General features: G+C 44.3%; 1 protein-coding gene across 3 annotated transcripts; it reads right to left on the bottom strand.

The window, feature by feature from the left end:
- Window positions 1–125,820: 125,820 nt before the first annotated feature.
- Window positions 125,821–424,728, bottom strand: LOC144753030 (cytochrome P450 2D15-like). Of its 3 annotated transcripts, none has more exons than XM_078640834.1 (11): window positions 424,420–424,728; window positions 325,493–325,664; window positions 271,424–271,576; window positions 267,772–267,932; window positions 231,389–231,562; window positions 221,732–221,891; window positions 221,132–221,337; window positions 211,455–211,596; window positions 208,343–208,530; window positions 169,102–169,243; window positions 125,821–127,358 (listed from the first exon to the last, which is right to left on the bottom strand). In XM_078640834.1, the coding sequence occupies exons 1-11, from the start codon at window positions 424,627–424,629 to the stop codon at window positions 127,180–127,182; spliced, it is 1,887 nt and encodes a 628-aa protein (XP_078496960.1). In that variant the 5' UTR covers window positions 424,630–424,728; the 3' UTR covers window positions 125,821–127,179. The 3 variants fall into 3 exon arrangements, with proteins under 3 accessions (XP_078496960.1, XP_078496966.1, XP_078496972.1); XM_078640840.1 differs by lacking the exon at window positions 424,420–424,728 and adding an exon at window positions 423,883–424,139; XM_078640846.1 differs by lacking the exons at window positions 221,132–221,337; window positions 221,732–221,891.
- Between the last annotated feature and the right edge of the window lie 151,988 nt (window positions 424,729–576,716).

Here is a 576,716-nt window from a genome sequence, read left to right as displayed (position 1 = left end):
ATGACCTAAAAACAACACTTTTCATTGGATGAAAACTTTTTTTTTCCCCCAAACGATGAAAGCCCCACCTTGTTTCTGGATGTTTCAGACTAAACTGGCGTCAGCATGAGAGCACCACCATCTCGTAGCTCCGTCGTGGTCATTCCGCGAGCAATCATGGCAGCCGCTCCCCACCAGAAGCCTGCAGGAGTCGGGGCCCCCAAAACTTTTGATGAATTCTCAAGGCGGAAAGGACGCTTTCGAGAATGGGGTCCAAGACCTAGCAGACAAGCGTCCGATTTCCAAGGTGTCCCAGGGCCATTTCAGTGGACCACGCCCAAAAAGGAAAGAGCCTGCCGCCATTTTGAGAGTCCTGTGGCAGCCGCCTATCGCTGCACCGCAAGAGTGGGCGCAACTCAGCTGAATGGCGGATTTTGACACAGTGGACCAAAAGCGGACGGAATGGCAACTGAAACGGTAAAGGGGCGCCCCACTAAAACAGATGAGACTCCACCTGGAGAGGCCCGTTCACGCCGCCTCCCCCAGGGCGCTCCACGCCGTTATTCGGAGCAGCATTGTAGGATACCAAAACCAGTGCGGCAACTTACTGGACATCACCTTGGTGCCATCGTTCTGCTGCCTTGGAACTATTCGCACAACAGTTTGCTACTGATGACCCACCCCCCGCGACGCCCCACGCCGTTATTTGCTGGGTGGCAACTTACTAGACATCACTTTCGTGTCATCTAGATTTCGGCGCGTTCTGCTGCCTTGGAACTATTCGCACAACAGTTTGCTACTGATGACCCACCCCCCGCGACGCCCCACGCCGGAAATCTGGACGTTGTGCTGCGTTGGGACTATTCGCACAGCCGACCGCTACTTCGTTGTTTTTCCCTAAAAATGTTTATATGTTATTACTATTTTTGTTTTCTTGTATATATTTATAAATTATTAAAGTTTTATAATCTTACTACTTTGTCGGAGTGCTATATATTTTTAATGTGACACATAATTGTAAAAACTTTGATGTACAAAGAGTCATCCCTGGAATCTTCCGCTTCACGCTCGGTCCCCTCCCCAATCACAATACAGGATGGTTTTCAGATAATAGCAACGCTTCTGCTGTGACGGATCTCATCGAGTGTGGGCCTTGATCTACTATAACTCCTTTGAAGAGGGGTGATTCTTTACAGCTGTGGCCATAAACTACATCTGCAGGGCTAGCTGATAGCCTAGGACCGGCCTGGACAATCGGACACAGAGGAAAAGGAGTGTCAGAGGGTGCGGTAGTGAATAGGGCGAAAGGGAGGTGTCGGGCGGGCACAGGGTGTGATTCTCAGGGAAGAGCAGCGCAGATGGGGGGAGGTTTATTACCCATGCATAAGACAGAGAGCGGGGGTGACCACTGCCTGGGTGAGATGCTTGCGAGGGTGGGGAGCCATGCTAAGGATCGACAGCGTGCACAGAGTGGGTCTGGTCAAGGCATCTAAAATGGCTGCCGTGCACGACAAAAGTGTGGCATTTGAAAAAAGACAAGATGGCGCACACAATGTTTTTCAACAATTCCTGATTTCCTTCGAATCGAACGTTAACAGACGTTGGGGCATATTACCAAAGTTAAGCGATATTTATCCCTAACGATGCATTGCAAAGATTTTTTTACCGTCAGAAATTATCGCAAATAAACCTTGCTATTATCAAGGTTTATCGCAAATACGATAAAAAACGAGCGCAATGCATTAATATCGCTGAAAACTCCGCGATATTCATGCATTACCGAGCTAATGCTCTTAGCCATGTTATCCACCTCCCATTGGATAACATGGCTAAGAACTGCTCAGGGCAGCTGTTACTTTTTGGAGATATTCGCGCTTATCTCGAATATTTCCAAAAGTTGATAATAGGAGATAGCGATGTTAGCGACTGTTTCCAGTCGCTAACATCTTGGCATGCCCACTTTGCATGTCATTAGTGATAAATATCACTCACATGCAAAGTGGGACCCAAGATGGTCGCTATCTCCTACTAGCCGTCGCTAACTGGTGTTAGCAACAGCTAGGTAATACAGATATAATTTTATCTCCGCGAAGCGGAGCGCTGTTACAGATATATATCTTGTTTTTGAACGTTAATTTCTCAAAATGCACTGAAGCACATATATTGAGACATAGCAAAGGCACATCGGGCTACCAGTCCCTAATATTTTACCAAGTTTCGTGCAAATCCATTCAGCCGTTCGATTATTATTATTATTTTTTTTTTTTGCCCCGCGGGGCCCTTTTAAAACCTCCACATCAAACCTAGGGGGTCAGCGAGGATCTACTATGCCCCCTTATGGTCATTTGCCCCTTCGCTTTGGCCTCCTCTTGTCTCTCGATCCTACCGAGAGACAAGATGGCGGCCGCTACGTACTGTTTGGAATGTTTACAGACACCGGAGAGCCAATCAGCTTCGCTTCGCAAAGCTCCGTAACGCGAAAAGTACGCGAAGCGGTGCGCTGTTACAGATATATATCTTTTTTTGAACGTTAATTTCTCAAAATCCACTGAAGCACATATATTGAGACCTAGCAAAGGCACATCGGGCTACCAGTCCCTACAATTTTGCCAAGTTTCGTGCAAATCCATTCAGCCGTTCGATTATTATTATTATTATTTTTTTTTGCCCCGCGGGGCCCTTTTAAAACCTCCACATCAAACTTAGGGGGTCAGCGAGGATCTACTATGCCCCCTTATAGTTATTTCCCCCTTTGTTTTGACCTCCTCTTGTCTCTCGATCCTACCGAGAGACAAGATGGCGGCCGCTACGGACTGTTTGGAATGTTGACAGACGCCGGAGAACCAATCAGCTTCGCTTCACAAAGCTCCGTTGCGCGAAAAGTCCGCGAACCAGAGCGCTGCCCGGTCCGCTGTTACAGATATATATCTTTTTTTAAACGTTAATTTCTCAAAATCCACTGGAGCACATATATTGAGACCTACAAAAGGCACATCGGGCTACCAGTCCCTACAATTTTGCCAAGTTTCGTGCAAATCCATTCAGCCGTTCGGGCTAAAAGTGAGGCCAACCGCCCTATGGAAAACTCAATGTTAAAAACACGTTTTGGGACCCCCCTTTTTTCTCGGCCCCCACTGGACGAACCCCCCCCCAAATTTTCAAGGGCTGCTCAGAAACAAAATGTGCCATTTCCCTGAAAATTTCAGCCAATTCCGTCCACAAACGCCAAAGTTATTAGACATAGAATTTTCAAAAAACCCATAGAGAAAAAATCCTAACTATATATACCTACTGGCGACCGCCAGTAGGTAATATATATATATATATATATATATATATATATATATACATATATATATATATAGTGCATATATGAAGAATGGGAAATAATTCATCTATATGCACATACCTCTCGATATTTTGTCCCTCGAATTTCTGTCCATGATATTCTGACACCCCATCATAATCCTATGCTCGAGATTTTGCAGTACAATTGAGAGTAAACAGGTGCATTTACAACTTTCACTGCAGCAGATTCTTTGAAAACTGTGGGCCATATTATCAAGGAAGCTGCGGTAGTTTATCGCCGCTTTACTGGGAGGAAACTGCCGATGAAGCGGCAATAATGGGCTTGATAATATGCGATTCGAATTTCAATCAAAGCCCAGGTTAGATGTGTGAAATTCGAATCGCATATTATCAAGCCCATTATCGCCGCTTTATCGGCAGTTTCCTGCCGGTAAAGCGGCGATAAACTACCGCAACTTCCTTGATAATATGGCCCTATGTTTTCTTTCTCAAATTCTGTATAAGTGTTGGATATTCAGATATGTGTCAGGCACAGTGCACATTCCAAAGATGGCGTAGTAGGAGTGTTCAGTCAGAAATGGTTTATCACTCAAACAGGTGAAAGGCTGAAGTGGTTATCAAAAGGATGCTGGACTTTGGAAGGAAAATACCTGCACGTACACAGCAAAGTGCTCACTGTTTATTGACATTCATGGGAGTGTTGCCAATTTGGCCAGTGCTGCTTTGGTCTTGCCCTATCCCCATTCAGAGAGCTGATGAGACAGCATGAGCTACATTGAACCTCTGGCCAAGGAGCAAACAACATGTGCAAACAGCATTTGATTTGTTTTGATTTTGAATTTTATATAGTGCTCGAATGCCCTGGGGTGTTTTGGCGCTGCTTCTAGCACAAGTCTATTTCTTTGCATTACCTAATGATGACTAGTTGTTGAAGAGCCATGTTTTTAGTGAGCTCCTAAAAGACAGGTGATTTGGACTGTCTATGGGAACATGTGTAATGAATTGAGTCTTCAGTAAAAACGTTGGGGCAGATTTACAAGCTCCTTGTACCACTTTTGCCTCACTTTTCCCATGTTAAAAGTTATGCAAAAGTGGCGCAAGGGGCTTGTAAATCTGTCCCGTAGGATTTACTGGTGTACTGCATATACCTCATTCAGAGTGGAGCAGACACCGGTGCACTGAATTGACCCTTCAGACAATCGGGATCATTTGAAGTGTGCAATCAATTAGTCCACGAGAGAGATAAGAAATTAATGTATATGCTTTACTGACCCAGCATTCAGAAAGTCGAAGTTAGCTAGCACACTTTGCCAACCCTTCAATCAGAATTGTTTTACTGTGTGTACTTCATTGAAGATCAGCCAAACAGAATGTTCAACAAGTCTCCTGCATTGATTCTTCAGTGAAAGAGGAGATATCACTGGCTGACCCTTTAATCGGAGAAAAGAAGTCGATTTCGGCACTACTACACCCCTCAGTCATAAAGTAGAACTCAATGTATCCATTAGATAGAAATAGATTTATCAAAGCACACAGTTACCCTCAGGCATCAAGGCGCTGAAGATTAGTTAGTTGAGATGAGAAGTTGACAGAGAGCATCTCTGTGTATATCTGTAGGTTGCTATGTCATACTGGCTATTTATGATGACTGTCCTACCGCTGGGAGGCCTACGTGTAGCCAAGCACTCTACAAGAATCATAGAATAGAATAGAATAGAAAAGAATAGAATAGGTTACTGAGTCAAGAGGCATGTTTTCAGTGCTTTCCTAAAGCACGCATGGGTGTCCAAGCTAGAGACCTGCTGAGGAAGAGCGTTTCATAATTTGGCTGTAGCAACTGAGAAAGCTTTGCCTCCCCAGCTTGCCTTCCGAAATTCGGGGACAACTACCAAATTTCGGTAAGTGAATGAAGATGTCTGGTGGGGACATTACACCAATTCATCAATAAGAATGGAGAAAGAAGTCAATGTGTGCACTCAGTGTCCCTTTAGTTGATAATTTCTTCCGGGTAAAGACAAACTTTGGGACAACAGTGCAATCCTTGTAGCATGTCTTGTGTATTGCCTCTTTCCCAGGGTAGAGGAAGTTTAGGGGCAATAGTACAATTGTTGCAATATAATGCCTATTAGCACTGGAACTTTACAAGGTATATAATACTGTGTGCTCTCTGGAAGTTTAAGTGAATCAGTTTTAAGCTTTGAATTAATGTGGTAGTGAGGTTGAATAGTTTACTCTTGGAGGGTGATGTAGGTTTAAAAGCTTTGACACACTAAACTAAATACCTCTCAATGGAAACCCAGGGGAATGGTAGTCATGCCAATGGCTTCCCTTGGTTTTTCGGGTAGGTAGTGCCATCCACTCCACCAAAGGGGTCAAGGATTGATAGGAGGTCTTGGGTTAGGGTTAGTGAAGGAGTTTTACCTGGACTGAATGGAATAGGGGCCTCTGTGACCTTTGGCACACCTACATGCAGCTTTTTAATGAATGGTGTCCCACCCTTCATAGTTATGGGTGGATTTTAAATGAGGCTGTTTCTTTTTGGTGTTTTAGGTAAGCTTATGGACACTGTAAGGGATGCCGTTGATTGAGCAGTTTGGGGTCTTTTTTTGTTGTTTTTTTGTCACAGGACAGGTTACTGTAGTAAGTTGTCAGAGGTAAAACAGCTCCAGGAGTAAATACTGAGGGGCATATGTACAAGGGGCTAACGCCGCCTTAGCAGCACTTTTCTGATATGTTTATCGCCATATGTACAAGCTGTCACTAACCTCTGTTAGCTGCAGTTTTCAGCAAAAACGTCCATTCTAAAGTTTGCCACTTATGTTAGCGATGATGACATGCAAGAAAGGCATTCCTATGCAACCCCACTTTGTGATATTTACAAGTAGATTCCTGAAGTTTGTTGGACAAAACAAATTGCCTCTAACAGCAGTTAGAGGCAGTTTTTTAAGACCAGAAAATAACTATTCTTAAAATGGTCTTAAAATGGTGATAAAACTTGGGGCCTCTTTCCAGCAGGTTTTGGTGCTGGACAGCACTGCGAGCAATGTTGCTGCACTGCCAAAACTACAGGGCAGGAATGCGAACCATCAATAAGATAGTGCACATTCCAGGGCCTCAGTCATGTAAAGTATTGCATGGCTGCGACAAGACAGAGTTGCAATACTTTTCACTTTGCCCTTCTTGAGACACCACGGATGCGCTGTGTTCACAGTACAGCGTTCCAAGATGCAAGTAATGACATACGTCTGGAATCCTAACGTATCTGTCTGTGCTAAAGTCACACATTGCTGCAGTCGTGTCATAAGCATGACGCAACTCCAGCAATGCATGGGCCCAGCCTAAACATTTGGCACTGCGCCACCTGTACACCTGCCATCAGGCAAGCGTAAGGTACTGATGCGGTGCCGTCTTAGGGATTTCACTGGGCCACTCACCGTGGGTACATTATAACTGATGCAGGTATGATGTGACAGAGGGCTTCACAAGGTCACACATATGCCTACATGTGTCACTTTGCAAATATGGCACAACGTGGTGCTAGTTTTGCGTGGTCCATTCTTGAGGGGTGCCAGGGTATTGGCACAGTTGGAGATCCATCATTGGCGGTTGCGCACAGCGGTGTCATAGAATGTAAACATTGGCGGAGTGGGAGTTGATGAGACGTTCTTCGGTGGCCTTGATCCAGCTGTGAGGTGGGGCGATGATGGCAGTGGTGTATGGTGAACATGGTGAAGACGTGATGTATACAATGATGGTTGGTCCAGGAGAGTCCAGTGGTGTTGCTGTAGTTGAAGTTCCCGCTAGTGGAGGAGACGTGCTTGACCGTATGTCAAGCTATGTGGCTTGCTGCAGTGACTAGCAGCTGGAGTCTGATGTTGGGGAGCTTCCCCAGGAGGGTCTTGTGTTCTGGTCACTTGGGTTGTCCAGGTGGAACTTGAGTTCGCCCAGTAGGATATCGTCGGTGGATGGGAGAGCCTGGTGTGCAATAAGGTCTACAATGGTATCGGAGAATGTGTATCCATGGCCCAGAGGACCTGCAGATGAGGGTGCCGCAGAGGATGGGGTTGTGGTTGGTCCGGATCTGGAAGTTGAAGTGTTCCATGGTCAGCGTTGGGTCATTAGAGTGCGTGGTCAGTCGGAGTGTGCTTTTGTAGGTGATGGCAATGACTCCACCTGGATGGTCGGGGTGGTCCGAACAAATGATTCAGTAGCCGTCAGTGATGACGATGGTGATAGCCATGTCCGATCTGGAGCAGATGTTGGTCCTTGCAGGCAATGTGGTGTCCAGGGTAGGTGGCGAGGAGGGGGCAGGCACCGTAGTGGTAAAATGTCCGAGAGAAAATGTCCTTGGTGCTGAGTGTGGTCCAAGGGCAGATGGACGCAGACGGGCTTACCAATGGCTTGCCTTTAGACCGGGAGATGTCTAATACAATGCAGGCATTTCATCATAATGCCTTTACAAAGCACCTCCAACAACGCAGGTGCCTTTACATTGCATTCCATTACAGCACATTGTGAGGTCAGTAATGGGGTATTTTTAAGTTTAAGGGTGGGTATAGGTTTTGGGTGTCGAAGATGAAATCGGGGCATCTCATGTGGTAACATTTGAAATTTGGGGTGTGTTTTGGGGTAACATTTGAAAATTGAGGTGTGTTTTAGGGTCAGTCATACAAATTGGGGTGAGCATTTGGATCAAATATGATTTTCAGGGTGTGCTTTGGAGGCTCAATGATAAATTTTACAGTTGAGGGTTTGCAAGGGTTAGCTTTAGGGATGCATTCACTGAAGTGGGAATAGTAATGTTTATATCTCTGTAATCCAACACCGTCCCTACTGTTGCAATATGCCTAGCATTAGTATGCATTGTAATGGAATGCAATATAATGTAATGCGTCGTAAATCTATATATACCTTTAGTACTACAGTGTGACGCTCGCTGCGCAAGGCCGCATAGCGGCCAACATTGAGAAATGCTGCAGGGGGGCCGGACATCTGGGAGGTAGGAAACGCCGGAAAGAACACTGTATGGGGCAAAGACACGGAGGGGGGTGTGCATGAATGGGTGTTGTAAAAATGTAAATGAGAGAAATCTTACCTTGAGGACGGGTCCCATGTCTTCGTTGCTTCTACTGTCCTGAATCTTCTTCCAGGAACAGGAAGGAGGCAGCCAGGCTCCCTCCCCTAAGCCAATCACAATGCTGCAATGTGGCATTCGGGATTAGTCGTTGGCGCAGGGACGAGGCATTCAGCCAGGGGCTGAAGGGCTGGGCATGTCCTCCATGCAGGCTGTAATGCAGCCTGCATTGCAAACAGGACAGTGCGCTTGACTGCTTTGGGCTGCCTGAGCGGGCCAACCAAACACTCACTGGGCACTTGAGTGCGCATGCTAATCTGCCCCTGCTCTTCTCCATGTGTGGAGCAGACCTACCCACCCTACCTCCCACAAAGGAAACATGGCACAATTACATCGGGAAGTTGTCATCATGTGATGATTGTTTCTCTTCTTGCACTGCTTGAAAGCAGTGGGGTGACGCTCTTCCACCATAGCGGATGAGCCGCCACTTGGGGTGCGTCATCTACACGTGCTAGACTGGGCAACTCTACCCCCGGGCCTCCTCCGCTACATGTCCCACCTTCTCCTTACCTGGACATTGACACAATGGCGCAATCCACTGCACCCACCGTCAAGTCCATTGGTGAACCTCCGGATGCTGTTGATGCGGCAGGGCCCCCTTAGGGGGAAAGTTGCAATGCTCCTGCCACACAAGTTCAGTGCAGCTCAGGGGCCTCACCCTCCATAGCATCCGGCCAGCGCAACATCATCTGGCCTATGATGCAGAGAGGCGCCGCCCACTGTTGGTAATCCCCTCTGTGCACCTCGTTGTAGTGGTGGATCGTAAAATCCGATGCAGACTGTCCTATGTTGGTGTGCAGGAGCGCCTCTACCATCCACAGCTCCAAGGGGCACAAGGCGGTCTTCTCACACAGATTAGCAACGTGTCTCCATGTGACCGTCCAGACTTCACCACCAGGCACGTGTGATCGCCGCGCCTCAATGTCTGCCACCACGGCTCATCGACTCCACAGCTCCTCTGCATCCCACTCCAGGCACTGGTCCAGCAAGGCATCCAGGCTCCAGACACAGGCCCAGCAAGGCATTCAGGCTTCAGACGCAGGCCCAGCGAGGCATCCTGGATCCAGGCACAGGTCCTGCAAGGCATCCAGGCTCTAATCCTGGTCATCCTGGATGTTGGGTGGCTTGAGGGGGTTGTTGATGTGTGCTGCACTTGGCCCTGGCTGCTCCATTCTGCATTTCATAGTTTTTTTGCCTATTTTCGATCGGAGGTCAACTGATAGGCTGTTTTTGCCAATTCAGTGGTAAAAAGTGGTAAGAAAACTGCTGCTAACTAGCGTTAGAGGTAGTTTTTGCCAGTCCTTGTACATATGGCCCTGAGGGTTGGGTTCATTATAGAAATTAGGATTTCAGATGCAAGGGGCGGGGAGTGCTCCTGACAGAGACTGAGTTTGCTGTAAGTTAAGATGGGAAACAAAATAGAGGGAGGGTTAGGTGTAAGGGAATTTGAAGCTACATATTATCTATTAGGACTATTTAAGAAAAGAGAGTGTGTGAACGGAAGTTTGAGAGTTTTAATTTGAGGGCAGGCCTGGGTGTAGTTCATGGAGTTTTGCCACGTGGAACTCTGCGAAGTTACAAAAAAATTCTGCGACGTTCCGCAAGTGGCAGAGTGCAGTGTGAACTGTAGTTTGTGTTGGTATTCCTGCGGCTTGGGTAGAAATTGTACCCACGCGGCAGCTCATGCTCGCAAACGTACCGATCATGAGTGGGGAAAAAACTCCTCTGCACATCGCGAAGCAGAGTTTTCTGCACTCCGTGAGCTCCGCAGAGTGCGGAGTGCAGAAAACTCAGCGAACTGAGCGAAGTTCCCAGCCCAGGTTTCTCTTGGTGGCATGGAATGGAGATTATTTTGTTGAGGTATTGGGGCTAGTGTGTGGTGGGAGACAGTGTTGAAGGCTGCTGAGAGGTCTAGTAGAATGAGGCCTGCGGTGTGGCCTTGATGGAGGAGTGTGCAGGTGTCATTCGGGGTGGATAAAAATCCAGATTGAGATGAGTCAAGGATGTTGTTTGTTTCTCTGAAGTGCATTATCTGGGGTTGACGATGGGCCTGTAGTTCTTGAGGTCCGTCGGGTCTGCGGAGGGCTTCTTGAGAAGGGGTTTGACTTTGGCGCATTTCCAGTCATCTGGGAATGTGCCTGTTTTAAGGGCAATGTTGATTGTCCGTCATAGTTCTGGTGCGATGGTGGAAGCGGCCCTGTGGAAAAATGTGCGGTAGGCAGGGGTCAGTGGGTGCTCCAGATTGCATTCTCTTCATGGTCTTTGCTGTGTCTTCTGTGGTGACAGGGGTCCAGGTAAAGTGGGTTGGCTGGGTGGTGTAGCTGGCGGATGGTGTTGGGTCAGTGCCTTGGTCTTGGTCATTGAATTTGCCATAGAGTGTCCTGAACTTGTGGTGGAAGAAGGAGTTGAGATTGTCACAGAAGTTCTTGGAGGGAGGGACGTTGGTGGTTTCGCTGTGGGGTCTGATGAATTCTTGTATGATGGTGAAGAGTTCAGTGAAGTGGTGGGAGTTGGAGAGGATTCTGTCCGGAATGAAGTTTCTCTTCGTTGATCTGATGAGTTGGTGGTGTGCCATGGAGGCAGCCCTGTAGGCGGAGCGTGCTTTTGTGCTTTTGCTGTTTCTCCATGCTTTCTCCAGTGGTTGGCAAGGGTGCTTGGATTCTCAATGGTCTGTGGTGATCCAGGTGGCTTTTGTGTTGTGTCGTCTGTCAAAGTTCTGGAGGGGGGTAAGAGTGTTGGTGCAGTATTGGTAGGGGGAAGAGTGTTGCTGAGGGCAGAGGTGAGGTGCTCTTCAATGATCTTGCTCCAGTTTCTGCATGGGAGGTGTGGCATAGGCTTATGTGTGGTGGGTTTCGAGAAGGAGAAGTGGACGTAGTGGTGGTCAATCCAGAGAGGAGCCGCGATGTGACTGAAGCGAATGTTGTTTCCTCTGGCGAAGATGGGGTTGAGAGTGTTTCTTGGCATGTGGGCGGAGACAAGCTGCTTTAGTCCAATGCTGCCGAGGTTCTTTAGGAGGGTGGAGGAGTTGGGGTCATTGAGGTTGTCTAGGTGGAAATTCAGGTCTCCAAGAAGTAAGTAGTCCATTGAGGCGAGGGCGTGGAGGGCAACGTTGTCTGCGATGGTGTTGGTTAATGGGGAGCGGTGTCCGAGTGGTCTGTAGGCAAGTGTTCTGCTGAGTGTCATTCTGGGGTTGAGCTGGATCTGAAAGTGGATGTGTTCCATGGGGGAGAGATGTTGTTCAAGATGGAGGTTGTCAGTCAGAGGGAGTTTTTGTGGATGATAGCGAGGCCTCCTCCGGGGCGGTAGGGGCGGTCTTTCCTCATGATCTTGTATCTGTCGGGGATGGCGGTTGCGATGTCAGGAGCGGAGTGTGCATTGGTCCAGGTCTCTGTGAGGAAAGCAACATTGGGCGAGAGGGTGTTGAGGAGGTCCCACACTCCTACTGCATGTTTGTGCAGGGAGCATATGTGGAGGAGGATGCAGCTCAGGGGTTTGGGTGCACCAGCATCTAGTGGGTTGGCGGACGCTTTCTGCGTCCGGAGGTGGATGAAGGTGCGGTGGCAGTGTCAGCAGGAGAATGAGTCTTCGGAGTTGCTCGGCGTCGAGAGCTGGCAGTTGTTGTCGCGTCTAATATTGAGTGTGTGAAGAGTGCTGGACTCTTAACGGAGGGGGGTCGGAGGACCAGGGTCCGTGGTGCTCTTTGTGGTAGGGTCCCAGACGGGCTCAGACAGGCTTGCCTTGTTGGGAGGAGGTAGAGCAACTGGGAGGCGGGAATGGGAACACTCATGGGGTGGAGGTGCTGCGGGAACAGCAGCGCCTGAAACAGCTAGAACAGAGGCAAACTGAGAAAAAGGGACTATAAGGCAGAATCGCAAAAAGGAAAAAAAGAGAAGGACATAAAAAGACAGAAAAGACAGGCAAATACAAAAAAGGAAAAGAAAAAGGCTGACAAACATGGGGCGGACCAGCAGAAAAGCAGGCTCTTCCAGTGGACCACCAAGGATGAGGCGCAGGCAGGAGCCTGCGGGTGGAGGAGGGCCTCGGAAACCTACCTGGGAACCAGAATGGCACTGGGAGCAGTGCCTTAACAATGGAGCTGCACAAGGGGAGTGCAATTTCTCTGACCAGGAGGTCAGAGGTAGTGCTCGCCCTGTCGTGCAGAGGGTACAATTAGGAAGGGGTCAAGGGAGGGAGAGCAGCTGGGAGGAGGGAGTAGGGCCTGCAGGGGGGAGGAGCCACGGGCGCAGCAGCAGCAGGAAACAGCGAGAACAGAGGCAAATAGAGGAAAAGGGATCAAAAGGCAAAATCACAAAAAGGCAAATAAGAGAAAGACAGAAAAAGACAGAAAAGACAGGCAAACAGGAAAAAGAGGGGAGAGAAGTTTCCCTGACCAGGCGAACTATTTATCACAGTTAAATAGTTGTCAAGAGGGTGTGTCTGACTTACCTCAGTAGTAGCAACTCAGCCACAGGATATGTCTGTGTGTTCATATCTTGATGGACAGTGTAGGTGCATAATTTCTAATGCTTGCCCATGACTCTTATAGAAGGACAGCTATAGAGCATTGCCTAGGGACAAAACCTTTTCTCTGTGCTGGAGTGTACTGCTTCACAAAAATCAGACAATTAGCAATTTCTGTAATTAGTGAGACAAATTATATTCATCATGTGTGTCAGGCCTGCCACTGAGATCTTCTGCAGCACTTCCAAAAATAAAGAGAGCCAAACACATCAAAGTGCATAATTTAGTGGTTCAGTAATGTACCCTGGTAATCAGGCATCCCAAAATAAGTCCAGTGTCAAAGAAGCCATAGAAATAGCTAACATGTTCTAATATTCGTTAGAATGTATTTTCACTCCAGATAGGTCTTAGCCAAGCAGAGGTTGTTGCTTGGGCTACAATTTATTTCCCTGAGCTGGCATTAGGAAAACAGGACTGGTTCAGAGCAAATCTGTTTCACCCAGGTGATACCACCTGCCACATCCTTGGCCACTGTCTTTCCAAGCCTTGCAGGCAGCAAACTGCCTTGCTTTAAATTGCTACAATTCTTGACATTTAAGCTCTAAAGTATCCTCTGCTGTACAATATTAGGCTTTTGTAAGTTGCTGAGGAGTTCCAGAACCATATGGAGGAACGAGGCCTTACGCCCAGTTCCTTTATAAAGCTATGGAACTCCGAGGTGACTTGAAATATCCTTTTCATGTATGACAGGCGGTACTTTATCCCACGTAATACATGGTCACACCATCATCTTTCAAACAAACCACTTAAAACCTTAGTATGTAGCTCTTTCATATGAAAGATGGAGCACTTTTGCAAACATGAATAATAAAAATAAAACCTCTAGTGCAAAATTAAATTAATCAAAAACCTGTTAGATATTCTTTGCAAACAGATATTAGAAACAGTTCAATACAAGTCAGGTTTTCAAAAAAAGCTGTAGTAGCTCGGAATGTGTAGAAACATCTAGAAATATTCACGTTTTTCTCTATCTAAGAAGTGCAAAAAACACCATATTGTCTCTGCTTGTCATTGGAAGCTTTTAAAATAGAGCAGAAGAAAGAAAAGCAACATTCCTTATGTGTTGTTTTGAACAGCTGCTTCAATTATGCTCTGTGACCTGACCTGTCTTTCACATCGGCTGCTGCCTCTGGCAGCAGGCAATGTGAAGTCAGCACTCGACTGTAATAACTTATAAAGACCGAGTTGTGATGTCTTTTCTTTATAATCGGCGACTTGGTGTGTCACAAGTAGCCAATTATAAAGATATTAGAGATTGCTGTTTATACAGCAATTAAAGAGTCACATGTATTATAAATACAGTAAGGACATCTGTCCCTCTCTGTATCATTTGCTTATTAAAACCAGACACACAGCAACCTAACTACAATGGCCTGTTCAGGGAAGGGCCTGAGTAAAAGCAGTAAAGGTATCTGCAATAGGAAAAGTGGATATAGCAACAAGCAAAGTCTTCAGATGTGTGAGTGGTAAGTCACAAGCACACAAATGCCAGGGGAACCAAACCCAGGGAAATAGCACACCCTTATCTACGGCAAACACATCATACACGTATATCTTACACTCAGTGAATGTTATAGATCCTTCTCACGAAGTACTACACAGATTTACTGAATTTGAATTTTTGAATTTGAAAGTAATTTGTACCGCTCAAACCAAAACCCTAAGGTGTCAGGGCGCCTAAAAAATAAATCAAAAGATGGCAAATCAAACTACACATATGCGAGCGCAAAAAGACGAGTCTTCAGGGCCTTTCTAAAAAGCTGCAGGGTGGGGAGGGACCTCAATTCCATAGGAAGAACATTCCACCACTTGGGTGCCAGATTGGAAAAGGCTTTACCTCCCCATCTGGCTTTCCGGATACGCGGGACCGATAGGAGAGCCTTGTTAGAGGAACGTAAGTTCCTACAAGGATTATAACAAAACAGGATGGATCCGATTCCTATAAGGCTGTTTCTTGCTAGAGCCCTATAGATTAAACACAGGGTTTTAAACAGAATACAATCCTCCATGGGGAGCCAATGAAGCTGTTTCCTAGCCAGTGTGGCCGAGGTGCCCCGTGGTAGATCCAGAGCGAACCTAGCCGCTGCATTCTGGACCACCTGCAAGCGCTGCAGCAGGCTTTTATTCAGTCCCGCATACAGCGCATTGCAGTAATCCAGGCGAGAACCCACTAAAGCCACTGCCAGTTGTTTCCTAGCCTGCTGCGAAAGGTAGTGCTTAATCCTCCTCAGTATGCGTAGAATGCCCCAGCAGGTAGCAATAGTCCTATTTACCTGTTGACACATACTGAGGGAAGGATCAATCATCACCCCAAGATTTTTTGCAGATGCCGCAGGGACGGGACATGCTCCAAGTGAGTCCGGCCACCATTCAGCTGACCATACCTCCTCCTTGCCTCCAAACACCATCACCTCAGTCTTCTCCCCATTCAGTTTCAGCGAATTGTGAATCATCCACTGTCCGACCGCCTGCATGCAAGATCTAAAATTGGAGGCGGTCGGAGTGACTGACTGGGAGAGAGAGACGAGGATCTGGGTGTCATCCGCATAGGAAACTACCTCCATCCCAAAAGATCTAATTAGTCTGGCAAGGGGGGTCACATAGATGTTACAAAAGGGTCGGACTAAGCGCCGACCCCTGAGGGACCCCACATTGCACAGACAGGGATGGAGATAGAAACCTACCCAGCTTCACTCTTTGCTCACGCTTGTCGAGGAAAGAGGTGAGTAGAGGCAATGCCTCCCCCTGAACCCCAATCTCCCTCAGGCGAGATGTTAGCACTGAGGGAGAAAGGGTATCGAAGGCGGCAGTAAGGTCTAAGAGGATCAGGAGGGAGGTCTGTCCCCGATCCACACACATACGGATATTATCCAGTACTATGGTGAGGCAAAGCAGGCAGCCTTCCCAACCTGAAGTGCAGGTAAAGAGAGCAGTACATTATGCTTGACAATCAGGTGCTGCCAAGAGGTTATCATGTCTCATGTCAACATGGAGCCAATCAGGCCCGGACTGGCTGTTGCGGGCACCGGGCAATCCCCCCGGTGCGCTGCAAGGGTGGGGGCCGGTTTTGGGCCCCTGGGGGCCGTTTTTGTTACAGGACCGATTTGCAGCGTTGTTGCAAAAACGGCCCTGTAACAAAGTCGGACGAAAACCGGCCCTGACAACGAGCGCGGTCGCACCTCCACCCCCCCACCCCTCCTGGGGTGGGGGGGCCAGCCGAGCACTTTGCCAGGGCCGCTTTGGGTTTTCAGTCCGGCCCTGGAGCCAATGCTCAGCCATGTTCTAATGAATTTCACTTTGCTAATTCATTTCAACAGGATACGTGGTACCAAATCAAGTAGACCACCTCTCTGGATACTTATGGCATTGGTAGGAATTCACACCAAGTATGCCAGAACTTATCAAATTAGGATCACAGTAACAGAATGTTACCACAAAAGGGGCATTTAAAGCCCATAAATAGAACTCAGTATGCAAACGTCATAGTCAGAAAGGAGAAACCTATCTGTATATGTTAGGAAAGGCCTCTTTTTGCATGTTCACATCCACATTGTTGGACTGATGCTGCTGGTTTTTTCAACTCTGAAAGTGCACTGAAACCTGCTAACTAGATCTCAGTGCCAGTGTTTAACCCTATACCAAAGTTATATAAAATTGGATACACCCAATCGGCAAGTACAGACTTGCATGTAAGGCCCTAGTATGTGGTACTCAGTGTACCAAGGGCATGTAAGGCAGAGTGGTCAAGCGGGGCTGCAGCCCTGTTTGTGCCACCCTGCATGTGGCAGAGACAAAATGGACCCCAGTCTGCCACTGCAGAGTGACAGGGCAGTGTTTACACTGCAAGTTCGACCTTACCATTACACCTAATGGCACAGCCACCACTTCCATTAAGGATATATGAGTCTCCCCTAAGGAAAGCCTATGGAGATTAATGGCAGGGAGCTGTATATTATTAAGCAAGCCATATGCTTTGAAATATATACTAGCAGCAACACTTCCAAAGTGTTGTTTTGCTGTGGAAAGGTTAGTAGCCCCATTGGCTAAAACAGGGTTACCAGCTGGCATCCAAGCCCGGATAACCGCCAAATGGGACTACCTGGCAAGGTCACATAGGGTATCAAATTAATTGTGACCTTATCACGCTCGATTTCAAGTCACTATTAATGTTAAGCAAGTGTTAGAAAAATGCCAATCTCTTCTCCAGCTAGTCCAGTGTCCTCACAAAGGCCATGGCACATATATGGATTTCTGTCCACCAGGGAAGACATGTGAACAACTCCCAAGCCCAAGAACAAAGGCACTTGCAGCAGAGCGAGGAGTTACCTACTCTCCCAAGATGGCCTCTCAGGATGTTAGCCCAAAAGGCAGGCTTCAAAGTGAAGCCATCTTTAAAAGGGCACATTCCTGAGAAGGATGCCTTTTGTTCCTACTGCCAGTTAGGAGACAGAGCCAAGGAAGGGAAACCTGTGTACCAAACCGGTTTTCCCGTGGCAGTGTAGAAAACTGGTAGCCCCCCTCCTGGGTGGGCTACCCTGCTCCTGATGACCAAGATAGAGTCATGCCATCTTGAAAGGGGTAAACACAAGGCACTCTAGGATGGACAGATCCCACACATCACAGTAATTTCGTCAGTAGAGAGGAGGGGGCCCATTGGCTATTGACTGCATGGTTCCCTCAGGACATTTCCTGGGATAAGTAGGGCACCCCCAGCACCAAGGCACTCAATTCAATTCATAAGCTTTTATTCGATTTGAAAATACAAATCATACAAGCACATTGAAATACAAAGCCTTATATATACAAAATAGTGCACAATATTCACAAGAATAGTACGAAAAGGGGAATAGGAGACATGTACAAAAGCTAGTGGGCAACAGTTAATAGTTTAAAAAATATAAGCAATACGGGGGTATATACAAAACGTTCATATGTGTACAGACAGGAAATCAATAAATTTGTCATAACAGGTGGAGTTTCCTGGCAGCTGTACATTGAAACAAAACAAAATCCGGACCACTCAAATGGGCATAAAAGGATAAAATTGGAGTATAAAAAAGGGACCATACAATACATACTGTGGACATCAAACATGAAAGGTTATTCCATATTTAAAAAACTGTTATAAAACTTTTATGTACAGACAGGAATGTATAAAATAATAGCAGCACTATACATTTCCTGGCAGCTGTACGTCTCAAGTACAGACAGGTAAGTATAAGAGGGTTACAGCACAATACTTTTCCTGGCAGCTGTACATTTCAAAATATAGGTAGCCAAAAAAAAGCAAATATCCTCATTCTCCAATGAGGATAATAAAATCAATGCGGTCTTTGTGGATCGGATGTTATACTTTATAAAAATGGGCTTAAGGTATTTTACCCTAAGGAAGTGAAAAAAATTGCAAAAAAGTAAAAAGTGGCAACAGCTCTGGCGTGAAGTACTTTCGCACGGGCAGGGTGTCTCGGATCTAACTTTCTGGTTTGGGAACGCAACAAGGTGGTGTACGATACCCAATCTGACACGAGTTAATACAAATTGGTGAGATGGACGGGTCACGTACACAAGGCACTCAATTCATACTGGAGAATAAGAGAGGACTGAAGAAGGTCTGCCCTGCTGCCTTTCACCTGCACAGAGAGAGGCTGCACCCTCATAAAGTCTGCACCTGTTGAACATTTGGGCATGCAAGACTGGGCCTGGGCCACGGCTCCTGACACAGGAAAAATCCATTTCCCCCCTTGACCAACAGCAGTGACTCTAAGGATCAGTCGGCTGATCACCTGGAACCAGCTCCAGGGTTACAAGAGCTGAAAGAGCCCAAACAGACAAGTTGGTAGCCACACAACTGTTTTCCCATTACCAGTTGCCGGGTGCAACAAAGGGAAAATCCATGATAACCAAAACCTGCACCCGTATCTGCTGGACCCAGGAGCGCTATCAGAGTCCTCATTCATCCCATCGAAGGAACATTAGCCCCCACCAAAGGTTTTGCATCCAACTGCAGTGGAGCGAGACCAGTAGCATTGCATCGACTTTTCGACTACAGCTACATAGTTGACTTCGAGGGACCCAATATCCATAGCCAAAGTAGCCAGGAACCACCACAAAGGGACCCCTGTCAACTGTACCACAACTGGAACATCCTTTTGGGCATCTTTGACTGTATCCCGCAGCATCAAGTCCACTCCATTGAAGTCTATGGCGATCATCCTGAAAAATGTTAAAACTTGCTTCAAACACACTCTGGTGGCCAGGTAACTGTCCAAAGTAACGATTCTGGCCCCCATATCCTTTCCCTGCTGGATTTAGTCACCCAACCCTGGCTGAAGTACTCATACTAACTCTTTCAAACTTTTGAAATGTTTAAAAACTGTTTGTTGACTAATGCTTGTTTGAGGTTGCATTTAAAAGTGATAAAAGCTTTTAAAATGTGTATCTCCAGTACCCTCCCATGGATCTTGATGATCAAGGTCTCTAAAAATGCATTAAAATATGCTCTAGGGGGGGTGTGGCCTAGATGGTGGTGAAGTAGGATGCTTTCCTTGGCCTCTCCCCCTGATGCCCGCCTACTAGAAGCATAACAGGCCCGACAGTGGTTAAAAATGCCATGAGGTGCCTCAAGACAACTTGCAGGGCACTCGGTCCAGCTGGGGACCCAAAGATCACATGCCTGCGGCATCCGGGAGGTGTGTTTTGCCCCTGAGTGGCGACTTGGCATGGAATGCCCAGGAGATGCAGACGGCTGCCGGTGCGGGGGCTGGGAGTCCACCGCCTGTCCCTGGCATCTCGATCCTGGGGGCCTGCAGCCTTGAATCCAGGTGAATCTCAGCAGGCCTGATCCACGAGCACCGATAGGAATTCCTGGCACGGAGGGCCCGACCTGCAGCCAACGGATGCACTGAGCCTGAGGATCGTTGCCCGGCACTAGGGAAATGGCGGTCGAGTGAGCCTGAGCAGGGTCTGAAGTCGTGGAAGGCAGGGACATACACTGAGACCCGGTGGATACTGGGGAATGGTAGCAGTTTTGGGGCATACAGATTGAGTGGCATAGCCCAGCAGTGTCAAAGGCCATGGCAGACAAGTTCAGTTGAGGAGAGGGGGCAATATCCAAGCAGCTGCCCAACCATTGAGAGGTGGGTAGATGTAACCAAAAGTGTGCCCTAGAAAGAGTTAACCTGTACCTCAGTGGCATTTATAGAGGTAGAGAGGCTCAACAGTCCTCCGCAGCCCCCGAGCTCAGCCAACTTGCAGAAGAGCAGCATCACCGCTAATCACGAGTGAAGCTGGCGAACCGACTGGTGGCCCATACAGTGCCCGAGCAGCTAGGAGATAGTGACTGAGTGATTCTGGGGAAATCTCGAATCTCCAGACCACATACTGGGACTCCTGGGAAATCAGACCCACTACAGGGGCCGCAAAGTAGACACAGCCAATTATGTCCACCAACCAAGTCAAGAAGGACCAGACCATCAAGGACATTCTTGCCCGATTGGGCGGGTCCCCTGCCGGGGAAGCGCCCCAGATATTGGAGACAACCAGCTCCAGACTGGTCACATACCAGAGGAACTAGTGACTTGAGAGTTCTTGGAGTCATTATTGGAACTTGGCCACATCATGGACCCCAAGTATTATTCCTGGTGGCCTAGATCGGTCACAAGACTGATTTTGAACACTTCATTTATTTTTCTTATTAACTTTTTCTACGAGGTCTTGGGGGGTTTCTGTTTGGGGAACACTCACTCTTGGGCCACACTACACAACATTGTCACGGACTGGATGGGGGCGCGTTGACATAGAGGGAGAGAGACCTGAGCGTAGGTTGGAGATGACTCAACTAGCATGCTTACCTTCACCTTACACCAATGCCACCCTCTGCACTTAGAGTGCTCACTCTTAATGTGAGGGGGCTCAACAACCTAGTGAAGCGTAAGGCGGTGCTTTGATATTTGGAGAATTCAAAGGCAGACATCTGCCTCCTGCAGGAGACACACTTACTGGCCAGGGACTGCCACTGCCTGTGATCACTGGCCTTCCTCCACCAATTTTTCCCCTCAGCTCCCGCTAAAACAGCGGGGGTGGCTACTCTTGTGGCACTATCCTTCAGAGGTAAGATGATTAAGAAGGAGTTGGAAATTAAGGGTAGGCTTCTCACATACTGAGCCACATTGGGAGGACTGACTTTTCTTGTGGGTTCTGTCTCCGTGCCGAATAAGGGTCAGGAGGCGTTCCTCCATTCTGCATTGATGGTGGCAATGTCCTCAGAAGAACGTAGAGTGTTAATAGGGGCGGGATCTTAACTTGGTGTTGAACAATACCCTTAACAGATCGGGACAGCACCACGGGCAGACAGGGGCACTCACAGAGGGCGGACGCACCTTTTTTGGGGAGCTGGGCCTGATAGATCTTTGGAGGGCTTCCCACTCGCAGACACGCAAATACTCCTTCTATACTAGTGCGTGCAAGACTTATGCCTGGTTAGATTACTTCTTCGGCATGAAAGACATACATGCTTCCATGACTGACACGAGATTCTTGCAGCTGCTCTCTCCGATCACGCGGCGGTTACACTATCCTTGAACTTCCCTCTGACGGAGCGGTCCACACGAAAATGGCGGCTTTGGGATACACTATTGCAATGCCCTGCGGTGGTGGAGCAGATCCAGAAATCCTTCGAAGACTATCTAGAACACAACGATCTCCCGGAGGCGCCAACTGCAACACTGTGGGAAGCTCTTAAAACAGTGGTTCAGGGCGAACTTATTGCAATCTCATCTGCTGACAATAAAACATGGAAGGAGAAAAGAGAGAACCTTTACCAACAGATCAAACAACTTGTACTCACACGTCAGTGCACTGGGCTCCTAGGTATGGCACCAGGTATCAGCACTGTGATTGCAGCTAGCTGAAATGGATTTAGACTGGGCAGAGTATGCAGCCCTCCAATAGCGGCACACCTTCCATGTGTGGGGGGTAAAAGCGGCAAGCTTCTGGCTCACAACTTGCATGCTCAGAGGCAGTCTCAGGGACCACAATCGATTTCTACCAAAACCAGGGATTTGGTGACAGACAATAAAGATGCAGTAGGTGCCTTTTTCTGACTTTTATTCTGACCTGTACTCATCCCAGCAGCTAGACCCCTCGGTCAGTGGTAGGTACCTGGAGGTGGCTCAGACACCCTCGCTCTCCAGAGAACAAGCTGAGCTGCTGGAGGGAGATATATGTATAGAAGAGATCTTCTCAGCCATTTCCCAGCTAAAGCTAGTGAAATCTCCTGGCCCAGATGGCTTCACATCTGTCTTTTACAAACTGTTTTGCTCCCTAATAGTTCCCCTCTTGATGAGGCTCTTTAATTTATTGGGATGGGTATGCTCAGAATTGAGTCCCATGCTCTCCACACCACTGGAGTCAAGCTATCCTGGCTGAAGACGGCTGATAGCCAGAAACCGGTCCTAGGATGCTTGATTCCGGTCCAAGAAAGACATGGCTTGGCAGTTCGGGTTGGACTGTTCCCATGGGGCACAGGGTCAAGGCTGATTTGCATATGGCCATGTCTGAACTGGGGTGGTGTGGAGTGCCAAAAAACGATGGATTTAGGCCCAGATCTCTGTACTGGGGTGAATGTATGACATTGTTCTGCATTCTGTCCATCAACTGTTGTTTTGCTCTTTAATTTGTTTGCCACGCCAGGAGCAATCCCGGCCTCTATGCTTAGGGTCTCAATAATCGTAATTTCCAAACCGGGCAAAGGTAAAACATACTGTGGCTCATATCGCCCAATCTCCCTCCTAAACTCTGACCTTAAGGTCTTCACAGGAATCCTGGCTAACAAATTGAACCCACTTATGCTCTTCTTGATCAACCCGAAACAAGCGGGTTTCATCACCCAAAGGAAGACTAGCGACAACACTAAATGGGTCCTACACCTAATAGAGAAAGCTTCCCGGGAGCCCGGCTACATGTTATTAGCAGTGGATGTTGCGAAGGCCTTTGACCGGGTCCATTGGCCTTATCTGGAACTAACCCTGGCACACTTTGGGTTTGGATAAACAATTCAGGCTCGGATCCTAAATTGCTAATCGGAGAAACACTGGCTTTTTCAGGACAGAGCAGTTGCTGGCACATCTCTGTCAAAGGTTCCCTTCTTGGCGAAACTCCACAGACCACGCAACCTCTAACTATCTCCCATTACACAGACCACCATGGGGGCATGGGACCAGACCAGTACTCGATGCGGCTTGACTACATTTCCCTCCCCCCTGACCCCGCTGTTGGATAACCCTGATTTTCCCAGGGTGTGGGGACTGTGAAATTGGCTGGGTGGAGACTCTGGGAGTGCCGTTCCATGGGCCACCTATTTGACGTGGAGGGGATCCTCCAGTTCCAACAAATTTGCACGAACTATGACATCCCTGATTCAGCTCGCCCCCAATAGCTACAGCTCTGAAACTGAGTGCTACACCCACAAAATAAGCCTCCCACTATGAAAAATGGCTTCTTACTAAGACCTCAGACAAGAAGCTGATTTCCGAACTTTTTGCACAGCTGCTCTCAGTAAACAAACACTGTTACAATGCGGGGTGCACCAGATGGGAAAGTGATTTGGGTAGGCAGTTGGGTAACAAGGAATGGGAGGGAATCTATCACCGGGCCAGACACACAGCCACTGGTGTAGCGCTCACAGAAGCCCTTAGAAAAAAGTGTAACTTACTGGTATTACACACCAGTTAGGAAACACAGGGCATTTCCTTCGCAGAGCACGGATTGCTGGCTGGTAGGGGTTTGTTTAATTCAGTCATTCCTTCTGTAAAGGTTGACATAGACAGGGGCTCTGCGAAGCCCAGCAATCACAAGGTCCATGGCTGGTTTTTCCTTTGCTTATTGTTGAACTGTCAATAAAAAGATTTAAACCATAAAATATGCTCTATTTTTATGAAGTGTTGTAGTGTCTCTTTTATTTGTGTGATTTTAGTGCGGTTAAATGCTTTACACTAAGGGCAACACGCATCAACGAAAAAACGGTCGCAAGCGGACAGATTCTCAGAATCTGCCCCTTTCCGACCGTTATTTTTGCATTTGGGATGCATCATCCCGAAATGCAAAAATCGCAATTTAAGTAATTTCTAAATTGCGATTACTTAAATTGCGATTGGATTTAAGTAAAAAATGTAGCGATTTCGCTAATAGGAGTCGCAAATTACCATCAATTTGTACTTGATGGTAATTTGCAAAAACTTTGAAAAATGCACTAAAGTGCATTTCTCAAAGTTCTATTTCACACACACACACGTCCTTGCGACTCGCAAATTGTGACTCTGCCTATTGGTAGATTGTATGGAGTCCTTCCCTGTCGGGAATTTCCCCCCTCTGGAGATCGAACATATGGATTGGTTCTCATCTTTTAAGGGGCGAAGGCCCTCACTCATTGAAGTGACATGCCTCATCAGGGTCCTCCTTCACCATGACGTCACGAAGTTACAGACGATGGGCTCCCCTGGAATTCTTTAGTTGGAGAAATGAGCGGTGTGCTTGACTTCTGTGTGGTGTCCTAGGTGACTGGGAACACTTGAATTAAAAATGTAAAGAGTGGTGATTTCATTGACCTTTGTTTATGAATCTGAATCACATAGATACAGACAAAACATGTCTGGAGAGCTGTTCTCTCCACTGCCCTAGTGTTATGCCAACATGTTTCAATCCACTCCCAAGCCTGAAGCATCTGAGGTATTCATCAGGGCAATTGTGTCCCCCAATGACTAACACAAACCGTATCTAAATTGTCATAAGTTTGTTCAGCAGTCGTGAAAGGGAAAGATCACACATTGTCTGTCTAGTGCAGCAACAGTTAATTCCTATGATAGGGGATGGATTCAAATCGGGACACCTGTCTGAGACTTGTAGTGTTGCAGCTCTTTTGAAGTCCCTGCTCAGGCTTCTAGTCCCAACGCACCATGGATTTGTCCTTTTTAGGTCGAGCATCCAAGACCTCTTGTATATTCTTTAATATATACTTATATGTGTATGTACTTTGTGGGCTCTGCAGATCAGCCCTACGACTTGTCTGCTTCTGCTTGGGACATTTTTTTTCCAGTTCAACTGCCTCTATTTAACGGTCTAGAAAGAAAACGACCAGTAGAGGTCAGTAAAATACCAGAATTACTTTATGATTGTTCAACTGTCTCTATTTAAGTTTGTGGGTAGAAAATGATCTGTAGAGGTCAGTAAAATATCAGAATTGCTTTCCTCTAAGGGACTTAGGGCCAGATGTAGGTAGGCAAATACCAGTCGGTAAAGGCCAATTTCGGAATATGAATGGAAGAGAACCCGTGAGTCAGTGCTCTTGACATAATTGCTTTATGTTCTCTGAGTTTTCTTGATAGCATTGTAGTTCAGTGGCATACTAACGTAAATGCTTGCCATAAGGACGGAAAAGACCTGATAATGGTGGAGGACTTGCATGAATAGGTGTGCTAAGTGTACACCGGTGTGCTATTTCTCATTACCAAGCATGCAACAAAAGAGTGCATTGACTCTAGAGTCAAAATTCACCTCTATGCTTGCCAAATCTATCCTGCCTCTCCCAAGTGCCTGCTTTGTATGTGGCATCTGTGGAAGGAATCTCTGGCTCATGTTTCAATTGAGCCGGTAAATGGTTTACTGAAAAACAAAAAAACAATAAGTAGTCATCGACTCACAGTGTCGTCGGAAAAAGGGGAACCCTCAAATATAATGTGTGAGGGAAATAAAGTCTTACATTCATACCCTACTACATACACGTTTCTAGTGACAATAACATAATGTTTAATTTGGAAAGAAAAATCCCAATGATAGAAATATTGATCTGGGTCAAATGCTTGGCTGAGTTAGTTAACAACCTGCAAAAACGCTGACGTCACTTGTATTTTCATCAAATGACTGAGCATTGGCAATCTGTGGGGCAATAATGAAAAAAAGAAAATGTGTTTGTTTATAAACAAACGAAAAATTCCCTATCCCCCGTGTAAAGTGGTCTTTATTTTACATTAGCATGATTTGTGTAAAATTTATCATTTGTCATTAAAATGTCTGAAGAATACTTGTGGAGAAACCCCCATCATCTCTCCCTGTAAAGAGGTCTCTATATCCTATACCTTTACTAATCTACGTGGTCAAAAATATATTTTAAAAAAAACTAAACGATGGAGGGAGTATGTCAAAGAGTATCCCTTATAACCTCCTCTTAATTGGCAAATATTAGCATTGAATATTCAATCCCACCGAGCCAGCACTATTCTCAAGTATTGTTTCTATGATATTTTTTATTTTAAAGCGTATCTTTTGTTCCAATAAGCTTCCATCACATACAATAAATCATAAGTATGACAAAGAAAACAACGTTTTACAAGACGAAATGACAAACTGAATCATAAGTATGACCAGCACAATGTTTTACAAAAACCAAATGACAGTCAAAATAACAGCCTCTAAGCAATATTCAACAACTGAACAAAATAACAGTCAGTTTAACAGCCAACGCATTTCGTCCTTTTCTGGGCCATCATCCGGGCTGTGAACAAAAAAAGAAATAAAAAGATAACATGAATACAATTGTAATGTTTTTCCAGTTTCTTAACAATCTGTTCAAAATATCATGATCTATAAGGTAAGAAATGGATAATTTCATATAAACAATCATTTAACTGGTTACTTTGCGAACCAAATGGACACCATCCTACCTATTTAACATACTAATACACTTTTCTTGCAATCCTAACATATGCTAAGTACCCTTTCACAAGTTTTATTTTAGTTACCGACATGGAGAACCCTTTTATGTGCAAAATGAAAAAAAGAGAGAAAAGGAAGGGATACTCCCGCTTACGCCCACCCTGGAACATCATGAGTCCCCCCCAGGGTGTTAGCAAATCTACCAACTAAATAGTATTCTCCTCAAAATAATAACTGATCAGTATTGAAAGGACTCCTCTTGTTATTCTCTGGAAATGCCCTCTTTCTAAGATTCAAATAGTTTGTTACCCACTCTGTATTCAGAAGAAAAAATCATATGCAAATCAAACTTTCATATCCTTTCTAGATCATAAAATAGTCAGAGGGACCGTATTATGTCCGTTCAACTGGTTTTAGTTCTCCCAAATGAATTGTTTCACACCTAAGTTTGTTTGTTTTAAGAATTATTCATTTCATTATCCTGTTTACATTAGTTTCTCCCCTCTCTGTCCAGTATGTATCCTTGATTTTAATTCCAGCAAAATATCTGGAGGGAGAGATGGCAATATCTCAATATATCTCTTAATTTAAAACCGGTTCTTCCAAGCCCTCACAATTTGCTAGGGTTGGACTCAATTTCCCATACTCCGCTGTAAGATTAGATGACCCCCAATCCCTGCAAGGTCCAAAATTACTTTAACTGAGTGCCCAACTCCCTCTGTAAAGAAAAAGGACAAGACTAAATCAAGTTGAATCATTTAAGAGATGAGTATACCCTAGTCAGATGTACTGTCCCTTATTCGAATTTCTGAAACGCCTTACCTTAGAAAAAGGTTTCTTATATTCCACCCTTGTGCACTCCTTTCAGTGGTCCTGGCCCGATAAATCCGGAATGCTCTGAGCCCCCTCATGCTTCTACTTTTCTACTCCTGATGGACCAATCCACAAGGAGTTTACATAAACACACGGGTGGGTGCCGCTCGGAGGCTATTGCTGACAGAGACTTTATTTGTTTGGGGCATTTACCGGCGGGACTGCGAGGACCGGCAGCCCGCGCGGCAACGCTTTGTCCTCTTCCCACCCCCACCGCACCTCGGAGTTAAAACCAGCGCCTCGCGGCCCCCGCTTCGCGGGGGCCGCTCGGAGGCTAACGGTGACAGAGACTTTGTTTGTTTGGGGCATTTACCGGCGGGACTGCGAGGACCGGCAGCCCGCGCGGCAACGCTTCATCCTCTTCCCGCCCCCACCGCACCTGGGAGTTAAAACCAGAGCCTCGCCGCCCCCACTTCGCGGGAGCCGCTCGGAGGCTAACGGTGACAGAGACTTTGTTTGTTTGGGGCATTTACAGGCGGGACTGCGAAGACCGGCAGCCCGTGTGGCAATGCTTCGTCCTCTTCCCGCCCACCACCGCCATTCCCCTATATAACTGGGCCAGCATTACGCTCTGCGGGACACGCGCAGCCACGTTGTAGCCTGTTCGAGCCCGGTGGAGACCGGACCAGGCCACCCCTCTTGGCATTTCCCTGGAACCATCCCAGCAGCAACCTGTAAGTGCCCTCTGTGAAGTGACAGAACTCCTAATAAAATTAAAGTACTCATTTGTAACATGGCCGCCCGGGAGTCTAGAAGTAAAGGACATAACAACAAACTTACAGGAACACTGGATGATTTTATAATTAGAATTAATTTAGCGATTGACCAGGGTATCAAGCAATTGGAACACAGGGTGTCGCAGGATCTTGCTATGGCCAAATGTCCCTCGATGGGGCACTTTGCGAACGCTCGAACACCAGAGGTTCCCAGGGATCAAAATATGGTTACTCCACTCATGGACAATGTTCAAACTACTGCCCAAATTCACTTACCTAGACAGGATCTGGCTCAAACTCCACCCTGCACCCAAACGATCGAACAGGATCTCTCACCATCCACCATGGAAAAAACCCCGGAGAGACCGATTACCCGCCAGTGTCATGGCAACTGTAAGGGTGCAATTCCCAAGAAGAAGCAGCTCATTGCAAAAAAGTCCAGAGCTAGAACAGCCAAAAACTCCAGTAAAAACGTAATTCCATCAAGCCCAAAGGATGATGAGACCCAGAGTCCAGTTGCTGTACCTGTTTCACCTGATCTATCTGACACTATGCCAGGTACAGGTCTCTCCAGGAAAGAACTATCGACATGGGAGGTCTGCCTATGTACGAAATTACTGCACAACTGAGTGCTATATTACGCCCGCTGGAAGAGAGACTTGCCAGTATTGAAAGCCAACTACTTAACTTTGAACAAGTAACACTGGCTACCCTAAATAGTTTGGTTAAATATGCATTAGTTCAGGGCAACCGGAACATGACAATTGAGGTGGGAGGGGCTGCAACACACGAAAATCCTGCCACTTTTGTGACACCACAAGTTGCTGTTAACCCCACTGAATCCATGGGGGGAGTAAATGCATTGCCAAATAATTTGGGAGGGGGGCCTAGGGCTGACCAGCACACAGTGCCTAGTAGTGTAGGAGGAGCACAGATTCACACTACCTCCCATGATGGGCGGGCCACCTTGGATTCAGGGGTAAAGAGGAAATCGCGAACCGAACCCCAAGTGAACCTGCCACCTGAAGTCAGTCCCTATATAATCATTCTAACAGGGGTCCCAGAAGTTAGTATGCCGAATGTTGAATCATATTCAACTCTAAAAAACAAAGTTATCCAGTGGCTTAATACGCACAGACCCCTCCCTCCTCACATGAGCACCGAAATATCTATGGTCCGGAGGGTGGGATGGGTAGAGCGTACTCCTAAAACTCTATCTGGCAATTGTGTATTGGTTAACTTTAGGGATCCACACATGATAGACTACATATGTAATTGGAATCTAGCTAGTGTAGGCACCAAGATTGAAGTTAGATCACTCTCCTACTTTTATCCCAGTAAACAACTGAGAAACCCAGATGAGGGTTGGTCCCTTGTATCTCACCATCGAGCGGGGAGGAGAGTGAAGAATTGGGATGGCCACCAACCATCTGTCCAGATCCAGATTCCATGTTACAACAGGTTCAGTGGCCTGGACCAGGTCGACTGACTGATTAGGGTCAATCAGGATATACAGGATGAGGCCCAGAACCATTGTGTGGTTGTTGGGGATGGCCAGATTATGAAGGAGAATGACCAGGTATGCGAGCTGCCAGGTGCCCAGAACCCCCCAATAGGGAGTCCTAGGAGTGGTAACAAGTACGTATTAGATAGGGCAGCCGATGTCCACTCACTAGCATTGCCCCTACCTTCTATTAGCGTTGAAAATATAATGGGGAAAGCTAATAGGGTGCCCGATCGCACACAGTCTAGTATGGGGAGCACAAAGTGTATGTCAATTCTATCATGGAATGTGGCAGGCTTACCTAATAAATTGCCCTGCCCAGAGTGGGGCACCTTTGTGGACGGTAGTGATATATGTTTATTCCAAGAAACCTGGGCTAGGGAGGACCAACATAGAGTGGGTTTTGCATCATATAATATTGCTGCACGGTGGGGGGCAAAGGACGCCCATCGGGAGGCCTTACAATTTGGGTTGGCCTACACTTGGGCTGTTCGGGTGAGATCGTCCCGACCCACTCAGACGATATTCAGTGTGTTCTCCTGTCCTGGCCAAACCCCTACAAACTTGCCATTGTGAATGTTTACTCACGGCTGACAAGCGTGGCAAACGAGTCCAAAACCATTGAAGAGTTGTCTTCTTTCCTTGGCTCCCTTAGTAAGGACATAATTATTTGGTCGCCGGGGACCTAGATTGTCATTATGAGCCACTTTGTGGCTTAAATAAGGGAGCACTGACGGGTGAGGCCGAACACTGGGGAATTCCGCCCCCCCAGTCGCCACATCCAAAGTCTTGGTCTCCTCTGGCCATCCAGATCACGACCCTAACTCTGAATAATTCTATAAGGGTTTGCAACGGTCGCATGCCATCTGACACTCCGTCCAAGTGTACTTTTAATAAAAGGGGCCATGAATCCAGATTGGACTACATTATGGTGGAGGTATGTTTATGGCCAAAGGTCGTTGATTTTGAGGTATTGCCTAGGGTGGACAGTGATCACAATGCTCTGAGACTGAGGATAGAATGCCCCTGGCCTAGGGCAAATGGAAAGGAATCTGGCCTGGATGTGGCAGAAGGGTTGGCCCTAACCAACAACAGGCGCAGAGTTAAGTGGGATAAACTGGTTGTAGCACGAGACGCACTGCCTAAACTATATAGTGCAGTTGTACCCTTCTTTGAGAAGGTGGGCTCTTTAATTACACAGCACGCGGTACCAGATTTTAATGATAATATACAGCGCGTGCACCAGGACCTAGTAGCCTGTCTAGCAGAATTTCTTAATCCCCCGGGCTCCAACAAGAAGCGTAGGGTGCCCGTATCCATGTGGTACAACGCCTCATGTAGGAAGGCAAAATCAGAACTCATCGGGCCATTAAAGATGGGAGAGACAAAACAAATATTCGCTCCCTAAGATTACAATATAAAGAAATAATGAACCATGCTAGGATGGAGAGGGATATGGACAAATGGTCTAATCTTTCCTCCTCATTAGACTCTAGAGATGCACGCAGATTCTGGGCCATAGTCAGTACAGGGTCAGGTGAGCCTAGATCTGCAATTGAACCCAATATAGAGGCGGGGGTCTGGGAGCTCCATTTTAAGACCCTATGTGCAGTAGCCACAGGTGTAGAAAGCTCGCTAATACATACACCCAGACTGGGGGAAAGTGATGAGCTGGAATTCTCTGTCGAAGAAGTCTATATTGCCATAGGGAAGTTGGCTTCGGGTAAGGGCCCCGGCCTAGATAGGCTCCCCGGTGATTTATTTAGGGATCAACCGATGAGTTGGGCCCCTTACTTTTGTGCCCTTTACAACGCGATTCTGGGAGGTACGGAGATACCGGGTACTTGGTTGGGAGCGGAGATTGTCCCAATTTTTAAGAAGGGCTCTCCTCTGCTGCCAACCAATTACAGGCCCATTAGCCTCATAGACGTCCCTCAAAAAATCTTCTCCTGACTAATTCTGGATCGTTTACAAGAGTGGATTGAGGAGCATGACATCCTCAGTCCCTACCAGGCTGGATTCAGGAAAAAAACATCAACCGCGGACCAGATTTTCCGTCTCATAATGCTATTCTGGAAGACGGCAACATTGGAGGGTGGCAGGGTGGAGGGTGGTCTTCGTGGACCTCTGGTCTGCGTTTGACCGAGTACCCAGGGGCAAACTGTGGGCGGTGCTCTCGGATATGGGTGTCCCAAAGGCACTACTGCTGTTCCTGATGAGGCTGCATACACAAAACTATGCACAGGTTAGATGTGGGAGGGACCGGGTGCTGTCGTCCAGGTTCCCAGTCTCTAGGGGGGTCAGGCAGGGTTGCGTCCTGGCACCAACTCTGTTCTGCCTCTATGGGAATGGTGTTATATCACACTTGGATGTGGTTCCCAATAACGACGCACCCAGATTGGCAGGCAGGAGGGTGCCAGTGAAAATGTTCGCCGATGACACCCTTCTGCTTTCCAAGTCCCCTATGGGGATCCAGCGAGTGCTCGATGGTTTTATTGACTTTTGCCATTGCGGTGGACTGGAAATCAATGCTGAGAAGACTAAATGTATGATTTTCAGTCCTCCGGCACTCACCCGCCCAACACCACTCCTGGGTATGGTTAGATTGGAGAGGGTACAGCCTTTTCCATACCTGGGGGTGACGATTAATGAAAATCTTTCCTGGGGTCCCCAACAGGTGAAATCTCAACTTAAACTCTCCCAACTAGTGGGTGGCATCCTTAAAATGTCAAATTCCTCCACATTTAAGCCAGTGAGTCCGCACTGGAGATTTACAAAGTTAAGGTGAGGGCATCGGCCCTTTACGGTGGGGAACTCTGGGGACACTCTTGTCGGCCTGAATTTGCAAATGTGGAGAATAAGTTTATGAGGCAGCTACTTGCACTCCCTCAAAGTACTCCTCTCCTCCCATTGAGACTGGACCTAGGACTGAGTTTTATCCAGGATGAGCTAGCTCTGAAACCTCAAAGGTTTTGGCGCAGGCTATGGATAACCCCAGAACTGTCCAACTACAGGTCTGAATTAAAGGATGTGTTGAGCCATGGTAGTGCAGCAAAAATCCCCTGGCTTGTAATCGTGCAAAACGAACTAGGGAAAATGGGACTATTGGAACTCTGGTATTATCCAGAACAGGCATGCAGGGGGGTATCAGGCAAAATGCTTGTGAAGTCCTTTATGGTTTACGAACAGAACATATGGTTGCATGACTCCAAAGCTGGCCCCCTGACAACAACTTTTTTAACATTCAAACACACTTATGCCTTTGAGGAGTTTTTGGATGTTATCTATCCAGTAGAAGCAAGAAAGCTATACATCCAATGGAGGCATGGAACATTACCACTAGGGGCATTCGCAGCCAAGTGGTCGATTCCCATGAGCAAATCCTGCCCTGGGTGTGGTGCCATCACGGAGGATGAATTGCACATGCTCTTTTTCTGCCCTGTTTACAGAAAAGCCAGAAAGTACTGGCTGGTACCCCTATGTAAGAATATGGGATTTGATAAATGCTCCGTTGCAATGAGAGTCTTGAAGACTGATACATCTCCACATATAGTCTTTACACTCTCAAAGTTTCTCCTAGCAATGTGGTCCAAAAGATGTTCCCTCATCACAGCGGTACCCAGGGGTGATTTTATATTGTGATTGTACAATTTGTCTGCTAAATCTGTTTTATGAAATCTGTTTTTATGAAATGATAATTTTATGTTTTTCGGTTTTGCACAATTGTTTTTATTGCAATCTTTTATGACTGAAAATTGTCAAAATAAAGACTCAATGATGATGATAAACACACTTATTTACATGTAACTTATCTGCTACGTTCCCTATCAAGTCCGCCTGTCTCCTAGAATACCCAATCCTTATTGCTTCTTAACCTCATAATATCATTACAGAAAATTCCCGAACTGTTTCCTCTCCGGTCCGCTACTTTCACATGTATCTGGTTACGTCTTACCTCACTTCCTATATCAGGCTATCTCCCTGTAACTTTCTCTCATCAAGCCTCCCCGGGCCTGTTCTCTTTCTGGTCCGCTACTCTCATTTGTTTCCGGTATCGGATGCGTCACTTCCTGTTTGTCGGCTATCCTGGTCCAAGCCTCAATTCGCCCAGGCTCCTGAATCTATTACAGACCCGATATTAACCGGGTTGCTATTGGTTATTCTCCTCACTGCTGTTGTGACATTCTCCTGCTTATTGGTTAACCTGAAAATCGGGCTACGTCTTTGCTCGTATACCTACATGTGTGTATGTGGTATCTTCCAATCTCACAAGATTCTATTCTAAAATTAGGAGAAGACAGTACCCTCTCGCATGTAGCTATATACATACTTTTCCATTGTCTTGATAATCTAATGGAATTATGTGAAATTAAAATAGATCAGGAGCCTGCGGAGACGGAAGCATTACAGATGTGTATAAACCCACAAATATCTCATTTGTCAAGTACCTCCATGTCGGGAACCAAAATTACACAACAACACAAGTACAATATATACAGAGCACGGTCATCCACAACTTATGTTAAAAAATAATGTAGTTCTGAATCTGAATTCAGTCCCTGCTTCACCGTTCTACACCTGTTGATCTATCTCGACTCAGTTTGTCTGATTCTCAATTCACAGTTACCTCCTCTGTAATTATGTTCCACTTTCAGAATCCCATGGAACTTAAAATTTTTGTTTGTACTATGCTGTTGCTCCATGTGAACAAATAAAGGTGATCGATTACCATTATTTATCACAGCTCTCCTGTGTTCCTGTATTCTTATTTTTAAATTTCGTTTAGTGCTGCCTATATAAACCTTCCCACAACCGCAAATGATGGCATAAATAACGCCAATACTTTTGCAATTGATGAATTCATTAATCCAGTACCTCTTATTACTGTTGCATTGAAATTCTTTTGTTTTGTTTAATCCTATCTCGCACACATTGCAAGATCCGCAGGTGTAAAAACCTTTGGGGGGTGATGGTAACCAGTTTAAGGAAACCGGTTTAGTTGGCCTCACATAATTTCTAGTGACCTTTTCTTTAATTGTTTTCCCCCTCTATACATCAAAACGGGCTTATCATCCAAAAGACCGGTCAAACCTGGAACTCCCATTAAGAGACTCCAGTTTTTGCCTAGAGCTTTTCTGATCAAATCGTTTTCATCAGTAGGTTGTAACGAACGTTAATATTCGTTCCATTTCCACTTTGTTTTTCTGAATCAGAGTGGTGCTCCTGTTCAGTTTTAAAATTCTGTCTTTTGAATCTTGAAATTTGTTCAGTTTATAGCCCCTTTTCCCCAATCTGTCCTGTAATTTGCTGATTTCATTTTTCAAATCCCGCTCTCCACTGCAATTTCTGCGTATCTGTATCATTTCTCCATACGGAATCCCAGAAATTACTGAAGAGGGATGAAAACTATCAGCTTGTAGTATCGAATTGGTGGCCGTGGTTTTTCTATACAATCTGCTGGTAATCCTATCCCCACATCCACCATCAGTACCACATCTAGATATTCAATTTCCTTCTTGCTATAATTCATTGTCAATTTGACATTGAAATCATTACTATTCAGAAAACTCAAATATTCTTTCAAGTCTGACACTGAACCTCTCGAGATTAAAATAATGTCATCGATAAATCTTGCCCAAAAAAGGACAAGATCTGTCCATTTTGCGGCAGTGCGGCTCCAGGCATGTTCCCTCTCATACCAACCCATAAATAGCTTGGCATAAGAGGGATCCAACCTAGAACCGATTGCCGTACCTCGTATTTGGTGATACCAATTGTCTTTAAACAAGAAAAAATTATCAGTAAGTATCAACTTGCTCATTTCAATAAGCATCATTGACTGTTGCCTCAAGCTTGCACTGCGACTACTCAAGAAGTATCTCAACGCCTCCTCGCCTCTGTTGTTAATAATGCAGGTGTATAAACCTACTACATCAAAAGTCACCAACAGCATACCCTCTTCCCATTTGAAATCCTGAAGTTTGTTTAAAATATCCATAGTGTCACGAATATATGAAGGGAAGTTAACCACTAATAGTTTAAGAAATTTGTCCACAAATTCAGACAAATGTTCCTTAGGTCCACCAATACTTGAAACAATCGGCCTACCCGGAGAGTCCGATTTCGATTTATGAATTTGTGGTAGAGTGTATATGAAAGGGAGGTGGGATAGTCTACCTTCAAATATCGATATTCTGCCTTGTCTATTAATCCCTCCTCCTTCCAACCATATGGTCTTTCATTAAACTGTCTAGTAATGTCTGGTACAGGGTAACCTACTATTTTGGTGTAGCAAGTGGAATCATCTAATTGTTTCTGAATTTCCTGAAGATATTTAGATGTATCCAAAACCACAATGTTACCCCCTTATCTGCTTCACGAATCACAATTGTCTTATCATTCTTCAAGTCCTGCAATGCTAGACGTTCACCACCTGTCAGATTATCTACGTGATGTTTTTTCATGTTCTTCCTATCTTCAATTTGATGGAATTCATCCATAGTCTTCCTTACAAATAAATCTATGGCCAAAAATTCTGACCCCTGTGATGTGAATTTGGATTTGTTTCTTAATCCACTAGTACAAGTATAATCTGTAGTGACTTTACATAATTCTGCAACTTCATCTATATCCATTTCAGGTCCTTCTGACATAGATAACAATAAATGAACAGTATTCAAATCAGCAAACGTCATTTCAGAAGCTTTATTCTGCAATTTTTTGTGCATATCTTTATCAAACATAGGGACGAAACGCGTTGGCTGTTAAACTGACTGTTATTTTGTTCAGTTGTTGAATATCGCTTAGAGGCTGTTATTTTGACTGTCATTTTGTTTTTGTAAAACATTGTGCTGGTCATACTTATGATTCAGTTTGTCATTTCATCTTGTAAAACATTGTTTTCTTTGTCATACTTATGATTTATTGTATGTGATGGAGGCTGATTGGAACAAAAGATACGCTTTTAAATAAAAAATATAATAGAAACAATACTTGAGAATAGTGCTGGCTCAGTGGGATTGAATATTCAATGTTAATATTTGCCAATTAAGAGGAAGCTAAAAGGGATACTCTAACACTTTGACATACTCCCCCCATCGTTTCGTTTTTTTTTTTATTAGAATCTGGTGGTTAGACGGTGTACCTCGAGGAGGTTGAGTTTGTAAATAGAATAGAAGATTTTGAGAAAAATAACTGTGGTAACTTTCCCTTGTTGCACATCAGTAGTCCCTACACCGTCACAGTTGTGTCAAAAGTCAAAAATATATCAGTTTCCATCCCTAAATTTCCCCAACATAGAAATGTCTTCAATTCCAGACCTAATAGGCTTACACGTCCAAGACATGACACTGTACTTGCTCTTCAGTCCCTCCTATAAAGCCTCACCAGGTGCTGGACCCACCAACATCCTAATGAGCAAGAGGAGTTTTGTCTAGTTTACCCATTCTTCTCCTATCATGATGTATGCGCTACTGATACATGTGTAGTCGGGGTATTTGACTAGAGGTCTTTGACTAGAGGAACGTTTGAACACTAGAGTGTAATCATTAGGACTTATCTTATGCTAACCATCTTAAGAGGTTTCTGCTGCCATTGCAGCACTTTTGTATGGTGACCCAGAAATAGCCTGGAAAGTAGTGCAATTAATGGAAACCTGCAGCCCAGTTTTGGACTGACTACACCGTCCACTGACAAGGTCAAACCTGTAAAAGGCATACAAAACCCTATGAATAAACAGTGTTTTTTAATTGTCCAATTTGTTCATTAAAATAGTTCTGCAGCAGCTTATTGTGGAAAGAAAGATGCATATTATACATTGTCATACAATGCCAAAAAATTAATCCATAGCTAGCTAATAAAATTGAACTTGACTATTGTCAGATTTCAAATAGAGGTTCTTTCCTAAAGCTAGAATAGATAGGTCTGCTAAGCATGAACATTCATTGAAATTCTTATAATGAAAAGTCTACGATAGCTTTTAAGTGACAAGAATTCCTGCATAATCCACTGGAAAATTCATTTGACAGAATCTAGGGAAAACTTTGCCATCGATGACTGTCATGGCAATACCTGAAGTTCTTTAGGATTTTGAGAACAGATACATGACGCACCTGGTAGCCTTTTTAGCCCATAAAGTTGCATTATTAGTATAAAATGGAAGCTGGAGTAGAGATTATACAGTAGCTACCTTCTTCTTGGTGGCACATGTTGGTAGTTACCTCTTCCTCATTTCAATAGTTAACAAAGAGGTCCTGCTAGACACATTCCTTGCTGTTCTTCCTGCTTCTTGCACATTCTTGTTGGCCCTCCCATTATCAGGACATATAAGACAAAAGAAACCTATCATTCTACCTTACAGATCAGGTGCTGCTAGACACACAGCAGACACATTCCCTTCTTTTCTTCCCACAGTCAGGACATTCAAGAGGAATGGGGCCTATCGTTCTACTGTTTTTTCTGTCCATTCTTACAGACATTGTTCAACTGGGTGCTCTTGTCTCTGTAGTAAACCTACTGAAGGTAACATGCTTCTGCTATACAAAAACTACCATCTGCAGGGCCTCAAGGATGGCCTTCACGTGGCCAGTTCCTCGGGTCCTTAACTGCAAATTGAAATCAGGCTACTTTAGAAAGGCTGCCATACTCTCCACCACACTACAGGCATGAGGTTACCCCAAATGCGTAGGCCCATATTTACAAAGGTTTTGCATGTGGTTGGAGATACTTTTTTAATGCCGACCTGATGCTAGAATGCTTTTTGGTGTTTACAAAGTAACTGTCTATTTTCATTACTTTGGGCCTAATTACAATGTTCGACCAACATCGTAGTGGAAACGGACCGCCCGACAAGGAGTCTGCGGTTCCGCTTTCATGACTAGGATGTGACCGCCTTCACAGCGGTCACAAAGTGTATATTTCTGTTGCGGCTTGTGCTGTGGGTTGCAGCACCAGCCTCAATATAAAATAAACACTTTTCCCTCTGACCCCCGGTATTGTAATCCGGTGGTCAGGGGGAAATCTTTGATGTCGGGCGGAAAGCCTCCGACAAGCTTTTGAATGACTTTCCGCCTGACATCAAAATCAGGCCTTTGTATCTGGGAGGCATTCCATGGATGGTGCCTGGCCATTTCTGTGCACCCACTCATGTATTTTGAAACAAACATTTATTAACAAAGACTCGTAGACATGTATTTTCACCAAAATGTGCGCCTTTCTGAGGCATGTGGTGTAAAAAGGAGAAACATCTCTATTTCTTCTTGTTATTTCCACTTTGCATGTGTGCTGCGTTCTGCAGAGCAAAAACAAAGAGGAAATATCCTTAAATTAAATTTATTGTGCTAGTCTGACCACAATGCAGACTTCATTGCACTATAGCACATGGGTCCTGTCTCATCCCTTCTATGGAGTAATATTTGGTTTAGTATTCATTTCTTTAAGTGCATCTCCTTTTGCACATATAGGGGATCATCAAATTAATAATCATTATGTTCCATCCAAATCTTTACAAACCTTACCTCCTTCTTTTAAAAACAATGCGTTTTATCACTATAATACATTTTTACCAACTGATTCAACGTTACTGTTTCCTCAGATGCACTAGTCTGCCACTTTCGCATTCCTCGACTGCCTTTAAGTAGCCTTCAGACTTAAAAGATCTAGCCCCTTCTTCTATGCCCCATATCATGATGCTAACATGACACTATGCAGCCTACATGGAGAAAATGGCCTCCCCATTAGCCCCTGGCTGCTTCAACAGCGTTATGATTAGCTTAGGGGAGGGAGGGAGGCTGGCTGCCTGCTTCTGCTTCCTGTTCCTTGAGAGCAGGAGGGCAGAGAAGACACAGGATCCAGGTACCGGCCTTCGGAAAAGTAAGTAAAATATCTATTTTTTAAATTAAATTACCCCCCCCTCTGCACGCGACCCTGGACCTGACCCACCCCAGCTCCCCCACCCCCACCCGCGACTCATGCCGGTCGCAAATGAGATTAAGAAGTGTATAAAAAAATAAAAAAAGAGCAGGCCTTTTCTATCTATGCACTGAGGATCTGGAGCAAAATCCCTATCTCATTCAAAGCTCCTTTAATTAGGAAAGAGTTGAAATGAACCTCTTCAAAGAACACTAGATCACAATGCATTAACAGTCCACAACCCAGCTTCCTCTCCTTTCACTCATGGACTTTATGCTTGTATTTAACTATTTACAGCACTTGGCTAAATTTGCACTGTAGCAATACCAAATACACGCATACTTGTCGAAAAAAGATAACATTTGGGGCTAAAACTATTTTATGAGCTTAGAAGGCTCAAAAGACAAACTCATGAGTTATCCAAATATACAGTTACATATTTTATTATATTGAACACTACAGGATTCATGGAAACGTATCTTTTTATGTTCTTAATACATGGGATCGCAATTTATTAATATGTTTTGGATTGAGTAGAGTTTATCATACTCTAACATTTTCTATGGGATGGATAGCATTAGATGCTCCCTTTTGGACTGCTATGCATTTTTTCTTTTTTTGTAAATATGATATAATGTACAAGAAAAGGTTTTTTTGTCTCTGTTATTAAAAGTCTTGGTCAATGTAAACCTGCTTTTCTTTTTCTGAAAATGTCGAGTAACCCTTTAGTGTACATGTCTGTCAGTTGTTTTCTGTCTGCGTCTACCAAGGTATGGAACAAAATTAATTCATCAGTATTTTGCAGTATCTTTTTTTATATTTTGCTGGATTTGGAATGTATGCTACTTTCATCTTTTTTAATCAATTACATTATATTTTGATTGGTCTGTTCCAATCAAAATCAATGCTTTTTGGACCAAAGACATTTCTCAATAACAGGAGTCTTCCACTTATTACATTTTGTGAATCAATAACATAATGATAATAATGTCAAATTCATACCTTCATCTCATATTTATTCTGCCAATCAAATCCTGCCAAAAGCATCTTGCTATTGGGCAAGAAATTAAAATATGCATGAATTATGATTGAGACAATTCATTTCTCCTGCAGGTATACTTCTCTATCAGTTGTAACTTTGCAAGTTTCATACCATCCAATGTAATCACCAGAAGATGTTCTGTTGGAATATACTCTGCTTGAGATCAGTACTCATGTCTTTAAAGATAGGAATTGCATGTGGACGGTAAACTGTGTGAAACTTCATCATTAATCTCCTGCCTCCAGTCCTATATATGTTTTTCGAGCAATTAGTCTAAACCTTGGTGCAATATCAATTTTCCTATGAGGGCACCATTTTATTTTGGCACCACTCAACATTTTATTGTTCCTCAAAAACAAAATCCCAAAGATAACTTTTGTTTCTTGTAAATACATAAAATCCATAGCTTTAACAGCCAGGAAGCTTTTTAGGTTTTGCCTGCAATGCGTGTGCGCGGTGTTAGTGAAATCTATTGGACTTTATTAAATCTTAAAAGGGGCTTACATTCAGTTTTTTCCTTCCATTTGTTTGTGTGCTTCCACTTACTTTTCCTCCATTTCTCTTGGTTGTATCATACCATTTCCTGGTGTTTCTACATGTGTTCTTCTTATTAGTATCCAATGGCTGAAGTACGTGCGGGCACCTAATTTGCACTCCTGCCCTCCTCCCAGTCTCTGCTCTGTGATATTTCCTTCTTTCCCACAATGGTTCCTCTAATTGTGGTGACCAGTTTGAGCCTCCTACTTCCTCAGCCTTCCCCACCAGCATTGCACGCTCAGTATTCCTCTGCACCAACATGCACGGGTGATTTAAGGCCAGTGGAAACAACAAGCAAACCTAAACAGGGCAATAGGGCTACTAAATGTTCTTTAATCCTGATATAGTAACAGCCAACCTAGTTTTTTATCAGCACAAGATTATAGGATGTTGAGCAGATGCAGATACTCGAACATGGGTCCCGAGTGCAATTCTGGCTGTAATGCCATACCCTCTGTACTGCTCTTTCTCTTGAAATTTTCGATTCATCTTGCGATACCATAGAGCTCTTTGGGGCCACATTTCAGGTGAAATGTGCACGCCCTCTTATTCTAAAAACCTTCTAATAATCAAGGACCTGCAACACTGTATTGATATTGCATAATGGTTTTATTTCCATATTAGCCACAAAATCAACCTGGTAATCATGAGTGGTGCACACCTGGCACAGCACAATATGAGATGTCTGCTTGAGTTAAGTGTGACCTGTTCACTCTCATGGTCACAGCAGCACCTTCGAACATAGACCACATTCAACTAATTGATTGATACCTGTCAAAGCAAAGTAGACACCCGTGTGTGGGAAGGAAACAGTGAAATTCCTGATGTTTGAAGTCAACCCTTGAATCTCCTCCCTCATTTAACAATTAATAAAGGCTTAGTAACAGCCCCTCAAAAAGCACTTCTGGTGCTTCTAAGCACCCCTTGTGACAGACAAATACATACCTTTTTCATCAGCTCATCATATCACAGTAGATCTGTCTCTAAGTTCTATAAACAGCAGGTGTTACTAACACACTAATACACGTGGTTCAATATGCCGACCTCTGCAGGATAACATGCACAGTAGACCCTGCAGAGATTGAAGCTTGTCACCTACAGACGACCACGACTTGGGAAGCACCCTCCCGACTTGTGGTACGCAGTAAACTCCGCAAGACTCTCATTTCAAGCAAAGCAAATTCCCAAGAAATGTATTGCTAGTGGCAGTCGGTGGCCCTCAAAAGTGGGCAGTGGCGTAACGAAACCTGAGGGGGCCCCCCTGCAAAGTACCTGAAGGGGCCCCCCCCAGACTCAATCAGGCAGAGGCGACTGGTGGATTTAGAAAGTGGTGAGACGTAAATAACGTTTTTGATTCTGACTAAGCAAGACAGCAAAGAGAATAAGCAAAATTGCTAGGCCATATATATGGTGGGCATTACAACAGACTTTCCTTTAAGTTGACTAATCGTATTGATGTCTGATGGGAAGGTGAATGTTAACCCCTTCGGCGCTCATGACGAGCTGGGCTCGTCATGGCGTAGCCTCCTTGCACGCTCATGACGAGCCCAGCTCGTCACGTAAAGTGCGGTTTCGCAAAACCCAGCGTACGGGCGGAATTCCGCCCGCACGCATGCGGTTAATGGCAATGTTCCCTAGTGGGTATACCTGCTATTCATGCAACACTAGGAAGCAGTTTTGAATCTCAGAAAATCTCCTTGTGCCAAAAAATGGAGCATGGTCTGTGTCTTTGGAGAAGCGCACTTATGTCCTTCGGCAAAGTTTGCTGTCAGTAAATATGCTTTTACATAGGACTTTTATGTATTGGTCTTCAATCAGAAAAATGGCCACTGAAATGGGTGTGATAGATTGGTGTACTGAAATGTGTTAGTCACAAGTGACACAATGGTCTATGTTGTGTGAGCTAGTGGAATGCTGAAGTGAGTTAAGGCAAGATTACCCTCATGGTGTATGGTGAGATGTATTAAGTGATGCTGTTGACCATGCCTCTGCAGTGTTGAGTCATGTGCCGAAGTGTGAAGGCGGGTGGTGTTCTAGATGTGGAGTTTGTATGATATGCTGTGACCTGGGTTGTATGCCATGGAATATTGTGGTACTCTAAGAAGAGAAGGCAAAGTAGGGACCAGGGATGAAGTCGCCGGTGAGTTTTATTTGGAGACTGAGTCTTAGTGGTGGCGTGTTGTTGAGTAAGTGATGGTCTAGAACAGGTGTGGACAGCGAGCAGGAGAGGGAGCACCAGAAAGACACTAATCAATCCACAGTAGAGAGTATATTAGCCAAATGCAGAAGCATTGTATGGTTATGTGAGGTGAGATTATAGGAAATGGTATAATATTGGGTGTATTGTGGTGTGGGAAGTTCCGATGTGGAAGATGGCCAGGAGCCATGTATAGTAGTTGGTGGTGGGGGAATTGGGGAGTGTGGGGGAGGGAGACAGGGGGACAAGAGGTTTACAACTGGAGGGAAAGTTGAAAAGAGTGAAGAGAAGAGAGGAAGGGGGACCTTTTAGTTAAATGTGAGCGGGGATGAGAGGAGCTAGCATGAGGACATGAAATATTAGGCAGAGTGACATGAGGGTGTAATAGAGAGGGTTTCAGATGATGGGTGGGAGCGGTCTGTGATGCTGCGAGGTATCCACATTCTCAAGAATATTAGACTGGTGGACCATTTATTTTCAGGTATGCAAGGAATTTAGGTGTGTGGAACTAGATGTGCTTTGAGGCTCTGTTAAAGAGATGGGAAGTGCATTAGGAGTAAATGTAGGGAGAAGAGGAAAGATGAGCCAAATTGTGAAAACTAAAAAAAGAAAATGAGGGAGAGCAAATTAGGAGAGGAAAAATAGAAGACATAAATAGGGAAGAGGAGAAAAACGTAGAGAAAGGTGGACAGCAGAATGAAAGAGGTGGGAGAAAAGTGGATGGAATGAAAAGATGAGGATCATGTAAAGAAAGTGAAGCAAGAGGAGAGCAAACAAAAGGAGAGGGGAGAAAAAGAGCGAGAGTTAATAGTGAGATTATCAAATTGTGAAGAGTGGTAATGGAAATGGGGAAAACAGCAAGAAGGAGAAGAGAATAAACAGTGCGAGAATAAAATAATATAAGGGGAATATAGAAGGGAAGAAAGGAATGAGGAAAGCAGATGGGAAAGAGAACATTCAAAAACAAGGAGAGGGTGTGAAAACATGAGGGGAGAGAACGAAAGAGGAAAGATGAGGAGAGAAAAAGTAAAAGAGGCAACTAGAGATGGGATGAGTTATGTGAATATGAGCGGTAAGAGGACACGAAATGATTGAAAGAGGAAAGAAAAAGCAAAGAGGAGATTGAAAGCAAGAAAGTGAAGAGGAGAAAGAAAAGAGCAAGAAAGAGAAAGAGGAAAGAGAGGACAATGGCACAACAAGGAAGATGAAAGAGAAGAGAATGGGCAAAGCAGCATAAACCGGAGAAAAGGAGTAATAGGAGAGGGAGAAGCAAAGGAAAGGAAGAAGCTGATTGCAAGACTTGCCTCTCCAACTTCGTTCCAGTTATTTTAACACACATTTTGTGCTCCATGAACGCAATTCCCTCCTGATGCTCCCCCCACACACATCAATAAATGTTAGTGTACATTTATGACACAGAATAAGTAAGTACGCTCCTTCACAGTATCTATTTTCACATTGTGGATCTGCTGTTTTTGTCAGCCCTTCTGTCTGGGGCAATTTCTAGTCCACGCTTCACTGGCTTGTAATGACCTTTCTTATCATCCTAACCTATATACACCAACAATTCTGTAATAACGTTCTATTTTTATAACCATGTGCAGCACCTAAGTCAACGATTGGTAGATTCAAAGGCCATTCCAATCAGACACCTTAAACTGAAGCTGAGGCTGCAAATGGAGTTTTTATGTTGAGCCTGGTTGCTACGTCACCTAGGATTACATTTCAATGAGGCACCCGATACTGCTCCGAGCTACAACCAGATTTAATTGTTCTAAATGCTGCTTGTTAAAGTGGAGCTGTGCCATAGATCAGAAAACAAACATTGTGAAACTGCACTTTTACACATAAGAAATGTTAACGGTATCAGAGTTTTCTATTTATGTCTGTAGCATTCCATATTAACCGGATATGTATGACCCTTATCACTGCTACTGACTGTCTGTTCTACGTGGTGCATGCATTGGCAGAATATTTTTTTTTTGGGGGGGGGGACGTTTTAAATGTTTTTTCTAGCTTCCTGAGAAGTTATTATTTGGACCTTGAATACACTGCCAGGGTGAAAGGGCGAGGGGAAGCGACGCAGGTAGCATTGCCACAAAAGCCATTTTTTAAAGGTATTCTGATACAATTGTGTACAATCTCACACATACACTAATTAAAATACACATACACTGGTGCAGGCTGGCAGACACATGGAAAAAAATATGCACATGCTTTCAGATACAGACATAAGTGAAACTTACCCGAGGCAGTCCTTGACATGCACTTCACGAATCACGGTTCCCAAGTGCCCAGATTCAGTCAAAAGTGCGCCAGAATAGATTAGAGTAGCATGAAATGTATTGCGTAGAGTGTAGTGGCATAGAGTGTAGTGGTATACATAGTGTGTAGTGGTGTAGAGTGTAGTGGCATAGGGTGCTTTGGCATAGAGTGAATTGGCATAGAGTGCAGTAGAGTGGGAGGAAGTGGAGTGGTGCAGAGTAGAGTGCAGTGTTATAGTTTGTAGTGGTGCAGAGTAGATTGACGTAGAGTTCAGTGTTGTCACGTAGAATGGCTTAGACTGCTGTGGCGTAGAGTACAGTGGTGTAGAGTGTTGCTGTGTAGTGTATAGTGGTGTACAGTTCAGTGGTTTATATTAGATTGGGCTAGAGTGCTGTGGCGCAGAGTGTATTGTTTGTGAGTATAGTGGTGTTGAGTGCATTGGTGAAGAGTGCAGGGTTGTTGATTGCAACATGAAATGTAGTGGCATAGAGTGTAGTGGCGAAGATTAGTGTGGTGCGCAGTGTTGATTTGAGTGGCACAGGGAATATTGTAGTGGGATGGAGTGACGTTGAGTAAAATAGTGCAATGTGGATTTGAGTGGCGTACAGTGCAGTGGGGTAAAGTATAGTATGCATAGAGTGGCGGCACACTGCTATTACAGAGAACATATTTTCATTTGAAATGAGCATTACATCTGCACAGGGACACAGTTTTACTGATAAAAGTGTACAGTGTATAACAGATTTTTTTTAAACATTATCATTGTAATGATTTCTTCTGATCTCATTAAAATATTTTTTTCTACCACACTTTAGAGTTACCCAAAAAAAGTGTTTCATTGGGCTTTCCTATATCTGATATACTCTTATTTACAGATATGTACATTTTCTTGTGTGCTCCAAAAAAATAACTTCGTACAGATTAACTCCAGCACACCTGCAGTACCCAGCCTGTTTGTCACATAAATGGTCTCACTTTGACGTCTGTGAAAAATAAACAGTAAACTAAGAAGATAGAGCCTTACACTTGAGCTTTGCTGGAGCCAAAAAGTAATGACTAAATGTGTATTGCAAACTACAAAGTCATGGCGTGCAATGTGCGGAATGCATTCGTATGCACTATGGAAGCTTTTGTAACCTCCCTAAAATTTCTTTAGCAAAGTAGAGAGCACTTGGTAGGCTTCAACCTAATTAAATAAGAAAGGGGGTGATAAACGAGAGCGTTCCAGAGAGGCAAAGGCAGAGGTGAATGACTAAGAGGGCAGAGGAAGAAGACAGTAGGAAAAAAAGAAAGGAGTGTGCGCAAGAGAGGATAAGATGGAGAGAAAAAGATAACAGGGAGAGAGGGATTGATGAACATGAGAGAGAAGAAAGATGAAGGCGAGAGATTGGTAGGAAGATAAAGAGAGAGGGTAAAAAGAGGAAGAGAAAGAGGGATAGGGATTAGAGAAAGGGAGCAGAGGAAAATAATGGACAAGATGAGGATGAAAAGAGAGATGGAGAGAGCTAGAGTGAGAAACGTAATGAAAGAGAGAGAGAGAGAGAGGAGAGCAGCAGACGAGAGGTGAACGAGTGATAAGAAAGCGAATGTAGAGCCCTGAGGTTGCTTGATAATCGTCTGGTAAAGAGAGTGTCTAATTTGGCACGGCCGCTCCTCTCTGAGCTCTTGAAAGAACGAATTGCATTTAACAGTGTTGATGGTAGTTTCGGCCTTTTGAGCTCTGCAGTAGTTTACTTAAAATTGTAATAATCTACACTGTGCCATTTGTCATTTTGTCTAGGCCACATATTATAGCTCAGGGGTCAGGGGCGCGCAATCTGTCTGAGATCTTATCCCGAGATAGCGCTGTGTTTAACCCTGCCACACTCATACACAACAGTTTACGGGAGCACGAGCAGCATGAAAAATAAACGATTACGGACTGTAAACAATAATGCAACAAATGCATAATTATGGAGAGCAACATGATTCAGTAAAACGTGGCATTATTGCTAAACCAAGTTACCTAGAGGCAGGTGCTGCTGGTGGATTCACATTCGTTCAATATTTCTGATATTTATCTATTGCCCTTGTCTTCATTGCTTAATTTTGCTCGTAACAAAGTGCCACACATAGTCGTTGAAAGTTCAATCATATTTACCAAGAAATTATGAAAATGTCACACACAGCAATCTGAAACCTTGGCAGCTTTGAATCCTCATGAATAAAAACTCGCACTGAAGCAATCCTCACGGTCTCTGTCTGCACTTCGCAGAACGGAACCGAGGCTTATGTGACGTTTCACTTTTAATGCCGGCCCGGCCGCCCGGCCCACCATACATCCCATTGCACCCTCTGACATGGACTCCTTGCTCCTCGGACATGGATGGATTAATCGACAGACTCACGGGCAGAAATAATTCAATTATGGCCTGCGGGCTGCGGCCGCATGGTCCCTTTCAGTTATCTATGGCCTCTGTGATGCCTCGGCGCCTAGCCTCACCAGTCACGCTTGCGCAATGCGCATGATATCGGGAAACATCATTTACTACGAAGGAATTACCCCGCATAACGTTTACCACGCGTCACTCACCACGAAAAGGTCTTTTCCACGCGTATGCTTTCAACGTCCGTCTTTACCACGCGAGTGGTATTCCTTCGTGTCGTTCTGCCTGTACGATCTGCGTGGGCTTGGGGGGGGGGGCTGGGGGGGCTAGGGGGAGTTGGGGGGGGGGCTAGGGGGGGTTGGGGGGGTCTCCCCCCCCCAAAAAAAAACAAGCGGATAACAATAAATAAATAAGAAAACTTAAAAAACGAACAAGGAAATAGCCTCACCAACAAGGAGACGTGTACGTCATAATTGAAGTCCTTTCACAGTTTTGATAGACGTTTTTTGACGCTTGTTTCCGTGGTCGGTGGAAGAAAGGGCTGATGGGGAAAGACGTACAGGGGTCAGATAAGAATCTAAACTTTATTAATTAAGGTATTATTTAAGCGCATTATGAAAAAAATAAAAATAAAATGTAAGGGAATCTGTTGTTTTTAATTGTTTAAAACATCGATCTTTTCCTTCGTACTGCATGTAGCCTATCAGCATCGTTATGTAAATTTAAATGAGACGTGAGATGTTTCGTAACGTTCATTTTGCGGAGTAAAAACATGCGTTGTCAAATGCTGCGTGGTGAAGACACATGCGAACTAAAGTTCGCGTGGTAATGCCATGCGTGGAACTTGTCTTCGTGGAAAAATCATATATTCCTCAGTGGCAGGCACTGTGATGAATTACAATGCCTTTAGGCTCTCATTCTAAATCTCTCAATCATGGCTTGTTAAGAGATTTTATAAGGGGGATTTGGGGGGGCAGCCGACCAAAGGGAGGCTTGCACACCCGGGGATGTTTGGGGCAGTAGGGGGGGGGATAGGTGTCTCAGACAGGCACCCGTAGCTTGGGCTCCTTGGGCTGGTTGGGCTCCTTGGGCGGTTTTTGGGCTGGCTGAGGATATATACGGCCATTTTGTAGTGTTAGGCACCATTTCAGGTGCAGTGACACGGCAGCCGGGGGTGTACGCCGTGAATTGTTGTCCCTGGGTCACGTGGTGTCAGGCGGCGTGAGCTGGTGCGGTGGAGCGTCGGTGTGCTCGATTTATAGCGTGAGGCGGTGGTTGAAGATGGCGGAGCGGGACCCCAGAGTTGCGGAGGCGTTGCGGCTGTTGGGGGAGGCGGGCCGGCTTGATGTGCTGAGGCCGGACTTTCAGGTGAGGCCGCCGCCGCGGCGCGCTGCCAACGGCGCCGCGGCGGCCGTGTGGGCCTGCGAGCCGCCGCGGTCGCGACCGCGGCCGGCTCTGGTAGAACAGAGGGGGGGCGGGGCCGGGGGCGGCGGCGCGAAGGCCGCGAAGCAGCGTGGTGCGGCAGTGCCGCGGAAGGCGGGGGGAAAAGGCGGGGGTAAGAAGGCTGGCCAGCGGGGGGTACAGAAGAAGGCCCTGGATTTCGTGGAGGCTGGCGGAGGACAGGCTCCTGTGGCGGTGGGGGGGGAGGGGGTGCGGGCGGCCATTGACGGTGACAAAGGGGTGGGAGGCCGAGGGGGGGAGGGGGTGTCTGCAGTACCGGCGGGTCGGGTGCTGAGGGGGCGGGGGGTCGGGGGTGGAGAGTGCTGGGGGGGGGTTGAACCAGGAAGTGCATGGAGGGGGGGAGGGGGTGAGGGAGTGAGGGGGCGGGGTCCCCTGAGGTGGTGGAGGAAACTGAGGTGGAGGAGATGGGTGGGGGGGCGGACACAGAGTTGGATTGGAGCTCATCGGGGTCGGAGGGGGGTGGGGGCGTGGGGGGCCGGGTGAGAGTGTCGTCCCCAGGGCAGGGGAGGGGGGGGGTGGGGGGCCATGGGGAGGGGGGGCATGGAGAGCGGGAAGGGCGGGGGCGTGTGGGGGGTGGGGGGGGGCCGAGAGATGTTGGGTGGTATGGGGGAGATGGAGGGGGGGGATGTGGGGGGGGGGTGTGGGGCCCGGCGGGGGGCTGGGACGGTGGGCATGGAGGGGGTGCGGGGCCTAGTTGGGGGTCCGGCGGGTGGGGTGGCCCCGGGGGCTGGGGCAGTGTGGGTGGGTGGGGCATGGGGAGCGGAGGGGTTCCCTCGCGTCGCGGCGGTCACTCGGCGGGGTGGGGACGGGGGGCGCCGCTGGGGTGGGAGAGTGGATGGGGTGAGTGGGGAGGGGATGGCGGGTTTGTTCGCCCCGGTATGCTGGACTCCACTTTTTTCCCTTGGCAGGAGCTGCTTGCGAGGCGCTCGGGTGAGCAGCATGCGGCTCTACTCCACCGAGAGGATGGGCCGGCTCTGTCTAGTGCGGGCGGCCGCGCTCCACCGAGGGACCTGTCAATGGAGCGTGGTGGATGGCGGCGGGGGTCAGCCCCGCCGCCCCCCCCCCGAAGGGTTGTTACGGCCGCCGGGGGCGGGGGAGTGGTTGCGGATGCACAAATTACTGAACCAGGCGTTAGTGGAGTGGACCGGCGTGGAAGTGTGGATTTGGGTGAATTGATGAGAGTGTGTCGGGAGAGAGCGGGCTTGAGCAGGGTGGACCCCCCATGGGGGGGTCGGGAATGTGTTGAAGTGGCGGAGGAGGAGTCCGCGGAGGAAGGGGAGATCAGGGAGGACAGGGGGGAGAGTAATGTTGTTGCCAGTATTTTACAGGTGCCGGCGAGGCAGGAAGCACAGAGAGTGTCGGCCCCCTCAGCTCAACTGGTTAGGCGGCGGGATCCGGTTCGGACGCCGACCTTGACGCCAGGTAAGACGGGAGACGGGGCGGAGAGTGGTAAGCGGCGATGTGTGCAGGTTTCAGTGGGGACTGGGGGGGAGGGGGCGGAGGGTTGGAGGCTGGTGCGGGGACGGTACGTGCGGGACACCGGAGTGGGCACGGATGGCGCGGCGGACGGGGTGGCCGGCGCGCGAGAAGGGTCAGACACGGTCGCCGGCGCGCGAGAGGGGCCGGGCGCGGTCGCCGGCGTGCGAGAGGGGACGGGTGCGGTCGCCGGGAAGGAGGCGGCGAGCGGGAAGGAAAGTTGCGTGGTGCCGGTGCGTAAGTTGCCATACATGGGCATTACGAAGCCACTGGGAGCGCACCTGTCGTTGGCTACGAAGGAGAAAATTTGGAAGGGGGAGTACGTCGACATCCTCAAGCTTCTCCACCGGGAGTTGACGTCTAAGGAGGGGTCGAAGGAGGAGGAGCAGGAGTTGGCCAGGCGTCCGAAGGTGCCGTTGACACTGGACAATTGGTCGTCGGCTTTCCTTATCTACGCAAGTGTGTACTGCGAGAAGTTTCCCGACCGATCCGTGGCGCTCATGAAATACATGGATGTGGTGCGGAGGGCCCAGGTGACGTACGGCGGGTTCGCATGGTCGCACTATGACGAGGAGTTTCGGGCTCGCATGGCGGCGGATCCGGAAGCATTGTGGGGGGAGCTAGACGCGGACTTGTACCAGCAGACGATGGGCGGGGCCAAATTCGGCCACACCATTTACACGGCCAGTGGGTTGCCAGTGGGATCCCCCCCCTTTGCCGCGCGCCCCACCCAGGGGGTGGGGCGGGGTGAGTCCACCGGGCAGGCCGCGCTGGGGGCCTGTTGGGATTTCAATAAGGGGTCGTGCGGGCGGGCAACTTGCCGTTTTAGGCATGAGTGCTCGAATTGCGGAAAGCGGCACCCGGCGCAGCGGTGCTGGGGGCTCGTTGGACAGCCGGGCCACCAGCAGGGGCACAGAGGTCCCCAGGGAGGGGGGCAGCGGGGTGGGGGGCGAGGGGGGGAGCAGGAGCTTTGGGCAAAGGCTCGTACTCCGGTTAGGCTGGAAAAGATGGAACCCTGGTTGGCGGCGTATCCGCGGGCGGAGGATGCTGAGGTTCTGCGTCAGGGTTTTCGGGAGGGGTTCCGCCTGGGCTATGAGGGCCCTCGGATTGCCCGCTGGGCGGACAATCTGAAGTCGGTGAATGCACACAAGGGTATCGTGCGGGAGAAGTTGTTCAAGGAGGTCAAAGAAGGGAGGATGGCGGGCCCGTTCACGGAGCCGCCGATGCCTGACTTGATCATCTCCCCCATTGGGGTGGTGCCCAAGAAGGAGGAAGGGCAGTTCCGGCTGATACAACATCTGTCTTGGCCGGAGGGGGAGTCGGTGAACGCGTACATCTCGGCGGACTTGGCGTCGGTGACTTACTCGTCGGTGGACGTGGCGCGGAGGCTCGTCACGGCGGCGGGGAAGGGCGCTTTGATGGCTAAATGCGACGTCAAGTCGGCCTTTCGGCTTCTCCCGGTCCATCCGGCGGATCACCAGCTGCTGGGGATTCAATTTGAAGGGTGCATTTTTGTGGACAAGGCACTGCCGATGGGTTGTTCCATCTCGTGCTCGCTCTTTGAGCGTTTCAGTTCGTTCCTGCAGTGGGTTTTTTCCAGGCGCACAGGCTCGGAGTCAGTGACGCACTACCTGGATGACTTTTTCCTGGTGGGGCGACCCGACGCGACGGACTGCCAGCGGCAGCTGGACGGTTTGGCCGGGTTGATGGAGGACTTTGGTGTTCCCCTGGCGCCAGAGAAAACATACGGTCCCAGTACGGTGTTGTCCTTTCTCGGTATCGAGCTCGACTCGGTCGCCATGGAAGCACGCCTACCGGACGATAAGAAAGCGGCGATGTTAGGGCTGGTGGCCGACATGCTGGCATGCAAGAAGGTGGTGGTGCGGGAGGTGCAGGTGTTGTTGGGGCACTTGAACTTTGCTTGCCGCGTGGTGCGGGCGGGTCGGACTTTTTGCAGGCGGTTGGGACTGGCGTTGTCCGGGTTGGCTTTGCCTCACCACCACGTGAGATTGTCGGCGGGAGTGAAAGAGGACCTGCGCATGTGGCAGGCGTTTTTGGAGCGTTTCAACGGAGTGCCCATGGCGCCGGCGGAGGATTGGGAGTGGGACGTTACCATGTACTCGGACGCGGCGGGTGTTGGCGGTTTCGGCCTTTACTGGGATGGTCGGTGGTGCGCGGAGCAGTGGCCGGCACACTGGCAGGCTGGCGGCCGGAGCATTGCGTTTTTGGAATTGTTCCCGTTGGTGGTGGCGGTCACGGTGTGGGCCGGGGAGCTGGCTCACAAGCGTGTGTTGTTTCGTGTGGACAACATGGCGGTCGTGCAGGTGGTGAATAGGCAGTCGGCCAGAGACCCGCAAGTGCTGAAGTTGATGAGGGTGTTTGTTTTGCGTTGCTTGGAGAATGACATCCTCTTTCAGGCACGGCACGTACCGGGTGTGGACAATGACATTGCGGATGCTTTGTCTCGTTCGCAGTGGGAGAGGTTCCATGGGCTAGCCACGGCGGCGGAGGAGGTCAGGACGCCGGTGCCGGGAGAGATGTGGTCGGTGGGAGAGCCCGGGTCTTCCAGCTGGTGAAGAGATCCGTAGCAGCGTCAACGTGGAGATCTTACGAGCAATCCTGGGAGGAATTCTTGCGGTCTGGCGCGGTAAGGCGTGGGGACCGGTGGCAGCGCGAGGAGCAGGTGGTGCGTTACATGTTGGGGCTCATGGAGAAGGGTTTGTCGCGGGTCACCATCGCGGGCAAGTTGTCAGCTGTTGCGTTCATGGGTAAGCCGTGGTGGGGCTACGTTCCGTCGGCGGGGGAGCTGGGGGCCCGGCTGCTAGAGGGTTGGTCGAGGGAAAGGGGCGCGGCGGTCCGCTTGCGGCGTCCAGTCACGGTGGCGTTGTTGGTAAAACTCATTGGCGCGCTGCCGGAGGTGTGCAGGGATGAGGGCGAGGTGGTGCGTTTTTCCACGTTAATGTCTTGGCTTTTTTATGGTGCTTTTCGAGTGTCTGAATTGTTGGGGACGAAGGGGGCGCCAGGAGTGGGGTGGGAAGACGTGGACCTGCGCGCGCGGGAAGTGGCGGTGCGGCTGCGGCATTCCAAAACTGATCAGAGGGGGGTGGGGACATGGGTGGTCTTGGGCCCGGGGGTGCAGGAAGGGGCTTGTCCCGCGGCGTGGGGTAGGCGGCTGATGGAGATCCGGAGCCAGGAGGCGGGGCAGGTTTTTGGCAGGAGTAGTGGGGGCAGGGTGACGGCGGCGCAGGCTTTGTGGGTTTTGCGGCGCGCCCTGCGGGGCTTTGGCGAGGACCCCTTGGCTTTTGGGACCCACTCCTTCAGGATCGGGGCGGCGACGGAGGCGGCGCGTAAGGGTTGGGGGAAGGAGGAGATACAGAGGCTGGGACGGTGGAAGTCGGATTGTTACCGGACGTACGTGCGGCTGCGGGAGGTAGAAGGGGTGACGTCTTTGTGATTTCGCAGCCTGATATGTGTTTCTTTGCAGGTGCTGTGGCGGGGCCGGAGGTGGCAGTTTTGAATGTATATTTGGTGGGCCACTCGTTTGTCAAGCGGGCTGAGCAGGCGGAGTGGGACAAGCATCGTGCATTGAATTTGGGATTGGATACTGGACTGTATAGGTGTCACTGGAGGGGCAAGGGGGGTATGCGGTGGCACGAGTTGTTGCCTATGTTGAATACGGTGGTGAGAGCAGGAGTGTGTCCGGATGTGGTAGTGATTCATTTAGGGGAGAATGACTTGGTGCAGTGCAAAGGGCTGGCGGTGGTAAAACAGATGATGAGGGACCTGAGGGAGATCAAGCAGCGTTGGGCGGGGTGCCATGTGATCTGGTCCGAATTGATCCCCAGGCGGGTGTGGAGGGGTGCTGAGCGCCCGGGTGCGATAGACAGGGCCCGGCGGAAGATTAATCGGGTGATGGGGGATTTCTGTGATAAGGAAGGGGTGGGGAGAATGGTTCATCCGGACTTGCGATATGGAGCGGTGTATTTTTTCAGGGAGGATGGGGTACACCTTTCTAGATATGGCATGGAACTGTACGTAGTGCAGTTGAAGGAGGCACTGGATAGAGCGCTGGGGGTACTCAGGTATCCTAGGAGGCAGGAGTCCTAAGGGGGGGGTCGGAAGGCGTAAACGACTTCCGAGTGGCGTTTCCCTAGGAGAAAAGGGGGGATTCACAGGAGGCCTGGGGCTGTAGGGGCAGTTGGGGAGCGGAGGTCAGGAAGGTCACTAAGGTCATTTGAAGTTGGGGGTAGGTTGCTGAGCGGATGTGGATACTTTGTTGCAATGTTGGGGATACAATTAGGGGTGGGGGTGGAGGGGGGCTGTTAGGCGGTTACTATTTAGAGAGTACTAGTTTTGTTCGGCACAGGCCAGGTGGGGTTTGATTGCGTAGGTGCACCTGATTCCAAATAAAGCGGCCTTTAACACACTAAGTTGGTGTCTGTTTCAGTGCTTTCCCCCCCCACCTACAGGTGTGCCCCAAGGGGGATTTGGGGGGGCAGCCGACCAAAGGGAGGCTTGCACACCCGGGGATGTTTGGGGCAGTAGGGGGGGGGGGGATAGGTGTCCCAGACAGGCACCCGTAGCTTGGGCTCCTTGGGCTGGTTGGGCTCCTTGGGCGGTTTTTGGGCTGGCTGAGGATATATACGGCCATTTTGTAGCGTTAGGCACCATTTCAGGTGCAGTGACACGGCAGCCGGGGGTGTACGCCGTGAATTGTTGTCCCTCCCTCCCTCCCTGTGCCCGTGGGGTGGATTTGGCCAGGGTGGGCCTCTGGGGGGTTGCGAGGGGCTTTTGTTGGTTGAGGGTGCACCTGAGTTAGGGTACAAGAGTGGTTGTCGCTGGAACAGGTGCCAAGAGGGGTGGTGTTTCCCTAGGAGAAAAGGGGGGATTCACAGGAGGCCTGGGGCTGTAGGGGCAGTTGGGGAGCGGAGGTCAGGAAGGTCACTAAGGTCATTTGAAGTTGGAGGTAGGTTGCTGAGCGGATGTGGATACTTTGTTGCAATGTTGGGGATACAATTAGGGGTGGGGGTGGAGGGGGGCTGTTAGGCGGTTACTATTTAGAAAGTACTAGTTTTGTTCGGCACAGGCCAGGTGGGGTTTGATTGCGTAGGTGCACCTGATTCCAAATAAAGCGGCCTTTAACACACTAAGTTGGTGTCTGTTTCAGTGCTTCCCCCCCCCCCCCACCTACAGGTGTGCCCCAATGGTACGTGGCTGAGAGCTCTGGAATTAAGGCTGAAGGCAATGAGAGTATCTCACAGTGCCTGTCAGTGTGCCAAAAATATACAAATATAATGAAAAATGTACTCACCCACGCTCCTCATCTTGAATGCAGTCCACACAACAACTCATGGAGCTTCAGCCAACTCCCCTCTCCAAATCCCGACACTGCTCTTATGCTGTAGATGGGCACCATGAGAGCAGTGCCAGGATTGGCTGGAGCGGGCTGCCTTGATGCTCCAGCAGGAACAGGCGGCCTGTGCCTGCTCTTCATCCAGCTGTCTCAGACGGCTGTCGCAAGACAGCCGACCAAAGAGACATACACAGAGCAAACTGGTGGAGTGAGCTCCACTCCCATGCTGCCAGTCAGCAGCAACTCCACCCCCTAACACTGCTAGGACTGGGAGCAGTGAAAAATAAAACGGTAATTCATTTTATTACCATTTTATGTGGGCCGCCGCTGGTTATTGCCTTTCATTCGGTGGTAAAATGTACAGAGTGCTAATTACTTGAGCGTGTGAACAAGCTACAGAAGACATTTTCAGACATATGTGCTGCTTGTTTAACTCACCTTCACTGTCAGGGGATCGTTGGGAAGAGCAGCTGTGTACCACTGCTGTCTTTGTCATCTGGCTTGTTTTCATTGTGAATGAGCACATCTGCAGGCACACACATACATGCCTCCACCCGTGCTTCACATATTTAGGCACTTGCGGTATGCTGCTTTGAAAGTACATGCAAACACAACATGCAGCATTCAAATATTTGAGCTTGTTTATGTTTTAGTCTAAAGCACGCATTTTTATTGATTTTGTCAGAGTTTAAGTGCAACCCTGAAGCGTATGTGTATACTTCTGTAGAATGTGCGATTTTTCCTCCATGTTCTGCTGCCAGCCTCCAATACTTGTTCAGGTCCCAACTACTTCCACTCCCTTGACACCAAAAATCACATTTAATATCATAAACGTCAATGTAACGGCACTCTGCACTAGATCAGGCCCTGACTTGCACTCTCGTGCTGGGAGTGATCAGCATAATTGCTATATTTTACTACTAAAAAAGCAGTCACAAGTACAGTAACCTTGCAGGCACAAGGGTCATGATTTAAGTGATTCAACAGGTGCAGTGGCATAGGGCCAAAAGCTTTAGGAAACCCACTGAACCCAAATTATTGCTAGAATTCACTATTAAACAAGCAGCCACAAGTGCAGTTGCCTTACAGGCATTAGAATCCTGATTTGAGGGGTGCAGCAGGTGCAGGGGCACAGGGGCCTAAAGGTCTAGGAATCCCACAGAAGACCAATTACTGCTATATAGTACTACTAAACAAGCCCTATGTGTCATGGTCAATGATTGATTGTCCTGCCGGAGCAATCCCTTAACTGGGTTAACTTTTCATTTCCAGATTTGTGGCTGGAGTTGCAGGACCCTTTAAGACCTTAGAAGAGTTGTTTCTTAATAGGCATGTGCTCATTTTTAATAGCAGTGGCATCAGGTCATTGTTTGGGAGATGTACCTGCCCCTGTGCTGCCTCGCCTCCTTACTCAATGTTCTGCTAGATGCATTGGTATTGAGACCAATGTTTCCAGATAATGTTCCTTTTCTATTATTTTAATGACAAAGGAATTGTGACTGCTTTTCCTGACTGCAGAAATGAGGGCTTACTGCTTTCGGGTATTATTTTTGGTAAGTTTTATATTCCACAAACTGGACCGAAGGAATCAGAACAGTTTACATTGGCACCAGTTGCATTACAGACCGACACATTCATTGGGTTAGACACGGGGAGATCAAGTGATTTGCTAGGAATCACAGGATGTTGAGCATCCCTGCCGAGATTTGAAACAGGTTCCCCTGCTTGGAGGTCGACCAGTCTAGCCGTTAGAACCCATCTTCTCCCCGTGGTGGTATTTTACACATAATTATGGATTTATTCCATTTAAAATATAATTCATCATCTGTTGCATAATTTGCAGCTTTCAATATAAAATTCATTTTCTAGCTGTTCCAGAGGTTAACTGGTCGCTTTTTAGTTGATGATTGATTTTTGTCAGGTGCTACACGGTTACAAGTAAGGTGAAACGTTTGACCTGACAATATTAATGCCTGGAATCCTGTAGGGCTGAGACATTCACTCAAGAAGAAATATGTTTCGGTCCAATTTTGGCGCAGCATCGGGGGGGGGGGGGGGGGGGGCATATAGGAAAAAAGAAAGAAATAAAAAAGACACTGTGGGTGCTGGCCTGGCCCTAGCGAGAAGTTGCGGCAAATAAAATCACCATGCAAAAAACATTTAGCCATACAGATTTCGGGTAAATAACTCAGGGGCAGATGTAGGAGCCCAAATACCGGTCGGTAACGGCCGATTTCGGCCATTACCTACCGGTATTTGGGTTTTGTAAAGTAGGGGGCTAGAAAATTACAGAATCGGTATATTTACTGAATAGGTACATTTACCAATTCGGTAAAATACCGAATCAGTAAATATACAGATTATGTAATTCAATATGTAGGTGGCACAGTTTACAGTGCCACAGGCCCTTAGAAATTCGTTATTTACCACCCAAAACTATTGGGTGGTAAATGACGAATTTCTGTGTACATTCACATCTGTGCATGTACACCTGTGCCATGTGACACACATACATGCCAGAAACAGGGGTGCAACAGGGTGTCAAAGTGACACCCTGTCCCCCTTGGAAATTCAGTATTTTTACAGATTCGGTAATTACCAAATCTGTATTTGCTATTGATTCCTATGGGCTTCAAGGCCCATAGGAATCAATGGCAAATACTGATTACCGAATCGGTAATTACCGACTCTTACGGATTCGGTATTTTTACAGATTTTTTTCATACATAGCAATTACCGAATAGTAAATACCGAATCGGTAAAATTCAGTATTTACCATTCGGTAATTTGCTATTACATACATCTAGCCCTTAGTGAATAATCATTTTTAGAAGCATCTGATTAAAATGAGCAAATTAACCTTTCTTCAGTGGTGGCTCCTCGGCTAAAGTGGAGGAGCACTGCCCCACTGCTTCAGCTGCAAGCTGAATACAAAAAATAAAATTATAGTAACGTTTGTTATTATCATTATGCTTTTTGTAGTCAGCTGGCAGCTGAAGCCAGGCGGGTGGGGCTAGGCTCCCCGCACATCACAGGGGGATGGAAAAAGTAGTAGCACAAAATGTGCTTCTGACGCTTTGGCCAGCCAAAGCGCCATGTATGCATGCATGTTTTGCACCCAGGCTGGGTGGAGAACATGTACCGTCCGCCAGACCCTCTCTGAGCGCCAAACCAGAGCGCTCAGACCATTCACAAAGCTGCTAATATATTATGTAGCAAATGCAGGGAACCCATAAGTAAGCGGAATATGCTGAAGCCTCGGAATTTGATCATTCCAGTGGTCCTGGCTTAAAGTGACTCAATCAATTAATGTTTTGTAAGAAGGATGGGTTCTTCTTCAACTCTCTACACTACCACCATGACCTTGTTTAAAGAAGAGGCACCTCAAAGACAGCATTAACCATGCAAGGACGGTTGTTTTTGAAAAAGGTGAGTCTAGGGGGTGGCAAGGAGTTGGCCAGCAATGTTTCATCCAGTAGTAGAACACTGATCATGTCAACCCCAGGGCCTCTGAGTAATGGTCTAGGAGAAAGAGGAAAAGAGTGAGATTCATTGATATTTTTAAAAAGATGGCTCAGAAGATGAAGCAATGTGTGAAGGCTCACTTACTGTTTACATATGAGACCGCTTCCTCAGAGAGATATCCCAAGAGGGGTATCCATTAATGCAGCAGGTACTGTTGGTGTGTAAGTGACCACTGCAGCTCAATTATGGCTTACCATGAAGTGGAGTGGGAGCCTATTTTCCTTGTCGGCGTTAGGGCCCAGGTCATCCTTTTTAACACAAAGAGGCAGAAAAATCATTGGTACTGCAGGTACAGTGGCATCAGGGTCCAAAGGTATGAGGAGCCAACAAAACCTTAATTATGACTGTTTACTATCCTTCCTTGCTTACATTAGGGCCCACTGCACACTTGCCAGGTTTGATTTGGGTCTCAGAACAATGGACCGTGGTAGGGAAAACTGAATGCAGTGTAGACACTTTTGTTTGGCCTCAGAGAGGGCAGAGTCGGGGGTGTGGTGGGTTGGGAGTCCATGTTTTTAACAAAGGGCAGAGTAGACTCCCCTCTTTGCAAGGCAGTAGCTAACATAAATGAAGCTGGTTCAGCAGCACTCTCCCTAGGGGTCGAAGAGGCATGGTGGCTTATTTTTATTTCTAGCATTAGAGGCGAGGACACCCTTGTAGAAATAGGGAGAAATGTGGGAGCTCTGTTTTTTCTGAAAGGGACCGAGAGCCTCTTGCAAATTTAGAGTGATGGTCTGGCATGGTTGCAAAGGGGAATAAGAGGCAGAGAAGATAGCCTGTTACTCGGGACTGCAGTTATCATTAGTGCAGCTAATGTAGTTGCATTGGGGTCCAGGAGTGCGAAGGGCTCAGAACACCTCAATTGTGGGGAGCAGTGTTTTTGGGTGAATAACTGTTTTTGTTTGATTCGTTTTCATAATCATAAATCTCATATTTAGTGTGGTTTATGAGCTATAGTTCCCCTGAAATTATTTCATAAGCCATGCCCTCTGCACTCAGCCCTTTCTCTCCCCCTCACCCAATCCTTTCCATAACGTTTTTGAGGTGGGGAGTGTACTTCAAAAGATTTTGCTTAGGGGGGCTCAGACCAAAAAGTTTGAAAACCTGTGCTACAGCCTAAAGAAGGAAAATATTGCTCGAGAAGTTATTCTTTAAATCAGTTTTGTCTCTTTCTGTATTGTAGGGTCACTTTAGAGTGGAAGTTCTTTAACCCCTTAAGTGCTGCCGTTGGCCATTGGACGTTGCGACCACTACCTTCGTAGTGCTGCGCACGTCCAACGGCCGACGCAGCCCCGCCCGTTTTGCAGCAGTGTCGCACTGCCGCAAAATCGCAGCCGAGGCACAGGGGTTAATAAAAGTAACCTCATTGGCATCACTGATACTGATTGGCTCACCTCTGAGGCGGAAAGCCGGAGGATAGTGTGCATTTTTAAACTGTGTGCATTTGGAAAGTTCTGTTATTTCATTTATTTCTAGCGAATGCTTTTAACTTTACCTACCGCATTGCCGAGTATCTCTCATCTCCCAGCGCAGCAGACTACGTGCTGACGCTGTAGGAAGAGAGTGCTGATAGCCGCCATACTGGACGGAGGAAAGGGTTGCGGTTCAGTTGCTGGCCGCATCCCGCCCTCCTCAACACCGGATATAGGGAAGATGTCATCTCGTCTGCGCAGCGGGCGGGCGCAGCGGGCGTGCCGGCGGCACGCCAGAGGCGCGCCAAAGGCAAGCCCGTCTGCGCCCATCCGCGCCAAGGTAGCGCCTAGTGCCAGTTATTCTGTCTGTTTTGGCCTTTTGGAATCTGGGCAATTATGATCCGGCCCTCCCTATTCGAGAGATTCCCTGATACAAATAGGTAAGCTCCATGCAGATAAGGGTACAGTTAGACTGTTGCACACAGCCCTTCCGCGAGCAGACTTTCTTGCTGGCAGTCTCCTGAAGTGTGGGCTCTTGAATGTGAGGTCCCTGCCTAAGCACAGTATAGAAATACAGCTGTTGATTGAAACTCATGAATTGGATATCCTATTCATGACAGAAAGATGGACTCGCTCTGATTGTTTGGTCGACCCCGGCTGCGCCTGTCCTCCAGGGTTCAAATTTTTACATTTCCCTAGGTGCAGTGGGAGAGGCGGAAGACTAGGGGTGATCTTTAATATATCTTGTAGAATTATTATTATTGACCTAGATCCGGTTGAGGGAATAGAGCTGTTGGGCCTATCTATTTTGACTCAGTCAGGGACCACCTTCATTGGGGTATTATGTTATAGACCACCAGGGGCATTTAGCTCACAGGCAGCAGCAGGCGCTATTAGCTACTCTTACCAACATGGCAGTTTCCCATCATAAACTGGTTGTCTTGGGAGATTTTAACCTCTGGTGCAATGGTTCTCTTGACTTGGGTCTTTTTAACATACTTCAGTCCCGTGATAGTCTTGGGCTTACTCAGCAGGTCACGGGTGCTACTCACAAGGCAGGGCACCTCCTAGATCTGGTGTTCACGGCTCCTGACCTAATGGTTATGGGGGAAATCTTACCTATGGATTGGACAGATCATTTTCTTGTCAACTTTTTTGTAAACACTAATGGAGTACATGTCAGGGCACCTACGATTAATAAAGAATTTCAGTGTAGAGATTGGAGGGCCCTCCAACGTCTGAAATCCCTGGGGGGGGTGTTTAATGTGGGAGAGCTCTTTGATGCGGACAAGCAAGTAGAGGAAAACTATAACTCTCTTTGCACAGGAATCACAGATGTCTTGGATGCTCACGCTCCCCAAAAAACACGCAAATTCAAGGGGAATGGATCCGCCCCCTGGTTCAATGACACATTGAAAAATATGAGGCCGGGCTGTAAAAAGGCGGAAAGAAGTTGGAGACGGGAATATGAGGAAGCCTCTAAGGAGGTATGGAAAAACAAGGTTCTGGAATATAAGAATATGATTAAGAAGTCTAAGGCAGATTACTATTCCTCTTTGATTTGTAACTCTAATAACAGTTCCAGGAGCATTTTCAATATACTGAACAGCTTCACCAACCCTGATTGCTCTAAGAATGAAATTGTCCCATCTCAAGATCTTTGTGAGAACCTTGCCACATTCTTTAAAGAAAAAATCGATAAGATTATTGAGTATTTGAAGGTTTCACCCGATTTTGATCCCTCTCTCAACATGAGATTTGGGTCTTTAGTGGATGGGTCGGTTGAGTTAGCTGAGGGTCCTAAGGAGCTCCTACTTGATTTCCCACTCTTTACGGAGGAGGCATTTAGCGGGCTAGCCAGAGGGATTTCCTCTGGATCTCCTTTGGACCCCGTGTCACACAAAATCTGGAAAGAATACGAGGAGGAATGATTCCCCACACTCCACCTTATATGTAATCAATCTCTCGCTACTGGTACTGTCCCAGCCCAGTGGAAAAAGGCGGTGATATCTCCTTTGTTGAAAAAGCCCTTCCTAGACCCAGACTGTTCTAAAAATTATAGACCCATCTCCCTGCTGCCTTTTCCAGCCAAGATTGTCGAGCGCATGGTTAGCACCATCCTGTCTAAACATCTGGAAAATCATCATTTACTAGATGATGATCAGTTTGGTTTCCGGCCACTTCACGGGACCGAAACAGCTTTGGTCACCGCTATGGATGAGCTTCAGAGGCGTGCAGATAGGAGGCAGGCAGCGTTTCTGATCTTATTGGATATGTCAGCCGCCTTTGATACGGTCAACCATAAGATCTTGTTGAACTGGCTATCTGAGGCCGGGGTGAGAAGTGGTGCTTTGATGTGGTTTCGCTCATTTTTGCAGGATCGGCAGCAGGCGGTGTCGCTACCCCCTTTTCAATCGGCCTTCACTCAGGTATCCCATGGGGTCCCTCAGGGCTCTGCAATTAGCCCCATACTTTTTAATCTGTATCTTAGACCTTTAATTTCACTTATCAAATCGTATAACATCAGGATTGTAAATTATGCTGACGACACGCAGATGATCCTCTCCCTTGAGGTTGAGGACTCAACATCTGTGGAGGTTTTCCACAATTGTCTGCGTGATACGTCACGATGGTTAAAGGATAACTCCCTCCAGTTTAATGCTGGTAAAACGGAGGTGCTCTTTAGCGCCGGGAATAAGATCCCCCGTCCATTTCCAGGTAACTTTTGGCCGCCGGAAACGGGGACCAAAGTACTGTCTGTGGATTCAGTCCGTAATTTAGGGGTTACACTAGATGAGAGGCTTAGTATGGAGACCCACGTAAAAAAGACAACTGCCTGCTGTTTTGCCATCTTACGTTCCTTGAGGAAAGTCTTGCCACTTCTACCATCTCAAGCGCGAGCTCAAGTGATAAGGTGTACAATTCTCAGCAGGCTGGATTACTGCAATGCCCTTTTGTTGGGGTCCCCTGAGTTTTTGTTGGATAGGCTCCAAAGGGTCCAATCAGCGGCGGCTAGGTTGGCTCTGGGGCTTCCAAGAAGAGCACATGGGTTGTCCGCCCTTGCGAAGCTACATTGGCTACCTATGAGGCAGAGGATACATTTTAAGGCCCTCTGCCTAGTTTTTAGGGCTCTCCACGGAACAGGTCCTGCCTCCCTGCAATCGAAATTTGTTTGGTGCGCTCCAACTAGACAGCTTCGATCTTCTACGGCCAAGTTGGTGAAGGTACCAAGATTCAGGAAGGTCAGAGCTGGGGGCAGATCCTTTGAGGTGGCTGCTGCCAAACTCTGGAATTTGCTCCCGCTCAAGATCAGGCAAATCTCTGAACTTCTTCCGTTCAGGAGAAAGATTAAAACATGGCTGTTCTCAAGGTAACTCTCTAAAACTCACGCTGCTAACGTCCGTTTTGAACCAGTCAGCGCCAGGATGCCTGCAAGGTGACAATGCGCTTAATAAATGTTTTAAATACATAAATAAATCTTGTTATAGAATTTTACCAGAGTTAGTACTGAAAACATTACCAATGGCTAAAACAGCAAATAGGAAAATGTGTACATTTCCATTTTTGTACAAAAATATACATGGTTATAATTTGGTATATATTCTTGTTGTTACATTTTATTTATGCCTAACTTGTCAACTACATGTAAACATAGATAGACTGACAGCTATTGCTGCTGACTACCTGAGTTCTGCTACCTTGATGTACAGAATTATCTTGTTTTTCCTCGTTTAATTTTTCCCTTCTAAGACAGCTTCAGGAAATAGGACACTTCTCCCTTGCTGCACTGGATATACATGCTGGTCTCTCTGGAATTCCATTTCTCTTCATGTCCACCTGTTTTGACCTCCAGTTTATGGTCACTAGGCTAGTACCTAGTGATTCTGTGCCTGCATGTTGCTTTATTGGCTAAGGTAAAGTACTCTGCTGTGCTCTACTTTCTGTGAGGGGAATTATACTGGGATTCATATGTAGTTGTTGAATCTAGCATGCGAGAATGGGTGCTATGGATAATGTTACTTGTTGACTCCATGTTATCATGTTCTTATCCAGGGAATTCCTTTTAGAAATCATTACTTTCAGGTGAATCATTCACCAGGACTACAACTCTCCAAATGCATTAGTTTGTTAAAGGAACACCTGAGGACTAGAACATGACATGGCTACTTACCGCTGATCTTCATTACAAGTCTTGATGTACCCCATCACTGTCACAACTTGATGTCTGTCTCAACTCAGAGTTTTTACCTACCCCAGTAAGCTGTTTATCTGAAACAAAATGTTTGATATTTCTATACCATACCAAAGAAAGCCACATCCTTGCAAATTGAACAAAAGACAGATGCAAAGAGAACACTTTCATCCATAACCAAGGTGCTGAAATCAGAGTGCAGAGGGCAGGAAACTAAGGACTGACTAGGAAGATAAGAAGAGTTATGAAGATTATCAGTAACGGGTCATTACTTTCTCGTCCTGGTCCTTACAACATTTAGCAACCACTAGGCCTAAATTATGGAAAAGAAAAAAACTCACTTTTTAATACATGTAAGTCACCCCTACAGCACGCCTCTTGAGTCCTAAGACAGGGGGCTCTACATAAGAGAGAGAACATGTATTTATACATGTCCTAACAGTAAAAACCCCAAATCATTGTTTTTCCTAAAGAAAAGCTAGTAGCTCCACTGGTGCGTGCAGGGTTACATGCTGACTATTCATCAGTTTTTTAAGTAAACAAGGGGGACCCAAATGGTAGCTAAGGACCAAGGGTATTAGTCAAGTAAAGAAACGATGGTCCTAAGCAAAATCAAAGATACTTATTAATGATATATAGACCACAATAGGCTGCTATATATTTTTCCATGTCCAGCCGGACAAAGAATTTATTTTTAAGTGGAATCAAAGTTTTAAGTCTGAATACAAAGACAACAAATTTTTGAAGTAAGGCACAGTCCTGTACCGTACTAAGGAAGGAAACACAGTGGGAGAGAAAGGAGTATTACAGTAAGAAAAACACTTTTTCAGGCAAAGAAAATGAGCATTCTGGACACTTTTTAGATCAGTTTTGAGAGGGTTTGCCAGAGTACTACATACAAATAGTAATACACATTGGTTGAATGTATGTCTACTTAGGAGACTCTGGTCATGTGCCTAAGATCACACTGAGTCAAGCTTGATTTTAAATGGATCTGGGTGAATAATTTACTTAGTTGATGTGTTTAAAAATATGGAAATACATGTTTTCTTAAAGTCAGTTAGGCTTCAGCATATGTACTAGTAGGGAATCTTAGGCAGCATGTCAGTTAGGCCTCTTACTTCACAAGTAGGCTCTAAGCTGTGCAATGAAAACCCAGGGTGTGCCGTTGAAATGAGAAATGAATGTTATGTCTTGCTTATATATATGTGGTCTGTTTTTTGCCAGTAGAGACAGTGAAATAGTATGAGCACATATTGCATGTAGAGACAGACATGTACTATTAGGGAATCTTAGGCAGCATGTCTGTTAGGCCTCTTACTTCACAAGTAGGCTCTAAGCTGTGCAATGAAGAACCAGAGTGTGCATTTGAAATGAAAAAGGAATATTATGTCTTGCTTATATATATGTGGTCTGTTTTTTACCAGTAGAGACAGTGAAATAGTATGAGCAGAGACACACATACTGCATGTAGAGACAACAATGGTAGATTACATGTAACATCCTGGTTATGTGCCTAAGATCACACTGTGAGTCAAGCTTGATTTTAAATGAATCTGGATGAATAATTTGCTTAGTTGATCCGTTTAAAAATATGGAAATACATGTTTTCTTAAAGTCAGTTAGGCTTCAGCATATGTACTATTAGGGAATCTTAGGCAGCATGTCTGTTAGGCCTCTTACTTCACAAGTAGGCTCTAAGCTGTGCAAACAAGATCCAGGGTGTGCCGTTGAAATGAAAAAGGAATGTTATGACTTGCTTATATATATGTGGTCTGTTTTTTGCCAGTGAAATAATATGAGCAGAGACACACATACTGCATGCAGAGACACACATGGTAGGTTACATGTAACATCCTGGTCATGTGTCTAAGATCACACTGTGAGTGAAGCTCAATTTTAAATGGATCTGGGTGAATAATTTGATGAGAGTTAGAGAGATGGAAACTGTGAGCAGACACAGGTGACATTATTGAAAAATGTGAAAATATAATTCCTTATTTCATACAGACACTCAATGTGATCCTTGTCAAAAATGTTAAAGCCATACTTTTGACTATGAAACATTTACCAGAGTGAGATGAGACACACACAAACAGACAAATGATACTTAAAAAAAGAGAGAGAGATGGGGTAGGCACTAGGCACAGAGTGAGATGACTCATAGAAACAGAGTGAGGTGAGACACAGGCACAGAGTACCCTTTTAGCTTACAGATGCAAACTGTGAGCAGACACAAGTGACATTATTGAAAAATGTGAAAATATAATTCCTTATTTCATATAGAGACTCAGTGTGATCCTTGTCAAAAATTTTAAAGCCATACTTTTTACCATGAAACATTTAATAGAGTGAGATGAGACACACACAAACAGACAAATGACACATACAAAGAGAGAGAGATGGGGCAGGCACAGAGTGAGATGACACACAGGAACAGAGTGAGGTGAGACACAGGCACAGAGTACCCTTTTAGCTTAGAGATGCAAACTGTGAGCAGACACGGGTGACATTATTGAAAAATGTGAAAATATAATTCCTTATTTCATATAGAGACTCAGTGTGATCCTTGTCAAATATGTTAAAGCCATACTTTTTACCATGAAACATTTACCAGAGTGAGATGAGACACACGCAAAGAGAGAAATTACACACACAAAGAGAGAGAGATGGGGCTGGCACAGAGTGAGATGAGAAACAGGCACAGAGTGTGATGAGATACAGGTACAGAGTGACATAAGACACAGGCACAGAGTGAGATGGTGCAGGCAGAGAGTAAGATTAATAATGAAACTGTACTGCACTGTTACTGTGACACAGTTGCTGTGGTATAAAGTAACTTATGTTGTAAACTAGTATTTATATCGTTTACTTATTGTAATTGCTATGTAGTATGTTTGTAGTGGTCTATAATATGTTATTTTTTCTTTACCACAGATTATAATCATCTATAGAAAGATAAAAGAATATGCCATCAAAGGAAAGACGTCAAAAGAAATACAAACATGATTTAAGGTCCAAGAAAACAGAAATACAAGACACATCCAAAACAAAATCTTCAGTGAAAAAAAATAATGCCCCTGGTAAGCAAACTAAGGATTTTTTCAGGAAGTTATTGAAATGTCAAAAAAAAATGTTGTTTCAAAGAAGAATAAGCTATCTCTAAGTAGAAACAAGAAACTGTGCCCCTCAAAAAATGTTCGACCTGTAGAAGGAGATGATATTGTCTATTGCAATAGAAGGAGAAATCAATTTATTGAAATTTGTAGACGAATGTTTTATAATAGAATAATTTCCAATTTATTAAAAAATGTAAAGAGGTATCAAAAAAAGAGTGCTTTTTACAAGAAAAAAAAGCATAGTGAAGATTGTGGATGAAGCATTTAAAGTGAAAAATAAATTATATAGTTTAGTAATCAATAGAATTTGTACACTAGATAAGGTAATCAATGTGTTCAAATCAAAATGTAAGTGGAAAAGAGTAATTAATCGGACTAATTTTTGGGATGTTTTTCCTGGAGAATGGAAGCATAGTTCAAGTTGTGAGCCATTTTTTTTATGAAGAAAGTTACTTTCAGGATAATGATTTGGTGCATGCAGTTGACATCAGTGGTCGAGCATATGAGGTGAAGAATATTTGTCCGGTTGAAAAAGAAAAGATTGTGCCTAGAAATACAGAAGAGGTGTTAGCTGATGAAGTTTTAGGGAGATGTCATAAGGCTCCAGTGTATACTTGGAATTGTAGTATTATTTGTAGTGTGTGACAGGAATCAATTGATTTGTTTGGCAGTTTCTTATGGACATACACTAAGAAAAGTCTAAAACAAAAAATGAAAATTTTGCAAGAGTTAGATCCTTGTAGAGTGAGAGAAAAAACAGGTTTGCATGGGCATTCACTGGCTTGTCTTTCAAGAAAAGTATGCCAGAGTGTTTTTCACCATTTTAGGATGTTAGCAGTGCATCATCATAAAGTGAGGAAATTAGTGAGAAGGTTGTATTATGCAAAAAGTCCATCACTTAAGCTAAAACAGTTAAACAGTGCTCTTTTGCATGGAACTGAATTAGATGTGAAGAACATTTGTGAAGAAATTGAGTTTTGTTACTTTGGTGAAAAAGAGGACAGTGCAGAAACTGATACAGTAATAGAAGGTATTGTGGAAGAGAATGTAGAGATTTCAAGTACAGAAAAATTTGACCATGAAATTACAAAGTTTAAGGTCAATTCAAGTGAAAGGCCTAATTTTACATGTGTGTGTTGTCGGCGAACTCATTATAAGAATCAGACTAGATTAGTTGATTTATATGTAAAAAGTGAAATGGAAAATAATAATGAGTGGAAGAATTTTGCAACTTATTTGTTGGTAGAAAATTGTTTTGATTTGGGTTCTGATCAACGTATTTGTAAATATTGTTATAATAAATTAAATGAAAACAGAATGCCTGCTAGAGCTGTTCATAATAATCTGGAGTTGGTAGACATTCTTTCAGAATTGATGGATTTAAATACCTATGAGTCTATTCTGATTCAATGTGTTCATCCATTTCAGGCTATTGTTCGCATGGAGCCTAAGACAGGGAAATTGCCTCCTTCAGATTTATAGAGAGGATTAAAGGGAAGAATTGTTTATTTGCCTCTAGATTTTAAGAAAAATATTGATACAATTGGTGTAGAAAAAGTAGAAGAGGAACCTCTGGTTATTCTAGTTAATGGTGTTCCGACAAAGAGTAAAAAAATCTGGCAAGAATTAGTGGATGTTAGGAAAGTCAAAAAGGCAATGTTGTATTTGGTAAAAAATCATCACTACTACAAAAATGTATATGTAGGAGAAGAAGAAACAACTGTAGAAGAGGACAGTGATTTCTCAGCTGGGCAAATTGAAAAAGTTGATGTCTCTAGAAGTGAAGAAATTTATGAACATTATAGTGTTCATCCATTGCATTCCAAAGACGTAATGGGGAATGCTATTGACTTGTTTCAAATGAAAGAAGCAAAAGGAAGTCCCATTAGTGTATGGGAAGAACGTTTGGAAGCTCGTTGTTTTCCACAGTTATTTCCAAAAGGTCAAGGTGGACGATATGATGACCGACCTGTGCAGATACCAGCATCTGAATACCGGACATCCAGATTATATGCAGAAGATCCAAGGTTTTGTCAATGCATTCCATATTTGTTCTATCTACTGTTTGAGAGTGACTTGTCTGGACTTTCTTATGCAGTGAACCATATACTGAAAAGTAGAGTACATCTACAAAATGTTTCGGCAAGGGACTTTATGGATAAAGTGAAACTGCAAGACAGTGTTTTGGAATCTCACTAATTAATCTCATGGCATGTCAGTGTGGTACTAACGAGTATTGGTACCGTTGTCATGGGGAATTAAAATGTATGCTAAGAAACTTAGGAACTCCTACATGGTTCCTCACTCTTAGCTGTGCTGAGTATGCATGGGAAGACTTACTTGAATTTCTACGAGAGGCAAATTAAAACATTGAAAATATTGAATACAAGACACCTGGAGAACTGTGCTCTTTGGATCCAGTTAATGTATGCAGGTATTTTAATCATAGGTTTGAAGCTATGATGTCTTTTATTACAAACAAAAAAAATCCTCCGCTGTGGAAAGGAGTATCAAGCAAGAGGTGCTCCTCACATATATATGCTGCTATGGATTAAAGATGCACCAACATTTGGAACAGATTCAGATGAGAAAGTGATGAGTTTCATTGAACAGTATTCTACATGTGCCGTTCCGAAAAGTACAGAAGAAAACAATTTAAGACATCAAGTTTTACGCTTTCAAGCCCATCGTTGTGGAAAATACTGTTGTCGAAAATTCAAATCGAAGGACAAGTTCTACACAAAATGTCGTTTTGCATTTCCACGTCCAGTAACATCGAAAGGAAGAGTGAACAATTTTATGTCTTCTCTGCGACATACTGTGACATGAAAATCACCTAAAAATACATACAACCTAAGAAGAAATGAGGAGTCCAAATATATAAATTACTACAACCCAGTTATTTTGTCCATGTGGAATGCTAACATGGTTATTCAATATGTTGCTGACAACTCTATTGCTGTGGCTCGATATGTGACGTCTTACATCACATAATCAGAAAAGACGGAACTGAAGGAAATGTGGGAGGAGATTTCACATGAAAAGAGTCTAAGCAAGAAGGCTGAAGATGTTGTCGCATCGAGAAATTGGAGCATATGAATGTTCTGATCGGTTATCATCAGCAAGTCTATATGCCAAATTTAGAACCATCATTTGGGTGAGTCTAGGTCTTGCTGCAACACGAAACCGAGTTTTGAAATCTGTATAAGAAATAGAGTATTTGGCGGAGAAAGAACCAAACAGTACAGATATTTTGAAGACAAACATGTTGGATACATACTATCCAAATAGAAGTAGTCATCTTGAGAACATTTGTCTGTATGAAGTTCTGCAATCCTATAATTTTAAGAGGAACGTCACAGAAGATATCAATAAAGGTGTATATGCTGTAATTGGATGTGAAGGCTGTCTGGTGAAGCAAAGAAAAGGCCATTTGGTTAATCATCGAAAATTGAGTTGTGAATCTCCAGACAAAAGGGAATTTTATTACTTATCTCTCTTGCAACTCTTTAAGCCTTGGCGTACAGAAGAGGAACTACTTGGAGATTTTCTTACTTATGAAGATTCGTTCAATGCAACCAAGGACACCATAGAATGTCCTGTTTTTTTCAAATTATCTGAAAATGTTAAACGAGGAAATACAGCAAGAAGTTACAATTGCAGCAGAGATTGCTAGAGACAGTTCCCAAGACAGTCAGAGTTCTGCTTCATTGAGTCAGGATCCACTAGGAGGACCAATTATACAAAATGAAGCTGCCACTGCCATGGATGAAGTTATAAGAGCCATGGAGCAAGATCAGGAGGATGTAGTTAACTTAGAAGATTTGGAAAAAGAACTTAACGTTGAGCAGAGACAAATATATGACGAAGTCACAGAACAGATTGAGCATGGTTTATGTCATGACAAAAAAGAGTGCTCATGTACATCATTTATACCTGTCCGACTGTAAGTGAGTGGAGAAGCAGGAACTGGAAAAAGTTTTCTCATTAAAGCAATTGCAACTTATCTGCAGAAAAGAACGGAGTCATCGATGTCTTGTGTTGTTACCGCTCCAACTGGGTTGGCAGCACATAACATTAAAGGAATTACTTTACATCGCTTATTGATGCTGCCAGTAGAGCATGATAATAAATTACAATACCACAAGCTATCTGGAGAAGCTTGTTGTGAAGTTTCCCGAGTCTTGAAGAAAATGAAACTTCTTATCATTGATGAGGTAAGCATGGTATCAAATGTAATGCTTGTTTTTGTGCATTTAAGATTGCAAGAAATTCTTAAAACAGAGTATGATGTGTTATTTGGAGGCAAACACATCATTGTTTTTGGAGATCTACTGCAGCTAACTCCAGTGAAAGGACAACCAGTGTTTAAAATGCTTACACATGAAGATTCAAGGAAGTGCCTAGGAAGCATTGGAAATGTTAACATATGGTTAAATTTCAAATATGCAGAACTGCTACAAATATGCGACAGGCAAAGGATGAAGATTATAAAAATATTCTACAAGATGTAAGAATTGGAAAAGTAAGTGAGCATGGGAAAGCAGCTTTACATGCAAGATTAATTTCAAATTTGTTTCCAAACAAAAACATTATCCCAGAGAATATTTTTAAGAAAATTCCTGAAAACAAATCTGTCATTTGCTTGATGCCAACTCTACAAGAATGTTCAATCTTCAACAACAAAATGTTAAAGTTGGAAAATCAAGAGATTGTGAAACTGGAAGCTATTGATAAAATAGAACATGAAGGAGCAACTATTATTTTGTCAGAAAAGTTGAAATCAAAATTGGATTCTTTAGAGAAGACAATATCTAAAACTGCTGGTTTAGAAAAGAGTTTGTATGCATCTTTAAATTGTCGTATAATTTTACGACGTAATTTACATGTGGAAAGAGGTTTAGTAAATGGAGCAATGGGCCATGTTGTTGATTTTGTGAATTACCGAAATAGAGATGGAATTGAATTTATAAAAATTAAATTTGATGGTATTGAAGAAGTACAACAAATCAGTCGTTATTCTGCCCGATTTTTGCTTGTGAAAGATTTATATGTCCGCAGAAAACAGTTTCCTGTTTCTTTGGCATATGCAGTGACTATTCATAAATCTCAAGGTTTAAGTGTAGATAGTGCTTTGGTGAATATTGGAAGTTCTGTGTTCAAGGAGGGTATGGCATATGTTGCTTTATCTCGAGTCAGAACTTTATCTGGATTGTACTTGATTGATTTTGATGAGACAAAGATTAATGCAGATCTAAATTGTGTAAAAGAATATAATAGGTTAAGAAGAGAGTATGCTCCAAATTTACCTCAATATCTTCTATTCCAAATGCGTGTGGTAGGCCGAAAAAGAAGAAATGAGAAAAATTGTAGTGAAGTTGTAGCAAAAAGAAAAAAGTAGATGAACCAGTAATTGTAAGCAGAAAGGAAAAGGATTCGGTTAAAGATGTTGTTGGATTTCAGTTTGAAAACAGTTCTGGTGTCAACTGCTATGCTAATGTAGTGGTTAATGTTTTTTTTCTCCAAACTCTACAAGAACAGATTGCTGAAAATCGAGATCAAAGATTTTGTTGTTTGTTGAATTCTGTGTTTGAGAAATGTAGCAGTGATAGAACAAAAATACAAAGTGTTTCTGAAATTCGAAATGTTTTAGACATATGTTCTGGTCAAAATCAATTTTCACAGAATATTCAGCAAGGTTGTCAGGAATTTCTAATGTATATGCTTTTTGTATTGCAAGATGAAGGTGTAGATGTAGAAAATCTTTTTGGCCTTTCTTATTAATGGCAACATGACTGCTACAATTGTTCCTTTTCAAGTAGTACTATAATAGACACTGAAAGATTTATACATTTGACTTTACCAGACTGCAAATCAGTGTCTTTTAATAATGTAGTTAGAGATGCAAATCAAAACATGGTCTGTACTCAAAGTAAATCTGCAATGCTATCAACATTATTTATACAAAGATATGGCCAGTATGTAATTTTAATGTTCAAACGATGTGATGGAACTAAATGGACAACTTTAATTAAAATTTTTGTGGCTTCTCAATTATCAATTTCAGGAAGAACCTTTGCAACTGCAGCAATTATTTACCATGATGGTCCTTCAACAACATCAGGACATTACACAGCTTATTTAAAATGTCAAAAAGGCTAGAGTAATTCTAATGATACTCAATTGACTTTCAAACAACGTTTGCCTTCTGACTTACAAAATTCTTACCTAGTGTTCTTATAACCGAAATTTTAGGGAAGGTAATTGGCCTATGAAGATTGGAGCACTTAATAAAACTTAGTTTGCTGTTCAAAATTACTTTGCGAGTGAGAGTGATCAAGATAATAAAAAACATGTAGTGTTCAAAGAGGTAGTATAAGTGTATCACATAGTGTGTGATGTGAGTATTATAAGAAATATTACTCATAAGTAAGCCAGAGGTGGAAATAAAACTATTGTTTCATAATGTAAAAGATGTTGGAGCTTTTCTTTCAGAAACTCGGGTACATGGGAGATTAAGAAAACTCGTGAGTAATTTCCAAAGAAAAGGATTTTCCATATACTATTTGGCCTCGTGGAAAAGTATGTGGATCAAAGTGAGTTAAGATAAGCTTTTTCTAATTTTGACATTATTTATTGAAACGTTGTATGGGTTTTTTAAACACAATCATTTTGACTGTGGTTTTTTTTGCCCGCTGTCATATGATGAGTAGTATTGTAGTCACTGTTTTAAGTGAAATTCAATATATTCTGAGAACAGCAAAAATAAACCATATAACATGTTGTACAAATTATTTTGTATTTTGTATTATCAAATATATATTATTCTCTCCTTGTCTTATGCTCACTCACATTTGTCCACCCTCTATCACTCCTCTTAACTCACCCTGACTGGCCTTCTCTTACTCTCCCTCACCTCCCTTCCCTTATTCCACTTCCCTTACTTATCCTCATTCCCCATTCCTTCACTGCCCTTTCCCTCTCTCCCATCCACCACTTTCCAGCTGTCAGTCACTCTACTTCACTCCCCTTCCCCTTTCCTTTCTTTGCTCCCTCAATAATTCCCCTTCTCTCACTCACCTTACTCCGCTTCATTCACTCCTTCTCTCACTCCCTCTGTCCTCTCACATTCTCACTCCCCTTCCCTCACTCCCTCTCTCTTAGCCTCACTCTCTCAGTCCTCTCACTCTCTCACTCCTCTTCCATCACGCTCACTCCCTTTAACTCACCCACACTCCCTCACTTACCTTTCTTTCCGCCCTTACTCAGTACTTTTCTCTCACTCTTTCCTTCACTACCTCTATGTCCTCACTCCCTCAGTCCCCTTGTCTTACAATCGCTCACTTTTATCCACCCTCTATCACTCCTCTTTTCTCAACCTCACTGCCCTTCTCTCAGTCTACTTAACCCCCGTTCCATTACTCCACTTCCCTCAGTTATTTTCATTCCCCATGTTTACTGCCCTTTCCCTATCTCCCATTCCACACTCAACTTTTTTTAGTCTCCCTTCTTCACTTCCCTTCCCCTCTCTTTCCTTCCTTCGCTCCCTCACTCATTCTTCTTCCTTTACTCACCTTACTCAAATTCTTTCACTCCTTATGTCACTCCCTCCGTCCTCTCACTTCCTCAGTCTCCTTCTCTCAGTCCCTCTCTCTTAGCCTTACTTTCTCCACCCCTTCTGTCTCTCAATTCTCTTCTGTCTTGCTCACTCCCTATAACTTACCCACACTCCCTCACTTACCTTTCTTTGCTCTCTCACTCAGTCCCTTTCTGACACTCTTTCCTTCACTACCTCCATGTCCTCACTCCTTCACTCCCCTTGTCTCATACTCACTTGCCTTTATCATCCCTCTATCTTCCCTCTTTCCTCAACCTCACTGCCCTTCACTCACCCTCCCTCACCCTTGTTCCCTTTCTCCGGTTCCCTCAGTTATCCTCATTCATCATCCTTAACTCCCCTTCCTCTTTCTCTCCTCACGCACTTACCTTTTCCCAATCCCTTTGCTTCACTTCTCTTCTCCTTCTTTCCTTCCTTTGCTCCCTCAGTCATTCCCCTTCCCTCACTCATGTTACTCCCCTTTACTCACTCTTTCTCTCACTCCCTCTGTTCTCTCATATTCTCACTTGTCTTCCCTCACTCCCACTCTGTTACCCTCACTCCCATTGTCCCCTCACTGTTTTACATCCTTACATTCACCCTCACTCACCTTCATTCCCTCATTGTCATGAATCCACCGTCACTCACTCCTGCATCCCTGTCACTCACTCCCCTTTCTTTACTCCTCTTTCATTCTTTAGTTTTCCTATTGCATATTCCTTTAGTATCTTACTCTCCTTCACTTCATTTCTCTCTCCTTCTCTTCTTCTCTGTCACTAAATGTATCCATCTCATTATCCTCTTAGTAATTTGCTCTCCCTCTATTTCTTTTTCACTCTCTCTGACCTTCACCATTCCTTTGTTTTCCTTTCAGAGTCCTTTACTCCTACTTTATCTATTACTACCCTTTTATGACTTTTAATCTCCTGCTTTGTGTCTTGTATTGTGAAATTTATATTATAAATATTAGAACTTACTTTTTTTTCTCTTTCACAGATATTAAATTTACTGAATATTTGTAATTAAGTTTACATTACTTATAAGGTAAGTGTGACATACAGAATTTACCTTCTCAACACTCTCACCCACCCACACCCCTGTTCCATTACTGCGCTTTCCTTACTTATTCTCAACCCCCATGTTTACTCCCCTTTTCCTCACTCCCCTCCCACACTCACCTTCTTTCAGACCTTCTCCTTTACTTTACTTCCTCTCTCTTCCCTTCCTTCGCTCCTTCACTCTTTTCCCTTCCCTTCCTCTCCTTCCTCTACTTCACTAACTCCTTCATTACTCCCTCTGTCCTCTTACTTCTACACTCCCCTTCCCTCATTCTCTCTCTGTTAGCCTCATTCTCTCCGTCCTCTTAGTCTCTCACTCGTCTTCTGTCACGCTCACTCCCTATAACTCAGCCACACTCCCACACTCACTTTCTTTCAGATCTCCTGTTTTACTTCCCTTCCTCTCTCTTCCCTTCTTTCGCTCCTTCACTCTTTTCCCTTCCCTTCCTCTCCTTACTCTACTTCACTAACTCCTTCTCTTACTCCCTCTGTCCTCTTAATTCTACACTTCCCTTCCCTCATTCTCTCTCTGTTAGCCTCATTCTCTCCTTCCTCTTAGTCTCTCACTCCTCTTCTGTCACGCTCACTCCCTATAACTCAGCCACACTCCCACACTCACTTTCTTTCAGATCTCCTGTTTTACTTCCCTTCCTCTCTCTTCCCTTCCTTTGCTCCTTCACTCTTTTCCCTTCCTCTCCTTACTCCACTTCACTAACTCCTTCTCTCACTCCCTCTGTCCTCTTACTTACTCACTCCCCTTCCCTTACTCTCTCTCTCTTACCCCCATTCTGTCCGTCCTCTTAGTCTGTCACTCCTCTTCTGTTACGCTCACTCCCTATAACTCAGCCACACTCCCTCACTTATCTTTCTTTGCTCCCTCACTCAGTCCCTTTCTGTCACTCTTTCCTTCAGTACCTCTATCCCCTCACGTCCTCACTCCCTTTGTCTTACCCTCACTCACTTTTATCCACCCTCTTTCATCCCTCTTTACTCATGCTCTCTGCCGTTCTTTCAGTCCTGTTCTCTTAGTCTGGTTCCCTCACAACCCCTCATTCCATATCTTTCTCTCCTTTTCCCTTTACTTTCATCCCTCCACTCACCTTCTCTCAGAACCTATGCTTCAGTCCTCTTCCCCTCTATTCCTTTCCTTCGCTCACTCACTCATTCCCCTTACCTTACTCACCTTACTCCACTTCACTCACTAACTCTGTCCTGTCATATCCTCATTCTCTTTCCCTCACTCCCTCTCTCTTAGGTTCACTACCTCCGTCCCCTCACTCTCTCACTCCTCTTCCGTCACACTTACTCCCTATAACTCACCTACACTCCCTCACTTATCTTTGTTTGCTCCCTCACTCAGTCCTCTTCTCTCACTCTTTCCTTCACTTCCTCTGTCTCCTCACTCCCTCACTCCCCTTGTCTCACGCTTGCTTGCCTTTATCCACTCTCTATCACCACTCTTTCCTCAACCTCACTGCTCTTCTCTTACCCTTCCTCACCCCGTTCCCTTAATCCACTTTCCTCACTTATCCTCATTCCCCATGTTCACTCCCCTTCCCCTCACTCACCTCCCAAACTCACCTTCTTTCAATCCCCCTACTTCACTTCCCTTCCCCTCTCGTCCCTTTCTTTGCTCCCTCACTCATTTTCCTTTCCTCTCTCACTGCACTCCACTTCACTCGCTCCTTTTGAATTTGTAAAGAATATAGCTCTTTTTGGAGAATTGGAGGTAGCTCTAAAAAGAACTGGTTTTTTTCTTCTTTTTTTTTTTTTTTAACTTATTCCGAACGTTTTTTTTTTTTTTCAGAACAAAAAAAAACTAGGGAATGCCAAACTGCTCAACAGGAGCAACAAAAAAGGGACAAATTAAGGCTGGGGAGGGCAGCGGTGTTCTTCTCTTTTTTGAACAATTAGTAGCATACTCTGCTCCCCATAACAAAGCAGTTCATCACACTGCTTACACCTAATGGTAATGTCAGTAAAAACAGGCTGAATGTTGGGTATCAGCTCGACTGCTCTTCCTCTCCCCGATGATGTTGCTCCTCCGGTGGAAGTCGAGGCTCCATCTTCGGTGCATTCCGTGCCAGGTCCCTGACACTCTCCCGGGCATAGCTCTGGGGGTGCCTTCCTTGCACATGCCTTATCATGGTAGAGTTCCCAAAAATATATTTTTTGGTGCGGTCACCACGAGAAAGAACAGTGTGGCCAATCTTGCACCCCACCTTAGGACCATTTACCTTCTACTCCCCTTCTGGAATTGTAATAAATTTCCAAATGAAGTGCTTCTTCACTTTTGGCTCAGGAGGGTCCTCCTGGAGAAACTCATCAGAGTCATCACTGCTGCTTGGTGGTCTTGCAGCCATTCTTTGCAAAGAATTGAAGAGAAGAAGTGAATGGGTCTTGCTCTCTCCAAAGTGAAAGAGGTAGTGAGGAAATGGGTGGGGTTTTCATTAGTTGTAAAAAAAACCTGTTAACAACCAATGAAAAGTGTTATTTTAAGGTCACATGACTTGACACGCTTACGCTACGCGCACCGGAGCACTTCCGGGGGCACTTATGCGGCACGTACCTAGGCGCTTCCTGGGCGCTTACGTGTCGCACCTGAATGACGTTTTGTTAGATTTTAGGAAATGTGTTTAAAGTTAAAATACGGTTATTTTATATCAAAAATACTACTTTTATAAGTATGCCACTGAATGTCTTGCATTATTATTTACTTTAAATACATACTTATATTTTTTTTCGCACGCCGATTGAGCGGTGTCGCTACGTGTACGGGGGCGTTTACGGGTGCGCGCACCCTGAGCGCTCCGAGGTAAATTGGTAAAAAAAAAAAAAAACAGGAAAATACATTGAAAAATGTATTTTATAAAAAAAAAAAAATATTTTTTTTATAAAAAATATTATAAATAATAGTTATAAAAAACAGCCATTAAAAAAACTTAATATTTCACTTTAAAAATCGTAGGTTACAAACTCGTTATAGTAAGGAATTAGCTTTTAAAAAACCTTTGAAATTCACTGAAAAAAACATAGGTTTAACACTCGTTATAGTTAGGAATTAGCATTTAAAAAACCTTTGAAATTCACTTAAAAAACCATAGGTTTCACACCAGTTATAGTTAGCTTGACATTTTACTCATACAAAACCATTGAAATTCCCACGTTATGGTTAGTTGGACTCACTATAACTCACGTGCCCTCAATCCACTGCTGATGATGTCACATATTACATCATTCATGACATGGTCAGTGACATCACTGATGACATCTCAAATGACATCACTGATGACATCACTGATGACATCTCAAATGACATCAGTGATGACATCACTGATGACATCATTCATGTGATAATACGATGCACCTCCTCACACTCTAATCTAACCTTTGATACATCCAGTGTTAAATACAGATTACCATTCCAGAAACCATTCAGCCGTTCGGGCTAAAAGTGAGTCCAACCGCCCTATGGAAATTAACATGGCGAAAACATGTTTTGGGACCCCCCTTTTATCTCGGCCCCCGCTCGACGAATCCCCCCCAAACTTTCAGGGAAGGACCGGAGCGCCGCGAGGCAAAGTTAAGGAAAATTTCAGGAAGTTTCCTCAACCGGCAGCAAAGTTATTCCCAATAGAATGTTGCGATTTCCCTATGGAAAACAATCCTAACTAGTAAACAGTGGAGGGCCATTTAAAAGTTTGCTGGGAAATGGAAGAAGAACCGGATTTCCATATAAATCAGCTTAGGGCCTCAAATTATGAGGAGCGTCATGCTATCTTAAAAAATACTTTTTAACATTGTCACAGGTGAGCCACTTGAGGTAGTTCACTTGCGGGCATAGGTAAGCAGTAGAGTGTCATAATTGGGGACCTTTTAGGTTCTGATTTATCAGTGTGTGCATCAGCGGCACTCAGTATGTACAGGGTTCGTACCTAGTGTCAGCTGCATGAACTAGCGGTCAAGACTCATACTCTAGAAAAAGTTGTAGCATGAAAAAATAAATCCCAATGCTGCATCCAAAAATAGTTTTGAGATTACATTGTGTTTTGCATCTTACAAATAAAAGTAAAAAGATAAATTCCTATCTTTTTATTTCTTGTAATTAGTATCAGCGTTATTATTATTCAAGTTATTCCTACCTTTACATTATTGAGCATAAGCAAGTTATTGGATTGCCACATTACATTTTTCTATGTTTACGTTACACATGAAGATAATACTTGCAAGTGGGCACCAAAAGAGTAAGAGATGTTACAAGCAGCTCAGTTTTCTAATTTGCCTACAGTTGGAAGTTAACTCAATGTGATAAAAAAAACTTCACCTAGGGCCAGATGTAGGTAGGGTTTTACCGGTCGGTAACGGCCGAATTCGGCCGTTACCGACCGGTAAAAGGATTTTGACATGTAGGGGGCAGAATCGGTAAATTTACCGTTCGGTAAATTTACCGATCGGTAATTTTACCGAATCTGTAAATATACCGGTCGGTAAATTTACCGACCGGTATTTTTACAGAATCGGTAAAATTGATATGTAGGTGGGACTCTTATGAGTCCCACAAGGCCTAAGAAATCGGTATTTTACCATCAAATTCAATTTGATGGTGAAATACCGATTCAGGTGTGCATGCACATGTGTGCATGCACACCTGTGCCATATGACAGGCAGACCTGCCCTTAGGGCAGGTCTGCCTGCCATATGCCTGCCATATGCCCCCGACCCTTTTTTGGGGGTGCTAGAGGGTGTCAAAGTGACACCCCCTGCACCCTTGTCAAAATCGGTATTTACCGATTCGGTAAATACTGACCGGTAATGCCCCATTCATTCCTATGGGCTTCAAAGCCCATAGGAATGAATGGAGCATTACCGGTCGGTATTTACCGATTCGGTAAATACCGATTTTTACCGAATCGGTAAAATACACATCTGGATGGACCTACATGTCCACCCTTCATATATACCGATTCTTAATTACCGAATCGGTAAAATTCGGTAATTAAGAATCGGTAAATATTTTTTACCTACATCTGGGCCCTAGTGAGGACAATGATAATCGCCTTGAGGAGCAGGGGCCTTACACATCCACTTCATCTGCTTAAATAGATGGTACACATATAACTGTCACCCCACAGATGATGCAGGAGGCCAAATAAAACCCAAGTAAACACAAATAATACAAAATCTGATGACCGACGTTTTTGGAATGCTTTAATTAATGAAGATATATTATTTTGAATTACAAAAAGTGTCCTCTGATTGTCAGTACTGGAGGGATTTTTTGAGCTATCCAAGCACCTTTACAAAACGATTAAGATTTCTTTTGTGGTCTTTTTCGGGAGGCTAGTATATTCCCAAGAAGCAGTCTGTTTTTATTGTTTTGATTGCAAGATTTATTCAATTTCATCATCAGCTCTAGCTTAGCATGTATTTCATGACTGGCAAAATTCAAAGTTACAAAAACAGATTAAAAAATTAATAATGACAAGTACATCAATGTGTTGCTGGAATTATGTGCACATTAGCAGAACACAGATGACATTTTATTATAACTCATAGACAAATTTGATCAATTTCTTTTTGATGAGATTGATTAATATGGCTATTCTGATCATGAAAAGCAGTTTATTTGTCCAAAACAATATGTGATAAACTCATTGACAATAGGGCATATTTACATGCGCATTTTGTCACAGTAATGTCACTTCTACTGATATTCCTGTTGCGCTATTCCCTGACCCATATTAACAAGGTGGTGTAAATGTGGCTTAACGTCCCCTTGTAAATATGTCCCCTACTGCAGCAGTCTGCTGTGGCAAAGGGGCGGGCAATGAGTGTTGCTGTGGGCGTTCCACTACAACACCCATTGCTTTTTTATGTTGCCCCCTATTTACAAGCGCTGTATAAATATGAGGCGGCTTCAAAAATAAGACCAGGGAAAACTTGGTCTTAAACTTGTGCAACAAGGAGAAATTATTAATTTCTCCAAGTATGTGCTCTTTCTATGTGTACTGCATCCTGCAGCACACATACAAACAACAAACCACCATTAATGATTGCTTATGTGCAGGACACCTTTCTGCACATGAACATTCAATTCCTGCAACACTATGATGCACCAGAACTAGGGGAAACGCAGGGTTGATTCACATTCTCGTAAATACGGCGCATCCCTGCATTTTGAACCTGTTAGAGCACGGGGCTAGCAATTGTGGCTTAACACTGCGCTCCAAAAGTTTCTTGTGAATATCCCACAATGTATTTTGGATCCTTTGAGTCAAGGTGGTTATTCAGATTGTTTATTTCAAATCAGAACTCTCAAATGTTGACCAAATAACTGTCATTGTAAGATATGCTTCTTCTCATAATGGTCATCCGACTGAAAGTTTTTTTCAAAATTCATTCAATAGGAAAACCATTCTGGAGAAAACATAGCCCATAAGGGACTTAATTATTTTATACATGAACGCAAAGTTGATTTTAGGAAATGGAGTGGTCAGGTCTATGATAATGTTCAACCTGTCTGGAAAATCTGAAGATATGAAGAAAAGAAAGTAGGAAACAAAAACTTTTGTCATGTCATGTGCTGGGCATTCCCTAAATCTTGCAGGCCGAGCAGCAGTTGATTGCTGTGAAGATAAAGTGGGGTTCCTGCAGTTGTGCAGCAAATATAAATATTTGTGTCTGCTTCCACAAAACGGTAGGCAATTTTGCAATCACATTTGCTATCTAAATTTGCTGTACTAAAACATCTTTCCAATACTAGATCAGAATAATCTACTGCTGCAATTGTGAACAATTATGCTTCTATTAATGATGGTATAATTAAAATTCAGGGTAAAAAAAATGAAATGGTACTGCCAGAGTGAGTCTGGTTTTACTCTGGACAAAATGAGGAACTTTGCTTACATGTTCACCCTAATACTGTGGAATTGTATTTTGGAGCAGTTTCATGGATGTTTCAACATTTTACAAGATACTCAAATGTAATAAGGTACATGTGAAAAATTAGACTTGTCATTGTATAATTCCCTAAAAGAAACCAGAAATAATTGTAATTAAATTAAAAAAAAACTGTCAGAGACGTTGCCGATTGTAGATTATAAATGTGTAAATAAGAGAAGTAATAGACAAGAACATATAAATGACCGAAATGCATCTGGCATCATTGACTAATGTTTCTCCATAGATAAATGTACACTAAAATCAATCATACCCATCATGGATGCCTGAGAAATTATTTTATAAAGCAAAACAAAAGTATATGAAAATGTTTCATGCTAAAATTGAATGTGTTGAAGTTTTTAAGATCTCTTCTGGCAGTACCCCAGTCTACCCCAACCTTTTCATTAAATACGGAACTAGGGTTAGGATATGTCACGGATCAGTTGAAAGTTGCCCCACTGATCTGCTGGATAAAGACTTGGTTAAATCAAGAAATTACATTGAACCATCTGATCATAGGTGACTGTGTATCTATGGATAAGGCTAACAGGGTCCCTTGGCTTGTGTACGCAAGATCAATGTTCACAAAACTCGGGCGCCCCGAGATTTACACATCACCGGATCGCATTAAAAGGGAGGATGTAAGCTGGACAAAGACTAGTTTTTTAAATATGCTAACATTGGAACGTGAGGATCAGGAGTTAAAAAAAACAAGTGTAAAAGCCAACTATGTGTTATTAACTACTCCCTCACTTGAGCCTTATTTGAAAATTGTAACTAGACCCTTTCATCGCCAGCTTTTGATCAGATTTCAATTTAACCTAATTCATTTAACCCTTGGCGTTTTCCCTACTTGGGGCAAACCTGAAAATTCTAACCCATGCAGTTGTGATAATTTTTCTATACAAGACACGATGCACTTTGTTATGTTTTGTGAGTATTACTCGGACATTCTGAAAAAATTCTTAGTACTAATTTTAAGAGGGGCGGGTTTTTTACAAGTTAGGCCCGCTCTTACTTCTTTTCAGATGTTAAGTAGTACTTGCGACATTTTTTGTGTTGCTAGCTTTCTGGTGGCTGCTGTTCGGAACAATACTAAAAGATTAGCCACCCACAATATCCCTGTCTGATATTTCTCTGTATTTGAAAAAATTTAATCATGGGCCCCTATTGTATATTGCATAGTGAATGTAATTATTGATTGTATATATATGATATGACGTGTTTTTATATTGTCTTTTATGTTTTTAAGTAATCGAATAAAGAGTTTTGACTGACTGACTGAATGTGTTTTTACTTTCTAACAATCAGGTGAACGATTTACCACCTAATCTAAACAAGCATTTGCAATGCAATAGGTTTCGCAGTTGTTAGAGTTTGAGCCATTGGCATTGTAAATGGCACTGCCTTTTATTTAAGTTTTGGTTTTTAAAACGTTAATAAAAGGCATTGTCAATTACAATGCCAATAGGTTAAACTCTCGCAAATGCGAGACATTGCAAATAACAATGCCTTTTATTTATGTTTTCGTTTTTAAAACATAAATAAAAGGCAGTCATTTACAGTGCCAATACCTTAAACTCGCGTAAATGCGAGAGCTATTGCATAGCAAATGCTTTTTTGTTTTTCTTTTTAAGTTATGTATAGTTGCAATAAAAATAAAAGATTTAAAAAAAATCACACCAGTTTCCAGGGCCAGACCGATTGGCGTTGCCAATACTTGATTTAAAATGTAATTGATCTTCAAATCACCTTGAATTTTAAGAACATTGTTTGAAATGTAAAAGGAGAAAATAATATTTAACTAAATAATGGAAACATAATACATAACATGAAGATATCAAGCGCTAACAGAATCAACTACCTGATCTCCTAAGGAAAAAAATGACAGCATGTATAATTTAATATTTATAATTTGCAAGCTGTTTCCTTCGTCTTCTTAAATTGTTTTGTGGCTTTATAAGTAAAATATCGGCATTAGACAGTGCTTATCAGTTTTCATTCCTTCCAAAATACACAGTATATAATTTAGACTACAAAGAATATGGCAATTGACCTTCGAAAGCAGGTTTATGGAGATAAAATGTACCGTGCTAGTGATATGGCTATGTCTCTATAACGAGATGAAAGAAGCATTGGCGGCCAAGCCACTATATCTTGACTTTGGGACTTCTTGGATTGTGAATGGTTTTGGCCATGCTGTGCAGCATGGCAAAAAAAAAGAAATACAAAATAGCCTATGATGCAACTGCAACTTTGTTTTGTAGGCATGTGCATCACACACGCTTAGTCTTATAAATTATGCCGGCACCTTTTGTCTGTTGTGGATCAAAGTTGGCGAGGGTTTATTAATAGCCCAGCCTGGTAGTGTGTGTGTGTTTAACGGATGGGGACGGGTTGGGAGCTGTTCTCTGGTGCTCGCCAGATTAACTCTATTCAGTACATCAAAGGCTAGAAGTGCAACCTGTTGACGCCGTCTGCCTTTACTGATAACAGGGCCCCCGGCGCCTGCTGGGATGATACACAACTGTCTGCCACTCGAGAAGCACAGCATGAAAGTGAGGGGAAACTTCCCAAACACACCCTGCTGTACCTCTGTAACAAGGTAAATACCAAGGTTTGGGTCCTGTATCTGATCTGGCTTGGACCACTGAACTATGCTAAACAAACAAAGGGGCCAGACAGATTTTTTTTATATATACCATTTATGATCCCAAACAACAAATTAATTCTGAAAGGTCATCTATTTTATTTTGGGTTTTTGTATTTTTAGAAAAACATTTCAATATTTGAAATATGTCATCCAATAAACAGTCATCAAACAGTGAAATATATATACAAACAATGAGAATGTGCAAAAAATATGTACAAGTGCTATACAAGTGGTCAGAAATAAATACTATACATTGACACACATGACACCAAACAATATTGAATCAATTGCCTAACGAAACTTAAACATTAGGAACCAGTCCTTTCTATTGGGTACAAAAAAGACAAGCGGACCTCTAGTCACAGAGAGCTGCCTGCCTGTCTGACAGAGCCAAGGATAGGGGAAACAAATTTACAGGGTTGCACAACAAGGGGTAACACTGTATAAGGCTCAATGAATGGTCCTTGCGGCACCCGAATTCTTTTTTCCGAGACTCAGAGACTCTGACCTTTCAGAATTAATTTGCTGTTTGGGATCATAAATGGTATATATAAAAAAAATCTGTCTGGCCCCTTTGCTTGTTTAGCGTACGTCTGTAACACCGGGACATGGCGGAGCATAAATGAACGAGTCCCCCTGACCCGCCCCATATCAACAATGCCGGGAGGAGACCGAACTGTAAACCCAGGTCTAGACTTCCCGTTTACTAAACACTGTTAGTCGTACTGTGGTGAGATTAAATCAGTAGACATGGCGCAAGGCTACAACTCCCAGAATGTTTTAGGTTACTAGTTTATTAACTGAATGCCCAAGTCTAGACATGTAGTGTCTCCAGAACTGTGGGCCGTAAAGTCAGCATACCACTCGTTGTATGACCACAAAGTGCATTTATAATATAGCTGGCTGCATCCAGGCACGCTCTCCTCACAGCCCCCAGGATTGAGAGGGGCATGCGGGTGGGTGGGCATGTGTCCCTCGTCCTGGCGCTGCCAACTCCCTGAACACGATCTGCATGAACGTTAAATTGCTCCTTACTCAGCTGGGCAGTGCCAGCCTCTGAACATGGGCAGCTTGGCACACTGCACCACAGCCAAATTATTATGAAACACATGTAATGTAATCCTTAGTCCTTATGTTTTGCAACTGGTTCTTATATAAAGCGCTCTGACACCTTCGGGTAAAATAAAATAAAATAAAATAAAATAAAAAATAAATTACACTGCGGACCACCAATGCCAGCTTCCCAGGCTGGCCTGGCCCACCAGATATGGATTTTTGGAGCACCGATCACATAATCGAGTCACACTGCACCCCACAACCCTCCTTAACTGCTTGCCTGGTACCACCGAGGCCACCGGGTGACACTACCCACCAGTGAGAGCTGCACATAAGGCCCTCGGTATCTGCGTCTCACGCTGCCAGCCATTGCCAACTTCTCAGGCCGCCACCGGTCCTCGAATCACATGGTTAACCATTGACCAGTGCCAGGTTCAGCCACCAGCCACGGCCAGCCTGTGACATTGCGCTCCGGGGTGACCTACACATAATGCCCCTCTCCCAGGAGTCTCATAGTGCCCGTGCCTGCTCCTCACACTAGTGCTAAACTCTCAAAGTGCCACCGGCTTCCTGCCTCTCAGACTGTTAGCATCTGATTACCCCTTACCCGCCCGCTCTCGCTGGTGAGAGGGGAGTGAAGCCTCCATACACCCCCAGCCCCTGGTCTCCGCAGTGCATGCCGCTAGTATGGGCACGCTTCAAGGGAGTGCTCTGTTTTGCAATAGCAATTACATGTTGCTCTCGTTGTTGAAACGTTGGAATGTGAACCCTCCGCCGCTTTGCACAAGGTGCATTCAAGGTACCAGCCAGCACATGGAGAACTTCTCGGGAGCACCATGATCGAGCACAAGCAACCAGGCGTCGGCCAAGTTTTCACCTTTTCTCACAAGAATGCTAGCCGTGCAGGCGTGGTACGGGCGCAGAGACGACTAAAAGCACTTATGTGCATCAGAGAACATGGATGAATACCAGTCCAGGACCTCAACCCGAACACAGCTGGGCGGCCAGTGGGCAGGGGTCCGGCTCTCACTGCCGGACAGGCAGAGTCTGCCATACATCATGCCGTGCCTCTGAAAGCCCGGTGGGGATGGGACAAAGTCATATATATATATATATATGCTGGCCTCCGTCTCACTTGCGGCTGACGACCCTGCCCTCTCCCCTCAGGTAACAGCCTCGTATGAAATCTCCTCATAGAGCCACACGTGTGTGACTGGTTTGGTCTCGACTCTGAAAGCATGTCAGGGGCATCGGTCTCTTGCAATCTGTATTTGAAGCCGTCACGTGAGAGAGACCACCAGTATGCGTTAATCCCCCGAGGAATCTACGCATAACCCTTGCTGAGTGAGCCCGGCTCTGCTTGGGACGGAGAAAAACACCAACCAACCTGCACGTACTCCCGTCCACCACTTAAGACAGCTACTGACCACCACCTTCCTTGGCAATAGGTACTCACCGTCGCCGGGTCATCTTCCTCCCTAGTTCCTAGGTGCAGCAGGATGAAGAAGATAAGCAGAGATGCAGCAAGCGCCGCGGAGCGCTTCAAGGAGCATCGCATGGCCATGGGCAGCGCCCCTTCCTTCAGGGATTGTCACCGGGTACATTTCCTGTACACAGCAATCCTAGGACGACAGAAAAGAGAGTGCAACCACATGGTGAACAGGGCACTGCCAGGCTCCTCTGTTGCGCAGCGAGTGGCACAACAGAACTTGGTCCGGCTGTTTTGCTTGAGCCGCTCCCTTCCCAGAGCGGGTGAGTGCACTACAAAAGAACGCCACACGGGGGCAAAGCTGCCTCATCACGAAGGAGCACGCCTATGGAAACTCGGCTACAGGGGCGATAACACCGCAGGGGGCATGGGATGTTTGAAGTCAGCCTGCTGCCTCAGTGCCAAACTCACCTCCTTCCACAGGTGAACTTCAACATTTAGAACATGTGCAGCACCGCGGCTAGGATTGCACATCACCAGTTGCGCGTGCATTGAGAACCCACCAGCACTGCTACTGCCTTATTTGTATGAGTCCTGTGAAGGGAAAGCTTGCACGGCTGCTGTCTACCTCCATCTGTCCTCTAAGTAAGGGAAGCTTGCACCGTTAGCCCAGGGTGTGCTTGTTCTACGAGGAAGTAGGCGTTTACACGACTGGGAAAAGGTGTTTCCACTGCTTATGAAGACAAGCGAAGGACAACGTAGTGAGCGAGCGGGCGCACACTCAAAGTCACGCTGTGCGCGTTTCCGTGTGCCGTGAGCGTGCACATCGGACGTCTAGGGGAAACTCGTCATCATGAAGCCAGCCGGAAGATTTGCGGTGTGTGAGCTAGCGGGGCTCCCGTGCTCATGGAGAGCCCCGCCTGCTGCCAACCATGAGCCGCTGACCCTACACACCTGAGGAGGAAAGCACCTGAGGAGAGCAGCGGGGGAGTCCTGAGTCAGCCCGGTGAATAGGGGGGGTGTAAACACTTTTTTTTGTGCATCAGGCTAGCGAGACAGGAGATGGGCACTTCGAGTCTGTGGATGTGCGTGTGTGACTGTGTGTGTGTGTGCGCGTGAGTAGGTTGGGTGTGTGTGTCTATGTGAGCGTGTGTGTATGCAGTGGGTGTGTGTGTGTGTGCGCGTGTGTATGCAGTGTGTGTGTGTGTGTGTGCGCGCGCGCGAGACTGAGAGAGGCATGGCTGACTTGGAGATGTGCACGGCTCCGGGGGGCTGGGCGTGCGCGACCACGATGCGAAATCTACGCACGTGCCTCTGTCTGTCTCCCTTGACAGGCAAGTGGGCGACAATAGGTCTCTAGAACGAGACCTAAAAAGCAAGGTATCTGAGAAAAGCTCCTACTTTTTAATCAAATTTTGAGGTCCATGCAGCCTTTTTTTCCATTTTGGAAAGTCAAGTTTTCAATGGGAATTAACATTGTAAATTAATGATTTATGACCCTTCCAACTTGACAGCTCAGCATAAAACTTTTCAGAAGGGAGCTGAAATTGACTTTTTATTTTTTGGGAATATTGCATGCAGTTTCATCAAACACTATTTCATTTATTAGTGAAACATAAAACCGTGTTCATATGTAAACTTTGGCCTAACTATAACTATATAGAGGTGGGCGTTACTGAGTGATATATATGTATGCATGGCTTCTATGTGTTTAAATGGGCGGCTTCTGTTGCACTTTCAAATATTTTTAGGGCCCAAGCATCTGTGTCCCAGCAAGGAATAAGATGCCAATCAGATTTTTCCTTACCTAAGAAAAAGAAAGATGATAGAAAGAAAAGCCCTTACAGATCCAGGTAATTATGAAAATATAATTATAAAAGAAGCAGATAAGGGAGTCTCTGTAGTTATATAAGCCCACCCATGAGAAATATATAAGTGAGTGTGGAAGAGATGGCATGCAAACACAAACAACTATAGATAATTCCAGGAGGACACAACAAAACAGATAAAGAGAAAAGAAAATCCAGATCACACTGTCAAAAATACATCAGAATAAGATTCCAACAGGTTCAAAACCTACAGTATCTGGCATTGGAATGATCTTCGAACCATTAGTGGGTGGTATAGCATCCTATTTGAAGGATACATAAGAAAATATACACCTCCTCAAGAAATTACACGTTAATCAGACAACAGAAATAATGCTTACATTCGAAGTGTAATCATTAGTTACTAAACTGCTCCTCCACAGGAAGCTACCTTAATAGTTAATGAGAAACTACTAAGATAATCAAACTCTTCCAATAAAGTTCATCTTACAGTGAGTACAACTAGTACTTAGAAAACATATTTTCAGTCAGATTTCTTTCCTTTCGATAGGAGGTACTAGCATGGGGTTTTGCCGTGAACCCAGTATATAACCTTTCTACGTATATTATTTGTAAAGAGAACTATTTAACAAGAACAGTCTTTCTGCTTCAAGCATGAAAAGGTGGCATCACTACATAGATGAAATTCTGTTGATTTGGGAAAAACAGAATCAGAAGCTGAAGAATTCCATTGCTGATTTTATGAAAAAGACCAACACCTTCACTTTTTAACGGCGAAGAGTAAAGAAAAATTTTACTTTTTAAGACTTAATTAGAATACCACACACAAATGTATTCTACGCCTACCAATAAGAATACCTTTTTAAATTATGCAACTTGTCACCCTTAAATCATAAATTGATAACCTAAAAGAGAGTCAATTCCTAAGTACCAGGAGAAATTGTTATGCTATAAAAGCATATAATAGACAAGCATGAGAGTTCACACAAAGATTGTCAATATGGAATTATCCACAGAAGTTCAATAGAAAAGGAGAGAAGTGTGGTACCACTTTTCAACTCTATCAAATGATGTTTAGAAAATAATGAGCCAACTGTGGTGTATTCTAAATGTAGTCCCTCTGAGATTAGAGACACCTATGTTTGCACAGAAAAGAGCAGTGGCAAATGGAGATCTTTGAAAGTGGTGGGGCATAACACATACCAGGAGTTCACAGCATTTTTTTTTCAAATTTTGCCTCATTCAATCTCACTCGCTCTCACATCTAGTGCCAGATTTACTAAGCCCTTGTGTTGTCCTTGCGCCACCCAAAGCAAGGAAAGGTGACCCAAGGGTTTAAGTGAAATTTCCAAACCACATAAAGCCACCTTGTGTGACTCTGTGTGGCTTAGTAAATGCAGAAGGATGCAAGATAGCACAAATCCCTAATAGAGGTGTAGCAAGGAGACATATCTGTATATCTCCACATCATTTCCTCTTTTACATGTGCTGCATTCTGCAGCACATGTAGAAAGAGGAAAATGCTTCAAAGGATTGATTTTGTGCAGGAAGGTGTCTGTAACGTCCCCCTTGCACCTTGCAAAAGGGTGCCTGAATTCTCTCACTTACTCATTCTCATGCATACTCACTCCCTCTCACTGTTACTCACACATAAACATACCATATTCCACTGGTTCTCTATCTCATTTACAAACACGCTTACACACAATCACACTTTCACACTCATTGACTCTGGGTACTGGTGCAACTACCCCTGCTGCACCATTGATATCTGTACCCCAGACTCATTTCCACTCCCTCTCACAATCTCCAATCACTCACTTCTTCTAAAGAACTCACACTCCTTCACTCTCTCCCTTTTACTCACTCTCACTTATTGATACACACTCTCAAGCTCAGATTCTCTCTCACTTTCAATCACTCATAAATACATACATAAATACATGAACAAAAACAATATATTTTCTACTTACCTCGCTTTCTTTGCAGCAGAGAAGGAAGCTGGTGCTGGACATTGGACCAGCACAACATGAACCCAACAAGGAGCCATCCTGAGCAGCAAGGGCAGATTTGAAAAAGGAAAGACCCACCTCAATCACTCTCCCAGCTTCCTGATAGGACTGGAAGAACAAACCTATAAGAAGCTGGGACAGAGCTGGGGATCCTGCCCTGCTGATCTGTGTGGCTTCCTATTGGTCTCAGAGATGCACTGATGTGCACCGTGACAGCCACATTTTAGAAGATATACTATGCTGCCTGACACAGGTGCGTATCTCTGCTAAATAAAATGGATTGTGCCTGTGTGAAAGGACCGTAGTTGAACCACGCTGCTCAAACATGCCCAATTCAGATATCAACCTACATACAGAATGTTGTGTTTTAACAGCACTCTTTAGGTGGATCGTGCCTCAGCCCTCTTAGTCCCCTACTCATCCTCTTGTTATCAGGAATCTGGAGAGAGGCCACTGGGGCTGGCCTGAGCACTTGCAGTGTTCATGAAGACACATGTGTTCATGAAAACTGCTAAATTAAAGAATACTCATTGTCGATTAGGAGAAGCAAATGTAGGGTGTGTCGACTCACAGGAGAGAGGGGGGTTGTTCACTGGAGCCCCTAACAAGAAGCAGCTACTGGGAAAGAGGTCATAGCATGAGGGACCATCAAAGTTAAACTATTTTATGGAACATGGCAACTATGAAAGGACAATTCCTGTGTGGCTCATGTAGGGCCAGATTTACCAACATTTTGCTCTGTCTTTGTGTCACAAAAGTGACGCAAACCAGCACAAAATGTATTTTATAAAATTTTTGTTCAAACTAAATTGACTAAAATTAACACAAAGTAGTGTGAAGTGCTACTTTGCATTACTTAGACTCATTACTTGGGCAATACTGGGCATTACTTGGGCATTCTAATAAAACGACCAATGCTTTTTGACACAAACAACTATTTATCAAAAATCTGAGACAGGGTTTTACATCAAAACTTAGCACCATTTGAAAGTTGGCATTAAAAGGAGGAATGTTTTTGTTTCTCCTTTCTTGTTAGACTTTGCATTTATGCTGCACAGTACTGCAGAAAAATCAGAGTAGATAACTTTTTTAAAGTGGAGTAGGCTTTGTATTTTGTACAGGAAGGGAACCCTTCCAGTACAACGCCTTTGCTAGACTCACACATACACCCTTATACTGTAGTGCAAAGGTGTGTGTGTGACGCACGGCAGCAAAATTCTGCTCTGGTGCTAGGGAGAGAGGAGAAGAGTGCTATATCTCTGTAGATATGGCGCTCTCCTGCTCTTTCACTGACACACAACACAGAGCAGTGGAAGATTTTTGGCTGCTGAACTGCATTAGGTGATACTTTAGAAACTCTGGCTTGCAGTGTCTGCAAAAATATATAAATACTGCTGAGAATGTTAGGCCTAACAACACTGTGGCAAACAAGGACACATGAATTGTAGTAGCTGTATAGGATTACATGCCAGTTCATCTTACATTAAATTGGAATGACTACATGAAAGATAAGGACAAGAATCTTAGATCATGTAAGAATACCACAAGACATGCTATAATAATGGTCAAACTAGTGCCTCATTATGTTAAGAGACAGTCAGAAGACCAATTGATTTGGATGTCAATGAACACCTGAAATAAGCATGAAATGAAACACTGAAAACTAAATTCCAATCAGTGAAGGCACCCACACCAAGAGTCTTAATAATGAAATAGTTTGGAAATAGGCATAAGATCTAGTGCATAAACTTAACATTGACGTTTGGGTGATAAATCAAACTATAAAGAAACCCACTTCCTTAATAGGATGAACAGTAGTACCAAGTCAAAATCTCCTAAAGTATTATAATGTCACATATCGGGGGTTAGTTTAGAGGACAATAATAACAGCACACATAAATAGCTTAAAATAGTATCCCCTACTTCATGCATGATGGCAAAGAAGGCACAGGCATCCCTCAAAATGCCCATAAGGTATGACATACACTACCTGTGAGTTGTGTAAATGATGCAATGGAGTATTGAAAGAAACAATTAAAAACCGATGGTACAGTGTATTTTTTGGCAGTTGGGCCAACCTCTGCCAGATCAATGGAGTAAAATACTCATCACCCTGGCAGTGGTCCTGACTGAAATTTAGAAATGTCTGTCAGGCCGGCAGCCATTTTTAGCATTCACAGGAACCACCATCAAGATGAATCCTATGAATGCATTGGAACTTTACCCTACAGCTCATCCAAATATGACAGAGCTGCGCGCCAGAGGCTCCAAGGTTTTTGGGATTTTGTGTTTGACAATAAAAAAAAAAATACATTATGGGAATAATCTCCCATGGTGAGGGGAGCATTTTATTACTGCCAGGGTTTGACTGGCGGTGACATGCAGTAAAAAATGATTTTATGTACGCTCATCCTATTTGGGCAGATGTACATAAATCAAATTCTTCAATGGTCCTTAATCTATCAGGCCGCTGGAAATGTTTGGCCATAGAAGAGGCAGAGTAGAATCAATCCCTTGTGGTTAAACTATTGTACGGGCACTTAAAAATTCAGGTGGCGGACTATAATATTTGTTGTAAGCGCACTCCCTCGCAATTGCTCCCTGAGGAAGACATTCCCAAACAATAAAGACAGACGTTCATATATCATAACAGGGAAGGCACAATAAGCACTGCCCACATGTTGGTGCACATTACACAATGACATATTGACATAAATAAAAAGAAAGATTAATCAATCAAAAATATGATTGGATACATTTCTTAGACACTACTAGGGAGGAGCTAAGATAAACATAGAGCACAATGATGTAATTGATGTTTGAATGTCTGACAAACCAAAAAAGACAAAAAAGTGTGTGTGACTGATCTCAACTGTTATCAGGTCTGGGAGTGATGATGAGGCAGGACAGGGGCAACATTTTAGCACTTGGAAGGGGAACAAAAACACCTGAAAGATTGTGGGTGGTCATGCTTAGATTTACAGTATAATAACTAGTGAATACCATTAAAGCAAAGGCGACTAAAAGGGTACGTGCCCTGACCATGAGATATGAAAACAGCACAGGTTCATTGAGTGGATGTTAGGAAGTGAAAAATGGCAAGCATGCAAAGAAAAGTGTGGATGCACATGGTAGGGGTAATAATTTCTAATACATTGAAACCCATTCAGTTTCACAAGGATAACAAATAATATTAATTCCAAACCCTAAAGTTTTATTAGCAGGTTAGTCAAGCTATGAAGTTATTCAATCAGTTAATCATGAGCTTCGACGCCTCGTCAGGGGTAGTAAGCGCTATATAAATGCAATTACAATACAATACAATACAATACAATGAGTAGGGCTCCCGGTTTCATGGTATTTTTTTTGTACATTTTCGTCTGTATTTATCCATATTTATTTTTTGCTTATTTTATCTGTCTTTATCCATATTTATTTTGGGTTTAGTGGAAAAATGAAGCTGAAATTAGTATTGTTCCACATTGATTTAATGGGTAAATACGCACTCATGTTTGAATGCCGGTTTCAATGCTGTAATCACCCGTCGAAGATAATTCAATGCACCTTTAGGAAAATATGCAAATGTTAGTATCAACCTTGTGCATATCTACTGCTCTTAAAGTCTCTTTAGTAAAATTCCTTTCTTTTTTAGCCCTCTTACCTATCATTCCACAAAGCTATTGGCCTGGCAGTCATAGTAGACAATATATAGAATTACTCAAAAAGTAACACAATAATTTGAAGCGGAGGGTGGAGGAGGAGCCCAGCACTTCCGGGCTCAGGGCTGCAAGGTCAGCGCTCTAGCTGACCCTTCCTTCCTATAAATGTGCGTAGGACCGCGACCGCGCAGCGGACGCGTGCAGCGGGCGCGCCGGAGGCGCACCGAAGTCGAGCCTAAGTCAAGCCCGTCTGCGCCCGTCCGTGGCAGAACGGGGCACGGGGCCATGAACCCTGGTCGTCCAGGATCCCCCTATATGCGGTATGGAAGACAGGAACTGCTGGATCTTTGTCCGGCACTTAGCTTACCCTGTAGACACACTATGGAGGCGGCATCTCTGCATAGCTGCTCATTATGTCCTTTTAAACTTGATAGAGCACCGCCTAATGACTCTGATAAAGGAATGCTAAAAGCGGGACTGTTAAACTGTAGATCTCTCAGCAAACATAGTATTCAAATATATAATTTACTGGAAGACGAGGCACTTGACATCCTGTTTTTAACAGAGACCTGGCTAGGAGAACACTCTGACCCCGATATCATAGAGGCTATGCCACCTGGCTACTCTCTCTCCAGACTGGATAGGAAGGATGGCAGGGGCGGAGGGATTGCAATGGCGATCAAAGCCCCGATGGAATGTTCTTTATCACCCCTGACGATTGACCACTGTGAAGCCGGTTCATTCACTATCATACTGGGGCCTCAACATTCCCTATCGGGTATTCTGGTATATAGACCTCCTGGCAGGCTATATAACTTCACGGCTTGCCTAGCTGAAGCCGCAGCCCACCTAGCCATAAGAAAGAGTAGATTTATGGTGCTAGGAGACATGAATGTCCACTTTGACGATCTCTTCGACAAAGAAGCTAAGGACATCAGGCTAGAACTACAATCTTTACAATTACACCTAAAAAACTGCGCCCCTACTCACAGACTTGGTCATGTGTTGGACCCTATCTTCGTGAATTGGACCGGAGTGCAAGTTCAGCCACCTTTTCCGATACCTTGGTCAGATCATTCCCTGATTCCGTTCCATATACGGATATTAGAGTCTGACACAAAAAAAGATTGTGAACACCGTTACCAATGTCGGAAATGGAAAAACTTCTCTCAAGAAACCTTTAATAAAAAACTTGAGCTAGGAGGACCGCCAGGAGGCTTGGATTGCGAAACTGCACAAAGTAGACTACAGGATCGCATACTAACTGCTTTAGAGAGCACTGCCCCTATACCTACTATCAAAAAACCTAACAACAGGAAGAAGACCTCCCCGTGGTTCACTCCTGAACTACAGGCAGCTAAATCCTCATGTAAAAAACTAGAACGTGAATGGCGCCTAAACTTCTGCCCTTCAGTCAAAACTCAATACAAAAAAGCTCAAAATGATTACTACATTAAAATACGCACCACCAAAGCCATGCACTATAAATCTCGCATTGGGGAAGCAGAGAACTCCTCTAAGGAGTTATTTAAAATTTTCAAGGAAATCTCTGTGCTAACCATTGACAATACCTCCCAAACTGATTCTGTGGTAACATGTAATAAAATCGCTAACTACTTTTCTGGTAAGATAAAAGATATCTACGCCACTTTCTCTGGTAATATGACATCTGGCCATGATTTTGTAGAAATGGAAGGAGTGAGCTCCACCGAGACTTGCTTACAATGTTTCTCGGTCCCCTCTCCAGAAATACTCAATAGCATATGTAAAAGCATCAAGTCAGGTTCCCCCCGTGATCCGGCTTCCCCTAAGGTACTAGGAGCAAGCCTGACAGTACTGGAACCATTCTTTAGACATGTGCTCCAAGTCTCCTTTGCCTCGGCCAGACTTCCGGAAGAATGGAAGAAAGCAATTGTCCTCCCTATAAAAAAGAAACCTAATGTGAGCCAAGATACCCTTGAAAACCTACGCCCCATTTCTCTGCTACCCTATCTAGCTAAGGTGGCGGAGAAAATAGCCAACAATCAGCTAGTGGCCCATCTGGAAACCAACAATCTTCTTCACAACTCTCAGTCTGGCTTTCGGTCGGGTTACTCCACGGAGACTGCCCTTCTGAGAGCGACTGAAACCCTACGATTAGGAGCAGATGCGGGTCACACTATGGCACTCATTATGCTGGACCTCAGTGCCACGTTTGACACTGTAGCACATTCCATCTTGCTACAGTGCCTAAACAAAGGCGGGGTCACTAAATCGGCACTGGGATGGCTGAAAGCGTTCCTTACTGACCGTAGCTTTCAGGTACAGAAGGGAATCTACTCCTCAGACAGCATAGCCTTAGAACAGGGGGTGCCTCAGGGCTCTGCCCTGAGCCCCACCTTGTTCAACTTATACATGGCCCCTCTGGCAGATGTGGTGCAATCGTACGGTGTTGAACTAGTATCCTACGCCGACGATACCCAACTGCTCATCTCCCTATCCCAAGATCCTACCACAGCTGCTGCCAACTTTAAAGCCTGTTTGCAGGATCTAGCTGGCTGGATGAATCAACACTGCATGAAGCTTAATGGCTCCAAAATGGAGGTATTAGTGATAGGAGGAAATGATGCAAGCTGGACAAGAGAATGGTGGCCAACTTGTCTTGGCCCTCTACCTACTCTCTGTAAGGAAGCTAAGAATTTGGGTATCTGGATTGATTCCAAGCTATCTTTTGATGGCCACATTCATAAAGTAGTGGGGAAATGCTTCGGGGTACTGAAGACTCTTAATCGCACCTTGGACCTTCTACCCTTAGAGGCCAGACGAACCATGACCCAAGCCTTAGTGACTTCCTGTATAGATTACGGCAATGTACTATTCCTAGGAGCTACGGAAAAAAACATCAAGCGACTGCAGGTTCTCCAAAATACTGCAGCACGACTGGTCCTTAGACTACCCAAAAGAGCAGCTTCCAAACCAACTCTGGCTGCTCTATATTGGCTACCTATAAAAAAAGGATCTTATTCAAAGCACTCTTAATGTGCTATAGGATTACATCGCACAAAGCCCCTCTCTACTTGGCGGACCTAGCCCTCTCTTATGAGCCTAACAGAACACTCCGCTCTAGAGGAACTGGTCTACTTATAGCTCCTCGGGTAAAAAAAGCCAGAATGGGAGGCCGCTCTTTCAGAGTGTTAGCGGCCAACAAATGGAACTCCCTTCCAGTGAACATCAGGTTAGCGGACACTGAAACTAAGTTTAGAAAACTGTTAAAGACCTATCTGTTCACCCTATAATTGGTCCCCAGGTCACGGCTTCCTCTCTCTCCACAGCGCGGGGACACGCCGGGATGGCGTCGCCATGCGCTCTACAAACTCCTTTATTATTATTATTATTATATCCATTTTTTATCCACATTTAAAAATAAATACAGACAATAAAATAAATGTTTTCTGCCTGTATTTATCTGAAGAAATCAGTTAAAATGGAAAATAGAGAGCCTTAATCATGAGTTAGATAATCTTCAGAATTCAGTAAAGTTCATCGATCCAAGCAAAATTCTAATGAGTAATGCAGACCTGAATCAAATGCCATGGCCAAAAATGAAAAAACAGAATCCATTTCTGTAACTTAAAGGAACTTCCTTCATACTAAAGTATCTAAATTAACATTGGAAAATCTCTGCAGAAGTTGTCAAGATATGGAGATCTAAAGCTGAACCATATAAAGGTTCAACCAAAGCATGGAACATTCATATGTGTTTGAGAGTATAACTCATAATCAGAAAATATAAGGTCTCAAAGATAAGAGATATCTGAATTGGGCAAAGTTAGGAAAGGTTCTGACTAGAAACCACTCTAAGGACACACAATTAAACATTCAATTTCACCCCAAAACTCCTTCACACCAGTTCCCAAGGCACAAGGGCCAACCAAAATACAGATTCTTTTTGGAGTAGGTAAACTCCTGTGTTTCCCATCACCGTGCAAAGGAGCACACAGATGCATGACCTTGCATTTATCACCATGTAGAATGGCATGGTACAGGAGGTGTCTTTTCTTCCCCACGCAATGTTGGAATCAGAGTTTTCCAAATTAAAATACCTAGTCTGATCTTTAATAAAGACAAACAATGAACTACTCTTCTCTCTAGCACATGTTATCTTATTCCTAGAATGAAAGGCAAAACATGAAAGTAAAATGTAAGGAACATTTATTTTATCATGGAAAATCATTTGAGGCCTACTCTTATTCAAGATAACTTAAGAAATTACATTTTGTTAAATGCGAATATACTGAGAATCGAATGCCTAAGCTTGCCCATAGGAATGAATGGGAAGGTATTCCTAATTTGTGAATCTCAATTTGCGATTTGCAAATAAGGAATAGGTGAGATACACAAAATATTTTGCTAATCCTACCTACATTGCGTTTTGCTATTCTCTGATTGCGTTTCCCTAAAAATCGCAATTTGAGAATCGCAAATCAGGTATTACCTACATATGGCCCTTAGATCTTTCCCGATACTCTCTGTGTGCATCCCTTTCCCCACAAAAACGGTTCTCAATTCCTTTTTACTAAATTGCATAATACTAGTTGGGTTGAAGATGCTAAAACTTATTTATGGATAATGTAGAGAGAGGTCGAACGTGGGACTGCCAATAGCCTAGGTAAGAAGATGTTCGCCTGTATCTGGATCAAATTACACTTTGTCTTGCCCCAGCGGGAGCCATTTGCTTTTATACAATTTCACAAGTTCTCTTATGGGTTAACTGCCTAATTTATTGGCAAATCTAAAGACTGGACATGTAACCCTGATGAATTTTAAATTGGCAGTTTTGAGATGTGGTAACCAATATCCTCTGTGAGAACAATATGCCCAGATATATAAAAGTCTTCACTTCTAGCTTTTGGCTCGCTTCATATTGTCTTTTTCCCCTCTTCTTCCTCTACCACAGACCATAGTGTATGTTTTCGTTCAATTAAGTTTTAGGTCTCTACCCTTCATGAAAGTTACAAAATTATTTACAAAATAGCTGGAGGCAATTTCCCATCCTAGAGAGCAACACTGCATCATCTCTGTCTAGTAAAATAGGGGTAACACGGGTGCCCACTCTAAGCGCATCTGCTTTTACTCTCTGTCGAGAGGTCATCCACCATGTTAATGTATAGTGAAAATATAAATGGTTCAAGGACACATAACTGCCGTTAAGTGTGGAAGCTGTTCATGAAGTGTATCTTTTTTCAAGCATATTCAATGTTGAATGGTTTGCCAGGGGTATGCAATTGTATAATCATTGGGGTTGTTCCTTGCAAGTGGTTGCGCAGGGATGGGTGGGGGTCTCTTCTCATTACATGGTTCCAATCATTATTGATATGGTTCACTCACTTTTCACTGCACAGTACTAACGCCGCTACACATCAGTACTCATTGTTTTATAGTACAAATGTCGGTTTTGGATAACCTGTCCAGTGTGGCTCACTGATTAGAGCACCAGACCCTGATGCAGAAGTCTGGCCCGGGACCAGGGTTCAATTCCCGACGCGGCAGGGTACTGAGCCCAAAATGTCCAGGGACTCGATAATTCTCGCCTCGGTGCCTATTCTAATCATGGGGTCCTACTCTGCAACTCTGGGCATTAGTTGCTTAATCTCCACTACGGCGGCCCACCCGCGGCGGGATGCCTGGCTTTCACCCTGGGGATACCCAGTAGGGGTTATCTCACAGGGAAAAGCCAGGACGGGTTCCCAAAGCAAGCGCCTTGATGCCTTCAGGTGATACGTGCGCTATATAAATCGCAATACATTTACATTTACATTCTCCAACATTTCGCTTGTAACCTGGAATGTCAGAGGGCCGAACAATGCAAAGAAAGGGAGGAGTGTTATACACTATCTACAAAGACACAGGATTGATATAGCGTTTCTAATAGAAACCCACCTCCCTAGAGCTGATAATATTGCATTTGCCACCAGTTGTGGTTTACACAGGTACTTCCCTGGGTACAGCACATAAGTAAGAGGTACCACAATTCTAATACATAAAAGTATAACTGGAAAGTATACCATTCCAGTTACATAAACTGCACAATGATAAAGAAGGGGGCTATACAATGGTGACGGGCAGTTAGTGGGACTTCGCATAGCGCTGATAAATGTCTACGCCCCCAACACCAATTGCCCAGAGTATTTGCATGATGTACACTCTCACATTTTGCAGTTACATACTGAGTTTATTTGCATGGGGGTATTTCAATTTGTTAATGGATCCATCATTAGATAGCTCCTCTAGATCCCCGGACACTAAGCCACGTGCTCTTGGGGCTATCGCAGACCTCTGCGTTTCCACTGGGTTGATGGATGTTTGGCATCAACAGCACCCAAAAAAGTCTGCCTACTCTTATTATGCAGCCCACTATGACACCTGGACCAGATTAGATTATTGGCTGGTCACCCCTAATTTACTCACCAGGTACCAAATTTCCAAAGCCCTTCCTAGAATGTATTAGGACCACCCCGGTGGTTTTGTACCTATGCATCCCTCGCCCGAGGGCGTTGAGGCGCAGTGGAGATTCCCTGGCCGTGCCTTGTTGGACAATCTCTCTCGTTCGGAGCTTAGAGAGGCAATAGAAGACTACTTCAAAATTAACAGTGTGTCGGTTGCCAGTTGGGCTACCCTTTGGGAGGCCTTCAAACCTACATGCGTGGTGTCTACATTTCTAAGCACGCGGAGATCTTGAAAGATCTTAGAGCCACAATAGCAGGCATTGAGCAGAGATTGGACACATCAGACAGGGAACAGGTGGTACGACCGGATACAACCAGGTATCACACATGACTGGCTTTAATGACTGAATTCAGAAAGGCTGCAGATTGGGAAACTCTTTTTTTAACAAAATATAGCACAGCCCGCTGTTATGGAGAGGGTGGCAGACATTGGCTCATCTTCTACAACCCCCATCAGGCCGTGCTTACATAACTGAGATCTGTTCTTCAACAGGCCAGCTTCTTACAAATACCTCGAACATATGGGATGAATTTCTGTCATACTATACCAATTTATACATATCTCGGGGAGACTGTAACAGTTCGGACCAAGAAGGATATTTATCGGAGATCGCCTTAGTCTGGCTTGAAAAATGAATAAAAGAGTTCCTCGCAGAACCTTTCTTGGTGCAGGAAATTTCTAGTGCAATAGATGCCATGAATGGATCCACGGCCCCAGAACTAGACAGCCTCACTGGGGATTTCTTTAAGGCATACAGAGACCTTTCAGGTCCTTGCTTGCTGGAGGCTTATAACGAAGCATTGGAGTGTGGAGAGGAGAGTTACCCCCTACATTGCGTGAAGCGGTAATCATATTATTCCCAAACCTAGAGAGAACATGTTGTCCTGTAGGTCATACAGACTCCTTTCACAAATGAACCTTGATTATAAAATCTTGACAAAAATGATCGCGATGCATTTAACCCTACTATTAGACCGTATAATCTCTCTGGCCCAATTAGGCTTTATCCCTCATAGATCGACGACCCTCAGTTTGAGGACCCTATTTGCGGCCCTACACAGAATATCGCCGGAGGTCCAGGCAGCTGCAATACTACTCGACACCGAAAAGGCCTTCGATTCATTGGAGTGGCCTTTCTTCTTGGCAGTGATGCACAGAATGGACATGCCAAATGGATTTATTGCCTTCGCCGCATTATTAAATCGTGATCCCACTGCCCGACTTCGACTGAACGTTACGATATCACGGTCCTTTTGCCTATCTTGTGGTACCAGGCAGGGCTGTCTGCTTTCTCCGCTGCTCTTCATCCAAGCAATGGACGCCCTAGTTAGACACTTTGAAGAGCACCACTTACACAGAGCACTTCAGTCAGTTCAGGACAGGCCCGCTACTCATTTCTCTTTACGTGGATTACATTATCCTTTATGTGTGCTCTCCAGAAGAGAACCTAGAACCTCTTATCAGGGAGATTATCCATTTTTGAGGGTAATAATATAATAATAATCCTGCATTTGTAAAGCGCACAGCTACCCGTAGTAGGTTTCCGGGCGCTGGGGGCCATCGGGAAGATTAAGCAAGCTATTGCCCAGAGTCACATAGTGCTGGGCAGACCCCTGCTGCCAGTGCTGGGGATCGAACCGTGATCCCCAGCATCCGGCGTCAGTCGCCCTGGCCGCTGCGCCACACTTCATCCAGGGTATTCCGGCCTGGGTATTAATTGGGGCAAATCAATCATATTCCCTTTCACCTCATGCACCAAGAAATGGGATTTCGAATTCCCACTGGACTGGCGCTTCGACTCGACATGATATTTGGGCATCCACATTCACATCGACACAGACCAAATTGTCCGACGGAACTATGGTCCTGTGATGCATCAATCAATCAAAGCATTTGTATAGCGCGCTACTCACCCGGAGGGTCTCAAGGCGCTTGGGGAGGGGGGGTCCGCTACTGCTCGAACAGCCAGGTCTTGAGCTGCTTCCTGAAGGCGAGGTGGTCCTGGGTCAGGCGGAGGTGGGTCGGGAGGGAGTTCCAGGTCTTGGCGGCGAGGTAGAAGAAGGACCTTCCCCCTGTGGTGACTCTTCGGATGCGGGGGATGGCGGCGAGAGCGTGGCCGGTCGATCGGAGCTGGCGTTTGGGAGCGTAGAAATTGAGGCGGCTGTTGAGGTATCCTGGTCCTTGGTTGTGCAGGGCTTTGTGTGCGTGGGTGAGGAGACGGAAGGTGATTCTCTTGTTGACCGGGAGCCAGTGCAGGTCTCGCAGGTGTCCGGAGATGTGGTTGCGACGGGGGATGTCCAGGATGAGCCTTGCTGAGGTGTTCTGGATCCGCTGGAGTCTCTTCTGGAGTTTGGCGGTGGTTCCGGCGTAGACAGGGCTGGACTGGGAACCAAAACCGGCCCTGGCAAAGTGCTCGGCCGGCCCCCCCTCCTCCCCCTGGGGGAGGGGGGGGGATGCCACTGAGCTCTTTACCAGGGCCGCTTTTCCGCCGAATTTGTTACAGGGTCGATTTTGCAGCTTTGCTGCAAAAACGGCCCTGTCACAAAAACGGCCCCCAGGGGCCCAAAAACGGCCCTCACCCTTGCGGCCGACCGGGGAATTGCCCGGTGCCCGCAACGGCCAGTCCGGGCCTGGGCGTAGAGGGCGTTGCCGTAGTCCAGTCGGCTGGTGACGAGGGCCTGGGTGACCGTCTTCCTGGTCTCGGTGGGGATCCACCGGAAGATCTTGCGTAGCATGCGTAGGATGTTGAAGCACGACGAGGAGACGGCGTTGACTTGTCTGGTCATGGAGAGGGATGAGTCCAGGATGAAGCCCAGGTTGCGTGCGTGGTCTGTTGGTTTGGGTGCGCTGCCCAGGGCGGGGGGCCACCAGGAGTCGTCCCAGGCGGAGGGTGAGGATCCCAGGATGAGGTCTTCCGTCTTGTCCGAGTTCAGTTTCAGGCGGCTGTTCTTCATCCATTCGGCTACCTCCTTCATCCCTTCGTGTAGGTTGGCTCTGGCGGTGGCGGGGTCGTTGGTGAGGGAGAGGATCAGCTGGGTGTCGTCGGCGTAGGAGATGATGTTGAGGTTGTGCTGTCATGCGATGGCTGCGAGGGGACTCATGTAGACGTTGAAGAGGGTTGGGCTGAGCGAGGAGCCTTGAGGAACGCCGCAGATGACTTCGGTGGCTTCTGATCTGAACGGTGGGAGGCGGACTCTCTGTGTCCTTCCGGCGAGGAAGGAGATGGTCCACTGCAGCGCCTTCTCCTGGATTCCGACTTTGCTGAGGCGCTGTACTAGGGTACGGTGGCAGACGGTGTCGAAGGCCGCGGAGAGGTCTAGGAGGATGAGGGCCGCTGTTTCTCCGTTGTCGAGCAGGGCTCGGATGTCATCGGTGGCTGCGATCAGGGCGGTCTCGGTGCTGTGGTTGGTCCTGAAGCCAGACTGCGAGAGGTCGAGGGATCCGTTCGTCTCGAGGAAGGCGGCCAGCTGCTTGTTGACGGTCTGCTCGATGACTTTTGCGGGGAACGGGAGCAGCGAGATGGGTCGGTAGTTCTTGAGGTCGGAGGGGTCGGCTGATGGCTTCTTTAGTAGGGCACTGAGTTCGGCGTGCTTCCAGCTCTCCGGGAAGGTAGCGGTGTCGAAGGAGGTGTTGATGATGTCCCGCAGGTGGGGTGCGATGACAGCGTCGGCCTTGTTGAAGACGTGGTGAGGGCAGGGGTCTGTCGGAGATCCGGAGTGGATGGTGTTCATCGTGCGGATGGTGTCTTGGGTGCTGATCGGGGTCCAGGCGCGGAGGGTGGTGGTGGGGGGCGGTGGTTCGGTCGTGGCGTGCGTTGGTTGAGTGCTGAAGCTGTTGTGTATGTCCTTGATCTTGTCGTGGAAGTATGAGGCGAGGGAGTTGCAGAGGTCTTGCGAAGGGGTGATGTCGTTGTTTCCGGCATTGGGGTTGGAGAGCTCTTTGACGATGTTGAAGAGTTCCTTGCTGTTGTGTGCGTTGTTGTCCAGTCGTTCCTTGAATGCAGTTTTCTTGGTGGTGTGGATCAGTTGGTGGTGTTTTCGGGTGGCGAGCTTGAGGGTAGTCATGTTGTCCGATGTTGGGTCTCTGCGCCAGGCTTTCTCAAGGGCTCTGCAGTTCTTCTTCGAGTTCTTGAGTTCGTCGGTGAACCATGGGGCTTTTTTGCTGCCGGGTCTGTTAGGCGGGGTCCTCAGAGGGGCGAGGTCGTCTGCGCAGTCGCTGATCCACATCGTGAGGTTGGTGGCCGCTTGGCTGGGGTTCGCTGCGCTGGTGGGTGGGTTCCTGCTCAGGGAAGTTGCGAGTTGATCGGCTGTGATCTTGTTCCAGCTTCTGCGTGCAACCTGTTGCTGGTGGTGATGGATCGTGGTCCTTTTGAAGCTGAAGTGGACGCAGCTGTGGTCCGTCCAGTGGAGTCCGGTGGCGTGGCTGAAGGCGATTTCCTTGCTGGAGGAGAAGACGGGGTCGAGAGTGTGTCCGGCGTAGTGGGTGGGGGTGGTCACCAGTTGCTTGAGTCCGAGGTTGGCGAGGTTGTCCAGCAGGGTGGTGGTGTTGCGGTCGTTGTTGTTCTCCAGGTGGAAGTTGAGGTCCCCGAGGAGGATGTAGTCAGCGGAGGGGAGGGCATGCGGGCTGACGAAGTCGGCGATGTCCTTGCTGAATTGTGTGCGTGGTCCCGGGGGTCTGTAGATGAGGGTGCCTCTGAGGGTGGTCCTGGGGTTGATGTGGATCTGGAAGTGCAGGTGCTCGGCGGGTGCGAGGGTGTCGCCGGTGTTGGTCGTGATGCGGATGGAGTTCCTGTGGATGATGGCAATGCCTCCTCCGGTCTGGTTGACGCGGTCCCTCCGGATGATCTTGTAGCCGTCCGGGATGGCGATGTCGGGCGCTGAGGAGGCGTTCATCCAGGTTTCCGTGAGGAAGGCGACGTCTGGGGCTGTGGTGTCGAGCAGGTTCCAGAGCTCAACGGCGTGTCTGTGGACCGAGCGGGTGTTGAGCAGGATGCAATTCAGGTGGCTGTTGCTGATGTTCGTCGAGGTCTTGGGCACTGCTGGAGTGGTGCAGGTCCGGATGCAGGCGAACTTGCAGGCGTTGCAGCAGAAGGGTCCGCGGGTGCGTCTCGGGGTGGCTCGGTAGCAGCCCGGGAGTCTGCCGGCGTTGAGTGCGTAGAGGTCGGTGGCGGCGTAGGTCCGGCGGGAGGGCTGGTGGCTGCGGGGGCCAGGGGTCCTGGCACTGGGCGCGGTCCAGGCGTGGACGGGCGCAGACGGGCTTACCTTTGGCATAACCTCAAGATACAGGTAAATAGATGATAACGCCTCCCCCTTTCCCTCGCAGGCCGAGTGGCATTGATAAAAATGATAGTCCTACTGAGATTTTCTTTTTTTTTTTTTAATTCTCATTTTGCGATTGTATGTATATAAGGAGTTTCGGGAGTCTGTTGTTTCAACGTTCTGTGCCGTCACTGCCCCGTGTTTCTTGTACTTGGTTGGGGAGTATCCCTTTACGTGTTGATTTTCAATAATTCTGATTCTTACACGGGAGGGGAGCTAGCCATCTGGCTACTCGGCAGAAGTTATTCCACCTGAATTGTTGTCATCGTTTTAATCATTGGATATGGTTAGCGGATCTTACAGAGGTATTAGTTAACTGTTTGGAAATACTGTTCCCATAGTTCCCAGAAATTTGACTTTTTGCTTATGTTCCCTTTCCTATCCAATTTATTCGTTGTTAATAAAGAGTTTAGCCAGTTTTGCGTGGAAAGGAGGTGCTGGTTTAATCCAGTTGATACAAATCTCTCTCCTTGCCAATAATATTAATACAAACAGTAGCTTTTCCTGTTTTTTAGTCAATTTATTTATCTCCATTTAATTTGTAAGATAGATCCCAAAAATAATTAGAGTAATACCTACATCTACTTGATGACCCAACACCATAGTTATCGTCTTACCAACTTCATGCCAAAAGGTGGTGAGTAGTGGGCATTCCTGGAACATATGGATGTCGTTCGCCTTCGCCAATCCACATTTGGGGCAGGACTTTATGTTTGCTCCTTTAAATTTCGATAGTCTTTTTGGGGTCCAGTATGACCTATGGATTGTGAACAAATGGTTTCTTTTCAAGGCTGCTGCTTTTAGGCTGGACCAGTATTTTTCTAAAGATTTTTGCCAGAGAGTATGAACGTCTAGTTCAGGCATATCTTTCCTCCATGTTGTTTCAGGAACTGGCCTCTACAAGAGCCCAGTACCATTTCAATACTTCTCTTTTTATTGTTGAGGATTTTATCATTTCCTTCTCTAAACCTTCATTGCCCGTTTTTTTTCCGTTAGAGATTTGACCCAGCTGGTCAACTGGTAGAACGTGAATTTAGATAAATTTGAGTTAGTGGCTAAGAAAATTTGGTCCCACTTGATTATGGAGTTGTCTATTAGGAGTCGCCCCCAAGTTTCGATTCTAACTACTTTTAATGGTAGAGCCAGGGAATCTTTTAGACAGTGTGGTGTGCCTGGGGAATCCCATATTGGTGCCATGTTACTGTAGTATGGTATATTTACTGTATTTCTAATTTGGTACCAAGTTTTTGCCGTGTTGTATAGGATCTTTATTTTTATTTTTTTAAAGTTTGGCTGGCCGAATTTGAATAAAAGGTGATCTACTTTGCCTGTCATATTCTGTAGGAAATTTGGGTAGGATTGATATTTTCTTAGTAAGGGTCTCATGTTCTTAAAATGAAAAGCCCTGTAGTATTTGAAAAGATCTGGGCTGGCTATTCCTCCTTGCTCTTTCTTCCTCCTTAGTTTCCTCCATGCAATTCTTGTACTTTTAGACGCCCAAATGAAGCTGGCTAGTTCACCCTGGATTTTCTCCGGTGCGTCTTTCTGGAATTCCAGGGGAATGGTGTTAAATAGATATGTGAAGTTAGGTAGGATTGACATTTTTATGATGTTAGATCTTCCCAGAAAGGTTAGGGGTAGCCCGTCCCACACTTTGAGTAGTCTTCTTGTTTCTGCGAGGACTCTGTTCAAGTTTAGTTGGGGGATCTTTTCCAACTCATTGACCAGATTAATCCCCAAGTATTTTATTTTATTTCTGGAGTATGTAGTATTGGGTTGTGTGTTCCAGCTCATGGCCTCAGTTTTTGCTTGTTTTGTTAAATACCCTGATACGTTGCCAAACTTAGAAATCGTGTCTTCTATTGCGTCGGTGGAATTGTCATAGTTATCTGTAAATATCATCAAGTCATCCACGTAGAGTGCTACGTTCTTTGACCACATATGATAATCAAAAGGAGATATTGAGGAGTGATTTCTCAGGGAGCATGCGAGTGGCTCGATGTAAAGATTAAAGAGGAGGGGAGATAATGGACACCCCTGTCTTGTCCCTCTTTGTATTTCAATGTTGCTGGTGAGTGATCCATTGACTAATGTTTTTGCTCTTGGTATTTTGTAAATTTATTTCATCGTACCGCCAAATCTTGTCCCTAGATTGTTTTTTTTGATGGCTTGTTTTAAAAAGGCCCAGTTTACTCTATCGAATGCTTTGGCTGCATCGAAAGTGATTATGGTTAAAGGGATTTCTTTCACAGAGGGCTATGTCAATTGTTGCAAATAGTTCATGTGTTATTTTGTGTATTTGTCTGCCTTTTGTAAATCCTTTCTGATCAGGATGGATTAGTTTTGGTATTACTGTGGATAGCCTCTTTGCTATGACTTGCATGAAGATTTTGTAGTCACAGTTTAACAATGAAATTGGCCTGTAAGATTCACAGTGTTTCGGGTATTTTCCTGCTTTTAAGATGATACTGATCGCAGCGTCATTCCAAGAGTCAGGAATATTTTCCTGGTCCATATATACTTTATTTATTAGGTCTGTTAGGTGGACTACCACTGAATCGTTCAGTGCTAAGTAAAAGTCGTTTGGCAGAGGATCAGGGCCAGCAGCCTTACCTCTTTTCAAGTATTTTATTGCCGCTCTTACTTCTTCGACTTTAATTTTGTTATTTAATTCATTCTCCTCCTCCTTCATTAGTGATGGTAGTGAAACGGTATCTAAATATTTTCTGATTTGGTAGTCGGTTGGGTTTATATCTTCTTTGTATAGTCTAGAAAAAAATGTTGCAAACTCCTGCTTTATCACGGAATTGTCAGAACTCAGTATCATTTGGTTGTTCTGAATACAGGATATATTATTCCTTGTCTGGTCTGTTTTAGTTCTCCACTCCAGCATTTTTCCGCATCCTTCCCCATATTCGTGATTTGACAATTTGCTTGCTTCCCATTTTTTTCTCACTATATTTTCCAGATAATCGGTTAGATTCTCCTTGAGTTGTAGGACCCTTTTTCCTAATAGTTCTTTCAGATCTGAAGGGCCTCCTGTCATAATTTGCTCTTCCATTAGTTTAATGTCATTTTCCATGTTTCTGATCTCCTGTTTCTTGATTTTAGATTTGTAAGCTCCCATACTTAGCAGCTTCCCCCTGACGACCGCCTTATATGTGTCCCAGATAATCTGTTTTGATGTTCCAATTCGATTATCCTCGAAGAAATTTTCAGAGACCTTTATTAATTCTTCAATGCTTTGTGGCTCAGATAATATAGTCCGATCGACTGTCCACCTCGGTGGTGAATTGTTATTTGTAATGTTTAAGGATAATTGAACTGCGGAGTGGTCAGACAGATGCGCTGGTATGTGTTCAATGCCTCTGGCGCATTTTGATATGGCCCAGTTTTTAGTTATGGTATGTGAATGGCTGCTTGTTGTCCCCCTTTTGTTTCCAAATGTCTATCAAGTCTAAGTCTTTTTTATAGACTCCTAGCCATTCCCTCATCTTAAGTAGGTTCACATGTTTACTAGGTGGCGATCTGTCAGTTTTTGGGACCAGTAAAATATTGAAGTCCCCACCTAGGATTATGGGGCCAGAGATGGATAGAAGCTCCGAGTATAGTTTTTGTAGTGGGATTGGGTCGTCTAAATTGGGGCCATAGTAACCAACTAAGGAGAAGATATTGTTGTCTACTCTCACTTTAGTAATAGCCCATCTTCCGTTACTGTCTACTGCTTTGTATTCAATTTTTGCTTTAAGAGATTTTTTGATGAGGATTGCTACCCCTTTGATATTACAATTTTGTTTAGTGCAGACACAGACATCCACCCAGTTTAATTTTTTCACTATTTGATCCCACTCCATGCTCAGGAGATGAGTCTCTTGTAGTATAAATATTTCGCTGTTGGTTTCCTTCAAGTATTCGAGAATTCTATTCCTCCTGTTAACCGTTCTAAGGCCGTTGACATTCCATGAAAGAATATACATTTTTTTCTGGTTTGTCGTCATTTGTTTATGTGTTCGGAGTTGAATTGAATTATGTAGTTCCCGATAACTCCTTTTTTATTAGTTGAAGAGGACATTTTTTTTCTCTTTTTTCCCCTATTTTGCTCCCCACCCGTGTTCTAGTTTTACTTTGCAATAGTGATTTTTTGTGGTGTTTAGTTTCTCTCACACTGAGATTTTTTATTGTGATCGAAGTACACTAATTAGGCATTTAGATGTTGATGTATGCAATGAGTAACAAATGTGGAATGTCCTGTATTATGAAAAATGGGAAAAAAGTAAAAAAATATACAGCTGTGAGAGGCAGCATATAATATCTACTGGAGTGCCCATATCAGCTAATGTCTGCTGTTGTTTTGCTAGATCAAATGCACCACTCAGGTCTGCAAAGCAGAGCGGAACGTGCCCCTCAAATGGCATTGTAAATTTACTAATTATTAGGTGCAAGTAGATGCTCTGCTCCACGTTGCCAATTTCTTATCTGAACCCATATTGAGAGTTTGTCTGTATATGTTTTTTCTGGGCCCAGGATTCTAAGCTGGCTAGTATCACCTTTACCATAATTTTCTAGGAGGAATCTAATAGGGATATTGGGCAATACCATTTAGCATCATCCCAGACCCACTTTTTAAATATGGGTATGGTAATACTATCACTCCAGGATTTTGAGAAGTGATTTTTTACTGCTGCATTACAAATTTGGGTTAGCATTGACACCCATAGTGGTGTGCGAGATTTGAATGCATCCACTGGGACTCCATCTGGTTAAGGGGATTTTTTCTAAGGGCACTACTTTTTAGAGCTCCACTTACTTCTATACTTATTGGTTCCAGGGGTTCAAAGCCAGCTATTTCGGAGTATCCTGCGTTATGCCAATGTCTACGTTTTTTCAGTTAAAAACCCCAACATTTGTAGTCCAGGCTCCCATGCAGCTGAAACCTCTGTGGTTGGTATGAGGTTATCTTTAAGGACAGGGAATTTATGATTTTCCAGAACAAGATACAATCACCAGTATCTGCTGCGTGTTCCACATGTGCCCATGCCTGGTCCAGGAGTTCCTTTTTCCTTGTAGATAACACTGACTTGAAATTCCTTCTTAGCTCTTTACCCTTTTTCCTATTTCTTGGGATTGCCTGTAGTGCTTTTCTTAAGATCTGAATCGCTATGGTACAGTGAGAGATAAACCACCCATGATACTTTCTTGTTTCACCTGCTTTGTTTGCCGGGATTTTCAAGTTATCAGCAATTGCTGCTACTATAGTATAAAATGCCTCCAGCAACCTTTTATAGTTGCCCCCCATTCAGGTCATATAACAATAGTTTCCCAGTTCTCCTTAACTATGGTTTCTACTAATCTTGTCTTGTTTATACCTGCCCATTTTAGGCTAACACTGTTTCTACCCCCCAATTTCTATTGAAAGTGCTCAGCTTAGTCCCTTTAATTTATCACAGGTAACATTGAGTGTGAGTTTAAATGGTCACTGACCCCTGAGAATGCCATTTTAAATGATTTATTCAGATTTAGACTTTTTACTGAGATATGATGGATAATGAACGGGTGGCCATTTCTGTGAAATATAAGCAACATGGGTCCATCTTCCTCAACATCCTGTTCTAACAATTCCAAGTTTAATTTGTAGAGGATCACATTTATTAAGTCACCATATGAGCCATGAGGGAAATGGGTATTTTACTTTCCCAGAGCAGTCTGAGAAGCTACATGCTGCCCTAGTGGAGCACTGACATTTGCTCATGCTAAGATCTCCAACCCAAAGATACATATAATCAATATCTGTTTTCTTTGTAAACAGCTCAATTTCCTTGCCCAGTTCCATAACAATCATGTTACGGGTGCTGTTGAATAGATAGTTCTAGAAGTTCATTAAAATGACCTCATACTTCTGATCAATTAGCAGGTGTCCCAGCTAATAGTATGGAGATGCATCCCATGTTTTCTTTTGCTTATGATGGGGTATAGAATAGAAATGAGTCTCCTTCTGCTCGCCCACTAATTGAGGGTGAAGCTGGAATGAGTATGGAGACATGGCCATCTATATGGAAATCTTCCCTAAACCAAGTTTCCTTTAGGCAAATAAAATGGGCATACTTTCTAATATTTAGCCAGTCTGGGTAAGCAATTTAAATTTAACACCCACAACATTCCAGGATTTGATTACTAAATAATCATATATATTATTAGTGTCCCCCAGCCTGCTCCTTATATAGCATTTAGAGACCTTTGGATCCAGATCCTGATCACAGATGTCCATCTCTTTGAACTCATCTTGTCGATCCTGTTCATTTAGGAGGGCAAAGGGGAACATCTTTTTGATGCAGTAACAGGATTATGATAATTACGACTCTGGGTGTGATACATGTCATGTTGACTTTCCCATGGCTGATGAGTAACATTTTCAAAGGGACATATCACTGGGGTCGCTGATTTAAAGCTCCTATATCAGGTCTTTCAAAATACCCTAACGGGAGGGCTTATTTTACTAATGCAAAATTGCATTTGGGTGAAGCGCTGTGACAATATTTCTACAATTTGTGGGCTCCATAAATGTATTATTATACAATCCCCTAGTGTCTCCTTTGGGAGCTCCCAGCCATGCAGTCCTTCTCACATGCACCACTCCTTGTGTCAGGTCTTCCCTCCGAACATAATTAATTCATACCAAATTGAATGATTTATTTTTCAGTGCCATGCAATTCTCACTGTTTTCAGGAGATAACACAGGAACATCTTTTAGTATGTCAAGTCAAGTCAAGTCAAATGGTCTTTATTCGGATATAAAATATCCATAAAAGTACAATCATCACCGCCAATAGGATATAAAATATACAATCATCAAGTAACAAAGTACATTAAAAAGTAAAAATAGGGTAGGATAAGTCAAGTCCAGCAATCAATAGATAGCATAAAACGAGTGTGCAAAGGATAGCAATAAAGTGCAAATAGAATACTATATAAAAATGTAACAAACACGAAAGCTAGCAGCATCATTGTGCAAAATCGCAAGTTGTAAACTTTGAACTCAGTGCAAAATAGGCAAATGTAAACTTTGAACTAAGTTCAAAATAGGCTGTTACATATCTGTTAAATCCTCTTAAACAGGCATTGCATGTGCAAAAAAACCAGCAGTATTCTATAAAACTTATTAAAAGAGCGATTATAGGTATATAACATGTTTTAAGGTGAATTCATAGAGGCTCGTGAACGTACCACAGCTTGCAAAATGAACTTACTCGGAAAATCATGTCATCACATCCTAGCTGCAGTATTTCTTGATATGCCAGAGTATAATCAATAATGGCATTTGCCTTAAAATAGGGGATTAAGTATTGTTTAGTGTATCTCACATAAAATTTGCAAAAGAACAAAAAATTTAACAGTGTTATTCTTTGCAACCAATGCCACATGGACAGCAAAACTCCTCCAGATTATTATTAAAACCAATCGGGAAACAAAGTGAATATTTTATACTGTTGTCCCTGAGACGGAAAAGCAAACTCCTATTCCATCTCCCGATATTTTTCCTGTGGCATATGAAAATCATTGCTTGATGACACCAAGATAGGAATATATCTGATAATTTATGGTTTACAAAGCTCAGTATTTCCTCTTTCTTTACGGTATAGATCATACAATGCCCCTCTCACTGTTTTTAGATTTATACTGTCTGCAGCTAAAGGTGATAAAAGGTGTGCTCTAGCTTTAAGCTGGCTAGGCTATTTTGTACTGCACCGAGCCAAGGTATACTTTTACCCCTATCACATTTAAGGCAATCTGTATTTATTTCTTGAGTTAAAATTGCAACAGGATTTCGCCATATCTTTAGCCAGAATAATGCTGGTCGGGATTTAATAAAATCCTCCACATAATATAGGTTTAATTCTTTGTGACATATATAAGTAGGCGATGAGATTTGTGCCCCTAGTACCTTTCTACAAAATCTGATTTCCTCGATTTGTATCCCATTACAATTTACATGCCCCCACACTTCGGCGCCATAAGGCGCCGTTGGTACACATTGGGTTTTATAAATCTGTAATAGGGGAATCACAACCTCTACCTTCTTGGGCTGTCGCTGGCTGATGATAGAATTAACCGCCTTACCAAGTTTATTTCTACCATGGGCTTCGTGCGGTTGCCATGATCCTGAGTCTGAAAAAACTAAGCCCAAATAAGAGAAAGTGCTCGTGCTTTTTAGAGGATAATTTCCCGACATTATGTGCTTAATACAGTGCTTTTTTGGCCCACAGGACATTATATAAGATTTTTTTAAATTAGTGAAGAGGTCCAAAGCTGCCATAAAAGATACAAAGCCCGAAATTAAAGTGCGTAGTGCTTTTGGTGTACGGCCCATAAGGACCGCATCATCCGCATATAAAAGTACGGGAAAAAGTTTACCATTATTTTCGGGTACGTCACATGTTAGTTTTGACAGGGTATTATTTAGTTTTGTTATATATAAAGAATAAAAAGTAGAGGGGCTAAGACACACCCTTGTCTAACCCCTCTGCCAATTAAAATATCCCTGGAGACCTCCCCTTCATTGTTTATCCTTACCCGTGCTTTCAGGTCTCTGTGCAAATATGCCAAAAAGTGAACGGGTGCAACATCCAACCCATAATTTAAAAGAATCTCCCATAAACGTGATCGGTTGACAAAATCGAAGGCTGAGGTTAAATCCATAAAACCCCAAAATAATGGAACTTTTTTAGCAACGGTGTATTTGCCCAATATAAGATTTAAATTTAGACACTGTTCAACAGTTCCAACGTTACTCCTAAAACCCAACTGACAACAATTTAAAATTTGATTGTCCTCTGCCCAATTCCTAATCTTATTAAAAACAACCCTGCCCAAAATTTTCAAAGTATTATCTATGAGATATTGGGTGATAACAACTAGGGTTGGATCTATCACCTTTCTTAAAAATGGGCACAATTATACACGTTGACCAAGTCTTCAACTTCAGTTATTGTTATGACAACCTTAGTAACTGGGGGATGACTGTCAATCGTTGTTGTGGGAGCTGTATATATTCTTGGGAAATGCTCCTCCCATGACTTGCTGGCTATATTGCAGTTTAGGGGAGTGATGTTTAATCCCATAGACCGCATAGCTTTTACCTCATTCCAAAACTCAGTTACATCTTTGAGAGCGGCAGCGCAGGCGAGGGAGTGCCACCACTCCTGCAGTATCTCCTCTGCGCGTAATTTGGTTGCTTTCTTATAGCGCTCTCTCAATAATCTAACTAAAGACATGTTCCTAGGTTCACCAGCTAATGCTTCACGAAGTGCTCTGTTGGCCCGGGAACAGGTGCCATAAAACCATCTAGGGTTCTTACTCAGGTTCATGACAGGTTTAGAGATCTTGTGTTTGATCCCAGCACATAACCCGGTGAAGGCCTGAACACACTCTGTACCTGAGCATGTACTAGACAAACACATCTCCACTTATAGGGGATAAGATTTTATAGTACAGGCAAATAGAGCTTTGTTGTCTATGCCCTTCCAAATCACTTTGAGTTTGTCGGTCGATGCTACCAGGTTTTTTGCCCCTAATCCTTTCCATTTTATAAATTTATTAAAAAATCTAATAGTTGTCGAAATTGGGTTGTGGTCACTGTAACTAGTGCCTAAGACTTCAGCCCTGACTAAGCAATTCTCGAGGGAGGAGGATATAAAAACATAATCGATGGTAGATGAACAGCCACGACCTCTATAGGTAGGCAATAGGCCTTTGTCTGACTCGCATCCGACATTGTCCATTACATTAATTAAATCCCGAGTGGTTAGGTAATTGTGCAGTTCTTCTCCTCTTTTGCACGGAATTACCTGGACAGGTGTGACAACAGGGTTATCTATTCTATTGTACAAATGTGCATTGAAATCCCCCCCAAACAAATTCCATCCAATTTGCCATACCTCTCTTCGTCTACTAAATTGTCAATAAATTCAAATAAGTTAATAAAATTCCTATTGGGCAGTGATGTAAAATCATTATTATAAAAATGTATTAAACATAACATAATCCCCTGTGAATCGATCATAGCCTGAAAATTTCCATCATTTGTCTTCAGAGGTTTTATATTACTGCCTGCTGTAATCTTTATCCATGTGGGTAGTACCCCACTAGGTCGGCCAAATTCAGGGCTGGGTACAATATTATTGTAACAGACAAATCCCTCAAGTAACAGGCCGCTAGTACACCATGTCTCTTGGAACATTAAGATGTCAAAATTACTAACCAAGTTAATCCACTCCGCTATATTCAGTTTAGCCTTTAGACCTGCGATGTTCCAGCTAAGTATATTTAGGTTTTGGTCTAAAGGTCGTGGATAAATAGTGACGGGACATATTGATAACGGTTCTATCAAGCAAACTTTTTGAGGGATATCAATGGACCTAGATTCAATAACAGCCTAATGGTCCGACAACGGATCCACTGACCCTTCTACAATATTCAAAGGTTTATTTGGTAATCAGTCCTGTCTCTCCAAATCAGACAAAACGGTGAACCTGTTATATGTAGAATATAACGGGGTGGCTAACTTGCATGTTCTCTGGGTGGGGTCTGTAAAAGAAACCCAATCATGATAGGGTAATATTTGTAGGGGTGCTGAAAAGGTCGGTTGGGATTTTCAATAACCATTTCACCAGGAAGGGTGCCTAAAATTCACGACTATACAGTCGCCCATGATGTTCTTAGTTGAGGGTCCTACCCATCCCACCCTTCGCACCATCAAAATTTCGTAGGCAATCTCCCTCCCCGCCCCCCTATACTTGCACAACCAATCAATACATTTGTGTTTGAGTTGGTCCCAAGACTCACTTTGATCTTCTTTAAGTGGAGGGACACCAGCTAGAATTATGGCATAGGGGCATGCTTCTGGGGGTAAATGAAGAACAGCCTCAGCGTGTATTTTGACCTGTGTAACAGTGGTAGGCTTATTATTTAGGTCTGACTCCAGTTTAGTAGGGTCTGGCACGGGCAGAGCAGGCGGGGCTACTGTGGGGGATGGATAATCGCTAGGGGGCCTGTTCTCGACAGGTGCGTTTAACAGAGGCGACATACTGACCACAGCTCAAGACATGAGGTTAGGTGACAGGCTGTTCTTTTTCCCATTACATTTTTCACATGCATTATTGGAACCAGAGAATATACAAGTACCACTCCCCCCTGCAGTACCTTTATTACTTGCTTCCATATCCTTTAAAAGCCGTTCACCCCTGATTTGATCAATGATAGTAGCCCCTTTTCTTTTGGCATCCTCTTTCTACACCAGGCTTTCCAGTCTATCCAAACATTTAAAAATAGCATTAAATTGTTTATCCATTAGACTTTTCAAACGATTAAAAGTGGAGTCCACTATAGTGTCAATTAAGTTTTCATTTGACCTTCCTGTATGCCGTTTACAAATGTTTCAGTTTGTGTGCAAACAGAAGGGGAAACAGCTTCTGCTGTGGTCAAATCTACAGTACTGTTGTTTGGTTGCACAGTCGGACTAACTGACACCCCACTTGTTCCAGTTGCTCTTCGTGACCACATACTCAGAGGGGTGGGTTGAGATTTATTGCGGGGGGGGGTTGTTTCCTCTTATTAGTAGATAGTTTTGCAGGACCTCTCTTCCTTTTCTCCTCCACTGTCTTTGTGGTTACAGCTGGGGATGTAACGCTGGTTTCAACTTGGAGCCCCTGCTGAGAGTCTAGGATGTCTATTACATCTTTGTCAGTCACAGAGCCCTCAGGTAACTTTCCATGATGGGTAGGTTTATTAATTATTATAGTAGGTGATAACGGAAGAGGCACCATTAGACCACCCTCCTCTAGTCCATCAGACATGTGTGGGTGAGATGTTAGTTGGCCCATAGAGAGTCGCCTCTCAGTGATTTCGATCTCCGTATTAACCATGTTAACCGCGTTTTCCAGCATACTTTCAAAGGAGGATGTGATAATAGTGGAACTCTTGGGGGGCGAGGTAGTAGTAGAGACTATACGTTTTCCCATTGTACTTGTTATGCACTCACCTTGCTCAGAAGCTTAGGGGTGGGCCCAGCCCAGCCTCTGCCTGCCCCTGATGGCCACAGACGGCCCGCCCTTTGCCCAGGCTTAGCCCGGCACTGCCCGCGCGCATCCCACGACGCAGAGGGAGTGCCGCTCCTTTGAGCGAACTCCGGGCGCGGAAGTGGGCGGAGGTGTGCGGGGTGATAGAGCAAAGAGTTCTGGGGGCTGTAGCCCCCCCCCCCTCGGCGGCTGCGTGATGGTTCTGGAATCAGCAGCGGGGCAGACCATCAGCCGATGACCCACAGCACTGGCGGCGCGTTAATGCAGGTAAGTTGTCACCAGGGATTAAGTGTTGCCCCAAAAGAAGTTTTAAACACAAGCTCCCGCTCCACCGAGGGAGCGCCGCTCCTTTGAGCGCCTCCGGGCGCGGAAGTGGGCGGAGGTGGGCGGGGTGATGGAGCAAAGAGTTCTGGGGGCTGTGGTCCCCCCCTCGGCGACTGCGTGGTGGTTCTGGAAACGGCAGCGTGGGAGACCAACAGCCGATGACCCACAGCACTGGCGGCGCGTTAATGCAGGTAAGTTGTCACCAGGGATTAAGTGTTGCCCCAAAAGAAGTTTTACACACAAGCTAACACAGGAACATCTTTTAGTATGATTATATAAGGGGTACATTCTGGATGTAATTGTGGATAGCCTATTAGGGGGGTGTTTTAATGGCATTCAATGGCTTTCTCATGGTAATGCCATTCGGTCATAAAGAGAGGTGAGTTCCTGTTTTATTAAGACTCAAAGTAGCTCTGTGTACTTTAAAAAAAAAAATCCATAATGTCCTGATTGATAGAACATGGATCCATACCCACACCCATAATTTGCGGTGAGGAAGCGATGTCTCTTTGTTGTCCCCGCATTTCCAAGAAGGGCCTCTTTCATGTTAGTTTATGGACTCCCTGGCTCCAGTTTACAATTCTACCCTAGTTGAGGCCTTAACTCTTTTTATTCATGGTAGGGCTTGGACTTGAGTACAACTCATCAGGAGATTTTGGACCATATTGTTAGAATTGTTTACAGAGGCTGTCAGTCTTATTCTGCTTTTCAATGACATCAGAGTTACAACTTGAACAGGTACATATTCATAAGCCTTCTGTAAATTAGATGATTTATTTTGGTGTACGGAAGGGGAAATGGGAGTTTCCGAGTATTGCAGCCCGCCACATGTATACCTGGCCCCTTTGTGCATTTCTGCACATTTTCAGACTTCACGGAGATCCTTGGTGCGGAGTGCGTGTATCATCTATTTATATTGCCTACAAAATGCTCGAGAAATGAACTGGCCATTGCCCAAAAGGGACTATTGATTACAGTAAGTAAGTAAGTAAGTAAGTAATATTTATTGTACAGTTAATAAAAACCATTACAAAAAACAGCAGTGATAAAAACAATTAAAAATAGAAGATATCTGTAGGAGCCTAAGTGTTAGTTCTTGTGAAAAGTTAAAACACAGATAAAAGGAAGATAGCTTCGCTTAAGCAGTACTGAGGATTACATTTTAAAAGAGAGGAAGGAAAGTTTTTTGGAGTGAATGATTGTCCGTCACTAAGGCATTGCTGCAGTTCCTCGGGGGCGATTTCTTGTGGTAAACCTGCGCTCCTTTCAATTTCTTAGTGTGTTGCGGACCTCCTTCTATTTTCGAAGGGATACCGTTCCTTGTCCCCATATACACGTGTCTTTTGGAGCTCTATCCGTGTTTATGCCAGTTAGTCAACTGTGCCTCTATGCGGATAGAGTGTTTGTTGCTCCAAGGGTGTGGAAGATACAGGGCCCAATGTAGGTAAATGGCATTTACCGATTCGTAAATACCAAATTTTACCGATTCGGTATTTACAAATCGGTAAATGCAATGTAGGTATATTTACCGAATTTTTTACAACCTGTTGCACCCCTGATTCAGGCTTGTGTGCCATGTGACACACATACATTCCCTCAGGGCATGTATGTGTGCCACATGGCACAGATGTGCATGTACACAGAAATTCGTTATTTACCATGCAATAGTATTACATGATAAATGACGAATTCTTAGAGGCCTGTGGCACTGTTTCCAGTGCCTCCTACATATAGATTTACCCATTCGGTAAATATACCGATTCGGTATTTTACAGAATCGGTAAATTTACAGAATCAGTAAATTTACCGACTCTGTAAAATTTAGGCCCCCTACATCTCAATCACCAAATACCGGTCGGTAACGGAGGAAATCGGCCGTTACCGACCGGTATTTGGTGACCTACATCTGGCCCACAGTTTCTTGTCCATTTGTTCTTACTTTATGTTGATTCTGGCTTCTACGGCTTTGTTATATTTTACCAGTCGGGAAGCCATTTGGACTTCATTGCCTGAAAAGCAAGCCAGGACTGCTTGCCTGCAGAACCTGATCCCTTTTTGTTGAACAGTGGTCTCAGCAGGATCCTGCGCTCTGTCTGCAGCTCCTTGCAGATTGTAATGAGGTGAATGATGTTTTCCTAGCTGGTGTTTTAGGAATAACTCTTTTGTTTTTTTGGTGAAGTTGGTCAAATAGATACGGTTGTTGTGCAAGCTTTTTGTAAGTGTGTAGAGTTAGCCAGCCGTGTGCTCGCTCTGTCAGTGAGGCTTTATCCTGTAAGAGAGATTATTTTCTGACGACATTGTTTACTGCTTTTTTAAAGCCTGCCAAGTTCCCTTGAAGATCCCACAGTTGTCGCGCCCCCAGTTGCTTTATCGAATCCTCCCGAAAAAGCCTTGCTGGGCTATTGTCTTTGGAGTTCTTTCCAGAGTAGTGCATTCAGGGTATTTGCCTCTCCCCTACTGATTTTTTACCAGCTTTTGAGGTAAACTCCCTTGCGTGACAGCTCTTCTTTTACCAACCCGAATTCAAGTCGAATTTGTGCCGGTGAGGTGTATCGCGGAAGTCCAAGAATCATGCGCATCGCTCTTGTTATTGCTCTGTTTACTGTTTCAGCATCCCTGCCTCTCATTGCTTCACTTCCATAGGTGATGGGATCAGTTTTGCTTGGATCAGCTTTATTAGTGGGGTGAGGTTCAGCCCAACAATTTTGTTTTTCAACTTTCTTAAAGATACAGCTGTCATTAGGCCTCTCTTTTTTAATTCCTCTTGTTGTGGTGTGAAACTACCCCTATTGTCTATGATTACTCCTAGATAGCGATATTTGTTTGTGACGTCCAATTTCTTTTCGTCCATAAACCAACTGTGTGTTGATTTCTTTTTGCAGTGGTTAAGGCCCATGACTTTTGTTTTGTCATAGTTGATGCTGAGTTTGTTTAGTTTAGAGTATTGCGTAGTGATGTCAAGGAGCCACTGTAGGCCTATCGGGGTCCGGCTAATTAGCACTAGGTCGTCCGCATAGAATAAGTTGGACAGCTGGAAACCTCCTAGTTTAGGTGAATGAGAGTTTTCGTTTAGTGTGGTTGATATTTTGGCCATAAAGAGATTGAATAGAGTTGGCGCTAACACGCATACTTGCTTTACTCCTGTACTGGTTGGGATTTTCTTGGTTAGGAAGTCCCCTGCTCCTAATTTAACCTGGACCCAAGTATCACTGTGCAAAAGAATTATTTGGTTAAGCAGTGTTTAAGGGATTTGCATTCTCTTTAGTTTGTGCCACAGGAGATTCCTATTTACGTGGTCGAATGCGGAGCTGTAGTCGATAAAGTACAGATATAAAGATTGTTTTGCCTCTAGCGTTGTGTCAATCAGGAGTGAAAGGGCTAAAATGTTGGTGGTCGTCCCCATGTTTCTCCTGAAGCCTGTTTGATTGAGTGATATTGCTGAATTTTCATCCGCCCATGATGCCAGCGTAATATTTTGCCTCATTGTCGAGTAGGGCTATGAGGCGATAGCTTCTTGGGTAATTTCGGTCTCCTTTTTTGAATATTGGAGAGACAATTGCTCCTCTCCATGAGTGTGGTATTATTGAGGCCTGCCATATTTTTTCAAACATTGGTTTAAAGACAGCGGCCCAGTATTCTGGCTCTTATTTGAATACGATTGGCAGTATGCCATTTGGGCCAGGTGCTGCCTCTCTTTTTCCTTTTGAGATCCTATGACATATTTGTTGGTTCGTGATTAATAGTTCCTCGTCACTTGCTCTTGATTCTTGGGGCGAGGGCTTCTGCTCTTTACAGCTGGATTTAGTGATACAAGATTTTTTCCGCAGTTCCTGGGGATCATTGAAGTGTGTACTGAGATAGGTTGTCCAGGCCTCTTCTATCACGCGAGATTCGATCGCCTGGCTTCGCCCGCTAATCAGGCTGTTGATCTTTTGCCAGAACTGTGCGCTGTTATTTGTTTTCACGTCGTGTAGATTACAGGGCACAGAGCTTTATAGAGGCTGAGGACAGATGATATCTCTGTCTTGGAGAAGAACTTTATTATAATGTAAGTTCAACCAGGGCATTAAGGTTTGTAACAAACAGTTGGCTTACTGTAGCACATCGCATGTTATCCCAATACCCACTAAACCAGATCTCGGTGTTGTATATTTGACTTCTAGCTAATTCTGACCCTGGAGGAAACACTGTTGAAAAAGTTGAGGTTTTCCATGCAATCTATATGAGATCCTGCAAAAAAATGGTAAACTAGCAATGTCCTCTAAGAAAATATTAGTTACTATGTAGTCATCGTGTATAGATCAGATTAAAACAATGGAAATTCCAAATGCTCCATGGATGGTACAATAAAAGAATCCAAATCACACACAAGACAACAACTCCTTGAGATGTTAAATTCAAATAAAGGAAATATTGATTTCAGTATGCAGTTCCGAAAAAATGCATGCAATTTTATTCTCAAAATGAAATTTACATCCCAAAATACAAATATGTATAATTTTTCAGAAATTTGTTAATTCCTTTGTCTGTGAACATGAAGTATCGTGAAGGAGAGTTGTTTTTCGTAAAAAAGACAGACCTATTGTTTTTGCCCATGCTTGTTTTACATACACCGAGCCCCACCTGGATACAATGCGGGTGTCCACGTTAAGGGCAGACCCTCAGTCACTAATGGGTCCGACCTGGCAGTGAATGTGCAAATTACTTAAGTCCATTTCTGTGAAGCGAATCATCACTGCAATTGTGCATGCCATTTATACTGAGCAGAAAGAGAGCAGTGGCAACTGTATTACATAAGCATGCATTTGTATTTATCCCACTGTCACAATTTGTTAATGGAATGTTTTTCAGATATAACCTCTACAAAGTATGCTTTGTCATGGAAAAAAACTGAGAAAACTTTTATTTTGATTGGAGGCTTTTTCTAAAGAAATGTGCGAAAATGGTTTCACAAATATGGGACTCCGGTACAAAGGCTTTACCATCAAAATGTAGTTTAAGAAGCCGCCCTCATATCAAGGATGTATTAGCGGCCTCCGTGCAATTTATATGATATAACTCTGTATCATGGATTATTTGTAGCAAAATTCAATAACATTGTTACCAACAATCCATTATACAGAGTTACAGTTCTCAAATTCATAGACAAATTATAAAGTAAATGAAGCTTGCATCTATATCAATAATTCATATTACACTAAAAGCGACTACTTTATCCTTAGATCGTATTGAACAAATCAACTGATGCAAACAGATGTTTGCTGCATGTAGTTGCTGTGAACACAATAATGCCAGTGTGCATTGAGTAAAACTGCACTTTTTGAGCAGGGGTTTTAAAAATCATATTCTAGGGGCTTTACAATATTTGCAAAAAACTATAAAATGGAGGGTACAATGAATGAGGAGTATGTTACAGGGACATTGTGGAAAGGTAATGAACTCCTGCCACTTTAGGAAACACAACCAGTAAGGTATGTTAGGGTATGCTATGATATAGTATGTAGATTTATAGAGTGCACTATCACCCAGTAGGGTAACCTGGCACTGAGCTGGTATGAGTGGTGCAAGATCTAGGGCCTAGACGGGCTACTTGAAAAGGCAGGTCTTCAGTTTCTTGTGGAATTCATGAAGTGAGGAGACTCTTATGTGTAGTGGCAGGCCATTCCACATTTCATGAGCACTGTAGGAGAAAGTTCGACCACTGGATATTGTTTTCCATATGCGTGAGATGTGTGCAAGTACAAGTCCGTGGGAATTGGAGTATCTGGAAGGTTTGTGAAAAAAGATCCGTTTGTTAAGGTATGCTGGGCTAGTGTTATATAGTGCTTTGAAAGTGTGGGAGAGGAGTTTGAATTATGAACCATATTAAGACAAAAATGAGTCAATATAAACATAAGCTAAGGCATAGTCACCATATTAATATATGATTGAAACCTGTTCTGAATTCAAAGCAAAGAATGAGCTCTAACTGTAGATTTGTAAAATTTCCTCAGAGCCCATCCTTCATCACAGAACGTAGTGTACAGGACCTTAAAATAGAATGCTCTATGTAAAATTCCAGCCATCATTTCCTGAAAGAAACTGCAGTGGCTTTATTGGTTTCGATATATTAATGGTAAGATGTTTTGCTGTGTAGGGTGGTCTTCCTTCATCTCACTTCAGCACATAACTGGTAAGGTTTGGGAGCACTTATGCCACCTTGCAATCTCTCTTCCTTAGGTCTCGGTTGATCCCTTGGGATGAAGAAAGTGAACTGCTGAAGAAAAGTGGTGAAGAAGAGAAAAAGCTCCATCCTTGCCAGCTGCTCTCCCAAACAGACTCGGCGTCCTGGGCAAAAGGGCGAAAGGGAGAGAAATGTTAAAAAAGTGCAACTGACCTTTAGATTTTTAATCTTTTTGAGAATATGTCTTTCCATATTCACTCAAGCGTCAAAACATTTTAAGAAATGGTAATAAACAAGATGTCTTATCTTTATCAGAAAACCTTATTGGTGCCATATTACACAAAGTTCCCTGAGGGCGCAACAAGAGTGGGCACCCTGAGGGCACTTAGGTATTCCAGAAAGAGCTGCAGACGCTGTGCGGCCCCTTCTGTAATACGGATTGCACTGGCGCTCCCTCATTTGCCTGGGGGCATGGCCTCATGCAAATGAGGGAATCTTTTTGCGTCTGCACTCACACCATATTATGGGTGTGGGCACAAGGCACAGACGACGTTAGGAGGCGCACTGACCGTGTGCCACAAAAAGGTGGTGCACTTACCATGGGCTTCCTGTGGGTCACGGTCTGGAGGAAAAAAAGTGAGTCCCATGGACCCGTCAGATATCTCTGTGCAAGTAGATGCAGTTACTCACTGAACCTACCTGCAGGGGGATTTCTGCCCCTCTCTCTTTAATTGCAGGCAGGAGCCACCTGCACAGTGAAAAACGGCGAGGCTGATTAAAGCAGCTGCTCTGAATTTCAGTGAATGCATTGCCCCATGGCAGCCTAAGTTCGCAGCTCCCTTGAGGGCAGCTCATTCATTGCATTCGTATGCGCTGTTTAGGTTTGTGCCTGGTGCACCTGTTGAAGGTGCATCATGACAAAAACATGGATGGCACACCCTATAGATAATACGGGCCCTGGTATCTGAAATATTTCCAGTTTAATTAGCATATAAGCACATTATAGCCTTTGAACATCAAAGTAAGGTGTTATAATAAAAACAACCTTAGGGAAATGTTGTGATTTATTAACTAGAGGCTTTCATTTCTGACAATGGTGGTCAGCGGTGGGATATGACTTGTGTTTGTACCTTGACACACAGTGATTGGTGTACACTACTACTTCGTGCAGAACATTACGCAACCACATACTACTTTTTGCTTATTCCAATTTTTATGATAACACTTGAAGTATCCACATACCATGTCTCTCTCTAGTGAGCCAGTAAGTGAGGTTGCAACATTGGTGTTTGAGATTGAGAAATTTCAGTTTTACAAAGCAGATTAGCTTAAACATAGATTTTGGATGCCCCTTTGTTATGTATTTCCTGCATGACCCATTGTAGTTTTCCCATTGTTAGCTTAACTGTGCACGTTATAGGCTTCATTTTCTATTTGCATACGTTACTACATAAACATACTTGCTTTGTGCCACATTGCACTTTCACACAGAACCTGCATATGTTTTCCTGTTCTGTTCTTTTTCTGGGATTTAGTCTCAACACCACAGACAAGGTCAAACTATAATGTTCCTTGTCATTCTTTCTGGGCACACACGAGCACCTAGATATAACACAAAAAAGCAGCTGCTTTTTATGCGCACATGTCTGTTCATATAGGTGAGTACAGGAGACAAAAAACACACATGGAATGAGAGTTCTGAGACAAGAACACTGCGTCTGCTGAGATGTAGAACGGTCATCTGTGTATGCTGTTGTACGGGGTCCGCCACTATTCCCAGATATCTTTAATATATTATCATTTAGCTTCAGTAGCGGTTTTAGGGTACTCTGTCCAATATAATGACAGGGCTTTTCATGTATACAGTTTATTAACCATTCTAACAGTAATTTTAGTATGCATTTGTTTTCTAATTGTGGCACAAATACTGAATTTCAGAGCACGATGGTTTAAATTAATATTAAAAATTTCCTTTGTGTATCCTGTTTATGTTATTGTTGACAAGTATAAGTAAGATAGTAAAAGGGTGTGTCCTGTGTGGGTCAAGAAATTTGTAAACTGGGGTTCCAAATCACTTGTTTTTCTGGTAAGGTTAGGCGGGTAAGTGAGGCACTATAGATAGTTGGAGTTGGGCTCATAGATGCCGATGTGGTATGCTGACACAGTCTCTACATACCGATGTTCTATGGTACCATGCATAGTTCTGTTACAGAGTAGAATCCCTGCAACACCCTTAGAAGCACAGCTAGGATGGGCGAGCTGCAAAAGACTCTGAGGGCCTGGTAGGCAACAAGAGAAGCTGGGAAGGCTGAGAAGGGGAATATGGAACTGGAGGTGCAGAGCCAGTAAGGGGATTTTGGATCTCAGGATCTGCCTGTGGGAGCCTCTTCTGAGGGTGGCAGCAATGTGTCATCTAGGAGTGTATCCCCAGAGGAGCTGTAGGAAAGACAGAGGGCCAGGGACAATGAGCTTGAGCTGTATAACATCAGGATGGAAAGTAATAAGCTTGAGTGGGAGTAAAAGCAACAAGATAAGGAGAATGCTATTGCCGTGGAACAGAGGACCCACACACTGGAGGAAAAAAATTGCTTTAAGCTCCTGAGTTGAGTTTAAAGGAGATGGACATCTAGGCCAGGTAGACATAGTCCAGATCAAATGGTGACAGCTTGCAGCCAGTGCAGTCTGGGTAGAAGGTACACATTCCAAAGGACCTGGTGCAAGAGTACAGGAAGGGGGATGACATACATGCTTGGTTTTTGGCTTATGAGGCATCATTCCACATGAATGACGTCCCTAACACCCAGTTGGGAAGGGGGTCTAAGGAAACACTTTGAGGTAGAGAAAGCTACACATTGACAGCTCTAAAGACAAATATAGCTCTCATCTACACCAAAATGAAGGATGCCTTGATTACTCAGTAAGGTCTTAACCCAGAGCAGTATAAGGAAAAGTTGAGATCTTTTAAGAAAACTGACTCTCATACTTGGTTGGAATTTGTTTATCATTTTTGCAGAGCATTGGATGGTTGGATAAAGGGCAGCCAGGTAACACACTATGAGGGGTTTTACAATTTGGTTGCTTGGAAGCACTTGCATAGTCTGTGTTTGCCAGAGCTGCACCAGCATCTAATTGATAGCCAGCTGACTGGCCCCAGGACGTTTTCTCAGGAGGTGAACCGCTGGACGAGTACCAGGGTTCACATGGGGTATGTGGGTAACTCCCGAAAGGATGGGGAGGGTCCCCTTCAGAAGTGTGGGGGGGCCAAGGGTATACAGAGGGAGTTCTCTAAATGGCCCCAATCTAGTTCCAAATTTAAAGGTTCCCATCACACAATGAGAAAAAGCCACGGATCTCTTCAGGAAAACCTACAGAGGGGGGTCCCTTCAAGTGTTATGCATGTGGTCAGGAGGGTCACATTGAGGGGGAGTTCCAAGTGTCCCAAGTGTACAGTGTACAGTGGCACCCACTGGTTTATAGTCATGGGGTGGCCAGTGTAGCGGTTGGGATGGATTTGGTTCCAGTTGAAGGTTGGGAGCCAGCTTGTCTAACTAGGGCACAGTGAAATGGTCTGAGGACCCTTGTATCTAAACCACTAAGAAATACAGGCAGTGGATGACCACCAATTGACAGAGGGTAGTGGCTCTGAGAGACACTGGAGCCAGAATGACTATGGTAAGGTGTCACCTGGTGTCTGAAGAGCAGGAATTCCCTAATGTGTTCCACCAAGTAGTTGCAGTGGACAATTCTTAGTGCTAGTACATGCTGGCACAGGTTCCCTTTAAATGGGTGAGGGTCTCGGGTTCCTTGAAAGTCGCTGTAAACCCAACCATGACTTTTGATTGTGTACTGGGAAATGACCTGGAAGATTCCTCTTAGGGTGAGGCGAAACGCTGATCACACTTAGAGAAGTTGGGGTTGGCAGGGTGTGTGAGCACTCAAACAATGGCAGCTAGGAAGGGTGATCATAAGAACCTGGAGCCAGAGAGAGTTGCCCAGGTCCCTGCCAGAAAGAGGAGAGGCAAGGGGCATGGGAAAAGAGCCCCAGAAGTTCCCACAGACTAGGAGGAGGCAGAATTTGAGGGAGATGCCCTGGAAACTACAGGGGAGCAAGTGGCCATACTGGGAGTGGTGCCTGAGCTGACCCATTGGCAGCAAGAAGGGCATCCTACCAGGGAGGAATTCTGCCAGGATCACAGGAGTGTCCGTCTCTTGATGGCCTGTGGCTGCAGGCCGCACACCAGGCAGCTGGCAAGGGGTCTGGATCACACTGGATTTACTGGGAGAATGGTCTCCTGGATAATGAACCTAAGGTTGTGAGCCTGGGTCAGTCAATGTGCTGATGGTACCCCAGGGCTTCAGAGCCTTCTAGTGGGTCTGGCTCATGACGTGCCTTTGGCATGACATTTGAGACAGAAAAAAGCCCTTTGAGTGGCTTGTCACCCACTTCTGGTGGTCCCACATGCGCAGAAATTCTTCTACTGTAGGACTTGCCTGACTTGCCAGGCAAGTGGCAAGAGTGGAGGGAGATGTTAGGGTTCTGCTCCAGCCCTTCCCTGTCGTGAGCACCTCTTTAGAGAGGGTGGGCATTGACTTTGTGGGGCCTCTGGACCCCGAGAAAGCCATGGGCAACATATTTATCCTAGTCTTGGTGGACCATGATACCTGGTACCCAGAGGCTATATCTCTAAGAACAATGACGGTGCCTGTGGTTGGCCGGGCATTGAAGGGGATCTTTTCCCATATGGTTTTCCTCAAAGAGGTTGCATACGATGGGGTGCCAACTTCATATGTTTCTTTATGAAGTCACCTGTCTGGTGAACTAGCGGTCTCCAAGGAACCCTTTGAGGGTCCTGCATGCAAACTGCCTCAAGCCTCACTTTGAGAGGTCTGAAGTGACTATGCTCCTGGCAACAGATGATGGAATGGAGGAAGAAAGAAGTGAACCTCTTCCTGACCCCCTGTATGCAAAGGAGCAGGATGGGTCTGCCTAAGGTGTGAACCTCTCGCCAAAAGTGACCCTGGAACAGCAGGACTGTCGCCAGTTGTTGGGACAGTTTGCCTCCCTGTTTTCCTTGACCCCAGGGTTACCCACTGGTGTGCCCACGATGTGGTTACTGGGAATAGTCCTCCTGTATAACACAAGATTTACACGTTGACTGACAAGATCAAAGCCAGCATCAAGGAAGAGGTTTCCAGGATGCTAGCATTAAAGTTGATAGAGCCCTCTAACAGTCCTTGGGCCAGCCCAGTGGTCTTGGTCCCAAAGGGTGCTGCACCTAGTGCCAACCCTGCAGTTCTGTGTAGACTACTGTGAGCTCAATGCTGTCACTAAGACTGACGTGCACCCTAATACCCGAGCTTATGAGCTTATTGTTTGGCTGGGAGCTGCCAAGTTCCACAGTATGTTTGACTTAACGAACTGGGTACTGGCTGATTTCCCTGACCGATGGAGCCAGGGGGAGGTCTGCATTTTCAATGCCAGAGGGGCACTTCCAGTTCTGTGTGATGCTCTTTGGGTTGAAAAATGCTCCTGCCACCTTTCCGAGGTTTGTTAACTGAGTTTTCTCTGGGTAGGTGAATGTAAGCTCCGTCTACCTGAATGACATTGCAGTGTTCAGTTCCTGTTGGGAGGATCACTTGCATCACCTCTGGGAAGTGTTGAAGGCTCTGCAGAAGACATACCTTACTATTAAGGTCAGTAAGTGCCAGGGGTCTGTGGTGTACTTAGAACACCGGGAAAGAAGCGGCCAGGTGGCACCCCTACAACCCAAGATTGACACCATTCTGACTTGGGAGCCCCCCAAGACCCAGACTGAGGAAAGAGCCTTTTTAGGTCTCATCGGTTATTACAGGATATTTGTATAAAGGGTATGGCACCATTGTTGATCCCTTGACTGAGCTGACTTCTAGTGTACTTGGTTGAAGGTAATTTATTGTTTATGAGGAAACTGGGTTTCAAAGTCACTTTGGTTATATGTGCAATGAGGATTTGGCTTAACTAAGCTAACCTTTTTTGGTTAGGGAGATAGTTTGTGGCATACACTATGTTCATTAGGCATGGTTACAGAATTGCATGTTTTATTACTATCAACACGAAGTTAGCACGTATTCTTGATTTGGATTTTTGTATCTTAATTCATATATCCGATTTCTATTTCATTTAATTTTGTTTTCGTTGCACAGGATGCACGACGATTGGGTGAACATCATAATTGTGTAACATAATCTACCTGTGGGTATGGACATTGGGTAATTATATGTTATGTGTTTTAATACAGCTTACACCTGAGGAAGGGCAATGATATGCCTGACATGCATTGGATTTTTAAAAATAAATCAACGTCATGTGATGAGGAATGGGGAAGCCTCTTGTGTTGTTTCTAAAAGCTTGGAAAGGCATTTGTTGAACATTTTTTAATATTGCACTTGTTTGAAAAAGAATGATATATGGAGTGAAAACAGAATTAATCAATAAAATGGAGGAACTATGGATGAAATTGTTTGAATGCATTTTTTCTTCTTAGCTGTGCATCCTGCTCTGGAACCTGATGAGGCTCCAATCTGACTCTAATATAATCAATGCGCATGGACAGGGCATGCTTCAGGGTCGCATGCTCAACATTCACAAGCCTTTGAGTTTTTAGAAAAACACAGAACATTTGAAATATGGTCTGCATTCTACCACCTTATGATGAAGTGACTTTTAGAAAGTGGGTGTTTTCTTATTTAATCATCCTTTGCCTCTGCCTGCCTATGGAATCAATGTTGTCTGGTTTAGACTGACAGGAGCCTCTTTGGACATTCACTCTAGATAGTCAAACAAAGGAAGTTGAAGTGTGAACTTCACATGCTGATGGCCCATCACAAGTCTGATAACCCTTACTGAACTACAGTGGTGGAAGGAGCTGTTCCCTGCACCTGAATAAGGGCTCTGCCTGTCCTCTCACAATGGTGTCTCACCCCCCTGGAGAGTGTCTGGAGCCAAAGGTAGGCAAGGCAGGAACTTGCAAACTACAAAGACTTCAAAGGCCAAAAGGGGTATAAGTATTTGACCTACAACCTAAGACTTTTAGAACACTTCTGGATCAATAGGAACCTCTGTCAAAGAGAAGAGCTGAAGAGGAAAGGGGAAAACATGGTGGCCGGCTAGTTGCGGGTCGCGAGTCGCGAGTGCACGGAGGTGGTGGTGCGTAGATTATGTGAAGGAGAGTTGTTTTCGGCCGGGAGGACTGCGGAAGCACTGCGGAATCGGGTTAGGCTGGGCAGGGCTGCTTCTGGAGAATTTCTGCTTTCTTCGACGTTTTTTTTTTCAGCGTCTCTCTGAACAGCGGTATCGCATGGAGACGATCGCTGCGGTGCCTGCAGGCGAGGACGGCAGCGAACCTCTGGAGGCGGGGTTAGTTGCTCGTGGAAGCGCAGCGGGAGAGGCGACCCTCGAGGCGAATCACGCAGCAGTCGGCTGGACAAGGGCTGCCCAGGAGGTAGGAAGGGGAAGAAGAGCGGTGGCAAAAATTACATTGAGAGCTGGTGGCGGCCGTGGAAGAGGACTGGAGCATACATATGATTTGAGTGCTAAAGTAGGGAATAGCAAACCGGCTCCTCTAGGTGAAGATACCAGCACAAGCACGAAGACGAGGGTGGCCTCAGGAAGAGCAGCATATGCACTAAGAAGCGCAGGCTTGGCTGTAGCAAGCAAGGTGGGGGTGGGAGATTTACAGAAGCAGCCAGAGAATCTTAAAGAAAGAAAGGGGCAAACTCGAGGCAGATCATTAAAGCGGCACAACGTAGCTTTGAGTAAGAAAGTGAAGCATAAAGCAGCCCCTTCTCCTTCTCTTAACACATATTTCAAAACAATCCCAAAAATGCTAATTTTGCGACCAAACATTGAAAAGGAGGGTTTTGAGCAAGGCCAGATCCTTCCATTGAGCCCCAATAGGTATCAGGTTTTAGGGGAGGATTCGGGAAGCCCGAGTCAGGGAGAGGGAGAGGAGAATATGGCTGACGGAGGTGAGGTAGACAAGGCTGTAATAAGTATATCGGGCAGTGAAGACATGGAGCCTTCTAGGGTGGCTGTGAGCAATGTAGAGGTCACAGGGGGGACACAGGAGCCCTCAATACAAGAGGACAATTTGCACTCTGGGGAAAATACAGGGACGCCTGAGCAAGATGAGGATAACCCAGATAACTCAGAAATACATATAGTCACCCTTTTGAAGAAATTAGATAGAGACATGAAAGAAGGATTTTATGTTGTGAAGGCTAATCAGGCAAGCATTCAGGCTTCATGTAACAATTTAGAGGCCAAGTTTAGAGAACTAAATCAGCGTACAGAGGCTCTGGAGTTAGAGGCGAAGAAACTTCGTGAAGAGGTTGTGACTAATCAAAAGGAAATTGAGGACATTAAATTCCTAGGTAGAGCACAGGATGAAAGGATGGAGCGCTTAGAAAATATGCAGAGGCGCAATAATTTAAAAATTTTGAAGTTACCCGAAAACAGTGAGGGCACAGATATAAAAAGATATGCGGCGCATCTTTTGAGCACAGAGTTAGAGCTAGAGGTAGGTGAGGAGACTATTTTTGCCGATATACAAAGGGTACATCGAGATCCTTTTAGGTTGAATTCTAATAGGACTAAACCGAGAAAAATTTTAATTAATTTTTTGACATATAATCTAAAAGAGAGTATCTTGTCAGTTGCCTTGAAAAAGAAATTCTTAACAGTTAACGGAGTAAAAGTAGAGATTAGATCAGACCTGTGCCCCGTAACGGCAAACAGGCAATGGGAGATGGGAAAACGAATGGAACCCCTAAGGAATCTGGGTGCCACAGTTCAGCTTAAATTTCCAGCATTTCTTAAAGTTATGTGGCGAAATAAGATGCACTCTTTCCGTACTGTTGAGGATGTCGACGATTTTATTGAGAGATGTACAGAGATGTCACGTGATGCATCCGCTCTAAATCAGGGATTGTAATGGTTCCCCTTTTGTAATAGGCCAAAGACAACAAATATATAAAAGTACTCGGATCTAGAGAAGCACCACCACCACCTTTGCACTCATAAGGCCTATGGCCATGGATAGACAGGAAGGGTTTTCCAGAGGGAGGGGGGATGGGGGGGAAGGTTAGGGGGTGGGAAGTGGGGGGGGGGGGAAATTTAAAAAATAATCCTCAGAGGACAAAGGGCCACCAGCGATGAAAGGATCAGTTGTTTTTTTAAAGAGAATGACGGGGGCTAATAAAAAAGAATTAAAGATTTTGTCCTGGAATGTTAATGGGCTACGGGTGAAATCCAGGAGAAAGATCATTTTCAAATATTTAGAAGACTCATTGGCTCATATAATTATTTTGCAAGAGACCCATTTAAGTGAAGTAGAAAGCAAGGATATGTTTGGTACACAGAAGTGGATAGCTTATAAGTATTATACACCTCAGACCATGGTGACTAAAGGGGTTGCAATTTTAGTTAGGGAAGGAGTGCAATTTTCTTTTGGTGCTATGGCGGCAGATCCTGGGGGGAGGTGGCTCATAGTACAGGCCTTGGTGGCTGGGAAATATCTTGTTTTGGTTGGATATTATGGGCCAAATATTGATGACTTGGTTCCTTTGGATAAATTAGCAGCCGAATTATTAAGTTTTTCTGGCGACATTGTTATGGCAGGAGATTTTAATATGGTCATGGATAAAGACCTGGATCGTTCAGGAAAGAGAGCGCAGAGGAATGTTAAGATGTCTAACAGAGTAAAAACGCTGTCAACACAGTATGGAATGTGCGATATTTGGCGTATTAAATCGGGCCAGAAGGTGGGCTATACATACTATAACCAAAAGTATAGACATAGGTCAAGGATAGATTTTTTCTGTTAGATCTAAGAATGGTGGAGTATGTTACGAGTATCAATCATGTAGGTGTAGACTTATCAGATCATTCAGCTATCCATTTACATCTGACATTTGGCCAAAAAGCGCACAACCCAGTCTGGAGATTGGATCGTACGATTCTGTTAGACCAAGAAGCCATAGAGATTATAGAAGGTGAACTGGATGTCTTTCTGACCGCTAACATAGATTCTGCCAAGCTAGATGTGGTTTGGGACACGTGCAAGGCCTTCTTGAGGGGGAGGCTGGGAGCCTTAGGTGCAAAGAAGAGAAGGTTATATTATAGTAGAATTTTTGACTTGGAAAAAGAGATCAGACAAAACGAGGCAAAGATTGTGGGAGAAGAAGAGCAGCAGCTAAGAGACCAGGCCATTTCTGACATTCTAAAACTGAAGGCTGAATTAGTTACAGTTCTTGCAGCTAGAAACAAAGAGAAGTGGGATGCTAGCAGTCTGGCACATTTTAGCTATGGAGAAGGATGTGGCAAACTTTTGGCGTGGAAAGCAAAGAAAGACCGGGTTCAAAACTTTATTAAGGAAATAAGAGTAGACGGGTCCGAAGGAGATACAGGTATCATAGATAGTGGAGAGATCGCAGAAGCGTTTTTTGAGCATTTTTCCACGGTTTACAAGGAGGAGTTAGTACCAGACCCACAAGAGATAACAGCATGGGCACAGCTAATAAGTCCACTCCCAATCCAATATAAACAGATTTTGAATTCAGAAATCTCACTGACGGAGGTGGAAAAAGCCATAAAGAAGGGTAAGAGGGGTAAGGCCCCGGGGCCAGATGGCCTTCCTCTGGAGGTCTACAAAACCCTGATTGGTTCAATTGCTCCTTTTTTACATCGAGTTTTTAATAACATCTTTAGAGGAGACATAGCGATGCCGGAGCCATGGAATGAGGCGGTAATAGTCTTGATCCCAAAACCCGGCAAATCACCTAAATACGTAGATGCATACAGGCCAATATCATTATTAAATAATGATTACAAATTGTTTACTAAAATTATGGCCGATAGATTAAGTCTAGTTATCTCACACTTAGTCCACGACGACCAAAAGGGATTTATGAAGGGTAGATATTTAAAAGAACTCACCTTCTCAGTGGTTGGCGCAATAGACAAGGCGACAGTTTTCAATCTCCCTCTTGCTCTTATTGCCCTCGATGCCGCCAAGGCGTTTGACCGTGTGAATTGGCTTTATCTGAAGAAACTTATTCAACATCTAGGATTAGGTCCGAACTACACTAACACATTGCAATCACTGTACAGCTCCCCTACCTCTAAGGTGCTGGTAAATGGCATTTTGACACCCTCCTTTAAAGTAATGAGGGGTACACGCCAGGGATGCCCGATTTCTCCTTTATTATTTAATTTATATATAGAGCCGCTTGCTAGTAGGAGCTATGGATACAATAGCCCCCTTTAGGGCAGGCGAGTGGAATAAGAAGATTGGTCTCTATGCGGACGACATTATTATTTTTACTTCAAATTTGAAAGAGTCAATGGGAAACATTTTTAAGCTCACTAAAGAATTTGGCAAAGTTTCAGGGTATGAAATTAATGAGAGTAAAACAGAACTAATGGCATGGAACTTGGACACTAAAGACATTAAATGCAAAAAGGAGATGAGATATTTAGGAGTGAGAATAACGCAGAATATAGCAGAATTAACAAAAATTAATTTCTCTAGGGTGAAGAAAGAAATAGGGGTGATATTGCGAAGTTGGAGTCATCTACCTCTCACTCTGTTCGGTCGTACCAACTTGATTAAAATGGTGATTTTACCAAAACTTACTTTTCTGTTTGAAACAATTCCCTGGGACTTTGACAAGAAGGGGCTTTAGAGATTACAAAGTGAGATTTGCTCTTTTATTTGGGCCTCTAAAGGATCTCGCTTATCTTGGAAGAAAATTAGAAGAAGATGGGACAAGGGCGGGTTATCAGCCCCAGATGTTTTTGTTATACGACTGGGCTTTTCATTTAAAAAATTTGACAGAGTTTATGGGAGTACCGAAGGATACAACCATCGGGCGTATTTTCTTGGCTATGTTAAGTTTGAGCAACTATGATGAAGACGGATTTATGTATAAATTTTCAGACCCAAAATTCTTCGAAAAGGTGAAATTGAAAACTTTACGGGAAGCAGCAGAGCTCTGGTATAAAATCAGAAAACTAGCAAAGTTGAGTTATTTTGGATGTAGGTCGTCTATTTGGGACACACCAGGATCACCGTCGTGGGCAGAGGATGCATTGGCTGTCCCGTTGAAAATAGCAGGATTAAAAACTTGGGGAGACCTATTTCCAGAGGGAATATTGATTGGTTGGATAGAAGGGGCACAGGTGTGGGGTAAAGGGTTATCTAAGTTCAAATACTTGCAGATGCAAAGCTGGGCAAATAAGTCGGATACTGTTATTGGTCTCCAGAATGACTTTGAAGACAAAATATTTTCTTCACAATTATTCAAGAAGGAAGTTGCGATGTGGTACTGGGAAATGGTGCAGATGGAAGATGGCCCGTTCACATTGCCGGAACTGTTGTGGAGAGATTGCTTGCCGGACATCGCTACAGAAAATCAATGGCAAGTAATGATGACTATTCTTTATAAAACAGTAAAATCTGCAAATTTAAGGCGAAATGTTCTGTTTACTATCCATAGAGCCTATTGGACTCCCCGCAGATTATCGAAGTTTAAAGCTGGAGGACGGGTTGAGTGCCCAAAATGCGGAAATATAAATGTGGACGACCTGCACATGTTTGTGGAATGCTTAAACATCAGGGAATTTTGGGAGGCAGTAAGTAATTGTCTATCACAATCAATCGGCTGCACGATAGAGGTAAGCCCTGAACTAATTATTACCGGGAGATACGATCTACATGATAATAGGCTGAATGATAAAGTAAAGTTAGTTTTTTATGGGGTTCTGCTAGCTCGAAGGGAAATCTGTAAAGTATGGGTAGAAGCTATGACACCGACACTCATGGACTGGTTAAAAAGCATGAGATACTTTGCGACATTAGATTCCAAAGGTCGGATGAATAGGAAACACAGATTTTGGTTACTTTTTTTGCAACATTTTGGGTAATAAGCAGGCCTCCGCCTTGGTATATTGTAAGAGATTAGGACATAAATGAAAAATTCCTATGATTAAGGCCTTGGCCTATCTCGCAGGCATGTGGAGTAGGTCCGTCCTTCGTGAAGGCGGAGTTGTGGCCTCCAGCGTGGCTGTGCCATCATCTACATAGGGCAGTACAGAGGATGGTGGCCCAGTCCAGGCTGGAGAGCCGCATATACCTGAGTTCATAGCCAGCATATGAGATAAAAGCCCAGGGCGGAAACTATCGAACATGGGTGGCGTAAAGGCTAATGAGGATATAAAAAACAAAAAAAAAAGAGAAGAGCTGAAGAGCTGGGAGGAGGAATACTGCCCCTTTGCTGTGTTATGCTTTGCTGGATTGTCCTACAGTTGCTGCTTCTGCTTTGGGGAGCAAAAGGACAGGACATGTGTTGTATATCCTACTTGTAAAGTTTCTCCAAAGGCTTGTGTGTCTCCTCCTGTTGGAAGTCTCAGGACCATACAAATCTTCCTCTGCAGCATCCCTGTACTCCATTGCTTGAAGTTCTGACCTGCCTTGTGGTGCCAATTCCAGCTCTAGGCCCTTGCCAGTTTTTCTGCTGCTTGAAACCATCAAAATCGATGCAACACCCTTCCAGTGCCTGTTGTTCTGATGCAACACCACCAGGCAGGAGAAATTTCCATGCACTACCGCTGTGCAATGAAAGAAATCAGTGCAGCGCCTGTCAGCGGGTGAAGAAATAACAACAGCCCGAGTTCAGCGCAAAATGCAAAATGCCTTCGAAGGACGAGACCTCCACACTGATTCTGATGCAGGGTCTGCTGTGCAGCTGAAAGAAGCGAAGCATCGTAGGACTGTGACTGACTAAACTGATGCAGCGGCTGTTTGTCACCACCGCACTGATGTCCAGCATGTCCAGATTTCCATGCATCGCACCTGTGTGGCAGTTTTTCTGATGTCACCCACAGACCGGAACTGTCTTTGATTTCAATGCATCATTTTCCCCATACAGTTCCGGGTTCAACCAACACTTCTACCTCGGCAGATTTGATACATCACCTACCTGCGGACTCAGGAACCAATACATCTCTGTGTTTTTCGAAGCTTCCCTCCTCTGCAGCTGTTTTGCCTAGTGAATTTTGACGCATCTGAAGGTACTTTGCGTAAAATACCAGCATCCATAGTTAGACAGAATTGCTAAAACCTTTTAAAGTCATATCTTGAGTTGTGTATGTTGGATTTTTCATTTTGGTCTTGTTTGGTTTAGGTAGAGAAATTCTATTTTTTAACTGGTGTGGTGTCAGTAGTGGTTTCACTGTGTTATTGTGTGTGATATATACAAATGCTTTACACATTGCCTGTGAGATAGGCCTGACTGCTCGTGCTAAGCTACCAAGGGGGAGAGCAGGGGTGATCTTGGGTGAGTAACTCCCTTACCCTGCCTATACTAAAATGATTTAGTATACATAGCAAACAGCTATATCTATCTTCCAATTTCAGATTTCAAAGTTGAATGGGGCGGCTTGTGTGGATATTTTTGTATTTAGTCCTTTTCCTGGGAGTTGGGATATCTACTTCAAACTAGAAATAAACACCAACTACAAAGATTTCCCGCTCAAAATGAAACAGGCTCTTGTTTATAGTTTATAGTTCCTTTTGTCATTCAAAGTTTAACTACAATGTGACAAATATTTTTCCAAAACGTACATCGGAAAGTTTTGATGAGAAAGGAATTTTAGAACATTTATTTGGTGATGGTGTTACTTAAATTTTATATTTATACGTTCTTATTAATGACATGGATTTATTTATGTAAATGTAATATGACACGATCTTCGAATGATAGAATGAGATTATAAATAGAGAGCTTACTGATCTGACAAAAATGTTCAGACACCAGTATAAGTAAAATACTAGGCTCATTTCTGCCAGGTTCACTAAACTTGGCATGAAGATCACCAATAACCCTAGATCTACTGTCTTAAACCCTAGATTAGCACTGGCGACCTGCCTCTACCCACCTAAGTTGGTGTTGAATGTTCACACTGATGCAGGCTTAAAATGCCTTACAGAATTGCATTTACACAGATTTCCGATAATAGTGCTGAATTCTCAGCGTGTACCTTGTGCTGGTAGTGGAAGGGCATTCAAATGAAACTAAAGAAGACACACAGTTCATATACACAGTTCATAATCAGCGATGATTTCTCTTTAGAAGCTTTGGGGGCTATGCCCCCATTTCCTTTGTTGCCCTGTTGTCCTGGGGTCTCATATTAATTGTTTACTTATTGTGCGGCATTACCCGGGCATCGTTTGCAGGAGAGTGAGTGACTAAAGGCAGCCAGGCTGACTTGGGGAGGAGGGGGAGGAGGAGGAGCCTGCCTTTATGAGTGACATTAAATACCAGGCCACTTTGGTTTAGTGTGCATGCCGGGTTGGGCGGGTGCCTTGCTCTGACCAGCCTGACATGTTCACTTGAACCCTAGCCAGGCTCTCCAAAGTAGGAGCCTGAGGGATTGCTGTCACAACCCCAGGATAGTACACTGACTGCCCCTGACCAAGCCAATCCTAGCTCTGGTCTCTAACAGTAGCAGCGTGAGGATTGGCAGTTGTGGAGGGTGGGGACTGGGACTCAAAGGCTGATCTGGTGGTCACAGAGCACATTGCACGCCTGGAGGCAGTCACAGGTGGGATCCAGCAGTGAGTGTTTTACTGAAAATGAAATAACTCATTTTATTAGCTGTTGCCTGTTAGCCCTGGGATAGGCATTGTTGACTAGTGCTGGGATAAAATCTAATTGTTTGCCAGTAGCGCAAGAAAATGAGGTCCCTGTTAAAATGGGCTGAAATGAAGTGACGGATAGTCCAAGGATAGAGAAAAAGCTAGTGCTGGTTGCAGGATGATGAATCAGATAAAGGCATGTTTCTGAATGGCACAGGAAAGGCATTGTTTACTAGTGGAAACAAGAATCATGCATCCGTGCTAATTCAGAAAATTAGTTTTTTTAATAACATTAGGTAAACATTGTTTTTTAACCCCTCCGCTGAACGTTTTGTGCTGGTGCGGAACATTCTATTGCGTGGGCGGGGCCGGAACGTTCAACGGACGTGCGCAGCACTACCGAGGTAGTGCACGCGACGTCCGCTGAACGTGGCCATCATCAGTGATGTCATTTGAGATGTCATCAGTGATGTCATCAGTGATGTAATTTGAGATGTCATCAGTGATGTCATCAGTGATGTCACTGACCATGTCATGAATGATGTAATATGTGACATTATCAGCAGTGGATTGCGGGCGCGCGAGTTATAGTGAGTCCAACTAACTATAACGTGGGAATTTCAATGGTTTTGTATGAGTAAAATGTTCAGCTAACTATAACTGGTGTGAAACCTATGGTTTTTTCAGTGAATTTGAAAGTTTTTTTAAATGCTAATTCCTAACTACAATGATTGTGAAACCTATGGTTTTTTTAGTGAATTTCAAAGGTTTTTTAAAAGCTAATTCCTAACTATAACGTTTGTGAAACCTATGGTTTTTTCAGTGAATTTCATAGTTTTTTTAAAAGCTAATTCCTTTGTATATCGACTTTGTAACCTACTATTTTTTTTTATTAGCTGTTTTTTATAACTATTAATTATATATATTTTTTAAAATAAAAATATTTGTTCAATGTATATTTTTTTAAATCATTTTGTCCTGGTGCGCTCAGGGTGCGCACACCGGTAAGCTTACCCGTATCATTTTGTCTTGGAGCGCTCAGGGTGCGCGCACCGGTAAGCTCTCCCGAGAGCGCAGCGAGAGCGCTATTTCTGCGTTCGTAAAAAAAAATATGTATGAATAGTAAATAATAATGCAAGACATTCAGTACTATACTTATAAAAGCAGTATTTTTGATTTGCGAAATGAAAATGATTTTGCATTTCCGTAAAGCTACCAAAACGTCACTCAGGCGTGCCGTGTAAGCGCCCCCGGAAGCGCCTACGTTCGCGCCGCGTAAGCGCCCCCGTAAGCGCTCTGGTGCGCGTAGCGTAAGCGCATCAAGTCATGTGACCTTAAAATAACACTTTTCATTGGTTGCTAACAGTTTTTTTTACAAAGAATGAAATCCCCACCCATTTCCTTCACTTCTTCTTTCACTTTTGTGACTGCAAGACCTGTCTTTTTGCTGCTTAATCTTTGTTGGATTACAATGGCTGCCAGACTATCCAGCAGCAGTTGGCTTTATAGATGAAGAGGTTCCTCAGCCTAGAGTTAATGAGCATTTTATCTGGAAATTTTTTGATATACCTGAGGGACGTAAGAAAGTAAATGCTCCAAAGGTGGATTGTAAGATCTGCCATACTGTACTTTCCAGAGGAGACCCCACAAGGAAGTACAGATTTGGTAATTCTACCATGATTTGCCACGTGCAGAGAAGGCATCCCCAGAACTATGCCCGGGAGAGTGTCAGGGCTCTGGCACGAGAGGCTCCAAGAGATGGTTCCTCTACTTCAACTGGAGGAGCGACTGCATCGGTGAGGGGGCGACCAGAAGAGCTGATCCCTAATATTCAGCCTGCTTTTAATGAAGCCGTAATTAAATGCAGACAATGTGATCAGCTACTTTGTTATGGGGAACAAAGTGTTCTGCTCATGGTTCGAGCATTAGAGAACCACCGCTGCCATCCCCAGCCCTAATTATTATTATTTTTTTGCTCCTGTTGAGCAGTTTTCCATTTCCTGTTTTTGTTTTTGTTCAAAAAAAGGAAAAAAGAAGAAAAAAAAGTTCTTTTCAGAACTACCTCCAATTCTCATCAAAGAGCTGTATTCTTAAAAAAATGAAAAAGAGTAACTGAAGTGGAGTGCAGTGAGAGAGGAGAGGAAAATGAGTGAGAAAGCAAAGAAAGGGACGAGAGGGGAAGGGAAGTGAAGTAGAGGGACTGAAAGAAGGTGAGTGTGGGGAAGGAGAGTGAGGAGAAGGAGAGTGAACATGGGGAATGTGGATAAGCGAAGAAAATGTAGTAAAGGAACGGGGGTGTGGAAGGGTAACAAAAGAGCAGTGATGTTTAGGAAGGAGTGGAGATACAGACTGGATAAAGACAAGTGAGTGTGAGACCAGGTAAGTAAAGCAGTGAAGAAACAGAGAAAGTGAAAGAAAAAGTAAGAGTAGAAGACTGAAGGCCTCATTTAAGAGGCCATGCGTCACTTTTACGCCGCCAGTGCATCACTTTTTGTGACGCACCAGTGCTGTAAAAAATGCATCTTGTTGAGTCATATTTACAAAGTGACGCATCTAGGTAGATGCGTCACTTTGTAAACCCCTGCGCCACATTATGCCTGCCCCAGGTGTAATGTATGCAAAGGGGGCGTATTGACGCAAGAAAGGGTCGTAGAAGTGACGCAGTGAAATCTCTGAGATTTCACTGTGTCACTTTTAGGACACCGTTGCGTCAAAATCTTGCACTTGCCTCACAGCAGGCGTAAGACTGACACAGGGCCTTTCACATGGGGCTGACCCCATGTGAAAGGATGCATTGCTGGAGTTGCGTCACTTTTGTGACACACTCCAGCAATGCATCACTTTTGCGCTTACAGATACGTCAGAAATACTGACGTATCTGTAACTCCTTGCGACATAATGCGTCATACATTAAATATGACACATGAGTAGAAGACTGAAGGCCTCATTTATGAGGCCATGCATCACTTTTACGCCAATGGTGCATCACTTTTTGTGACGCACCAGTGCTGTAAAAAATGCACCTTGTTGAGTCATATTTACAAAGTGACGCATCTAGGTAGATGTGTCACTTTGTAAACCCCTGCGCCACATTATACCTGTGCCAGGTGTAATGTATGCAAAGGGGGCGTATTGAAGCAAAAAAGGGTCGTAGAAGTGACGCAGTGAAATCTATGAGATTTCACTGCGTCACTTTTAGGATACCATTGCGTCAAAATCTTGCGCCTGCCTCACAGCAGGCGTAAGACTGACCCAGGCCCTTTCACATGGGGCTGGCCCCATGTGAAAGGATGCATTGCTGGAGTTGCGTCACTTTTATGACACACTCCAGCAATGCATCACTTTTGCGCTTACAGATACGTCAGAAATACTGACGTATCTTTAACTCCTTGCGACATAATACGTCATACATTAAATATGACGCATGAGTAGAAGACTGAAGGCCTCATTTATGAGGCCATGCGTCGCTTTTACGCCGCTGGTGTGTCACTTGTTGTGACGCACCAGTGGTGTAAAAATTGCACCTTGTTGAGTCATATTTACAAGGTGACGCATCTGGGTAGATGCGTCACTTTGTAAACCCCTGCACCACATTATACTTGCGCCAGGTGTAATGTATGCAAAGGGGGCGTATTGACGCAAGGAAGGGTCGTAGAAATGACGCAGTGAAATCTATGAGATTTCACTGCATCACTTTTAGGACACCGTTGCGTCAAAATCTTGCGCCTGCCTCACAGCAGGCGTAAGACTGACGCAGGCCCTTTTACATGAGGCTTGTGTTTAAAAAACCCATTGAATAATTTCTTAAATAATGTAAAATTTTAAAAAACCATATCTAAACTCACTTTTGATCCATCCACTTTTCCACGAGGCCAAATAGTATATGGAAAGTCCTTTTCTATGTAAATTAGTCCACTGTTTTCTTAATGTCTCATTTACCCGACTTTCTGAAAGAAAAGCTCCAACACCTTTTACATTATGAAACAAGAATTTCACTTCCACCTCTACCTTACTTTTTATAAATAATTTGTATAATACTCACAGCACACACTATATGATAAAAATGTACTATCTCTATGAGAACTACATGTTTTTTATTATCTTCATCACTCTCATTCAGAAAGTAATTTTGAAGAGCAAACTAATTTATATTAACTTCTGCAATCTTCATAGGCCAATTACCTTCCCTAAAACTTCGGTTGTAAGAACACTAGGTAAGAATTTAGTAAGTCAGAAGGCAAACGTTGTTTGAAAGTCAATTGAGTATCATTACAGAGCTTCCATCCTTTTTGACATTTTAAATAACATGTGTAATGTCCTGATGTTGTTGAAGGACCATCATGGTAAATAATTGCTGCAGTTGTAAAGGTTCTTCCTGAAATTGATAAATGAGAAGCCACAACATTTTTAATTAATGTTGTCAATTTAGTTCCATCAGGTCTACATCGTTGGAACATTAAAATAACATACTGTCCATATCTTCTTAAAAATAAAGTTGATAGCATTGTAGATTTACATTGACTACAGACCATGTTTTGATTTGCTGCTCTAACTACATTATTAAAAGACACTGATTTGCAGTCTGGTAAAGTCAAATATATAAATCTTTCAGTGTCTACTGTAGTACTACTTGAAAAGGAGCAATTGTCACAGTCATGTTGCCATTTATAAGAAAGGCCAAAAAGATTTTCTACATCTACACCTTCACCTTGCAAAACAACAAGCATATACATTAGAAATTCCTGTCAATCTTGCTGAATATTCTGTGTAAATTGATTTAGACCAGAACATATGTCTAAAACCCTTTGAATTTCAGAAACACTTTGTATTTTTGTTCTATCACTGCTACATTTCTCTAATACAGAATTTAATAAACAACAAAGTGTTTGATCAAGATTTTCAGCAATCTGTTCTTTTACAGTTTGGAGAAAAAAAACATTAACCACTACATTAGCATAGCAGTTGACACCAGACTATTTTCAAACTGAAATCCAACACATCTTTAACTGAATCCATTTTTTCGTTTCTGCTTACAATTACTGTTTCATCTACTTTTGCTACAACTTCACTACAATTTTTCTCATTTCTTCTTTTTCGGCCTACCACACGCTTTTCAAACAGAGGATATTGAGGTAAATTTGGAGCATACTCTCTTCTTAACCTATTATATTCTTTTACACAATTAAGATCTGCATTAATCTTTGTCTCATCAAAATCTATCAAGTACAATCCAGATAAAGTTCTGACTCGAGATAAAGCAACATATGCCATGCCCTCCTTGAACACAGAATTTCCAATATTCACCAAAGCAGTATCTACACTTAAACCTTGAGATTTATGAATAGTTACTGCATATGCCAAAGAAACAGGAAACTGTTTTCTGCGGACATATAAATCTTTCACTAGCAAAAAACAAGCAGAACAACGACTGATTTGTTGTACTTCTTCAATACCATCAAATTTAATTTTTATAATTTCAATTCCATCTCTATTTCGGTAATTCACAAAATCCACAACATGACCCATTGCTCCATTTACTAAACCTCTTTCCACATGTAAATTACGTCGTAAAATTATATGACAATTTAAAGATGCATACGGAGTCTTTTCCATACCAGCAGTTTTAGATATTGTCTTCTCTAAAGAATCCAATTTTGTTTTCAACTTTTCTTACAAAATAATAGTTGCTCCTTCATGTTCTATTTTATCAAAAGCTTCCAGTTTCACAATCTCTTGATTTTCCAACTTTAACATTTTGGTGTTGAAGATTGAACATTCTTGCAGAGTTGGCATCAAGCATATGACAGATTTGTTTTAAGGAATTTTCTTAAAAATATTCTCTGGGAGAATATTTTCCTTTGAAAACAAATTTGAAAGTAATCGTCCTTGTAAAGCTTCTTTGCCATGCTCAGTTAGGTTTCCAATTCTTACATCTTGTAGAAAATTTTTATAATCTTCATCCTTTGCCTGTCGCATATTTTGAAGTAGTTCTGCATATTTGAAATGTAACCATATGTTAACATTTCCAATGCTTCCTAAGCACTTCCTGGTATCTTCATGCGTAAGCATTTTAAACACTGACTGTCCTTTCACTGGAGTTAGTTGCAGTAGATCGCCAAAAACAATGATGTGTTTGCCTCCAAATAATACATCATAGTCTGTTTTAAGAATTTCTTGCATTCTTAAATGCACAAAAGCAAGCATTACATTTGATACCATGCTTACTTCATCAATGATAAGAAGTTTCATTTTCTTTAGGACTCTTGAAACTTCACAACAAGCTTCTCCAGATAGCTTGCGGTATTGTAATTTGTTATCATGCTCCACTGGCAGCATCAATAAGCGATATAAAGTAATCCCTTTAATGTTGTGTGCTGCCAACCCAGTTGGAGCAGTAACCACACAAGAGAGCGATGACTCCGTTGTTTTCTGCCAATATGTTGCAATCACTTTAATCAGGAAACTTTTCCCAGTTCCTGCTTCTCCACTCACATACAGTCGGATAGGTACAAAAGATGTACATGACTATTCTTTATTCTCATGAGATAAACCATGCTCAATTTGTTCTGTGACTTGGTCATATATTTGTCTCCGCTCAACGTTTAGTTCTTTTTCCAAATCTTCTAAGTCAACTCCATCCTCCGGAGCTTGTTCCATGGTTCTTTCAACTTCATCCATGGCAGTAGCAGCTTCATTTTGTATAATTGGTCCTCCTAGTGGATCCTGACTCAATGAAGCAGAACTCTGACTGTCTTGAGAACTGTCTCTAGCAATCTCTGCTGCAATTGTAGCTTCTTGCTGTATTTCCTCGTTCAACATTTGCAGATAATTTGAAAAAACAGGACATTCTATCGTATCCTTGGTTGCATTGAACGAATCTTCATAAGTAAGAAAATCTCCAAGTAGTTTCTCTTCTCTACACCAAGGTTTAAAGAGTTGTAAAAGAACTAAGTAATAAAATTCCCTTTTGTCTGGAGAATCACACCTCAATTTTCGATGATTAATCAAATGGCCTTTTCTTTGTTTTACTAGACAGCCTTCACATCCAATTACAGCATATACACCTTTATTGATGTCTTCTGTGATGTTCTTTTAAAAAATATAGGTTTGCAGAACTTCATAGAGACAAGCGTTCTCAAGGTGAGTACTTCTATTTGGATAGTATGTATCCAACATGTTTGTCTTCAAAATATCTGTACTGTCTGGTTCTTTCTCTGCCAAATACTCAATTTCTTGTACAGATTTCAAAACTCGGTTTTGTGTTGCAGCAAGACCTAGACTCACCCAAATGATGGTTCTAGATTTGGCATATAGACTTGCTGATGACAACCGATCAGAACATTCATATGCTCTAATTTCTCGATGCGACAACATCTTCAGACTGTAACTGTATAATTTCTTGCTTAGACTCTTTTCATGTGAACTTTAGTCCCACATTTCCTTCAGTTCGGTCTTTTCTGATTTTGTGATGTAAGACGTCACATATCGAGCCACAGCAATAGAGTTGTCAGCCACATATTTAATATCCATATTAGCATTCCACATGGACAAAATGACTGGGTTGTAGTCATTTATGTATTTGGATTCCTTATTTCTTCTTAGGTTGTATGTATGTTTGGGTGATTTCCTTGTCACAGTATGTTGCAGAGAAGACATAAAATTGTTGACTCTTCCTTTCAATGTTACTGGACGTGGAAATGCAAAACGACATTTCGTGTAGAACTTGTCCTTGGATTTGTATTTTCGACGACAGTATTTCCCACAACCATGGGTTTGAAAGCTTAAAACTTGGTGTCTTAAATTGTTTTCTTCTGTACTTTTCGGAACAGCACATGTAGAATACTGTTCAATGAAACTCATCACTTTCTCATCTGAATCTGTTCCAAATTTAGGTGCATCTTTAATCCATAGCAGCATATGTATATGAGGAGCACCTCTTGCTTGATACTTCTTTCTCCAAAAGAAATCCAAAACCTCTCCAAGCGGAGGATTTTTTTTGTTTGTAATAAAAGACATCATAGCTTCAAACCTATGATTGAAATACCTGCATACATTAACTGGATCCAAAGAGCACAGTTCTCCAGGTGTCTTGTATTCAATATTTTCAATGTTATTATTTGCCTCTCGTAGAAATTCAAGTAAGTCTTCCCAAGCATACTCAGCACAGCTAAGAGTGAGGAACCATGTAGGAGTTCCTAAGTTTCTTAGCATACATTTCAATTCCCCATGACTACGGTACCAATACTCGTTAGTACCACGCTAACATGCCATGAGATTAATTAGCTGAGATTCCAAAATACTGTCTTGCAGTTTGACTTTATCCATAAAGTCCCTTGCCGAAACATTTTGTAGATGTGGTCCACTTTTCAGTATATGGTTTACTGCATTAAAAAGTCCAGACAAGTCACTCTCAAACAGTAGATGGAGCAAATATGGAATGCATTGACGAAACCTTGGATATTCTGCATATAATCTTGAAGTCCGGTATTCAGATGCAGGAATTTGAACAGGTCGGTCGTCATATCGTCAACCTTCACCTGTTGGAAATAACTGTGGAAAACAACGAGCTTCCAAACTTTCTTCCCATACACTAATGGGACTTCCTTCGGCTTTTTTCATCTGAAACAAGTCAATAGCATTCCCCATTACTTCCTTGGAATGCAATGGATGAACACTATAATGTTCCTAAATGTTTTCACTTCTAGAGACATCAACTTTTTCTATTTACCCAGCAGATACATCAGTGTCACCTCATATGCTCGACCACTGGTGTCAACTGCATGCACCAAATCATTATCTTGAAAGTCACTTTCTTCATTAAAAAATGGCTCAGAACTTGAACTATGCTTCCATTCTCCAGAAAAAACATCACAGAAATTAGTATGATTAATTACTCTCCTCCACTTACATTTTGATTTGAACACATTGATTATCTTATCAAGTGTACGAATTCTATTCATTACTAAACTAAACAATTTATTTTTCACTTTAAATGCTTCATTCACAATCTTAACTATGTTTTTTCTTTTCTTGTAAAAATTTAATACAATTCTGTTGTAAAACATTTGTCTACGAATGTCAGAAAATTGTTTGCTTCTTCTATTGCTTTGCAAGATATCGTCTCCTTGTACACGTCTAACATTTTTAGAAGGACATCCTGTCTTTTTTGAAATTACAGGTGTTTTATTGTTCTTAGGTAAAAAACTTTTTTTGCTTGACATTTCAATTACTTCCTGACAAAATTTTTACTTTGCTTACCAGGAGCATTTTTCTTTTTCTCTGAAGATTTTCTTTTGGTTGGTTCTTGATTTTCTTTTTCCTTAGACCTTAATTTTCTTTTATAATTTTTCTCTCTTCTTGTTTTAGAAGGCATCTTTTTGTTTGTTTGTATAGATGATTATAATCTGTGGAAAACAAAAAATAACATATTATAGACCACTACAAACATATTACATAACAATTACAATAAGTAAACAATATAAACACTAGTATACAACAAAAGGCTCATTTACATTACATGTGCTTTGCTTTCTGTCAAAAACGATTTGCTAATTAATGTTATATCTTGTTTATATATAGGTGGCCTGTTTTTGGCCTGTAGATACAGAGAAATAATTAGTGCAGAGACACACATACTGCTTGCAGAGACAGAGATGGTAGATTACATGTAATATTGTGGACATGTGCCTAAGATCACACCAAATCTATTGCATTTTCAATGCTTGTTTACCTTGCTTCCATCAAGAAAGCAGTCAGATGTGTTACACATTTGCCATAAATTTAGAATGTTAGCACTCTAGTTGCTCATTATTTCAAGCTTCACTCACAGTGTGATCTTAGGCAGATTAATTGGATTTTAGATATAATGTACCATGTCTGTCAATGCCAACAGTATGTGTGACACTGAGGGCGAGATCTATTGCATTTTCAATGCTTGTTTACTTTAGTTGCATCAAGAAGGCATTCAGATGTGTCACACATTTGCCATGAATTCTGAATGTTAGCACTCTAGTTGCTCATTATATCAAGCTGCACTCACAGTGTGATCTTAGGCAGATTAATAAGATTTTAGATATAATGTACCATGTCTGTCCCTGCCAACAGTATATGTGACTCTGCCTAACATCACAGTAATGAGTGAATCAAGCTTCACTCACAGTGTGATCTTAGGCACTTGATCAGAATGTTAGATATAATGTACCATATCTGTCTCTGCCAACAGTATGTGTGACTCTGTCTAAGATTACAATGATGGGTGAATCAAGCTTCACTTACAGTGTGATCTTAGGCAGATTAGTAGAATTTTAGATATAATGTACCATGTCTGTCTCTACCAACAGTATGTCTGACAACGAGGTCGAGATCTATTGCCTTTTCAATCCCTTTTTACTTTCGTTCCATCAACAAGGCATTCAGATGTGTCTTATCTTAGGTGAGATTTGTAGAGCGCACTGACGCCGAGGCTTCCTGGCGCTGAGAGACAGAATGAGTGAGGAGGAAACAAGAGTAGCAGGATTCTAGCTAGGGGGAGGAAAGAGGTGAGTTTTAAGTAGTTTTCTGAAGATTAGAAGAGAGGAGGAAGATTTGATGGAGAGAGGGAGGGGGTTCCGAAGTCCCGGGGCTAGATAGGAGAAACGGCGGACGCCGAGTTTCTTGGTTCTGATTTTGGGGGTGGCTAGCAGTGTCACACATTTTCCATAAATTCAGAATGTTAGCACTCTAGTTGCTCATTATTATGATACATTGAAATTGTGTAATGGTTTTATTGGACTTGTAAATATGCTCCTTTTTTTGAAGCGACTTGTGCAACCTTTAGCATGGGTGGAAGCAGTGAATGTATGGAGAGGGATAGGAATAGCAGATAGAAAACCATATGAAATGGTGTGGCAGATGCATAAAGTATTTCAGTAATAGTATCAATTGAGATGGAATATTAGATAAAGAGGGCCATATTTACAAGACTCTTGCGCAATTTTTGACATGGGTGCAAGCAGAAAATGCATGCACAATAATAAAATATGCACCCAGACAAGAATATGATATGCCGTGAGAGATGTTATCATTGTGAGAGTCTACCTTATAAACACACAGCTATGTCAAAGATTGCGCACGCAGCTTGTAAATATACCTCTCTTTTTTTGTATATTCTATCTCAATTTATGCCATTAAAAAAAGCTTTAAACATCTCTCACAGCATTTTATATTCTTGTCTGGGTGCATATTTTATTATTCTGCATGCATTTTCGGCTTGCACCCATGTCAAAAATTGCGCAAGAGTCTTGTAAATATGCCCCTCTTTATCTTATATTCCATTCATTTGATACCATTACTGAATTACTTTATGCATCTCCCCACCATTTCATACAGTCAACAGATATTCTTAAGCAGAATCTCTGAACAATGCTTCCTTCACTGGAGCCTTTCAATAATGGCACAGATTCTTTCTCATTTCAGAGCCATATTCTTGTACATAGCCAATAAAAATTGTTCCCACACAAATTCAAAACCAAACTGCACATTTTAATTGGTTGTAGATTTCAAGACTTTGAAACTCACATAACATTCACCCATCCCTCCAGTGCTCATTCACCAAGTAACCATGGTATCTCCCTCTTAAACCAGCACACAGTTCACAAGTTCATTATACTATGTTGCAAAAAAATCCATCAAGGCTGTTTGACCTCTCAATCTACTAGCTAATGAAATGCAATTTTTCTTTAAATGACTTTTTCTCAACCATTGAAATGACTTCTTACAAAAAAAAGCATGCCCCCTAATGTTCAGCGGAGATTTTTAACAAAGCTCCAATCATTTCTAGTTATTCATCTGCACTGATTCTCAAACATTTTTTTCATAATCAAACTGCCATTTCATTTCCACAACTCATCTGACTAGAAGCACATCTACCTTCAAAATGACAAAAGTCTGGTTTGTGGGTCATAGCTATGTCCACTGGGGTCAAAAATACGCAGCTTGATTTACCAAATGTGGACATTGTATGGATTGGACAGAGAGGATTGAGGAGTCACCAATTAATACCATTGGTAAAAATCCTTTATGCATTTACCACACCCTGACCTTATAATTGTGCACTGTGGTGGAAATTACTTAGGCACCTTGACTGGGGTAGGTCTGGAAATGCTTTTAAAGGACATCTTTGGGCAATTGATGTCACTTTTTCCAAAAACTGCCATGGTATTTTCTAATATATGCCAAAGGCAAAAATGGAAGTGGTCCAACCAATTTAGTCCACAGATTGAGAAAGCAAGGAAACATGTAAATAAATCTGTTTCTGCTTTCCTCAGAGACTATGCTATGGGTTCCATTTTCCACAACAACTTGCGTTACAACATGCAAGACATCTATAGGAGAGATGGTGTGCATTTTACAGATGAGGGGAATAGAGTTTTCCTCTTCAATATAAGACTCTGCATTGGTACCTACTTGTAGGTACAAAAAACACCCACATAACACAACAGCTCTTTTCTTTTCAGAGCTAACTTACCTCTAAACACTCTATATTATTTTTTTACTCTATTTTTTTACACTGTTTTTCCCTGTGGTGCGCATTCCAGAGCGCGCACCTGGGAGCGCATCCAGCGCTTACCCCGTAAAATAAAAAAAATAAAAAAACTTTTTTTGCCCTTCAGGGTCCTTCTGGGCCCCCCTCAGAAAACCTAGGGGGTCAGGGGGTCAGAGGGTATCTATTCTGCCCCCTTTTAATTATATCCCCCTTTCTTTTTTTCACCTCTTGTGTCTCGATTCTACCGAGACACAAGATTGCGGACTCTCCGGACTGTTTAGAATGTTGACAGACGCCTGATACCCAATCAGCTTTCCGCTCGCGTACTCCCGTAGCGCACTGGGTGCGCTTCCCGGTACGCGTACCGGAGAGCGGCGGAGCACGCCTATAGATATATATGTGTTTTGAAGTTAATTTTCAAAAAAACCACTGGAGCAATTTTCAGCAAATAAGCAAAGGCACATCTGCGTACAAGTCCCTACAATTTTGCCAAGTTTGGTGTAATTCCGTTCAGCGGTACGGGCTGTAGACTTGTCAGACCGTCCTATGGAAATTAACATGGGGAAAACACTTTCAGGGAAGGAGCGCAGCGGAGCTGGTCAAAATTTTGGAAAATTACACACAAATTCCTCAACCGGCGCCAGAGTTATTCAAAATAGAATGTTGCGGATTTCCTATGGTAGCCAATCCTAACTATAACTACCTACTGGCGACCGCCAGTAGGTAATATATGTATATATATATATATATATATATATATATATATATATATATATATATATATATATATATATATATATATATATATATATAGATAGATGGATAGTTAGATAGATATACATATATATATATATATATATATATATATATATATATATATGCCTGTTTGTTCCAATCGACAGCACGCCCACAAATCAGGAACCGCGACAAAAAAGAGGAACAGAAGACCCAGGATGCAGGTGAGTTTTTTTATTTAGGCACACCTCGTCAGCATATTGTTTCGGCCTACCAAGAGGCCTTGGTCACATGACGCAATGAGAGAAGTGAGCAAAATTTAAAGTGCAAGTGCAAAAGGAACAATACATTTCATTGGCTATCACAGTATTGGGGCGGTGTCTTATGACAATGGACAGAGAAAACACGGTATTTAAAGTGCAATGGTAAGGTAATCCCAGAATATTATCAACAATCACTGTATAAATACATGAAATAATCTGATAATAATAGCGAAAAGTGCTAATCCTATACTCTTGGTGTAAAATACCAGGATAAAAGCTAATAAACAATTTTATGTTAAAAAATTATTATATTAATTCAGATTGATTCAACACATTCGTCCGTGGGATATTGTGTATAAATACACAATTACCATTGATATCAGTTTCTATACTTTAAGTACATGACATGTGGATCAGAAGAAATCATGATCCCTTTTCTCAACTTAGTCCTCTTATTTCTAGGCAACTGTAGCTCTGCTGATGTTAAGGAATGGCAGAGCCACCAAACCCACATAAGACATAAGGTTTTCTTCCCACACTTATTTAACCACGGACAGCCAATTGTTTGTGCATATGTGATGAAAGAAACAAAAATTACTTTCTGTGAAATTACATATACTAATAAAAACCGAATACAGCGAGATCTTACATATAGATTACGCATGATCTATAGCTAATATTCGACGTGATACATATTCCAATAAAATGAACAAGGCATTCTCATTTGATTTGTACCCCATTAACCAACCTAGCTGGTAATACATGTATAGTTGGTACAGTGGAAAAATATGAGCATTGTTGTGGTAAGCAACTGTCAAAATACCTCATAGATAATAAGGGGTAACAGCACACTGGAAGATACTACTGGTTGACTAGAGACAAGTATAGAAATCCTCTGTGGAATTAAGGCCACGCGGGGTCTTGCTATCCATTTCTAAAATGTATCTAGTCTCCAAAGCTCTTAAGATACCTTCCCTGTCACCTCCTCTCCTCAGTGGACCCACCGTATCTATGGCATAATATCTAAGGAGTCCACTGTTGTTGTTGTGGTACTCCTTAAAATGCCTGGCAACTGGGTACGTGGCATCATTTGTGTTAATGGCCCTTATGTGCTGGAGTATCCTCTTGTGGACCTGCAACTTGGTGCTCCCAATGTATTGCAGGCCACACGGACACTCCAGCAAATATACCACGTACTCGCTCTTACACGTAAGTTGTTTATTAATTTTACGTGGCACCATGGAAAATGCCGCCAGGAACTCAGTTTTATTGATTCCGTGCATACATGCCTTACAGCTGGAACATTTTCTAAAACTCTTACTGGTGGCCATCCAGTTTTTAGGGGGGGATCACCTCAGGACTCGATTTAACTAAGGCATCCTGCATGGAATACGCCTTCCTGAATGTGATCGCCGGTTTACTAGGCATGTGATCACCAATCACTGGATCTAACCGGATCAAATTCCAGTGTTTGTTAACTATCTTCCTTAGTGCACCGTGTTGTCTATTGTAGGTCCAAATGAGTCTTGTTGGTTGAGGTACCTTGGTATCTATGGGTCTCTGAGCTTTTTTATGGACCAGAGTGTCATCACGGGACAGGGCATTTGCTTTGTTGATAGCTGTATCAATTAGACTCTCTTTGTACCCTCTAGCTAGAAACCGTTGTTTACTAGCTGCCTGTGCTATTTTGCATTGATTATTTGTACTGCAAATGCGCCTAATTCTAAGCATCTCCCCATTGGGGATGCTTCTGATTAGGTGCGGGGGATGATGGCTATCAGCATGCAGTACAGTGTTGCCTCGCAGTGGGCTTTCTGTACAGTTTTGTGTCCAAACTGTCCTGATTGACCTCGATCGTGATGTCCAGAAAATGTGCCTGAGACTGACTAAGATGAGATGTAAATGCCAAATTAAAGACATTGCAAATCAAGGTTTCAACAAAATTAACTGCCTCCTCATGTGATCCTCGCCAAATCATCAGGACATCATCGATGTACCTATACCATCGTATGATATGGCTGGTGCAGATATCATGTTGATCACCATAGAGGACCTGTCTCTCCCAGTAGCCCATGTGCAGACAGGCATAACTAGGAGAGAAACAGGCCCCCATGGCGACACCCCTGATCTGCTGGTAATATTGGTTGAGGAACATGAAAAATTATGATTTAAGCAGAAACTGGTCATGGTTAACAACATTTTGTTGTGTTCAACAAGCTCAATCGGCCGCTGGCCCAGATAAAATTCAATAGCTCTCATTCCGTCTGCATGCACAATACTGGTGTAGAGCGATGTTACATCAAGTGTTATTAGCCAGTAATCCTTTTCCCACTTTACATCATTGATTTTTCTCAAAAAATCACTTGAATCTTGGATGTACGATGGGAGTGCTGCGACATATTCTTGTAGGAATGAGTCGATGTAAGTCGTGGCATTCTCTAGCAACCCTAAATAATGGGTCTTCCTGGCGGTTTATCGGCATTTTTGTGCACTTTGGGGATGAGATACAATACAGGGGTGATGGGATGTTCATTCTTTAGAAATTTCAACTCATCCATGCTAATGAGCCCACACGACCGCCAACCCATTAATTGGAATAAAAATCGAATTGTGCTTTTCTCACCACCCCTACATCACAGTGCTTGTAACAATATGAATCATTTAGTTGCAAGAGCGCTTCCTCCATGTAAAAATGTCTAGGCCAGAGCACGACGTTTCCGCCTTTGTCAGATTGTCTGACTATCATGTTGCCATCTTTTTGAATCTTTTTGACCAGGTCATAGTATTCATTGTTGCACCTATGGTTATGTCGTTTGGACTTCAATGTTTTTACATGCAATGTCTTAACTACTTTAATGGTAGCGTCGTGAAAAATGTCAATGTTATCATAGGGCATTATGGGTGTGAATGTGTAACGCGGTTTGAATTTAGTTAACCTTCCAATGGGGGCAGTTGGCTCCTCCTGTGTGTTTTGTGAGGAAGCTTGTTCCAATCTCAATGCCTCCAGGTCCTGCATTAAAGGGATACCATTCACAGCTAGCCCCAAAGTTGTTGACGTAACATCTGATCTCCCTGCTATGTTGCGTAGCTTACTGTTCTGCAACTTTAGCTTACGTGTAAATTTAAAAAGGTCTATTCTTGTATTAGCGTAGTTAAAGTCGCTCGGTGGACTTAAAGATAAGCCCATCGACAAAATTCGAATCTCTGAATCAGTGAGAGCAGTGGATGTAAGATTAATCACTGACAAACCATTTTCAAATATATTAGGCATGTTGCTTACTTCTTTTTGTTGGTGTTCCACCATTTGTAGTTCCTTTTCTTTGGTTTTGCGCCTTGTGTTGCATTTCCTGCGCTCTCGTCGCTTGGTGTTTGCACTTTTGTTTGCATTTTTGTTTGAGGTGAAATTCTGGGGCGCAGTGTGTACTGTCTTTCCTGGCAAATACACTCCAGTTCTTGAGCCAGGGTATACCGGGTAAACCCCAACCGCGGTGCCCCTTTGGATGCATCAGATTCAGAACCACTGTCCATGTTCGAACTGAGGTCTGTGTTGGTTGAGTTATCAGGTGACTTTGAACGGGATGGTATATATACAGCCCACGCGCTGCTTTCATTTTTTTATTTTAGTGTCCTTTAAAAATAATTGCTTGCTACTTGTCAATCCATCCTCTTGTCCCTCCTTCTCTTGTCCTTGTTTCCTCCCACAGAGCAGGGAATAACTATGGGATCCTAATGCCTTGATAAATGTTTTCATTGCCCAGCATTCCGTCCATCAATTTTTTCTTTTGCACATGTCGTCCTAAGCAGGAAGGGTATGCCCAGAAGTTGGTCCTAGTCACTACACCACTGGATTCATGCTCGCCTGGCTGATGAAGGGTGATGCCCTGAAAACTGTCCCATGATGCTTGTTTCCGGTCCAGGGAGGGCCTGGCTTGGCAGTTCGGGCTGGACTGTTCCCATAAGGAACAGGGTCAAGACTGATTTGCATATGGCTGGGTCCAAACTGGGGTGGTGTGGTGAGCAAAAGAATGATGGATTAAACCCAGATCCTTGTGACTAGGGGTGAATGTTTGCATTGTCCAGCATTCCGTCCATCAATTGTTTCTTTTGCATGTGTTTAAAAGGGCAGCATTCTTTAATGTGCCCACGTGCTTCTTATCTAGTGTGGGCGAAATGAGTGTGCAGACGCTTCAATATTTTGTTTGCTTCCTTGGTATATTTTGAACCCAATGCCTGCTACATGAGTACTTCTGCTCCCGTTTTGAGACCCACACAAATTGCCACTTTTTCTCATTCTCCCGCAGAAACCATTCGTGTGACATCTCAATGTCTAAATGCAAATTGCATTTATTTGCTTAAAACAAAAATCTCTCATTTTGCATGAGTCACTCCCCTCCTCCTGCAGCCACATTACTCATCCAATTTAAAGCCCTGTTTAGAGTTAAGCATATATAAAAGATGCAAATGATTGCCTATGTGTAGTCCTGCTTCAATGTCTGTTCCCTCACTGTATTTGCTTTTCAAAATTTGGCACTTTAGCAGAGATGTATAACATCACAGGAAGAACCACAACTCCAAATACGGAACACATATGCACGGTAACAGGTCCCAAGGTGCGCTGTTTACAACTAGCATCAACTATTGTGCAAGGACTGGAAAATAGTAATATGTAGCCTGACCATCCATCACGGACTACCCTTCCCAGCATTCCAAGCATGACCCGCTGTGAAAACTGCACACAAATTGGTGGACCTGGACTCATGGAATGACTACAACTACCATCAGGCTCCGGGAGTCTGGCTCTTGCTATGGTAAAGGTGCCCCACTGTCGCCTCTACCCAGTTTGCCTAGTACTCTCTTTCTGCACCACTTTCTCTTCTGCAACAGTGTTGCTCTCTCTGCCAGTGGTTCTTGTCGCAGTGTAATATCTGGGCTTCTGACACACTATTCCAGCGAAAGTTACTGTGTCCTGGGAAATTGGTTTGGTACTGCGGATATGTTGGTTTGTTCAGAACACGAACCTCATACATGAGCAGTCCTGTCAAGTATCACGCATCACCGCACTAAAATGCATCGTCACGCATAATTTGCAGTGACAATGACAATGCTTTATTTGAATGACTAATAAAAATCAATACAAAAAGGAGAGCAATCAGCATAAAAAGCATATTTAAAATTGAATAAAATGATGTGTGTGTGGGAGGCATGTGCTACATGGGATCTTCCACCAGTTAAAAGTCAAGTTGTGCCATGGTCGGACTGTCCCTTAGGGCTTGTCGCGCATGGTAAATAAATTTGGCAAAGTTGGCCATGTGCTTCACCGTGTCCAGCAAATATAGTTGAAGAGCTGCCTCTTTTACCATCCGTGTTCCCAGTTGGAGAAGGATAGGCCCTAGGTGGGTTCTACGGACTGACAACAAGGCAGGGCAGCATAATAGGATGTGAGACAATGTTTCACGCTTGTAGTGGCAGAGACGACACTCCATAATCGCTGGACTTGCTTTGACCGAAGGATACAGGTGTTTTAAGGGAAGCACATGCAATCTTGCTGCTAGAATCCTATGTAGGGCTTGCCTGCCTAGCGGCTGTAGAATGTGAGGTTTATGTCCATTTAAAATGTGAGGAGAGCTTTGCGTCTCATGGAAGCCTCTGACTGTCAAAACTTCAATGTCCAGTTTTCGTGAGAAGCATCTTACCTGCTTTTTTATTACTGTTTTGATGGTTGTGTACTTTATTATATTTGGGTCCCAGTTCTCTGTCGCTAAATTCAAAAGCTCTTTGGCGGAAGTTAGACCAGCTGGGTTACATGGCTTTCTTAATATTTTATTTATAACAAACTTCATCGAGTTCTCTGATGGCATAGTGGTCAGGTAGTAATATTTTGCCAGGCTTGTAATTCTTTCAAAGATTGCTGGTTGAGATTGAATTCCAAGCGAATTAGAGTGTTCCTTGTGCATAACGGAAATCAAAATAGCCTTTTGTAGGCTGCACAGTTGATTTTTTCAAGGTCTTGCCCCAATTTGCCTGGGAACGGCTGTATGGCATAATTGAGGAAGGGTAGTAATTTTGCCCTCAAAACTCGTTGGATGGCCATAGTGGTTGGGCTTTCCAAGGTGGCGTTGAGTTTGAAAATGGCGTAAGTAACCATTTTGGCTTTCTGCTGGAGCTTGTGTCGATGAACCTGTGGCCGGCCAGTTTCGCTGAGCCAAACTCCAAGATAATTATATGATTGAGTGCTTGAGAATAGTAGCGATCCCAGTCTCCATTTTATTAACTTCTTTTTTGGGTAGCGGTCAAAGATCAGTATCTTGGATTTTGTAGGATTTGCGACCAGCTTGTTTTCGGTGTTATACACTGCTAATGCTGTCAAGCCTTTTTGAAGGCCGACTTTGGTATGATCCAAGAGGAACAGGTCATCTGCATACTGAATCAATTGGATTCTGACTCCCCCTATCCTAGGAGTCGCCAGGTTTGCTCCCTGCAATCTGTTGCCCAGGTCGGCTGTATATAAGTTAAAAAGAAGCGGGGCAAGGACACAGCCCTGCTTTAATCTGTGGTCTGTGCTAATTTTTTTTGTGGCTGATTCACATGAAAGTTTGACTCCTACCCACGTTGGAGTATACAGTGATCTGATGGCTTGTAGAAGTTTTGGGCAAATGTTCCAGCGAACTAATTTCTTCCCTAAAATATTTCGATCTACGCCGTCAAAGGCTGCTGTATAATCAATGAAGCAGGCGAAGAGAGGCTGGTCGCCCCGAACCGTTGTTTGTTGTATTAGATATGCTAGGGCTATAATGTTATCTATGGTGTAGCCTCCTGGGAGGAACCCTGTTTGATAGAAGGGAAGCAAGTTGTCCTTGGTGACCCAATCTACTAATTCCATGAGAAGAGAACTTGCGTATGCCTTGCCCTCCACCTCCAATAAGGCATTCATTCAATAGTTCTTGGGATCTGCGTTTGGCCCTTTTTTGTAGATTGGATGTATTAGAGATCCCCTCCACGAGTCTGGGACATCCATCAGGAGCCTGCACTCCACGTACAGCTCACCCAAGTTCTCTACCCAAAAGTCAATGTCCTCACGGAAGAGAGAGCCCGGCAGACCATTTGGTACAGGGGCCCCGTTGTGGGGTAATTTTTTTAAAATAACTCTTAAAACCTTTCTTTCAGCAGGAGTAACATTAACTAGGGGAGACGTGGGTTCAGTCATTTCTTCATTTAGATGTTCTTCAAGGGATGTTTTTTTACTTGAATTTTTCTCTGAGTCGTTGGTATGAAGAGTTTTTACATGGGCTATCCAAGTACTTGCATCGAGGGGGTTCTCTCTATTGCAGGTTCCATGGGTAAGCTTGTTTATTTATTGCCAGAATTCTTGGGTCTTACTGGGGGCAAGCAACTCGAACATCTTCCACCATTTTCGCTCTGTTGCTTCACGTTTCACTTGCCAAACATTTTTGGCGTGATTCTTGGCCGCCTCCTTTAGATCGTTTTTTGCAGTCATCGATCTGGTTTGTCGATAGGCTCTGCGTTTGGAGTTCAGTACTTTTGAGGATTTCTTAATTGCTGGCTGGAATCCCAGTTTGTAAGTAGGATTGTCAGAAGCTCTTCAGTTCTTGCTCCCTCGAAGTTGGTAGGCTAAGTCATATGCAAGAGTGCCCCACTCTCCGATTCTGCCCTGATCGTTACGGCAAGTCTGCCAACCTTTCCAGGTGGATTTCCATGCAGCAAACTTATGAGTCGGAAGCGGACCCCATTTAATTCTTCCAAGGAGTCTGTGTTGCTCATCTCCATTTGTGGTTCCAATACAGTGCAGAGTATGCCTAATTTTCGCTCTCATGGACAACGTTATTATGAGAGCGGCATGGTCGCTTTCAGTCCGAGGTTGTACATTGTAGCTTGACATGTGATTTTGTAAGCGTTTGCATAGTAAAATGTAGTCGATTGTTGTCTGATTGTTGAATGTAGGGGTTATCAGTGCTGTTGGATTGTTTGTTGTAGTTATGCTGTGTGATGTTGCCAAGTTGTGGACTCGCAAAAGGGCATTAAATCTTTTGGTGCTTCTGTCGTGATGTTTTTCATCAATTATTTGTCCTGTATCGTGGATGTTAAAGTCGCCCAGGATAATTGAGTCCATACCTGCGTAGCTTCCTAGTAGGGTTTCAATCTCATTTAATAAGCTGGTCAGTTTGTTGATTGAGTCCGACCCATGCCGATTATAATAGACATTAATGTGAAGAATTGGAATCGGGCCATCAATCGTTGTAAGGCCTTTCAAAATTCCAGCCAGAAACATGTCTGAAGTGTTCTGTATTGTTCAAACATTTACTTTCAGAAAATGCTTAATGTAAATTGAAATTCCCCCTGATGGTCTCCCAAAAATGTTGACCTTTTTTGCTGGTTTAAAATGTCCGGCATATTTCCCTATTGGTGTAGAGGAGGTGGCCCATGTTTCCTGTACACAGATTATATCTGCATCAACCATGAGTCCCACTGCTCCTGGGCTTTGCAAAACTTTGTTTATCCCAGCGACATTCCAAGACACTATGTTGATGATTGAATTATGGTCAGTGTGGCCAATGCTGGAATTTGTTGGTGCTAGATGGTTACCCTACTCTTGATCGGTACTGTTAGTGCAAGATACCAGCACGTACTGCCTGGTATGGCCCAAGGTATTCTTTGTTGTTGTCAGATGATTGTTCAGTGGATCACCGCATAATTTGCAGTGTCTAAGCCTCATGAAGCACTGTCTTAAACTAATATTGTGATGTGATTACTGGTAGCTGGCAGCGCACCGTATTTGCATTGCGCGCGCTGCTCCTGGTAGTTTGGTGCTTGTAGCTGAGCTAAGACTGCTGCTGGCAGGCAGCTCGCTGTTACATTGTATCCAAGTAATTTTCTGTGGCGCCACTCTCAGCTTGACTTCATTGTCAGGCCAAATGGTTTCTACCCTCACAGCTGGGATGGGACAGACCGGTCAGATCAAGTTGATTTATTTTATAACATCTTGCTCTTGGGGGGGGGGGGGTTGGGGGGGGAGGAGATGTGCTGTCACGTCCTGCTGCCGAAGGCAGGGTGTTTGTTATGGGAGAAAGTGTTGGTGTTTTAATTATGGCATGTGTAGCGCTGCGTCCTTCAGCTTTTCGCACTGTACCTGGCTGCCACGGCAGTCAAAAATATAATGTGACCGGCGCCGTTCCTAAGTAAGTTACAGCCGATTCTTACATCATTGGGCAATGATCGGCGATTGCAGCGCCCGCACAGAAACACAACGCAAAGAAAGAGGTAACGGTGTCTTCATGTAGAATGATTACTTTTGAACTGTGCCGCCCCCTAATTTAAACGTTTTTGCTTTTGAAACCCCTAACTGCTGCCTTTGTTGGTGCTGTTCCATTGTGGCGATCAGCGGCAGAGTCTTCAGGATGTCTGAGGGTGTCAGGATGCCAGAAAGATGGCTTTGCACATTGCTGTAGAGTGAGGGTCTGAAGTGCGACAGTCAGCGTGAGGGTTTTGAGGTTGCCCGAATTATGCAGAGGCATTATGGCCTGTCCAATGACTGAGTCTGCTTTTGCGGGTTGTTCGTGGTGTCCTGAATGAGAGTTAGCAAAGACATTCACTGGAGAGCAGCAGACTCACTGAAGATAGTCCTGGACTTAGGAAGTGGGCTGAGGGTCTCGACATAAACCTGCCTCCCAGAGTCCACTGCAGGCTCATGGTTCCCATACCCGCAATACTAAACCGTCACACCTCACTGTATTTTCAGCCCCTTGCCGTGGTCACACCTGTAGGTCCCGAGCTAGTACGGCCATGATTCTCGACTCTTTGCATCTAAGGTAGGGGTGACACCTTTGCAGGTACAGTGTCTTGGGCCATGTGGTGAATTTATAAGGCTGCAAGCAGACACACCAGAAGCAGATATGGGAGAGCTCAAACGTCCAGCACAGAGGTATGTTAGTAATATGGCCCAAACCAAGGTGGCGTCCTTTTCATATTACACACAAAAGGCTTGGCATTTCTCAGTAGCTTCAGTAGTGCCTGCCTGCCCTCTGTTACTATGGACTGCAGTCACACAGTTTGTCTCCGGTTGCTGCCCTTCCATTTCTGGTGCTTTGCAGTAGTTTTAAGATATTAATTAGAGTTTCTTGTTGCTCAAATGGATCTAAGTTATGATATTGATATGTTTCCCTCATCTTCGTTACTTGATTTTACTTGTGTGAAAGTGTCACTCACAGTCGTTGAAATGTCACTCATAATTACACTGAAATTATGAAAATGTCACACATAAGCAATCTGAAACCATGGCAGCTATGCATGGGGAGAAATGCACGTTAAGGCGTTGGCGGACATGCCCAATTATCATCATCTCTGATTCTCAACAGAAGTGGCATGTTAAAGGTGAAGCTGGTTAGGGCCCTGGCGACTGACACCATCCCGACACCATCTGACACCATCACTATACCAATACACTACACAACACACAGTTCCACAACTAACAATTCCAATACAACCCAGATAATTCCACTCCACGCCACATACATACACTAGACTCTAAAACAAAACACATAGGTAGAAAACATTTTCATTTAAACTCCAATAACTCTAACTTTCACAAATGCAAGACCCATTGCATTGCAAATCTTGTTTTCTTGTTTTCATGACTCAGGCTTCCTTAAACAAATGAGGTAATGCCAGTATATTTTCAAGTTTGGGGTGGGGCTTAGTGTTTCCGGTACTGAAGAGCTGCCACGGTCTACCCACTAACTTGGGACTCCGTGACACGTTGTTGGAGACTTCAGGGAGCAGCAGTGAGAGGGAGAGCTAATGCACTGAATAAAACCTTTCACCTTGGCTATAAGTCCTTGAAGAGTAAGGGACCCTCTGCACTGTTCAGAGATCAAGATGCCGACTCGAGACAAACCATAAAGGGGCAAAATTAAACAAGCTGGAAGGGTGGGGGGAGTGCACGGAACAGAAGAGACACCTTGGAATGCCTCTGAATGCAACTAAGAGTTTCAAAGAAAGTACTTTCAAATAAAATATGAACTCAAAAGCAGTATTTAACTTCAACATCTTACATGCTGTGCAATGCCAAACCATGCAGGAGCAAAATAAAACAAGAGGGAGGGGAAGGGAAAGTGCACGGAACAGGCCCCCACGGAATGCCTCTGTCTACAAGTAACAAACGAAAGGCATGGCTGCCAATAATCCAACTGAGGCTTGCAGCGCTAGTTAAATACATGTTTTTTTTTTAAGTGATGGGGGAGAGCGTGTCCTGCCTGCAATAGCAGGCAGGAAAAAAACATTTTCCCAAATAGTACTCGGAAGCTGTAATTAAAATGTACCGAGTATCAAGACATGTAACAGGTGGTGTTTTCATGGGAGGTTACAGAATGAGACAAGGCGGTACTAAGGAGGGTCTACTAAGCCTATTAACGAATCAAAAGCCAGCATTTACAAAGGACAACGACACAAGCCAATGAAAGTAGGAGACCTTCATGTCCATACTCTAATACAGCATGCCTCACAGAACAGCGCATGAGCTGCCCAGGCTTGACCTAAAAAGACATGGGTCAATTTGTCTCTTACATGAGTTTGTGTAAAATACTTGGGTGTGTTTGAGTATGTGTGTATATACACACTCATACACATATATGCTTGAGTCTTTCTTTGCCTCCCATTCTCCCTCGCTTCAGTTGTTCTTTCTCCCTTCTCCTTCCCTTTGGACCAGTTATTTTGTCAACAAGGACCACAGAAGCTAACTTTCATGATAAGGAAAGGTAAATTATAATACATTTTCTTTTTCCTCTTTTTTGTATTGAGGTTATGTAGAGGGCTTTTGCACTGTCTGACTTTCATTGGTATTCAATAAGACATTTAACAAAAGCAAGATTGTACAAAATATTGATCTCAATGGACATTGCAAGTCATATTTATCAGGGTTTTAGGGCGGTGCAAAACCTAACTGAGTTTTATCCAGCCAAACAAGGCCACCTTGTGTGGCCATGCATGGCTTGATAAATCTGGAGTAACACAAGGAAGTGCTAATCACTGCCTTGTGTTACCCTGCCACAGGGAGGCGTTCCATAGTTGGAGCATGGGTGTTTCCACGCATTTATCCAAGGAATTTGGCAGAATCCCAGATTTACCATTAGTACTAGACATGGGAGTGCATCAAAATGCTACACCTCCCCAGGGGAGGCATAACGATGAGAAACATCCTTATCTCTCTGCGTTTTTTCCACTTTCGATGTGCGCTGCATTCTGCAGCACACATAGAAAGAGGAAAATTCCTCTGAGGATGTTCCTTACAAAAACAATTCTGGCATCAATACAGGCACCCTTGCACCAAGACCCAAGGGTGATGCATTGGCGATAATCAGCCTAAAGTGGGCCAGTACAAGAAAGGACAGGAATGCGCCATGTAATGCTAAATACGGTGCATATTTGTCCTTTCCCTTTCATGCAGAGAAGCAAGGTGGCTTGCTGCATTGTGCTGTGTCAAATAATGACAAATATGCCCCTGCATTGCTCTTCAATTGTACACTATATGTGTTTATGTCATCTATCTATTGTAAACTATACGCACACATAAGATTAGCAATCCAGTCAGCATCTTCAAATAAATGTATGTGACAATGACACTGCCTACATTAAACATTTCACCTCTCTACCCAAATTGCTAATCTACACACCCTTAACCTAACAAGTATGTATTTACCTGCAGAGAAAGGTAAGAAAGCTTCTCGCTTGATGAATTGACCATCATCATCCAAGAAGTGTTCTGGATAAAACTGGTATGGTCTTGCCCAGATGGACTCATCTTTCAGGACGGACGTCATGTTGAACATGAGTGTAGTGCCCTGCAAGTAATAGCCAACATGTTAAAACAGAGAATATGCTCAAATTCTTAACTGCATGTTCATGGATAGACATAATAACAGATTGCACCACACAGTACATTAGATGGTTTGCAGGCTGTGCAAAGCTTTTCTTACTCCAAAACTACATCCCTCTTTTCATGGATGATAACCCTAATTTATTCAACGGGCCAAAGCTGGTTGCTATCTGTTGTATTTACTCTGACATCCAGTCCTGTGAACCATGCGCTCAAGCACGGTCAGACTGGGAAACAAAACCGGCCCTGGCAAAGAGCTCGGCTAGTCCTAGATGTGGGCAGTGTGGGGCAGGGTGCTTGTGGAAAGCTTTGTGCCACTTTTTGTGCTGGGGCCAATTTGCCACTGCAAAACCGGCCCCAGGCAACAAAAATTGTCCCCAGGGGTCTAAAACTGTCTCACACCCTGGGGACCTACTGGGGAAACTCCTGGTACCCACTACGGTCAGTCTGGCCCTGCACTCAAGGGTGGACCTTCATCAATGCATAAGATACAACGTCTATTAAAATCATACAAGCATAACAAGTCTTATGTCTCAAAATTTTCTAACCTTACCCATTTCCACTCTGGGAGCACTACTGCCTGTGGATTCAACAATGGAATGTAAACGCTTAGTTGAGCTGCCTCAGTTGGTGTACTACCTGCCTATCTGTGTCCTTGAAAAATGAGATTGAAAGGGTCGGTGGTACTTCATTGTCCACTTACTGGTTGTTTGATGAGACTCGTCACCAATGGTAGCCCATAGGGCTGGAATAGATCAGTCTTCACTCACACTGCCACTGTGGTGCTCTGGCACCTTTGCCTCCATGGGACCTGATAACAAGAAGGTCTTGTGTGGCTGTCAGAATCAGGTAAGAATCAGGTAAAGGGTTGTTGATAAAAGGTTCATTACTAGGGACATTTTCAATCTAACACTTCATCCATTGATCATTGATAGGTGTTCACAGGGCTCTTTGTTGAGCATGAACAAATAAGATGAATTGCAAGTAACTCAGAGTCTGTCCCTCCAGGCAGTGATCATGGATCACTTCTGATTCTTTGTCAGTTAAGAATGTGGATCAAAAGAGGGATCATCTTTTCGATGGTCTTTAGAATGAATTGCTAACTGATTCCCTTGACAGAGTCTAGAAGGCCTGGTGCTTTTTCTCTGTCCTTTGTACAGTCCTATGCCCCTCTTCCTGGAGTTTTGTATATCCTCACATCCTGCAATGTTGGGGAACACTTCCTTGCAACATGAGGACATTTTCCCCCCGTTTTCTGCCAAAAAAAGTTCAGCAGGAAGTTTCCAGGAGATGATGTGAGACATGTCCTTACAATCCCTCAGATATTGACATAATGTCTCCGAAATGGCAACTCCTGAGACCTTCACACCATTTCTGGATATTTTTTTAAGTGGCCATAACTCGCTTCATGATGCCATTGGCTTGAGGCCACAGTGGAGTGATTTTATTCTAGTGAACTCCTAAATGTACTGTAAAGTATTTAACGTTGCTACCATTGAACAGAGTGCTGTTAAATGTTACAATGTGGACGCAGTACCAAAAGTGGAGAAAATGTGTTTGTATTCAGAGTTTACAAAGTCAGCCAAGCTTTTTGGAAAGGCAATGACTTCTGGGAAATTTGAAACGTTGTGGCTTATAACTACAAGGTGTTGACATGGGGCATGTAGTCCAAAGAAATCAAAAACTATTTCTTCCTGTATTTCGTATGGTTGCTCTTGTATTCTCAGTGGCTTAGAAGGAGTGTCTTTTCCTGGGCTCTGGCAGACATGAACCATGTTTGTTTGCAGCTCAATGTAGCATTGCACACTTCTGCATTTTCTCTCAGAGACTATTCTTTCAGCCCATTGCACTTTACTTAGAGAGCTTAATCTGGGCTCAAGTAGAACACACTGGGTTAGACATGGAGTGTCACAGATTCAGTGCCTTGCTGAGTCTCAAACATCTGACCCATCCACGGATTGGATACAATAACTGGATTGTGCCTGCTCAGCACTTACCCTTGGATTTTTTGAGTGAAATATTCTCAGAAGGTAAACTTCACCCGGACAGGGCTGCAAGCAGTATTTGAAAAGGGGGCATCATCGTCGGGAGCCTAACGTCCAAGGAGTGGTGAAGATTTCTACGTTCTGACTTAGTTGTTTTTATGTAAGGCAAAACATCTCCACGGGGCCGAGGCAGGAAGCTGTGGTCGAAGACAGTTCCACGAAGCCAGATACCCCTTTGACTAAAGACTACTCAACAGTATGACCCGCTGTTGAGAAGAACATAGCAGAAGCAGCCACAAAGTCAGGCCGACAGGCAATGGACCTTGAGCCGATGACAAACAAGTTGGTTACAGTCTCTTACTGGTTCTCTGTGCAGTATTTAGCCAAAATGATTCCTAAATTCCAAGTTTGGGATTTTGGCTATCCAGGCACATTTAGCACCCCAACCCAGAGTCCGGGATTGGTGGGACACCACTGGTGGGAGGGGGTAAGGACTCACTCAGGGTGGGTCCAGGTGCAGGTTCAAGATGGTGGGAGCCAGTTATGTTTCTGTGGCTCTTAACAGGAAGCCAGCAAAACAGCCCTTGGCATTACTCTGGTAATCATGGGTGCAGGTGAAGAAGCAGAGCTCAAAAGGCAAGCATGGCTTCTGATGGTTCAAGGCAGGTTTCAGGCAGCAAAGCAGTCTTGCGCAGTGCACATTAAGTCACAGCAGCAGGCAGTCCTCTGAGAGTCCTTCCCACAGTTCCAGAAGTGAACTGAAAATTGGATCTAAGAGTTCTATTTTCATACCCACTGTCTTCCTTGAAGTTTGGAAGATGTTTCTAGAGTCTTTGAAATGACTAGAGTTTCCTGACTTCCATGTTCTGGCTCAAAACTGGCTGCAGGAACAATACAGTGATAACAAGCCCTTTGTGTGAAGGTAGTGCACAGCCTATTCAGTTGTAAGTGGAACATGCCAGACGATGGCCCATTCAGGCACACTAATACCTTGATTGTGTAACCGTGTGGGAGGAATTCACAAAGTCTAACTGCCAGTAACAACCAGTCATGTGAGCCAGGAGAGGTTGCAGGCCCAGACTGCTAAGGACAAGAAATTGCCAACTTTTTTAACATTTTCATTTTCAAAATTGTAATTAAAAATCTGACTCTAAAGAGGATTTATCATTACAATTTCATAGATACCAACCATGAACTGATTACATGGTCCCAATTGAAAGTTAGCAGTTATTAAATAATAAGCAACCAAATGTTATTCTATGGGACAGGTAGGGCTCACAGTAGTCATAAACAAATTTAAAACGTTTTCATTTCCAGGACATGTAAAACGTAAAGTACAGACTTTTAATTACGATACACCCTGTCCTATGGGCACCCTAGGGCATACCTTGGGGGTGACTTACATGCATTAAAAGAAGAGTTTAAAGTTGGTCAAGGGGGTTATATTGCCAAGTCGAATTAACAATGTAAAACTCCTTTCAGGCTGCAAAGGCAGGCTATGGACATTTTAAGGTGATAATTAGCTGTTGGCACAGTAAGTGCTGCAGGCCCACTTGTAACGTCTATTATCAGGCCATGGGTATATGGTATACCATTCTACAAGGGACTCATACGTCAATGAAATATGCCAATCAGGTGTAAGCCAATCAAACCATGTTTAGGGGAGTCAACACAAGTAATTTAGCACTGGTTAACAGTGGTAAAGAGCACAGAGACCTAATGCAAATAAGAACTAATTTCAGCAACACAAATGGAAGTAAGTAGACAAAAAGTTGGGGGAAGAACACCCTGGTATCCAGTTTAAGGGAAGACTATCTTTTCCACTTCTTGTGCAGGCTTGGGGGCTTGGATTTTACATTGCCACATAAGCTGTATCTGGCGGCTAACCAGAATCCTATGCGAACTTGACTTTGAGTAACAACAACGAGGCATTCAATTTGAAGATCCCATTCACAGATACCTTTAATCCACTTAAACATTCCACAGTGGAGAGCGAGTTTTAGATTACATTTAATTTGGAGCTACACATGTGCTCTTTGTCTAATTATAGTTCTAAACTCACATTTAACAAATGTAGCTCCGGCAGGGGCCTGGCTTCATGCCACAGCCAGCAAAGTAAGTAGGCAGGGCTTTAGCAAGGCATCAATAAAAGCTTCAAAGGCCAAAGTGCTAAATAATTTACCTTAATCTATATTGTTGCTGCAGTTCAGACTTAATTTTCTCTACAGGTTGGTAACCTTTCTGGTCTTTGGAGTAAATTGCAAAGTTATTTTTTGTACTTTTAGCTCCCAGAGAAACACCAAATGATCTTTTAAATGGATTCTTATTTTTCACAACTGTTATGCTTTACGATGATGTCTGTGTGCAGTATTGCAAGTAGAAGATTCCCTTTTAAAAATATTTAATAACTATTTCTTGACATTTATATTTCAAAAGGAACCAATGGATTAACCTAAAATCTCCATAGTGCTTCTGTCTTTATTTACACCACTTGCAAGTTAGTAGTCCTGACTATAGGTTTTCTATTATTATTAGATTTTCATTTAAGTTTAAATGTTTTGTTTTCCGATATATATTGTCCATGAACAGAACAGGAAAAATAAAAATACCTCCAGCTCTAACACATTATCTAGCACATTTAAATATTTCAATGAATTAGATTTTACTCTAATATTTGTAGATATTAATCCTTCCTTTTCTGAGCAGTCAAAGCCAATTGGCACTTTTCAAACATTCAAAAATCTGTTGTTTATTCATTAGCCATTAATAACTAAAAACATGAACAGTACTACTTCTTCTGTCAAGACAATTGATGATCCTCAACCTCTAATTAAATCTATAACAGGTCAAACCTTGGAAGTGTTATTAGATGAAATCAGGTCTTTACTTCCATACATGGAAGAAATTGCCAAGAATTCAAACAGAGTAGATAAAAGATTGTCCATCATGGAGAAAAGGATGACAGAGGTTGTTTATAATGTTTTTTATACATTTGCATGTTATGGTCCTGTTTGTTATTATACCTACTTGTTCACGTGTTAAATAGTATGTTTATGTATTAATTTTTTATCTTCACATTCAGATACACTTTGTATGTGGCAAGATTCATGCTGTTACAATTTAATTAGATGTTTTCATCACATGGATCGGTCTATCATCATTCCCTCCTTACCATCATCAAACAATCCTTCTTTAGTTATGGTATGTGGTGTCTTCCACGCAGTTGTTTCCTGTCTTTTTTTGTATGCTACGTGTTCTTTAATATGTGGCTTTTACTTTGTTTAAACCCTTCTGCCCTGTTTTATGCCAATTTTCAATTGACTTTACATTGGTTTTCCTTTATTTGCATTGTGGTAAATGTACTTTGAAGCCATTATTCAGTGTTTATGTCTTTGCAATGCCTTAAGTGAGTTGAGGAACATTTGGGAATGTTAAAGGCCTTAATAGTCCATTAAGAGACAAAATGTGTTGTCACATTTAGAAACATTGACATTTCAAATTATTTTAAATCATGAAACCCTTATTACTGAAGAGAAATAAAAAAGAAAGAGCACATCTGTGTGGGTGATGCTTTAACTAGTGGTACCTCATTGAATATTAATGGCAGGGGATATTGTCTCACTTAGTGAAACTAAAACCATTTACCACAGGGGACTCTTGAAACTGAAGAAGAAACAAATACCTTAAATGGATCTTGAGTAAGTAGAAGTTTCTGTTCCACTGTGTTTGGTAAAAGAAATGGGACCATAATTTTAATTTATGAACCTCATGGGATCCATGTATTTACACACTAATGTGAAACAAATAGTAGATGGTATATCATTAGCTTTTAAAATTCTAATATCTTACTTTGGAAAAACAACAATTATATTCCAACAACGTTTTTGAAGGATAATTTGGTATTGTGGTATGATTTTCATTAGGTGGTAGGCCTCTTTCTGTATAGGTGATCATTATGTAGATTATTTCAATATAAAATATACATATTTCTAACAAAAAGTATGGAGCGGAGAAACTTCTCCGAAATGTGATGATCACGTAATCCAGATAAGAATAAGTATATTTTTCACTCCAGTTCACGCCACACAATCTAGCATTGTTTTTATTTTTTTTAGCTGAAAACTTACAAATAATCTTTTACTCTTATAAATTAGCTTCAAACTATTTCAGCATCATACTTTAATTTTGTTCTGATTTTGATGTTTTACCAATCAGTGTAGATTTAACAGCGATGTATTAAAAGGCTCACAATTTCTAAATGAATGTCCTGCTTCCTCAGTTAAATTTCTGAATTAAAGCAGTCAATCAGATATATTCATTGAAAGTAATGAGATGTTTACAATGTTAATAGTTGTATTGAAGAAAACCAGTAACTTAGAACGTAACATTTACACCTTGAAATCACAAGATTCTCTCATTGATTTATATACAGCTACATTTGAATAGCCACATTCCAAGGAGGGCTTGGGGGTCAAATTAGAAATGGTAAATTATTAGGAAATTATTTGAAAGTTGAAAAGAAAGACCCTTAATATCTTCTAGAAATGGTGAGAAGACTGTGGCTAGAAATAGAATTACCATGTCTGAAAATAATGATTGTTTCCTTTAGTTTTATCAATCAATCAATCAATCACAAAAATTTGTATAGCGCGCTACTCACCCGTGTGGTTCCAGCGCAGAGGGTGTTCCCGTAGTCCAGACGGCTGGTGACGAGGGCCTGGGTGACCGTCTTCCTGGTTTCGGTGGGGATCCATCGGAAGATCTTTCGGAGCATGCGCAGGGTGTTGAAGCAGGATGATTAGACTGAGTTCACTTGCTTGGTCATCGTGAGGGAGGAGTCCAGGATGACGCCCAGGTTGCGTGCGTGGTCTGTTGGTTTGGGTGTGCTGCCCAGGGCAGGGGGCCACCAGGAGTCATCCCAGGTGGAGGGGGATGGTCCGAGGATGAGGACTTCCGTCTTGTCTGAGTTCAGTTTCAGACGGCTGATCTTCATCCATTCCGCGACATCTATCATTCCTTCCTGGAGGTTGGCTTTGGCGGTGGCGGGGTCGTTGGTGAGGGAGAAGATCAGCTGGGTGTCGTTGGCGTAGGAGATGATGTTGAGGTTGTGTTGGCGGGCGATGGCTGCCAGGGGGCTCATGTAGATGTTGAAGAGGGTGGGGCTGAGTGAGGATCCTTGCGGGATGCCGCAGATGACTTCGGTGGCCGCGGAACGGGGGGAGGCGGACTCTCTGGGTTCTTCCGGCGAGGAACGAGATGATCCACTCCAGGGCCGCTCCTTGGATTCCTGTGTTGCTGAGGCGCTGTCTCAGGGTGCGGTGGCAGACGGTGTCGAAGGCTGCTGAGAGGTCCAGGAGGATGCGGGCAGCCGTTTCCCCATTGTCGAGCAGGGACCTGATGTCGTCGGTGGCTGCGATGAGGGCGGTCTCGGTGCTGTGGTTTGCTCGGAAGCCGGACTGTGTGGGGTCGAGGGATCCGTTGGTCTCGAGGAAGGCGGAGAGTTGCCTGTTGACGGTCTTCTCGATGACTTTGGCTGGAAAGGGGAGGAGCGAGATGGGGCGGAAGTTCTTCAGGTCCGTGGGGTCCGCGGTGGGTTTCTTGAGGAGGGCGCTTAGCTCGGCCTAACCATATATAACCCCAATAACCTTGAGTAGAAGAAAACACCTTTAACAAATAGTTTCCTTCATTTTCCATGGATATTTCTTATAATATTGAATTGTCCACATATGCAAACACATATCACTATTAATGGGGTGATTAGGACCATATCACTTTTAAACTGAATGAAAGAAGTAGGGCCTGATGGCTACCTCTCTGCATTTCATTTTTCTTTAACTTTTTCTTTTTCAATTATGTAATCTCAGCTTTTATTTCTCAAAAGAAAGATTGAGGTACCTTCAAAAGAGTGGTAACTTGATTTATACCAAATAAGACAGGGATAACACCACTTTCAAGAATTATAGACCTACATCTCTTATGGTTGCAGACCATAACCAATATGCTAAAATTCTAGCACCAAGACAAGAAAAAAGGTTATATTTAATTTAGCTGAGAAGATGTCTACATTGTTCTCCTCTTTGGTGTTAAAGTTGGATACTTTAAAAAAAATCATGTTTCTGCCATTTATCCTGTACCCAATTACTAAACAAATGTGGGTCTGTTGAGCAAAGAAACAATAGTTTTTTCTCAAACTTTCAGAAGGAATTGCAACAAGCTGATCCTTTGCAATATTTGCGTTTAATACGTATCCATCAAATGTGTAAACACAAAATAATAGCTTAGGTACATATTTCCAATGAACACAAGCGGGAAGACGGCAGAAGTGCAACTGTTTAAGAAATTTTACAATGCTTATGATTGCAGATGACTTTTTTGTCCCGTAAATGGCTAAAACTCATTAGACATTGAAATATGAGTAAGCAATACAATCCAAAGAACTTTATTTTGATCACTATAGATCATAAAAGTGCACCATAGAACAGAATATTTACAAACACAAGATGCAAATAAAACATAATATTGTAAATGGCCGTTCACAGTCCAATTGCAATAGCACTAGCAGCATAATAAAGATGTCAAAGTGCATCATTGCATGCATCACAATAGCAGCCAAGTGATGCAGATTCTATTACATCATTATTTATAAAAATCGTAATCATAAAATACGCTAAAAGCAGTAGTAAAACGTGTAAAAAAGCTTAAAAAATGAGAGAGTAGCATTCATTTAATATAATACAGGACACAATGCGAATTTGACACGAGCCACACAATAACAAACAGCCTAAAAGATAACAGGGGAGTACTTGATGGCCCTAATCCACATAGCCATTAAGAACCTAGCTGTACAAAATACAATCAAAAAGTAGTATTTGACTGTAATTTTCTATATGCCTCCTTGTACGTTCTTACCCCCAAATGTCTGCACAGTGGGGCTATCCATTTAGTTCGTAATTGGTAGTACAAGGGGCAAAAGAATAAAACATGTTCAAGTGACTCCGGTATCCCCTGGCAACAAGGGCAATTTCGTTCATCCCTCTGGCATACTTTGCCCCATTTTATTTGAAAGCTATTTACAGGTAGGCACCCATAGCTGAACTGTATGTATAATTTTCTTGCTAGTAGGGGTTCAATTTCATCTATTGTGGCCTCAAATGACAATGAATGCTTAAAATTCATAAAAGCAGTCAAGAGTGAGCCCTTGCAGTTCCTTAACAAATCAGTCTCTACTGTGCCCCATTACGCAACTTTGATACTGGATTTGTTTATCTGACTAAGGATTTCCGGATGGCTCCAATATAAAACTTATCCTAGTTTATGAAGCAAGGTCTTAACTGTGCGCATCCAAGTAATCTTGGCCACACAAATTGGTGTAATTAGTTCACAGAGTCCCACCCTATATGACGCAAGACCTGGAGTAAGCCATAGCTGCAGCCAAAACAAGAGCATTCTTAAAAAATTTTGTGTTCAATTCTTTTGTGGCCTAGGTCTAGATAGAGCGGAATTAGTGGGGTGGACATCGGAAGATTCAATGGGGATCTAAGAAATGTTTGTTCGGTTACTGAGAGACCACTGCTGTTTGAACAGCCCCACAGCTCCGCACCATATAGGGCAATCCCAAGTGCTTTGACTTTCCATATCTCCAACGCTGGTGCCAATTTCCTAGATATAGCTTTCCTATGGATCTTAACTATAGTCACCTTTTGCTGGACTAGGGATAGTTGCACTCTTTCCAATTGTGGGAGCCAGCTCATATTTTGAGTAAATGTAATACCAAAGTAGTCAAACTCTGCCACCCACCTACAGAAGCTTCTTGCATTTTGACTTTAAATTTGATGAAAAAAGCATACATTTTGTTTTGGAGCAATTGAGCTCCAACCCCTGTTCCAGGCAGAATGCCAGGAAAATATTTAGCAGCTGCTGGAGCCCTTGCAGCGACTTTGATATGAGCAGGGTATCATCGGCGAATAGGAGAGCGGGGGCCAAATGCCCACCTATTTTCTGAGCATCACAGCCATCCCTGCTCAGGAAGCCAATAACATCATTCATAAACAGGGTGAACAGGTTAGGTGCTAATTCACACCCCTGTCTAACTCCTTTATCAATTTGGATCAGCTCCATTAGCACCCCACTATCACCCCAACTATCTTGAGCCATGGTGTCTGTGTGAAATCTTAATAAAATGTTCAGGAGGGTAGTCGGCATAGCCATGTCCTTGAGGACCTCCCATAGTTTCACGGCGTGTAAATCAACAAAGACAACATAACTTTTGCCATTGTGGACAGTCACTTCCCTCCAGAAAATACACATAAAGCGGAAGATCTGGTCTAGGGTACTCACTTGAGCCCTGAAACCCTCCTGGCACTCGGAAATGATATTCCCCTCACTTATCCACTCCTGGAAGTGGGCAAGAACCTGCTTGCAGAATTTTTTTTGTAGGGAGTCCATAAGGCTAATAGACCTATAGTTCCCTGGGAGTGCACAGTCCTATCTTGAAAATGGTAACTATCTCTACCAGATTACATGATTGTGGAATGTCCATACCTGAGGATACTATTAGAAAGTAGACTAATATAGGGACCCCAAATTTCCAAATGTTCTTTATACAAGTCATTTGGTATTCTGTCAGGACCAGGAGCACGTCCGGGAACACATGAACTAATTGCTTTTTCCATCTCGCTAAGTGAAAATTGCAGTCCATTAGGTTCAGTTGGAACCCCACTCACATCTAGGATGGCTCTATCATTGCCCAACCTAACCTTATCACTATACAAGTGACTAAAATGTGCAACCCCCTCTTCTGGTTGGATGCAAAAGTCAAGCGTGGGTTTTATACCCCTGGTAACAGGAGCTACAGTTTTCCAAAAATCTTTGGAATCCCTATTAGCCAGGACATCATGCAGATCCAACCATAGGAGATCTTCCCACACACTTTTTGCGTTGGAAATGAAGTGCTCTGGATTTAGTGGTCTCTACCTGTGATTTGAATTTGATGTCAGCAAGGAGCTCACCTTTTTCCCTTCTACATGCATTATTGTACCAGGGTTCGGTTTTCGAAGTAAAATTCATTTTCTTCTTCTTTGGTTTGCCCAGGACATCCCTTATTGTATCCCCCAGGTTTTCATGTGAGTGAATCATCTTTACATTTCTTGTATTACTAGGAAGTTTAGACAAATAATCATAGCCGGCTTTGACAGTTTCCTTGATGGTATTTAGGGCCACAGGGTTTTTATCAACCCACTCCCCCTTGATGGATCTGGTGTTATTAGTAGGCTGAAGCTCTCCTATCTAACGTTGACCTCTACCCCCAAAGTCTTGATTAATATCTAATCGTTCAATCACTTCAGTGTCCACTATGAGTACGCATTTGTCAGTTAAACACACGGAAATATATCCATTATAGGTTCACTTTTTACACTAAGCACAAAATAAATATGTATTAAAACAGAATGAGCAAAAGATAAATATGAATACACACAGATTGAAATGCCAAACAAATAAATACTATAAAACCGGGCGCCCTATTCTTGATGAAGGTGTAGGAGGATTTTTGCCTGCAAAGTTAATATCTATCCAAATGGCAAGCAAACACAAACAAGCTGGGGGGCAGCAAACAAGAGTAGCTTTAATACAATTATACATATAAACAGCATTTCGATGTACCTGTTTTTGCATGTTTTAACATGTTGAAATGAGATGTATTGGCTTTCCAAGTTAATGATGAAATAGTTGAAAGGTGAGCTGGGCGGGAAAAACATGGCGGCCGGCTAGGTAGCGGGTCGTGGGTGTCAGGAGAGTGGTGGTGCTGCTGAAAAATGCTGCGCGTTTGGTGCCAGTAGATATTTATCTTTGAATCTCTTACCTTGGTGCTGCTGAGCGGTTTCTTGTTATGTGGAGACTTAAACAGCCCTGCTGAAGCTCGGCTGCGGCGGCTGTTCCGATATCTTGTTTGTTTGGCTGTCATGTATTGCTCCCGCTAGGAGGCAGTGGGAGAGAGCAATCGGCCGCGGACAGCCTGTCGAGTGTTGGGCAGCAGAGGTCTCGCCTGGGGCTTGAATCCGGCTCGGCTATCGTGTTTGTTGTTCTGCTGCCAAACACCGGCAGCTGCTGCAGAGGTCCCGAGGAGAGGAGGAGAGGAGGAGCAGTGAACTGCTCGACACGGATCGGCTCTGTAAGCTGTGCTGTTTCCTTGGTTTTTTTTTTCCAGTTAGTTGCCGGTTGCTGGTTGTGGCTGACAGCTTAATGCCCGTTGCTTAGGAAAACAGCCACAGTATTGTCACCCTGTAACGGGGGCTTGGAAAGTCAGGAGTAGCAGTTTGTAGCTGCCTGGTTGTTGGATTGGATTTTCAGCAGTGGCGGCGGAGGACTCACTGAGAGGTATTAGAGTTATTGAGGCACTGGGAGGAGGTATGGACCCACGGAGCACACTGTCTGATAAGTTTGGTGTGGTTGTTCTGTGACTACAGCTTTACAGTTTCCCAAAGAAGTACTGTGACGGGGGGGTTACAGGGGGGTGAGGAATTGGGCACCAGCCGGAAGGCAGTGGAGGAAGGGGTGTGACTGGGTTCTCACTTTTTCTCTCCCTGCTGTTCAGTACGTATCTCATATTGGTTCTGTTATTGCCGGTAACGCTGTGATCCAGTGGTTCAGACTCTCTGCCGTGTGTCGCATGGCGGAGGCTGAAGGATCTGCACAGCTTTGGGAGGAGCTGGATGAAGATGAAAGTGCGCAGCGCCCTGTAATATCTACCCGGACTGCTACTTGGAGAAGAGCAGCATTAGAGCTGAATAGAGGACGGCGAGCCGTGGCTAGGTCCTCTCCGAGAGGAGTTGGTGGGCGAGGGAGAGGTGTGGAATCTCTGGAAGGGCTATCATTTAAGCTAGCTGACACTAGGAACTTGGCAGACAAGACGGGGGCAGCTGAAAGGGAACCCGAGGCGGAACAAAAGGTAGATAGTGGGAAGAATAAAGTAACAAACAGAGTAGAGTCCTCCCGGTACCCGTTAAGAAGCATTAAGAAAGTAGAGTTGGGGATTTCCTCAAATAAGCTGAAAAATCCGCAGAAGGTGGTCGACCGGGGAGAGGAGAATTGGGAGGTGCCTGTTAAAAAAAAGAGCTGGAAAAAGAGGCTTAATCATCAGTTAGTAATGACACCTTCCCTCACTACTTTCTTTAAACCTGTTCCAAAAATTCTGGTTTTAAAACCGCAAGACACTCAAAATAATCAGCAAATATCCCAACTAGACTCAGAAGAGGACTTCAGTTTAGCAAATAACTTAGAGAATATTGTAGCTCAAGACTGGTCACGACATACAACTCCCAATAGATTTCAGGTCTTGACTATGGAGGAGGAAGGAGAGCTGGTGCAAGCAGCCGGCACGGACAATCTGGATATGTTAAAACAGGACGCTGAAACGGACAGGCAGAGGCTTACCTCATTTCTCAAGGAATCCAAGGGCAGTTCCGCCCTCACGGCTTGCCGCTCCCGCTTCGCGGGAGCCGCTGCGCACAGGAGTGCGTTTCTAATCTACAGCACCTGGTCACTGGAGGCGGAGGCTGGGGCGCGAGGTAAGGCGTGGGCTGCGAGTGTGCAGGGACTCCAACATCCAGGAGTCCCTGCGAAGACCACGGACTGACCATCCGGTCCGCTCTCCCCGCCGCCCCGCCCCCCGCCCACCTGGGAGTGTAAAAGGCGCTTTCCCCTGCTATTCCCTGGGACGCTGAAACAGACAGGCAGAGGCTTACCTCATTTCTCAAGGAATCCAAGGGCAGTTCCGCCCTCACGGCTTGCCGCTCCCGCTTCGCGGGAGCCGCTGCGCACAGGAGTGCGTTTCTAATCTACAGCACCTGGTCACTGGAGGCGGAGGCAGGGGCGCGAGGTAAGGCGTGGGCTGCGAGTGTGCAGGGACTCCAACATCCAGGAGTCCCTGCGAAGACCACGGACTGACCATCCGGTCCGCTCTCCCCGCCGGCCCGCCCCCCGCCCACCTGGGAGTGTAAAAGGCGCTTTCCCCTGCTATTCCCTGGGACGCTGAAACGGACAGGCAGAGGCTTACCTCATTTCTCAAGGAATCCAAGGGCAGTTCCGCCCTCACGGCTTGCCGCTCCCGCTTCGCGGGAGCCGCTGCGCACAGGAGTGCGTTTCTAATCTACAGCACCTGGTCACTGGAGGCGGAGGCAGGGGCGCGAGGTAAGGCGTGGGCTGCGAGTGTGCAGGGACTCCAACATCCAGGAGTCCCTGCGAAGACCACGGACTGACCATCCGGTCCGCTCTCCCCGCCGGCCCGCCCCCCGCCTATCACGCCCATTATATCTCGGCCCAACACTCCCGCAGCGCGGGACGCAGCGCCGGGGCGAAGACAGGGCAAAGACTGGGCCGTTTGAGGCCGTTCGAGGACTAAGAGGGCTGGGCTGGGCCACCCCCCTTTTTTGATCCTAGTCTTATTGTCACATCTTACAGTTTTATTGTTGTGTGCATATTTATTTATTGACTTATTTATTGACTTGTACTCTGTAATATGTGTTCACGGGGTAGCCGGAGCAAAACCCTCATGGCGGCTAGCAACTCTAATAGATCCATAGATGATTTCCTAGTCAAAACCAATTTGGCGATTGACGAGGAAATCAGCAAAATGCAGCACAAGGTCTCTTTAGAACTTGACGCTGCACGTAGGCTGTCGGCGCATATTGCTAGCTCCAAAAAATCTTCCTTGGGGAACATTGCATCTGCCCGTACCCCTGATCGTTCTGCTGCCCCACGGCCTCTGATAACAACGGCAGTTATGCATCCTGCTCCCTCTACTATCCCTGTACATTCCCCTCCAATTTCCCAACCTGATCCAGTGCTACAGAGTACTGGCCCTGCCCCTCTATTTAGTATCGCGGGTTCCTTTCCCCCTCCCAAAATAAGTCAAGCTGCCAGCCATTGTAGTGCTAAGAAAGCCGCAGCATATAAAAAGAAATGTCTGGCGAGAACTATACACGCTAGGAAAAAAGCCAGAATAGCAAGGTTAAAGTTTTTTAATAATAGAAGGGCCATGGGTTCCCCTGGGATGAAAGATGTTAACCCCAAACCGACTCACAGTGTTCTTAATGGGGAAGTTATTCCGGAAATACCTAGCCTGGTCGAAGATGATATTCTTAGCATCCCTCCTAGTCAGAACAGTATAAACATTTTGGATGGCCGGGTGAGCGGACCCGTGCATGACAGGGAGGGTGATAGCGAATTCCTCCAACTAGTCTGGGGTACGTTAAAGCAGCTACTTTCCCCCCTGGAATTGAGGCTTTCTCGCATAGAGAATAACCTCCTTGAAATGGATAGGACCATAGTCACTCTAGCCAGCTTGAGTCTTAAGGAAATGGATGCTAAGCTCACACGTGTAACTGAACCCACTCCCCAGCCCAAAGAAACAGAATCCGTTCAATCTCTTTCACAATCAGTCCAAAGCATCCCTGTGACCCTACCTAAACCTATTCCAAAACCCCGCACCACTATTGTAAATACTACTGTACCTACCCCGAGCCCAGCAGTACCCAAACCCTTCTACCCGCAGAAACCAGCACATAGGTCGAACACAGTCTCCAGGGCACCAGTTAACCACCCCCCTAGGCCACCCTTGGTGTATAACCCAACACGTCAGGCTAGTCGCCACAACTTCCGCGGAGGGTTTATTGACCTCCCGCCAGAAGCAGGGTCGTACGTCATTATTCTAGCCGGTGTTCCAGAGTTGGATCAACAATCACAGGAGAATGATTTCTCTCTAAAAAATAAAGTCATCCACTGGCTTAATTCCAATAAACAACTCCCCGACCATCAAAGAAGTAATATACTTATGGTTCGGAGAGTTCCTTGGATTGGTCGTACGCACAAGTCCATAGCCGGCGACTGTGTGGTGGTATCATTTTCTGATCCCCACACAGCTCAGTGTCTATGTGCAGGGCCATCTTTTGAGGCCAATTCCACAATAGTGGTGAGGCCTCTCACCTTTTTCTATCCTCCTAGACAACAACTAGTGAGTGAGGGGTCATGGTCCACTGTCAGAAACCCTAGTCGATTGACACATAGTTTTGTTGGACAAAATCAACTTAATTGGTGGCAAGGGGTCCCCACTTCCAACAGGTTCGGCTGCCTGGAGGAGGTGGATTGACTCGGGAGGTCTGGAGACTTATCTCCCCTCAAGATTATTCCCCACCAATGGAGCCCTTCACCCCTAAATTCATTTCATAGGATGAAGGATACATTGACAACAAGCTTAGACTAACCGATCCAGACGCCAGCCATGACAAATCCTTCCCCATCAATTGTTACCAGCCCATTGGGCTCCACACATCCCTCTCCAACTTATACGGCCCATCAGGAACCCAATGATATGGCTGCGAGCCCGTCTCGCGCTCAAGTACCACATATAACTGTAATTTCATGGAATGTGGCTGGGCTCTCCAGTAAATTAGACTGCCCAGAGTGGGGCTTTTATGTTAGTTCCAAAAACTTAATACTCTTACAGGAAACCTGGGCGCGAGAAGCAGTAGACCTACCTGGCTTTGCTTCTTTCACCAAAACAGCCAAGTGGGAGGGAAAGGGGAGACCATCTGGGGGATTAATGATAGGGATAGCAACGGATCTAGGCTGCCAAGCCTCCGCTCTGGAGACCGCTTCCGACGATCTGTTGGCCGTCCTACTAGAGTGGCCTGACGCATTGAAGCTTCTAGTTATTAATATCTACTCTAGGCCGACCAAAATGCATAACGAGTCGCCCACTATAGATGAGTTAGCTAGGTTTCTAGAGGGCATCCCGTGTGATCTCCCCTGTCTAGTTGGGGGCGATTTCAACTCCCACTATGAACCTCTGCCCGGACTACGCGATGGTCCGTCCCTAGATGAAGACTCCAGCTGGCTGATACCTGAGTCGGCGGCACCACCTCCAAAGGCTTGGACTCCCCTGGCCCTACAAATAAATGCCCTTACTCTTAATCTTGCTCTCAGGGCATGTAATGGGCGCTGTAATTCGGACATACCAAGTAATCCGACTTACAACAAACCCGGTAGTGAATCCCGACTAGATTACATTATGGTCAAAACCTTCATGTGGCCAGCAATAATTGACTTTAAAGTATGCCCAAGAACGGACAGTGACCATAATTCACTGGAATTGACTTATTCCCTCCCTAGGAACCAGGACCTATTACAGGGATCTGGTAGTGACAAGTCTGGCCTCCGACTTGAAAATAATCGTAGGAAAGTCAAGTGGGAGAAGCTGGCTAGTAGTATAGACAAAATACCCTGCCTCTATGAAAGGCTAATTCCATTTTTAGAGTGTGCCTTCGACCTAGGCACCAAAGACCTAGATGAAGTAACTAGAGGAGAACTAGCAATAATACATAAAAACATTACAGACTCCCTTGAACAAGACTTGTTCACATCCTCTACGAAAAGGAAGGGCTATAAGCCAAAGACCTCGTGGTATAATGCCACGTGTAGGAAGGCTAAGGCCCATTTGTTATCTGCCATTAAGGGACGCCTTAGCAGGGAAGAAATTTGGGATAGGAGAAATAAGTACAAGTCCCTTCTAGTGAACGCCAAGGCGGAATGGGACCACGATTATTGGGAGAACCTCACGAAAGCACTATCAACCAGAGATTCACGCAAATTCTGGCGGGTAGTAGCGAATGGCACGACGGAGTTATCTCCAGCATTAGAGCCCAATATAGCCCCCTCAGTATGGCAGGCCCACTTTGAAGCGCTGTATGCAGAGGGTGGTGGGGATCCTAGTAGCGAGAGATTTTTGATTAGACCTACCCTTTCGGGGGCCTCATTCACTGAAAAAGAAGTGAGGGAGGCCATCAAAGGCCTAGCTGCTGGAAAAGCACCGGGATTGGACGGGGTCCCGGGGGACCTGTTTAAACAGGAACCAGGGATTTGGGCACCGTACCTCACACTTATATTTAATGCTATCCAGGGGGGAATGACTGTGCCCGATACTTGGATGGGAGCAGAGGTAGTCCCAATTTATAAAAAGGGATCCCCTCTGCTCCCATCCAACTATCGTCCTATCAGTCTGATAGATATATCCCAAAAACTCTTTGGCAGACTGATCTTAAATCGTTTGCAGGTGTGGATTCATGAAACGGATATCCTGTCCCCATACCAGGCAGGATTTCGGGAGGGTGTATCTACCACAGACCAAATATTCAGGCTACAACTGCTCTATTGGAGAACAGCGGTAATCGAGGGCGGCAGTCTATATACCATCTTTGTAGACCTACGTGCCGCCTTCGATTTGGTTCCTAGAGCAAGGCTGTGGAGCGTCATGAAAGAGCTGAAAGTCCCAGAGGACATTTTGGCAATCCTGATGAGACTCCATTCCAACAATTACGCCCGCGTTAGGTGTGGCAAAGGTGGCCAACTAACCGAAAGGTTCCCCGTTCGCAGAGGTGTAAGACAGGGTTGCGTGCTCGCACCTACCCTGTTTTGTATCTTTGTGAACGGGGTAGTTGCCCACCTCAACAGGATTGCTAACTCTGATGCCCCAAAGTTGACTGGCAACAGGGTGCCTGCAATTATGTTTGCGGACGACACCCTGTTGCTGTCTAAATCCCCGATGGGGATCCAACGCATTCTGGATGGCTTCCTAGACTTCTGCTCTGAGCGGGGATTGGAAGTTAATCCCCAAAAAACTAAATTCATGATTTTAAATCCTAACTCCCGAAATAGAGCCCCTCCAAAGCTAGGAATGGTCCAACTAGAACGGGTCCACAATATTGAATACTTGGGCATTACTATAAATGAACATTTAACTTGGTCATCTCACCAGGCCAAAGTGACCATCAAACTGGCACAGTTGGCGGGTGGCACTCTGCGCCTGGCAAACAAATCAAGCTATCGACCACTTACCCCAATTATTCATATATACAAAACACAAGCGAGGGCAGGGGTTACTTACGGGGGCGAGCTGTGGGGCTACATTCAACATCCGAAGTTACAGGCCACGGAGAACAAATTTTTGAGACAGGTAGCTGCCCTTCCCCAGAGTACCCCACTACTTCCACTCAGATTAGATCTGGGTATTAAACCCATAACAGAGGAGTTGGGACTCAAACCCCTAAAATTTTGGAGGCGTTTGTGGTCCAGCCCAGATCTTGTAACTTATAGAGAGGAACTACAGGAATTCCTGGAACTAGGGAACATAAAGAAGATTCCTTGGTTGACCTATGTCAAGGGAAGGTTCGAGGAAATGGGGTTCCCAGAACTATGGACAGATCCTATTAATTCATGTACGAAGATATCAAAGAAGGTACTTGCGAGTGCCTACAACGACATGATGCTCACCAGAGCCTCCAACAACTCCCGTGAGGGGTCCCTGACAAAATCATTCCTGAAAATAAAAGACACCTACTCTCTCGAAAAAACACTGGACAATATTTCCCCTGCATTAACAAGGAAATTGTTCTTACAATGGCGCTACGGATGTCTTCCTCTAGCCTCGTTTACAGCGTCCTGGACAGCGTGCTTCACCGTGCCATCTTGCCCAATGTGTGCCCACCCGAAGGAGGACGACATGCACGTGGTCTTCTTCTGCAAGGGTTATGAGCGAAGCAGAAAATATTGGCTAGTTCCGATGCTCAGGAACCTGGGATTTAGATCTTTCCAAACTGCTTATAGAGTTCTAAAATCTGACCTCTCCCCTTATGTAGTTTTTGCACTTTCAAAATTTTTAACTGCATTGCGGGTTACCCGAACTCGAATGATGAAAAGATTGGTATAATGGACTCCTCTAGCGGTTTTTCTCACTGTTTTTATCCAACATTTAAATGAATTTTATCATACTGGATCACACTATGTTTAATAAGTTTTTAATTGTATGTTCTTGTTGCATCTTTTATGATCTGTGATCGAAATAAAGATTTTTTGAAATGAATGAAAAACAGTCAAGCGTAGTTTCAGTAGCGGACAGAATAGATATCTCACCGCAGTTAAGTGTGGGATTAACTGCTGGAGCAAGTTCACAGGGTGAGATAGCGGGAGGGGGCTGTCGTGATCCCATGCAGGTTTCACTAACCTGTTAACCGGGTACAGCAGGAGCGATGAATGTAGCTATTTCTCCCTATCCCCAGGTAACGGCACCCCCTGCGAGTATGTACAAACTCCACAGAGAGTAACACTACCAGGGAAGGGGAAATAAAGGGACAAAAGAAACAATAAAGTTGCAGCAGATTCAAAAATAAATGGTTGACATCTTCGGATATCTATGTGATGTATTAACTCTCTGATCTCTGGTGGTAGACCCAGCAGAGGGAGAGACAAGGTATCATTCATACATTCATGTAAGCACTTATAAAGATCAATGTACTATATATGATATGAACTTACAGTGTACATAGCCGCAAGTATCCCATCCAACTCATTCACAAAAAATAGAAAAATAAAGCATAAAAGTAAAGAAACGATCCTGAAGATAGCAAGACACTCAGGATACCATCAGTATAGTCACCGTCTATTTCTCTGGCGATTATATGCTCCTGAATAGTTCAATCCATAGTCAAAGTATGCAGCACTATCAATGTCCTTAGGAATACTTTGTTTCAACACAAAAATATGTGATAAGCTGCAAACAACAAGTATTCTTTTAGTCTCCTTCTTAGAAAACCGGAATATATGCAAGGTTCATTCCTAAACAAATTAATCCAAGCTACATGAAATGTTCGTAACCAGTATCAAAAGAAAACCTCCAAGGCAAGTCAGGGAAAGTCTTTTAGTGTTCCAAATAAGCAATAGAGCAGCCGTTCTTCCTTTTGTAATTTATGTGTTTAAAACATGACAGCAACAGGAACAATGCTTCTTACCGTGAGGCTGAAAAGTCTCGGAAATGTTTGTGGATTGTTTTCCGACTATGGCTTCCGCCCGCCTCTGATCCCAGTGCGTTCAGTGCGCGATCAAGGCAGGGTCCAAAGGAAACTAAGGCATACCAAAATGAACATATACAAATGGAGCAAGAACGTGATCCAAAACCGGGAGATTAATTCTTCATTAATCCACGGCGACTCCCAGGCTGCAACAAACAACACAGCTACTCCTGTGGTCAGGTGACAAGCACCGGACCATAGATAGAGGAGGAGTATATGTAATAGAGACAGAAAAGAAAGAAAGGACATCACCCCTAAGCATTCTGGGCGATGTAGTGTGGCAATCGTTCTCATGCATTCCTCAGTCTTACGGGAAACCCAGGGTGAAACATGACAGGGGCATTGATTTAATCAACACAGATTCAGAGAAGAGTCACGTGGATCCTGAACTTGATACCTCGGATCTCTCGGTAGTGGCGCTCCTCAAGAAGTTGGAGAGGGATATTCATGAGGGGTTTGAGGCATCGAATAGAAATTTTGAAGACTCAAAGAAAAACCAGGAGAGTATTAGAGCCTCTTGCAGTCTACTTGAGACTAAGTTTGATACTTTGAATGCCCGCACAGAAGTTTTGGAGTCAGAGGCAAAAGTGATGTGGGAGAGGGTCTTTGATAACCACAAGGAGATTCTTGCCATTAAGTCTGAAGAACGTGAGACAGAAGATAGGGTTGAAAGGCTAGAAAATATGCAGAGAAGGAATAATCTGAAAATCTTAAAATTACCCGAAGGAAAGGAGGGCTCGGATATCAAGACTTATATAGTACACTTGTTAAAAACAGAGTTAGAGCTGGATGAGACAGAAGAAATCTTATTTAAAGATATACAGAGGATTCACCGAGATCCCTTCCGGTTGAACCCGAACCGCTCCAAACCTAGGAAGATCTTGGTCAATTTCTTGACTTACAATTTGAAGGAAAAGATCTTAGCATTGGCTCTAAAAAGGAAAAGTATAACAATAGATGGAATTTCTGTAGATATCAGATCAGACCTATCACCTGCTACAGCAAATAGACAGTGGGAGTTGGGTAAGCGCATTGAACCGCTTAGAGCACGGGGGGCCACAGTTCAATTGAAGTTCCCAGCTTTTTTGAAAGTTATGTGGCAGAATAAAATGTTTACATTTCGGAGTACTGAGGAGGTAGATGACTTCTTAGAGCAGGGCCAAGGAGAATAGCGAGCTCAGCACTGTTGATATACTAGAATTTTATTTGGTGATGAAGCACCACCACTCGAGGGCATCCAATGGGCCTACTGGCCTTGGATGTTTTGGTTGGGTTTTTCCAGGGGAGGGGTCAGGCTTTGGTTGAGGGAGGTAGGGGGAGTTGGGGGTTGGGGGTTGGGGTTGGGGCTGGGAGGGGGAGGAGAGGGCAAGGTGGGAGAAAAATGAAAAAACATCCTCAGGAGCATTCTCATCACCAGTCTAAGGAAAAGATGGGATAGCAGGGATGAATGGGGTTAAGCCTGTGGAGCTAAGGTTCCTTACCTGGAATATTAATGGTTTGCGAGTGAAGTCTAGGAGGAAGCTGATTTTGAAGTATCTTGAAGATTCCCCAGCACATGTGATAATTTTACAGGAGACGCACCTGTCTGCAAGTGAGAGTAAGGATATCTTTTCTTCTCAGCGGTGGATTGCTAATGCTTTCTATACTCCGCAAGAGATAGTGACAAAAGGTGTTGCGATATTGGTTAGAAAGGGGGTTAATATTTCTATGGAAGAAAAGGTGGCGGATAAGAGTGGAAGATGGGCAATAGTGAAATTGAGGGTGGCCGGGGTACAGCTAGTAGTGGTTGGTTATTATGGGCCAAATGTTGATGATGAAACCTCTCTGGATGAGGTAGCTGCAGAACTGCTGGATTTCTCTGGTAAAATAATCATGGCGGGAGATTTCAATGTTGTGTTAGATCACAAATTAGATAAGTCGAATAACAGCAGGGCAATAGTAAATAGCAAGATGGCTGCTAGGATAAAACTTCTTATTGCTCAGCAGGGTCTTTGTGACATTTGGAGGATAAAAGCAGGGCAAAAGGTAGGATACACTTTTCATAATAAGAAATATAACCAAAAGTCCCGTATAGATTATTTTTTGCTTGATATAAGATTGAAGGATGAGGTTGCAGAAGTGGAACATCTGGGGGCGCACCTCTCTGACCATTCGGCTGTGGCTTTGAAGTTAACATTAGGAGCGGAGGGTTCGACTTCAACCTGGAGGCTGGATCGGACAGTCCTCTTAGATATGGAATATGTAGCTATCTTGAGGAGTGAGATACAAGCATTTTTTGTGGTTAATGAGGGTTCGGCTAAAGCGGAAGTTGTCTGGGACACCTGTAAGGCTTTTTTGAGAGGGAGGTTGGGAGCACAGGGCGCCAAGAGGAGAAGATTATACCGGAGGAAAGTTCTGGATTTGGAGACGGAAATTCGCACATGGGAGGAGGCAGGTGTAGGCTCAGGGGGGGAACACTGGGTGAGGAGGAGGTAAAAAACAAGTTGTTTGAGTTAAAGCTAGAATTAACATCTATATTATCACAAAGAGTTAAGGAAAAATGGGAGGCCAGTCAGCTAGCGCATTTTTCCTATGGTGAAGGGTGCAGTAAATTGTTAGCTTGGAAAGCTAAGAAGGACTTGCCTCGGAATCAAATTAAGGGGGTTAAGACTTCAGCTACGGGGTCTTTGATTACTGATAGCAAAGGGATAGCAGAAGTCTTCCACACATTTTTTGAGGATATATATAGGGAGAATTTACACCCGAGGCTAGAGGAGATAGAGGGATGGCTGCTGGAGATAGAGCCACTTGCTGAGGACCTGAAGGTGGTGCTAAATATCGACATAACGATAGAAGAGGTGGTTAAGGTTATTAAGGAGAGTAAAAGGGGGAAGGCATCAGGACCAGATGGCCTCCCCTCTGAAGTCTATAAGACCCTAGTAGAAGAAGTGGCTCAGTTATTGTGTAACTTATTTAATCAAATCTTTATGGGTGGAGCAGCTATACCGAGTACATGGAATGAGGCTAATATTTCTTTGCTACTTAAACCTGGCAAGTCTCCTAGATCGTTAGATTCATACAGACCTATATCACTCCTTAATTGTGATTATAAGATCTTCACAAAGATTCTCGCTGATAGGTTAAGTCTAGTGATTCCTAAATTGATAGATCAAGATCAAAAAGGCTTCATTAGGGGTCGCTATCTAAAAGAACTAACTTTTGCTCTCATAGGCATTATAGATATGGCAGTTACAAACGATCCTCCCTTGGCGGTAATCGCTTTAGATGCCGCCAAGGCTTTTGATCGAGTTAATTTTGTTTTTCTAAAAACTCTTTTACAACATCTTAATTTGGGAAAGAGATTTACTGACTCTATCTTTTCGCTCTATGATTCTCCGACATCCAGGGTTCTGGTTAATGGATTATTAACTCCACCCGTGCAAATAATGCGCGGGACGAGACAAGGGTGTCCTCTGTCCCCATTACTGTTTAACTTATATATAGAACCACTGGCTTGCAGAATAAGGAGCTCAAACAGGATTCCGCCTTTTGGGGTGGCAAATTGGTCAAAAAAAATAGTCCTCTATGCAGATGATATTGTTATTTTCTCTTCAAATTTGCATGATTCTTTGGATGCCCTGACAGGTATCACCAAGGATTTTGGAGCTGTCTCTGGTTACAAGATCAACCAGGAAAAAACTGGCTTGGAACGTGTCCACAGAGGGGTTAGTCATTAAGGCTGATATGAGATACCTGGGAGTGAGGGTTACTCACAATATTGCGGATTTGGCGAAAACAAATTTCTTTAGAGTTAAACAAGAAGTTTCGGCCATGCTTAAAGGATGGATGAATTTACCTCTGTTGTTATATGGCAGAACTAATTTAGTGAAGATGATGATCTTGCCAAAGGTAACTTTTCTGTTTGAGGTTATTCCGCTTGGATTTCGAAAGGAGTGGTTAGCCAAGCTCCAGAGCAAGATAGCTTCTTTTATTTGGGCATCAAAGGGGTCACGACTTTCGTGGAAAAAAATAAGAAGGAGGCTTAGTAAAGGAGGATTGGCTGCCCCGGACTTGCAAATTTATGCATGGGCTTTTGGGTTGAAAAATTGTAGGATGCTATTGGGTACCCGCTTTCAGTCACCAATAGGAGACTTATTTGGTGTGATGTTAAAGAATGGTGGTTATATAGACTTTGGTTTTTTGTATAAGTTCTCAGATCCTAAGTTTTTTAAAAAGGTTAGGTTGAAAGTTCTATATGATCTGGCGGAGATGTGGTACAAGATTAGGAAATTTTTAAAGATACCATATTTGAGTTGTATGGCTCCAATATGGGACTCACCAGGTTCTCCGCCGTGGACAAAGGATTTATTGGCAATTCCATTAAAGAGAGAAGGCTCAGTTCGGAGATGGAATGACCTGTTTCAGGAGGGGAATTTGTTGGCATTGAGTGAATGCCAACAAAGGTGGGGGCAAGTCTTCTCAAGGTATAAATACTTGCAGATTCAGAGCTGGGCGAAGGGCTTTGAAAATCGAATTGGAATACAAAATGACTTTGAGGCAAAATTGGCAATGGAGAGGTCTTTTAAGATGGAGGTGGCCTTGTGGTATTGGTCAATGTTGGAGATGGAAGATGGCCCCTTCTTACTTCCGGAGGCCCTGTGGGAGCAAAGCTTGCCAAGGATTGCAACGGAAAACCAATGGCAAGTATCTATGGCTATACTATACAGAGTGGTTAAACCTGCGAATTTAAGGAGAAACCTTCTGTTCACAATCCACAGGGCCTACTGGACTCCGCGCAGATTGACGAAACTTAAATCAAGCGGAGTGGTGGAGTGCGCAAAATGTAAGACCCCCAACGCCGATGACCTCCATATGTTTGTCTTTTGCTCAGAGATAAGAGGCTTTTGGCAAGATGTGAGTAACTGTTTATCTCAAGCTCTGAACCTGCAAATAGAGGTAAGCCCCGAACTTATAATTACTGGGAGGAATGACCTAGAGGAAGATAGAATTAATGACAATGTGAAATTGATTTTTTATGCTATATTACTGGCACGTAGAGAACTTTGCAAGTTGTGGGTCTCTCCCATCTCTCCAAATGTTTTGAATTGGATAAAGTCAATGAGATATACAGCGAAATTAGATATGTTGAATCACACCAGTAAAAAACTAGCATTTTGGGTACCGTTTCTTCTACGTTTTGGGTGATTGGGCATGTGGGGAAATGTTGAATTATTTATCGAACAAAGCAACATCAATCCTATGATTAAGCACTACGCCTATCTCGCTAGTATTTGGGTTGACACTCAGGCTCCAGGAATGAGGATGAGATAGGCATACCGGATGGGTCAAATGGCATCAAGGGTTTGGATAATGCACTGGCCGGACTCTGTGGAGGTGAGCCTGATGCCTCTTCCTCGATACACTAGCGTATGAGATACAAAAAAAAACCAGCAGGTGGAACAGTTAGTAAACTGGGTGGCGAGTTGGCTAATGAGGATAAAAAAAAAATAAAAAAAAATGATGAAATAGTTAACACATCTGTGGGCCGCATTCAGCAATCTGAAGACATCTGACTCTAAATATTGTCTTGTTCCCCAATATTAACCTTCCTCAACCTCTTAGGAATAATGTCGAAATTAAAATTGTTGAAGGCCCTGATTATTTGAGAAGGAATTTAAGTTGCTTGTCACAAATGAAGTGATTCTAATTTTCAATTAGTAGCTGGTTTGTCAAGTAATGAAGACAGTCTTTAACACATTTTGGGGCATTTTTACAATGAAATGTCGTAGCGCAGAGCTGCGCCAAATCTGTCAGCGCTGCATGTCGACATTTCCAAAATGTAGGGATGTGCTGTATTAACAACAATATGGCACACCCCTGGGTTTACCTTAGCATTGGCTCAAAAATTAGCTGCCTAGTGCCAATGCAGGCACCCTTGCACCATAGTGCAAGTGTGCCTGCTTGGCATGAAATGATTACTTAAGTGCAGGAAGATATTCTTTCCTGCACATAAACGATCCATAATGGCAAGTTGTTACTTCTATGTGTGCTGCAGAATTATGTCATTTTGTAATGAGTGTTTTTTTGCAGGAAGGCGCACCTTCCTGCACTTAAACAATCAACTGCGAACATTCTGGTGGCGCTATCACCGTGTAAATATACACCTAGAGGGCCATTTATATTGTGGAGTCCTGTGCAGTTTTGCAATTGTAGGTCTTCTTTGTATAGGAAAGTGAGGTGTTATGAAATGAAGTATTTCTCCACCCACAGTTCTGTCCAGTCTTATGACCTCATATCCAAGGTGTGAAGGACCAAAATATGCAGGTTGCACCTTCTTTCCTTGACTTTCGGCTTATTATATTGCATTATACCATTATTTATTTCCTCAAATTCACCCTTTTGCTTAATTCTACTTTAGCATTTGCTTTGCAACCTTAATATAATTTTTTATATATCTGACCAAATCCTAAGCCAAATACCAATTTTAGCACAAAATCTTTTTTTTAATTTTTTATTTTTTTATTTTGTGATTTATAGAGCGCCTGGTGACCCGAAGGCATCCCCGCGCTGTAAGGTTGTGAAATCCAGGAAGGGGAGACCAGGAACTATTTGGGGAAGAGGAAGGTTTTAAGTTTTTTACGGAAGAGGGCGTGACATGGTTCAAGGCGCAACATGCGAGGGAGGGCGTTCCATTTTGAAGAGGCCTTAACCGAGAAGCGGCGGCCACCGGTGCGCGACTTCTTAAATCTTGGGACTGTGGCCAGAAGTTCGCTGCCAGAGCGGAGGTTTCTGGGGGCTTTGTAGGGGGTGATCATGTCTTTGAGGGCGGCAGGTCCAGCCCCATTGATGAGTTTGTGCGTGGTGCACAGGGCCTTGAACTCTACTCGCTGGCGCACAGGGAGCCAGTGCAGAGATTTAAGAGCCGGTGTGGTCGGGGCTCTGGGAGGAAGGTTCAGAATGAGTCTCGCCGCAGCGTTTTGAGCACGTTGGAGTTTGGCCAAGGTGTATTCAGGAGCGCCGAGATACGCTGCGTTGCCGTAGTCTAACCGTGCTAGTATGAGCCCTTGGACCAGAAGTTTTCTGGACAGGGGGGGAAGGAGAGGGAGGATCTTGCGGATTGATCGGAGAAGGCCAGAGCAAGTCCCAGCGGTCTTGGCTGCCTGGGTCTTCATGGAAAGGTCCTGCTCCAGCCAGAAACCTAGTGTTTTGATTTCTGTCTTAGGCGTGGGAATATCACCGAAGGTGTCCGGCCAAACTGATGGAGGGATGGAGGACCATTTTTTACCCAGGAGCATGATTTCGGTTTTAGTACCGTTCAGCTTCAGAGAGGATTCGCACATCCAGGTGTGTATATCTTGCAGGCAGTTCAATAGGATTTCTGGGTTATTGTCCAGATGGGAAAGAGAGACGACGAGTTGGGTATCGTCGGCATAGTTGACTATTTTTATCCCGTAGGGGGTCACAACATCTTCCAAGGGGGCCATGTAAACATTAAACAGGGTGGGACTAAGCGAGGACCCCTGGGGCACTCCACATGTGAGAGGGAGGGGATCTGAACGGGAGTTGCCGTCCCACACCTGAAATGAACGACCGGAAAGGAAGGAATCGATCCAAGCATGTGCAGTTCCCATAATTCCTGCCCTGGCCAGGCGATGGAGGAGGACACGGTGATCCACCGTGTCAAAGGCGGCACTGAGGTCCAGGAGGATCACTGCCACTGATCCTCCTGAATCCAGGATACATCTTGCCTCCTCGATAACGGAGAGGAGTGCAGTGTCTGTGCCTTGGCCCGGCCGGAATCCTGTTTGGGACTGACGTAAGATTTTGTTCGTCTCAAGGAAGTGGGAGAGTTGCACGTTAACTAATTTCTCAGCTATCTTGCTGATGCAGGGGAGGAGAGATATGGGTCTATAGTTGGCCATATCGTCCGGGTTCAAGTGGGGCTTTTTAAGCAAGGCCTTGACGACTGCGCTTTTCCAAGTGGAAGGCACTGTGCCGTGGGTAAGAGAAGTGTTGATAAGGTCCCTGATGATGGGGGATGTGCTCAGAGACACTGTTTTTAAGAATTTGACGGGTGCCGGGTCCAAGGGGGATCCGCTTCTCATTTTGGCCAGCGTGGCGGTGACCTCATCGAGGGAGACTCCTTTGAAGGAGGTCAACCGCGGGCTGGTAGAGCAGACGTCTATATCAGCCGGGTTGAGGGGGCTGATCGGGGGAAGGGACTCCAGTATCCGCATGATTTTGGAATCGAAGTATGCGGCTAAGTCCTTACTTCTATCCGGAGGAGAAGGGGGAGCGACGGGGGCTGAGGGGGTGTTGAGCAATTCCTTGACTATCAAGTAGGATTCTTTGGCTGAATTGGCCGCATTTTTTATTCTATTATCGTAGAATATAGTCTTGGCTAGTTTAATGGCCGATTTATAGAGTCTTACTGCTCTGTTGTAGGTGTCCTTATTGCTGTGAAGCCAGTCTTTCCTCCATAGTCTTTCAGCCTTTTTACACTCTTTGCGGAGGTCTCGAAGTTCAGAGGTGTACCAAAGGGCATAGCCCTTGGTCCTATCTTTGATCTCCCGATTTTTTATGGGAATGATGCTGTCGAGGGAGGAAAAGATCCAGTCTCTGACTTGGGTGTCAGCCTCGGACGGGTCCGCCACAAGACTCGGGGTAGAGTAGTCCAGAGCAGTAGACCAGTCCACCGCAGTGAGTTTGGCCCACGATCTATCCTTGGTGAAGATGGAGGGTTTATGGGGTTTCTTGATGGCCCCAGGAATGTGGAATGCGACCAGAAAGTGGTCCGTCCATGGGAGCGGATGGGAGCTAATAAATTGGAGAGAGGGGATGTTCGAGAACACCGGATCGAGAAGGTGCCCTTTTATGTGTGTTGGGCCGGTGTTGGCAAGTAGAAGGCCATGAGCCGCCAGGTCACAAATAAGGTCAGCTGCTCCTATATCCAGAGGGTCGTCGAAGTGGATATTGAGGTCGCCTGTTATTAGGAAATTCGATGTCAGGTGGGCTGAGGAGGAAACAGTTTCCAGGAGGGACGCTGCAAAGGGGGCGAAGTGGCCGGGAGGCCGGTAGACCAAGAGGCCTGACAGGGAGCTGGTCGGGGTTAGCTGGATAGTGAAGAGACAGCTCTCTGATTCCCGGGTTGCCATTTCGTTGATGCGACAGGCAAGGTGCTCCCTGTGGATGATGGCTATACCACCTCCTCTTCCTAAGGGGCGTGGTTGAGACAAGATGAGAAAGCCTGGGGGGAGAGTCAGTACCATGTCAGAATTAGAATGCTCAGTAATCCACGTTTCTGTCAAGAAGAGTATGTCCAAATTGGAATCGACGATGAGGTGATTAATAAGCAGAGCATGCTTAGGGAGCGATCTGCAATTGAGAGTCGCAATTTTAAGGACAGGTGGTGGGACCGGGGGTTTTGGGAGGAGTAACTTCGCCGGTTTGCAGTTGTTGCAGCTAAAGTAGGAGATATTCGAATCATGCGGGCGAGGCATGTGCAGATGCTACTGGGTCTAAGGCTAAGAAGCTCTCTACGTGAGTAGCTTACCTTCGTGCTGAGAGGGACAGGCAGGGAGTCTGGCCCTAGGCCCGGCCGTGCGCGGACGGGCGCAGACGGGCTTGCCCTAGGCGCGCCTTCGGCGCGCAAACGGCGCTCCCGCTGCGCTCGACCGCTGCGCTGGTATGGCCGGCACATTTGTAGTCTCCTGGGGGGCGTGGCCTCGCAGTGGGCGTGGCTATCGCCTTTAGGGCGTTTCCTGACTAGCGGGGGGTCGCTGTTCCAGGGGGTCGAGGAGGGCGGTGACAGCGCGTATAGATCGGCGCTTTAGAGCGAGTGAGCCCAGTGGGTATTAAAATTCTAACAGAGAACAAAAGAGTGCAGTTTTAAAATCAACACACACAGTCCTCCGGCTTCCGCCTCAGAGGATGACACAGACAATAACAGGCGCTTTCAATCAGCGGTTATGTAGTCTCCTGGGGGGGCGTGGCCTCGCAGTGGGCGTGGCTATCGCCTTTAGGGCGTTTCCTGACTAGCGAGGGGTCGCTGTTCCAGGGGGTCGAGGAGGGCGGTGACAGCGCATATAGATCGGCGCTTTAGAGCGAGTGAGCCCAGTGGGTATTAAAATTCTAAATGAGAACAAAAGAGTGCAGTTTTAAAATCAACACACACAGTCCTCCGGCTTCCGCCTCAGAGGATGACACAGACAATAACAGGCGCTTTCAATCAGCGGTTATGTAGTCTCCTGGGGGGGCGTGGCCTCGCAGTGGGCGTGGCTATCGCCTTTAGGGCGTTTCCTGACTAGCGAGGGGTCGCTGTTCCAGGGGGTCGAGGAGGGCGGTGACAGCGCGTATAGATCGGCGCTTTAGAGCCAGTGAGCCCAGTGGGTATTAAAATTCTAACAGAGAACAAAAGAGTGCAGTTTTAAAATCAACACACACAGTCCTCCGGCTTCCGCCTCAGAGGATGACACAGACAATAACAGGCGCTTTCAATCAGCGGTTATGTAGTCTCCTGGGGGGGCGTGGCCTCGCAGTGGGCGTGGCTATCGCCTTTAGGGCGTTTCCTGACTAGCGAGGGGTCGCTGTTCCAGGGGGTCGAGGAGGGCGGTGACAGCGCGTATAGATCGGCGCTTTAGAGCGAGTGAGCCCAGTGGGTATTAAAATTCTAACAGAGAACAAAAGAATGCAGTTTTAAAATCAACACACACAGTCCTCCGGCTTCCGCCTCAGAGGATGACACAGACAATAACAGGCGCTTTCAATCAGCGGTTATGTAGTCTCCTGGGGGGGCGTGGCCTCGCAGTGGGCGTGGCTATCGCCTTTAGGGCGTTTCCTGACTAGCGAGGGGTCGCTGTTCCAGGGGGTCGAGGAGGGCGGTGACAGCGCGTATAGATCGGCGCTTTAGAGCGAGTGAGCCCAGTGGGTATTAAAATTCTAACAGAGAACAAAAGAGTGCAGTTTTAAAATCAACACACACAGTCCTCCGGCTTCCGCCTCAGAGGATGACACAGACAAAATCTTTCTCATGTCTAAAGTGGAATAGCATACCAAATGCCAATTTTGAATTTTACGTAATTGTGCATGGTTACATGAAACTTTATATAATTACTTTGAAATTTCATTTAACTACACAAAAGCAAATTACAGAAATTAGATACACTTCTACTTGTTTATTTTATATGTGAATAATATATATTTTATAGTTTTCTATAAATTGATAACTAACTTTTTCATTGGCTGACCAAGCTAATAAGGAGTTAATTAATTTTTAGATACACATTTGTTTTTAAAGTATTAAATGTAATATTTTTGTTATTATCTTTAGTGCAATCCTTAATAATACATAATAGTTTGACTATTTTTGGGTGAGATGATGAGTTTGTAGAGAACTAGCGAAGGAAGTATTTTAAATATATATTTTTAATGTTATAAATTAAAAAAATAATTTTTAATTCATGGCTTTGGTTAATTAAGTATGCAAAACAATATATGGAGAAATGTATGAGTAGTTGGTTATTTTGTAAAACTAGTAAATATATTTTGAAATATTTGTGTTATTTGTCACATGTAATTATATTTTGTTGGTGTTTAGCATGTTTGATAGATAATAATTATTATTTTACTTTTTTATTTGCTATAGGTTGTTTGGTGTTTGAGTAAGTAACATGGAAGTGTTTTAAAAACATTCGCTATTCATTTTAAATTGTATTTATCATTTGAAGGTAAGGCGTGGGGTTTTTAGTGAAATCACGAAAGTGGCGCTCAGGCTATTGTGTGTGGTAACTACAAACCTGTATCGGTGCGGTGCTGCCAGGTCGGAGGAGCAATCCGATGACCCCCGGGGGAATGTGTGAATCACAGGATTCACACTGTAAGGTAGGAACAGTCTTGGGCCTAAGTGGTGAGGATATATGAAATATTACAATATGTTTTCAAAGCGTTATATCAATGCAATGGTCGACACCAGAATAAGTTCCAAAAAGGTTCTTCATATTAGGACAACGACTATATTGAACAAAGCAGACCAGCCGACACGTGTTTCGTCCATTACTAGCACGGTGCACTACCCAGCGTATCTTTTAACAGGTCATCCTTCCACCCACTCGCCTCCAACCGGGTTGGAAATTTCACCGTTTTTGGGGCCTACAAGCCTGCTGAGACAACCACGTATAGCTTGCATTGCAGCGAGTGCTGCTGACAGCCCCGCCCGCCGCAATGTAAAAAATGCGGGATGCGCCCCCCCCCCCAATTGTATATGCGGGACCGCTGCACAAATGCCGGGCGGCCCCATTTCCTGATGCAATGGTCCGCCCGCCATCATAATAGACCCCTTAGTATTTTGGTCAGTGTCCTCTGAAGGCTCTAGAGATAAGTAGGAGGATTTAAAAATAATACCTTTTTATGGACTGGCAGCCAATGAAGTACTTTCAGCAATTAAATGTAAAAGTTTTACAGATTATTTCAAAGATTTTTAAATTATTGTCCTTTTAAAAAACACAGCTGGACAATAAGAAAGAACCCTTTTTTGGGGGAAGAGATCACAAAGGGTTGTTATCAATTTCTGAAAGAAACATTTACATCTGTTCCCATTTTCAGACGTATAGATTCATTGTAGAAATTGAGATATCAGCATTAGTGACTGGAGCCATAATTTCTCGTATAAACCAACTCACAGATGAATTACATCAAGTAGCCTACCGAGCAAGAACTTTAACACCTATAGAGAGAATCTGCACAATCTATGATCAAGTGCTTTTGGCTATTGAAGATATTGTTACTCAATTGAGTCACTGACTTGAGGGGGAGTAGAACACAAAGTAATTGTCAGGACGGATCACAAGAATCTTGGATTATTTTAAATCCATAAAATGTTTGGATGTCAGACATCCCAGATTGATATTATTTTTCTCTAGCATTTCTTTTGAATTATCTTCTGAACAGGAAAAATACAAGGAAAAGTATGTGCTTAATCCTGACATGTAAAGGGAGAAGAATTTCACATGCTTAACCATACAGTACTGCCAATTAAATCAGGATACAGGAGCTAAGCCATTAAGATATTGGAAAAGATAAAGGAACAACAATCCAGGATGTATAGGGAAGAGTGATAAAGCTATGTAAAATAATGAAAATAATGAATAAACTTTTGATCAACAAAGAATCTACTCTCAGAATCACAAAAGGAATACATATTTAAGAAATTATATATATATATAACTGAATCTAAAATTGATGGTTAAGAATAATTCATTCCAAACAACTAGCAACATCATACATCATGCTTGCAGTCAACATACCACTAGAGTTAAAGGAAGTATTCCATATGATGAGCGTATGGGAAATAGACCAATCTGTTGTACTTAGGCCCTGTACGAAACAAAAGCAAACGATGTTCAGATTATGTTTCACGCAAGAGGCTATCACAAGAAAGCTGTTCATACAGCTTAACTGACAGTAGCCACACAACGAGGGAGTAACTATTAAATGATGATATTAAACCAAAAGAATTAGGGACTATCAGACATCCTAAAGTGCATCTTGAGAGACACAGTGGCATGCTTAATAATCCATAGAAGTGGAAATGGGTGAGACAATACGATTAGGAATCTATTCATGAATCATTGTAAGGCTATTCAAAAATACAACACACAAAATTATACAAAAACAAAATGGATAATTATACAGTTACTTATGAGGTTAAATTATATTCCTCAATAGATGGTGGATGCCTGTGAAACTAGTTTCCTTTGGTGTGATAAAACTGATACAAATTTGATTTTGAACTAAACAACCCTTTGTTGTAAAATGTAAACCATAAACATGCTACAATCAAGTTGAGTAGAAATTGTTGAAACTGTGTGAAGAAAAAGGTGGCACACATTTGATGCTAAAGGAACCATCTTTCTACATACATATATACCAGAAAACAGTCCTTCTTCCACAGCAATGGCATTGGGAATATTTTTTCTATGTGAACTATACAGAGAGTTAAAATGAAATGTATACCTGCTGCGCAAGTACCACGTCCTGTACACATCAGGGGCAGAAACAATTGGACTATGATGGCTGCTTAATGCCAGATTATATGTGGTTTATATATATAGATGCGCTTTGGGTTCCTTCTTGTGTGTGGAGAAGATTTCAAGAAATAAAGAATGTTTACCAGGAGAAAGTGACTGTAGGAAGAATTTAACACACTGTGAAACTCTTTGGCTAGAGCACTTAGAATCATTGAGCCTTCAGGGTTTCAGCTTAATACACAATGTTATGTGCTGTATTTGAGAACTACAGAGGGGCTTTTATAGACAAAACATATCGCATGCCCTTTAAACAAATGAAAAACAAGCTATAGATTTGAATAGTTTTTTCAACATGGCTGACATGAAGAAATAGGGGTTCAGAATAAAACTAGAAAATTGTGCTTAGAAATGTGTATGAAAAATTGAGGTATATTATTCCTCAAGCTATAATTTGACAGAGATTGGTGGAAAACTTGAAATATTTATTGACAGGGAAGTTGTGCCTGGACACTGAAAAACACTGGATTTAGGCCTATCAATGTATGTTACAATGCCAAGAATTAATGAACAAGATTATGTATTGAAGCAAGGGGGCATATAAGGAAACCATTTAATATTCAACACGTTTGCAAATATCAGAGGTAAACATTTCAGCTAATATGTGAAGTTTTCAATAAAATAAGCGCAGGCCATTTCCATTGTAATTATTGCACTGGAAAGAGTGTCATAACTACAGACCTATGTTGGTCCTGTGCCTCTCACATCCAGGATCTGTATAATGATGTTTGCGAGGAAACGTTTAAGATTACATGTGTGTCAGTGATATGCATTAGTGATGCATTTATTGAATAATTTGCCACAAATACATGTCTTGTCCATCAAAATATGATCTGTCCCTATAATGGGGCAGCTTGTTTTAGAGGGAAGTTTCCACCACTTACTGTGGATGCAAGACATGTAACTCAAATTTGAGGCACATTACAAATGCACATATATCTTGTGTAGTACAATGCTGGAACAGTTTCTCAGATAAAATACTCATCTGTTTGTGAAAGCCCATGATAGTTTCGACGGTGATCTTTATTGGTTTTCATTTGGTACTATAAGATCTGTCCTTACAGATGGGGAAGCTGAACTATCACCATCTTTGTTGCTGTTAGCAGTGCACCCAGATGAACTGGATAGCAGCAACAAAGTTGTCAATGCCAGCATCTCAGAATAGGGTGACTGAGGTAATGGAGGTATGGAAGGAGACCACACAAGTTTATGATGAAGGCCTACCCGTGTCCTCACAGTTGAAGTATTTTAGTGAGACATGCAATCTAGAAATTATCAACCAAATCCAAAGAAGGCACTTTAGGTTCATGTTTTGCCACCGATCTGGTACATGGAGGCTATCATTTCTTAGCATTGTCTAAAACAAACTCTAGTATATGAGCAATTGTACCAAAAGACATAAGTGAGAAGTAGGTAATTCTTATTCAAGTTCAACTTTTAAGGGCTAAACTATTTAGTGACATTGTGTAAAAGATTTTCAGGTACAGCACACAATGTGATTGTATAGAGGATAGTTAGACATGGCATCCTATGCGCTTTTTCCCCAGTCTCTTTGCCCCCTACCTCCTGTATTTTTTATTGTATGCCGGACTTCCGGTTTGCTGGTATTTGTACTCTGGGTACTTTACCATTGCTGGTCAGTGCTAAAGTGCAAGTTCTCCTTGTATAAATTGTGATTATGATTGGGTATCCATGATTGGCATATTTGATTTACTGATAAGTCCCTAGTAAAGGGAATTGTGTGTCCCTAGGGTCAGTAAATCAAATGCTACTAGTGGGCCTACAGCACTGGTTGTGCCACCCACATGAGTAGCCCTCTAAACCCGTTTAAGACTAGCAACTGCAGTGTCTTCAAATACAGTTTTTAACTGCCATTTCGAACTGACAAGCGCACCCACTTGTTTATCCAGGATTAGAATTTTTGGTAAGTCCCTATTAAAGTGCGCTGCGTGTGCCCAGGGCCTGTAAATCAAATGCTACTAGTGGGCCCGCAGCACTGGTTATGCCACCCACATGATTAACCCTGTAAACCTGTCTCAGGCCTGTCATTGCTGTGTCTGTGAGTGCAGTTTTAAACTGCCATGTTGGCCTGGCAAATGCATCCACTTTTCAGGCCCAAACCTTCCCTTTTTCCGAATGTAAGGCATCCCTAGGGCAGACCCAAGGTAGCCGCATGGACAGGGTGAAGTATATGCGAAAGGTAGGACATGTACTGATGTCTTTTACAAGTCCTGAGAGTGAAATCCTCCTACTTTCATTTTCCACTATGGCAAGGACTATCTCTCCAATAGGTTATCATTGGAGCTTCCTTGTATCATCTTACAAGTTTAACTTTCCATTGGGAAGAGATAGAGGTTTGGGGTTTGGATTCCCTAAATCACATAATTCTGTGAAGATGGTTTTTAAATTGTATGTTTGAAAATGGCACTTTTAGAAAGTGGGTATTGTCTTGCTTTACCATCCTGTGCCTCTGCCTGCCTATGGAATCAACGTCTGGTTTAGACAATCACACAAAAGGAGCTAAGGTGTGCCCTGCATTTCCTGATTGGCAATCACCAGGCTGATGGGTCTTCCTAAACTAGAGTGGTGAAAAGAGTAGTCACTGACACCAGCATAGGGCTGTGTCTGTTCTCTCCCAATGTTGTCTCCACCCCCGAGAAGTGTATCTGGAGCCAGGACAGGGCAAGGCATGATCTGTGCACTACAAAGACTATCCTTTGAAGTATTCCTACTTTAAAGGCTAAAAGAGGTATAAGTATTTGATCTCTAATTCCACATTTTTAGAACACTTTTGGACTGAGATGAGATTCTGCCAAGAAGAAGAATTGGAGAAGCAGTATGAGGGGATCTGCCACTCTGCTTGTTGCTGTATTGTGCTGGCCTGCCCTCTGTCTTGGAGAAGTACAAGGACTCGACTTTACTTTGTATCCTGCTTATTAAGGGTCTCCAGTGGCATGTGTGTGCTTAACTACTGTTGGAAGGCTTAGGGCCATCAAGGACTTCACCTGCAGCCCCTGAACTCCTCTGCTGGGAGTTCTGACATGCCACAAGGTGCCAATTACAATTCGGGGACATTGGAGGTGGCTTTGCAGCATAAGCAAAAAGGAAATCTACACAGCAACCTGCTGTGCCTGTTTATCCCGCCACAAGCTTGCCATGTAGTAAAAAAAAACAATACATCACATGCTGTGGCCGAAGGATCCATGCAGTGCCTGTTGGTGGCTGGGAGAAATAACGCAGTGCCTGTTTCACCTCTGCCGCATCGACCCCAGAGCATCCAGAATTTCCATGCATTGCACGTGTGTGCCAAGTTAACATCGATGCTGAGCATCAGTAAGGAACCAAGGTTGTGTGTCTGGAGAAACGGTGCATCACCTTCTCATGCAGTAAGAAAATTACAAATCACCTCCCAGCACAGTAAGAAACCAACACATCACCTCCTCTCACAGTAAGGAACTGACACATCACCTCCCCAGCATAACAGTAAGAAACCAACGGATCACCTCCTCTGGGAGCAAGGAACTGACGCATAACTTTCCCTGCGTGTAAGGAACCGATGCATCACATTGCTTTCTGAAGCCTCACCTTTCTTGCACCTGTTTTCGTTTTTCGCAGGTACTTTGTACTAAAAGTTAGATTGACTGACCTGTTTTAAACCTTTTAAAAGTAATAACTTGATTTGCGTATGTTGTATTTTTGTTGATTTGATCTTGTTTGGTTTAGATAAAGATTTTTGCAAACTGATGCGGTGTCCATTTGTAGCGTTGTCACTGTGTTTATGCACAAATACTCATTGCATCTGAGATATGCCTGACTGCTAGTGCCAAACTACCAAGGGGGTGAGCAGGGCTTATCTTGGCTGAGTAACTTCTTTACCCTGGCTAGAAGGAAGGGTCCCTAATTGGACAGGGTGCAAGCCACTGCTAGCTAGACACTCCCATTTCTAACAGGCACTCAGAGATTTCTTTGTGTATACTGCTAATGAGCAACAAAGACCATCAATGGCTAACCATGTCTTTTGTTCTACCATTAAAATGGATGTCTTTCCTTGTGGAAAGCTGTCTGAAGAGAACTGGACTCTCTTAAGAGGAGGTTGCTGAATTGAAATTATAACTAGGATTACCTTTGGTATAAAGAAGCCATCAACCTCTGTGTCTCTTGATGTCATGTGAGGTACAGAGAGGGGAGTAATATCACTATATCGCTGAATTTCATGGATGACAGCATTGACATAAGGCATATTTGCCCGGTCATCCATTGTAGGTTTCCCCTCTCTTCCGATCACCTGATCAATTTCCTCTTGGGCTCTTCCTAGACAAAGAAATCAGTAGGTAAATTATGTGTCAGCTTCAATTGATATGCATAAAATGTTGTAAGTGAACAACGTGACTGTAAACAGAGAATACAATTTGAATACAAAACGTGAAATCTAATCTGTTGAGTCATTTGCCCCTGAATAGTTTAAGCTTTAGCTATATTTAAAAAAAGCTTTGCTTTAGCTTATGCTTACTGGAGACTATAATTTTTCTTCCAAGAACCTGACACAATAAGAAAGTGTCGGTGCATGAGCGTGAATTCAGAATTAATACAAATTTGTGTTAAATTAATATGCATGCATTGTTAGTGTGCTGTGTTTCCATAACCAAGCATTTTAAAGTTGACATGGCAAGGTGTCAGATGTATTTTCAATGTCATACACCGCACATTTTAAACACGCTTTATCATTTCTCTGTGAACTCAGAGTTAAAATGTCCTTCATTATTTATTACATTGTGTGTTTAAGGTAATATAAGTGTACCACAAAACTAATATTGGGTCTTAGCCTGATTGCACATAAAATGTGTCTCTTAAATGTTGCACTGTGCACCGCGTTCATGTTTTTGTTCATACAGCGTTTTTCCTCTCTTCATTGAATAGTTAAAATGGGAAAACAGCATTTACAATGCTACACAAATCATGCACTGCCATTACAATGAATAAATCTTTCCAAGTTCTGTATCACGCATATCGATACAACGACATACCTTAGGTTAAGCGGCGATGTACTTTACACTCTAACACTTTCCCTACTGTTGCACAGACTGTAGTTGGAAAAGTAAATTATACCACTCCAAAGTCCAGAGCTCCCCTAAGGCATGTCGCTGTAACGATCTGCATGATAAAGGAATGAATGGTCAAGATGCAGATTTCTCAATGCGGACAGTTCTGATCTGCCTCTAACGCCTGTGTTGCGAAATCTCGCCGAGAGGCAATCTAGCCCTACTGGAAGGTCTTTTCTTAGCAAAAGCAAAATAAACAAATGGTTCCAAGGATCAAGAAGATGTTTGTGGGAGGATCTCCCAATGAGCATATAAATGTTCTCCCACAGACACAGAGAAGTAGACTTATATGATATGCTCTTGTAGAATGTGAAGCAGGTACCAGCTGACTGCAAACATTGATCAGCTTGAGGAATAGCAGCAAGGCCCTGTACCTGCACAGCCAATAAGCACTTCAAGTGAGTCTTTGAAATGTTTGTGTCTCAGATCTAGAGCACTGCATCCTCCTTCTTCATTTTTCTCAAAGTTTTCCAAGCACCAGCTGTCACTTGCAGAGATGGGAAAGATGACCAAGAGGTAGACCCCACACTTGCCGAGCTGTCTCGGGCATAACATGATACTGCAGCAGAAAGCTTCAGTAGGCGCTGTGCCATCTGCTGTCCATGCTCAGGGCCAAGTTGATCCACCTCTTAAGTCTATAGTGTGTCCGAACACCAAACACACAGTGGGCAGGCACACCTTCTGTTAGGTGGACTATTAGAGGTTAGCACCCAGTAGTCCTCAACAAGGCATAATGGAATATTGCACCTCATGTGTGCCCCTTCTGTAGTGTGTGTGCCCTACTGAAACCAAACTTAGCCAAAGAGCATATTTGAGGAAGAGGAGCACAGTGATGTCTTGACCTGGACTGCTGCCTGTATATTGACTGTTTTGTTAACTGTATGACATGGAGTTACTTCCAAGCCATCACCATGAAGTCAATACTTCATGGCAGTCTCCTAAGCAACATCGGTGCTTGAGTCATAGCTGGCGTTGTTTTGAAATAGAACAGAAAGCCAGGAATATTTTACTCCGAAGGATCTGGACTGCTGCTTGTGGGACCATTTTTTAAAAGCCCCAAAAGTTACTGAAAATGAAGCAACAGGGGAAGGCCTTACACAAATGTTGACTTTCCATCATTAATTGTTTATTCCTGTATTTGGGTGGTAAGCTAGTACGAGTGAAGTCAAACCTTAGCTCAGATGTGTAAAAATGATGAACTAATAAAGTAGTACTATCACAAAATGTGCCACATTACACTGCATAGTATCCATCTTCTTGCTGCATAATTTAGTCAACCCTGTCGCATAATTTGGTCATTCCCTGACGCATAATTCAAGTGACCCTGTTAATAAGTGTCATGCACCAACAACCACAGAGAAAGAACTGCCCATAACCCTATTTGCCAATACAACTTTGCAGGTTTGTATTTTTTTGCCACTACTTGGATTTTATTTATTAAAAAAACACAAGCCCCCTCAGGCCCAATACAAGGCTAGGTGCAATGCAATTGACAGAAAAGTCTGGACTGTCTGGAGGACACTACGTCACTGTAAAACCATTTAAAAAGAAAACAATTCTCCCCTTCATTGCATTTGTATTGTGTTTGCTACTGCTCCTCATGGGTAATACAAGCTATATATTAATGGAATTGAACAGAATAGAATTTGTCATTTTCTGCCTGTTTTCTTAGAAAACAGCCCTCAAAGGGGGACCGATTCAGTCCAAGGCAATAGAATATCTACGAGATACGTGGTACTCGTTGGCCCTCATCACATTCTGCAGGGGGGCCCACTGTTTTTATTAAGCCACTGCCTATAAATAGATGCTTTTAAAATGTTCGTGAATACAATAGTTTTGCAAATATTTTAACTATGTAAACAAACTATATTTAAAACTAAATGAAATGATAAGGCAACTGGGGTAAATGCCCCTTGAGTTTGACTGTTAGAAGGCTCATTTGGATAAAGTTAGGGAGGAAATAATTAAGAGAGTCAGATGGTCACAAGTCAATTCAGGTAGACTGTTGGTAAGTTGTGATATAAGCTTTTTGATCAATAATGTTATTTTTTAAGAAGAGAGATAGAGCCCTGATGGGACCTATGATCATTTAGCCCTTTTGTTCCATGAAAGACCAAAAGCAAATATGGCACTTACTTTGAATGTCTGGGTAGAGCATCATGTACAACAGCCCATGGCGTAGAGTTGTGGAAGTGGTCTCTGTGCCTGCTAAAAAGATGTCACTCACTGTCACGAGGAGATTGAGCTCACTGAAACTGCTTTGAGGGTCACCTTTGACCTGGAAGGACATAAATAAAGACAAAGTTTAATCAGTCAAATTTGCTTTATTCGAGATAAAACTCATAAAAGCTTAGGAGATAGTTAAAAAAGAACAGATTTGTTCGATGTTAAAATATATTTACAAACTCCAATACTTATCATTTCATTTTGTTAATACAATTTAAAAAGAACGTTTTTTTACTAAAAATAGTTAGAAAAAAGCATTTTGACAGCAATACTTATAAAATACATCAATAAATCAATCAAGATACACATAATCGCGAGATGATTCCAGCAGGTACCCAAATTACGTAATCTGGGCGTTCCAATTACCTGTGCAAATGGGAGCTAGGGAGCAAAAATTAATCAATCCAAATGTTTTTCACAGTAGAAATTTCTTTCTAATAGATCAAGACCACCCCAGAAATTTAGCAACCGCCACAGAGATGACCGGCAAAGTGTTAGTGCAAATTAATCTAAGAGCCACCTTACTATCCCTTGTGCCTAGCGATTTACACATCTTTCTTAGCCAAACACGTCGAGGGATTGAATAGGCGCTACAGACAAAAAGAAAATGGGAAATATTCTCAATTCCGTTTTTACAAGCCGGACAGACATCAGAATAGGCTTCAGCCCATCTACCTGTTAGTGATCTAATTGGGAGCGAGACGGCTCTAAGCTGGAAATAGAATTTCTTGTCCCCAGGCTTAGTGATAACATCCCAGTAGGGCTCTAAACTGGGCAACACTTTCGCTTCCAAATAGAAACCTTCCATGGAAGAAGGGCCGGCATCATTCCAATTCCAATAAGCTACCATTTCCCAATATTTTTCTTTAAGGGAGACTTTAGATTGAAACTGGGCTAACTCTGGGTTCTCCCACAGTGCCATCATGCCCATCTTCAGCAGGATTTGGCACAATTCCTTTAGCCAGCCTATCTTATGGAATTAATCAATTTTAAGCACATCCATGAAACCCTGAGCGTAGTGCGCAAGTTCAGGGGTAACCCAGATACGGCGCCAATATAAAATGGGTCGTAATCTGGCCATGTCTGATAGGGCTTTCCTGCCTAATTCATAGCGCAATGGTTTCATGGGTGTACTTTTAGGAAGGGCAATAAGATTTTGCAAAAAGTTATTTACAGCAAGTGTTAGTGAGGCTAGGTTATCAAAGCCCCAGATTTCAGCACCATACAGTGCCGAACTAAGGGCTTTCGCCTCATATACTTTTAGTGCTGGCTGTATCGGCTTGGTCAAAGATTTTTTGTGCTAAACAATTATATTACCTGTATTTTTACGAAGTTCAAGAGCCGCCATCTCAATATGCTTCCCCCATTTTACACCCTTTGCTTCATGAATGCAAAGGTAAACAAAGTCCGATACCCTTTCCACCTTTTGTCCATCCATGTAAAAGTTCCCTTTGAAGCTGGAGTGGGTGTTGAATACCATGAGCTTTGTCTTTGTTACATTAACTTCTTTCCCACGATCAGTACAAAAGCCCTCGAAAATCTTCAGAGCTTGCTGCAGGCCGCTAGGGGTTATAGAGATAATGAGCGTATCGTTTTCAAATAATAAAATCGGAGTTTTTACTCCAGCCAAAATCGGGGCATCTACGCTTCCCAACAACATACGCTCTACTACTCCGTTGACATATAATGAGAAGAGCATGGGGGCCATGGCACACCCTTGGCGCACTCCCCGCTCTACTGGAAATTCAGTGGTAACTTGGCCATGCTTCCCCCACTGGATTTTCGCATAGTTTGACTCATGCTATCTCATCACTAGCGTTAGGATTTCCAGCGGCATGCCCATCTCGCTAAACACTTTCCACATCTGGGACAGAGGGACTAAGTCAAAGGCTGTTCGTAGATCAATGAATGCAGCGTAAAGGCTACATTTCCCTAGCTGCAGTAAAGTGAAGCAAAATATCTGATCTGTGGTGCTAGTTAGCTTGCAGAAGCCTGCTTGGAAAGGAGACAGGATGTTTTCCTCATCTACCCAGACCATTATTTTGTCTAGAGTCATGTTTCCTATCACCTTTTGTGCCGTGGCTATTAAGCTAATGGGCCTGCAATTCCCAGGCAGAGTTTTGTCGCCTTTCTTGTACACAGGGATTATTACAGCCCCTTGCCAAGACTTTGTTACTGGGGCTCCTAGCGCCACAGCATTGGCTTACCTATACACTGTGTTAAGTTAGCATGAGCTTATTAAAGTGTTTAAACGCCATTTTTCCTTTTGCTGCTTTTGCACACGACACATAATTGTTATTTTAGCTTTCAACCTAGAAGAGCGTTGTGATTTACATGAGAATAATATGTTATTGCTCTGATATCAGCTTTCTTTGGTAAAATATGTCTGCACAGTGAGTGCTGAAGCTTCCCTTTCTAGACATAACATGAATGCAGCTGCTGCCAAAATCTGGCTTTACGCGCGTTTTATATTGCTTTGCTGAGAGCACACGTAACACACTTGATGGTGATTCACATGCAGAGAGCTGGTGGAAGATGATGTGATCCTCTGCCACTGAGATTTTGAGGTATGGGCCCGCCTTGCTAAAACCCAAAGAGACCTTCATAGATAATAATATACTATGCTAGTTAGGGAGGGTGAGAATTAGGTGTTGCTAACTCCTATTCATTTCAGCATTTTAGCATGCTGTCACCTTTCGCATTTTATGGACTATTAACTATGCTGATAACTTTGCTTGTGATAATATGTTTGCTTGTATTATCTAAGATACTGCGTTTGAGAACCCTGCATTAGTAAATAAATATTTCAAATGTGCACGTGTCCTCTTTTACTTAACGTTCTGGTTTGAAATGATTGCATAACGAAAGAGTGTTCATGTGTTCCACGATACCTGGGGTATTCTAAGTTCATGTTCTGGTCTGTCTAAACATTGGGAAGTTGTTATGACCAATGAGACACTGTAGCTAGCTCGGTAAGGGGATTTTGGGTACTGAGGTGAGTGTTGGGCCACCCTAATTCACTGAGGTTCCGAATCTCTACGCACAGTTCTGTAGGAGAACGGAATTCCCGCTACATGGCGCCCAACGTTGTCAGTCTTATATCATGACACTCGAGTAGTATATCTTTCAATCCTTAACCCCTTCACTGTCGTTTCCGTAAAACGGTGGTGTCGGACAAACCTACCTATTTTTGAAATAGGTCTTTTCAAGCTTGACTCTTTCTAAAAATGGTTTCCTTGAATTACTACCCAGTTGTGCTACAAAGTTTACTTTGTTTTTCTACGTTGCTGTGCGGTCATGGCCCATGGGGCCAGTTGACATTCCGCAGCATAGTCGCGTTAGGGTACGCAATCATTTGCAGACTTGCCTAGTGCCCTTGGAGGGCTTGGCTGTGATATTGGTGGTGAGTGCGGATGCTGCTTACCCATACAAACTGTTCTATTCGTGGGTGACGTTTCCAGCTGTGGACGGGAACTCTGGTTTGTTCCACAATTACACCCCCTCTCCAGTACCAAATGAATATACTCCGTACAGAGCACAGGAAGTTCCTATTGATACTTGGCAGCATCGCGTTTGGTTTGGTGGCGCCCTTCCCCATTCTTTAACCGCTCCGAGGTTAGGTCCTTTATCCATTCCAGGCGCAAATTGGCCTGTTTTGGCTGGATTTGCTCCTCATCCTCCACACAGCAATTGTACCCTGGCGGAATTTCGTAGACTACATGTTGTCTCTATTGCCGTGATCCGAGCCTTAGTGCAATACATAGGTCGTAATCTTCCGGGTGGGCCCCCGGGGGGTGCGGCGCTTCCGGCCGGACAGGACGGATTGAAGCTCAGTCCCATGATGGTCAATGCTGTGATGGGCAAGCATCCCCAGGAGATGAATGATTTTCCTTTCTGGCTTGCCGAGAAATTTGACCAGCTGGAAGCTGTATTTCCTAATTCAACTCCTGGTGACAAGCACAGGATTTTAACAATTAGTTTACCAAAGGATTTGGCTCCTGAACTCGCTGACTGTGTGACCTGGGGTAGAACGTTTGCGGCAGTCTACGCAAGGTGTTACGGCACTCCGTCTATGGCTGTCCTGCCGACGATCATTAAACGTGTTCAAGATGATCACGGACCGGAGGCTACGGTTGGGTATGCGCCAGAGTGGCTCCTTTGATATAGTTTGCGATCTCATTCTTGCTAATGTCAAGGGGGATGCAGTGAACTTTCAAGTGGCCAATGCTTTGGCGGCGATTCCCGATGCCGAGAAACCCCAACAGTTAGCGAGGATTATTGTGCCTGCTTATAAAAAAGTGGGTCGCAATAGCAAAGGTCTGAAGCCTTTTTCTGTCAAAGAGAAAAAGCAACCCCAAGGGCAGAATTCTGAAACAGAAGTTCAGCCCAAGTCCAAAAAACAAAGTTGGCCTAAAAAACAAAAACAGGGTAAGCAACAGCAACAACAGCAGACACAGGAATCTCGTCCTGCGTCTCGGTTACCTGCTCAAACAGAACGTGTTTATGACTTGCGCGAAGATTAAATCACCTGATAGATTTCAGGTTTCTGATCAACGTTCTCCTCCTTCCTTTCAGGAATCATCGGCCTCAGCGTCTGGTGGTGGAAGGGGTCGGGGTGGTCAACAAGGACGTGACCAGCCCCGCCCCGCCCAAAAGACGGTGCAGGAAAGCAGGACGGCTCAACGCCGAAGAGACCGCAGTTTGCCAAACGGAGAGTCGCGGCTTTAACAGCGCATCGATATGCCACAGATAGTGAGAATGCGGCTTCGGAATCTGACTTGGGCTCTGACCTTGCTGGACAGCGTGGGGGAGATTACCATAGTGAGAGAGGCCCTGCGTCCACTACTGAAGGTGACAGCGACTGACATTTATGTTGTGATTGAAACAGCTGCTACAAGAGTTGCTCCCCCTGATAGACTTTATGGAATTGTCCTGTTAATCGAAGGTGACATACAACGAACCATAAAAGGGGTATTATGGGAAAATCTTTCGTTTACATATGACATTTTGCTTTCGGAGGCTTACTGGCCCCCACCTTTTGTTCTCGCAGCACCGCGAGGGGAGGAGGTAATCCTCCCCAGTTTCGCCAACACAGTCTCGAAAGAGCATGCGCTGCATTTTGCAGAAGAGTGGGCTAAGGCTCTAGCACCGGCTCTGTACCTCAACCAATGTGGTTGGGATAAATTGTCCCCATGCCACGAAATTCCTTTACTGTCTCAGCCACAGCCCCAACCTCAATATCCCGTTCGGCGTGAAGCCAAGGCTTCCGTCGCAGCAATCCTTGAACAATTGGAATTTCAGGGTGTAATTGAAACTTGTGTGTCACCGATGAATAACCCTCTTTTTACTGTAACCAAGCCTGACGGTTCATATCGTTTGATTTTGGATTACCGGCATTTAAACTCGCATTGCCGTAACTGTGCTGTACAGAATACTCACGGCTCTGCCCTAGTAAATAGTCTTGTGCGTAAGCGTTTTAAAACCACACTTGACATTTCTAACAGTTTTTATGCCCATCGATTGGATGGTCTTAGTTCCCAATGGACCAGCTTTACTTGCGGCGGTGTCCAAAAACAATTTCGGCATTTGCCTATGGGCTATAGGAATAGTCCTGGGATTTTTACTGCCCGCATAGTCTCTCTTTTGGAGGGATCGACCCAGATGCAAGCTCGTATGTGGATGACATATATCTCACAGACGACGAACTTTGGGAGCATCTGTGTCGAGTAAACAGCATAATTTGTAACTTTGCAGACATGGGTTACAAGTTTAACTTTGCAAAATCGCACATTGCAGAGTACACTGTGTTGTTCCTGGGCTATGAGCTCAACAATGAAGGTAGAGGTTTGGCTCCTCACTTCCTGGAGAAATGCGCACAACTGCGCGCTCCGACAACCCTGAAAAAATTACAGTCTTTACTGGGTTTCTTGAATTTTGGAAGGACATACATTCCGGATTATGCCCAACGTATCAAGCCTTTGTATGCTTTGATACAACCAACTTTTTCCAAATCATGCTGGCTGCCTGAGCACTCCGCCATTTTGCAATCCTTGCAGGCTGATCTGCTCGCTTCTAAATTCTTACTGACTCGTGATAACCACACCAACCTGGTGATAAGAATCATCCCTGGGATGGTGGGTTTCACATACCTTGCTTTTAATGAAGGAGACACAGTCCCTATTGCTTACAAGTCACACTTGTACACTTCGGCAGAAATGCTATTTTCCACTGTCCATTCGGATCAGGGTCCGGCTTTCGCCTCTAAGGCGTATAAGGATGCCATGGTTTCGATGGGGGTCCAAGTCAAGTTTTCGTCTCCCTACAGACCTGAGGGTAACACTGTAGTGGAACAAATGAACCGCAATTGAAAGCAATCTTTGAGAGCACAAGTTATAGGCACTGGCAGAAAATGGCTGGCCCACCTCAATGGCGTGCAGCATGCTCTTAATAATCTCCCTAGAAGGTCTCTGGGTGGGCGGACCCCAAACGAAATGCTCTTTGGTATCAAGATGTTTGTCCCGGACCTTGACGGTCTAGACGGCGTGTCCCGCGCCACACCCTTTGACGTAGATGAACATTTCAATGTTTTACAGGATCTACAAAAGACCAGAGACAGTCTTGCAAAGGAATATTTGACCTCCACGTCGGATGATGCGTTGCAGATCCCGGTAGTTGGCTGGCTACCCCAAGTTGGAGAACTGGTTCGAGAGAAGATCGATAACAAGAAAGAATTTGGTCCTTCATATCGAGCTCCGGTTCTTGTGCTTGGAGTGAAGGGCACAAGAACAGTCATTTTACCTCCACTATCTGGTCGTAAGGAAAACAGGTTTATCTCTATTGATAATGTCAAGATACACAGAGTGGCCGATTCTTCTTAGTATGACTCCGGCGGTCTCCTGACCTTCGATTGCGAGACATTCTGTTTTGGCCACTTCTTCTAATCCTTTGCCTGAGGTGGCCCTCGAGATGCCTGCCATTTCCAGTCTTTTATTAAGTACTTTACCAATTGATCACATTGATGAACTTGATTACACTTACCCAACTGACTTATCAATGCCGGATTTGCAAACACGTTTGGCCACAGAATCCAGATTCTCTTTTGACACTGTTTCGCAAAATTCAAACAAGCCCTCACGTTTTTGCAATTTATGCCACGTTATTTAAAAAAACATTTTTGATCCCTCCTTGGACATATATTTGTCTGGTGCTTTTTTGTGTATACCTTTTTATGTCAATTGGTTTTGTGTTTTATTTTTTTCGCCTTGTCCATGGACACTATGTTGAGGAAAGATCTTGCATTCGACATCTTAATGGAACATTGGCCCCCCTTTCCTCGTCACATTCAGTACACCGATTGAAGAGAGACTTGCATTTTGTTAACATCACTGCTTGGCCTGTTCTTGATGGGATTGTGCGGGATGTGGTTAAGTTTCAAATACATGGCCCTACTGAAGTGGTTAATGTCCCATATGTGCTCAGAGTTAACATGGGAGATGTGGTGAAACAAAACATACGTTCTGATGATTGGGATGTTCCGGCCGTGGAAACATTATTCTCTTATTTGAAATATTATGCTGCCTTTGATGCTGAAGATTTATACTTAGATTCTGCTAATTATGGTGAATTATTTTGCTTCCAACATTTTGGCAACCATTATCTGCATAAAGCAAATTCCAAAAGGGATACTGTAAATTACACTCAGTGGGAACATTGCCCAGCCCCTTTACAAAGCAGTTCGAGTACTTTTTTGAAAAACTTATTTACCGACTTTAATCAGTCCAATCCCGAGTCTTTATATTTCAAAATGACACAGAAGTCCATGTCCAAGGTTAGACTTACCGATACCAAATTGTTGTATTCGAAGTCCTTTCTAGACGAACTGGCTGTAGAAGGCTACGAGCTATGCTTGTATTATCTAAGATACTGCGTTTGAGAACCCTGCATTAGTAAATAAATATTTCAAATGGGCACATGTCCTCTTTTACTCCACGTTCTGGTTTGAAATGATTGCATAACGAAAGAGTGTTCATGTGGTCCACGATACCTGGGGTATTCTAAGTTCATGTTCTAGTCTGTCTAAACATTGGGAAGTTGTTATGACCAATGAGACACTGTAGCTAGCTCGGTAAGGGGATTTTGGGTACTGAGGTTCCGAATCTCTACGCACAGTTCTGTAGGAGAACGGAATTCCCGCTACAGGCCAACTTCATAATGTATCGGCCCCATCGCGTTCTATCATGGAGGAAAACATCCGCAGGGACCCCATCAGGTCCGGGTGCCTCTCCCCTCGAGACTGAGTCAAGTGCCCCTGCTACATCGATGTTATTAAAAGGAGGGATTAAATATATGGTAGCATCTACAGATCCTCTAATCTTGTCCTCAGGGCGGCATGTGTATTGGGGACCAAACTATTCTAGCCACCTACTCTGTGTTACATAATTTGGTGGTTCAGGGCGACCTCCTTTACCCCATTTAACGATACTCCAGAATAGTCTAGATTCCTTTGCAGAACTGGCAGCTTTTAAGTCTTGCCAGTGCTGTTCATCCCATTGTTTCTTGGCCATGAATGTTCGTGTATTCATGTCTAGCTTCCCTAACAGCAATAGGGTCTCTTCTTCTAATTGCCATTCCTAGGGATGTTCTGGCAAGCCCTCAAGCCTCATTATACCACCCCGCTCTTTTTGGGCATTTGTTAATGGATATGGGTTTAGATGCTACCCTATAGAAGTGCCCCTTTAGGGTTCCAAAAAAGTTGCCATGCAAGTTCGTGATTTCTTCCAGGTCTTTTACATTCGCGTTTCCTGACCTCATTATGGTGTCTATAGCAGGGATGGTGTTATCTAGTTCATCACTAAGGCTCTCTAGCACCACGCTCTTCATCACGATTTGGTCCCACCTCACCCGCCTCATATCGTTTGTTGGGACGATCTCTGCTAAGGCCTCCTCTTCAATACTTAGCCCCTCTAAGTCCCCGCCCAATAGAAAGTGGGTGATACACAGGGGGTTATGGTCGCTCTCTTGCCTGCCGACTACTTCCTTATCCTTCATCAAAGTTTAATCAGCGTGTAGTGGTATTATAAACAATGATTTACCTTATATGATGGAGAGCATCAGTAACCCGCATATGGAAAGGAAGTGCCAATCTTATCAGTGCTAGGAAATGTGGCAACTGCTGATTCTTATTGCACACATAAGGAATGACAATACTGATGCTCAATCAAAAAAGTCATTCTGTGTGATCACATGTAAGACTCATTGTGATTGGATACTCATTTATTTTTTATTTTTTTATAAAAACTGTACGGTCAATTTTATTTTGTGTGGTCGATTAAAATAATTGAGTTACCATGTTTTTCTGTTGACCATTGAAAAAACTGTTCCTAAATTTGACCGGGTGGGTTTTTTATTGGCACGAAAAAAAAAAAAATAAATGAGTATCTTATCACAATGAGTCTTACGTGGGATCACACAGAATGACGTTTGATCAGTATTGGCATTCCTTCTGTTTTGATATTGGTATTATTGACCTAGCTGTCAAGGTTATCAGAAAGTTAGTAGCCCAAAATAGAATCGCACATGCCACTAACCTTTTTCTTTCTAGCCAGCAGGGACCAGAGCTTAAAGAGAATCCTCCCAGTTCCCTCAAGCGCCAAATCCCCCAATGTGAGAAACACAATTAGGACAGGTCGCACTCCGGGGAAAAGGGAAGGGGACAAAATAAGAAAAAATACTGCTGATAGGGCACCCGTCTTGGTCTGGTCTAAGGTATGTGATTCTTCTTGGCACAGAGCAGCTATTGAGACAAAAGGAGAGTTGGTTTACTAGGACAATAGGCTGACCCATACAGATACAGACAGGACTCGTTCAGAGAACACTTACAAGATGGCCAGCAATGTTTGGGCTTGGAACCGCCCCACCGCAACACGGTCTGTAGCACGAATACTCAGCAACCATCCTCTGCTGTTTAAATCACAGCTACCAAAATAGAGGAAGGCAATGGTCTCTGAGCGTCTCGAATAGTTTCCTGGTTACAAGGTGAAGTTACAATCACTTCAGAGAAAAGCAATGTCTAATTGCCGAGTGGCAATTTCCTTACGCAAGGAAGGCTTCAAGGAAAGTAAAAGTAAATGTACGAAGTGAAATGAGCAGTCTTGATAGCACGGCCGTGCTATCTAACGTGATCCTACCTCGCACAGCGGGAAGGAAAGCGTCCGCGGAACCCAGCAGCGTCGTCCTCGAGCAGCGGGAAGGAAAGCGTCCTCGAGCAGCGGGAAGGAAAGCGTCCACGGAACCCAGCAGCGTCGTCCACGGGCAGCGAGAAGGAAAGCGTCCGTGGAACCCAGGTCTCTGTGACACACGATCATCAACAGGGTCAGTCAAGGGATCAAGAAGGATTGACAAGCACCGACCCCTTCCAGGGAGGCGCTTATATACCAGCGTCCGTTTGTGATCTTCGGACCGCCAGAGCCCAGGGTGTTTTGGGAGATGTAGTGCGGCGGTTTTCACGATACCCTGCCTTGCAAGGAAATTTGCTGATTGAAATCTCTACACTAGCCTTACTGATTAAGGGCCAAAACCCTCTTTAGTTGAGGATACTTACTGCACAACAGACCTCCTGATGGAAAGCAAACAGAGCTGTCTGCCCTGCCCACTCCATAAAATTTTCAAATGAGTAAGCAAGTCCAAAGACCTTCTTGGGTCAAGATCACAAGGTTCGTAACCCGGTGACCGCACAACAAACACAGGCACTTTAACAGCCTTGCAGTTTGGGACAACCAGGTTGCTTCTGGGGTGTGGCCTTAAGCAAATTGTGACACTCACGACAAAGTCAAAAGAACTTAGTGGTACGAAACCGGTACCCCTAAGTGAAAAAAGGCTGGGGTATATGTTCTACAGATATTACACATCCTAATTTTAATTTACTACTTCATGTTGTTATACAGGATATATCTTGGAAAGAGAATGACCAGATTGCAGTTTTCTCCTTCCATCCATGCCCTCTACTCTCAGGCTCACCTCTTAGGCATCAATGCCATCATAATAGGGAGGGTGCTGCAAGCAGCCAACATTACACAGAGAAGCATATTTACAAAAACATGTCGGAGAGGGATTTTGGCAACACTGTGCTCTGACATTTTTAAAATGCAGGGATGAGCCTCAAAATCAACATTAAGACTGTGTTGGGAGCTACAGCGTCTCAGCTGGAAAATCTTTCGAGCCAGAATAAAGATCTCAAAGACGATCTTGCGAGGTTGGAGAACCATTCAAGGATAAACAACCTGAAAATTTTGAATGTTCCTGAAGCAATGGAGGGAGAAGATATCAAGGATTTTCTGATCTCTCTATTGAAGCGTACAGTTCTGAACGACCACCCTGGAATAGATCTAAACTACGAAATCCAGAGAGTTTATAGAGACCCTTTTAAAGGAAACCTTGGTTGGGTGAAACCCCGGAAAATTGTGGTAAATGTTTTATCCTATTCAGTGAAAGAACAGATTTTATCTGCTGCCCTTAAGGAAGGTGCTATCCCCTCTCCATTATCAGAACAGTCTCCTTTCTCCTCCCTAATCAGATTGGATATCTCTCACATAACAGCGGAAATACAGTGGGAACTGGGGAAAAGACTATCGGAGCTGAATGGGTTGGGGACAAAGGCTCAACTAAGGTTCCCAGCCACACTCCGTGTTATGTGGAATAAACACATGCCTTTGATCTGCACACCGCAAGAAGTTGACACCCTTATTGCAAAAATTCAGCATGATAAGCAGGGCGGTCTGTGAGGGGGAGAGCAGGAGTTCAGCGTAATACCTTGAGTCAAGCAGCCAGTTTATGATTATTATTTTTTTGTTTATCTTTAAGCCCGGAGAGGGGAACATTCCGAATAGGCATTTGCCTTTTGGAAGGTAGGGTTCCTTGGGGTGTAAGGGGGCTAGGTCAACATGAGGGGTTAGGGAGGGTAGGGGGATAGGGGTGGGGGAGGGGTGGGGCACAGGGTGGCAGAAATTTTTTTTAAAAAAACCTCTCATCTCACTGGCCATTTAGACCTAACTGTAAATGTTATTCGCTAAGAAGGGAATTCACTATGGAAAGACAAAATGAAGGGGGCCATAATATTCAATTTATTTTATGGAAGTTAAATGGCCTGAGATGCCCTAGAAGGCAAAGATTGATCTTTAAATATTTCGAGATGTTACCAGTTCAGGTTTGCCTATTGCAGGAAACTCACCTAAACCAAACAGAGTCCAAGAGTATTTTTTCGAAACTCCTGTGGATACAATGTTTTTGCCACTCTCAACAATCAATAAATTGCAGATGGGTGGCAATTTTGGTCAAGAAGGGATTGTCCTGTGAAATAAAATCGGTTTTACCAGACCAATCAGGAAGATGGATCATTGCCCAGTTGGATCTCGAAGGGGAAAAGTTGACTTGTTCCTCATTCTATGGCCCCAATGTGGACGATCCCTCGTTCCTGGCTAAATTACACGTTAACCTCATCTCAGTATCCCCCCCTATAATAGTGGCAGGCGATTTCAATGTCCGGCTCGATCCGGTCAAGGATAGGTCTAATCGCAGCTATGTCATCGGATCTCTGAAATCCCGAAGGGTCCTGAAAAATCTCCTATTAAATATCAATTCGGTGGACGTTTGGAGAGCTAAGATGGGTAATGCACAGGGTTTTACTTTTCATAGTAAAAAGTATCACCACTTTGCAAGTTTATATTATGTCCTAATCAATAAAGAGGCCTTAGATAAGATCCAAAGTCATCTTTCAGACCATGCCCCTTTGCTCCTTTTATATACTATGAGTAGTACATCCCCACAATCAAGGTGGACTTTGAATAGAGCATTCCTGTCAGATTCGGGGATCATACAGGCAACTAAAGAGGCTACCAACTATTTTTTTTACTTTTAATATAGGCTCCACCTCAATAGATCAGGTCTGGGACGCATATAAATCCAACCTGAGAGGGGTATTGGGCAGACAAATAAGAATAAAAAATAAAAAAAGTTCCTTGAATTACAGGCCCTAGAGTCAAGAATATCTGCCCTTGAAAAAGAAAGGATGCTTATTATTCAAGAGGATGCTAGGGATTTGGATGAGCTGGAGAAGGAACTCGAGAAAGCTAGGCAGATGCTGAGGATGTTCCTAGATGAGAAATGTAAGGCCCAGTGGCAAGTACGGAACATGGAGAATTTCAAATACGGCGAGAGAGCCGGAACATTATTGGCCTGGAGAGCAAGGCTGGACCCGGCAAAAAATTATATAAATGAACTTATCATAGATAATGTTGGTACTAAATCAAGCAAGCATGCAGAAATGCAGGAAAGTCTTCGGTGTCTTTTTTAAACCTTGTATAGAGAGGACATAAACCCTTCTCCTTAAGCAATTAGCTCATTGTTAAGGGACAAGTCCTTACCAGGGTTAACCGAACCTGTAAAAGAATTGTTAGAATCGCCTATCTCTATTGAGGAGATAGAGGCTCAAATTAAGACGGCAAAAGTAAATGAAAGTTACAAACTGTTAGCAGATGAGCTTCTGGCTATACTTCATACACTTTTTAATTCAGTTTACAGCACCTCAGGGGTGGTCCGAAGATCCTGGAAAGAGGCCACAATAGTCTTAAGATTGAAGCCTGGGAAAGACCCCCTGTAGGCAGACTCCTATCGACCACTCTCCCTGCTGAATGCCGATTATAAAAGTTCTATGGGCATTTTAGCAGGAAGATTGGCAAAACTGGCCCCAAGCCTAATAAACTCCGGTCAGAAAGGCTTCTTGGTTGGTAGATCCATCCAGGAGCAAACTCAAATTTTGATCAGGAACATTGACTTGGCAGAGATCAGGGGCGATCCCTTAGCGGTAGTGGCCTTAGATGCTGCTAAGGCTTTTGATCGAGTGTGCTGGAGATATCTATGGGGAGTGTTAGAGACTGCAGGTAGGGGCCCAATATTTGTGCAGACCCTAAAGAAATGTTACGCTGGGGCGTCTACAATCTTGCTAAATGGTTCCCTGATTCCTAGTTTTGAAATACAGAAAGGAACAAGGCAAGGATGCCCTTTATCCCCGCTCTTATTCAATATATATATATTGAACTGTTGGCACAGATGATCAGGCTAGGTAACGGTATTGGTCTATTTGTATTGTAAAATCGCACTCTACGCTGATAATGTCATCATATATACCAGTGACCCAAATATTGCTATTGCCCGGATCGAGACATTGTTGCAGGAGTTTGGCTCATTGTCGGGATATCTTGCTAATTCGGCCAAAACTGAACTTATGTGTTGGCATACATACTACAGGGGAGGCCCAGAAAGTGGGGAATTTAGATATCTCGATATAAAAATAGTGAAGGACCTGAAGAAAATCCCCCTCTTAAATCTGGTCAAAATTGAAAAGGGCATTGAGTATCTCTTTGCTAGATGGAAAAACCTCTCTATAACGATCTATGGAAGGGAAAACATAGTAAAGATGTTGGTCCTCCCTAAACTGACATATCTATTTAACACGATCCCTCTCACTTTTCAACAGAAAATCATCAGTAAAATCCAGGATAAAATTGGAAGCTTTATATGGGGGCAGAAAAGCGCAAGATTATCCTGGAAGAAACTAAGAAGAATGCTTCTAAAGGGTGGCTTGGCTTAACGGGATATTAAAATGTACTTAACAGCATTTCAGTTTAAGGGCATCAGGATGTTGTTAATAGCACCAGTGGAGGCTAAGTCGGGCAGGCTCCTGAGGGAAATGGTATTAGCAGAGGGAGACAACCGGCAAGGTGGGTTTCTTTATACATTTGGGGCCCACAGATTTTTTAAACGGGTGCCCCTCAAGGTCTTGAAAACCGCCTTGACAAGCGGGTACAAAATGAGGCGAAGTTGGGGTATAGGTTATTTTTCTGATTTTGCCCCAATATGGGATTCTCCAGGGACCCCAGATTGTTTGAATGACAGCCTAGCGACCCCCATAAGGAAGGATAGTTTGTGGAGATGGTCGGCTCTGGTGCACCTAGATGAGGTACTCCCATGGGAGATGTTAGTAGTTAAAATTGGTCCATTCTCAAGGTTTAAATACCTCCAGCTAAGATCATGGTACGAGGCTGAAGTGGGAGAAATTATAGGAAACTGGGATCTCGAACAGCTACTTCAAGACCCTCAACCAAGGAAAAAAGAAATATCCCTCTGGTATACAAGATTGCTTGATGCGGAGGATAGTGAGACCCCGTCCCAATCGTCGCTGTGGAATCCCCTTTCCCATGTACACCCCACAGAATTTCGATTTGAAGCCTCCCTAAAACTACTTTACAGATTTATAAAGCCTGCTAAGCTTAAAAGGAATAACTTTTTTCATGCTAAACAGGCTCTATTATACCCTGGCTAGAATTGCTACGTTTGCTCTGTTCCCGACCCCACAATGTCCTAGATGTAAATGTGATAAAGCCGACGACATCCATATGTTCTTTGATTGCATAGAATTAGGTTTATTCTGGAAGAATGTGGGGGAACCGCTGACAGCTATCTTTGGCATAGTTTTCGGAATGGATGTTAATCTTGTGATTTTTGGTTCAAACGATTTTATAAGGGAGGCGCTGTCACAGTTAGATATGGGATTACTATTATACCTTATTATCCTTGCCAGAAGGGAAATCTGCCTAAGGTGGAAAGACCCGATCCCCCCCAATAGGGAAAACTTGGTAAAGGCAGCATTGAATATGGCTCACCTAGACCAGGGAGACAGGACAGGAGTATTTGAAAACATCTGGTCTCCCCTTCTAGTTTGGGGTTGCCGTCTACAACCTAATAAAACTATTAGACCTATGGTAGTCGAATCCTGGTCCAATGATTACACCTGACCTCAACCACGTGAGGTAGGCCATGGGGGCCTAGATCTAAGCAGTGAGCCACAGGGTGCCCAGGTCCAAACTATTCGGCTTGTAAAATCTGCCTTGGTCTAAGGTGAGATGAGGACAAAAAAATAAAATGCAGGGATGAGCCTTATTTACAAAAATACAGTGCACCCCTGTGTTTCCCCTAGCCCTGTCTCTAAAAAAACTGCCTTTGCGCCAGCACAGGCACTCTTGCACCATGTTGCAAGGGTGCCTGCGCTGCAGGGGGAATTGTTAATGTGCAGGAAGAGACAACTTCCTGCACATAAACAATCAATAATGGTGATTTGCTCTTTCTATGTGTGCTGCACAATGTTATGTTATGTTATGTTATAGTAATTTTATATCGCACACAATTACTCGTGAGTATCCTGGCGCGCAAAGTTATTGTGACCTGACGGAGCAAGGAGTTTAAACCAGCTGGTTAAAGAGGAACATTTTAAGTTGTTTTTTAAACAGCCTAGAGTCCTGAATATAACGTAATTCCAAGGGAAGAGAGTTCCATACTGTAGCTCTTTTCACGGAGAGGGACTGACCTCCAAGCCGCAACCTACGGAATCTGGGAATCACCATCCGGTGTTGGGTGGCTGAGCGCAGAGACCTGCTAAGAGCATAGAAAGCAAACGCTTCATAAGGTACATTGGTCCAAGACCGTGTATGGCTCTGTGGCCCAGAGTGTGGGCTTTCTAATTGCACTCTGTGGGCCACAGAAAGCCAGTGTAGATCTCAAAGATGCTGTCTTATGCTTGATCTTTTAGAGATGTTAAACGGCATTCTGTATGGTCTGCATTTATTTTTACTGTATAGCCCGGAATGCCAATGTACAGGGCATTGGCATAGTCAATGCAAGAAAGAATAAGAGCACGGGCAACTGTTTCCTTAGCTGGCCTGGGAAGCAGGGGGAAGAATCGTCTTAATGATTTAAGGGTGCCGAAGTACACTCCGGTGAGTTTCTTAATTTGCACTGGGAACCAAAGGTCTTCTTCAAACTATACCCCCAAGTTCTTGGCAGGGAATCCAACAGACTTGGGTTGTGGGAAGTCAGGTGGCCACAGAGATTCTCTGAAGACAGGTGGGAACTGACCATATAGAAGGACCTCTGACTTGTCCTCATTGCACTTCAGTTGGGCAAGTGCAAGCCACTGAAACAACATCGCAAGACATTTCTGGGCAGTTTTGGTCGACAGGTCAGAGTCTTTTCAGGTAAATAGGAGCTGGGTATCGTCAGCATAAGCAATTTTTTTTGTTCCCAGCTCCTCTGACAGAAAAACCAACGGAGTCAGATAGATATTGAAAAGCAAACAACTCCGTATCGAAGGTGGCAGGGAGATCGAGTAGCACCAGAGCTGCTCTGCCGCCCGCGCCCAGACATTCGCTAGGATAATTATTTTTCCTTGTATCGCTATTCTAAGACCAGGTATTGCTGGCCTAAGCTTTTGGCGTTGCCCCAGCCTGGTAAATCTGGGGCAGTGTAAAAAAGCAATGGGTGTGGTGGTGGAAAGAACACTGCATCACCCATTGCACACTCCTTTGCCGCAAGCAGTCTGCAGCGGAAAGGGGCATATTTACAAGTTGACATTAAGCCAAGTTAAGTGGCTTAGCGCCACCTTGTAAATATGTGAAATAGCACTATGCCACTAGAGCATCAGAAAAAAAGACGCTCTGGTGGTGAAAGGGCCTTGTAAATAGGCCCCATAGTATCTTATGAAAAATGGTCTGTCCTGCAAAATATGAGAGCGTGCCTGACTGTTTATGAGGGAGCCATTTCATTTGCCAATGCTGGCAGCTTGCTCTGTAGGGTCTCTAGATTCATAGTTGGAAGGTGTATTGATTGCTTGTGTCATGGTCTATTTGTTGCTCCCTACGTAGTCAAATGCTCCGTTGATAGTATTGAACCATGGATGTGTCATGGTGAGTGCCCCAAAGTAGATAATCAAAGGGGCCACAGAGCTGCAAATGAGAGTAAGAAAATGGCTCTAATGATCAACACTCAAGGTACACAGTGTGCAACAAAAAGGGGGGCCTCATGCAAATGTCTCCACTCTCTGGGTATACATGGGTCTGAAGTCAATGATGAAACTCAGGTCAGGCTGTATGTAGAGTCCAGATGCAGTGAAAAACGACCATCAAAGTTGCCATAAAGTATAACAGTCCTACAGAGGATTGTTTGTTCACAACACTTTTTATGGTAACCCCCATACAGTTAGATTTATATTGCAGAAAATGGTTTTGTCATAAGAAAATTCAACACAAAACACATAACACACAACATTACAGTATTTATATTGTATGGTAAGGATTAAATAATCCAGTATACTCACTATAAGAGAGGGTGACTCATGTGGGATCAGTGGTCTAAGGAGACCTGATAAAACACATTCAAGTTATTAAAATCAGGGCTCATGGCTAAACATGCTCATGCAGTTGTGATGTTTGCAAACACAAACGCACATGAACCCTGGAGTGAGCCTAGAACAACATCAACCAGGAAAAGCACAGCACAATCTTGCATTTTCTAATAGTTGATTGGTTTGAACTCTAAAGAGTAAGGACAATACTCACTCAAATAGAAGAAAACAAACCCTTCCTGACAAAAGAAGACAGTTGGTGCATCATTTTAAGTCACTTAAATGTGTGTTCAAACCTATGTGCACAAAACATGAGATAACAAAACAACACGACAGCAACAACAGTATTTCAAGTACCTCCAAAGCAATGAGACATTGTATTGGAGTGTATTCTCCTACACAAGGGTGCAGTAAAGACAAGGCAAACTCATTGTGCCAACTGGCAAATTGGGTATACAAAGCACTGATGGTTTGAATGCTTGAATTAATCTCAGCTACTGGTAATACCTTGGCCTCATCTCAATCCATCCATCGATGCCACTTCAGTTTGGACCCAGCAATCAGCAAATCAAGCTTGAACCTGCTCAATGGAAACAGTCCAGCCCAACCTGCCAAGCCAGGTCCTCCCTGAACTGAAACACAAGCATCCCAGGGCCAGTTTCGCCCTAGTTATGGGCTAGACAACCAGGTGCAGTGTGGTTCCGGTGACACAGAGTGACAGGGACCCTCATATGGCATACCCGGTCCACTTAGAATGACAGAGTTAGTATACTAAACAGTGATGGGTGGAATGCTTGAATTAAACTCGGCCACTGGTAATCACGCAGGCGGCATCCCAATCCATTGTTATTTTGCACACCAAGCCATCTAAGTCGCATGAGAAACAGGTCAAGACTGTTTTGCATATGGCTGGGTCTCCGCTGCGGTGCCCTGTGAACAAAAGAACTGGTGTGCTACCCCGAGCCATTGCTAGTGGTCAGACTTATTGTAAGCAGCCTCCCATCACCTTTTGTGTGTTTCATGTACTGGCCTAAGTGGCATGGTTATTCCCAGATGTAAGAACCATGCTCACTGTATCACTGGAACCAATCTGTACCTGACTGATGAGCCCATAACTAGGGGGAAACCTTTCCTGAGTTGCTTGTGTTTCGATGTAGGGAGGACCTGGAATGGCAGTTCAGGCTGGACTGTTGCGATGAGGAACAGGGTTAAGGCTGATTTGCATATAGCTGAGTCTAAACGGAGATGGCATAGCGGAGCAAAAGAACAATGGATTGGAGTGCTACACCGAGCTATTGCCAGTGGTTAGATTTATTGCAAGCAGCCTCCCATCACCTTTTGAGTGTAACAGGCACACTGGAACAATTGTCCAAGAGCTCACCAGTTCTGAGTGGGCTACAAGGGTCCCTTGATACAGTGAACTAAATAACTAATGTGCTGGAGGACTGTCGTCAATGACCAAAGGGAGCGAAAGAAGAAATGTTGCTTGCCAGGCTTAATCACGACTGCCTCAACATTCCTTGTAATTAACACAATAAAAAAACATGGTAGTATAACACAAAGGTGGTTTCATCCTCTAGTAAAAAGCCAATTAATGTATGGGTTCTTCTCTTACCTTCTCCATTTCCTCCAAAAAGGCATCAATAAAGTCCCTCTTCAGGTCTGGGTTCCAGCTCTCCTTATGCTCTGCGATGATGCCCCTCAAGAAGTCAAAGAGATTTTCCTGAGCTCTGAACAATTTCTGCCCAACTCCAGGGAGATGGACCAAGACAGGGATCACGTTGGCCAACTAAAGGACACAATAAGAAGAGTGACTTTAAGATAGGGCACCTTCAGTGGACAGTGTTAATTATTACGGCATTTGAATTACCAAGACCGAGGTTTTACTCATTGGTGAGTGAGTGGCTCCTATGGGGAGAAGGAAATACAAAAAAAGGGATTTCTCCATTTTGATGGACATTTCTGAAAGCAAAGAGAAGTTCTAATTATGAGACAGTAATATCGCTCCCTGTCATATAGCTCCCTGTACCTTTGTATAGAATATCTCCTAGTTTGAATATAATAAATGCTAGTTAGAGTCAAGTTCTAATGAATGTTGAGTTTGAGTCGCAGTCTGCAGTTTGTACCTCTAACACGCTAGGTATACCTATTTTCTCTTCCTTTATCTTATGAAAAATAAATGGGACAGTCAATTCTTAAAAACTACTGTTAAAATCTTAAACATTTGAGGATATGCTATAATCAGTCTCTAAAGATGAAAGCAAAATGTGCCACCATCATTCAGGTAAGCCACTCTCAGCAAAATGATCCCTAGCTGTCTCTCAAAATCTGGACACCAGGCAGGTGGTTTGGGACAATCAAAAAGTCAGTAAGTAGCAAAATATGGCTGATCAAAATTGTGGATCTAAGACTGGGTAAGGTTAGAAAGATGAAAGATATGTAAATAAGTTCCAGAAAAGAAATTGATTCTCACATGGCGAAGTGGCCAGCATGTGAGTGACAGCCTAGAATTGCATGGAGCTGGCCAAAAGGATTTTTAAAGCATTGAAGTGGTCTACTGTAGTGCCTAGCTGGTGCATTCAATATATGAGGTCGGTTTACATGAAAACTCAGGTTAAAATACTATGCAAACTCAACATAACAGAAAAAGTAGATGGTGATCAAAGGCAGTGATGGTGAGACTACAATCATGTTCAATTTATGCATTAAATCCCCATTATAGATCCCTATGTCCTCTTCTAGCACATAAGCTCTTTTGAAAGCCTAGTCCTTCTCAGGTTTTATTTTGGAAAATGCCATGTAGTGGAACTTGTACGGTGCAAGTCTGATCCACATGGAGCACCTAGTATTTTTCCAAAGCCCCCTTATCAATAGAATACTCTAACCACAAAACACAGCCATAATTAGTGTATTCTGTGAGGCAGAAACATGAATCGAAATATATACAGCAAACTAATCAGATATTATCTATAGGAACTCATGATTTATGTGTGTCCCTTCATGAGCACTAATTACAAATTCTATTCGAGCGCTTGCATGCTTAGATGTCAATATATTGATATCTGCCACTGAGAGTGGGTTAAAAGTGCAAACATTAGGCATTTAAGTACACATGTTTTGAACTTATATTATCAGAAATATATTTTTAGGTGCTGCAAAGTTTAGACGTTTCTCAGAAACGCTAACTACTGGTCAAGATGACAGAAGATAAGAGGATAGCCCTGATAAAAACCACTTTGAGAAAGTCATACTCCATTTTGCAAAGGAGAGTATCCGAGGAGGGATTTTAAAAGGGGATAATAGTCTGACACTTACTTGATGATGTAATCACCTGTTAGGTCCCCTTCTTGTTTGTCCAAAGAAAGAGTGTCACCTTCTAGTAGACAACAGGCTATACTTCACAGAACAGTATATGTGAAAGGTGTCATTATTCTGATTAGGAGGGTCTCAGTGGAGGAGAAAACCACAAAGGGTAAAAAATCTCACTGCCAATCCTGTAGCTTTTGATAGGAAATGAAGAAAAATGTCTAAAACAAGCAGAAAGGCACCCAACTTATCCTAAAATCAGGGAGACGAAAAGAGGGAGGTGAAATCCAGAAGTAGAATCCAGAATATTATCCAAACGTCTAGAAGCAAAACTCAGGGGCCAATTCAAATGAGAGGCAAAGAGCTACATGTAAAATCAGGGAACAAATGTATCTTCAGCTCTTGATTGCTTCCTTTATCAATACTTCAAAAAGAAACAAACATCACAAGAAAATATTCTACCACATTTTGGACTGAGAAACATGTAGTGCATGAGGAAAGTTTTTATGTGGATGATGTTACTAAGGTCTCTGGGAGGCAATGCAAATGAACACAAATGGTCTACTTAATAGCCCACCCAACACTGTAAGGGTGACATCATAAAAAACTGCAAAAAACCAAGGCTACCACACTAAACCGACTTTAAAACTTAAGTAGAATACCGGTCTCAAACATAAACCACCTCTATTTACAACCAATTAACTGATCACGCACCATCAGCATGTCACATCTAATCACCTAACTATGAACCCAAAAATCTCCCCCCACCTAGCCTTCCCTTTATAAATCTCAATCTCTAAAAATGCGAAAAAGACAAAAAGCTACCATTCGCAAACAACATTCAGCTGCTTGAACTGCTGACCTATTCAAGAGATTACAATGTGGAATGACCAACAATTACTACCTCTTCATTGCCCATGACCTAGAGCCTTCGTACCAGATAGTGGATCCAAATATCCTTGCTGATAAACAGGACATTTCACCGGGCAGAAATTTAACATAATAACCAACCCTTGTGTCGTAGAAAACAAACAACTATATCACCGTGCACCCTTTGATGCTACACACTATCTATGCCAATAGCATGAATCTTTGTACCACAAATTATTTGAAAGACGTAACCACACCCATAATCATTATTCATAATAGCCTCATGCCAATATGATACCCACTCAAGCCTACACTGCTCAATAAAAAAAATATTCAGTAGTTCTTGACAAAGCACTCCGTCAAAGCTCAACAACTTCTGAATTACAAAATGACAGAATATTCACCCAACCATAAGTCGGCATCATTTGAACTGAACCATCCTAGAGTACCCATGCCCAGTCTGATTTAGATCCATGATACTCACTTAGTAACTCGTTGCTATTTGCTCTTTATAAGCTTGCTTAGTGATCTGAGACATAAAACCTTCTAAAGCTTCACAAGCTAAACTCGCCAAAGACACACCAGTATGAGCCAGTGAGAAAACAGATGGCATTGGCGTTAAAAGCTGAATGTCCAAACACAGACCACTTAGATAAAGTCTACTACATGTCTGGATGGCTCAATTAGCATATGGACAAAGGAGCACATGGCCAGCACTATTTAACACCAAATCAGTGCCAAACACACTTTTCAATTGCCATAAAACTATGTGAATAAATGTGAATTTTCTTTCTCAGGGGAGCTCAGTGAATACTTTTGCGAGGGGCCACCTACCCTGTTGCTGCTTTCTTTGTTTGCCCTGTTGCGGGTCGCCATTGGTTCCCCTCCCGCCGCCGCAGCCTCATACCATCGAAGCGCGGCCGGCGTGGAGCAGGGGGACTACAAGCCCCAAGAGCCGCAGCGGCGGAAGCCGCCACCGCCCTTACCGCACCCGGAGGCGCATAATTTAGAGCTGAGCCCGGGTGGAGCGGGAGCTCAGTGAATACTTTTGCGAGGGGCCACCTACCCTGTTACTGCTGCCTTTGTTTGCCCTGTTGCGAGTCGCCTTGGTTCCCCTCCCGCCACCGCAGCCTCATACCATCGCAGTGCGGCCGGCGTGGAGCAGGGGGACTACAAGCCCCAAGAGCCTCAGTGGCGGAAGCTGCCACCGCCCTTACCGCGCCCGGAGGCGTATAAATTAGAGCTGAGCCCCAGTGGAGCGGGAGCTCAGTGAATACTTTTGCAAAGGGCCACCTACCCTGTTGCTGCCGCCTTTATTTGCCCTGTTGCGGGTCGCCATTGGTTCCCCTCCCGCCGCCGCAGCCTCATACCATCGAAGCGCGGCCGGCGTGGAGTTGGGGGACTACAAGTCCCAAGAGCCGCAGCGGCGGAAGCCGCCACCGCCCTTACCGCGCCCGGAGGCGCATAAATTAGAGCTGAGCCCCGGTGGAGCAGGAGTTCAGTAAATACTTTTGCGAGGGGCCACCTACCCTGTTGCTGCTGCCTTTGTTTAACCTGTTGCGGGTCGCCTTGGTTCCCCTCCCGCCGCCACTGCCTCATACCATCGCAGCGCGGCAGGCGTGGAGCAGGGGGACTACAAGCCCCAAGAGCCTCAGCTAAAGTAAGCATAAGTACGTGGCGTATTAGTAAGAGGGACTTCAGTTAGTGACCCTAGTTATAGTATTTAATTTATTATTATTTAGAAACCTGTGGGAAATAAGAAAAGGAATCGAGTGCCCCTACGTATCCGGTTGGAGTTTGGCCCGCACAGACTAGGTAAGAATCCCCACTCTTACGACTAGACCATATGTCTACAGGATTTAGTGGTCGTATTTTAAATAAGAATACTGATGAATGTTATTACATTCGTAACAGAGTGAGCGGCCATCGGAACATCGTTAGAGGCTATTTGGATAATACGAATTTGTTGGAAAATAGAAGCCCACAACCCCCCCGTTTTTTTCGGTGAGCAAAAATAGACTATGTCTGGGTTGCACCACTAATAGGTTCCTATCGAGAACGCTATATTTATAAGTTGTATTTTCCTGGTTTTACAGTTTCTTATTTATACACTTGGAAAAGAACTTCGCCGTTCGTTGTCTTCAATTCGTTTTGAGCACACCAACTACGGTAATAGAGCCCCCACCCCCCTTTTCTAAGGCATTTATATACTATATTAGTAACAGCGATAAGATATGAAGGTGGAAGGTCCTTTTTGGCACTATTCTTTATCACTTTTCTGGAGAAATGGTTCAGTGGTAGTTGTTGTATAGAAAACGCTAACGAGTAGGCACGGTTTTTGGTAGTTGTTTTTGTCACAGCAGGGTGTCGTGTTATATTGGATTTATCTCTTGAGTTTGTGTCTGACCACTCCAAGTAAAACATATATATAAAATGTCAATATGTAAAATATGTAAATATGTATATACCCCTTTTCTCTGAACCTGTTCCCAATTCTAAATGTATGTAGTTATACATGATTTCTTAAATTTTTGTAGACGGATCATTATTAGCCCCTGTCCTGATCAGGCCCGTAGCGAATGGGCTGAAACGCGTCGACACCCACGAAGAGACACCAGTGTTAAAACAGCTTACGTTGTAAAAATACATATCTAAAAGAGTGTAATAAGAGGATAGGTTGAAAGAATATAGACCTGCTTTGCTCTTTGTTTGATTTCTGGTTAGATCTTGTTTCTTAGGAATGCTTAGTTGTACATGTTTATAGCATCCTCTTTTTCAAAAAAATTTTGGGGGGCTAACATATTTTGAAAGAGATACAAAAAATATGTGTGTATATATATATGTATAGAAGTAATGTGTGTATATAGATGTTTATTCTGTGATTGTACCTAAATATTGGTTGGTAAATCAATAAGTCGCTGTGGCAAAGAATTTTTTCTAATGAAACACAAAAAATAAAGCACAAGTCAGAAATTGGTGTTTTGTGTCGGGATTGGGTATTGGAGGTACATAAATGAGGTAAAATGTATTTTCTTGAAAATGATTAGTTGCATTTAGGAGGAGACAATTTATATTGCTCTTTCACACATAGATTGTTTGAATCAGACCTAAGGCATCGTTTTATGTTGGACTATATGTTATTTACCCAGATGCCGTTGGCTTACCGGGTTTCCCCTTGTTTGTGGTATTTTTCCAAGAGCCTCAGCGGCGCATAAATTAGAGCTGAGCCCCCGCGTCACGGGACCGCTCGCGGGTCGTGCCGGGTTAAGCCCGGGACAAGGGCGGGACAGTCTAAGGCCGTCCGAGGCCAGACGCGGCTGGACTGGGCCACCTCTCTGTCATCTAAAACATTTGTAAAGTAAGACTCCTTAAATTTGGACTGCCGCACTTGGCTGCAAGGGGCGTGTTTGTGGGACATTAAATTTCGATTGTACTAATTGTTATTTATCTTCCTCTTTTATGGACAAAGGATAGTGGGAGACAGGGTGGTGGGTACATTTGATGCCTTTCTTGTAAGAGCGGAATCAGTATTAATTCATGCGATTGAGGCTACTGAACGTAGACTCTCCCTTGATCCCACTCTCTTAAGGAGGGGATCATTACCATTCGCTCAGCGACCCATCACCCTTATAGCCCCAGATGCAGTTGCTCCTACTATTCTCTCCCTGTCCAGATCACCCAGTTTGCTCCCCACTAGTCCAGAACAACCTACCCTTCACTCTCAGAGTAACGTGAGCAGCCCAGCCATGGTAAAGACAAGAGGGATGAAGGCATTGGGTGCCAGTAATAAAGAGGGAACCACAAGTCCTTCTCGAGGGGAAAAGATGGCGGCCGCGCTGTGCGGCTGAGCAGCAGCGGAGTGGGAGCGAGGACATGGATTGTTTGATGGAGCTCCTCTAGAGATCGGACTTATCGTGTAAATAATCTCTTGCACTGACGGAGAGTAAATGCTGGCTTACCGACTGTTGCTGACCCCCGCTGTGCTCCGACGGATTGCAGCGACGGGTGCTGTGGTCTGCCTGGAACCGGAGCTGAAGCTAGGTGTCTGCGGAGCTGCCTGCGGAGTGCACGGAGGCAGTGGGCGGAGCGAATCCAGCGCATTCACGGTTGTCCTCGGTGGAAGAGGGACGCCGTGTTGGACTACAAGAAACAGAAGGGTGAAGGCGCTCTGCATCAGGACGGTATATCGGCGTGGTGAAATGGCTCCCAAAGCTAATACCCTCGGGAAGACCACCAGGAAAAAGAATGCGGGTGAAAATCCAGGCGGAACCGCGGAAATTATTGACGGCAGCTCTGGACGGGTTCAAGAGCCGGCAGTAATAACAAAGGGCTCAACACCAGGGCGAGCTCAACCCCCAGTGAAGGAGACCAAGTCTGCAGCAGCCAGGACTCGCCAGAACACCGCCATAACATCAGCATAGTAGAGATGCTCCGAGGCGGTAAGGAGAAAGGGGGGAAACTGCCTTCTGACTTGGATACAGTAGCGACCGATGCACCTGGAGTACCGGGGGGAGCACCGGGGGGCGAGACAATGCAGGACACCCAAGTCAGCCCCGGGGGGAAGGAAGTAAGACCAAGAGATACAGTAACAGCTGAAGCTGATGTACCTGAGACACCTGGGGGGAATATAATGCAGGGCGCCCAAGACGACCCTGAGGGCAAGGAAGTCAGAGCAATAAACCAGGAATGTATTATTGGGTCTGGTGCAACGGGTCCCTCTGGCATAAAAGCAACAAAGGCAACAGTACCTGTGGTGGCGGGTGCATCTGAGACGTCTCGAGATGTCCATGCGGACAAAGCTAGCACTCAGGCAGACATCATCACGAATTCTATTGTCACAGACGCAATAAAGGGCCCATCTGACCAGCCCACAGAATTCCCTCCGGATAAAAGTATCATGCAGGCAGTCATTCCTACTGTTATTCCTGGCTCAGAGCAGGTAACAGCGATGGAACAACAAGAGGCCATGGAAAACAGCGTCAGAAAAATGCAAGAGGGAATTGAGGGTATTCCAGCTGTAGTCAACACCACGATCACTGCCAATATTCCTACTGAGGGGATGGAGGCAACGAGTAACACTGAAAGTGAGAAGACTTCTAGTGAGTGTTTTCATTCGGTGGCCGAAGAGGCAGATTGGTCAGAAGATGAGGGGGGGAACAGCTCAGATATAGACGGCAGTAATTTAGAGTCAGATACCGATCCAGAGGAGGATACCCCTACAACTGCAGTGAAACCAGGAGTCTCCTTCAAAAAAAACGAGCAGAGGGGGTTAGCTTGGGATCACTCACCGACTACTCTGCTTCAGGGGTCACCGAACCAAACTCAGGATTTCGAATCCACCCAACGCTCCATGTTGGAGGCAATCCATCAGGAAATAATTGCGCATCGAGAAGAGACCAGGCAGGACAATCGCAAATCTCAAGCAGCCATGAGGAAGAATAAGACTGTCGTGAGGAAACTTTCAAAGGCATGCGCGACAGTGGACGACAGAGTCTCAAATCTCGAAGAAAGAGTGGTTTCCACTGAGGCTGAATCTGCTGCTGCCACCAGCAAGGTGGAATCGTATGGGGCACAAGCTGAGGACATACAGTGGAAGCTGGAGGACCTTGAAAATAGGCTTAGGAGAAATAATCTTAGGGTCCTGGGGGTTCCGGAAGGTTGGAGGGGGGGGATGCGAGAGCCTTCATTGTGAAAGTATTTGCTAAAGTATTTCCTGAATTGGATAGCTGGTGTTGGAATTCAGAGATTCAGCGAGCACATAGAACCCCGTTCAAGAGGAATCGAAATTTCAGGGAAGGTGATAAACCCAGGGCAATCTTGATTTTCCTGGGGAATTTCCTTTTGCGTCAGTCTATAGCAGAGAAGGCTAGACCAGACGCTAAGAGAACATTCGAGGGGTTTTCATTTTTTGTCAGACCCGACTTCTGCCGCGTGACGGTGGAAAGGCGCTGGAGGTTACGACAATTGATCAAACCTTTTCAGGACAAAAAAGTTCAAGTCTATCTTATTAACCCAGCCCAACTCAAGATAATTCATCATGGAAAGACTTTATATATTCCAAATTAAGGCTAAAGAATTTTTAAACTCTATATATAGATTTCAGCCTGCGGATTTCATTGCCTTTTCAGTAGTGTGCTGGGGGGCTAGATTGACAGTTATTAGTATGTATTAGTAGAAACCTAGAAATGAAAGGAGTTGGTATTGATAATGCATACTAAAGGATGTAGGTATCGCAAGGATGTCTACAAGGTTTAGGCAATGAAGTGAATTGTCAACCAAGGTATCTCTTAATACTAAGCTAATTTGTATCTGGATGTAGCAAATATGAGCTCTCTGGTCAAGGCCATCTAGGCCACTAAGCGGTATGCATTGAGTCCTCGCTGCAACGCTGCTCCCATCACATGCACAGACTTAGTCTGAGCACCCCACAGAGGTGGGCGTATGGCCAGGGGGCAAGTAAGGGAGGGGGTGGGGGTTGTATGGGCAGAGTGCGAGGGGGGGGGTCTTTCTTTATTAATTGCAGGAGATTTTAATACCTGCTTTGAGCCCCTGGACGAGGAAGATGGTAGGCTCAGTGACGAGGTGGATGCGCTTTGGGGTGTGCCTCAGTTGGACCTCAAGCCTATTAAAAAAAGAACGGAAGTAGCCCTCCAAGTTAAAGGGTTGTGCCTGGAATGGGGTCTCAGGGCGGTCAATGGAAGGACAACGTCCGACGCCCGGGGTGCGGCGACCTTTGACAATGGGCGATCTCAAAGCTGCATAGACTACATTCTAGTGAATGTGGAGATATGGTACCTAGTTTTAGATATGGAGGTTCAAAGTTGCCCAGAAAGTGACCACACTCCCTTGGTCCTCACTCTGAATGACAGGAGCTTTTGTAGTCCGTTTTCTACGGAAGCTAATATTTGCCCTATCCAAGTAATCCTGTCAAATGATCTGAGAAGGGTTCGATGGGCCAAGGTGGCCATAGATGAAAGGAAGAGGCTAGGGATCAGGGCACTTGTCTTAGGGTCACTTAAGGAACTTAATGAATGTGGTACACAAGAGATTCTTAATGATAAATTACCAGGGATCCATAACGAGCTTTTTACTGGGCTGAAAAACTTTTTCATTAATACCAAGCCTATAAGGAAGATCTCCAACCTGAAACCCAACTCATGGTATAATGAATCGTGTAGGCTCGCACACAAGGCTTTAGTGGTAGCCATTAAATCAAGGAACCACAGTATTATCCAATTATCTAGAGCATCATATAAAGCTAGCCCAAGAAAGGGAAAGAGAGACTGGGATGAGGGGCGATGGCAGGATTTGCTGTTAGCATGCCAAGGTAGGAACATGACCCAGTTTTGGGATTTGATAAAATGGGGAAATGGGCAAAGGTTTATTATCCCAAATAACAATGTGGAACCACAGCAGTGGGTTGCCTTCTTTGAAGCTCAATTTCAGAAGGGCACATTAACTTAGAGACCCCCTTGTTATTTAGCACCAAAGAGGTTGAGGCAGTCTTGAAGATCATCCCAAGTGGCAAGGCTCCTGGGCCTGATTGTATCCCAGCAGATTTATTTAAGCAGGACCCGGACCTCTGGATCCCATACATTATGAACCTAATTAACTCTTTAGCAGGGGGAGCTCCAATCCCAGCATCATGGTGCGGGCGGAAATTATTCCGATTTATAAGAAGGGTGACCGCTCCTTGCCGGCTAATTACAGGCCGATAAGCCTTCTCGATGCCCTGCAGAAAATCGTAGCAAGAGTTATATTGGGCAGGATCCAGTGTTGGATGCTTGAAGAGGATATCCTTTCCCCACTACAGGTAGGGTTCTGGGCCCACATGGGGACCCTGGATCAAGTCTTTAGATTTGTTATGCTTTACTGGAAGGAGGTACTGCTGGGAAAAGGTATGATCTTTGCTGCTTTTGTGGACCTAAAATCCGCGTTTGACCTAGTTCCAAGATCTAAACTGTGGGACGTCTTGCTAGGATTGGGGATGCCCAAGGAACTGGTTTCCTTAGTGGTAAGACTTCACAATTCCAACTACGCCCAGGTCAGCTGGGGGAAACCAGGGGAGGTCACAGAAAAATTTGCAGTGGGGAAGGAGGTCCATCAAGGGTGCGTGCTGGCTCCCACCCTATTGTCACTATTTATAAATGGGGTTGTGCAGTACTTCGACAACCTCCCTACGGACGCGCCTATGTTAACTGGCCAAAGGGTGCCCCTGCTCATGTTCGCAGATGACACCCTGATTTTATCCAAAACGAGACAGGGGCTACAGTTGGCCCTGTACCGCTTTGAGGAGTTCTGCTGCGATCATGAACTGGTGGTCAATGTTGAGAAGACTAAGTTCATGGTTCTCCATGGGGCTAGACCCACAACATCAAGAGTTTTCCTGAGCAGAAAACTCTTGGAACAGACTAAAGTCTTCACCTATTTGGGGGTTACCTTTGGCGACAAATTGAGCTGGTCTCCACAACTAAAGTTACTGGCTCTGAAACACTCTCAGCTAGCAGGAGCATTGATAAAGGAACATAGGCAGTCACATACTAAGCCGATAGTTCCTGTTGTTAAAATGTATTCTACTAAAATTGTTCCGGCAATTTTGTACGGGGCTGAGATATGGGGAGTTTGTAATTTATATTACTTAGCATTAGCCCATAACAAATTTCTAAGATCAATCGTGGGCCTCCCCAAATCCACTCCACGTATCCCCCTCCTGCTTGACCTTGGTTGCCACGCAATAGAGGATATCGCGCGGTACAGGATGCTGGCCTTCTGGAGAAGGCTCTGGATCACCCCAGATATACACTTATTTGCAAGGGGCCTAACAGAAATCAGGGGACTGGACAGCTTGAACATCATTAACTTGCATTAAATCTGTGCTCATTGATTTGGGGATGAGGGATTTGTGGGATAGTCCAGAGTCTGCAGAATGCCCACCTAAAGTAATTTTTAGAACTGCTTACTGGAACCTCATTAAGATCAGGAGGTACTCTGCTTTGACTAGCTCATCCCTGTCAAGAGATTTTTGTGAGCTTAAAGATGAACCCTGTATGGAAAGCTATTGGGACCTAATAACGAAGCCCAGAGATCGCAAGCTTTACCACCAGTTCCGAGTGGAGACACTCCCACTCAGGAAGTTTACATGTAAATGGATATCAGGTATGGGAGATAAATGTCCGTTTTGTCCCGATTATATCGAGGGCATTGGTCATCTCCTTTACGTTTGTCCTGTTTACCAGCAACCTCAAAATATGTGGCTTAAACCCTTGTGTAGATCTCTGGGTACCAGCTCTGCACTGTTTGCCAAAAGGCTACTGAAAACTGGCTGTAATGACATCGCAGTTATAGGGGTTGCCAAATTTCTGATTTGGTCCTGGGCCCTTCGGGAGAAAAACAGGGGGTCCCCTTAGCTTGCTATAGATATTCCCAAATATGGCATGGTATGATATAGGAAGTCATTGATTTTTATCATATGTTGATGTATATAAATGAAAAGTCTTGTGCGTCCGATATATTTAATCCGGTCTTAATGAATTGTTTTAAAATGTAAATATAGGTATTTATATTTTTATTACAATAAGCAAATTTATATCGACAGTTTTTATTCTGTATATAGGGTCGAGCACATATGCATTGTGTATTTTATCTCTTTTCTGTCTTTTAAGATGAATAATCGCAATAAAGACTTTTTTAATTGAATTGAATTGCTTTCTAGTTGAGATAATAGTAAAAAAGCTGTTCTTTTGCATTAGTTAATCCCGTTTCATGAAATTATTACTTATTTTACAAAAAACAATGGTGTATGTTTAAAGAGGGGCACTACACTTGCTGAACCTTAACTTCAAGAAAACTGTGAATATCAACTGTATTGGCATAAGAATCAGTTTCTTACACTCACAATCTTTAGGCTTTTTCCTTTCCTATCAACAGTGAAATCGTTGTTGTTGTTGTTGAATATCTTTATTCGGTAAAAATTGCTCACCATAAAAGAGTACATTGTACACATTAAAAGAGTACATTTCACCCAATAAGGAATATTAACTATCATCAGTAGAAACCATGATTAAAATATAAACACAAAATATAAAACAATACAGTTAGTATGGACCATAGTCAGACATTCTCAACAGTTCATTATGTTATAGTGGGTGAACCTACAATTACATCCAATCTAGTCGATAGGTAGCCTAGATTGCAGCTTCAATATCCTTGAGCGTGTCAGCCATGCACTACTCAAATATTTTGCCACCCCGCATATCATGGCAGTAGATGATGGGTCCGTAGAGAGTACTTGTAAGGCCAGTCTGTGGCACCTCAGCCCCAACCCCCTGCATACTGGTTTCAGCCAGATCTTCCGTGCCACTTTATAAGCGGGGCAGGCAAAAAGTAGGTGGGCCACAGACTCCTTAGGGGCCGCACAACCAGGGCACGGTCGCGATGGGCCACCAGAGTTAGACCACCTCACGGTGAATTCGTACACCGGGAGGGTCCCGTACCTTAGTTTTAAATATAGGGCTCTGTCTAGCGGCTTGGTTATGAGATCAAAAAGGGGTTCCAACTTTCTAGCCCACTTGAACTCCAAGAACCGTTCAGTGAGTGAACCCCCAGCCCCGCTGCGTGTTGCCTCGACCTGCCCCCAATCCCAATATAACTTCTTGATCACTAATTTGGGCAGAGGCATTTGGGTCTCCCACACATCTCTCAATCCCATTTGGAAAACTAGGTGCCTTACATTATTCAGCCATCCAATCTTGTTGCCAGTATCAAGCAGTATTAGGTCATCCAACCCTTCAGCATATTTGGCAAGCTCCTTAGTCCTTCTTAGACAAACCCAGAAGAGCAGTGGGCGCAACCTCACTAGGTCCTTTAAGGCTCGTCTGCCCAAATCTAACCGCAAGGGGATCAACGGGGTAGAAACAGGGAGAGCCACCACATCCCTCAGAAACGTATTTTCCGCTGAAGTTAGCTCCGAAACGTTTTCGAACCCCCAAAGTTCGGAGCCATATAATGCAGCCGGGAGTATCTGACCCTCATAAATGGCCATGACCGGTGACACAGGTTTACTGATTGACTCCAGACACTCCCTCAGGGTCACCCCAGATACTCTTTTGTGACCAAGTAACATTTTAGCCAAGTGGTCCTTCCAATTCATTCGACTATTTATCCGCACCCCTAAATAGTCAAAGGAATCGACCAACTCCAGGGGGGCCCCATTGAGCGTGAAATTGTTTTTAAATCTTTTGGAGGGTGAAAAAGCCATCAGCTTGGTTTTCGAGGTATTGATGGTTAGGCCTCTTTCTATGCAAAATGAGCTAAATCGAAGCAAGAGCTTTTGCAGTCCTATCGGGGATTTGGATATCAGTATAGTATCGTCAGCGAAGAGTAGAGTGGGGATTCTTTCCCCCGCCAGGGATGGAGCATCCATCTCTTCCCCTCTCAGATGGTCCACCACTCCATTCACAAACAAGGAGAAGAGGGTCGGAGCCATAACACATCCCTGGCGGACACCACTCCTCACGGGGACCCTGTCTGTCAGCTGTCCCTGGGCACCCCATCTGATCCTCGCATAATTCCCCTCATGGAGCCTTGCAATTAGACTCAAGAGTGGACCGGGGAAGCCCATCCTTTCTAAAATCTCCCACAATTTAGCTTGAGGGACCAGGTCAAAAGCTGTCTTGAGATCTATGAAGGCCATATAAAGGCTGCCCTTTTTGATGGTAACTGTCTTCCAATAGATAACAAAAAAACGAAAGACCTGGTCCATCGTACCCACCTTCCGGCGGAATCCAGCTTGGAGGTGGGAGAGGATACTTTCCTCCTCCATCCAATCGCCAACCCTTGAGATGATGACCCTGCCAACCACTTTCTGGATTACATCTATCAAACTGATAGGTCTGTAATTGGCAGGGTCATCTCTTGCCCCCTTCTTATACACAGTGACCACCTCTGCCCCCTTCCAGGAATCTGGTACAGGATGGCCCCTTGCAATCAAATTCATTATAGTGGCAATTAAGTTGGCCCAGGCCGTAGGTTCCGTAATCAAAAGGTCCCCTGGGATCCCATCCGGGCCGGCCGCCTCCTTTGGGGTCAAGTGTCTAATAGCCACTGCTACTTCTGAGGCCGTGAATGAATACTCGTCCTCCCCTGTAGGTTCTCCTCCCCCACCGCTAGCTACCATGGGGCTGGTTGAATCTTCAATTCCGCCGTATAAAGCTGAGAAGTGGTTAAACCATTGCTGGCTAGTTATATGGGCTGCTAGTGGTTGGGATCATCCCTGCCTAGCTCTATTGATTAAGTCCCAAAATAACATTGGGTTCCTCATGCTCACAGCATCTGTTAAGTCCTGCCAATGCTGTTCCTCCCATTCACGTTTAGCCAGCGCTAATACTCTCAAATAATCCTTCCTAGCCGCTCTAACTAGTAATGGATCCTTTGCGAGTAGAGCAGCTGTCAGATTTTTCCTTTTTCCCTTGCACTGGGCCGAATACCAAGGGTTGCTAGAAATGGGGGGTGTATTGTTCAGTCTAGGACTTTTCCCTTTTGAGAGGAAATAATGACTCACATGGTCTATTGTGGCTTTGTAAGCTGAATCAAGCGTAATGGAAGGATTCGGGACACTGCCATTCTCCCGGTCCCATACCTCCAGATCCAAATACAGATCCACAACAAGGGATTTGATGGTCCCTAGTTGGTCTTCCTTCAGTTGGGCCTTATCCCATTTCAGTCTACGATTATTGTTATATGGGATAATCTCTTTAGTTAATTTCATGGGGGCACTCACCCCCCTATCTTTAGGGTTACCCCACTTAAACTTGCTGCACAGAGGATTATGGTCACTATCCTGGGTAGATACCACCTCCATATCAATTAGGTCAGTCCACAAACTAACGTCCATTAGGATGTAATCGATTCTGGACGGACCTGTAAGCCTGTTAAAGGTCATCGCACCTGCCCTGTCAGACAATGTCCTACCATTGAGAGCTCTTAGTTTGTGATCCCTAGTAAGGGCATTAATTTGGATTGCCCTTGCAGACCATTTTCGAATGGGGGGTAATGACAAGACTGGGATGGACCATTTAGAGTCTTCTTCCTCAGTGCCTAGGGGGTCATCTCCAAAGAGAGGTTCAAACATACAATTAAAATCCCCTCCCACAATAATTTTGGCTGCAGGAGGACAGTTGGCTAATGCTGTATCTAAGCTTAGTATAGTTGCTGAAGTAGTGTCCCCCGGGGCCCCTCTGGCATACACATTGAATAGTTTGAGCCTGTTCCCCTCAATATGACCCCTAGAGGAGAGATGTAGTATGTCACTACACTCAGAGTCGTGGATGACCACATCCCAGTCCAGATCGATTTTTATCCAGACCGTGAGACCTCCCGCTGGTCTGCCCTTCCCTCTACCTACTGCTGGAGAAGAAAAGGTAGTATAACCCGATTTATTTATTGGTAGCAAACTCCAGGTTTCCTGAAACAGACAAACATCGAACTTCTCGATGAATGTATGCCATTCCGGTATAACCATCTTCCTTTTTAGCCCTGCTACATTCCAAGATAACAGGTTTATTACCCGGCGGTCCTTAGGAACTGTAACAGGGACCCCCTTGCTCCCTCCCCCACCCCCCGCCTTGATCGTACAAGTATCCACCACACAGATAGATGGTTTGGAGGGTACAGTGCAACCAACAGTATTATCCATACTCAGAGCTTCCAAGGGGGCCCCGGTAGAACTGCTGCTAACCGCATTTTGAACTACAAGGGTACCCTCCTGACTTGTGTCTTCACGTCCAACTGACCTTAGAGCCTCCACACCTAATCGACCACCTCTCTCCCCCTTAGACTGTAAACTGCAATCGCAGTCTTCCATACCGGAAAGCTGCGAAAACCTATTGCAAGTGTCCAGAGGAGTGAAGGGTCTCAAATGCTCCATCCTGCTATCGTGACTCAATTTGTGTCTCTGGGGTACTGTAGTCCAGCCAAACTGATCAGCGACCTGGGCGGGGTACTGCCCGTACGTAGGATAGCTGTTACTATATAGTAATGGGGGTTAGGTCTAGAAGGGTAGAACTCATTTCGATGGTTGGGGGGGGAACACAACTGACCTCGGATAGAAATATGTTAGAGCCCGAGGGGTAATGCAATTTTCCCCACTTCCAGTGGGCCAGTTTAGAATATAGTCTACTGCCCGAGGGTCTCTAAAATTAACTACCACTAGGTCCCCTTCAATATCTTTGCGTCTACTGCCCAGCCAGTTAATCCGCCTAACATGCACTATATCTCCATCAATATTATTTGCTATGGGCCTATATGTCCTCAACCAGTGAATTATTTTATTTTTCAGTTGAGCATAACCCTCCTTCTTGTTCTCTACTAACGGCGGCACCCCAGTCAAAACTACCACAAAGGGCACTGCTTGTGGGGGAATCTCCACTTGTGGCCCCTTAAATACTGGACCTCTAGTGTGTCTACCTTCCCCAAGTTCCTCCCGTTTATTTGCTATGGGGGCCTTCGACGCTACCCTTTGGGGGTCACCACCCGTCCCTACTACTGGAGTGTTTATATGTTTTGGGGGGTGTGGATTTTGAAAGCCAGACTCAACCCTACCATGAGGCTGTGGCATCTGTTTAGGCGGCTGGGATGAAGCTATTGGGGTATTGGCAGCATTATTGGTAGGTAGCCTAACTGATGATATGGGTTGCACCACCCCGCTCCCCTGGGCTTTGGTTAAGGTAACCATGCTGTTTATAGCAGTCTCCAGGAGTGTTAATGTGATTTCAACTTTCTTAATGCTCTCATTAATGGGTAGGAGCAAAGATCTCAGTAAGAATTCCAAATTCCCTATTAAAGAAGGGGGAGGTAATGTATTTGGTACTGTATCCCCCGCGATAATATCAGAACCTACAGCATTTGAGTCCATAACGGGCGATGTAACCTCTAGCGGTGGTGCGTCGGGTGGTAACAATACTGGCACCTCCACTATTGCCCTTTCATATGTAGTGGGAGGTTTTGACCCTTTGCCGAAGTCAGAGTGGGGAGTTTTAACCTAGCCCTACCCTTAGTTTCCTCCTTCTTTTACTTGGTGGTGGACCATGTATCTGGGCCGCCACTAATTGCTTAGGTTTCGTCTTCCTAGGCTTTGTTGTAACAGTAGTACAACAGAGACTAGGAGTGGGAGAGACAATTACAATATGATCTGAGGGCAAACAAGGGGTGGGGTACAATCTCGCAGCAAAAGAGGAACACCTTCTTGACTAACAATTTCCCCACTAATATCAGGTGAACCTCCCTCCAGGGCCGTGGTATAAGGAACAATGTCAGTGAGGGATCTATTTTTCAAACTTTCGACTGAGCGTCGCCGCTCCGCCCTTCGTTCAGCCATAGACGATTCCTTATCACCCTCACTCAAAACCTTAGGGAAATATTTGTCTAGTGACCCATTGCGTAGTCGTCCCATCTTCCCAGGTGTTCCCTCTTCAGACGGCATAGCCATTACACTTGCCTGTAACAGGGACCACAGGTCTACAGGCGTTAGAGGATAGGCCCAGCCCGGCCTACTCTGGCCTACGAGGGCCTCAGAGGGCCCGCCCTTTGCCCGGGCTTAGCCCCGGGCGCTCCCACGCAGCGGGGTTCTTATTTCTCTTTTATGGTAGCCTCCAATTGGGAGAGGGGGCGGGGCGGTGAGGGAGAGCAGCCCAGGTGGAACGGGCGCGGGATATCCAGGGACTCCTGGGAAAGCGAGTCCCAACCCTTCTACTGGCAGCCCTCAGCCCCGGTCACACAACCAGCAGCTCCCAGCTCAGTCACACTCCCCCTGGCGATGCGGGACCCGCGAAGGGGGTACCGCGAGTCTTGAAGTAAAAAAACAATCCGTTTGGCAGCAACAGCTAGAACAGGCTCAGAGAAGGTCCCACGAGGCAATGGCGAGCAAGGTATTTAAAGATGATTCTGGTGGGGGTGGGGCGGTGAGGGAGAGCAGCCCAGGTGGAACGGGCGCGGGATATCCAGGGACTCCTGGGAAAGCGAGTCCCGACCCTTCTACTCGCAGCCCTCAGCCCCGGTCACACAACCAGCAGCTCCCAGCTCAGTCACACTCCCCCTCGCGAAGCGGGTACCGCGAGTCTTGAAGTAAAAAAACAATCCGTTTGGCAGCAACAGCTAGAACAGGCTCAGAGAAGGTCCCACGAGGCAATGGCGAGCAAGGTATTTAAAGATGATTCTGGTGGGGGCGGGGCGGTGAGGGAGAACAGCCCAGGTGGAACGGGCGCGGGATATCCAGGGACTCCTGGGAAAGCGAGTCCCAACCCTTCTACTCGCAGCCCTCAGCCCCGGTCACACAACCAGCAGCTCCCAGCTCAGTCACACTCCCCCTGGCGATGCGGGACCTGCGAAGCGGGTACCGCGAGTCTTGAAGTAAAAAAACAATCCGTTTGGCAGCAACAGCTAGAACAGGCTCAGAGAAGGTCCCACGAGGCAATGGCGAGCAAGGTATTTAAAGATAATTCTGGTGGGGGCGGGTCGGTGAGGGAGAGCAGCCCAGGTGGAACGGGCGCGGGATATCCAGGGACTCCTGGGAAAGCGAGTCCCAACCCTTCTACTCGCAGCCCTCAGCCCCGGTCACACAACCAGCAGCTCCCAGCTCAGTCACACTCCCCCTAGCGATGCGGGACCCGCGAAGCGGGTACCGCGAGTCTTGAAGTAAAAAAACAATCCGTTTGGCAGCAACAGCTAGAACAGGCTCAGAGAAGGTCCCAAGTTAGCAGTCTTTGTGATATAAAAGCCTCATCTCAATGTAGTAGAATACTGGTCGAAAGAGGATGTGAGCCTCCTGGGGTCACTGAAATGCTTCCTATGTTTGGAGCATATACTAGTAAGGACTTGTAAGGTTTATTGTCCTTGTTCTGAGTGCCTTGTGCCATTCTGCACTCTATTTGAAATTTCTATTGGCGGGTATGCTTTCATGCACATGACTCTTGTGTCACAAGTGTACCAGCAAGTAATCTACATGTGTTTTGTTGTTGATCACCAACGGAGAACTACACTCTTCTGCAGTGAAGTGGTCTACCCAAAGTAGAACTTCTTTTAACATAGATGTCTCATGTCTCCATATCAAGGCATCACTTAATTAATTGGTGGTTTATTAAAGGAGCTTTCTGTGGCACCTAAAGCCAGAATTGTAATTACACATTCACCCACCAATACAGTTAGTTTTAATAGAAGACCTCAAAAAAGGATGTCTCCTTTACCACTACTTTTGCCTTCTTCCTTGAGCCTCTATCAGAGAATCAGTATTGGAAATGGGTTTATGCACCACTTTAAAAATGAAGGCTTTATTTTAAATGAATAATAACTTTTTTTCTGAGGGCTAACAAAGATTTTTTGATACATTGATTCAGGGCATGATTTAGAGTTTTGGGAGGGATACTCCTCGTTACAAATGCATTAGAATACAATAACCTGTAGTAAGGCAGACTGCTACAGAACAGGGTTTATTTGTGATAAATTTACTTAGCTTTAAACATACTCAGCAAATGGTAATTGGTTCTATGTAAGGCTACCAGTTTTCAATTTTTACAGATAAACACAGACAGAAAATCATATATTTTCCTGTCTGTTTTTACTTTGAAATATGGATAAATATGTGCAGTACGTTTTCTTTTGGATGATTTTCACTACTGTCAATCATGAGTGTTAGATCAATAGCAGCGCAGGTGAACAGGTAGGGGAGCTAGAAAAATGTAAAAGATTTTTCAATGGAGATTAAATAACTGCAGCAGTGCAAATGTTTAAGCTGTTCTACAATGCAAATGGTTTTAAATGACAGTACTGTATTGTAAATGTCTAACATCCATTGCACAATCAAACATGAGTAAACATTTTTTGGTTAAATAAATGTGGAACTATAGCTATTGCAGCTTTATTTTTTACACTAAGCACATAATAAATATGGATACGAAGATTAAAGGAGCACTAAAATAAATATGAATAAATACAGTCACAAATATAAAACAAATAAATGCCATAAACGCAGGAGCTCTTGTTATCTGTCAGATTATAGACCAGTAAAAGTTCTGCAACAAACAATATACATCCCCAATACGAGACAGGCAGAGTGAAATGACCACATTGAATTCAGCTCCAACTGATACCAAGTGGGTTGGTTTTGCTGCACACAATATTTCTGGGCCTGTGTATTCTACACTGTAAAATTGCATGAGGTTTTGGATATAGCATAAGCCAAGCCACATTCCCTGTCTTTTCTGACAAGGGTGTGCATACAATGGTCCCACCTCCAGAAAACACCTACCCCTTTCCTCTTCTACTCTCCTGCCTCAACTCAACTCTTACCCCTCACCCCACCCAAAGGTCTGTGCATTCCAGGGACAAACCTAAAGGGAATTTCTCTCTCTGCAGCAAGGACATAACAAACACACGGTGGTAAAGACACAACCGTTGCTGCGGACTGCCTTTCTCCCCCCGGACTTGCTGGCTATGGCAGCACTCTTCCTGGACTTTCAGACCTGGACCTCTGTGTTCCCCGTCATTTTCTATTATGACTCACTTCTTCTTCTACCTCTCTCCTCCGCCTTTTTAGCGATCTCTGACCTCCCCCCTCTGTCCTAGTGACCTCTCTATTGTCTCTCCTGATGCCTCTGACACAGTCCTCGCTGTCTTACTTGTTACTATCTGCTTCCCTCTCTGGTTTGTCTCACTTTCCTGCCCTTCTCTGTCCCTCCCTTGGTGCTGTGAATGTATATCCAGTCATATCCCCTCCCTATGTATATAGAGATAACTCTAATCACTAGTTTATGCAGGAGTCCGCTCTGCTCTCTACCATTCCTATGTGACTCTTAGAGTATATCCACGTGTATCCCCTCCCTAAGTAGATAGTGATTTCACTAGTATATGCCTAGAGTTTATCGATTTGTATCTCCTCCTTGTGTGACTTTATCTCTTGTACATTTGCAATTTTTTTCTGTTTGTACCTTTTTATAACGCATGTAATCCTAAGTCCGTATGTTTTCAACTGGTTCTTATGTAAGTCAAAAATTAGCAAATTCTTTTTGTACCGTCAGTCCTTATGTTTGAAACTGGGTCCTATGTAAAGCGCTCTGACACCTTCGGGTAAAGTTCGCGCTATATAAAATCGTATAAATAAATAAATAAATAAATAAATAAAATAAATTTGTACCACCTGCACCACGGGCAGACTGGAAACTGAATCAAGACCTGGCAATCAGCTCGGCCAGCCCCCAAGGAGCGGGGGGGGGGTGCAAGTGGGAAGCACCACTCCCGCTGCCGCTTTTGTAGCACTGCTGCAAAAACAGCCACCGGGGGTCCAACACCAGCCCTCACCCAGAAACACCCAGTGCCCGCTACAACCAGTCCGGCCCTGACCTGCATGTATAGCATTTGTCCTACACAAAATTGTCAAGGTACATTCATAGGGAGTACAGATAGTGCAAGTTGATATTTTGAAGTCATTACTTTGGTACAACATCTGTTAAATTAATGTTGGAAAAGGAAAAACTGCAGTTATGGCTCGGAAAGATACTCGTTAATGAAAACTATGAATTACACTAGATACAAATGGACTAAAAGCTTACCAGATCTCAAGCTTTATGTAAGCATATCATTCAGAAATTATGTACTCAGCGAAAACTGGATATCTCATAATTAGAACAATAACATTTTTTTAAGATGGAAGTGTATGAATCTGTAATGCTATGTTTTTTATATGATTGCATTTCTAGCACCCTTTATGGCAGTCCTGAATACATTTAAAGTACAATTATCCTTGAATAACCATGTCTGAGAAACAAAAATGCACTGAAAACCTGAAGAAAGGGAAGGGCTATGGGAAGGTAATATGGTAGATTTGGATGGTCACTAAATGCATCTGGTCCAGTTTTTAAACTGCGTGCTTGACTTTTCCACAAATTCATCCACTGTATGAGGCTACAATTGATCCCTACTAACATAAGAATGTCCTTTATGAAATATCCCACAGGTGCTTCTTCAAATTCTCTTTAAAAAATAGTTGATTTCAATAACATAGCTTGTTCTTCGAGTGGTTGTGTGTCATTACTAGCTTAGTTGTGAAGCACTGCTGAATGTACAGGAGTAAGATAATCACAGAACATTAGTTCTTAATCTGGAACTATGCTTTTTATTTATAACAGAAGATCTTTCTGAACATCTCCCGGAATTTCCCAAATTCTCTTATCTTGAACTGTGAGGCAATGCCTGTTTTTGCATGATCGCCTCCAATGTTTTAGACAGATGCCGCTGTTTTTTTCACTCGGAGAGTGCACTGAGGCTCTGACCCTTAAACAGTATAGGCCTTAGTGGCTCACCCACAATTAGTATAAGTTACCTTAACTTTTACATCCCTATTATATGGTACTAGGCGTATCCAGGGACTGAAAGTTAAAGAGCTCCACCTGGACTGCAGCACTTCTTATGGCACCACCAGTGTGAAAAGGCAAAGCAGACTTCAAGCCTGCCATATCAGTCTAGCAGAGTAGTTTCCAAACTGCTAACTTGACTTCGATATTTAAACTGATGACAGTGTCCAGACATTCCTTTTTAATATATATAAGTCACTCTTAGTCGAGGCACATTAAGCCTAAGGAAGGGTGCTGCATCTTAAGAAGTAGGACAAGTGTTTATATATGTCTTAACTGTAAAAACCCAGCATTTAAATTTTTGCTGTAGAAGAGCTAGTATCTCCAAAGGTGAGAACAGGGTTACATGCTGACAACTCAGTTCTGCTAACTTCTGAATGGAACTTCGAAAGTTGATACTTCACGTTATCAAAATAATCTTTACATTAAACCTATTTTGATAGCCAAGTCTAATTTATTGTAAAACAACTTTAGAAAATTGCCACTCTGTCACCCAAGTTTCCCAGTGACCGTTTATGGTTGATGGCCCCAAGACAGCCTTCTACGTCCATGGAGGGAGGTGTGATTGACTGTCAGCGAGGAACACAAAGTGCCTGCTTTGGGAAAAGTGTTACCTATCCCTTATAGGAAGCCCAATCGTGGTGTGAGACCAAAAGACAAGCTTCAAAGGGGAGGCTGACTTTGAGGGGCAATGGTGGACACCCACAAGAGAAGCTGCGGTTTCGTTCTCGTAGACAGATTAGCATCTGGGACAGAGAGGAAGAAACAGTTACCAAACCAGTTTAACTGTGGGCATGTACTCCCCAGGTAACCATACCTCTAGTGTGGCTACCAAGCAATACAAATCTAGAGGGGGTTCTGCCATCTTGTGAGAACATTGTATTCTGGGATACCAACATGTCACGCTTTGCAGGTAGCTGTCATCGGGTTGGAGGGGACCCGGTAACCCATTGGCTAATAATCACTGCCTCCCAAGGGCAAGTTATGGGCATATAAATGGCACCCAGACCTCAGATTACATCCAGATTGGAGAGAGGAATGAAGAAGCACTGCCCTACTGTTCCCTTGATCCGCACAGAGAGGCTGTACCAAAGACTGGACTGCAGCTGCTGACCCTTTGGCTAACAAAGAGAGGCTTGTGCCTGTAGTGCCCTGCTTGAGAAAACGTCATCCCTGAGCCCCAGAGAGTAGACCTGATTCTAAGAGCCATTTAGCTGACATCGTTTTACAAATACAGGGCCAAAAAAGCTGAAGAAGCCTGCCTTCGCGAGTTGGTACCTACATTTGATTGACTGCCATGTACTGCCACGGAGCATCCTGAGAGATGGATTCTTGATGCTTAAAAGTTGCACCAGTGTCTGCTCGATCCAGGAGAGTGCATTTTGGTAATTCAAGCCAGACACTGGTCTGAGTTAAAGGGAACCACTGGTTTTGCTGTAACCATAGACCAGTAGACTCGTTCCAACTGTTTTTTAGCAGGACTTTAAGGGACATCGACCCCTGTGGCCAAAGTCACCCCATCATGTTCGTAGACTGAAGGGTGGCCCCAGGACGAACCCCATCACCAGATCAGCCTCCTCAGCATCTTTCAACATCCTTTATCCTCAGCATCAGTACCACTCCAATGATGCCAATAGTGGTTTGCACATAGAGCCTCAAACTAGACTGGAGACTGTTTTGACTCATAGATAACTGTCCTGCCTAGTCTCATTGGTCCATGTTACTTGCTCCCTGTCAGAGTTGGTCACCCAAAGCTGACTGAAATACCCAAACACAACTTTTAAAAAGTATTCAAAAGTTTTCCAAGCAACCGCAAACAGCTTTAGTATCCAATGCTTGTTTGCAATTTGAATGAAAAACAGTGATTTATGATTTACTTAGTAATTTATATTACTGGAACCATTTAGTGGAATTTGTTACTTTTGGTTTCTAATAATTTATAATAATACAGCTACTTTTAAATATCGGTGTTGTATCTTCTATATGTCATATTTCTTTTTTAGTCACCAAATAGGTGGGTCATTGTTCCTGAAAAAGAAATGGGGAGGGGGAGAGGTCTATGGTATAGACAGTAGAGTAGGCGAGACTCTTACTTGAAGCCCTCACACATCCCAACTGATGTCATACTTCATCATAGGACGGTTTCTTCTCATTGGGCCAGCGCTGCAATGCTCTACAGGTCCCCCAAAGGGTCACTTTAGCAGAGATCTTTTAAGTTTCTCGCTGTATGATGCATGGGAGGCAGTGCTCATAAAGAAGTGAGTGAATCTAAAATTGACTAGAGGAAATCAATGCTGTGTCAACTTAAATGGTGGATTCCTCTGCCAAAATTAACAAACCAGATCGTTAGAGGGTTAGAGGGTTATAATGACCCAAGGTAGTCAGATGTGGACATAAGTGGAAATAGCTTTATGTTTAATGGGTCAACATGTTTCGCACCTCTATCGGTCTCAGACAGATATCCTTGGTGCTTCTTTAGGACAAGAAAAGTGTGTAGCGGACCTCACTAAAGTGGGGTGGGGCCACCTATTGGATCCAATCTTGAGTAATCCAAACTCATCTGCGTGGGGGAAATGCCCCCTCGGTCAAGGCAAAAGGGTGCAGGACCATCACAGAGGTTAGGAGGTCGCTTCGTGTGGGTGCACCCACCCATCTTTTCGTCTTCCAGAATGTCGGCCCGACAAGGAGCAACTGCCCTATGATGAAGCATGACATCGCTTGGATGTGTGAGGGCATCAAGTAAGAGTCTCACTGCCTCTCCTATCCATACTCTAGACCTCTCCACTCCCCCTTTCTTCTTCAGGAACAGGGACCCCCCTTTTTGGATTATACATTGTGTTGGAGCACCAGCACTGGACTTTTTTTCGCTCCCAGTCACCCCCCCCCCTCTCTTTTTCAGACTATTTCGTTTTTATTGAACAGTTTTGGTACTTCTAATTGATTTGCACTTGTTCCTTTGTCAAAGCCTGACTGCTCGAAGTCACATCTATCCAGGTTTGACCTGAGAGAGCGCCATTTACAGTGAAATTTGTAGGGGTGCATCATATGTACAAGTAGTCAGCACCCGTATATGCATAGAGGACTTTAATCATGTTTAGATGCAATGTGGGATAGAGTACTAGAGAAATTGGTATTAGAAAATGTGCAGAACCAATGTTACAAAGTGCAAATCCACATTTGCTGTTTAAAGTAGAGATGCCATTGAAATGAAATCTTACACTAATGAGAAGCGTGTTTAAACTGATTACTATTGTGCCTTCAGATTGATTAATTGAAACGTATAACTGTGTGTTTATATACTCAATAAATTAGTTTAAGTTAGAAAATGCATTTGCTTAAAGTAAGAGGCTTAGAGAATTAGAGTGAATTGCTCATGTAAACGTTGGGCCTATAACCAAGCAGAGGCCTAGTTCATGGAAATTGTGCAGGCCTGATCGAAAATGTCTTGCTTAGCGTTTAACTGTAGAAATGTTTGGTAAAAGAAGATGCCTTTAGAAAATATTGTAACATTGAAAAAATGTGAGCCGAATAGTATGTATTTCTTTGCAGGTGCATCACCAAGTAGACTGTAGAGTAGAAGGGCCCATTGTGTATGACTGTTAGAAATGTTAGACTCAGACATGGAGCAGTAGACCAGGAATTTGAAAGAGCAACTTGAAAGGTTGAAGAGTCTGGGACCCAAGGACGTCTGCACGGACAAGGATGGACAAGTGCCATGGTGGAAATTTCCAGAAGTTAACACCTTCGAGAGGGGCGTACCTAAAGGCGTGTCGTTCGCATTGTGGAGTTTTTCGTATTAGAGACAGCACCCCGAGGGTGGAAGTAGAGCAGATGGGCTGAGGAGTTAGAGAGAGCGGTCGTGTTGGGCAAGGAGCTTAGCGTGGATGAGAAACTCTAGTCTAAGAGAGAAGTGGGCGAACTTCTTTGGGAAGTCACCACGGCTGACACCTTTTGGTTAGGATGGGTTATTGTTGAGTAGGGGTGTCACTTAGTCTAGTGTAGGGACAGATTAACTTATCTTTTCTTTCTAATGCATACTAGAATCCAAGTTACAGCAATTTTTGTTAGCCTGATGATTCTGGAACTGATTCTCGTTTTATTCATAAGGCGCCTAAGACTTTTCCGTAGGATTATGTTTGTATTAGTGCCTGTTTATCTTTTGAACCTAGTGTTGAGGTGTCTGTACCTTCTGCTGTTTTCATTTCTGTAATAAATCTTTAAACTTGATTCTTAGTCAGTGGTCCTTTGGGGAAAGGTAATTGGGAATTGTTGTAAGTGTCGATTATTGGTAAATAGGTTGCCTAATTCACTCTATGACAGGTAAAAAAGTTTCAGTCGACCTGTGACGGGATTTTGGAGAATGGTAAGCAGACCCTGAAAGTAAAAATCCCGCCTTTCGAGATGGTAGCAGAGTTGGATGGTTTATCTTCTCGAGTGAGGGTAATCTAGAAGCAGGTTGAGATTTCCCCGAGGCCCATAGAGAATAAATGATGAGAGTCCAGAAAATCGCGGACGGAGGATGGCGTTCCACGGAAACTGACGAAGAGTGACAGTGCGGCAGAAAGCAGCAGGTCGGTGGAGAGTGAGTATGAAAAGGGTCATGCGTTGCTAGATTGCGATGTTATGTTGTATTGTGTGTTGTATTGTCTTGCGGAGTTGAGTGCCTGTAGTGTGAAAGAGGAACAGGTTGTGAGCGCGCGCAACCAGTGAAAATCTTAGGCTCAAGGGGAGTCTAAGTGGTCCGGGTGTATCGAACACCCATAGTAATTGTCGACCATTGTTAACTGGGTCATGAGGTACCATTGATCGCCCGCAGGACTGAGATAGGGGGAACGAATGTGTGAGTGCGTGGGTAACGGACGCTGGTCGGAAGTTGCCGTGAGTTTGTAACCTATCAGTTGAGGCGATTGTTTAGACAGACATTCGCCGGTTCAGGTGACAATTACAGTCAGACTGTGGACGTACAGTCAAGGAAGTGGTTGCTTGGTCAAAAGTAATCAATTCCAGTGTATGATTGGGACACATGCGAGACCGCGAGAGGAACGGAGAGAGGAGGGAAACTGCTGCGAAACGGAGGCGAGTGACGTCAGAAAGAGCCACGCTGGGATTGGTCGGTTGGCGTAGAGCCGCGCTGGGATAGGGCGGTTAGTGTGAAGCCGCGCTGAGATTGGCGGATTGTCATCAGGAAGTAAACAAGCGCTGTGGAACAAGGAAACGTTGTGGGTTTCATCATGAAATGTTTAAAGTGTTGCGAAAATATTTCAAAGGGGAAAACATGATAGAACCTCGGGGTGGGGAGGAGGCTCCACCCGAGGATACTCCAGCTTATTATATGGCAACGAACGTTGGGTTGCATACCATATAGTGGCTTGATAATTGGTGTAAGATGACAGACGGAAAAGAAGAATTGACATTCCCTAAATATGGAACATTTAGACTACAGGTGTTGTATCAGCTGAAAGCGATTATGGCTGCATTGCGACCTCTGCCTGGACCAACACAGTTTGAAGCGTTAAATGCATGGATCAGGGCAGCCCATGAAAAGAACAGAAATAGGAGACAAGAAAGAGTGAAACGATCAGTTAGGGCGGTCCAAGATGCGAGATAGGATGCCATGGCCAAGAGATGGAGGGTACAGACCATTGAAGGGGATAGGTTGTACCCGTTGCTGGAAAATACAGGGGATGCACAGAGGAAAAGTACGGAGGATGAGGACAGTGAGACAGACGACAGCTTGATAGAGAGGCTGTTGTCAGAGAGACCACCTCCATACAATCCTGAGTTGGGGGGCATGCCAACATCAGCCAAGAACTGGGAAGTCTCAGATGGGGATGGTGGGGTTCAAATGGTGAGTGGTTTGAGTACCTCAGAGGACAAGTTTTGCCCAGAGAAGGGAGGAAAGGCACCTCCACCTTCCCCAGTGACGAGAGTAGTTGGAATATTTACAGTACAAAAGGTTCGGGTGGAAGAGGGTGTCCACTCACAGAAACTGCCAGATGCTCTTACGATACCTGTTACCATAGGTCCCATAGTATCAGTGTACAACCCAGAACAGAAACAAGACGAGAGTCCGCTACAAATGGGGAGTGAGAGATGTGCCAGCGAGGACAAGGGTAATGGGATAGAAGGGTGGAGGCAGTTGCCAAAGCCTGTAGAAAGAAGCACTCCTTTGGCAGCATCGGCAGACTCCTCGGAAGAGCAGGGCGGGTGGAGGGGACCAATGGATCTGAGGGGACCGAGGCCGAGGTCGATGAGAGAATTAAGGACAGATTTGAGAACTTGGGAAACAATTGTGGACACTCAGAGTGATAGATCCAGGAATGTCTTTGGGTCTGAGAACCAGGAAAGTAGGATGGAGTCTCACTGCGTGCCTAGTGAAAGCAGGCAGGAATGGGAACGTGAAGGGGTGGGGAATAGGGGGGCGTCCCACCACACCTCTGGCGACAGGAGACAGGAGTGGGTTCGGGAAGGCTGGGAAAACAGAAGGGTTCCCCCTAACACACCTGAAGAAAACAGACGAGAGAGTCAGGACGGTAGTGGGAGGGACTCTAATGGAACTGCTAGCCAAGGTACATTGAGGGCTGCGATCAAAGCAAGAAGGATAGATGTGCTGAGACTAAAAACAGAAGTGGAGGAGATAGTGGAAGGTACATTGCCACTAGAAAGGATCGAACTATACGAACCAGATGAGCTATTGCAGGCAGGAATGGGAACGTGAAGGGGTGGGGAATAGGGGGGCGTCCCACCACACCTCTGGCGACAGGAGACAGGAGTGGGTTCGGGAAGGCTGGGAAAACAGAAGGGTTCCCCCTAACACACCTGAAGAAAACAGACGAGAGAGTCAGGACGGTAGTGGGAGGGACTCTAATGGAACTGCTAGCCAAGGTACATTGAGGGCTGCGATCAAAGCAAGAAGGATAGATGTGCTGAGACTAAAAACAGAAGTGGAGGAGATAGTGCAAGGTACATTGCCACTAGAAAGGATCGAACTATACGAACCAGATGAGCTATTGTTTGTAGCGAAGGATGTTACACGGAGGGCTAGCACAGCTCATGAGAAACTCTCTGAATTAGCAAATAAGTATAGTGTAGACTTGACGAAAACAAAAGCACTGCAGAGTGGCCACCGGTTACAGTATTCAGATCAAGATCTAGAAGAAAAGAGGGTGATCGGATTAAAAACTCACATTAGGGAGCTGATTGTGGGAATCTGAACGTGGTCCCCGTTGGAGAAATGGGAGGAAAGGTGGTCAAAGAGAAAGAGCGTTAGATGGAGTGTTATTGAGACATCCCCGGGAGGAGGGTTGATGCATACTGAAGCATACCCCTTGCGGGAGGTGGCTCATGGGGGATATGTACATGTACCTTGGAGTAGGGGAGACCTGGCTGCCTTTACGAACACATTTCCAAAGTTGCGTGAGAGTCCAGTGGAATGGTACAAACAGGTAGAGAGGTTCGTTAAAATCTCAAAGGTGCTGTGGATTGACTTGAACACTCTGTTTGACATTGTGGTTCCAGGTGATCTGTGGTTAGCATGCAAGGTCAGTGTTGAATGGCCCACAGCGGAACCAGAGCGAGATGCTGCCACAAATGGACCGTCACCCAGGGTGATGGCAAAGTATGAGCAAGCGATCACATGGCTAAAGACTAAGGTACCGCCACAGGACATTGATTGGGTGAAAATAGATCGGACTAGGCAGGAACCAAAGGAGACAGTGCATGAATATTACGAGAGGCTATTGCTGATTTTTAAGCAGTATAGTGGGTTAGATGTGATGGATCCAAAGGACATGGGACAGTTCGTATCCAAATTCGTTCTGGTACTGAGGCCTGATATTTGCCTTATGATACAGCAACATTTAATCTGTTGGCAAAACAAGCCTCTGGATGAGATCTTGAGGTATGCGAGGTATTGCAGTGACGAGATAGACTCGAAGACAAGGAAGCTTAAGGACAAACTGATGTTAGTGCAGATGCAATCTGGAGGCCAGGGTCAGTCAGACAATGGCACCTTGGGGAGGAAATCAGGTGGACAGAAGAGGGACAACAAGGAGGGTCCGAGACCTAGGATAGATATAGCGGCCCTGAAAAAGACGACCAAGTGCCATCAATGTCATGAGGTCGGGCATTGGAGACGCGAGTGTCCCCATAACCCTGACAATCAGGTACAGGAGGAGGAAGAGGAGGAGGAAGTCCAAGGCACTCCGGTACAGAAGGTGACAGTGGCCAAGTTCCAGACGACGAAAGGGGGGACTTCAGCCCCTAGGGCTCCGGTTCCCCAGCCACCGAAGATTTCAACAGGGAACAAGGTATATAAGCAGATGCCTTTCATAGTCGAAGGGGATGAGTGCTATTACTTTGACCCAGTGACAGGACGGTACCTGGATGGGGAAGAGGGCTGTACTCTTGGAGCAGTGCTGGAGGTAGATCAGAGAGGACCTTTTGTAGAGGCAGATGTAGATGGACATCCCACCACCTTTTTGGTTCACACTGGTGCTTCTCGCTCCACTGTGCGGTCTGCGGTAGTCCCCAACTTACCTCTTTCAGGACAGACCATACAAGTTGTAGGAGTAGCAAACAGAAGAATGACAAACCCCCTGACTGAGCCAGTCCCTGTGAAGATCGGAATTTTCAGAGACAGACATCAGTTTGTAGTGTGTGATTCCAGTCCCGTGTGCCTGTTAGGCAGAGATCTTTTGTGTGAACTCAACTGCACCATCTATTGTACCCCCAAAGGAGTAGAATTACAAACTAACGATGACGATGCTGACTTTAAGGTTGCCAATACGCATGTGTGCATTGAATTGTACCCTGCTTTGACAGTGGAGGAACTCCCTTGGGATTTGAGAGATTCAGTCTCACCGGAGGTGTGGGACTTTAAAGGGGAGGAGATTGGATTGATAAAAGGAGTAGAGCCAGTTAGAATTCAAGTAAGACCGAATGCTGAATTCCCGAGGACACCCCAGTACAAGCTGACCCCAGAAACACTTGAAGGTATAAAACCCGTGATTGAGTCCATGATTAGACAGGGAATCCTGAAGGAGGTTATGGGCAGTCCCTGTAACTCTCCGATCATGGGCTTGCAGAAGCCAAGTGGAAGTACAGGATTGTGCAGGATTTACGAAAGATTAACAACATAGTTGTTCCATGCTGTCCAGTGGTACCGAATCCATCAGTGATATTGTTTCAGATACTGTTCCAAGCTGAATGGTTTTCTGTGATTAATTTGTGTCAGGCTTACTTTTCCATCCCTTTGCACGAGGAGAGCCAATCTCTTTTTGCGTTCAAAATAGAGAACCGCGTTTTAACATGGTGTCGTATCCCTCAAGGGTATACAGAGAGCCCATCGATCTTTAATCAGTTGTTGAAAAGGAATGTTGAGAGTCTGGTACTGCCGCAGAACTCTGTTCTCGTACAGTACATAGACGACCTCCTTGTTGCGTCAGACACCGAAGATGCTTGTAGGATTGACACCATTGCCCTGCTGAACCATTTGACAGAGAATGGACACAAGGTGTCCCCCAACAAGTTACAGTACTGCCTGTCTGAAGTGCCGTATCTGGGTCACAGAATAGAGAAGTGAAAGAGAAAAGTGTCGCCTGACAGGATTGAGACGATCATGAGAATGACGGTGCCCTCGACTCAAAGAGAGGTTAGGATGTTCCTAGGCATGGTTGGCTATTGCCGACAGTGGATTGCTAACTTTTCCCTGAAGGCGAAGCCATTGCAGAAACTGACGCACAAGGACGTGAGTGATCCGGTGCCATGGGACACAGATTGTATGATGGCTTTTCTCGAGCTGCGAGAGGACCTGTGTCGCGCTCTGCTGTGAGAGAGAGGGGTGTGCATTGGCAGTGTTAGTGCAAGATCATGGAGGAGTCCGTAGACCAGTTGCATACTTCTCGGCTACTTTAGATCCAGTAGCCGCAGAGTTGCCCGGATGTCTCAAATCCGTTGCTGCAACAGGTGTCAGCATTGAGAGATGTGAAAGTATTGTAATGGGATATCCACTGACTGTACATGTACCTCATTCTGTGGAATTGTTGATGACCAGGACCAAAATGCAGCACTGACCAACAACAGGCTCACACGCTACGAGAAGGTTATACTTGCTGCGGAGAATGTGACTCTCAGGAGGTGCTCTGTCTTGAATCCTGCTACCTTGTTGCCATTACCAAATGATATAGAAGATGATTGGGAAGACCATGATTGTCTTGATGTGACTGAATTATGCACCAAACCTAGACCGGATATTGTTGATGAGCCATTGACGGACCCTGATGAAATTTACTTTGTGGATGGCTCATGTGTAAGAGACAATACTGGTCAGTTGAGAGCAGCGTTTGCTGTCTGTACTATTTCTGGAATAATTGAAGCAGCCTGCCTGGAAGGAGTACACTCCGCGCAGGTGGCTGAGATAATTGCGTTGACGCGTGCCTGTTTGGCAGCCAACGGGATTCGGATCACCATATTCACTGACAGCCAATATGGATTTGGGGTGCTTCATGATTTTGGTCAGTTGTGGTCTCAGAGGGGCTACATGACATCATCGGGTTCCCCAATCAGGAATGGCGAATTTATCAGGTTATTGCTGGAGGCCCTGCAAGGCCCTGCAGAGATAGCCGTGGTAAAATGCACAGCCCATACCAAAGGAACTGATTTTTTGACAATGGGGAATCGCTATGCCGATGAAGTCGCACGATATTGTGCGGAGCAGGGATACTCATTTACTGAACAAACAACTGAGGGACCAAAGGAAAGAACCGAACTAAGCATGATGCTTGAGGTGGCAGACACATGGGAAGAGTTGAGAGACATGCAGGGACAGGCGTCAGATTATGAAAGAAGGGTGTGGGAATCGGCTGGTTGTGTCAAAGGAGATTTGGACATGTTGGTTTCGGCTGATGGAAGAGCTGTGTTGCCGAATGAACTGGTGAGTGCAATGGCACGACAGATACATGGTCCTGTGCATCTGGGAAGGGATGCGATGATGCGTGTGTTCAGGCAAACGTGGTACAATCCTAAATTTAGGCAGGCTGCGGAAGCAGTATGTCAGAGATGTGTAACCTGTCAGCAGCTGAATGTTGGGAAAAGAACTCCAGTTACATTGAGTCACATTGGGAGGTCCGGCGGCCCCTTCTATAGGATGCAATTGGATTTCATTGAGATGCCGAGGTGCAATCGCCTCAGGTATGTCTTGGTGATTGTGTGTGTGTTCTCTAGATGGGTTGAGGCATATCCCACTCGTAGGTGCGATACACTCACAGTAGCAAAACTATTGTTGAGGGAGCTAGTGCCACGATTCGGGGTTCCGACCTCTTTGGAATCGGACAGAGGAAAGCACTTTAATAGCGAAGTTGTGAAGATGCTCTGCTCTGCCCTGAACATTGACCAGAGGCTGCATTGTAGCTACCGCCCGAGGCTTCTGGCATAGTGGAGCAGATAAACGGAACTCTCAAAGCCCAAATGGCAAAAGTGTGCTCATCCACATCCCTGAAGTGGCCCGATGCTTTGCCATTGGTACTAATGAGTATGCGTAGTACCCCAGACAGGAGGACAGGGCTCTCACCTCATGAAGTGCTGATGGGGAGGGCTATGAGACTGCCATCCATTCCTACAACTGCCTTGCTGAATATCACAGATGACCTGATTCTTGATTATTGCAGGGGACTTTCTGATGTCATACGTTCTGTGTCCCTTCAGGTGCAGGCTGCTGAAATCCCGGCTTCTAGTGACCTTTGTCACGACCTGTGCCCTGGTGACTGGGTCCTAGTGCGGAAGCACGTGCGGAAGATCCCCCTCTCCTGAGCAAGATACGTGATTTACTCCTGGATAGACTGATTTTTCCTACATTTGGTCCGGAAATACCATCTTATGACGCAGTTGTGCTCCGCATGGAACTTTTGGACTATGTGTTGCAGGCAATCGGAGCAAGTATAATCATAGATTATTAAGGACTTTGAAAATACTTTGAAAGAACTTTGAAAAGACTTTGAAAAGACTTTGTAAATAGCTGTTGAACTTATCCTAGAGCCGAGTGGAAGAAGAACAAATTTAGGGATCACCTGCACCACACTCTTCAAGAGGGGCGTACCTAAAGGCGTGTCGTTCGCATTGTGGGGTTTTTCGTATTAGGGACAGCACCCCGAGGGTGGAAGTAGAGCAGATGGGCTGAGGAGTTAGAGAGAGCGGTCGTGTTGGGCAAGGAGCTTAGCGTGGATGAGAAACTCTAGTCTAAGAGAGAAGTGGGTGAACTTCTTTGGGAAGTCATCACGGCTGACACCTTTTGGTTAGGATGGTTTATTGTTGAGTAGGGATGTCACTTAGTCTAGTGTAGGGAAAGATTAACTTATCTTTTCTTTCTAATGCATACTAGAATCCAAGTTACAGCAATTTTTGTTACCCTGATGATTCTGGAACTGATTCTCATTTTATTCATAAGCCGCCTAAGACTTTTCCGTAGGATTATGTTTGTATTAGTGCCTGTTTATCTTTTGAACCTCGTGTTGAGGTGTCTGTACCTTCTGCTGTTTTCATTTCTGTAATAAATCTTTAAACCTGCTCACGTCGAACAAGCATCTAAGAGCTGGGAAAGCAGTAGTTATGTCCAAAAACTCGACAGTAGGTTTCTGGTCCCTCTAAAGTTTTTCAATTTTTCGAATCTTAAAGATGTATTGTCTTTCATAGTCACCCTTTCTTTTCAAAAACATTGGGCAAAAGGCACTCTACTGATAGTAGTTTATATTATTAGTTAAAGGTCATGTGTTGCACTTTTTTCCCCCAAATACTTCTAGGGTCACAGATATAAGAGAAAGTAATGTCTAGAGGAAATTGAAAGATTATTTTGAGCCATACTTTGCTGCATTTCTCCAGGCAAAAAATTGCAGGAATGATTCATTCTTGTTTACTTCCAGCCACAACTGAAAAAACACAATGCTGTGTTTGATTTCTCCTGCATATTACTGGATAGAAAATAGTCGTAATTCAAAATATTAGCAAACATACTTTGTAGAGGTGAAAGCCAGGTATAAATATTGTGGCAAATTGTTTAGAATTGAATGGCTTCCAGTGGAAATATTCAGTTCAGGGAATGTATTAAAACATGTTTGGTCTGGATACTAATACTTGAATTTGTTACAGTGACTCAACAGGACATATAAGAATCAATATGGAGTTGCGGACTTCCTAAACCCTGGGGATTCTTGGCTATTGCTAATTGCACATACAGAATACTAGAACAGCTAAAGGAGGAACATTTGTTTCTATAAGTGGCTTTGTCATTCTGTTGCAACAACACCCATAATCGTTCTTTTTGTCAAAAACATGGTTAGAGAATTCGTAAAATAATAGTAATTAAAGCCAAAGTTACTTTACTGCTGCTGACTACCTAGTAATCTGTGCTGTGGTAATAAATCTCACTTACCTGCAAAAGTATATCAGTGCCAGAGTTTATGATATCGTCAAATAGTTTCAGCACTTTCCGGAAATGTTTGTCATCATACTCGAAGCGATCCCCAAAAATGATGGAGCAGATCACATTGCTCACAGCATTGTTCATCATGAGATGTGGGTCAAATGGACGGCCTGCAAAGAGAAAGCATAGGAGAACCAACAAGAAATGTAGGTATGGGCCTAAAGGTTCAAAAGAGCTTCTGATAACCAAAGATCTGATCAATCTTGTCTTGGGGCCATTTTTAAAGAGACATGAACCAGAAGCTCTAGTCTAGCTCAGAAGGGACATGTGCAGGAACCTATGGACCATTTACAAACATCCCTGGCTTTACAAAATATGGAACATGGATGGACAGCCCAGTCGCCAGACCTGTGCGTGGATGAACAGAGTGATTTTGACTTTAGACCTGCGAAGAATTTAAGAGAGAGCCTGAGAATTTAAAACTGGATTCTAAAATTCAAAATATCCATTTAATAAATTGACCGTGCAGAATTGAAAGAGTCACAAGAGGTGTCGGGGTCAAGCTACATGAAAGGGCCTTGAAGGGATTTTCTTCTCACAATTCTTTTCAAATAAGACAAAATCGTGCATTTAAAAGTACACTGCCAACTACATTGTGATTAAGGAGCAAAGTTTACCTTTTGCCACAGTACTTCAAATAGTACTCTTGTATCATTATTCCAATGTGCTCATGAATTACGTGTATGTGACTATATGAAATATATTAATCTAATTTATTTTAAGAAAAACATTACAAACATAGGAGGCTGTGTCCGGAACAATAATGTTCCAGACCACAGGTTTAGCACACTCATATCGGATGGCTTGGTAAGATTTTGGTGCCTTTTTTGGTAAAGGAATCAAACAAGGGTAGAACCGATAATGTAATGAGGAGCAGTGGCTAAATTATAGAGTCAAGATATGGAGGCCAACTTTGAATCCCAAATTTCCCAGTCCTTCAGATTGTGTGATCCTGGACAAAATCACTTTGCTTCTTTACATCTCATGTTCCTTATATTATTGAACCTCTAAGAGATTGCTCAGTATGCAGAGTGAGTTGTAAATGGACATCAGTAAAGCAGCCACACTTGCGATATATGCAAGATTATTGAGAGGGAAATGGCTTGCTGCCTGTTTTCACAATCAGATTCTAATTCGTTACTTAAAATGTGCTCATCAAATCAACTCAGAGCAACCCAGGCCAGAGGAGGAGGCCAACTGAGTTGAGATAGAGAGAATGAGCAGTGACTGGGCTAGCCTCAAATTACTAGTTGTTTCTAGAGTGGCACACTCAGAGCAAATCGTGCCAACAATTCAGTGCCATCACTAGTACCTTACAATTACCAAGTTCTTTTAACTGCTGTCATTACCACATGACTGGAGAAGTGCATTAGTGGCCTGCTCTCCACTGCTGAGTCATTAATAAAGACTCCTGCTAATGTGGGACAAGGGAGTGGAGGATTAGTGGCAGATTTAGTGTAGTGGGTGGCTTGACAGGACACCAGGTCAGCGGCTGCTATGGCCTGTGCTCGCATACTTCAGGATTACCAAGAGGCAGGTGGATATGTCTGTGCCTTCAGTGAATCTGCATTGAAGCTTTGCTGAGGGTCGCCATAAGTGATTCCTTTGCACTTGAGCATACTGATGGGAACCAGTTGCTTGACTGTGTTAGTGGTTTTCCTTCCCACATCATCTAAGATATTAGTTGGAGGTTTGTTGATGAATTGATCTGACATTATAAACAAAATGGATATGGTTTCCAGTGAGCGCATTACTCCCAATCCTGTTGGAAATAGCTTGTAATTTCCAGATTTAGGTGCGGGAATCCCAACCACACTCCTACTCCTCACCCAATATATCTGCATCTAATTCAAGAGAGCTCTTGATGAGGCCCCATGAAGCAAATTGGGTTGTTTGATGCAATGGAAGATGTGATCTCGCCATTGCTCTTCCTGCAATGGCAATATTTAAGCACAGAGCAGAATGGTCTGCTACTAGAGGCACAGGCAAAGCAGACACCCATCAGAGTATGGATTGCATAATGCTCAAGTCTGGATTCCTGAATAAAGAAATTAAACTGTACCGCCATGATTTAAGATACAATGATCCTTGGATGGTAATTCACCATAATCCAGAAGTTAAAGTGATGTCACTAGTCCTATGCCCCTTGTCCCATTATAATGGCATCTCAGGAAATGTGCATGACCCCTTTCCTCAGTCTCATTAGAGGATGCATATTCCCATAATCCTTGAGCCTAATATTAGCAATGGAACTGAAATCATAAAAGGGAAAATGACACATTTTTGCACAATTATCAAAGGAAGGCCACATTTTTAAAGCATATAATAAGATACTTTAGTGAGCAACCCATAGGAAGTTGCTACCATGATGCTCTTTGGGTGCATTCTTGACATGTAGGGACACAACAACTTAGGCTAGATGCAACCATCATGTACCAGACACAAACATACAATACCAAAAAGAGCCTTATGTGCCCAAGTACACCATCATATAGTAAATAGACAGTTTCAGCCTCACACTCAACCTTCAATGCCCAGCCACAGTCTCAAAGGTGCAGGCACAACAATCATATATAGACACGGCCATCATATATGTACATGTACACAGTATTTTGCCTAAGTATAGCCACATATTATCGACACAGTTATTTGTAATAGAGTATTATGTATATTGTGGTCCCTTTACCCAGGTACCTTTGCACATATACAGACTTATGCAAAGCATAAACAGGGTTATACAAATATAATGCAATTTATGCACAGGAGCTACCTCAAATGCCTAAGCACAGTCTTCTATTCATAGTGGAACCTCAGTTGCCTATGTAAGCCTCATTTGTCTACGATTTTCCTTCTGTTCCCAATCAATGCCTATGGACCATAGAGCAGTAGAGCATGCCAGTACCTGCGACAATGACAGGCAGAAGAGAGCTTAGTATACCTCTATCTCCAGAATTTCACGCTTTCCCACACTAACTCGGGTACCAGTACTGAGATTGAGAGCCACTCTGGTGCATCCCATGGTGGAAGGGTAGCAGGTCCTGCAGGAACACTGTAGTACCAGGGAAAGAGGAACTCTCAGTAATAGGGATGTTCTTGCTTTGGAGCAGCGTAAGTCCAAAAGAAGAAGCTGAAAATGTTGAGGCCTTCCATCTTATTTGCGCTTCATGGTCTCCTAATAGTGGCAGAGCCAGGCTCATCTTTGCCTCACTTTTACTCCCTTTGCCACTGTGTAGAGTGGTGAGAGAGAAAGTAAATGTTTCACTCTTGTCCTCACCCCACTTACTCTGGGGCAAATAGGATGACGCTAAGGGGCTAGAAAAGTGGAGGAGTTAGGTATTGTTTACCTCTTGTTCCCATAGCATCCTCATTTTTAATGCTGGTGTACTGGTGGTAAGAAGGATGAAAATGCAGACAATAAAAAACTGGTCTGGGAGAGACCTGTTTGGGTTCTTCCCTGCCACTGTTCTTGCTATCTGTAAATCTGAGGTCGTGAAGCCACTGTTAAGAGTTGCATTCTCTGGCAACAATCTTCTACCACAGGGAGACATGCTACTAACTGATTTGCTGGAGAGTGTGATGCTCTTCATTGGTAGAAACTTACCATCCTTGGACTTGAATGCAGAGCAGAGAAATCCAGCCTCTTCCGTCACTCTCTCCGCCAGGGACTTCTTTCCCAGCCCAAAGTCTCTCAGAGTGGAGAGTGAAAACCTCCTAACATCCCTCCACGACTGCCCATATCTTGCAAACACCACTCCTGTAGAATGAAAGCCAAACAAAATACTCAGCTTGCGAACAGTCATATGAAATAAAATACGACAATGGAATACAGGAAAACATTCATGAGAGAAAAAAATGGGAATAAACATATGTAAATCTTATTTATTCCCTACATTTAAAGTTAGGTCATAATGGACACAAATGAGGCATTGACAAAGCCAATTGCATGTCATTTTTCTCAACGGAGATAGGTGAAAATTCTAAAAGGCTTGAAAAAGAGCAGTTGCAGTATAGTTTCATTAAAAAAAGAAAACACATGAAATTACTATTTTGTAGGTTTGATTTAATTGTTAGATAAAGCACTGAACAAAGAGGATTATTCTGAAAATCCTAGGTATTGTTATCATTCCACTTACACCAAAAACAGGATATGCACATTTAAATTCAGGAGTGATCACAATGGAACAACATGTATTTTACCTACGTTTTCTGACATCTAATTTAACCCTGAGTCATAGCTAGGAAGGGCCTTATGATTTTGGCATATTTATTAAAGATATGCGACCATGCACCAGGGCGCAACTGCGACACAACTCTAAGTTTGATTCATCAAACCATGCAAGGCCACCTTGTGTGACCTGCATGGTTTAATAAATCTAGAGTCACACAATGCAGCACAAATTGTTGTGCTGCATTACTCGGCTCCAGGGAGGCATTCTGCAACACACATAGAAAGAGGAAAATGCCTCAGGGGAATGTTTTTCTGCAGGAAGGTGTCATACTTCCAGCCCAAAAACAATCCTGCCTACAAAGCAGGCACCCTTTCACCATGGTGCAAGAGTACTTGCTTTGACAGTAGGCAGCATGTTATGCGCCAGCACTGGGAAATGACAGGAATGAACCGTAAATGGTTAAGTAAGGTGCCTTCCTAACCTTTCCCTATAAGGCAGAGCAGAAAGGGGACTTGCTGCGCTGCGTGTTTTCTTAATACATATGCCCTTTTATGTTTATCACAGTTGCATGCATTTGTAAATCTATTCAAAAGATTTCTTGCGGTGCTTTCTTTGTGCCAGTGGTTGCAGGTGACAGCACCTGCACATATTTTTTAGAAGCACTTATTAAGCGGCTGTGGTGCGACTAGAGCATTCGGCAGCAACACTGGCAGTCCTAGAAGTTGAAAATATGAGCCTTAAGTTGTATTACTGTTTAAAAAAATAAGCATTAACCTCTTCACTCTGAAATTAAAGATATCTGCTTTAGTTGAGCCTGAAAAACTGCCTTGTTTTGTAGTGTAGTTCCTATCATCCCAATAGGCTCTGCGCATTGGAATAATACCTACAGCAGTAAAGGCCTAGACCAGACGTTAACTAGGTCTACTACTGTCGATACTAGACTTAAAGTTTTGGGTTTCCCAGCTTAGCTCAGAGGTCACTAGAAACTTTCTCGAATGTTCAAGGAGGAATTAACTTCCCTGATTAGACAAGAAGGGATTTAGTTTCTGACAACCATAGAACATGACAACTTTGCTCTCCCCTAATCAAGAGTAAATCTCGAGAGTCGTGTGAACAAAAGGCAAATTATTTTACTCAGTCAGTACGGTCATTCTTAGTCTCATCAGATTGTAGAGAAAAGGAAGAGACGGGCGTGTTCAATAAAAAGGTGTTATTTATTGATCAGTCTCTTTTCTCATACAAGAGAAATGGATCGATATTATTGCAATACTTATAGTTAAGTAAAGTGCATACATTAAAAGCAATAGTATAAAATAATACTGTAAAAACATTGATATGGTTTCTAAGCCATAAGATGTTTTAAAATGAATAAAATATATTACATACACATATACATTTGACTAAACGTACTCAACTGGTGTTTCTAAATACGCCTACCCCGTGTACCTGACCTAAGCCTAATACGTGGGCGGGAATAGAAAGTTACAGTTTAAGTTAAGTTTGTTTTTGCCAAGTGAATAACTAAAGAATTCTCTGTGAGGGGTTATTCAGTTCTGTACCTGGAAGTTAGGATGAATGAGGAATGGTATCTCTCTCTCTGGTCTCGATATTCCAGGCTGCCTGCGAGGGCTGCCCAGAAACGCCGGTGCTGGATTCTCGGCAGGAGAAAGCAGCGCGTCTCTCAGCGCGTCAGGAAGGCGGGGCTGCTGCCAGCGGGGTCTGCTCTGCTCTTGGCTTCGGCAAGTATGGCTGCTCCGTCTCGTCACCACGCGTGTGTTTTGCATAGGGCAAGATCGGTAATATTTATACCTTTAAGGTGCCGAGATTGACGTAAGGATGGACATAGATACGTCAATAAGGATGTCATACGACTTGCTCGTTAGCACATTCTTTTACTGAAGTTCTCGGTGAAATCAAAACAATGGCCGCAGGGTTTTGCCCAGGTTGTCATAGGTTTGATTTGTTATGAGAACTCCGTATGCCTTATCAGGGGCTGGAGGAATATCGCTTGTCTAATTAGATCGCAAGCGTTATGACCTAATCAGATAACACGTTCCTGTGCCGTAGTGTGACTGCGTCAGATAACGGTATCTGCATCATGGGGGTTTTCTGCCTCATGGGCTGACTGCTAGTTAACTTGTTGGTTTGTTTAACTAGAATAGGGTCAGGAATAGGGGGATCGATTCAGAACCTATAGGAATACATCACACCCACTCCACGCTAACTATGTACATATTTACTAATCTATGCATAGTATAACATAGTACAACATACTATAGAGTATAGTGTATACCTTACCACCCCAAAATACATGAAAGCATTTTGAAATTTTCAAATATACGGAAAAATTGCAGACATATGTATTGTATGCACTCAGGCTGTAGAAAAATGCCAAAGTAATCGCATTTGTATACATTATTGCTTAATTGGTATATGAGAATTACACATGGAATGGCTTCTTAATACAGAAAAAAGTTCGAGACCATTCCATCACAGAATAAAATATTTGTAAACGTATCAGCGGGCAGCTAATGTCTATAAGCTATCTAAAATTTAGAAACCTTAGTTCTCTAAGAATAGTTCTTACTTTAAGCAGAAGATAGTGTCCCGAAAAATATGCAAAAATATTTGGGGCTGCTGAAAAATTGCTGTCCGTGAACTGGAGGGAAAATTGTTCATGTGACTTTATTTTTAAAGTTGAAGGCCGAATTCAGGGAACGCCGTGTGCGAGCTTGCTCAAAAGTCTCTATTTCTGTTCTGGAGAGAACATCATATCATTCAGGCTTTCGAAAAAACTGTCAACAGCTTCCTGGGAAAGTTCCACTAACTCGGAAATAGGTGTAATCATGCATTCTTGCGCATGATTGTCTCCATTGACATTCTGATTTGCATTACTGACAGAAGGTCGTACCTGTTCGATGCTGCTTTCATCTTGAACTTCACTACCCATCAATCGTAGTGGTGAAGCTTCCACGAATGCCGTCATCAGGATTGGTAGCCTTTGAGGGCAGCACAAAGCATGAACCTTGATCGGGCTCAACAATGTTTCTGCATTCATCGGCGCATCCGATTGTAGCGTCAGACAGGTGTCTAACACGCATTCTTCTCCGCATAGCAGACACCTCAATACAGGTAAAACACATCTTTGCCACATTGGTCGAAATGATAGAAACCAAGTCATGTTCAGGTCTCTAAGCCGGGAGAGTCCCAGGATTTTTGATATCCGGTCCCGGTATCCAATGGCTAGGATTGTTTCTTCTCTTGTCGCCAGAGTTTTGTCTGTGACATGGGTTGCCATAACGAAAAATAAGGACTAGGAATAGGATTCCTGCAATTAGTCCCAGGATCAGGGGAAGTCCGCCAAAAATTGAATGGACGAAATCTGGAAAAATACCCAGTATGGCTTTGAATGGTGTTAATGCCATCGAAAATACTGTCTTAAATACCTTTGAGACCCCATTGGTATCAGAAATATTTAAGATTTCATTCAGGATTTCCGCGAAATGTACGGGGGAATTAGTTGATAATAATGTATGTATCTCTGCAGTCGTCCTTGCGACTTGTAGATCATACGTTTCTTTTGATGACGAAAGCCTGGTAGGCGTCTGAAGAAGCACTGTTTTCATTCTGCTTAAAGTATCTATTCGAATAGAAGTAATTTTCAAATCGGGCCATGCCCTTGCCTCCTTGTCTGGGAAGGAGCTGGGGAACAATGAGCGTCCACAGCACTTGACCTTCGCAGTCGTAGTTACTAGATAAGGAGTCCCGGGCATAAGACTACAACATCTGCGGTCTACAATAAGAATGTAACTCCCATTATAGAGTCTTTGAAAGAATGGTTCTATTTCTGTTGCAGGTGCGCCTTGTTGGTGACATGAAAGGTTGTATGAATTCCCTTCACAGGCTCCATGCAAACTAATTCCGTTACACAGAAGTGTGCCACTTAGTGACATCGCACAATTGTTGCCACTAAGAAACACTTTCTGTCCTTTATTACTGACACATGCATGTGAATAGGGCAGGTTCCATGTTGTTTTAAGGTACCCCTTTCCCAATTTCTCGTACATGCCAGCCTGTATATATTTTTGGCAGTATTGAAACCTGAAGGTTGAGATTGGAATATTTATTATCCCATGTATTATCCATTCACTGACAGGTCGTTCTGACATTGTCACTGGTAATCTTTCGAGTTTTTCAATGCTCAAGATTGTATAATCAGCACTCTTTTGTGCCATACTGATTTGTCTATCAGTAAGGTTAAAGATTTGGAATAGTGACGTTGTGTTGATTAAACGCCAAGGCACATAGCCTGAACGCAGATTTTGTAACGTCCAGCCAAGCTGTACAATAGAACGCAATTGAGACTGACCGTGTTGTAATAACAGTAAGTCCTGCGATAATATGTCGATTGCTGAAGACACAATGCTGTCCAAAGAAAAAATTCTGGAGGACAGAGTCATTAACCCATTGTCCACTACAGAAAGTGATTGTTCCAAATTAATACGGTCAATTTCCCGTATTCTCTCTGCTGTTTCAATTTGAGTAACCTTCCAGGCCTCATTGTATGCTGCATATACAGAGGCTGCTATGAAACGCTTTTGACGCTGTTTGCGTGGTCCCAAAGTGAAATCACGCAAGTCAGCACCATCAGTAAGTAAAGTTAGGTGTTGCTTAATTTCTGCCAGTGTGGAAGTTTGTAGCCACTGAAGGCATAATTTGCCCACACTGTAGGTGGTTATTATCCCTGGGTGATGTCTTTGAGGATATCTAGGGTCTGGCCTGGTCATTTTGAACCCCTGTGTTTTGTTCAGGAATCTGTCTTGACAGTTATTAGTATCTGTGGGCCAGATCAACCACTGTTTCCAATCAGGATGTGTTCTGTTTTGGTTTAATATATGGTGTACGTCTATCTCTTCATCTGTAGAAGTATTGCTAAACATTGTTGGCTTTGGAATAGACGGTTTATTTAAATCTTTGATTTTGGCTAGGCCAAGACAGGTGGTTTGTTGAACAGTGTCATTTAAAAATATCATTTGTTCTGGGATCATGCAGGCTCTAAACAAAGCTTCTACACCCTGTACTTGCCATTCTTTTGTACCCCAAACACTTTTCAATTCAACATTTTTGTCCCAATAATCAAAACCAAAAGTATTCATTTTTTCAAAGAATGAGTCTGAATATAACAATTTTGTGTTGGTTATCATGGTCTTGGTCCCTGTTTTGTTTGACAATTTAAAATAAAAGGTTTCAGCATTACTTGTGTTAAAACCTGAAAAATATGAATATTTGTCGTAAACGGTTCTTGAGCTCCCTTTTGGAGGTGTTGCACAATGTTCCCATTGATTATAATTTAAAACATTTCTAGGTTGTGCAGATCTATGTAAAAAATGGTTACCATAGTGGTTATAACAGTACATACTATCATAATTTGTAGAACCCTGCAAATAATCATGTTTGGTAAATTTAGCAGACATTACTAAGTCAGACATCATATTATTAATGCTTTCGAAGTCCCAATCATCAGCAAATGAGTTTGGTTTTACAAAGTCACTCAAGGAGATCTTAATTTGGTGTGGATATTTCAGGATCTCGACCGGACCATAAATTTCATAGTCAGTGTTGTCCCATGCTACCCCACCAGGTATCGGATTGGCTGTGAAGTTGGCTGAAGAAAGTTCTCTTTTCTCGACGTGTGAAGATGTGTGTGGTTTGAGGATCAAGTTGATTTTCTGACTTGCTGTGTCCATTTTTGCATATTTTCCCTCAATGAAGCGTCCCAATGTTAGTATCATGATGAGCCAAAGTATGAGGATAAATGCACCAAAACCCACCCAAAATTCAATCCATGGGGAAATCAGATATGTTTCTTTCAGTTGTTTCAAAAGTTCCTTAGCTTTATCTTTAAAGGTTTTTGATGATGGCTGTGTCTTTGATTCACTGAAGCCTTCAGAGGAATCATCGAAGTTTATGAAGTAGCCGGATGCAGTTCTGTCAATTGTTCCAATTGCTTCAGGATTTCTGTTACTTGCATTTTCACTTGTTACTTCATTATAGATTGGTGTGTCTCTGCTAAATGTTTTTATTTGGGTTTTCAGAGGTCTTAGTTCTATTGCATTGTTGCATAGTCCATGTTGTTCTTCTGTAGGCGTTTCGAATGTGATGAGCCTCTTTGTTAGGACCTCTGTACTGGTAGCAAACCTTGGTGTTCTGCTACTTATTGGGAGTCCACTTGGCCTACTGTTTGTTATCGGCCACATGTTGTGGTTTTACCAGGTCGATGGATACAACTCGGTTCTCCTTTTTACCAGTAAGTGGCGGTAGTACAACTGATCTTGTCCCGTTGACAGACAAGACAGGAACTGCTTTTCTGTAAGAAGGCCCAAATTCCTTCTTTACCGCGATCTTTTCCCTGACTAGATCCCCGACTTTTGGAATCCAGACAGGTCTTGCTGGGACAGGTGGTGGTTCTTCAGTGGTTGTTGGCTGTTGTTTCAACTTTATGTTGCTCAGGTCTTTTCTTGTTTTGTTTAAGTCCTGCAAAATAGCCAAACGGTCTTTGATATCAAAGCTTTTTTCTTTCACCACTGAAGTCTGACTATCAATGTCAGAGATCATCATCCTAGTTCCAAATAATAATTCGTACGCACTGAATCCCTTCAGAGAATTTCTTGGCAAGTTATTGAGACTACGTTGGACACTTATTAGATGTTTGACCCACCCAGCTCCCGAACCTAATATCCTTTCCGCTATAGATTGCTTTATGCCTTGGTTTTTTCTTTACACCATCCCATACCCTCAGGAAGGAAGTGAGAAGATTCCCGCTGGGCTATGCTCATTTGGTCATGTTTCCCCTCAGGCTGTTGGGCTAGAGTGAAAACAATGGTCAAACGTAGCATGCTCTTAGCGTATATGCCATTTAGACTCGCAAATCTTTGTATAACAGTCCAGACGTCAGCCGAGTGCTGGTGATCTACATTATAAGTGGAACTAGCCTGTATATGTTAATCGCAACCCTTCCTTTTTACTCCTGATTTTTCCTGGAGTAAACCGACGAGGTATTAAACTGTTTCTCTCCCCACTGCGATCTCTGTTGCAGTTTGGGCAGTTTTTTACAAACATGGTATGACGCAGGCTCATGCCTGGCCACCAGTACCGTGATTGTAATTCTTCCAGAGAATCTTTTAGTTTGAGGTGTCTGAGACCCTCGCCCATATGTGCGTCTGCGATTAACAAGTTTCTCCTGTCCATGTTTGGAATCACTCTATCCCCCACTCCAGGGATTCGAGCAAAAGGGACGGAGTTTGTATCGATTATGTATGTATAATTGAGTGGATAGTTGATCGGTAACGCTGAGCAGTCGCCTTTTGATGACGTTTTCACCGCCAGCATTGTTTCACCGTCAATGTATTTTAATGTACGCTTTTTTCGAACTACGGGAGCCGATTTAGTGGCTGCCGCTGTGGCTGTTTCGGCCAATGAATTCCCTGCAACGTGAACGCCATCACGCTGATGACTCAGTGAGTGTGTCACGTGAGTCTTTGGTAGCTCTTTCTGTAAAAGAGCTATTTGTTCCCAGAGCAGTTTTTGCTTTATTGGTGCATCTGTGTCATCTTTGTAACCGTTTTGAATCCATGTCTGCAAATCGCTGTTATATGATTTGACGCAGTAATATGAATCTGACACTATAAGTGTCGGGAATTCGCGATCCGCATTATCTAGCGCCATTTTCAAAGCTAATATTTCAGTTTGTTGTTCTGAATTAGTTGCTACTGAGTGTGTTTTTGTTAATAGAGGTTTTAGTTTACCTCCGCGCCACACTTCTTTTGTAATCTCACATGTGGGGTTGTATGCTTGTTCTCCCCAAACGGAGGGTTGAGCATGTCCGTCTGTATAGATTACACAGGCGTAATGTCGTAAAGGCAGAATGTCGATTGGCAGAGGATATGTTTCTTCATATTCTAGATTTTTTAATTCTTCTAGTTCTAGAAGATTGTAAGCCAGGCTACATTTGATAATTCATATCCTACGAACAGGACTTTCAGATGGGCAATTCTGGATTTTTTAAAGTTGAATTTGTAACCCTCTGCTGCGAACCCAAGTATTATGGTGTTCACTCTCTTCAAATGAGTCTCCAAGTCATCATCTGTTAAGTAAATGTCATCGACATAAGATAATGCTTCATCATCATATAGTTGTAGTAATTCTGTTACTCTCGCTGAGAATACTCCCGGGCTGTTCTTGTACCCCTGGGCTAACCGACAGAATTGTTTTTGAGTGCCATTTATTGAGAATGCAGTTAAATATCTGCTCTCTGGTGCTATGTTTTGACAAAAGAATCCATTAGAGATGTCTAATGTTGTTTTGTATTTGTGTGAGTTTTGCACTGCAAAAGTTTTGCAACATGTGTTAAGGTGTCGGTAATCCAAAGCTAGACGATATGAATTGTCTGGTCTAGGCCTTTACTGCTGTAGGTATTATTCCAATGCGCAGAGCCTATTGGGATGATAGGAGCTACACTACATTACGTTGGGCGCCATGTAGTGTAGTTCCTATCATCCCAATAGGCTCTGCGCATTGGAATAATACCTACAGCAGTAAAGGCCTAGACCAGACGTTAACTAGGTCTACTACTGTCGATACTAGACCTAAAGTTTTGGATTTGCCAGCTTAGCTCAGAGTTCACTAGAAACTTTCTCGAATGTTCAAGGAGGAATTAACTTCCCTGATTAGACAAGAAGGGATTTAGTTTCTGACAACCATAGAACATGACAACTTTGCTCTCCCCTAATCAAGAGTAAATCTCGAGAGTCGTGTGAACAAAAGGCAAATTATTTTACTCAGTCAGTACGTGCATTCTTAGTCTCATCAGATTGTAGAGAAAAGGAAGAGACGGGCGTGTTCAATAAAAAGGTGTTATTTATTGATCAGTCTCTTTTCTCATACAAGAGAAATGGATCGATATTATTGCAATACTTATAGTTAAGTAAAGTGCATACATTAAAAGCAATAGTATAAAATAATACTGTAAAAACATTGATATGGTTTCTAAGCCATAAGATGTTTTAAAATGAATAAAATATATTACATACACATATACATTTGACTAAACGTACTCAACTGGTGTTTCTAAATACGCCTACCCCGTGTACCTGACCTAAGCCTAATACGTGGGCGGGAATAGAAAGTTACAGTTTAAGTTAAGTTTGTTTTTGCCAAGTGAATAACTAAAGAATTCTCTGTGAGGGGTTATTCAGTTCTGTACCTGGAAGTTAGGATGAATGAGGAATGGTATCTCTCTCTCTGGTCTCGATATTCCAGGCTGCCTGCGAGGGCTGCCCAGAAACGCCGGTGCTGGATTCTCGGCAGGAGAAAGCAGCGCGTCTCTCAGCGCGTCAGGAAGGCGGGGCTGCTGCCAGCGGGGTCTGCTCTGCTCTTGGCTTCGGCAAGTATGGCTGCTCCGTCTCGTCACCACGCGTGTGTTTTGCATAGGGCAAGATCGGTAATATTTATACCTTTAAGGTGCCGAGATTGACGTAAGGATGGACATAGATACGTCAATAAGGATGTCATAAGACTTGCTCGTTAGCACATTCTTTTACTGAAGTTCTCGGTGAAATCAAAACAATGGCCGCAGGGTTTTGCCCAGGTTGTCATAGGTTTGATTTGTTATGAGAACTCTGTATGCCTTATCAGGGGCTGGAGGAATATCGCTTGTCTAATTAGATCGCAAGCGTTATGACCTAATCAGATAACACGTTCCTGTGCCGTAGTGTGACTGCGTCAGATAACGGTATCTGCATCATGGGGGTTTTCTGCCTCATGGGCTGACTGCTAGTTAACTTGTTGGTTTGTTTAACTAGAATAGGGTCAGGAATAGGGGGATCGATTCAGAACCTATAGGAATACATCACAGTTTGGCTGTTACAAACCACGAAAGGAAATACAAATATGTGTTAGGGATCTTCTTGACAGGTTGCCTGCGTTTTTTTCCATGAAACATTTGTTTCCATCATCAGGTTAACTTCATTCTGCTCCAAATGCAATATTTAAAGGGAAGAAGCCAAGAGTAAACTGCAAGCAATATACCATGCAAGTCCCTTTTAAGGAAAATGACTAGAACTAACTTCAGTAAATTATCTGATGGCGGAGAGCAAAGAATAAATCATGACTAGCAGCAACACTGGACGGTATAAAAAGGAAAAGGGCAAATTCCAGGAATTAAAATGTTAACAAAAAAGACTTTTGTACTACCTATGGGAAGTAGATAACCACACTGAGGTTGTTATTGTGAAAGCAAACATGGACCATGACCCTGAGCAAAAATGATAAATGCCGCTGAATACATCACATAACCAGTGGCTACTTTGAGTCTGTGGTTGCCGGTGGGGGCACCAGCACTTATTTTTGTGATCTGGGCACTCATTTGTCCTCATCAGATACTGACTGCAAGGAAGCGAGGGAAAAATACACAAAGGGGAAAGGAAGAATAAGAGAAAGCTGAAAATGCCATCACAAAGGTGAATGCAGGAGTGAGATAAAGGAGCAGGGAGTGTCTGATAGTGGATTAAAAAGACCTAAGGTGGATTGCACACTATACAACCTTGGGATTCGGCGTAATGACATGTATTTGCATTGGTCGTGGGCTTCTACGCAGAGTTTTGGGCACCAACGCTCATTCAATACAAATTAAGCATGGGGCAGATTTATCAAACTTTCATGCCGTGCAGTTCAGTGCAGCAAGCTAGCGTACCACACTGCGTTGTGTGAAAGGGAAAGGGCAGGAGCATTATACTGTGCATGCCTGTCCTTTCCTTGCACTGGCACACAAACTGCTGCAGAAGGCAGCACACTAAGAAATAGTTCAAAACAAAGAGAAATAAAGATATTTTTCCTTGTTATGCCTCAGCTAGGGAGGCATAGCATTGTGATGCTTCACCAGTAATGGTAAATCTGGGAATGCACCCATGCACCACCCATGGAATGCCTCCCTGGGGCACAGTAATGCAAGGCAGCGGTTTGTGATGTGTTGTGTTATTCTAAATTTATCACGCCATGGAGGGTCACGCAAGTTGGCCTTGCGTGGCATGATAAATCTACTTAGTAGTTGCGCCGCTCTTGTGCACCATTGCGTGGTACAAGGGCGATGCAACTGCATGATAAATAGGCCCTTGGGCATTTCTAATTGATAATTAAGTCAACAAGGAATTTCAAAGCAGTTATTCCAGTGGATCACTTAACTGAAGGATGCGTTTTCTTTTTTATTGGGTTTGGGGATAATGAATGGGGTGAAAGAAATTAAAATAATGGACCAATCATGAACTGTTAAGAATGATATATACTTTGACTACGTACCATTTAATATAGAAAGATTAAACTTTGATCACAAAGTTACAAATAGATAAAAAAAAGTTGTGAATTATTGAAACGCATGGAATTTTTTTCCATTTACTTTTGTTGTAGCTTAATACAAAAAAATAAAAAAGCCCAAAAATTCACAAAAAGAAGAAAAGTATTGTTACACTTTCTAAAAAATTTAAAAGCTAAACAATGCATGAGAAAATTCAAAGGTTCATAATAATTCTCCCATGCTCTCCACACCACTGGAGTCAAGCTATCCAGGCTGATGACGGCTGATAGCCAGAAACCGGTCCTTGGATGCTTGATTCCGGTCCAGGAAAGACATGGCTTGGCAGTTCGGGCTGGACTGTTCCCATGAGGCACAGGGTCAAGGCTGATTTGCATATGGCCATGTCTGACCTGGGGTGGTGTGGAGTGCAAAAAAACGATGGATTTAGGCCCTGAACTCTGTACTGGGGTGAATGTATGACAATGTTCTGGCTTCTGTCCATCACCTGTTGTTTTTGCCTTTGTCGCCCCGAGTGGGATGGGTATGCTCAGACGTGAGTCCCATGCTCTCCACACCACTGGAGTCAAGCTATCCAGGCTGATGATGGCTGATAGCCAGAAACCAGTCCTTGGATGCTTGATTCCGGTCCAGGAAAGACATGGCTTGGCAGTTCGGGCTGGACTGTTCCCATGAGGCACAGGGTCAAGGCTGATTTGCATATGGCCATGTCTGACCTGGGGTGGTGTGGAGTGCAAAAAAACGATGGATTTAGGCCCAGATCTCTGTACTGGGGTGAATTTATGACAATGTTTTGCATTCTGTCCATCACCTGTTGTTTTTGCCTTTGTCGCCCGAGTGGGATGGGTATGCTCAGACGTGAATCCCATGCTCTCCACACCACTGGAGTCAAGCTATCCAGGCTGATGACGGCTGATAGCCAGAAACTGGTCCTTGGATGCTTGATTCCGTCCAGGAAAGACATGGCTTGGCAGTTCGGGCTGGACTGTTCCCATGAGGCACAGGGTCAAGGCTGATTTGCATATGGCCATGTCTGAACTGGGGTGGTGTGGAGTGCAAAAAAACAATGGATTTAGGCCCAGATCTCTGTACTGGGGTAAATGTATGACAATGTTCTGCATTCTGTCCATCACCTGTTGTTTTTGTCACAATAATATGATACATCTATTGTATCAACTATGTAGCCCGAGAGAAGAAAACAAGAAACAGCTGGTACGTTTATAATCGGCCGTACCTATAAATAGTATTTTAGGACTAAAGATCTCCAAAACCAGATCTGAATTTCATTTACCTGCTTAATTTTCAGGAGCTCTCCCCAAAAGATTTCCACCAATGCCCACCAAAGGGAGGTGGATTACTTCCAATTCCTAGAACCATTGAGATACAGTATGATAATAGACGTAGACATCAACTCATTAGTAGGGCCACGGGAATTAGGCAGTTCTACTGAACTGCTTTCTTCCCATAAAACTATAAATGTGCCATATTTGCCATATAATCCATTATCTACTGCATAATCTAAAACTTTTAGCAAAGGAAAATATGGCTGCCAGAACCCCTTTTGGATGGCCACAGGGCAAGCAGGGGTTACTGGGCTTAACCATGGTGGTTGAGCATTTTACTCCTGATGTCCTGGGGCCCGACCTATTATGGATTCTCAACGGGGCCAAGTACACCTTGTACACTTAACTCTCAGTCAATGCTGTGGTCAAGCAGTCAAGACTCCTTTGAGGGGAATGTAGATAAAGGTCAGTGAACAAGTTTAACAGTACGAACAATAAATCAATGTTCAGTCAAATACTTGCTTTTATGAGAAAAAGAAGTATTTTATTTCTAACTTTACACATTCAGAGAAATACGACATTCAAATGCAATAACACAATCCCCCTAGCAGTTGTTAGGCGAATCCCTATCCCACCCTCCTTCGTATAACATGTTTGGGATTATTCCCCATTTACTGATGGCTGCATCCAGGGAATGCACACTATTAGGCCATACACAAAGGTTCCCTTTGACTCTTTAGGATTTCAGTCAAAAGTGTCTATGGTGCTGCAGTACCTTCAGCAGCAAATCTCCCGGGGCCCCAAGGCCCTAATTCAAGTCCTACCCGCTCCTAGAGCACAAAAGCAGTCAGGGCTTGGGTGTATTATATGGTATAGCTGTGTGGCCTTTCCATATAATACACTCACAAAAACTAGCTTGGAAAAGTCAGGCTAATTTGTAAAACCCTAAGCTCAACCATGAGTAGCTATGGCTTTGAGTAGCAAAGCTTACACAAAGGACTAGTGTAAAGCATTTAACAATACCAAACATTAAAACAAGAAAGCCTCATGACAAGAAGAATCCAACTCCAATTTCTAAAAATAGACATTTTATGAATTTTTTTAATCCAATATGAGGAAAATCCACTGGAGGGTTCGGGAGATACAGATTTTTAAACACAACTGCATTTTTTATTCAATTAAGAAATGGTAACTGTAACGTTTGTAAACTTTTGAGAAGTTGATTAGACTTGAGTTTGGCTACTCCGGCTCATCTTGGGTGACCAGATTCGATAGGGAGAAGGTCTGCGGGCCAAAGATGAGTATTTGTAATGATACTTGGCCACCCACGTGTTTTCTAGTCCAGCTCCAAACTTTACAGCACACAACTGCAATAGACTTTAATGGAATGGTCCTGATGCAGCAGATGCAGGAGATGGAGGATGCTCAAGGTTGCTTTGGGTGGCGTTTGATTTCGGGGGTGCCTTGGGGTTATTCCTTGCTCCATTGGTTGGGCAGGACAACTTTGGCCGCAGATGCGGGGTCCTTTGAAGTCCTCTTTCAGACCGTGGAAGGCCAGCTGCCACTGGACTACCAATCTCCATGTACAGCAGTCCCAGCGATATCCTTTTGTGGAGGCTGGTGTCACTCTTGGGCGACCACTCTGGACTCATACAGCACTCCCGGGTCTAGCTGACTCGGGTGCAACTTTTGACCATCAAGGATTGGTCAATTGGGGCATGCAGCGGCAGTCGGTGGAGATTCTTTAAAAATGGCTACTGGCTTGCTGAGGTGGGCTACTTCCGCTTTGATGACTCTGGTGCTGGTTCCAGTGGATCCAACTGACCCTTGGAGTACCTTCTTTGGTTTGGGGATGGGGCATGATTTTTACCCCAAGTTAGGAGGCACAGACACACTCCTCTCCTTGCTAGCCCAAGGTGCAGCAGGTGCAGTTCAGCTGACGGTGAAGTCTCTCTTTGTGCAGTCCAGGGATCAGCAGGGTAGCCATCATCAGTCGTTATTCCAGTTCCAAAGTGAAATGAGGTTCAGGGTGCAAGGGGTGCCATATTTATTTCTAGAAAATACTCTGGGGGATGATGCAGCCAATGGCTTGCCAGGCCCCCTCCCTCTCAGTGATGACATTCCAGCTATGTGTGGCAACTGGCAATCCCAGAGTGAACTATTCTGCCTATACTCAAGATGTCAGAAGCCTTTCTCAGATATTAGGAGCCTCCTAGCCTACCCATAAGGTGTGGCCACCTGTGGGGAATATGCGACGCTACAACGCGGTCGTTAAACCGCGGTAAATTACAACGCAAGTCGTTACAACGACTTGAGCTCGAGGGCGCTGGACTTAGGAATAGTATGATTTACTATTCCAACTCCAGACTATGTAACAGTAGGGAAGGTGCTGAAATAGTAAATCATACTATTCCTTAGTGTATAGCAGCATCCAGCGCAAGTCATTGCACTAAGAGTAAAGGCATGAGTATGTGTACAAATATTAAAAAATCATGACAGGGGGGGTTGGTAAGAGAGGAATGGGAGGCTACAAAGTTCAATTTGATGAATAAGGCAATAGAGCAGCCATGAGAGATGTGTCAAGGAGGATAAGAGGCACTTGAGGAAGTAGGATGTTGGAGCAGGATGTAGCAGGATAAGGATGAGTAAAGTGATTGGCCGTATGGTAAAGGATAGCTATGTTCTGATGGGTATGATGATAGGTGAGTAGAGGGAGAGGATTATGGAAAGGTCGAGTGCAAAGCATGAGGATGTTCAAGGATGAGTTCAAAGAGAAAGGAAGGTGGTCAGAGAGAAGGGTGATGAGCAAATGGTCAGTGGTGAGTGAGGGGCCAGAGATCAAGTGTAAAGATACTAGAGGTCAATCATAGAACCAAAGAGACAGTGTTGGAGAACAATTATAGTGGTGGATGGGTCTAGGAAAGCCTTGTGTGAAAGTGGAAGAGCATTGTATATAGGTAGCAGTAAGGCTATCAGATTTCTGGAGAGAACATTTGCTCTTAGTTACCCAAAAACACACTCAGCTTAAGAATTTACATCCAAATCTTGTTGGAGAAAATAGCCACCCAGTGAGATGTTCAGCCCTCAAACTCAAAAGCTGAACACAGTGGGCAGATAGGTATAGCAACATGGTTGGTCAGGACACCTCATGTTGCCAACTTTGATAGCTCTTCCAATTGTTATCACTGTATCCAGGAGTGAGGGAACTGCATAAGGCTCCATGTATAATTATCAAAATGTGCACAGATCCTTACTCTAGTCTGATTACGTATAGCATCAAGGTCGTTGTAGATGTTGTGCATGAGCACTCTCTCAAAATCCAGACTTTGGTGCTTCCACTGTTCAGTGAAGAACATTTCTAGGGCCGTCGCAGTGCAAGATCTGATGATGCACACCTGCCCACCCACACAAGTATGCTCACACATGCTTGTACATTAGGAGATTACACTTCCTTTACCTACACACAATCCTTATGCCATATGCAGCAGCACTGAAGGCAATGCTGACAGAAAACAAGGCAGAGAAAGGAAATGACAAAGCAGAGAAGTGTGAAGTTGATGTGTATCACAGTTGGGATAGAAGGAGGAGGGTGAGGTAGATAGAGGGAATTAATAGAGAGGGAAGATAGTGCACCTGAGAGAGAAGGCAGTGAAGAGATGATAGCTGGATTGGAAAGACAGAGGAGGATGGGGCAGTGTGAGAGGAATGGGAGGACAAACAATAATGGTGAGTTGGAAATCGGAAGGTGTGGGGGAGGGCGAGGTGTCTGATTCACAGTGAGGGTATTGCAAGGTGTTGTAAGAGAGGGAGGTGATGTAGAAAGAGAAGGGTGAGGAGGAAAGAGATGGTGAGGCAAAGAGAGAGTGTAGGCCATGGCAAGCATTAATGCGGATGAGGTGGAGAGCAAGAGATTGATGCAGATAAAGAGGAGGGTGAGAGAGGAGAACATAGCTGTGGTGATCAGTTCAGCCAAATAATAACAACACAGATATGTTAAGGCAACATTTGAAAGAAATCAAAAAGATGTGACTATTAAGGTCACTTGTACTCATGGAAGGTACCAAGTGAAGGATACAGTGTAGGTAGCACCTGCAACTCTCTTAACATGTGCATAGGATAATTGCCATGACCTAGAAAGGGGAAAATTGGCTACCCAAACATATTTTACATCACAGCTACTCATCATAGATCTGACACATTTCAAACACACAGCTCTAATAATACATAAAAGCATTAACATGTGGACATTGCTCAAAGCAACTTGACCTGATCACCATGCCAGATGGTACATGAACAAAAGTATGCCACAGTTTGAACACTCAATACGTGTTCACCCATGATACATCAACCCATGTCCTAGGCCACTTCATAATGTATATCAAGGTGCAACTTGTGTCAACAATGCTAATGTATTAGCTTCTTGCACCATATACATTAAAAAAATTTACTATCATCCACTTTAAATAACATGTGTGGAAAAAGTAGGAAGACAGATTTGAACCATTGTTGTTTTTTATTTAAAAAAAAAATGAAACTAGGTCAAAGAGAAAAAGGCCAAAGGCCAGTCCAATTACATACTTGTGCATTAGCACACAGCTGTGCCACAACAGTCGCCGTTAAGAACACTGCCATGGAATCATCAACAGGAAAGGGGCATCCAATTGGCAGTCCAGACACCTTGGAGTCGTTGGGGCAGGGTGTTCTTTGGTTGGGAGGGGCTGGGATCAGCCGGGAAGGATCATTTTGGGTTGAGGCTGGGTTTAGTATGTGGGGGAAAGCCGATCTCAGTATTGGGTGGTGTGGTTACTGGGAAAAGTCCTTTAGGATGAAGCCTGAATCCCGCTGTGCTTTCACAGCGCCAGCAACAGAATGAATGCATCTTTAGCACGCAATTGTTTTGCATGCATCGTTACAATGATGTGTTTTGGGGGGGGTGAAATGGTGGAGTGGTGTTGGAATTAAAGGCCAACACCTTCCCTTCTCTTGGGAAGACTGGAGATGGAATAGTAAATAAAACTATTCCAATATCCAGCGCCCCTCAATTGAGGCTGTTTAACAGACTAACGTGCGGAACAAATGTATGCTAAAGACGCATTCGTTCAAATGAAGGAATTCCAAAGGCATGCTTGAAAAATGAATGGGGAATTCCATCATTCATTCATAGATACCAGCTTGGGATTGTGCATATCATGATTGGGAGGGCTGGGTCAGATCATTTTGGGGATCTTGTATATCTTCAGCGTAGTGATTGTAATAGAAAGGGTGGGTACTTTTTTTTGTATGCCAAATAACTAGGTTATGTAGGGGAAGAGGATCTTTTTGGGGGTGGTGGGCCAGATTACGGTTGTTTCCTTTTCCTCTTCATGCGTTTGGAGGGAGGTGGTTTTGAGGTACCATAGAGGCCTGCTTTGGTGGTTGTGATGTTGAAGGGTATGGTAGAGAGGCAATCCTGACTTTTTGGGTTTGGGAGGGGGTGCATGAGTTGTAGGAAAGGTCAAGGGCCCACAGGGTAAGAGTATTCTGATTCTGGGGTGGATGAATGGCAGGGGCTTTGGTTTTAGAGGTAAAGGGAAGTGAGGTACAAAATGTGGATGCATGTCTAGTGTGTGTCTATTTCTGGGTGTGTGATGTATATTTTGTGGTGTGATGTGGCTTTTGTTTGGAAGTGTTTGAAGGATGGGTGGCTAGTATTGTGGATGTGGCATCTGTGCGTGTTGACACAGAGTCTGCACGTTGTAGTATGTGTGGTGTCTGTCTGGCTGATGGGGTTTGTGCCTGTGACTGGTGTTGTGGGTACCACCTCTGTGTGTGTTGAGAAAGAGTTTGTGTCTGTTGTAGTAGATGTAGTATCTGTCTGGCTGATGGGGCTTGTGCCTGTGGCTGGTGTTGTGGATGTGCTCTGTGTGTGTAGTAGTGGAAGTGGTGGGGAGTGTGGTGACTGTATGATGAGTGAGTGTGCTTGTTTTTGGTAACTTATGTTTGTCCTTGTGTGTGCTGTGTGTGACTGTTGATGTACGTGTGTTTGCTTGGCACAGCTGGGGGATAGGGATAGTGGTTGGGCAAGGGGCAGGAGGTGGCCAGAAAAATGGTAATGTTGGAATGCTGCCGTGAGTTTGGAAGCCAAAGCCTGAAACGATCTCTGTAAGCCAGACATGTCAGCGTGAATTCCTTCCAGGTATGACAGCCGTATGTTTTGCTGGGATGTCTGCACCTGGATGGCATTCAACACTGCTGTCCATCCCAGAGATATCTGCCTCTGAAGGTCAACAGCCTCCACACTCATGGCAGTAGGGGAGACATAAGCAGGGGGTAAGGTACCTGGGGCGAAGGACACTCTTCGCTGCTTAGGGAAGCGGGGCTTGATGGTTGGGGAGCATCAGGGAGAATGGAGATGGTAGGGGGTTGAGGATACTGATGTAGCAGATGGAGGTCCAGGCAAGTACACCACCACCACTGGGGATGTCCACTGGAGCTAGGTGAAGATGTTGATGAGTCACCTAGTAGCTCCTCTGTAACAATCCCACCATCATTCAGGCCACTGGCTCCCTCTGTGACACTTGGTAGTATGGTACCACTGTGGCCAGCTGCGTCCCCTCCTGCATTGCCACTGTCTCCTTCCCTGCCCTGGGTTGAGGCTGAAACAAGAAGATAAAATTGATTTAAAAAACAGCCTGACCACACTACACAAATATTTCATTACACATCACATCACACTTTAGTTGCTAATGAAGAGTGTTCAACTATAAATACTTGGCTCCAACAGTGCCATTAGTATGTAGATAAATGTATTTTAATGTGTGCACAGATGCGAAATATGTTGCCCTCACCACTTTCACCGACAACTGCAGATGTGGGCACATACATTTCCCACCCACATTTGTCAAACAAATTTGGACAAATCTGTATCCCTAGGTCTTTATCTCATACCAATGGTAAGAAATGTCATTTACTGGGATGCAGCTATATAAAACTAGAACCTCCTTTATGAGGTTTGTGCTTAGGGCAGTGGTGCAAGGAATCTTGTTGTGTTGCCCTGTGTCAAGACAAAAGGGCAGGTATGCACCGTATCAATGTGATACAGCACATACCAGTCATTTCCCTCTGCTCGGACCTTCAATGGGCTACCATATGCCAAGACAACCACCCTTGCATCACGATGCAAGGGTGCTTGCATTGCGTGACTGCATGCAGGAAGGTACACCTTCCAGCACAAAATCAATAAAGTGAGCCACTTTCCCCTTTCAATGTGTGATGCAAAATGCAGCACACATAGAAACAGGAAGGCAATAGGAGACCTGAATTTTTTCCTTCCTCTTTGTGCCTCCCTAAATCCACCTCAGGGGTGGCTTTAGATTCTGAGGCATTCCAGGTTTATGATGTCTGCTAAATATGAGAATGCTTCAGATCCAATGGTTGTGTGGGAACACCAACAGCAAAACCCATAGAACACCTCTTTCACGCACTTGCCTGCATTAATGGGGCACATACTTTTAAGGCCATGAAAAGCTACGTAAAGTAGCTTTATGTGGCCTTGTAAATATGCTGTGAAACATTGCGCCACCAAAATGTTAAAAACATGATATTCGGAAGGACAAAACTGTGGATATAGTCTCATTAAAGAGGCCCCTAATGTACACATTGTAATGAGGACCTAAATTAATCTCAAGCTCAGAATTCTGTGACACAATGCATGTATACAAGTTGGGTCTCTGCTACAGAGAAGTGGTAGTGATGGAGCAAGAATTCGCACGTAAAGCGGCTTGCTTGTATTCATGAACATCGAATAACCATAATGAACTAAATCAACTTGTTTGTCTTACTAATTTCCCTTTTATTCAGACATTGGGAGTGTCCCAGAGAAGCTTGCTTATGTGTTTATTAACTGTAATACGCTTGCCTCTAAAAATGGCTGCTGCTTGGCGGGGTTTTCTTCTGCTCATGCGTTGGTCACACTCACGTGACGTGACGTACTCGCAGTTCTGGTGGGAACTTTTCGCGCTTGCGCACTTGACATAAGATGGCCACTTTGTGTTCTCACATGCCGAAGCTTGCCTTGCCGTTTTTTGTTTTTTAGTTCGTTTTGCACTAATCCTAATGCTATAAGTTAATATAAAGTAAGTGGAGTCGTATAGGGATTCCTGGTATACAGTGTATTCATTTATTTCTGTGTTCTAAATTGTTTACGCTTACTTTTCATGTATCGTAACTCTTGGGCCTGGGAGGGATTCAAAACCCCATCTTGGAAGTCCCTACTGTGCATGTCATCCTGGCAGAGGGAAGAAAACCTAGTACCAGTGGAACTCAGCCAGCTGGCAGCCACAGTCAAGATGCTCATGAGAACTAACCTGTGACCCAGAGGGACAAAGCTGAACTGTACTGCATTTGTAACAATTGTATATTAAATTTGTATTGGGCATTATTAGGAGAAGAGCACATATCCTGGGAACCCCAAATTCAATAGGCGGTCCCAAAACATGTAAATTAGGACTCGTGAAAGTATATTCTGGTTGGTGTGTTGACCTATCCTACTTATGGACCAATTGAAATGAGGGATTCTTACACTTGCAACATTTGGGGGGTGGTACACTGACCCAAAAACAGTATAACTAGCCCAGGTTTAGCTAGAGAAATTGTCCGACTTGTCTGAATAGCTGACCTGTCACTGACCCTACGCACTCAATAGGTGACTGATACAGAGAGCTGCGGAGCACTCTGTCCGTAATTTCCATAGACCCAGGGGAGTTTGTGGGGAAACCTTAAGTGCTGGCGGAGCACTTTGCTGGGGAATTCGAAAACCCAATCGGGGTTCTGACTGATAGCTGCAGAGAGGGTGGAGCGCAGGCGTTGCTTCCAAACTGCGGGTGCTGTTCTTACCTTGGTGGTCCTGTCCTGATCCTAATCTGGTCTTCCTGTCCTGTCCTGGGGTGTCCGTTCTGCACCTGCTGGCCTATTGGCGACTGTCCTTCCTTGGGGTTTCTCCTGTCCTTAACTGACCCGTGGCCAGGGTTGGTCTTCACACCATACTAGGTAAATATAGTGCTGAGAAATCTATTCTGCATCTTCCATTTTTTCTTTTCTTTGCTTTAATAAAAACGTACTCTTGCATATTGATTTTCCCTGTTTTTCCTTTCTGCCCTGATAAATGAAACGATCATACATTATCGTGGTTATACTAGCATGTTCCAATTTTTCCCTACCTTCCCTTAGCTAAATGAAACAATGGTTTTTTGAATATTAGCGTGTTCCAACTCTTACCGTCCTTTTTTCGTACCCGTATCTCAGGGGTAATTCAACTGTGACTTACTAGCATGTTCCCTGTTTTTACCTTCCTTCAGAATTCTAAATGGTTGGTTTCATTTTCTTCCTTTATGGATACGTGCTCTTTATAATCTCGGTTATTGATTGTTTACTTACTGTAAATCTTATGGTTTCAGAATCTGATGAATTTTAGATAAAGGTTATAAAACTTCCTGAGTCTGTGGTTATTATATGAGTGCAAATATAGACAAGTATTTTTTTTGGTGTCTGCCTTTCTTTTACAGCTAGCTCCCTGATCCATTGTGATCATAGGTACCCGTAACAGTGGATTGGTAAGTCGGGTACATTAGAAATAAAATAGGAAGGAACAAGGGTTCACCTGACTAATAAATGTGGTAAATTGAAAGTATATGGCCCCAATACGTGTTTGGTAAAATTATAGCCGGGTGACCTGCGCGCTCTATCAATAATTTTCTGGTAGCAGAGGAAATGGTTAGGGAATAGTTAAAGTTAGGTAGGACTAGTTAAGATAGGTAGGTAGGTTATTTGCTGCTAATCGTGAATATTTTGCTGCTAAACGTTCGAACGAATTTACAAATGTTTTATTGCTTTGAAAAATTATGAAATGTTTTAAATTGTTTTTCTTGCTGCTATATTGATATATGTTCTAACAAACCTCGTTAGTGATTGTTATATGTTCGTCTGGAAATCCCCGGGGACAGAATAAGCGGGTGGTGAGGAGAATCCACGCCGTAGTGAGGTCACTTGCTAAAATTGGTGCAGGTTAGGCAGAACTGGAAGCACTAATTAGAGTTTTCTGAATGCATGTTTGAATAAATGGTAGCAAAGAGTTCGCTGGCAAAACTTCTATCGTGATATAACCTAGTAAGGGTCACACGGAAGGAGTAGCAGGTTCGTCTAAGCTTGATTCGTAGCAACGGAGTTTACTGGTGAAACTTTTGGCTTAGTATATATCCCACAGTGAATGAGTCGAAGGAGTAGCAGGTTCACTAATGCTTGTGTGAAGGGTAGGCAGAAGGGATCTACTCGCAGTATTTGAAAAGTAAATAGAAGAAGTTTACTTGCAGTGAACAAATCTTTTCTTTCTAGACACTCGAGTACAGTGGCGAATGTGTTTACGTTGTTAATTAAACTGAGCACTTGCACTTTAATAGGTAGAAATCGTAGCGTTTCTTACCTTGTGAAGGAGGGAGTCAGTTGCGGAGCTGTGCTGATGTCACTCAGTGCCGCGCTGGTATTGGTCGAGACAGTGGGCGTGTAGTTGAGAAGGAATTGTGAAGGAGGGGTGAGCACAGGAGCGTGAGAACTCGCTTGCGAGAAACGCCGCGCACCATTGGCTGAGTCATTTTGATTTCGCGCATTCGATTGGTTGCATGAAAATAAAAGACGCTTTTATATTGGAAGTGTTTTTGTAAACAAAGATAAATTGAGGAAAAGTATATGTGGTATCCAGAATTGTTACCTGATCCGAAATACTTGGGGTTTGCTAAAGAACAGATGCTAAAAGGCAGACCTTATAATATGTACGGAATCAAGAGAAAAATGACTTTAGTAGACAAAGTAAAGAATTATTTCAAAAAGGACAAGCCTATTAAAACTAGAGAAGGAGTTGTCATTCCACCTCCTAATACACCTGCATAATTCATGATGTTTGATAAAGGGTATCACACATGTGTATGGTTGGAAAATTGGGTGGAATATACTAAAAATGACGGAATTTTGGCATTTCCGTTAGATGGTACATTTAATAGCCGGATTCTGTTCAATTTGAGAACCCGGATGAATGATTTACATCCCAGACCTAGACTAACGCAATACGAGGCCTTAGAAGAATGGGAGATAGAGGCCTTTGAACGAGATAGACCTAGAATTGACAAGGGAATAAGTAAATGGTACCCGAAAATGCATAGAGAAGCCAAAGAGAAAAAGATGAAGCAGTGGAGACAGAACATGATAACAGAAGGACTATACCCCGTAATAACCCTAGAAGCGCCCCTGGGAGAGAAGAGGACGGAGAAAACAAAGCATTTAATAACTAGTGGAGATTCAGATGATGATTATTTGGAGGAGATATTAATGAAGAACCCACCTCCTTATAATGAAAGTTCAAGACCCCTCAGTGCTGGAGACACTTGTCAGAGACCCCCTCATGGCGAAGAGTCAAGATACCTAGGTGACAGAGACTCCTCTCTGAGACCTCCTTATGAGGAGGAGTCAAGACCCTTAAGCACAGGAAATCCATTCCTGAAACCTAATTATGGTGAAGGACCGAGTATGACACATCCAACTGCCCCGAACTATACCCCAACTCTGACTCCGCAAATATTGCATGAAAACTTCATGGAAAGGATACTGCAGGAGAGAGAGCGAGAGGCCCTAGCCAAACAGAGAACAGAACTAATCCAGAAAATCTCCCAACTAAAAACAAGTCCTGAAGCCTTAACAATCCCAGTAACTATTGTTCCTTTGTATGGGGATAAACAGGGGAGTCCAAAGACTCCGATTATTACCCCAGCTGTAGTACAGCCGAGGAAAGAGCCCTTAATTGTAGATGATCAGGCGAGTGAATGTGAATCCGTAATTTCTTTAATGGATCTACCTGTCAAGGAACCAGAAAGGGGTTCACAGAGAAGAAACACTCCTTTCATTTTGAGAGAAATTCAAATGGAATCAACTTCAGGCACTAAAAATGTCACAGTAGTGACTCCGGAAGAGATTGAAAGATGGAGTCGAGAATTAGAGAAACAAAATCCTCAGCCGAAACCCTTAGATATTTACAAGTTAAGAATAGAATTGGAAGAATTGATGGCTGGAAATGTAGGTCTGGATAGACTGAAGACCCTAACAGAAGAGGAGTTGTTGTTCATTTGTAAGAGCCTAACCCGTAATACCAGAGTGTTCCATGAGAAACTAAAGGACACTGCAGCTGGTATGGGAATAGATATTAGCAAATCAAAGGTTTTGCAGAAACCCTATCGAGCAGAATTTTCTGACAAAGACTTGGAAAAACATGAATGTGTCAGGGAAAAAGGTACCGATCGGAGAATTGCTAAACCTGTTACAAAAATGGGGAGACTTAGAAAAATGGAAATCCAGGTGGGCCAAGAAAAAAGAGGATAATATGTCAAAACAAATGGCAAGGCAGAAAAATGATATCCTATGCGAGAAATGCCAGGTGGAAAGTATGTGCATGTTCCATGGTCCCAACAGGATATTGTGTCCTTTACTAATGGCTACCCGAAATTACGAGAGAAACCTGTGGATTGGTACAGGCAGGTTGAGAGTTTTGTGAAGGTCCAGAAATGTCTCTGGAAAGATTTAGATGGGTTTTTCGACATTGTGGTGCCTGTAGATCTGTGGACAGAATGTAAAATTGCAATTGATTGGCCTAGTGAGGAATACCCGAGAGACCCCAATACAGGGGCACCCTCAGCTGAAGTGATGAAAAAGTACAATCAGGTAATGTTGTATCTGAAAGGGAAGGTGCCTGCAAAGGAAACTGATTGGACCCGAATAGACAGAACTACCCAGAATAGAGATGAGACTGTACACTCCTATTATGAATGATTGTTACAGGTGTTCACAACATACAGTGGCTTAGACAACATTGAAATGAAGGACATGACACATTTTATTTACAGGTTTGTATTAGGGTTAATACCTGAAATTTCCCAGTGGATCAAAGACAATACAATCTGCTGGCAGTCTAAACCAATTGATGAGGTTTTAAAGTATGATAAGTATTGTAAGGATGAATTGGCAGACAAATGAAAAGAGTTAAAGGAAAAGGTTATGTGGGCACAAGTGAAATTAGCAGAACAGCAGGAACAGCAGTTAAAGAAAATGACCAGTAATCAGGGTCAAGGCTCCGAGGTGGGGGGAAGCCCAGAGCTAAAATGAGCAAGGAAGAGGCCAAAAAGAAGTTCCCCTGTCACGGGTGCGGTCAGATAGGTCACTGGAGAGACGAGTGTCCACATGTACTGAATGGTAATGTTCAAATTAATGATTTAAATCCACAGACGCAGAATGAGAAACCACGAAAGACCCAGCAACAGGTTAAGCAGAATCAGTTGCCTCGTGCACCTAGACAAAATTATAAGAGCAAAGCACAGCATGGTGAAGATACAGAAGAGTGGGAAGGAAGGGAGGATAGAAATACAACCGTCTCACAATTCCTGTTAAACGACACGTTTCTCTGTGATGACACGTACTGACGGTGCCTGAGAGGGGAGGACGAGGAGTGCGTGCTTGGCGCCTCCTTGCCGGTGGACCAGTCAGGGCCATACATTGAAGGAAAGGTTGAAGGAAATGATGTCACCTTTCTGTTGGACACTGATGCCACCCGTTCTACTGTGGGAACAGCAGACGTTCCAAACCTACCCCTCTCGGGAGAAGCGATCCAAGTAGTTGGTGTCTCTAATCAGCTAATTAGTACCCCAGTTACGAAACCCATGGAAATTAAAATTGGAAATTTTAAAGAGATGCACAAATTTGTCGTTTGCGACTCCAGTCCTGCTAAGGAGGGATTTGTTGTGTAAAATGAATTGTACTATCTTTTGCACACCAAATGGCGTTGAAATTCAAACCCCAGACGAAGATGGAATTTACAAATTAATGTTAGCACAACCCGACTCAGAAATTTAAAGACTGACATTAAAGGACTTACCAGAAGAGCTCCCAGAGACAGTGAAGCCAGAAGTATAGGATTTTACTGGAAAAGATGTAGGATTAATGGAAAATGTTGACCCAATTAAAATATCCATAAAAGAGAATGCAGTATACCCAAATATTAAGCAGTACAAAATGAGTGACGAAGTGAAAGCAGGGGTTGCTATTGAAATAAAAAGATTGCTAGAAGCCAAAATTATTCAGGAAGTAATGAGCAGTCCATGCAATTCGCCCATAATTGGAATCAAGAAACCTAGCGGTAAGTACAGGATAGTACAGGACCTGCGAAGGGTTACTAAAATTGTGGTTCCCTGTTGCCCTGTCGTACCAAACCCTGCAGTGATTCTATACCAAATTCCATGGAATGCTGGATGGTTCACCGTCATTGACTTATGTCATGCATTCTTTTCAATTCCATTGCATCCAGACAGCAAATTTCTTTTCTCATTTGAATTCGACAGTCACGTGTTCGTCTGGGATCGTGTCCCCCAGGGGTATACAGAAAGCCCCTCTATCTTTAATCAGATTCTGAAAAAGTGCCTTGAGACCCTAATCTTGCCCGGAAAATCAGTTCTGGTGCAGTACATAGACGACCTCTTGGTGGCGTCTAAGAGTCGAAAAGACTGTGTGACTGACACAATTGCCTTGCTAAATCATTTAGGTGAGGTAGGGCATAAGGTATCACCCGAAAAGCTGCAATTTTGCACCACATCAGTAAAATATCTGGGACACCAGATAGAAAGGGGTATCAGGAAAGTCACCTCAGAAAGAATCAGGATAATTCGAAACATGGAATTGCCAAACACTCAGAAAGAAATTAGAATGTTCCTTGGAGTTGTAGGGTACTGCAGGCAATGGATTGTGGGATTTGCAGTCCTCGCAAAACCATTGATAAAGATGACAAGGAAAGGAGCACAGGACCCAGTGGAGTGGGATGACGAAAGCATGTCAGCTTTTATCAAATTACGAGATTGTCTCTGTACTGCTCCTGCCTTGGGAATTCCTGACTATTCAAAAGATTTTGCACTGTTCTGTGACACACGAGACAATTGTGCACTTTCAGTCCTGACCCAGATTCATGGTATGACTCGACGTCCAGTGGCATACTTTTCTTCCACATTGGACCCAGTAGCAGCTGGATTACCTGGGTGTTTAAAAGCTGTAGCTGCAACTTGCATGAGTCTTGAACAGAGTGAGTCCATTGTAATGGGGCATCCAGTAACTGTATATGTTCCTCATTCTGTTGTAATTTTACTGACAAGAACAAAGACCCAGTATCTCACTCCCAGTCAGCTGAATAAGTACGAGAGAATCCTTGTAGGTGCAGGAAATGTAACCATTGAACGATGTAACATTTTGAATCCAGCTACCTTACTACCTAGCTCATTTGCTGAAGAAGTGAAGGAAGAATTTGCGCATGACTGCATTGACTTGACTGAATTCAGTACAAAACCACGCCCTGACATTAAAGAAAACCCTTTGTACCATGAGGATTATGAGCTGTTTGTAGATGGCTCATGCATGAGACACGAGGACGGTGGCCTAAGTGCTGCCACTCAGTGTGCACTCTAGATCGTCCGGTAGAAGCATCCTATTTGTATGGAGTCAAGTCTGCACAAATAGCCAAATTAATTGCATTGAAAAAAGCCTGTAAATTTGGGAGAAATTTGAGAATAACCATATACACTGATAGCCAGTATGGTTATGGGGTTGTGCATGACTTTGGCCAATCGTGGCTACAGAGGGAGTTCCTGACTTCTTCAGGCACCCCTATCCGAAATGGAAAATATGTGCAGGACTTACTGGAATCAATCCAGTTACCAAAAGAATTGGCTGTGGTCAAGTGCGCTGCTCACGAATCTGGCAATGACAATGTGACAGCAGGTAATCAATATGCTGACCAGTTAGCCAAACATTGTGCAAAGTACAAAATCTCAATCAATATAAGGGTTGGGGAAACTGAAAACAGCTGCCAACTTTTGATGCTAGAGGGAGTGAATACATGGGAGGAAGTGAGAGACTTACAGGAAGCAGCAGAGCCACAAGAGAAACAAAGATGGAGAAACTTTGGGTGTCGCAGGAGAGATGCAGATGGTGTCATTGTTTACCTTGATGGGATGCCTGTGTTGCCAGACTGTGTGCTTGCTCCTATGGCCAGATTAATTCATGGAAACACACATGTGGGCAGAGATGTGATGATTCGCATGTTCCGCCAGACATGGTTCAATTCGAAATTCAGAAGCGTAGCAGAGGCACTCTGCCAGAAGTGTTTGACCTGCCAGCAATTTAACCCTGGAAAGAAGACCATAGTGTTACCCGGGAAAATTGGAAAAGCAGAAGGCCCCTTCATTAGACTACAACTTGACTTCATTCAGTTGCCCCCTTGTTCGAGGAATGAAATATCTACTTGTCATTGTCTGCCTGTTTTCAAAATGGGTGGAAGCTTTCCCTGCACGTAGAAATGACAGCATCACAGTAGCAAAGCTATTGCTTAGGGAGCTTATACCTCGTTACGGTTTCCCGGTCTAAATTAAATCAGACAGAGGAAGTCCTTTCCAGAATGAAATAATAAAACAAATCTGTGAAGCATTCAAAATCACGCAAGATCTGCACTGTGCATATCGTCCAGAGGCTTCTGGAGTGGTAGAACAGATAAAAGGAACGATCAAGTCAAGACTGGGAAAGATGTGTGAATACACTCAACTGGAATGGCCAGATGCTTTGCCTCTTGTGTTGATGGGGCTCAGAAGTATTCCAGATTGGAACACGGGCTTGAGTCCCCATGAAATCCTGATGGGAAGAGAAATGCGGCAAGCATGGGTGCCAGGATACAAAATAATAAGCATATCTGATGATTTGGTACTGGAATATTGTAAAGAGCTGGCTGACCAAGTACGTTCTATCTCTCGCCAGGTTGGGGGAGAAGACGTCGTCAGACCAACGACTCCAGCCCATGGCCTGAATCCAGGTGACTGGGTCGCAATAAAGAAGCACACATGGAAAAGCTGCCTTGAGCCCAGGTGGGGAAAGCCACGACAGGTGATCCTGATTACCACCACAGCTGTAAAGTGTGCAGGAGTACCTCGCTGGATCCATGCCAGCCACACGAAGAGAGTGACTGAACCAGACCTAACTGAAGCTGAAGGTTGCCCAGCTGAATGATCCCAAGCCATCGGTCCTGACGTAGCTGAAGAGGAACAACCGAGCTCCAGTCAAGAAGATTGGGTTCCACTCATCGATCTGACAATCGACCCTATACGAATCAGAAGTCAAGCCCAGCTAGATAGACAGTGGGATAGTGAGGACGAAAGAGGTGAAGAAGAAGCTACTCAGATCATCAAAATCCATGTAAGATCTGATTCTGAGGAGGACCAGATAGGGGAAGAGCAGGTAATTGACACTCCACCAAGAACACCTGCACCAGTCCAGGGACAGATAGAAATTAGGGCGGAAGTTCATGCGGAAGAAAATCAAGAGTTCGAAGAGCGTGAACAGGAACAGATAGGATTAGACAATTGTGTTCAGAAAGAAGAGATCGAAACAGATCAAAGCCAAACTCAGCATATACCTGAACAAGGCCAGTTTAGGGACCAGGCAGAAGAAACAGATGAAAGACGTGGACCTAGTCAGTTAGGGAATAATACTGAAGACGTACTTGACCCAAATGTGCTACAGCTGAACGAAAACAAAAGAGTGTTGGACGAAGGACAAGAGACAGTGCCAGTTAAAAGACTGAGAAAAGGTGATTCAGTACCTCGATGTCTGAAAAGGCTGAGATTGCGTCTGAAGACAATAAACGAGGAGCCTGAACAAATAAACGAGGTTTCAAGTCAAACTTTTCCAGTGCACACAAAAATAAAAAGGAGAAGTGCTCGCATCAAGAAGCTGAATAACAAGTACGCGAGCCCTGAGTGGACCTACTTTGTATTGGAAGAGTTAGAGAATCTAGAAATAAGTGACGAAAGTGATGAAAGTGATGAGGAGTTGATTGCTGAACAAACCAGTGAAGAAGCAAACCCAACCTGAAAAGTTACTTGAGTAAGCAAGCTGTACAGAGTTACAAAGAGGGGTTAAAAACTTCGTTTGAGTCAAAATGTCTGATTCTTTTGAGAGTGGGAGACCGAGACGAAGTTGTTGTAAAACATGCTGCCAAGTATGTTTGTGTAGTGTAGCCATAGTACTGATACTGTGGATAGGACTAACAATAACTATTCCTTCTATGATGAGTAAAAATCAGAGTTTATACCCAAATAATAATTTACCTGATGACACTGTAAAATCACACACTAGAAATACACCACGAAGAGTAGACTCATTGGACAAACCACTTAGCCTGAAGAGGAGACAAGTATATTTAGAAGCACCAGATGAGGAAGGAATACATTTTAACAAAATTAAGAACAAGACGCATTTAAATGTTTTCGCAAACCTGTTATTGCATTATGTAGAAACTATGGAAATAGACGACTGTTATGTCTGCATGAAGCTACCCACTTCAGTAGCTGAAGGTGTGACATATCACCACTTGCCCTTAACCTAAGGAATTTCCTGTAGCATACTAACTAGCTTATTTTACAAAAGAGGACCTTTGCAGTATTATTATTCAAACTCTGACGTGACATTCTCTGAACTTCCTGTTCGAAGAAACCTGAACCCTGTACATACAACTAGAGATGTAGCTAAATACATGAGTGATTATTTTCTAACAGTAGGAAAGATTAATATAGATGATGCACATAAAAATAACCTGACCTGTTCTTTACATGAAAAGGAAAAATAATTCTGGACATGGTAGAGAAAAGAAGAGAGAGTTTCCAAAAGAAAGACAAAGACAGGAACCAGAAGGTTCCTAAATAGGCAGAAAGCATAGGGAGGACCCCAAATGGTGGAGCTAATGCTGCGATGCTTCTGGATTTGGAAAACAAAGGGAAGCTCTGTCTTAAAAGAGAAATGACCAGTTATTATAACAATGTTTTCATTGGTTCCAGTGAGTGCGAACATAATTACAAGGTAATTGGAGGTTGGGGGTTCAAAGATGGGACAGAGCCTGTGTTTCCTGGGATTTATTTTATTTGTGGGAACAAGGCTTACTTCAAATTGCCCGACCATTGGTACGGGAGTTGCTATTTTGGTATTGTCTTCCCAAAGATATACCATGAGGTAAAAATCACTGGAAGCACTGAACAGACTAATCAATTAGTATGTAGTAAAAGAGAAAGTGCTGTTGAAATTGTAGGAGATATTTTAAGTGCACTGATACCTGCAGTGGGAGTGACTCTGAACACACACAGAATTTGCAAATTGTCAACAGTAGTGGATCAGTTATCTACTGACACTGCTGGAGGTTTCCTGATGGTCAATACCGAAGTGGTTGTGATCAGATCAGTGGTTTTACAAAATAGGCTTGCTCTTGACACCTTATTAGCAAAAGAGGGTGGAGTCTGCAGAATATTGAAAACGCAACATTGTTGCACCTACATACCAGATAAAAGTGTGGAAATCAAAAGGTATGTGAGGAACATTTCAAATTTGGAAAAAGAGCTCAAACCACTGGAGGTTGACAGTGCCTGGAAGAGACTTACTGATGGTCTCTCTGCAGTAGGTCATTGGTTTTCTAACTTAGGTAAAAGTTTTTTGATTAAAGTACTGATGCCAATTGCGGGAATAGTTTCAGCCATATTCATTATATTCATTTGTTGTAAATATCGAAAGCACCAAAAGAAGTACACTGTGAACAAGAGAGGAGTGAAGCGGAATGTGGATGAACTTGAATTAGAGGAACTGAATAATCAGATTTATAAAAGGGTGAAAAATTCTCACCCTAATAAAGAAACAAAGGAGAAACTGAATCGAATGTTGGAAGAGATTGAGTTGGGAAAAATTTGAAAGTTGGCATCTGGTTCTATTGATTTGCGATGATATAAAATATCATCAAAGAGGGGATTGATGGAGCAAGAATTCGCATGTAAAGCGGCTTGCTTGTATTCATGAACCTAGAATAACCATAATGAACTAAATCAACTTGTTTGTCTTACTAATTTCCCTTTTATTCAGACATTGGGAGTGTCCCAAAGTAGCTTGCTTATGTGTTTATTAACTGTAATACGCTTGCCTCTAAAAATGGCCGCTGCTTGGCGGGGTTTTCTTCTGCGCATGCGTTGGTCACACTCAGTATAACTAGCCTAGGTTTAGCTAGAGAAATTGTCCGACTTGTCTGAATAGCTGACCTGTCACTGACCCTACGCACTCAATAGGTGACTGATACAGAGAGCTGCGGAGCACTCTGTCCGTAATTTCCATAGACCCAGGGGGGTTTGTGGGGAAACCTTAAGTGCTGGCGGGGCACTTTGCTGGGGAATTCGAAAACCCAATCGGGGTTCTGACTGATAGCTGCAGAGAGGGTGGAGCGCAGGCGTTGCTTCCAAACTGCGGGTGCTGGTCTTACCTTGGTGGTCCTGTCCTTATCCTAATCTGGTCTTCCTGTCCTGTCCTGGGGTGTCCGTTCTGCACCTGCTGGCCTATTGGCGACTATCCTTCCTTGGGGTTTCTCCTGTCCTTAACTGACCCGTGGCCAGGGTTGGTCTTCACACCATACTAGGTAAATATAGTGCTGAGAAATCTATTCTGCATCTTCCATTTTTTCTTTTCTTTGCTTTAACAAAAACGTACTCTTGCATATTGATTTTCCCTGTTTTCTCTTTACTTTATGCCCATGAAACGATCATACATTATCGTGGTTATACTAGCATGTTCCAATGTTTCCCTATCCTTTAAGCACGTTCCTGCAAACAGTTCATGAAATATAGATGTTCCCTTTCTTTACCTTCCCTTAGCTAAATGAAACAATGGTTTTTTGAATATTAGCGTGTTCCAACTCTTACCTTCCCCATAGTTACATGGTATCTCAGAGTTTTCGTAATACAACTAAAGTCCTTTTTTCGTACCCATATCTCAGGGGTAATTCAACTGTGACTTACTAGCATGTTCCCTGTTTTTACCTTCCTTTAGAATTCTAAATGGTTGGTTTCATTTTCTTCCTTTATGGATACGTGCTCTTTATAATCTTGGTTATTGATTGTTTACTTACTGTAAATCTTATGCTTTCAGAATCTGATGAATTTTAGATAAAGGTTTTAAAACTTCCTGAGTCTGTGGCTATTATATGAGTGCAAATATAGACAAGTATTTTTTTTGGTGTCTGCCTTTCTTTTACAGCTAGCTCCCTGATCCATTGTGATCATAGGTACCCGTAACAGTGGATTGGTAAGTCGGGTACATTAGAAATAAAATAGGAAGGAACAAGGGTTACTGGTAGTAGAGTGTAAGGTCACCTGACTAATAAATGTGGTAAATTGAAAGTATATGGGCCCTATGCGTGTTTGGTAAAATTATAGCCGGGTGACCTGTGCGCCCTATCAGTAGTATCTTCAGAGTAACTAAATGTAAATCAATGTGAACTGTACATCATACACTTTTGTAATTTCACATGTGGCTATTGATATCAGGTTGCAAGCAAGATGATGCCATTGATGGACTCTTCAGAGTATGCTACATAGTTACAAAATGTAGCGCAGGCGATACACATTAGACCTGGCATGAGGGTACACACTTCAGTTATTCACATTGTCACATACACATTCTACAACCCAGGAAATAATGTTGAGATTTGTGAGCACTATGTCGACCTACTCTTCAGCATGTATGGAGCTGTGGTACATACTCACAGTAGTGTGTCAGCAATATGCCAGGCACAAGGCTGATAAGTGTGCTTTCTGGGATCATCTTAAAGAATTCCTACCAACTAGGATGTATTAAATGTCTGCATATAGCCAGACATGTTGTATTATTATTTTGAGCTGACATTTCGAACTTCAGTTTGCTAAATCATGCTGACTTGTAAAGTATCTTTAACTAACTACATGGTCCAACATCCACAAATACACATGCAAATACACCCTCCTTAAGTGAAAAATGTGTATATCTTTCCCAAAAATGGTACATAGCTGCCTGTAAGTGAAAAACAAATCATGGTAATGTATGACATCACACTGAGGAAAAATACTCACCCCCTCCAAGCTACTGTTGTGCTTGCCACTGCACTTCAAGGTTAGGGAATGCCATCGCCAGTATGCGGGCCATTAGGGGAGGTCAGGTTTCGGGAAGCCCCCTTTTTGCTGGGGGAGGACAACCCAGCTTGACCAGGTGACTTTCTTCTGTCTTCTCAGGTCCTCCCACCTCTTCTTGAAGTGAACCCTGCATCGACGAGCGACCCCCACAGACCGTACCCTTCGGGTGATGGCTTTCTACATATTCACCTTGAGATGTGCCTTGACCTGTATGGTTGCAACAAATGTTGATATTGAGAGATCAAGCCACTTATTAAGTCATCAGCTATGGTGATAAAGAGCTACAACACAGCTAACATTAGCAATGGAAAATATTGGATACATAACATCTTTTATTTACGTATGCTGACCTACTGATAACACTTTCCTGTTAAGTATAACACTCGTTCTGTGTACTACCATCAATCTCATATTTTTATAAAGGCACCACAGCCTTGACATCACATATCCTTGCCCGTCTACACATGTCACACAAATCATTTAACATTATTGAAAAAGACTAATGTGACCTCCAGGAGCCTACAGATATATACCTCCTAAGAACGGACACCTGTACGGTGTAGATAAATGTTTACAGACGCATGTGGTAAAAATGGAAATAGCCACAGTGCACTTAGTTGATTGCCTTTTTAGGTTTGCTAAAAGGACAACAGACCAGGCTTTTCAACAATGGACATGCCGATTCCTGAAATGGCCATATAACAAACTGTTCATGTGTCTGTGTGCACATGTTTATGGACAAGGCTTACACTGTATACCATAAACGACAAGGTTTTTTTGGCACAACATCAATATGGCATTGTAAATGCTGCACTTTTGCACTACCTCACACCGGTGGAGATGTTGTATAAATCTACAAAGACAAATTCGCAAGCTCCCTGATTTAAAGGCATGTTTGAAATGTACATTTTTACAGTATGTTTGTAAGTACAACCTACTGTCAATTTAAATTGGAAGCATGTTTGAGTCAAGGGCCTGAAATGAAACAATGTCTATCATGGAGTCCATTTGTAACCACCAGTAGTCTCACATGTGTATGCATCTTCTATGCATAAATAGTATATATAAGGTGGTGCTGTACTCACCTACTCCTCTGGGGTGCCATAGAAATCTGCTGTACAGGAGAAGGACCCCTTCTACCAGTTTTTAAGCTCCTCTGGGGTGAAGGGAGGGGCCCTCTTGCCTATACAGCATGATATGTTGGTTCCCAGAGATGGCAAGCAGCAGCAACGATTGTTGATGGATTTTTCACTGCAGTGTCTTGAGGCAAGTTCAAAATGTTAGCATCAGCAAGCTTCATATCTAGAACACAGACAGTGCTTACTGTAGACGGTCATGTACATTGGTGCGCAGCAGTTGCATTTTACAAATCCAACCAATAATTGTGACTGCATTGTTCGGCCACTCCTACTGCACGGTTCAAATCAGCCAGCGGAAAAAGATTGGGTATATCCTATACATAAATCACCTCATGCAGTCTGCGATGTCAGCCAAGGCATAACATCTGAACATGGCAGTCACATTTTACTACTTGAACCAAACAATGTAACTGCATTGTTCGGATACGCATACCACACTGTTCGAATATGCAGAGGTTACATGTCCTGTAATGTTGAAATTTCTTCTCTATTGTCCTTGTTGACATGTGTAGAACTGTTTACTACTTTCCAAATTAAAAAAAAATACTTTTATGTACGTAGTGAGAGGCCCAGGTGGAAAATGTTGAAGGTATCTAGTTGTGATGCATCACTTTTTCTAATATATTACTTACAGCATCCCTTAATGAAATTAGTCAGTATTTCATGTTTCATGAAGTGAACAGCTGCATACGTGGTAACTTGAGACTCATTGTGATTTCACATCCTATGTGTCACTATCTGATTTTACTTGGAATTTGTAAGTTCCATTCATGTCTCTCCATTCCACATATAGGTTTCCATGACAGAGGTAGGAGACGACAGCCTGCAGTATACCAACCTTTCCCAGACCTCCAGACTATGCCAGAAATGGATGTTATCATGAAGTACTGTCTTGATACGGAGGCAATAGAGCATCTATGTGCACAGTTGGAACCAGATTTAGGTGCTAATCAAATCTATCTCATTGCTCTGACACCAAAGGTAAAAGTAATGACAGCACTGCATTTTTTTGCTATAGTTACTTTCAGTATACTATGGCCACTTCGGGAGGTATATCACAACCTTTGTTTAGTCTATGCTATGTGATGAACTTTCAGACATGTTGAAACACATGGACAGCCATATACAGTTTCCAAGGCGTCAGGATTTGCCTAATGTGAAGGGAGATTTTTATGGATTAGCTTAGTTTCCACAAGCCATTGGATCAATAGATGGCACACAAGTTGGCTTGGTGGCACAACAAGGCAATAAACAGGTGTATAGGAACCAGAAGCACACATGTTCTATCAACATGCAAGTGGTTTGTTTAGCTGATTTATATACATCACATGTCTGTGCCAAATTCCCCACTTTTGCACGACTCATTCATACTGTGTAACAACAACATACCACAACTTATGTCACAACTACTACCGGAGAGAGCCTGGCTTGATGGTGAGTATTGCATGTGCAAGCGTTTGTATGTGTAGGTGATGCCATGTCACATAATGAGGTAATGAGGTAATGTGGTTTGAGATTGATGACACTACTGTGTGTCTTCCATCTAGGCGATTCAGCATATCCCAACCGGCCATGGTTACTGACACCACTGAGAAATCCAATAACAGAATGGGAAGTCAGGTTCAATGATGTACATGGAAGATAGGCAGGCAGTGGAGTGGACATTTGGACTCCTGACGCCCATGTACTGATGTCTGGAAAAGACTGGGGGGGCCCTCCTCTACACACCCAGGAAGTTCTGTCAGATCACCGTTGCTTGCTGTATGCTCCAGGACATTGCTCTAAAACACAACATCCGTCTCATTGAAGAGGAAGGAGAGCAGCATAAGCCATCATTTGAGGATCCAGACATTCACAATACAGATAAAAATGGTGAAGAGGGAGGAATTGATATGCGTCAGTTGGTTATCACCAGCTTCTTCTCAAGGGTGTAAGTATGATGTGTCTTGTAATTACTTATCCTATTATAGTGACAGCAGGTGTGGTGATATCACAATAGTGGTGCTGGGTAAATGTCTGATATGTACTGAGATTGATCACTATGTGCACATGATGTTTTTGGAGCTCGCTCGTGACAACTCTTGACTTGAAAAAACGTCAGTGGGTGCATCTTAATGAGATACTGTGTTCTAGACAAATGCACTGTTTGGTTGTAAAGGCATGGATCAATCACTTAACATGTATTTACCTGTCTTAGGTACCCTCAAAATGCCTTCCTCTACTGGGCATTTCTGAGTGATAACATCTGCAATCATGGGAGACTGTTCGAAAGTAACAAGTGGACAAGGATGTTTCCTTGAGATGCTTGCCACAGACTGATGACAAATATACTTATAATAATTCCTACTTGCACTGTGTTTGAATGGCAGTTCAATAAATCCATTGTGCCTTTATCAGAATTGTGTGTTGCCTATATTGCCATATGTGTGTCATCATGTGCTCCACAAGATTGGGGTACTATTACCTGAACATGGGTTTCTCGCTTCACAATAGCCAAGTCATCTATGTGTATAGACTGGATGTAGCTTAAAAGGTCAATGATAATTGTAAGACACAGGGCATGTGGGACACCACTGATAATTTATGGTGAGACATAGTTCCAGATGATGCTATCCAGATTATGATGTGACCTATGCTGATAGACAAGCATTTGTGATGTTTCTACTTTTATTAGTCCTCACTGATGTTTCATTCCCAGTGTGAGTGATACCCTAGGTCCGTAGCTGTTGACATTACCTAACAGATATTTGGCTAAATGTGGTAGTATTGTGAGATGTATTACCTCCTACCGGTTTGTCCAGGTCTCAATATGAGCATTGTTCTGTATGACACTAGTAATTTCACACGTTCATGTTTATGGATTAGTGATAGACATGATGTGTGTTAAAAATTTAGAAATCATAACAGAACTTTACAATGACCCAAAACATTTGTGTGTTTGTGTTTCTGTGTGACTCATGTGAATATAATGGAAACTCCACATGTTGTTACTAACACAAATTGATGTTAGACAGATTTGTAAATACATATGTGGGCATTCAGTTCCTTGCCAGAAAGTAAATGAAGGCACAGAAGCAAGATACATTGTGAAGTGTGATTTTATTTCTGTGTTCAAAGTGATATATTAAGAGTAAGAGGACGTGACTAAAGCAGTGAAGGTAGCAGAGTGGTGTTCGTTAATGAAATTAAATTGTTAGGATCCACACAGTCTCTAGGCCCAAGTCCAAATAAACTCCTCAAATCCATAATGCTATTGTGGAATGTGAGAGTCAAAATAAGTTAAAGCTGTGGGACACCAAGTGGGACATCAGGTGTGATCCCTCTTTGGGGCAGTGGTTGGGGCATTTCTATCCGATTCACCAGAAGATTTACGCAGATGACCTGGACCACAACAGGGGTGGGGGAATCTGCTGCTACAGGGGTCTGAGGACTCCTCTTCAGTCTGGGCCTCACTTCATGTGGCAGCCACCAATGTGGTTTGGCGAGATGTTGTTCCAATCGAAGAGACAGATGTTGGTGGGTAAGCCCTACTGAGTGTTGTACCTATCTCCCTCAGCACCCCAATAAGCTCAACAATGTGGTTGTTTTGTGACTCAAATGGCTGATCTATGCACCTCTGTAGCGGCTTAATCTCCCAGAGGTGCCCTCCTATCTGGCCCATCACTCCTTGGTTGTCCTCATAAATGATAAGGAGTCTCTCAAGGTTGGCAGTGGACTCACTTTGCTGGCCTCTGTCACCCTCCCACCATCCCTACTCCCACATACTTGTCTCCTTGACATAGCTTGCACTCTCACACTGTGTCCTATTTCCTCACTGGGAGAGTTGGAAATTCTCTCCTCCTCAGGTTGGACTGGGAGGCAGGAGATGTTTGGACTGTGCTAGATTCACTGGTTGTTGGGGCAGGTCTCAGCACAGGTGCAACTGCTGGGGTGAAAGTTGTGGCCTTGCTAAGAGTCACTGCTGCTTTCTGCCTAGGCCTAGCAGATGGGCCAGCTAGGTCCACCACATCCATTCCTTCCAGAGAACCAGCATCACTGAAGGCTTGATTGTGGGGTGGAGATGGGGTCTGTGCAGTATCTTGACTCTGGGAAGTTGAACCAGATCCACCTGTTGATCATAATGTGTGAAATGTTAGACTGAAATTGTGAATTGGCTAGCTCACATCTTCAAAGACACAATGATTTTGAGATTGTAGTGTACATTGAGTGTGTGGAATTCCATTGCCCATCTATCTATTGGCACAATACTCATAAATAGCTGACAAGAGGTTCAGGACAAATAGCAGTATGTCATTGGGTTTGTTGTTTTGGACAAGAGGGCCTGCTGGGAGATGTAGTGAGCTGAGTTGCCCTGACCCACCCACCTCCCCCTTTGTGCACTGGCTACCTGCATGTGAGTTGGAGTTGAGCAACAAGATTGCTGAGAGTTGGGTCTGGAGGGAGGTGGCTGGCTCATTAGGTTTGTTGTTTTGGACAAGCGGGCTTGCTGGGAGAGGTAGTGAGTTTAGTTGCCCTGACACACCCACCTCTCCCTTTGTGCACTGGGTACCTGTGCGTGACTTGGAGCTGAGCTACAAGATGGCTAAGAGTTAGGTCTGGAGGGAGGTGACTGGCTCACTGGGTTTGTTGTTTTGGACAAGAGGGCCTGCTGGGAGATGTAGTGAGTTAAGTTGCCCTGACCCAACCCCCCACCATGAACAGTTGCATATTACATTTAAAATGTTGTGATGAGTGCATTTACAGGGTATGCATTGTGGTAAGTTGTTTTAATGTTACTTACCAGTCTCCCATCAAGCCCATGGACTGAAGGATGGCATGCACCTTTTCCTCCCAGGCAGTTGCAAAGGTGGCCCATGAGGATCACCTCTTGACTTGAGGGCCGTGAGTAGGGGTGGGCGGAATTTAGCAAAATTGCCTTTCGCAAAATTTTGCGAAACGGAAAAAGTCTCCGTGAAGGCGTGGAATATCATGTGCTCACAGAGATTTCGGGGGCAGGGCTTCTTTGCGAGTTCACATGCCTCTCTTGTGTTTATAAAAGGTCAGAGACCAATCAGAGCAGCAGGTGAGGAGAAAAAAGCTCCTGGTCACAGGAACGAACTGCATGCGCTCGTGAAAGTCAAGGATGCAAATGCCTCCATCAAGCATCACAGCTAATTTTCGAGGGTAGATATTGGGAGAAAGCACACCTGCCCAGCCTCGACAAACCTCACGATTTCTTTGGGCTGATTATTGAGTTACTGAATTTGAGCTTAAACTCGGGCACCTGCTTTATTGATATCTGGACTGTAAGTGCTTCCTGTTGAGCTTTCATTTTTGTGACAGGAGCATCATGCCAGAATGAATCCTGGCCTGCATTTTTATCCAAGAAGATGCCACAGTTTTGTTCGATATCGCTACTCAACTGGAGTACTTTCTACTGGGTAAATGTATAGTGCTTTTCCCACACTACAGCTGCGTAAAGGGCCAGAAGAGGTGACTCCAGTGACCATGTGTGTGTGTAACTTTGCCATCGTGCCGAAGGGTGCCAGGGTCCCTTGAGTGAGCTGTCCTTCATAGTGGGTAAATGGCGAGAAGATGGTGCACACTGCTAGTGTGTGGGGCGCAGCCAAGCGGGCGGGTTTGTATGCGAGTTCACATGCCTCTACTGTTTATAAAAGGTCAGAGACCGATCAGAGAAGCAGATGGTCACAGGAACTGCAAGGGGATTGCGCTCGTGAAAGTCAAGGATGCAAAGGCCTCACAGTTCATTTTTGAGGATAGATATGGGAAGAAAGCAAACCTTCCCAGCCTCGACCCTCGACAAAGCTCACAATTATTTTTGGCTGATTAATGAGTTACTGAATTTGAGCTTAAACTCCGGCACCTGCTTAATTTATATCTTTAAGTGCTTCCTGTTGAGCTTTATTTTGTGTGACAGGAGCACTGTGCCAGAAAGAATCCTGCCATGCATATTATCAACAAAGATGCTTCCGTTCAGCCGTCGATTGCGGAAGTTTTGACATTTTGCATTCCGAGCGGAACGCGAAAATGTCACCCACCCCTAGCCATGAGTTGGTGCCTGGAGGACAGTTTCTTTACTTGCATCTTAAGGTTATGCCACCTCTTTCTGATGTCCTCCTTAGTACGGACAGTGCTCACCACAGCATTCACCTTGTTGACAATCTTGTCCCACATAGCATTTGTCTAGTTTGGAAAGTTTTTTAGCCTTGTGTTCCAAAGACTTGTGGCTCTACTCTGATGATTTCATCAAACATAACACCCAACTTAGTGTAAATAAATTGTGGGTTTCTCACAGGTGACATTTTGGAAGTTAACAATAAAGGTGGGCGATTGGGGAAAAAAAGGATATTGTAAACAAAGATTTAAATGGTGATTAAATTGTTAAAAGTGTGTGGAGTATATGTGGAAAAAGAGTAGGAGCTTGAAAGGATATTGAGGTTGCCTGGCAGTTGCTGTATAGGGCAGCAAAGGACCATGGTCTGCGATAAAGTGTGCTTTTGAAAGAGATTTGTAACAGGTAAAATACATCAGCTGTGTTTGAGTTTTAATCATCCAATGGAAAAGCTTTGTGTGCACTTTGGTTCATGGGAAAAGCTTTCGGACTGCCTTGATCCATGGCAGGTATTCTTGAACCACTGTGCACCATGGCAGGGCATTTTGGCGCTCAAATTACATGATTTGCAATGCAACACGATTCATGAAGGATAGCTTCCGACTGCCGGGTTCCATACCGATGGCTTTACGACTGCCAGACTTCAAGCAGAACATTGTTCAACCTCTGCGGTTGTAGATGATACCTGCCTGCATCGTAATGCAGTGTTGTTTAGTTCGCGTCCTTGGCAGTTGGACTTGATCTGCGGCCACTGCGTCGGATGGTCTGTCCATCTGGTATCGTAATGAGTGCTTTGGTATTTTTCGTAGCCTAATTTTACTCTGCAAGCATAATTAAAAAATGGGCAGATTTCCTTATTTCACAGAGTAGTGTCACTCACCCCTAGGCATAAGTTTATAATATTTTATTAGGATACTGACCTTTAAATGTATTAAAGTGGGACCATGGTATAGCCATATGCCTCCAAACTCTCAACTCCTGAATACTTCTTTAGTGCAGTAGCTGAAAGTTGACCATCCCCATTTGAAAGCCTATGGGCCAGAACAGCACAATTACCCATTAAGTTGGTTTTATTGTAGAAGGCTGGCACAAGCCAAAAGACCTAAAATAACATTGAAAAAGTGCACAACACCCTATTCATAATACTTCGCTCTTGTTATTACTGTGTTTAGTGTATTATGCTGACAATTAAAGTATTTGATGAATTTTCATACATATATCTAAGGTAACCCACACCCCCACCAGGCACAGTTTTCTCATCAACAACTTCATTGTAAATGTTGCAGTGATATTATCAATGATATAAACATATATAGCAGAGAAAAATAATTCAACATATTGTTAAATTCATAGCAAATGGATGACGCAAGAGGTCCTTTCTTTGCTTATAATGGTTCTTTTATTCAACATTTTCTTATCATTGTTTGACAGTTCAATACAGCCAATGTGTTTCACCCAACATTTGAGCTTCCTCAGGGCCAGAAACAAACAAAATATGCAGTTTCTAGAAATCCATAGTTTCTCCCGTTTAGTTCCACAGCTGTGGTGGGGCCTTATTGTCAGTTACGCTCTGAGAAAAAAAATCTTCAGTTATTCCATTAAGCATGTAAATTGAATAAGACGTGGTGCATACACACGGTGTGTACAAAATCAGTATGTGATTTTGTACACACCGTGTGTCTACGCCACATCTTAGCCGAACACTTGCATATGGACTGGGTCATGAGATAATTTGCGTTTAGAGTACTTACTCGATTTACAAACAATGCTTGTTCCTATGCTTCTCTTATCAGTTTCCCGGTAACCAAGTACTGTATCCTTCCACTTTTATGGAACAATTTTTTGTAAGGTTTCGTATGTACAGTGCTTGCTCTGTACTTCTTTTTATTTTTAAAGTGCTGGCATTTCTGTTCAAAGGTTTTTGCCATCCGATCCACTGTCTTTAATTGGTTTAAGTGATTTCTGTTTCACTCAAGAGATAAATGTTATTCTCTACATGGAACACATCAGTTTCCAAGCCTTACTTTCAGATCTCTGCTATTTCAATCCTAGAAACACAGACTACCAGAAGATCACCGAAATGGTGAATGCCATCTTTTGGCTCTACCGCCACCCCCTGGGCACAAGTAGTCATCCACTTCAGTACTCGTATTGTCGTAAGGATTCACAAGTCGGCGGACTGTTCTTCTTCTCCAACAGTTTCAATGGTGAGGCTAGGCAGTCAGTGTAATATTAGAATCCCTTAATACAATGAAATAAGTATTGAATATTGAGTCGACGGTGTATGTGCCTCCTCTGTGCTCACCCCCCGAGAGGTTCCTTACCAACCCCAAAGGTCAAAGTCCATTTCACACTGTTAAGCAGACAGGATTTACTATATTGAACATCCAGAATATAATGTACTGCTGTTTATTACTCCAACCCTGCATGCAGTATCTAAAAAGCAGCACAATCTACTGTTCCAGATTCTCACCGCGTTGCCTGAGAAGGATTGTGCTATTATTCTTTCCTTCTTGAAAGTGGGAGGTTCAAGCAGAAGATTTTCCGCATCACGTAATGGTCTAGAGCCTCCAGAGAGTTTCAGTTTATTCGCCAGGTAGGGAGGAGAGGAGGAGTGCAAGGCTTTGTGGGTGATACAAGCAGTCTTGTAGATAGCTCTAGCCTCGATTGGAAGCCAGCGGAGGGTGGATAACATCGGTGTGATGTGGTCGCTTCTTTTGGCCCCATAAATGAAACGAGCTGCTGAATGGAAAACAGATTTAAGGGGGGGCAGGTGGGATTTGGGGAGGCCAGTAAGAAGAGAATTGCAGTAGTCAAGTCTGGAGAGGACCAGCGATTGCACCAGGGTTATAAGGTCTTGCTCCCGGAAGAAGCGACGGATCCCCCAAAGAAGACGCAGATGGTATCGAGCAGACTTTGCAATGGAATTGATGTGGGGGGTTAGATTGAGTTTTCTGTCGAGAATGACACCTAGGGATTTTGCGCTGTCGGCAATGATGGGTTTAGTGTTCAGTAGATTCAACTGATCCATCCATGATTGCACCGGGGGAGGAGAGATTGAAGAGGAGAAGAGGATGAATTCGGTTTTGGAGGGATTCAGAATCAGTTGATGAGTAAACATCCAGTTATGAATGGTGTCGAGAGTAGAGCTTAGGATAGAGAGATCGTGAGTGGAGGCAACCTTGAGGTAGATTTGAGTGTCGTCAGCATAGAGATGATAGTGGATCCCGGATTTACTTAGGAGATTTCCTAGTGGTTCTAAATAGAGGTTGAACATCCTAGTGGTTCTAAATAGAGGTTGAACAATGTGGGTGCAAGTATAGAGCCTTGAGGAACACCTTGACCTACCGCCACAGGAGATGAAAGACTGTTCGCTATTTTGATCATTTGTGATCTATCAGAGAGAAAGGAGGCAAACCATTTAAGCACAGTGCCCTCCATGCCCATTCTCTGTTTAAGAATGTTGAGAAGGGTGTTGTGATTGACGGTGGCAAAGGCTGCAGAAAGGTCAAGGAGAATTAGAAGACAGGACCCCCTTGAGTCAAGGATCCTCAGCGCGTCATCAACCACTTGCAGTAGGGCTGTTTCAGTGCTGCAGTTTTGAATGAAGCCAGACTGGAAATTGTCAAGAAGATCATTGTCCTTGATATGACGAGAGAGTTGTTTCGCTACACATCTTTATGTTATCTTCGCAAGAAAGGGTAAGTTAGTGATGGGGTGGAAGTTGTTGAGGTCAGACGCATCAGCAGTAGGTTTTTTAAGAAGCGGGGTGACCTTCCCAGTTTTGAAGGAGACAGGAAGGGAGCCTTGATAGAGGGAGAGGTTGACCAGAGTGGTCCAGTAGGAGAGGGAAAGGGTATAAAAGGCAATGGCAATGGCACTGGGGATGGGGTCCAGATGATGGTTGGAGGGCTTTGTTTCGCGGATGCACTTGAGAAGGGCATCTTCAGATATGGGGTCAAAGTTTTGCCAAATGGCTAAGGATTTGCACTCCTCTGGAGGGGTAGGATGCATGACCTGATCCACAAGTGATTTCACTTTTTCGTCGAAGAATATAGTGAAATCTGCTGCTCTCTTTGCAGAATCCTCCAGCTTGGAGGAAGAGGAAGAGCAGTCAGGACTCTTGATGAGATCAAATAGTTTTTTGGGTCTATTTTTGGCTGAGTCAAGGAGGGATTTGAAGTGCGCCGCTTTCCCAAGGAAGATGTGTTTGTGGTACTTGGATCATGCAGAGCGAAGCGTGGACAAGTTATTGGTGGAGGGCACTTGCCTCCATTGTTTCTCCAGGAATCTTAGCTGCTTCCTTTCTTCATAGAGGGATTTGTTGAACCAAGGTGCTGAGGGGGTGGGCCTTAACCTTTTGCTTTTGAGTGGAGCGACGTTGTTAATTTCATCTGCAAGAACTGTGAGGCATTGGGAGGTGAAATCATCAACATCTAGGTTCGGGTCTAGCCTTGGAAGTGATAACAAAGCTGATTCACAGAGGGGACATCAATATTTTTAACATCACGGAACCAGGAGATAGCCCTCTTGGGTTGGCCAAGTGTTATAGCGTGTGATAGTTGAATAGGGAATGGGATGAGGAGGTGGTCAGACCAGTCTACATGAATAGGGGTAGTGATGGAAAGCATGCCTGCTTTAGAAATATCAAGGTACAGGATTGAGCCCTTAGAGTGTGTTGATTCTGTGCAGTGTTGGATGAGATCGTTAACAGAGAGGAAGGTGGCCAGGGAGTTTGCGGAGGAGTCTTGCGGTGAGCCCCAGTGGAGGTTGAAGTCACCCACGAAGGTCTGATTGTCACTTTGCAAGTATTGGTCACTGATGAAGTCAGTGAGTTCCTCCAAAAACGAAGGGCCACTACGAGGTGGGCGGTAGATGACATGGAATCTAAGGGGTGAACGGTGGTGCACTTGTAGCTCAAAAAAAGGCATTCAAAGGTTTGGAAGGAGCTGATAGGAGAGGCCTTATGTTGAAGGGAGTTTCTAAAGAGGACTGCAACACCTCCCCCGTGTTGTCAGTTCTGTCATTCCTAAGTATAGAATAGCCTGTAGGTAATAGGAGATCAAACGTAGAATGCAAGGTATCTTTGAACCAGGTCTCTGTGAGGAAGAGCATGTCAATATTGTGGTAGGTGATGGTATCTGAGATTTCAAGTTTTTGTTTTACTGCAGACCTGCAGTTGTTGAGCAGACAGCGCAGCTCTGTGAGGACTGTTTTGGTGACGGGGACACTTGGGCTCTGAAGGGTGATCGGGATGTTGTGCTTATGTGGGGGTGCTCAGGAGGGTTTAGGTGGATGCTTGGTTCTGACAGAGGAGATGGTTGGAATCGTGTAGATAGTAGGGTTGCTAGGGTATGCAGGTTGAGGAAGGGCGGCGTTCAAAGGCTTGTGCAAGTTAACAAAGTTTGCAGACGACTGATTGAGCTTGGCTAAATTGAGGTGAGGTGTACAAGCACCCACGATATAAAACACAAGAAACACCCATCATCTCACGTTTTGTCACAGATTTTTAGCTTATGTTTTTTAAGCCAGGCCTATATTACATTGGCCATACTCCATTGAGACACCCCCCTCAGTTTTTTTTATCCCACTTAAAGCTCTGTCCTTGACAAAATGCATTACACATGCTTCATGACACAGCTGGTCCTTTCAGGGCCCGAGGTGGGCTGTCCTCTATTGGAGAACAGATTCACGCCTAATCTTTTGTTCTTGGCTTTGTTCTTTGCTGGCCTCTTCCTCCTTGAACAGGAACTTACAATGACATAATGACCTTCTACTTCATCTGCATTTATCATTTATCATTCTGCAACCTCAGTCAGTTAGTATGCAACGCATTTCACGTATGTGCCCATATGAGGCTATTAGTGGTGGAAGGTTGAGGTTTTGCGGTTGTTAGAGCTTCCCACTGTACACAGTGACACTTTTGTTAGCTTTACAAAAATATATCATTGTTTTGCTGATCGTAAATTTGTCCTAGCACTTTTTGGACTGTGCTGCATAGTCCTATGATTTATGTTTATCTCAGCACTATAGCCATATATTTAGTTTGGGAAATTTTGAAGACACTTTTTCTGAAACACCCTACCATAACTACCTCCAAATTATATTGCCCACATATCCCAATGTCTATTTTACACTTCTTTTGTATTTTGTTATTGTTTAGCAAAAATAAAAAATTATTGTCAATCACTTGGTTGAAACCTAATTGCTTTAAGAGTGCATTGAGGCACTGCCTCTGTGTTAATCTGAATGTTGCTTCACATTACTTTTAGTATTTATTAGTATGTGTGAGATCTCTGAAACCCAGCTTGCTACCCATGATTGGTTATAATTTACATATTGGTGCAACAAGGGAATTGTTACATTGGCACATAGGCTTCATCTTGTCGCTACCTATGAACTACTTTATGTTTGAATCTACTGGTCCTTTCCCCAGATCTCTGATTAACTTCTCATGCTGAATCGGAATGCCTGACCTGTTTTCTCGTTTGCATTATGCTACCTGTAGTTTTGCTTCTGTCTTGAAATTGCAGGGCAGCCAGTGGTAGAGCACAACATCCAAAAAGAGAAATAAACAAGCTAATTAGACCTGAAATGGGGCAACATGAGATCTCTGCTCTCCTGCGTGAATGCATTGTGTCTCCACATTGTGGACCCAGCCCCCCACTCAACTCTCCCCCAACCTGACCTCACTCCCAGCTAGCAATCGCAACAACCGCCCTCGTCGCACCCACAACTCTACTTCTGACCTCGACACACTCACCTTTCTCCGCTCCTATGACCCAGCCCCCCAAAATCACACAACCACCCTACACCTCAACATTCCCACGATACACTCAAATCCCCTTAGACCCCCCACACTAAACAGCAGATTCTCCATCCCCAATAACCTTAGAAAAGTCCCTCTCTCTCTAGAACCGTCTACCACCCTCAACACACCCCGTCTCAAATGCACTCTCCTCAACTGCAGATCGGCCTCGAAACATTCTGCCGCCATTGCCGATCTCCTCTTATCGCTGGACCTTGACCTCATCATCCTGACTGAAACCTGGCTAACTGAATCTTCGACACCTATAATGGACATTCTGGTTCCTCCCAACTACCACATTATCAGGCTAGACAGAGCAGGCAAAGTAGGTGGTGGAATTGCATGCATCTACAGGAATAACCTCTCTGTTCAGAAAGTCAATTCCACCTCCCTACCATCCCCAACGTCCTGAGAATACATCTGCCTCAACATTATTAGTGAGGGCAAACCGATATGCTCTCTTCACAGCATCTACCACCCACCCAGGGACAACTTCACCTTTTCCCAACAAATCATGGATATGATCTCAACCAATTCCGGACTGCAGCTCACCCAAATATACCTTGGTGACTTCAACCTCCACTGGAACGATAGCAATGACGCGGTGGTAAATAGTCTTAAAACCTTCCTCGATGCCCTCAACCTCACCCAAATATGCAACAGCCCGACTCACGAGAAAGGTTCTATCCTCGACCTGATCATCTCCAAAGAGGAGTCTATCCAACTCGAGTCAATCCAACCCTGTGACTGGTCAGATCATCATATTGTCACATTCTTTATCAATGAAAAAGTTAAAGTCAACCCGATTCAATTCTCTAAGCCCAAAGTCTGGAAAAGAGACATGAAAAAACTCAACCCATGCTCTTTGCCCCCTAACAGGTGCAATCTCCTACTGCCACCGACAGGCGATACGGACGTTCAAACACTGACTGACCACTATCTCAACGCTATGACCTCTATAATTAATGAGGCGGCACCTATGCAGCTAAAAGGAGTCTCTACTAAAATCTCCAATCCATGGTACGACGGGAGACTCAATGAAGATAGACGAGACATGCGAATGGCAGAGCGTACCTGGAGATCAGCTCCCTCGGCAACGCACCTAAAAGATCTGAAGAAAAAGAGAAACGCCTACTTCAGGAAAATAAAACGCTCAAAATCAGACTTCTTCAGCCTCCAGCTCGACCAAGCAAAAAACCGCCCGAGAAAACTGTTTGAGCTAATCAGATCACAATCCAAGGATCAACCCCAACCACTCAACACTGGGCGTGAGGCACCCTCCTGTGAAGACTTCGCTGCTTTCTTTACCCAAAAAACTGACAACATAAAGAGCGATCTCCTCATTGACGCAAGCCTCTACTCCAAACCCCAGTGCCTAGCAGCCACTGAACCAAAAAACAATGCCACATGGTCAACCTTTGGCACATACTCAGAAGAAGAAATTGGCAAACTGCTCAGCACCCTGAAACCATCCAATCATCTCACGGACCCCCTTCCTGCTACCGCAGTAAAAGACTTTACCCCTTGGCTTATCCCTCTCTGGACTAAAATTATCAACAGTTCTCTCCAACAAGGAAGCATACCTGACTCCCTCAAAGTTGGTCAGGTCACACCTCTACTGAAGAAACCTACAGCCGACCCCTCTGATCTCAACAATTACCGTCCCATTACCAATATTCCCACTCTCGCCAAACTGCTGGAAAAATGCGCACAACTACAATTGACTAAACACATTGAACAATTTGATCTCCTCAACCCTCACCAGTCAGGCTTCCGAGCAGGACACAGTACAGAAACTGCTATGACTCACATAATTGACGACGCACTTCAAATGCTAGACCAAAACGACACCTGCCTCCTCATCCTCCTTGATCTCTCTTCAGCATTCAACACCGTTAAACATGAGAACTTACTAGAGCTTCTAAACACAAGAATGGGTTTATCTGGAACTGTTCTCAAGTGGTTCACCTCCTTTCTTCACAACAGGTCGCAGAAATTCAAAAGCAACAACCTGATGTCCTCACCAATACCCGTAACGCTAGGTGTCCCCCAAGGATCCTCTCTATCCCCAACTCTGTTCAACCTAGTCATGGAACCCCTCACCACCTTGCTACAAGCATCCAATGTACACTTTCACATGTACGCAGATGACACCCAACTTTATCTCAAATTACAGTTCCCCAAAGACATCTTGCTCCTGAACTCAACGATCAGATGCACCCAATCCTGGCTTGCCGACAATCATCTCAAACTCAATGCCCTGAAAACAGAGTTCCCTCTGATCTCACCTCCAGCGAAGGTCTCCACCACTCAAATTTGGCTTAAACACCTAACCGCACTCAATGTCCAACCCACCATCGTGGACTCAGCAAAATCTCTAGGCATAACACTCGACACCAATCTGAACATGCAGCAACATATCAGCAAGGCAACAAAGGGAGCAAACTTCCAGATCAATACTCTGAGGAAACTTAAACCCTACCTCCCAGCCAAAGACTTCCAAACCGCAGTACCAGCACTAGTCATCCCTCGAATTGAATACGGCAGCATCGCCCTCTGTGGACTCCCCCTAACTACAACCGCACCCCTAAGAGCTTCTCTAAACGCTGCAGCGAGACTCATCACTGGGTCAAAAAAACACTCCCATATTACCCCTGACTTGAAATCCCTGAACTGGCTGCCTTTTGAAGCTAGAATACATCTGAAAATCGTCTGCATGACACACAAGGCATTACATCTAAACTCACCCGGATACCTCGCTCAGAAACTGACAATCTCTGGAGGAGCTAGAAACACTAGAGGCACAAACAATCTTCTGTTGAAACCTCGAAGATTCCGGAAGGAAAAAACATATAAGCGCTCCTTCTCAGGAATGGCGCCTAGGATCTGGAACTCTCTCCCGCCCGAGACCAGGCTTATCTCTTCCACCACACTCTTTAAAAATGAAGTAAAAGCTATCCTCATGGCTAAATACACCTGAACTACTATCTCGAACACTGTTAGTACTCTGCACCGATCTATACTACATCTTTGACCCATTTGTTTATTTGTATTAACTGTCTTATTACTCACATGTTTGGCTTTGTAGCCACCTATTTGTACTATTTTGTACACATGTTTGGCTTTGTAGCCACCTATTTGTACTATTTGACCTATTGATTTATCTGTTTGACTATGCTCCCTCATGTACTTCTCTTTGTAAAGCGCTCTGATATCTGCAAGGATCTTGTCCGCGCTATATAAAACTTTCAAAATAAAAATAAAATAAAAATAATTGTGTGATGACCCATTACTGATAAATTATTTTATCCTTCTCTCTCAGTTCTTTTGGCTACCAAAACCAGAGGAGCAAGAAGAATTCTGAATGTTTTGTCCTCCACAAATCAGCGTATTAATACTTACCCCCATCATGGGGACTACACACATTTCTTCTTGGCGCTATTGGTATTTTCAGCCCTGCTCAGTGCCCTCTCTACTTTGCTCCGTAACTGAGAGGTGAAGGGAATTACCTGTTACATGGAAGAGACTGGAAGTTTCCCTAGCAGCCCATTTCCATTGAAGGTCAATAAGCGCAAAACTGGCCCAACAGGCATTGTGTACGCACTGAGTCGTACTGAGACCACCTGACTCATCTCAAGTCTACATATTCCGGGGATTTTATAAAGCGCCAACATGTCAACTTGTGATCACTACAGAGGGCTGAAGGGATAGGCAAAAGAGTAAGGGCTGGTAGAGTCCTGTTGGATGTCAGCTTTGACACCCCTGTGCAGTATCCCTGTATCGCTATCCAGCTGGTACTAAATTGTGGTTGACTTTTGTACTCCTTTGACCCTCCATTAATCAGAGAAACAGAGCATAGTTCACACAGCCCCTGCAGTCTTTTCCGGCTCGCTGTTACTATACAACACTGGGGGTACTTTTATTTTTAATGACTCTCTTCCTCCCCAAACATATACATTTGTGTACTAGCATTCATGTAATAACTACACCACGTCTTGTCAACATTACATTACATTTATTTTAATTACTCTCTTCTTCCGCTTGATGCATAGCAATTTATGCCTTGGCATTTATGCGATAAACACACCATTCAATTATACCACTGGCGAGGCATCCAAATATGGTCCCGGAATCTCGCATGCGCATGAAATCGGTAACTTTGATAATTTTTTATTACTAAAGATGTCTTTTCTTTAAGGATAGCTTGTAGGAGGAAGGTGACTCAAGCAATACGTATTTGTCAGTTATCACCCATTTGCATTGCTACTTATTTCCCCCACCACACTGTTAATGTGTTGCTGGACAACATGTAAAAAAACATTGGCAAACCCAATTGAGTTTGCATAGGCAAAATCAATTGGTATTGCCAATGCTTGTTTAGTTTAGGAATGGATGAGAAAAGACCTTGTGATTATTTATAGATTGGAAAGTTTTTTGGATTGCAAAAACACCCACTTCAACCCATCTCTGGAATGCCAATGGTAATAAATATGTATCTTTAGTTACATGAAAATCTTTGCATGAGTGATCTCTTTTAAGAGTGTAAAACCAACTTCTTTGAATCCCAATAGTGATATTACCCTGGTAAACAGGGTATATAGCTTTGTGAATGCAGACCCAGACAGCTTAGAGATGTGACAGATGGTGATAGTTATACTGACAGCAACATTTTTGTTGACCAGTTCCAAAACTCCCTACAGCTATGGATTGTGGGCACATACCTGAACTATTCTCCTTAAAGCCATGCTTTTGTAACGTTATGAAAAAAGGACGATCAGATGTGTCGTCGGATTTGGTAATCAGTCCCTCCTTCACTGACTCGAACCCACTGATGATCACCATGTTTGTCCAGCAGAACTGTAAGCTGAAGACATCTCCATATTTTTTCCTGAGCTGCAATAAAGAGAGGGAGGAAAATTAGGGAATGGCATTAGGGTCAGAACACAAACAATATTTAATGGTTCTATGGCATGTCCTTAGTTTTTTTCATAGTGGAAGAGGTGGTGATGTGTGTTACAAACACCAGTGCATATCTGTTGTGTTGCATTTTGCTGTGGTGGTGATGTGTTGTGTTTTTGTTGTGTTATAATAGGGTTGTTGTATTTGTCTTTTGCTGTGTTGTGCAGTTATGTTTCTGTTGTGTTGTTTTTTCGGTTTGAGTTATGCTATTGTGTTTTTTTTTTAATTTGAACTTTGTAATTACATTAGATTTGGATACAAATGCTGCGACTATCCAGCCAAAAGCAACACATGACTTTAAAGTTCCAACGACTAACAACTATTTCCCATTGTCTAAGGTGGCAAAATACCACTGTTCCAGTTCTTCAACTATTTAAGACATCAGTCTGCTCAAACCAGTGGCAGAGAATTGTTTTAAATGTGACAGATTCCAAGGTTAAGAAAAAAATTACCATTCTTTAAGCCAGAGCAGGACTTATAAAATGAATTATTTACTTTGGCCATCAAGGGGAATCCGGCCCCCTCGGACATGTAGCACGTCTGATAAACAATGAAACAAAGTTGCAGTTATGTGATGGCTTGTACTTAACAGAGACGCTGCAAACTTCGAAATTATATCATATCAAAAATATACTACGAGCCAACAGAAGACATGGGAAGGGGTGTCTGAGGGAAAACTGCATTAAAAACAGAAGGCTGAACAAACAGGAAGTGCAGTGCAGCTAAGGTGCACAGGGGACAGCAAGAATACTTGAACTCTGACCTTTGTCAGCATCAAGAGAATAGCCTCACAAAGAAGTTAGGCGGATGAAAAGGAGTAATTGGGCCTTGGTACACTGATAAGAGCAAACACACATTGAAAATCAGGAAACAGTGTGCAACAGCCAATAGAAACGGAGAAAAAGTAAGTGGAAGCACACAAACCAATAAAAAATAAGGGCAGGATGTAAGCCCCTTTTATTATTTATATTAAACACAATAGATTTCACAAGCACTGTGCAGGTTAAACCCAAAAATGAATGAGATCATGTAAGAAGAATAGAGAAAGCAGTATAGTCTTATTATGACAGGCAACCTCACCTAAAGGGCCACTGATTTCCATGAGGAACTGATGCCCCATAATAGCTCTCATGTTGATAACTCTTTCTCTTTACTAACCTATAAAAGCATTTGTAAGACATTGATATTTCTAGGACGTGCATGAGTCCTGCAAAGCAAATATGCATGGACAGTACAAGCAGCAAGTTGTGCCATACCATACTGTGAAAACAGTTATGATATCAACTCCATTAAAGAAATGAATATGTGTGGTGTGAGAACAATGGAAGGGTTTGAGGTGCAGTTAGGAGTGAACTATATCAAGTCAAGGGGATTGTGGTACTACAGTTAAGGATTGTATTTCCCTGTTGAGTCAACCGAAATGATTTTTGCAGCACATAGATAGGGTCACCAGAGACAAAACCTGAAAATTACTCAAAGCCTACAGCTTGGATGCCTGCAATATCACTAAAGAAAAACATTGTGCATCAAGGTAACTAACTTCAACTCAACCCTTTCAGATTCCGGGTAGCCTCGTGCTGAGGTTCCTTAGTAAAACCTCTTAGTCCATTCCTGTTTCCTAATAGCCCTTTTTGAAATTACTATTTTTGTTACTTAATTTAAACATCCATTCTCTTTGCCTTTTAGTTTATATGTTAAGGAGCTCTTACCAGAAGTCTTTTATGTGGCTACTGAAGGTTATTGTTTGCATTTGACCCAATTGACGGCAAATGGATTAGGGATACCTATTTCCTTATGGAACTATGGTTCTGATGAATGAAACCATTCTACAGTCACAAACGCTGCAATGCCAGAATCATAGGGGTTTTGAATAGTAAATGGTATTTGTCTAGGTACTAGACCCATTTAATGAATCCGAAAAGCCTTTGCAATTTAAAAAAGGGGGTTTACAAATTAGTCCAGTTATTAAATAGGAAGGTGAGTCAAAGGTATTTTCTCCCCTCATTGTTTTTTTTATGGACTGTATTTGTGCTTTGCAGTCGCATTTGTCGTTACTAACCATTGAAAAGTTACTGACACCCTAGGAGTGTTGGAACTCATTCACAAAGGGGAAGCTGTCCTCGTGATGTTAGGTGTAGTAGGTAGTGGTTGCACCATAGAGAGCTTTAAGTTAAGTTGGTATAATTGGTAAGATGAGTTCTCCAGGAGACAGTCCGTGTTCCGTTCACTGAGGTAAATGAGATAAAACTCTTTGAGGTCAATATTGTATCAAAGGGATGCTCTGTATATTATTCTTCCCCTGTGAGGAGGTGGTGGTGGTTGAGTTCTTTAAGATTACAGAGAAGCCCAGAGGTGTGGTTGAGTTCCGAATTTGCAAACCAGGTGCTGAGCAGTAGCAGTTGGCTAACTGAGAATCCTTTACACGCAAGCAGAAACTCACACTCATGCATACTCTCACACACACTCACACCCACCTCACAAACCCACAAACACACACACACATACTCATTTACACCCATTAATAAGCACATACATATACCCACATCCACCCATTCACAAGCACATGTATACATCTACAGTCACCTATTCATAAGCACACATATGTCCATACATGGACATGTTTTCGTATATGTGCACATGTACTAAATATTCAACGACCTACTTACTTGGCAAAGGACAGTTATGATGAGACTCCATAGAGCCGGCAGTGGGTAGCAGGAAATTGGAAGCAGGATGGCCTTGGAGAGAGCTGGTAGCTTCAGGTAGTCTTATCAGAAACCTGAAAATCCTGTTACCTCGTCTCATTGGCGAGTCTGGTCATGATTTAGCTATAGAAAAGGGGAGCCTTTTCTAGCTCCTCATAGAGTGGGGTGGCACTGATCCCCACTCAATTCTGGGACGAATGGGAAAGGCTGGTGTGAGACTTCATTGATTGGCCTTCAGCCATGAGCTCATCAGGGCTTAAATATAAAGAACCCTGGGCTGAATTTTTTACTGTCCCGCTTCATCAGGGGGCAGATTTTTCTAGGACTTTGTCCTACTAATGATGTCTCTGCCCTAAGGGCAGGGCTGTAACTTTAGTCCTACGAACCTTGGCTTGATGGAGCCTGTGCATCAGTGCATGACAAGCACCCGGCTCACACACCTTCACATGATTAACTATCAGGTTGACCTTTGCTTAGTCTAACACACACCAATCATGCACTGGAAAAAAAGGTGAGAGCAGAGCCCAATGCTTACACTAACGGACCATGATTGGTGTTGGGGCTTTCTAGGATACATAGAGTAGGTTGTCAATTTTGATATATGTCCTGGAGGGCTCAGTGAATGTTGCCTTGTGTAACAGTGGTCAGTAGAATAGAAGGAATAAGGTAGATTGATATGTGACTTCTGAACAGAAAATCAGGAATAATGTGTACTCTGGTGTTAAATAATCTTTAATGACAGTAGCCTCTAGATTGGCTGTTATACTACAGAGAATCTTCCACCGCAGTTCTTCTTTGATCAGTTTCATGTGGAATGGCTGAAGCATTAACTCACGTTCATGTTTCTGTGGAAAATGGGGCTTCAGCTTGGTCTCAGTAAAAAATGTTCTACTTTATTCTTCTTTAAGGAGCAAGCAATAATGAAGATGCATTACAAATAATTGTTGGGGCAACCAGAATGTTGTGTGGTGTCCTCAAGTTTTCCTCAAGGTGATACTTGCTGTTGATGTAAGTACTTCAAGAGTTGGGGACATGGAGCTTGGATCCAGTGCTCTGGGTTCTTGCATTGCATTTCTAGGGGCCAGTGTATCACTCTGATGAATGGGCTGTCCAAATTGGGTGTATCATGAGTGGCAATATGTTTCCATATGACTGTACCACTGGTTGTTTTTTGCTATAGATTTAAGGATTCCTCAGGTTTTTGCTGTCAGAGATATTGAGTCTGATATGTTTTAGAAACTGGTCTGACTTTGGTGCTGATGCCTCACCAGGGTCTTCTGTCATGTCTGTTCGTCTTCTTTGAGAGGTTGCAGAGGGACAGAATTCTGTAGACTCTGTCAGGTGGGGTGTTATATGCTTTGTAGTACATAGGTTGTTCTGGTAAATGTTCTGGGCAGATTAGCAACAAGGTCTTTTAGTAAGGTGCAGGCATTATTAGTATGACAAGACCATCCAAAAGGAAAAGAAGAGATTTGTTGGGAGTAGGGATGATGAGTGGAGAAAAATAAGGTTATTGGGGTACTGGTGGTAGAGTAGTAATTGCTAAAGCTTCCTATTTTTTACACAAACCTGAAATGGTGCCTAGCCTTTTGGTTGTAAACTATAGGGCAATTTATTTACCCACTGGTCACATACTGGAGCCTATTTTTACCACAGTCGAAGAACCCTGTGGTTCCGGAGCTGCGACCGAAGTAGCTATGTTGTTACCAGGGGGTCCCTTCCTAAAGGAGAGGTGCCTGGATACCTGCATAGCTTAAGACAAGGCCTGCCTGTCCGGCATGACTCTGCTGTCTGCCTTGTGATGCAGAGACGCAGTGCAGCCTGGAGAAGAGATTCCCGGCCCGCCTTGGAATTGCGACGGGCTGACCTCTGGGGAGATCCCCGTCTGCTGCGTGGGGGACAACAATGAACTGCCTGTGGCCGGCGACTCTGCTGCCACCCCCTCCGGACTGGGGCTGCATGGCCTCGAGGTGAGCGGCCAAGCCTGCCTGGAATTTGCTGCGGGCGGTGTGCTGCAGAGGTGCTTGGTTGCAGGCAAGTGGACATATCTTGCCTGCGTACGGTGGGTGGCCCTGCTGCTCCCCCCCTGAATTGATGTGACCCTGCCTGCGGCGAGCGCTCTGGCCTGCTTAAATTTGCTCTAGATTGACTGCTGGGGTTTGCTGTTGAGTGCCATCGGGGCCTTGGAGGCACCACTACCTGATGTTATGTTATGTTATGTTATGTTAAACGTTTATTTATATAGCGCACGGCTACTCAACCAGAGTGTCCCGGCGCTTTATGTGGGCGACTCAGCAATTAAAAAACATAACAATAATAACAACAAAGAAAGAGCTAGAAAGAAAGAAAGAACCTAAAGATTAAAAAGCCAAGTCTTAAGGCTTTTCCTGAACAGGAGCAGGCTGGGAATACTACGTAGGGCGAGAGGCAAAGAATTCCACAGCTGGGGGGCCCTGAGACTAAAGGAGCGACCCCCAGTGCGAGCCTTCCTTACACGGGGAACCACGGCCATAAACAAAGTTTACGACCGCAGTGAGCGAGCCGGGCGATAAAAGGCCAATCTACGCTGCAGATACTTTGCTCCGAAACCAGAGAGTGCCTTATGCACCAGCGTCAAAGTTTTAAACATAATCCGCTTTCGGATGGGGAGCCAGTGAAGTCACTGTAGCACCCCAGATGTTCTCGCCCGCCTATGAAGGCCAAAAATGGCGCGAGCCGCAGAGTTCTGTACCACTTGCAGCCGCTGGACCAAATAATCCGGAATCCCTAGATATAGAGCATTAGCATAGTCCAATCTAGATCCTATTAGAGCTTGGACAGTGATCTTTCTATGCTCCTCTGTAAGCAGAGGTAAGAACTTCCGGAGCATCTTTAAGGTACCAAAGCAGGTGCCTGTCAGACCGAGAATGTGAGATCTGAGCGTGAGATTGTTATCGAACTTGACTCCCAGATTTTTGGCAGCCATAGATATCTGAGCGGGAGGGCACATATCCGCCGGCCACCACTCACGCCATTCCGGTTCCGAAGCACAGCCAAACAGCAGAACCTCCGATTTACTGGAGTTGGCCTTAAGACCGTTCTGCTGAAACCAGTCAAAGACCCTCTCCAGACACCCCCGAATGCTCTCCCCGTCAAATGACTGGTCTTTCCTGCAGGTGAAAAGAAGCTGCGTGTCATCCGCATAGGACACGATCTGGGCCCCAAAAGCCTCCACGAGTGCCGCCAGGGGGGTCATAAAGATGTTAAAAAGAGTCGGGCTCAACACAGAGCCCTGTGGAACTCCGACTCCCAGTGGCGGCATCTCAGTGGAGCTCGGGGAGGCCCAGACCGTTTGTCGACGGTCCTCAAGAAACGATGTAAACCATTTGAGCACCGTCCCCCTCAGACCGATGTCATAAAGTCTGGCAATAAGTGCCTCGTGGGGGACGGTGTCGAAGGCCGCCGGCAAGTCCAGCATGACAAGCATGGCCTTCCCTCCTGCATCCAGCGTCTCGCGGATGGCCTCTGACACCTCAAGAAGTGCCGTCTCCGTACTCAAGTTCGGCCGAAAGCCGGATTGCGAGGGGTGCAGTAGATCATTTGCTTCAAGGAAGCCAGAAAGCACGCCATGCACGTGCTTCTCCGTGAGCTTCGCAAGGGCCGGAAGAAGAGAAATTGGCCTATAATTGGCCAGAACCTCGGTGTCCAATCCCGGCTTCTTGAGGAGGGGGATCACCATCGCCCTTTTCCAGGGCAGAGGGAGCCTCCCCTCTCTCAAGGATAAATTCAGGAGAGGATTCACCAAAGTGTTCATCAGCGGCGCCATCCTGGCCAAAAATTTGGCAGGGCAGGGATCTAATGGCGACCCTGACTTGAGACTGGCCAAAAGTGAGAGAGAAGCATCGGAGGAAACCGGGGGGAACTCCGCCAGAACGACGTCTGGCGTAGCCGATGGAACTCGTCCCACCCCGATGCTGACGACCCCTTCTGCAGACTCTGCTGAAAAGGAGGCCTGGATCGATCTAAGGATGTTGTAGGAACGCTTCAGCCACCCTGATAGAGAGGGGAGTTCCGATACATGGTCTGAACCCTTGAATAGCACAGCAGGCCAGTATTTGTGACTACACGTGTGGCTGCGCGCTGGGGGAAGCAACAATTTGATGAAAAGCTGGCGCCCCATGACAAAAATTGCCTTTCATCATAGCAACTACTGGCTACCCTGCAACTGTTAGCCACAGTGGTGTGCTTCGTGCCGGCTGCGCCTGACAGCCTCCCTCAGCATTACAACCACTGGTTGTGTAAAGCTTTGTGTGAGATCCACCCCCTTTGAGCCTCTTCCTGGGGCTTCTACGCTGCTGTTTCTTTTGCGAGGTGTGCTGCCTGAACCAACCCGGGTCAGTGCTTCCACCCCTTTAGACGAGATGAGGAAAACTGATAAGAGGCAACCTATATTGAACTTTGAAGGTAAATGCTCGGGCCGCGGTGGCGAAGCGCAGCCGGATGTCGGCGATCAGGCCACACAAACTGAGGCTTCCAGTGTTCAAGACTAGGACATTAAAATCATAACTCCTGGAAGTCAAAACTTGTCTGAGGACAATCAACTCTAAAATTGATGATCTGGCACTCAAACAACGTGTGGACACCAACGATAACTGAATCATGCTCTTGGAGGGGCGCGTGTCAGATGCCGATGACTCCATTACCAAGACACAGCAGACACTGCTTCAGATGGACCAGTTTTTGGACCTTATACGCGCCAAGAACAAGGACCTTGAAGCGCATTCCCGTAGGAAAAACCTGCGCATTACAGGCATTCCTGAGACAACAACGATGGGTAAAGTGGGGAAGTACCTAGAAACAATGCTGCGCAAACCTTTTGGCTCAGCGTTATCTGAATGCTTCATAGTGGAGCGCGCTCACGGTTCTCTGGGGCCTCGGGCTCCCCCGGGGGCTGCGTCGAGACTGATCATTGCCTGCATCTTAACCTATCGTGACTACGACGCCATCCTGCAGAAAGCGAGAGAGCTTAAAGAAGTACTACATCAGGGCAACACTCTCGTTTTCTACCCGGACTTTACTCTAAATGTCCAAAATGCCAGAGCTGACTTTTTGCCGGCGAGGCGGCTACTTTAGCACCTTAACATCACAAATGCCCTTTTGTATCCGGCCAAGTTGTGAATCGACACGGAGGGCAAACCCCGCTATTTCATGGACCCCAAGGCGGCTATGGCCTTTGCGAAGCAACTGAACAAGGACCGCTCCCACGCCTTGCCGCTTGAGGGTGAAAATAGCCGCCTAAATGACAATGATTAGTGGTTTTCCTTTGCTTTTATTAGCTGATCACCGGGGTTACATATCCTGCTGTTATTCTCCGACATTGCTTGTTTCCTTCTATATTGTATCTCTCTGCATTTCACAGGCAAACAGTGTTGTGTTTATTGGGCCCTATGCATTTATTGTACACTCTCGCTGGGTCATCCCGCCTTCACACGGGTGATAGTCCGGCTGAGCCCTCGCTTCCAACTGGGTGAATCCCAGGTGTCACTTTTTCCTTATAGTTTTGTTGCTTGCGGGGATGGGTGGAATGTATCTCAACCTGTTTGGGGGGTTGGAGTGGGAGGAGGGAGGGATAGGGTAGTTGTAGTCAGAGGCCAGAGATTCGCCCCTCTGCTATGGGTTTGTGTTCCTTCAAACAGTCTGTTATGTTCAGCACCCAGCATACTTTGTCACACTCGAGAACAACACAGAATACGACAGAGCCCCCACTAGAACAGCGGACGTCCCAACACCAGCAATACACCTACACTTATCACAAGCCACTGGTATGGCTGTGGTAACGTTTAGCACCTGGAATATAAGAGGCATCAATGATCACCATAAATCCAGGCTCATCCACGCCTACTTAGCCAGACATAACACCAAAATATGTTTCCTACAGGAAACCCATCTTGCCTTCACTAACACTGCCAGGCTCAAGACCCGCCACTGGAGAGACTCCTACTCAGCAGCATACTCCAACTATGCCAGGGGGTCACTATCCTGATCAAACAGGGCATATCATGGTGCAATGACCAAGTATACACTGATACTGTGGGCAGATATGTCATACTAACGGGTACACTCTACTCCCAGCCTCTTATACTTGCTGCCATTTACGGCCCCAACCTGGATGACCTTGAATTTTTATTGAATATCTGGAGACAGCTCTCCTCCCTTGGCTGATATCCAGTCATATGGGGCGGTGACATCAACATAGCACCACTTAACACTCTCAACAGATCCAGTGCTTGAACACAGCATCCTCTTGCCACCGCCACGCTACACACACTGATGCAGGAGAATTCCCTGTTAGACCTCTGGCAGCATATGCACCCTACCAAAACTGAGGGCCCTTGTATTTCCACTACCCATGCCTCTTGGTCACGTATTGATTTATGGCTCACTAACCGAGATGTGGCCACCTGGACAACCTCAGTCAAACATATGCCCCGCACTTTATTTGATCACGCCCCTGTGTGCCTTACGCTAAAACGGCCACAAATCCATCAGCGCATGTTCTTGTGGCGCTTACCTTCACTCCCGGCCCACATTCGTTCTCTGGAGGACCTTCTTGCTTTTAGAAGAGCTGTCAAAACTCACCTCTTTCCTTTGTCCTATTAATCACTCCCTATTTTTTCTGTGTTATTTGGTTGTGTTATCTGTTCTAGATATAGCGCCGGGACGCCCCTTGGCTGGGGCAGCTGTGCGCTTAAAAAATCCAAATAACATAACATAACATAACATGCCTTGCAAGACATGGTATTTAAAGAAGAATTGCGCAGCCCCCTCACTGACTTCTTTGAATTCAATACAGGTTCGGTTGAATCTCCCTCAACTCTCTGGGAATCATTTAAGGCGGTGATAAGAGGGGTAAGCATCGCCAAACAGGTCGGAGTCTTCCGAGCCATACGGGACACTCTGAGAGGCCTGGAGACTGACCTCCGAATGCTAGAACAAGTTTACTGCACTAACTCCAACCCAGACAAACTGGGGAATATTAGGGTTACTTTCTTAGTACCACTCAGAAGCTGAATGCGAGATTAGCTGCCTCCACCATGAGGTGGCTGCTCGCAGATACGGTGAAGGTGAGCGCCCGGGCAAAACCTTGGCTAACCCATGTTTCCACTTATCTTTCCGAGCTAAGTACCAACTCGGGCAATAGAATTATTGTGCCAGATGATATCATAAGAACAATCTCTAACTTTTATTCTCAATTCTACACTGCGGAATATGAGCAGGACTCAGACTCACTACAACAATATTTTGACTCGATTGAGCTCCTATGGCTCATTCCGGATCACCGCAAATATCTTGACGCTCCATTCACAAATGAGGAAATTACCCAAGTAATTACAGGACTCGCAGCGGACAAAGCTTCCTGGTATGAATGGCCTTACTCCGGCGTTTTACAAAGAATGTGCCCAAATTTTAATACCACACTTAGTTGAAATGTATAATGAATCCATTGAAGGTGGATTCCTTCTCCCGTCACTACGTGAGGCACTCATCACCCCAATACTGAAGCCAGATAAGCCGCTAACAGCTTGCGACTCCTATCGCCTCTCTCCCTCATTAACACGGACAATAAAATACTAGCCAAATTATTAGCAAATCAATTACTTCCTTTCATGCCGCTAATAATACGTCCAGACCAATCTGGCTTCACCCCAGGTCGTGCCACCTCACGTAACCTCAGAACTATTTTTTGAGGAATGCAGTGGCGGCCCTCCTGGCGCCAATAAGGCGTTTGACTCTCTTGAGTGGCCCATTCTGTTCTCTCTTCTGACTCACCTCGGCCTCAGTTTGGGCTTTATCCTCAACATTAGACTGCTATACACACTCCCTACTCTCATTATGATCACTAGAGGTACAAGGCAGGGATGCCCACTTTCACCCCTGCTTTTCGCCATTGCCATGGAGCCCCTTGCTACTCGGCTACAGCAACATCACACTCACCGCTATATTGGGTACGCCGCCTGTGCTTTGGTTACTTCTTTGTATGATGACAACGTCCCATTATACATTCCTGATCCACATAAGAATTTAGGGGCTCATTCCGATGACGGAACGATTGCCATCGCTGGGCAGGCGGTGGCGATTGTTCCACCATCAAAATGAGATTTACCCACAGCCAAAGTAGGATGGGGGTGGGTATCGTGGCGGGTGCAAAGTCTGTCCTCCGCTTTTCCACCTGTGGCAATCGTAACTATTGCCTGGCGGGCGGAGCAGGGCCTCTGATATGGTTGCGATGCCTAGCAGGCACCGTCCGGCATATTAGGATGTGGGAAATGGAAAGGCTGGTTGGGATTGGGTCTAGGGGCCCATTGTGGTGCCCCCTTGCGACTGGGGGAGGTGGGGTGCACTTGGGGGGTACCTACAGTTCGCTGCACCAAGTGGCAGGCACCGTGTGGTGCTTGTCATGTGGTGCAGTGAAATGCTAGACATGCGGTTTTAACATCGCAGCGCCTGCCACAATGTTAAATTGCAGAATGCGACCGCCATGGTGGCGGTCGCATCCTAATTCGCAGTATGGGGCTGCTGCATGTCTGGCGGCCGGTCCAAACACCGCCGAGACAGCGGGCGGACTCAGGTCCGATCACCATCCTAATGAGCCCCTAAAATCCCAGGCCGAGGGAAGTGGTACATTTTGGCGATTACTCAGGAGTCCACATTAACTGGAGCAAATCCATATTTTTTCCTCTTACGGATGCAACACAACTTTGCTCGACCGAGTTCCCGCTTAAATGGGCAACCGAGCTGATCAGATATTTGGGCATTTGGGTCAGCAGATATACTGATGAACTCTGGTCTGCTAACTATGGTAGGGCCATGGAATGACTAGCAGCCAAAATTCCAATCTGGAATAATCTTCCGCTTTCCTTATCGGCCACATTGCCATTGCCAATATGATAATTCTACCAACATTTCTTTACTTGTTTTTAAACATACCACTCTCTCTTACAATTCAATTTTTCAATAGGTTACGGTCCAATTTATTCCCTCTGACTTGGGCTGGATGCCAGCCATGAATTGCCTATGATATCCTGATGCTCCCTTTTGCATGTGACGTACTTGGTGCCCTCAATCTTAAACTATACGCCTACTGCGCTCAGGTGTGCTTCCTACACTTCTGGCTTCATCCGACACCATTCCATCCACATACGGCTGTAGAAGCTGATCTGAACTCTCCCTGGCCACTCAGCACAGAAACTTTTTCTGCCCTATAAACACCCCAGAAAATAAATCAAAATAGTTGAATGCCTGCGATGGGCATTGGAGGGTCTCCATAAACACATGGGCACGGACACCTTATACGCCCCATCCATTTAACTCAACAAGAATTCTGCCTTCCCTCCATTACAAAATAAAGGTATAGCACACCGAGCGAAGGAACTAGGAATTTGCATAAATGCAGACCTATATCCATTCCTTCCCCCCGAGCACACTGACAAATCAACACCAACACCAACATTTCTAAATAGCCTGCTGTACCACCAGATACATGCAACGTGTAAGAAAGTGAACAGCACATTTCGGGAGCCACCCCCACCAACGCAGCGCTAGAATACATGCACACAACTGACTCAAAAATGTGTGACTAGATTATATTCATTATCTATGGCAGCTGCATCTATTGATACTGAACATGCTCCTGGTAGGTGGACTTGCTGGACTGCCCTTCACTCGAGCAGTGGCAATACTGCTGCAACCAGACAGAAAGATGCTCCCCAAATTATAGGTTGAGGCAGATTCATTTAAAATTTCTTCACAAACTTTATTGTACCACTTGGCACCGCACAAAATGGGTCTTAGTTCGGATATGCAATGCACACTCTGCTCGGCGCTTGAGGCTATCTTCACACAGTTGGCCTGGTCTTGTCCTAAAGTGGCTCCCTACTGGCTGGAAGTTACCTCAACTACCATCACACCTGATCCCCTTCTCTGCCTACTTGGGAATGTTAAAGGAGTCCCTGATGCCTGCCGGACGCCTGGTGGCGAGACTACAGGTTTTGGCCAAGCGTAGAGTGGCAATACACTGGGGCTGGAAACCGGCGCCAATGCCCAAATCCTGGCTCATGGACGCAGCATATTGTCAGACATAACTGTCAGAATTTTGGAAACTTATGCCGACAGCGTGCAGGCTGCATGACATTTGGGGTCCACTGGTTACTTACCTCCACAGCTTGACAGATGCCACCTCAGACCACTACACTCCTATGAATAGTCCTCCACATGCACCAGTACGCTTGACATATATGCATGCGTAGGAGCCCGTACCTTTATAGATCATGGTTGATGCTGTGAGCTAACATGTCTCTGTATGATTCTTTCTTTTTTAGAATTATTGTCTGATGTGAGGTTTTATGATTCCACCTAGTGCTGGTTAACCTGCCCATGTGTAGATGAAGCAATATCTCATTGTGTCTCATTGATGTTACTGCTGAACTATTTCTTACTGAAAAAGCTCAATAAATAAAAAAGGTGTTTCAGTCTGCCTGATGTATATATTTGTAACTTAGTCCAAAGTATTCAGTAGTGTATGTGTGTAATAAATATACATTTGCTTTTATCAAAGAAAAAGCACTGACTGGACATTCATTTATTGAGTTTTATTATTGCATGCCATCGAATGGTGCGTACAAGCTCACACCAACTCCCCTGAGTAGGGCATGGACTGCTCTTTTCACTATCCTGAGAGTCATGTGGTACAGGTTTGTGCTTAGCTCCCAGTGAGGAGATAGTTATGGACCTATTACTTGTGCACTCACGCCCTGCACAATAACCCAATGTGTAACACTAAGCATCCCACATACCCACTCCCTGGCCATCTAAGTGTCGGTTTCATCATTCTCGTTCTGGTTGTAGTCACATAAGTGTATGTCAAAAAAGGAGGGAGCTATGGTTTTTATCAAAGGTGTTTTTATTGAGGTTTTAAAGAAAGACAGAAAGAGAAAAAGAGCATGCGACAATCCCGCACAACTTTTCACGCAGGGGGGCAGTCATTAACCAAATGACGAAGGGGCAAATAGCATGGAAAGACATCTACATAAGTCCGTAATCTCAGTCCATAGAAGGCGTATGAGACACCCCCAGGCAAGGATATAGAGTCCCCATAGAGTCGGGGGCCGAGACTAAGTATGTGTCTTTGCGAATGTAGAAGTCCTTGAAAGGTGAGCATCCATAAAGCGTTAGGTCTCTCGGTGCCTCAGCTATTAGCAGGGTGTCACAAAAACCCAAAACATGAACACCCCTCCCCCCTCCCACTCCCTCCCCCCCAAGTGGTGTTGGCAGCAACATTCACACTTATTCATTCATCCAAATATCACACTCAGACCTGAAACAAATGGAGAGCCCGTATCGTGGGTGGGCATACTGCGGATGGTAATCCCTTGGAAAGAAAGCGGACCAAAGGGCCCCAGTGGAATGTGAAGTTCTTGAAGTTACCCAGGAAGATATCCGCCATACGCTCCATGCTCAACAGCCTCCACAATCTCGCATGCCACTGGGAAGTCGCCGGGGCCTCCGGCTTCTTCCAACCGCGGATAGAGTGAGCTTGGCAGCTCAAAAACATAGCCACAGTATCTTTTTGTCAGCCCTAGTCTGGTGTTCAAGATCCGGGTCCCTAAGGCCCAGGAGAATATGAGCCATCGAGTCTGCAATCAGGTACCCCAGTAGTTCCTTGATATGAGATAGGATCTCCTCCCAATATGGGCGGATGATCGGGCAGTCCCACCAGATGTGGCGGAAGTCGCCCAAAAGGCCGCAGCCCCTCCAGCATCTATCCGAGGAGTTCGGGAAGATCCGATGCAACTTGGCGGGGTATAAGTACCAGTTCATGAGGGTCTTAAGATGTGCTTCCCGAAGTTCCACCGAGTGATTGTGTGCAGCGATGTCGCTCCATAGGTGCGACCATTCCACATCTGAAATATCGCGCCCGAGGAGTTCCTCCCATAGTCCCATATAGTGCGGCCTGGGCGCCACGGTGGAGGAAAGAAGAAGGTTATAAATGAATGAAAAGACACCCTTCATAGTGGACGTCCGGGAGAGGAAGGCCTCGAATGGGGCGGGCGGTCTTGTGGCCGCCTCCCCGACCGTGGGAGACGTAGCCCAATGGAGCAACTGGATGTAGTGGAACCATTCAGTAATCGGGACTCCGTAATCTCTCATGCAGTTTTCAAAGGTGAGTGGGGTGTGGCCATGAAACAGATGTGTGAGCGCATGGCAGCCCCCCTCCCTCGACTTATCAAAGGGGCCCTCCCGCAGGGCTGGTGGAAAAGCAGGGTTGAAGTGTATAGGCGTGAAGGGAGACGGAAATGACGTCCAACGTTCGTCACTAGAGACCGCATCCCACACTTTCAAGGTAGTGCTGGTGGGAGTACTAATGTACGCATTCCTGGGTCTATCCCCCTTGGGTTTCCACACTAGGTCCCATATTGTTCTCCCCGCCACACTCCTGTCCATATGCAGCCAATGCTTCTCCGAAGTCTGTTGGGACCACACTACTATAACACGCAGCTGCGCTGCTTTGTAGTATAAGTGCATATCGGGGAGGCCCACTCCCCCCTCCTTCCGCGGCCGACGGAGAGTGGTAAAAGAAAAATGCGCCCGTCCACCCTGCCAAATGAAACGAAGCATTTGCGTCTTGAGACTACGGAAGAAGTCCATCTCCAGTGGGATAGGAAGCGCCTGGAAAAGGTATAAGAACTTGGGGAGGAGGGTCATCTTAAGCGCGTGGATTCGCCCCAACCTGGAGATGAACATCGGTTTCCAGCGGCAGAGGTCGTCCTGCACCTTCGCCAGCAGCGGGGGGAAGTTTGCAGAGTACAACTTCCCTATTGTGGGGGTCAAATGGATCCCCAGGAACAGGACAGAGTCGGTGGCCCACGACAGCGGTGTGAGTGGCTTCAGTCGGTCCACCTCTGCCGAGGGGAGCGTGAGGTTAAGAATATAGGACTTATCATAGTTAACCTTAAAGCCTGCCACCTCCTCATAACGTGTCAAAGCGTCCTGGACATGCGGAAGGGACTGCGCAGGGTCTACAAGGAAAAGGAGAACGTCATCCGCAAACAAAGTAATTTTGTGTTGCTCCCCCATGAAGGGAATGCCGTGAATCTCCTGGTGCTCCCGTATGGCTAGTGGCAACGGCTCTATGCTCAGGGCGAAGAGCAGGGGGGGAGAGGGGACAGCCCTGTCTGGTGCCGCGTGTATGCGAAAAGAATGCCGACAAGTGGCCATTAACCGCTACTCTAGAGCGGGGGCTGCTATAGTTTGCCCTAACCATCGATAGGAGCTTAGCCGAGAAGCCAAAGGCCGACAGGGTGTGAAACAGGAAGCCCCAATCCACCCTGTCGAAAGCCTTTTCCGCATCCAGGCCAACCAGGACCACCGGAATCCGGAATCTATTAGCCTACTCTATGAGGTGAATCACCCATCTGGTATTGTCGTGAGACTGGCGACCCTTAATGAATCCAGACTGGTCCGGGTGAATAAGCGTCGGCATCAGGTCTTGTAGCCTGTTCGCAATGATGGAGGAATACAACTTGGCGTCAAGATTGAGAAGGGCTATGGGTCTATATGAGGAGCATTTAGATGGATCCTTCCCCGGTTTGGGGATAACCGAAATTACGGCCTCCGCCATGGATCCAGACGTTTCCCCGGATTCGGCCATGCCGTTAAAAAGGAGCATTAGAAAGTCACCCAGCTCGGCGGCAAAGGTCTGATAGAAAAGAGCCGTATAGCCATCCAGTCGAGGTGCCATATGAGGTTTCAAAGCTTTAATGGCTCCCAAGTCCTCTTCTTTAGTGAAAGGGGCCGCAAGTAGCTCATTCCATTCTGTGGAGACCTGGGGGAGTGGGAGGGCGCCCAGAAAGTCTCGTTGTTTCTCGGGGTCAAGAGCCTCTCCCGCATAGAGCGAGGCATAAAAATCACCGAAAAGGTCAGCCTTGACCTTGTCATGGTGTTGTACAGTCCCCGTCGAATCACGGATCCCCCCTATGTATTCCTTCACTCGTTTGTCTCGGAGTTGTCGAGCTAAGTGCTTCCCCACTTTGTTCCCCTGGGAATATGAGAGGTGACGCAGTTTCAGCAGGGTAAACTCCGCCCTGTTAGTATAGTGAGCCTTCAGTTTCCCCCTGACCGCCGTCAGCGGGCGAAGTGACAGTCTGGTAGGATTTTGTTTATGTGCCTGCTCAAGAGCGAAGAGCTCCCTTTCCAATTCCTCACGTTCCTTCCTCTGTAAGTTATTAAGGTTAGTATTGAGGGCCAGGCAGGTGCCCCTCAGGGATGCCTTAAAGGCGTCCCACGTGTTAAATACCGACGTATCGTGCACTGGGTTGAGAACAAAGAATTCACGAATGGCCTTGCGCAGCTCCTTACATGAGGACTCGTCTCGGACAAGAGAGGCCGGGAAGTACCACTTGCGTTGGCCGTCTCCCTTCGCCGCCCAGTGGAGGCAAAGAGCGAGCAAGCTGTGGTCAGATACTGAAAGCGGGAAGATTCTGGCCTCGCGGATGTCTCCCCTAAGCGAGTGACTTACAAAAATGTGGTCCAAGCGCAAATAGGAGTGGTGGACATGGGAGAAGAAGGTAAAGTCCCGAGACTGGGGATGGACAAAGCGCCAGCGGTCCGTCAAGCCCATGTCACCGATCAGACGCTGCGTCTCATCGGAGAATAAACCAGTATCAGACCTTTGGTGGTGAGAGCTATCCATCTCCTTATTCCAGACCAAGTTAAAGTCCCCCATCACAAATAAGGCTCCCTCGACAAAGTCCTCCAGCTTGTGCAACAGGTCCTGAATGTACCCATTTTGGCCCATATTCGGAGCATATAGAACTAAGAATGTGCATAATTTGCCATAAAGCATGCCTTTAACCATGAGCCAACGGCCTTCCCTATCGCTACGCACACCCATGGGCTGGAAGTGGAGGGCAGAGCAAAAGAGAAGGGCCACTCCTCTATGCTTTGTGGGGGCAGATGAGCGATAAATAAGGGGAAACTGTTTATGCTTAAGGCGACCCTCATCTATGCGCGCGAGGTGGGCCTCCTGAAAGCCCACCACATCTAGCTGATGGTCATTTATATATTTCCACATTTTCTGGCGTTTCTGTGGGGAATTCAAACCCTTCACATTCCAGGTTCTTATAGTGATCGACATTACAAAGCTTTGACTCCCCCTCTCTCTACCAGCAGGCACACATCAATTGGCGCAATCCCCTCCCTCCAGCAATGCCAACGCCCGGGTCGCAGCAGCATCCAACATAAAGCACCCCTACACAGGCCAGGATCCAGGACTCCGTACCTCATCCAACAGCGCGGTCTCCACCCCACCCCTCCCCCAAACACACCCCTCCCCCACAAATCAGCCCCTCGCAGCCACTGAGTCGAACCCACCTCTCCCCCCCCCCACACCAGGACAACAGCACCATACAGGCCTTAAAGCAACAGTTTTGTCACAGCGGTCCCTCAGTGCCCCAGGACTCCATTGTAGTCAGTCAGAACGCATACACCCATCATACCGCAAACTTGAAACTGAATACAGCCACACACCTTGGCCACCACCACTGCCCCCCAACCCCCTATCCCCCTCCCCCCCAGCTACCCCCCTAGGATCCCTCCCCCTCCCAACCCACGGAACTCAGCAGCAAAACATCACAGCTAAACGCAGCATTGAAAAGCCCCAAAAACAAGCAAACAGAGCAAAAAAGAGGGATGGAAAGTCCCAAATTGTGGACGATCACTGGTACCCTCAACGAACGGGGGGTCGTGGCAACAGGTAGTGCCCCCCTAGAATTCCGGTCCTGGGTGTCTTCCCAAAAGTACATAAATACCCACGGTACCTAAAAGGGAGGTGTCCCTCCAGCGCCAGCATCTTACTCCCCAGGCTCAGGCCGCACCAGAGCTATCCTGCGATGGCGTCACCGTGACCGTCGCCACAGAGGCAACAGCTGCATCCCTCTCCTGCAGGCTGACCGATGGGTCCGGTCTTCTCGATGCAGCCGCCTGACCCGCTCTTTGCCAAGATGGAGAGCGCCGTCTCCGTCTCGAGGGAGAGCTCCCTCCACTCGGGGCAGGGGCATCATCGTTCAAACCCAGGAGGTCTTTAGCATCCTTCAGGGATCTGACCTGAACCAACCTGTTCTGCCATCGGAAGATAAGGCGAAAAGGGTGGCCCCAAGAGTAGGCCACATTCTGGTCGCGCAGGAAGGTCGTCACAGGCTTAAAGTCACGCCTCTTCTGGAGCGTCGAGGCCGCCAGGTCCTGGAACAGCTGGGGACGATAGTCCCGAAATTGCAGAGAAGAGATTCCCCGGGCTTTCCGAAGGATGCGCTCCTTCAGTTGGAAGTTGTGCACGCACACCAGGATGTCAGGCGGTGGAGCCCCCGCGCCGCGTGGCAGACCAACTCTATGGACCCTGTCCATTCGGATTTCATGGAGGTCATCCTCTCCCAAGATCTGCAGGAAGAGGCCCTCTACATAGCCCCAGAGATCTCCTGCTTCACCGTCCCTGGGCACAGCTCGGATGCGGATGTTGTTTCGGTGAGACCTATTCTCCAAGTCCTCGGCGTGGGCCTGGAGGTCCAGGTTCTGCTCCGTGAGCCGGAGTACATCCTGCTGGAGCTGGTGCACTTCGTCGGCCATCCCCAGATCATGATCCTCCAGCATGGCCACTCGCTCCCCAATGCCATCGACATCCCTCCTCACCTCACGGAGATCGGAAGCGAGCTGGGAGCAGAGTTCGGAGATGTCCTCCTTTATGGCAGAGAAAAGCTCCAACATGAAAGCCTTAGTGGCGGGTGCGTCATCGTCATTCCGTCTGGGCAAGGCGCTGGGACCTGGCGATGCCGCTTGATGGGCCCCCCTCTGCGGGCCGCCCCTGCCTGGCTTTTCCTTACGGGGCTTGGAGGTCATTGCGCCATTGCCGTTGTACCACTCCAGCCAGGCAGAGTGTCAGATCCGCCGATCCCCCGCTGCCGGCGCAAATGGCCCAGAGCCGCCACAGGCAATGGTTGTACAGCTTGTGGCCGTTGGCTCCCTGTCTCAAGGTAGCACCAATGGGGCCCCTCAGGGTATAGAGCGGCACTCCAGTCCCCTCGGCCACTTCACAAACTCGGAGGTGCCCCGCCAGGAGCCCGAGGGACCGCCACTACCCCCAGCTCTGACGACAAGGGCCACACCAGATAGGTCCCCGGGGAGCGGGCCAGGCCGCACGCGGGGGTCATGCTCCAAGCTGTGTGCAGATCGCAAGCGGTAGCGCAAGGCGGCAACGCACCCGGGGTGGTCCGGTCCTTCACCCCACTCCTTCCACTCGACAGGCTCCCGGTGACAACTCCCAGCTGGGGCCCCCGGAGAGACCCTCACCACCGCATCTTCACTGCGCAGGTCTCAGAACCCCGGGCTCACGCAAATCGAGGCTACAGCGCTGTGCAGGTCAATGTCTCGTTGCTGACCCCCGCAGGAGGAAATGTCCAGCTCCAGGCAAGAAGCACCCCCCACGTACCGCCACCACCCACAGGGACCATCCACTCAGGTCTGCTTCCAGCAGCAGGCACAACTCTCTCCCCAGTTCGGGTGGTACCTCACTTCATGGGCGTCTGCAGCCTCCGTAGGATGTCAGATGCTCTCCACGGGGCCCCAACAAGGCAGGGCTCCTCATAGACCCTGGGCCCTCACGTTAGACTCACCCCTCCCTGCCTCGAGGCGTCTCCGCCGTCCAAGTGATCAGTCCGTGGGAGAAGCGAGGGAGGGGGAGGTGCGGCAGTACCGCCTCCCGCCGCTGTAGGCCGCTGATCCCCGGTCTCCCCTGCAGGCCTCCACCGCGGCACACGATGCGTCCTGGGCCCCCCTGCAACGCTACTCGGGCCGGGGGACGTCTTCACCTGCAAGTGCCCGGGTGCAGCAACGTGGGAGGCCAGACTCTCTGCCCGAGGCCGCCCGCCGCGGGACACTCCGTAGGCCGCTCCACGGCGCACCGCAGCTCTCGCCCCTCAGCCGCTCCACACAACCACAGGTCCCGGCTCACCAGGCCGCGCCACGCTTCAGGCTTCGCGGCGGTCACCGCAGGCACCGTGCCCTGATGGGCCAGACCACGTCGCCGGACACAGCGCCGTCGCTCCAGAGCATACAGCGGCAAGGTAGAATGGCAAATTCCGATCGTATCAGGGGCTAGAAACAAGGCAAATGCAGAGGTGGCGCCGGAGGGACTCAGCAACACGTCCTACACGGTCGCCATCTCGGCCACGCCCCCGGAGCTAGGGTTTTTAATGCAATGTTGTGATATGTAAAGTTAACCACAGGAGTAGGAGGAAGAGTTAGAACTATTGAGCCTTCTGAGAATAGTAGAATTCCTATCTGCCAAACTTTAACTCATCTTTAAATAAAGGCCAACCATTATGGCCCAACCAACTACTCCTGCTGGCTTACCCTCCCCTTTTTTTAAGAACCTATAAAAACATATCTTTCAATCAGCTTGCAAGTTTAACTCTTGGAAAAACCCACAGCTATGATGACCAATCCAGCCCTGATCCTAATTGCCCCAGATAAAGGAACTATCCAGAACTATTAACCTCCTATCAATCTATAGCTCTGACACTAAGGTATACTTAAACTGTTGGTACTCCTATACAAGAGATACTTCATATTCTAATCCACACAAATGACGTCTATGCACAATTGTTGTAAAGAGAACAATATTAGGTAGTCACTGAAGGTAATCAATGTAGCTGTACAGTCAATTTCCCATGTTGTGTATATTCTCGTACACTGAAAAGGCATTTGAGCAAGCTGATACGGATTTTATAGAACTGAAGTTGCAGAAATACAGAATTGGATATGCTTCTCAAGAGCTGTGAGATATCATGTCTCAATTAGGCCTGGTCGGTAATTTCGGTTCCGCTCGCGGAATTTGGGTAATTTCGCGTTCCGTGGAGAAAGCGAAATTGCCCAAAATTCTGTGTTCCGCGATTTCGTGAAAGTTTTTGCTTGTTTGCGTTCTCAAAATGTGTGTTCAAGATATATTTCCCACCAAGCACGCAAACAAATTGCGAACAGGAAAAAAGAATCGCGAACAAGCAATTCCGCGTGTTTGCGGAATTTCTGCTTGTTCGTGGAGATTTTTTACCGTTTCTCAGAGATTTGCATAAAACGATTACGCAAATTCTGCCCAACCCTAGTCTCAATATAGGAAAGAATCAGAGGGGGTTAGCTCCACAGGACTGCCAGCTGACCGGAGTGTACTTCCTTTGTGGGAGGGAATGGGGTCGAAGGGTCTTTCAGGAAAGGATATCGCAAGGTATGCATGGCTGGTGACAAGCTCTGCCAGAAGTAAACAAAAGTGAGTACTAGCAAGGGAGTGGATACATAAACACAAAGCAGTAACTTTTTTCTGTGGCAATCCTTTTCAGAATGGCGTACACGAGAGGCCCACAGTTTATTAAGGTACTTAGGACCAACTACACATGCTTTCTCGCACAGGTCACGTCAATTACCAGTCTGCAGCCATTGGCAGTGGACATTAGGAGCAACCAATAAAATGGCCTATCCTTATCTGGATCACAAGTGGCCTATCTCTATTGACACACAATATCATATGTCTCATGCATACGAAAATTGTGACACCAATACATAAAAAGTCGCAAAGCAATGTATTGCTTAAAATGTTTCTGGGCAAATCATTTACAATAATCATCTATAAGACCTGAGAGACAGTGCAGAATATGATATGATCAGATGTGTGACATAATATTGGAACAACAAATATCAATGACAAAAATATTGTCTACCAATACTTATAATGGTAAATACAAAAATATCCAAACAAACATATATTTGACACTAATATTAAAAATAAGACACAAATATTGATTTTTATTAATATATTTAGTATAAAACCGCAAATCTAAAACATTTTAAAATATAACATTAAAATATTGTAAAATAAAAAATATTGAATGTTTAAAAATATATATAATATATACTTGTATAAAAAATGCACACACACACACACCCATATATATATATATGTATATTAACTACTGGCGATAGCCAGTAGGTATATATAGTTAGGATTGTTTTCCATAGGGAAATCGCAACATTCTATTGGGAATAACTTTGGCGCCGGTTGAGGAATCTTCCTGATATTTTCCTTAACTTTGCCTCGCGGCGCTCCGCTCTTTCCCTGAAAGTTTGGGGGGGATTCGTCAAGCGGGGGCCGAGATAAAAAGGGGGGTCCCAAAACGTGTTTTCCCCATGTTAATTTCCATAGGGCGGTTGTACTCACTTTTAGCCCGAACGGCTGAATGGTTTTCCACCAAACTTGGCAAAATTGTAGGGACTGGTAGCCCGATGTGCCTTTGCTATGTTCTCAAGATATGTGCTCCAGTGGTTTTTACGAAAATTAACTTTGAAAAAATATATATTGGGCTACATTGGGCTATATATATGTTAGAGCCCAAATGTAGCCCAATGTAGCCCAATTTAGCCCAAAGATGGCCACCAGAGACAAAAAAAAACAAATGCAGCCCAAATATCAGCCAGATGTAGCCCAACTATAGCCCAATGACAGAATGTCCCAGGGTGTTCTAAAGAACAACTAGAGCGTAACAGTCTTACTTATGACAAAAGAATGGCACACCTGAAGTCATCTTGGTTGGAATAAAGTGTTAACACTTAAAACATTTAATTTGCAAAGGAACAAAATGAGGGGGTTCATTTTGCCATAGAAATTATGATTAGTGCTGAAGAAAGAAAAATTAGGGCACATTTTGAGTGACTTCTCAAATCCTCTTATATTTCATTAAAAAAAAATTCTGATATGCAGTCTCCCAAGATGGCCACCAGAGACAAAAGAGCCCATATGTAGCCCAAATATCAGCCAGTTGTAGCCCAACTATAGCCCAATGACAGAATGTCCCAGAGTGTTCTAAAGAACAACTAGAACGCTAACAGTCTTACTTATGAGAAAAATATGGCACACCTGAAGTCATTTGATTGGAATAAAGTGGTAACACTTAATACATTTAATTTCAAAAGGAACAAAATGAGGGGTTTCATTTTGCCATAGAAATTTTATATATATATATATATATTCACTGAAAAAACCATAGGTTACACACCAGTTATAGTTAGGAATTAGCATTTAAAAACCTTTGAAATTCACTGAAAAAACCATAGGTTTCACACCAGTTATAGTTAGCTGGAAATTTTACTCACATAAAACCATTGAAATTCCCACGTTATAGTTAGTTGGACTCACTATAACTTGCACTTGGCTTTTCCAGTGAATTTCAAAGGTTTTTTTAAATGCTAATTCCTAACTATATAAGGCCTGAAACCTATGGTTTTTCAGTGAATTTCAAAGGTTTTTTAAATGTTAATTCCTAACTATATAAGGCCTGAAACCTATGGTTTTTTCAGTGAATTTCAAAGGTTTATTGAATGCTAATTCCTAACTATATAAGGCCTGAAACCTATGTTTTTTTCAGTGTTTTATATATATATATATATATGTCATATACAGATATATATATATATATATTCAATGAAAAAACCATAGGTTTGAGACCATATATAGTTAGGTGAATATTTTAATCATACAAAACCAATGAAATTCCCATAAATAGTTAGTTGCACTAACTATATATTTCGCGCACCCGCAATCCACTGCTGATGATGTCACATATTACATCATTCATGACATGGTCAGTGACATCACTGATGACATCACTGATGACATCTCAAATGACATCACTGATGACATCACTGATGACATCTCAAATGACATCACTGATGACATCACTGATGACATCCCAAATGACATCACTGATGACATCACTGATCACATCTCATTTGACATCATTGATCACATCACTGATGACATCATTCATGTGCTAATACGATGAACCTCTTCAGACTCTAATATAACCTTAGATACACTCAGTGTATACAGACACTCACACACTGTCACTCATCCATGGAGTTACTCACACACCTAGTCAGTCATGCAAAGAATCAATCTCACCTCCATTTCCTCAACTATACAGTTATACACACCTTACTTATTCAAACATATACTAACACATATTTACTCTCTTATACAATCCCTGATACAAGTTCACAATGATCCATACAGCCACTCACACATTCACTGGCTCTCATGCACAGTTATTTATATATGCCAACTCTCACATGTACTGTGTTTTACATATGTACTTACTATGACATGTAGCATTGAGATATCCATTCACTCATCAATACACTAATGCACACAGTCAACCACCTATGTAGCTGTTTCCACATGCACTCTTGAACTCATACACCTAGTGAATCAACTGCTCACACATCTATGCACAGAGTCACTCACCTCCCAGCCACCCCCACACACACTCAATCTCCCATACAAATACTTGGGCAACCAATCAATAACACATATAGCCTCTCGTATAGCTAATGAGCAACACATGCAGCAGTTTACACCACAACAGACACACTGATGCACACATTCAGACAGTTTAGTCACTAACCCATGCATTTAGTACGACACATTTATTCACTCACTCATACAGTCAGTCACGCACCTACTAAATCCTTCATCCAGACACTTATACATCCACTCATTCTTCAATATGTAAAACATATTTAAACTTTACAGAAACACACAGTCACTGGATGATGTCATCAGTGATGTCATCAGTGATGTCATTTGAGATGTCATCAGTGATGTCATCAGTGATGTCATTTGAGATGTCATCAGTGATGTCATCAGTGATGTCACTGACCATGTCATGAATGATGTAATATGTGACATCATCAGCAGTGGATTGCAGGTGCGCGAAATATATAGTTAGTGCAACTAACTATATATGGTAATTTCATTGGTTTTGTATGATTAAAATATTCACCTAACTATATATGGTCTCAAACCTATGGTTTTTTCATTGAATTTTCAAGGTTTTGTAAATGCAAATACCTAAGTATATATGGTCTCAAACCTATGGTTTTTTCTGTGAATATATATATATATATATATATATATATATATATATATATATATATATATATATATATAATTTATATGGCAAAATGAAACCCCTCATTTTGTTCCTTTTCAAAATAAATGTATTACGTGTTAACACTTTATTCCAATCAAGATGACTTCAGGTGTGCTATACTTTTGTCATAAGTAAGACTGTTAGCGCTCTAGTTGTTCTTTAGAACACTCTGGGACATTCTGTCATTGGGCTATAGTTGGGCTACTTCTGGCTGATATTTGGGCTACATTTGTTTTTTTTGTCTCTGGTGGCCATCTTTGGGCTACATTGGGCTACATTGGGCTACATTGGGCTACATTGGGCTACATTTGGGCTACATTTGGGCTCTTTTGTCTCTGGTGGCCATCTTGGGAGACTGCATATCAGAATTTTTTTTATGAAATATAAGAGGATTTGAGAAGTCATTCAAAATGTGCCCTAATTTTTCTTTCTTCAGCACTAATCATAATTTCTATGGCAAAATGAACCCCCTCATTTTGTTCCTTTGCAAATTAAATGTTTTAAGTGTTAACACTTTATTCCAATCAAGATAACTTCAGGTGTGCCATACTTTTGTCATAAGTAAGACTGTTAGCGCTCTAGTTGTTCTTTAGAACACTTTGGGACATTCTGTCATTGGGCTATAGTTGGGCTACATGTGGCTGATGTTTGGGCTACATTTGTTTTTTTTGTCTCTGGTGGCCATCTTTGGGCTACATTGGGCTACATTGGGCTACATTTGGGCTCTAACATATATATAGCCCAATGTAGCCCAATATATATTTTTTCAAAGTTAATTTTCGTAAAAACCACTGTAGCACATATCTTGAGACATAGCAAAGGCACATCGGGCTACCAGTCCCTACAATTTTGCCAAGTTTGGTGAAAATCCATTCAACCGTTCGGGCTAAAAGTGAGGCCAACCGCCCTATGGAAATTAACATGGGGAAAACATGTTTTGGGACCCCCCTTTTTCTCGACCCCCGCTTGACGAATTCCCCCTAAACTTTCAGGGAAGGACCGGAGAGTAAATGTGCATTTGTCAGGAAAATTTCAGCCAATTCCGTCCATCAACGCCAAAGTTATTCAACATAGAATTTTGAAAAATCCCATAGGAAAAAATCCTAACTATATATACCTACTGGCGACTGCCAGTAGGTAATATATCATATATGGATATATATAATTTAATACAATTATTAACAATTTATATTTTACTTTCAAACAAATGTTTTAATTATTGTTTTTAATTTACTATTATAAAACACATCAATATATATCTATATATTTTTAAAAAAAATTATAAAACACAAGTAGCATACATTACACAAAATTAACAATTTAAATATAAAAAACAATAATATTTAATTTTAATTTAAAACAAATATTTATTAAAGATATTATAAAAAAACTACATATGGACAAATATTATTAAATTAAACACACAAACTAGTAATACTAATATATATGTTTCAACTATTTTAATAATAGGTCTTTAAATCAGAAAATAAAAGGTACACTATTCCCACTGCAGTCTGTGCAACAGTAGGGAAAGCGTTGCACTTCAGAGGGGTAGGTTTTATTATTCACACTCCAATCCCGGCAATAGAAGGGAAAGTGTTAGACTTCATAGGGGTTTTTACAACAACAAAAGAGAGCCTAATGATGTGAATTCACAAGTGACATTATCCCTACTTTAAAGAAAAACACAGTGTGGAAAGACTAAATTACCATGAGCGGTCAAAGAACTGGGAAAAGGAAAGAAAAAACTATTTTCTAAAAGAACCCTCACTCACTAGTGGTGACATGCTTCATCATGGGGTTCCCACAGGAGGGACCGAGTGTCCCCCCTGTGTGCTTCAACGCCTGCGACTGCAGCGGAGCAGGTATTTCAAGATTATAAAGTGATGTGAGTGATCAGTGGTGAAAAGTGATTGATAAAAGATCACAACTGGACCCAAACAACTTTAATAAAGGACCAGTTGTTCACATTAAAAACAGTGAGGCCACATGGTGGTTTGTATTAGAACCCGATTGACTTGGTGTATGCGGTCAACATGTTTCTGCTGTTTCATGCGTATTGTGCTCAGCTTTCTTCAGGACCAAAATAGAAATAAAAAAGATAGTCCTCCGGGGGTCCACGCTCGCTAAGGCGTGCCCACACCGTGGGGACAAGTATAAAATAACCAGGATATAATTCTCTCCTTGATTAACTCACGGTTTTACCCGCAGACAGTGCTCCTGCAATTTGCCTGGAGACAATCTGTGAAACAATGTAAAAAGGACACATGAATATTGTGTGTATCTTCACCAGTTTCAAAACGACCTGCCATTCGTACACCGTTATAAATCTAAGGTTTACTGGACTCTTACTGGGTATCCATTTTATTTAGTACATGAGCTATGGTTAGCTCTATCTCTGCCATTCTTTTTTTATAGGCATGATTTTTACCTCCTAATGGAGTCAACTCTCACGTTTAAAAACACCAAATGCAAAACCCATAAAGCACCATTTGAAATAACCCCATTTAGAGGATTACATAAACGGAGAACCAGAAAATTCATAAAAGAATTTCAAGTCAGTCAAAAGAACACTTACTCGGATCTTAAAGTCAGCGTGCCACATGAACTCTCAGTGTGGCAAACTCTTCACGTCATGTTCGATCTAGAAAACAAACCAAACAAAACGAGTAGCCACAATCAGCCCAATAGTGCTGCTAAGTATTCTCACATCCAAACCCCTTTCACGTGGCAGCTCAACCTGCACTTTCTTGATACATAACGACTCGCCGCCCGGAACATAAAACTCAGGTCCACTGAAGTCCAGATCTTGATTAGGGCTACATTTAATATTCCCACTACAGTCTGTTGAGCAGCAGGAAAAGTACCTCAATTCAAAAACATAACATATTTTTATAAACTTATTACTTAACCGCATCGATGCGGTGCATTTTCCCGCTGTGTGCTGGAAAATTTTAAAAAACGCGTTACATGACGAGCTCAGCTCGTCATCAGCACACGAGCGCCGTAGCTGATGACGAGCTCAGCTCGTCATCAGCATCGAAGGGGTTAACCAGAAATATTAATAGAAGAATTATAAATATCAAAATAAAAACCAATGAAACAATATAAATAATTAGTATGTTCCTACACTATACTCCCACAAACTTAGCAACCCACTCTATAAATAAACTAAAAACGTAGAACACAATAATTATGTTGGATAATCAATAAAATATTTACTAATAAATTATTTTTTTATAAATTATTACTTAGATAACTTCCCACCCTATGCCCCTACAAACATATCAGCCTGCACCTAATTTGTAGCTTAGAAATAGAATTATTAATCAATTTACAAAAATTAAGAATCAATTACATAATTAATAATACACCAATAATTAATGGTTTATTTATTATAACCTAACTTCCAACAGAATACCCCTAAGACTCAACAACCTGCACCTACAAGATAACTTAAAAGATATAATAATAATACAATTTACATATTTAACAGTGAATTATATAATTAAATATATAATCATTATACAATTATTATTTAATTTACTTCCCTCGCTATACTCACATAATTTTGACAGCCAACAGCTAAAATAGACCTTAAAAAGTATAATTGCACAATTTCTATAATTATCAATAAAATAATTAATACATTTAAAAAAATCCCTACAAATCTCACAACCCGCTTCAGCACTATAACCTAATAATACCAATGACATTAAAAATTATAAATCACTAGCTTACCCGTAGCGCGTTGCTGCGATCTCAGAAGAAAGGAAATTCAAGTAAACTTGTTATGATAACATTCAATTTACATTGTGTCATTTTTATTAAAACTTATTCATTTTAATATGGAAAACATTTCAAAGTGTCGTTTTAATTCTATTTATTTATTCGAGTGCTTTTGGATGCACGATATTTTTTGTTTTTCCGTCTGGTGCGTACACGAATAAATCAGAAGGTTTTCCGACGCGTGAGCGTTGTCCATGTGAGAAGCACGGATTCTCCAAATCTAGTCCACATACTTGCAGCGATTGTCCTTGTGCTTTGTTGATGGTCCTTGCAAAAGCAAGTCAAACTGTAAATGTTTGAATTCAAATGGCATATCTGTTGGGATCAATGGAATACGTGGCAACAGTACATCTTCCCCCGTGAATTTCCCATTCAAAATTGTAGCTTCGATGACATTGTTCATCATCTTTTTCACCAAAAGTATAGTACTGTTGCAAAGTCGTGGTTGCAAATTCAGTATTCGAAATATTATGAGGGCCCTGGAGGGCCGATCTTGAAAATAATTTTATGCCAGAAACCTTCACGGGAGTGTACTCAACAACTTCCTAAAGTTTCATGGCGATCGGATGAATGGTGTAGTAATGCATAAAGGACAAACAGACAGACAGATATACATTCGTTTATATATATATGGATTTAAAATTGCAAACTCAAGTCAAGTCAAGTCAAGCAAGCTTTATTCGACGATTGTCATAAAAGCATGTTCCATATATATAGAAGTACTTGTATAAAATTCAGTAATTAAAACCAGATTAAAATCCAGATTATAAAAATTCATAAAAATTCATAAGATACATAAATAAAATCATTCTATTTACAATACAAGTATAACAAATATTATTATGCGATAATTGATAAGGGTACTTGGCCTATGAGGTTACCCAATATATTATGCTTTCAGCAGCCGGGCTCTAATCGTCCATGCCCAACCTAGGAATTTCGCCACCGCTATATACACAAACATATTGGGACTGGTGCGGATAATTCTAACTGCAATCATTCCTCTCCTCGTTCCCAATAACCTACACATTGGGCGTAGCCACTTTTGACGCGGGGCCGCATACATTGGGCACTCAAACAGAAGATGGCCAATGGTTTCAGGAACATCCGAGCAAGCCGGACAAGCCACCTTGCCCACACTAGTCCATCTATTGGAGAATGCCCTTACCGGCAGGATTCCCACTCTTAGCTGAAAGTAGAGCTTGCGGTCAAGGGGCTTCGCGATGACGTCCCAAAATTCCTCAAGTTTAGGGCAATCTTTGATTTCTAGAAATAAACCAGCCAAAGAGTGAGAAGGGGTTGTACTGAAGACCTTTGTAGCCACCAAGTTCCAGTACAAGTTCTTAAGTACCTTCTTTGGTGGGAACCTGGCGTGCAATGGATCTTCCCACAATTCCCCTAGACCCAAGTCACTTAAGAGATTCCGGATATGTCCCAGCCATTTAACTTTCCGGGAACCGTCACTTTTAACTACGTCCAGCAGCCCCCTGGTATATGTATCCAGTTCAGGAGTAGTCCAAATCCGCCGCCAGTATAGAATTGGGCGCAAGGATGCAATTAGAGCTATTGGTGTTATGCCCAGGTCGTAAAATAGGGGGTTCAGAGGGGTGCTCTGGGGTAACCTTATTAATTTTCTAAGAAATGTATTTCCAGAAACAGTCATTCCCTTTATTTTTTCATTTCCCCACATTTCCACACCATACAGAGTAGAACTAACTACCTTGCCATTATAGACCGATAACACCGGAGTTATTGGCCTAGTCAAAGACCTGGAGTGCTCTGAGCTCAAAGCTCCTGAGAGCTGACAATGCTTCAGGGTGGCCAAATCAATCTGCTGTCTCCAGGATAAATCCTGTTGGATACAGACACCCAGATAACTAAATGCCTGTACCCTCTCAAGTGGCCCGTTGCTCATATATACAGTACCCCTATTAGCATTAGGCGCGTTAAAAGACATGTACTTGGATTTAAGAACGTTAACTTCCAAACCATGAGCGACACAGAAGTCCTCGAAAATTAATAAAGCCTTCTGTAGCCCGCTCGGGGTTTTTGATACTATAAGAAAATCGTCTGCAAACATTAATATAGGGATTTTTGCTCCAGCAAGAATGGGTGCATCAACATTAGAACCAATTAAAACATTTTTGCAACATTTATGTAGAAAGAAAATAACGTTGGGGCCAGGACACAACCTTGGCGTACGCCTGTTTCAACTGGGAACTGAGTTGTAACATTGCCAGTACTACCCCACCTAATCTGGGCAAAATTCTCCTGTTGGAGTTTTCTAATTAAAGACAAAATTTCCCCTGGCATACCCATGTCAATAAGTACTTTCCACAACATTTGGCGCGGAACCAAGTCAAATGCTGCCCTTAAATCAATAAAAGCAGCATAAAGGCTGCCGTTACCAATTAGCACGGTCTTCCAGTATAGCATGGTAAAATGCATGACCTGATCGACCGTGCTAACGGAAGTTCTAAAACCAGCCTGCAAGTGAGACAAAATGCTGTTTTCCCTTTCCCAAACCTGAACCTTATTTAAAATAAGCCTACCAATGATCTTCTGAGTAGTGTCGATCAAACTAATTGGTCGATAGTTTCCAGGCTGGGACTTATCCCCTTTCTTGTAAACCGGGATTATTTCGGCCCCTTTCCATGAATGGGGAATAGGTGCTCCCCTAGCAACCACATTCGCCAATAATAATATATATGGGCCCCAAGAATCTTTGTCTTGTAAGAATAAATCAGCTGGAATACCAACCATCGATTCCTGGCGCTCTACCAGGAACAACGACATCCAAAGCCAGCTGAACATCCCTCAAAGTAAATGGGTCCTCCAAGAATGGGGTAAGAGGCACCCCTATGAAAGAATCTTGGCCTTCTCCCATCGCAAACTAAGGTTTGAAATGGGATACCCATTTATCCTGCGGGACCCAGTTCTGTGGTTTATCAGAATTGATATCCACACCCCACTTGTAGACACTCCAGAATTTTCTGGGGTCTTTATGGCATCCTGCTTCTTGCAGGTCCATCCATCTCTGTTCGTCCCACAGACGCTTGGATTTGAAGACAGCGGATTTGTACGCCGCCCTAGCTAAACGCACATTCACACTCGAGCCACTTTTAAGGGCTCTACCTAGTTCCGAGCGAGCCTGCCTACATTATGCTGAGTACCAACGTGGAGGGTGTAAATTACATGGACCACTTTGTTGGGTGGGCTTGACAAACAGCGTTCGCAAGTCCTTAAAAAAAGCCTCATGAATCCTGGTTCCATTTTCAGTACCAATAGTTGAGCACTCTTCATTCGCTACACCCTTCAAGTCACTTATCGCCTGAGTAAGCTTGCCAGCTATAAAATCAATGTTCTCCTGAATGGCTACTACTTTAGACCAGCGGACATGTCGCATATCATTAGTAATAGCGACGTCCCCTGGGAAAATGATATCAATCTCCCTTTCCAGAGCAACTGGTGGTTCCCAGTATGATATTTTTGCCGATAGGGGATTATGGTCGCTCCCTACTCTATCTATGATTTGCATATCCTGAAGATACCTCCACAGGCTCAGACTAACAAGAATGTAGTCTATTCGACTCTGCCGGGTACCATTCGTGAATGTATTAGCCCCACTTTTATCACCTGGTGTTCTACCATTAGCGGATCTAACTCCTTTATTTAGGCAGAGAGAGTTAAGCTGTATTGCAATTTGCGTCCATCTTTTAATGGGGACTAAATCCAATTTAGGAACCCCCCATACCCTATCTTCTTCATCTGAAAGATTCCAGTTGTCATTCAGGAGAGTCTCAAAAGTTACATTAAAATCTCCTCCTATAATAATATTAGAATGGAGAAGGTTACTGTCTAAATGTTCTTCCAGAAGTGTTAAAATTTCCGAGTTCTTTCCCCCGGTACTTCTGGCATATACATTGTATAGATGAATAGGGTCTCGATTCACAAACTCCAATATAAGGGCCTGAAGATCCCTGTGGTTAGTGGATATTGCCTTGACCATTACAGCAAGATCTTGTTTGATCCAGATCGTCAGGCCACCTGACGGTCGATCTTTCCCTTTCTTTTCCGCCAGGATTCCATAATTTAAATATCCCGGGAAATATAACTGCTCCAGAGCCCAGATTTCCTGGAATAAGCAAATATAATGCCGGCTGATAAAAGAAGCCCATTCTGGGGAATCCATTTTTGTTCTCAGACCAGCAATGTTCCATGAAAGAACAGATCCGGTGAATACAGGAGAATCTATAGATTTGGGAATCTCCTGGGTGGTAGCTAATGCTTTATTCTGTACAAGTAACATCCCTGGGGACAAAGGTTCTATAAAAGAAGTGGGGTCCACTGGAATGATTAATACGTGATCTAGGACCTCATCACTACTTGTCTCCCTGGGTGCTACTTTTCCAGTCTGGGTGTGTAGTTAGTCGTTGCTATCCAATCCAGAACAGACCATACCTGTGCTCCTCTCAGTAATTTCTCTGGTTAATATCTTTCTCTGGAAGGGTTGTGATCTCATTTGAATCCGGGAGTTATCAGGGGAACAGGTTCTAAACTCCAAAGCTAGCAAGTCCTCCACTATCTTCGTTTTTTTTAGGACTACCTCAATACAATCATCGATATCGCCTGGTGATGTAATTCTTGTAGTCTTTACAATGCCCTCCCTAATAACAGAACTACACCCCCTGGTGTGTCTAATCCAATGGATTACCTTATTTGTTAGGGAGTCCGGGGTATCATGACCTCGTCCCACAGATATTTTCTGAACATTCACCATATACACAGCCTTTGTTCGGTTGTGATAATCATTACGGTGAAGATGGTACGGTGTAAGGGAATATGGTCTTGATTCTTGCCGGCAGCTTTCTTTTGTATTATCGCCCATACTAGCTCTAGCCACTGGCATAACATTTGGCTTTAAGGTCATTTTTTGGGGCGAGCTTGCCAGATTTTTCCCCTTTACATTTGATTTACCTATAGGTTGCGTGATCCCCCTTCCATTCCTTACCAACAGACTGCATGTGGGTAGAGTAACAGTCGAAGGTGCAGATGGAACAAATACATTCCCTCCACCCGCACTTTTGTTTGTTGGACCTAACGGGCAAGTTTTAGCAAGATTAGGCAAACATTGCCCAGAATGATTTTTTAGTGTATTAACTGTAGTAGTCAAAATATCAACTTTAACTTGCAATAACTCAACCAGACCACACAGTTGTTTGATAATTACCCATGGGGGTTGGCTGTTGACTCAGGGGACATATGCACATCAGTACTTCCAGACAAGGACAGTGAATTTTCAATAAGGGGGCAATCAACAAGGTTTCTATTGCATTGTCACTCTCCAACTGAGACAAGACAGAGAACCTGTTGCTGTTAAATAAGGGTTCCAAGCCCTCAGTACTAACATCAAGGTCTACAGATGAATTCAACTGATCTGTGCATATCACCTTCTCATCAATTGTTACAGTATTTATCCCTACCCCCACAACAGGTTTATTTAAAAACATATCAGGAATTATCACCACTCCCTTATCCTGCCCTTTGCACATGCTGGTCCCCAATTTCACAGTATCCTCAGATAATTGATCAACAATTTTAGAAGCTTGAGTCAATATGTCCCCACAGTCCTGTATGAGATCATCTATTCGATCCATGACACAATTAGCTCCTGCATGAGACAACCGCTTGCCAGATGTCTTAATTTTACTTTTTCTGGGTTTTTTCGCCCCTTTGGGCACTCCCCCTACTGCATCGCCAGAGACTTCAGTCAGTTTCCATTTCCCCATACTTCTAGGTAGTTACGCCGTGTAGGTAAATGCTAGTGAGGACGCAGAGTACCTTGTTTGTAGATGAAAGCGAATTGGCCCTGCCCTGCCACCTCCTGCCCCGGACTGTCCCAGACTGTCTGCCCTTTGTCCGGGATTCGTCCGGCGTTGGTCCTGCGCTGCGTCCCGCGCTGCGTGACCTGGAAGCTGATTAAGTTCTGTCAGTGATTAGGGGGCGGTCCTCCGCTCAGATGGGCAGGTGTGCTAAGGCGCGGACTCCTGGCTCCTGGAGTCCTGCGCAGCAGAAATCTGCAAGCCCCTGCACTGCCAAACAACCTCTGACAGCCTCTGACACTGCGGGCAGCAACACTCCTCGTTTTGCCCCCACCTCGGGAAACAGCAACTCCAGAACACGGTAAGCAAAGCTCACGAAGCGGGACCCGCGCCAGCTGGTCCGGCGAGCTGTAATGAAGGGCCGGTGATTAGGGGGCGGTCCTCCACTCAGATGGGCAGGTGTGCTAACACGCGGACTCCTGGCTCCTGGAGTCCTGCGCAGCAGAAATCTGCAAGCCCCTGCGCTGCCAAACAACCTCTGACAGCCTCTGACACTGCGGGCAGCAACACTCCTCGTTTTGCCCCCACCTCGGGAAACAGCAACTCCAAAACACGGTGAGCAAAGCTTACAAACTATATTTAATAAATATTTTAAACAATTGTACAATCAATATATAACATATAAAAGTAATATATGAACTAAAGTACAGATATAATTAAACACAATATTTTTTAAACTATATTATTGAAAACAATATTAAATGCTCTGATATTGTTATAAACAATATTAATTACCTAGTAAAAATCATAATATTTATGTCATTATATTTAAAACTCGATATTTCTGTATCTTGATACTACTAAATCAATATTATGTTCAAATACCACTGTGATCATATGAAGTCACCTGAGTGAAACGCAACATTAAAGTCAATCTGGCCAGGTCTCTCACAACACTTTACAAACGTAACATTAGAGAACTATCTATTACAGAGCGGTTATTCACAGTCCTTCGCAGTTGTGGCAAACAGGAAATATCCTGTTTAAGCAGGATCAATGGAGAAAAAATATCTTTCTGTAGTATATCTTTTCCCTTTATAGTACACCTTAAGTGGGTAGAGAGGCACAAATCTCCATAACAACTTGAAATGTATGAATAGATGCCTATGAATTTCCCATAAAGTGCTTTGCAAACCCTTGACGCAAATCATCACAAGGCAATGCAAGTCTTTAACTGGGACTTACTAAGCCTTTCAAAGCCACTTTGCATAGTGTAGTCAAGACAAAGTAATGCAACATGGTGCATGGTGCTGCTTAAACTACTTTGCATCATGTAATGGGTGAAGCATGGGCGTTCCCATTCATCCACCCATGCATTTGACACAAACCCAAATGTACAAATGCAGTTCACCTTGATTTGTTCCAAAATGGACCATTTCTGCTCCCTCCCTTTCAAGCAACACAGCGCATCATGTTGTCTTGCTGCTTTGTATTGCGTGAAAGAATAGTAAATCTCTCCATCGGTCGCCATAATTCACCAGGTGCTTGACAACCCAGACAATTAGTGATTCCGATTAGAACAATCACGTTTATGGATACAAAGGGACACCTTAGCCTAAATTCCATAAATGAACAGACGTAAGACTCCCAACTTTTCCCATAACACTAGCTTAATAAGAGCATAGAATCAGGAGGTCCAGGCTGTTGCGTCACCCATCACTGATGACATCAGTTTTCTGGAAATTGGAAATCACACCTTGCCTGAGAGGTCGTGCACATGCAGTTCAAACTTGCAATGCTGATTGGTGGAACAACAATAGAGGAGCAGAATTTCAGGTACATTTTATTGAGGAATTATGCCACACAAAGAGGAGAGGTCAAATGAATTCAAATGTGAGTTTTTTTAAAACAGATTTTTAAGCACTCCAGTGAAGGAGAATTTTTCAGATCTCTACAGGATATTTTACAGCTTGTCCAAAAGGAATACTCAATTGTATGTATTCTACTGGTAATTAGACATGGGAAGGATACCTTAGTTGCTTATGGTTTGTAGCTTGGTCCAGAGCAACCTCGTACTCCACATACACTCAACTCAATTAAAGCACTCTTAAAGTTCAATATAGAAAGTATCCAGCTCCGGGCTATGCTAGGGAAAATTCTTTCTGGTGTACCACACACTTCTTGGCTCCCTGAAGAGACAATAGACACATTCTTCATTAGTATTCAAGCAAACTGATAATGTGCATTCTACTATTAATGAGATTCACCCTGATACATTAGTAGTTCCCATCTTTGAAACACTTGGTAGACGTTTTGTGGTCAAAAATATTAGATTTAGCACTAATGGTAATGATAATCTCAACTGTCATGTGCAGGTATAGAACATTTCAGGCAATTAAGTCACCTATCATTCTCAATGTAATGGGCACCGTGTTTGGCTCCGACAAAGTTGTTAGACTGTTGGGCTCCTTAGTGTTACCACCTGGCACTTGAAATGGTGCGCTAGATCACAGACTCTCAGAATCTTGTCTAAAGTGTTATAAGCCTAGAGCTGCAATACACAATACAATAATCCACATCCCCAACTATTGTGCTCCTCTGATAATCACCATCACTACTTACTATTGTGATTCTAATCAATATATTCTACTTCTAGAACATTATCCTAAAATGAGCACTGTATGGCTTACAAATTGGACTGTATTCCAGGGGTGGTTTCTGCCTTAGGACTTTGGGGCATTCAAGCGTTAAAGCACTGACATTTTGCCCCCCCCCCATATTGTGAATATACACTATACAGTAAATAGTATTGACAGTCAGTAGTACACACTTTATTGAAGTCAGTAGTCCAGTATCTAACTAGCGCAACCGCAAGTAAACCAGTACAGCTGCAGGCACGATAGCAGATTTGAAGGTGTTCGGGCAAAGCTTCTTCAAGTTGATAAACACACATGGGTAGCAGCACAAGGCACCTACGGCACAAAGTTTGTATGTCAGGTTGGGCAGCTACCTTTCTCCGTCCAGCCTGTCATGCGCACTAGAGGCATCTCTCTACTGTTCATTAGTGAGTTGGGGTTTCTCAAAGGTGCAGACCCCCATTCTCCTATTGAGTAGTGAGTTTACCCATTCAATCCAATCCTGAGACTGCTCTCAAGCTGTGCAACCAACAGAGAGGGAGCAGCTCTGGATTGTCTGAGTGACTCAGGCTGCTCGTACAGCCTGTCTCCCCCTCTCCCTCTCACTGTATCACATGCCGAGGAGGAGAGACAAGCAGTCTTGTGTATGATCTGTGTGATCAATCATCGTCAAGAAGATCCGAGTATACTCTGAAGTTGAGGTAATACTTTCAGACCCAGTAATTATGGTGTAATTTGCAATCAAGAACTGAAACAATGCCTCCTCGAATTTAGCAACTGCTGGTATTCCATCCTGGGCAGAAAAGGGGAGCAATCCCTTTGCACTGCTGCAAAATGCTCTTTTCGCCAGACAGATATTGCCATCCAAGATGCACTTGTCAGATTGATACAATTGAATAGGACCCCCAAGTATCTGATGATGGTGGGTTCAGACAGCCCATAACGCGTGCAGAGACTCCACAATGGGGTCTGGGGCATGCACAGGGAAAGACCTAGATTTGCTGTTATTCTCTGAAAGTCCGGACAGCACAGCAAGCCAATTCAGTCCAAAACCTTCATGGCAGGCTGGGTTCCATAATTATGCACTTCAGCACATCGTTTTTTTCTGGAGATTAAGGCTTAATATTCTCACATGAATATTTGATCATTGTAATTGAGATGTGGGCGAGTCACGCGAGCTATGATGGCTGCCCCCCGGTGAATTCCCCCCGCGTCTGCCATTAATCGACAATTTTTAATTCATTACAGCTAGCTTTACAGGATGTATGTCGTTACAACGCATGCTTTTACAATGCATGCCATTACGACGCAACTTTTACAATGCAAGTCGTTACAACGACTTGCGTTGGGGGGCGCTGGATAGTGAATAGTTTAATTTACTATTCCATCTCCAGTCCCCGTGGATAGTAGGGAAGTTGTTGGATAGTAATTAAACTATTCCCGATCCTAGAGCGCCCTCCAGCGCAATGCGTTTTAATGACTTGCGTTGTAAAAGTTGCGTCGTAATGGTAGTGCGTTGTAAAGGATGTTTCCCAGCTTTACATGGTTTTCTGAACTGGCTACATCATTTTGGCAACTGTGTTTTCCAGTGAGGGTTTTTGTGAAACTCCTTGACGTGGCAGCAGAGTTTTTTATTTCTCCGGTTCTTCCTCTGTCCTCTCCACTCAGGTACTTCCGAGACTTATGGAGCAGCATTCTGGCAAGGGCGAGGCTATGTTCCAGACACTCCCGCAGCCTAATTTAGATGCTGCACTGCCTCATACTGAAAGGTCTTCTTGTTCATTGCTTTATTCTGCATTATTATTACATCTAATTGCAAATTCCAGTTTAAATATTATAGAAGGTAAAAATACACATGTGATACATAGTAGGAAGCAAAATACATCTCCACCTCTAGTTATGTTCAAAATGTCTAGTGAACCTTCTTTAGCTTTATTACTCAATGTGATTCAAGCTGTTCGTTCTAACACAGATTCTATTGTGTCAGAAATTAAAAATGTATGAAAAGACATGGCGCGTCTTTCAATGAAAGTACCTGAGAATGCATTACCAAATCAGGATAATAAAGAAAAAATATTGCCTATGACCAACTTACTTCTTGACTTTGAAAATCGTAATAGACAATACAACTTGTGTGTATTTAATTTACAGGTCATATTAGGAGAACTTGTTACCTGGTCTCTTACACCTAAAAGTTCCTTCCGATCATAATTCACACCAGAACAAACCCCGACAAATGATCTTTAAAGTTCCATGTAATCATCTTTTAGTGTTGATACGGAAGGTGGCACGAGAAACCCCATCATTAATGGTTAATGACAATAACATTTTCATACATCAGGATTTTGCAAAGAAACTGTTAAAATTTGTAAAGACTTTATTTTTTGTGATTTATAAAGTGCAGCTCATGCCCGGATGTATCTTGGTGCTATAAAGACGAATACAGTTGAAATCCCCTAATTCTGGGAAAAAAGCCAAGTTTTCAAGGTCTTTCTAAAAGCAAATAGCGAAGGAGCGGCTTTAAGTTCCAAGGGAAAGCTATTCCAGGTCAGAGCTGTGGTCCTAAAAAAGCTCCCCCCCCAAGTTGTCCTCCTGAAGGGGAGACTACAAGGTTAATAGCTGAGCCTGAATGTAGCGTACTTCCTGGGGTATACCATTTGAGCTTTTCCTCAAACCCGGCTGGCCCTAATCCCTGCAATGATTTGTAGGCCAAGGACAATGCCTTGAACCTAACATGTTTAACTGGGAGCCAGTGAAGTTTCCTGATGGTTCCCCTGACTGATTAAAATGTTGGAAATTTACAGAGAAAACAAGAAGCTACATTCAGTCTAAAGCTTATTCAGAGCTCCTGATGCAAGATTAAGATATAGGCTATTGCAATAGTTGAGCCTTGAAAGCACCAGTGCGATGAATACTGTCTTCAAAAGCTCTGATGGCAAGAATTGTTCAATTTCTTTTACTACCCTCATAGAACAGAATGAGGAAGATGTAACTTTATTCACTTGATCGGTAAGCTTCAAATCTTTATCCAGCAGAAAACGTAGGTTTTTTACTTTATTTGCTGGTTCTGGAAGGGGACCTTACTCAGGGAGCCACCATTACCAGCATCCAAAATGATGGATTATTGCCGAAAATGATAACGTCAGTTTCTCGCAGTATTTAGCTTAAAACAATTGTTGTCCATTCAATTGCTTACATCGCTCATGCAAGTTCTAAATGCAAGGCCATAGTTATTCTCATGTTTCGCCAAGGACACCACAATTTTAGTATCATCTGCTTATGAGGTTAAAGAAAAGCCAGATTTTTTAATAAGAGTAGCCAATGGCGTTACATAAAGATTGAACAATGTCTGGTTTAGTGTGGAGTCCTGTGGGGCTATGGAACACAAATAGAAGAGCCTGGATGTAAATTTTCCCAATGCAACTCTATGTTGCCTCTTAGCTAAGAAGGATTGAAGGAGACCAAGAGCTTTCTCCTGTATCCCCAAACTCTGCCATCGATCAACCAGAATGTCGTGGTTGACTGTGTCAAATGCCGCGGAGAGGTCCACCAGAATCCAAGCCCTGGGCCCTCTCCTATCAAGTGCTTCACAGATTCTCGTGGTGGCCACGATCAAGGCAGATTTGGAGCTATGGTTTTTCCTAATCCCATATTGGATGTCATCCAACAGACAGTTTTCTGCGGTGTGCTCCGATAGCTGTTCATTTATACTCTCTGTACAACTTAGCAGCAAAGGGGAGTCTGGAAATAGGGTGATAATTATTCAAATCCAGTGCATTAAGAGGCAGATTTCCAATGGAAGAGGAAAGTAACCCTCCATGTACATTATATTGAACATTTGCCCAAGGTGTTGTGCCACTTGTGCTTGAATCATATGCATTATTTTGGGAGGACAAGGGTCTTGCTGAGCACCAGATTTGATTAATGGAATCAGCTTCATAATCTATTCCTCAGGGGGTGCTTTTAGAATCTAACCTGACCTGTTGCTACATTCGAGCTTTCCTTCTCTGACTGTATAGATGTCCTGCCTTTGGAGAGTTTAGTAAAGATACTTGCTACTTTCTCTTAAAAGCAATTGGCAAGGGCATCACAAAAATCTCGATAGGCTACTGCTGGATTGGAAGTAACTGGTACTACCAGTTTTTGTATAACTTGAAAGAGAGTTTTATTTGCATCGCATGCTAATTTTATCTGTTCAGAGTCATAACAAGCTTTAGCAGCTAGAATATGTTTTTTAAGTTTTGATAGTTTGGTTTTCTAAAATATTCTTTCTTCATTCTCATAGTTTTTCTGTCACTTAAGTTCTTGCCTACGACAGTCACGTCATGATGTCTTAAGGGTCACATTATATCATTGCTGAAAGATTTTTTCAGTCATGGTTTTTGGTTTGGCTGGAGCTAAGATGTCCAAAGCCAAGTTTAACCAGAGTGAAAATTTGCAGCATTCTGCTCTGAGTTATCTGCTGATTGCCAAAGTGTATTTGTAAGGATGGCTTTCAGTTCAGCTGGCTGAATTTTATGTCAGGCTCTACCTGGGGTTTGTTGCGCTTTATGTCTATGCAGAGAGGTCCTCTGACTCTTTAGCTGCCAAATAATAGCCCAGTGGTCGGACCATGTAAGAGGATGAGATGGTAGTATGTTAAAAGTTGGATGATCAGAGAAAACCCCATCTAGCATATGTCCAGACCTATGTGTTGAACCTCTAGAAATTAAATATAGTCCAAGCCCATTCATAGGTTCAATCAGCCTTGTGGAGTCTGAATCAGTTTCAGTTTCCAAATGGAAATTGAAATCACCCAACACTGAAAACTTGGAATTGAGGATCAATGATTCAAGAAGTGTGCTAAGCTTATCTACAAAGCCGCATTTAAGTCCCGGTGGGTAGTAAATTAACAGGCCGTTAAAGGGCTGATTTTTAGATAGTTTTACTGAGAATGCTAGGGCCTCAAAACCAGGAGATGTTGAGGGCTCAAAAATGGCTTTGAAATGATTTTGATAAAAGACAGCCAGCCCACCTCCCTTTTTTATTTGCCTATGAAGCTGATAGACAGCATATCCTGGAGGTGTTGCTGCAATAATGTCCAGGCCTGAGTGTTACATATGCTTATGTTTCAGTCACCACCAATATATCTGTGTGTTGTGCTTGAACTAAATTGTAAAACTCTAAATGGAGCTTAACAAGGGACCTCATATTTAAAAGCATACATGCAATATGTACATTTGTTAGGCCGGCATTTGTTTTGCTTTGCTGGTCAGATATCTCGGTTTGATAAGAGTTACTTGCTGGTTTAAAGCTCCAGCATCTGGGTTAGAAGTGGTTATACAGAGAGTGATGGAGTATGGCCAGGGAGGAAGCACTGTACCTAACTTGCAGGGAGCACTAGTCTTAGTGCTAGTAAGGCTTCTTGCGTTATGGTTCATTTAAGTTCTTCTCAAATGGTCACGTATTTATTATAATGACTCCCTACCAGTCCAACACCGCTCACACAGATATTTGCCTTACTGTTGGGATATTTTTACAAACCCAATACATTGAGGCTGCGGGAGCGGCAATCTCCCATACGGGGCCCTGCTACTTTCCCCCTGTTTAAGCCTCCCCAACATTCTCTGGGCCTGTTACCCTCCCCCTTCCCACACATAATAGATTCAATGTATTAACAGATTTAGAGGGTCGCGATTGACACAAATCGAACAGGAGCATCCCCACTCCTGTTCAAAATCCCCCCATATGGGCTACTGAAACTCATATGCCTGTAACCAAAACATACAATCAGCCCAAACCAGTTACATTCATGTCATGGATATCGCCGGTCTGAGCAGTAAAATATGAAATACAGATTGGATAGATATTGGAACCATATATGTAAATGTAAATGTAGTTGAGCTTATATAGCGCACAGCTACCCGCAGTGGGTTTCCCGGCGCTTGCTTAGGGAACCCTTCCTGGTATTCCCCTGTGAGATAGCAGGGTATCCACAAGGTGAAAGTCAGGCATCCTGCCGCGAGGGGCCGTTGTGGAGATTAAGCAAGCTATTGCCCAGAGTCGCAGAGTGTGAACCCGTGAGTCGAGGAGGCACCGGGGCGAGAATTATCGTGTCCGTGGAATTTTTAGCCCAAGACCCGCCGAGGCGGGGAATTGAACCCTGGTCCAGGACCGATCTCAGCTTCCGGGTCTGCTGCCTCTAACCCCTGAGCCACACTTCTCCACAATATGACCTGATCTGTTTTCAGAAAATCTGAGAGACCGAACACAATAATCTGGATCCATCAAGATCAGGAAGAGGTGGGGGGTATCTTAAATTTACGTAGAAATACATTACGTATGGAAGTCATGTAATATTATAATGTTTCCCTCTTTTATGACTTACTATTTTTAAGAGGTCCAGATGAAGACACACTATCATTTTAGTTAATTTCTATAACAACAATTTTACAGGAGACATGAAAAAGGTTGTAGATCAGCTGGAGGTAGATATTAATAATTGTTCTACACTATAAAAAATACTCCAAAAATATTGTGGCTTGTTGATTTTAACGCATATTGCTGTCAGCTATCAAATTCAGCAGCATGTTGTTTTACTGATGATGAAGGCGATCCTTTACATAATGTTGATCATAATCAGTACAGGGAAGCTCTGAATGGACTTCTAGTGATTGACAATTTAGAGATTTGTAACCCGGTTGACATCTCTTCTGGTATGTTTCAAAAAACTTTTGGCTTACCCTCTCAGGGCACCAAAATTGATAACATAATCATAGCAGAACCCCTTAAAAAACGTATCTCTAATTGTGAGATTAAATATTTACATTTTTAGTGATCATGCCGTCAACACCGGTAAACTGAATTGGGCAGGAACTCATTCGGAACAGGTAAGGCACATTAAACCCATGATAACAAAATCCAATGGGATAAAATTAAAATGAGCCTTAGTAGATAAACAATCTATTGTCTCAAAAATAATCACAAAGAGCCAAAGTGATATTCTAACGTGCTCAGAATTAGCATCCAATCCAACACACGTAACCATGGCATTTGAGTCTATACTAATGGAGGTTAGGCACCATTTATCCAGGAAAAAAATGATTGCCAAAACATCTGGGTCAAGATGGTTTGACCACTCTGGCACCAAGTCTTTAACAGCTCTGCATCAGGCCCAGAGGTCAATGCCTGGGGATACAATCTTAGTGAAGCAACTTCACTTCCAATATAATGATGCCAGGAAGAATAGAATCAAAACTTTAAAGGAAGAAGCGTGGGAACAACTCCACCTAGCGTTGATTTCCAAAAACCCTAAGGATTTTTGGAGTACTAATAACGCCCCTTTCCTCACATTGGATTGTCATGTGGATTAGGAATCATGGGTCGTATATTTTTCCCGCATATTTGATCCAAAAGCGGAAGGTGTGATATCACAGAATGTACCCATGGTCCCTCCCACTGAACCCCCATTGAGTTTTGACTATCACGAGACCAGAGAAGCTCTAACCCAGTGCTCCATTAAGAAAGCAGCAGAACCAGATTGCACCCCTATAGATTTCTACATTGATCAGCCAGATTTACGGGGTCCTGTGCTGACAAATGTTTTCAATGCATTCGCAAAGGTGGGCCTACCTGACTCATGGAAGAAATACATTTCAATTCCAATCTATAAGAAGTGAGATAAATCTGAAGCCAAACATTGCGCAAAAATGACCTGTGAGAGGCACCGGACCTGATATAATGTTTGGCAGCCTACTCAGCAAACCCCAAAACAAAGACTGTATTCTCTACTGATGACAGTTAATAAACCAGAAACATGTGTCTAGAGATCAGCACTATCTGCGCCAACCTTGGCAAAATACTCGAAAATGGAATACCGGCTGAATTTTACAAAGAATTTGCCATGCAGCTCAACCTTCATTTGTTAAAACTTTTAACTTGTATTAGTGCCTCAGGCTCAATTCCATGTTCTTTTACTTATGCATTGATTATTATCCTTCCAAAACCAAACACAGACCCAACTATTGTATCGATTTATCGCCTTATTTCTTTAATTATTCAAGATTGTAAACTCTGTACTAAAATTCTTGCAACCAGGTTATCCTCCGTGCTGGAGTCCCTTATTCATTCCGATCAATCTGGTTTCATGAAAAATGGATGGTCTGTTAACAATACTAGAGTATTACTACATCTATTGAACAAAGGTTGTCTTTAACCTTACCATCTGGAATACTAGTGTTGGATGCTGAAAAAGCTTTCCATTATATTGCTTATCAGCGTTTAACTTTGGTGATTATTTTATCCGAATGATAGCAGCTCTTTATTGAAGCCCTTCTGCTTGACTATATATCAACAGAAATGTTCTAATCAATTTTCTCTGTTTAGAGCTACCAGAAAAATTGTCACTTGTCTCCTTTACTTTTTCTTCTTGTTATTGAACCCTTGCTCATTACTATCAGAAATTGTATAGCCATTGGTGGTATAAATATCAATCACATTATTGTAAAAACATTAGCTTATGCAAATGATCTACCTTTATTAGTAATCCTGAATCCTAATTTTCTTAATTATTTGATATACTCTCCGGATATTCTCAGATTTCAGGTTATACGTTAAATACTAATAAAACTGAATTCTTTCCACTCAATCTTCATTGTACACCTGATATGTTATCCCTTAAAGAAATATTTTGGCAAAGGAATAAACTTAATACCTTGGTTTTTTTTCCAATTACATAAGAAACACTCACTTTAAATTGTGAAGCTATTATAAATGACATCAAAGACATTTTTTCCAAAAGGTCTGTATTGCATCTTGTATGGTGGGGAAAATGGATTCAATAAAAATGGTACTAGCTCCTAAAAATGTATTCCCTGGCTATGATTCCTAGCCAATTTCCTATGTGGTTTTATAAAAATGTTGATAAACTTCTCTCCAAGTTCTTTTGGAATAATAAAACTCCCCACATAAGTTATACAAAATTGTAAAATGTAATAGAGGATTTGGGTTGCCAGATTGTTTTCATTATCATATAGTGTCTATATTAAAACAAAGCTCCTTTTGGTTTAATCATTCCCAATTTAATAATTCCCCTACTTGGATTCTCATGGAAACAGGTTTGATAGCACCGTATCCTTTACCTGCTTTCCTAACTATGTGTAATATTTCAACGTTAATTAATAATTCTACTATTTTGAAATCCACAAAGTTAATATTTCATGATTTAGATTCATGTTTTCAATCAACTATTTCACATTCCTTAGATATGTCATTATGGCACAATTCACGAATAAAACTTTCTCGAACTGTAAAATGTTGGCACTCTTAGATTAAAGCCGGTATTTTTTATTTAAAATATATATATATATATATATATATATTACCTACTGGCGGTCGCCAGTAGGTATATATAGTTAGGATTTTTTCTCTATGGGTTTTTTGAAAATTCTATGTCTAATAACTTTGGCGTTTGTGGACGGAATCGGCTGAAATTTTCAGGAAAATGGCACATTTTGTTTCTGAGCAGCCCTTGAAAATTTGGGGGGGGTTCGTCCAGTGGGGGCCGAGAAAAAAGGGGGGTCCCAAAACGTGTTTTTAACATTGAGTTTTCCATAGGGCGGTTGGCCTCACTTTTAGCCCGAACGGCTGAATGGATTTGCACGAAACTTGGCAAAATTGTAGGGACTGGTAGCCCGATGTGCCTTTTGTAGGTCTCAATATATGTGCTCCAGTGGATTTTGAGAAATTAACGTTTAAAAAAAGATATATATCTGTAACAGCGGACCGGTTAGCGCTCTGGTTCGCGGACTTTTCGCGCAACGGAGCTTTGTGAAGCGAAGCTGATTGGTTCTCCGGCGTCTGTCAACATTCCAAACAGTCCGTAGCGGCCGCCATCTTGTCTCTCGGTAGGATCGAGAGACAAGAGGAGGTCAAAACAAAGGGGGAAATAACTATAAGGGGGCATAGTAGATCCTCGCTGACCCCCTAGGTTTGATGTGGAGGTTTTAAAAGGGCCCCGCGGGGCAAAAAAAAACCAAAATAATAATAATCGAACGGCTGAATGGATTTGCACGAAACTTGGCAAAATATTAGGGACTGGTAGCCCGATGTGCCTTTGCTAGGTCTCAATATATGTGCTCCAGTGGATTTTGAGAAATTAACGTTGAAAAAAAGATATATATCTGTAACAGCGCTCCGCTTCGCGTACTTTTCGCGTTACGGAGCTTTGCGAAGCTGATTGGTTCTCCGGCGTCTGTCAACATTCCAAACAGTCCGTAGCGGCCGCCATCTTGTCCCTCGGTAGGATTGAGAGACAAGAGGAGGCCAAAGCGAAGGGGGAAATGACCATAAGGGGGCATAGTAGATCCTTCCTGACCTCTTAGGTTTGATGTACCATTTTGCCAAGTTTGGTGTAATTCCGTTCAGCCATTCAGGCTGTAGACGTATGTAAATGTCCTATGGAAAATTGCATGGGGAAAACACATTTGAAAGTGTTGAAATTTAGAACCAATTAAAATGTTACTTTGGTTTTGTATTTGTGTGTGATGAAAGTTAATTGGTTATGTATATATGTCAAATGAGAGGAAACCACAGCCATTTTGTGATACTACTGTCTGAGGTACATTTGTGAGGAATTTTTGGTGGTGAATTTCTGGTGTTTGATTTACACAGTACTAACACTTCTGCTACTTTTAAAAAGGTGAGTTGTTAATTTGTAAGGGGAACTATGTTGTACACTTGAAGATAATTTGAAAAATGTTTTCTGTTATTTATTTGCTGTCCTTCTGTTATACTAAATACTTGATGAAGTTAGTTTTATATTATGTATTACTAAAAACGATAAATGAAAGTGATTATTTTTTTCTGCAATTTACAGCAAGCAATTTCAAAATAAAATGGCTCACAATGAAGAGACCGTGGCAATTTCTTTTGAATTGTCCACTACATTGATTGAAATTGAGAGCACCAATAATGAAATATTGTCACAAGGAGGACATGACTTGTATGATTCCATTAGATTGATTGAAATGGACAGCACCAAGAATGAAATATTGTCACAAGGAGATGACTTGAATGATTCCACTACATTGATTGAAATTGAGAGCACCAATAATGAAATATTGTCACAAGGAGGAGATGGCTTGTATGATTCCATTAGATTGATTGAAATGGACAGCACCAATAATGAAATATTGTCACAAGGAGGAGATGACTTGAATGATTCCACTACATTGATTGAAATTGAGAGCACCAATAATGAAATATTGTCACGAGGAGATGACTTGAATGATTCCACTACATTGATTGAAATTGACAGCACCAATAATGAAATATTGTCAGAAGGAGGAGATGACTTGAATGATTTTTTTGATCAATCTCTTGATGGCGAATTTATCGAGTGTTTGGAGACCATAGAGTTACAAGAATCATCATTGCAGACTTTTAATGAGGAGATTCCAGATGAGATGATTGAAGAGGAAATTACTGATGAGGACATGTTAGTAGTTGTTTCAAATTTAGAAAATTCTGAAGAATAAATTTATATTTAGAAATCAAAAATTGTTTGAGACATTATTTATTTTTATTTTTAATTTATGAGGTTGTAGCGAAGTGATTGTAGTATAAAATGAGACTTATAGTATAGAGTGCAACATTTTTATGTTACATGGTAAGTTTACTCATATTTACTTCCCTTCTGCCACTATATTATCTCCAATGTGTATTTGACATGTCTTCTTCATCTCCGGCCTCCTTTCTCTCACTGTGTGTCTCCGATGCATCTTATCGCTGGTATTTTGTGTAATTACAGAAGAGAGTAAAATAAAATAGTTCGGAACGTGAAAAGGGGGCAAAGTAGAGTACTCCTCACCCCCTAGGCCTTTTTAGGCGGTCCCAAAAGGATCAGTTTCTGCTTTCCTGAGAGATTATGGTATGAGTTCCATATACCACAATAACTTGCATTACAACATGCAAGATATCTATCTCCTATTACCAACTTTTGGAGATATTCGCGCTAAGCGCGAATATCTCCAAAAAGTAACACCTGCCCTGAGCAGTTCTTAGCCATGTTATCCAATGGGAGGTGGATAACATGGCTAAGAGTATTAGCTCGGTAATGCATGAATATCGCTGAGTTTTTAGCGATATTCATGCATTGCGGCCGTTTATTATCGCATTTGCGATAAACCTTGATAATAGTAAGGTTTATCTTCGATAATTTCTGACGATGCTTAGTGGTAAAAAATTGGTTGGTAAGCATCGTTAGCGATAAATATCGCTTAACTTTGGTAATATGCCCCAACGTCTGTTAACGTTCGATTCGAAGGAAATGAGGAAGTGTTGAAAAACATTGTCTGCGCCATCTTGCCTTTTTTGAAATGCCACACTTTTGTCGTGCACGGCAGCCATTTTAGATGTCTTGACCAGACCCACTCTCTGCACGCTGTCGATTCGTAGCATGGCTCCTCACCCTCGTAAGCATCTCCCCCAGGCACTGGTCACCACCGCTCTCTGTCTTATGCATGGGCAATAAACCTTCCCCCATCTGCGCTGCTCTTCCCTGAGAATCACACTCTGTGCCCGCCCGACACCTCCCTTTCGCCCTATTCACTACCGCACCCTCTGACACTCCTCTTCCTCTGTGTCCGAATGTCCAGGCCGGTCCTAGGCTATCAGCTAGCCCTGCAGATGTAGTTTATGGCCCCAGCTGTAAAGAATCACCCCTCTTCAAAGGAGTTATAGTAGATCAAGGCCCACACCCGATGTGATCCGTCACAGCACACGCGTTCCTACTATCTGAAAACCATCCTGTATTGTGATTGGGGAGAGGACCGAGCCTGAAGCGGAAGATTCCAGGAATGACTCTTTGTACATCAAAGTTTTTACAATTATGTGTCACATTAAAAATATATAGCACTCCAACAAAGTAGTAGGAATATAAAACTTTAATAACATATAAATATATACAACAAAACAAAAACAGTAAAAACATTTAAACAACGAAGAGACCGTGGCAATTTCTTTTTAATTATCCAATAGATTTATTGAAATTGACAGCACCAATAATGAAATATTCTTGTCAGTAGCGGTCTGTTGTGCGAATAGTTCCAAGGCAGCAGAACGCGCTGAAATCTAGATGGCACGAAAGTGATGTCTAGCAAGTTGCCGCCCAGCAAATAACGGCGTGGGGCGCCGCGGGGGTGAGTGAGTCCAGTAGGCACCACAGCTATTCTTACCGGCATTGCAGAATTACTGCTGGGGACAATGCCTGTGCTGTAGCAGGGTCACAGCAGAAACAAAAAGGATTCTGTTGAAGATGTTGTTGGTTTTCAATTTGAAAACAGTTCTGGTGTCAACTGCTATGCTAATGTAGTGGTTAATGTTTTGTTTTCTCTAGAAAATGTAAAAGAGGGGGAGGCAGTCCAAAGTTCCGTTAAAAGGGCAAAGGAAAGGATCGGTGGTTTGAACTATCAGTCAAAAAGGGGAGGGGGTGCAATAATTTTTCCTACCGGGTCACACTGTGCTTTCACCGGAAGTGAGGTCTGCAGGATTGTAGTAATTCAAAGTGAGGCTGGCGCCAGCATGGGAGCGCCGACGTCCCGCGGATACAGTTTCGTCACTCCACGGGCGATCATGGCAGTCATTCCCCATCGGGGGTCGGAGACTCCCGCGGCTCCTCTAGAATCTTCAAGGTCGTGGAGGACTACGGTGGTGGAGTCAACCAGTGACCGGGCCATTTCTTTATGTTGGGCCCGCTCTTGCCAGGTCGACCGCCATTTTGAGAGTTCGGCAGCTACCGGCGATCGCGGGGTCACATGAGCGGACGGGCTCCACCCTGCCGGGCGAGACGTTGCAGCATGGCCACAGTGGAAGAACCGTTATCTAGGTCGTTCCGAAACTGTGCAGCACTGGAGTTGTTAGGATGCCACCGCCTGGAGCGCTGAGGGTGCAGCTGGGAAGCCTCCACCTGGGGAGGCGGGAGAGGCCTGTTCGCACCGTCTCTCCCTCCCAGTGCACCCCACGGCGTCTCGCTTGAGATTTGTTATGGCCGGACCAGGCGATGAGGACGAGGGGGGGTCGGAGGCATGTGCAAGACATCCCCCTCCAGTGTTGTCGCAGCCATTATAAAAGAAAGAAGTGTCCCGTCCGTCTTCGGGCCGGGCTTCCGGTGGATGTCGGCCGGACACCCCTGGCTCTGGCCCCATGAACGGGTTTCTTGGTTTATCGGCTGCAGCCGGATCCCGTCGGCCTCGGCCCCCCGACCGTTGGTGGTCGGACCGGAAGAGCATGTGGCGGGACTACCTGCAACTCTCAAGGGCCACCGCGGCCGGACTGGGAGAGAGAGGGGAGGGTCGAGGAGACATTCCCCCCCCCTGCAACTGTTCAGCGTTGTAAAGGCAATCCCCTGGCCGGGTCCCGCTGGTCTCGGCCTCTCCTCCGGCTACACCCTACGTTAGGATCTCCTGGCCGAGGCGTGGCAGCAGAACCTGCCTTATATGGGCTGCTCCCGGCTGGGCGTAGCCGGAACCCTGCCCCACCTTGGAAGTTTCCAGAGTGGGGGTGGATGTTCTACTGACTTGCATTTTCCCTAGTCTATCGATTTTTTTGGCGTGGCAGGCGGTGGGACAGCGAGGGGTGATTTGGTTTCTCTTACTGTTTTTCTGGTCTCTCACCACTGGCATATTTTAACGTTTTCTTGTTTCTAGGACATTAATAGGTTTTATCATTACGTTATGTTATCGTTTCTTTGTTCGTTGTTTAATAAAAGTTCATGTTCATCAGTGGCCTACTGATTTTCGTTTTCCTATTTTTTTCTTTCCAGGTTGTTTCATGGTAAAGTTTCTGTTAACAGGATACAGTGATCACTTCGTTATTATTGCATATGTCCTTTTCACTAGGGGTGCTCTCTGGTCGGGCCAGATGACGTATCTCTAGTAAATGGTCCGGGTGAAAAAGGTGCATCAATCAGTGGGGAGTAGATAGGCATGACAGATTACAACGGGGGAGAACGGTCCGCATTACGTACCCTTTCACTACTTGCAAAGATTTTCCTACGTTTATTTGCAAACAGGGAATACCTCCAAAAAGAACTAATTCCCAAACAGTCAATGTTCGGACAATCAATCAATCAATGAGGAATGAAATAGGTACGACGTGTTAAAGGCTTGCGTTACCTACCCTTCACTATCTGCAAAGGGAGATAGAATATTCCTATTCTTCCTCGTTTGCAGGTAGAGAAGATCGTTAAGAGAATTAACTTCGAACAATTCAATGCTCGATTGAAACAATCAACAAGGGGTACTGTGAACACAAATGAACGCCGCTTATATACATACGCATTGCTATTTTCAACAGGTTGTTCCTAATGTTTCTATTTTAGCGAGGTCAAAAGAGATCCCATTAGTGGCCTACTGATTTTGCTCGATTCCTTTTGTTTTTTTACACGATTTTTCGCTATCTGCAAAGACTAAACAGAGTATTGCGACTCTGTGCTTGTTTGTAAATAGAGAATGAACCAAAGAGAACAATCAATCAAATGGAGAGAGAAGCAGGCACGACGGATTACAAAGGGGGAAAGGGCTGCATTAACTACCCTTCACTATCTGCAAAGAGAGAGTACTCCTAATAGAAATGAGGGGTGGGGGGCAGCAATCAAAGCAGATCAGTGTGCATAAACACGAAAAAAAAAATTCTTACCACGTACTTGACATTCGACAGCTTATGATATTTGCTATTAAAAAACCATTGAAATTCACTGAAAAAACCATAGGTTATAGACCATATATAGTTAGGAATTAGCATTTACAAAACCTTGAAAATTCACTGAAAAAACCATAGGTTATAGACCATATATAGTTAGGAATTAGCATTTAAAAAACCTTATTTTACTCACACAAAACCATTGAAATTCCATATATAGTTAGTTGCACTAACTATATATTGCGCACCCGCAATCCACTGCTGATGATGTCACATATTACATCATTCATGACATGGTCAGTGACATCACTGATGACATCACTGATGACATCTCAAATGACATCACTGATGACATCACTGATGACATCTCATTTGACATCAATGACCACATCACTGATGATATCATTCATGTGACAATACAATGCATCTCCTCACATTTTAATATAACCTCTGTTTCACCCAGTGTTAAAAACAGAGTATAATTTTTGAAACCATTGACACACCAATACTAGTTACTACATACGTACTCACTGATTCCTACGTCTACACACACATTCACTCATTCACCCATACAATCATTCATACATACAATCACTCATGTTTACAACACAATCATATGCACTCATACACCTATACAGACACTCACACTCTGCCACTCATCCATGGAGTTACTCACACACCTAGTCAGTCCTGTAAAGAATCAATCACACTTCCATTTTCTACTCTATACAGTTAAACATAGAGCACCTTACGTTTTCAACCATATACTAACACATACTTACTCTCTTATACAATCATTGATACAAGTACACATTGATCTGTACAGAGTCACACACCTCCCATCCAGCCACACACACACTCAGTCTCCCATGCAAATACTTGGGCAATCAATCAATAACCCATATAGTTACTCATATAGCTACTGATCAACACATGCAGCAGTTTACAGAACAACAGACATAATGATGCACAAATTAAGACAGTTTAGTCACTAACCCATGCACTCAGTGAGACACATTTAATCACTCACTCATACATTCAGTCATGCACCTACTAAATCCTTCGTCCAGACACTTATACATCCACTCATTCTTCAATATGTAAGACATATTTTAACTTTACAGAAACATAGTCACTGGATGTTGTCATCAGTGATGTCATCAGTGATGTCATTTGAGATGTCATCAGTGATGTCATCAGTGATGTCACTGACCATGTCATGAATGATGTAATATGTGACATCATCAGCAGTGGATTGCGGGTGCGCAATATATAGTTAGTGCAACTAACTATATATGGAATTTCAATGGTTTTGTGTGAGTAAAATAAGGTTTTTTAAATGCTAATTCCTAACTATATATGGTCTATAACCTATGGTTTTTTCAGTGAATTTTCAAGGTTTTGTAAATGCTAATTCCTAACTATATATGGTCTATAACCTATGGTTTTTTCAGTGAATATATATATATATATATATATATATATATATATATATATATATATATATATATATATATATATATATATATATATATATATATATATATATATATATATATATATAATCTGCAATACCTTGCAGCGCTCCACCATTGCAGTGAATAACAAGGCATGGACCATCTTTTATGCAGTATACCGTTTATTGCCCAACTAACAGCTCAGCCATGACGCGTTTCGGCCGTCCCTGCGGCCTTGGTCACATGGTGATATATACAACGAAAAGTTGCCTGCTGTAAGGAAACCCATCTCAGGTAAGTTCAAATTCAAGCCATCTTTATTGGTAGGTGAAAAGCAATGTTCAGAAATTCACGAAGTGCTCCACAAAACATCAATGCCCAATGCGTTTCGTGATATCGATCACTTCCTCAGGGGCTGTGGGCTAACAGGCGAGCAATGCAGCACGGCTGTTTTAAGTTCTAGCTCCCGCCCAGGTGGGCGTGGCAAACACGTAGCATGCTGGTACTTGGAGTTCTCATAGTCATAATCCCAGTGGATCGCTGTGTCATTCCTGCAATCTGCACCCAAATAAATCCCAAGTGGGTAGTGGTTCACTGCTGCAGTCTGTCATGCATATACATTCACCCACTTTTTTTTTATCATTTGATGAGCTACAACAAAAATGTTTCTTATATCCTTCTGATTTTTCTAAATATGTGATTTTGTGTAATTCTAAATTAGATTCCTTTCCTAATGATATTCCCTCAAACAATTATTCATATTCATCAATTTATTTTCAAGCAAAGTCTCATTCATCACATGCTGTGTCGCTAATTTATAACAAATTGAATAATTTCCAAGGAAAAAATATTAAGGGGATTTCTACATTTTGGAATAATGAACAATCATTGTCATTATCTCAGGATATATGAAGGAAAATCTGGTTAAATACTATCTAGCGATGGGGGCGTGGCCTGGAGCCGAAGATGGTGGACGCGTAGTTCCAAAGCTCCGTCCATAGCCCGAAAATACTAGCAATATATCCTGCAGCCCCATACGGCAACCCACCTGATTTCTACGCCGGAAGCCCCCGGGGGGGTGCTGGAAGCAGCGGTGCGGTGTCTTTCCACTCGGCCAGCAGCACATGAGCGCTACGTCACCGGACCTTGCAGCGGCCTTCGAGACGAAGCGAAGCCCCGGGCTCAATTAGGTGGCCTGCCCGGCTCGCACTGCACCATCAGCGCGGTCCAAACGGGGCCCCCGGAAAGAAGTATCTGTGGACTCCAGCGGAGGCTCCGGAGCACGCACGAACACCCTCTCATGTCCGTGACCCTGCTGCCTGCCTTCCGACACTGCGCACTATCCGGCTGCCCTGCTGTGGGACCTGCGGGACGCGCGGGAACCTTCCCGGATTGGATTGCCTGCTCACCCTTCTGCATTGCGGCGTCTGCCCTCGGCAGCACTGGTTGGGACTGCAGGTACAGTGCTGCCGCTCCCTGAGTCATCGGACCGGAGGGCCGACTCCGACCGAACTTTCCTGAGTGCACCGGGGCTGTGGTGTGTTGTCTGTCACCGGCGCCATTTTGCCAGCACAGCCGGGCAGTACCCTCAGTTCCGGGACTGCGGCGCCCTGAATGTGAGACGGGGCCTTGAACCGAGGTGTTGCTCCCCTCAGACCGGACATTTTGCAGTGTGGGACACACCCCTGAGAGCCAGAGGAACCACACCGGCCCACTGCGCAGAAGCACGACGTGTACATTGTCGCCTGACCGTATACTCCCAGCATAGATGCCCATCGCGCTCCTGTTCAGGATTCCGCGTCGAGACTGACAACTCCTGGGGCCACGCGGTCTCTATTCATCTACTCCCTGGAAGCCGGGGTCACGACTGTCTGCTGGCCCCGGTGGACGTACGGGCTCCCCAACTGCGGTGCAGCGCGCATAGACCCTATAAACGCTCTGTCCTCTTTGAACACTACTCCCTGTATCCCCAGTGGCTGTGGACTGCGTTTTGGTTGGTCTCCGGAGTAGGCAACGACGTCCAGAGGTACCCATTGCTGCGTCGCCCTGCACACGAGATCCATGGGCAAGCCCAGGGGCAGGACCCATGGCCAGGGAGCCGCGATGGACGTGCAGTCCACGGGCTCTGAGGACCCACTGGCCTCCTCCAATGTGGACATCATCCCACCGACCGGAAGGGGCTCCCAGGATGCAAAATTGGACCTCATCCTGAATGAGATACGCGCGACGCGCAAAGCCCTGGAATCACGAATAGACAATATGGCGACGGGACTATCATTATTGAGGGCTGACCATAACAAGCTGGCAGAACGGGTAGCGGAACAAAAGATCACACTGAATGACCTTGTGCCGCAACAGACGGAACACTCCACTAAGTTGGAGGGTGTGGAGAAACAACTTAAACAACTGTGGGATAGAGTGGACGATGCCGAAGGGCAGGCCCGTCGCAACAACGTCCGCATCCTAGGCATTCCGGAAAGAAGCGAAGGGAGGAACCCTACCCAGTTTGTGGAGGACTGGCTACGGCAGTTGGTGGGCCAAGACGACCTCACTACCCTCTATAGTGTGGAACGGGCACACAGGATGCCGCCGCGGCCCCCCAAACCTGGAGCACCCCCTCGTCCTCTGATCGCACGCCTCCTTCACTACAAGGATCGTGACGCGGTCCTGCGGGCAGCCAGGGAGAAGGCGCCGATACGTTTTGAGGACAAGGACATCTCGGTCTACCCTGATTTCACTCCTACTGTGCAGCGTGCCAGGTCCACCTTCATGAATGTAAAACGCAAACTAAGAGACAGAAACATGAAATATGCGCTCCTGTTCCCTGCACGGCTCAAAATTCTACACGCCAACAGATCCCACTTCTTTGATTCACCAGAAGAGGCAGAAGAATGGATGGAAGTCACCCTAACACCGCCGGCCTCACAGGACCCGTTTGAAGATCGCCAGGACGAAAACCGCGGGAACCCTCCGACTCGACAGGACAAAGGCCCCAGCCCGGGACAACACTCTTCCCATGGTGTACCAGCGCAGCCGCACCATTCTGGTGCCCTCACAGGCGGACACCCATCTTCATTACAGCGACAACGGCTAACGGAGGAGGCCTTGGCAGCACATGACGCGGTAGCGGCTGAAGACAGGCACACCATCTCCACTGACACCCGCACTGAGGTGTCTGGTTCGGTTGACAGCTTACCGCTCTTCCCGAAGGTCACAGCCCAGATGGCGGAGGAGTTCTGAACTGCTGCAAGTATGCTCCCCTCCGGGCGGTGACGTATGACTGTCTCCCCCCCACTTGTATGGTAAGCGGTGGGTTGCATGGGGGGCCTATTCGAGGGTGGGCTGTTGAACTAATGCAGGCCGCAGAGAGAGAGACTACTGACAGAGGCCTGTCACCCCCGAAATGCATTCAAACTTAACTGACTTGTGCCCACGTTGGGCACCATGGTTTGGATCTCGGGCACGTTTGCCTGGGAACCCTTTTGTTCAGGGAATTCAGGGTTGTAAGACACTCTCATCCTTTCACGGAACCGGACTACCATGGGTACCCGGGTTTTTCACCCGGCTGCGTCTCATAGATGGAAATGGGGCCTCTTAATAAATACCAAATGTGCACTTGGAACGTGCGTGGCATGGGGGCAGTTCATAAACGACATAGGATATTAGCCCAACTTAACCGCAGGGGGACACAGATTGCTTGCCTACAAGAGACGCATTTGAATGCTGCTGAGAACATGAAACTCCGCAAGAAATGGAGGGGACAGCTCTTTGCTACCTCCTATTCTGCGTTCTCCAGGGGGGCGGTGATCTGGTTCCGCGGCTCTGTTCCTTTCCAGTTGCTGGAACACAGAATCGATAATGAGGGGCGATATGTATTTGTACGGGGGCTACTGGACGGGGAGGCTATTGTATTTGGGTGTGTGTACTCGCCGAACTCGAATCAGGCGGAGTTCTTGTTGACGGTGAACGGGGTTCTTGCAGACTGGGCGGATCATCACTTGTTGATTGGGGGGGACTTTAATGATGTGCTTGATGTTGCTTTGGATAGGTCACATCCCCCTTTGCAGGCAGCTGAGAGTAAAAAACAGGCAGAGGCTCTAGCGAGATGGTCCGAGGGCTGGGATCTGACAGACGTGTGGCGTAGTGCACATCCACGAGACAGGGAATATACCTTTTTTTCACCGCCCCACCAGCTCCACACCAGAATCGACCACATTTTCTGTTCCCGTTCCCTAGCGGTTTCCATAGTCCAGACCCAACACATGGGGAAAACTCTGTCTGACCACAGTCCTGTAGAACTCACCTGGCAGTGGGGTAGACGTCTGACCCCCATCCCAACTTGGAGACTATCTCCAGATCCACTTGAGGACTCTGTATTTCGAGCCTCCCTGTCTGACACTATAGTTACATACTTTTCCACAAATACTAACACGGCCAGCTCCCGACTAGTAGAGTGGGACGCTTTAAAGTTTGCCTAAGGGGGGCGGCAATGGCTGCTGGGACGGGTAGGAAACGTGAGGTAATTGCCCAATTGAAGGAAGTGGAGAACTCACTTGCGCCCTTAGAAAATGAGGCAGCTGGCACCAATGCACCCTTCACGCCACTACAGGAGGCTCACATTAGGCATGCGGAACTACTGGAAGACCTGAGGCTCCTAGACTACAAAGAGTACACGAACAGGCAGCATACACAGGCGGATAGGGCCGGCCCCCTGCTAGCTCGCATTCTACGTGACTCCCCAATTCATCATCCCATCCTGAATATTCTGGATCAGGCGGGCAACCCAACTAACACCCAACTCAGGATTAATACGGCGTTCAAGGACTACTATATAACACTTTACAGCCCTCCGCAGCCCCTACCCGAAGATGCATTCGAGACCTTCATGAGGGACCTGACTCTACCTCAACTCACTGAGAGTCAGGCCAAAGACCTGAAGCGCACCATTACGATCGCTGAAATTAGGCAGGCGATAAGAGCTCTCCCCAAGGGCAAAACCCCTGGTACGGATGGCCTACCGGCCGACTTTTATGCGACGTTCGTAGACCTCCTGGCACCGCGCTTGCACACTATCTATATTGAGGCCTTACGGACGTCGTCCCTTCCACAGTCATCAATGCAGGCATTGATCACATCTATATTAAAGCCTGCCAAGGAAGGGCTGCAAATGGCAGATTATAGGCCACTTTCCCTCCTCAATACTGACTCCAAGATATTGAGCAAGGTACTGGCAGCGAGGCTTGTGCAATACGTACCGCAATTGATCCACCCGGATCAATGTGGTTTTATTCCGGGTCGTAGCACGGCCATGAACCTTAGGCGTTTAGCACAGCTGATGCTCGGAGGCGGTGGAGACGGACGCTCGGAGGGCTGCATATCTCTGGACTTGAAACAAGCGTTTGACTCCCTTAGATGGGACTTTATGTTCGCCACCCTGTCCAAATTTGGGATACCCTCTGAATTCCTTGCCTGGGTCAGATTGCTGTATACCGTCCCCACGGCGAGAGTACGCACCTCTGGACTTATATCAGCTCCTATAGCCATAGCAAGGGGCACCAGGCAGGGCTGCCCGCTATCCCCCCTCCTTTTTGTCCTTGCCCTTGAGCCTATGCTTTGTCGGCTTCGATTGATGGCTCCCCACTATGGAATACGCAGACACGGGACTGCACATATTGTATCTGCTTACGCAGATGATATTATATTGTATTTCCGAGACCTGAGGGGAGACCTGAGCTCTGTTTCCCAGGTCTTCGAGGACTTTAGGGCGATCTCTGGTCTGACCATAAGCGAATCCAAGTCCTATGGCTACACATTTGCGGCAACGGACTTGATTACTCCCTTACCCTTCGCCCCTCATGCATTCCAGATGGCGGAAACCACCTTTAGATACTTGGGGATGCAAATCTATAGGGAGTCTGACCTGATGATTGACGGAAACCTTGGGAGGGCCATCAGAGCACTGAAATCACAGATTCAATTCTGGTTGACACTCCCACTTTCAATACCCGGCAGGATAGCGATATCAAAGATGGTGATGCTTCCCCGTCTTCTATATTATTTCACCAACTTACCCTACCTGATCCCAGCAGCGACATTTAAGACCCTGGACACTCTCCTTTCGGAGCTCGTATGGGGGCACGGCCGCAGACGTATAAGTTTGTCTAAGTTACGACTCCCCTCTGGCGCAGGAGGTATGGGCCTGCCGGACTTTAGAGCTTACAACTACGCGTGTCAGCTTCAATGGCTGGCTTACTGGGTGGCTGGCCGCAATCTCCAAGAGATCGACATGTCGGTGGAGGGCTACGGTAGAGGGAGATTACACATACTACTCCTACCTAATTCGGACATGCCGAGGGATGCCCCACCACTTCTTAGACTAGCGATCCTTTACTGGAGGAAGGCTCTGAAATACACTTCGCCTACGTCATCCTATGCCCCCACTATCCCACTTCTGGGCATTCCATTGGGCACAGGCGCTCTCACGATGACCGCTCTAACCACATGGCATAACGTGGGAGTATCGCATGTGGGCGACCTGTTTACAGACGGCCAATTGTTGTCCTTTGAAGACTTCAGAACCACACAAGGCATACCCGGGGGCTCATTCCTTCTGTACGCCGGTCTTCGCAATTATATCACACACACATGGTCACCGGAGGGACAGGAACCTGACACAAACCCTCTCACTAAGATGCACTATCTAATGGGATCGGGTGCACATCTGACGAGATGGCTTGCTGCGGGCATCAGAGAAGGGAGGACATTCCCTCTCTCGTTTCTCAGGGAGACATGGGAGGAGGATATTGGTAGGCCCCTGAGAGACAAGGAATGGGACCGAATACTGCAATTTCCCAGAAAGGTGGCCAGGAACCCCAAGTTCAAATTCATTCAATTAATGCTGTTACATAGAGCCTACCTGACCCCACACCGCATACATACGATGTTTCCTGATGCTAAAAGCAATTGCCCCCGTTGCGACACTGAAGATGCATCACTGATACACATGATGTGGCAATGCCCCAAGTTAGGATACTACTGGACCACGGTCCATGCATCACTTGAGAGCGCAGGGGCCCTGTCCCGATCTCCTACATTAGAAGGCACGTTATTGGGGCTGAGACCCTCCCAGCGCAGCAGGACAGTGGCGACACGTTTTGCAGATCTGGCCCTATTATTAGCGAAGCGAGCTATCACGATGAGATGGAAGTCACCTAAACCACCTAACCCTGAATTATGGAAGGCAGAGGTAGTGCGCTGGGGCAGGGCAGAGGGAGAAGCGCTACAACGCGAAGAATACAGAGGGCTACGGAAAAGGCCGATCTCACTGGACTGGTTTGTCACGCTGGGGGAGTTTGAAACGGGGGATGATGGGGAAGACGGGGATAACAGTGACACACCGAATATGGAATGAAATGTCCGGAGCCGGAATTTCATCTCACACACAGTCACCGGCTGTGATGCATGGTTATGGGTTGAGGAACATCCAATCACTGGCTTGCTGCCTCGCACCGACTAAGTGTACTGAAAAAGAGGCTACATGTTGTACTATTAAGGGTGACCCAGATAAATGTTCGTTCTATTCACTTCATTAGATAGCTGCAAAGAGAGTGTCGGGAGGGTTGTTAGAGGGTGGTGGGAGGGTTACTAAAAGCAGGGGTTTGTTTAACTGCGACAGTTCTGATCGCCATAAAATGTAAAATCGAAATGACAGAGCAACATATTTGTTTTAAGCAGACATCTGCATGGTTTACCTAGATGTACTGAACCTGAAATATGTGTAACTGCTTCACATACTATGCTAATAAACAGATTTTCAAAAAAAAAATACTATCTAGCGATGGTTAACTGTATCATTAAATCAAACAAACTCCTTTTTAATTGCTTAAGGTCTCCATTAAAGGTATTTCAAGCAAAACGTATTTCTACTTCTATTTGTTGGCATTGTAATTTGCCTGCAGGTTAATTAAAACACATACTTTTGAATGTAATTTCATTCTTAAGTTTGGGATGTCATAACAAAATATACAATTTCTCTGAAACGCTTTCATTTCATGTTTTGATTGCAAATCTGTTGCTCTTTCTTCAAATTTATCTGACTTGAAATGTAAACTTTTAGATTTTTAGCAGTCTTAAAATATATTACTGTATGTTGGAAAGATGTATCTTTATTTTCATTTCATACTTGGTGGTCATGGTTAATTTTACTAGAAGAGGTGCGGACCTATCCTTTTCTGGTATTATTCATAACAATTCTTCATATGATTCATTTTGGAAAGCGATTGATAATTATATTGCTCTATATTTAAAATGTATAGTTATTATTTGTTGCTCCATTAAGGTTTCCTTACATTGATGGTGCTGTTTTTTGTATTGTCCTTTTTTTATTATAAAATCAATAAAATATTTTGAACACATAATTGAGATGTGGACACCCGTCTATAAACATCAAATGTTTTTAGAAGCTCACTTTTGTTTTCATTCTCTATAAATATCCTGAAAATTAAAACAATTGACTACCAATGGGAACATGTTTACACTAAAGTGGTTTCTCGAATGCCATAATTGCATTTATAGAAATAGGTTGTTCAGTGTGCTAGCATACAAGACTTAAGTCAGAAATTTGATTTTCCCTTTTGCATTTGCAGCTGCTCCCAATAGTGAATTTGGACTACACCAAGGAACATTTTATCAATGCCGATAGATTTACGTGGACAATTAGGAAATGGTAATAAAGCCAGTACTATCTTTAACTACTGTATTGTTCCTAATGAGTGTGCATTGCGTTCTGTTTCTGGTATGAAGTTATTTAAATATATGATACCGTGAGGACAGATGAAGTATCCTTAACCCGATTTTTGCCATTCGCCCAAACTAAAGCCTCGCGCGATACATCCTTTGTGTACAGGCTTAAGTGGAGACAGACAAGCTGCAATCAGCTATTACCATTGTGTAGGGATCACCTTTACAAAACCTCAATTTTAACACAGCAGCTCCCTGTAAATTAACCTAAAAAGTGTACTTTGCTTAAACTGGGACTGGTTCTTCTTTGCTAACTGTTGCCGGAGCTGTTCTGCCTAATCTCTGAAAATAATCCTTAATGCTTTTTTATTAGTTAATGCACATCATTTTCTCCTACCTATTTTGTATTTTATAAACGAGAGGTTTTTACTCTGCTTAATAAAATAACGGTTGTGTGCACTGAACAGACTACTCAATCTATTAAAAGCAAGAAAATGTTCCAATTCCAGATTTAGGACTGGCTGTCAACTGGCAGTATCTGTGGACAGTATTTTGATCAGTAGTAGTACCCAGTTGCTCAGCTAGAGCTTTTGCTGCCCGGGGCGGTCCTTGAGTTTGTCACCCAGTGATGGCCAGTGCAGGTAAGAGCAGAGGCGTGGGTCAACAGACGACAAATAAAAATCTTTTAAAAAAAAGGAAACTTACCTTGGGCTTGCAGCAGCCCCCCCAAAAAGTGGAGCCCATGGCGGACTCCACCTCCCCCGAGCTACGCCACTGATGTTATCTTTCCCTTTTCAGAGCTGTGCTGTCTACAGCTCATGCATGAACTCAGTTTAGACAATGCTACATGTTAAAAAGAGGTGCACAGCTATACCCTGCACCTTTGTACGTGTTCATGATAAGGCTCATGGGGACAACCCAAGAGTATCACCAGTCCAATCCCAGGTGCACTGTTGAGCAAAGAGGGTGAATACTTTACAGAGAGGGAGTCCCAACGCTAGAACCATTGTGAGCAACCAATGAATATACTCAAGACCACTGGAATTATGCAATTCTACGTCTGCAGCTTTTTTTTTTTATAATTATAGATTTTCTGTATTTGACACATAAATCAACTTCAGCATTATCTGCAGATTTTAACAAAAAATCATTTTGTTTTTAGATCAATCAGTTTAAAAGTTATTAAAAACATGGCAACATGTTTTTCTGTGGACTGGTCATCTATCAGATGTTTATTGTTGTATTTGGTTGTTAAATTGGTACTGTGGAATTGATTCCCAAAGCAGATTTATCATGTTAAACAATGTCAAGATAATGAAACAATACTATCACAAAATATGTCGCATTAACGCTGCTCAATAATTTGGTCCTTTTCTGCTGCATAATTCCAGTGGCCCTGAACAGAGTACACGGAGCCTACTAGGTGGGAAGTCCAACCCCTGGAAATGCTGCTGAGATATATACAGGTAATATACAAACATGTCTCTCCTCTGTGATGTCTCTCAGCAATCAATTATTAACTTGCACAACCGCTGTCCATAATGCCCCTGCTCTATAATTAATGGAGTTGTGCACTGCTTGTCTACACGTTATGTGATTGTGTTACTGTTCTGCTACTCAAGATAAGAGGGGTGCCGCAGCAGGTAATGATGGCTTTGCTGGGCCACTACTACTTAATGCATAACAGCTGCATAATTTACAATGTTTGTAATGATGCAGCTGTTTTGATGATGTAGTGGACCAGCAAGGGGAGCTAATGGTGTTCCATCAGGATGGGGGTGATGGGATCATATTTCTTCATCCCCTGAATGAGACGTACAATACCTTTTAGGGTGGCCTACTGCCTTTTAATATTTATTCCTTGCTGTCTTATTGTGTCCAGTCCGACAAATTACAATAACTTGTATTTTCTCAGTAGATTTCATTTGTGATATTATAGCAATAAATAAAGAAATCTGAGAGGTACTCAGTATCATCTCAAAGTCTGTCATGAAGTTCTGTGGTTATACTGAATACGCAGCTACCTATATCATTACGATATGACAATTCTTTGTTGATGTCATAACTATACTTTCACAATTTCCTTATTAAGTTTCTTGCTTTATTAAATTTGCTTGATAATGCACCATTTGCACTCTCTTTCTCAAATATTTTTCGGGAGGAAAACCCCTCTTGCCCTGCTTATACCAGTCAGGCTTGTTCGCTTGCAACACATGTCACTCATTACGAACTTTTACGTCTCACCACTTTCAATTACCGCCAGCCACCATTGCTGTATTCATGTGTGTTAGCAGTTATGGACAATTACAAGTTGTGTGTACTTCTTTTGTCTTTCGCAATAACTGTTGTTTGAAAAACATCAGCAATGAAAGACGAACATTAATCCACCCATCAACGCTCATTATCACATATAAAGGAATGCAGATTGAAAAGGAGCAGTATTATGTATTATTATGTCAAATCTTCAAATATCACTTTACATTTGCTTGAAATTGCACCATTTGCACACTCTTTTTCAAATATTTTTCAGGAGGAGAACCCCTCTTGCCCTCCTTATAACAGTCAGTCTTGTTTGCTTGCAACACATATCACTCATTACGAACTTTTACGTCTCACCACTTTCAATTATCGCCAGCCGCCATTGCTGTATTCATGTGTGTTAGCAGTTATGGACAATTACAAGTTGTGTGCATTTCTTTTGTCTTTCGCAATAACTGTTGTTTGAAAAACATCAGCAATGAAAGACGAACATTAATCCACCCACCAATGCTCATTATCACATATAATGGAATGCAGATTGAAAAGGAGCAGCATTATGTAGTATTATGTCAAATCTTCAGATATTACTTGACATGTTGCTGCGGAACAGGGTCTACATACAACTGGGCACAATAATGATGTAATACAATACAAGTCACATGATCTGTTCAAAATGCCTGGTTGAGAAAAAGAAGCGAAAGACAAAAAAAAAACAGTTGTGGAAAGGAAAATAAGAAGAAAATGCAGCAATTTTTTTAAGCTTATGCCTTTTTATGTATCGCTTCACAGGCAGCCTATTTAGAATTCCTACATGCCACAAATAGTCCTCTCAGTTTCAACAGACATATTTCACCCAATTATGGGCCTCATTAGGATGGTGGTCGGACTTTCATATGACCGCTATCTATTTGGAAAAGAGAGTGCCCGACTACAAGTTGGTGGTTCTGCAGTCCGAATAAGGGTGCGACTGCCACCACGGTCGCAATGTCTATTTTATGTATTGTGGCGGGTGCTGCAGGCTGCAGCACCTGCAGCAGTGCATTAAATATGCCTGAAACATATCTCAGCACTATGAGGCAGGCAGCATGCGATGCCAGCCACATGGTGCAGGGATATGTAGGGGGCACCATGGGTGCCCCAAAACCCACACACAGAGGCCCAGGGGTAAAAGGGGTGCCCACTACAGGCCCCCAATGTCCCTTTCTGTCTGCCTTTTCATGGCGGGTTCACTACCATGTAAGGGCCCGTGGAAAGAAACATCGTAATGCGTAATGGCAGGCACCACCGAAATTGTAGGCATTACTCCACCTCCGACAGACCAATTGGCCCCTTGAGCCCATCGGATCCGTGATGGTTGGTCTTTCTGACTGCCACACATCCGCCAACCATCCAAATGTGGTGGGCAGAAAAAAATATTGCGATAGTGGTGGGACTGCCACCAACAGGCTGTCGTGGTGGTTCCATCGTAATAGGGCTCTATGTTTCCAAAGACCACTGAAACTTGACAGGTACTAAATATCTTCCCAATGTGGTGGCCTCTCCCTGAAGGCATTGCTTGCATTTCACTTACTTCTAATATCTGAACTCCAACTAACCTTAAATTCCAATTCCTAAGGCTTGACAAGTGCCAACCCAGGAAGACTGCAGGCAAGAATAGGGTAGGACTGGGACAAACATATACCTGGGTGCCAACATAAAAGTAGCCTCCATAATCAAACCAGGTAGATAAAATATGGGTCCTCATTTGCAAATCAGGCCATTTTGTAACCTGTAAAGACAAGAGGGTGTGTAGGTGTTTTGCAAGTATGGGAGACTGCATGTATTTATGTTTGCTGCAGGCAAGGCTTATTGTAATATAAGAGAAATCAACAATAAAAACCATCCCACCTGGCCATAAAATTAGCCCACAAACTCCTAGAAACACGCCTACACACTGATCTGTCATACCAGCCCATAGGGCACTGCCTGATTTCCCTGCAGTCCCGACCGACCTTGGGCAGTGTGAGAAGTTAGCCTGGCATATGATGTCCACTAGTTCTAGTGGGCACCTTGCACCAGTCTAGTCATCCTTATTTATGATGGTTGTAAAGTCAACCTTATAGAAAGCTATCCTAGTGGTAGCATGGACCAGCAGTCTTAGGCTAAGACTTCTGTAGGCGAGTTAAGCAAGTTGTTTTACCATATATAATACCTTGAATACCAAATGAAAGGACACCACACAAGGTAAATATCATATAAATATGTAATTATTCTAAACACAACCCCTCTGCACTCTTTATGAGGTCAGAGGTAAAAATACAATACAAGTCACACAGTCAATATACGATAAGTTGCACAGTATACGTTATGCCCTAGGGGCCTCACTAACCATATACTAAGAAAGTGGTATAAGTACCACGCGAGAGTTAGAAAGCAGGCCTGGTGCCTGTAGAATTGCTGGGGCTACACTAATCAACCAGTTGTTAGGAAGTAGGAGACCCACGGGAGCCACGTGCAGTGTCTAAACACAGGCGCGGGTTCCCATTGACTTTCTATGGTGTTCGTAAAGGTTACAAAGTTAAAGATAAAGGACACTTCTGGATGGACTTGGAGGAAACCCTTTTAAACTAGGACACTAGAAGAGTCAATACCCACAGGAGCACTGGAGTATTCGAGTTACCTCACCCAGGGAAGCCGGGTGCATAGGTGTCTTTTCGTGCCGGGTTTCGTCGTCGTTTTCTATGGAGAGATGCAAAGAAGTGCTTCAGGCAACCAGAGGAAAAGTGTCTGGATGGATCCAAGGGTGGATCAGAGATGTGAGGAACCTGAAAGCAGAGGGGACAGAGTCTGGGTCACTAGCCAGTGACCAGGAAGGAACCAGGAAGGAACCAGGCGATGTTGGGTGCTTTGCAGGTGAGAATGGTGAGCTTGACTCTTCAGCCACGCGGTCCAGGAGGGATTGACGATGACCAGGAGCTGTATTTGAGCTGTCCCATGATGTATCTAGATGACTGTGGTGTCGATATCCGGATTGAACCCAACATGCCATGGTAACTGCCACCCACACAGGATGTCAAGATTGGTTCTGTTTCAGACCAGCAATATTTGTGGCACTTCTCCTTTGCAGGGAAGCTGGAGCAGTCCAGGAGCATCCAGGAAAACAAAGTCATTTTAAGATGGTATCTTCAGGAGGCTCACTAGCCAACAGGCAAACAGCCAGGAAGACGCGTCAAGCACAAATGTGAACGCGGGGCCCACGGGACACTCGCGGAGTGTGTGGGCCTGGGCTTCAAGTCAGATGATGCTCTGGGCTAGGGCTTCTCATACCCCAATGCACAACTTACTGAGGTTTCAGGAAAGAAGTGCAGTTAGCAAAATACAGGATATCAAAGATGTCTGGTTCCAGGTCTCTCGTGTCCGCCACGGGTCTCAGCCTTGCTGTGGATGTGGGTCGGGGTCAGAGAAGTCTGGTAGTCTAGATTTTTTGTCACAGCCTCTTCGGGATCCATCGGGAGCCTCGAGGTTGTAGACCAGCAAAGTTGCTGTTGGTGCTTGCTTGATCAGGGTGGTCACTCCTTGACCACAAGGGAGATATCTTCCGTCTTCTAGTCAGAATAGAATGTCGTAGGTCCAAGAGTTCTGTATCAAAGTTTCTTTCTCAGATCCCTCCTATGGGTGGACCCGAGAAGGGGGTGGTTACACCCCTTTCCCTTTGTCCAGTTTTGCGCCAGAGCTGGGGCTGGAGTGCCCCAGTAACTGGTTTGAACCGGTCTATGCATGGAGCACCTTGTGTGCCGCTGGCAGTGTCTCATTTTGCAGCCCTCCCTGCCCCAAAGCACTAGTATTTCAAAGTGTTTGACACCTTACACAACATGTTTTGATAAAGCCAAACCAAAGCTAGCATTAACCGCGAGGATTATAATGCACTTAAGAGTATATGGTATGGCTATATCATAGAACAGCTATAAGGAGATGGTTCCGAAAGCTGCCAGAGCACGCTCACACATAAAACCAAGCACTCAGCCTCCAGGATTGTCTAGGCCTACCAAAGGAGTGGCTTATAGGTGTATATGTGTCTATATATAAATGTAGATATAGCTATACTATATCTAAGTAAGGGGTGATTACACCACCTTACCCAGGCTGTGTGAACAGAACCGTGGTGTCAGTTTGGAAGGCAAACCAGGGGTGGCAAAATACATGCTGCAGCCCCTGGTAGGCCTAGGGTGCACCTATGCCCTGGGTACCTATGGTACACTATACAGGGGCTCACAAGTGTGACCCAGTAACCAATCTGGTATGCACCTAAAGTGAATGGTATCAATTTAGAGAGAGAACAGCTGGGCTGTGGGCCTGATTAGCAGGCCCACAGCCACATTAAAGTCAAAAACCAGAGTATCACAGCAAAAGGTGGGGGTGACCATAGGAAGCAGACCCTACTCTCCTACAGGCAAGATCCATTTTTATAAATGGATTGTCGCAGGCCTGTGCACGCGTTCATGTTCCAATGCTTATTGTGACAAGAGTATTTTGTATCATATGATGAAATTCAAAGCAGTCGTGATCATGTTGTTTTTCTTCAATTCAAAAGTTGCCCAGCCAACACGTGTTTCATCAAGAGATGTACACCAACACTTCCTCAGGGCTTCTGGCAATCTCACCTAACCGAAAAGCTCTCTGCCGGTTGGACTTGAATCCCAGCTGGTAGGCGAATTAAAACCATCTTAGGCATCGTCCTATTGATGAATGAGGTTCAGGTAGGGTGAGTATTCCTGTCTGTGATGCTAAATGTACAGGGAAAAGGTCATCGAAAACCGGAGTATGGGTTTCGGGAAAGAAAGTGTAAAAGAGTTGATGGCAGCGAGTACGCTGGCTGACGCCTCTCCAAGATCGGTATGCAACCGGGATGCAAGCAATGCTTGCTGTAATACAGGAGAAATCAACACTAAAAACCATCCCACATAGCCATAAAATCAGTTCACAAACTCCTAGAAACACGGCCTACACACTGATCTGTCAGACCAGTCCATAGGGCACTGCCTGATTTCCCTGCAGGCCTGTCCGACCTTGGGCAGGAACCATTGTTATAAACTGTTGAATATGTCACAAGAATGTTCTCACATCAATCATGGTCCATAGTGCTATCCGTAAAATAAGTAGTTAGGAATATCAATTCTGCAAACAGCAGCCATTCTCAATTCCACATCATCTTGAACATTGGGTCCCTGGGCACAATGCCAACAGCCTGTGCAGGAAGCTATTGCCCTATATGTTTACTGTTTTACAGGTACAGTCTGGTTAATCACAAACCTCAGCAACTAGCAAAGCTTCTTGAACCCAGAGGCTTACACATGGCACAATACTAAGGATGCTGATACATAAAAAATGACAATTGTTCTAAATATTTTGCCTGACAAACTTGAAAAGTGGATACGCGCATTGCAAAAGCTGTGTGAGGGTTGGGTGGACATTGAGAGATGACCTAGGTGAGCACAGACAGTATAGAAAGTTTCTAAATCCATCTGTTTCTCTCTGCACAGAGAGGGACGCCAGTGTTAGAAATTGAGAAACTCAGGGATACTGCCAGAGTGAGCACCAAGAGCACTCAACATTCTGTATTTAATTGAGAGAACACTATACAAATATATTCCTAGGGTGCGTTTGGTGTAACTGAGAATCAAAATGTATAGCTACCTGAAAATAATTACCTGTCATGTTTGCTTTATGGTCAAAGATCTAAAGCACCTTGGGTTGTATGCCTATACTTATTCCAGGTTTCCTGAAGCTTGAATACATATATGTGCATACAGTTTGGGCAGTTCTAGTACATATAGCTCAATGCTCACATGAATTTTCATGCTTAATTAAAGGGAATTTGGTGTATGTTTAATATTATAAATTGTTTAGGAATCTCACCCACCCCAGTTCAGGAGATATTGTCTTATATAAACCTGTGGATTTCTATGCGTAAACATTTAGCACTATAGTGGGGTGAAGGCTCACCAGACTGAGAAATGTTCCCCAGTTAGTAGTCACAAAGATAATAATATTTTCCTTGCAAGATTCAGAGGGGCACATGTAATGAACCCAAAGATTTAGGAGATTATGGGTTTAAGGTGGCAGGTTTCCGTTATGGTATTCATTGAAGGGGTCACTGCACTCAATCAAGGTACCAATACGATATTCAGTCCAAAAAACACCCACGTCCCTGGTGGCCTGAAAAATGTAAGAGTTTTGGGAGACAAAAAAAGGAGAATACGTTCAGAATGATGAAGTATCATCAATAGGGTCATTAGAATAGGAAGAGAAAGACAGGTTCTTCTAGAACAGGACATTAAAGAGTGGTTGGGCTGGTCAATGGCTGACACGTCATTGTAAGAAACTGGATTATTAATTATGGGGGGGTGGCAGCCTACCTGAAGGAGTAATAATACTTCTTGTCAGGATGAACCCTCTAAGTCATTAAATTAATTTGGGCTCAACTCCTGTTAGCTTTGCCACAAAACAGACAGACTTAATTTAGGGCAATACATTAAGTATTTATGTAGTACCAAAACAGAAATAAAGTCAAAACATTGAGTAATAATAATCTCACATCAAATTGTAAAAAAAATGTTATAAACAGAATGACACAATAATGACAAATGTCCAATAAGAGGAACCAGAGATATGAATGTTAAAGTTTTACATGTAAAAGTGGCAAAACGCGCAACTCATCAGTGGTAGTCAATGTTTTCTATAGACCAGAACATTGGTGCGATTTGAGGCCATCTCCGATGGATCATTGGTTGGATACTCCAAATGAATTGATCCTGGTGAAAGTCTGGAAGTGGAAAAGTTCAACAATTTTCTAAGTCCCACTTCAAAAAGCAATTTGTGCCTTTTTTGGAAGAATAAGCCTTCCTGTGCTGGATGTCACTAAAACTGCAGTCACTGCTTTAGAACTGAAAGCCGGGAACTAGAAGCAGGTTGCTCCTGCTGAGGCACTGAATCTTTTGATATGTCTTGCAGAAAATTCGCTAAGCCCTCCACTCAGAAGATGCAGAAATCTACATGTGGAACATAGATACATTTTACTCTGATCCTGTGGAAATGCAGATAAAGTAATTTTCCCAGCAGATCCCGCTAAAACTTTGGAGCTCTGAAGGAAAAGTTTTCAAAAGTCTCCAAACTTTCTTTGGGCGCGCAAACAACCACAGGAGTACACTTCTAAGGCTGCCTGGACTTCGGGAGAAGGCACTTAGAGACTCCCAAGGTGTCAAAGTACAGTCCAGTTCCAGCTTCCACTGGTCATATGGGCACCTCAGGCAAAAGGTATCTTGCAGCTCATTGTGCCCCTGTAGCCACACAGGTCAGCCAAATGAACCTTTGGGTTTGCTTCTGTGTACTGGGTACAAAGTGGAGAAGGCCAAGTCCTTTGGGCTCTCTCTCAGGTTGCAGCCAGCAAGTCCAGTTCTCTTCTAATCTTCTGCAGGCACCAAAAGTGTTCTGAGGAAAGTGCCTTGGGGTACCGCGTTTATGATAGGCAATAGCTAGTGGATGCGGGTGATTCCTGGACACCCCCCAACCAATGGACTAATGGTTCCCAGGCTCTGACCTATCTACTTTTTTTCAGTATATCTTATTTGCCTTACTGCAAACACGCCCAAAGAATAATGAGTCAGGGCAATTCCAAGATGACCAAAGTCTTTAGCCACACCAAACTTAGGCTCTAGAAGTTGGGTGTGTGTAGGGGAATGTAGTTGAGAAATCACTAGTGTCCCTCTACATCTAAGACTAATACTTAGTTGGAAGCAGGCCCTGGTCCCACAAAAAAACATGAGGACATGAGGCAGAAGTCTGATAAGACAAAGCAGAGCCCTCCCGCAACCAGAGAGGATACATTAGAAGTGTGATCTTGCCCTGTTCGATCCACTTCAAGGGTACATAAATTCCATGTGCCTCATACAGGCTTTTAAGGAAGGATTTGAGCCCCCAAACTAAATGCCCAGGTGAGCACAGAAGAGTCACCCCAGCCCTTTTAGGTTAGTGGTTAATTGTGTTGTTATTGAAATAAATTTCACAGCTCTTTAATAGCTAAGTAGAGAATGGACAGCTTCTGGAGTGCTAATGCAAATGTGTTGCCACTGCAGCTTCAGTCAGGGTAACATTAACTTTCTAAAAGTTACTTTTCCTAAATATTTATTAAACATCTGACTTAACCATTGATATTTTTTATTGTTCATTTAATGAAAACTCACAATATAAACAAAATGTTACGACATGTTCAAATCGACATAAAAACGATCCTTCCTTCAATTACACAGCAACTAATTAATATCAAAATTTAAAGTCTTTTATATTGATCTTGCTGGTAATATAGTATAAGTGGGAGCTGCTCCCAGTTCTCAATTCCGATGTAAATTTGGGGCTTTTAAAAGACTCTTCAGATTTAAAGTGCCTATGCTTCAGGATGTAAACAAGGACTGCGCTATCCGGCCAACCAGCAGCATGGACAAGCTATAGTATAAATTAAAAACGTCCCAAATGATTTGCTATTCACTGTTTACCTGTGATTTGCATTTAAGCCTCTTCTTCCACTGCGTCAAAGAATTTTGTAAGTTGCCATTTTAGCTGTGTTTCTGCCGGATTAAAGCACAGCTTTGCTGCCTGACTGCAGGTTCTAATGACACTCTGTTCGAGTATTGGACTGAGTGAGGTGCGTCTTATGTCCTTTGGAGTAGGGCAGATGCAGATGACATGCACCAGGTCCTCTTTTCCTTTTACACAAAGGCGGCAGGTATGATCTTCTAGTCTACTTTTCCAAAGCGGCAGGTGCAGGAGGATTGGTAAAATGCCAAAATGTAGCTTTAGGAATTTTTCCTTTTATCCACATTTTAACACCTGTGTTTAAATAAATTTGAGGTTTAAAACGTTGTAGTCATTAAGCACTATTCAGCCATGCGCCCTTTTAGCCAATGTTTCCTTATCTTCTGTAATGGATACCATTCTTGTTACTTTTGTTACAGTCTTTTTAAAACTCTGGTGATCTGTAGAGGTTGCCCATAGTTTGGTCAGCCCCAATCTTTTTAGAGAATCAAGCAAGTACTCCCTGGTGGGCGACTTTCCGCGGCATGACAACTTATTCGAAAGATGCGAGTTTTGGGATCCTGCCTCAGCACCTCTGATCGTATGGCAACCATTTATGTATGCACCCCTCCTTTCCACTGATTGTTTCTGTAGACCAAATTCTAACAGTATTTGGGCGGCTGACATAGTTTGGTAGATGAAAGATTGCTCTGTAGGTGTTGGTGATTGTTTTATCCAGGACCATTGCATCTCTTCCTTGCATTCAATCACTTCTGTATGTTAGGATTGGTTGTAATTTTGCTTGAATCACTTGTAATAGGGGTCAAGGGTTAGGTCTGGCAGCGTTTTCCTCAGACGCTTCATTGTTAGATAGCTCGTGGTGCCCTTCGTGCGCAGGGCCTCCAATTGGGCTTTGAATTGGATTTTTAGTAAATATTAAAAGTAGTGGTTTCCTTACTTTTCTAGTTGTCCCAAACACAAGATAGCAATATTAATATTTCATTCTGTACTTTGGCTTTCTGTATGGGACAGCCAGGCCTGCCACTGTGAAAATAGCTTTGGGGGCCATTTCACTGTGGGCACATGCTAACATTTATTTTGTACATGTCCCACTTTTAAATACCATGCAACCTAACTTGTGGGAAGCAAAGCCTGCATAGGGGTGACTTATTAATATTTAAAAGGGATATTTTGATGTGTGGCACTGCAGGTTTTACACTACAGTAACCACGCTACAATGGATGTATGTCTAAATAACTACTGCCTAAATCACAACTTCCTGTACCACGAAAGCTAAACAACGAGCTATGCTAAACCACTACTTTTTTCCTAAACCAAGAAATGAAACACCTCATGACTGGCCAATAGATCGCATTATTGTAATAACAATATTTCAACAAAATATTTTTAAATTGCTCATTACCCACTTTATTGATAATTTTTTCATGGATGGTGCCTCCGGTTCCTCGCATTTTGAGTTTGAGTTTGAGTTTAAAATTACTTATACAGCGCACATACACCAGCGGTTTCTTGGCGCTACAACTGATAAGATCCGAGAGTAGAAAAACAAGGGAAGCTAATGAGAATTTAATCGAAGGCCTTAGTGAATAGGTGAGCCTTAAGGTGTTTGCGAAATTGTGGGTACAAGGTGAGGGAACGGAGTTCAAGGGGGAGGGAATTCCACAAAATCGGGGCAAGGGTGGCAAATTTCGAACCTCCCCACTTCTTTCTCCGATAACGAGGGACAGTGAGGAGGGACTGAGAGGAAGAACGTAGTTCCCGGGTGGGAACGTAGGGGGTGATCTCAGAAGAGATATATGCGGGTGCCAAGCCCTGTCGAGCCAAGAAGGTGATGGAGGCGAGTTTGAATTGGACCCGAGCTCGCACAGGAAGCCAGTGTAAAGATTTCAAGAGGGGGGAGGAATGGTGAAATTTCGGAAGATTGAAGACCAGGCGGGCCGCCTGGTTTTGTATCTGCTGCAAACGCCGTAAACTATATGCAGGGATACCTGCATATAGGGCATTGCCGTAATCCAGGCGGGACACCACCATGGCCAAGATGATAAGTTTGAGAGCAGAAAAATTAAAAAAACGGGACACCCTGCGAATAGTGCGCAGTGAGAGGAAAGAAGAAGATACCATGGAGCTGACCTGAGAATGGAGGGTGAGTTGAGAATTAAGTTGTATGCCAAGAGTTTTAACAGAGGTAGTGGGTACAGGAGAGGGGCCCAGTGCAGGGGGCCAGAAAAGAGAGGACCAGGGGCTGGATGAACCACCCGTCAACACCAGCTCGGTCTTATCGGGGTTGAGTTTCAAATGATTGTGGTTCATCCAGTCCCGGATGTGAAGCATAATAGTTTGGAAATTGAGAAGAGAAGAAGGGGAAGAGGACAGATTGAAAACAAGCTGGAGGTCATCCGCATAATTAAATACGGCGACCTCCATTTGTTGAAGAGAGAAAATAAGAGGGGCAACATAAAGATTAAACAGGAGGGGGGGAAAGGGAGGAACCCTGGGGGACCCCGCACTGAACTTTCCGGACGTCCGCTGTGAAATCACCCAGGCGAACGGCAACAACAAATAACGGGTGGATTTTAACATTACAACCTCTGTCCATAAAACTGAACAAATTAATCCATTGACAAGCTTTTTTCACAACCACTGCAGCATATGAATGTGACACGGGACATACGAGATCTTCCTCTGCATGGATTCTTAGAATGAAAATAATGTTTTATTTTTAAAATTATGATGCAGTCTACTCGGGCATCAGTAAATCTTTTGATAATGCTTAACACAGAACTCTGTGATACAACAACACTGGGTGTGGGCTCCCCACAGTAAGGCTAAGCCTCAATCAACTACACAACTATACAGAAGTCAATACTGCAACTCTTATTTGAAAAGGAATTTAAATTGCTACACACGGAGAATTAAACTGAGTGCGAGTTTAGACAATATGTCTGGAAAAATCACATTTAATATTTATATAAAGTTTCAAAATATTCGTTGGTTTGTAAATTCACCATGAAAGTTTTGTTAACCATTAGCAACACAAACAATACACAATACAATTTGCATAAAAATGACATCTACAGTAAAAAGTGCACATTAGTGAAAAGATAACATCCATACGTGGTTGGTCAACCTTCACATTCAAATCCCATACTCTCACACATACCATACATACACACATCAATATATACTATTTTCAATGTCACAAAATAAGTTTTACAACAAAACACCAAAGAAATTTGTTTGGTACAATTAGAACCACTTTTTTAATCAGAATGGGCTATTTCAAGAATAGCGTTCTTATGGTGTAAAAAGGTATCTACGCGTTTCGAACCCTAAATGAGTAATAGTGTTCCCATCAGGACCTCATAGCTGTAAGGAGAGAAGGAGCATGTGTGTCACTGAATGTAGAAAAACTGGGAGGAAACTAGCTGCCAAACTGCCCATTCTGATTCAAAAAGTGGTTCTAATTGTATCAAACAAATTTCTTTGGTGTTTTGTTGTAAAACTTATTTTGTGACATTGAAAATTGTATATATTGATGTGTGTATGTATGGTATGTGTGAGAGTATGAGATTTGAATGTGAAGGTTGACCAACCACGTATGGATGTTATCTTTTCACTAATGTGCACTTTTTACTGTTGATGTCATTTTAATGCAAATTGTATTGTGTATTGTTTGTGTTGCTAATGGTTAACAAAACTTTCATGGTGAATTTACAAACCAACGAATATTTTGAAACTTTATATAAATAATAAATGTGATTTTTTCAGACATATTGTCTAAACTCGCACTCAGTTTAATTCTCCGTGTGTAGCAATTTAAATTCCTTTTCAAATAAGAGTTGCAGTATTGGCTTCTGTACAGCTGTGTAACACAGAACTCTGGCATTTGGGTTTTGTGGCCTTGGGTTCGGTACTACTGACAAGATAAGATGTGGCAGATATTTGTGGGAAATGGGGTCCAAACTTCTTAATTACATTAGGTGACAGGTCCTTGTCTCGGGGTTGATATTGCAGTTCAGAAAGGTGAAGGGGCGGAGATGAGTGACATAACACTCCAACACTGCCTAATCAAAGTGTGCATGAGGGGTAGGGGGGGGCGGAGAGAAGTGACGTGACTCACATACTGCCCGGATACAAACAAGACATAAGCCTGTCTCATTCTTTGTTGAAAAGTCGTTGTTCAGGACTTCGTGGTTCAGGACTTCATTGTATGCGATTCTTAGTTGTTAAGGCTTCGTTATTAATGTAAGTCGCTGTTTGAACTTCGTCGTTTAGGATGTTTCCTCGCTACAATGGTAGACCTACGATCATGCCTTGCAGATCCACTCTGTGGAAGGAACAATAGGTTCTACAGTACACAGGTGGAATGCAATTATCAGGCCTGTGTGTATGATCTATGTCATTTACTAGGGGCTTACAGGCTAGACAAATGTGTCAAAAAGGAGCCAATTTAACAGTTGTTAAAGAGGAAGTTCGGGCATTTTACTCCTGCTTAGCAAGAGTAAAGTGCACAGAGTTAAAAAAAAACATCAAAACTAACATCCAGAAAAAGGTGAAAAATCGAGGATGGCCTTGCAGGAACAGGTTGATTTCTTACAGTCATTTTTAAAATGACAAGTAGGCTAGAAGGGAGAGGGGGTAATTAATCCCAAGAGGGTGAGACTTTATAGAAAGCGTGTGGTTTAGGAATTTTGCTCCAGTCATCAACTCCCATTTGCACTGACTGACTGAAACAGAATGTTTATTTTTTACTTGACTCTTGGCGCTTACATTATTTGTACAAAGGTCACTGTGCAACGGCATAGCACCATTACATGTAAAACCTTGACCTTTACTGGTTTAGACAATGTTATTGCTGATTGCAGTGGAGGCATGTCATTGAGGGTTGTGTGTGTCAAGCACCCTTTTGTGAAATGATATTTGGTATTTGTAGAAAGGGAACATGTCATGGTGTAGTGAGGGCTTTACAAAGTGCCAACTTTTAATGATAAACTTGCTGTCAGCAATTGTTCCGTGAGGTAATGTGCATCAATGTGCACCTCTGCTTACCACATTCTTACTACAGAAACTAGTGGTAATGTTTTAAATACTTGTAATGTTGTAGTTAGTATTATTATTGTTTTAAGAATATTATTTTATTTGCATGATTTCCTAGTGCCTGATTTCTAGCTTGGCTGGTGGCCTGCCATCCTTCAGGATGACAAGGGCCATTACTTCTGCCACTCTGCCCCTACAATATTATGAGACAGTCCTGCGGTTATCTCTGTGTCTGCCCAGAATCTGCTGCAACAGAACGTTTAGAGGGTGGATGCCATGTTTCAGATGGCTGCCCATCACTTTCACCCTTAACTTTTTTTGTTTTTCAACAACAAACTCATGAAGAGGGAGTTTGTTTTTGAAAAACAAAATACTAGTAACCCTGACACACTGGGATATTTCTCCCAGGGGCTGGGCGGTCATAGGCGTTTTTGATCTGTTCAGGAATGGAGGTCCTGGATGAAAAAATAAATATCAGTCCTTCCTCTCTAAGTAGAAGGGATGGGCTGATATTCTTACACTGACGGTCCCTACTCCATCAAGGTGTTGGTGTAAGGTTTCAAATGGTGGAGCTAGCAAGGGAACTGGCGTCAGAAACCTGACAGTCCACCTGCTTCAAAAATACAGTGGGTGGATCGACAGTATGATTGTCAGGGTAATCCGCCAGGTTTGTAGTGGAGCACCCTGTCTGCCAAACTACAAATCAGACCATTACTATAATTTTAATATATACTGCTGTGGCACCAAAATAAATGTAGCTACACAATGAAAAAAAAAAAACCTTTCCAGTAAAGAGACCAACACTGATTGAGGATTACTGTCAGTCTGAATAACCACATAGGGCAATCCTTTTTAAAGAGAGGACAGTAACTAAGGGCCACATTTAACATATTTTCATGCAATGCGGCACAGCAAGACACCTTGCTGTGCGAAATGGAGAGGGCAGAAATGCACCATACCTATCAAGATATGGCACATTCCTGTACTCCTCCTGCGCTGGTACACAATCTGCAGCCAGGAGCTAATCCAGGCACCATTGTGCCATGGAGCAAGGTCGCCTAACTTCCAGGCACGATTGTTTTTGTGCAGAAAGGGGCACTTTCCTTCCCAGAAACACTCCCCAGAGGCATATTCCACTTTCTAAGTGGAGAAACACGGAAAAATAACGTTATTTCTCTTTGTTGCATCTGTAGTCGGCAGACGTTCAATTCTGATACATTCCCAGGTCTAACAGTGTTGATAAACATGGGAATGCTTCGGAATACATGGGTGAATGTGTACGAACACTCACACTCTGCCCATGTAACACCCCCATCATGCAGAGTAACGTAATGCATTGACTTGCGCTGCCTTGCATTATTCCAGATTCATCAAGCCAAGCAGGGCCACACAAGGTGGCCTTGTGATGCTTGGTAAATTTAATTCTAGGTTTTGCATAGCCTTGCATCCCCGTGTGTGGTACTATCTTGAATCCAGTGGCACAGCAAGCCTAAGTGGGAAATGTATGCTCAGACGTGGGTCACATGCCTGCTACATCACCGATTTCAAGCTAGCCTGGCTGATGAGGAGTGATGCCCTGAAAATGATCGCAGGACACTTGTTTTCTAGTCCAGGGAGGACCAGGCTTGACAGTTCGGGCTGGAATTTTCCCATGGGGAACAGGGTCAAGGCTGATTTGAATATGGCTGGTTCTAAACTGGAATGTTGTGGCAAGGAAAATAACAATGGATTAAACCCAGATATGTGACCAGGGGTGAATGTTGGAAAATGTTCAAGATTCCGTCCATCTTTTTGTCTTGCATTTTTACCCTAAGCAGGGAGGGTATACGTGAGACCTGTGCTTGCTACACCACCAGTTTCAAACTAGCTGGGCTGATATGGGGTGATGCCTTGAAGCCGGCAAAAGGATGCTTATTTTCCGGTCCAGGGAGGACCTGGCAAGGCAGTTTGGGCCAAAATGTTCCCATGAGGAACAGGGTCAAGGCTGATTTGCCTATAGATGGGTCCAAACTGAATGGCATTGAGAGCAAAATAATGATAGATTAAACCCAGATCTGTGACTGGGGGTGAATGTTTGAAAATGTTAAACATTCCATCTATCATATTTTAGTGTTGCACATAATATTTGTTTGCATATATGGAGGCATGTGTGTGTCTGTGTGTGTGTGTGTGCGTGTGTGTGTGTGTGTGTGTGTGTGTGTGTGTGGGTGCGTGCGCACACATATGTCTGCACCTCATAAAATGTCCACACCGTCACAACAAGTTTTTGATGTAATAATAATACATTGAATAAATTATTCCCAATCACATGCCACAGGGGTAATGTCAGTGGCGTAGCAAGAAGGGGGTGGAGGATAGCAGGCTGCCCCAGGCGGCATGAGTTTTGGGGGTGGCAGCCTCCCTCCCCTCTCTTACTTGCAGCCGCCGTGGGGCAGCAGGGACAGGAATCACTGGCAAACCCCCCCACTCTTACATGCAACCACTGGCAGCAGACTCAAGGGCCGCCACAGGTGGCAAAAGGTCTTACTACACCACTGAAAAGGGGGGCCCTCGGCCCCCTCGCTAGCATGGCAGTGCGGCGCCCCCCTCTCCCCTTGCCTCCCGGTGGTGGGGGCGTGACCTCCCGGCATCCAGTGATGACGCAGGGGTGTGCGCCGCACCACCGGTTGGCTGGCGCCCGACCCCTGACCCGGAAGGCGTTGTGCAGACTTCCGGGCCGGGGGGGTGGGCTGCTCGGGGGCGGGAGGAGGGGGCGTGCCGCCCCCTCCCCGCGATCCAAGGAATAAAGGAGGGGGGAGCGCTCAGGTAGCCCCTTGTCGCCTGGACGCTCCCCCACACTGGTCGTGCCCCGCGCTCGGGGCTTCCTAATTTTCTGTCTTTATTTTCCTGCTACAGGTGGTGCAGACATCGAGCCAAGACGGGGTCAAGAAGATCGCGATGGCGCCCGGAGATGCACGGCGGCAGGAGAGGCGGTTTCAATTCCCGGTGGTGCTCGGAGGCTACGAAGGCCATCGGCGCGGGTCCTCGGCTGTCGGGAGGACAAGGAGGATAGAGGAGCTGTGGAGCGGGGCTGAGGAATGTGCGCAGGAGCACTCGGCAGTCGCATAGGTAGGCGGGTGGTGCACCGCTCGAGTCACTAGAATTGGGAGTGGTGTGACTGTAATGGTAGTCGGGGCTTAACACCGTCTAAGTAGGACCCCCTTAAGTGCAAGTTACTTGGCGCCGATGCGATGCAGCTCGATTTAAAGAGCTTGGGTGTGTGTTCCTTGTGTAAGCAACTTGTGCTCAAGTAAAGCCTCTGATACCAGATAGCTTTGGATCGTGTTCGCGCTATATAAAACTCAGGAAACAGATATGACCCACTGTTGCAGTTAAGACAGGCCAGCGTGGTGTTCATTTAGAAGGAGGTACTTCTTCTATCACATTACTTGTCTGGTTGCATCAAATTGAGCCACTAGGAGTCTGCTTTTGCACGTTTTTGAAAAGAAATGCAAGTCTAACCGCAAGTGTATTTTGATTGATTTCGACCTTTAAATCATTGCCCCGAAAACGTAACTTCACGCAGCACACCATGAGTGTTGTGTTCCTAATTTGTGAATTTGCTGACATTGAATTAATGTCTTATTTGTAATGTACTATTTGATAATTTGTTCGTTTTTTCATCAACGCGTGAATGACGATGAATACCTTAATGATGGTAACATCCCTTGCAGCTGCTAAGCTCTATTTCTTAAGCAGGGTCTGTAAAAAAGCGCTTAGTCATTCCGGACCTCTAGGCGGCAGATAATTCCTTCTATAGGGTGCAAGTAAAATCTAAAAATAATCTTGACATTCTTTGAAAACAATTTCCTTTTCTGCGGTATAAATCAATACTCCCTTTGCACTCGATACTGTATAGGGGAGACATGGGTAGATAAAGTGATTGCCCAAGCATCACATATTTTAGTCACGTGGAAGGGGAGAGGATGTGGTCTAACGGTTAGCGCGGCCGACTTTGGGGCTGGGAGACCAGGTTCGAGCCTCTTATCGAGCCATAAAAATGTATACATGACTTACTTTGGTGTTAAATAAATAGATATTTAAAAAATACAACAGGTGCATTAAATCACTGAGCTATCCTTTCATCTAGTGGGCATTGGACACATTTCTACTTTTCAGGACAGGAGCTCACTATTTGATCAGTCGTGAATGTGTCTCCTGTTTTTTTTTTTTTTGCTACTATTTAATTTAATTCCTTCTTTTTCTCACGTTTCGTATTGCATTGAAAGGGACAACCATATTAGGGCGCAAAGATTTTTCAGAGGAGAGAATTTATGCCACCATGGCCTGCGTGGCGTTTGTTCTTGTGCTTGAGTATGTAGCACATTTTGCGGTATTATACATCAGATTGTACGTTGTTTTTCTCTTGTGGGCTGCACGCTGGTCACTTTTCCGCCTGTGCACTTTTGGCGACCTATGTATTTTGTTTGCTCGCATTTGTCGCTTTTACCTCACGTAACTTAACGTCTGCTTTTGTAATCTGCTCTCGTGTAATGTTCTCATCATGTATCAATTTTGTTCCTATCGTGGAGCGCTCTGAAGCCTTCGGGTAAAGTTCGCGTTATATGTAAAGGCATAAATAAGTAAATAAATACACTGCCATTCCACGCGCAATGCGGCCCGGGTTAGGATCGCATTAGGGTAGACAGCGGGCCAATAACGTCACCATTCGCACAATACAGCGAGAATAGAGAGTCATTGTAAAGCACATCTTTCAAATGCGTGATGTTAGGCCCTGGCATGAGTCTGGGATATGAACTCCTAACATTTAGAGATGACTTGCGCACAGTACTGATGTTCGGTTTAGGCAAAGGTAAATTAAATATTGCATAATAGTGTCTCATTTCTCTAATGAACACTAATGGTACACTTGGCTAGCCACAACACGGTCAGTGCTTGAAACAAAACACAAACTTTCTGCTCAGCAGAGGATCCGAGACTCACCCTACGCTCGGCTCATCTTAGTACACACTTCCCACATGCTCTCAAATGTAAGGAGAGCACCCCCACAGACTTGAACAATCTTATCCGCAGTAGGATCTCCAGCTCCAGGGCTTTAAGTGGGCCGGGGCGTAGCACCGACAGTGGAGACGGGTCTCTATCGGGCTCTGTTTTGTGCCCTGGCATAGGTGCGCTGTTTTTCCAGACTGCAGGGACAAGCAGGCACTTCGAGGTGCCTGTGCGCACACTGCTCACTTCTCATTAGGGGAGAAGTGATGGCATGACGTCATGCCAGGTGAACGTTGTGGGGGAAGGGAAATCCTGTAAAGAGAGTCAATTTTTCTATGTTTTCCCTTCTCTTTTTTGTATATTGGCGCAAAGAATTAAAAAATGAGTGTAATGACATGCCTTTCGGAGCATTGATCCCTTGATAGATAAATTTTCCCCGTCCTGTGAAAACACTTCCCTGGCTCGGAGTTCCCAGATTATAAGGAGATCATAGCCATTCACTGGTCTGGGAAGGTAAATCAGAGTCGGGCATATTGCAAACCCTTTTAAAAGGAGGCATCGTGGGCATAAATGTTTTGTACCCAATGTGTAATGTGTTTACCAGTCAACCTGGCCATCAGCAAAGTGCGGGCGCATAACTAATGATGCAGTAGTCATCGAGTGGTACAATGTGTGCTCCAGACTGCAGGCTATGATCCTGATCTATGGGTGGGGACTGTCATTTAGCCCCCCCCCCCTTCTCATCAATATGGGAATAACGTTCTGCTGTGGATTCTTAGTTTATTGGCTTTTAGAAACAGCAGCAGCAGCGAGTTATGCATTACGGAATGCAACGAATCTGAGCGAAGAGCTCTGTCTTGTCTGCATGGCTTACATTTTCTTTGTAGTGGAACTCCTTTTTCTTGAGAGGCCCGGTAGATGGTGCAGAATGCCTTCAACATTGATCTAGCCAGATCAGGTAGCCATTGAGGTGCTTGTGGGAGTGGTGTCATTTGCTCTTGGGGGAAAATTATGTGAGCATAGTGTGAGAAGGTGGCCTGGCATATGCGGTCCACAATTCTAGAGGGCACATTGCACCAGTCTAAACGACCCGTATTGATGGTAGGTCAAAGACTACCTTATTGGAAAGCTATCCTAGTGGTAGCTGTGTATAGCAGCCTTCAGGCTACGGCTTGGAGGGACGTAAATCATCCTGTGTTACCAGTCTACAATTTCATGAGTAAGTAGACGAAAGGAGAACCACATCAGGTATATGTAAAATATATGTATTTGTTCTAAACACATCCCTCTAGTCCCTTTTTGAGGCTAGAGGCAAAAGAGGACAGTCAGTAAACTTATTTAACACACGGTAAGGTAGCGCAATATACGTTGAGCCCTAGGGGCGTACCAAACCAGATATCAAGAAAGGGGTATAAGAACCTCGATTGGCAGACAGAGCAGCATTATCTGCTAGGGCTACCAGGAATCACCCAAGGTAGTGACGCATGGAGACTCGTGCATAGAAACAGCTTTTATCTCACAAGTTCATCATTCTAGGACTACTATCGAAGGAATCAACCGAACTGATAGTTACAACAAGTGTGGCAACTTCTCAAAACTACTGACCTCTTTCTTGGGGTCCTGATATTCCTACACACCATGACCAAAGTTGTGCTACCTTCAAAGGTATCCCTTAGGCAGTGGGGGGCCGGTGTCTAAAGCCCTAGGCTCCATGTCCTGGTAGGGGTTTTTTGTATTGACAGTAAGTAATAATGGAGGGGCTATGGCATTCACTGTAGCCTACAGGCCTATTCCTAGCGCATGGTTATACATGTGTAACAAACTATGCTATGGTGACCACTCGCAGCAGCGAATAATGAGGAAAATACATCTGGGGTTAATCTCAGCTAAGGCTTGGCATCTGAGGACGATGAATGCAGACACGTGTGGGGCAGCTTTTGTTAGGAAGCCAGATACCTTACCTAACCATACAGCACTATCGCACGGCATTTCACACTGTCTATTGTCCTGAATTAATCATGGATGGGCTATTACATTCACTGTGGACTACAGGTCTAAGCTTGCAGGTTGGATAGAAAGCATCCGGGGGCAGACCTTAGCTAAGGCTTAGAGTATGACAGCAACATAATACGGGCATGTGTACTGTATCTGTGGTCCGGAGGCCAGAAGCATTAATCGTCTGTGTTTGTTTTCCTTTTTATGTCTGACCGGTCCTATGGTTGTTACCTGGGAAGGGCTACACACCACGACTACAAGAGGTGGACAGCCAAGAGGATCGTTACACCTGGATTGCGAGTGTCAGAGAAAAGCATCAGGTGTGATGAACGGCCATTTCAATGGTTAAAGCTGTGCCGGCGGTTTCGCAAACCTGTCACGCAGGGGAGGAATTCGCCACGGGGCGTTAAGGCACTACAGCCGCTCAACACAAGCGACAAGAAGACCAACGGACATCGGTGACTTGGTTTGTGGGCCACTCTTATGTGAAGCGCGCTAAACATGTTTTGTCTTTCAAGTCAAAGTAGGAAAAGGGCGGAGCACAAGGGGTTTTCTGTTTTCTTCTTGGGAGGGGGGGCTTATGCCGCAGCCAGTTCAGTAGCTATTTTCGGGAACTCTTATCTCAGCAGCCCGTCCCCCCGTCAGTGGTGATACTTCACCCGGGGGAGAATGATTTGGCCAAACTAAGTAGGCACATCCTTATTGAGGAAATCATCTCCGCTGCGGGGTGGGTGGACAGGATATGCCCGGGTTGCACTGTAGTTTTGTCGCAACTTATACCTCGGTTGCAGTGGCGATGGGGGGACTCGGACAAGGCGTTGAATCACTCGGTAAAGAGGATCAACACGCAATTGGACAAATTATTCCGAGCCCCCCCGGTTGCAGACATCCCTCATGGGTGTGTTTGGGGGGAACATTTCTACCTGCGGGACGGGGTACACTTGACTGAGGCAGGGAACGTCCTGTGGTCTAATAACACATTGGTGTGGCTAGAGGGATTGGCGAGGCGGGTATGACCTTTCTTAGGAGTAGGAAGGGGGGAGGCCAGATCGTTGGGTAACAATGCTGGCCTGTGGCGGTAAGGTCATGACCGGTGAGCAGCTATTTTAAGGTCTGAGGGGGGCGGCATCATCCTTTGGAGGTGTCCGCCCAGGAGGAGGGGTCACTGGCCCCTCCTAGAACTTCAGGGGCAGGTGTAACTGGTGCTGCAAAGGGGCGCGGGTAGGAGAGTCACGCTGTCCTCAGGCTGGTAGCCACCCCGCGCGTACTCATGACGTCAGCGAATGGCGCGAGTAAGGGCCCTCCTTCAGTGGGTAAATGGAGTTCACGGAGTGGACCGAGTAATTAACGGGCTCGGCTGCGCATGCGCACCTGCGGTAAGGGCGCATAGTGGGACCTGACACCGGTTAGCGACCTCGCCATATGGCCAGTAATGTTAGTATGCAAAAGTTTCAGAGGAGGATGTTAGATTCGGTTAGGAAACAAGCTGTATTAGAATATTGTTAAGGTTAGCCTATCATACTGGTTGATATGATTGGATCTAATGTCCCTGAATGTTTTGCATAAAACTGTATCTTTTGTTTAATAATTTTTATTATTTTGTATCTTAATATATACGGCCGGGGGGTCTTGGGATCCCCCGCCTTCCAAAGACAATTATGTTTCGTGTCAATGTGTTCTGGGTTGATGTGGGTTCACAGGGAGGGGGCGGCAGCCGTCACTGACCATGTGGATAATGCACATAATTGATAAGTTGTGCACCCAAGTAGAGGCACAAGGTTGTATGCAGAGTGCATTTCTTAAAGTCACAGACTTCAAACGTGACTTTCAAAATGCTTCTAATACATGATTTGAAGGTGTACATTAGTTTTAACACATAACTTTTTTACTTTCCATCCCGCATTATTTTTAGGTCGAGCTTCAGCGGCAGCGCGCATGCCCTGCTTGCTCTGCGAGGCATGAACTGTTACAGTATTGGAGACAAGCTGCCCTCACTCTCCGCCCATATTTTTCATTGGCTTCTGTCTTTGTATTTCATAAATTCTGTCTTCTGATTGATTATGAGGCTTGTAAAACCTGCCTTTTTTTGGCCATGTCATCATTTGTACCCTCCCATGTCTATTGGCCCCTTTACTTCGAGTGTTACACTGTACGGTACGTGTTATTTAGAGCACTATTTTTTTCTGTGCCTTCTCAGCACCTCCCTGCCCCCCTCCCGTTGTCCTTGCCTTCTCCCCCCCTTCCCTCACCTGCAGTCCCGTTGCCCGTGACCTCTTTCACCTCCCCGCACTCCCGTTGTCTGTGCCTTTTCGCACCCCTGCACCCCCCACCCACACTCCCGCTGTCCGTGCCTTCTCTACTCCCTGACCCCCACCTGCTCGCACACCCGTTTGCAATACAATAGGTCTTGCTTGTTTAGATACGTTCGGCTGCCAGCACATGTGGTGGACATTTCTTTTGCACTTTGTATTTGCACCGTACACAGTACGTAGTGTGAGTACTGGGACAGCACTCGGCACTTAAGGTTGCTTCGTGCTGGTTGGGAATGGTGTTTTGGTGGGAACGAAAAAAAACCTGAATTCAGCACCAACCCATCGTTGCAATGCTGTACAGAACAAAATATGTGGAGAGAAAGGACCGCCTTTTGGCCACATTGGACTATGGGGACTTTGGTCAAGAGTGTGGTTTTGCACACGAAAAGGTGCAGTTGTTTTCAGAGTGCAATCCCCGGGCTTAGCGTTAAACGTTTTTTATTTGTTCTTTTCGACTGTTAATTTCGCAACTTGCATTTTGTGCAAAAAAACTTTAGGAGCATCGTTCTCCAGCCTTTCATGGCCTGCGCTTTGGATCCTCATGTTTGACAAACCCCTTCAGCAACAGATGCCTCTGTACCACATCCGGTTTCAGTTATTTTGTAGCTGCGCGGTCTGTGCTCCTGCTCTTGTTAATATGTAACGTTTATCAACTGGCTCTTGATTTAGGGATTACCGAAGACGTCTCTCAGGTGACGATAAGCACTTTAGCTCTGATGCTGAGTTTTTGTTACAGACATTTTGTCATTTTTCCAAACTTATAGAAAACGTCTGTGAAATTCCTAACTACTATTATTATTTTTTATGTCTGGTTTGATAGTACATTAATGTATTTACTCTTTGTTAATAACTGTAAAAGTACATAGCTAGAGTTTTGGCCAGAGATTTCCTCATTTCATGCTAGTTGCTTGGTGTTCCATTCCACCCCATACGGAGTGCTTGCATTTAATGCAAGGGGGACTATTTTACAACTTTAAAGTACACACAAGATAATATATATTTTTAGTTCACCAAGCTCTTTAATGTTTTTTAGCCTTTCACAGAATTAGTACCAGCCACAGGAATTTTAAGGGAGGAAAACATTGTGGGAGTGGATGTTTTGCATAAAATCATCGTAAAAAAAGAAGTGGAGAAGAGAAACCCGAAATGGAACAAATTGATGTGTTAGGGGGAGGCAGGCTTTGCATACAGTAAGTGACCCCCTCTTGTTTTAACAGGGAACGTTGATTCTGAATAGTTTGATTTTGCTTCTCTTGTTTGCTGTTGCTGGTCTTTGTAGTGAATAACTCATGCACTCCTGCTGCCCTAAAATACTGGATGTAAAAATACTTAGCTGTCCTTTTTCATAACATTACCTAATTTATTTATCCAGTGAACTTTCCCTTTGCACTGTTCTCTATGCCTCTGCACCACTGCTCTCTACGCATCTGCACTCTATGCCAATATGCTCTACTCTGCACTATGCTATGCACTGTAATTTATGCCACTGCATTCCTCACCACTCTGCTCTAAGCTGCTGCACTCAATGCCACTCTACTCTACTGCACTCTATTCTTCTCTGCTCCACCGTAAGTCAGTGCACTTTACGTCCCTCTACTTTGCACCATTCTCCTGTCACTGCAGTCTACCCCGCTGCACTGTACACCACTCTTCTCTATACCTCTGCACTCTACGCCCCTGCGCTGAACTTCATGCCGCTACACTCTATGCCTTTGCATTTTACTTCAGTCGACACAACTCTGCCAATCCACACAGTGCCCCTCTACCTACTACACACAATGCCACCCTAGTCTACCCCACTTAACTCTACAACACACCATTCTACTCCATGCGGCTGTACAACAAGCTAGAAGACATTGCTAAAGCCAATACTGCTCGCATAGACAAACCTTTTGACTTTGCCAATGCTTGTTCTCTAAAGCAGTGTTTCCCAGAGTGGGTCACGACCCAGTGCTTCACATATTTTGCTTATTCTTTCTTGATTTGCGTTTACTTTTCTTTCTCCAACTACAAAGTTAGATGAGTTTTTAAAGTGAATTATGACAATTTTGCTGGAGTACAGGGAGTGTGAAAGGAAAGGCTATAGGCTGTTGTTTTTTTTTTGCAACATACAACAAAATGCAAATAACTGTAAAGGAAATGTATGCTTTCAGCAGTTAGGAAAGCAAAATAGAAGTCAATTTTTGTAATTCCGAAGTGTGCCAGAGAGAGAAATGAAATGACAATGCGCTACCACATGATGCTTACGTACATTAAAAATGTGTGCAGCCGCATGTACAATACAGGTAGGGGGGTTACAAACAGTATCGGCTCCTGGAGGGAATGCTTTGAAGCGGGGTGGGGGAGGGGCAGGCTGGGGGGTAGTAAACTCCGGATTAAGGCAGAGCAGAGTTCAGTAACTAAATACATAAATAAAACGAATAACATTGCACGCGCTGCAACGCCAAACCGGCGATGCAGTGCGCAATGTAATTCGTTTTATTTATTTATTTAGTTACTGAACTCCGTTCGGAATTAATCTGGAGTTTACTACCTCCCAGCCTGCCCCTCCCCCGCCCCATTCCACCACCCCGCAGCATTCCCTCTAGGAACCGCTACTGGTTACAAAAGATTATCGTTCTAAAAAGTGGTTTGTGGTTTTTACAAGTTCTGAAGGCGCACCCGGCGCATAGCGGAGGGGTGCCCTTAGTCGCGATACGGGCAGGAGCAGCCAAAGTTGGAGAGTTGTCCTTCATCGGTGTTGCCACAATGGAGGGGTCGCACCCATGACATCATCGGAGGGCGCCAAAGGGGGGCAGCAGCTTATAAGGCCCCGCAAGCGAGAGATCGGCCTCTTTTTCCCTCCACCGAGCTCCAGGATCCATCACATCGAATTCGCACAACCATCCACCCACCCTGGCAAGAAGGCAGAATGTGGCGGAATTTCCTGCAGCAGAAATGGGGACTACCCCAAATGTGGACTGATTTACTGGACTTTCCCCTTGGAAGGGTTTTTTTATAAATGTGGGCACTGGGCAGGCAGGAGGGGGGACTGACCTGCTGGTGGTTCTGGACCTTTCTGCCCTACCCCGGGATGCCGAAAATTGAACCTTTTGGGGGATGTTGCCTAGTGGTAGGTATCCCCTGGCAGGGATGGACCACGATGCGGTGCCCTGAAAGTTATTAATAAATGTATACCCTTGGTTGAAGGTGAGGGCGATGGATAAGGTAAAGGGGCCTGCTGGCACTTGCCATTAACCTTTCGGAAATGTTCCTTGGTAGAGGAAGGTCGAGATACTGATGTGTTGCTTACACAATCGATGAACTGTTCATCTGCCCTATATCCTGCTTCTGAAACAATTATGTATGATCTGGCTGATCTTATGAACGGTGTTCTCATAACAATGTATGCTGTACTATGACGAAGGTTGTCACTTATCATTTCACAATGAGTTGTGTCTATGTGATTAAAAGGCTAAGCCCTTGGTTAAACCACAGTAATGACTTTTGTCCATCTCCTTGGGAGTGATGCAGTGTGGCGCAGTGAGTGGCACGTGTGAGGCACTATGGAAGCACTGCTCAAAAGTACAAAATCCAAATTTACGTTTGTTTCACTTAGTTAAAACCCTAACAATTTTGCTAATTAAGCAATTATGATTTGTTATGCTGTATAGCCATCATGGCAATGAGTGAAACATCATTTGACTAATTACTTGCTAGTATGCACATATTTTTTATGGATACGTAAGCACAAAATCACACATGACATAAACAACAGCTACTTGCATTCTTTCCTTTACCATGCTCTCGTATTGGGATTTTTTGCCCACATGAAAAGTTTTGTGTGCAATAAGCATAGCGTTAAATTCTGGAAATGATGCTGTCAATTAAATTTAATCCAGAACTATTTTTATTTACCTATTAAACCGCTGCTTTTGGGGGCAAATGCAACTAAATTATTTAAATTACTCAATAGGACATGGTGTTTTTGCAGAACCGTTTTCCGTCAACTTAATGTTTTGTGAGGGTGGGCACCTAGGGTGGATGTGTGCTCTCCTGCGCTACAAGTAAGGTACCTGCCTGTAGGGGTGATTGCATAGTAGTGCACTATTTACGCTTCTCTATTTAAAATGCAGAATAGCACTCAAAGTTGCACTCCCTATCTTTATAACGGTGTGTATAGTTGGGTATGAATATAGAAAAACAAGTGACATTATGATATAAAATCTTGGGATTTGTGACTTTCAAGACAATGTGAACTGCTAGCCAATCATATGAAGAACTCTGGCCTGTGTGAGGAGGCTGAAGGGGACAACTGACATTTTGCTTGGCTGGTTTCATACCCAGATTGACGAAAAATGATTTTTTCCTGGAGTACTATTGGACTGACGTGTACACTTTGTCAGAGTTTTACATAGAAAAATACAAGCATATATATAACAAATACAGGAACATAGCCATTTGGTATGAGCTGTTTCCTTGAATTTTTGGGTCATCCAGTGGTTAAAGAGCACCATCTGTACTAGTGGGTTATGTTATTTGCCACTTGAAGCGCAGGCCTCGCACGTTGTTGCAAACCAACCGGGTATTCAAGTTACTCCCTTTGTATGTTTTACTTAAATATAGCATGTTACATCGCATGCTATTACATTGCATTCCTTTACAACGTGGTTGTTACAACGACCGCGTTGTTTGAACGCGATACCTTTACAACATGAGTCACTAGATCGACTTGCTGTATGGGGCTCTCTGGACTTAGGAATAGTATAATTTACTATTCCAACTCCAGCCTGTGCAACAGTAAGGAAGGTATTGGAATAGTAAATCATACTATTCCTCATGTTAGAGCGCCCCCCACAGCAAGTGGATCTAATGACTTGCGTTGTAAAGGCATCGCGTTCACACAACACTGTCATTGTAACAACCATGTTGTAAAGGAACCGCGATGTAATTCCTGCGTTGTAAACGCTGCCTTCCGTTTTACACTGTATTGAGTGCTAGAAGGAACATACAACTTGATCCTAGGCAAAGGTAATGGCCTGGGGAACATGATATGGTCAAGTTATTATCTTTCTTTGGAAATTGTTGTTGATCAAGCAAAGGTGGTAAATATGACTGTCACATTAGCATTCAAGATTTGAAGCTGCAGGTAAATAATATATGGGTCTGAAAACGAGAATTAGTAGTTTCTGTGGCCATGTCTTCAGACTTGTTAATGCCCCTTCGATATATAAAAAATTCAGGGTCCCCCAAGAATGATACACATTTTTTTCACAATTATGTGATAAAACTGGGAACTTGAAACATATATATTAGTTCAAACAATGCAGTTATGCATAGTTATATCCTTTTTGAATAATGCTGTCAAATATTTTGCCAATATTCTATTGGCTGCCAGATCTCTCTAAACTAAAGTTTCATCTGAAATGGAGGAACCCCTTAGAAGTTTATTTGGAGCCCCTCCCCTCTAATAACACTGACTCACAGCCAGGATATAAGTGCCACAACATGTTATAATTGCCCACTACAGAGGAGTGCCTCACTGCCACTCTGTTTTTTCCAATAAAACTCTGGGGCAGATCTACAAGGACTGGTGCATCCCTGCATATTATCAGGGATGCACCAGTAGAGATGCGACACGTAGGAATACCCTTGCGCCACCACGAATGCGTTGCATTTACAATGCAAGGCACCGTGGCACAAGGATAGTCAGAAGCATGTTGCATCTTCTGGATTAATGGCAGCGCATTGCCGGAGTTGTGTCGCAAGCGTGATGCAACGGCAATGTAAGGATGAAGCAAGGGGCTTGTAAATCTGTTCGACTGTTTTCACCATGATGATCCTTTTGACGAGTGTCTGATCCCTTTGTACCATGTCCGAACTGAGCTTGTGGTGAGATCTGGGAGTGTTTGAGGGTATTTAGACATGAAAGGATAGTCACTATAGTGTTCATTTTAATGTATATCCTAATTATTCAATTATTTTTCATGGAGCTCTCGTATTACTTTGGTTATTATTTTTGAGAGATTAATAGTTATTTTAGATGGCCTATCTTACTCTACCTTAATTTAATTATTATGAATAATGCATTATTTTAGCCATGAAATAGTGTTTGGTGCTGTAATCCCCAACTAGCGGTGTGCTTTCATATTCAGTTAAAGCAGTGTTGGGGGTCACTCGCAGGGCAGCAGTGCCAGATTGATGCTTGTCTGTGGTAAATTGTAGTAGATTTTTCTGTGACTTGGATGGGATTTATTTTAAGTCTTGCCTTGGCAGCGCTTGCGCTGTCTTTTCGAGGCATGCTGTGTTCAGGATATGCAAAAAAAGAAGAGATGAGGGACGGAATGCTGAATTAATCAAACATTCACCCCCAGTCACAGATGTGGGTTAAATCCATCATTAATTTCGCATGCCATTCCAGTTAAGACCCAGCCATATACAAATCAGTAATGACCCTGTTACCCATGAGAACAGTCCAGCCCAAACTGCCAGGCCAGGTATTCCGTGGACCAGAAATTAGCATACTGGGACGGGTTTCTCAGTAACACCCCTCATCAGCCATGCTAGCTTGAATCTGGTGGTGTAGCGAGCACTGGACCCACGTCTGGGCATACCCTTCCCACTTAGGGCAACAAATGCAAAAAGAACAGATGATAGACGGAATGCTGAATTAATCAAACATTTAACTCCAGTCACAGATCTGGGTTAAATCCATCATTTTTTTTCCTTGCCACGCCATTCCAGTTTACACCCAGCCATATGCAAATCAGTCTTGGCCCTGTGTCCCATGGGCTTTGAGCTCCGCCCATTGCCAGCCAATGTCTTTAATTGGCTCTTGTGACTGTCTTTTGTAAATGCTTTTTTTTCCTTGCATTAGTTTTGCCTAGAAGTCCCTCCTTTTCTACTCTTAAAACCTCCCATAAGAACTGCCCCTTTTACATGTGCTTTTACTCTGTGTTTTATTTACATGATTCTGAGCACTATTTTCTTAATAAGCTGGCATTGCAGGAACAAAGCTACCACTTCCGAATGCACTTCCCCGACCCTAAGGGTATTTTTAATGTATTTTATTTGTTTAGGTGCAGCACGTTATGCCATGCTTTATCTTGAATGATGTTATATATTCGAATGAGGTAGTCGTGGCCCCAATTGGGAAAATGACGTACCTCAAAAATGAAGCGTTGGATTTAATCAAATTTTGTGTGAATCAATAGTATACACATTTTCAGTCAGTTTGAGGTGCTTTCAGCTCTAATCACCCACTACCATAGATGATAATTACCCATTAGAAACTAATGTGTATGCATATGTACAAAAAATAGAGCTCTTTTTAGCACTCTCAGAAAAAAGTACAACTATCCCAATTGTAGTAGACAGATGTAGTCAAAAACAATTGCATATTGAACGTAATTTTGTAGGAATAGTTCAGAGCTGACCAATACTTTCCTTTCTCACAATATAAATAGTCACAAAAGTCCATATATTCAGTGTTCAACTTGTTGGTTTTATTATTTTAGTATTCCCAGGAAGGATTTTGCCAACATGTGTTTCGTCTAAACATAGAGTTTTTCAAGGCGATTTACAAGTCAGAGGTCCAGACATATCTGATAAGTATAGTCTCGCAACAAAGTTTTAAGATGATTGTTCCAACAGTCCACAAATATAGAGTAAATATTTTCGGTATTGAACACTGAATATATGTACCTGTGTGACTATTTATATTGTGAGAAAGGATATCATTTTACAGCTCTGAACTATTCCTACAAAATTATGTTCAATATACAATTGTTGTTGACTACATATATGCACTACAATTGGGATATTTGTACTTTTTTTCTGAGAGTGCTGAAATAAGCTCTATTTTTTGTACTTAACTTGAATTATGGCAACCGTGCCTTTCTTTTGTTTGACCGGCACGCTTTATTTTTTAGTTGCAGCTTTGGCTTGTCCAACCCCATTTTTAAAAGAACGAACTTAAAACATTCTTTTACTCTGGCGCTGCATCTCTTTAATTTCAGCCGGACACACTGTTTGTTTCTTTTGTTCCAGCGTGGCATGTTTGCTTGCAGAAACTTATCAAATGGTATTTTTTATTTACTTCATTTCATCTCTGAGCATGATCCTTCACAGGGTACAATGAGGTACCTTATGTGGCCAAAAGGTGTCCCAAGGGACACCTATTGATAACCTGAGGTACTGATCCCTTTCACTGTTTCTTGCACAGTAAATAAATGTTGCTGTACCCAGAATAATGTGCTGCACAGCTAAATACTTATAAGGTTCCAAAAGCGAGACTTATTGCATTGAAAACGCTTGCTTAGATTATTTGTACAAACTTTTCCTGACTCCTTGGTTTCCAATATGCTATTTTCCCTTTCTTTATTAAAAGTATCCCATTCCTTCATTCATAAATACATTTATAATCCTTATCCTACCCATCCCTCCCTCACTGCCTCTCCTTCTTTTCAAATCAAATTAGTTTTAGTGATTTAGATCTAGTCAGAGAACAACGAAATATGCAGTCATAAATAATTACTTAAAAGAGTCATATGATAATAACACAATTCCATATTTGTTTCCTGGTAATACATGGATAAAAACGCTTTGAAATGTATATACAAGTCATAGCACACAAATTCATCAGGAGTGACTTTGCTAAATCAATCAGATCATTAGTTCCAAACACGCTATATTTAAAAGACAAATGTTTTAGAAAACGATTCCTCCCATCAAGCACTGTTTTACAGGGTCAGACGAATAGCACGTGTTTTGCTTTGGAGCCCACTCTTGCAAACATCACGTTCCAGGCATACCTTTTGATCCGACCAATGCTTTTTAAAGTTGTTTGCCCCTTTTTGCAAATATCCTTGTTCCTGAGGGGCCAAGTGTCAATAAATCATATGTCCTAGTCGTTAATCTTATTTTTAGCACATAAAACGAAACTACATGTTCCAGAATGCAATGTGTCATTGCTTAGCAAAAGCCAGTACTAGCCAAACAAAAGTCCCAAATAACAAGCAGCCACTTCTTTCAATTTTACTTCCCTCCGCCGATGTATGTATGTTTCCCATTCTGTACTCCCTCTTCCTTAAATACCCTTTTTGCAACGTTATGTTTTTCTCACCGTCACTCCACACAGCAGAATTCGGGACAACCTTCATCCTTCCTTCGGAGGGTGTGAGTCGAGGTCACTTTTGGGCAGCGGACCGGTATACCAACTCTGTACTCCTCCAACAGATGTTTTTTTTTTATCTCACACAGATTCTGCTGGGGGCGCACAGGCGCCGTATTCCGGCTGCTGGTTGCTCTCTTCCCTCACAGCATCTAAGGGAAGCCAGCGGTCCAGCGTGCCTTAACCCTGAGCAGAGGCATTGTGTCGTCACGACTCGCTTGTGACGCGCTATTACAGGCGTGTTAGGTGGCGTACAGGCGTAGGGGACTCGCTTGTGATGCATTATTACAGGCATTGTGACATCATTTTCTTATTACGGGAGAGTTATAACCACAAAAACACCTGTAAATTATCGCAATTGCTAGGGGAAACGAGATTCACATGGCCCTTGTCCTATATATTATTGTGTGTGGTGCCTAATCTTCACAACACATGCATGGTGCAGACAACACTCATTGGCTGAAAGCGGTTCTCTTCCGGCAGACTTACCCGAGCAAAGTATTCAGGGAGATTTTTGAAATCCGCCTGCAGAATGTTCCCAAGAAAGGGCAGGGAGGTGGGTCCGGGTGGGTAGCGGCTCCAACTCCTCCGACGCTTCATGAAGTCATAAAGCAGAACAAAGACGCTGAAGAAGAGAGCCAGCATCGTCAGGAAGGTACCCGAGGGCAGGAGGGACCAGGGTGCAGAGAGCAGACCCATGCTTGCTACCTCTAACTCGCTATCAAAAGTGCACTTTCTGTTTCTTCTTTCCACCCTCCCCGTCCTCTTGTAGTGCTTACTTATTAAATTGTATTACCTGACTCCCACATTTCTATCTCTTTCTTTGCCTCTTTTCCTAGCTCCGCCCAATTACATTCCGTTTCTACCTATCAGCTCCCTCTCTCTCCAGTCCGATCTGCCTCTCTCTGTCTCCCCCTCCCTCCCTCTCATTAGATTCTCCAGGCGGCAGTCATGTGTTCATTTGGACAGACGACCTTCCGTTCCCATTGGCCACTAAAGGTAGTGTAAACAGCCTGAATCAGTAAAAGTTTATGGCACACCTGGCGTTGCCGAGCCAGTCAGTGACAAAACAAATAGGCTCGACTTTTGCATAATGTCTGAACATATCGAAATCTATCACACATAAATGCAAATAGAGCAATACACCCACAAATATTAATCCATACACAGACAACCCACCAACAGACATCCGCAAACAGATGGCATGAGTCAAATACCTACAGATTTCCATGCACACAGACAATATAAGGCCTGTAAGCACCCATGCATGCCTATCACCCAATGTATAATCACACTGACTAATTTCTCAACAGGAATCCATGCAAACAGACCAATACCCAGAGACCTGCACAGCACACAAACACACATAGAGAAGTATACTGACTGACACATGCACGGTCCTAAATTTATGTGTAGTCAGGCCACACAAGCAGGCTCACATCGAAAGATCGGGGGGCAGGGGCGTAGCTAGAGCTTGTGGCGCCCGGGGCTATCCCTCAGATTGCCGCCCCTGGGGAGAGGGGTGAGGGGGGGGGGGGGGGACGGAGGGGTGCTGGGGAAAAAGCACTGAGAGACACGTAGTATCTCCGCTAATAGTTACCTCGATCATGCAAGTTACATGCACAATACATGACACGGTCCAATGCTACACAGTTTAATACACTGGTGACCGGCAGTACAAAGAAGAACACACTGACTGCCACCCTGCAGGATTTCAGGAAGGGCCTAAAAACATGGTTATTCAATTAACGTCCCTCATCAGCAGCACCACCCCCACCCCCCAGTGCCTAGATACCCTCACAGGTGATAAGTAGCGCTATGCAAATCCTGTTTGTTTGATTGATTGACACCCGATTTCCACACATCGCTTGTGCGCTATATTAGATTTATCTGTAAAACTGTATGTCTTTGCAAGTTAAGTGAGCCCTTCAATGGAGATTGTGCTGTCTATGAATGACAATGCGCGAACACACCATGCTTTAATGATATATGTACAACATTGTGAGTTCAGTGATGAAGTATTGATGGCAGCGACACCACTCTGAAAATTATTCGAGTACCACTGGGTGTTCCCAATCCTTGGTTATTTCACTTGGTTATTACCTTCTCTGAAAATGCTCTGACGTCATCCTGAACATTTCTTTGTAAATATGTATGATTATTACTTGAAATAATTTCTCACATTTTTTTTGTAAAAAAAAGAACTGTAGAGTACTTTGTCATCTGCTTGTGGTATAACATTTTAAATAAAGAAATAAAAACGTAGAAATGACCAGCATTTGCAGGGTTCTATACTTTATGGAATGTTCTCCGAAACCCCACTGTACAACCGGCGACCATGTCTACGTTTCTAAAGTTGCAGGGTAATGCCTGCAATGTTCAGCTCATGGTTTGTGCACGTGGAGGGGCGCAGCTGGCACCGGATGTACAGCTAACAGCAGGCCGGGCATAAAGGAAGGGAGAGTTAGTCACATCTTAACTAGGGAATGGCGGAGTGAAAAAGGTGGGAGTGGCACACCCCCGCCCCCACCTTCCCGCCAGTCTTCTGCCGCGGTTGGGAAGGCTTTGACTGCTTGATCTGCCATATGTCCCTCTTCTCTCTCTGCTGTACTCTCACACAGGATGAAGAGCCCACTAGTCTCCCTTATGCTACCGATCCTCAACCTCATCCATCAGTCAGCTTGCTCAGGCCTAGTCCAAAAATACTCCCCCCTCACCACCATAGCTGCCAAGGTTTCAGAATGCTATTTGTGACACTTTCATAATTTCAGTGTGATTATGAGTGGCATTTCCACAAATATGAGTGATATTTTATAGCAAGCAAATTAAGCAATGAAGACAAGGGAAACCTATAAATATTAGACATTACACCCATTTAAGCACAGCTGCTAATGTTTCAAATTGCTTGTGTGTGAAATTTTTATAGATTCAGTGGATTTATGAGAGATATTCAGTGAATAAATGTGTGACACTTAAAGTGACTCTTTCTTGCAACCAAAATTATGCAATGAAGTCCATGGAAACAGACAAAAATCGGAAATCACACTCATTTCTGCAACAAGAAAGTTAAACTCTGCAGCAGATGCTTTTAAAGCTATTATTTAATTTTTAAATAATCAGCACCCTCCACCCCGACCTCAGCTCCAGGTGCGGCTGAACCACAAGTAAGAAAGGGATCTCTGTCACAAAAGCAGAAACCCACTGAGCTATCCACATACAATACAGTTCTGTAATGGTGGCAGACTTTCCTTATATCAGGCATATTAACCCTTGGCAATAGTTATGGTGAGAGTGAAAACTGCCAGTAGAGAAAACTGTAACCTCTCTCCAGTGGGAACATTAATCACAGGACTTATCAGTGACTTCCACTTAGCAAGTCTCTTAGTGGTGCAACATTAAAGCCTTTTGCTTTGTACTGTCAAGCAGTATTAAATCCTTTGAACTAATAAATGGGCAAAACCTATTATTTTAATGAATCCAAACTACTGCATTAGATGGCCCTGCATTTACAGCACAGACAAACAACTCTAGTGTGCACGTTTGTAGCATGGCGCTATGCTGTGCTGGAGCCCCCTCCTCATTCTCGTAATAAAGTATTTTAACTGTCAGCAGCAGTAAATTAGTATATTAAAATGTGATTTACCAAGACCCTTGATGGAATTATCCACTTGGAGGAGCTGCTGGTGTGGCATCGTTGGTCTGTCTTTTCTTGAGAGTCAACGAGCGAGCCTGATGCACTATGAGACTTATCCTGTAGTGGTGAGTCCGGGCACAAGTTAGGCTTTGCATGGGCAGGGCAGGGCACAGGAACAGCACATGGCGAGGTCGGAAGGAGGTGAGCAGGTGATCGGTTCTCGAACACCGGCCTCGCTCTTTAACTCTCAGACATGCAGACGTGCTGCAGAACAGCAAGGAATTCCTGTGTGCCCGACTGGCGTGCAGTAAATTGAACATCGTGCCACAGCTTGGGCCCACCGGACATGTCTCCTCTCCCAACCAACAGTGTTTCCACGTGGGACCTGGCGGTACCCGGGGAACATCTACAGAAAGCAGGTTTGGCGCTTCTTTAAAGAGCTTTCTGATATAACAGAGAAAGCCTTATTTAAAAACAATATCTTCGGCTCGAATTCACGCTAATATGTTCTGCTCAAGAAGATATAGTGGGCCAACGACGCACAGTTCTACTTTAGCTGCATACTGAACAAACATCGTATGCAGGTCAGGGGAACAGTGTGACACTCTGGTCGGTCTCCCCCCACACCCCCACCCCGCACTGTCCGATGGTCCGGATTTGGGTCTGGACATGCTTTTTGCTACAATCCTGAAGGAGGATTCTGGGTTCACTGGAACAATTCTAAACAGGGCAGCGCAGCTAAGCCGCCTGCTGAGGCCGCACCACCACTCTACTGCAGCAGCTTGGTCCGGACTGGCCATGAGTCACCAATGCACGTCGGGCGGCGGCTCCCAAAAAGAGTTACCACTTAAACTATGCCACGAGTCAGTGTCAGCCCTGGCTTTTTCAAACAGTTTAAAAAAATATCTGATTACATCTCACTGGTAAAAGAAAAGATAACAGGCTGGCTCACCGGAATCTGAACTTTTCTGCAGTACATCGGTGTTCTACAGAGGGCACGCACGCACCTCACGTTTGCACTTGGCTGCAACGGTCTTGGGCACTTCGGCCCGGTGACGTCAGGCGTAGCTGTAGGGTGACCCGGTCGCGACTCGCGCATGCACCACACCACCACTACTATGCTTGGTGGTGCGTGCGCGCAGCAATTGCCAGCAGGTGGGCTAAGCTTGCTTTCATTTTAAATGGGGGCGTTGCGCCGGCCTTTATAATTTATTTGGGGACACTCACTGAGTGTCCCCAAATAAATTATAAAGGCCGCCACGCGCGCGCCGCCCCCGAAACAGTGCCGCCTTGGGCGGTCCGCCCCCCTCACCCCCCCTAGCTACGCGGGTGTCGGGGGGCAGACAGTGAGAGGGAAAGACAAACAGAAGGATGCAGACTTCTTGTTCACTCAGTATTTAGTTCCCGTGCAGAGACAATCAAATTGTAGTGGAAAAAACACGGAGTATCAAACCCCATTCAATGTGTGGCCTCTATATGGAGAAATCACTGGTATATGGCTTTTTTTGCTTCAATCGCCATGTTCATCAAATCCCAGTCCTCTTTGGGTTGATCAGATGTGAGGAACAATAAAGTGCTCTCTGCATGTTCACTCCATCTTTGGCCTCTGTGATACATTCGCTCGCATTATCCTGGCAGAAAATCAGTAAATATGGAGAAGATCAGACAACTCTCCCACCTCACGAACAGATGCTATTGTCCTATGTGCCCCCCTCGGAACAAAGACTGAGCTAGGCAGAGCGTGACCTAGCGCGCGCCGCCATTATGGCGGTCGCCCCGGGCACCGGGGGGAATGAGGAGGTGGGAATTCGAGCTCCATCTGATGACGTGGCCCCCCACCCCCAACAAACAACCAATACAGGCGTCGGCATGGCCGTGAACCGGAAGCACAAAAGTGCTTCCGGTTCACACAAACACCGAACGCTCAGGTAGGCCGGTTTAGACCAGCCTACCCTGTGCCCCCCCTTTAAAAAGGGGCAGTGGGAGCAGGAACAGTCTCTTGTTCCCCTCACGCCCACCAAGAATGGCACCCGGACCATCAGCGGCCCGTAATTTCTTTCCCCACACACCATCCCCTAGGGCAGGCAGTTTTTGAGTGTGCGTTACAGTAATAAGTGTTCTTTGCTTAATTTCCCATTGCAGGTATCTCTGGTGATATGTTCAAAGTAAATTGTGATGAGTTTGATAATTTTGTAATAAAAGTGTGATTATATGATGATTTTCAGTCACAAGTAATTTTAACCCCTTGTCTGCGGGGCACATTCCCCCGCTGTGCTGGAGGGCAGGGGGGGCCGCGTACAGCGCCCCGGTGCTCATGACGAGGTCAGCTCGTCATGAGCTATGGCGCTCCGGTGCTCATGACGAGCTGAGCTCGTCATGGTCACACACGTTCCCATGGAACATTCAGCACAGCAGGGGAATCAGCCCAGCGTGCGAGCGTTCCACGGGACGGGCGCGGTCATGACGAGCTCAGCTCGTCATGAGCACCGGAGCGCCGTAGCTCATGACGAGCTGAGCTCGTAATGAGCACCCAAGGGGTTAAAGGGAATGCGTTTGTTAATGTGTAATAAAGTATCAGTACAATGTCATGATAATAAGTGACGTTGATAGGTCTTTTATTGCAGGAATTTTATCGCATTTTAGTAGTGTGTCCCTGGTCAGCGGTAAGATCATGATTGGTAAGCATATTCTGCGGCCCGTAGGCCAGCACCAGGTAACTTCAGGGGCAGTGACAGCCGGTCAGTAGGCTGTCGGAGTGAGGGGGCCAGGGGAGTCATTCTTTCCAGTAGGCCTGTAGCCACCCTCGCATGCGCATCAGGGCGCAAGTATGCAGAATTGCAGCCCCTGTTATGGAGTTTAAGGCTCAGGGCATAGGGGGCCCAGGGGAAAGTATCCGTCTGCCAAGCTGTACCTCCTACGCAAGCTTACTCCGGTGGAGTAGTATTTGTAGTTTACCGAGATCTAGGACTGTCAGTCATTGACCTTGCCGTAGGCTCTAGAGGGGACAGGCAGAAAGTAAAGCATATCAATTTTTAGTTTACGGTAGGAGTGGAGTTTGTATTAGAGCATGTTAAGGTTAGACAAGAGCCATGTATCTATCAATGTATCCGTATTTTCTGCGTAAAGTGTACATAATGTAAAATAATAATTCAATGTTTTTTAATATGTAATAAATACGGTCACTCCCCCTAATCCAAAACAGTGTGGTTTGAAATGCTTGCCTGGGGGAGGGAGGGAGCACCCATCCATCCAAGGGCGGATTTTGGGTTTTTACGGTACAAGGTGACTTAGGCAAGTACCAGGCCATATACTCTGGAGCTCAGACTTTGAACTCTGTGAAGTAACCAAAAGAAGACAGTGGCGCTATACACAACTTGCAAATAAATGACGCCTGCCCTCCACAGTACTCTTACTTGCATACATTCTATGCATACACCGATCAGGAGGATGAACGTTCTCTTACATTGCTCCTAAAGCGTGAAACAACCTCCCACTCCACATCAGAGCCTCCTCCTCCTCTCTTCTTGAATTTCACAAGAAGCTGAAGACCTATCTTTTAAATGAACCAAGCTACCATAGGCAGGACTAGGCACACACACCTGCTCAGTGCCAGCCAGGATAGCATGGTGGATGATAGTGCACTTTACAAATACAAACAACATTACAGAACATAACATTGTACCTTATTTCAAGTATGTCGGACCCTAGCTCTTGTTCCTGGGTGTGAGGCTGTCCTGGTTTTCCCTATGGCCATGCTCTTTAGAGGAAGGGGCCTATATTACAATTTATCAGCCTGAGTGTTAACTTTGTCCTATGTTATCCCTCATTGGTGTTTGTTCTACAAGAGGAGTGGGGGTGCAATTTGGTCCTTTACCTAGCCCAAGCTACCTTTAGCCATGATACTCATCTAGACAGGTGTCTTCATTCTTCCAGTGACCAAACAGGGTGCGATTTTTGGCAGTGTCAACTTTCATTCCCTTCTAATTCTTGCTTGAGATGTTTGTACCTGAGGCCAAGTATGACAGAAGCCAAACCTGTACTTTCTACACTTAGGACATCTTAAGAACCTCAGTGGATATAGATGAAGTGGCTGCACTCGTACTCTTGGACCTATCAGCAGAGTCTGACACAGTAGCACACAATGTGATACTGGTATAAAAGATACACTCTACACGATCAGCTCTTATCCTCATAACAGGATGATCATTATCTCTGTTGTTCCTTTCTTTTCAAACTTACAGCATCAAGACAGGAGTTTAGCAATAATCAATTATCTCACCACTTCTTTGCAATATCTGCTCCAAATCATTACCGTCATTCATCAAATTCTTCAACCTCACTTGCAACATCTGTACGGAAGATACCCAAAAAATCCTCAAACTGGATACATCAATTTAATTGATCTCTCAAAATTAGGTGGCTGCTTCAAATACATTGACCAGTTAATGATAAAGTCTGGCCTGGAGCTCAAAAATCCTAACATAGCAAATAAAAATGTAACACCCTGCAAATAAAGTGGCCTGAAGAGCCAAGGTCACTTGGCCTCATTCACGGCACAACACATAAAAATTATATATATTTTTTAGCCCTTTGCATGATCTCTCATGTCAACCAATTGGCTACATTCAAATTTCACGCCATGAGGATACTCTAATGCCTCCTTCCTTAACTGGGTTTTCCATAGACGTTCCAGATAACCACATCACTTGTTCTATCACAGTTAGACTTTGCCAATAGCATTTTCCATGGAAGACCAATTTCAACAATTAGATAACCGCAAAGAATTAAAAATGTGCCAGCAAATGAAACTTTGTTTTCCTACGGACAGGCCCGGGTGCTACAGCCCCCAAGAGCACTTGCACCAGGGAGGCACCGCCAAGGTGCGGAAGCGCCCTGAGGTGTACAAAGTAACTGCAGGGTTCCCACAGCGTGGGAGACCACACAGCAACTTTGTTTTCCTGCGGTGAGCACAGGGGACTACAGCCACCAAGAGCCCTAGCTCCAGGGAAGCGCCGACGAGGTGTGGCAGCACCTGGAGGTGCATAAAATCACAGCGGGCCCCCGGAGCGTGGTAGAAACTTTGTTTTCCTGTGGCCCAAGAGCCCTAGTGCCAGCGTCCGGAGGCACATAAAATGCCTGCGGGCTCCCACAGCAGAGACGCGTGCGAGGGGCGGGCCCAGCCCAAGGGCGGGCCTGTGGATGCCTGTTGGGAGACCAGAGGAGGCTAGGCTGGGCCTAGTCTTTTGGCTCTGGATACTGGATGCCCCCGCTTTCATTACCGTTAATAAGCACACTAGGACTTTAGGACCTTTGGACCCTTGCCTAAGTAATTCCATTTGGATTCACTATATTTAATTTGGATTTTATACAGTGCTGTTTTTGTTCCGGTGTTTCAAGTGATAGCAAAATGGAAGCAATTGGGAGATATTGTGAGCTTTCCCAAGTCCTTGCAAAACTTAACTCTTGACTGCTTTGTCTCACGGGCTGCCACGACAGGGAAAGAAGTACTGTCTTTCACTCTCACCCACGGAGTACGGGCCTGTAATGGGCAGACACATTTTGACGCAGAAGCATGGCTCATGTTCAAGAGGGGGAATACCAAAAGCAGGATTTACTATATTTTGGTAGACCTTGACCTGTGGCCAAATGTTAATGAAATGATTGTATTAAGCAGAGAGGATAGTGATCATAATGCCCTTTCATTGACACTACCTGGCCTACCAATTTTGTATGGCCAACCTCGATAGAAGTTGCCCCCTGTCGTTACTATTAATAATATTAGAAGAGTTAAATGGCCCCAGACATTGGCTGATGGCAATCACCTCAGGACAATTACCACCGAGGTAGCCCAGATCATTCCGTTCTTGAATAATCTTAACATAAGTGATGCTGGTATTATGGCTAGCTTCCAGCAATTAGCATCTAGTCTAAGATCCTTTTTTAATAAACAGTGTGACTTTACCACGGCCAAACAGAACATTGCTCCCTGGAATAATGAGGCTTGCAGGCAAGCCAGAGATGATCTAATTGTGGTGGTTAAGAAAGAAAGACAGATAGATGTTAAAAACAGAAGAAAGATGTATAAAAAAGCACAGGTTGAGAAAAAAAGGAAGTGAAAGACAGAGAATTGGCGCACACTTGTAAAGGCCTCAAGACTGAAGGATTGCCAACTATTTTGGCCCCACTTGTCGAAAGGGACAGCTAAGCAGATAAGTGAAGCTGAATTCCATATACAGCCCCATGTCTGGGATGAGTATTTTGTGAAACTCTAATCGGGCAAAGCTGATGACTGCAGTCTAGAACCAGTACGGGTCTGCAGCCCAGAACCAGTACAGGCTGATGCAGTTAGTTTTTCAATTGAGGAAACCGTTTCTGCTATTAGCTCTTTGCAGAATGGAAAAGCTGCGGGGCTTGACAGACTCCCAGGAGATTTGTTCAAAGCAGAGCCTACTGTATGGGGACCTCTGTTACAAACGGTAAACAGACATAATATTGAGTTGCAAATATCGACTAACACTAATATCGAGTCCAAAATATCGACATACAAAAATATCTATAGGCAGAATATCGTTGTCAAGAATTTTGAGTTGAAGGTAAGTAATATCGTTTTCCCAAATATCAAAGTAATTAATATCGTTTGCAAAAATATCGTTTTATTTAGTGTTATGTATTTTAGTGTGTATTTTTAATGTATGTGTTTTATTTTTTTGTGGAGGTAATGCATTTGGTTTTGAACCTATATGTTACATCTTTAGAAGTTACAGATTTCTTTTAAATTATATTTTGTGTTTTTGTTCTGTAGTGGGTTTTGGGTTCATAGGGGAATAGGGTGCAAAGTAATTTAATTATAATTAATAATTGATAATTTTTCACATTTAATATTTGGGTATTTCATATTTTATATTATTACTTGTGTTAATTAATTCAGTATTACTTAATTATTATTTGGTTGTTAATAAATAATAAAAATGTGCTAAATGTCTTAATATTGTTCTTTTTTTGGGGAGGTTGTGGGTTTATAGGGGAATAGGGTGAGAAGTAATTTAATTATAATTCATTAATTAATATTTTTTGGTTACTTAATTAAGTATTTAAGATTTTATCTTGTTAATTGTGGTAATTAAGTTGTTCTTAATTAGTTATTAACTGGTTGTTAATTATTAATAATTAATTGATATATATGATAATTGTGTCATTTTTTAGGAGCGGGTTATGTGTTTATAGGGAAGTGGGGTAGGAAGTATTTTAAAAACAATTAAAGAATTTATGTTTTTAATATTATGCATTAAATATTGTTATATTGTTAATTGCGGTAAATAATGTATTTGTATTTATTTATTAATTGGTTATTAATAATTACTAATTATTTTTTTTGTTATTTGCATTATTTTTTTAAAGAGGGGGTTGTGGGTTCATAAGAGAGTAGGCAGGAAACACATTTAATTTGAATATATTTATTAAAATGTATTTTTTAAAATTTATTTTCCGTTGTTTTTTAGTGTTATTTGTGTGAATTAATATATTATTGATTGTTTATAAATGGTTTGTTAATTATTATTCATTAATTGATAGTTAATTAATTATGTAAATTGTGTTATGTTTTACAACATTGGTGGTGCTATTTATAGGGGAATATGGTGGCAGGTAAGTTTTTTTAAATTAATTAACTGTTTGTTAAATAACGTTAATTATTTTGCTCGAGTGGGAATAGTAAAATATTCCCCTCCGCTATCACACACTTTCCCTAATGTTGCACTCACTGGAGTGGGAATATTAAATATTACCCCTATGCAATCCAACACTTTCCCTACTGTTTTACTTGTTGGAGTGGGAATTGTAATTTTATCCCCACCACTATCCAACACTTTACCTACTGTTGCACTCTCTGGAGTGGGAATATTAAATTATTCCCCTCCGCTATCCAACACTTTCCCTACTGTTTAACTGCTGTTGTGGGAATAGTAAATTATTCCCCTCTGCAATCCAACACTTTCCCTACTCTTGCACTTGCTGGAGTGGGAATAGTAAATTTTACCCCTACGCTATCGAACACTTTCACTACTGTTGCAATCGCTGGAGTGGGAATAGTAATTGTTACACCTCCGCTATCCAACACTTTCCCAATCTGTTGCCCTTCCTGGATTGGGAATAGTAATGATTCCCCTCCACTATCCAACACTTTCCCTACTGTTTCACTACCTGAAGTGGGAATAGTAATTTTACCCCTCCGCTATCCAACACTTTCCATACTGTTGAACTCGCTGGAGTGGTAATATCAATTGTATCCCCTCTGCTATCCACAAATGTCCCTACTGTTGCACTCGCTGGATCGGGAATTGTAATTGTTACCCCTCCGCTATCCAACACTTTCCCTATCTGTTGCACTCCCTGGGTGGGAATAGTAATTTTTACTCCTACGCTGTCCCACACTTTCCATACTGCTGAACTCGCTGGAGTGGGAATAGTAATTGTTACCCCTCCGCTATCCACACTTTCCTCACTGTTGCACTTCCTAGAGTGGGAATAGTACGTTTATTCCACTCCGCTATCCAACATTTTCGCTAGTGTTGCAGTTAATGAAGTGTCAAAGGAAATTGTAAAAATATATAAATATTGTAATATTTAAATTTATTATATATATATATATATATATATACATTTTAATTGTATTATTTACTTGTGTATGTATATGTATATTCACTGAAAAAACCATAGGTTTTACACCAGTTATAGTTAGCTGGAAATTTTACTCGCATAAAACCATTGAAATTCCCACGTTATAGTTAGTTGGACTCACTATAACTTGCGCGTGCAATGCACTGCTGATGACGTCACATATTACATCACTCAAGACATGGTCAGTGACATCACTCATGACATCACTGATGACACCATCCAGTGAATGTGTGTCTTTCTGAAAAATAAATATTAGTGAGTAATGTTTACATTTTTAAATATATGTATTATTGTTTCACTTGGTGTATAAGTGGCTGCATGGGTTGGTGAGTAGCTACATGTGTATGTATATGGGTTATTAGATGCTTTTCTTAGTATCAGTATGCGTGTTTGTATGGTTTGGTGGGGGTATTACTTAGCACATAGATGCATGAATGACTGACTTTCTCTTTGTATGTGTTTTGAAGACAGCATATGTGCAGGACTGTATGGGTGGATGAGTGTGTATATTTGTGTCTTTGTGAGTGAATGACTGTCTCACTAGTGTCTTTATCAGTAACTACATATGTTTTAATCTAGTATATGTGAATATTGATGTATATAAGTGAGTATATGTGAGAGTAAACGATTGTAAGAGTTCCTGTTTAAATAAGTATGTGTTTCTATAAGTGATTGTTTAAGAGAGTAAGTATGTGTACGTTTCCTTAGAAGTAAGGTGGTAGTGTGTGTATATCTGTATATGCAAGTAAATGGATGTTCAATAGTTTATTTGCATGTGTGAGTATGTGTGTGAGTAACTTTTGGATGACTGTCTGTGTGTAACAGGATATATAGGTGTATCACTACATATGATGAGTGAGTATATGTATGAGTGACTATATAAAACTGTTTGTGAATGAGTGGATGTGTATATAGATGGTGGAATTATTTAATTGGTTGTTGTAACTGATATGGGTATCTCCATTTTTTTGAAAATGTTAGTTTCTATTTTTGAATATGTCTTTCAAGGGTTACATTACAGTGAAAGGAGGTCTGTCACTCTGTCACAAGGATGGTGTCATCAGTGATGTCATGAGTGATGTCACTGACCATGTCTTGAGTGATGTAATATGTGACGTCATCAGCAGTGCATTGCACGCGCAAGTTATAGTGAGTCCAACTAACAATAACGTGGGAATTTCAATGGTTTTATGCAAGTAAAATTTCCAGCTAACTATAACTGGTGTAAAACCTATGGTTTTTTCAGTGAATTTCATAGGTTTTTTCAATGCTACTTCCTAACTATAACGTGTGTAAAACCTATGGTTCTTTCAGTGAATTTCATAGGTTTTTTAAAGGCTACTTCCTAACTATAACATATATAAAACCTATGGTTTTTTCAGTGAATTTCATAGGTTTTTTAAAGGCTACTTCCTAACTATACCATGTATAAAACCTATGGTTTTTTCAGTGAATTTCATAGGTTTTTTAAAATCTACTTCCTAACTACAACATGTATAAAACCTATGGTTTTTTCAGTGAATTTCATAGGTTTTTCAAATGCTTCTTCCTAACTATAACGTGTATAAAACCTATGGTTTTTTCAGTGAATTTCAAAGGTTTTTAAAATGCGAATTATTAACTATATTTTCAATGTATTCTATAGTTTTATCATAGTATTTCGAGAAATGTTTTCATAGGATTACAAACTTTTCTTCACTGTCAGAATTGTTTCGGGACTCCTTATAAATCTTTAGTGGTTTACGAAGTCTTTACCTTACCTTCTTTTTAACATTTTCAGACTTCTCACTAAATGTTGGAAAACGTACGGTGGTGCGCGACCGCGTGCGCGCACCCCTGTATTTTTAAAGATTAAAAAAAGGATGTATACTTTATCGGTATTGTTCTTGAGACCCCATATGAAGGTATACAACATCAGAGAATGTCTACCTTTCCTCCTTTTCACATTTTAAAACTTCATTAATTTAGACCGATACTTCCAAATGACGTACGTGTCCGGATTCCATCACCACGTATACGTCTTAATACGCGCATGTCAAATCATGTGACTTGAAAAGAACACTTCCTATTGGTGCAATTTTCCAGAAACCACCAACTTCCCTCACTATCTATTTGGCGCTGAACGGAGAAGAACCTTTTTCATCTTTCCGGAGACTTTGCTGAAATGGCTGCCGCACACAATTCATCCTCGGAATCTGAAGAAAATGTTCGTGTACCTTTAAAAAAAAAAAACAATCTTTCATCTGGCAATTTTTCACCTATCCTCAAGATCAAAAAAAAGTAAATGCTCCGAAAGTAACTCGCACAATTTGTGACACAGTACTTTCAAGAGGTAATCCTTCCAAAAAGTATTCCTTTTCGATTCATACCATGAAGAGACATGTGAGCCAAGTCCATCCTGTGCAATATGCACAGGCAGCGACAAGAGCTCTGGCAACAGAACTACCACCAGCTGTGGCCAGTACTTCATCGAGAAGAGGACCTGTATCTCCATCTACTGCACAGTTGGAGTTGAAACCATTTTTCTCGAAAGTGCATATGAAATGCAACAAGTGTGAAGGAATGATTGTGTACGGGGAGCAGAGCCTCACTCTTGTCGAAAGAAGAATTAATGACCATGAAAGATTCGAATGTAACTAATTTTTTAACAACTTCTTATGTTCCTGTTTTACAGTTCAAAAATTCGGCTCCAGTTTAACAAATTATAAAGAATAAAAAAACGTGTCCAAAAATAAAAAAAAAGTAAAAAAACAACAAAACTCAAAAAAACAAAAAGTTCTGTTCAGAACTACCTCATTGTACCAAAAAGAGCTCTATTCATAAGCTAAAGTATCGCCGCATTTTCAGAACAATTATTAAAGAATGCGGCAATACTTGGGGCATATTATGAAGAAGACGTGATAATTTATCGTCGCTTTTATCGGCAGAACGCTGCTCTAAAAGCGACGATAATCGCCTTCATAATATGGGCCATATTATCAAGGACGGGCGATACAATATCGCCGCTTTTATCGGCAGGAAACTGCCGATAAAGCGGCGATAATGGACTTGATAATATACTGTATGGAATTCCTGTCGAAGCCCATGTTAGATGTTTTCACATCTCACATGGGCTTCGATAGGATTTCCATAGGGCATATTATCAAGCCTATTAACGCCGCTTTATCGGCAATTTCTTGTCGATAAAAGCGGCAAAAATGTATCGACCGTCCTTGATATTATGCCCCTATGTTCTACAAATTCCAATCGAAACGTATGTTATATGTCTTTATATCTAACATTACGTTCGACTGCAATTTATAAAGCATATTATGAACGCCGTTTTTGCCCCTATATTGGCAACTTCCTGCTGTTAAAGGCGGCGATAATGTCTTCCGTACCCTTGTAAATGTTCCTGAACACCTTTGTGACAACGTCATAACACCGCCTGCGGTAAGAGCACTTTGCATGTGTGCCGCACAAACAGTTAATGACATGCATAGGAGGCGTACGTTAAACCACAAGCAAAATGTGTTTGGAGACGAAAATACTATCACAAACACGGCTATTGTTAGAAAAACAGTTTAAATAAACTTCTTTATCGTACGAGTGCCACGCCTGCTTTGATGAAGCATTTGGCAGCGTTAACATGGAGGTGTGGAAAATAAAACTAAATCAACCCCCTCTCCTAATTACAAAGCACACATTAGAGCATAAAAACAACGCTTGTTTTCACGCGGTAATGTTAACTGCCGCTGCCTGTTACAGGGGTACTATCACATATATATTTAAATTAATAATGACGTAGTTACACTGCGGAAAACTCTGGCGATACTTCTAAAACTTGTGATTCCCAAACTGTGCACCACGGCTCCCCAGTCCGCAGTAATGAAGGGCCAAGGACACAACGCACACTAGGGTGACCAACCGTCCATAAATTCCACAGACGTCACTACCCTGTTATGTGTAACTGTATCCATCTCAGAGAGCTGCGCGTTCCTCCCCTGTGAGAAGGCTGACAGCCCCTGCTCGAACCGCCTTGGATTTCACTGCTACAGGAGCACCCCTCCCGCACACTGAAATTCTCTATGGAACTTATTGGCACTTACTGAATGAGAATATGGCAGTCAAGGTTTTTTAAAGCAGATAGCGCTCTTCCTGCCTCAACGAACAGAAGGCATTATCTTAGATAAAAAAAATAAAACCACCAGCATGCCATATTAGAAAACACTTCCTTTAAAGAAGGCTATGAAAGAAAATTAAAAAAACAGATTAACGTTCTTTCATTCTCTCATGATTTTTAAACAGCAGTATTTTCATTAATATATTCAACAATGCCATGGTTACTGCTTTTGTACTTAAAGGAACTAGCACCCATTGTCAAAACCAATAGTCTTTGCTTGTTCTTTGTGTAAAGATAGTTGCTATTCTACATATCTGCATGCAATCAGACATATAACATAACACCAGTCGATCACAACACTGTGCTAGACGCATATTTGTAGCTTAGGTGTCTTAAAGTGCCCTCGGAATTACATCCAACACATCCTTTGAAAAGACCCCTCCATTTTTTTTTAACAGTGCATAAAGCCATGGAAACAACACCATTTTACAGTAACCTCACATCCTGTTACTGGACATCATGTATAACTGATAACTTCTACCTTTTCAGTCTCCCTATGTACGGAGGCATTGTAAACTCTCATCCACCGCACCCCACCCCTTGCTGTAGTTTGTTCTTCACAGGCCTCTTCTCCCTACAACTCTGCAGAGAAAGACTCAGGTCATAAAGTACAAAGCTGAGTGAGTAAATAAATTTGGAATCTCTAAATGGCTGGATCGATTACTGAAAGAATGAATGGATGAATGAAAAGTGAATAGTTACATAATCAAAGAAAGCATGGATGCATAAATGAATGACTGTAAGTATAGATGAGAGAAAAGATAAATAGATGGATGTATGGCTGGAAGGCTGCATAAATGGCTAGAAGAATGGATAGATATGTTAAAGGATAGATGCATGAGTAAAAGAGCACCTGATGCATCAGTGATTTAGTGGATGGATGTGTGAAAGGATAGATAGATAAAAAATTGAACGGGTAGATGATGGGCAAGTAAATGCGTGGATAGATAAAATGATAAGTGAAAAAGTAAAAGAATGGATAACTGAAAGGGTGATTATAAAGATTAATTAGTAAGTCAAAGGGGGTAGATGGACAAAAGCATGGATACATCAGTGAAGTAAAAGGGTGGCTGGTTAAGAGAGCGGATGGCTGGATCAGTGAACGGATGATTGGATGAGTGAAAGAATGTGTCCCAATTACTTTAAGAAAGGTAACAGAACGTACATACCACCTACCAACCGTTAAATAAAATGGTGAGGAACCACTGTAAACTGCTGAGTAAGTCAAGGAATCCACAGGTGAACATTGTTTACGAATCACTGTCCTAAGTGATAAAAATCGGTCCAAATACGTAAATATTGTTGGGAAGTCAGCAATATTCATCCATTACCGAGCTATTGGCCTTAGTCATGTTATCTACCTACCATTACATGACATAACTAAGAACTGGTCAGGGGCAGCTATTAGATTTTGGACATTTTCGACCATAGCACAAATATCTTCAAAAGTGGGTAAAAGGAGATAGCAATGTTAGGAACTGTTTCCAGTCACTAACATCTTGCAATACTAACTTTGCATGTCAACAATAATAAATTTCACACACAAACAAAGCGAATCACAAGATACGCATTATCTGTTATTAGATGTCGCTAACTGGTGTTAGTATCACCTAAATACTAGAGAGATAATTTTATCTCCGCTTTCTTGGCTTTTAAAGCCAAAAAAGCAGAATAAAACCCCCTTGATAATATGCTCCAAAGTTCGTTAACACATATCATTTACCTGCAATGTTTTGACACATCCGCATTAGTGAACTGACTCACTGAAATGTTGCTTATTTCTTAAATTAATTTTTAAGAGACTCCTTGTGACCGTAAAGCCAATCCTCCATGAAAGTGCTCACATAAAACACAACACTGGTATGACCAGGATACGCAAAAAAATTACACAGTGATGAAAACGTATTTTTATTTTTTATACTTACCTAAGAAATAGTAATAAAGAAAAACTTAAAATCTTGAAAAAAACATGGTATCTGTTGAAAAAAAGTAAAAATAAGGTTATAGTGTCATTTAATGAAACAAAACAAAGTAGAAGTGATTGAAACAGAAAGTGAAAGAAAAGAAGACTGAGGGACAGAAAAAGACCGAGACAGAATTATTTGAAAGAAATAATAGCACTCAAAGAATGACTGTCTAAAGAAAAGTAAAGTGTGAGACAAAATGAGAGTATAATCAGTGATAATACACGAAACAAACAGTCTGTAAAATAAACAGACTAAGAAGACTGAAATGTCTTAAAGAGATAGATAAAATAAAGGAACAACACTAAGAGAAACAGAGTGAAAAAGAATGAGTAACAGAAGATGAATGGAATAGAAACAGATATGGAGTGTAAGAGAGACAGATAAAGAGAAACGAAGTAGGGTGAGAGAACTAAACTATAGATTTAAGTTTGGAAATTGAGCATAATTAATGAAAGCAGAGTAAGGGAACACATTGGAAGGAACAGTAAAACAAAGAAATTAATATTCAGGAAACAAAGGTGATAAAGGGTCAATAAAGGTGACTCAGTATAAACCAACGTAAGTAACAAACTGAAGAGTTAGATAGACTGAATAGAATATTAACAGAAGAGATGTAAGAGAAACAGCATAGAAAATTTAAAAATGCAAAATGTGCATGAGTTAAAGGGAATAAACATGTCTAAACACCACTAACAAAGGAAGAGGATGAAAGAAATATGGATAAGAGAGAGGTACACGACACTCTCAGATATGATTAGTTGTACTTACCTTAAAAATGTAATATCTGTGGAAGACAATAAAGAAATCTGTTATAATACATATTTCTAAATCCAATGTAACAAAATAACTTAGACAACATATTAAATGGTTTATTTTTGCTGTCCTCAGATAAATTGATTTTCACTATAAACACTGATTTCAATACTAATCATCATGTAACAGCGGGGAAAAAAAACCCACAATCAAAATGATTGTGTTTAAAAAACCCGTACAAGATCTCTATACATACTATAAATACCTAGAAAAAAACATGTCTTAAATGTTCTTCTCTAATTCGCAATTTCTTGAGTAAGCACACCACATACTCCACAATTACAAACTAATTAAAGTATACCAGTAACTTTTAATTTCCTCTCAACAAATAACCGTGCAACTATGTTCTTAAAACATTTATCTCAAGTCAACATTTAGATATCTCATACTTTTCCGCGTGACCAAATAGTATGAGTTAATTCCTTTTTTTAATACCTCTCAACAAACTTCAGAGTAAGTATGTTCTAAAAACATTTATCTCAATTCCACATTTTGATATCACATTGTTTTCCGCATGGCCAAATAGTATGAGTTAATTCCAACATGTCCTGTACCATAAACATTAAGGAAACCTTACCTGATACTATCACTTTGCCACATAAAAGTTTCATTCCTAGATTTGAACACCCTCAATCACATGATATTTCTAAACAACACAGTTTCATATCTTTACAGTATTACTCTGACTAGACCAAGTAATTTCACTGAAATTTTGGTTCCAAAAATATCAGATAAGAATTTCTTAACTCAGAAGGCAAACGTTTCTTAAAACTTAATTGACTATCATTGCAGAGCATCCAACCAGTTGGACACTTCAAATAAGCTATGTAATGTCCTGATGATATTGATGGCCCTTCATGAAAAATAATTGCTACAGTTACAAATGTTCTTCTAGAAATAGATATTTGAGAAGCCACAACATTTTTAATTGAAGTTGACAATTTACTTCCATCAGCTCTGCATCGTTGAAGCATTAAAATTACATACTGTCCATATCTGTGGATAAATAAGGTTGATAACATTTCTGAGTTACATTGAGAGCAGACCATGTTCTGATACGCATCTTTAACTAGTTTATTAAAGGACACTGTTTCACAATCTGGTAATGTTAAATATATAAATCTTTCTGTGTGTATCTCAGTACTACTTGTAAATGAGCAATTATTGCAAATATGTTCTCATTTATAAGATAGCCCAAAAAGACTATCAATACCTACACCTTCTTCTTCCAAAACTGTAAGCATATACATAATAAATTCCTGACAATAATGCTGAATATTCTGAGAAAATGATTTACTCCTGCACATATGTCTAAAACATTCCTTAATTCTGAAACACTTGCTACTTCACTATTACCACTGGTACATTTTTCAAACACAGAATTTAAAGAACAACAAAATGTTTGCTCCTGATTTTCTCTAATCTGTTGCTGTAAACTTTTTAGAAAAAAACCACATTAACCACTACATTTGCATAGCAGTTGACACCAGACCTATTTTCAAATTTAAATCCAACAATCTCTGTAGTACTAACCTTTTTCTTTATCCTACCAATGACAGTCTCATCTTTTTTTCTTCGTTTCTCTACTACTTCAGTACATTGTTCCTCATTTCTCCTTTTCTGACCAACTATACTCTTTTTAATTGAAGGATATTGAGGTAAACTTGGAGCATATTCTCTTCTTAACCTATTATACTCCTTCACACATTTTAAATCTGCACTAATCTTTGTCTCATCAAAATCAATTAGATAAAGTCCAGATAAAGTTCTAACTCGTGATAAAGCAACATATCCCATACCCTCTTTGAATACACTATTTCCAATATTTACCAAAGCACAATCTACACTTAAACCTTGAGATTTGTGAATAGTCACTGCATATGCCAAACAAATTGGAAATTGTTTCCGACGGACATACAAGTCTTTCTAAAGTAAAAAACGACTTGAACAGCGACTGAATTGTTGAACTTCCTCAATTCCATCAAATTGTATTCGTAAAAATTCAATCTCATCTCTATTTGGGTAATTTACAAAACCAACAATATTACCCATTGCTCCATTCACCAAACCTCTTTCTACAAGTAAATTTCTCCGTAAAATAATCCGACAATTTAAACATACATACAGATTCTTCTCTAAGCCAGCAGTTTTAGATATAGATTTCTGAAGAGTATCCAATTTTAACTTTAATTTTTCAGACAAAACAATAGTACTTCCTTCATGCTCTATTTTATCTTTAACTTCCAGTTTCTTAATTTCTTGATTTTCCAACTTCAACATTTTCTCATTGAAAACTGAGCATTCTTTTAGAGTTGGCATCAAGCATATGACTGACTTATCTTTTACCTCTTTACTATATATTTTCTCAGGTACATTATCTTCATTGGGAAACAACTTACAAAGTAATCGAGTTCGTAGAGTTTCTTTCGCATCTTCAGTTAGTTTTCCAATCCTTATATCTTGAAGAATATTTCCATATTTAGTATCCTTTGCCTGTCGCATATTTTGAATCAGTTCGGTATATTTGAAATGTGACCATATATTAACATTTCCAATACTGCCAAGACACTTTCTGGTATCTTCATGTGTAACAGTTTCAAATACAGATTGTCCTTTCACAGGAGTTAGTTGCAGTAGATCTCCAAAAACTATGACATGTTTCCCTCCAAATAAGACATCATAGTCAGTTTTAAGTATCTGCTGCATTCTTAAATGTACAAAAGCATGCATTACATTGGATACCATGCTTACCTCATCAATAATGAGAAGTTTCATTTCTTTAAGAACTCTAGAAACTGCATAACAAGTGTCTCCAGATAGCTTGTGATATTGTAATTTATTTTCATGTTCAACTGGCAGCATCAGTAAGCGAATCCAATCCAGTTGGAGCAGTAACAACACAAGACAGCGGTGACTGAGTTCTTTGCTGTAGATATGTAGTAATTCCTTTTATAAGAAAACCTTTCCCTGTTCCAGCTTCTCCACTTACATATAGTCGAATATGTTCAAATGACATACATGAGCATTCTTTTTTGTCATGACGAAAACCATGCTCAATGTGCTCTGTCACTTCGTCATATATCTGTCTTTCCTCAAGATTAAATTCCTTCTCCAATTCTTCTAAGTTTGTTATATCCTCTTGAGCTTGCTGCATTGCTCTTTCTACCTCATCCATGGCAGTGGCTGCTTCATTTCGGATAATTGGTTCTCCCAGTGGATCCTGACTCAACGATGCAGAACTTTGAGTGTCTTGTGAACTTTCTCTAGCAATCTCCGCTGCAATTGTTGCTTCTTGCTCTATTTCGTCGTTCAACATTTTGAGATAATTACTAAAAACAGGACATTCTATACTACTTTTTGATGCGTTAAAGGAATCTTCATAACTAACGAAGTCTCCAAGTAGTTCCTCTTCAGTACGCCATGGTTTAAAGAGTTGCAAAAGAGCTAAATAGTAAAATTCTCTTTTGTCTGGATTTTCACAACTCAGTTTTCGGTGATTAATCAGGTGTCCTTTTCTTTGTTTCACCAGACATCCTTCCTGTCCAATCACAGCGTATATACCTTTTTCAACATTCTCTCTAATATTCCTTTTAAAAGTGTATTTTTCAAGTACTTCATACAGACAAATGTTTTCAAGCAGAGTACTTCTATTTGGATAGTATGTATCCAACATATTTGTTTTCAGAATGTCTGTACTGTCTGGTTCTTTCTGTGCTAAATATTCAATTTCTTGCACAGTTTTCAAAACACGGCTTCGTGTTCCTGCAAGACCTAAACTCACCCACAGGATACTTCGAGATTTCGCATAAAGATTTGCTAATGATAATCGATCACAACATTCATATGCGCCAATTTCTCGATGAGATAACATCTTCAAACTGTACGTATACAATTTCTTGCTTAGGCTCTTTTCATGAGAAATATCTTCCCACATCTCCTTCAGTTCCGTCTTTTCAGATTTCGTGATGTAAGACGTTACATATCGAGCCACAGCAATAGAGTTATTCGCAACATATTGTATATCCTTGTTAGCATTCCACATGGTCAAAATGACAGGGTTGTAGTCATTTATATATTTGGACTCTTCACCTCTTCTTAAATTGTATGTATTTTTGGGTGATCTTCTTCTGATATTATGTCGCAAAGTTGACATCAAATTGTTGACTCTTCCTTTTGAAAGCACCGGTCGTGCAAATCCAAAACGACATTTAGTATAGAATTTATCCTTTGATTTGAATTTTCGCAGACAATATTTTCCACAACGATGTCTTTGAAACCGTAACACTTTTCCTCTTAAGTCCTTATCAGTTGTACTGTTAGGTATGTCACAAGTGGCATATTGTTCAATAAAAGACAGTACAGTGTCATCGGAGTCTTTTCCAAATTTGGGAGCATCCTTGATCCATAGTAACATGTGAATATGAGGAGCACCTCTTGCTTGATACTCTTTTCTCCAGAAGAAATCCAGAACTTCACCAAGCGGAGGATTTTTCTTGTTTGTAATAAAAGACATCATAGCTTCAAACCTATGATTAAAATATCTGCAAACATTAACCGGATCCAACGAACACAATTCTCCTGGTGTCTTGCAGTTTATATTTTCAATATTTACATTCGCCTCCCGAAGAAAATCAAGTAAATCTTCCCAGGCATACTCTGCACAGCTTAGAGTTAAAAACCATGTTGGTGCTCCCAAGTTTCTTAGCATGCATTTTAAATCTCCATGACGACGGTACCAATACTCATTAGTACCACGCTGAAATGCCATTAAATTAATTAGGTGAGAATCCAAAACACTATCTTTCTCTTGCACTTTATCCATAAATTCCTTTGCTGAAACATTTTGCAGATGCACTCCACTTTTTAAGATATGGTTTACTGCATAAGAAAGACCAGATAAGTCACTCTCAAACAGAAGATGAAACAAATATTGAATACATTGACGAAATCTAGGATCTGGAGTTCTGGACTTTTTGGTTCCGTCCAGAGGTGTCAGGGATAACACCCGAAGACCCCGGAGTTCCACCTGTCTCGGTGCACAAACAAACAGAAGCACGGGCTTCTCGATGGTGGCGTCAAAGACCAAAGGTTTATTACTGCAGGGACACAGAAGTCACAGAAACTACACATGGGCAGTATCTAGGAGCCTGTTCAATTTGTACAAAGAGGGTTGCTCCTTATATACTAAATGTTGGGCTTCAGGCAAATTCTTTACATGTTACCACAGTTCTAAACATTCGTGTCTTAAACAATAAATATTTGGCGTTGCACAGGAATCGTCAACAGTATCTGATGTCAAAACATTACGAATGAGGGGTTCCCACTAGTCCATCATAATCCCATGTCAATTCTTCATTCAAGACCCGGGCCGCCTCATCGTAAATTTCGTTACCTCCCCCTAATAAAGGCCCAGAAGGAAAGGAGCAGAGCCAGGTGCAGAAGATAGAAAGACAGGATAAGAAATGTTTGTGGGTCGTAAATGGGCACGGTTACCAGCTTCGGCCGCCTAATCATGATCAGGCCAACGAACACAAGAACCAGTATAGCAGGACTGGCCTCAGGCTGGGGAGGCAGTTCTTGCCGAGTCATGCTGCCACAGCGTTGCTGGCCTAAGGTGCACGTGTCACTAGCAAGGTGAATCGCCGGTTAAGGCCTACGTGTCCTTAAATAAAAAGAAGTCATTGCGTGTCCATTGACTATGTGAGGGCAAGGAATACAAAATGGCTTCCGTGTTCTAAGATGGATGCCATGGGTAAATCACAAATGTGTTGGTAACAGGAGTGCTCTTGCTCGTAGCATCGCGAAAATACCAGGGTATACTAAATGGATCATTTGCGGTTCACTGATACCAAAATTATGTATTTACGACAATGTTAAAAACACGAGTCAAATCGTCACGGAACCTCAGACCCTCCTTTTGCCCTTACATAGGCAATTACTCAGTCTATATCAGAGTCAGAGTCTAATTCTATGCTCATTAGGTCAGTGACATGTTGTTGTATCATCATCCTGTCTCGTGCCTTTTCTCCTAATGCAGGTGGTTTTCTGAAACAGGTTGCAGCACAGAGGCTACATAGAGCGGGACCGCATTGGATAATAAGACAGCACGAGAACAGAAATACTAGGATGACACCAATAACCATCAGAACCTTCCATCCCCACGCTGATACCAGAGTCCAAAACCACTCCATGAAGGACCAGTTTCCCTTATCTACGTGTATAGAGTCGGAAATCTTATGTAGCTTAGAGATTGCTTCATAGACTGTTGGAGCATTATTTGGAATAAAGACACAGCAGCTCGATTGGATCATTCTGCATACCCCACCTCGATCTGCAAGTATTACGTCTAGAACCATACGGTTCTGCAACGTCATGAGACGATCCGCCTGAAGCTCAGCTGTTAAGTTACTAAGGGCATCAGCAGTTTCTGTAATAGTAGATTCAACTACCCGTGTTAGTTGACGAAGATTTCTACTATTGGCCATAGGCCCCCAAAACGGAAGGAAACCTTTGAAAAAGTCTCCAGCTTCTTGGCCAGCGGTATCTTCCTTGCTGAAGACACCTCTTGCTACTCTGGTTTTGTGATAATCTGAAGAAGCAGTGTATGTCGGGGGTAACAGTCGAGCAATGTAACATGAACCTGAAAAGTCAGCAGGCAGCCATGTATATGCTCTGTCCTGACAAATGAAGTAGGTACCCCTAGCAGTCAGAAAGGCAGGGGAGGAGTTAGACGGAAATACGTAAGTCTCAACGCACTCACTCCTCCCTAGCTGAGCTCTCGGATTTCTCCCATTTCCTTGCAAACAGACCTGACCTCGGTGAGGCACGACCCAAACTGAAGTGGAGCTTTTACGCTTGCTTTCTCCCAAACTAAGGCGATACTCTGTAGAGTTCCAACTCAAATACATCAGTAATTCGTCTCTAGGATAAGATGGAGTATTATTGACGTCTTTAATCATATCAATAATTCCCTGGACTAATGCTTTGTTGGCTGAGTTGTATTTAGTGGACCGTGGTGGACGCGGAGGATAGGTCTCAAGGGCATATGAAAAAATGGTCTGAAAGGCCTGAAATGATCCATTATAGCTGAAAGGCAAGACTAGATAGGGAATGCCTTTATCCATAGTGTGAGGTATCAAGCCACACACCCAGCAGTCTGTAGTATTAACTATCAGTTGGTGTTGATGCAAGAGCTGTACAAATGTATTGTTAATAAATTCTGAGCGTCGAGCTTGTTCGTGTTCAGGAAATGAGTGAAAAGAATGCATAGAAGAAACCGTAGAAGTAGTAGGATCAAGGGGAGGTACTGTAGTTACTGGCATAAAAATCAAATGTACACCAAAGACGATTCCACCCACCAACGTTATCAAAACAATTAAAAATGTAACTGCACATTGCATTAGAAAGCATTTGCTGTGAAGTATTCTGTACAGTCTATTTCTGCGAACATAAATTACATTTTCTCGTTGTAGCTCAGGAAGCTCCATCTTCTACGACCGTTCGCGACCACTGATGATGTGTACGTAGATGAAAATGCCTCTATCAGCCCTGGGAGTTCCCAGAACTAACAGAAAGATCGACCTTGTGTCTGACCCCCGCAGATTCAACTAGGCACACAGCCACGACCCTACGGCTACCCAGACGGCAAGGCAATTTTAAAACAAAAAGAAACAATACAAAGTATTAGCAAACTTCCTGGCTGGAGGCAATGTATAGCAAATTCAAATCTGAAAATAGGCAGTTTCCTGCTTTATTTGTCCATATTGCGAGAACGTAAGTTGTATCTCAGTTTTGCAGGAGCTGTCTGATCTGGAAACAATGTATTTTCAGCTGACGTTGCAATGTTCACGTTCGCAGATGGCAAATGTTCATTGGGTGTGGATGACAAATGTTCAGGGTTCAAAAGAGCAGTTTCAGGAGGAGAGTCAGAATTTGGTGAATCCGTGATCAGTTCTGCATCGCTGAAAGGTATGAACCTGGGGATTTGTCCCGTTTCAGAGGCACCGATTCCTTTCTTTACCCAGTTGTCGTAAGGAAGTGGCAGAGGCACACGTTTAGCATGTGTCGTATGGATCCAATTTTTCCTTCCGGCCACACGAATAGCAGTTCTCGTTGCTAGCAGGACTTGGAAAGGGCCAATGAATCTGGGCTGAAGATTTTTTGTTCTTGCAAAATTTCTGATGACCACCTGATCACCCGGTTTCAGCTGATGGCCTGGACTCTCCGGTGGCTTTGGCAATGCATCGAAAACCTGTTGGTGAATAAGACTCAATTTAGCAGTCAAGTCGAAAAGGTAATCAATTAACATTGGGTATTCCAGCTGCTTAAATTCTTTCGGTCTAGGTACCCCCCAAACATTTGCAGGGAGGCCAAAAACTATTTCGTAAGGACTAAGCCCTACTCTAGAATGTACAGTTGCTCTTGTTGATAGCAAAGCCAAAGGCAATGCGTCTGGCCAGGACAAACCCGTGGATGCTTGTATCTTAGCGAGTTTCAGTTTAAGGGTGCCATTGTAACCCTCGACTAAACCCGCGGACTGGGGATGATTCGCACTATGAAATTTCTGTCTAATCCCTAGGCCGGCACACACACTCTGCATAACTTTCCCTACGAACTCACTTCCGTTGTCTGACCATACAATCCGTGGCATTCCGTATCTGGGGAAGTATTCTTTAAGAAGAATTTTGGCAGTGGATAAGGCAGTATTGTCCTTTAGCGGGTATGCTTCGATCCATCTGGAGAAAGCACAAACTACCACTAGGACGTATTTCAGATTATTGCAACGATCCATGTGAATGAAGTCTAGCTGGATCACCTCAAAGGGGCAGGAAGGAGGAGCGAAGTGACCTGCAGGTGTGGGGATTCCCTTGCCAGGATTATGCATCAAGCATACCATACAATTCCTCACCACTCTCTCTGCACACTTACTAATCCCGTCATTCTTCCAGACCGGAGCCAACATCTTACAAATCCCTTTTGAACTGATGTGCGCTGTTCCATGTGCCATTGTTACTACTGCAAGCACATACGCATCAGGCAACATCCAACGCTGTTGTTCCGACAAGTCAATCCAACACCCACTCGAGTCCAATTTACCCGTGCTCTCTCTCCATGCAAGTTTTTCCTCCTCAGTCGCCTCTTTCTGAATTTCCTTCACGCTTTCCACTGTGTTCTCACACATTCCAGACTCAGAAATCCATCTTGCAGACGTTGCAACATACATTCTACTCATCATATTTCTAGCTGTCTGTTTTGCAATCTCATCAGCAAAAGCATTCCCACGACCAACATCATCCGTGATTGCTTTATGAGCACTGCATTTCACAATCGCAACTTCAGTCGGCAAGGTTAGAGATTCCAACAAGTCATTAACTAGCTGACCATGTTGAATCTTAGTCCCATGGGACGTAATGAAACCTCTTTCTTTCCACAAACGGCCAAAACTATGGGTCACGCCGAACGCGTACTGACTATCTGTGAACACATTCACTCTCTTTCCCTTAGCTAAAACGCACGCTCTTGTTAGCGCGGTCAATTCTGCAGCCTGGGCAGAATTCTGACTCACTCTTGCAGTTTCCACAATCGTACTCAAAGTTGTTACTGCATAAGCAGCAGTCACATCACCATTCTCCAATTTGAAGCAAGACCCGTCAACATACAACGTGCCATCTGGATCTGACAACGGAGTGTCTTTTAGATCGATTCGTCCTTTTGTTTCTTCCTCAGTTTTGAAACAACAGTCGTGTGGTTCGGAATCACTCGACTCTTGGCTAGTCGGCAACAATGTTGCTGGATTCAATACATTGCATCTTTTGATCTGAATATGACTAGCTAACAGTGTCAGTTCATAACCTGATAATCTAGCACTGGTAAGGTGTTGCGTCTTGGTTCGGTTCATGAGTGTATCCACAGCATGAGGAACCATAACTACTAGCATGTTGTTCATTACTAAACCAGCAGATTGTCGAATGGAAGCTGCAGCTGCGGCTGTAGCTCTCAAGCAACTAGGCAACGCTCTAGCTACTGGATCTAATGTTGATGAAAAATACGCACAAGGGCGTTGTTTATCACCAAATTTCTGCGTCAAAACACTCAATGCACAACCTTCTCTCTCGTGGACATAGAGCGTGAATGGCTTACTGTAGTCGGGTGTACCCAATACAGGTGCTGAACACAGTGCATTTCGTAACTCAGAAAAACTCTGCTGACATTCAGCAGACCATGGTACCGGACTCGGAACACCTTTCCCAGTCAAGGCTACCAATGGTTTTGCTAGAAGAGAAAAATTTGGGATCCATTGCCTACAATATGAGGTAATACCCAAAAAGGCACGTACTTCTCTCTGCGTGCTAGGAACGTTCATCTGTGTAATTGCTTTTATTCTCTCTGGGGTCAACTTCCTTCCCTCCTTTGACAAGAGATGACCTAGGTAGGTCACTTCTTGGCAGCAGTATTGCATTTTTGAAGGTGACACCTTGTGATTCAAATCTGATAAGTGATGCAATAAAGAAATCGTAGCTGTTTTGCAAGTTTCCTTGTCATCGGCAGCCACTAGAAGATCATCGACATACTGTACTAAAGCAGAACCACTAGGAAGTACGAAGGAATCTAACTGGCTTTTTAATGCTTGACTGTAAATGGATGGGCTTTCACAATAACCTTGTGGAGCGCGTTTAAATCTAAAACTTCGTCCTCCTAGAGAGAAACCGAAGATATCTCTGCTTTCCTCGGCTATCGGAATGCTGAAAAAGGCATTTTTCAAGTCGACAACCGAAAACCATGCTGCTGTAGCAGGAATCAACGTTAACAATGCAGTAATGTCTGGAACCACAGGAAACTGTGGGATCACAATTTTATTAACCTCTCTAAGATCAATTACAAACCTATATACTGGAGGCTTTGTAGGGTCAGTTCGTTTCAAAATAGGCAGTACAGGACTATTACAGACATTACCTCTAGTTTCTTCTATAACGTCTTTCTTGATCAGGTCTTGTACTATCAGTAGGAGCGCACGCTCACCTTCACTAGAGATTCTGTATTGTGGAATTCGTGGAAGTTTAACATTTGCTTTCAAAGTTACTACATAGGGTGGAATTTCCAATAGACCTACATCATTAGGACCAGTCGCCCAAAGAGTATCAGGGAGTGAACGCAGCTCTGGTGGGAGCGCATCCATCGACAAGTACATCGGAGAGATTATTCTTTTACCCAACGTAAGTTGTACTCCTGCTGGAGAACAGTACAATGTCGCGTACAGGCGTTTTAACAAGTCTAAACCAAGCAGATTTTCGTTACAACCTGTCGTCAAAATCAGGGGTGCTTTCAATTGATGGGGTCCAACAGAAATAGACAAAGGACCAGAAACAGGGTTGTGAACAGGGGCGCCCGAAAAACCCACTGAAACGTTTGTTGAGCCAGACAAAGGTGCGCCAGGGAGTTTCGCATGTATGATAGAACTTTTTGCTGCACCAGTATCCAACAGAAACGGTTCGACTATACCTGATGTTGCTACTGCGACATAAGGCCCACTCTGATCTACTGGAACTGATACTACTCCCTCTCTTTGTCCATGGCTGTCCTAGTATTCACTTTGCTGAACTTCCTCACTAGTTTCATAATAGTCTTCGACATGATACTGTGGAGACCTATTCTGTTGGGCAGATTGTCCATTTCGCTGGTCGAAATAATTAGAGGGGCGATCACTCGTCTGCGGAGGCATAGCACCTCGTCCTCGACCTCTAGAGTTTTGCATAGAACTACCACGACCTCTCTGAGCTGCCGCAGCATTATTTTGCGTTCGAACTGGACACTCACTTTTGTAATGACCTTCCTTTTTGCAATAAGCACATTGATTCCATTGGTATTGTGGCCTTTGAAAATTATAATCCGTTCTTTGATATGACCCTTGCTGCATATTAGTTTGATTCATGCGAGGCGGATAAGCTTGCTGTAAAAGTACTTTAGTTTTTAAATCTTTCGTCTTTTTATCTGATTTTTCCTTCTCTTCTTTATCCCTATTTTCATAGTACTGAGCAGTCGCAAGTATTTGCGCAGTCGTAGAGACAGCCCACGCACTTTCAGAATTCTTTAATTTACTACTAAGTTCTGGCAACAGATTGTGCACAAATTTATCAACAAATAATCTCTGGCCTCCTTCTGTGCTCATATCCTGACCACTATGATCCACGAAAGTCTCTTCGAATCTTGTGAAAAAGTCGGAGACGCTTTCGTCTTTCTTTTGTTTGCACGCGGACAATTTGTCCCAGTTAACGCGCAATGCTGGCATCAAGGTTTTCATTAAATCGATTATTCTACCAGGCAAATTAGCAATTAAAGGTTCAGGTTTGGAACCACCTATTTGTTGACCATCCGCTGCAATTATAGCTGCCCAGTCACCACCTAGGGCAACTGGATGATTCTCTTTACGAATTTTAGCCCAAATTGGTTGCGGTACTACATTACCAAATAGCAGATCTATGTCAGCCAAATTCAATACACAAGCGTCAACTGTTTGAGCCAACTCTTTGTAGTACCCTGCAGGATTTTTACGCGGATCTGGCAAGGCCTGTTTCACTGCTAATACTTCAGCTCGCTTCCATGGAATATGTATCCAGACTCTCTGGAATTGGGCCGGAGCGGCTGCAATACCAAGGTTTGCGTTAGCTTGCACAGCTTCACGCCAAATTGGTGGAACCTCTCTCATTGGATATTGACGATTTTGTTTCGTACTACGTTTCTCTAATTCTCTCGGTGAACGAAGGGATGGGTCATTCCTATAACTTAAAATCAGTTCCATCGCTTCTTTTATATTTTGTCCAACTATCATACCTGCAGCAAACTCTTTCTGAACATTAATTAATTCTCCTAGATTTGATTCAGGGTCATCCTCTTCCAATTCCTCACGTAGAAGGAAACACATTTCATCGAACACATATCGTTGTGTCGGTTCGTTCCATTGCATAAATGTATCTAATACATCTTGTACATTATATCTTCCAACTTTCGAAACCCATCTAAGAGCAGTGGAATCTAGTATTCCTCTTTCTTCAGTACTGGGAAGCTGACTACGTCTCTGCACAGAGTCAGAGGTAGGAGTCTTAATCAGAGTTTTATAGAAGGGAGATAGAATATTAGAGACAGAATCAGTGATTCTTCGACGAACAGAAAGCGGAGTCATAATATTAGCAGAGGCAGTGAATAGAGTAGTAGTTGGAACAGATAGATCAGGAACAGTAGGAGTAGCAGGAAAAATAGCTTGTGAAGTAGCAGGTGTGAGCGACACAGGCATAGGTAAAGAAGCCGGCAACCCTAGAAGAGGGGTTGTCGAAGGAACATTAATATTGACTACAGGAGGTACAGGAACTTGATTCAGGGGAGCGGGAACAGGGACACCAGGTTGTCCAGCAACCGGTAATTGAACATTCGGTATAGGTGGAGCCGTAGCACCCTGTGCATACGGTGGGGGTGATCGTAACAAGTAAGACAACAGGGGATCCTTTTCAGGGTCCTCTACTATCTTAGCCGTACTCGATGGCAAAGCAGGATAGCACTTGTCTATCGCTAAATTATGCTCTCTATCGGCCACCTCCATCGCTTTCTCAGACTCGTTGAGTTGCAGCTGCCTAGCAGACTGTTCTAAAGTCAACTCTTGCTCTTTCTGTTCTTTCTTCAACTTTTTAATTTCTCTCTGTTTAGATTCTTTTCGCCAATAACGGAAAGAATCAAACATTGCCGGCCGGGCTTTCTTCTTAAACAACCTTCTTTCTAGATTATCGAGAACTTCAGGTTCAAAACTACCATGTAGTGGCCAACTAAGGACACCATCTTTCTCTGTGTAGTGGATCCATATCTCGTTATAAGAGATAGGGCCCACACCAAACTTGCAATAAAGATCATAAAGGGGAGTTCCAATCGGAGGAACCAAACACGAGTCCTCCAACTGGGAATCACTGTTGCAACTAAAACAAGACAACATACAATTTTTCCGACTTACCATTTTATAATCCGGAACACAAAACAAACAAGACACAAACAGAAAAGATGCGCACTCGAACCAAGAACTTAGGCCTACCAGAACTGACAAATGTATCGATACCTGAACTGAACAGAATGATTATCGTAACCAGAATAACCAGTGATAACCTTACAGAACTGAACTGAACTGAGAACTAAAAGGATTATCCAAATAGGAGCAACCCTTACAAAATAACCAACTAGCAACCACTGAATACTTAACTGAGGCACTGAAGACGTCACCAAGGAGAAACCCGTCACGTTTCGCCGTACTGAGGACTGCACCTCGGGTCCAAGACAGGGCGACGGTCAAGGCAACGGACCACTGCAGCCGTCTGAACGGGAACCCTCGTGGAAGAGAACGTCGGGGCCACTTTTGCGATATGCCGGGATCGATGAAGTGGGGCGCCTCCCTCTGAAATCTTCACACGAAGCTCCTCGAACTCTTCAGGCTTTTGGACCGGTACCGAATGACGTCGCCCCACGTTGGGCGCCAATTGGAGTTCTGGACTTTTTGGTTCCGTCCAGAGGTGTCAGGGATAACACCCGAAGACCCCGGAGTTCCACCTGTCTCGGTGCACAAACAAACAGAAACACGGGCTTCTCGATGGTGGCGTCAAAGACCAAAGGTTTATTACTGCAGGGACACAGAAGTCACAGAAACTACACATGGGCAGTATCTAGGAGCCTGTTCAATTTGTACAAAGAGGGTTGCTCCTTATATACTAAATGTTGGGCTTCAGGCAAATTCTTTACATGTTACCACAGTTCTAAACATTCGTGTCTTAAACAATAAATATTTGGCGTTGCACAGGAATCGTCAACAGTATCTGATGTCAAAACATTACGAATGAGGGGTTCCCACTAGTCCATCATAATCCCATGTCAATTCTTCATTCAAGACCCGGGCCGCCTCATCGTAAATTTCGTTACCTCCCCCTAATAAAGGCCCAGAAGGAAAGGAGCAGAGCCAGGTGCAGAAGATAGAAAGACAGGATAAGAAATGTTTGTGGGTCGTAAATGGGCACGGTTACCAGCTTCGGCCGCCTAATCATGATCAGGCCAACGAACACAAGAACCAGTATAGCAGGACTGGCCTCAGGCTGGGGAGGCAGTTCTTGCCGAGTCATGCTGCCACAGCGTTGCTGGCCTAAGGTGCACGTGTCACTAGCAAGGTGAATCGCCGGTTAAGGCCTACGTGTCCTTAAATAAAAAGAAGTCATTGCGTGTCCATTGACTATGTGAGGGCAAGGAATACAAAATGGCTTCCGTGTTCTAAGATGGATGCCATGGGTAAATCACAAATGTGTTGGTAACAGGAGTGCTCTTGCTCGTAGCATCGCGAAAATACCAGGGTATACTAAATGGATCATTTGCGGTTCACTGATACCAAAATTATGTATTTACGACAATGTTAAAAACACGAGTCAAATCGTCACGGAACCTCAGATCTTCTGCATATAATCTTGTTGTCCGATACTCAGATGCAGGAATCTGCATAGGTCGATCATCATATCGCGCACCTTCACCTGTTGGGAATAACTGTGGAAAACAACGACCTTCTAAACTTTTTTCCCATACACTAATAGGACTTCCTTCTGCTTTTTTCATCTGAAATAACTCAATAGCATTCCCCATTGCTTCTTTCGAATACAGTGGATGAACACTGTAATGTTCATAAATTTCTTCCGTTCTGGACAAGTCGACTTTTTCAATTTGCCCAAAAGACAAATCATTATCCTCTTCTTCACTTACATCCTCTTCTTCTACATACACATTTTTATAGTATTTATTATTTTTGACGAAATACAACGTTGCCTTTTTCACTTTCCTAACATCCACTAAATCTTGCCAGATTTTCTTACTCTTTGTAGGTACACCATTAACTAGAATAACTAGAGGTTCCTCTTCTACATTTTCAATACCAATTGTCTCCATATTTTTTTTAAATCAAGTGGCAAATATACAACTCTACCCTTTAATCCTCTTTGTAAATCTGTAGGATTTAATTTCCCAGTCTTAGGCTCCATACGAACAATAGCCTGTAAAGGATGTACACATTGAATCAGAATAGTCTCATAAGTATTTAAATCCTTCAGTTCCGATGGAATATTTATCAACTCAAGATTATTATATACAGCTCTAGCAGGCAATCTATTTTCATTTAATTTATTATAACAATATTTACAAATACGTTGCTCAAAACCCAAATCAAAATAGTTTTCTACCAGCAAATAAGTCGCAAACTCTCTCCACTGAGTATTATCTTCATCTTCACTTTTTAAATATAAATCAACTAACCTAGTTTGACTTTTGTAATGAATGCGTCGACAACACACACAAGTTAAATTTGGTTTTTCACCTGCAATCACCTTAAACTTTGTTATTTCCTGTTCAAATTCTTCAGTATTAAACTGTGCAACATTTTCTAACACATTTCCTTCTATAACTATATCAGTTTCTACATTCTCTTCATCTCGAGCAAAATAACTTACCTCAATTTCTGCACAAATATTCTTCACATCTAATGCACATCCGTGCAAAAGAGCACTATTTAACTCTTTAAGTTTAAGTGCTGCACTTTTTGCATAATACATCTTTCTAACTAATTTTCTCATTTTAGTGTGATGCACTGCTAACATCCTGAAGTGATGAAAAACACTCTGGCATATTTTTTTAGAAAGACAAGCCAGAGAATGGCCTTGCAAACCTGTTTTTTCTCTCACTCTGCAACGATCTAATTCTTGCAACATTACAATTTTTTTTTAGAATTTTCTTAGTGTACTTACGTAAGAAATTGCGAAAGAAATCAATTGAATCCTGTCGTACACTGCAAATACTGCTACAATTCCAACTATAAACAGGAGCATGAACACGTCCCTGTAAAACTTCTCCACCTATTTCCCCTTCTGGATTTGTGACCTTAATTTTCTCTTTCTCAATAGGACAGCCATCCTTCACTTCATACGCTCGACCACTGGTGTCAACTGCATGCAACAAGTCGTTACTTTGAAAGTAACTCTCTTCTTTAAAAAATGGCTCAGAATTTGAAGTATGCATCCATTTACCAGAAAAGATTTTACAAAAATTACTTCTATTTATGTGTCTCTTCCATTTACTCTTAGCTTTTAAAACTCTGATTGCCTTATTTAGTGTATTTATTCTTTTAAGCACTAAAATAAACAATTTATTTTTTGTCTCAAACGCATCATCCACAACTTCCTCTATATATTTTTTCTTCTTATAAAAAGCAGATTTCCTTTTAGAAACTTTTTCCTTTTTCAATAAATTCAAAACTACTCTCTTACGAAACATACGTTTCCTTATTTCCGCAAACTGATTAGTATGTCTTTTACTGTACATACTTTCCTCACCCCTGATTTCAGACACAATTTTCTTTTTTCTTCCATTTCTCCTCGTAGATACTGAAAACTGTTTTTCCTTTTCAACATTATCCAATTGAGTTTTCCTTTGACACAATTTTTTCAAAAAATCCTTGCTGCTCTTACCAGGAGCACTGGTCCTTTGTTGATTAGATAAATCTTGTGCTTCTTTCCTCTTCAAATGGTATGTCTTTTTATACAGCTTTCTTTTTTCATTTCTGGTCGGCATAGTGATTGATGTTTGTGATATAAATGACAATCTGTTTGGAAAAAAGTTAAAAAATATTATAGACCCCTACTACCATATAAATTACAAATAATAACCACTGCTTCATTTTATAACTACAATAAAGACAAAGAAACAGTCTCTGGTCAGAGTAGGAAATCCTATAGTGAATATTGTTTCTAAATTTATGACACTCCATACCTGTGTTATGATTATACATGTATTTTATGAATGTAATGTTTCAGGCATATAAGTACTATACTAATTTTCAAGCATTGTAGGTGTTCCTAATGCTTTTAATTTTTTTTACTTTAATCTGTTACACACCTCATCAAAACTTTTACTATCATTCTCAAAAAAGAGAATACCAATGAATAGAACAACAATCATGTTTTCAAGTTTTTTTTATACAAAATTATTTTATTGATTTAATAATTCGTATTCCAGAAGCACATTTAGCATCATTTCATCAGATACTTCATTAATATTATTTTCTTCTTCCAAATTCTCTTCTTCTTCCCCTTCCACCATTTCTAAGTATGAACTATCAAAACTGCAGTCCCAAAAGTTCTCATTTTCTGTTCCATTTTCGTCTTCAAATATTTCTTGTAATAATTCTTCAATAAGTTCAGTTGCCATTTCAAAATGGACATTTATATTTTCTGAACATTGCTCCATTTTACTACTTCCTTTCTATCTTCTGTGTCCTTTTAAGGAAATATAAAGACTAAATTATATCTTTCTTATGATTAGATGACCAAAAATTACCGTTACTAATCTTTAAACTATATACATTTTCATACTTTTTAAGACAATTTCTACATAGATTAAGATAGCACCTTCCTCTTTATTTACAAAGAAACTGACACTTTGATCCTACACATTAACACTATTCCTTTTAATTTTTCTAATTGAAATTGTGCTGTAAAAACACATTTCAGTGTGAAATTTGTTTTCAGGATTTGTGTGCTGTAGAACTATTTATACACTTTCTAATTTATTTGTAGGGATCTATTTTCAGAGTTCACCACTACAAACTATGATTCAAACTGTATGCAAACTGAAGGAGTGACTCACAATATACCAATTAAAACATTCACTAAACAGATTGCTACTTCCCACAAAGGCTGTTGCTTTTACCTTTAAACAGCATACTCAACATGTAAATTTCATCTAATGTAAAACATTTCATCATAACCATATGAAACCAGATTCATCCGCGACTCGTGGAGGGAATTATGTTGGGGCAGGGAGACAAGGAGGAGGAGGTGTAGGGTGGAGGGACCGAAAAACCTGGATCTAGATAATTTCTAGTAAATACATAATTTAATTATTGAAATGAATTTTGTAGTGCGCACTGCATTGCAAAATACGATGCTGTGTACACTACAAAATTCGTTTTATTAATTGAATTGTATACTTACCTGCAATTATCTATATCCCAGATTTTAGATCTCTCCACCCTACACCTCCCCCTCCCTCCCTCCCTTCCCCACCGTAAGTCCCTCCACAGCCTCCGACTGACCACATCATAATACACCTGTGCAAATGCATATAATACAGTGCAAATAGATAGTATAGTCACAGAAATGCATCAGAAATGGCCATCACGCCAACAGCCATATCATAATAGACCTCTATAAATCAAGAAAAATGACTGTACACAAATGATACCTCATAAGTTAGAGAGATAATAATGACTTGGCAAAAATTAATCCACGTAAACAGCAAACTCTTACAATCAAAGAATAGATGAACCCAAACTACATAGAAAATAGCACATGAACCCGGCCCATAAAAAGATACTACCAACAAACAATGGAACCGTATTTCAAAATACATATGTACGGCAAGCAGGTACAGACATGTTTAAAATAGAAATTAAAATCCTCCTGCAAAAGAGAAGCAGTGCCAATATTCTTAAAAATCTTGCTTATTATGGTAATCTGCACAAAAATAAATTGTCATTTAAAAAATGTCATCTCACCTGTAAAAAAGAATTTGGTCGTTGTATACTCTCACGTTCACTTCAGGTTGTTGCTTTTCAGCACCAAACACTCTTTAAAAAAATAAACAACTAAATTTTAGTTAACATATTACAGACATATTTATTAGACAACATACACCCATTCTGCCAAATTTCATGCCTAACAGATACATTCCCTAATTTTCTATCCAATATATATTCTAAAGCCTAAGTTTAATATTTCTTTGTGAAACACATTTAATTACCAAATTTTTCACCCACAATTTTTTAAAATCAATCATCATTTACAGTATAATCTACCACACATTGCCAGGATACTACATGCAATATTTATGATATGCACTGCTACACAACCTTACTTAATATATTTGTTTCCTAAATACATGTACATTATGTGCAGGGTATTTTTTAACAAAATGGCGCTCAACACTTCCTGATTTCCTCCAAATCGAATCTTTACAGACGTTAATCAGCAAATCACAATGCCGCTCATGCACAGCCGCATAAGTGACTGAAAAGGCAAAAGTGTCTACGCATTGAATGTGGAAAACCGAGAAACAATCGTGTATGATGAAAAGGAAACGTGGGTCGTAAATAAAATGTAATGGTGCAAAGGGAGAGGAGACATGAAGATAGTTTCAGGACTTTAACTTTTGTAATTTTGCCTTTTTTTCAAAATTGCAAAAATTTACAGTTTCGGAATTGTGATTTGCTGCTTAACGTCTACCAACATTCGAATCGGAGTAAATGAGGAAGTGTTGACCGCCATTTTGTTAGTGCCAGTGAATATATTCTACAGAACAAAGGGTTAGAACATAGAAAGGGGAGAAGATACAGATTATCTAACCGGGTAGTTTTTCTCAGGAGGTGCAGTATACACCCTGAACGCGAAAACAACATTTTTTTTCTTTGAAAAAAGTTACAGGGTGCGCGCACTCAATTGCGCACCCCTATTTACAAGACTGACGACGTGGTTTGTAAATAAAATTTAATGGTGCACACGGAGAGGAGACTTGAACATATTTTCAGGTCTTTAAGTTTTATAATTTTGCCTATTTTTAAAAATTGCAAAAATTTACAGTTTGAGGAATTGTCATTTGCTATTTAACGTCTGTCAACATTCGAATCGGAGGAAATCAGAAAGTGTTGACCGCCATTTTGTTAGTGCGAGTGAATATATTCTACTGAACAAAGGGTTAGAACATGGAAAGGGGAGAAGGTAAAGATTATCTAACCGCATAGGTTTCCTCAGGGGGTGCAGTATAGACCCTGAACGCGAAAATACCTTGTTTTTTCTGGAAAAAGATGCGGGGTGCGCGCACTCGATCGCGCACCCCTATTTACAAGACTGTGGACTATTGCCTTTCACACAGATTAATAGCTGCACAAGTTAAATAAACCTTAATTTACTCCTCTCAATAATGTTTATCAAACTTCAACTTACAGTCCCGCTGACACTACAACAATATTCTCATACCTAAGTTTCTTAAAAATTAAAAAGTGTTCCACACTAAATGTAACTCTCTTTAAAGGTTTTCCGTTCCGTTACTACACTACACTCACCTAACATCATCTCATTGCATCACTTCTCCACTACTCATAAGTACACAGTGTCAAAAATATCAATACCGCACATAATTGATCACATCCAGGCACTACCAATTGCATGACTTATTTAACATGAAGCGCTGTAATGTTGCATGTGTTTTCAAAGGTACACCGGTACCTCCTATAATGCCGAATTTTACCCTAATACTCAGCAGTGATCATTTATTTACAAGCAATGTGAACTACTTTGAGTTTTTAAACGACAAGCCTTACTCTATAATAGTCACTCTGCATATATCTCTCTGTAAAAATGTAGTTTATCCACCCCCGCATGAGAACCTTGATGTTTCCGTCTGGCCGCGAAATCTGACCTTGAACTGAAAGTTCCATCCCCAGACTTGAACAACAGCCTTATTGTCACAAAATCAAGCTACCCGAGCATCTGTTCACAAACAAATCTCATGCACTTAGCTAACACTCGCAGAAAACTGCATACCTTATTAAATAGTGACCTTCCTTTACAATTTTCTGAGGTGACTCTCATAATCTTTAACGCTCCTCCACTTCCCAGCTGGGCTATTTTTTTTGCAACTACTAACCAATGGTTTGGTGATTTTTTTGCACCAAATTATTTAAAGGCATTCTGCTACTCTTCACTCAATACTCTCTGATCTATGTTTCTGAACTTCCTCATCTACTACCAGCAGCTGCTACTTTTGTATTCCTATTTTCTTTATTACAATATGGAGGTCCGTCCTGTCTTCGCAAACGAGCTGGAGCACTTAGAACTGTTTCGCCACAAGATGCTTGAGTACTATGGCATCCTACCACTCGCGACTTTGAGTGCATCATATGGATTATCATTTCGATTTTCCTATTTCACCTGTGTGCAGCCTGTATTTCATTGCCTGAGCTGTGATTTCATGTGGGCCCTGGACCTATGTCTCTGCAACTCAGTACCTCCTGAAGTGAATTACAATCATCTCATGAATCCATTACTTGATCATGAACAGCTTTGTTCCGACGGAGGGATTATGGCCTTTGCAGCGATACATGGAGTTCTGGGTCATTGGAATATATTCGCAGCGGCGCAAGATTTCTTGGCACAGAGCTACATTGAAAATTCACCGAGTTGTCCTCTGATGGTACTAGAGGCTCCGGTAATTAAAGAACATGTATGTTCATTTCCTCTTTTCCTCTTTTCAATTGGATGGCTGACTTGTTTTCGGACGATAACAATGACTTTCTTTTAGAAGCGGTTGCCACTTACTTTGCCTATTCAATGGAAGGATGACTGTTATGCAAGCCATTGATATCTTGACTGTTTTTCCCTTCCTTTTTTTCTTATTATTTTTTTATTGTTATGTTTTATATAAACAGACCTATTGGCTTTACTAACATTGGACATTGCAATTTCCTGCTGGTGAGATTTTTTTATTTTATGTAGAGTTAATTTTTTTTCCACACCTACTCGCTTTTGTTCAAAACATTTCATGATGCTTTAATTTCAATAAATCGCTAGCTTATGTTATCTTATCTAATTTGAAATATTCTCGAAGCAAGGCTGCGTAAAATATGGTTAAATGTGCCCTGATAAATGTGTATAGTTACAATGACTTTTTATTTCGTTTATCACCATTTTCCCTTTCTACTCCAATTTCCGCCTTACACACATATGTGCTGTTTTTGTTTTATGCCTATTGAAAGATTTTCGATTCATAACTGAAAAGTATATGATTACACTGATATTACCCTGTATGTTACATCGAGTACTGAAACCTTTAAAAAATTATCTCAATACAGTAGTTGTTCTGAGTACTAATTTTCAAACGTACCGGCAGATAACATACATGCACCTCCAGCCAAGTTCTCGCTTTTGGCGCGTTTTTCATTTCCTTTCACAATACCATACATTAAGCTTGTTAGTGCTTCGTATGCAGAAAACTAATTGCTAATGAGGTGATGTTTAACCACTAGCATTTTCATATATGATTACTGAACTTAAAATCAAAAGACACCTTCTTGCATGCAATATAATTTAATATATTTGATTGCCGGGCTGTACAATATGTTTTTTAAACGTTATTCATTCTGCATCATACTACATTTCCATCATTTGTGTTGTATGGACTAGTAACTATGCCCACTACTTTCTTTATAATATCTTTACTTGTATTAGATAAAAAACTTCGCTTCAAAGCACTGCATCAGTGAATACATATTTCAAATATATACGTTCCCTCTTTTAACCCATATTCACAACTGAAATAATGTATACTAAAACTGTATTCATGTGTTTGACGTAAACTCAGCTGTACTCAATTCAAGTTTTCTTTTGTCAACCTGAATTATTCATAGTTCAACCAGCTGGCCTGCGACGGTCAGTCAAGCCTTTCTTTGCGAGTTGTGAACCATAGCATCAATCGTACCTCTGGCAAAAAAATGATTTATTACTGTAACGAAGCACCGCCGCAGTTGTTGTTCACTCAGACTGTTAATCACTGCTCCCCCGCTTCCACAGAGCACACGCTATCTCGTATTTCAGTACTTATCACCCTTTCATCTCCACTATAACAAACACGTCTTTGCCAGCCATCAGACAACAAAGTGAAAAACCAAAGGGACTAAGAAGTGAAACACAACAAACCCTCAGCTCTGTGGTGCCCACCGAGCGGTAATTCTAAAACTCGACATACACTGACTAACGCTTCCAAAAACCATCTCAATTATATAAATAATATTTTCGAAACCTGCCAAGTACTTTGATGCGACTATCTGTGTCTGCCTGCAGAACAAACTTCCTCAGCCCAGACTGAACGCACACACACACACATACACACACTAAGATAACACAAAGCAACTGATACGGAAAGCAGGAGTAAGATGAAAATACAGTCAAACGGCGGAACACAGAAACCTCTATATATATTCGGTCTTCTACATCAATGTATGAAGGCATATACTCCACGAACCTGTGTATAACCTCATGGTCCCAATTTTTCATTTGATTGTACTGGGACACCTCTCCTTCTCACCCCACCCCACCAGTGCATCCCTCGGCCACAAACCACACTGTAATTTTTTCCTGAAACTTAAAGTTTAAAATACCTAAAGCATTCCCACTTTTTGTCGACGATATCACATATAATCTACCATTTCTCTCTCTACCTGCATTATCTGTGTCTCTGCTAATTGTTTTTTTTTGATCTGTAACCAACTTTACAAATTATGTACAAACGCTCCCAAATCTCAATTAATTTCTGTCTATTTTATTACATTTTATATTCCGTTTATTCAGTACACCACAAATACATTCAAAACTATAATTCACACTTCAAAGAAAGTGAAAAAATGGCGCACAACCCCTATTAACTGGACACAACTTCACCCCCTCCACCCCTCACTCACGTCTGCTGTGGAAGCCCAAGATAACATACATCCCAGATACACACAGATCCGCACCTGAACGTTTCACATCTCTATAAAGAACCATTTGAATGTTAATTAGGCATTGCACTTGTTTTACCCATTCTAAGAGCCCCTCCAGCTTTACTCTACCTACAGATTACACGTTCATGTCCCCCTAGAAAAAATCATTTTTTTTCGTCCCCCCCCCCAAATTTCGTTGCAGATCCGTCTCTAACTGACATTTAATTCATAGACCTACCAGTAGTGGATAGCATAAAAACATGACTGAAGTCCACTAACCTTAATCAAATTTAAAAAAAACAGTAGTTGAAAACATATAAAACCGTAACAAAGTCAAAAATGTGGTTGCTTAGACACTGTAAGTCAAATAATCAAATATAGTGATCAAACCACATTTAACGGTACATCATAAAACAAACAGTTATACACTCACCTTTACCAATGCTTTATAAGATGTAGAACAATGATAGTAGCAAAACGATAGCCGTTTGACGGAGCTCTCAATAATACTTCTATCACTGCAACCAAAGAATAATGGCATAGATTTCCTGTCAATACAGACTCATATATGTCTCTCCAACCAATCATAGTTGTTCCCGCACAATTTCATAATCAAATTAACATTTCAGTTGGTTATCCTTTCAATATTTTCAAAGTCACATAAAGGTCACCCTTCACCCTCTGCCTTCTCTAGCTGTTACCAAGGTAACAGCTCATTCTGCACCCGGCTGAAGGCACAGGTCAAAAGTTCATATCTCAACGTTCTAAATCAAAGCAATAAGGCGCAATTCCCTGCAAACACACCTGCCTATCCACTGTTTTTTTACATTTCTTTTTTTCCACAACCAATAGAACATTTCGTTTTAAAAAAACAGTAACATACAACGTAGTCTTCAATCTTGAGGTATAACAATCAACCAATCATTTTCAGTTTTTCATCAACACCACACCTCATACACTTTTTTATCGTGACTTTCACCATCTACTTGCCATTCCACTTCAAGAACCCATCGGAGTACTACTGCATCTACCTTGAAAATGAAGGTTTGGCTTGTAGGACACAGTTATATTCACTGGAGTGAAAAATATGCTGCAAACAGACGAATTTCTAACCTTGACTTACCAAATGTGCAAATTACGTGGATTGGCCAAAGAGGATTAAGATGTAACCAATTGATACCATTGGTAAAAAATTTTATGCATCTCCCTGAACCTAACCTGATAATTGTGCACTGTGGTGGGAATGATCTAGGCACATTAACAGGGGTAGGTCTGGAAATGCTTCTAAAAGACACCTTTCGTCAATTGATGTCACTTTTTCCTCGAACTGTCTTGGTGTATTCAAATATATGCCAAAGACAAAAATGGAATTGGTCCAATCAACGTTGTCCACAAATTGAGAAAGCAAGGAAACATGTAAATAAATCTGTTTCTGCTTTCCTCAGAGAATATAACATGGGTTCTATATACAACAACAACCTGCGTTTCAACATGGAAGGCATCTATCGGAGAGATGGTGTTCATTTCACGGATGAGGGAAATAGAATTTTCCTCTGTAACATGAGACTCTGCATTGGAACTTACTTATAAGTGCAGAAAAAACTCAATTAACACAAAGGCTCTTATAAGAGCCACCTTAGATCTAAACACTCAAACTTGTAATTTATCTCCATCTTTCTTTATGTTTTTTGTTCGCCGTGCGCGACCGGGTGTGCGCACCACGTAACTTTTTTGCAAAAAAAAGCTACTTTTAGACTTTCGGCATCCTTAATAAACCGCTCAAGAAACCTACGAGATCAAACAGTCTCCACCCTGCTCCCTTTGCATTCTCTCCACTATAGTTTTTCACAGTCTTGTAAATAGGGGTACGCGACCGAGTGCGCGCACCCCGCAACTTTTTTAACAAAAAAAAAAGGTATTTTCGCGTTCAGGGTCCATACTGCACCCCCTGAGAAAACCTACCCGGCCAGACAATCTCTACCTTCTCCCCTTTCCATGTTCTAACCCTTTGTTCTGTAATATATATTCACTCGCACTAACAAAATGGCGGACAGCACTTCCTGATTTCCTCCGAATCGAATGTTGACAGACGTTAAACAGCAAATCACAATGCCGCTCGTGCACACCCGCATAGGTGCGCGCACCCGTGCGCGCTTACAGATATATAACTGATTTCAACTTTAATTTTCTCAGCAACTACTGAACGGATTTACACCATTTAAACAAAAGCGTGATCTGCGACCCACACTCTACCTTTCTACCAAATTTCTTATAAATCCATTCAGCCGTTCGAGCTGTAGCCATGTCTAAACGTCCTATGGAAAATAACATGGGAAAAACACGTTTTGGGACCCCCCTTTTATCTCAGCCCCCACTTGAGGAATCCCCCCAAAACTTTCACAGAAGGAGCGCAGCGGACCGAGCCATCTTCTTTGAGAAATTCACAAAGATTCGTCCACCGGGGCCAAAGTTAATCCAAATAGAATGTTGCGGATTTCCTATGGAAACTAGGTCCTAACTATATATACACACACACAGATATATATATATATATATATATATATACATATATATATATATATATATATATACATATATCATAACACAAGAGTGCCCGCTATGGAAGAAGCCCGCAACAGGTAAGTTTTTTAGCCAAGCATCTTTAATTGGAGGGTACAGCAAGGATGAAGGACTCGTCAGCACACCAAATAATGTCCCAACGCCTGACGCGTTTCGTGTGCTACCACTTTCTCAAAGGCGACGGACTTGTGAGCAAACAAGGTACGGCGATTTCAGGCACTTGCTTTTAAATAAATGTTCCGCCTATGTAGGCGTGGCCACCCCCGTGGCCTGATGGTACTTGCAGTGTCAATACTTCTACAGTGAGCTGCCGTTGCCGTGTTCAAAATTATGAAAATTAAAGCCCCAGTGGGTGGTGCTGCAGGACTCTCACCCGTGCTGCCACTTTTGTATCTCCAACCAAAAGGCGCCTGTTCCTTCACCAGCGACGTCATTTGGCGGCACTGCAGGGGTGCATCAGAGCACCGGGACTTCCTCCGCGGCTCAGGCGAGGCCGCTAAACATCATAACACAAGAGTGCCCGCTATGGAAGAAGCCCGCAACAGGTAAGTTTTTAGCCAAGCATCTTTAATTGGAGGGTACAGTAAGGATGAAGGACTCGTCAGCACACCAAATAATGTCCCAACGCCTGACGCGTTTCGTGTGCTACCACTTTCTCAAAGGCGACGGACTTGTGAGCAAACAAGGTACGGCGATTTCAGGCACTTGCTTTTAAATAAATGTTCCGCCTATGTAGGCGTGGCCACCCCCGTGGCCTGATGGTACTTGCAGTGTCAATACTTCTACAGTGAGCTGCCGTTGCCGTGTTCAAAATTATGAAAATTAAAGCCCCAGTGGGTGGTGCTGCAGGACTCTCACCCGTGCTGCCACTTTTGTATCTCCAACCAAAAGGCGCCTGTTCCTTCACCAGCGACGTCATTTGGCGGCGCTGCAGGGGTGCATCAGAGCACCGGGACTTCCTCCGCGGCTCAGGCGAGGCCGCTAAACATCATAACACAAGAGTGCCCGCTATGGAAGAAGCCTGCAACAGGTAAGTTTTTAGCCAAGCATCTTTAATTGGAGGGTACAGCAAGGATGAAGGACTCGTCAGCACACCAAATAATGTCCCAACGCCTGACGCGTTTCGTGTGCTACCACTTTCTCAAAGGCGACGGACTTGTGAGCAAACAAGGTACGGCGATTTCAGGCACTTGCTTTTAAATAAATGTTCCGCCTATGTAGGCGTGGCCACCCCCGTGGCCTGATGGTACTTGCAGTGTCAATACTTCTACAGTGAGCTGCCGTTGCCGTGTTCAAAATTATGAAAATTAAAGCCCCAGTGGGTGGTGCTGCAGGACTCTCACCCGTGCTGCCACTTTTGTATCTCCAACCAAAAGGCGCCTGTTCCTTCACCAGCGACGTCATTTGGCGGCGCTGCAGGGGTGCATCAGAGCACCGGGACTTCCTCCGCGGCTCAGGCGAGGCCGCTAAACATCATAACACAAGAGTGCCCGCTATGGAAGAAGCCCGCAACAGGTAAGTTTTTAGCCAAGCATCTTTAATTGGAGGGTACAGCAAGGATGAAGGACTCGTCAGCACACCAAATAATGTCCCAACGCCTGACGCGTTTCGTGTGCTACCACTTTCTCAAAGGCGACGGACTTGTGAGCAAACAAGGTACGGCGATTTCAGGCACTTGCTTTTAAATAAATGTTCCGCCGATGTAGGCGTGGCCACCCCCGTGGCCTGATGGTACTTGCAGTGTCAATACTTCTACAGTGAGCTGCCGTTGCCGTGTTCAAAATTATGAAAATTAAAGCCCCAGTGGGTGGTGCTGCAGGACTCTCACCCGTGCTGCCACTTTTGTATCTCCAACCAAAAGGCGCCTGTTCCTTCACCAGCGACTTCATTTGGCGGCGCTGCAGGGGTGCATCAGAGCACCAGGACTTCCTCCGCGGCTCAGGCGAGGCCGCTAAACATCATAACACAAGAGTGCCCGCTATGGAAGAAGACCGCAACAGGTAAGTTTTTAGCCAAGCATCTTTAATTGGAGGGTACAGCAAGGATGAAGGACTCGTCAGCACACCAAATAATGTCCCAACGCCTGACGCGTTTCGTGTGCTACCACTTTCTCAAAGGCGACGGACTTGTGAGCAAACAAGGTACGGCGATTTCAGGCACTTGCTTTTAAATAAATGTTCCGCCTATGTAGGCGTGGCCACCCCCGTGGCCTGATGGTACTTGCAGTGTCAATACTTCTACAGTGAGCTGCCGTTGCCGTGTTCAAAATTATGAAAATTAAAGCCCCAGTGGGTGGTGCTGCAGGACTCTCACCCGAGCTGCCACTTTTGTATCTCCAACCAAAAGGCGCCTGTTCCTTCACCAGCGACGTCATTTGGCGGCGCTGCAGGGGTGCATCAGAGCACCGGGACTTCCTCCGCGGCTCAGGCGAGGCCGCTAAACATCATAACACAAGAGTGCCCGCTATGGAAGAAGCCCGCAACAGGTAAGTTTTTAGCCAAGCATCTTTAATTGGAGGGTACAGCAAGGATGAAGGACTCGTCAGCACAACAAATAATGTCCCAACGCCTGACGCGTTTCGTGTGCTACCACTTTCTCAAAGGCGACGGACTTGTGAGCAAACAAGGTACGGCGATTTCAGGCACTTGCTTTTAAATAAATGTTCCGCCTATGTAGGCGTGGCCACCCCCGTGGCCTGATGGTACTTGCAGTGTCAATACTTCTACAGTGAGCTGCCGTTGCCGTGTTCAAAATTATGAAAATTAAAGCCCCAGTGGGTGGTGCTGCAGGACTCTCACCCGTGCTGCCACTTTTGTATCTCCAACCAAAAGGCACCTGTTCCTTCACCAGCGACGTCATTTGGCGGCGCTGCAGGGGTGCATCAGAGCACCGGGACTTCCTCCGCGGCTCAGGCGAGGCCGCTAAACATCATAACACAAGAGTGCCCGCTATGGAAGAAGCCCGCAACAGGTACGTTTTTAGCCAAGCATCTTTAATTGGAGGGTACAGCAAGGATGAAGGACTCGTCAGCACACCAAATAATGTCCCAACGCCTGACGCGTTTCGTGTGCTACCACTTTCTCAAAGGCGACGGACTTGTGAGCAAACAAGGTACGGCGATTTCAGGCACTTGCTTTTAAATAAATGTTCCGCCTATGTAGGCGTGGCCACCCCCGTGGCCTGATGGTACTTGCAGTGTCAATACTTCTACAGTGAGCTGCCGTTGCCGTGTTCAAAATTATGAAAATTAAAGCCCCAGTGGGTGGTGCTGCAGGACTCTCACCCGTGCTGCCACTTTTGTATCTCCAACCAAAAGGCGCCTGTTCCTTCACCAGCGACGCCATTTGGCGGCGCTGCAGGGGTGCATCAGAGCACCGGGACTTCCTCCGCGGCTCAGGCGAGGCCGCTAAACATCATAACACAAGAGTGCCCGCTATGGAAGAAGACCGCAACAGGTAAGTTTTTAGCCAAGCATCTTTAATTGGAGGGTACAGCAAGGATGAAGGACTCGTCAGCACACCAAATAATGTCCCAAAGCCTGACGCGTTTCGTGTGCTACCACTTTCTCAAAGGCAACGGACTTGTGAGCAAACAAGGTACGGCGATTTCAGGCACTTGCTTTTAAATAAATGTTCCGCCTATGTAGGCGTGGCCACCCCCGTGGCCTGATGGTACTTGCAGTGTCAATACTTCTACAGTGAGCTGCCGTTGCCGTGTTCAAAATTATGAAAATTAAAGCCCCAGTGGGTGGTGCTGCAGGACTCTCACCCGAGCTGCCACTTTTGTATCTCCAACCAAAAGGCGCCTGTTCCTTCACCAGCGACGTCATTTGGCGGCGCTGCAGGGGTGCATCAGAGCACCGGGACTTCCTCCGCGGCTCAGGCGAGGCCGCTAAACATCATAACACAAGAGTGCCCGCTATGGAAGAAGCCCGCAACAGGTAAGTTTTTAGCCAAGCATCTTTAATTGGAGGGTACAGCAAGGATGAAGGACTCGTCAGCACAACAAATAATGTCCCAACGCCTGACGCGTTTCGTGTGCTACCACTTTCTCAAAGGCGACGGACTTGTGAGCAAACAAGGTACGGCGATTTCAGGCACTTGCTTTTAAATAAATGTTCCGCCTATGTAGGCGTGGCCACCCCCGTGGCCTGATGGTACTTGCAGTGTCAATACTTCTACAGTGAGCTGCCGTTGCCGTGTTCAAAATTATGAAAATTAAAGCCCCAGTGGGTGGTGCTGCAGGACTCTCACCCGTGCTGCCACTTTTGTATCTCCAACCAAAAGGCACCTGTTCCTTCACCAGCGACGTCATTTGGCGGCGCTGCAGGGGTGCATCAGAGCACCGGGACTTCCTCCGCGGCTCAGGCGAGGCCGCTAAACATCATAACACAAGAGTGCCCGCTATGGAAGAAGCCCGCAACAGGTAAGTTTTTAGCCAAGCCTCTTTAATTGGAGGGTACAGCAAGGATGAAGGACTCGTCAGCACACCAAATAATGTCCCAACGCCTGACGCGTTTCGTGTGCTACCACTTTCTCAAAGGCGACGGACTTGTGAGCAAACAAGGTACGGCGATTTCAGGCACTTGCTTATAAATAAATGTTCCGCCTATGTAGGCGTGGCCACCCCCGTGGTGCCACTTTTGTCCCGGTGCTCTGATGCACCCCTGCAGCGCCGCCAAATGACGTCGCTGGTGAAGAAACAGGCGCCTTTTGGTTGGAGATACAAAAGTGGCAGCACGGGTGAGAGTCCTGCAGCACCACCAACTGGGGCTTTAATTTTCATAATTTTGAACACGGCAACGGCAGCTCACTGTAGAAGTATTGACACTGCAAGTACCATCAGGCCACGGGGGTGGCCACGCCTACATAGGCGGAACATTTATTTAAAAGCAAGTGCCTGAAATCGCCGTACCTTGTTTGCTCACAAGTCCGTCGCCTTTGAGAAAGTGGTAGCACACGAAACGCGTCAGGCTTTGGGACATTATTTGGTGTGCTGACGAGTCCTTCATCCTTGCTGTACCCTCCAATTAAAGATGCTTGGCTAAAAAACTTACCTGTTGCGGGCTTCTTCCATAGCGGGCACTCTTGTGTTATGATGTTTAGCGGCCTCGCCTGAGCCGCGGAGGAAGTCCCGGTGCTCTGATGCACCCCTGCAGCGCCGCCAAATGACGTCGCTGGTGAAGGAACAGGCGCCTTTTGGTTGGAGATACAAAAGTGGCAGCACGGGTGAGAGTCCTGCAGCACCACCCACTGGGGCTTTAATTTTCATAATTTTGAACACGGCAACGGCAGCTCACTGTAGAAGTATTGACACTGCAAGTACCATCAGGCCACGGGGGTGGCCACGCCTACATAGGCGGAACATTTATTTAAAAGCAAGTGCCTGAAATCGCCGTACCTTGTTTGCTCACAAGTCCGTCGCCTTTGAGAAAGTGGTAGCACACGAAACGCGTCAGGCGTTGGGACATTATTTGGTGTGCTGACGAGTCCTTCATCCTTGCTGTACCCTCCAATTAAAGATGCTTGGCTAAAAAACTTACCTGTTGCGGGCTTCTTCCATAGCGGGCACTCTTGTGTTATGATATATATATATATATATATATATATATATATATATATATCCTACTGGCGGTCGCCCACCCCCCAACACAGCCCTGTTCCCTGTGGTGAATTCTGGGAGTTGTAGTTTGTGGTTACGAACTACAGTGGGTGTGAGGTCACATGATCGTGGGGTGAAGCTCCCCAACCAATGGGAGCAAAGCAGGAGGTTAATGAAGGGGGGGATGTAACTGGACCTTTTATGCAGAGGCATCTGAGGAAGGCGCAGGAGCGCCCAAATGCATTATGCCTGCATTGTCCCATTAAAGGTTTCCAACCGGACCCCCGTGTGGCTTCTTACTTCTTTCGAAACCGGAGTGGTGTGTTTTGGATATTTTCCACGCGGGCCAGTGGCGTGCTAAAGAGGCCCCGTTTTGACAAGAGGTTGGAGTTTTTTGCTGGCTCAGCTTTTGCTGTTCTTTTGACTGCTACCATGGATTTGGTAACTCCGGCCCGCCAGTAAGTGTTGAGGCGGGACAGGGCTTCTGCCAGGAGCAGCTCGTGACTTCACGAGGGTGAGGGAATCACTGTATCCCTTCCTGTGGCACGCCTGCAGTCTTCACTATGGGCTCAAAACGTGAGTGGGGACCCAAGGAAACCCGAGGGCAATATTCATCATAACGAGGCCATCCATATGGACATCGCTCAACTTGCCCCCAACATCAGGATTATTCCAGCCAGTCATTCTCCACCCCCCAACAAAGCCCTGTTCCCTGTGGTGAATTCTGGGAGCTGTAGTTTGTGGCTACGAACTACAGTGGGTGTGAGGTCACATGATCGTGGGGTGAAGCTCCCCAACCAATGGGAGCAAAGCAGGAGGTTAATGAAGGTGGGGATGAAACTGGACCTTGTTTGCAGAGGCATCTGAGGAAGGCGCAGGAGCTCCGAAATACATTATGCATGCATTGTCCCATTAAAGGTTTCCAACCGGTCCCCCGTGTTGCTTCTTACTTCTCTTGAAACCGGAGTGGTGTGTTTTGGATATTTTGCACGCGGGCCAGTGGCGTGCTAAAGAGGCCCCGTTTTGACAAGAGGCTGGAGTTTTTTGCTGGATCAGCTTTTGCTGTTCTTTTGACTGCTACCATGGATTTGGTAACTCCGGCCCGCCAGTAAGTGTTGACGCGGGACAGGGCTTCTGCCAGGAGCAGCTCGTGACTTCACGAGGGTGAGGGAATCACTGTATCCCTTCCTGTGGCCCGCCTGCAGTCTTCACTATGGGCTCAAAACATCAGTGGGGACCCAAGGAAACCCGAGGGCAATATTCATCATAACGAGGCAATCCATCTGGACATCGCTCGCCTTGTCCCCAACATCAGGCCTATTCCAGCCAGTCATTCTCCACCCCCCAACAGAGCCCTGTTCCCTGTGGTGAATTCTGGGAGCTGTAGTTTGTGGCTACGAACTACAGTGGGTGTGAGTTCACATGATCGTGGGGTGAAGCTCCCCAACCAATGGGAGCAAAGCAGGAGGTTAATGAAGGTGGGGATTTAACTGGACCTTGTTTGCAGAGGCATCTGAGGAAGGCGCAGGAGCGCCGAAATGCATTATGCCTGCATTGTCCCATTAAAGGTTTCCAACCGGACCCCCGTGTGGCTTCTTACTTCTCTTGAAACCGGAGTGGTGTGTTTTGGATATTTTGCACGCGGGCCAGTGGCGTGCTAAAGAGGCCCCGTTTTGACAAGAGGCTGGAGTTTTTTGTTGGCTCAGCTTTTGCTGTTCTTTTGACTGCTACCATGGATTTGGTAACTCCGGCCCGCCAGTAAGTGTTGACGCAGGACAGGGCTTCTGCCAGGAGCAGCTCGTGACTTCACGGGGGTGAGGGAATCACTGTATCCCTTCCTGTGGCCCGCCTGCAGTCTTCACTATGGGCTCAAAACGTCAGTGGGGACCCAAGGAAACCCGAGGGCAATATTCATCATAACGAGGCCATCCATCTGGACATCGCTCGCCTTGCCCCCAACATCAGGACTATTCCAGCCAGTCATTCTCCATCCCCTAACACAGCCCTGTTCCCTGTGGTGAATTCTGGGAGCTGTAGTTTGTGGCTACGAACTACAGTGGGTGTGAGGTCACATGATCGTGGGGTGAAGCTCCCCAACCAATGGGAGCAAAGCAGGAGGTTAATGAAGGTGGGGATGTAACTGGACCTTGTTTGCAGAGGCATGTGAGGAAGGCGCAGGAGCGCCGAAATGCATTATGCCTGCATTGTACCATTAAAGATTTCCAACCGGACCCCCGTGTGGCTTCTTACTTCTCTTGAAACCGGAGTGGTGTGTTTTGGATATTTTGCACGCGGGCCAGTGGCGTGCTAAAGAGGCCCCGTTTTGACAAGAGGCTGGAGTTTTTTGCTGGCTCAGCTTTTGCTGTTCTTTTGACTGCTACCATGGATTTGGTAACTCCGGCCCGCCAGTAAGTGTTGACGCGGGACAGTGCTTCTGCCAGGAGCAGCTCGTGACTTCACAAGGGTGAGGGAATCACTGTATCCCTTCCTGTGGCCCGCCTGCAGTCTTCACTATGGGCTCAAAACGTCAGTGGGGACCCATGGAAACCCGAGGGCAATATTCATCATAACGAGGCCATCCATCTGGACATCGCTCGCCTTGCCCCCAACATCAGGACTATTCCAGCCAGTCATTCTCCATCCCCCAACACAGCCCTGTTCCCTGTGGTGAATTCTGGGAGCTGTAGTTTGTGGCTACGAACTACAGTGGGTGTGAGGTCACATGATCGTGGGGTGAAGCTCCCCAACCAATGGGAGCAAAGCAGGAGGTTAATGAAGGTGGGGATGTAACTGGACCTTGTTTGCAGAGGCATCTGAGGAAGGCGCAGGAGCGCCGAAATGCATTATGCCTGCATTGTCCCATTAAAGGTTTCCAACTGGACCCCCGTGTGGCTTCTTACTTCTCTTGAAACCGGAGTGGTGTGTTTTGGATATTTTGCACGCGGGCCAGTGGCGTGCTAAAGAGGCCCCGTTTTGACAAGAGGCTGGAGTTTTTTGCTGGCTCAGCTTTTGCTGTTCTTTTGACTGCTACCATGGATTTGGTAACTCCGGCCCGCCAGTAAGTGTTGACGCGGGACAGGGCTTCTGCCAGGAGCAGCTCGTGACTTCACGAGGGTGAGGGAATCACTGTATCCCTTCCTGTGGCCCGCCTGCAGTCTTCACTATGGGCTCAAAACGTCAGTGGGGACCCAAGGAAACCCGAGGGCAATATTCATCATAACGAGGCCATCCATCTGGACATCGCTCGCCTTGCCCCCAACATCAGGACTATTCCAGCCAGTCATTCTCCACCCCCCAAGACAGCCCTGTTCCCTGTGGTGAATTCTGGGAGCTGTAGTTTGTGGCTACGAACTACAGTGGGTGTGAGGTCACATGATCGTGGGGTGAAGCTCCCCAACCAATGGGAGCAAAGCAGGAGGTTAATGAAGGTGGGGATGTAACTGGACCTTGTTTGCAGAGGCATCTGAGGAAGGCGCAGGAGCGCCGAAATGCATTATGCCTGCATTGTACCATTAAAGGTTTCCAACCGGACCCCCGTGTGGCTTCTTACTTCTCTTGAAACCGGAGTGGTGTGTTTTGGATATTTTGCACACAGGCCAGTGGCGTGATAAAGAGGCCCCGTTTTGACAAGAGGCTGGAGTTTTTTGCTGGCTCAGCTTTTGCTGTTCTTTTGACTGCTACCATGGATTTGGTAACTCCGGCCCGCCAGTAAGTGTTGACGCGGGACAGGGCTTCTGCCAGGAGCAGCTTGTGACTTCACGAGGGTGAGGGAATCACTGTATCCCTTCCTGTAGCCCGCCTGCAGTCTTCACTATGGGCTCAAAACGTCAGTGGGGACCCAAGGAAACCCGAGGGCAATATTCATCATAACGAGGCCATCCATCTGGACATCGCTCGCCTTGCGCCCAACATCAGGACTATTCCAGCCAGTCATTCTCCACCCCCCAACACAGCCCTGTTCCCTGTGGTGAATTTTGGGAGCTGTAGTTTGTGGCTACGAACTACAGTGGGTGTGAGGTCACATGATCGTGGGGTGAAGCTCCCCAACCAATGGGAGCAAAGCAGGAGGTTAATGAAGGTGGGGATGTAACTGGACCTTGTTTGCAGAGGCATCTGAGGAAGGCGCAGGAGCGCCGAAATGCATTATGCCTGCATTGTCCCATTAAAGGTTTCCAACCGGACCCCCGTGTGGCTTCTTACTTCTCTTGAAACCGGAGTGGTGTGTTTTGGATATTTTGCACGCGGGCCAGTGGCGTGCTAAAGAGGCCCCGTTTTGACAAGAGGCTGGAGTTTTTTGCTGGCTCAGCTTTTGCTGTTCTTTTGACTGCTACCATGGATTTGGTAACTCCGGCCCGCCAGTAAGTGTTGACACGGGACAGTGCTTCTGCCAGGAGCAGCTCGTGACTTCACAAGGGTGAGGGAATCACTGTATCCCTTCCTGTGGCCCGCCTGCAGTCTTCACTATGGGCTCAAAACGTCAGTGGGGACCCAAGGAAACCCGAGGGCAATATTCATCATAACGAGGCCATCCATCTGGACATGGCTCGCCTTGCCCCCAACATCAGGACTATTCCAGCCAGTCATTCTCCATCCCCCAACACAGCCCTGTTCCCTGTGGTGAATTCTGGGAGCTGTAGTTTGTGGCTACGAACTACAGTGGGTGTGAGGTCACATGATCGTGGGGTGAAGCTCCCCAACCAATGGGAGCAAAGCAGGAGGTTAATGAAGGTGGGGATGTAACTGGACCTTGTTTGCAGAGGCATCTGAGGAAGGCCCAGGAGCGCCGAAATGCATTATGCCTGCATTGTCCCATTAAAGGTTTCCAACTGGACCCCCGTGTGGCTTCTTACTTCTCTTGAAACCGGAGTGGTGTGTTTTGGATATTTTGCACGCGGGCCAGTGGCGTGCTAAAGAGGCCCCGTTTTGACAAGAGGCTGGAGTTTTTTGCTGGCTCAGCTTTTGCTGTTCTTTTGACTGCTACCATGGATTTGGTAACTCCGGCCCGCCAGTAAGTGTTGACGCGGGACAGGGCTTCTGCCAGGAGCAGCTTGTGACTTCACGAGGGTGAGGGAATCACTGTATCCCTTTCTGTAGCCCGCCTGCAGTCTTCACTATGGGCTCAAAACGTCAGTGGGGACCCAAGGAAACCCGAGGGCAATATTCATCATAACGAGGCCATCCATCTGGACATCGCTCGCCTTGCCCCCAACATCAGGACTATTCCAGCCAGTCATTCTCCACCCCCCAACACAGCCCTGTTCCCTGTGGTGAATTTTGGGAGCTGTAGTTTGTGGCTACGAACTACAGTGGGTGTGAGGTCACATGATCGTGGGGTGAAGCTCCCCAACCAATGGGAGCAAAGCAGGAGGTTAATGAAGGTGGGGATGTAACTGGACCTTGTTTGCAGAGGCATCTGAGGAAGGCGCAGGAGCGCCGAAATGCATTATGCCTGCATTGTCCCATTAAAGGTTTCCAACCGGACCCCCGTGTGGCTTCTTACTTCTCTTGAAACCGGAGTGGTGTGTTTTGGATATTTTGCACGCGGGCCAGTGGCGTGCTAAAGAGGCCCCGTTTTGACAAGAGGCTGGAGTTTTTTGCTGGCTCAGCTTTTGCTGTTCTTTTGACTGCTACCATGGATTTGGTAACTCCGGCCCGCCAGTAAGTGTTGACGCGGGACAGGGCTTCTGCCAGGAGCAGCTTGTGACTTCACGAGGGTGAAGGAATCACTGTATCCCTTCCTGTGGCCCGCCTGCAGTCTTCACTATGGGCTCAAAACGTCAGTGTTGACCCAAGGAAACCCGAGGGCAATATTCATCATAACGGGGCCATCCATCTGGACATCGCTCGCCTTGCCCCCAACATCAGGACTATTCCAGCCAGTCATTCTCCACCCCCCAACACAGCCCTGTTCCCTGTGGTGAATTCTGGGAGCTGTAGTTTGTGGCTACGAACTACAGTGGGTGTGAGGTCACATGATCGTGGGGTGAAGCTCCCCAACCAATGGGAGCAAAGCAGGAGGTTAATGAAGGTGGGGATGTAACTGGACCTTGTTTGCAGAGGCATCTGAGGAAGGCGCAGGAGCGCCGAAATGCATTATGCCTGAATTGTCCCATTAAAGGTTTCCAACCGGACCCCCATGTGGCGTCTTACTTCTCTTGAAAGCAGAGTGGTGTGTTTTGGATATTTTGCACGTGGGCAAGTGGCGTGCTAAAGAGGCCCCGTTTTGACAAGAGGCTGGAGTTTTTTGCTGGCTCAGCTTTTGCTGTTCTTTTGACTGCTACCATGGATTTGGTAACTCCGGCCCGCCAGTAAGTGTTGACGCGGGACAGGGCTTCTGCCAGGAGCAGCTCGTGACTTCACGAGGGTGAGGGAATCACTGTATCCCTTCCTGTGGCCCGCCTGCAGTCTTCACTACGGGCTCAAAACGTCAGTGGGGACCCAAGGAAACCCGAGGGCAATATTCATCATAACGAGGCCATCCATCTGGACATCGCACGCCTTGCCCCCAACATCAGGACTATTCCAGCCAGTCATTCTCCACCCCCCAACACAGCCCTGTTCCCTGTGGTGAATTCTGGGAGCTGTAGTTTGTGGCTACGAACTACAGTGGGTGTGAGGTCACATGATCGTGGGGTGAAGCTCCCCAACCAATGGGAGCAAAGCAGGAGGTTAATGAAGGTGGGGATGTAACTGGACCTTGTTTGCAGAGGCATCTGAGGAAGGCGCAGGAGCGCCGAAATGCATTATGCCTGCATTGTCCCATTAAAGGTTTCCAACCGGACCCCCGTGTGGCTTCTTACTTCTCTTGAAACCGGAGTGGTGTGTTTTGGATATTTTGCACGAGGGCCAGTGGCGTGCTAAAGAGCCCCCGTTTTGACAAGAGGCTGGAGTTTTTTGCTGGCTCAGCTTTTGCTGTTCTTTTGACTGCTACCATGGATTTAGTAACTCCGGCCCGCCAGTAAGTGTTGACGCGGGACTGGGCTTCTGCCAGGAGCAGCTTGTGACTTCACGAGGGTGAAGGAATCACTGTATCCCTTCCTGTGGCCCGCCTGCAGTCTTCACTATGGGCTCAAAACGTCAGTGTTGACCCAAGGAAACCCAAGGGCAATATTCATCATAACGAGGCCATCCATCTGGACATCGCTCGCCTTGCCCCCAACATCAGGACTATTCCAGCCAGTCATTCTCCACCCCCAACACAGCCCTGTTCCCTGTGGTGAATTCTGGGAGCTGTAGTTTGTGGCTACGAACTACAGTGGGTGTGAGGTCACATGATCGTGGGATGAAGCTCCCCAACCAATGGGAGCAAAGCAGGAGGTTAATGAAGGTGGGGATGTAACTGGACCTTGATTGCAGAGGCATCTGAGGAAGGCGCAGGAGCGCCGAAATGCATTATGCCTGCATTGTCCCATTAAAGGTTTCCAACCGGACCCCCGTGTGGCTTCTTACTTCTCTTGAAACCGGAGTGGTGTGTTTTGGATATTTTGCACGCGGGCCAGTGGCGTGCTAAAGAGGCCCCGTTTTGACAAGAGGCTGGAGTTTTTTGCTGGCTCCGCTTTTGCTGTTCTTTTGACTGTTACCATGGATTTGGTAACTCCGGCCCGCAGTAAGTGTTGACGCGGGACAGGGCTTCTGCCAGGAGCAGCTCGTGACTTCACGAGGGTGAGGGAATCACTGTATCCCTTCCTGTGGCCCGCCTGCAGTCTTCACTATGGGCTCAAAACGTCAGTGGGGACCCAAGGAAACCCGAGGGCAATATTCATCATAACGAGGCCATCCATCTGGACATCGCTCGCCTTGCCCCCAACATCAGGACTATTCCAGCCAGTCATTCTCCACCCCCCAACACAGCCCTGTTCCCTGTGGTGAATTCTGGGAGCTGTAGTTTGTGGCTACGAACTACAGTGGGTGTGAGGTCACACGATCGTGGGGTGAAGCTCCCCAACCAATGGGAGCAAAGCAGGAGGTTAATGAAGGTGGGGATGTAACTTGACCTTGTTTGCAGAGGCATCTGAGGAAGGCGCAGGAGCGCCGAAATGCATTATGCCTGCATTGTCCCATTAAAGGTTTCCAACCGGACCCCCGTGTGGCTTCTTACTTCTCTTGAAACCGGAGTGGTGTGTTTTGGATATTTTGCACGCGGGCCAGTGGCGTGCTAAAGAGGCCCCGTTTTGACAAGAGGCTGGAGTTTTTTGCTGGCTCAGCTTTTGCTGTTCTTTTGACTGCTACCATGGATTTGGTAACTCCGGCCCGCCAGTAAGTGTTGACGCGGGACAGGGCTTCTGCCAGGAGCAGCTCGTGACTTCACGGGGGTGAGGGAATCACTGTATCCCTTCCTGTGGCCCGCCTGCAGTCTTCACTATGGGCTCAAAACGTCAGTGTGGACCCAAGGAAACCCGCGGGCAATATTCATCATAACGAGGCCATCCATCTGGACATCGCTCGCCTTGCCCCCAACATCAGGACTATTCCAGCCAGTCATTCTCCACCCCCCAACACAGCCCTGTTCCCTGTGGTGAATTTTGGGAGCTGTAGTTTGTGGCTACGAACTACAGTGGGTGTGAGGTCACATGATCGTGGGGTGAAGCTCCCCAACCAATGGGAGCAAAGCAGGAGGTTAATGAAGGTGGGGATGTAACTGGACCTTGTTTGCAGAGGCATCTGAGGAAGGCGCAGGAGCGCCGAAATGCATTATGCCTGCATTGTCCCATTAAAGGTTTCCAACCGGACCTCCGTGTGGCTTCTTACTTCTCTTGAAACCGGAGTGGTGTGTTTTGGATATTTTGCACGCGGGCCAGTGGCGTGCTAAAGAGGCCCCGTTTTGACAAGAGGCTGGAGTTTTTTGCTGGCTCAGCTTTTGCTGTTCTTTTGACTGCTACCATGGATTTGGTAACTCCGGCCCGCCAGTAAGTGTTGACGCGGGACAGGGCTTCTGCCAGGAGCAGCTCGTGACTTCACAAGGGTGAGGGAATCACTGTATCCCTTCCTGTGGCCCACCTGCAGTCTTCACTATGGGCTCAAAACGTCAGTGGGGACCCAAGGAAACCCGAGGGCAATATTCATCATAATGAGGCCATCCATCTGGACATCGCTCGCCTTGCCCCCAACATCAGGACTATTCCAGCCAGTCATTCTCCACCCCCCAACACAGCCCTGTTCCCTGTGGTGAATTCTGGGAGCTGTAGTTTGTGGCTACGAACTACAGTGGGTGTGAGGTCACATGATCGTGGGGTGAAGCTCCCCAACCAATGGGAGCAAAGCAGGAGGTTAATGAAGGTGGGGATGTAACTGGACCTTGTTTGCAGAGGCATCTGGGGAAGGCGCAGGAGCGCCGAAATGCATTATGCCTGAATTGTCCCATTAAAGGTTTCCAACCGGACCCCCATGTGGCGTCTTACTTCTCTTGAAAGCGGAGTGGTGTGTTTTGGATATTTTGCACGCGGGCAAGTGGCGTGCTAAAGAGGCCCCGTTTTGACAAGAGGCTGGAGTTTTTTGCTGGCTCAGCTTTTGCTGTTCTTTTGACTGCTACCATGGATTTGGTAACTCCGGCCCGCCAGTAAGTGTTGACGCGGGACAGGGCTTCTGCCAGGAGCAGCTCGTGACTTCACGAGGGTGAGGGAATCACTGTATCCCTTCCTGTGGCCCGCCTGCAGTCTTCACTATGGGCTCAAAACGTCAGTGGGGACCCAAGGAAACCCGAGGGCAATATTCATCATAACGAGGCCATCCATCTGGACATCGCACGCCTTGCCCCCAACATCAGGACTATTCCAGCCAGTCATTCTCCACCCCCCAACACAGCCCTGTTCCCTGTGGTGAATTCTGGGAGCTGTAGTTTGTGGCTACGAACTACAGTGGGTGTGAGGTCACATGATCGTGGGGTGAAGCTCCCCAACCAATGGGAGCAAAGCAGGTGGTTAATGAAGGTGGGGATGTAACTGGACCTTGTTTGCAGAGGCATCTGAGGAAGGCGCAGGAGCGCCGAAATGCATTATGCCTGCATTGTCCCATTAAAGGTTTCCAACCGGACCCCCGTGTGGCTTCTTACTTCTCTTGAAACCGGAGTGGTGTGTTTTGGATATTTTGCACGCGGGCCAGTGGCGTGCTAAAGAGCCCCCGTTTTGACAAGAGGCTGGAGTTTTTTGCTGGCTCAGCTTTTGCTGTTCTTTTGACTGCTACCATGGATTTGGTAACTCCGGCCCGCCAGTAAGTGTTGACGCGGGACAGGGCTTCTGCCAGGAGCAGCTTGTGACTTCACGAGGGTGAAGGAATCACTGTATCCCTTCCTGTGGCCCGCCTGCAGTCTTCACTATGGGCTCAAAACGTCAGTGGGGACCCAAGGAAACCCGAGGGCAATATTCATCATAACGAGGCCATCCATCTGGACATCGCTCGCCTTGCCCCCAACATCAGGACTATTCCAGCCAGTCATTCTCCACCCCCCAACACAGCCCTGTTCCCTGTGGTGAATTCTGGGAGCTGTAGTTTGTGGCTACGAACTACAGTGGGTGTGAGGTCACACGATCGTGGGGTGAAGCTCCCCAACCAATGGGAGCAAAGCAGGAGGTTAATGAAGGTGGGGATGTAACTTGACCTTGTTTGCAGAGGCATCTGAGGAAGGCGCAGGAGCGCCGAAATGCATTATGCCTGCATTGTCCCATTAAAGGTTTCCAACCGGACCCCCGTGTGGCTTCTTACTTCTCTTGAAACCGGAGTGGTGTGTTTTGGATATTTTGCACGCGGGCCAGTGGCGTGCTAAAGAGGCCCCGTTTTGACAAGAGGCTGGAGTTTTTTGCTGGCTCAGCTTTTGCTGTTCTTTTGACTGCTACCATGGATTTGGTAACTCCGGCCCGCCAGTAAGTGTTGACGCGGGACAGGGCTTCTGCCAGGAGCAGCTCGTGACTTCACGGGGGTGAGGGAATCACTGTATCCCTTCCTGTGGCCCGCCTGCAGTCTTCACTATGGGCTCAAAACGTCAGTGTGGACCCAAGGAAACCCGCGGGCAATATTCATCATAACGAGGCCATCCATCTGGACATCGCTCGCCTTGCCCCCAACATCAGGACTATTCCAGCCAGTCATTCTCCACCCCCCAACACAGCCCTGTTCCCTGTGGTGAATTTTGGGAGCTGTAGTTTGTGGCTACGAACTACAGTGGGTGTGAGGTCACATGATCGTGGGGTGAAGCTCCCCAACCAATGGGAGCAAAGCAGGAGGTTAATGAAGGTGGGGATGTAACTGGACCTTGTTTGCAGAGGCATCTGGGGAAGGCGCAGGAGCGCCGAAATGCATTATGCCTGAATTGTCCCATTAAAGGTTTCCAACCGGACCCCCATGTGGCGTCTTACTTCTCTTGAAAGCGGAGTGGTGTGTTTTGGATATTTTGCACGCGGGCAAGTGGCGTGCTAAAGAGGCCCCGTTTTGACAAGAGGCTGGAGTTTTTTGCTGGCTCAGCTTTTGCTGTTCTTTTGACTGCTACCATGGATTTGGTAACTCCGGCCCGCCAGTAAGTGTTGACGCGGGACAGGGCTTCTGCCAGGAGCAGCTCGTGACTTCACGAGGGTGAGGGAATCACTGTATCCCTTCCTGTGGCCCGCCTGCAGTCTTCACTATGGGCTCAAAACGTCAGTGGGGACCCAAGGAAACCCGAGGGCAATATTCATCATAACGAGGCCATCCATCTGGACATCGCACGCCTTGCCCCCAACATCAGGACTATTCCAGCCAGTCATTCTCCACCCCCCAACACAGCCCTGTTCCCTGTGGTGAATTCTGGGAGCTGTAGTTTGTGGCTACGAACTACAGTGGGTGTGAGGTCACATGATCGTGGGGTGAAGCTCCCCAACCAATGGGAGCAAAGCAGGTGGTTAATGAAGGTGGGGATGTAACTGGACCTTGTTTGCAGAGGCATCTGAGGAAGGCGCAGGAGCGCCGAAATGCATTATGCCTGCATTGTCCCATTAAAGGTTTCCAACCGGACCCCCGTGTGGCTTCTTACTTCTCTTGAAACCGGAGTGGTGTGTTTTGGATATTTTGCACGCGGGCCAGTGGCGTGCTAAAGAGCCCCCGTTTTGACAAGAGGCTGGAGTTTTTTGCTGGCTCAGCTTTTGCTGTTCTTTTGACTGCTACCATGGATTTGGTAACTCCGGCCCGCCAGTAAGTGTTGACGCGGGACAGGGCTTCTGCCAGGAGCAGCTTGTGACTTCACGAGGGTGAAGGAATCACTGTATCCCTTCCTGTGGCCCGCCTGCAGTCTTCACTATGGGCTCAAAACGTCAGTGTTGACCCAAGGAAACCCGAGGGCAATATTCATCATAACGAGGCCATCCATCTGGACATCGCTCGCCTTGCCCCCAACATCAGGACTATTCCAGCCAGTCATTCTCCACCCCCCAACACAGCCCTGTTCCCTGTGGTGAATTCTGGGAGCTGTAGTTTGTGGCTACGAACTACAGTGGGTGTGAGGTCACATGATCGTGGGGTGAAGCTCCCCAACCAATGGGAGCAAAGCAGGAGGTTAATGAAGGTGGGGATGTAACTGGACCTTGTTTGCAGAGGCATCTGAGGAAGGCGCAGGAGCGCCGAAATGCATTATGCCTGAATTGTCCCATTAAAGGTTTCCAACCGGACCCCCATGTGGCGTCTTACTTCTCTTGAAAGCGGAGTGGTGTGTTTTGGATATTTTGCACGCGGGCAAGTGGCGTGCTAAAGAGGCCCCGTTTTGACAAGAGGCTGGAGTTTTTTGCTGGCTCAGCTTTTGCTGTTCTTTTGACTGCTACCATGGATTTGGTAACTCCGGCCCGCCAGTAAGTGTTGACGCGGGACAGGGCTTCTGCCAGGAGCAGCTCGTGACTTCACGAGGGTGAGGGAATCACTGTATCCCTTCCTGTGGCCCGCCTGCAGTCTTCACTTTGGGCTCAAAACGTCAGTGGGGACCCAAGGAAACCCGAGGGCAATATTCATCATAACGAGGCCATCCATCTGGACATCGAACGCCTTGCCCCCAACATCAGGACTATTCCAGCCAGTCATTCTCCACCCCCCAACACAGCCCTGTTCCCTGTGGTGAATTCTGGGAGCTGTAGTTTGTGGCTACGAACTACAGTGGGTGTGAGGTCACATGATCGTGGGGTGAAGCTCCCCAACCAATGGGAGCAAAGCAGGAGGTTAATGAAGGTGGGGATGTAACTGGACCTTGTTTGCAGAGGCATCTGAGGAAGGCGCAGGAGCGCCGAAATGCATTATGCCTGCATTGTCCCATTAAAGGTTTCCAACCGGACCCCCGTGTGGCTTCTTACTTCTCTTGAAACCGGAGTGGTGTGTTTTGGATATTTTGCACGAGGGCCAGTGGCGTGCTAAAGAGCCCCCGTTTTGACAAGAGGCTGGAGTTTTTTGCTGGCTCAGCTTTTGCTGTTCTTTTGACTGCTACCATGGATTTGGTAACTCCGGCCCGCCAGTAAGTGTTGACGCGGGACTGGGCTTCTGCCAGGAGCAGCTTGTGACTTCACGAGGGTGAAGGAATCACTGTATCCCTTCCTGTGGCCCGCCTGCAGTCTTCACTATGGGCTCAAAACGTCAGTGTTGACCCAAGGAAACCCAAGGGCAATATTCATCATAACGAGGCCATCCATCTGGACATCGCTCGCCTTGCCCCCAACATCAGGACTATTCCAGCCAGTCATTCTCCACCCCCAACACAGCCCTGTTCCCTGTGGTGAATTCTGGGAGCTGTAGTTTGTGGCTACGAACTACAGTGGGTGTGAGGTCACATGATCATGGGATGAAGCTCCCCAACCAATGGGAGCAAAGCAGGAGGTTAATGAAGGTGGGGATGTAACTGGACCTTGATTGCAGAGGCATCTGAGGAAGGCGCAGGAGCGCCGAAATGCATTATGCCTGCATTGTCCCATTAAAGGTTTCCAACCGGACCCCCGTGTGGCTTCTTACTTCTCTTGAAACCAGAGTGGTGTGTTTTGGATATTTTGCACGCGGGCCAGTGGCGTGCTAAAGAGGCCCCGTTTTGACAAGAGGCTGGAGTTTTTTGCTGGCTCAGCTTTTGCTGTTCTTTTGACTGCTACCATGGATTTGGTAACTCCGGCCCGCCAGTAAGTGTTGACGCGGGACAGGGCTTCTGCCAGGAGCAGCTCGTGACTTCACGAGGGTGAGGGAATTACTGTATCCCTTCCTGTGGCCCGCCTGCAGTCTTCACTATGGGCCCAAAACGTCAGTGGGGACCCAAGGAAACCCGAGGGCAATATTCATCATAACGAGGCCATCCATCTGGACATCGCTCGCCTTGCCCCCAACATCAGGACTATTCCAGCCAGTCATTCTCCACCCCTCAACACAGCCCTGTTCCCTGTGGTGAATTCTGGGAGCTGTAGTTTGTGGCTACGAACTACAGTGGGTGTGAGGTCACATGATCGTGGGGTGAAGCTCCCCAACCAATGGGAGCAAAGCAGGAGGTTAATGAAGGTGGGGATGTAACTGGACCTTGTTTGCAGAGGCATCTGAGGAAGGCGCAGGAGCGCCGAAATGCATTATGCCTGAATTGTCCCATTAAAGGTTTCCAACCGGACCCCCATGTGGCGTCTTACTTCTCTTGAAAGCGGAGTGGTGTGTTTTGGATATTTTGCACGCGGGCAAGTGGCGTGCTAAAGAGGCCCCGTTTTGACAAGAGGCTGGAGTTTTTTGCTGGCTCAGCTTTTGCTGTTCTTTTGACTGCTACCATGGATTTGGTAACTCCGGCCCGCCAGTAAGTGTTGACGCGGGACAGGGCTTCTGCCAGGAGCAGCTCGTGACTTCACGAGGGTGAGGGAATCACTGTATCCCTTCCTGTGGCCCGCCTGCAGTCTTCACTATGGGCTCAAAACGTCAGTGGGGACCCAAGGAAACCCGAGGGCAATATTCATCATAACGAGGCCATCCATCTGGACATCGCACGCCTTGCCCCCAACATCAGGACTATTCCAGCCAGTCATTCTCCACCCCCCAACACAGCCCTGTTCCCTGTGGTGAATTCTGGGAGCTGTAGTTTGTGGCTACGAACTACAGTGGGTGTGAGGTCACATGATCGTGGGGTGAAGCTCCCCAACCAATGGGAGCAAAGCAGGTGGTTAATGAAGGTGGGGATGTAACTGGACCTTGTTTGCAGAGGCATCTGAGGAAGGCGCAGGAGCGCCGAAATGCATTATGCCTGCATTGTCCCATTAAAGGTTTCCAACCGGACCCCCGTGTGGCTTCTTACTTCTCTTGAAACCGGAGTGGTGTGTTTTGGATATTTTGCACGCGGGCCAGTGGCGTGCTAAAGAGCCCCCGTTTTGACAAGAGGCTGGAGTTTTTTGCTGGCTCAGCTTTTGCTGTTCTTTTGACTGCTACCATGGATTTGGTAACTCCGGCCCGCCAGTAAGTGTTGACGCGGGACAGGGCTTCTGCCAGGAGCAGCTTGTGACTTCACGAGGGTGAAGGAATCACTGTATCCCTTCCTGTGGCCCGCCTGCAGTCTTCACTATGGGCTCAAAACGTCAGTGTTGACCCAAGGAAACCCGAGGGCAATATTCATCATAACGGGGCCATCCATCTGGACATCGCTCGCCTTGCCCCCAACATCAGGACTATTCCAGCCAGTCATTCTCCACCCCCCAACACAGCCCTGTTCCCTGTGGTGAATTCTGGGAGCTGTAGTTTGTGGCTACGAACTACAGTGGGTGTGAGGTCACATGATCGTGGGGTGAAGCTCCCCAACCAATGGGAGCAAAGCAGGAGGTTAATGAAGGTGGGGATGTAACTGGACCTTGTTTGCAGAGGCATCTGAGGAAGGCGCAGGAGCGCCGAAATGCATTATGCCTGAATTGTCCCATTAAAGGTTTCCAACCGGACCCCCATGTGGCGTCTTACTTCTCTTGAAAGCAGAGTGGTGTGTTTTGGATATTTTGCACGTGGGCAAGTGGCGTGCTAAAGAGGCCCCGTTTTGACAAGAGGCTGGAGTTTTTTGCTGGCTCAGCTTTTGCTGTTCTTTTGACTGCTACCATGGATTTGGTAACTCCGGCCCGCCAGTAAGTGTTGACGCGGGACAGGGCTTCTGCCAGGAGCAGCTCGTGACTTCACGAGGGTGAGGGAATCACTGTATCCCTTCCTGTGGCCCGCCTGCAGTCTTCACTACGGGCTCAAAACGTCAGTGGGGACCCAAGGAAACCCGAGGGCAATATTCATCATAACGAGGCCATCCATCTGGACATCGCACGCCTTGCCCCCAACATCAGGACTATTCCAGCCAGTCATTCTCCACCCCCCAACACAGCCCTGTTCCCTGTGGTGAATTCTGGGAGCTGTAGTTTGTGGCTACGAACTACAGTGGGTGTGAGGTCACATGATCGTGGGGTGAAGCTCCCCAACCAATGGGAGCAAAGCAGGAGGTTAATGAAGGTGGGGATGTAACTGGACCTTGTTTGCAGAGGCATCTGAGGAAGGCGCAGGAGCGCCGAAATGCATTATGCCTGCATTGTCCCATTAAAGGTTTCCAACCGGACCCCCGTGTGGCTTCTTACTTCTCTTGAAACCGGAGTGGTGTGTTTTGGATATTTTGCACGAGGGCCAGTGGCGTGCTAAAGAGCCCCCGTTTTGACAAGAGGCTGGAGTTTTTTGCTGGCTCAGCTTTTGCTGTTCTTTTGACTGCTACCATGGATTTAGTAACTCCGGCCCGCCAGTAAGTGTTGACGCGGGACTGGGCTTCTGCCAGGAGCAGCTTGTGACTTCACGAGGGTGAAGGAATCACTGTATCCCTTCCTGTGGCCCGCCTGCAGTCTTCACTATGGGCTCAAAACGTCAGTGTTGACCCAAGGAAACCCAAGGGCAATATTCATCATAACGAGGCCATCCATCTGGACATCGCTCGCCTTGCCCCCAACATCAGGACTATTCCAGCCAGTCATTCTCCACCCCCAACACAGCCCTGTTCCCTGTGGTGAATTCTGGGAGCTGTAGTTTGTGGCTACGAACTACAGTGGGTGTGAGGTCACATGATCGTGGGATGAAGCTCCCCAACCAATGGGAGCAAAGCAGGAGGTTAATGAAGGTGGGGATGTAACTGGACCTTGATTGCAGAGGCATCTGAGGAAGGCGCAGGAGCGCCGAAATGCATTATGCCTGCATTGTCCCATTAAAGGTTTCCAACCGGACCCCCGTGTGGCTTCTTACTTCTCTTGAAACCGGAGTGGTGTGTTTTGGATATTTTGCACGCGGGCCAGTGGCGTGCTAAAGAGGCCCCGTTTTGACAAGAGGCTGGAGTTTTTTGCTGGCTCCGCTTTTGCTGTTTTTTTGACTGTTACCATGGATTTGGTAACTCCGGCCCGCAGTAAGTGTTGACGCGGGACAGGGCTTCTGCCAGGAGCAGCTCGTGACTTCACGAGGGTGAGGGAATCACTGTATCCCTTCCTGTGGCCCGCCTGCAGTCTTCACTATGGGCTCAAAACGTCAGTGGGGACCCAAGGAAACCCGAGGGCAATATTCATCATAACGAGGCCATCCATCTGGACATCGCTCGCCTTGCCCCCAACATCAGGACTATTCCAGCCAGTCATTCTCCACCCCCCAACACAGCCCTGTTCCCTGTGGTGAATTCTGGGAGCTGTAGTTTGTGGCTACGAACTACAGTGGGTGTGAGGTCACACGATCGTGGGGTGAAGCTCCCCAACCAATGGGAGCAAAGCAGGAGGTTAATGAAGGTGGGGATGTAACTTGACCTTGTTTGCAGAGGCATCTGAGGAAGGCGCAGGAGCGCCGAAATGCATTATGCCTGCATTGTCCCATTAAAGGTTTCCAACCGGACCCCCGTGTGGCTTCTTACTTCTCTTGAAACCGGAGTGGTGTGTTTTGGATATTTTGCACGCGGGCCAGTGGCGTGCTAAAGAGGCACCGTTTTGACAAGAGGCTGGAGTTTTTTGCTGGCTCAGCTTTTGCTGTTCTTTTGACTGCTACCATGGATTTGGTAACTCCGGCCCGCCAGTAAGTGTTGACGCGGGACAGGGCTTCTGCCAGGAGCAGCTCGTGACTTCACGGGGGTGAGGGAATCACTGTATCCCTTCCTGTGGCCCGCCTGCAGTCTTCACTATGGGCTCAAAACGTCAGTGTGGACCCAAGGAAACCCGCGGGCAATATTCATCATAACGAGGCCATCCATCTGGACATCGCTCGCCTTGCCCCCAACATCAGGACTATTCCAGCCAGTCATTCTCCACCCCCCAACACAGCCCTGTTCCCTGTGGTGAATTTTGGGAGCTGTAGTTTGTGGCTACGAACTACAGTGGGTGTGAGGTCACATGATCGTGGGGTGAAGCTCCCCAACCAATGGGAGCAAAGCAGGAGGTTAATGAAGGTGGGGATGTAACTGGACCTTGTTTGCAGAGGCATCTGAGGAAGGCGCAGGAGCGCCGAAATGCATTATGCCTGCATTGTCCCATTAAAGGTTTCCAACCGGACCTCCGTGTGGCTTCTTACTTCTCTTGAAACCGGAGTGGTGTGTTTTGGATATTTTGCACGCGGGCCAGTGGCGTGCTAAAGAGGCCCCGTTTTGACAAGAGGCTGGAGTTTTTTGCTGGCTCAGCTTTTGCTGTTCTTTTGACTGCTACCATGGATTTGGTAACTCCGGCCCGCCAGTAAGTGTTGACGCGGGACAGGGCTTCTGCCAGGAGCAGCTCGTGACTTCACAAGGGTGAGGGAATCACTGTATCCCTTCCTGTGGCCCACCTGCAGTCTTCACTATGGGCTCAAAACGTCAGTGGGGACCCAAGGAAACCCGAGGGCAATATTCATCATAATGAGGCCATCCATCTGGACATCGCTCGCCTTGCCCCCAACATCAGGACTATTCCAGCCAGTCATTCTCCACCCCCCAACACAGCCCTGTTCCCTGTGGTGAATTCTGGGAGCTGTAGTTTGTGGCTACGAACTACAGTGGGTGTGAGGTCACATGATCGTGGGGTGAAGCTCCCCAACCAATGGGAGCAAAGCAGGAGGTTAATGAAGGTGGGGATGTAACTGGACCTTGTTTGCAGAGGCATCTGGGGAAGGCGCAGGAGCGCCGAAATGCATTATGCCTGAATTGTCCCATTAAAGGTTTCCAACCGGACCCCCATGTGGCGTCTTACTTCTCTTGAAAGCGGAGTGGTGTGTTTTGGATATTTTGCACGCGGGCAAGTGGCGTGCTAAAGAGGCCCCGTTTTGACAAGAGGCTGGAGTTTTTTGCTGGCTCAGCTTTTGCTGTTCTTTTGACTGCTACCATGGATTTGGTAACTCCGGCCCGCCAGTAAGTGTTGACGCGGGACAGGGCTTCTGCCAGGAGCAGCTCGTGACTTCACGAGGGTGAGGGAATCACTGTATCCCTTCCTGTGGCCCGCCTGCAGTCTTCACTATGGGCTCAAAACGTCAGTGGGGACCCAAGGAAACCCGAGGGCAATATTCATCATAACGAGGCCATCCATCTGGACATCGCACGCCTTGCCCCCAACATCAGGACTATTCCAGCCAGTCATTCTCCACCCCCCAACACAGCCCTGTTCCCTGTGGTGAATTCTGGGAGCTGTAGTTTGTGGCTACGAACTACAGTGGGTGTGAGGTCACATGATCGTGGGGTGAAGCTCCCCAACCAATGGGAGCAAAGCAGGTGGTTAATGAAGGTGGGGATGTAACTGGACCTTGTTTGCAGAGGCATCTGAGGAAGGCGCAGGAGCGCCGAAATGCATTATGCCTGCATTGTCCCATTAAAGGTTTCCAACCGGACCCCCGTGTGGCTTCTTACTTCTCTTGAAACCGGAGTGGTGTGTTTTGGATATTTTGCACGCGGGCCAGTGGCGTGCTAAAGAGCCCCCGTTTTGACAAGAGGCTGGAGTTTTTTGCTGGCTCAGCTTTTGCTGTTCTTTTGACTGCTACCATGGATTTGGTAACTCCGGCCCGCCAGTAAGTGTTGACGCGGGACAGGGCTTCTGCCAGGAGCAGCTTGTGACTTCACGAGGGTGAAGGAATCACTGTATCCCTTCCTGTGGCCCGCCTGCAGTCTTCACTATGGGCTCAAAACGTCAGTGTTGACCCAAGGAAACCCGAGGGCAATATTCATCATAACGAGGCCATCCATCTGGACATCGCTCGCCTTGCCCCCAACATCAGGACTATTCCAGCCAGTCATTCTCCACCCCCCAACACAGCCCTGTTCCCTGTGGTGAATTCTGGGAGCTGTAGTTTGTGGCTACGAACTACAGTGGGTGTGAGGTCACATGATCGTGGGGTGAAGCTCCCCAACCAATGGGAGCAAAGCAGGAGGTTAATGAAGGTGGGGATGTAACTGGACCTTGTTTGCAGAGGCATCTGAGGAAGGCGCAGGAGCGCCGAAATGCATTATGCCTGAATTGTCCCATTAAAGGTTTCCAACCGGACCCCCATGTGGCGTCTTACTTCTCTTGAAAGCGGAGTGGTGTGTTTTGGATATTTTGCACGCGGGCAAGTGGCGTGCTAAAGAGGCCCCGTTTTGACAAGAGGCTGGAGTTTTTTGCTGGCTCAGCTTTTGCTGTTCTTTTGACTGCTACCATGGATTTGGTAACTCCGGCCCGCCAGTAAGTGTTGACGCGGGACAGGGCTTCTGCCAGGAGCAGCTCGTGACTTCACGAGGGTGAGGGAATCACTGTATCCCTTCCTGTGGCCCGCCTGCAGTCTTCACTTTGGGCTCAAAACGTCAGTGGGGACCCAAGGAAACCCGAGGGCAATATTCATCATAACGAGGCCATCCATCTGGACATCGCACGCCTTGCCCCCAACATCAGGACTATTCCAGCCAGTCATTCTCCACCCCCCAACACAGCCCTGTTCCCTGTGGTGAATTCTGGGAGCTGTAGTTTGTGGCTACGAACTACAGTGGGTGTGAGGTCACATGATCGTGGGGTGAAGCTCCCCAACCAATGGGAGCAAAGCAGGAGGTTAATGAAGGTGGGGATGTAACTGGACCTTGTTTGCAGAGGCATCTGAGGAAGGCGCAGGAGCGCCGAAATGCATTATGCCTGCATTGTCCCATTAAAGGTTTCCAACCGGACCCCCGTGTGGCTTCTTACTTCTCTTGAAACCGGAGTGGTGTGTTTTGGATATTTTGCACGAGGGCCAGTGGCGTGCTAAAGAGCCCCCGTTTTGACAAGAGGCTGGAGTTTTTTGCTGGCTCAGCTTTTGCTGTTCTTTTGACTGCTACCATGGATTTGGTAACTCCGGCCCGCCAGTAAGTGTTGACGCGGGACTGGGCTTCTGCCAGGAGCAGCTTGTGACTTCACGAGGGTGAAGGAATCACTGTATCCCTTCCTGTGGCCCGCCTGCAGTCTTCACTATGGGCTCAAAACGTCAGTGTTGACCCAAGGAAACCCAAGGGCAATATTCATCATAACGAGGCCATCCATCTGGACATCGCTCGCCTTGCCCCCAACATCAGGACTATTCCAGCCAGTCATTCTCCACCCCCAACACAGCCCTGTTCCCTGTGGTGAATTCTGGGAGCTGTAGTTTGTGGCTACGAACTACAGTGGGTGTGAGGTCACATGATCATGGGATGAAGCTCCCCAACCAATGGGAGCAAAGCAGGAGGTTAATGAAGGTGGGGATGTAACTGGACCTTGATTGCAGAGGCATCTGAGGAAGGCGCAGGAGCGCCGAAATGCATTATGCCTGCATTGTCCCATTAAAGGTTTCCAACCGGACCCCCGTGTGGCTTCTTACTTCTCTTGAAACCAGAGTGGTGTGTTTTGGATATTTTGCACGCGGGCCAGTGGCGTGCTAAAGAGGCCCCGTTTTGACAAGAGGCTGGAGTTTTTTGCTGGCTCAGCTTTTGCTGTTCTTTTGACTGCTACCATGGATTTGGTAACTCCGGCCCGCCAGTAAGTGTTGACGCGGGACAGGGCTTCTGCCAGGAGCAGCTCGTGACTTCACGAGGGTGAGGGAATTACTGTATCCCTTCCTGTGGCCCGCCTGCAGTCTTCACTATGGGCCCAAAACGTCAGTGGGGACCCAAGGAAGCCCGAGGGCAATATTCATCATAACGAGGCCATCCATCTGGACATCGCTCGCCTTGCCCCCAACATCAGGACTATTCCAGCCAGTCATTCTCCACCCCCCAACACAGCCCTGTTCCCTGTGGTGAATTCTGGGAGCTGTAGTTTGTGGCTACGAACTACAGTGGGTGTGAGGTCACATGATCGTGGGGTGAAGCTCCCCAACCAATGGGAGCAAAGCAGGAGGTTAATGAAGGTGGGGATGTAACTGGACCTTGTTTGCAGAGGCATCTGAGGAAGGCGCAGGAGCGCCGAAATGCATTATGCCTGAATTGTCCCATTAAAGGTTTCCAACCGGACCCCCATGTGGCGTCTTACTTCTCTTGAAAGCGGAGTGGTGTGTTTTGGATATTTTGCACGCGGGCAAGTGGCGTGCTAAAGAGGCCCCGTTTTGACAAGAGGCTGGAGTTTTTTGCTGGCTCAGCTTTTGCTGTTCTTTTGACTGCTACCATGGATTTGGTAACTCCGGCCCGCCAGTAAGTGTTGACGCGGGACAGGGCTTCTGCCAGGAGCAGCTCGTGACTTCACGAGGGTGAGGGAATCACTGTATCCCTTCCTGTGGCCCGCCTGCAGTCTTCACTATGGGCTCAAAACGTCAGTGGGGACCCAAGGAAACCCGAGGGCAATATTCATCATAACGAGGCCATCCATCTGGACATCGCACGCCTTGCCCCCAACATCAGGACTATTCCAGCCAGTCATTCTCCACCCCCCAACACAGCCCTGTTCCCTGTGGTGAATTCTGGGAGCTGTAGTTTGTGGCTACGAACTACAGTGGGTGTGAGGTCACATGATCGTGGGGTGAAGCTCCCCAACCAATGGGAGCAAAGCAGGAGGTTAATGAAGGTGGGGATGTAACTGGACCTTGTTTGCAGAGGCATCTGAGGAAGGCGCAGGAGCGCCGAAATGCATTATGCCTGCATTGTCCCATTAAAGGTTTCCAACCGGACCCCCGTGTGGCTTCTTACTTCTCTTGAAACCGGAGTGGTGTGTTTTGGATATTTTGCACGAGGGCCAGTGGCGTGCTAAAGAGCCCCCGTTTTGACAAGAGGCTGGAGTTTTTTGCTGGCTCAGCTTTTGCTGTTCTTTTGACTGCTACCATGGATTTGGTAACTCCGGCCCGCCAGTAAGTGTTGACGCGGGACTGGGCTTCTGCCAGGAGCAGCTTGTGACTTCACGAGGGTGAAGGAATCACTGTATCCCTTCCTGTGGCCAGCCTGCAGTCTTCACTATGGGCTCAAAACGTCAGTGTTGACCCAAGGAAACCCAAGGGCAATATTCATCATAACGAGGCCATCCATCTGGACATCGCTCGCCTTGCCCCCAACATCAGGACTATTCCAGCCAGTCATTCTCCACCCCCAACACAGCCCTGTTCCCTGTGGTGAATTCTGGGAGCTGTAGTTTGTGGCTACGAACTACAGTGGGTGTGAGGTCACATGATCGTGGGATGAAGCTCCCCAACCAATGGGAGCAAAGCAGGAGGTTAATGAAGGTGGGGATGTAACTGGACCTTGATTGCAGAGGCATCTGAGGAAGGCGCAGGAGCGCCGAAATGCATTATGCCTGCATTGTCCCATTAAAGGTTTCCAACCGGACCCCCGTGTGGCTTCTTACTTCTCTTGAAACCGGAGTGGTGTGTTTTGGATATTTTGCACGCGGGCCAGTGGCGTGCTAAAGAGGCCCCGTTTTGACAAGAGGCTGGAGTTTTTTGCTGGCTCCGCTTTTGCTGTTCTTTTGACTGTTACCATGGATTTGGTAACTCCGGCCCGCAGTAAGTGTTGACGCGGGACAGGGCTTCTGCCAGGAGCAGCTCGTGACTTCACGAGGGTGAGGGAATCACTGTATCCCTTCCTGTGGCCCGCCTGCAGTCTTCACTATGGGCTCAAAACGTCAGTGGGGACCCAAGGAAACCCGAGGGCAATATTCATCATAACGAGGCCATCCATCTGGACATCGCTCGCCTTGCCCCCAACATCAGGACTATTCCAGCCAGTCATTCTCCACCCCCCAACACAGCCCTGTTCCCTGTGGTGAATTCTGGGAGCTGTAGTTTGTGGCTACGAACTACAGTGGGTGTGAGGTCACACGATCGTGGGGTGAAGCTCCCCAACCAATGGGAGCAAAGCAGGAGGTTAATGAAGGTGGGGATGTAACTTGACCTTGTTTGCAGAGGCATCTGAGGAAGGCGCAGGAGCGCCGAAATGCATTATGCCTGCATTGTCCCATTAAAGGTTTCCAACCGGACCCCCGTGTGGCTTCTTACTTCTCTTGAAACCGGAGTGGTGTGTTTTGGATATTTTGCACGCGGGCCAGTGGCGTGCTAAAGAGGCCCCGTTTTGACAAGAGGCTGGAGTTTTTTGCTGGCTCAGCTTTTGCTGTTCTTTTGACTGCTACCATGGATTTGGTAACTCCGGCCCGCCAGTAAGTGTTGACGCGGGACAGGGCTTCTGCCAGGAGCAGCTCGTGACTTCACGGGGGTGAGGGAATCACTGTATCCCTTCCTGTGGCCCGCCTGCAGTCTTCACTATGGGCTCAAAACGTCAGTGTGGACCCAAGGAAACCCGCGGGCAATATTCATCATAACGAGGCCATCCATCTGGACATCGCTCGCCTTGCCCCCAACATCAGGACTATTCCAGCCAGTCATTCTCCACCCCCCAACACAGCCCTGTTCCCTGTGGTGAATTTTGGGAGCTGTAGTTTGTGGCTACGAACTACAGTGGGTGTGAGGTCACATGATCGTGGGGTGAAGCTCCCCAACCAATGGGAGCAAAGCAGGAGGTTAATGAAGGTGGGGATGTAACTGGACCTTGTTTGCAGAGGCATCTGAGGAAGGCGCAGGAGCGCCGAAATGCATTATGCCTGCATTGTCCCATTAAAGGTTTCCAACCGGACCTCCGTGTGGCTTCTTACTTCTCTTGAAACCGGAGTGGTGTGTTTTGGATATTTTGCACGCGGGCCAGTGGCGTGCTAAAGAGGCCCCGTTTTGACAAGAGGCTGGAGTTTTTTGCTGGCTCAGCTTTTGCTGTTCTTTTGACTGCTACCATGGATTTGGTAACTCCGGCCCGCCAGTAAGTGTTGACGCGGGACAGGGCTTCTGCCAGGAGCAGCTCGTGACTTCACAAGGGTGAGGGAATCACTGTATCCCTTCCTGTGGCCCACCTGCAGTCTTCACTATGGGCTCAAAACGTCAGTGGGGACCCAAGGAAACCCGAGGGCAATATTCATCATAATGAGGCCATCCATCTGGACATCGCTCGCCTTGCCCCCAACATCAGGACTATTCCAGCCAGTCATTCTCCACCCCCCAACACAGCCCTGTTCCCTGTGGTGAATTCTGGGAGCTGTAGTTTGTGGCTACGAACTACAGTGGGTGTGAGGTCACATGATCGTGGGGTGAAGCTCCCCAACCAATGGGAGCAAAGCAGGAGGTTAATGAAGGTGGGGATGTAACTGGACCTTGTTTGCAGAGGCATCTGAGGAAGGCGCAGGAGCGCCGAAATGCATTATGCCTGAATTGTCCCATTAAAGGTTTCCAACCGGACCCCCATGTGGCGTCTTACTTCTCTTGAAAGCGGAGTGGTGTGTTTTGGATATTTTGCACGCGGGCAAGTGGCGTGCTAAAGAGGCCCCGTTTTGACAAGAGGCTGGAGTTTTTTGCTGGCTCAGCTTTTGCTGTTCTTTTGACTGCTACCATGGATTTGGTAACTCCGGCCCGCCAGTAAGTGTTGACGCGGGACAGGGCTTCTGCCAGGAGCAGCTCGTGACTTCACGAGGGTGAGGGAATCACTGTATCCCTTCCTGTGGCCCGCCTGCAGTCTTCACTATGGGCTCAAAACGTCAGTGGGGACCCAAGGAAACCCGAGGGCAATATTCATCATAACGAGGCCATCCATCTGGACATCGCACGCCTTGCCCCCAACATCAGGACTATTCCAGCCAGTCATTCTCCACCCCCCAACACAGCCCTGTTCCCTGTGGTGAATTCTGGGAGCTGTAGTTTGTGGCTACGAACTACAGTGGGTGTGAGGTCACATGATCGTGGGGTGAAGCTCCCCAACCAATGGGAGCAAAGCAGGAGGTTAATGAAGGTGGGGATGTAACTGGACCTTGTTTGCAGAGGCATCTGAGGAAGGCGCAGGAGCGCCGAAATGCATTATGCCTGCATTGTCCCATTAAAGGTTTCCAACCGGACCCCCGTGTGGCTTCTTACTTCTCTTGAAACCGGAGTGGTGTGTTTTGGATATTTTGCACGAGGGCCAGTGGCGTGCTAAAGAGCCCCCGTTTTGACAAGAGGCTGGAGTTTTTTGCTGGCTCAGCTTTTGCTGTTCTTTTGACTGCTACCATGGATTTGGTAACTCCGGCCCGCCAGTAAGTGTTGACGCGGGACTGGGCTTCTGCCAGGAGCAGCTTGTGACTTCACGAGGGTGAAGGAATCACTGTATCCCTTCCTGTGGCCAGCCTGCAGTCTTCACTATGGGCTCAAAACGTCAGTGTTGACCCAAGGAAACCCAAGGGCAATATTCATCATAACGAGGCCATCCATCTGGACATCGCTCGCCTTGCCCCCAACATCAGGACTATTCCAGCCAGTCATTCTCCACCCCCAACACAGCCCTGTTCCCTGTGGTGAATTCTGGGAGCTGTAGTTTGTGGCTACGAACTACAGTGGGTGTGAGGTCACATGATCGTGGGATGAAGCTCCCCAACCAATGGGAGCAAAGCAGGAGGTTAATGAAGGTGGGGATGTAACTGGACCTTGATTGCAGAGGCATCTGAGGAAGGCGCAGGAGCGCCGAAATGCATTATGCCTGCATTGTCCCATTAAAGGTTTCCAACCGGACCCCCGTGTGGCTTCTTACTTCTCTTGAAACCGGAGTGGTGTGTTTTGGATATTTTGCACGCGGGCCAGTGGCGTGCTAAAGAGGCCCCATTTTGACAAGAGGCTGGAGTTTTTTGCTGGCTCAGCTTTTGCTGTTCTTTTGACTGCTACCATGGATTTGGTAACTCCGGCCCGCCAGTAAGTGTTGACGCGGGACAGGGCTTCTGCCAGGAGCAGCTCGTGACTTCACGAGGGTGAGGGAATTACTGTATCCCTTCCTGTGGCCCGCCTGCAGTCTTCACTATGGGCTCAAAACGTCAGTGGGGACCCAAGGAAACCCGAGGGCAATATTCATCATAACGAGGCCATCCATCTGGACATCGCTCGCCTTGCCCCCAACATCAGGACTATTCCAGCCAGTCATTCTCCACCCCCCAACACAGCCCTGTTCCCTGTGGTGAATTCTGGGAGCTGTAGTTTGTGGCTACGAACTACAGTGGGTGTGAGGTCACATGATCGTGGGGTGAAGCTCCCCAACCAATGGGAGCAAAGCAGGAGGTTAATGAAGGTGGGGATGTAACTGGACCTTGTTTGCAGAGGCATCTGAGGAAGGCGCAGGAGTGCCGAAATGCATTATGCCTGCATTGTCCCATTAAAGGTTTCCAACCGGACCCCCGTGTAGCTTCTTACTTCTCTTGAATCCGGAGTGGTGTGTTTTGGATATTTTGCACGCGGGCCAGTGGCGTGCTAAAGAGGCCCCGTTTTGACAAGAGGCTGGAGTTTTTTGCTGGCTCCGCTTTTGCTGTTCTTTTGACTGTTACCATGGATTTGGTAACTCCGGCCCGCAGTAAGTGTTGACGCGGGACAGGGCTTCTGCCAGGAGCAGCTCGTGACTTCACGAGGGTGAGGGAATCACTGTATCCCTTCCTGTGGCCCGCCTGCAGTCTTCACTATGGGCTCAAAACGTCAGTGGGGACCCAAGGAAACCCGAGGGCAATATTCATCATAACGAGGCCATCCATCTGGACATCGCTCGCCTTGCCCCCAACATCAGGACTATTCCAGCCAGTCATTCTCCACCCCCCAACACAGCCCTGTTCCCTGTGGTGAATTCTGGGAGCTGTAGTTTGTGGCTACGAACTACAGTGGGTGTGAGGTCACACGATCGTGGGGTGAAGCTCCCCAACCAATGGGAGCAAAGCAGGAGGTTAATGAAGGTGGGGATGTAACTGGACCTTGTTTGCAGAGGCATCTGAGGAAGGCGCAGGAGCGCCGAAATGCATTATGCCTGCATTGTCCCATTAAAGGTTTCCAACCGGACCCCCGTGTGGCTTCTTACTTCTCTTGAAACCGGAGTGGTGTGTTTTGGATATTTTGCACGCGGGCCAGTGGCGTGCTAAAGAGGCCCCGTTTTGACAAGAGGCTGGAGTTTTTTGCTGGCTCAGCTTTTGCTGTTCTTTTGACTGCTACCATGGATTTGGTAACTCCGGCCCGCCAGTAAGTGTTGACGCGGGACAGGGCTTCTGCCAGGAGCAGCTCGTGACTTCACGGGGGTGAGGGAATCACTGTATCCCTTCCTGTGGCCCGCCTGCAGTCTTCACTATGGGCTCAAAACGTCAGTGTGGACCCAAGGAAACCCGCGGGCAATATTCATCATAACGAGGCCATCCATCTGGACATCGCTCGCCTTGCCCCCAACATCAGGACTATACCAGCCAGTCATTCTCCACCCCCAACACAGCCCTGTTCCCCGTGGTGAATTCTGGGAGCTGTAGTTTGTGGCTACGAACTACAGTGGGTGTGAGGTCACATGAGCGTGGGATGAAGCTCCCCAACCAATGGGAGCAAAGCAGGAGGTTAATGAAGGTGGGGATGTAACTGGACCTTGTTTGCAGAGGCATCTGAGGAAGGCGCAGGAGCGCCGAAATGCATTATGGCTGCATTGTCCCATTAAAGGTTTCCAACCGGACCCCCGTGTGGCTTCTTACTTCTCTTGAAACCGGAGTGGTGTGTTTTGGATATTTTGCACGCGGGCCAGTGGCATGCTAAAGAGGCCCCGTTTTGACAAGAGGCTGGAGTTTTTTGCTGGCTCAGCTTTTGCTGTTCTTTTGACTGCTACCATGGATTTGGTAACTCCGGCCCGCCAGTAAGTGTTGACGCGGGACAGGGCTTCTGCCAGGAGCAGCTCGTGACTTCACGGGGTGAGGGAATCACTGTATCCCTTCCTGTGGCCCGCCTGCAGTCTTCACTATGGGCTCAAAACGTCAGTGTGGACCCAAGGAAACCCGCGGGCAATATTCATCATAACGAGGCCATCCATCTGGACATCGCTCGCCTTGCCCCCAACATCAGGACTATTCCAGCCAGTCATTCTCCACCCCCAACACAGCCCTGTTCCCCGTGGTGAATTCTGGGAGCTGTAGTTTGTGGCTACGAACTACAGTGGGTGTGAGGTCACATGAGCGTGGGATGAAGCTCCCCAACCAATGGGAGCAAAGCAGGAGGTTAATGAAGGTGGGGATGTAACTGGACCTTGTTTGCAGAGGCATCTGAGGAAGGCGCAGGAGCGCCGAAATGCATTATGGCTGCATTGTCCCATTAAAGGTTTCCAACCGGACCCCCGTGTGGCTTCTTACTTCTCTTGAAACCGGAGTGGTGTGTTTTGGATATTTTGCACGCGGGCCAGTGGCGTGCTAAAGAGGCCCCGTTTTGACAAGAGGCTGGAGTATTTTGCTGGCTCAGCTTTTGCTGTTCTTTTGACTGCTACCATGGATTTGGTAACTCCGGCCCGCCAGTAAGTGTTGACGCGGGACAGGGCTTCTGCCAGGAGCAGCTCGTGACTTCACGAGGGTGAGGGAATCACTGTATCCCTTCCTGTGGCCGGCCTGCAGTCTTCACTATAGGCTCAAAACGTCAGTGGGGACCCAAGGAAAACCGAGGGCAATATTCATCATAACGAGGCCATCCATCTGGAGATCGCTCGCCTTGCCCCCAACATCAGGACTATTCCAGCCAGTCATTCTCCACCCCCCAACACAGCCCTGTTCCCTGTGGTGAATTCTGGGAGCTGTAGTTTGTGGCTACGAACTACAGTGGGTGTGAGGTCACATGATCGTGGGGTGAAGCTCCCCAACCAATGGGAGCAAAGCAGGAGGTTAATGAAGGTGGGGATGTAACTGGACCTTGTTTGCAGCGGCATCTGAGGAAGGCGCAGGAGCGCCGAAATGCATTATGCCTGCATTGTCCCAGTGAAGGTTTCCAACCGGACCCCCGTGTGGCTTCTTACTTCTCTTGAAACCGGAGTGGTGTGTTTTGGATATATATATATATATATATATATATATATATTGTCATCCAAAGTGCCTGTGCTTTCGGGAAGGCACACGACATTTCTCCGCCCTGCGGGCATATCTCATTAGCATGCTGTCCGCTCTCCAAATTTAAAACTGCCCGACGCGTTTCTGGGAACCTTTTCCCGTCATCAGGGGCTGCCAACAAGGAATAATGTTCACACACCGGTATTTGCCAGACATGGATTTATTAGCCACACCCCTGGTAGGCGTGTTGTTTAGTACCTCGTCATACCAAGTGTTTCTGGGATGCGTAGTCCGTTCGGTGCATGGAAGTTGCATTTAGAAATTCCTTGAAGAATAATGCTCCTCAATTACCTATAGTAGGCTGGGTATTACGGTTCAGCACGCTGTACTGGAGTCCTGTGTTACACGGCTGCCTGTGCCGTGGAGAGGAGCACCATCAAGAACCCTGTGAAGCTGTGGAGTGAAACCGTTTCACACCGAGACAGCGCAGCACTCCATATGCTAATTAAGCTCATCTTGCATGTTCCAGTGCCTACTAAGGTTAATAATTGGTATTAATAATACAAATGCGCATCAACCTACTGGAGGTAACACTGATACTCGCATTAGGAACTATGTAACCCATAATGCACTATAAGAACTCTGCAATAAGAACAGCCCACTGAGGGCAGGCAATTGAAATAAAAGATGTCCAAATGTGAGCCGTGATGCACGTTTGTTTTACCAGCCCAGGAAGAAGAGGAAATGTACCTCGAAACGCGTCGGCGAAAATGGTAAAGACCGGAACATCCAGGCGAGCTGCATCTAAATGCCGAATGGTGAGAGTGCTGCTGAGTGACCTCTCAAAGCTTTAGGGCACTTTGGGAAACAAACATTTACACGGCTGCCTGTGCCGTGGAGAGGAGCACCATCAAGAACCCTGTGAAGCTGTGGAGTGAAACCGTTTCACACCGAGACAGCGCAGCACTCCATATGCTAATTAAGCTCATCTTGCATGTTCCAGTGCCTACTAAGGTTAATAATTGGTTTTAATAATACAAATGCGCATCAACCTACTGGAGGTAACACTGATACTCGCATTAGGAACTATGTAACCCATAATGCACTATAAGAACTCTGCAATAAGAACAGCCCACTGAGGGCAGGCAATTGAAATAAAAGATGTCCAAATGTGAGCCGTGATGCACGTTTGTTTTACCAGCCCAGGAAGAAGAGGAAATGTACCTCGAAACGCGTCGGCGAAAATGGTAAAGACCGGAACATCCAGGCGAGCTGCATCTAAATGCCGAATGGTGAGAGTGCTGCTGAGTGACCTCTCAAAGCTTTAGGGCACTTTGGGAAACAAATATATATATATATATATATATATATATATATATATATATATATATATATATATATATATTACCTACTGGCGGTCGCCAGTAGGTATATATAGTTAGGATTTTTTCTCTATGGGATTTTTGAAAATTCTATGTCTAATAACTTTGGCGTTTGTGGACGGAATTGGCTGAAATTGTCAGGAAAATGGCACATTTTGTTTCTGAGTAGCCCTTGCAAATTTGGGGGGGGTTCGTCAAGGGGGGGCCGAGAAAAAAGGGGGGTCCCAAAACGTGTTTTTAACATTGAGTTTTCCATAGGGCGGTTGGCCTCACTTTTAGCCCGAACGGCTGAATGGATTTGCACGAAACTTGGCAAAATTGTAGGGACTGGTAGCCCGATGTGCCTTTGCTAGGTCTCAATATATGTGCTTCAGTGGATTTTGAGAAATTAACGTTCAAAAAAAGATATATATCTGTAACAGCGGACCGGGCAGCGCTCCGGTTCGCGGACTTTTCGCGGTACGGAGCTTTGTGAAGCGAAGCTGATTGGTTCTCCGGCATCTGTGAACATTCCAAACAGTCCGTAGCGGCCGCCATCTTGTCTCTCGGTAGGATCGAGAGACAAGAGGAGGCCAAAGCGAAGGGGCAAATGACCATAAGGGGGCATAGTAGATCCTCGCTGACCCCCTAGGTTTGATGTGGAGGTTTTAAAAGGGCCCCGCGGGGCAAAAAAAAAAAATAATAATAATAATCGAACGGCTGAATGGATTTGCACGAAACTTGGTAAAATATTAGGGACTGGTAGCCCGATGTGCCTTTGCTAGGTCTCAATATATGTGCTCCAGTGGATTTTGAGAAATTAACGTTCAAAAAAAGATATATATCTGTAACAGCGCTCCGCTTCGCGTAACGGAGGTTTGCGAAGCTGATTGGTTCTCCGGCGTCTGTAAACATTGCAAACAGTCCGTAGCGGCCGCCATCTTGTCTCTCGGTAGGATCGAGAGACAAGAGGAGGCCAAAGCGAAGGGGCAAATGACCATAAGGGGGCATAGTAGATCCTCCTTGACCTCTTAGGTTTGATGTGGAGGTTTTAAAAGGGCCCCGCGGGGCAAAACAAAAAAATTATAATAATAATCGAACCGCTGAATGGATTTGCACGAAACTTGGCAAAATTGTAGGGACTGGTAGCTCGATGTGCCTTTGCTAGGTCTCAATATATGTGCTTCAGTGGATTTTGAGAAATTAACGTTCAAAAAGAAGATATATATCTGTAACAGCGCTCCGCTTCGCGGAGATAAAATTATATCTGTATTACCTAGCTGTTGGTAACACCAGTTAGCGACGGCTAGTAGGAGATAGCGACCATCTTGGGCCCCACTTTGCATGTGAGTGATATTTATCACTAATGACATGCAAAGTGGGCATGCCAAGATGTTAGCGACTGGAAACAGTCGCTAACATCGCTATCTCCTATTATCAACTTTTGGAAATATTCGCGATAAGCGCGAATATCTCCAAAAGCTAGCACCTGCCCTGAGCAGTTCTTAGCCATGTTATCCAATGGGAGGTGGATAACATGGCTAAGAGCATTAGCTCGGTAATGCATGAATATCGCTGAGTTTTCAGCGATATTAATGCATTGCGGTCGGTTTTTATCGTATTTGCGATAAACCTTGATAATAGCAAGGTTTATCTGCGATAATTTCTGACGATGCTTAGCGGTAAAAGAATCGTTGCTAAGCATCGTTAGGGATAAATATCGCTTAACTTTGGTAATATGCCCCAACGTCTGTTAACGTTCGATTCGAAGGAAATCAGGAAGTGTTGAAAAACATTGTCTGCGCCATCTTGCCTTTTTTCAAATGCCACACTTTTGTCGTGCACGGCAGTCATTTTAGATGCCTTGACCAGACCCACTCTGTGCACGCTGTCGATCCTTAGCATGGCTCCCCACCCTCGCAAGCATCTCCCCCAGGCAGTGGTCACCCCCGCTCTCTGTCTTATGCATGGGTAATAAACCACCCCCCATCTGCGCTGCTCTTCCCTGAGAATCACACCCTGTGCCCGCCCGACACCTCCCTTTCGCCCTATTCACTTCAGCACACTCTGACACTCCTTTTCCTCTGTGTCCGATTGTCCAGGCCGGTCCTAGGGTATCAGCTAGCCCTGCAGATGTAGTTTATGGCCCCAGCTGTAAAGAATCACCCCTCTTCAAAGGAGTTATAGTAGATCAAGGCCCACACTCGATGAGATCCGTCACAGCAGACGCGTTCCTATTATCTGAAAACCATCCTGTATTGTGATTGGGGAGGGGACCGAGCCTGAAGCGGAAGATTCCAGGGATGACTCTTTGTACATCAAAGTTTTTACAATTATGTGTCACATTAAAAATATATAGCACTCCACCAAAGTAGTAAGATTATAAAACTTTAATAACTTATAAATATATACAAGAAAACAAAAACAGTAATAACATATAAACATTTTTAGGGAAAAACAACGAAGTAGCGGTCGGCTGTGCGAATAGTCCCAACGCAGCACAACGTCCAGATTTCTGGCGTGGGGCGTCGCGGGGGGGTGGGTCATCAGTAGCAAACTGTTGTGCGAATAGTTCCAAGGCAGCAGAACGATGGCACCAAGGTGATGTCCAGTAAGTTGCCGCACTGGTTTTGGTATCCTACAATGCTGCTCCGAATAACGGCGTGGGGCGCCCCGGGGGAGGCGGCGTGAACGGGCCTCTCCAGGTGGAGTCTCGTCTGTTGTAGTGGGGCGCCCCTTTACCGTTTCAGTTGCCATTCCGTCCGCTTTTGGTCCACTGTGTCAAAAGCCGCAATTCAGCTGAGTTGCGCCCACTCTTGCGGTGCAGCGATAGGCGGCTGTCACAGGACTCTCAAAATGGCGGCAGGCTGTTTCCTTTTTGGGCCTGGTCCACTGAAATGGCCCTGGGACACCTTGGAAATCGGACGCTTGTCTGCTAGGTCTTGGACCCCATTCTAGAAAGCGTCCCCTCCGCCTTGAAGATTCTACAAAAGTCTTGGGGGCCCCCGACTCCTGCAGGTTTCCGGTGGGGAGCGGCTGCCATGATTGCTCGCGGAATGACCACGACGGAGCTACGAGATGGTGGTGCTCTCATGCTGACGCCAGCTTCAGTCTGAAACATCCAGAAACAAGGTGGGGCTTTCATCGTTTGGGAAAAAAAAAAAGTTTTCATCCAATGAAAAGTGTTGTTTTTAGGTCATATGATCAAGCCTTCCATCATTAGGAAACCAAAAGTAAAATGAACCAATGAAAAGTTTTATAAACAAGTCACATGACCTGTTATGCGGCATAGGGTATAAAATGTGGAGAAAATACGTTGGCACGTGAGGCGGCGTCAGTAGCGGACCGATGTGCGAATAGGCCGAAGGCAACACAACGCGCCAAGATCCGGATGGCACCGAGGTGGTGTCCAGCAAGTTGCAGCACTGGTGTGGCCATCCTACAATGCTGAAAGTCGGCGTGGGGTGCCCCGTTGGCCTGTGAGTTTGCGTCAGTAGCGGACCGATGTGCGAATAGGCCGAAGGCAGCACAACGCGCCAAGATCCGGATGGCACCGAGGTGGTGTCTAGTAAGTTGCCGCACTGGTGTGGCCATCCTACAATGTTGAAAGTCGGCGTGGGGCGCCCCGTTGGCCTGTGAGAGGGCGTCAGTAGCGGACCGATGTGCGAATGGGGCCAAAGGCAGCGCAACAATATTTTCTGACTAGAAGACACCACAAGGCGCTGAGATGCCAAGATCCGGATGGCACCGAGGTGGTGTCTAGCAAGTTGTGGCACTGGCGTGGCCATCCTACAATGGTAAAAGTCGGCGTGGGGCGCCCTGTTGGCCTGTGAGATGGTGTCAGTAGCGGACCGATGTGCGAATGGGGCCAAAGGCAGCGCAACAATATTTTCTGTATGGAAGATACCACAAGGCGCTGAGATGCCAAGATCCGGATGGCACCGAGGTGATGTCTAGCAAGTTGCTGTACTCGTGTGGCCATCCTACAATGCTGAAACTCGGCGTGGGGCGCCCCGTTGGCCTGTGAGGTGGCGTCAGTAGCGGACCGATGTGTGAATAGGCCGGAACCAGCACAAGGCGCCAAGATCCGGATGTCACCGTGGTGGTTTCATAGTTGAGAGGCACTTCATCTGCAGTGGGGCGCCGAGATCCGGATGGCACCGAGTTGATGTCTAGCAAGTTGCTGTACTGGTGTGGTCATCCTACAATGCTGAAACTCGGCGTGGGGCGCCCCATTAGCCTGTGAGATGGCGTCAGTAGCGGACCGATGTGCGAATGGGGCCAAAGGCAGCGCAACAATATTTTTGGAATAGAAGACACCACAAGGCGCTGAGATTCGGTTAGCACCGAGGTGGTGTCTAGCAAGCTATGCAGCTGAGTTGCGTGCGCACTTGCGGCGAATAGGTCGAAGGCAGCACAACAATGTTTTCTGAATAGAAGACACCACAAGGCGCTGAGATTCGGTTACCACCGAGGTGATGTCTAGCAAGTTGCCGCACTGGTGTGGCCATCCTACAATACTGCTCCGAATAACGGCGTGGGGTGCCCGAAGGGGGGGGGGGGAGGCGGCGTGAACGGGCCTTCCTAGGTGGAGGCTCGTCTGCTGTAGTGGGGCGCCCCTTTACCGTTTCAGTTACCATTCAGCTGAGTTTCGGCTGCTCTTGATGCTACAGCGACAGGCGGCTGCAACAGGACTCTCAAAATGGCGGCCTGTTCTTTGGATTTGGGCCTGGTCCACTAAAATGGCCCTGGGACACCTTAGAACTCGGACGCTCGATTTTTTTTCCTTTCCTGTACATGCAAAAAAAGGTAAATGCCCGGTACGTTACACGCTTCATCTGCCACGATGAACTCTCCAGAGGAACCGAAAAAAAATATAGTTATGGTAACTATACCATGCATCGTCATATGGAGAGGTGGCACCAATTAATTATAGTGCTGCATAAAAGAGAGATTTGGAGGAGAACCCCTGACCTGCTAGTACATTCATCAAAGAAGTGGCACTGACAGCATCAGAGGCAAGGGAAACGGTCCCAAATATTTAGAAGAACTTTGGAAAGATTAAAATGACATGTTTAGATTGTGGCAAATTAATTTAATGTGGACAGATGAGTGTTACTCTAATAAATACAGCATATGAACATCATCATAGTCGATGGTTGGTAGAGACATTTTGACTATATCCTGGACCTGCCCGTCCTCGCCCAAAATGGCGCCGGAATAAATGGGACTCGTAACTCCTTGTTGTGTACTGGTTGCAGAACCTTGAAATCACGAGATACGTATGCAGTTTTGAAGCACATGGCGGGCGGGGACGAGAATTGATTGAATATTTCGACATCCCTATTGATATTAAGTTCTGATGTGTTATTGATTACTGTACTATTGAAAGTTCGAATTAACGTCACCCATGGTACTTGCCCGCAAATGTATATCTAGATAATTTTATTGTAACTGGCCCTGTCGTATTTTAATTATAAAATGTACGTCCACCGATTCCGTAACTGTTAGACACCTTAGTTCTTGCAACCTAATGGCCCGCCCGTTACGTTCCTCTACAGTGTAAATGTCTACTCATCATATACGATTACAGTTTGCTCCGTGGCCGGCCCACGTGGTTATAGGCTCGTATTTGTATAATGAAATTTTCACAATAAAGGTTTTTAAAAGAAAACATGGTAGTAGTATATACATTGGTAAAGTTTTTAATAATAGTCACTGTTTTAGAATCATTAAAAGGCAAGTGAAATAAAGCAGACCAATTACATGAAGGGTAAAAGGTATAATACGAAGGAACGCAGTAAAGATAAATGGTCAAGGGCTGTTGTGTTTTCTACTCCTGCAACATAAAGTGATCGATAAGAATCTCATATTCAGGCGTATCGGCGACTAAGACAGCAGGTCGACCCTCTTTTGCTCAACGGCTCCGTCATGGGACGAAGAAACGCTCTTTTTCTCGAAAAAAGAATATATTTTACTTGCAGGACAGTTGTAAATTTTCCGGGAAAGTACATTAGCCTGAACATTATAACATATATTTAAGAAAAAATAATGTTCGGAAGTAATAAAAAGCGTAATTTTTAGGTCATATGACCAAGCCTTTCATCATTAGAATAAGAAAAGTAAAATGAACCAATGAAAAGGTTTAACAAGTCACATGACTTGTTATGCATGGTCAGTGATGTCACTGACCATGTCATGAATGATGTAATATGTGACATCATCAGCAGTGGATTGCGGGTGCGCGATATATAGTTAGTGCAACTAACTATATATGGAATTTCAATGGTTTTGTGTGAGTAAAATAAGGTTTTTTAAATGCTAATTCCTAACTATATATGGTCTATAACCTATGGTTTTTTCAGTGAATTTTCAAGGTTTTGTAAATGCTAATTCCTAACTATATATGGTCTATAACCTATGGTTTTTTCAGTGAATATATATATATATAACCTACTGGCGGTCGCCAGTAGGTAGTTATAGTTAGGATCTACTTTCCATAGGAAATCTGCAACATTCTATTGGGAATAACTTTGGCGCTGGTGGACGAATCTTCGCGAATTTCTCAAAGAAGATGGCCCGCTCCGCTCCTTCCCTGAAAGTTTGGGGGGGATTCGTTAAGCGGGGGCCAAGATAAAAGGGGGGTCCCAAAACGTGTTTTCCCCATGTTAATTTCCATAAGGCGGTTGGACTCACTTTTAGCCCGAACGGCTGAATGGATTTCCACCAAACTTGGAAAAATTGTAGGGACTGGTAGCCCGATGTGCCTTTGCTATGTCTCAAGATATGCGCTCCAGTGGATTTTGAGTAATTTAGCTTCAAAAAAATATATATATCTATAGGCGCGCCCCGGTACGAGCACCGGGGAGCGTACCAGCGCGCTACGCGAGTACGCGAGCGGAAAGCTGATTGGCTCTCGGGTGTCTTGTCAACATTCCAAACAGTCCGGAGCGGCCGCCATCTTGTGTCTCGGTAGGATCGAAACACAAGAGGTGGCAAAAACAAAGGGGGAAATGACTAAAAGGGTGAAGGGTAGACCCCCCCTGACCCCCTAGGTTTGATGTGGGGGCCATAAAAGGGCTCCACAGGACAAAAAAAAATAATTTGATTTTCGTGGGGGGAGCGCCCGGTACGTGCACCGGGGAGCGTACCGGGGAGCGTACCACGGGGAAACCAAGTGAAACAGTAAAATAATAATTGAAAGTGCTTAGAGGTAGGGTAGCTCTGCATAGAGTTGTTGTGTTGTGTGGGTGATATAAGTACCAGCATGTAGGTACCAATGTAGAGTCTTAAATTCAATGTAGACTGTCTCCTCTGTAGATAATTTGCATGTTGTTACAGAAGTTATTGTGGTATATGGAATCTATACTATAGTCTGTCAGGAAAGCAGAAACAACATGGAGGCAGGAGATGAAAAAGAGATGTCAAATACACTTTGGAGATAATAAAGTGGGAGAAAGGAAGTAACTATGAGCAAAATTACTATGTAACACAAAAAAGTTGCACAGTATACTATAAGTCTCACTTTATATTATAATCATTTTGGTACTACTTCATGAATTACATATAAAAATGAATAATGTCTCGAACAATTTTTAATTATTAAATATAAATTTATTTTTCTGATTCTTTTTTAAAATGTAATAAAACTTCTAACAATAGATTGTCTGGAATGTCCTCATTTTCTTTCCATGATTCTATTGCTTCCACACAATCAAGTAATTCATGGTCCAGAGACTCATCCATAAAGTCAAAGTCATCATTCTCAGCAATATTTTCTTCAGGGTTGTTCTCCACAACAATTTCGAAAGAAATATTAATTTTATTCTGTTCTCCTTCCATTTTCTTGCTGTAAATTGCATAAAAAATAAATATATCAGTAGAGATAGGGCACTGTTGGGTTTAAGTTCAGACAGGTAGTTTTGATTTATTTAACAGTGAAGTTATCTTTGGGCAGTGTATGGTATCAGGCTGGAAGTAGGAATATAAAAAAGTGTATTTGATAAAAGCCTAAGTAAATTCATAATTATACAAGAGAAGCCTAACTCAATCCATAACTATAACAGAGAAGCCTATCTCAATCTATAACTATTACAGAGGGATAGTATATAACTATCAGAAAATGTTTTCCCAAATTAACTTAAAGTGCACAACATACTTCACTTTCCAAAATAACAACTTACCTTTGTGAAAGCAGTTGAAGTTCTCAGTGAAAATCCTTTTCAAATGTACTTCAGGAAGTAGTAGTCAAAACGGCTGTGTTTCTCTCTCTTTTTTTTATATATATTCATGTACATAACCAATCAAATGTCAGGAAATAATAGTAGAAAATGAAAGTAACATTTTAATTGGTTGTAAATTCTAACACTTCAGATGTGTTTTTGTCATGTAATTTACCTCAGGATATTTAGACAGGGCTACAGGCCAAATGGCTCAATGAAATTCCACCAAATTTGGGAAAATGGTAGGGACCGGTATGTAGTATTGCCTATTCTATATTTGGTGAACTTCTCTACAAAGGTTTTTATGTAAATTAACTTTAAAAACATTTTGGGAGCGCTTACCGGTGAGCGCCCCGGTACGCGTACCGGCAGCAAACGGGAGTCCTCCATTTTGTGTTTCGGTAGATTTGAGACAGAAGATGGAGGACAAACAACGTTGGGAATGGGTATAAGGGGGCACGGTAGGCACCCCCTGACCCCCTAGGTTTTCTGAGGGGGGCTTAGGAGGCCCATATAGGCCACAAAAAAAAAGCGTACTGGGGAGCGTACTTTGGTGAAAATTAGTGAAAAAAGTTAGAGTAAAATAATCATTTTGAGTGATTAGATGTAGGGTAGCCCTGAAAAGAGCTTTTGGGTTCTGGGGCTGATTTAGGTACCTACAAGTAGGTTCCAATGCACAATCTTAAATTCAGGAGGAATATTCTATTCCCCTCATCTGAGAAGTGCACACCATCTCCTCTGTAGATATCTTGCATGTTGTAGCGCATTCCAGAGTCTCTCATGTAAGCAGAAACAGATTTATTCACATGTTTCCGTGCTTTCTCAAATTGTGGACAAAATTGGTTGGACCACTTCCATTTCTGTCTTTGGCATATATTGGAATATACCAAGGTAGTTTGTGGAAAAAGTGTCATCAATTGCCCAAAGGTGTCCTTTAAAACCATTTCCAGACCTACCCCAGTCAAAGTGCCTAGGTCATTTCCACCACAGTGCAAAATTATAAGGTCAGGGTGTGGCAGATGGTGAAAGGTTTTCACCAATGGTATCAATTGATGACATCTCAATCCTCTTTGGCCAATCCACTTTATGTGCACATTTGGTAAATCAAGGTTGTGAAAATTTCTGATAGCTGCATACCTTTGAGCCCAGTGAATGTAGCTATGTCCAATAATCCAGACAGAGTACATGGTGAGGGGAGGTTCTGGTGCAGTCAGATGAAGTGTAGGAATGAAATGGCAGTTGGAACAGTAGGAGTTTGCAAAAAAAACTGTGGAGTTTCAGTGCTCTTGAATCACAAGCAATGATTGGTGGATTCAGATAGTTGAAAACTGAAAGTTAGGGTGCATGGTTCTGTTCTGTGAAACAAGTCATTTGAATGGTCAAGAAAAAGTCATTAAAAGAAAGATTTCACCTGATAAGCTGGTGTATTGAGAGGTCAAACACCCTTGCTAAGTTTATTTGCAACATTGTAGAATAAACTTTTAACCCTGAGAGCTCAGTGAGGAGGGAGTTGCTATGGTAACAGGTAGAAAGGGCTGAGGGGGGGAAGGGTGTTGATTTGAAAATAGAGAGGGAAGAGTTTTGATTGGTTACCATGAGGAATATGTGTGTAGAGTTAGAGGTTTTCTGTGCCATTCATGGTTGCAGTGCCTGGAGTACATACCTTTTGCTCTGCTAAAGAAATATTGGTGTGTGTATCTGACACTGTTCTCAATCTCCCAAAGCATTTGTAAAGGTGAGTTATGATTCATTCAATATAGATAGAGAGTTTAGACTAAGAAGCACATTGAGCTTCTTTGCTGTTGATTTGTGTGATGCTTTTTGAAAATGCATGGTATCAATATTTGCAATAGAGAGGAAATGTATTTTGTAAAATAGTGAGTTTTCAGTACTGAAATGGAATGCTTGTACATAGGATCTGCGCTCTGTTTCTAAAATGTTATTCAAAAAAACGATTTTGGAGCAAATCAATGGCTTTTATATTTTTGAGAAGGAATAAATAGTGTGTGCATGATTACATAAAAATATTTGAACCTTTCACAATCATGTCACATGTGTTACCTTAGATTAGGAAGCAGACTGAGCTTCTTTGCTGTTGGTTTGTGTCATTTTTTGGGGAATGCATGGTAGGAATGTTTGCCAGAGAGAGGAAATGTATTTTGTAAAATAGTGAGTTTTCAATACTGAAATGGAATGATTGTACATAGGACCTGCGCTCTGTTTGTAAAATGTTATTCAAAAATCGATTTTGGGGCAAATCAATGACTTTTACATTTTTGAGAAGGAATAAATAGTGTGTGCATGATTACATAAAAATATGTCACCTGTGTTACCTCAGATTAGGAAGCACACTGAGAGCCTTATTTATGAAAACAGCGATGCGTCACTTTTCACTGCGCACTCCTTGTGACACCAATGATGTGTTATATTTATTGTATGACGCATCATGTCGCAAGGACTTACAGATAAGTCAGTATTTCTGACGTATCTGTAAGCGCAAAAGTGACGCATTGCTGGAGTGTGTCACAAAAGTGACGCAACTGCAGCAATGCATCCTTTCACATGGGGAAAGCCCCATGTGAAAGTGCTTGCGTCAGTCTTACGCCTGCTGTGAGGCAGTCGTAAGATTTTGACGTAACAGCGTCCTAAAAGTGACGCAGTGAAATCTCATAGATTTTACTGCTTCACTATTACGAGGTTTTTTGCGGAGGAGCACCCCCTCTGCATACATTATACCTGACGCAGGTATAATGTAGCGCAGGGGTTTACAAAGTGACGCATCTGCTTAGATGCGTCACTTTGTAAATAGTGCGCAACAGGAGGCATGTTTTACGCTGCCGATGCGTCACAAAAAGTGACGCACTGGCGGTGTAAAAGTGACGCACGGCCTCATAAATGTATATAGGACCTGCGCTCTGTTTCTAAAATGTTATTACAAAAACGATTTTGGGGTAAATTAATGGTTTTAACATTTTTGAGAAGGAATAAATAGTGTGTGCATGAATACATAAAAATATTTGAACCTTTCACAATCATGTCACCTGTGTTTCCTCAAATTAGGAAGTGGATTGTGCAGATGAGGTGAGGCATGTCCAGGGGTGCAAAGGAGTTGAGGCCTGTGTTCATGAGTGCAATGGAGAGGACTTACCTCCTCTGAACCTTAGACAAGCATTATCTAATCTGTGCCCCTTGGACAGACCTCAATACATTGCGTATAATTGATGGTAACAGGATGCAGATGAGATGTGGCGTGTCCAGGGGTGTAGATGAACTGAAGCCTGTTTCATGGTGCCGATGTGTTGAGGTCTATTCAGGGTTGCAGATGAGGTGAGGATTGTCCAGGGGTGCATAGGAAGTGATGCCTGTGTTGAAGAGTGTAGTGGAAGAGAGGTCTGTCCAGGGGTGGAAAGAAGGTGAGGGCTGTATCTAAGAGTGTAGTGGGGGATAGGCTTCATAAAGTCCAGTCCAGTGCACTCTTAGACACCGGTCTAACCACCTGTGCTCCCCAGGACAGGCCTTACCTCATGTGCACAATTTGCTTACTAATCTGAGGAAACACAGTTGATATGCTTGTGAAATGTGCAAATATATTTTTTTAATCATGCAGATACTATCTAATCCTTGTCAATAATGTAAAACCAATTCATGTGCCCGAAATATTTTTTTAGAATTATATTTAAAAAAAAAAGATAAGGTCATATGTATAAGCATTATAGTGTTTATATTGTTTGCTAATTGTCATTGTTTTGTTGTTTGGTAATAGTGGTCTATAATGAGTTTTTTTTTGTTTACCACAGATTAAAATCAAGATTTCAATAGTAAGGAAATATGCCCTCAAGGGAAAGGAGACGAAAAGATGCTAAGCGGAAAAAATCAAAAACAGCAACGGAATTAAAGCAGTCTGCTATAACAAATACTTCAAAAAACAGGAAAAAGGCTCCTGGTAAGACAACTAAGTCTTTCTTACGGAACATATGTAGATAAAAAAAAATGTTGGACAGAATGTAGAAAAAGAGAAGGAGAGAGCAAATTTGAAGAGGAAGGAGAGATCCCTAAAAAATGTTACTACTGCAGCAGGAGACAATAATATGTATAGGAATAGAAGGCAAAATCAATTTAGGGACATTCGTAAATGAATGTTTCGCAATAGGGTGGTTTTAAATTTGTTAAAAAATATTAAAAAAGGTAAACAGAGATCTGCTTTTTATAAGAAAAAGAAAAATGTAGAGAAGATTGTTGATCAGGCTTTTGAAGTTAAGAAAAAATTATTTATTTTAATAATCAATAGAATTAGGGCACTTAACAAGACAATTGATGTTTTCAAATCAAACAGTAAATGGAAAAGAGTAATTAATCAGACTAATTTTTGTAAAGTTTTTACCGGAGAATGGATGCACAGTTCAAGTTGTGAGCCAATTTTTAATGAGGAGAGTTACTTCCAAGAGAATGATTTAGTGCATGCAGTTGACACCAGTGGTCGAGCATATGAGGTGAAAGACGGTTGTCCGATTGAAAAAGAGAAACTTGTGCCTAGAGAACCAGAAGAGGTGTTAACTGATGAAGTTTTAGGGAGACGTACTAAGGGTCCAGTGTACACTTGGAAGTGTAGTAGTATTTGTAGTGTGCGACAGGAATCAATCGATTTGCTTCGTAATTTCTTACGTACATATAGTAAGAAAAGTCTAAAACAAAAAATAAAGATGTTGCAAGACTTAGATCCTTGCAGAGTGAGAGAAAAGACAGGTTTGCAAGGCCATTCACTGGCTTGTCTTTCAAGAAAAGTATGTCAGAGTCTTTTTCATCATTTTAGGATGTCAGCAGTGCATCATAACAAAATGAGGAAATTAGTGAGAAGGTTGTATTATGCAAAAAGTCCAGCACTTAAGCTTAAACAGTTAAACAGTGCTCTTTTGCATGGAACTGAATTAGATGTGAAGATGATTTGTGAAGACATTGAGTTTTGTTATTTTAGTGAAAAAGCGGACAGTGTAGAAATTGACACAGTAATAGAAGGTAATGTGGAAGACAATGTACAGATTTCATGTACAGAAAAGTTTGACCAGGAAATTACTAAGTTTAAGGTAAAATCAAGTGAAAGGCCTAATTTTACTTGTGTGTGTTGTCAACGGACTCATTATAAGATTCAGACTAGGTTAGTTGATTTATATGCAAAAAGTGAAATGGAAAATAATAGTGAATGGAAGAATTTTGCAACTTATTTGTTGGTGGAGAATTCTTTTGATTTGAGTTCTGAACAGCGTATTTGTAAATATTGTTATAATAAATTAAATGAAAACAGAATGCCTGCTAGAGCTGTTCATAATAATCTTGAGTTGGTAGACATTCCTGCTGAATTGATGGATATAAATACATATGAATCTATTCTGATTCAATGTGTCCATCCTTTTCAGGCTATTGTTCGCAGAGAGCCTAAGATAGGGAAATTGCCTCCTTCAGATTTGCAGAGAGAATTAAAGGGAAGAGTTGTTTATTTGCCTCTGTATTTCAAGAAAAATATTGATACAATTGGTGTAGAGAAAGTGGAAGAGGAACCTTTAGTTATTCTAGTTAATGGGGTTCCGACAAAGAGTAAGAAAATCTGGCAAGATTTAGTGGATGTTAGAAAAGTCAAAAAGGCAACGTTGTATTTAGTCAAAAACAATGAGTACTACAAACATGTATGTGTTGCAGCAGAGGAAATATCTGCAGAAGAAGACAGTGATTGTTCAGCCGGCCAAATTGAAAAAGTTGATGTGTCTAGAAATGAAGAAATATATGAACATTATACTGTTCATCCTTTGCATTCCAAAGAAGTAATGGGGAATGCAATTGAATTGTTTCAAATGAAATCAGCAAAAGGAAGTCCCATTAGTGTATGGGAAGAAAGTTTGGAAGCTCGTTGTTTTCCACATTTATTTCCAACAGGTCGAGGTGGACGATATGACGATCGACCACTTCAAATTCCTGCATCTGAATACCGGACTTTAAGATTATTTGCTGAAGATCCAAGGTTTCGTCAATGCATCCCTTATTTGTTTCATCTACTGTATGAAAGTGACTTGTCTGGGCTTTCTTATGCAGTAAAACATATACTGAAAAGTGGAGCAGATCTGCAAACTGTTTCGGCGGGGGACTTTATGGAGAAAGTCAATCTGCAAGATAATATTTTGGAATCTCATCTAATCAATCTCATGGCATGTCAGCATGGTACAAATGAGTATTGGTACCGTTGTCATGGGGAATTGAAATGTATGCTAAGAAACTTAGGAACTCCTACATGGTTCCTTACTCTTAGCTGTGCCGAGTATGCATGGGACTACTTACTTCAATTTATACGCGAGGCAAATGCAAATATACAAAATATAGAATTCAGAACACCTGGAGAACTGTGTTCTTTGGATCCAGTGTATGTATGCAGATATTTCAATCATAGATTTGAAGCTATGATGTCTTTCATTACCAACAAAAAAATCCTCCCCTTGGAGAGGTTTTGGATTTCTTTTGGAGAAAGGAGTATCAAGCGAGAGGTGCTCCTCACATACATATGTTGTTGTGGATTAAAGATGCACCCACATTTGGAACAGATTCAGATGAAACAGTGATGAGTTTCATTGAAGAGTATTCAACATGTGCTGTTCAGAAAACTACTGAGGTAAACAGTTTAAGGCAACAAGTTTTACGCTTTCAATCCCATCGTTGTGGGAAGTATTGTCGTTGAAAATTCAAAAACAAGGAAAAGTTCTACACAAAATGTCGTTTCGGCTTTCCACGACCAGTGATTTCTAAAGGAAGAGTAAATAATTTGATGTCTTCTCTACGACATACTGTGACGAGGAAATCACCCAAAAATACATACAATTTAAAAAGAAACGAAGAGTCCAAGTACATTAACGACTACAACCCAGTGATTTTGTCCATGTGGAATGCTAACATGAATATTCAGTTAGTTGCTGACAACTCTATTGCTGTGGCTCGATATGTGACGTCTTACATCACAAAAAAAGAAAAGACAGAACTGAAGGAAATGTGGGAGGACATTTCACATGAAAAGAGTCTAAGCAAGAAATTATACAGTTACAGTCTGAAGATGTTGTCACATCGAGAAATTGGAGCATATGAATGTTCTGATCGATTGTCATGAGCAAGTCTATATGCCAAATCTAGAACCATCATTTGGGTGAGTCTAGGTCTTGCTGCAACACAAAACCAAGTTTTGAAATCTGTAGAAGAAATAGAGTATTTGGCGGAGAAAGAACCAGAAAGTACAGATATTTTGAAGACAAACATGTTGGATACATACTATCCAAATAGAAGTCCTCACCTTGAGAATGCTTGTCTCTATGAAGTTCTGCAAAGCTATATTTATAAGAGAAACATCAGAGAAGATATCAATAATGGAATATATGCTGTCATTGGATGTGAAGGATGTCTAGTGAAACAGAGAAAAGGTCATTTGAATAATCATCGAAAATTGAGTTGCGAAAATCCAGACAAAAGGGAATTTTACTATTTGGCTCTTTTGCAACTCTTTAAACCATGTCGTACAGAAGAGGAACTACTTGGAGATTTTCTCTGTTACGAAGATTCTTTTAATGCAACCAAGAATACCATAGAATGTCCTGTTTTTCCAAATTATCTGCAAATGTTGAACGAAGAAATAGAGCAAGAAGCCACAATTGCTGCAGAGATTGCTAGAGACAGTTCTCAAGGCAGTCAGAGTTCTACTTCTTTGAGTCAGGATCCACTAGGAAGACCAATTATTCAAAATGAGGCTGCCACTGCCATGGATGAGGTGGAAAGAGCTATGGAACAAGCTGAAGAGGATGTAATTAACTTAGAAGATTTGGTGAAACAACTAAACATTGAGCAGAAACAGATATTTGACGAAGTCACAGAACAGATTGAACATGGATTCAGTCATGAGAAAAAATAGTGCTCATGTACATCATTTAAGCCTGTCCGACTGTACGTGAGTGGAGAAGCAAGAACTGGAAAAAGTTTTCTGATTAAAGCAACTGCAACTTATTTGCAGAAAAGGACTGAATCACCGCTGTCTTGTGTTGTAACCGCTCCAACTGGGCTGGCAGCACATAACATTAAAGGGATTACATTACATCGTTTACTGATGCTACCAGTTGAGCATGATAATAAATTGCAACACCACAAGTTATCTGGAGATGCGTGTTCTGAAGTTTCGAGAATCCAGAAGAAAATGAAACTTCTTATCATTGATGAAGTAAGCATGGTCTCAAATCTAATGCTTGCTTTTGTGCATTTGAGAATGCAAGAAATTCTTAGAACAGACTATGATGTCTTATTTGGAGGAAAACACATTATAGTTTTTGGAGATCTACTGCAGTTGACTCCAGTAAAAGGACAACCTGTGTTTAAAATGCTCACGCATGAAGATACCAGGAAGTGCCTAGGAAGCATTGGAAATGTTAATATATGGTTAAACTTCAAATATGCAGAACTGCTTCAAAATATGCGACAGGCAAAGGATGAAGATTATAAAAATATCCTACAAGATGTAAGAATCGGAAAACTAAGTGAGCATGGGAAGGAAGCTTTACATGCACGATTAATTTCAAACTTGTATCCAGATGAAAACATTCTTCCAGAGGATACTTTTAAGAAAATTACTGACAACAAATCTGGGATATGTTTGATGCCAACTGTGAAAGAATGTTCTATGTTCAACAACAAAATGTTAAAGTTAGAAAACGAAGAGGTTGTGAAACTGGAAGCTGTAGATAAAATAGAGCATATGGGAGCAACAATTATTTTGTCTGAAATTTTGAAATCAAAATTGGATTCATTAGAGAAGAGTATATCTAAAACTGCTGGTTTTGAAAAGACTCTGAATGTGTGTTTAAATTGTCGTATCATTTTGAGAAGGAATTTACATGTTGAAAGAGGTCTGGTAAATGGAGCAATGGGTCATGTTGTTGATTTTGTGAATTACAGAAAAAGAGATGGAATTGAATTTCTAAAAATTAAATTTGATGGCATTGAGGAAGTACAACAAATCAGTTGTTGTTCTGCTAGATTTTTGCTTGTGAAAGACTTATATGTTCGCCGAAAACAATTCCCTATTTGTCTGGCATATGCGGTGACAATTCATAAATCTCAAGGTTTAAGTGTAGATAGTGCTCTGGTGAACATTGGAACTTCTGTGTTTAAAGAAGGTATGGCATATGTGGCATTATCAAGAGTCAGAACTTTATCAGGATTGTACTTGGTTGAGTGTGAGGAGACAAAGATTTGTGCAGATCTAGATTGTGTTAAAGAATACAATAGGTTAAGAAGAGAATATGCTCCACATTTGCCTCAATATCCTCTGTTTGAAAAACGTGTGGTAGGCCGAAAAAGAAGAAATGAGAATAATTGCAGTGAGGTACTAGCAAAAAGACAAAAAGTAGATGAAACTGTAATTGTAAGCAGAAAGAAAAAGGATTCTGTTGAAGATGTTGTTGGATTTCAGTTTGAAAACAGTTCTGGTGTCAACTGCTATGCTAATGTAGTGCTTAATGTTGTTTTTTTTCTTCAAAATTTACAAGAACAGATTGTTGAAAATCGGGATGAAACATTCTGCTGTTTATTGAATTCTGTGTTTCAGAAATGTAGCAGTGATAGAGCAAAAATAGAAAGTGTTTCAGAAATTCGAAATTTTCTAGACCTATGTTCTGGTCAAAATCAATTTTCACAGAATATTCAGCAGGATTGTCAGGAATTTTTAATGTATATGTTTGATGTATTGCAAGATGAAGGAGTAGATATAAAAAATATTTTTAGTCTTTCTTATCAATGGCAGCATGACTGCGACAATTGTAGTTTATCAAGTAGTACTAGAATAGACACTGAAAGATTTATATATTTGACTTTACCAGACTGCAAATCAGTGTCTTTTAATAATCTAGTTAAAGCAGCTGATCACAATATGGTGTGTACTCAATGTAAGTCTGCAATGCTGTCTACATTATTTTTACAAAATTATGGTCAGTATGTCATTTTAATGTTCCAACAATGTAGACCTGATGGAAGTAAATTGACAACTTCTATTAAAAATTTTGTGGCTTCTCGGTTATCAATTTCAGGAAGAACTTTTACAACTGTAGCTATTATTTATCATGACGGTCCTTCAACAACATCAGGGCATTACACATGCTATTTAAAATGTCGTAAAGGTTGGGCCCACTGTAATGACACTCATTTGACTTTCAAACAACGTTTGCCTTTTGACTTAAAAAATTCTTATCTAGTGTTTTTAGAACCAAAATTTAAGTAAAGGTAATTGGCCTATGAAGACGGGAGCAGTTAATAAAAGTTAGTTTACTGTTTAAAATTATATTCTGAGTAAAAGTGATCCAGATAATATAAATAATTGAGTTGTCATATAGGTACTGTAAGTGGATGTCATAGTAAGTGATATCAGTATCATACAAAATGATGAACATGAGTGAGTCAGAGATGAAATTACGAATAGTTAAATATTGTGAAAATGTTGTATGAGCCTTTCTTTCAGAACGTCGGAAAAACTGTAATTTCAGGCCTAAAGGAAAAGTAAAGGAATGAGTAAAGAGTCATGACTGAAAAAAGGAGTTTATGAAAATAATGAAAATATTTCAGATATTCTTGGAGCTTTTCTTCTAGAAAGTCGATGAAATGGATTTTTTAGTGAACAGCAGAGTACTTTCCAACGAAAAAAGGACCTTCATGATATACTATTTGGCCTAAAGGAAAAGTAAGTGAATCGAAGATTAGTGTACATTTGTCATTTGTAAGTATCTAAGGTTTTTTTTAAAACACAATCTTTTAGATTGGTTTTTTTTCCCCGCTGTCATATGATGAGTAATTTGAACTCACTGTTTTAAGTGAAATTCAATATATTCCGAGAACAGCAAAAATAAACTATGTAACATGTTGTACAAGTTATTCTATACTTTGTATTGTGTAATTTAAATTGTATTCCCATTGTCTGGCACTCACTTTCCTTTTTCCACCCTCTTTCAGCTCTTTTTACTCACTTATAATGTCTTTCTCTCACTCTCTCTCACCCCGTTCCTTTACTCCACTTCTTTCACAACCCCTCAGTCTCATTTCAACTGTCTGCGTCCCCTCTCTCCCTTGCATGACTTTTCAGCTTTCAGTCTCTCTGCTGTACTTCCCTTTTCCGTATTTTCCTCCTTTGCTCTTTAGTAATTCCTCTTTACTCACTCAGCAGTATTGTCACACTCTATCACTATAAATCACCCACTCTTCCTCGCTTATCTTTGTTTGCTCCTTTCTTTTGACCTCTTCTCTCTATTGTTCGTTCACTACCTCTATGTCCTCAGTGCCACACTCTCCTTGTGTTATGTTCACTTGTGTTTATCTACCTTCTATCATTTCTTATACAACAACTTCACTGCTCCTCTCTCATCGTTCTTCATCCCATTTCTTGTACTCTGGTTCCATTACTATCCCTCGTTTCCTTTCTTTCAGTGTCCTTCTCTTTACTTTCATCACCGAATCATTTTCTCTCAGTACCACTGTTTTAGTCCTCTTCCCTCTCTTTCCTTTTTTTTCTCCCTTACTCATTTCCTTTGCTCACTCATTGTTCTCCACTTCACTCAGTTTTTCTCTTAGTCTGTCTGTCTACTAACTTCCTCACTCCTTTTCCCTCAATCCTTCTATATTATCCTCTCTCCCTTCATCCCTTCACTCTATGACTGTTCTTCACTCACTCTCAGTTATCTTCCATTCCTCATTCTTCTAAATGCATCCTTAATTAGACTCTTTTCCATCTCAGTCATTATCTTTTTACTTACTACTGTTTCCTGATTTAGTTTTGCTAACTCACATTGTTTTAGTATCTTTCTTACCTTCAGTTCATTTCTCTGTTCTTCTCTTCCTCTCTGTCAGTGAATCTATATGCCTTACTCTTAGTAATTTGCTCTCCTTCTATTTCTTTTTCTCTCTTTTTGTCATTCTACCTTAATTTATTTCCCTTTCTGTGTCCTTCACTCTTACTTTATTTCTAAATACACTGTTATGATTTTTAACCTCTTCATTTGTATCTTTTAATTTAAAATACATATTTTACTAATTATAACTTATTTTTTCTTCTCTCTTTCACAGATACAAAGAGTAGAATTTTTTTTAATTAAAGTTACATTTATTATATGGTAAGTGTCATGCCTCAAGCCCCCTCCCAGTACGATGTCCCTTTAAATGTGCACTATTTAAGATTCCTTGACCCAGGGAGCGACGCTTCACGTTCTTGCGTCTAGCTCCGTTGGGTCCGTTTCCGTCCTGACTTCCTGTGCCTGACTTCCGTTCCAGTGACCTGTTGTTCTATCTCCTCGAGAGAGTTACCCGGCTCCGTGGGTCCTATTCGAGCCAGCGCGGTCTCTCTCTCTCTGTTCGTTTGCAAGCGTTTGGTATCCGCGCTTGTTCATCTGACACGGATCGTGTTACTTTCCGTTTCATGATACCTCCCCATTCCTTTGGTGTCCCGCCCGGCGGCCGGGTTTGACTCCGCCATCCGGCGGGATTCCTCTTCTTTCATTTTGCCCTCTTTGTTGCTCCGCTTGTCAGCCGGGCTTGCTCTCCGCTGACGGGCCAGGCTTGTCCTTCTCCGTTAATTTTCCCCCAACACCGGAGTTGCTCCGCTGGTCAGCCGGGCTTGCTCTCCGCTGGCGGCCGGGTTTTCCCCGGTGTATTAGTATTAGTCAGTTAGTGTTCTTCTCTTCCTTGATCATATTCCCTGCCCGTCCCTACTCCCTGCATTCCTGGGGGTTATTTAATACCTGTGGAGTTCCACGTATTTGGACTTGGATTCTTGCGTGGGCCTGTGGTGATTGGGTTACTGCTACACGTCCCAGAATCACGGTAACAGCGCATTATTGCGCTGCACATATATTGGTATAAATAGAGACTGTATTGTAGTGTTTGAATTCCTGTTTTGTTTTTGTAGATGTTTCTACAGCTACCTAGAATATTGGCAACCAAGTTATTGCATTCTCTCAAACCTTTGGGTGTGCTTCTTGGATGTTACAACAGAGACCAGAGTGAGCAGTATATTTAGTCACTTGTATTACCAGAAACATAAAAGAGATACTAGACTTATGTATATTCTACCTTCTTCACTACAGCTCCAGACAAATCTCCTACCAGAGGTTCTTCCATATCCATTCAGGGACATTAACACATATAAATCTAGGTATGAAAGGTTTTTATGTATAGATGTGATATTGATTGTCATATGCAGACTCAAGAATTTACCTCCTTTGTATTGCAGTCTACCTTGTTGCCAAGCCCTCAAGAAGGTTGTTGAAACATCCAGTCTGAAAGACCCTCATCACACAGTTGTTACCCCCAACCTTTCCTTGTTTTGGCTCCCTGTTTTCCCCTGTTACGCCTCTCGTGCTCTAGTGTTCGATAGAGTCGGAAGGCTGCAGGGGAAGGCTGTGGATTATTCTTCGGATTCCTGACGCTCCTGCGGAATCATCTTGTATCCTTTACAGTAAGTGTGAGTAAAAAAATGTAGTTTGTCATCACCCTCTGCTTTAACCTCACTAATATTTTCTCAACCAACCTCACTCCTGTTTCTTTACTCTGCTTCCCTCACTTATTCTTATTCTCCATGTTTACTCCCCTTTCCCTATTTCCATTCTCTCATATTCAACTTCTTTCAGTCCCCATTCTTTACTTCACTTACCCTCTGTTCCCTTCCTTTGCTTCCTCACTCATTCTTTTTTTCTTAATTATTTTCTTCACTCCTACACACACACCTCATCCCCCTCCCAACACATACACACACCTCTGACATACACCCCACACACAGACCACACACACAACTCACACACACACACACACACGCACACACACACACCCACACACACTCCTCACACACACACACTCACATATTCCACACACACACACACATCCCACACACATACCCCCCACACCCACACACCCCTCACACATATCTCACACACCCACACCTCCACCCACACCGAAACACTCCACACACCCACACCCACAGACACACCTTATACACCCACACCCCCACCTACACCCACTGACTCCCTATAAGTCACCCACACTGCCTTACGTACCTTTCTTTGCTGTTTCACTCAGACCCTTTCAGGCACTGTTTCCTTTACTCTCTCTGTCCTTTCTCTCTGTCACTCCTCATGTCTTATCCTAATTCAATTTTTTCACCCTCTTTCACCCCTCTTTACTTACACTCACTGCCCTTTTCTCACCCTCCCTCACCGTTGTTCATTTATCCTGGTTCCGTCACTACCCTTCATTCCCCATTTTTTACTGTCCTTTGTTTTTCTTTCAACACCCACTCATATTCTCCCACTACCTATACTTTAGTCTTCTTCCTCTCGCTTCCCTTCTTTCGCTCCCTTATTCATTTTACTTTTCTCACTTTCACCCTATTACACCTTCTCTGTTTTTTACTATGTAATAAACAATCCCTCTGTGTTGCTCCCTCTAGCTCTCTTTCTCTTAACATTACTCTCTCTGTGGGTACTTCCCTCATGCTAACTCCTTCATTAATTTTTTTTTCTTTTTTTCGGGTGCGCGCCCCGGTGCGCGTACCCTAAGGAAAAAAGATTGAGAGAGATTCTTTAAAAATATAGGTTTATTTTTATAAATTAAAGGTAGTTCTAAAAAGAACAGTTTTTTTTATTCTTTTTGTTGTTTTATATTTTTTTTATTGTTTTTTGAACATTTTTTACTTTTTTTGGCTTTTCTGAACAGTTTTATATTTTTTTTGTATTTTTTATGGGGAGAAACAAAAAACAGGGAATTGTAAATGGCTCAACTGGAGCAAAAAAAAATCAGGAAAAAATTAGGTGTTTTTCGGGCACTTGTGGTTATCACCAGCACAGAGGATAAGTTTTAGACTTTGCTCACCATAGCAAAGTGTCTTCCCACAAACTTTGCACACGATTTTAAAATCAGCAAACTTGGGTTGGATTACAGACATTGTCTCTCTTGCCTCTGGATCCGATGGAGTTGGTTGCTTTCTTTGGGAGGTGCTTGGTGAAGACGAGAAGGGTTCCTGGCCATTTCTCGGACCTCTGCCCTAGCATAGTTGTTGGGATGCTTCCGCTCCATATGCCGAATCATGGTGTAATTACCAAATGAATATTTTCTATTAGGGTCCCGCCTTGAAATTTCCATGCCACAGATTAGGCAAGCCACCTTTGGTGCATTGACTTTCTTTTTGCCCTCTGGAATGGAAAACCACTCCCATACTATGTGCTCCTTTGGCCTATATGGGGTATTGTCTTCTGGGAGGAATGTCCTTCTCCCCTCCTCATCCTCCTCCTCCTCTTCTTCTTCCTGACCACCAATGTGATGTTGTGGTGGTCCTCTTGGTGGTGGTAGTGGTGGTGGTGGTGCAGATGCTCCAGCTGCTGCTGCTACTGTTGCCATTTTAAAGTAGAAAAGATTAGAGACAGATCTACAAACAGGTCTTCCTCAGTCAAAGGACGAAGTCAGAATAAGGAAAAAAGGTGGGGGCTTTCATCATTTGGAAAACAAAACTGTTCTGGACCAATAAAAAGTGTTATTTTCAAGTCACATGATCCAGGCCTTCATCATTTGGAAACCAAAACTGATCTGCACCAATGAAAAGTGTTATTTTCAGATCACATGACCCGACGCGCTTACGCTACGCGCCCTGGGGCGCGTAGTGTAAGTGCGTCGGGACGTTGCGCGATCGTATGCGTTCGCGTGCTTCCGGGTGCGCTTACACAGTGCGTGATATGACGCATCACGGGGCAACGCGATACATCACGATGTTGTTTTCGTTCGCGGCAATAGCGCTAACGGGACGCTCACCGGTACGCGCCCCGGGGCGCGCCGCAACACTGCGCTTACCGGTGAGAGCATCGGTACGCGCCCCGGGAGCGCTCCGGGCAAAAAAAAAAAACGATTACATAATTATATCATATAAAGTTTGTTATAAAAAATATTACTTTTCATACCTATATTGATTTGCTATTAAAAAACCATTGAAATTCACTGAAAAAACCATAGGTTTCACACCAGTTATAGTTAGGAATTAGCTTTTAAAAAACCTATTAAATTCACTGAAAAAACCATAGGTTTCACACCAGTTATAGTTAGCTGGAAGTTTTACTCGCATAAAACCATTGAAATTCCCACGTTATAGTTAGTTGGACTCACTATAACTTGCGCGTGCAATGCACTGCTGATGACGTCACATATTACATCACTCATGACATGGTCAGTGACATCACTATGTTTTTTTCAGTGAATATGTATTTCATGTGATCAAGCTCCGCCTGCGGAGCGAAACGCGTCAGGGAGGGCACTAGCTCTTTTCACTTTGCTGAATTAAAATGGATTGCTGGCACAGAAGTGTGTGATGTGGCTTTTTGGTGTTTGCTAGATCAAATACAAGCACCTATTCTTGGAGTGAGGTCTACGCCTGCTGCAGCCGCTACTTTTGGCGGTCAGGAGTTTCTGTTCATATATATATATATATATATATATATATATATATATATATATATATATATATATATACATATATATATAATTTGTTAATGTTTTACATATTTTTTAATTTATTAAAATCATTATTGATCAGTAAAATAAATTAATATATTATATATATATATATATATATATATAACATATTATATATATGTAGGTTTAATTTATTTTTACATTATATTTATTACTTATCATTTTAAACATTTTCTAATAATTCTAACTATTTAATTCTAAATATATCTATTATTTGCATTATTTTACACTATGGGGCCGAATCTGATCTGGGCCCAAAAGCACTCCGACCGAGCCGGATCCGGGGTGTTTTCTGACCGATCCGGACTCCTCCAGTCCGACCGAGCGAGTACGATGCGGCCGTATGCTGTCAAACTTTTTTCGGTCGGACTCCCATAGAAGTCAATGGGAGTTGGTTGTACGACGCATACATAGGCTCCCATTGATTGACTGTGTACGTTGTGGTCAAGTGCGTCCCTTACAGTGAGTATGCGTCGGTGCTATCCGCACCGTACATGCCTGTGTTGGGGAGACCCATGGGTCTCACCCTGTGTCCGATTCATAAGGCTGCGGGTCACAGGGGGTCCGACGCGGACCCCTGAAGTCCAACTCCGGGAGCTATTGTGAGCCGGATGCTCCGACTCGATCCGGCTGTCCGAATCGAGCATCATACTAGCTCGGTCGTGAAATGTCTCCATTGCTCGCCACGGTTTGCTTGGGACCGAGTCGTACAGAGCGTTTCAGACCCTGAAATGATTCGGTCAGAGATTTTGCGTTTGTTCGCATCGTACCTCGACGTCCGGACCCGTGTATGGCTTGGACGGAAATTCAGCTTCCGAATCGGATCCGTTAATGCCAAACCCGATTCGGTGCCCTACCGACGAGACCGAAAACGGCCCCTATTTTGTAAACATAAAAAAACGATATTTTAAACAACCATATTTTTTTATCAATATTTTTGTAATTACTATTATGAGGCTAAGACTTCGATATTTTGGATAAAGATATTTTTGTCTGGATATTTTTGTAGCTCAATATTTTTGCTCTCGATATTTTGTCAGTGAGCCATTACAAACAGTTTTTAATGCTATTTTACGAGGAGGGGATATCCCTGCGACCTGGAAAGTGCTGATATAATCCCTATTTTTGATAAGGGAGATAGGGTGGATCCAGCGAATTACAGGCCAATTAGCCTTATAAGTGTTTCTCAGATAGTTTTTAGTAAAATGATTTTAACTCGGCTACAAAGCTTGATAAAAGAGAACAATATACTACCCAATCTGCAGGCACAATTTAGGGCTATTACAAGTATTTTAAACCAGGTGTTTAGATTTCTCCTGCTTATATGGAAATAAGTGACTCAGGGCCGGACTCGGAACTGAAAGCAGCCCTGACAAATTTTGCCAGACCAGCCCCATCCGGTGCGTAGCGAGCGAGCGCAGCAAGCGAAGCCAACCGCTTCTAGAGGGATTTGGGGGGGTTCTACCCCTAAGAAAACTTTGGAAAAAGGCAGACCAAAATGGTGAATTTTACAGCACAATTTTCATTACATATTCAATTGTATCAACTTTCAAAGCACAGTGAATAGTAGATGATGACCGTAAAGAATATCAGGTTTCCCACGCAGTAATAATGACCCATAGACATTCTTTCTGAGAGCACCAAAAATAGACAAGTAGTGAATCAGAGAGAATAAAGTAAAAGTGAAACCAGCCCCCACATGGTGTGTAGCGAGCAAGCATAGTCAGCAACCACTTCTAGGGGGAGTTGGGAGGGGTTTCCCCCAAGAAAAGTTTGGAGACAGAAAGGCCAAAACAAAGCATTTTTCAACAATTTTTTTCTCCTAAACTGCATTGATGACATCACCATGTCTGCCACAAATGAGGCAATTCCAATAATTGATCACGTCATCCATGTACAACTGAGCCAGTTCATAGGTATAATGGATGATTCCATAACAATGCCCTTGAGCCAGAAAATAATTAAAGACGTCATCTTTATGCCATGGTCTCTCCTGGGCTGGGTGCTTGTGGTTGCTGCAGGGGTGCAGTACTGCCAGAAGACCACATTTCATGACAATAGGCGCTACTCTTGTTTCCCAGACATTACCTTGCATTCTGGGACCTGTAGTTTTGTTTTTCCAGTTATGGGCCTGTTTCTAGATTTTCATGCAAAGTGCTGAGGCTAAAAGTTCATGATGGGGTGAAAGCATAACATGTTGATCAGGAGTCATTTTTTTCAAAGCGAATCACAATTTCATCAACCAGTGGTGAGAATAATGAAGATAATAAATGTTTTTGACACAATGTTTTTACCTCCTCATTAGCTATCACTCACTACACATAGTCTCTGTATGTGTGCCCACATTCTTGGGTTTACAGGGTACTGCTGACATGATGCCAGTCACCAGGTGGCTTTTCCTGGTGCCACCAACTTTCTTTCCCATCCCCCTCCAGCAGCGGTGTGCCCTTGAACCAGCCGGCATCCCAATGTGGTACACATATCAGACTGCCCTTGCATGTGTGAGCACCCCTTAACATGTGGGTACCCCTCTCGCATCACCCACTCCAAGCATCTTCGGTCACAATGTTTGCTGGCCTGGCAGAGTGTGTGCACAAACCCAATGCCACCTTATTTTCATCGTGGGGCATGTAGCATGCAGGGTGCCTAGTATGGTAAACCACTGAGACACACATAACCCCCAGCACCTAATCTGCACAGACTACATACAAGTCAATCATGGCCAGCACCCTGTCCATGCTAGACATATGAAGGAAAACAGGTTTCCACATACAGACTTCATCTGTGGTTTGAATTCTCATTATACATGCTTTGCTTTAAAATACCATACAGAACACCAATATGCAAATAAATACAGGACTTCAAGTACCAGAATGCACTCTGCCTTGCAGACATTTTATATACAACAATGCGCACTGTACATGCAGTTTTGATTTTTATTTCATAAACGCAGGAATTCAAGTTCCATAAAGCAATATCCCATGAGAAGGTATGATATAAAAATTCAAGTAATTTTGAGTTTCATTCTGGTTCTGATAGTACCAGAGTGAAATCTATCAAGCACAGATATGCTACAAAAATACAAACTGCACATGTAGCTTTGATTTTCATTTTATAAATGCAGGAGTGTATGTCCCTGAATGCAATATTTCTCCTACGTGTATTATGTAGTACACATAGAGTACATGTTCTGCTGGTTTTCGTTTTACAAATGAAGGGCTAGAAGTATCAAAATGCATCCTAGGTTAATTACAGCATAAAACACACTGTACATGCTATTTTCATTTTACAAATCGAGGATTCCAAGTACCAGAATGCAATATTCAATGTAGATGCATGATATAAAACAATGCACACTGTTATTTTGATTTTCTTTTTACAAATGCAGGACTGCAGCTACCAGAATGCAATATCGAATAGACAAGAAGAACACAAGCTGCTTGTGTAGTTTAGATTTTCCTCCTATGAACACAGGCTACAAGTATCAGCACACAAACTGTGAAACAGGGCAAGAGAAGTTGTTGTAAAAACAACTGAGGTGGTAATTTGCAAATCTATAGTCCCACACAGACCTACTAAAAAAGGAGGGATGCTATCTCAGTCACTCAGCACTCCTTCATACCCCAGGACCTAAGCTCCTCACTAGCCAAGTGCCTAGGAGGCATCATGTGGTTTTTGGTGGCGCTATAGATACTCATCACACACACCTAGCTGCAGATAGTGGTGTGACCCCCCCCCCAGCAAAATGAGCTGAGGGGCCACTGAAACTCTCAGACCTCACACACATTCTCAGTATGGAGGCTGAAATGGGGGCTCTTAACGGTGGAACAACACCACTGCAAGGGCCTGCGCTGGGCCCCTGGCTGCAGAGAGACATAAAGGCGTCATGGCAGCGCTATGCAAATCATTCAAATAAATGAAAAAATATACAAAATCTTTTTTTGAATTCATTAATATGCCTGAAATTTTGCATGCATTGAATATATTGATGTGACGCACATCCCTTTAGAACTGAACACCTCTTTGCCAAGTAGTCCTTTCATTATGCTCTGAAGGTAGGGCCATGTGGACCTGTTACAAAGCCAGCATAACCAAACACGGCAAGCCACAACAATGACGCTGTTTGTCTCACCTGGATGCCTGTGCCGGTCTCATCGCCTCCAGCAATGCTTGGGGCGGCATTAACGCTTTACTGGATTGCATTTGCATTGCATGCCATTGAAACGGCTGCATCCAGTCATAATTAAATAGACTCACCTGCGGGCCTCTCTTTCCCAGTCTTGTCTCTGGCCTCTGAGATGCCTGTCTCAGAGTCACGTGCACTTTTGAATGTGCAAGCCCAAATGTGCATGTCATGATGAGTGTCACCAGGCAGCAGAGACCCCACCCTAAGGTAAAACTAACTGTATAACCCCGGTGCGCAGACGCGGAGGCGGAGACATCTGCGCGCTGTGTGCATCTACGACTACACGAACGTCATCATGGTCAGGTCAGGGGGTTTTTAATCAGTGGTCAAAGTGGGGGGAAAAAGTTGGGGAACTGTGAGTGGAGACTCCGAGGGTGGGGATAACCCAAGGATTGGATCAGTGGGCGGAGTCAGAGATGTGGCCAGAATGAGCCAAACATCTCGATTTTTAGTATTTGTATGGCATTTCACCGACCAGTTACAGCTTATTGTGTTATTTAATTCGACCAATGGATACGCTTGATTATTTATGGTTTAATAGGAGTTATTGGCATTTAAATACATTAACAAAGTACGATATATATCCAATCAAACAATGCCCCAAATACGCTAAGAAGTGGATTCACAAGCCATTTGTCTCCAAGCCATGCAGTTTCTCTCATTAGCACTTCTCCTCCCTTCTTCCACAAGAGCAGTTCAAACATGTATGGCAAAAAATCCTAGTTTGCAATTGTTTTCTATATAATTACCAGGCAGCAGAGACCCCACCCTAAGGTAAAAATAACTGTATAATCCCGGTGCGCTGACGCGGAGGTGGAGACATCTGCGCGCTGCGTGCATCTACGATTACCTAAATGTCATCATGGTCCGGTCAGGTGGTTTTTAATCAGTGGTCGAAGTGGGGGGGGAAGTAGGGGAACTGTGGGTGGAGACTCCGAGGGTTGGGGTAACCCAAGGATTTGAACAGTGGGCAGAGTCAGAGGTGTGGCCAGAATGTGCCAAACAACCCAATTTGTAGTATTAGTTTGGTATTTCACCGAACAGTTACAGCTGATTGTGTTATTTAATTCAACCTATGGATACACTTGATAATTTAAGGTTTAATAGGAGTTATTGGCATTTAAATATATTAACAAAGTGGGATATATTTCCAATCACACAATGATTCAAATACGCTTAAAAGTGGAATCACAAGCCATTTGTCTCCATGCCATGCAGTTTCTCTCATTAGCACTTCTCTTCCCTTCTTCCACAAGAGCAGGTCAAACATGAATGGCAAAATATCCTAGTTTGCAATTGTTTTCTATATATTTACCAGGCAGCTGAGACCCCAGACTAAGATAAATCTAACTGTATAATCCCGGCGCGCAGACGCGGAGACATCTGCTCGCTGTGCGCGTCTACGACTACACAAATGTCATCATGGTCAGGTCAGGTTGTTTTTAATCAGTGGTCAAAGTGGGGGGGACAAAAGTAGGGGAAGTGTGGGTGAAGACTCCGAGGGTGGGGATAACCCAAGGATTGGATCAGTTGGCGGAGTCAGAGGTGTGGCCAGAATGTGCCAAACATCCCAATTTTTAGTATTTGTTTGGCATTTCACCGACCAGTTACAGCTTATTGTGATATTTATTTCAACCAATGGATACACTTGATTATTTAAGGTTTCTAGGAGTTATTGGCATTTAAATACATTAACAAAGTGGGATATATTTCCAATCACACAATGCCCCAAATACGCTTAGAAGTGGATTCACAAGCCATTTGTCTCCAAGCCATGCAGTTTCTCTCATTAGCACTTCTCCTCCCTTCTTCCACAAGAGCAGTTCAAACATGTATGGCAAAAAATCCTAGTTTGCAATTGTTTTCTATATAATTACCAGGCAGCAGAGACCCCACCCTAAGGTAAAAATAACTGTATAATCCCGGTGCGCAGACGCGGAGGTGGAGACATCTGCGCGCTGCGTGCATCTACGATTACCCAAACGTCATCATGGTCCGGTCAGGTGGTTTTTAATCAGTGGTCGAAGTGGGGGGGGGAAGTAGGGGAACTGTGGGTGGAGACTCCGAGGGTTGGGGTAACCCAAGGATTTGAACAGTGGGCGGAGTCAGAGGTGTGGCCAGAATGTGCCAAACAACCCAATTTGTAGTATTAGTTTGGTATTTCACCGAACAGTTACAGCTGATTGTGTTATTTAATTCAACCTATGGATACACTTGATGATATAAGGTTTAATAGGAGTTATTGGCATTTAAATATATTAACAAAGTGGGATATATTTCCAATCACACAATGATTCAACTACGTTTAAAAGTGGAATCACAAGCCATTTGTCTCCATGCCATGCAGTTTCTCTCATTAGCACTTCTCTTCCCTTCTTCCACAAGAGCAGGTCAAACATGAATGGCAAAATATCCTAGTTTGCAATTGTTTTCTATATATTTACCAGGCAGCTGAGACCCCAGACTAAGATAAATCTAACTGTATAATCCCGGCGCGCAGACGCGGAGACATCTGCTCGCTGTGCGCGTCTACGACTACACAAATGTCATCATGGTCAGGTCAGGTTGTTTTTAATCAGTGGTCAAAGTGGGGGGACAAAAGTAGGGGAACTGTGGGTGAAGACTCCGAGGGTGGGGATAACCCAAGGATTGGATCAGTTGGCGGAGTGAGAGGTGTGGCCAGAATGTGCCAAACATCCCAATTTTTTGTATTTGTTTGGCATTTCACCGACCAGTTACAGCTTATTGTGATATTTATTTCAACCAATGGATACACTTGATTATTTAAGGTTTCTAGGAGTTATTGGCATTTAAATACATTAACAAAGTGGGATATATTTCCAATCACACAATATCCCATATAAGCTTAAAAGGGGAATCACAAGCCATTTGTCTCCAAGTCATGTAGTTTCTCTCATTAGCACTTCTCCTCCCTTCTTCCACAAGAGCAGTTCAAACATGAATGGCAAAATATCCTAGTTTTCAATTGTTTTCTATATAATTATGGCTCTGCCATATTTGCCACATAATACATCATCCACTGCATAATCTTACAATTTTAACTAATCATTTTTGTAGCTCAAATGGATAAAAAGTTACTAAAAAACGTGACTTGAGTTGCTGTAAAGTGGACGGCCCTTTGCAAAGCTTGACTGATCACCTTTCTCACTGCTGCATTTGTATGTTATACTGATACTAAAGAGGCAGAATCTTTGCAGAAACTTAACATGTGTAAAATGTCTAAATAATAAAGTATAAGAAAATATATTGCATTACGCTGCAGCCTTTTTTTTGTTGCATAATTTAGTCAACACTGCAGCAACTTTTTGTTCCCATTGCTGCATAATTCCAGTGGCTCCAGAGCAGTGAGCACATGTCAAAAGTGCTTGTGCATGAAGCAGAGAGACTGTGATGTTTGCAAACTTCGTCTGGTGTGTGTGCTAATCCTGCATTGCCGATCCTTGGTGAGTTGCAGCTACTACTGCTGAAACAAGGCCAATTGAGGTACCAATGGGTGAGGTGGACTGGTCTCGATGGCAGGGCCGGCTTTAGTGCTGGTGGCGCCCTGTGCAACAGTGTTTGTTGGTGCCCCCAATGATCACCTATGCCTCATACTCCCTCACTACCACCCGTTAACAGTCGCCCTCAAGTCTCCATAACCACACTCTCTCAGATGCACTTAATTTGATTTACAGCGTGACTCATACCAGTGTACAGTGTCAGAGCACTTTACATCACACATACTACACAGAGTCAATCATTTATATGTGTGTAAACCACTGTATAGGAAATGTTACCTAAGACAAAGGACTACAAGTTGTAGAAGCCACATGACAACCATGCTAGCACACAGTATAGTTTAATAGCTCACTGTCCTATGTTAGGATTTTAACTTATAAACTGCAAGTAACAAAAGGATCTCTCTTACAAAAGCAGTAATCTACAAACCTAGCTAACATTATGTGCATTTTGTGATCTGCATGTTCTTTGCAGCAGGCACATTAACCATCTGTGCTACTTTTCCAGTAGTCTACCCTTCCACTTGACAAACCTCTGATCTCGCTCTAGGAAGAACATTAATCACTGAAGTTATCATGACATTTTTATTGCTGCTGAAAATTGCTGGAGGCAAGGAAAGAAGCAGCAAGTTTTTTTAAACCCTAATATACTTGCAAACACTACGCACCCACCCGCCCTAACCTGCTCAAGGTTCATGTGACCTCAGAGAAAGAGTCACAGTGACTGGATCACTGTTGCTCTAGGGTATGCTGCTTCGTAGGCCTGTCCGCAAGACTGGAGATGAACTTCAGTATAGATTGTGGTGGACAGGCCTTCAAGGTTAACCCACAATTGACACCACTAGGGTACATCTGCTTGTGCATCAGGCCTTCTAAGGTCTAGTGGGCCCTTCTAAGGTCTAGCATGGAAATATGCTCCCTCAGTAGAGTGGTCTGGTGAACTGGTCATGAAGGCTGAACCAGGATACCCAGTTCCAAATTCAACAGCTCTGGCCATAGTGCCACATCCTCTCCCCCACTGAACACCATACTGCCCCACTGAGAGAAATTCGCACTGCCTTCAGCTACAACCTAATTGTGCTGCGCTATAGACACTTGGATGTGGCACAATTCAAATTAGGCACTTGATAAGAGTAATGTGCTGCCTAAACAAAAAAAGTAAAAGCACACACTCATGGGGAAAGAAAGATTAAGTAAAACATGTGAAATGTAAGCAGAAACAACATGGATACCTTAATGATGAGGTTCCGTGACGATTTTACCCGTGTTAGTAACATTGTCGCAAATGCATAATTTTGGTATCAGTGAACCGCAAATGATCCATTTAGTATATCCTGGTGTTTTCGCTATGCTACGAGCAAGAGCACTCCTGTTACAAACACATTTCTGTTCTACCCGTGGCATCCATCTTAGAACAAGGAAGCCATTTTGTATTCCTTGCCCTCACATAGTCAATGGACACGCAATGACCTCTTTTCATTTAAGGACACGTAGGCTTTGGCCGGCAATTCACCTTGCTAGTGACACGTGCACCTTAGGCCAGCAACGCTGTGGCAGCATGACTCGGCAAGAGCTGCCTCCTCAGCCTGAGGCCAGTCCTGCTATACTGGTTCTCGTGTTCGTTGGCCTGATCATGATTAGACGGCCGAAGCTGGTAGCCGTGCCCATTTACGACCCACAAACATCTCTTATCCTACTCTTCTATCTTCTGCACCTGGCTCTGCTCCTTTCCTTCTGGGCCTTTATTAGGGGGAGGTAACGAAATTTACGATGAGGCGGTCCGGGTCTTGAATGGAAAGTTGACATGGGATTATGATGGAATAGTGGGAACCCCTCGTTCGTAATGTTTTTAACATCAGATATTGTTGACGATTCCTGTGCAACGCCAAATATTTATTGTACAAGACACACAGGTTTTGGAATGTGCTAACATGTAAAGAATTTGCCTGAAGCCCAATATTCAGTATATAAGGAGCAACCCTCTTTGTACAAATTGAACAGGCTCCTAGATACTGCCCATGTGTAGTTTCTGTGACTTCTGTGTCCCTGCAGTAATAAACCTTTGGTCTTTGACGCCACCATCGAGAAGCCCGTGTTTCTGTTTGTTTGTGCACCGAGACAGGTTGAACTCCGGGGTCTTCGGGTGTTTTCCCTGACACCTCTGGACGGAACCAAAAAGTCCAGAACTCCAATTGGCGCCCAACGTGGGGCGACGTCATTCGGTACCGGTCCAAAAGCCTGAAGAGTTCGAGAAGCTTCGTGTGAAGATTTCAGAGGGAGGCGCCCCACTTCATCGATCCCGGCATATCGCAAAAGTGGCCCGACGTTCTCTTCCACGAGGGTTCCCGTTCAGACGGCTGCAGTGGTTCGTTGCCTTGACCGTCGCCCTGTCTTGGACCCGAGGTGCAGTCCTTAGTACGGCGAGACGTGACAGGTTTCTCCTTGGTGACGTCTTCAGTGCCTCAGTTAAGTATTAAGTGGTTGATAGTTGGTTACTTCGTAAGGGTTGCTCCTGTTTGGATAATCCTTTTAGTTTTTGGTTTGGTTCGGTTTCATAAGATTGTCGCTGGTTATTCTGGTTACGATAATCATTCAGTTCAGTTCGGGTATCGATACGTTTGTCTGTTCTGGTAGGCCTAAGTTCTTGGTTCGAGTGCGCACCTTTTTTAATTTGTGTTTCGTCTGTTTTGTGTTCCGGGTTATAAAATGGTAAGTCGGAAAAATTGTATGTTGTCTTGTTTTAGTTGCAACAGTGATTCCCAGTTGGAGGACTCGTGTTTGGTTCCTCCGATTGGAACTCCCCTTTATGATCTATATTGCAAATTTGGTGTGGGCCCTATCTCTTATAACGAGGTATGGATCCACTACACTAAGAAAGATGGTGTCCTTAGTTGGCCACTGCATGGTAGTTTCGAACCTCAAGTTCTTGATAATTTAGAAACGAAATTGTTCAAGAAGAAAGCCCGGCCGGCAATGTTTGATTCTTTCCGTTATTGGCGAAAAGAATCTAAACAGAGAGAAATTAAAAAGTTGAAAAAAGAACAGAAAGAGCAAGAGTTGACTTTAGAACAGTCTGCTAAGCAGCTGCAACACAACGAGTCTGAGAAAGCGATGGAGGTGGCCAATAGAGAGCATAATTTAGCAATAGACAAGTGCTATCCTGCTTTGCCATCAAGTACAGCTAAGATAGTAGAGGACCCTGAAAAGGATCCCCTGTTATCTTACTTGTTACGATCACCCCCACCGTATGCACAGGGTGCTACGGCTCCACCTATACCGAATGTTCAATTACCGGTTGCTGGACAACCTGGTGTTCCCGCTCCTCTGAATCAAGTTCCTGTACCTCCTGTGGTCACTATTAATGTTCCTTCGGCACCCCCTCTTTCAGGGTTGCCGGCTCCTTTACCTATACCTGTATCGCTCACACCTGCTAGTTCACAAGCTGTTTTGCCCGCTACTCCTACTGTTTCTAATCTATCTGTTCCAACTGCTACTCTATTTACTGCTTCTGCTAATATTATGACTCCACTTTCTGTTCGTCGAAGAATCACTGATTCTGTCTCTAACATTCTATCTCCCTTCTATAAAACTCTGATTAAGACTCCTACCTCTGACTCTGTGCAGAGACGTAGTCAGCTTCCCAGTACTGAAGAAAGAGGGATACTAGATTCCACTGCTCTTAGATGGATTTCGAAAGTTGGAAGATATAATGTACAAGATGTATTAGATACATTTATGCAATGGAATGAACCGACACAACGATATGTGTTCGATGAAATGTGTTTCCTTCTACGTGAGGAATTAGAAGAGGATGACCCTGAATCAAATCTAGAAGAATTAATTAATGTCCAGAAAGAGTTTGCTGCAGGTATGATAGTTGGTCAAAATATAAAAGAAGCGATGGAACTGATTCTAAGTTATAGGAATGACCCATCCCTTCGTTCACCGAGGGAGTTAGAGAAACGTAGTACGAAACAAAATCGTCAATATCCAATGAGAGAGGTTCCACCAATTTGGCGTGAAGCTGTGCAAGCTAATGTCAACCTTGGTATTGCAGCCGCTCCGGCCCAATTCCAGAGAGTATGGATACATATTCCGTGGAAGCGAGCTGAAGTATTAGCAGTGAAACAGGCCTTGCCAGATCCGCGTAAAAATCCTGCAGGGTACTACAAAGAGTTGGCTCAAACAGTTGACGCTTGTGTATTAAATCTAGCTGACATAGATCTGCTGTTTGGTAATGTAGTACCGCAACCAATTTGGGCTAAAATTCGTAAAGAGAATCATCCAGTTGCCCTAGGTGATGATTGGGCAGCTATAATTGCAGCGGATGGTCAACAAATAGGTGGTTCTAAACCTGAACCCTTTATTGCTAATTTGCCCGGTAGAATAATCGACTTAATGAAAACCCTAATGCCAGCATTACGCGTTAACTGGGACAAATTGTCCGCGTGCAAACAAAAGAAAGACGAAAGCGTCTCCAACTTTTTCACAAGATTCGAGGAGACTTTCGTGGATCACTGTGGTCAGGATATGAGCACAGAAGGAGGCCAGAGATTATTTGTTGATAAATTTGTGCACAATCTGTTGCCAGAACTTAGTGGTAAATTAAAGAATTCTGAAAGTGCGTGGGCTGTCTCTACGACTGCGCAAATACTTGCTACTGCCCAGTACTATGAAAATAGGGACAAAGAGGAGAAAGAAAAATCAGATAAAAAGACGAAAGAGTTAAAAACTAAAGTTCTTTTACAGCAAGCATATCCGCCTCGCACCAATCAGACTAATACACAACAAGGGTCATATCAAAGAATGGAGTATAATTCTCAGAGGCCACAGTACCAATGGAATCAGTGTGCTTATTGCAAAATGGAAGGCCATTATAAGACTGAGTGTCCAGTACGGGCACAAAATAATGCTGCGGCAGCTCAGAGAGGTCGTGGTGGTTATATGCAAAACTCTAGAGGTCGAGGAAGAGGTGCTATGCCTCCACAGACGAGTGATCGCCCTTCTAATTATTTCGACCAACGAAATGGACAATCTGCCCAACAGAATAGGTCTCAACAGTATCATGTTGAAGATTACTATGAAGCTAGTGAGGAAGGTCAGCCAAGGGAGTACTAGGACAGCCATGGACAAAGAGAGGGAGTAGTATCAGTTCCAGTAGATCAGAGTGGGCCTTATGTCGCAGTAGCAACATCAGGTATAGTCGAACCGTTTCTGTTGGATACTGGTGCAGCAAAAAGTTCTATCATACATGCGAAACTCCCTGGCGCACCTTTGTCTGGCTCAACAAACGTTTCAGTAGGTTTTTCAGGCGCCCCTGTTCACAACTCTGTTTCTGGTCCTTTGTCTATTTCTGTTGGACCCCGACAATTGAAAGCACCCCTGATTTTGACGACAGGTTGTAATGAAAATCTGCTTGGTTTAGACTTGTTAAAACGCCTATATGCGACATTGTACTGTTCTCCAGAAGGAGTACAGCTTACGTTGGGTAAAAGAATCATCTCTCCAATGTACTTGTCGATGGATGCACTCCCACCAGAGCTGCGTTCACTCCCTAATACTCTTTGGGCGACTGGTCCTAATGATGTAGGTCTTTTAGAAATTCCACCATATGTAGTAACTTTGAAGGCGAATGTAAAATTTCCACGAATTCCACAATACAGAATATCTAGTGAAGGTGAGCGTGCGCTCCTACTGATAGTACAAGATCTGATCAAGAAAGGCGTTATAGAAGAAACTAGAGGTAATGTCTGCAATAGTCCTGTACTGCCCATTCTGAAACGAACTGACCCAACAAAACCTCCAGTATGTAGGTTTGTAATTGATCTTAGAGAGGTTAATAAAATTGTGATTCCACAGTTTCCTGTGGTTCCAGACATCACTGCATTGTTAACGTTGATTCCTGCTACAGCAGCATGGTTTTCAGTTATCGACTTAAAGAATGCCTTTTTCAGCATTCCGATAGCCGAGGAAAGCAGAGATATCTTCGGTTTCTCTCTAGGAGGACGAAGCTTCAGGTTTAAACGCGCTCCACAAGGTTATTGTGAAAGCCCATCCATTTACAGTCAAGCATTAAAAAGCCAGTTAGACTCATTTGTACTTCCTCCTGGTTCTGCTTTAATACAATATGTCGATGATCTTCTAGTGGCTGCCGATGACAAGGAAACTTGCAAAACAGCTACAATCTCTTTATTGCATCATTTGTCAAATTTGAATCACAAGGTGTCACCTTCAAAAATGCAATACTGTTTCCAAGAAGTGACCTACCTAGGTCATCTCTTGTCAAAGGAGGGAAGGAAGTTGACCCCAGAGAGAATAAAAGCAATTACACAGATGAATGTTCCTAGCACGCAGAGAGAAGTACGTGCCTTTTTAGGTATTACCTCATATTGTAGGCAGTGGATCCCGAATTTTTCTCTTTTGGCGAAACCGTTGGTAGCTTTGACTGGGAAAAATGTTCCGAGTCCAGTACCATGGTCTGCCGAATGTCAGGAGAGTTTTTCTGAGTTACGAAATGCACTGTGTTCAGCTCCTGTATTGGGTACACCCGATTACAGTAAACCATTCACGCTCTATGTCCATGAGAGAGAAGGTTGCGCGTTGAGTGTTTTGACACAGAAATTTGGTGATAAACAACGCCCTTGTGCGTATTTTTCATCAACATTAGATCCAGTAGCTAGAGCGTTGCCTAGTTGCTTGAGAGCTACAGCCGCAGCTGCAGCCTCCATTCGACAATCTGCTGGTTTAGTAATGAACAACATGCTAGTAGTTATGGTTCCTCATGCTGTAGATACACTTATGAATCGAACCAAGACGTAGCACCTTACCAGTGCTAGATTATCAGGTTACGAATTGACATTGTTAGCGAGTCATATTCAGATCAAAAGATGCAATGTATTGAATCCAGCAACATTGTTGCCGACTAGCCAAGAGTCGAGTGATTCCGAACCACACGACTGTTGTTTTAAAACTGAGGAAGAAACAAAAGGACGAATTGATTTAAAAGACACTCCATTATCAGATCCAGATGGCACGTTGTATGTTGACGGGTCTTGCTTCAAATTGGAGAATGGTGATGTAACTGCTGCCTATGCAGTAACAACTTTGAGTACGATTGTGGAGACTGCGAGAGTGAGTCAGAATTCTGCCCAGGCTGCAGAATTGATCGCGCTGACAAGAGCGTGCGTTTTAGCTAAGGGAAAGAGAGTGAATGTGTTCACAGATAGTCAGTACGCGTTCGGCGTGGCCCATAGTTTTGGCCGTTTCTGGAAAGAGAGAGGTTTCATTACGTCCCATGGGACTAAGATTCAACATGGCCAGCTAGTTAATGACTTGTTGGAATCTCTAACCTTGCCGACTGAAGTTGCGATTGTGAAATGCAGTGCTCATAAAGCAATCACGGATGATGTTGGTCGTGGGAATGCTTTTGCTGATGAGACTGCAAAACAGACAGCTAGAAATACGATGAGTAGAATGTATGTTGCAACGTCTGCAAGATGGATTTCTGAGTCTGGAATGTGTGAAGACACAGTGGAAAGCGTGAAAGAAATTCAGAAAGAGGCGACTGAGGAGGAAAAGCGTGCATGGAAAGAGAGCACGGGTAAATTGGACTCGAGTGGGTGTTGGATTGACTTGTCGGAACAACAGCGTTGGATGTTGCCTGATGCGTATGTGCTTGCAGTAGTAACGATGGCACATGGAGCAGCGCACATCAGTTCAAAAGGGATTTGTAAAATATTGGCTCCAGTTTGGAAGAATGATGGGATTAGTAAGTGTGCAGAGAGAGTGGTGAGAAATTGTATGGTATGCTTGATGCATAATCCTGGCAAGGGAATCCCCACACCTGCAGGTCACTTCGCTCCTCCTTCCTGCCCCTTTGAAGTGATCCAGCTAGACTTCATTCACATGGATCGTTGTAATAATCTGAAATACGTCCTAGTGGTAGTTTGTGCGTTCTCCAGATGGATCGAAGCATACCCACTGAAGGACAATACTGCTTTGTCCACTGCCAAAATCCTTCTTAAAGAGTACTTCCCCAGATTCGGAATGCCACGGATTGTATGGTCAGATAACGGAAGTGAGTTCGTAGGGAAAGTTATGCAGAGTGTGTGTGCCGGCCTAGGGATTAGACAAAAGTTCCACAGTGCGAACCATCCCCAGTCCGCGGGTTTAGTTGAGGGTTACAATGGCACCCTTAAACTGAAACTTGCTAAAATACAAGCATCCACGAATTTGTCCTGGCCAGATGCACTGCCTTTGGCTTTGTTATCAACAAGAGCAACTGTACATTCTAGAGTAGGGCTTAGTCCATATGAAATAATTTTTGGTCGTCCTGCAAATGTTTGGGGGGTACCTAGACCGAAAGAATTTAAGCAGCTGGAATACCCAATGTTAATTGATTATCTTTTCGACTTGACTGCTAAATTGAGCCTTATTCACCAACAGGTTTTCGATGCATTGCCAAAGCCACCGGAGAGTCCAGGTCATCAGCTGAAACCTGGGGATCAAGTAGTCATTAGAAATTTTGCAAGAACGAAAAATCTTCAGCCCAGATTCGTTGGCCCTTTCCAAGTCCTATTGGCGACGAGAACTGCTATTCGAGTGGCCGGAAGGAAGAATTGGATCCATACGACACATGTCAAACGTGTGCCTCTGCCACTTCCTTACGACAACTGGGTAAAGAAAGGAATCGGTGCCTCTGAAACAGAACAAGTCCCCAGGCTCATACCTTTCAGTGATGCAGAACTGATCACAGATACATCAAACTCTGACTCTCCTCCTGAAACTGCTCTTTTGAACCCTGAACATTTGCCATCTGCGAACGTGAACATTGTAACGTCAGCTGAAAATACATTGTTTCCAGATCAGACAGTTCCTGCAAAACTGAGATACAACTTGCGACCTCGCAATATGGACAAATAAAGCAGGCAACTGCCAATTTTCACATTTGAATTTTCTGATACATTGCCTCCAGCCAGGAAGTTTACTATTATTTTTGTTGTTTTAAAATTTTGCCTTGCCGTCTGGGTAGCCGTAGGGTCGTGGCTGTGTGCCTAGTTGAATCTGCGGGGGTCAGACATAAGGTCGATCTTTCTGTTAGTTCTGGGAACTCCCAGGACTGATAGAGGCATTTTCATCTACGTACACATCATCAGTGGTCACGAGCGGATTGTAGAAGATGGAGCTTCCTGAGCTGCAACGAAAGAATGTAATTTATGTTCGCAGAAATAGACTGTACAGAATACTTCACAGCAAATGCTTTCTAATGCAATGTGCAGTTACATTTTTAATTGTTTTGATAACGTTGGTGGGTGGAATCATCTTTGGTGTGCATTTGATTTTTATGCCGGTAACTACAGTACCTCCCCTTGATCCTACTACTTCTACGGTTTCTTCTATGCATTCTTTTCACTCGTTTCCTGAACACGAACAAGCTCGACGCTCAGAATTTATTAACAATACATTTGTACAGCTCTTGCATCAACACCAACTGGTAGTTAATACTACAGACTGCTGGATGTGTGGCTTGATACCTCACACTATGGATAAAGGCATTCCCTATCTAGTCTTGCCTTTTACCTATAATGGATCATTTCAGGCCTTTCAGACCATTTTTTCATATGCCCTTGAGACCTATCCTCCGCGTCCACCACGGTCCACTAAATACAACTCAGCCAACAAAGCTTTAGTCCAGGGGATTATTGACATGATTAAAGACGTCAATAATACTCCATCTTACCCTAGAGATGAATTACGGGTGTATTTGAGTTGGAACTCTACCGAGTATCGCCTTAGTTTGGGAGAAAGCAAGCGTAAAAGCTCCACTTCAGTTTGGGTCGTGCCTCACCGAGGTCAGGTCTGTTTGCAAGGAAATGGGAGAAATCTGAGAGCTCAGCTAGGGAGGAGTGAGTGCGTTGAGACTTACGTATTTCCGTCTAACTCCTCCCCTGCCTTCCTTACTGCTAGGGGTACTTACTTCATCTGTCAAGACAGAGCGTATACATGGCTGCCTGCTGACTTCTCAGGTTCATGTTATATTGCTCGATTGTTACCTCCGACATACACTGCTTCCTCTGATTATCACAAGACCAGAGTAGCAAGGGGTGTCTTCAGCAAGGAAGATACCGCTGGTCAGGAAGCTGGAGACTTCTTCAAAGGTTTCCTTCCGTTTTGGGGGCCTATGGCCAATAGTAGAAATCTACGTCAACTAACACGGGTAGTTGAATCTACTATTACAGAAACTGCTGGTGCCCTTAGTAACTTAACAGCTGAGCTTCAGGCGGATCGTCTCATGACGTTGCAGAACCGTATGGTTCTAGACGTAATACTTGCAGATCGAGGTGGGGTATGCAGAATGATCCAATCGAGCTGCTGTGTTTTTATTCCCAATAATGCTCCAACCGTCTATGAAGCGATCTCTAAGCTACACAAGATTTCCGACTCTATACACGTAGACAAGGGAAACTGGTCCTTAATGGAGTGGTTTTGGACTCTGGTATCAGCGTGGGGATGGAAGGTTCTGATGGTCATTGGTGTCATCCTAGTATTTCTGTTCTCATGCTGCCTTATTATCCAATGTGGTCCCGCGTTGTGTAGCCTCTGTGCTGCAACCTGTTTCAGAAAACCACCTGCATTAGGAGAAAAGGCACGAGACAGGATGATGATGCAACAACATGTCACTGACCTAATGAGCATAGAGTTAGATTCAGACATAGACTGAGTAATTGCCTATGTAAGGGCAAAAGGAGGGTCTGAGGTTCCGTGACGATTTTACCCGTGTTAGTAACATTGTCGCAAATGCATAATTTTGGTATCAGTGAACCGCAAATGATCCATTTAGTATATCCTGGTGTTTTCGCTATGCTACGAGCAAGAGCACTCCTGTTACAAACACATTTCTGTTCTACCCGTGGCATCCATCTTAGAACAAGGAAGCCATTTTGTATTCCTTGCCCTCACATAGTCAATGGACACGCAATGACCTCTTTTCATTTAAGGACACGTAGGCTTTGGCCGGCAATTCACCTTGCTAGTGACACGTGCACCTTAGGCCAGCAACGCTGTGGCAGCATGACTCGGCAAGAGCTGCCTCCTCAGCCTGAGGCCAGTCCTGCTATACTGGTTCTCGTGTTCGTTGGCCTGATCATGATTAGACGGCCGAAGCTGGTAGCCGTGCCCATTTACGACCCACAAACATCTCTTATCCTACTCTTCTATCTTCTGCACCTGGCTCTGCTCCTTTCCTTCTGGGCCTTTATTAGGGGGAGGTAACGAAATTTACGATGAGGCGGTCCGGGTCTTGAATGGAAAGTTGACATGGGATTATGATGGAATAGTGGGAACCCCTCGTTCGTAATGTTTTTAACATCAGATATTGTTGACGATTCCTGTGCAACGCCAAATATTTATTGTACAAGACACAAAGGTTTTGGAATGTGCTAACATGTAAAGAATTTGCCTGAAGCCCAATATTCAGTATATAAGGAGCAACCCTCTTTGTACAAATTGAACAGGCTCCTAGATACTGCCCATGTGTAGTTTCTGTGACTTCTGTGTCCCTGCAGTAATAAACCTTTGGTCTTTGACGCCACCATCGAGAAGCCCGTGTTTCTGTTTGTTTGTGCACCGAGACAGGTTGAACTCCGGGGTCTTCGGGTGTTTTCCCTGACACCTCTGGACGGAACCAAAAAGTCCAGAACTCCAATGATCTCTCACTCACTATTCAGAAATCAGTGAGTGGTTTTACCTGAAAAATTAAGGACATGACTACAGGGCCTTGAAGGGAACCGTTTCAATGTCCATTGCTTATATACTTACAAAATGTAAGAAGTCTGTTTTAACCTCTTGGCCTCAGCGCTAATACCACTGCGGGGCTGTGGGGTGGGAGGTGTGCGCGGCGCCGCCTTGCTCGTGACGGAACCACACCGTCATGAGTCACGGGCGAGCTGTGCTTCTGTCACGACCCCGTCCACTCACTAATTTGCCCGCACAGGCGGGGAATCAGTGTTACGTGAGCGGAGCGGCCGCAGCATGATGGAACCATGCTGCCATGAGCACGTGGTTCCGTCATGCGTAGGGAAGGGGTTAAAAAGACAACATCCATAAACACAGAGCCATGATACACATTTTATTTTCCAATCCACCCATCAACCAACCAGGTATTGCAATACATCCAGGAATGGTGCACTTCCCCACCTGGGGACAACAGTGCTGTTCAAAGAAAGACGAGAAAACAAAAGTAGCGCTTCACTGCAAAGTCTGTAAAGTGAGGCTAATGTGTTTGGATGTGAATAGAACCAATCTGGCCACTTTGCAACCACTCTGTCTTGCTTTATTTAGTTATGTATTCATGTTTCATATTTAAAACCTTTTATTTCTCTCCATCCTGAGGCTGCACTTTGGAATAGAAAAATGTCAGAAAAAGGGCATTTCCCACAAGTGTTTTTCTTTTTTGGATCCATTTAACAGGGAAGCAACTAAATGAAAGAAGGAAAGAGAGGTTGTGAACCGTTTTCTCAAGTCACACTTTTCAGTAAGCGAGGAGCACGACAGACAGAGAGGGAACAATAGGAAAAGGGGGGAGGGGGCAGCTGCCAGCACAGAAAAGAGAACTGGCCCCCTGTCCCAAAACCGGCCCCCACCCCATCCAGCCTACCGGGGGATTACCCGATGACCAGACTTACCAGTCGGCCCTGAAGTGACTATCAGGAGGGGTCACCTATACGTTGTGTTTGTTGATCTCAAGACGGCATTTGACTCCATAGACCGTACTACTACTCCAGGCTGCCCTTAGAGACTCAGGACTCCCTATTGACCTACCTAAACTTCTGGTCCACCTGGACCAAGATAACTATGCCAAAGTCAGGTGGAACTCCGATGGTAGTCTAACAATTGTCATTCCAGTGTCCAAGGGCGTATGACAGGGTTGTGTCCTCGCCCCCACCCTGTTCCCCCTGTATATAAATGGGCTTATTAGCAAATTGTTTGATTGTGGAGGTGATTCTCCTAAATTAGCAGGTAACCCCATACCCTCCTTGCTATTTGAAGACAACACACTGCTTGTATAAAAAATGCTAATGGGTATCCAGAATGTACTCACCAAATTTGCAAAAGTATGTAAAGATAGGGTTTTAGAACAAAATTGCCCCAAAATTAAATGTGTGGCTTTTAATCCCTACAAATCCACCCAGGGTAGAGTGCGGCTAGGCTTCCAATCCTTAGAGCAGGTTAAGGTTTTCGATTATTTGGGAGTCCGAATCAGTGACAGCAGAGCATGGCATCCCAAATAGAGAAGAGAGTATTAACTCTTCAACATATGGACTGTGCAAGAGCAAAGAGGGTAAAAGGTTCTGTTTTTTGCCCCATTTCACCGATTTTAGAATTACCTCCAGCCAAAGGGCTAGGTTACCGCCCTATATGGGGCTTAATTGTGGGAGCTGAAGTGCCTAAAACAACTAGAGCTCGCTTTAAGGGCGATCCTTAGCCTCCCATTGAACATGCCCCTATTGCTGCCACACCTTGACCATGGTCTTAAACCCATTAGCTATTTTGCTATGCTTAATGTACTTTTGTTTTGGGTAAGATTATGGACAAGTAGTACCCAGATTGCGGCAAAGGACTCAATGGAAGAATTATTAATTCTACAAAAACAATAAGGGTGTTTGGTTTGCTTCAACAAGGTATTTTTTTTGAAAATCTGTTTATTAGCATAGTAATTGGAGCAGCTACATACACATTCAGGCATATCAATAATCAGAATTGTGCAGTCATATGTCTGCTCAGTATTTACAGGAGCACAGTACCATTGATTTTCAATTTCGTGAAGAACCATAACGACTGAACATTTCCCTAACCTACCCACCCCCCCCCGACCCGCATTGAACCCTCCCGGCACTCCACAAACATGCGTATAATTGCGATATTTACAACCTGGTCACTAGATGCCCCGCATATTACAGTTCCTTGGTGTTCGCTTTTTTCCCACACACTTGGGCAGGCTGGGATAGAATCGTCAATGGTACGGGGTCCCCCGCACCTCAACACAGTGCACCTTATATCATGAATGGCCTGAGGGGTTGGGCCCAATCAGCCCGTGTGTATTGAGTTATCCGTATCTCCTCCGCCCTCCTCCTCCTCCCCAGCCTCAAAGGTCCCCAGCACAGTGAACCAGTCTAGGGAGATCAGTGTTTTCCTGAGACCTCTGCGTTCCTCTCGCTGCAGCGCCTCGCCTTCCGCCTTGCCCCACCTTATTACCTCTGCTTTCCATAAGTCCGGGTCAGGGGGTCTGGGGGATTTCCACCTCATGGTGATTGCTCGCTTCGCTAGTAATAGGGCCAAGTCTGTGAAACGGGTCGCCACGGTCCTAGTGCGTGTCGACGGTCCCAGGCCTAATAGTGTATGTTCTATGGTGAGTGGTTGGGACCGGGCGCCAGCACCCTCAAGCGTGTCAGCGATGGTGGCCCAGTAATGGCCCAACTTGGGGCATTGCCATAGCATATGTAGTAGTGATGCGTCGTCAGCGTCGCATCGGGGGCAGTTACTACTCGCGTCGGGGAACATCACGTGCAGGCGATGCGGAGTCAGGTAGGCTCTATGTAGCACCATCAGCTGGATAAACTTGTACTTGGGGTTTCTGGCTACCCTCTTGGGAAACTGGAGGATGCGTTCCCATTCTTTGTCTCGCAGTGGCCTACCAATGTCACCTTCCCATGCTGCCCTGAGTGGTTCTAGCGAGACCGCCCTTCCGGTTTTTATGCTAGCTGTGAGCCATTTGGTTAAATGGCCGCCCGTGCCCATAAGGTAGTGCATCGTTACCAGGGGATTAGTAGGTGCCTCCCGTCCTTCAGGCGCCCAGGTGTGCGTTACATAGTGACCAAGGCCTGCGTACAGAAGGAATGAGCCTCTGGGAACGCTGTGCATAGTCCTGAAATCCGTAAAGGACAGTAGGCGCCCTTCCGCGAACAGGTCTCCCACATGCGTCACACCCGCGTCCAGCCACGGCGTTAGCCTGGTTGTCGTGAGCGTGCCCGAGCCCAGCGAGATGCCCAGAAGTGGGATCGTGGGAGCATACGAAGTCACGGGGGAAGTGTACCTCACTGCCTTCCGCCAATATGTCACCGCCAGCCGGAGGAGTGGCGGGGCATCTCTCGGTATTTCCGAACGGGGTAGGAGCAACTTGTGCACGTCCCCTCTTTCGTGTTCCCTCTCCGTCACATTGATCTCGTGAAGGTTACGGCCCGCCACCCAGTAGGCTAGCCATTGCAGCTGGCACGCATAGTTGTATGCCCTAAAGTCCGGAAGGCCCATACCACCGGAGCCTGAGGGGAGCTGTAGTTTAGCTAGGCCAATACGTCTGCGCCCATGACCCCATACAAGTTCCGTAAGTAGTGAGTCGAGGTGTTTAAATGTCGCGGCTGGGATCAGGAACGGCAGGTTGGTGAAGTGGTAAACAAGGCGAGGGAGCATTACCATTTTGGAAATGGCCACTCTGCCAGCAACTGAGAGGGGCAGTGTCAGCCAGAATTGGATCTGTGACTTCAATGCTCTCAGGGTCCTGCCAAGGTTGCCGTCAATCATCATGCCAGCCTCCCTGTATATGTGCATCCCTAGATACCGGAAGGTGGTGCCCGCTACCTGAAACTCGTGCGGGGTGAAGGGTAAGGGAGCGGAAGAGTCTGTAGTCCCGAAGGCGAAACCATAGGACTTGGGTTCGCTTATGGTAAGGCCTGAGATCTCCCGGAAGTCCTCAAATATTTGGGGTATGGGGCCCATGGCGCCCCGCAGGTCCCGAAGGTACAATATGATGTCGTCGGCATAGGCGGACACAATATGTGCCATCCCATGTCTCAGGATACCATAACGGGGGGCCAGTGCCCTGAGTCTGCAAAGCAACGGTTCGAGGGCGAGGATAAACAGAAGAGGGGAGAGCGGGCAACCCTGCCGGGTGCCCCTGGCTATAGCTATAGGTCCCGAAATGTGCCTGGAAGTGCGTACTCTCGCTGTAGGGAGAGTGTACAAAAGCCTGACCCAGGCAACGAATTCGGGCGGTATCCCAAATTTTAAGAGCGTGGCAAACATGTAGTCCCATCTAAGGGAGTCAAATGCCTGCCTCAAATCCAGTGATATGCAGCCCTCCGGATCCGTATCTGCCCTGCCTCCCAGCATCAGCTGGGCCAAGCGTCTGAGATTCATGGCCGTGCTCCGGCCTGGCACAAAACCACATTGGTCGGGATGGATCAACTGCGGCACATATTGTATTAGACGCGTCGCCAGTACTTTGCTCAGGATCTTCGAATCAGTATTCAGAAGGGACAGGGGTCTGTAGTCGGCCAGTTGTATCCCGCTTTTGCCTGGTTTTAAGAGGGATGTGATCAACGCTTGCATAGACGATTGCGGCAGAGAGGCCGACCGCAAGGCTTCCAAATAGAGAGCATGCAAACGCGGGGCAAGGAGATCTATGAATGTTGTGTAGAATTCGGCCGGTAGGCCATCTGTGCCAGGGACCTTATTTCTAGGGAGTGCCCGTATCGCCTGTCTAATTTCCGCTAGAGAGATGTTGCGCTGTAGATCTTTACATTGTATGTCGGTGAGTCGGGGCAGGACCAGTTCCCCCATGAAGGTCTCATAGGTGAACTCTGACTGCGGCGGTGGGGGGCTATACAGCGTGGTATAATAGTCTTTGAAAGCCGTATTAATCCCAAATTGGGAGGTGGCCAGCTTACCAGTTTGGTCCAGTATTTCTAAGATTGGGTGGCAAGGTGGGGAGTCTTGCAGGAGTCGGGCCAGGAGGGTGCCAGCTCGGTCCGCCTGTGTATGCTGCCTATTCGTGTGTTCCCTGTAGTCTATGAGCCTCAGGTCTTCTAGTAGCTCTGCGTGTCTTATGTGAGCCTCCTGTAACGGTGTGAAGTGTGCATTGGTGCCCGCCGCCTCACTCTCCAGGGATGCTAGGGAACCCTCCACTTCGCTTAATTGACTGATGACCTCCCTCTTTCTACCCACTCTGGCTGCCATCGCCTCCCCCCTTAGGCAAACTTTAAATGCGTCCCACTCGATCTGCCGGGTACTGGCTGTGTTTGCATTCGTGGTAAAGTAGGTGTCTATAGTGTCGGATAGGGATGAACGGAAGACTGTGTCTTCAAGCAAGTCGGGGGGTAGTCTCCAAGCCGGGATAGGAGGTAGCAGCTTGCCCCACTGCCAGGTGAGCTCAACGGGGTTGTGATCGGACAGGGTTTTCCCCATATGTTGGGTTTGGACAATGGAGGTCGCCAGGGAGCGGGAACAGAAGATATGGTCAATTCTGGTGTGAAGCTGGTGGGGCGGGGAGAAAAAGGTATATTCCCTCTCCTGCGGGTGTGTGCTGCGCCATGCGTCCGCCAAATCCCAGCCTTCAGCCCAGCGTGTCAGGGCGCCCGCCTGTTTCCTGCTCTCAGTGGCCAATAGGGGGGGGTGGGACCTATCTAATGTAAGATCGAGTACAGCATTGAAATCCCCGCCAATGATCCACCGATGGTCAGCCCAAGCAGCAAGTACCCCATTTAAAGTGAGCAAAAATTCCGACTGGCCTGCGTTCGGTGAGTACACACAACCTAGTACAATGGCATCTCCATCTAGTAAACCCCTCACAAATACATAACGCCCCTCTTTATCAATCATTTGTTCCATCGCCTTGAAGGGGACAGAATTGCGAAGCCAGATCGCCGCCCCCCTGGAGAACGCAGAATAGGAGGTGGCAAAGAGCTGTCCGCGCCACTTTTTGCGCATTTTTACGTTTTCAGCATTGTTCAAATGTGTCTCTTGCAAGCAAGCTATCTGCATCCCTCTACGGTTAAGTTGTGCTAAAATCCTGTGGCGTTTGTGTACCGAGCCCAGTCCCCTCACATTCCAGGTGCACAAATTATAGGCATTAAGTGGTCCCATAACCTTTTGTGTGTGGTGGTAGAGCGGAGCTCATGAGTGACCATGGCAGGTTCGCCGTGGTATTATGTGAGAGTGCCCCGTGAACGTATATCCCCTTAACTAAAGGGTCCCCAGGCCAACGGGCTCGGGAGCCAAACAAGGGTGCCCAACGTGGGCACAAGTCAATGTGTTCCATATTCAGAACGGGGGGAGTAGGCCTCCGGTGACTGTCACTTTATAGCCCGCTCTGGCTTGGTAGCCCTTGATAGAGTGTGCCCTTCTGCAACCCACCAGTCATGAGAAAGGGGGGGGGGTCGGTCATACGTTACCACCCGGAGAGGGCCAATCGTGTCGCCAATCAAAACGCCGCTGCCATCTGGGCTGTGACCTTTGGGAGCAGTTGCAGACTGTCCACCGACCCGGAAACTTCAGTGTGGGTGCCGGTGGTGACGGTGACCCCATCCCCGGCTGCCATCGCGTCGTGCGCGGCAAGGGCCTCCTCCGTCAGCTGCATCCCTGAGGAATGACCCGTTGCCCGGTCCCTTGTGGTCTGCGCCATCGCCGGCGACCTCCGGGAGGGGGGGGTTCGGCTGGCGTTGGAGGCAGTGCCCCTCTGGTCTGGCGGGTTCCTCTGTCTGTCGCTTCCAGCGTCGGCAAATGGGTCCCGCGAAGCCGGTGGTGCAAGCGAAACCTCCATCCATTCCTCTGCCTCCTCTGGCGAGTCGAAGAAGTGGGATTTGTTGCCATGTAGGATCTTGAGTCGTGCGGGGAACAGGAGCGCATACTTCATGTCTCTCTCCCGCAGTTTGCGCTTCACACCCAGGAAGGTGGATCTGGCTCGCTGGACCGTGGGCGTGAAATCGGGATATATAGAGACGGTCTTGTCGTCATAGCGTATTGGCGCCTTCTCTCGAGCCACCCTCAGCACAGTGTCACGATCTTTGTAGTGGAGGAGGCGCGCAATCAGAGGACGGGGGGGTGCTCCCGGTGGCGGGGGTCTCGACGGCATCCTGTGCGCCCGTTCCACACTGTACAGGGCTGTAAGATCCTCTGGGCCCACCATTTTCCGTAGCCAATCTTCCACGAATTGGGTGGGGTTCCTCTCCTCGCTCCGTTCCGGAATGCCCAGGATGCGGACGTTGTTGCGGCGGGCACGTCCTTCCGCATCGTCCACCCTGTCCCATAGCTGTTTGAGTTGTTTCTCCACGCCCTCCAGCTTTGCAGAGTGTTCCGTCTGTTGGGGGATGAGGTCGTTCAGCGCAATTTTTTGTTCTGAGACTCGCTCCGCCAATTTGTTATGATCCGCTCGGAGCAGGGAGAGTCCCGTCGCCATGGTGTCTATACGTGTTTCCAGCGCTTCACGCGTGGCGCGTATTTCGTTGAGAATAAGGTCCAGCTTGGCGTCTTGTGATCCCATCCCTGTCGGTGGGATAATGTCCACATTAGAGGAGGCCAGTGGGTCCTCTGAGCCCGTGGACTGCGCGTCCGTCGGAGCACCCCGGCCCTGGGTCTTGCCCTTATTTCTGCCCATTGATCTGGTTTGCAGGGTGGCGCTATAGGAGGCGCACTCACCGGTCCGGAGGGTGGTCGCGCCGCTCCCCAAATTAGCGGGAGGGAAGCAAGAGTTAGCAGGGTCCCAGCGCAATGAGGGTCAATGGCGCCGCGGTAATGATAGCGCCCCTGGCGGGTGTGTCGTCGCCCCGCGGAGGGCCCCGCGCTCTGCCACAGTCCTGGCTCCAGCAAGGTGCCGGGGGGGGGGGGTCACGGTCTGCAGGTAGGGGGGTCCCAGCAGAGGCCGGGAGGACGGAAGGCACCCCTTGCCCGGTCTAGCAGCAGGGATCACGTGGACTGTGGTCCGCACGCAGGTCGCCGTGTGGTTGAACCCTGTGGAGGTGCCTGGGGGCCCCCACCCTGGCGACGAGTGCAGGGGCCGTGTGCGGGTGTCCCAAAGTGTCTTCGGTGCCTCTGCCCTCAGGTTAACGCAGCGCACGCCAAACAGTGCGGGGCGCCGTGTCAGTCGCTCAGGGAATCCGGGGCCCAAAGGGAAGAAGGCAGGTGTGTGGCGCAGGCAGCCGTCCCGGTCTCCTGATGCCAGTGGTTGTCCCCGTGCACCCCCGGCCCCACTTGCCTCGCCAATGCTCGTGTCCGTGCGAGTGCCTCCTCGCAGTGCAGGCGGGCGGCGGGACGGTCCAGGTGTCTCTCGCGGTCGCGGGCGGCCGCCCGGTAGAGCAGGTCCGTCAGGGGATCTCAGCGCCAGTGGGGAGGTAACAGGGTGTTATATGGGGGCGGATGCCCGCCGACGTCCACGGGCCAGCCAGCTGATTCCGAGGCTCGCTCCGGCGCGGGTCTCTCACACAGGGCGCCGGCAGCAGCGCGGTCTGTCGGCCAATCGAGGCCGTGGCTCGCCACGTTGCAGCAGGCCCCAGCAGGCTCTCCAGTTCCCCAGTGTCTCCGGCAATGCCCGAGGGGGGCGGCTTTCCGTTGCTGCACGCCGCTCACCTCCTGAGGCTCCGGGCGCAATCACTAGGTGGGTCGCACTTCGGGTAGGCAGGATATTATGCTGGTATCGAGGGCTTAGGACGGAGCTCCGCAACTACACGTCCGCCATGTTCGGCTCTTGGCCTGCTTCAACAAGGTAAATGATTGGTTCATTAAACTCGGGTTGGAGTTTGTGTGGTAGGACCCAAAGTCTATTACAAAAAAAATGGTGCCCCCGCTAAACAAAAAGGTTCTGGGAGTATGTTGATTCACTATGCACTGATATTAAGGCACATGGTACTTCAACTTCCAGCTTTTTGAATGTTAAGGGCTGTTTTATTTTTGGTTTGTGTAAGGATGATGTTGAACTCCAGTAGGCACGTGCACTTTATATCCAATTTAGATATGGGGTTCTCCCTCTAAATTTAATAAAAAGTACATGGGTATGTGCCTCTGTAACCTCCCTGTGCCCATCCTGTCATGCTACCCCAGGGACTCTAGAACACTTCATCTTTTTCTGCCCTGTTTATGTAAATCTTAGGAAAACCTGGATAATTCCCACATGGTGTTTGCTTTCTTTCTCGCGCCCCTCTGTTGCCCTTGGTATATTTAGGCCTGACCCTACAAGATGGCCCTTATTTGCAATTTCAAGATACTTGCTATACTTGCTTGGTGGCTGAGATCAAAAGTGGCAACAAAATATTTTGTGAAAGATATTTGGATATGCAAGCAAGCAAGCCGGTCCAAGGCTTGCTATTGGAATACTGGGGTAATGAAAGGCCTGAATAACGTCCTCTCTGATCTGAGGCAAAATTGGAATTCTCCTTTTTTTAATATCGTATAAAATTGTGAATTTTATCAATTTTAATAATTTATGCATAGGCACACTGCAATTGAGTTTATTGCAAGTTTTTGTGGTTTTATGCTGTGATGAATTATTTTATATCATGTGATTTTATTGATGTGAATGACCATGTTATTGAACAAATAAACTATATATAACTTCTGTGCCTTAAAGATTTGTTACTACATCCCATCAGCAATGAAAGTTCTTTATTAGCTACCTATTTCCATACCACTCTCCATAACTCACAATGGAATACACCAATTTGGACAATTATCTCTATGGATGAACCTCAAAAAATACTCCTAGAATCCTAGAAAACGATGCTACGTTAAAGGCCGGCACCAAAACTAACTTCACCTCACCTCATAAAAAGAAAAACCAGGGGCACATCCTTCTCAGTTCAAACTGCCAAACTATATAATTCACTGCCAGCAAAAAAATGGGCTAATAAAAATCACGTGGAGTTCAGGTGAATGCTGAAATCTTGGGTATTCCCCTCCTCAGACTCTAAATGGAGTAAGAATGTTACTATCAACAGGTAGGGGAACATACCCTAATCCCAAAATCCAGAAGAATGGCACACCCCAAACAAAGTTACAGTGCCCCAATTTACAATATCTGCCACAGTATTGACAAAGATGGAATTCAAGGTTACAATTTTGGACACGTAGAATGAAGAAGGCCTTTGCCTGTCACATCCAGGTTATGGATATCAGGAAACACAGCATAGAAACTCCAACACCTTCTAATAAACTCATAAATCTGAAGGATAAATCAGGATTATAATTAAAAATAAATACTATAAAATATTCCTGTCTAGTACTTGTACTCATTTCATGACACCATATGTAAATCATTCCTAAATTGCACAAGAAATATATCACTGGAATGTGTTACTCCTATTAATATAAACCTGCATCGGTCCATAGGTCTTATGTCCTATAATTCCTAACTTTCCTGGCAAAATCATACTGAAATCTTCCTATTAGAGTTAACAACCTAGCATGAATAAACATGTTCTAAAATACGTAGGCCTGTACTGTCTCTAACAACATTACACCTATCTAATAACACAGTTAACTAGACAGTTAAGGGTCTAATGTCCAAAGCCATTTGGAGTCACAAAGCCTGTCATTTGCAAAATCACAGGGTGTTTGATCACAATTTGGCTTTTAAAGTGTTTTAAATCCATCTTGAGATTTAGTAACATTAGCATTCACTATAGAAGTGACATATTTAGGGCATTTCTTCCAAATAGTGATTTGTTATAATATATGTTATTCAGTTGCAAAACACAGAACATTTGTTGACTCCTGAGTTGGGGTTTGTAACACATTGTTTCTCAAATATGAATTTACCTTGAAAAAATGAAAAACAAGAGGTGTTTGGTAAAACAGGAACAGTTGACTTAATTAAACGCAGAGGACAGGAGAGCAGGCAACAGGGTTGGGGTCTGAAGACTGTCTCAAAGTACTTTGGTTTTGGCCGTCTTTTTATAAATTTCACAAAGTGTAATAAATCAATTTTTGCATTCTTTTTAGAACAGAAATATAGGCCTAGTCATGGAGTCATAGATATGATTACTTGATAAGAAATGCAAGTGGGTCTTGACTCTGCGTTGACACAATGCAGATCTAGTGGGTACATGTCCCGATGTCCCATATGGGGCGCGTGTGATCACTACGTGTAGTGTGTGTGCTGTGTTCTGATTGGCAGAATAACTTAGGGGGTCATTAGAATGTAGGGCGGTTCGCCACTGCCCACATATTGGTGGCAATCAGACCTACATCCTTCCCCGCCCGCCACCCATTTACCCCCACCACTTTAGTATGGCAGGTAATACCGCGGCGGATGGGAAGACCGCTTACCATGGTGGCGGTGTCTGCTAGACACCGCCATCCATATTAGTAAGGGGCGGCAACATGCCTTTTCCATTGCCGCCACGGAAAGGCATGCAGATTCTGCTTTCGGGGGCCTGTTGCTGGCCCCCAGGGTATTCGGCGTGGGGGGTGCACACGGGGGTACCTACGGTACCCCCTTAGATACCCCCCTGCATTGTCATGGACCTTGTGGTGCCTGTCACCTTGTGCATGACAATGCATGCAGAGCATTCCCAGCATTGTGGCGGGCGGTGCTGTGAGCACCGCCCGCCACAATGCTGGAAATGGAGGATTCCACCTCCATGGTGGCGATGGCATCCTAATCGCCGGGGCAGGACACCCGCCTCATTGGCGGCTGGTTCCAGCACCGCTAGCGTGGCAGGCAGACGGAGGTCCGCCCACCATCCTAATGGGCCCCTTAGTGTAGCATCCGAATTTGAGGTGTTTTGGGAAGGCACCCACTCTGGCCAAACTAGTTTTATTGGAGTCAAATCTCCTGAGACCATTGAGGTATCTTTGCCTATCTGTTGGACTGATCTGGGTTTTCCTGTTCACGTGTTTGTTAAGATTTATGTGTCCCCACACTTGTGATCTGTCAATCAGTTGCTTCAGGACTGGGTTGCAGGGCCTGCGTGACCAAATATTTCAGACTCAAGGGTGAGAGGGAGGTCATATCGGGTGAACTCAACAAGGAGATGTGAATTTGTTAATATATGTAGATATATCCTGGTGTAAATCAACATCTTATTTATCAATCTAAACCACATCTCTAAAAGGGAAGGGATCCCATTGGGGCCCCTTCCCCTTGGACAATGTTAAGAAAAAAATTGTGTTGGGGAGTAGGCATTGGTCCATGGGGCCACTGTCAACTCTCAAGCAAACTTTATAACAATACACTTTTCTTTTTACATGCAGCATTGTTTTACTTTAAGGAAAACTGGCTATATTAAAAATATGTGCTTTATTTAACATATATAAGGGTCTGCTGGCCATTCAAAAAAGTGCCCCTCATACTGCCTATTCCAAAGAGGAGATAGAAAGAGTGTTCAATCAGAAATGGTCTATTACTTTAACTGGTAAAAGATCAAAACTGCTATCAAAAGGTTGTTGGACTTTGTAAGGAATACACCTGTTGATCACCTGCTATACATCACAGTGTTCTCTCTTTATTGACATTCATGAGAGTGTTTCCAAACTGGCCAGTGCTGCACCGGTCTCCCATTTCCCTGTTCATAAATCTAAAGCGACAGCATGCACTACACTGACCTAGTTAAAGAGGAGAAACCCAACATTTGCACAGGGTACTAACTCTTCAGGGGGGGCTAGCCCTTCAGTGGCTCCAAGCTCTTGACAGGGCCCCCATTTGAACCCATGGCCTATGAACATCTGTGAGGTTTGGTATACCCAGGTGTCCCCTTCACATTCTGCGGGGGTGGGGGTCATCAAAATGTGTTACACCACTGATTCTGTGCACCATGTTGAACCATACGTCACAGATGGCGTTGCACTGTATGCACTACCTTGACCCTTAAGTCAAACAGGATTCAACGTGTGATCTTCATCAGTCCTTTAAAGAGTGAGGAGAAACCACTGTTTGCACTAGACTGAAATCAGGAAATAGAAGTCAATTCATGTTCTACACTACCCCCAGAGAAAGGAGAATTCAAAGTGTACACTACAGTCATCCATCAGTAAGGGAGAAGTCGGTGCTGTCAATACACTGGCCTTTTTGGTGAACAGTGTTGGACCATGTCTCAAGGGACTACAGGATTTAGATGCAACAGTGTAATCCTTGTAACATATAGTACAGTTTTGCTTCTTCTTCAGGTCCTAGGGAACTTAGTGGCAAAAGTGCAATCCTTGTAACATGCAATTCATATTGCCTCTGAAACTCTTGAAACTAGATACTGTTAAGAGCGCTCTAAATTATCAAATAGATTCTTTTTAGGCATTCACCTAAAGGGGTGGTGGTGTTTAACAGTCAAGATTTACCCTTTGGGGGGGGGTGGCTAGCGACCACCTAAAATGGCCACATTCCAACGGAGCTCTGTAAATAACGAGCCCTCTTCCCAACTATCCGATCACATATCCGACACATAGCAGTTGCTGCACCACGGAATCTGAAGCGGCAGACCCTTTGGTGCACGTTGCACTAAACTGCTTCCCTGTATCCCCGAAACTCGAGACGCGGCGCCGATGTGAAAATTGAGCCCTGTTTTGGCGCCAGGAGCCGGGGACTAAAGTGACAACACACTCGGAGGAATCGGAGCCGGACTCGGACACCATCGCCCTAACTGACAGAGGTAACAGCCGCAAGCGCACGGCCCCGGGGCTCCAACACCAGGAGACAACGTACTGACTGCAACATGAGCGACTCCCACTGCGCAGTTAATGACAGATAATCACTGAATGCCTCAGGGAGTGTATGATGCAGGACAGAGGTCCCCCGGCAGCTGAAATAGTCGTGCCCTCAGAGCCGCACTGCACGATCAGTGTTCTTCACTGGCAGCAAGACCCGACAGAGGCCAACCAATAAGCACCTCCATTACTCGCTATTGTTGTAAAGAGTCCAACAATAAGTCCCTGGGCCGATTCTGTTGGTGAGGGGGCCTTCACGCAAGAATAATTGCATCAATAACAAACACTTCACAGCCACGCACCAGGCCTGTGGGTGCTGAAGCAACGACTGGGAGCCACTCGCTCAGGGGGTGCCCTAGGAACTACACAAGCACTGAGCAGCTGAAGGTGCAAGAATCTGTCCGACAACATTGCCTTCCACAACGCCGCAATACACTCTGAAGGAGTGAAGGACATACCCCCTACACAGAGGACGTGATAACACCCCCCACCTTCCGGCAACCGACTACTTCATAATATCCAGGGACAGCCAGCATGAGTGGCAGGGGCCAGAAAGCCCAACAGGCCCCAAGACTGGACAAATATGCGTACCACAAAGGCCCCCCGGACAACGCAAGGGGATAAACGCTGCGAACACCGCCTCGGCCCAACGGCGAGCCAAACAGCGCTGATAAGGTCACTTTACTAGATGTCATGGCGGTGTTAAAGACAATGCAATCTTCAATGGGCACAATCTCAACAGACAGCTCCCTAATGAGAGCAGACTTTGCAAAGATGTCAGACTGACTCCTAGAGGTAGAAAAGACAACTACGGGGCTTGTAGGAGACACTGCGGACCTCCAACACAAAGTGCAAAAACTGGAAGATGATAACGCCATCTTGAAAGCCAAAGTTGACGAACAAGAAGGGCGCTCACGGCGAAATAACGTGCGCCTGATAGGTGTGCCAGAATTGGCCGGAGGCCCAGCCCTAGATCTCTACGTGGAAGAACTAATACTCAATCAGCTCCAGCCAAAAGGACTATCCAATTATCTCTCAGTGGAGCGGGCCCATCGAGTGCCCGGAGGAAGGCCGAAACCGGGAGCACCACCACGCCCCATCTTAGCACACATCTTTAATTTTCAAGATCGGGACACGATTTTACAGGCCGCATGTGTACGACCACCGATCAAAATCGACAACTCAGAAGTCAACTTCTATCCCGACTACACTGCAGCGGTGGCGCAACAGCGGCGAAGCTTCACAGAAATAAAGAAAGAACTCCGAGCTCGAGAACTCAAATACTCAATGATTTTCCCTGTAAACTGCACGTAGAATCGGAAGGGAAACCATGGTTTTTTGACTCGCCACAAGCAGCACAGGAATGGTTAGAAGGCTGGAGACCGGCTGGAGGACCCAGGAACCGGGACACACAACGACACAACGAAGGAAGAAGCTCAGCGGTGGACAACGAGACCGGGCAGAGATGAACCAACGCACGATAATCATTGCGAACAATGCGCTGGAACGTGGCATCAGAAGTGCCACACTGGATTATAAGTCTACACTCCTGGATGTGGCCCAACGTAGCACATAAAGAACACGGGGGCGGGAAGGTTAACTGTCCACGGACCCTACAGATCGAGCCGAGGTGAGATGCCAAATCAGGGGATAAAGACTCTCACAGGTGGGACACACTGATCTAAGCAGTACTGCATGGACAGATACAGAAGGGGGGGCTCGAAAAAAGGACACAGACGTCTCACCCCCACGAACAATGTATTCAAGTTGGGACAGAAAGCACTCTGCTCAGTTGGGGAGGTGGAAGGTTCTTGATCCGCCGGGCAGGGAGGCAGGGAGGGGGGTATGGGTTCCGAACGTTATGAATTTTCATTGTTTCTGTTCCATGTTATTGGTTTCACGAACTTCTCATGTTTGGGTATGGCTTAACCTAAGGTACACCTCTACACAATCAGGCACGGCGAACCGCAAGACACATGCTCTCCTTAGACACCTACTATTCCATACAGGGCAATGCAATAACCTTACCGGGCGATTGTTAGGCAAAATGACACATGTTTCGGGTGATGACGGATCCTTTGTTTCAGCCCGGATACACAATAAAGCAGTATGGCAACGCTCACTAGTTACATATTATGACTGACCATGTAATACCAAGACATGATCCCCAGTCGCAACAATTGATCTCTCCCCCACTAACAATTATCTCCTGGAACGTAAATGGATTGGGGCATAAAATCAAAAGGGGACTGGTTCTGCAATATCTAAAGCGAAAGGCCCCCACTGTGGTGTTACTCCAGGAAACCCATTTAACAGGTGGGGGTTCAAAATGGTTACACATGGCGAGTTCTCCTCAGGATCACGTGGGGTTGGCATCCTGGTACACAAAAGTTCCCCACTAATACTTAAACGCACATGGGCGGACGATCAAGGGCGCTTCGCTGCGATCACCTGCCAATGGGAGGGTAGAAACTGCAACATAATCTCTGTACATATCCCCCCGACGCTACACCAAGGGGCCTTCCAGGACCTGGGTCAACTTTTGCTCGATCTCCCGGAAAGAGAATTGATTATAGGAGGGGATTTTAATGCAGTACTAGATGCAACTATAGATCGCCAACCCCCCCGCGAGACAACTAGACCCAACCAAATATTGCAGGACTTTCTGGAAGCAATAGGACTGACAGATATATGGAGACTTAAACAACCTACTGATCGCCATTAAACATTTCACTCGGGAGCGCATAACAGCCTCTCTCGCATAGACTATATTTTGACTCTAGCAATACCCCCAGAAAGAATAACATCCATAGAACTTCTACCGAGAGGGATTTCAGATCACTCCCCAATTCAACTCACCTACACCACACAACTCACTAGACGGCAGAGGATCTACCCAATATATCCGGGGTATTTAAAAAACCACAAGATAGCGAAAGCATTAACGACCTCCACCGCACACTTTTTTGGGGAATATTTATCAACAGTAGAATCACCAATAATCCTCTGGGAGGCATACAAAACGGTAATTAGAGGACAGGCCATCTCCACAATTACCAGGCATAGAAAGGAGCACAGGGAGACCATGGACTCACTAGGAACGGCAGTCCAGAAAGTGGAGGCAGCTCACGCCCTAGATCCCACTGATCACACCATGAAAACCCTCACACTAGCGGCTCGCGAATATAGGGCATATGCAGAGGACATGGCGAAAACGAGGCACACAGACACACTACATAGGATCTACGAATTAGGAGACAAGACAGGGAAAATGCTCGCATGGCTAGAGCAGAAGGAAAGAGCAGATAAGTGGATAGCCCAAATTACACTCGAGGACGGCACACGCACAACCAATCCCCAATTGATAGTAGATGAACTAGCCACCTACTATGAAAGGGTGTACACTCCACAGGGAACCATGATGGAAGAAGATGGTATGCAATTCTTACATGACATACCGTTAACCACGCTATCACCGGAGGACACACAAGCACTCGAGGAAGACTTAACGACAGAAGAAGTTGGGAAAGCGCTAGCAGCATTACACACAGGAAAGGCGATGGGGCCAAATGGACTACCGGTGGAACTATACAAGAAAGTGGCACGGCAGATCACCCCCTATTTACTCACCAGGTATAATGAATGTTGAACACAGGGCACACTGACCAGGGATCAGAGACTGGCTACCATCGTAGCAATTCATAAACCTGGAAAGCCTCCGGACCTGACGTCCTCCTATTGTCCGATCTCGCTAATGAACGCGGACGCAAAAATATTAGCAAAACTATTGGCACTCCGACTACAGCCACATTTCACAACACTGGTACACCCGGACCAATCGGGCTTCATGCCTGGGAGAAACACCTCTCTTAACTTGAGATGTCTTACTGGGATGCTACACCGTACTCCTCTACTGCGGGAAGATGCAGCCATTCTCTCCTTGGATGCCACAATGGCGTTTGACCTGGAGGAATGGCCATTTCTATTTGCGGTGTTTAGAAAGATGGGGTTTGGACCCAAGTTTTGTGGATGGGTTAAGCTACTATATGCAGCACCCCTAGCCCAAGTGATAGCCAATGGCCATGCCTCATGGCAAATCGCCTACACTGCCCTCTGACTGCACGCTACAAATAGTGACCAGAGGGTTTAAATACTTAGCGATATATGTCACCCCACAAGATTCGCTTTCCATGGAGGAAAATCTACTGAAACCACTGCAGAGGCTTAAATCGGATGTAACGCACTGGCGATCCCTCCCATTAACACTATTGGGAAGGGCAGCGCTCTTCAAAATGCTTGCACTCCCCAGGTTCCTTTATGCGCTACAAAACACCCCATTCCCGGTCCCTATCTCCTATTTCAAATCGATTGACGCAGAACTCTCCTCACTGCTTTGGGACGGAAAGCCGGCCCGTATAGCGCACTCTTAACTGATCCGTAACTGGTTTGGCGGAGGAATAGCTTTACCAAGTGTTAAATTGTACTACTTTGCTGCACAACTAATGATTGTTAACCAATGGCCACATACTCCACAGCATGACCCAGCATATAGACTCGACAGACATATCTTACCACCGGAACATCTGACAAAGGCCCTATACACTAACAAACGACGACACACACTCACAGGCCCTACGGCCCACACGGTGAAAATTTGGCACACGGCACAGAGGGCCTTGGGATGGGAGGGAGTGCTCAAATTAGCTACCCCGCTCTGGGACACACGCCGCCTCGGCACCCTAGCTAATTCTAAGGGATTTAGGCAATGGGACCTCATAGGCATTGCAAAAATAGGAGATTGGGGAAAAGTAATTACCTTTGCAGCTCTACAGGAGACGTACGGAATGGCAGACACTGAGCGCTACCGTTACACCCAAATCAGACATGCACTGCAAAGTGCTATCCCACCAGGGACGGAACTAGCTGATTCATCCCCCCTCGAGAATAGACTTCTCACCAACCATTTAGAAAAGAAAGCAATATCACAACCATACCGTAAGCTGGTGAATAATCTCCCTGAGCCCATGGTAGGACTCCGTAGCAAATGGGAGGTGGAATTGGGGGATATAGACGACGCAGACTGGATGGAGAGGCTGCCATCGGCTAGAGAGGCAGCAATCCCATCCCGGCTAAAATTAGTGCAACTCAAGGTACTGCACCGCATATATTATTCCGGCACCCTGTTACACAGACTAGGGCACACATCAGATCCCGGATGTCTTAGAGGTTGGGGGCTCACAGGAACATATTTCTATATACTATGGGACTGTCCCAAAATACAAACCTATTGGGTGCATGTAATGAATAGCATATCTGAAGCAAGTGAGGTGAAAGTTCAGCCAGAGCCCAGGTGCTGCTTATTAAATATTTAGAAGCCTACCGACCTCAATCGGGGATTACAAACCTGGGCTGTGCTCGGATTGGCGATCGCAAAGTGAAATATTGCCAAGAAGTGGGGCTCGGGTATAGTAATAAGTTTATTGTTTGATTAATTAAAATCATTACAAACCCCCCCAATGTCCATTAAAACATAGTAAAAATATCATTACATTTATGAATACACCTAATTTTGACATGGTTCCATAATTATATAAAAGGATATTGTTACATTTTATTAAAAATTTGGGGACCTTTTGGAAAAGATAATTGTATAGTATAAGCCCCAGTGTTCCAAATTTTAATATTCGTGCACCATTCTTTGCGACCTGCTGCTAGACGCTGGTAAGCATGCTGACCGTTCATTAATGTTATTGGTCGGCTGTTGAAAGGTGACGTTGATTCTGCTTATTTCTTTTATTCTCCGTCAGCTTGCCGTAAGAGGTTTCTGACCATTGTCATGAATTTGACGCCCCTGCAGACCAAGATAATGGAAGCGCCTTCCAGCCAGCTTATCACTGCTTGTCTGCATGAACGAATGTTCAAATCATTGAAGATGAATTTTAGGTACTGTCTCCTCTGTTCCAAGACTGCTGGACAAGCACATAATGAGTGGGTTACAGATTCTGATTTAAAACCACATAGTCGACAGTTTGCAGATTGATAGGGCTTTTTCCAAGTTGGGTGCAGGTCTTTTGAGTCATGCAGGCCCATGCGGAAGTTTGTAAAGCTCTTTTTTAATTGCAAGCTGAAGTGAGCAGATAGATAATTTTGGGGCCTTAGGGACTCGGGTATAGTACCCACGCGAACACAATGGGAAAATGACATGCATGGAGCGATGGTGGCTGAAGGAGCGGTCTATATACATAGGGGTTGTCCCAAAAATTGGTCCAGAATATGGCAAAAATTGAATGAATACTGGGGGAATCCATGTGACCCTCCACGAGCACTATCCGACGTAGAAGCTAGCCCATGAAATTGGAAAAACATTGCATTACTGTATAAATGACAAAGGATTGAAGAGCGGGGGGAGGGGAGGGTAAGGAGTGATGATTTGCTACAATCTATCCTGCATGACGATGCCTGTATAATGTATTGAAGTGTTTGTAATTGAAAAAGACTGTGTTTTTTTATGATATTGTGTGGAACTATGACCGCTCAATGTACTAATCAGATGATAAAAAGCCAATAAAGAGTTTTACAAAAAAAGGTATACCCTTTGAGGGTGAAGGAGGTTTACACTCTCAAACATCCTAAATGAAATACCTTCTCAATGGCTACCCAGGAAAAGTGGGAGTGATATCAAAGTCTCCCCAAGGCCTTTTCGGGTGAGTGGTGCAATCCACTTGATCAAGGGGCTAAGGAATGGTAAGTCTTTGGGCAGGATCTGCAAAGGATTATTTTCACTGGTACAAAAGAGTATAGCAACCCCTTTGTCACCAGGCACATATTCGAGCAGTGCCAGTTTTTATATTCCGATGTCCCTCTACCCTCCTTAGTGACAGGTGCATTTTTTAGGTGGTTCCTTTTGCGTGGCATAGGTAGAAGGATTGGCACTGTTGATCAGAGTGTCTTTGACTGAGAGGTTCTGGGGGATGTTCTTCTGTTGTTTTGCGCCACTAGTAGGACAGATTCTGCAGGTAGATGCAGGAAGGAAAACAATGTCAAGAGTACATTTCAAGGCTTGGAATCACTACAGATTGGGTGATTCCATCTAGCTAGGAGGGCTCCGGACAGATATTGAGGTTGCTCTGGTTCATGAAAGAAATGTCACATCTCTTAATAGATAAGTAGACAATGATAAGTACACAATGGGTAGCTTCTGGAGAGCGAATGCTAATTTGTTGCCACTGCAGCTTCAGTAAGGGTAACAGTAACAATATCAAATAGATTCTTTTTAGGCATTGACCTAAAGGGGTGGTAGTGTTTAACAGTCAAGATTGGGTAGCTTCTGGAGAGTTAATGCTAATTTGTTGCCACTGCAGCCCCAGTCAGGCTAACAGTAATGTTCTAAATGTTACTTTTCCTAAATACTTATTAAAAATCTGACTTGACCATGGAATTGAATTTTTAACTAATATTAAAAGTAGTGGTTTCTTTAATTTTCTAGTTTGTCCCAAACCCAAGATAGCAATATTAATATTTTATTCTGTACTTTGGCTTTCTGTACGGGACGGCCAGGCCTGCCATGATGAAAATAACTTTGGGGGCCTTGTCACTAAAGGCACATTCTGACATTTATTTTCTACATGTCCCACTTTTCAATATCATGCACTCTACCTTGACGGCAGCAAGGCCTACATAGGGACAGAGGGATGACTTATTATTTAAAAGGGTTACTTCGATGGGTCACACTGCAGGTTTTACACTACAATGACCACGCTACAATGGTAGACCTAAGACCATGGCTTGTAGACTCACTCTGTGGATGGAAAAATAGATGCTGCAGTCCACAGGTAAAATGCAATTTCCAGGCCCTGTGTGCATTTTGTTTCTACGCATATACTAGGGGTGTATAGGCAAAACCAATGTAACTAAAAGGAGTAAGCCAATTTAACCATGTTTAAAGGAGAAGCTCAAGCAATTTACTCCTGGTCAGCAAGGGTAAAAAACCATCAAAACTAACATCGATAAAAAGTTAAAAATATCAAGGTGGCCATGCAGAACAGGCGGATTTCCTACATTCATGTATAAAATGACAAATCAGCTAGAATGGAGTTGGGGTTATTAAACCCAAGAGGGTGGGACTTTATAGAAAGCGTGTTGTTTAGGACTTTTGCTCCAGTCATGGACTGACATGTGCACTGACTGACTGGAACAAAACGTTAAATTTTTACTTGACTCTTGGCGCATGGATTCTTTGTGCTAAGGTCACTGCGCAACAGCATAGCACCATTACATGTATAACCTTGAATTTATTGGTTTTGGCAATATTATTGCTGATTGCAGTGGAGACATGTCATTAAGGGTTGTGTGTGCCAAGCGCCCTTTTGTAAAATTATTAGGTATTTGTAGAAAGAGAAAATTTAATGGTGTAGGGAGTGTTTTACAAAGTGAACGAGTTTAATGACAAACTTGCAGTCAGCAATTTTTCTATGAGGAAATGTACATTCATGTGCACCTCTGCTTACCATATTATAACTACAAAGACTATCGGTAATAAATACTTGTAATTTTGTAGTTATTATTATTATTATTGGTTTAAGAATGTTATTTTATTTGCATGATGTTCTAGTGCCTGATTTCTAGCTCGGCTGGTGGCCTGCCATCCTTGAGGGTGACATTTGCCACCCTGACCCCCTACTATATTATGAGCACAGAAAGTTAAGAGAGTGGGTGCCATGTTTCAGCTGGCTGCTCATCATTTTCACCATCAACTTATTATGTTTTGCACCAACAACCTCATGAAGAGGGAGTTTGTTTTTGAAAAACAAAGTGCTAGTAACCCTGACACACTAGGAGGGTTTTTCTCAGGGTGTGGGAGGTCATCGGACTGGAGGCCTGATCAGTTCAGGACTTGAGACCTGAAAGAAAATATCAGTCCTTCCTATCGAAGTAGAGGGGGCGGACTGATATTCTTCCACTGATTGTCCCTGCATCAGCAGGCTTTTGGTGTAAGCTTGCAAATGGTGGTGCCAGCAAGGGGACTGGTTCCAGAAACCTGGCAGTCCACCTGCTTCAAAGTACAGTGGGTGGATGGATAGTTTGACAGTTAGGGTAATCCGCCAGGTTTGTAGTGGAGCACCCTGTCTGTCAAACTACAAATCAGACAGTTACTATACATTTAATATATATTTATGCTGCACCAAAATAAACGTAAGTGCACAATGCAACAACAACAAAACACTTTCCAGTGAAGCGATCGAGACTACTTGAGGTTTAGTGTCAGTCTGAATAACCACTTAGGGCAATCCTTTTTAACCAGAGGACAGTAACTGAGGACCACGTTTGCACATTTATTCATGCAATGTGAGGTAACAATACAACTTGGTGTGCTGCGTGAAAGGAAGAGGGCAAAAATGCACTATAGCTATCAAGATATGGTACATTCCTGTACTCCGCCTGCACTGGCACAAAATCTGCAGCCTAATGCTAATGCAGGCACCGCTGTGCCATGGAGCAAAGATGCCTGGCTTACAGGCAGTATTGTTTCTGTGCAGAAAGAGCACTTTGCTGCACAAAAACACTCCTCAGAGGCATGTTCCTCTTTCTAAGTGCACTGCAGAATGCAGCACAGTTAAAAGGGGGAAACATAGAGAAATAACATTATTTCTCCTTGTTGCGCCTGCAGTGGGAAGGTGTTCAATTCTGACACATTCCCAGGTCTACCAGTGTTGGTAAACCTGGGAATGCTACAGAATACAAGGGTGGATGTGTGCGAACACCCACACTCCGCCCATGTAACACCCCCATCACGCAGACTAACTTACTGCAGCGACTTGCGCTGCCTTGCATTACTCCAGATTCACTAAGCCACAAAGGGCCCCATAAGGTGGCCTAGCGTTGCTGGTAAATCTCGACCTAGGTTTTGCATTGCCCTGCATCCCCTTGCGTGGCAAATGCTTGAATCCGGTGGCACAGAAAGCTTAAGTGGGAAGGAAATGCCCAGACGTTGGTCCCGTCCTCGTTAAACCACTGGTTTCAAGCTAGTCTGGCTGATAATGGGTCTGCCTTGAAACTGGTCCCAGGATGCTTGTTTTCGGGTCGAGAGAGGACCTGGCCTGGCAGTTCGGGCTGGACTAGGGTCAAGGCTGATTTGCATATGGCTGGGTCCAAGCTGGAATAACTTGGTGATCAAAATCCCTGGGAGGCTGGAAGGGTGGGGGCTGGATTTATAGGGTGAGGGTCAGTTTTGTTACTGGAGCCGGTTAGCAACAGTACTCCAATATTGGCACCGAGTTACCAGCTACAAAAGCAGAAATGCTTTATACTTGTCCCCACCCACACAAAAGAGGGCTAACATTTTAATGCGTGTAGATTACACTATGTTTTAGTGATCTACAGTTATATTAATATTATATTGCATACTGTTGAATTTTGGCTCTTTTAACACAGGTTGTGACCCGTTTTAAATTGTATGTCATATGATGATGTGTCTTTAGGATAATTCCAACTGAATCAATCATTTCGATTGGCATACTTTCTAATTTTTTATTAACTATGCGCCATACACTTTATGTAGGTACCCCCTGTAACCTTGACTACGTACATATAACTAGACACTATAGCTGATATAGCGGTCCCCTAAGAGTTGTTATAAGGTGCATAAAGAGATGGGTTAACTATTGGTTGATATGAAATCATTTTATTACAGAAATGTTCTCTGCACCTTATACCTGTAAATAGATCGCTTTAATTTTGTTGTTATTAACTCACTATTGAGATGCATTGTGTTTTTACTGTGATACTGTTATTATGTACGTTTATGGTTCTTTGAACTGAAATAAAGTTGGAAAAAAAAGAAGTCTAAAATGCACTCAAGAGATAAACATTACCGAGTTTGTTCTCCTGTTCTCCCATGCATTGCAAAGCAAGCATTCTACAAGAGTCAGAATGATATACTAAAGTATTAAAAGCATGAGGCGACAGAGCAACTTAAGGCAACTCAGTAGTTTAGAGAATTGTTAACAATATATTTTAGAGAGTTGCACAATCAATCCAGACTTAAGAATAATTATGAACAAGATGTGGCTACCAAGCACTCCTTAAAGGTTTAGAATATGAAGTAGAACACATTTTGTATTGTAGATTGTAATATTTGTTACGTTAATGTAAAATATTTAGCACATGATAGAACAACATTTCAACTTTCAAAGTAAAATTACAAGAACTCTTCATAATGGCAAAACAAGGTGGATACAAGAG

The sequence above is a fragment of the Lissotriton helveticus genome, chromosome 1_1 (genome assembly GCF_964261635.1).
Source record: "Lissotriton helveticus chromosome 1_1, aLisHel1.1, whole genome shotgun sequence".
NCBI classification, from domain to species: domain Eukaryota; kingdom Metazoa; phylum Chordata; class Amphibia; order Caudata; family Salamandridae; genus Lissotriton; species Lissotriton helveticus.
The sequence above is the reverse complement of the archived record's forward strand: the minus strand, read 5'-3'. Positions and strand labels throughout refer to the sequence as shown.

Bases quoted from the DNA above. Each gene is read 5' to 3' on its own strand.
- LOC144753030 (XM_078640834.1), bottom strand. From the start codon at position 424,629: ATGGGTCTGCTCTCTGCACCCTGGTCCCTCCTGCCCTCGGGTACCTTC. The intron at 221,892-231,388 runs GTAAGAGAAGAA...CGTGTGTCACAG, and splicing joins TTTTGGAGGAAATGGAGAAG to AGACCTGGGTTCCACGGACG. The intron at 211,597-221,131 runs GTTAGTGGCATG...ATGTCCTTCCAG, and splicing joins TGCTGGCTAGAAAGAAAAAG to GTCAAAGGTGACCCTCAAAG.